This window comes from Notamacropus eugenii, chromosome 2, assembly GCF_028372415.1.
Source record: "Notamacropus eugenii isolate mMacEug1 chromosome 2, mMacEug1.pri_v2, whole genome shotgun sequence".
Taxonomy (NCBI): Eukaryota; Metazoa; Chordata; class Mammalia; order Diprotodontia; family Macropodidae; genus Notamacropus; species Notamacropus eugenii.
The window spans coordinates 237,500,811-238,067,739 of NC_092873.1; the positions used below are offsets into that span (position 1 = coordinate 237,500,811).

Sequence of the window (566,929 nt, forward strand, 5' to 3'; positions counted from 1 at the left end):
AGACATGAGTGAACAACAATAACATATTTTGCTTGGCATAAGAGCAGAATTCAATTGAAAATATTTATTAGGAAGCTGGATAGAGCTCTATCAGTGGATAGAGCATTATACTTGGAATAGGAAGACCTGAGTTCAAACACAACCTCAGACCCTAGCTGTTTGATGCTGGGCAAGTCACTTAACTTCTTTCTTTCTCAGTTTCCTCATCTGTAAAATGGGGATGATAATAGTACCTACCTTTCATAGTTATTATGAGAAAAAGGAGATATTTTAAAAGTGTCTTCAAACCTTAAAGAGAGACATACATGCTAGCTATAATTATTATTTGGTATCTTCTACATAAAAGGCACTATGTTACTTGCTGGCCACTATGCTTCCTTTCCCCAATCCCCAAAGACGTTTTCTTAAAGAGGAGATGTTTGAGCTGAGCCTTGAAGGAAGCAAATATCATATTCAAAGAGACAGAGATAAGGGGTACGTGTTTTCCAGGTCTGGAGAAAAAGCCTATTTAAAGCCAATGAGGAGAGATAGAATGCAAAAATCAGGGAACAGAAAATAATACATTTTTGTTGGCTTTGAATCATCAAAGAATTACTATACTGTACTCAGTTTTGTTTTAGTATTATCTTTTTATTCTGTTCTAATTTGGTTAAAATGAAAAATGTCAGTTAAACACAGTATTTCTTTAGTTAACTGGAAATTCCCTGTTCTCTCACCCTTCTGAGTAAAGACATATAACCCCACAAGGTGGCATTGGTGAGCAAGGCAGGCTAAGCTTGTTCATAATCCTTTTGCTTGGGTAAAGTAGAAGAACTTCACTCCTCTGTTTGTGAGAGATGAACTTGTTTTTCTTTCAAACCCAGCACACCAAAATGACTGCCCCTCTGTGTTCCTGCAACCACTTTTGGGGGTTTCCCCACCCAGCTCACGTGTCAAAGGAGAATCTGGTCCAGAGGACTGTTCTTTTACTGCCTCAAATGCACTTTTTTCTCAGCTAAATATACAGTGTGTGAACGCTGCAGCCAGATTGCTCTGGCAATTTCGAGTTGGATTTATGAACTTTCAATAACTTAAGTTTGCTCCCCCTTGGGTTTCCTCTCTGTCTTGTCAATCTTGAGCATGTACTCAAATAAGTAGAATTGGCACAGATTCAGATAGCTATCTGATTTTTATTACAGTGTCACATGTATTAATGAGAAAACTCAAAACAACATTGCTTGAAGAGATACAAGCTCTAAGGGAAGAAAAAAGAGCATGACTAGCTTCCCCTTAGTCCCACATGTCATTGGAGAATACACTTATCATAGTACATGGCACACTGTCTGTCTGTGTTCGTCCTTTGTATTTGAAGAAGACCATGACATCAGAGAAATGATGCCATGACTTGCACTTGATTTTGTTTTGAGTGAGTAGGGCTATTCAAGGTCACCAATCTCACTTTTTCCTCCTGAGCCATCTGGGTCCAGTGATCAGATATTCATCAGGATGACTGGAGATGGCCCAGGATGCACTGGGAGACCTTGGCCTTTTCAGGTACTCACTTAGAGGGAGGTGATACCCATTGATGGCACATTGTAGGTGCTTAATAAAAGCTGGCTGACTGATTAAATGGATAAAAATAAAGGAGTAAATGAGGAAGATAACAGAGAAATGAATCTCTAATCTCCCTCAGGCAGAGCTGACCCCCATTTCTGCATGTCCAATGAGATGCTATCAGGCTCCAGATTAACACCTCTGCAGGCAATGTTCCCGGCTTATAGAACCCTTTCTTGGAGCCAGCATGAGGAACTGGACCTCTTGGCTGATAGGTCAGCCTACAACAGATAAGTTCAGCATATAGACCCCATTGGGATGTCATCTTATTCTATCCTATATCATTTTCTACCATCCTCAAGTTTAAATGCTCTGGTCCTTTTCCTCAGCTGTGTGGAATGGCACTGTCACTCTAATTGTAAGATTAGTGAGAACCAGAAACCATTCGGGTGAAAGTGCTGATATTCTCCATGCGAACCATGTCTATCTATATCTTTGACATTCTCTCTGCTAGCAGAGAGGAGTGATGTATGTGTTAGCACTGCAGAGACTGATCCTTGAAAATGGATGTACACATGTACTTACTTGTTTTACTAAGAACATGCAATGGTATTTCTTCTCACACCAAATTCATAAAATACAGTAATATGTTTTGGAGTATCCTGGCCCACAGGTATCAGTTTTGGTCAATGTTTCTCATAGCCAATTTTGCTTTGAAATAAAGAAGTAACAGAATGTTTCCACTTTTATTTTGACATAGACCCCTTATAGGATTTAATGAAATTGTTAGAAGTGAATAAGTAGAAATAGAGAAATGGATAAACCTATACTTACATGTTCAAATCAACTTCAATACCATTAGAGATCAAAGGAACACTGACTCTGCATGAAATAATGAAGAATGAAATGAAAATGAAAATGAAAATGAAAAGAGCCAAGAAAATGTTGTATGCAGTAACAGCAATATTGTTTTAAGAACAACATTAAGCAATTAAGTCATTTTGATTATTATAAATACATTTGTGCTTGTCCATCCTTCTCAAAGAGTACCATGACATCAAAATGATGACATGACTTGCAGGTGACTTTGATTTGAGTGAAGGAGGGCTGTGCAAGGTCACCAACCTCACTTTCTTCTCCAGAGCCATCTGAGTCCAGTGGCCTGCTATTCATCAGAACCACTGGAGATGGCCCAAGATGCTATAAGAGACCCTGGCCATTTTAGGCTAAGGTCTTATCACATTCTCACTTTGAGTGAGATATTCAACAAATAAGACTCTTTAAGCAGTTACTCAAGGGAGAGCCCCTTTTAATAAAAAAAATCAAACTGGGAAGGGAAGACCCTCAGAGTTCCTGGGCAAAGAGAAACAGTTACTATTTAGTATTTACACTCACTCTGTGCTGGGTTGGTGGGGACCTGTTGTTCAATCCATGAGCTCCAGAGTGAATAAGGTTTAAGGCTTGGTCTTTGAGCAAGAAATCTAGCCAGTCAACCCAAAGGAAAAAGGCAGCTTTTTAACTCCAAAGGACCTATGGAGGAAGATGCTATCTATATTCAGAGAAAGAACTGATAAATAGAAGTATATGTTGAATGGTTTTACAAATATACAAATATTTACAAATTTACAAATATTTGTGTCTAATGGTAACCTGCTCTAGAGTGTGGGGGAGGGGAAAACTTACACAATAACTTTATTATATGTTTAAAAGGAATAGCAGGTTGTAAATAACAAATTTGCAGTTTCATGTGCAATCATCTTTTTTTTTCTTTCTATTCTACTGTGCTATGGAAATGCTTATTTTATTTCTTAAGTTCAGAACGGAAAAGAAGGACACTGAATCACAGAAAAATTGAATTTAAAATTGGAAGGGATATTGGTAGCCTTGAAATCTAACATTTTCCAGAAAAGAATATTCATTCTAAAATAGATAGCATGTATGTCATCTGACCTCTGCTTCAAGGCCTTTAATGAGTTGGAACTAGGAATGTGTTGGTAAATGTTTAACAACCTGCTCTCTGAGGTGGGGGACATATGGTTAGAAGCACTTTTAAGTTTAATCCACATTATCAGTATTTTCTCCATAATCTTCTTAAGTCTTGACATTGACAGAACAACAAATTAACCCTTGATTTGCAGTATTTGCTAATTTCTGAGGTGTAAATGTGCTGAAAATTTAACAATTGGCTCACATGATCTGGTATGAGCTGGTTCCAGGACATGCCTCAGATAAACTTGCTTTTGAGATCTCTGTCTATTTTTAGGTAGTTCTTAGTAACCAGAAAGTTTTTCCTGAAACCAAGCCTAAATTTTCTTCTTTGCAAATTCCATCCATTACTCTCTTTAGGCACTAAGAGAACATGTTTATTCCTTCCTTCAGATGACAGCCTTTAAAATGCTTGAAGATAGCTATCATATCCTTCCTATTTCTTATCTTCTCCAGGCTAAACATTTCTTTGAACTTTAACTGATCCTCACGAAACAATGAACTTGAGACCCTTCACTGTGCCTGATTAGTATCCATTTTATGAACATCCTTCTTAAACTGTGGGATCTGAAACTGAATATGCCATCCTAGAAGGTGAGTTAGCCCACGGTATACAGTAAACTAGAGGTTCTCCAACTTTTTGGTTTCAGGATTCCTTTACACTCTTACACATTATTAAGGACTCTAAAAAGCTTTGGTTTGTGGAGGTTATATCTATTTATATTTACCATATTTGAAATTAAAATTGATATTTAAATATGTTATAAATCTGTTTAAAAATAATAATCAACCCATTACATGCTAACATAAATAGTATATTTTATGAAAAATCTTTTCCATATCCAGAAAAATTTAGTGGAGTAATATTACTTTACACACTTTTACAAATCTCTTTAATGTCTAATTTGATAGAAGGGGAAAAGGACAGGGAATGAGTATTTATATAGTACCTACTATGTGCCAGGCACTATACTGTCAGTTCCCTCCCCTCTCCCCAAACAAATATTATCTCATTTGATCTTCAGAATAATCCTGCAATGTAAAACTGAGGCAAACAAATTAAATGACTTGGACGGAGTCACTGAGCTAGGAAGTGTCTAAGGCTGGATTTGGACTTCTCTTCCTGATTCCAGTTCCTGCACTCTATCCATTATGCCACCTAGCTGCTTAAAAGACAGTGGGATTCTCATATGTGCTTCTGCATTACATCTGTTGCGTTAGGTTGTTTTGGTTGAAATACATGTAGAAAATTTGGTCACACACAGATGAGTAGTTAGAAAAGGGAACGCCTTGGTATTATTATGAAAATCATGTTGACCTCTCAGAACCCTTGAAGTGGATTCTGGGACCCCTTGGGGGTCTTTGTACCACCCTTTGAGAAGCACTGTGCTAGTCCATAGCTTTAATTTACTCCAACCCCCTAACTGACAGATGAGATGACTGATGCATGGAAATGTTTAACAATTTCTGCAAGCTGACACAACTAGTGAGTGGAAGAACTAAGAATAAGATAGAGAGATCCTGGAATATCAGAGCTAGAAGGGATCTTTGAGATCATTTGCCTTCTTATTTGTAGACAGGGACATGGAGGTCTAAGGAGGTTAAGTGATTTCCTCAAGTTGACATCAATATAAGGTGCTAAATAAAGGCCTATTATTACAGACTAGAAGTGGGTGGGAAGAAGAAAGGACATGAGATTCTCATCTTCTTAGGTGTCACCCTTAACATTATACTACATAAATAGGGGGTCTATGTCCTGACTAGGTTTATTCTGAATCCTGGTATGGAGGAGAAAATTTTTAAGAATTAATTAAGAAACATTGATATTAATTAATGTCAATTGAATTGAATTATATATTTGAACTGAGAGGACTTTAAAAAGCTTGAGTATGCAATTAAATTTAAGTCAACAAACACCCATAAAGCACCTTTTCACCTATGTGGAAAGCATTCAATTACTTTCTAAATGCAAGATTCTCAGATCTATTTATGTAGTCTTAACATCTCACATGACCTCCAGTTTCCCATCTCCCACTGCCTATTGAGTATCTTAAATTGGATGTTCTACAGATAGTTAAAACTTAACATGTTCAACACTGAACTCATCTCTTTCCCCTCCTCCCCACCCCCAAACTCCTCTTCCTGACTTTCTTATTTCTGTAGAAAGCAGTCACCTAAGCTTGAAAGCTTTTTTCTCTAGTCCTCACTCTCACCTCTCCCTGTCCCTGTGGCCATCATCTGCAACAGATCCTGTAGATTCTGCCTTTGCAACATTTCTTATATGCCCCTTTCTCTCCTCTGATACTGCCAACACCCCAGTCTAGCCCTTTTTCATCTTACACCTGGACTATTGCAATAGCCTTCCAGTTGGTCTCCCTACCTTGTCTCTCACCATTCCAGTTCGTCCTTCACAAACTACCAAAGTGATCTTCCTAGAATGAACATCTGACTATATTACCCCTCCCCTCCTATTCAGTAAATTCCAGGCTCCCTATTATCTCCAGGATCAAGAATACAGTTCTCTGTTTAGCTTTTAAAGCCCTTAATTTGCCAGGATCATTCAAAACATACTTTGATAATGATAGGATGAAGCAACTACAGGGGATAATCAAATGCTCCTTTTTAAAAAAACATCATTTGTGGAAGGGGAAGGAGCACTCAGAGTTTGCTGCTCCATAGAAATGCCCCCATATCATGATCCAACATCATGGGAATCTACTTGAATTTCTTTGTAGAGGTTTCTTCAATCATAGTTTTATAGTTGTGTCCCACTCTTCATGAACCCATTTGGGATTTTCTTAGCAAAGATACTGAGCATTTGCCATTTCCTTCTCCAGCTCATTTGATGGATAATGAACTGAGGCAAACAGGTTTAAGTGGCTTGCCCACGCTCAGGCAGTTAGTAAGCATCTGAGGCTAGATTTGAACTCAGGAAGACCAGTCTTCCTGACTCTAGGAAGGTTAGCTCTAGTGATTATTTTTATTACCATGGACAGGCAGTACATCAATCAATACTACTCTTCCCAGTATAGACTAGTTTGTGAGACTAAATAGTCCTAGGGAGCAGAACCTGAGGGCATCCAAGACAGAACAGATAGACACATTCTGTTAGGGTGTGAGAGGTTCAGAGTAATAAAGCTATTGTGAATGGGGGACCTTAGTAGATATGGGCAACATGAGATGGAGTTGGGGTTGTGGAAAGTACAGAGAAGGGTTCAAAAAGTGAAAATAAGCAGGCCATGATTGTCAAATTTTGTCTTACAATTTTGCCCAGGGCCAGTCCTGACAGAGAATGATAATCTTGGGCAAGTTTAGATAAGAATTATAGAACACAGAAAAATTGGATTGCTATTTGATTACAAACAGGAGGAGATATATATGCTTTACATGTACAACATCCAACAGGGAAAATTGAGTTTTGGAAACAGTTGGAGATTAGAAATGCATAGAAACAGATACAAGGAAGACTGATGACTCTTAAAAAATGCACACACTTAGCCTGTGATATGCAGCTTAATGTTTACTGAGTGGTAACAACAAAAATCTCAAACCAGTTTCCATATGACATATTGAAAATTTTACTTTTGAGAAGGCATAGAGTTTGGGAATATTTTAGTACTATAAACCTCTAGGGAAGTAAAGTTGTTACTTACATCAACAAACTAACATTTTATTTTTCTCTAAAGGGATAAATTCTCCTCTCAGGATAAGATAAATGCTTAAACTATAAGAAGAGAAATGAAACATGCTAAATATAGTGATATCTCTCTTGGGGAGGAGGGGAAGGAAGGTATCTTTTGCAAATCCTGCCTATGGTTATAATTTACTATAACTTAGTCTTTTGAGTACAATAAAATATGAATTATAAAATGGTATATATGTTAGTGGAAAAGAATCAGAGTATAGAATATATTTATAGGATAGCATGTATTTTCCAGAGTGACAGGGTATAGATCTGTAGATTTCAAGAAATATTGCCCAATATGTATGGAAATATTAAAATGGAACCCATACAGTAAGGCAACTTGAAAATGTATTCTTATGTAATGAACACCAACAATTCAATTGTTCAGTTCATATCTTTTATAGGTCAAATAACTTATTTCAACTTCACACTCTTTGTAAAGCTGTGTATAATAAACTATCCTGAAAGATTATTCTAAATGCCTTTTTTATGTAGTAATCAAACCATAATATAAATTAGCAGTCCCCAAAGCTTATCATTCTGTAACATATAGTTCTGCCAAGCCAGATATTGAAACTGTATGTTTTAATTCTGATATGATTTAACAACATATTCTTCACATCTCTAACCATTTTCTGGCAGTACACTTACATTTAACCACCAGATGGCATTGATTTAAACAACAGATAACTACTATGTAGATCAAGAGCTAAACTTGTCTCATGGCTTGTGTATGTCCTGCCTTGGGGTAGAAATGCTGAGGAGGTGTCAGCTCTTTATGATTGCCATAAATAATCATATCAACCTTCTCTCCCTCACTTCAATTCTCTGTTGAGTAGCACCAATGAATTGTCAAGGACTATATTGATTTTTGGATCTACCTATTTTGAATTTATCTCTGAGATGCTGCCCATTGGAAAAATACTGCTCGCTTGCTTTCTTGAACTTGCTGTATTTCACTGAGTGGTAGTTGTGTGATCTTGGCATCACAGAGTCAACTTTTCAGAAAAGTAGGCATGCACGGTTGTATTCTATATACAGCTGCGTTTTCCCATAAAATGAATAAGCATATATTTTGTGGCATAAAACAAATAAGTAAAGAAACAGTGTTTCACAAGTATACAACATAAAATAAAAACAATAACACCTATACTAAGTTCCTATAAGCTCTAATCCTGGAAATTCCCCCAGATGTAGGATAGATTTGGACCAAAGGGGTCTACAAAATGGTGTGAGTTGCTACTTATAGCATTCTTTAAGATGAGACGATTGTCCTCTATTTCTTTCTCTTCCCTCTCTTTCCTCCTTCAATCCTTTGTTCCCTCCTTCTTTCCTTCTTTCTTCTACTTCTCTCCCTTTCATTTTTTCTGTCTTTTTTTCTTATTTCAGCATCCTTGATATTGTTAGTATTGGTAATGATGTTTCAAATGAGTGTTTTGTCAAGAGTGTAGTTCAAATCTACATATATATTTATTAAGTGCTAATTATGTACCATAATACTGTTAGGTGCTAAGCTTAGAGAGACAAAAACAAAATAGTTCCTATTCTGTTTAGTGAGAGAAAGCTACATGTGCATACATAAATAAGTGCAAGGTAATGTGAGAAGGGAAAGAGCATTAAAATCTAGAGATGAGTGTTGCACCCCCTTGGGAATTATGATGAAGATACCCTTTCTGTTGGCAGTGAGGACTCATTTAATTGGCTGTTAAATGGGAATTTTGGGAAATACATTAAAGGGGCCATCATAATATTTTAGGCCCTCCTTTCTGCCTACCACAAGATCTCTCGGGCTGGGCATGGGAAGGGGAAAGGGGACTGGAATTGCTCTTCCCCCACCAGTTGGCCCATGAGTATATGGCCTTTTAGGCACCTCTGTTTCTGGGATGAGACTTCTTCCGGTTTCTGTCTTCTTTCCTTCAGTACAATACCTTGTGAAATCTTGAAAGACAGATGGTGTTTTCCCCCTTTCTAGGCATTTGAGCAGTGGGGTGTTGACTGAAGTAGCAGCAGAAGCAGCAGCAGACTGGCTGGTAGGAAAAGAATTGCTCACAGTGAGACAGGAAAGAGAGCTCACTTAGAAATGATCTGGAAAGAAAAGAACCTACTTGGCAATAATCAGGCAGTGAAAGTGACAAGTAAAATTTCTAATGGAGCAGGCCTTATTGCAAAAGTCCCAATGAAGCTTGCATATTAGCTTCTCATAATTTTTTTTATTGCTTAGCATTCCATTTCTGTTTGAGATTAAAATTGCCTATTCTGTACTTGATTCATGTTTTTTCTCTGGATGCCTTTTAAAAATTTCCTTCCCATTTCTGGAAGAACCCTTTAGGCCAGAGTCAAAAATGGAATCATCTCTCAGGAATCTTAGTTGAGGTAAAATTGAAGCTTGGGAAGCCTAGTTTCTCTGTTGAGCAGAGACAACCCCAGAACAATGAAACCAGGGCAAAGTGAAGGCAGGTAAAAGAAAGGTACCAACCCTTGGGGTCTCAGCCTGATGATACCTAGTTAGACAGAGTTCTGGATCAACTTTAACACTAATATTAACCACTGAAGAAATCAGCATGAACCCTTTTGACCAAAGTAGAGATAGCCACCCACAGTGTGGTGAAAATGTTTTGTTTCATAGAGAATACATATGATATTTTATGAAATGGCATTTGAAAATGTTACTTTAGGAACATTCTATATAAATTCTGTCCCCTGAAAGTTAATGATTTGAAATAACATTGAAATGAACAAATACACAAAGATATACAAATAGCAGAACAATTAAACTAATATATGAATATAGAGTAAAATATTTACATCCACTGTAATTCAAGTGTGAGAGATAAAAAAAGGAAAAAAGAGAAAAGATAAAGTCTCACTTTTAAAATTTTATTGTATTTTATTTATTTTGTTAAATATTTCCAAAATTACATTTTTAATCTGATTCTAAGTTGGAGTGCTACAAGTCTCAATGCAGCCAATTGGTGGTGTGTTTTAAACTTCTGGGATGAGGAATTTAGAATGAGGAATATTACTCAGATATGATATTACTTAGATTGTAATATAGAGAAAGATTTGAATCTAGGACTTTCCTGACTCCAAGTCAAGCATTCCTAACATTTTACCACCTGGACTCCCAGATCCCTTTCCTGGATCATGACTGATAGAGTTCAGAACCCTTCATTCTTTAGATTTGGGTTGTATTATTTAGCTGCGAATGAATCCCTCTTTATAAGTGCAGACTGAAACTCACAAGCTCTGACTTGGTAGTGTTTGGGTTCCAATTCATAGTCTGTCTTCGAAAAGGTTCTCGCACACATATGTATACACCTTTAAATTTAACAAATCATTTCCCTTCATTCAGAAAATAATCATGATAGTTTCAGGGAGTTTGGCAGTTAGCCATCTGAAAGGCTTTGTAAAAGAATTTGGATGAAGGGAAGAGAAATGACTTGGTAGGAAGGTACCAGAGGATGTTCTAGTTAGATAGTGAATTCCTCAAGGTATGATAAGTCTTCCTAGAGTAAGGATGACCTCTGATTTTATGATCAGCTCAGCACTTTTTACATAATAAAGTTTAGTAAATTTTATTCAGTTTTCTTTTTCTGTAGGAAGATGAGATATGATACCTTCCTCCCACCCCCCAATAAGGTAGAAGAAGACGAAACAGCTGAGTTTTGATGAACACCAAGGTATCTGCAACATTAGTTAGAAGGTACTCACAAAGCCAAGACTGTGAGAATACATTTCATTCATTTAAGTCTATCCCCCAAACACTTGATCTACTCACCTCATGTAATGCATTTTAAGAAGCATCTGTAAACTCCTGCAGGGCGGGTGATGTATCCTTTTTTTTTTTTAAATCCTTGTTCCAGGTGCTTGGGGGAGGGATAATGAAAAAAAGAACATAGTCCCTGCCCTCAAAGAGTTTACAAATGCCCATATCCAAACAGAAATACTACAAGGTCTCCTTGATAAGGGACACAGTCACTCAGAAGAGATTGACCTAGCAGTGTGTACAGGAAAAAAAATTATAAAAAATTCATATTGCTGAAATGATGACATGTAATTGGATGAGTGAAACACATGCCCAGGACAACCATGATAGGTGAATGATGAGTTGAACTCAAATTGAATAAGAAGGGAAAAACAGACTAGATTGCTTTTGGGAGCAAGGCTTTCATTGATCATAAGTTTCTCCCTGACATAGAAGAAGCATGATGAGCATAAAAAAAATCACAAAACATATTGGCTTTACTTTAACAGGAAAAGATAAGTTGAGAGGTACCTGTGGCAGATTAGAGAGTTGGCCACAGAACTTGGGTTCAAGTACTACCTCTAACTCATAATGGCTGTGTGACTCTGGGTAAGTGGTTTATTAATGCCCAGGCAACCCTTAAAGACTAAGTGCAAAGTAGGTGCTGATCTGCATTAGTGGAGATGAATTTCCTTACATGGAATTCTCTGCATAGATAAAATCACAGAAAGAGTAATAAAAATTAAAAAGAATAAGACTTGTTACCGCTATGGAAGTAATTTCTAAATTACCAAATTGACATTAGAGCAAAAATAAAAATCAATACAAAATTAGGGGGAAAAATAATAAAAAAGAACAAGCTTGAGACAACTTTAACTCATTTAAACAAGTTGTTTATGCCCCACCCCGCTAACGGGAAATGGTAAGAATAAACAGTGGCACAAACTATAACCATTCCTTAGTGTACTCAACCAATGTAAACCAACCATAATAACCAACCAAAGGAGGTTAGAAACTACCTTACCCAGCAAATACTTGATATCCCTGCCAAGCATAAGGATATGAGAGTCAAGGGCACTGCTGGATTAAAATTTATATTCATTTGTAAAAGTATTCAAAATAGGATAGTGGAATATAAAGAGCTGTATTGCCTCATAAAGAGCTATATTACATCATAAGGCAGCAGTAAATAGTGAAAAAACAAATGAACTTAAAGAAAGCTTGGTGAAAATCTTAACTGACCTAGACTATGTAGAGAGAATTTAAGGAAGAAACTAGAGAGAACAATGAACAGAAGAAAAATGAGAAGAATCTATCAGCCTTTCTTAAACAAGTGCTTTTCTCCATCCAGAACAGTGGAACCACTACTTTCGGACACTAATACTATAGCCCCCATGTGCTACGTGAGGAAATTGAAATAGTGATAAAAAAATCAAAATAGGAAGATAAGAGAGATTAGATCAAATATATACAGAAGTCATCTTTGTTAGAGACAACATAATTTTGAAAGTGTTGAGAGTTCTTGGGATAACTGAAAGAAAGAGAGTAAAGGCTTAGAAAAAATAGATATTATTACCAAATAAAAAGATACTAAGAAAATATTAATAACTACTGATCCATATATTTGCTGTTTTAATTATAAAAACATTTTATGAGAATAATCTACACATATACTGAGCATATCCTTGAGAAAGTTGTAAGAAGAAAACAGGCAGACTTTAGTAAATACATTCTATCATAAAATGAGGTGGTCTAATAATGTAGAAAGAACAAGGATTGACTGACAAATAGGTCATCAATTAATCAATAAACTAACAAGCCTACAAGCATTTATGAAGCTCCTGCTATGGACCCAACATTGCGCTAAATGCTGGGTATACAAAGCAAAAGTGAAAATAATATGTCAAGGAACTTATACTCTGTTTTGGAAAACATACACATATGTTCTATATTCTATATAGAATATATAAAACATTAATAGTGTAATTAGGGGGTAGGAGGAACTAGCAGCTGGGAAGAAGACCAGGAAATGTCTAATGAAGAAGGCAGCACTCTAGTTAAGCCTTGATAGGAGCAAGGGACTCTAAAGGGTATATGTGAGGAAGTTCATGTTTTTACTGGTATCCACAAAAAGTAAAAACATTTAGAGGAAAAGCCTCAGGATGTTGGGTGAACTGCATGTGAAAGAGTTACAAGAGGGCAAGGAAAAGAATGCCACAGGGTGAGAAAGAGGAACAGGTTACAATCTGTACCATTGGAAGGAATACCCACCTCAGTGAGATCACAGATCCATTTAAGTATCGATATCTTTGTAATCTGTATTCATTCTTTAATTTTTACATATTAAATATAACAATAAACTAATCAGATTAAATTGCAGAAACTGAACAGAGCAATTAGAGGAAAATTATGTTTTTTACATGAGGCATGGATCTACTTTGTTTTATATATATACACACATACACACACATACATACACACACATTCTTAATAAGCCCCAGGAGGATTATTGAACTTGTATCAGTCTTAAAATATAAAGAAGTCAGATGATTTATTCAGTAAGACAGCTAGCTTCTCATCTTTGATTTATTAAAATAAAGAGATTCCAGACATGATTGAGTGAAGCTCTTTTGCCTTATATGCAGCATCAGACCATTATGTAATAGATAGCTGCGTTAAGGTGACATTGGTGGTGGAAAAAACAGTTGGTCTAGTCTAACTTTTGGGTGACCTCCTGACCTGAGGAGATATAAACCATCTTATGAAAAGATCAGTGGAAGGGACTGTGGCTGTTTAATCTGGTTAAGACAATATTTAGGGATACAATAACAGCCATAACATATTTAAAGGGCTACCTCAAAGAAGAGGGAGCCGTCTTACTTGGCTTAGCCCTGAAGAAAGAAGAACTAGATTTACGAGTTCAAAGGTACAGGGAGGTAGATTTCCATCCACTAGAAGGAAAAATTTTCTAACAGTTAAAGCTATCCAAAATTGTAACGGGCTGTTTCAGGAGAATATATTCCCTGTCACTATAGATATTTAAACAGTTCCTGAACCATAAATTGTTGGGGATGTGGCAGATCATAAATTTGAGTATTGGGTTAAATGTCCTTGGGGTTCCTTCTAACTCCAATCCAATCCAATAGGATTCAATTCAAAGCATTTACTAATTACATGTTATGTGCAAGATACTGTGGTTGGAATACAAAGGCAAAATTAAATCGTTCCTTCCCTCAAGGGGCTTCCTCTCTGATGAGAAGATGCATCATGCAAACAGGTAAGCATATACAGGATAATTTGAGGAGCAGGGGGAGAGCACAAAATGGATTCAGAAAGAAAGAGCCCCCATAGGAAGTGGCATGAGTGCTGAGACCCTGAGAGGGTGTTAACTCCATTATGTCAAGATTCTATGACTGTGACTCAGTGAAATATAACAGATCCATGGTGAAAGCAGAATTACTTGTAGGTACTGGCTCACAGCTAACTCTGACTGAGAGTCTGATTCTTCACTAACCAAAACCCTTAGGCTAATAAGAGATGGCCCAGCTACACTGGACAAATTGCAGAGTAGAATGTTGTAAACCCTCTGTGAACCACAGAAAGAGTGGGACTTCCCTGGCACAGGAGGCTCTTGTATTTTCTATACATTTCAGTGAATTATAGGATTGTAAAAATGTAGTCTATGGCACAGGATCATCTGCCACAGCCTTCCTATTCCTTCTGATATTTACTTCAAAGATACTTGGGATACAAGCAGGAGTCATTGTCATAAGAATTTTTAGAGAGTTACTGGAGTTACAGAAGGAAAGGATGAAATTTTGCTAGCAAAATGTACCACTTGGGTGAAAGGTGGAATTCATTTATTGTTCTGTCTCCAAACATGGAGGATTAAGGATAAAGTGAGAATTTAGGTCAGAGCTCTAGATCTGAAGAGACTGGACTGAACTTATATGTGGTATGAGTTTTTTATTTACATGTCAATATGCCTAGGAATAAGGCATATTGTATCACAAGTATTGGGTTCTATGGCAGAACCGGTATCTGAGGCCCACACTAGGCCTTTGCTGGTGGTCCAGTGTTCACAGCTCTAAGCATGCTGTCCAAGGTCTTACATTGTCCAGCACTAGGTCCTTGGCTGGACTAGGGCTCAGGTTGTCCAGCTCTAGGCAAAGATTGGTTGAAGGAACTGAAGATATTTATCCTAGAGAAGACATTTGGGGGGCAGGGATACACGGTTGCTGTCTTCAAATACTTAAAAAGCTGTCATGTGAAAGGTTTAGGTACACTCTACTTGGCTCCACAAAGCAGAATTAGGAGTAACGGTTGGAAATTGCCCAGAAGCAAATTTAGGCTTGATGTAGGTCAAAACTTGCTAACAATTATAGTTGTCCAAAAAGTGTATTCTGCCAGCTTGAGAGGTGGTGGGCTGTTATCACTGGAGGTTTTCCAGAAAAGACTGCTCCACCACTTTTCAGTCTAGTGTAGAAGAGAATTCTTGTTCAGATTTAGGTTGCATTATATATATATAATATATATATTTTCTATATACTTTCTATAACACTGAGACTCTGTGATTCTTTCATTCAGAGAGTGCAAGGAAGATAAATAAATAAACAAAAGCCCACAGAATATTTCACAGGACTGAAATTTGCATTCGAACATCTGAACTTTGTAACATCACACGTATACTGACATCTCCCCTGTGGTTTCCTCACTGGAGGGGAGGGTTGTGGGATGTTTATAGAATGCATAGTCTAGTTGAGGAAGGCATGTGAAACTACTAATTGGTGTACAGAATTAAAATATCTACTTTTCTTGCTATTTCCTATTCCAGCATAGGGGGATTAAAAAACATATTCTAGACTTACAGAGTCTGTTCTTATGTGTTTACTGTTTGACCTTAGGTGAATGACTTAGCTTCTCTGATGTAGTTTCTTCCTCTGTGAGATGGAAATAGTGTGTAGCCTGCTGACCTCAAAGGGTTGTGAGGATAAAATGAGATGTTACGTGTGTGAAAATATTTTTAAAAACTGTGTGTGTTCATCCTTTGCTGCCTAAGAAGACCATGCCGTCAGAGAAATGATGATATAACTTGCACTTGACTTTGTTTTGAGTGAGGGAGGGCTGTGCAGGTCACCAGCCTCACTTCTCCTCCAGAGCCATCTGAATCCAGTGACCAGATATTCATCAGGATGACTGGAGATGACCCAGGATGAGGCAATTGGAGTTAAGTGACTTGCACAAGGTCACACAGGTAGTGAGTATCAAATGTCTGAGGTGAGATTTGAACTCAGGTCCTCCTGACTCCTGCAGTGGTGCTCTATCCACTGCACCACCTAGCTGTCCCTTTGAAAACAGTAAGAGTCCATAAAAATATGAGGTATAAATAATAAAAACAATAAAGAGCTTTGAATATGCATTTGACTTTAGCCATTCAAATGTCTGGGTTCTTGACTTTCTTATGTCTTACTCATTCTGAAATTAAATTTGGTTGTTGGTATTTGGACATTTGTATAAAACAGATAGTGACTAGCACTGTGGTTTAAATGTGTTTGAAAAAAATTGCTTTGGCTTATAGGAGGGAGTAAAGGAATTTAATAGCATGGAATCAGGAAAGGATATTTGTGATAGCCTTTTTTTTTTTTTTAGCTTCAAAATGAAATCAATAATTACAATTAGGATGTGACACAAAAATAGCATTGGAACAATACTTAGCAACCAGTCATTACGAACAACATATATCCAGTAGCTATTTTCTTTAACAGGCTGTTTCTGGGTTTTGTAATATATAATCGGTAAAAACAAAAGAATGAAACAAAATTACATGCACAAGGGAAAACAAGCATCCAACTACCACTCAAGTACACTTAAGCTTTGCTTAAGAGCTTCAAGTTCACGGTCCCCTTACGTTATGAATATTGGGACAGCTCTCAAAGGAAGTTGTTGATTCTCTGTCATTGGAGTGTTTTAAAAACATTCAAAAGAGAATAGATTTTGATGATTAAGCAGTTTGCCAACTTTCTCCCACCCAATTCTTCTAGTTTAACCTTAATATATCTCCTTGCTCCACAATGTGACTCTTTTACTTCACTTCAGGTAAGCTACTTTCCATTTTCTTTCAGCTTGTCTCTTCATCTGAATTACTCATGCTCTTCCTACCATCTTGTAATGCCAATATGATAACCATAGCAGCTGCTGTGAATAAACATGCTTATCTTTATGGTTAGTTCATAACATATAATAAACTCTCCTCCAAGACAAAACCAAAATATTTATTTGGAACACTGCATACCAGAAGGCAAAGTTTAGTAAGGTATTCATCACCAATCCAGGGAGTGCAGACATTTCTCTCTGTCAAGTCTCCTAGAGAGCAAGTTCTTCGCTCTGCCTGCTTTTCCCTCCATCCACACCTCTCCCTCCAAGCAATACAATATATACTGTTTCCAGTCAAAGACTGGGCACTTGCTTGGCTTAGAGAAGCTTGGAAATCAGCACTTAATTGGGAAGGTGTGGGAATCCCTGTGGCCTAGAGCCTAATTGACTCCATGGCGGGGAAGATCTTATATCCTATTAACATTACACACAACTCTTGCTAATCTATGTGCATAGAGACAGATTTGGTGTAGTGGAAAACTAAACTTGTTACCAAGGAAAATGAGCTGGACTTGGTGCCAGGAAAATGGGCTTGAAGTCAGTAGAGGCTAGGGTGTGTGTGTGTGTGTGTGTGTGTGTGTGTGTGTGTGTGTGTGTGTGTGTGTGTGTATGTGTGTGTGTGTGTGTGTGTGTGTGTGTGTGTATGTTTTCAAATACTACTTCTGACAATTATTAGCCATGTGTCTCTGAATTCACTGAATCTCTTTGAGTCTCTCAGTTTCCTCATTTGCAAAATAAGGATCTGGGTAGCTAGGTGGCTTGGTGGATACAGCAACCAGGCTAGGAGTCAGGAAGACCGGAGTTCAAATTTGACCTCAGACACTTACTAGCAGTGTGACCCTGGACAAGTCACTTAACCCTGTTTGTCTCAGTGTCCTCATCTGTGAAATGAGCTAGAGAAGGAAGAAAGAAAACTCTAAATGAAGTCAAAAAGAGTTGGACATGACTAAACAACAGCAATAACAAAAATAAGGATAATCATAACTAATATCTTCTGAACAGAGTTGAAGTAAGGATCAAAAGAGATCATTTCTGTAAAGCATTTTTGTTTTGAAAACTGCAAGTTTTCCTATGACTGTAAGGGATAGATAATATTAAAAATAATAAATGAAGAGCTCTGAATAAGTGTTTGCCTTCAGCCTTTTAAGTGTCTGAGTTCTTGATATTATGATATTGTCTTACTATTTCTGAGTTTGTGGGTATTTGAACATTTTTATAAAACAGATAACAACTAACATTATGGCTTAAATGTGTTTGGGAAAAAATTGTTTTGGCTTTACATGAGGATATACAGGAATTTAATAGTATGAAATCAAGGAACGGTATCTGATTATGAGAGCTTTTTCTTTTAGCTTCAAAATGAAGTCAATAATTACAATTAGAACTGAAACAAAAATAACATTGTGCCAGTATGTAGTAAGCAGTCATTAAGAACAATACATATCATAAAATAGCAATAAACATTGGCTGTTTTATTAGCAAACCCAATCCTTACCTGATACCTCTAACTCTGTGTCCTGTAAGCTTTTTTTGTTTGTTTGTTTTGTTTTTGTAATACGTGGTTCAGAATCCTTGGATATGTTCCTTTTTTTTTATTATGTGTGTGTGTGTTTTATATGACATTAGGAATGTGGTAGCAATAACGATTTTGAATAGAAAGACTGGGGAGGGATTTTTGAAGGTATAAAATTGCAAGAGTTTGAGATTCCAGGACTGTCTCATTAAGGGATTGCTATGGCTTATGTTGAATTTTCAAACATGTCCTCTGCAGGTGAATGCAATCCTCCTATTTTAAAATTCCAATAGCTACTATCTAGCCAATGATATAGTTTATTAAAATATGTAATAATGGTAATTATCATTATTATAGCTAATATTTATGTAGTGGTATAAGATATACAAAGTGTTTTCCAGATATTATCTCATTTGATCTTCACAACTACCTGTGAGACAGATAACCGTTATTATCTCAGCAAACTAAAGCTGAGAAAGGTTAAGTGATTTGCCCAAAGGGTCACACAACTAGTAAGTATTCAAGGCAGGATTCACATTCCTGGCTCTGTAACCAACTCCAAATCCAGTGCCCTATCCACTTTGCTACATAGCTGTTTATGGTAGGTCTCTCTAGGAAATGAAGCAAAACAATTATAAAATGTGATTATACATGATGCTTTCCAATGATTCCTTTTTTCTCTGAACATAAAGTCAAGCTACTAACTTAAACTAACTATTCTCTCTGTGAGGTGAATAAACACAGAAATAAAATCTGAAGGAATTTAAAAAAGAAATATAATGTATAATGTTTAGTGTAGTGACCCATTAACTCTGAAATTTATTTGTTATTAATAACTTCTTGTGTTTGGCTCCAGAAAACATTAGAAATGGGAAAAAGGAGATTTATTTCTGTTTCATGGTTAGGGAACATGCATTCCCCAGTAAGAAGGGGAGAATCAAGTACCATTATTAATAATTACTAACCATTTGGGGGGCACTTAAGGGATGCAGTGGGTAGAATACTGGACTTGGAATTGGGAAGGATCATCTTCCTGAGTTCAAATCTGGCCTCAGATGTTTACTAGCTATGTGATCTTGGGCAAGTCACTTAACTCTGTTTGCATCAATTTCGTCATCTGTAAAATGAGTTGGAGAAGGAAATAGCAAACCACTCTGATCTCTTTGTCAAGAAATTTTCAAACAGGATCACAAAGAGTTAGGTATGACTAAAAAAATGACTGAACAACAATAACAACTCAGCAAGTGACTTATGGGAATTTTATATTTTTTGGATTAATTCATTTTCATTATTCCATGGCACCAGAAGATAAAATTTGTAGAACTTAGCAGTTTTGAGCACTGGGTTTGGAATCATGGGACTGACATTCTAATTTTAGATTGTATGGAAAAGCCATTTAATGTTTCCTCATCCATAAAGGAAGGGAATTGGATTACATGTACATGTATAATAACATGAAATTTATTATGCAAATAATACATATCCATCTGCGATTCAGAATACATAGAGGATCATTTTCAGGGGCAGATAGATGGTTTGGTGGATAGAGTGCTGGACTGGCTCTAGGAAGATCTGAGTTTGAATCCTGCCTAAGACTTACCAACAAAAGTTAGTAAATTATGAATAAATCACTTAATCTTTCTCAGTCTCAATTTCCTTGCTTGTAAAATGAGTATAATAATATGGCCTCATTTTGCTGTGAGGATCAAATGAGATGATATATATAGAGCACTTTGCAAAGATAATGCCACATAAATGCTATTCATAATCAGTATTGAAATGTATTTGCCTGTAAAATACATTAAAATGCAACTCTTTCAAAATTGTATTTTTGGGAAAAATTCTAATAACAATAAACACCCAGTGTAGGTACAAGTCAAGAAATCATATTATTTGTACATTATTTGCATCAATGAAGATGCACCTTTATATAGTCCATTCTTCTTCAAAGTGCCTTTAAAACTTTGACTCATCAAAACAATTATAAGGTAATTATATCCCAACAAAGACAAAGAAATAGATATTCAGCATTGTTATTGAACCAAAACCAAAAGGGACTTAAGGGCAGATTATCTTCAAATCTATGATTATATCTACAGAATTACAAGGAATTACAGAAAGTGAAAATACTTTCTTAATTTGCTTATCAGTTAAAAGCTTTTATTTCTGCACTAAGCTGGAAAGTCTCTCTGATTTATTGGCTTTTCCTCCCCCCTCCAATATTGGGTCTTTTCTGTCTTTTTTCCTTTGTTTTCAAGACTGACTCCCACTCCACCTAAAATCATAAGGTTGGAAGAGACTTTGCTTGATTAGATTTAATTTGATGTAGTCCGTAAGTATTTGTTAGGGTACTACTTTTAGTTAATCTCTTTACTAGAGGGAGACAGGAATACATCACATGGTTCTTACCCTCCAGAGGTTTATTATTTTCCTATAGATACTAGAATTAGGATAGTATGAGGCTAGAGCAATGGGTTTAGCCTAAGAAAGACTGGGGTTCCAATATTACCTCAGATACAAATTGTGTGATCCTTAGCAAGACACTTAACAACTCTGGTACTTCTGTTTCCTCACTTGTAAAACAATGGTGTTGGACTCAATGGCCCCTAAGGTCCCTGCCAGCTCTGAATATATGGTCCTGTGAAAAAGTATGATGAAGCAAAATTTAAAAATATGGGATATTTAAAAAATTAAAAATAATTGTAATTCATTTAACTTTGAGGGCATTTTGAGTATTCAGTGACGAATATCAATCTTTACCCTTGAGAAAATCAGAAACGCTGAAGTGTTGAAAAAGTCAGGGATGACTTTCCTATAAAACCAGCCCTATCCTCAAAATTATCCCTTTAAGTCACACAATTTCACTGCCTCCTGTTTCAAATGAGTTATCAACCCAAACCTGCTTTAAGTGGAGACTATGAGGGGCTCACTGCTTCTCTGCCCTCTTTTCCTTAGCTGGAAGGGAAAATCAAAGCAAACATGTTACAGATTTTAAAAAATTATTGATTAATTCAATACCATGTACAGTTGCTAGGGGAGCTAAAATGCTAAATAAGTTGTGTTCTTTATCCTCATGGTGTTCTCACATGAATAAGCTTACAACACATACATAAATATGCAATATATATGTTTTTTGAAACAGATATATGCTTTTATTGGTGTAGGAAACGCTCAGTGAGAAAACTTGCTTTACCAAGTGCTGTTAGAAAATGCTTTATAACTTTTATTTTTAGAGTTGCTGGGTCTTGTGAGAGAATAGTGACTTGCTCAGCATGACACAACAAATATTATTTTAAAAATGAGATGAAGTCAGGTTGTCTTGACTCCAAGACTGGCTTTATGCATTATGTTTTTCATACAAAAATTATACTATAATTATAAATTCAGCTACCTAATTCAATTTAACAGTAACAGCTAGGTGGTGTAGAGGGTAGAGCATTAAACCTGAGTTAGGAAGCCCTGAGTCCCAATCTAGACTAAAATAATTATTAGCTGTGTGGACATGGGTGAATAACTTAACATGTATCTGCTTCAATTTCCTCTTTTGTGAAAGGAGGATAACAATAGTACCTCCCTCCCTGGGTTGTTATGGGAATAAAATGACAATGTTTGTGAAGTGCTCTGCAAAACCTCAGAGTATTATATAAATGCTAGCAATTATTAACAGACATTTATTAAGTACCTAATATATGCAAGGTGTTGCTCTAGGCAATGGAGATACAATGCCACAGCCAAAACAATACCTATTCTCAAGAAGTTTACATTCTATTGGATGATGTCCAGGTTTTCAGGTAAGGAAATACAAGGTATTTTGAGGAGATGAAAGCAGTGACCATCAGGATAGAATATAACAGAATAAGTGAGATAGAAAGTGCTATGCTAAGGAAAGATCATGGGTGGTTAGGGAATACACATGTACTTTGAAACTCAGCCCACATACATGATGAAGAAGTCCAGTTTGTTCTTCTTTAAAATGATCAGTGACCTGTGTAAACTGGTGGTATTTGGTTCAAATATTCCATTCTGTTTTTCAGTAGTTTTAGTCTTGTCTAATTCTTCATGACCCCATTTGGTGTTTTCTTGGCAAAGATATTGGAGTGGTTTGCTGTTTCCTTCTCCAATTCATTTTACAGGTGAAGAAAGTGAGGCAAACAAGTTAAGTGACTTGCCCAGGGTCACACAGTTAATAAGTGTGGATTTGAGGCTGGATTTGAACTCAGATCTTCCTGACTCCAGGTGTGGCACTCTATTCACTATGCCACCTACATGCCCCTATTGTATCATGACTTTTCTAAATTTATCTGACAATTTATCATGTCAGGTCCACTCATGGCAAGGTGTATCTCAGCTTTCTCTTTCTCGGGATCATGTGTGATGTTCTGACTGATATAACTTCATATAGTGAAAATCTTTGATTTTGTTTCTTAGACTATATTTCTACACACAAACTGATTTGAAAACAAAACTGGATTTCATCAAACAATTGGTGATATTGTTTTATACCAAAAGAAGGTAGGTAGCAAAAAGCCCACTGGTAACTAACAACATTATTGCTGCCAGAATTAGCCAGAAGGACCTACCTGCAGATGATTCTGAATTTGAGCTGTCTTTCCAGGTGATATCACTAACTTGGTGTTAGGATCTAATTGCTTCCTTACCATGCTTTTGGGGTCTCTCAGGTGTTTTATTTTTTCCACTTTGAATTCAGCCCCATTATTGTGGGTGATTGGCACACATTCATTCATTCAATTCAATTCACCAAACAGTTGTTGAGCAACCACAATATGGAGCCCTGGATGTAAAGCGCTATGCTGGCCTCGGAATCTATCTACATATACTACTAAATTATAGGGATTTTAAAATGCCCCACTATTTGTCCTTGTACAACTCCAATAGCCCTAGTAGAAAAAAGATCTCAGTTCAGATCTTCGACTCAGCTTCCTAACTGGATGACTTCTAGCAAGTGACTTCCCGTATCTGAGCTTCATTTTCCTTATCTGTCAAATGAGGGAGTTTAGGTAGATAATCTCTAAGCATCTTACAAAGCCTATAATCCTTTGTAATACAACTTCACAATCACTATTCTACACCTTTCCTGATAAAACAAATCATTATAAACCTTACAGATGAATCAAGAACAGAAGGTCAGCAATGTACAGGTTTCATTGATTAAGAAATATTAACTGGAACAGATGTAGAAGCCGTGCTTTTCCAACAAAGGTATACTCTGTGTCTGTTTTTGCGAATTTGGAGATGAGCATACTTTCAAGTCACAGTCTGGGCTTATGGGTGACTAGCCAAACAAGACGGTATGATTTGCTGGGGCCAGACAACCAGATCAATGTGGACTGCTCCCAACTGTATTAATTATGCAATGATATGTATTGATTCTTAAGAAATTCTATGGCCAACTGTGCTGACCACTTTGGCCCTTCTTTGGTCTAGTATTTGGTCTGGACATGGGCATACTCTGGAGAGGTATAGGGGTTATTCTTTAGTTACAAAATATGGTCTTATTATTGAATCTAATATATGTATAGTATATATAATTGGATAAGATAAAATATAAGATAAGATATACAATTGGAAGATAAAATTACCTTATCTTTTGAAATTTAATGACTTTCTCCAAGTACAAATAACCAATAATCAAATGCTATTCTCTTTAATGCTCAAAGGGACACTTTATCATTTCCTTTATTTAAGTTATTCGTCATATTCTTAGACAATAAAACATCAGTAAAGTACTGAAGCTTTTCCAGATGAAGTTTCCCATCCCAAGTATTCCTTACTAGACTGTAAATACTTCAAAGTGATATCCAAGACCTTAAATACACACACACACACACACACACACACACACACACACACACACAGGCCTCTAAAATATTCTCCCATAAACTTATTTTCTCAGGGGATTAATTTATTCCTGTTTCCCATTCCTGATTTCCAATCCCTCATGTGGCTTTCCTTAGTCACATTTTGAGAATTTCTTCAAAGAGTTTATATTCATAGCACATGGCCAAGATATCACAAAGTTACTATATGGGCATACTCTAAAATTTTTCTGTTCAGAGTAAAATTTTTTTTAATCTTTTCCTTGAGTAAGCAATCATTCCTATTGTAGGACAATTATATAGAAATATGTAAGGGAAAATAATCTTAGGCCCAAGACTTACTTGTGCTCATAGTAAAAGAATTTAAGAGGGCCATATAATTAAAAATGACCACCATGCAGGTACTGTCAGAAATGCCTTATTAGACCATTGGTATTGGAAAGCAAGACCATTTTCAGTCCAGGGCTGTGTGGAGTTATGCTTTGTGTGGCATGGCTTGAAGAATGCTGAGAAACTAATCCTGCTCCCCCAAAACAATCTCACATTATTTCATCACTTTGCCTAAAATCCTATCATTCATGCCTTTTCAATTAAGCAATTCCTTTCCACCATCTTTTAATATGTAAATATTCTCAGGAAGTCATTAAAAGTTTCTTAGGTCTGTAACAGGACAGTATTCAACACATCCAGCAAGTTAGCCGAAGTGCCCCATGCCTGTGATCCCCTACTATCAAACAGAAGCTGGCTTGAACTTGGGAGTTCTGGGCTGTGGTAGGCTGGATAGATCTGAGTTCAATATCAATATGGTGAACCTTCCAGAAATAGGGAATGTGGGGGTGGGGTGCAGGGGAAAGAGTCCACATGTGGACGAGACCAGGTCAGGTCGAAGTTCCACAAATGATGAGTAGTGGGATCAGGTCTGTGACTAGATCCAGAACTTCCAGTCTGGCTGAGATGGTCAGCCCTAGTCTTTAAAAGTACTGTGCTAGATTTTATATGCTTACTTTTCATCAGGGAGGGGAAGAAATGTTGCAAATCAGGAGAAAGAGAATCAAAAGAGAACATGAAGATGTTTCACCTACTTATGTATTGAAGGCTGATGGCAATCCCAAAGGAGGAATCCCAAAACTGTTTTGTTTTTCCATGGGTCGGCATTTATTATTTAAGATCAAGAACAGGTTATGAAGGGGTGAGACCGGAGGGGAGAGGGAAGAAGGGAGGAGACAGGGAGAGGAGAGCCTCTCATCTGTGTCTGCTCTAGACACGGTTGATCCTGATTTCTGAGCCTTGGTCCAGGGCCCAAGACGAAGCACACAATAAAATTGGGTTCCAAGGGGTCCAGGTTTAGGAAAACATAGCGGGTGGCCACAGTTACACATCCAACCAGAGGTGGGGGCTAGGGTTCTCCTTGGATCAGCAGCACCGCTTTTAGGAACTGAAGCATCGTGATAAGTTCCATCCCACTTATTTCAGCTCTTAGAAAACATTCTTGCAAAGACTTTGTGCTAAAGAATTCTTTCATCATCTTTCTAACTTCTAGTACTTTGCCTCTAGTTTCTTTGAATATGCGTCCAACTTGTAAGCTGCCTGCCCAAGAACTGCTGCTACTTGTTCCTCAATTAAAATCCAGATAAGGCTGAAGTGCTGCGTATTTCTGATTTCCTTTAGGTTTCTACTTATGTTTACTGCAATATCTTTCATTTCTAGATACTTCAAGCTAGTCAGTTTCTTCATATTTTCCAGAAGTTTATAGTTTTCACTGGTGGCTGTCACCTCGCCTGTCACGTACGTGACCATTTTGGAGAACATGTCCTGGCACAGTCCCATGACGTTGCCTCGGTGGGCTCCGTGGCTTCCTTGACCATCTCCACCATGGCATCCTCTAGGCTGGGGAAGGGAGGAAGGGGAAAAGAAGGAGGGAAGAGTGGGGATATGGGGGAGAAGTGCCAAAACTGTTCTGAGAAGTGACAATAATCTGGGATATCATCCCTTCAGTTTAGAGCTGAAAATGGAAGGGGGCAGTGTGATTGGACTTGGAGTCAGAAGACCCAATGTCTATGTTCTTGTTTTCCCACTAACTGATTGTGGGACCATAGATAAGCCATCTCACTTCTCTGAGACTCCATTTCTCCATGTCTAAAATGGGAACAACTGTGCCTACCCTAGCTATCTCACGGGATTGCTTGAGGGAAGTACTTTTTAAATCTTAAAATGACTTATTGTTATCAGTGTCCAGAGTGACTCAAATAGTTGTAGAATAAGGATTAGAACCCATGTCTCTTGACTCTCAGTCCTCTTTTTCTTGCTACATCATGGAATAGAAGTGTAGTTTTTGTATAGCATAAACACATAACAGATTACTGCTTTGAAGAGGAAAACACTCTTTCATTAGTATAACTTCAGCTAGGTTTATTAAAAAGTTAGCCATATCACTTTATAATCATGCTTTTTGTGAATATGCTTATTGACTGGCATAAGCAAGAAATGCTATTTGTCTTTAAAGAAGATAGGATTCATTTTAGGCAGGGATGTTCACTACTTCACCATACTCTTCAGCTTTCTGCAATCTGGCTTCTGACCTGACTATTCTACCTAATAAAACTATTCACATAAAGATAACCAGGGATTAATTGTTTTATTGCTACATCCAGGCACCTTTACTTTGCCTCATCCTCCTTGAAGAGCTGTGGTTTGAACTAAACTTTAAAGAAAGAATCTGATTTATATAGACAGAGAAGAAGGTTAAAGATGTTCCAGATAGGGCAATAACTCTTGTAAAGGCATAAAAGCAGGGGAATTTAAGGTGTTTTGAGGACAGTGAAATAGACTAATCTGGCTGGAATAGTAGGTTTATGTAGGCGAGTATCTGAGAGAATAGATGGGAAAGACAGTTAAGGTTAGATTGTGGAGGACCACCAATAGCAAGCTTTATCCTGTAGGAAATAAGGATTCATTAAGGATTTTTGATATAATGACAGGTGGTATTTTAGAAGGGTAACAAAATATAATTCAATTCAAATCAATTCAATAAACATTTCTTAAGTGTGTACTATGTGCCAGGTACTGTGCTAAGCACAGTGTGTATACAAAAAGAAGCCAAAGACAGTCCCTGCCCTCAAGGACCACAGGCAACATGCAAACAAATATATTCAAAGCAAGCTATATACATGATAAAAAGGAAATAATTCATAAAAGGAAAACACTGGAATGAAGAGGGTTTGGGGAAAGCTTGCAAACTTCTTGAAGACCAGGACAATATTTTATTCATCTTTGTTATCTCTTTCAATACTTAGACTAGGACTCTCCAAGTAGAATCAATGTGTTTGTTAAATGGAAGAATGAATAATGCAGCATAACTGAATCTGTGGTTTTTCTCATGCTAGCACACACAAACTGTTTTGACTGAATTTCCATAAAGAAAATAGTTGAATCCAAATGACTGAACTATATTCTGGCTGAATTATTCACTTTTCAGCTCATTGTTTTGGTATCAAAACTTCCTCTCTCTCTCTCCAAGCTACCCCATCCTCTTTCCCCTTCTTTCCCAGGTAACATATGATCACCCTACTCCATCAACAGATGAATCCAACTGCTACTGTACAGGGACAATTGATTTCTTTTATAACCTCTAGTCTATTTCTCAAAACTCGATTTCTTCACCCATACTTAACCCCCTCTATTTGCACATCCTCTCTCATTTCCCCTGGAAACTTACCCCATCAATCATTCTCCCCACATTTCATCTTCAGTCTCTTCACATCTATTGACTCCTCCACTCCTGTGACTTATTTGTTTGCTTTCCAGGATAACCAGATCTACTGTCATCCTTAGAAAACAAACAAAAAATTTTTCTTGACTCTGCCATTCCCTCAGACCTTTATCATTTTTCCCCTCCATTTCTAAGCTCCAAGAAAGAATCATCCACATTTGCTGCATCCATTTGCTCACTAGTTTCTTGCCACTTGGTTTAGAGAAATAGTATAGTATAGTAAGAAAGGACACTGAATTTGGAATAAAGGAACTTTGGTTGGAACACTAGTGCTGCCACTTGCTTCCTCTGTGACTTTGAGTAAGTCACTTGAACTCTCTGGACCTGAGTTTCCTCAGCTGTAAAATAAGGGGATTTCATAAGATGATTTTGTGGTCCCATCTGTCTCAAAATCTAAAATCCTATTACCCTACAACTCTGTCTCCTTAGACTACTCTCTAAAAGGTTACCAATATTTCCCATTTGGAACAAATTCAGACTTAACTTAATCAAATTGTCCAGTTTAACTATAGTTTTGCAATATGTGCCATACCTTTAACTTAAAATGTTTTGTTATTAATTAGGGTTTGGAACATAATAAACAAATGTTTAATAAATTCTGTCTCTGTCTCTGCCTCTTTCCTTGTCCTTCTCTATCTTTGTCTGTCTCCATAGTGCTAGTATATTTGGATTTGGAATAAATGATAATTTTATTATTTTTCATGATTTTAAATGCTTCGTATCATCTCTTAATCTTTGCATTTGCCTAGGATTTAAATCTAAAAGAAACCTTAGAGATCATCTAGTTCACCCCTCCAATTATTTACAGATGAGGAAACTGAGGTGGTGGGAGGGGTGTCGAGTGACTCATTCAAAGGCACACAGGTTAACTAAGTAGTAGATCTCAGATGATTTAAAATCCTTTCTCATAGAGGCAACTTTTCACTTCTTTGGTCCTTTTAATAGTGTATCTGTGTACTTTATTGTATAAAGTATACCTCTATACTTTTTCTACCTTTGTCTTTCTGATGCTAGAGAGTTGAATGTTGGTTAACCCATTTGATTTTCCTCTGAATTATTTTGAACTCTTCATTTAATTCCCATTCTGATGCTTTATCATAATATGGAGGTGATCCTGGATGTAGAAAGCCTGTACTGGTGGAGTAAAGGCTCTGGTAGGTCTTACCAAGTTGAAACAGCTTTCAGTAGTACTGAGCAATGGATTGGCATCAGAGAACTTTATATAATGGGGGAGATATCACTAGAAGGCTGGCAGCCAGGAGACCACACACATCAATGGAATTATAGCACTTTTGAGGTATTGAAACAGAAAATGCCTTAGTCTCTTTTTAAAAGAGAATTTAAGAACAATTCTGATTCATCAATGCATTCTTTCTTCCTTCACTTGACCCTTCTAGAATGCCTTCTTTTTCTTGAAAGATTATCAAGAAGAAAGTACTGGTTATTCCCACATATACTTAAGATCTCTTCTATTTCAATTAAAAATATAATTTGTGAATATAGAAATACCTCATATGCTATAATTCTTCAAATTCATCTTCTTTAAAAGCATTTTCCACAAAGCCTGAATACTTATTTACTTACTGTCAAATGAATTGGAGCACAAATGAATCTGAGCATTTAATTGTTCCTTCAGTAGTAAAGGAGCCATTTCTAAAACATATTAACATTTTATTTTTTTTAAATGTTCAGCTTTGCAGAACACACATATGGAAGCACAGTTTGAACTTTAGAGGCTGTAATTTTCTCAATCCAGAAAATTATTGTTAATGTATTATAAATATACAGATGACTGCATCACTGAAGTGCTCCTGGTCAAATCCCATTCAGAGTTCACTTTATTAAGGTGACATTATTCAAAATGGGAAAAGACAAATAAAATTTATATTGGAGAAAAATATTAACATCTGAAGCTTTGATCCATTGTAGCATTGTGTTATGGCTTCAGGGCAAAAGTTTTCCTGAATTAGAAGGACACAATCTGTTCAGTCTCCCTGGAATTAGCAGCAGATGACCAGTATCACCTTCTGAGGTGGACAGAAAATTATCTTCTCCACTTTGCCTCCTGGAGTCTAATGATGGCCCTACGAAGACTCCTCCTTTCCATGTTTCTGCTCCTAGCTTCATTATGATCATGGAATGGAAATGAAATAAATTCCTTTTAACTTCAGGTATTTTCTGGAAAACAAAACAAAACCCTCAAAATAACAACATTAGCCACAACAACAAACCCCAAACAATCTATTATTTGTAGAATATTGGCAACATAATGATCTTAATTTTGATCAATGTTTCTAACTTTGCTTTATACATTTTTATAGAAGGAACTGAAACCTAGCCCTGGCTGTGTTGCTTCCCATTATGACTGCTTTGCATTTTGTTATTGACATGAGCCAGTGGGCTATGGAATGACCCCTGCTTTTATTCATGTGCACAGAATGAATTGAATTAGAGTGAACACACTAACACTTCTTCTTGTCTTTCTCTAAGTTGGACACATTCTGTTCAACCAACTGAGCTCTCAAAGGGATGGTGATCTAACTTCAACTTTCACACAATGAGCTGTAACACCCAGAGACCTGTTGGGGGTGATGCCAGCCTGAGAGGTATTTGGATAAGTGTTTTTCACTCCACTGTTTTCATGTGACCTGGCCTACTCATGCTCAATTTAGTTACATCTTGACCTGAAAAAATATAGTCTAGATTTGCCTATGTCTTCATTTGGTTTACCTTCTCTCTCTCTCTCTCTCTCTCTCTCTCTCTCTCTCTCTCTCTCTCTCTCTCTCTCTCTCTTCTCCCTTGCACACACATGTACACAGAATTACACACACACAGACATACACACACACCCCACACACATACCTCTCCCTCTCTTTTCCATTCAATCTTCTTCCTGGTCTCTGTATCTTATTCCAAAAAGTATAGGAAATATCTTCTGTATTTCTCCACATTTATTTGCAATCTACATTCCTTAGTCAGAATTTGTCTTATGTGAGGGAGGACAGTCTATTTGAGTAGCTGAAAGATACACAGAGAACATCCACAAAAAGCAGCATATGTATTTCCTTTCCCTACCAACTCTACACCATTATTTATGTTTTGCTGTTTCATTAAGAAACATAGAATAGTAAAAGGAATAAGAAATCTCTTTTCTTCTCAGCCTTATCTCCCATCCCCCTTCCACAAATGACTGATTTTTATGCATGAGATAATGGATGAGCCTTGGGTGACCTGTTTTTTTTCCCCCTTTTTTTTTTCTTGCGGTAAAATTGTGTTGAAGAAAGAGGGCACTAGTGTACAGCCCATAGCCTATCCTTACCATCCGACTGGATTTGTGCTAAAGCTTCTGTGAAAGGGAGAGGTGCCACTGTCTGCTTTGACCAAGAAAGAACAACACTGTCTCCCAGATTCAGGTAAGGCTCAAGTTTAAATCTACCAAATATGTCAAGGCTGATCTATGATATAGTTAGATAAAAGCTGTCTCCATGTGGTAGGGACAATTCTAATCTCTCTGATTTTTCTGCTTGGTACTAGATGCATGCTTATTTATTTTGACCATGCAATCAGGGGAAGCTTTGAGACCCACTGGTTCCTTGGAATCATCTTCTTGCTTTCTCCTGCATCCGCTTCCCTCCTTTTCTTTATCTCCCCACTCCCATAACCCTTTTTATTTCCTACTTTCTCCTTCAGGAGAAAGAGACCCAGCTAAGGATAGCAGTGGGAGCCAACTTCAGTTCCGCTTGCTACTGAGAGTCTGTGACTCTGTCTTCAAACCAATCCCCACTCCCACTCTCCCCAAATTGGTTCAAAAGGAGCAGGTGAAGCCTCAGTGAAACTGGGAAGAGAGAAGAAAGGTGATGGGTGAGGGTGTATGCGTGTGTGTTTGTGTGTGTGTGTGTGTGTGTGTGTGTGTGTGTGTGTGTGTGTGTGTGTGCGCCCCATGCCGCTGCTGCTTTCTGGTGGTGGCGATGGGGGTGAAGAACACAGGCGAGGACGTTGAAGGAGAGGGGAAGTGCATAGGGTTAATTCATTCAGAGTCCTGGTCACTGCAGGGAAAAGGTTGAAGCTGCTCGGTGCGCTGTCCAGTGTTCTGAAAGCAGCGGTAGTGTGCCGCTCTCCCACCAATGAACGCAACAGGAAACTATTGCTTTCTCCCCCTTATTTAAACTCTGCTGAACAAAATAGTCTTGATTGAGGTATGTACAAGATTCCCTCTGCCCCCTTCTCTCAGCTTCGCTAAACTATTTAATATCTTCTAATCAGCCGAATCATCTTCACCTCTTCTTCCCTCAAAATCTAGTGAAAGGCTGGCTTCTCAAGAAAAGAAAAACCCAAAACACGATGACTTTCCCAGGCGTTGCCTTAGTAACTAATATGGATTTTCCCCAAGCTTAAATTTCACACTTGTATTTAATCTTTCATCCTTTTTTCTCTCTCAGTTCAAAAAGTTTATGTAAATGGTACATCCACCTCTCTCTTTGACCTTAAAAAAGTGCTTCAATTTACTTAGAAGAATTTCCAAAATTTTCTCCCCTGAAAAAGTTGGTTCTCTTGAAATCAGAGTGAGAATAGGAAAGTGAACACAGCAATCACTAGAAACTTTTGGTTTGGACCACCTGGCAGGAAGAAGCAAAAACAAAGACAACACCTTGAAAACTTTTTTGTTTCTTTTTGTTTTGCTCAGCAGGAGACACAGAGTGAGAGGGAGAAGGTCAGCCCTGAGGATAGATAGCTATGTCTATAAATCAGGCAAGATTGGCTAGAGCACTGGGAAGGAATAAGGATAACATTTCTCTAGCTGTCCTTGAGGAGCCTGTAAAATTTCCTTCTGATTGATACTAACATTTTACCAAAATGAAAGGGCTGAGAAATGATTAACATTCAATGACCATTTCTTCTAATTATAATGTTTTTGTTTCTATTCTTACCACACCCCTCCCCCCACTCCCTAGTAAGGTACAACTCCTGGCCACAATGACTCCAGCTGTGCCATTGATGCATTTACTTTGAGCCACTTCTGGAGAAGAAAGGCTTACGTTTGTCTGAAAACGCCTCCAGTGAGTGGAGGTGGTGGTCGTGGAGGACGAGGAAGAAAAAGAGGAAGAGGAGGTGGGACAGAACTGTGGCTACTGCTATTTAGGAGACGCTAAGGGGAGAGGTAAACAATTGGAGAAAGAGAGGGAAACAAGAGAAATCTCTATCCCCCACAATGTTCAGGAAAGAGGAGTCTGTCCAATTGGTCACCTGGATGTGTATGGCATCATGCAATAAGATGGTTGGGATGTTGTTGGTGCTTTTCCCAGCCATCTTTTTGGAGATGACTCTTCTACCGAGGAGCCCTGGCAGGAATGTGTTGTTGGTTGGGGGCTCCTCTCAGCGATCAGTGGCTAGAATGGATGGGGATGTCATTATTGGAGCTCTCTTCTCTGTTCACCATCAGCCACCGGCAGAAAAGGTGCCTGAGAGGAAGTGTGGGGAGATAAGGGAGCAGTATGGCATCCAGAGAGTGGAGGCCATGTTTCACACATTGGATAAAATTAACTCTGATCCCATTCTGCTGCCCAACATCACTCTGGGCAGTGAGATTAGGGATTCCTGCTGGCATTCATCTGTTGCACTGGAGCAGAGTATTGAGTTCATTAGGGATTCTCTGATTTCTATTCGTGATGACAAGGATGGGACCAATAGATGCCTGCCTGACAACCAATCTCACCACCCTGGCCGGACTAAAAAGCCCATTGCAGGTGTGATTGGTCCTGGCTCCAGCTCAGTGGCCATACAAGTCCAGAACTTACTTCAGCTGTTTGACATCCCCCAGATTGCTTATTCAGCCACAAGCATTGACCTGAGTGACAAAACTTTGTACAAATATTTCTTGAGGGTAGTTCCTTCAGACACGTTGCAAGCCAGGGCTATGCTTGACATAGTCAAACGTTACAATTGGACCTATGTCTCCGCTGTCCACACAGAAGGTAGGGATTGCATTTGGAAAAGAAATGTACTGGGAATTCAAGGGCACTGATGGAATGTGGTCCAGAAATTGATATCCAATCCCTTTCTTAACAGTTATCTTGGATAATAACCCCCCTCCCTTCTAATACACATTCATCTAGGGAGGCAAACAGAGCTCACACACTCCCTCCCTTCTACTCTCATGAACTAAATATTATTTTCCTGTGGGGTAGTGGTGATTAAAAAGCAACTAAACTCTTTGGCAATTATTCCTGCAGTATGTAGAGTTATGTAACAAATCCTTGCCCTTTCTGTAGTTGTAGGGGTGGGTTACAAGACACTGTTTCACTCTCAAATAATGTTAAAAAAGTAAAAATGTGAAGGATGTGTTTTTCAAAAAGAAAACATTGACCCATGAATTAGACTTGAAAGCTTCAGTTTCCTTGAACAATTGAGGGTGTTTTCCTGCCCCCATCATCACTGTTCCCATGGCTCAAACTTGTTTAGGTATGTAGGAGTAAGACAGTCTCCTCCATCAACCAGTCAGACACATATGCTATTAATTCTCCTGCCTTTCAAAATGCCTTCTTAAAAGTCTCTACATAAGATGAATGTACTTTACTGATATAAAGATTAGAGTGTCATTTAAAAATTTAAAAGGGAGATAATAACCAGAAAGTAACACCTTTATTTTTTCCCTACAGAGACTAGAAAAAATTATTGATTTAGCAAATTAATTGATTTTAGTACATATTTTTCTTATTCCATATTTCTCTGCCTATACACAGCTATTGTTGGTCAGATGTGAAAGGTATCTTAAAGATTCAACCCCTTTCTCTTATAGATAAAATTTGACTCCACAGACACTAACTTAATTATGTTTGGGACAGCACAATGCGTATACAGATATATGGAAATGAATCTTTGGGAGATTGCTGATTCTTAAAATCAGACACTAGTAAAAAGAAATTAATAATGGCATGATGTCTTTAAGTTATGTAGGTCCAATAGCTGTTACAGAATTATCAATGTAATACCAAGCAGTAGTAAATGTATTTAAATTAAATTAGCATATTGATTGGAGAAATCAGCAAATTTGATTAAGTGGAACAGTTGTAAGATAATTTTCAATAAAAATGAATAGCTCCATTTCTAATGGCACTAGTACTTTCACCACAAACATACACATATAATCTCTCCCCCTCTCTCTTCACACATAATTACATGCATATATACATACTTACATACATTTATGTGTGTGTGATGATCTTTCTGTTATTCAATCTTTATTTATGGAAGATATTTGGGGCTTCATTACTGTGACCTTTCATTTTTGTGAACCTTGCTTTAAAAAAAAACATAATTCCATACCTCATGTTTATCTGATATGCCAACATCTAAGCCTCATCTCAAATATATGTCTTTTGTACTCTTTATTAATATTTAACATAATTACCTTTCGTACTTAATTAAATAGTCCAAAAACACATATTACAAACATATATACTACAACTGAATAAAAAGAAAACTTCTATAAAGGAAAATGGTAAAATCTAGGATGAATGGGATTAGCTTGGGTGTTATGTGACACCCAGAATTACATGTTTGGAAAAATGACCTGGAACTAGGTCTGTTAATTTTGTTCAGAAAGGGCTCATATTAAATTTCCTTTGTTGTTTGAGTTTGGGTTTATTTGGTGTCTTTCTGTTTGCTGATTTGTAGTGCCAGGGATGACTTCTAAAAATAACTGCATTAACCATTTGACACTGTGCTATGTTAATAACTCCACATCTTACCTGATGTGACTTTTGTTTCATTGTGAAGAATTTATATCAGTGCTGCCATGTCCACTTATATATAATTTCTTATTCTTTCTCAAAGTAAGTTGTTTCTTCTTCTGCTTGACTTATCCAGCCCAGGAATTGAAATTGCCCTTATTTTCTTTTATTTCCAAAGGTGTAGAACATTCTCCTTTGTCTATGCCCCAGTTGCAAAGTCAATCTTTTCAGGGCACTTTTACCTTGTTATTCAGGGATCTACAGGAGATCAGAGAGAAGTGTAGTTTCCTCAGTCATTGAGTCCTCCTAAATCCTTGTCTAGATTGACTATGACATCTACTCTAAAATGTCGATAGTGTCCTGTTAGAAAGCAATTAAAAACACATATTAATTTTGTCTGTGTCAGTCAAGGAAATACACTGGGAATATCTTTTGAATTTAGGGGATATTAATAGTCTCAAGTATGGAATTTCTGGGATACATCAATGACTTTTTCTTTTGACCCTCCAGTCATTTACTTTCAGATTCTTCTTCTATGATAGATTTCTCTTCAATATTCTTTATTTTGGTGAATCTAGAGAATATACCTAACAGTATACAAATGCAGAGTTTAGTAATTAGCCTAGGGAAACAAGTCTCAACCCCTTTCCCCACCTCCATCCTAAAGCTGATTGGTTGATTTTTAAAATCTCTGGGTGGGTTCTCTGAACACCAAATATTTTTCAGTATTTTTCCTTTCTCTCTCTTCCTTCCTTCCTTCCTTCCTTCCTTCCTTCCTTCCTTCCTTCCTTCCTTCCTTCCTTCCTTCCTTCCTTCCTTCCTTCCTTCCTCCCTCCCTTCCTCCCTCCCTCCCTCCCTCCCTCCCTCCCTCCCTCCCTTCCTTCCTTCCTTCCTTCCTTCCTTCCTTCCTTCCTTCCTTCCTTCCTTCCTTCCTTCCTTCCTTCCTTTCTTTCCTAATTACATTTCATCATAAACTTTGAAGTACTTTGTATTGGGGTTTATATTATATATTAATTTCAATCTTACCTTTTTTGCTGGCCTTTGTGATACTCCTATATTTGAATTATACTACCAGCCTCTAATTTTACCATGGTAGAGAACTATCAGCATAGATATGGCTTTCCCCATAGCACTTCACCTATTTCTGAATAGATACACATAATGAGTTTACAACTCACAATATGGCTAATAATTTAAAATTATTTTTAAAATGATAATGTAGCAATAATAGAAAGAAAAATACTTGGAATTTCAGCATTCCTTTAAGTGAATTTCTATTTTTCTTGGGGGGGTTTTTCAGGTGAATTTAAATTTCATTTTATTTTTCAACTAATAAACATTTATTTTATCTTCTTCTTACCTCCCAGTTTAAAGGAAAAGAAGAAAAAGAAAATTCTTATAACAAATATGGATAGCATAGCAAAACAAAACAAACTCTCATGGTTATCTATGTCCAAAAATATATGTCTCATTCTATATCTTGAATCCAATCTTTCTCTCTCTGTCAGGAGGTTAGTAGCATGGGATCATTAGTACTCTAGAACCATGGTTGCTCATTGCATTGATCAAAGATCATCATATCTTTCAAAGTTATTTATTTTTGCAATTTTTTTTGTCATCGTATAAATTATTTTTCTGTTTCTGCTTGCTTCACTCTGAAATATATAAACCTTTCCAGGATTCTCTGAAACCATTTCTTTCATTATTTCTTGTAGCACAATAGTACTCCATCACCTTTGTTTACCATTTGTTACACAATAGTTTTTAAGCATGTATTATGTAAAGGGTATTAGGCCAGGTGCTGGGGATATAAAGATGAAACAGGAGGTAGTAAGTAGAGTGGCACTAACACAGACTTGGAGTCAGAAGACTAAAGCTTCAGTTTTGGTTCTGACACTTACCAGCTGTCTGACCATGGACAAATTACTTCTCTGAGTCTCAGAATCCTTAACTACAAAATGGGTACAATCATGCTCTTACGACCTACCTTAAAGGGTTGTCATGAAGAAACCAATTTTTAAACATAAAAGCATCAAATAAAATGTATTTATGGTATTGGTATTTGATTTTTTCAGATGGATATGCCTTATAGACCATTTTGGATGAGTACTTTGTAATCATCTCCTCCTGAAACAGGAACCTCTTGTTCATCAATAAAATAAGTATCTAGAAATACAGCTTTTGGAACTGATATGAAGGGATCTATTTCCTAGTTGTTTGATTACTAATGTTTGTTATTTTATTATTAGTTTAATTCAATAGCTTAGAAAATCTGATATAGATCATTATAATCCTCTAAGTCTATTGTCCAACCATATTAGAAATACCTTTCATTGGGATGGAATGTTCTTAATGAGTGGATCATAATAATTTTTTATTAGTACTAATCATTATTATTGAAAACTTTGTGAGTAGCATTGACTGTAGATTAAAGTAATTTCAGATTATTTCCATACTCCGCATACTAATTCAAGGCATGTAGTAGGATTGTAAAGCATGTTATTGATTGATTGGATATTGAATGAAATATTTAAGGAACAGGTTGAATGATAGGCTTGACATGGAATCTGTGAAGGAAGGAAATGACCATGTAGACTTTCAATCTACTCTGTAATAAGCTGCTCACCTGGAACCTAGGCCTTTATGATATGCTAAACAGAATACCAAAATAACCTACTTCCGTGGTGAATAGCTCAGCCAAGGACACTGTGTTCTATCTTTATGATGAAAAGCAGGTTTCACATCAAAAGGCAAATTCCTCATTTCAAAAGGTTGAAGACAACAGTACTTAAAAATAATTTTGGCTGGTTACACTGAATGTCTTCTTTGGATCTGTAGCATTTTCATGAGATTATGAATAGATAATTTTTCAGTTACTTTCAGCTCTTGCCTCTCATTATTTTGTTTTGAGGTAGTAGCTGATTGAACATTTATTAGCATCCTTGTGCATCCTTTCTGAAAGTGGTCTATGTCAGTAGCACTGTTGTCAGTAAAACAAAACCTGACTTGTGCTGTGTTTTTTAAATGCTTGCACACAAAAACAAAATAAAAGAAAATTCAGCAGCAACAATGAAATTTACTGACATCAATGTATGAATTTTATTTTCTTTTGTTTTCCTTCTCCACTGGGGGTTCTGTCTCTTCTTTGATGCCACTAGATGATTGAGATGAAACATGTACTTCATTAAACCTGAAGGCATTAAAGGGGAAACATTTTCTATTTTAAACAGGCAATTTGACAAGCATTTACTAATGCTATTACAAAGAACCATTTTTATTTATTAAACATATTTTAATCAATTTCATTTCTGAAAGTGGTTGTGCTTCTTATATTCACTTGAGGTTGGCCCTTTATATATCAGTCCTCTATCCCATTTACTGTAAATACTCTTCAGCTGCAGTTGTACTTTCTGTTATTAGGGCCCTCTTGATCCAATGTAATGACTATTTTGTAAGCTCCTGAGGACAATAACCATGTCCCATTGTCTTTCTGGAACATTCCTCTGCATATTGTAGACACAGTTTGTTCAACTGAACTCAATCGAATCAATGGAATAGCTTTCTCCATCTTTTATTTTTTTTAATCTTTGAAGACATTACCATCTTATTAACACACTGTTTTTTAGACCCTTTCCTGTCTTTTACCAGAATGGCATCTCTGTATCTTGTACCACAAGGTGCATATATTATTGGAGTCACACAGCCATGCATAACATACATAACATGCTTTCCTTACAAACATTTGCTTCCCTTCCAAGTAACCAATATCCTGAAAGCATACAGAGCTGAACCTTTAAGAAAAGGCTCAAACATCTCTAACTTTCTTAGGGAGAACAACCATAACTCCTGAGTTTCAAGGACAAGTGTGGTCCTAGTTAGAGCATATGGTGTCCTTTAAAACAGGTCACCTGTATTTTGAGCCAACTTCAGGGTGAATACAATTTTTTTTTCATCGCTTAAGCATATTTCTCTTCAAGTAAACAACTTAACTGCATACTAAGAGAAGTTTTAAAAAGCTTACTCTAATAATTCCAAACTCTCTTAATTTATCAGAATAATTCAAAACATATTATAATAATGATAGGATGAAATGACTACAGGGAAAAATCACCTGCTCTTTTTTTAAACATCATTTATGGAAGGGGAAGGAGCACCCAGAGTTTTATGCCCCCTGAAAACCCTATACTGTGGTCCAACATCATGGGAATTTGCTTGAATTTCTTTGAAGTGATTTCTTTAATCATAAATGAGGAGAGGCAGAGCTGAATAATTCCATGGTAATCCATGCTCCAGGTATACAGGATTATTTAGACCAATGGTTCTTATTCTTTTTGTGTCATGGGCTCCTTTGGCAGTCTAGGGAAGCCCATGGACCCCTTCTTACAATATTAAAAATTCAGCATTGAAGAAAATGTTAAGTTTGTTAGAGGTTAGTGAAAATAAAGATGTAGTTTTCCCCATTCAATTTCTTTTCTCCCTCCTGTCCCCAGAACCAGAGGATTTGATATTAATATCTAGTGTCTCTAGGTCAGAGGTGGTAATGGAAGTTAAAGGAAAGAAGCAATTTATTATTTTTTTAGCTGATGTTGAGTGCCAACATACCACCACTCCTTATGCTGTACTTTGGCTAACAAATACATCTTAGGGATAGATATGTGTGAGGTGAGACAGTGGAGAGTTCTAGACTTGGAGGCAGAATACTCAAGTCTTCCATTCACTAGCTATGTGACTATAGACAAGTTTCTTAATCTTTGTTTACTCATACATAATGGAGAATTAGATCAGAATAGGATCACCTGAGGTTGGTTTAAACAATTAATGTAGTTGCACATGATGTTAACTATGTTGGCAAAAGTCATTCTTCTCTACTCTATTGCTAATCTGTAACCCACATCCTATTTATATGATTGTGTGTGTTTCAGTTCAGCAAACCACCCCCCTAGATCCACTAGATGATCCAGGCTGTAATGAGCAAAGTGCTTTGTAGACTGCAAAGTGATACATAAATATGTGTTATTACCCAATCTAACACTTTATCTACTGATGGATAATCTGGGGTTGCTCATTTTAGTGATTCGGTGTTTTAACAGTTGTATTTTGTGAAGGACAGAAGAAGAAAATCAATAGACAAATTGCTGATAGTATGCTCAAGTAAAACTGCTTACCTTAAACTTCTAAATATAGAGTGGCAGAGAAAACTATGTACAAGAATAAAACTCTTTCTTTACAAATTCACACTCCCCCCCCCCCATTTCATCACTGTTAACAGAAAATGCCCTTTTTGATGATCACAAGTATTAATGCCAGCTCTCCCATTTCTTTTTGCCTATATGACCTTGGTAAGTCCCTTAAGTTACTGAACATCAGTTTACTCATCTGTAAAATGAAGGAGTTGGACTAGGTGATCTCTAAAGAGATGTTGTATGGTGCGCCAGAAAAGATTTTGATTTGGTATCAAAGTACTTGGGTTCAAATCGTGGCTTTTCTATTTACTATCTATGGGGTTACCCTGGGCAAGTCACTCAAACTCTATGTGCGTCAGTTTCCTTATCTGTAAAAGAAGGCAAGGGGTCAGAATTAGATGCCTTCTAATATTCCCTCCATGGCAAAAGTAAAATCAGGTTGTACATGTCATAGTGAGATCTTTGTGCCCATTGTCTGTTATTAACTACAATGTGCAAATCTAGCCTAGGGAACACAAATACCTCACTCCAGTTCTGTTCAAATGTTATTTTATTCCTGAAACAGAACCTTGAACTCTTGACAATCAAATCTACAATTCTGTCTTTTCATAAAGGAGGCATACATAGGAATTGCTATAATATCAAATGTTGTAATAAAGAAACTGTTTCTATGCATGTTAAAGACACCAAAAGATATTATTTTTGTAGTCATAAAAAAGTTTCCTAATACTAAGTTGAAGGAGTCAAATTCTAATCTGTAAAATGGGGAAGACACATGTCATACCTCTGACACAGGGTTGCTTTGAGGGTCAAATGTGGTAATTTATGTTATTTGACTGTTGTCCTTTGTTCTCAAAAAGGACCAAAATGGCATCACCATGATAAAGTGAAGTTTCAGTGTGTCCAATTGTGGCTGATCAGACCAATATGAGCTGGGAATGCTCTACCACAGATTGGGCACAGATAGTCAGTATGAATATTTGGGGTGGTTACTCCAAATTTGTGTATCCTGCATTTCTTTTGTGCTGTCTCAATTCTGCTTTGCTCATAGAGCACAGCATCTTTTCTGATGTGGGCATGCCATGCTTAGTGGTCCTGTGCCAGTGTTTCCCATGTCACATAGTCAAATCCAAAGTTCTTGAAAGAACTTTATGTAATTTATGTAAAGAAATGTGATTTATATAAAGTGTTGTTCAAACCCTAAGTGGAGCAGGTCAAAAATTCCTGTGCTAATCAGCAGTAGGATTGCTCACCTGAATAACCAGTTTGCTTCTAGTCTGGGCAACACAGGGAGAATTAGTCTTAAAGCAAAGCAGAAACAAAAACCCATAGCACTGAAGAAAGCCACTATACTTGCTGAGTGGTTCCTTGGCAAATATATCCTAGCCATCCTTAACTGGGACTTCCTTGCATCATAGAAGTCTTTTCATTCATCTCTACTATATAACTCACAGGTATTCTTTCATACTGTCCTCTTCTTAAGCCTTCAGCTCTAATTCTTTCTTCTTCTCAATCATTTCTTCTTTCTCCTCTAGTATCAGGGGAAATGTTAACTCTCCCTTTCAAAGGCCTACTCCTCTATCTGTATTTTGGATCTCACACCTTTCTGTGTCTTGCTCCATCAATCATCCCCTGGCTCTCATACATGATCAATTTCCTTCTCTACAGGTCACCTCTGAATCTAAAAATTGGTTCAGGTCTCACCTTGTCTCTGCTACCCTTTTAAGTTGTCATTATGTATTCATCCTACCATTTACTGATAAGCTTCTAGAAAGTATAGTTTATACTGGTTGTTTTATTTCCTTACAACCCACTCACTAAAACAGAATAGAAACATAAAATTTAGAGTTGGAAGAGGGATTTCCATGGCCATTCGGTCCAATCCTGAAAGAAATCACCACATAGCCAATACAATGGCTGTTTAGCCTATGTTATAAGACTCCCAATGAGGGGGAACCCACTAGCTACTTAGGAAGCCCATTTCACTTTTGGGTAGTTTTAATTATTCAGAATTTTTTCCTGACATCAAGCTTAAAATTGCCTTCTGCTTTCCAGCTTCTAAACATTGTTTCTGATTCTATCTCCTATTCTATCCTCTAGGGCCAAGTAGAACATCTCTACTTTTTCTTCCGTGAAGACAGTCTTCCTATTAGGACCTTTCTGAGATGGCCATTTTCCAGTTTAAGCATTTTCAGTTCTATCAACTATATTTCTTATGAGAAGGACTCAAGGCCCTTTACCATCTTGGCTTCCCTCCTCTAGACATTCTTCACTTTGGCAATTAATAAACACTCATATATTAAGCACCTACCATGTGTCAGAACTGATGCTAAATATTTATTTTATTTTATTTTAGTTTTTAAAATTTATTTATTTATTTAACTTTTAACATTCATTTTCACAGAATTTTGGGCTCCAAATTTTCTCCCCCCTTGTCCCCTCCCCCCACCCCAAAACACCGAGCATTCCAATTGCCCCCATCACCAATCTGCTCTCTCCTCCATCGTTCCTCTCTGCCCTTGTCTCCATCCTCTCCTCTGTCCTGTAGGGCCAGATAACTTTCTCTACCCCTTTACCTGTATTTCTTATTTTCTAGCAGCAAGAACAGTACTCAACAGTTGTTCCTAAAACTTTGAGTTCCAACTTCTTTTCCTCCCTCCCTCCCCACCCCCTCCTTTTGGAAGACAAGCAATTCAATATAGGCCAAATCTGTGTAGTTTTGCAAATGATTTCCATACTAGTTGTGTTGTATAGGACTAACTATATTTCCCTCCATCCTATCCTGCCTCCAATTACTTCTATTCTCTCTTTTGATCCTATCCCTCCCCATGAGTGTCGACCTCAAATTGCACCCTCCTCCCCATGCCCTCCCTTCCATCGTCCCCCCCACCCTATTTATCCCCTTACGCCCCACTTTCCTGTATTGTAAGATAGGTTTTCATACCAAAATGAGTGTGCATTTTATTCCTTCCTTTAGTCGAATGTGATGAGAGTAAACTTCATGTTTTTCTCTCACCTCCCCTCTTTTTCCCCAAACTAAAAAAATCTTTTGCTTGCCTCTTTTATGGAGATAATTTGCCCCATTCCATTTCTCCCTTCTCCTCCCATATATTTCTCTCTCACTGCTTGATTTCATTTTTTTAAAGATATGATCCCATTCTATTCAATTTACTCTGCGCACTCTGTCTCTATGAGTGTGTACGTGTGCATGTGTGTGTGTGTAATCCCACCCAGTACCCAGATACTGAATAGTTTCAAGAGTTACTAATATTGTCTTTCCATGTAGGAATGTAAACAGTTCAACTTTTATAAGTCCCTTATGACTTCTCTTTGCTGTTTACCTTTTCATGCTTCTCTTCATTCTTGTGTTTGAAAGTCAAATTTTCTTTTTAGCTCTGGTCTTTTCATCAAGAATGCTTGAAAGTCCTCTATTTCATTGAAAGACCAATTTTTCCCCTGAAGTATTATACTCAGTTTTGCTGGGTAGGTGATTCTTGGTTTTAGTCCTAGTTCCTTTGACTTCTGGAATATCCTATTCCATGCCCTTCGATCCCTTAATGTAGAAGCTGCTAGATCTTGTGTTATCCTGATTGTATTTCCACAGTACTTGAATTGTTTCTTTCTAGCTGCTTGCAATATTTTCTCCTTGACCTGGGAATTCTGGAATTTGGCCACAATATTCCTAGGAGTTTCTCTTTTTGGATCTTTTTCAGGTGGTGATTGGTGGATTCTTTCAATATTTATTTTGCCCTCTGGTTCTAGAATCTCAGGGCGGTTTTCCTTGATAATTTCATGAAAGATGATGTCTAGGTTCTTTTTTTGATCATGGCTTTCAGGTAGGCCCATAATTTTTAAATTGTCTCTCCTGGATCTATTTTCCAGGTCAGTTGTTTTTCCAATGAGATATTTCACATTATCTTCCATTTTTTCATTCTTTTGGTATTGTTTTGTGATTTCTTGCTTTCTCATAAAGTCATTAGCCTCCATCTGTTCCATTCTAATTTTGAAAGAACTATTTTCTTCAGTGAGCTTTTGAATCTCCTTTTCCATTTGTCTAATTCTGCTTTTGAAAGCATTCTTCTCCTCATTGGCTTCTTGAACCTCCTTTGCCAATTGAGTTAGCCTATTTTTCGGGGTGTTATTTTCTTCAGCATTTTTTGGGGTCTCCTTTAGCAGGGTGTTGACCTGCTGTTCATACTTTGCTTACATGTCTTTCATTGCTCTTCCCAGTTTTTCCTCCACCTCACTAACATAATTTTTAAAATTTTCTGAGCTCTTTTTGAGCTTTTCCATGGTCTGAGCCCATTGACTGGGCTGGGATACAGAAGCCCTGACTTCCGTGTCTTTCCCTGATGGTGAGCACTGCTCTTCCTCATCAGAAAGGAGGGGAGGAGAGACCTGTTCACCAAGAATGTAACCCTCTATAGTCTTGGTTTTTTTCCCTTTTCTGGGCATTTTCCCAGTGACTTGACCTCTGAATATTCTCCTCACACCCACCTCGCCTCCGGATCCTCCCAGCCAGCTCTTGGGGTCTGAGACTCAAATGCTGCTTCCCAGCCTCAGGGCTTTGGGTGGGGGCAGGGCTGCTATTCAGCGTGAGATCAAGTTCAGCTGCCCGGGTAGGAGCAGGGCCACCTCACGGGCTCAGTTACCTCAGGGGGTTTATGCAGAGACCTTCAACAATGGATTCGGGCTTCTGCCTGCTTGGGGAGCCCCGGTCTGCTTCCACCTTCGCTGGTGCCTCCCAAGGGGGCCTGAGTCATGGGGGCTTACCACTCCTCTCTCGACCCGCCAAAGAGACCCTCTCACCGACCCTTGTCACCTGTGGGTGGAGGGACCTGCACGGCTGCTGGAGATTCTGTCCCTGAAGCCTGCTCGGATCCGCTCCTCTTGGCGCTGGGCAGCCACGGCAGGGCTGGGCTCTGCTCTGTGTCCACAGCGTGAAGAACCTTTTGCGAGAGGTTTTCAGGCTCTCTGGAACAGAAATCTTGTCCGCTCCACTGTTCTGTGGCTTCTCCTGCTCCCGAATTTATTGGCAGCTCTTTTCTACAGATATTTCATGGGCTGTGTGTTTGGAGCTAGCGTATTTGTGTGTTTCTACTCCTCCATCTTGGCTCTGCCCCACTGATGCTAAATATTGAGGGAGAAGATCATGAGAGAATTCTTGGCCTCAAGGAGTTTAGGGTCTATTAGGGTGAATAACACAGATAAATATATGTACGTATGTATGTGTATATGTACAGTGTGTGCATGTGTAGTAATTTGTCCTGATATGAACTGATAACTGGAAGACTAAGGAAAGGTCTTGTATAGGAGATGGAACTTGAGATGCATTTTGAAAGAAGTTAGGGATTCTAAGAAACATATAAGAAGAAGGAATGAATGTCAGAAATAGGAAATAGCCTATTCAAAATCATGGAGATGAGAGGTAGGAGATATAACTCTGTATATGAGAAACATAACTCAAGATTATAAATTGATTTAAATGCCAAACAGAAGAGCTTGGATTTTATCCTAAAGGCAATAGGGAGCCACTTGAGGTTTTCTGAGCAGAGGGGTGACATAGTCAGGTCTGTGTTTTAGTAGTATTGCTTTGGGAAGTATGTGGAGGTTATATTGCTGAAAGGAGAAACCTGACACATTAAAACCTATTAGGAAACCGTTGTAATAGGTCAGACCAGAGATGATGAGTGAAACTAGGGTGAGACAATAAGAATGGAGAGAAGGGCACATATGTGGAAGACATAGGTACTATAGAATCAATGATATTTGGCAACTGATTAGGTATAGGAATGAAGAGTCAAGGTTGACACCAAGATTTTAAACTGTGGTGATTAGAAGAATAAGGTATCCTTAGCAGAAATAGGGAATTAAGGAGAGGAATGGTTTTTGGAAGGGAAGAGAAATAATGAGATATTTTCTACACATACTAAATCTGAGAAGCCTTGTTCAGTTAAAAATGTCCAAAAGGCAGAATAGGAGTTCAGGAGGGCTGGATAGTTCTAGGAGTCATCTTATCAAGATGATCACTGAATGCAGCATAATTGATAAGATCATTTAGAAAAAGGAAATACAGAAAGAAGAGAACCAAGGGAAGAACCTTGGGAACACAGCCACAGTTAGAGAGTTGGACATGAATGACGTTCCAGCAAAAGACACCAAAAAAGAGCTGTTAGATGGTCAGGGAGAGAATCAGGAGAGAGAACCTGGTATGCTGAAAATCCAAAGAGGATAGAGTATCAGGGAGGAGAGGGTGAGTCAACAGTGTCAAATCCTGTAGAGAGGTCAAGAAAGATAAGGACTGAGAAAACATCATTAGATTTGGCAATTAAAGGTCATTAGTTACTTTGAAGATAGTTCAAAACTTTGAAATTTTAGTTGAAAGATGAGGTCAGAAATTAGAGTGCAAGGGACTGAGAAGTGAGTGAGAGAAAAGTAAATGGAACCAAAGTATGAAAAACTTTTTAGGAATTTAGCTGGGAAGGGAAGGGGAACTATGGGATGAAGGGTTCAGGGGATAGAAGGGTCAAGTGAAGGTTTTTTTAAGGCTAGAGGTGATGCGTGTATGTTTGAAGGTATTGGAGAAGAATCCAGGGCATAGGTAGACTGAAAATTAAAGAGAAAGGGGTTAGTGGTTGTGGGAACAATCTTCTGGAGTGCACAAAATAGAATGGGATCAAGGATAAAAGTAGAGTGGTTAGTAATGGTGAGGAGAATGATAATGTCTTCACCAGAGACTGGAGTCAAATGGTAGAGAATGGGGGATATCACAGCATTTTGAGATGTAGAGTGGGACAGAGAAGAGAGAACTCCGAGAAAATGACTTCTGTCTTCTCAGTATAACATATCATCCTTCTGATAAGGAAGTGGGAAAAGGGATGAGGTGATATTGGAGGCTTGAGAAAGAAAGCTTTGGAACAGTGGCTGTAAGGATTGTGTTAAGAGAGTCCATTATAGAAGCATAAAAGAATGGCCCTGCTGCTTTGATGACCCAGTTAAACTATATAACATAAATTTGTAGTGGACCTAGTCTATGGTTTTGTAACTTCATCTACAATTTTCTGTACTGAAACTTGTATTTAGGGAGAAGGAGGGAAAAGAACTAGTAAACTGGTTTAAGACTGGAGTAAGGTGTTTTTGTGTTCTTTTGGCAGCAGACCACAAGAGTCAGAATCAAAACCGGAATCTCATTTTCCGAAATCCCATGGTTATATTACTACTCCCACATTAATAAATTCTTTATATGTAGTTCTGCCCTTATATGGGACCTCTATATTTTTGCTCCTTCTGTCCCCTATGTTTGAAATATTCTATTCCATATTCATTTGCTGAATTCTTACCCATACTTTAAATTCTAGTGCAAATGACAACTCCTTCTCCAAGTCTTCCCTGATCACTCCTCTGGGTAATATGGTGGTAGTTATTTTTTATGTTCTTCTTTGTGTAAGAGCACTGAATTTGGAATCGAGAGACCTATGATTGAGTCCTAGCTCTGATACTTATTAGCTGTGTGGCCATAGGACAGTCATTTAGACCTCCGCAAGCTCCAATTTCCATATCTGTAAAACTGAGGACAATCATGCTGTTATGACCTAATTCACAAAATGATCATGATAAAATTCTTCGTAAATCTTAAAATATGACATAAGTAGGAGCCACAAGGAACTCATTATATGTTATGATTATTGATGCATCTTATTTACATATTAAAATTGCAAACTATGAGGGCAGGGACTATGCCTTATTTAAAGCCCAGAGGCTAGCAGGAAGCTTTTCCCAAATTAGAGACAATAAATATTTGTTGAATTGAGCTGAATTTAATTATTATACCTCTGCTATGTTCAGAAAGATGTAGTGGATATAATGGGAAAATACAAAAATTAAGAAGACAAAGGTCTGCATCCTAAGGAGCTTACTATTGGGGGTAGAGGGGAAAGACATAAAAATCATTAAAACACAAAAGAAGTACAAGGGCATTGAAGAGAGTAGAGAGCCTAGGATTTAGAATTAGGACATCTGTGTTTGAATAAATATTGTTTTATGAATTAATTCCAGACTAGGGTGTTGGAGAAGGCTTCCTGGAAGAAGTAGCATTTGCAATAGAGCTTGAAGGATTTTAATTAGTTAAGCATAGGAAGAGAAGGAAGGAAAGGTTAGAGGATTGCAATTCCAAGCACAGGACACAATGTAGACAAAGACAGGGAGGTGGGAAAATATGTGATATGCAATTGGGACAGTGAGTAGTATAGTTTGGCTGGAACTTTTAAAAGAGGATATCTGGAGAGGAGAATGAATTAAACTTTAATAATGAAATGTCAAGCATGGAGTACCTGAGTGGATAAGAGGTTTTGGGGTATAGGGCTCTTCTAGGGCTCTATAGATCATACTTTATTCTATGTACTAATTAATCTATCCCTTAACCCTGAATCTCAATTCTAGTATTTTCTTTATTTCTTCAGCTTTGTCTCTCTCTTTCCCTGGATGTTTCTTTAGAGATTTTGCTTCTGGGCAGACTTAGTCACCCACTCTGGCCCTTAGCCTCTGGCTATGGTAGAGCTGGCCTCCTCTATCCCTTTTTGATATAAAAGGCTGATTGCCCATCATTTTTTTCTCAGCAAGCTCCAAGAATAAAGAGACTAACTGTAGTTATAAGCTTCTTGAACCAAAGCCCCATGCAGATTAGCCATTCCTGAAATAGGTATTGATTTAGGTAGAGAAAGGGATTTGATTTTGATGGAATTTTGAGAAATGTGAACTGAGGGAGTTAACTATGCACTATCCTTTTGTAACCATGGATCTGGATTGAAGTTCAGATATGTTATATAAAAGACAGTGATATATTGCCAGTGTCAATGAGCTAGTAGCTGGAATTTTTCTAAACCCACTCACCCTAATTGTATTGTTGATGTTAAAGGTTATGGGAAAATGGTTTGTGTACCCAGTATGTATGAAAAGAACCTTCATTCAGCACACAGAGGAAGGAAATTAACAGAGAGCATTTTACTTCTTTTCCTTTTATAAAGTTTTATCTCCCTGTGTTGTAGTAATCAGTGAGAAAAGTAGAAACTTAGAAGCTAAAGTTGTATGAGTCAGATTAGCTAAAAGATTCTCTTGATTTTTTATATCTTCTAAAGAAAGTTATCATGTTCACACTTCATGTTGGTAATAAAGAATCAGTGATTTTAGTCTTCCTGGGAACCGTTGTACTTAGAGCCATGGTATATACACAAGAGAGTAGAAGAGCAGACTTTTGGAGGAAGAGGAATAATAGCTAATGACAGTATTTATATAGCCCCTCTTATGTGCCAGGCAGTGTGCTAAGCACTTGGCACATTTTATCTCATTTGAAGATCACAGAATCATAGAAATTCAGATCTGAAAGGTCCTCAAAGGCCATTTTCCGCAATCCATAACTTTGCAACCTGCTACAATCCAGTCACCAAGAGGTTATCTAGCCTTTGTTTGAAGACTTGGAGTGAAGGGCAGCCTGCTGCCTCCAGAGGCAACCCAGTCTACTTTGAGATAGCTGCAATGTTTAGAAGTTCCTCCTCATATCAAGCCTAAATCTGCCTCTCTTGAACTTCTGCTCTTTGGTTCTGGTTATGTCCTGTGCTGTCAAGATGAGTGAGTCTAAACTTTCTGCATGGCAGTCCTTCTTACATTTTCTCTTCTCCAAGTTAAATAATTCTCATTTTTTAAAAAAACAAATTCTCATATGGCAAAATCTCAGAGTTCTTCACCAACTTGGCTGTCCTCATTTGGATTGTCCATATCAATATCTTTTCTAAAATGTGGCACCTAGAACTGAATATAATATTGCAGATGTGGTGCAGTATGACTTTAACCTCCTTAATTTTCTATACTGTTTTTCTTAATTCAGTTTAAGAGAACACTGGTATTCTCAGCTGCTAAAACACACTGTTGACCCTTGTAAAAACTGTATTTTACCAAAACCCTAGATCCTTTTTCAGATAAAAAACTGTCTAACCAGCCTTTCCTCTTTTATAATGTTTTTGAACCCAAATATAAGATTTATTAAACTTCATCTTATTTATTTTGACACTGTTATAAACTATCCATTTTTGTGTGTCTTGACTGTTATCTATTATATTAGCTATCCTCCTAATTTGTGTCATTTGCAAATTTGATAGCATGCATTTATCCAGTTTATTGCAAAAAAGTTAAATAATATAAGATCAAGCAGAGGCGTTCCACTAGAGTTCTTCCAAGTTGATATTGCACCATTAATGGAAAATACTTTTGTAACAGATGCCAAACAAGACTGTAGGGTCATAAATTTAGGGCTGGAGACCAGCTTCTGTGTTTTATAGATGAGGACACTGAGGACTAGAGATGTTGAGTGCCTTGCCCAACATCAGACAGCTAACAAATATAAGGTTTGAATCCAGATCTTCCTTACTTCAAGGCTAATCATTTATCCTTTATAGTAGCTATTCTCAAACTTTTTGGACTGAGGACCCCTTTATACTAATAAAAGTATAGAGAATCCCCAAAGTGCCTTTGTTTATGTGGGTTATATCTATAGATATTTACTATATTAGAAGTGAAAACTTATTAGTATTATTATAAAAATAGTTTTGGTGTCATGAAGCCTCTAAAATGATCTTAGGAATACTAAAGGGATTCCCCAGACCACACATTGAGAACCACTGCATTATACTGCACAGAGAATTGTAATAGAATGTCTAGATAACATTTTCACTCTTGGAATCTTCATCAGCAATAAAAGTAATTATTACTTGTATATCATGAATAAAATTATTACAATAGATCATTAGCATTTATTTTTAAACTATCTGGGATGCTGTTAACAGTGTTTCTATGCAGATACAGAAGAGAGAAAAATCTCATTTTTTATTTGCTTGCAATAGTTTTGTAACTTTCAATTTCTACCAAAGCATAGAATCAAATCTGATTCTGTTCTAATGAATTTCCTTTGAAGGATATTTTATTAGGATTGTGCTTGTCTGTTATGCACAAATAGTTATTGAATGAATGAGTGAATGTGTATGGAGGAGGGGGCTGAGTATAGGATTTGTCTAGAGATTCTCTTCCTCTTTCCCTCATCATCTACTTTTGTCTTCTTGTCTACCCTGCCAAAGCTGAGGAAGACATCATCACCATCATCAATCATCTTCATCATCATCATCATTATCTTCATCATCATCATCATCATCATCATCATCATCGGAATTCAATAGCATTTTAAAGTCTGCAAAGCACTTTACATTCACTATCTCACTTGAGCTTCATGGAAACCATGAGAGGTAGGTGTTATTATAACCCCCATCTTTCAAATGAGGCACCTGAGGGTCCACAGAGCTAGTAAGTACTGGAGGTGAGTTTTGAACTAAGGTCTTTCTGCTCCAAGTTCAGGTTTCTGTGTGCCATGTCATACTTCTAATTTACTAGCCTTCTCTGTCTTTGATTCTTTTCCATTATCACAAGTATTTGACATAAAATATTTGTGACCTTTATTTAGAATCTTGGTATAAATGACTTTAGACCCAGGATTGATCTTTGAGATCATCTAACCCCCTCATTTTATAGATAATACCAAATCCTCTCCCCACTTCCTCACAGGAAAGAATGACTCTAGATCTAGTCAGAGGACCTGGGTTCAAATCCTACCTTCAATGCTCACTTCCTGTGGGACTTCAGCTAAATTGTTAACCTCTTTTAGCTTTGTTTCTTTTTCTGTAACGGGGGAGTTAGACTAGATGCCCTTTGACATTTTGTCCAGATATGGATCCCTGATTCTATGATTGTGATGACTAGTTGATGTCCAAAGGGGGTTTGTTAAACTTTACTTAATTCTAAGTACAAAAGTACTTACTAAGTACAATAGCACATACTAAGTACAAAAGTGCTTACATAGTACTAAAAGTACTTATACCAAAAGTACAATAGAACATACTTGTATCACCTACGTTTACTAGTAATGCTAAATACTAGTTTTATGTAGGGAATAGTAGAAAAAGTAATAGACTAGTAGTCAAAAGACCTAGTTTGGGCTAAAGCTATGCTACTTAACTACTGTGTGCCCATGGGTAAGTCACAGCCTCTCTGCATCTGTTTCCCCATTTGTAAAATAGGAAAAATAATACTTATAATTAGTGAACAAGAATTTCATAAGCACCTACTATGTGCCAGGCACTGTGCTAATCATTAAGGATACAAAGGAAGGCAAAAGAGAGTTCTTGCTCTCCAGGAGCTCACAGTGCAATGTAATATTGTACTTGCCTTGCAGGTTTGTGAGGAAAGTGCTTTGTAAAGTTGAAATCACTACGTAAATTTGAACTTTTATTGTTAAGTACCCTAGACACTTTTCCAGTGTTCTCTAATTTATTCCCCATCACATTTCTTAGAGACTGAAGAAAAAGAGGAAGAGAAATATAGTTTTACTAAGGGAATTGAGATTAAAGTCATGTCATGGAAGAACAAGAATAAACCTCAGCTCTCAATCTACTTGCTAAGGTGCTTATTAAATCACTGGGGCTTGGTGGAAACATGATAGATTGTCTTGGGGAATGAGCTACCTTTGTTCCGTGGTCTGAAATACCTTGCTTGAAAGAGTGAAAAAAGAAAAAAAAGCTCATTTTCTGTCTATTATACTAGAGCAATGCAACAGGAGAGTGGAAAATTTCCTGGAGTGGCAATTAATATTTCCTTTGAAAACAGATGCTTTTTAAAAAAGATTTAATTTAATTTGGTGGGTTATCATTTTCTTTAAATGTTTATACTTTATTTTTAGGTAGTTCACTTGCCATCCTGCCTGCATACACAGAAGCTTATTATTAAACTTCTGAAAGGCCCTTCTAATATTGTGTTTTATCAGAGACTGTCATACACATTTTTGGATGCAGTCAATGTGTGCATTCGTTATGCTTGATCATACTTGTTCTAAGGGTTTTGCAGTCCTTTCCTTCCTTCCTTCTTCCTTCCTTCCTTCCTTCCTTCCTTCCTTCCTTCCTTCCTTCCTTCCTTCCTTCCTTCCTTCCTTCCTTCCTTCCTTCCTTCCTTCCTTTCTGTCTTTCTTCTCTTTCCATTGGCAGGGAGTGATGGGAGAAAAAAAATAAATGCTTGATAATTGGAATAAAATCAAAATCTTATGAACATTCACATGGTTTTGTTTCCTTCACAATTATTTGTATACATGTCTGCTTATGAAATCAGAATCAGCCAATCAACAATTATTAATGACCCATTATTTGCCAGGCACTGTGGTAGGTGTTTCCTGGACCCCTCAATGCTATTGGATGGAGTTAATATAGAAATATTATCATAATTATTCTAACATTGAGAGACAACTGCCAAGCCCAAGGGGCTGGGACACTGTGTCTGCTTTTCTTATTCTCCTTAAGGGGCCTCTCTGCCCTGGATCCTAGGATAATTTATTTATAGATTAGGTTTAGCCTTGCATCTAGGGCTTCCTCTAAAAGGAGAGTAGAAAGGAGATCAATCTATAATATGAATCCAGTATAGGATTGGCATTTATTTCCTAGACACAAAAGAAATTCCAAAACACAGGCACACACACACACGCACACACACATGCAAGCACACATGCATGCACATGCGCACACACACATACACATGGATTCTAACAAGCATGCCTTGACAATAAGACTTAAACGAGAATTCAATAACAACTTAAAATCACAGTTATATTCTCTAAGAGGCTATACATGAACTTCATCAGAATGCCATGCTGTCTGGTATATTATAATATGCATAGTTTCTCTGATTTCTGTTTGTTATTGGCTTACTTATTTGCTATTCACTATGTGTTTTTGTGTGAGGGGAATTTAGTGGGGAGTCAAGCATTCGAATACATAGCTTAGTTTTCTTGAAAAAAGGGATAGGAATCAGAAGAGTAGCTGGAATCTAAAAATGATTTTCCCTAGACTAGCAATATTTGAGGGAGTGGATAGCTATAATTCCAGCATGGTATCCCTTTTTTGATGTGAGCAGTGGCTATTCTTATGATACCAACTTTGTGCTCCCTTCCCGGGAGGAACTGAAGTTTCTCTTAGCAAAGAGTAATCAGAGGAGACTCTAGAGATATATTTTCATACCTCCATGTGAGTCACATATCTAGATAGAACCATGCAGACACAGACAACTAATATGGGAAACCCAGAGACTATATACTGATAAAGTAACCCACATCCCTTCCCTGCTCCTATCACAGGGTTAGAGAAGGAAGGAAGGGGAAAAGAAGCATTTATTAATCATGTACTTTGTGCCAGACGCTCTGCTAAATCCTCTGCAAATATCAGCTCACTTGACTGTCACAAAAACTCAGCAGGTGGGTGCTATTATTATCTCCATTTTACAGTAGGAAGGACAGACAGAGGTCCAGGATCACACAGCTAGTAAGTGTCTGAATCTGGGTTTGAACCCAGATCTTCCTGTCTCAAGGCCTAGGTCCTATGGGGGAGAGTCAAGGGACTACTCAAGGATTGCTATGTCATATCAAAATGCTTGGTCCTGAAAGTGTTGTCACTATATGACTTGAAACAGCTAGGGAGTTTGTAATTTTTGATGGGGCCGGATCACCTAGAATTAAATAGGGAATATTTGTATGTGTTCTATGCAACCTACATTATATTATCATTATTATATCAATGTTCTTTTCAATGGGGTTTTACATAGAAAAAAGTATCAGTATAAGTCACTATCCTGCTATTATTTCTTTACATTCAAAGTTCAGTGGAATATTACACTGGTGGATAAATTTTTTTAATTTTTTTGTAGTTGGATACAAATATTAGAATGTAAGTTTATTTTTTGCGGACTCACTGAAAGCACCCTCAGTACTAGCAGACAGGACAACAGGAATGATATCTACCTCATCCTTTTCCTAAATGATTTTGATCTCTTTCTAGGTTTTGATAATAATATATTTATTATATTATATATATTATATGATCATATAATATGCATAATATAATATGCTGTAATAGATATTATATTATCTATAAGTATAATTATATATTTATAATAATAACTACTATTTATATAGCATTTTAAGATTTGCCAGATACTTTATAAGCATTATCTCATTTTATCCTCATAACAATCCTGGAAGGGAGGTGCTATTATTATCACCAATTTATAGATGATGTAATTGATGTAGACATAGCTTAGAAGGTTAAGTGACTTGCCCAAGATCACCCAGCAAGTAACTATCTGAGGATAGATTTTAAATCAAGTCTTTCTGAGGCCAGGGCCAGTGACTTATCCACTGAGCTATCTAACTACCTATAATTTAAAAGCTTTGAATACAGTTTAGAGATTACTGTGTTTGTGGTAGTGACATCTACTAGAAACGTTGCTGTTCAGTTGCTTTTTAGTCATGTCTGACTCTTCATTCTGCCATTTGGGGTTTTCTTGGCCAAGATACTAGAATGATTTGCCATTTCTTTCTTCAGCTCATTTTACAAATGAGGAAACTGAGGCAAACAGGATTAAGTAACTTGCCCAGGGTCACACAGTAGTAAGTGTCTGAGGTCATATTTGAACTTAGAAGATTAGTCTTCCTGACTCCAGGCCTGGAACTCTATCCATTATTCCGGCTGGTTGCTTATTAATAATGTTATTCTTAAGTTTTTATGAACCAATGTTATGTCTGGTGATTGAGGACAAGTTAAGTCTAGGCTAATTCTAATACAATACAGTTTATCGGTTGAATTCTACAGATTGTTTTGAGGCCTTTATTTGTCATATAAGGATTTGTCTACTGTTTACTGTTTCTTGGTATAGTGATTTCTTCTTGTTACAAAAGGATTGTTTTTGCAGGTTCCTGATCTGTTTATTATGTTCTTTAAGAATGTCTTTCAATTTTCTTATTCCCTTTTGGGATGGAAGAGTTATTAATTCCATACTTGCGTCAGGAAGATGGGCCCTTTTTTTTTGTTAATGTTGTATGGGTTTTTTGTTTGTTTTTGGTTAGGAAAAATTTTCAAATCTGTTATGGTTCATTTTGGAGTTCTAAAGGTATAGATTAATATTGAAATGATATGATGTTCAGTGGCATTGAAGAGGCTTTAAAAATGTCCTTCCCAATCATCTTTGATTTCAAGGTTCCAGTAAGTCTCGTAATATTTCTTCATAGCTTTCTCCTTGATCTCTTTCTGCCCTGCATCTTGTCTGGAGGAGAGTGAGATATTTTTAGGTATTGATTTTATCTATTAATTTAATGTGACCTCTGGATTCAAGCTCATAGTATTGAGTCTCTCTCCCTTTCCTTGGCATATGTTAAGAATTTACCCTTTTTGAGTCCAAATGGCATTTAGGTATCGACTCAATAAGATGAAGGAGCTGTTTAATTATTTTTTCCAGTAGAGACATCTAGCTTAATGTCATCTTTATACATAAAGTGGTTAATACAGTATTTTGGTTTGAGTCCTTAACTTGGAAGATGTGCTTAATTCTAATCAGGAGAGAAGCTACTGGTTTAAGGCAGAGATTCTTAGACTAGGGTCCGTGAACTTGCTTTTAAAAATATTTCAATAAGTATTTAATATAATTTATTTCTTTTGTAATCTTATTTATTTCATCTTATTCATTTAAAAACATTCTTCTGATAAGGGCTCCATAGTCTCCACCAGGCTAACAAAGATACAAAAAAAAAATTTAAAAACTCTGGTTTAAAGCTAGGCAAAACTAGTATGGGCTTAAAGTTTCCCTAAAAAATGCCATTGTTTATATAAATGGTTTCTTTTTGACATTCTATTGGCAGCATGTTTTAAACAGAGGACAGTATTTCATGTAGATTTTAAATACTCTAGCATTTTTATTACACTTAAATTTTTCACACAAGGGATCTTCTAACCTCTCCCCTTCATCTGGTCATCCACCAAGAAGTCAAGGTTTATCAGCAGGAATGAGCTGGATCCAGCTCAAACTGTTGTTTCTTTAAAACTAATTGTTAAAATTTCAGTGTGAGCATTTATACTTCAGAAATGTTAAAACTCAGGACTTGAATTACTGTTTTGTTGATTGTCTAGATTTAAGAAAGTGACAGGGAAAAATGTTAATAATGCAGATGAAATTTAAAATTACATCATGGGGAGCTTGATGTTAAACATTTGCCAATATACCTCTGCCTTCTAGGCATCTTGCACTTTGTCCTGACACTTCCTGGCATACTAGCCTTCCATTATTGTAATTAGAACAATAATCAAATTATTACTACCTTTGAAACTGTAAGGGACATGACAATCAATTGCTCTATGACTTTGGTCACATTCCTGTGACTCTCCTGGCCGAAACTCCTTCTCTGATCACCACCACTCCCCTAGAATGAAGGCACTGAGGGCAGGAACTTTTTCACTTTTATATTTTTTATCCCCAGTGCCTAGTGCATTGCCTAACACACAGTAGGTACTTAATAAATGCTTTGTCATTCATTCAGTTTTATAATTAAACTGAAGTCCAGTGGGTCTATGTGATTTATCCAGGGTTACAAAGCTGGTTTGGTTAGCAGAGTTGATCCATCTGTTACAATCATCCTGCTCATTTTAAAATAAAGGCTTTATTCCTTATCTCATATTGAGCTCTCCATATCCCTTTAGAGTATAATATGATATAGTAGAAAGAACCCTGGTTTTGGAGTCAGACAACCTGAATCTGAATCCTAGACCTACCACTTACTAGCAGGAAGTTTCTTGTCTTTGTTTTCGTATCTATAAAATAATTAGTTTCTCACCTAAAAAATGACTACTTGATCGCTAAAGTCTCTAAAAATGAAAAAAAATCCTGTGATCCTATAATCTCAAAAGCCCCTGTCAGCTCTAACAGTTCTATGGGACATTTCTGGAACTCTTAACTTTCCTTTCTTGATATACTCATTCTCTCCTCTCCTTCTCTTTTTTCCCTTTTCCATCACCACCCCAACACACACACACACACACACAACACACACACATACACACACATACAAACAAAATTTCCATTTGCCTCCAACTTTAGCTTTTTAGATTATATGAATGGGCTGCCTTCAGCACCATATCAACTGCGATTTCACCTATTATGTCAGTAAAAAGGAAGAAGATCCCATTTTCTAATTCTTTCCTAAAGACTACTAAAAAAAAGACTTTTTTTGAATGTCTCTTATCTGCTCATTTCCTACATCTTCCTCCACCTTGTGCCTCTAAGATAACATATTCTGAACAAGGACACTTTGGCACAATCTGATACATTGTACAATGCATTTACATTATAGAACAGTGTAAATATTTGAGCGTAAGAAGAATACTAGTGGAATGTACTGCAACACTCTGGAACCAGAGTCACAGCACTGGGGACATGTGGCATGCCTCTCTGTTAAGCAAAAGGCATATCACAAGCTGGCTTCTCAGCTGTGAAATGCCACTACTCAGGTCACATGCCTCTGCTTAAAAAAAAAGCAGCCTGCCTCTAGCAATGCCTTCCACTTGGCTGAGAGGCAGGCCACATGTCACCCCAAGCTGTTGGCCCCTCTGGCATTGTGTATGAATAACTAATTCCATTACACTAGTGGGGAGGTTGTGTTCTTTGGAACATTTACTTTAGTGTTATATATTTCTTTCATAAGTATGTGTGGTACTAAATTCAATCAGTGTCAATGACAACTCAGGATTCTTGTGAATGTTGTCTCAGAGCACATCTAAATGTAGGATGCATTTTGAATGGTAATATCTGTATATGCAAAATCAAAATTGGAATGACACTATTTAAAAGCTGGTACATGACAGCATGTTTATAATATATATATATATATATATATATCCCTGAAACTTCAACACAGTGATCCTCATACTTAGCTAACAGTTAGCTCCTAAGCAACATGTGCAAAGTCTTGGCAAGTAATATCACTGATTATGGTGAGATGGCATTGGTTCTACCATCAGTGTGCGAATGTACATTCATCTAAGGAAAAGGTTCTTAACCTGGAGTCCCTGAACTTGTCTTTTAAATATTTTGACACAACTGATTTCTTTACATTTTAAAAACATTTTGAGAAGCAATCTATAGGCTTTACCACACTGCCAAAAGGGCCCATTATAGAAAAAGAAGAGTTAAGAAGTCCTGATCTAAGGACAGATCAATAAGCAATTGCATTTGATCATTTCATGTATTCATGTCTTAGCTCCACAAATAGAGTACAGACTTCTGGAATGTAGGGGTCTTGAATTTCTCTTAGATCCATCTTATTGTCTAAGGAAGGAAAGAAGGAAAAAAGCATTTATTAAGCACTACTATGTGCCAGTGTTTTACAAACATTATTTTACTTAATAAGTACCTATCATGTCTAATGAGCGATTAGGCATAATAGGGATTTAATTAATACTAATTGAATTAATGATAGAATTCCACAGAAAGAACTGTGGTAGAGTCCGGGCTGATTATAGCATGGACCACAACTGATCCATACATTTCTTTGGGAAGGACCCATTCTGAGGACAGTGCACACTGCTTTTGTGATAGGACTGGCATGATTTCTTACCTTGAACATGATCTGACCCAAACACATTTCAAGAAACACAATCATTCAACCATAAATGCAAACTTTCCAAAAATATTTCAAGTATTCAGTATAATTCACATATTTACCATCTGTTCTTTTTCTGGCTATCCTACTGTGAAAACCAATCTGGTCTTTAGGTATCTTGCACATGTGCTGAAGGGGACAATGTATCATTATTGAAAACCTTATGTATGTCAGACTATAGCCTGGAAATTCTCTCAAAAAGGTAACTGAAGTCTCTGAGTCTTGGATTCTGTAACCACATATTCAGTGCTATTTGAAAGATGAACAAAATAATATACACTTTAGGCTTGAAGCCTTCTGGCTATACATTCGCCAGCATATAAAATGTCTACTTCAATGTGTACACAAACACACATGTAAAGGGTATCCTGGGCATTCCAATATCTGTCAGGAATTTGCAAATAGGTGGTGCAAAACTCTCTTAGAGTGAATATTTGTACTTCAGGTCTTTAAACCTGACTTCATCTAGCATATGGATCTTAGTGAACCATGATGATACAACTATGATGTTGTGTAGGGGAAAGAGTGCCAAATTTGGAGCCAGAGGATCTGGGTTCAAATACTTGTTCTAACACTTACTGTGTCACCTTAGCAGTCACTTCTCCTCTCTGGGCCTCAGTTTCATTAATTATAAAATTAAACGACTAGATGATTCCGAGATCTCTTCTAATCTTTAAACTTAATGTCCTAGGGCAAAGAACAAGTCCCTAAAGTCCCATTTTTCAATCATTTTGTTTCAAGTATTGACAGCTTTAAAAATACAGACCAGCTCTATATATTCCCTGATTTGTTTTTACTGGAGCAGCCAAAAACAACAGTTCTTGTCAGGTTATGATGAATGGCTCTGCATTGATTTAAGTCTCAAAGCCCTACTGATGTCTTCTAAAAAACCTTCAAATATGGTAACTTTTGGAAGTGGTAATGAGATGACATAGTTCGCAGCTGGCATTTTCTTTTCTTTGATCATCATCATCATCATGATGTTTGTCCTCCATTGTTGAAGAAGACCATGCCATCAGAGTAATGATGATATGACTTGCACTTGACTTTGTTTTGAGTGAGGGATGGCTGTGCAGGTCACCAGCCTCACTTCTCCTCCAGAGCCATCTGAATCCAGTGACCAGATATTCCTCAGGATGACTGGAGATGGCCCAGGATGCACTGGGAGACCTTGTGGCCTTTAGGCCAAAGTCTTTGCAGGTGCTCACTTAGGGTGAGGCAATGCCCATTCATTGAATAGGCCTGTTTAAGAAGTAGGCAGGGCATGGCCATTTAATGAGGTCAAGAAAATGAAGACACCAGGGTGGGTGGGAAACAGCAACAGTTACTATTGATAACCATTCTAAAGCTAGGGAGGTCCAGGAGCCTTTGGCAGGGGCCCCTTGAAGTCCCAGTTTCAGAATGTAGTAGGTTCACTATATCAAAGTGCTTACTGTCTTAGGGAGGGAGGAGAAAAGGGAGAGAGGGAGAGAATTTAGAACTCAAAATTTTAGAAAGCAAATGTTAAAAATTGTTTTCTTTGATGAGCAATGTGATATAGGCTCTACATAGACTGAATGTCTGATCTTCTGATCTTTCTGGGGAGTAAATTTCCTTATCCCTGCAGATTATGCAGAGTAAAAGTAGCAGCAACAAAGGCAGGATAGCACTTTCAAGTTAGAGGAGCAGGAAGCTGTCTAACTGGTGTGATTTGGGAGATGCTGGCAATCTCCCTCATTGGCTTGTTACTAGGCAGTAATCATTGCCTTGCTTCTTGAAGGTTTCACAGATTGCCAAGAAGTCTTGGCAATGGTGTAGGTGGTAGGGACTCAGGAGTTAGGGATAACCTTAAACTAAAGCTAAATTTTATGGAAATTAGTTGATATCTTGATAAGCGTTTGGGTTGTGGCAGAGGATTCCAGAAGAAGAAGATAGATAATGAAAGGAAAGGTGTTATGTTGCTGAAGACAAAGTATGCCTATTGCCCAATTTTCCCTTTGGCTGGCTCAGGCAAATCACCATGGTATGACAGGATGTTAAATTAGATTTAGAAGACCTAAGTTCCCTTCACTTACTACCTATGTCACCTTTGGAGTTAAGCATTTATTAAGCTCTTAATATATGCGAGATATTGTGCTAGAATGACATTCCCTGCTCTCAAGGAGTTTACATTCCAATGGGGAAAATCATACAAAAAGGAGCTGAAAAAAGGAGGGGGGGAATGAAAGTACTCACCATGAATATGTGGTAGAAAAAGTGTGGAGTGCAGCCAGGAGAGGAATCAGACATAGTTGGCCTGGATGCTCCTAAGGAGAAGTGGAAGTTCTGGGAGGAGCCATCTTATCAAAGGAAAAGGCTGCAGGGGTATAGGATATTTCCATTGTGTGAATTCCAGGACTGGAATAAACTTCCAGGACCAAAATGGAAGTGTGATAAAGTCCATAGATTGTTGAATTTACAGTTAACTTGAATTTGAATTCTATCTGCACTCTCCTTCTTGGTAATCTCATTGACTTTCATAAATTCAATTATCATCTCATTTCTGAGGTCAAAAGACATCACCTGAATGTCTCATAAGCATTTGAAAATCAACACTTCCAAAATGGAATTCATTTTTCCTTCCACCTCCTTCCTATAAAAGTGTTACTACCATCCTTGAAGTTACTGGGATGGCAATCAGATTAGGATCTTTTGCTGTTTTTGTTTTTGTTTATATCAAGAAGTATAATGCCTCTACTTGAATGTGATTTAGGAGGATCTTCTCTACCCATTCATGGCCTGCCCATTGAGGGAAGCTTGATTGGGGAAGTTGTTTTGTAGGAGGGTCTCAAGTACCTTTTTTTTTTCCTATTGAGGCACTGGGTCAGAGGGTTATGCCCTTTGACTCTGAAAAGTGTAAAAATATTCTGAAGGTGAGGTTTTACTTTGGGGTTTACTGACCAGAAGTGGTTTTTTTTGGCCAGATGAGAACTCTGGGAAGCCGCTTAAGAAGTCTTCCTGGGTTGGAAAACCTAGATGTTGGTGTTTCCTTCTCTGGTACCTATGGTCAGGCAGAGGAAGACATGTCTGATGACCTTTGATTTCTCTGTATTTTCTTTGAAGTTCAAGGTGTTGACTCTCCTGAACTAGGTGAATGACATATGTCCTTGATTAAAGTGATTGTTAACCCCTCAAAAGTTGCTTTTCCTTTAACGAATGCAGATCTAAGAACCTGTGATAGCAGGCCCCCCTGTGTATGTTGGTGTGCTTACTTATACAGTTACTTACCTTAGCAAACTCAGAATCATTCCTGGTTCTTCCCTTTCCGTCAAAATCCAGTCACCAGCAATCATATCACAATAAAAATTCTATAAATTCTACCACCAGGACATTTCTTGCATCATTACTTTTCTTCATATAATCATCCCTTTAGTTCAGGCCCTCATCAGTTGTCACAGGGCATGTCAGAACTGGCACATCCTCCTTACTGAACTACTGTTTTTGCATAAAAACTCTGTGTAAACTGTCTCCAATGCCTGGAATAAACTCCTTCCTCACCTCTGACTCCAAGAATCCCTGGCTTCCTTCTTGGTTCAGCTCATTTATTACCTTTTAAGGGAGACCTTTCCTGATTCCTCTAGTTGTTAGTGATCTCTGCCTACTGAAATTATCTTGACTTACTTGGGATTGAAGGATCATAGATTTAGAGGTGGTTGTCACTTTCCTCCATGTCTGACTCCATTTTCTTTTTTTAAATGGGAATGGGTAGTGACTTTATATTTTTTAATGTATAATTTATTTATTTTTTAGTTCTTACCATTTACTTTACAAGAATTTGAATTGAAAATTTTCTCTCCATCTCTCCTCACCTCCACTCCAGGACAGCATGCATCCCATCCACCCCTTCTTCCAGTTTGTCCTCCCTTCTATTACCTACTCTTCTTCCATCCCCCTTCCCCTCTATTTTCCTGTAGGGCAAAATAGATTTCTATGCTCCATTGCCTGGAAAGCTTAATTTCCAGTTGCATGCTAAAACAATTTTTAACATTCAGTCTTAAAGCTTTGAGTTCCATATTCTCTCCCTCCCTCCCCACTCTCATTGAGAAAACAAGCAATTCAATATAGGTCATATATGTGCAACAATGCAAAGAACTTACATACTAGTTATGTTAAAAAAGACTAACCACATTTCCCTCTGTCCTATCCTGCCCTTCATTTATTCCATTCTCTCCCTTGACTTGTCTTCCCGCAATAGTGTTTGCTTCTGATTATCCCTTTCCCCAATTTGCTATTCCTTCTATTATCTTCCCTCTCCTATTCCCTTCCCCCTTGCCATCCTGTAGGGTAAAATAGATTTCCATATCCAATTGAGTATATATTATGCCTTCCTTAAGCCAAATCCCATGAGGGTAAGGCTCAATTATTTCCTTTCATCTACCCCCTATTCCCTTCCATTGTGAAAGCTCTTTCTTCCCTCTTTTATGTGAAATGATTTGCTACATTCTGCATCTCCCTTTCTCTTACTCCTAGTACATTCCATTCAACAGGAAATTTTGTTTCTTTTAGGTATTTTCCCTTCATATTCAGCTCACCCATGCTCTTTGTATATATATATACATATGTGTATATATATATACATAAACACACACATATGTATAATATACACACATTCACATGTACATATACATACCTAGATATATATAATATACATATAGTATATATTCAGAAATCTACATATGTATATATATGTATATATATATATATACATATATATATACACACACACACATATGTTCCCTCTAACTACTCTAATACTGAAAAATGTCTCATGAGTTACAAATAACATCTTTCCATGTAGGAATGTAAACAGTTCAGCTTTAATGAGATCCTTAAGGCTTCTCTTTGCTGTTTACCTTTTCATGTTTCTCTTGATTCTTGTATTTGAAAGTTAAATTTTCTATTCAGCTCTGGTCTTTTCAACAAGAATACTTGGAAGTCCTCTATTTCATTGAAATTCCATTTTTCCCCATGTATTATACTCAGTTTTGATTGGTAGGTGATTCTTGGTTTTAATCCTATCTCCTTTGACTTCTGGAATATCATATTACCAGCCCTTCCATTCCTGTGTTATCCTGATTGTGTTTCCATAATACTAGAATTGTTTCTTTCTGGTTGCTTGTAATATTTTCTCCTTGACCTGGGAACTCTGGAATTTGGCTACAATATTCCTAGGAGTTTTCCTTTTGAGATCTCTTTCAGGAGGTAATAAGTGAATTCTTTCCATTTCTATTTTATCCTCTGGTTTTAGAATATCAGGGCAGTTTTCCTTGATAATTTCTTGGAAGATGATGTCTAGACTTTTTTTTTTTGATCATGGTTTCCAGATAGACCAATAATTTTTAAATTGTCACTCCTGTATCTATTTTCCAGGTCAGTTGTTTTTCCAATGAGATATTTTACATTGTCTTCTATTTTTTCATTCTTTTGGTTTTGTTTTATAATATCTTGGTTTCTCATAAAGTCATTAGCTTCCATCTGCTCCATTCTAATTTTTGAAGACCTGTTTTCTTCAGTGAACTTTTGAACCTCCTTTTCCATTTGGCTAATTCTGCTTTTTAAAGCATTCTTCTCCTCTTTGACTTTTTGGACCTCTTTTGTCATTTGAGTTAGTCTATTTTTAAAGGTGCTATTTTCTTCAGCATTTTTTCTGGGTCTCCTTTAGCAAACTGCTGACTAGTTTTTCATGATTTTCTTTTATTGCTCTTATTTCTCTTCCCAATTTTTTCTCCATCTCTCTTACTTGATTTTCAAAATCCTTTTTGAGCTCTTCCATGGCCTGAGAACATTGCATACCTTTTTTGGAGGTTTTCGATGAAGAAGCTTTGACTTTTATGTCTTCTTCTGATGGTATGCTTTGTTCTTCCCCTTCCTAAAGGATGGAAGAAAATACCTTTTCACCAAGAAAGTAACCTTCTATAGTCTTATTTTTTTTCTCTTTTTTGGGCATTTTCCTAGTCAGTTACTTGACTTTTTGAGTCCTTTGTCAAGTGGAGGGTATACTCTAGGGACCTGTAATTTCTCAGTTCCTCCAGGGTAGACCAATCAAGAGAGAGGAGTTTACTCCTCTTCTGGCCTGCACTGTGGTCTGTAAGCAACCACAAGTACTCTTTTCTGCCCAGAATCTGCAAGTAGGATTCCCTCTCCACAATCACCCTCAGCTCCACCACTCCAGTGTTCTTCCTCACCCCAGGACTCCCACTCGGAACTGAGGTGCAGATCTGCCCAATTGCCTCAGGGTCTTTTGTTTGAGGGCTCCCTGGGGCTGGGGCTAGGGGCTAGGGCCAGACTGCCCTCCCCTCTTACGCAGGTGAAAAAGTTTTCTCACTGACCTTTGAAGCTGTCTTTGGCATTTGTAGTTTGAGAAATCTGGCAACCACAGCTGCTACCCATGATTCCATGCCCTGAAGCCTCCTCTAGTCCTGTCCTTGCCCTGTGGTCCAGACTGGGCTGTACTCCACTCAGAGTTCTGTGTGATAGAACTTTCCTGTTGGCCTTCCTGGCAGTCTTGGACTGAAAATCCATTTCACTCTCTCATTTTGTGGCCTCTGCTGCTCTAGAATTTGTTTAGAGTCATTTTTTATACGTATTTTATGTGCTATGAGGGGAGAGCTAGAGCAAGTCCATCTTTCTATTCTGCTGTCTTCTGACCCCATTTTCTTGGCAGAGACACTAGAGTGGTATGCCATTTCCTTCTCTAGCTCATTTTACAAATGGGGAAACTGAGGCAAACATAGATTAAATGACTTGCCCAGGGTCACATAGCTAGGAAATATCTGAGGTTAGATTTGAACTCAGGAAGATGAGTCTTCCTGATTCTAAGTCCAGTGCTCTGTCCTCTGCACTACCTAGAGCTGGAGAGGACTTCTTATGCCATCTAATCCAATCCTTCCATTTTACAGATAAAATGTCTGAATCCTATAGAGGTTAAATGATTTGTTGAAGGTCATCAAGTAGTGTGACACAAAGATTTGAACCTAGGTCTTCTTTGACTCCAAACCTAATGCTCTTTTCCATCAGCTTCTCATGTTGCATCCTCTAGAACAATGCCAATTTCTTGAGTTGAGGAGCAGGGTTTGTTTTGTTTTATTTTTGCATTGTCCTTATATTTCTAGTGTCTAACAAAGGGCTTTGAATCTTCAGCATGCTTAATGGATAGGATTAGAATTTGGGCTGTGTTACTGAAGACTCTTGTGATTGTTGCTTTACTTTTTTTTGTTCATTCATTAAACACCTTCATATCCCGGAGAAAGCAAGAAAGCAAAACGAAAAGACTTGGTTCCTGCTTTCTGAAATGTACTATATGGACATAGAGAAATGTAAAAAAGGAAATTTTGACAGCACAGCAGAGATGGAAAACAGGCAGCCACACCATAGGCTTTAAATAACATGTTTGCAGTACATAGGAGCCTCCTGTTTGAGGCCTGAATAATATGAATTGTGAATTGTTTATTAGATTTAGATAGTTGTGGAGGACTGGATCCTTGTTTCACTTTCATTTTGACAGTAATGCAGGTAAGGTTTTGTTTGGAGACCTTTAAGTGGTAAGTGGGAGTGAACTTCATGGACAGATACAGGGGCATGCTGGAGGCAGCTCATACAGGTTAGATCTTATCAAATTTTCATTGTGAATTTTTATACCTAAGAAATCAGCAAACACTACTAGTCAGGGATTGATTTACTATTTTGTTCATTACTGTATTGATAATGCGTTTTTGCTTGTTGTTAATATACTTTTGCTTCTTAATGAGATCTTCCCTACCCATTAATGGGCCAGTCCATTAAGGGTAGTTTTATTAGGGAAAATTTGTAGGAAGGCCCACACCTTTTGTTAATTTTCTAATGAGGCACTTGTTCTCAAGGGTTGTGATGCCTTCCGGCTCTGAAAAAATGTATAAATACTCTGAGGTGAGGTTTTACTTTGGGGCTTACTCATTGGAAGTATTTGTATGACCAGATGAAATTCTGGGCAGCTGCTAAGGCTATATGCTAAAAATAAAAAAAGGCACCCCTCCCTCCCTTTGAAAACCCAGATGTTGGTGCTTCTCTCTCTGGTAACTATGTATGTATGGTCAGACAGTTGGAAGTTCTGTCTGTTGATCTTTGTTTTTCTGTTTATATTTTCTCTGAAGTTCAAGGTGCTGACTTTTCCCCCTGAACTAAGTGAATGATATATGTGCTTGATTAAAGTGCTGATCCCTCAAAAGTTGCCTTTCCTTTTAAAAAAGCAGATCAAAGAACCTGTGATAGTGTACCCTCCTGTGTATGTTGGGGTCTTCCCTTACTTTTATAATTACCTAGACCTAAGAAAGTGATGAAGAAAATGTTATTATTTTAGATTAAACTAAAAAGTATGTTGTGAATATATGATTGCCTGCAGAGAGCTAATCGTTAAATATGTACCAGCATCCTCCTTAGACAGCCTACTAGAGATAAGAGAATAGGAAAGAAAAATAATGGTGCAGTGTGGAGGTTTGACCATGGAATAAATTGGGCAAAGTAGTAGGTGACAATGAAGGAGAGGTCATGTCTATAACCAAAGCTTCTTTCCCTCTAAGTACTTCTAGACCATGGGTGGAGAACCTGAAGTTTCAAGATTACATATGACCCTTTAGGTCCTCAAGTGCTGCCCTTTAACTGAATCCAAACTTCACAGAACCAATCTCCTTAATAAAATGATTTGTTCTGTAAAACTTGGACTCAATCAAAAGGCTGCACCCAAGGACCTAGAAAGCCACATGTGACCTCAAGGCTGCAGGTTTCCCACCTCTATTCTAGACATTTTTTCTTCTTTCTAACCTCTTCCTTCTCCAAGTCTTTTAGTCAGGGAGTTATCAAGTTTTATCTGTGCATAGGACAGGACAAAGAAAATGATTTAATGGAAAAGGTTGGACTGGATATATTGTAATTTACTAGGATCATTGGAACTGGAAGTGGTTTTAGAGATCATACAGTTCTCATTTTACAGATAAGAAAACTGAGTCTCAAATATGTTCAGTTTTCTTCCTTCTTAAATTTTCTTAGAGCATTTTCCTTTACTCATATCACTTGCTACCCTGTGTTATACTAATCAGTGTCCTTACTCTTTTTACTTATCCCAGTAGAGTGTGAGCTTCTTGAGGAGGTGATTATGCCATTTTTCTCAATGTGCACATTATTCCTGGCACATAAGAGATTCTTAAAATTTGTGGAATGAAGTGACTTAGCCAAGATAAAGAGGTGGCAAGTATCAGAGTTGGAATCTGAACCACAGTTTTCCGACTTAAAAACCAGTGCTCCTCCCACTTTGCGGTATTTCCTCCCAGTTTCCCTCCAGTCATTTCCTCAGTCAGATAACAAACATTGATGAAGTGCTTACCGTGTGTCTGACACTATGATAAATGCATGTGGACTCCTGGCTGTCATGGACCAGCTCATATTGTATGCCCCGTAGCATTAAACATTTACATGTAATAATCTCTCAATAAATAACCTATTAGAATGATAGAACTGTAGAGCCTTCAAGATTATCTAGTCTGACTTGTGCCTGAAGAGGAATTCCACCTACATCATACCTAACAAGTAGTTGTTTAACCTCTGCTTGAAGACCTTCAGTAATGGTGAATCTCCCTGCCCCCACCAAGGCATGGCATTCCATTTTTGGACAGGTCTAATCATTAGCATGATTCTCTATACACTGAGTTGAAGTCTAACTTGTTTAAATCTCCATCTATTGCTCCTAATCAAGATCAAGCAAGATAATATTTGTAAAAGTTCTTAGCACAGTGCCTGGCACACTGTGGGAGCTATAAAAATACTTATTTCTTTCTCTTACCAATTCTGCCTTCTGGGGACAAGCAGAGTAACTGTAATATACTTTCCACATGACAGCTATTCAAATATTTGAAGATAGCTATCACAACTCCCTTGTCTTTTCTTTTCCGGACTAAACATCCCCAATTCCTTTAGACTGATCTCTATGTGGCATTATTGTTAGTCTCTTAACTTTTCTGGTCCCTGTCTGAACATACTGCATTTCCCATGTTATTGCTAAAATGTGGTGCTCAGAACTGATCATAAGATGAAGTGTGTCTGTGCAAGAGTAAAGTGTGACTATAACTTCCCTCCTGGACATTAATCTTTATTAAATTTTCAATCCTTTAAAAGTCATAGTGTGTGACATAGTCACACAACTCAAACTACCATCCTATAAATCTCCATTTCACAATCATACTCAGAGAAAAAAAATTTCATTCCTAAATGCAGTGGCCCTCACTCTACTTGGCTTCTCTGAAGCTTTGGCCACTGTTAACTGTTCTGTATTCTTTTTGCTCCATAGCACTGCCCTTTCTTTGTTCTCCTTGTATATTTTTTCCCATTCCTTTTCAGGCTTAGATAGTTATGAAGGTAACCTAGGTCACCATCCTCTTATTCAATAAGTCTTGGCAACTCACAAGATTCTATCCTGGATTTTCTTCACTTCCTATATGCTCTGCCTTCATGATTTCATCAGCTCCCACAGGTTTGATTATCTCTATGCAAATGTATTCCAAATCTATATATTCACTCCAAATTGTTTTCATGAACTAGAGTCTGACTTAACCAATTCCTCCAAGACATTTCCATCTAGATGTCAGGCATCTCAAACTCAACATGTCTAAAATGGAACTTATTATCTTTCCCCCAAAATCCCACATGCAAATTTCCTTATTTATGTGGAGGGCACACTATCCTTTGAATCATTCCAATTCACAACTGTAGACTTTCCTAAACTCTTCCCTCTCTTTCATGATAGCCAATCAGTTTCAAAGTCTTTTCTTTTTTCTTTTTACTTTGAATTCCCAGTTTTTAGCATATAGCCTAGCACATAGTGCCTGACAAAGGTTTGTTGACTGTCAAGCCTACCTCCACTTCTCTTGAATCCTTCTCCCCACTCATAAACCCTCTGCCTGATATCAGACTCTTTATCAAATCAGACTACTGCAATAACCTCCTAACTGGTCTTGTTTCTATGTTCCTTCTAAAACATTCCCCACACAGTTGTCAAATTGACCAATCTTGCCACCTCTTTACCCAAAAGTCTTCTTGGGTCTAGCATTAAAAAAAAGGTTAAAAATTAACATTAAGTATCCATAATGTACAAGGCTTTGTGCTAGAGTGAAAGATGATGGTAAGCTCTCCTAGATAGTAGGAACATTGCAATAAGGAACATGATCCTTCGGGAGAGTTTTCAAGGAAGCATGAGAACCTTGATCTTTACCATACAGGTGTGCATAGAGGGGCTATTAAGTGGCACAGTGGGTACAGTGCTGGGTCTGGAGTCAGGAATACTCAGTTTCCTGAGTTCAAATCTAGCCTTAGACATTTACTAGTTCTGTGACTCTGAGCAAGTCACTTAACCCTGGTTGCCTCAGTTTCCTCTTCTATAAAATAAGTTGGAGAAGAAAATGGCAAACAACTCCAGTATCTTTGCCAAGAAAACTTCAAAAGTGATCATGAAGAATAGGACATGACTGAACAGCAGCAACAACAATGATTAGATGGAGGCATCATAAATTTGGGGCTGGAAGGCATTTGTCAACTATCCAGTTTCATAATTTTTTATAGAGGAAGAAACTGAGGACCAAAATGTAACTTGTCCAAAGTAACACAGGTGGCAACTGGCAAAGAAGGGATTCAAGCCCAGGTTTTATGAATGTAAATTCATCAGTATTTTCACTATGCTACAGTATGGGTTATATGGCTTAAGAATACCTGTCCATGAGTTCTTAATTTTAGGTCTGCAAATTAAAAAAATATATTGATAATTATTTCAATGTAGTTAGTTTCTTTTGTAATTCTATGTATTTTATTTTATGCATTTAAAAGCATTATTCTGAGAAGAAGACCACAGACTTTACTGCCACAGGTGACAAAAATGTTTGAGAATTATATATGGTCATTCAGTATCAATAGGGATTCAGTAATCAGTCATTTCTCAGTTGTGTCTGACTTTTCATGACCCCATTTGGGGTTTTCTTGGCAAATATACTAGAGTAGTTTTCCATTTCCTTCTCGAGCTCATTTGACAGATGAGAAAACTGAGGCAAACAGGGTTAAATAATTTGCCCAGGGTCACACAGGCAGGCCAGATTTGAACTCAGGAAGATGGGTCTTCCTGGATCTAGATCTGACACTCTATCCACTGCACAACAGGGATAGATCTGGTTTGAACTCAGGTCTAGAATGTGGGAAATCAGTATTCTTTTATTGACACTATGGTCTACTCAGTTCCTTTCATTGCCCTGTCATAGAATTTTAAGTAAGTCACTTATCCTCATTTTACTCTACCTTAAAATGGTAAATTATAATACAGTAGTTATCAAGATTGATGTATAAAAAGTGCTGTGCAGCTGAGGAAAGTGCTACATTTTCATGATTTTTTCTATTATTCTTTTCTGTCTCTATGCTTTGTGACAATGGTTCTATCAGGTTTTCAGATGCTTAAATGGATCTACAGCCTCATTGATTTGGATATTGCCTTTATGATACAGATCACAGTCCATCACGAATCATTGCTATAGTTCACCCCATTTCCTTGCTAAAAAATCAAAGCGCTCCTCAGATTTTTAGAAAAATTGAATATCAGAGGTGGAAGGGGTCTTAAATGTTGTTCAATACTGCTTATGAGTGAGGAAAGAGAGTTCCAGAGAGATCCCCATTCATGCTTGTATGCATGGATTTGATTTACCATATGCCTACTTTATGTGACATACGTTGCATGGTATGTGAATAATACCCAAATATCTAAGATCCAGCCCCTTCCATAAGGAGCTCACCAAAACAGCCACAATGATGCCCACGATAGGGGGCCATATATGACAAGTGTTATACCATTCAGTAGTGAAAATAAAATACTAGGGGAGTGAGTTCTGAGATGGGGAGGGATTTTGCCACCAATCAAAACTGATCCCTTCAGGCTTCAGACTAAAGTTGAGAAGATTTCACTTTTTATGTCTTCTAAAACTATGCTTCAGCTCTTGGTCAAGTTCCACGATGTCCTTCTTTGAGATAACCTATAAAAAAAATATTGAGAAGCCCATTGCTACTGGCTCTATTATCCTTCAGTAGAAAGTTCTAGAATCCAGAGATCTTCCTGAACTCTATTGATTATTCTTTCTGTGTCTTACCTTCTGAGGAGAATCTGAGATGTTTAATTTTTCTTTTTCTGATTTGTGGCTAAGCACTACAGTACAGCTTTATTTACTTAGTCTCTTGGAATTTCTTGTTTGGCTATTTGAAGCCGTGTTCTTTCACCATTTTAGAGGGCAAAGGAAGTCATATCTTCTCCCTACCTCCATTGTTGACAATGAAGTTGGCTCTTATCACATTGATGTACCAGATTTTATTTTTCTGCACCAAAGTTAAGAGCAAATCTTTCCTAAATCAGTTTTCAAACTGGATCTTGATCTATAGGCTTTACCATCAATAAATGACCTTATTCAGCAACAGAAATCTGAGCTTTTCCCACTGGATGTGCAGCCTAGTTTATTTTATCCTCAAAGTTCTTTATCTTTCTTTTGTGAGGAAGAGAAAAAAAGGTAAAGAATCAATCTGTTGACTCAAGGAAGATTTTCAGGAACTAATATGAAACAAATCATGTTTTCATATTATTTCCTATAAATAACTGGAAACATTTGCAGAAAGCTGAGTTGGGGCAAAGGTCCAAATTTTATAGAGGTGGCTGCAATTGTAGCCCTGAGGGTGGTATAGTTTTGCTGTCCCCGTTATTACTGGAACTCATAGAAATATAGAAGGGAAAAGGGCACTTACTTCACTATTGCTTATCAAATTTTGCGTTTGTGGCAAGGGAGAAAGAAAGAGGGAGAGGGAGACAGAGAAGGAGAGGCAGGAGGGAGAGAGAGAGAGAGAGAGAGAGAGAGAGAGAGAGAGAGAGAGAGAGAGAGAGAGAGAGAGAGAGAGAGAGAGAGAGAGAGAGACAGAGAGAGAGACAGAGAGAGAGAGACAGAGACAGAGAGAGAAGGGGGTGGGAGAAGGGGAGAAAGGGAGAGAGTGAGAGGGTGGAAGCATCTGTGGGGGTTTGAGGGATGGGGCTTGTACCAACATTCAGCTGATTTCTTTCAAAAAGTTGGGCTAAGACTGAACATGTTTGAAGTTAAGATTTATATTTTGGATTAGTGAAATCTTGCTGGCTCTAGCACACTGCTCTGTGAGTTGTAGAAGATGTATACATACTGGTTGAATGATTGAATGAAATTGCTGTAGATCAGGCTTCAAGAGGAAGCAGATTAGGCTTGCCTCCCTCCCCAGCCCCACCGGTTATCCAAGGTGATTAGTTGCTGTGGTTTGAAAGATACTTTATTGCTTTAGTTCCAAAGCATAAAACCGTTCGTTATAGGGAGGTTCTAGTCAAAATGTCACAATTCATTGTAATATTTTGAGAGTTTGTAATCACAAGTCATAGTTTCCAATACTGACTCTGCCACTAATTTTTGGTGTGACCATAAGCATTGTGCCCTAGTTTCCTCATCTATAAAATAATGGAGTTGGACTCTGACTTCTAAGGTTACTTCTACTATGATTCTAATTATTTTAAAAAGTGAGATGATTATTGATTTGGATTTTGTTCTTTATAAAAAGATATCATCTATCTATCATCTACCTATCTATCTATCATCTACCTATCTATCTGTCTGTCTGTCTATCTATCTATCTATCTATCTATCTATCTATCTATCTATCTATCTATCTATCTATCTCATTTAAAAAAGAAGGAAGTGTTTTACACCAGGATTGTATCTGACTCAATTAAGTGATCAGAGTCTAGGAACACAAGCAAGTGGTTACTTTAATGGGATGCAAAGGCCACCATTTTCAAAGAACAACAAAAGTCTATCCAGTGGGCTTCAGCTTACTGTCTTCCTGTTCCCCTGTGAAGTTCTGTTCAGCATCCCCAGGTACAGGTATTGAAAGTTATGTTGACTCAGTATTCCATTTTTCCTGTTTATCAGTCAGTGTTGGGAGAGGCTCTGATGGGGAAGGAGGCACCAAGTCTGCACCTTTTTAAAATTACCTCCTCTTTGTCACATCCCTCTACCTGCAAACTATCAGGTTCTCGCCACCTTGGGGAGCCCAACCTCTTTGGCTGAGGTGGACTGAGGTAGACTGTCTTAACATTAAATCTAAAAGCTATTTCCACCTTGAAGCCATTGCTGATCTTCATTAATCAGCCCATCAATGTCGCTACCTTGACATACTTATAATAAAATTCTTTTCATTCTCTTTGTCTTGAGTTTTGCCCCGTTAATCAGGGTGAAAAGCCCAGATGAAGGAGATTTCCTTCAACACAGGCTCTCCCCACAGGAGAAGCAAAGGGCAATTCATAGGGTTCGTTTCTGATACCCTTCCTAAGTCCCTTCCTATCACGTAATTCCATTCTTGGTCCAAGGCATTAGGTCTCCCTGGGGGGAAGCTCCTTTCTGAACCCTTCAAGCTGCTGTAGCCTTTGTTGTCCAACCTTAGCCAAAGCCTAACCCTACACCTCCCCCGTACAGGAAGTTGCTTTAAAATTGTGGTCCTTGTTTCTCGACCTTCCTCACCCCTCATAGCTTGACTTTACATTAACTTGCTTATCATTTTTCTAAAAACTCAGAATCTTGGAATTAAACTATGACTATAAATCTAGTAATATAATTTTGAGTAACTTGGCATGTTTGTGGAGAAAGCAACTAAGCCCTTGGTGAACACCTACTTCTGAGAAGCTGCATATAGCATTTATGGTTGTCATTCAGTCATGTCTGACTCTTCATGACCCCATTGGGGGTTTTCTTGGCAAAGATACTGGAGTGGTCTGCCTTTTCCTTCTCCACACTGTTTTACAGATGGAGAAACTGAGGCAAACAGAGTTAAGTGACTTGATCAGAGTCACACAGCTAGTAAGTGTCTGAGGCCAGATTTGAACTTAGGAACACAAGTCTTTCTGACTTCAGGTGTAGAACTCTATTCATTGGACCACCAGCTGCTCCTTATTTTTAAAATCCCTGACTTTACACATGAGGAACTGAGGCAAATAGAGTTAAGTGACTTGCCCAGGGTCACTCAGCAAGTAGTAGCAATAAACAATTGCAGAAGTATGACTCAGAGTTCTTCTTCTCTGACTCAGATTCCTTAGCTCCCTTCAGACTTCAGCTCAAGGGCTTATTTGAGCTAGTTCCTTCCAAACTCTTTGTACCCCTTGAAATTATTTTCTGTTTGTCCTCTGTTTATTTTGCCTTTATTTATGTGCTTATGTGTTGTTTCCCCCATAGAAAGTAAGCTTCTTGAAGGCAAAGATTTTAATTTTTGTCTTTATTATATTTGTGGCTTGGCACAATAGATTCTTAGTAAATACTTGATGACCAATTGATAGATGTAATGGTTTATAGTGGCAATAAAGATAGCTAATCATTGGCTTCACTTGTGTTAAGAAAATAAAATGATTTCTGGTAAAAAGACATACAAATTCATTTAGTAAGAATTTATTATCAACCACTAGTGTATGCTGTATTCATTGTGCTAGGTACTGGGGATAATAATATTGAAATACCATTTTTGTAGTGTTTTAATGTTATCTCATTCAATCGTCCTAACAACCCTGGGAGGTAGGTGCTATTATTATCTCTATTTTTATAGATAAGGAAACTGAGGCTGAGAAGACGTAAAGTGATTTGCCTTAGACTCCATGAACTCTGTTCTAATTATGACAGCAGGAAGACAATTTATTAGGATTTTACCAGTCAGCCTTGACTAACTAGGTGAGAGAGACAAGCAAATATCAGAGAGACGTTTTTTTTCAAAATGTTTTCACATAGCTACTAAGTATGTAAGGCAGGATTTACACCCAAGTCTTTTTGACTCTTAACTGGAGTACTCTACCCATTGCATCACCTACTTACCTAGAATGCAGAAATGAAAAGAAAGTAGTCCCTGCCTTGCTGGAGTTCCAGCTATATACAGATAAATAAAGGGGAAAGGGAACAAGTGTTTGTTAAGTACCTACTATGTATCAGGCTCTGCTAAATGCTTTACAAATATTATTGTCATTTGATCCTCAAAACAATAAATTATAACAATTATAACAATAAATTATCTCCCTTGAGATAACTAAATACAAAATATAGGCAAAATGAATACAAGCTTTTTTTTTTTTTTTTTTTTTTTGAGGGGGATGTTGGTGGCAATGAAGCACCAATCAGTTTGGGAGATTACAAAAGTCTTTCTATAGGAAGCAGCAAAAAACAAACAAAACAAACTTGAACCTGAGAAGAGAGCTAAGGATTCTAAGATTGGAGGTGAGGAAGAAAGACATTTCAGGCAAGAGAGAGACAGTGAAAGGAACAAGGAGGGAGGATGGAAGGTCCTACAGGAGAAACATTAAGTAAGGCTGATTAAGCTAGAATGCATGATGCCTAAGGGAAAATAAACAGTCCAGAAAGAGGTAACTGAATGAGTGATGGCAAAGGAAATGCCAATTTAAATCCATTTCACTCGCACTGCTTTGAGAATCCTCCCTGCTTCCTCCCATCGTTATTGCCATTCATTAAGGGTGTACTATGCCAGGCCATGTGGTAGGTTCTGAATGAAACAATCCTTGGTCTCATAGAGTTTATAAGCTGATTGAGGGAGGCATCCCCCGTGGGAGAGTTCAGCTATAGGGCAAGTGAAAGGGCCAGGAAGTCTTAAGAGATGAAGTGCTGTGAGACTGGCAATGTCCAGGGTTCCTTAGGGACCAATGACAATAAGCAGAATTGTTCTGTTATATGGTGATTTCTTTTCTTTTCTTTTTAGTACAACTAATTATCTTGGCTCATTTTGTTTCAAAGTGAGTTATCATTAAAATTTGAATTTGAAATGTCAACTATATCTGACAGTCTGGGCCCAATGACTTTTACCATATGGAAAAGGAGCTGTAGCTGTTCTCCACTTTTAGTGGCATTTTGTTTTCTGTTGCCAGTTATGTGAAATCCACTCATATTTTAAACCCATCTTTTATTGAACTCCAGTGGAGAAGTTTGTGAACATTTGTTTAAAATAGCCCGAGAAAATATGATCAAGTTATTTCTAAAATTGACCTAAATTGTTGTAGCAGAGTTGCTGTACGTGACTATTTCCTGCTGCACTAAACACGTTAATGGACTCTCACAAGAGCAACAGAGAATAGATGCAGGTTTTTGAAAATGCTGTCCCTGCCACATTTGCTCGTCTGTCTCTCCTACACACATGTAGTTGTTTGTGTGTGTATATATAGATACATAACATATTTATTTATTTTGTATATTATATATTTATATGTATGCACACACATATATGTATATTTGTATGCACATAGCTAGACTTGCCCAGGGTCACACAGCTAATAAGTATTTGCCTGACTCCAGGCCCAGTGCTTTATCTATTTAGTCACCTAGCTGCTGTTATAGAATACATATGCATATGTACGCATGTACGTATAGGCACACATAAACATACACACATACATACTGCACTCAGACTTTTGGGATACCTATATACTCATATGAAGGTTCAGTACATATATATGTTATATATGTACTGAACCTTCTATATATATCTATATATAGGTATACATATCTATATACTTATATATAAGTATATATGTCTATATACTTATATATAGATAGATAGATAGATAAATCTATATGTAACACCTTGAGTAACTCCTCATGCTGGGGCTCTCTATTAGCTATAACAGGTTAGAGACATTAACCATTCAAAATCATACCTCAGCGATCTCCATCAATATTTGTACGTTTTTACAGCCAGAGGGAAAAGTTTGAAACAAATGACATTTAATCAAAGAGGATAGCAAAATGTTAAGAAGAGATTCCCTCCTATGAATACGTAGTACCTGGTAGCATACCCTAACTTTCAGTGTGGGTTCCCAGGATAATGGCTATTTTGGGTTTAAGTATTCTATGCATCCACATTCTTTATAAACCATAGCTCATGACCCACTGTGATTCCCAGCTTTGCAATTTATGACTTATGTGACAAAACTACAGGTCATGTAACCTCCCTGGGCTTCAGTTTCCTACGCTCTGAATGAAGGGGTTTGAATACATGGGCCCTAACGGCCTTTGTAGCTCTAAATCTGATTCTGTAATTCCTCTGGTAAAAACATTTGACTGTTGCCTGCAAGGTACTGAATCTACACTCCTTGCTGGGCATAATATAGTTTATAATTTATATTATTTTATATATTATATAAGTATATATTATATATTGTTTTAATATTATAATTTATATTATTAATATATATTTTATAATATATCTGTCTATGTTATAATTTCCAGAAGGTATTGCATCTCTTCTCTCTGTCATATTGACTCTGTTGGGCATCTCTGCTTTTCTCATGATTGCTAAGCTGCTCTCTACTTCCACTTCTTGGTTTCAGCTCTTCATGTATCTTTGCTGGACTATATATCTCATCTCCTGAGGTTCAGTGGCCAGAAGGTCTATTCTTGATTATGATGGAGTTATGCTCATTTAGTATATAATGGAGGTTGTGAGCCAGCCACCACATTTAGCTAAGGCAGCTAACTAAGCCAAGATCTGTTCTTTGTACTCTTTCAATCTAGTGCTGATCTGAGATTCGTGGTCTCAGACAACTATCTTACTTAGGGTTAGGAAAGACCTAACTGTAATCCCATTACTTTCCCAATTGAGAGCTCCCCAACACTTACAGAATCTGTAGAGACTAATGAGACTGCTTGACCATCAAGATGATTTTTGATTGGCATGCAGATGAAGTTGGGGCAAGAAGAATAGACCAGGTACTTTTCACATCCTTTCCTTTATTATATATCTATATCTGCCAGGGACAAAACTCTTTAACCTTTATGTTTTATCTTGTCTAGCACAGAGTCTCACTCTCCCCTCATGTGTTTATGTTTGGGTGTTTGAAGGACCTGTGATTTCAACAGCATAGGAATTCCCTTCACTAAGACAATACAACACTTATGGTAGAGATATACCTAAGGCTCAGGGATGTTGCAGGGATGTATGGTTATATAACTAGTAAGTGTCATGCTGGACCAGTTTCTTGACATTGTCTATTTATTACACCACGATCCTATAACATGCTTTGTCGTTCAATCACTTTCAGTTGGCTCTGACTTTTTGTGACCTCATCTGGGGTTTTCTTGGCAAAGACACTGGAGAGGTTTGCCATTTCCTTCTCCAGCTCATTTTATAGATGAGGCAACTGAGTCAAATAGAGTTAAGTAATTTGCCCAAGGTCACATAGCTAGTAAGTGTCTGAGACAAGATGTGAACTCAGGAAGATGAGTCTTCCTGATTCCAGACCCAGTTGGATCTGGAATCACTGCTGCCCCTATAATATATACATGCATACTATATAATGTATAATATAATTCACTGCTGCCCCCATAATATACACATGTATACTATATAATGTACATAGGTAGGTGTATGTAAACACACACACTACCTCATATATATACATATAAGATTATTATAATTCTTACATGTTTTCCTCTAATTTCATGCTGTATATTAACAGTTTCAACATTTACCAAGTAAATACTATGTTAGATCACTTTGAAATAATTCTTTCATTGAAATTTTGGCCATTGTACAAAAAGTATAAATATATAATGTCTATTCTGTTCCTTTCATCAACTAATTCCAGAATTCTCCTTCTTTCTCATGTTAAAAAAATTTAAAAAGCTATTGGATTTGTTGTCATGTCACCATGATAGAGTTTTTCCTCACCCCCCTCTATATTTTGATGTCTTACTTTTTCCACAAGCTTAAGAAAAATATATTGTAAATTTATGGTTCCCTTAAAATGAAAGGATACATGCCACCTGACTTGACTGGCCTACCTTCTGTAAGACTATATATATGTATATAATTTATCCTTTACCTTCTATAGAGAGTTGTTTTCCACAAGTCAAAATGACAAGTAATAAATGTTTAAAAGTTTTCATCCTGATTGATGTTTTTTTCTTTAGATTTTCTTTTAAAAGTCAAAGATTTTACTGTAGGAGAAAAAGTTAAAAAAGGGGTGCTGTATAAGCCCTTTCGTCTGTGCTGGCTAAGGGGGCATTTTTCAGCTTTCGGCTCTTCCTTGATATATTCTCCCTCTCCCTCTCCCTGTCCCCCTCCCTTTCTCCCCCCCCCCCCTCTCTCTCTCTCTCTCACACACACACACACACACACACACACACACACACACTGTAGATACAAAATCCTGGTAAATTCCTACTAGAGTTAGGCCCTGTAAAAGCCAGACATGATACTTGCTTTCTTATCAAACTTCGGTAAATATCTTACTTTCCTCAGTTATTTTAAATGAAAAGGCTATTCAGCTGGCTTATACATATCACAATCCCCTGGGTTAAAATATGACATTTTACATTATAATGTGTATAGATTAGATCTGAATTTATATATATATATATACACATATGTATTAGGAATTGAGCTTTTCCTTTAAATAAAGTGGCTATTTGCTGTGAGAAAGGTACATTTAGGCAAAGGGAGTCAGTCTTTGAATTAATGCACTTAGAAGGCGCGTAAACTTTCAAATATTTAATGCCAGTCTTTCCATCTTCATTTGACAATTAGTTTCAGAGAATGACTTCAACATTATTATCCCTTAGATTAGATGTAGTTTTACTTAGGTTATTTATATTGAATTACAATCGGCCTTCAGATTTTTCATGCTTATAGGTAATAGGAACAACCCAGATTGTTATTGTACTAAGGAAGTCAGGACAGTTAAGCTGATGTAACAGCAATATAGCAGCCATGGATCCTAAGGGCTGAACTAACCTCCTTACTCTTTGTCTTGCAAGTGCTCAGAAATAAAACCTTTAGGCTTATGCTTTTAGGTTGGCCATTTCAGTGTTGTTTGTGGACCTGGTTGTCCTTCAAGCAGTGGATGCACCTTTGTGGTGGAGCATAGTGTCTGTGGGAGGTTGGTGCTTGATGGTAGTTTTCAGTGTGTGTTTTTGTGTTTCTTAGGGCTATATCTGTCTCTGGGGAAGTTCCATGTTTTTGAATGTTAGATGAGATCTTGGGCACAAAGAATACCAGGGGATTGGGGCATTAGGTATTTGGAATGTTTTACCAAGGCAATGATAGTTATGTCCTTAACTCCTTTTGAGTTAAGTCAATAGTGTTTATTAAGTTCCTACAATGGGCCAGGAACTGTATGAAGTTCTGGGAATACAAAGAAAGACAATTCCCTATTCTCTTTGTTCTTGTGTAAGAAGCCCCTGGCATAGATTGAGGTATCTTGACAAAAATGATTCCCAACTCCTATTTTAACCAACAGTTCCAAGCCAGTACTAAATTTTTTTCTCCCAAAGCTACTCTCATGGAAAAATGGATCACTTTCCCCTTATTTTACTTCTCAGCTCCTTCTATGGAACTCTATAGTGATGATTTGAAAAATATTCTTAAAAGGTCTCTTTATATTGTAAATGATAAATATTGTATCCACAGTTTGACTAGTAATTTTTCTGCATCATTGAACTGATTAATAGAGCCTGGAGTCAGAAATAGTATTAACTAGTAGTCAGGAGGATTGGGATATGATCATGGGCAAATCATTTCACCTATCTGTCTAGGCCTCAGATTTTTCATCTGTTGGGGAATGGAGTAGATGATCTCTAAGATCCCTTCTAGTGCTAATGATTTATGACTCTAAATCTCACTACACCCACAATTTGGCTTGTTCATTGATCACTTGGCTATAAAGAAAGTACTATACATGCCATGTCAATAAGAATAAATAACTGAGTTCCCAAATGAGAGGAATAGAAAATTTAAGAATATGGCCATCCATTTCAATGTGCAAGTATGTGCTCGAGATGATTTAATATTTCATTCTGGGTCTATCTCAAATTACTAGGGATATAAACTACATCTTGGAATTCTTCTGAACATTATTATTTTCTGAATGAAATAGGGCACATTCATAAAATGAAAAGAATAATTTACCAAGTTGGAAAAAGCAGAAAGTAAGAGAATGCACAAAATAATGCCTTCAACAATGTTTCAGAAATAGAGTGGTCAAAAAATGCTATGGACTCTCCTATAAAGCAGTGAGCTTTCCATTACACCATTGTAATGGATTGAAGTTGGACCACTCATCCATGGCAAGGGAAGATCTTTTTACTGGAAAGGGACATCGATCTTGTTTATAGTACTTAATAGGAGCAGCTCGGTGGTGCAGTGGATAGAGCACCAGTGCAGGAGTCAGGAGCACCTGAGTTCAAATATCATCTCAGACACTTGACACTCACTAGCTGTGTGACCTTGGGCAAGTCACTTAACCCCAATTGCCTCATCCTGGGTCATCTCCAGTCATCCTGATGAGTATCTGGTCACTGGATTCAGATGACTCTGGAGAAGAAGTGAGACTGGTGACCTATATAGCCCTCCCTCACTCAAAACAGAGTCAAGTGCCAAGTCATGTCATTATTTCTCTGATGGTATGGTCTTCTTTGACAATGAAGGACAAACACACACACACTCTTAATAACTCTAACATTTTATATTAAATATTTCAGATAAGATCAGTATCATATGCATATATGGGAGAAGTATACAAATGGGTGTATAGGCTAGAAATTAATATTAAAATCATTGAAAAATTAAAATGTATTTCAGTGATAGAGATTTATTCAAACTCCAATTAAACTCTCTTTAGAGTTGCCAAGGTAGAGGAATAAGAGTCTCTGTATCTTAAGAAGCCAGAAACAGTGTTTTATACTTCTTATGCTTCACATAACATGTTGATTGATTTTAGAAGACTGGTAGGTTTTGCATGTAGGAGATAGCTGTCTTTTTTTCTTTTGAGTGCTCAGCAAAGTTTTACTGTTATTATTAATACAATGCTAAACCTCAGTTAATATTCCCTTTCTGGGGAAGGAGTAAGGGAAGAAAATACCCCACACCCAGAACATAAAAAAGCACTCAATATTTTAATAATTTTGCAAATTCATCAAAGATTCCTTTATGTCATTTCTAGGTCACAGTAGAAACAATAGCATTCAAACTTCCTGAAGACCAGTTTCTAGTCTCTTCTCCTGGCCTGTCAGATGAGTGGGGGCACAGCCTACAGAATTCTGTAGAAAAAATAACAACAAATATATTGCCAATTGTCAGTAGCAAACAATGTTACTTCTAAAAAAAATGATGAGATTTATTTATGTTGCATGTGTTCCATTTTGCCCAATGGCATTCCTTCTGTCTCCAGTGGAAATTTAAAAAAAATGATTTCTATTTTCTGCTTTTGGGACTTAGAAAAGGAAGAATAATTCTGGGGAGTGAGTATTATATCTAGGGCTTTCATACAACTCTTGAGACTGATGGGTCCATGCCTCAGACATGACTGAATCTGAGATATAGTTAGTCAGTGAATAAGAACTTAAGGTCTGATTATCAAAGTCTCACCTAATATTAGAAGGTTGATTTCTAGTCAATGGGGGTCATAGTGCACAAGATGCCCAAGGGAGGGGAAATATAGATACATACTACTACTCCTCAGTTCACCAATGGATAACATTGTAAGTAGACATAAAGAGGCATCTAGGTAGCACAGTGAATAGAATGAGGTAGACCTAAGTTTGACTCTTCCTGAGACATATAATAGTTGTGAGACCATGAGCAAATAACTTAAGCTCCCACAGTCTCAGTTTTCTCATATGTAAAATGGGCAAAACAATAGCTCCCACCTCACAGGGTTGTTGCATCATTTGAGATCATAAATGCAAATAATTTTGCAAAGCTTAAAGCAACATATAAATGTCATTAAGACCAATACCACACCACCATCCTTATTAATTATTGTTATTCCTTCATCTGTGAAGACTTCTGAGAATCCTGATAATGCAGACACTTGTAAGTCATTATGAGTCAATAGCATGAGACAATGTTAAAAAATGCTAATTGGTTCTTAAGCTGCATTGATAAACATAAGAATAGGCACATAGTACTGGGGTGGTTGACAGTCCCACTACATTCTACATGGGTCATCCCACATCTGGAGTGTTGTATTCAGATCTGGGTACCATATTTTAGGAAGGTCATTGATCGACTGAAGAGAACCAGAGGAGGTTGACTAGGCTAGTGATTTGGTCTTAAGATCATCCCATGTCTATGAGGATTATACGAAGGAAATGGGTCTGCTTTGCCTGGCAAAGAGTTTTTAGTCTATTGTTTTTAAATATTTAAAGGGTTGTCATATGAGAACTAGAAGAAATCAGTGAAAGTTCCAAAGAGACAAATCTGAGCATAATATAAGGAAAAACTTCATAGCAAATGGAGCTAGCCGAAAGTGGAATGGACTGCCTTCAAGAGGACTTTAAGTAAAGGCTGACGGCTATTATTTAGGTATATGGTAGAGGGATGTTTCTGTTGTTGTTGCAGATATAAGTTGGTCTAGATCAGCTCTGAGGTCCCTTCCAAATCTGTTGCAATTCTATTATAAAAGCCAAGTTCTATTGTAAATCTGTCACCAACTGATCATGTGACCGTGAGGCAATTCCATCTCTCTGGACCTCAGTTTCTGCATCTATCAAGTGGAAGGGTAAGACTATGTCATCTCTAAGGCATGAGTCTTATTTCTTTGAGTCACTCAAGGCATTTCATAGATGTGATATGCTTTCAAAGTTAGAAGGGCGACTTCCTTCTCTGACTTATGAAGATACATTCCCTTTCCCTAGTGTTGTACCAGGTATGATATCTCATGTTGGAAAAGGGATTCTTATACAGGTTATGGTTGAAATATATGACTTTGTGTTTCCTTGTATGTTATCCCTCTGTGCCCATAATGGCAGCACAGTGTAGCTCTTTGGTCAGTAGTTTGGCCCTGTCCTTTGCTATAGTACTGGTAATATTTCTCTCAGTTTGATTGCTGTTCTTGTTCAGGTGCTGGCTGGGTGAGACAGGGGCGAGGTCATAGACTTAGAACTGGAAGTTATCCTGGAGATTATATAGTCCAATAGCCTCATTTTACAGAGGGTTTAAACTTTCTGTTATCCTTTCTGATTTTTCCCTCAAACTAGATGTATTCCTTTATGACCACCAGCATAGCATCACAATTTAAAAATACCACTTTAAAAAGCCCAACAAATGCCCTAAAGGAATATAACATTGATATTGTGCAAGTAGAAGAACACATTGTTTTAAGCCTCTGATTGCAAATGTGTCTCTCATCCATATGGAAATTTCCATCGGAAATTCTAGGTACAATAGATAATGTGGGTCATGCTCATAAGAACAAAACTGAAGGAACCCATACCAGGGTAGCATCACTGAGAACTCATGCATCATGGATTCTTGTGACAAAAGCAATGTGGTTTCTATAGGAGGAAATTATGCTTCCCTAAAATATTGAGGAAAGTCAACATTTCTAAAGTAGTTTTGGAGTTAAGAAGACTGAGATTCAAGTACTGTCTCTGATGTAGACCAGACAAGTGATACTGGGAAATTCACAGTATTTCAGTATTCCAGAGAGCTTTCTAAGATTGTAAATTACAGTGGTGCTAAGTGAAACCAGCAAGCTTAAGTGACTTACCAGAGTCACACAGATAGTAAGTGTCCCAGACTAGATTTAAATTCATGAAGATTAGTGTTCCTGACTCCAGGCCTGGTACTATATCCACTGTGCCATCTAATTGCCCCAGTCTTTATGGTAGCCTACAGTTTTATGAAGGAAAGAGTTAAGGCAGAGGGAATGGGGATGGCAACATTTGGTTGCCAGACTTTTTTCTTCCTGGAACCTAATCTTGCCCCCTTAATAATATCATGCAAGGTATTAGGAGCATATATTTGGAGTTAGAAAGGAATTCAGAAACCTTTAGTCTAATTCCTTCATTTTGTAGATATGGCCCATAGGTGGGAAATGGCTTGCCCAAGGCCACACACGTAAAGCATCAGAACTGGAATCTTGAACCCAGGTCTTCTGACTCCATGTTCAATAGTTGTTGGGGCAGTTAGATGGTGCAGTGGATAGAGCACCAGTGCAGGAGTCAGGAAGACCTGAGTTCAAATCTCACCTCAGACACTTGACACTCACTAGCTGTGTGACCTTGGGCAAGTCACTTAGCCCCAGTTGCCTCATCCTGGGTCATCTCTAGTCATCCTGATGAATATCTGGTCACTGGATTCAGATGACTCTGGAGGAGAAGTGAGGCAGGTGACCTGCACAGCCCTCCCTCACTCAAAACAAAGTCAAGTGCAAGTCATGTCATTATTTCTCTGATGGCATGGTCTTCTTCAGCAATGAAGGATGAACACACACAACACTTGCCAATTTCTTTTTCACTGAGCCTCAACACAAAACCCTATCTTCCTTTTAATGACCCAGTTACTGGACATTTATTGAGCACTTTCCATGTACATTGCATAGGACAATGTAGCCTGTCCACTCTTGACAGATCCTATTACTTACAAACCACCTGTTGCTCTTAGCTGTTGACAGCTCAGAAGAACTGCCATCATGGAGTATTTTTAAAATAATCTGGCCCTTTCTTTGCCTCTGGCTATATTCACTTACATTCCCCTTATTTAAAGGCAAGAACCATATTTTATTTAGTGGGTTTAGAGAGATCTAACATTAACAGTCCATAGACAATACCTGTTTACCTTTGTCTAACAGCTTAATGACCTTGAATGCTAATCTTGTGACAAATGGAAGGATATGAAATACCAGCACAAATTGTACAGTATTAATAAGCTTAGAGATTCAGAGAAATTGAGGGATTGTCCCCAGTAATGGCAATTTAATTCACAAAAATTACAGTCTGCAGTCTTCCTGATGCCTAGACCTCTAATACTTTGCATTTTGTTATTTAAAGGATGAGGCTCTCTATATTATCAAGCAATATCATCACATACCAAACAAAATAAATTCCATTCTCCTTAGTCTCTCCTGGTTACCTTCTATTGCATTAGATGCAAACTCTTTCAGGATGCTAGAGAGCCATTTAAAACACTGCAGAAGAAAAATGAAATAATACTTCTTTTTAACAAAGATGATGTATAGGGAGACAGAATGGAACAGTGGAAAAGTCACAGGTTCTTTAGTTAGAGAATGTTGATTCAAATTCTCTCTCTGATCCTTATTTCTGGTCTAACCTTGGAAAAGTCACTTACCTTCCTTAGATATCAATTGCTTCATATGCAAAATGAAGAGATTGAACTAGATGAGCTCTAAATTCTCTCTCAGCTCTAGATAAGTTTCATTACCAGAGACAGAAAAAATAGATGAGGCATAGAGATATGCCCGTGGGGTAGTGGATACTTGTAAGAACATGTCGACTCTTGTCCATGAAGTTTTGGTCATTGAATCTCAAGAAAGGTACAAGGGAATGGGAACAAATTCTCACTTAAAATGCTCAGTTGAGATAGGAACTTTCATGTAAGGAGTAAAAATGCTCTTGCAGTAATTCAGGGGCACCACTTCTCTTCTTTTTCCCTTTATTGCATACAACAGATTTTGGTTTCAAAGTCCTGTTATCCAAATAGGGATATTGCTTTCTCATCTCTTGAGTCTTCTGTGTCTCTGACCTGAACAAGGGGGAGTGCTTGTAAACATTTAATTACTGGCTTTCTGGAAAAAGTATACATACGTATTTTTAAGTTTATTCTGCATTGTCAATATTATCTACTTTCTAATCACTTTCTTGTCTAGACAATTGACAAATTGACGATTGACAAACCAATAAATCAAGCCCTGATGTGTAGTATTTTTTGATTTCCAAGTTGTAACTGCTCATGATGAAAATTTAACAACTGACATTCCCTCAGATGGTTCCAGCCTCTGCTTGAGTACTACTTTTCCTACTCCCATGTGATCAGAGCCTATAAATCTGGGAATAGGACCTTGTTTTCATACAGGCCCAGTAACCAACACAGCTTTAAGTGATAGCCTGCATTTGTTATGACCATCTCTCCTTTTTAATTCTACTCTCATTCCTGTTTCCCCTCCTATGTTATCTCTGCAAGTTCAGCACAGATCTAATAATGTCATTCACTTGCTTAAAAATCTTCAGTGGCTCCACTTTGCCTATAGGATGAAATAAAAATGTTTTTCTCTGAAATTTTGTTTTCCAAAGTTTGACTCCACTTTGTATAAATTATTTAGTATTTATCTATTTATTATTTCTTTCCTATTCAGGAAAAAAGCTCCTCTACCATCATATCAAACAATTAAATGATTTAGTTTTCCATTTTATTTAGGCAGAGGTGATATGAGCTGAGATATTGTTTTAAAAAGGTGATTGGTCTCTATAATTTGTAAGCTTTATTTTGCAGTATCATGCAGGAAAGAACAGATACAAACCAATGATTAGGGCAATAACTGGGCCTAGAACAGGGTATATCTCTTTCTGGGAGGATGGAGGCAGGATATAAAACAGCATCCAAGGAAAAACAAACCAAAAATTAAGATTATGTCAGGAATCTGTGTTTCTCTGGGTCATTAAAATCTAAGGGGTTGAAATAAAATGAGGACCCAGGTACAATAAAAAAGATTCAACCTAGAGTAATCAAGGCTGTGCTAGAAGGCAGACTTCAGAATTTCCACTAAACTCTAGTCTTATCACTAGAATGCTTGGAAATCCTTTTTTTTTTTTTCCATTAAAGTTGCATTTTTTTCCCCTGTTGGATTATACTTGGCTCTGCTTATATTCCAAGCTCTCCACTTCTCTGTAGTGGTGGCTGCTAAATCTTTTGTGATCCAAATTGTGGCTCCTTGGTACTTGAATTCATTCTTTCTGACTCATAGCAGTATTTTTTCCTTGTCCTAGAAACTCTGAAATTAAGCTATAATGTTTCTGGAAGTTTTCCCTTTGGGATTTCTTTCAAGAAGTACCTTACTTTTTCTTCTGTTTTTCAGTCTTTTGATTTTGTTTTAATATTTCTTGATGTTTTATGATGTCATTATCTTCTGTTTGGTCCTTAGTAATTTTCAGGTAATTTGGTGCTTGAGTAAGGTCTTGCACCTCTATTAATTTCCCTTTCCAATTCTTTTTTTCCCCATAACTCATTTCTTTTCCATTTTCCTCTCTAGCACTGCCATTTCACTTACAAAAGTTTATTGTAAGAATTAAACTCTTTTTAAAAACTCTTACATCATCTCTTCCTAGAGTTCCAGTTGAACCTGTCCTCAAACTATGTGTTTTCTCAGAGTTTTGCTTATAGGTGTTTCAGTCATTCTCTTTTTCTGGATTTGTGTATTGAGCTTCTCTGTCATCACAGTAACTTTTTATAGTGGGATTTTTTTGTTTGCTCACTCTTCCATCATACTTCCTGTCTTATAACATTATGTTAAGGCTGGATTCTGCACACCTCTGGAGTTTGTGTTAATAACCTCTGGGTTATTAAGTATTATGTTATTTAAGGATCTTTGAGACAGCTCAGGCTAGGGACCTGCAAACTTTCAATACTCCTGAAGTGATCTGATTGAGAAAAAAGTCTGATCACTATTCTCCTAGCCTGTAAGTTCCCGATCTGGGATAGGTCTGACCAATATACCTATGGACTCTCCCTGATTGGAGTTTTAGTGTACTGCTAGTACACTCAGCCACCGTGAGCCAGATGAAATCCTTTACTAGTTCTGAATGATAGAACTGCAGGGTCCCTTTTGGTCTTGATTTTCTGCCCTGATTCTTTGGCTGAAGGCTTCAGACTGTGCTGTAGGCTGGACGTGAGCACCCTGTTCCACTCCTTCAGTCAAAGTCAGGGAGTGCTTTTGACTCCTTTGTCGAAGCACTTGATTCTGTACTTGCTCCTTGTTTAGTACATAGCCTAAGGCCCACAACCTGCTCCCCACTTTGGGACACTACTCCTAGGCAAAGGTTCTTTTCTTAGTCTGATTCTGTAACCTGGAACAAGGTAGGGAGCAACAGAGACACCAGTTGACAACTATTCTTATACCCCACACAAGGTCAAGCCTCTGTTGCTAAATTTGGGACCTCTTCTTGCCTCGGTATACAGCCTCTCCTAACACTCTATGTTGCTGTTTCTGGCTGGACCCCGTCTCAACTGGTTCTAGATATCTCTATCCGTAGACCTTATGTGGATCTGAACTAGAAAAATGATTCATTGTTTTTTTATTCTTGAGTTTTCTGATTAGGACTTGATCTGCTGCACTTTAAAAAAATTTTTTTTGTGGAGGAATTGTGGGGGGCAGAATTATGCTGTAATATTCTCTGCTACTCCTGCATCTTGGCTCTCTTCCAATTCCTTTCCAAGAAGAACTCTCATATCTGTCCATCTGGGATTGGGGCTTCTAGAGTTTTGTGGATTGTGGAATTGAATGACTTATATGGGGATCACTTTCTTTCTCTATGCTAAATACATGATGATATTTCTGGTTCTAAGAAAGAGCTTTGGCTCAGAGTCTGTCTGGGGTCAATGATTTTTTGTTGTTCTTCAGTCCTTTCAATTGTGTCTGACTCTATGTAACCTCATTTGGGATTTTCTTGGCAAAGATACTACAGTGGTTTACCATTTATTTCTCCAGCTAATTTTATAGATGAGGAAACTGAGGCAAACAGGGTTAAATGACTTGCCCAGGATCACTCAAGCTAGTACGTATCTGAGGCAGGATTTGAACTTAGGTCTTCCTAATTTTAGGTCCGGTACTGTATCCACCGTGCTACTTGGTTGCCTCAGGATCTATGATGAGACACAGTATAAATATATATATTTCTTATAGGTAAGAGCCAATAATTTTATAGTGTTTTTAAGATTTGCAATGTACTTTATATATGTGATCTCATTTGATCCTCACAACAAACTTATTGAGCTACAAAGTATTATCCTGATTTTACAGACAATGAAAATGCTGCTGAGAAAGGTTAAGCGACTTGTTAGTAAGTCTCTATGGCATAAAATAAGAACTCAGGTTTCCCTAACTCCAAATCCACCACTCTGCTATGCCACTCAGCTGCCTGATGGTTTAGGCAATGTAATAGGACCGCAACAGGATCCAAAAATGACCTACCCTAAGTCTCACATGATGGCTGGCATACCTAGTGCCTGCATACTCCATCTCAAAGCTAACTCATTCCTTAGCAGTCTGCTCCTGCTGCTAAAGCCTTTTGAACCCTCTCTCAGAGCTTTCAGTAAAATGAACATCTTTGTCATCGTTAGAAGCTTGCAGTTTTTTGGGAGTTAGCCACTGCCATTGCAACCCGAAAATTATTGAGCTAATCACTGAGGCCTGAGGCCAAAGAGCTGGTTGTCTGAATCTCAGTCCTCCTAAGTCTAAACCAAAAGGTGGAGTCATGCTGACTTGACCCACTAAAAAGAGAGGAATACATGTTTTTCCCATTTATTTTTTTCTCTAACCTCTGTCTCAAAAGCAATAGTAGCATTTTAGGGTTCTCTGTTAAGAATAATTGGTAAGTAGACAGAAAAATAGATGGCCAAGATGACACATTTTTCCAGATTTTCATCTTTCTTCATCTTTATTTTATTTGCCTATCTCCCCCTCTTTCTGAACAGTCTACTTCTATGGCTGATCCCTCAAGAGGCTTCTTCCTCTTATGTTCTTCCAGACTGTATTCAAGAGCCACCCTGTAGATTTCAATTCAAACCCTGCATATGGAAAGAATTCAGCTGCTAAATCCTGCCTTTCACTTTCTATTACTTAACGTTCCCATATGCCTAAAAATCTTGTTGCTTCTCATGTGATGATAGACAAAGAATTTGAAAACATTCCCAACTTGAAAAAAACATTTCCACTCAAATGCCTGCTCTTCCTCACTTTTTAGAAGTGAAAAGAGGAAAGTTAGTTTCCCAGATCACATTTGCTTACCCACATTTTTTAAAAGGTGCCAACCATGCCAACATCTCATTATCAGAAAGAATTAGTGAGACATTTCATGCCTTTGTTTGGAAAATGCACAATTTTATCAAGTTATTGCTCAAGAGTTTTTGTTCAAACTAGGCCATAGGGTCTACTCATCTTGCCCATGCTCATACAGCACTGTAGGAGCTCTGATTTATCTCTTTGGGAGGTAGACATATAGTCTTTTAGATCTGAAAGTTCTTTAAGGGAGGTAAGTTTGAGAAATGATCAGTTTCTTGGGTTTGACATGCACATCCAGTAAATATTTAACAAATATTTATTGAATGACTTCCCAATTACCTACTTTATTGTCAGAAATTTTATAGCTAGAGGTAACTAGAGGTATAGAGATGTATTCTAAGACATAATCCCTTCTATATCACTTAATATCTATTTTTTATAGGTACAGATATGTTGTAATGGATTTTTAGCCAATACTCAAGAGATTTTTTTTCAAGCAGCCTGTGACAAAGAGATAACAGTCTAATAAATCACTGTTTAATTTAGTAGTCCTTATGACTTATTTGTTCTAGTTCTTTTATATGGCCCTTAGGATTTAACACAGTACTGTATAATAATCGACTTCAGCTATATAGTCCCTTCTCTCCTTCAGGTGACTTGGCCTGGGATTCCCAGTACTGAAGATGATTGAAATTTCATTCAGTGTGGGATGTTTTTAGATTTCCCTAAATTAGCATCAGAGTTAAAAAGACCCAAGTCCAGTTTTGGCCTAGAATTGCCAATTTTGTGATCCTGGGCAAGTCATTTTACCTTTGTCTGCTTCAATTCCTAATCTGTAAGATGGAAATAATAACGGCATCTATCTTCTAGTATAGTTGTGAGGATAAAATGAGATAATATTTGTAAAGTACAATCAATCTTGGCAAGCTAGATGGTGCAATAAATAAATGTTAGCTATTACTATGTTATTAAATGATATGATTATTTGTTTCCATAGGCTGGAGAAAACAAAAAAATCCAGCTTATTTGCTCAACAAATATTTATCGAGCATCATGTGTCTAGATGCCATAATAATTCTCATATGCCCTTCAGGATGTATAAGGACAAAAAAATTGAAATTCACCCAAAGCACTCCTACTCTACTAACATTAAACACCAGGAAGTTATAATCAAATTACTTGGAACCATGGTGACACATCCTCAGAGGTGCTGCCAGCCTCTCATCCCATGTGAAACTGCATATGAAAATGTATTCTGAAATATGCAAGGCGTCCTCTCAACTCTGACAGGTTTGAGTGATGAAGGTCATTGCTCAGAATTTTTGCCTCAAGTGGGGGTGCTGTTGACTCTGTCTCTATGGAGTCCAGTTAGATTTGCTGTGTTATTTTGCCAACATAACATACTAACTTCAGTTTGCCTTCTGGCCAGAGGTTAAAAGGGAAATGGAACAAAAATTTGTGACTGGATTCATGCAAATCTACCCCCACTACATGAAAAAGTCAGTGATGCTGGACGGGGAGCATCCTATATTCCTTTGACAATATTATGACAAATTATGGACAAATTATGGACAATAATAAGAAGCAGCACAGAAATATTGCAAGACTGTAAAGCTTACTTAATGCTTTCAAAGCCAGCTGGGATCTGGGAAGGGAGCAGGATTTGATTGGAAAGTATTGTTTTCAAAATCAGAGTTCTCTAGCAACTTGACATTTCAGTTATTGGGTGAATGATATTACTGAATTTTCAGGCACACTATATTGTCTTTCACAAATGCAGAAATAAAGTCATCCATTATGCCATTGATTTTCTATTTAGATTTTTTTATCTTGTTTTTTTTCTTTCTGAAGAGCTTCTGGGAATTATTTCATGTCTCTTCTGCACACACACACACACACACACAGACACAGACACACACACAAGTTATCTGAAATTAAGAAAGTAGTAGGGAAGATCAAGATGGAAGACCATAACCAGACTATGTTAAGAACTACTTAAAATACTTCCTATGTTCTTTTTAACTTTCCTTTGAGATTTTGAAGTGTCATCATATGCAAATACAGTACAAATACTCATAAGAGGGTTTTTAAAATGTAGTCCTTTCAGTTTTTAATTGGTAAGTTTTCTGCACTGCCACAAAGGAGAAAGAGAGAAAGAAAAGAGCAATGACTTGATAGCTTTCCTTTCTCCTAGAAAAGCTAAAAAGGAGTGGTCAGGGAATAACTCAATAAACACAGATGTAGAATTGGTGATGAGTTCATTACTCTGGATACATAACAATATTTTGAACTTAACTCTGGATAAACATACTAAGAAATATTCTATATAAACATACATAGAAAATATGTACACAGAATAAATGCAAAATAAACATATGGCAGCTAGGTGACTCAGTGGCTTGAGCACCGAGCCTGGAGTCAGGAAGACTCATCTTCCTAAATTCAAATATGAACTCAGATTCAATCCAGCTCTGATTTTGTCTAGCTGAGATTCTATTTGATCCACTTGTCAATACAAGGGTCACAAATGGTCAGGCTTCTTAAGGGCCAATCCAATATGGAGAATCTTTAACAAACTTTGTTAAAAAAAATAAAATATGGCCTCAGACACTTACTAGTTATATGACCTTGGGCAAGTCACTTAACCCTGTTTGCTTCAGTTTTCTCATCTGTAAAGTGAGCTGGAGAAGGAAATGGCAAACTCCTCCAGTATTTCGACAAAGAAAACCTGAAGTAGAGTCATGAAGAGTCAGATATGATTAAAAACTATTGAACAACAACAGCTAAGTTAAGGAGAGAAGGCAGCATAAAAATTTTGTGTTAAAGGTAGTACTTAAGGAAAATCTTGAAGTGGAGGTTAGGAGGGAACGCAAATGCATTCTGTTATGGAAGATGGCAAATGTTTGGCATGAGGATGAAGACAGAGCTGCATCTGTGAACAGAGAACTCAAGTTTAGACTGCAATGTTTAGGAAAGGCAGAAATGTATAATAAGGCTGGAAAAATACATTAGGGCCACATTGGAAAGGGTTTTAAAGTCTCACAATATTTGATCCTAGAAGCCATTGGGAACCGCTGGAATTTGTTAAATAAGGGTTTGTGTGATTAGACCTAAGGCTAAGGATAATTGTTTTTGGCAGTTATGTGGAAGATGGATTGGAATGGCAGAAAGAAAAATTAGAATGCCATTGTACTAGTTTAGGAAAGAGATAATGAAGGCTTGAATTCAGGTGGTGGGTGCATGGGACAGGGGTCAACTGCAAAGATGTTGAGGGGAGGAAGAGCAAGATTGAACAACTGAAGGGATATGTGGGGGGAGAAAAAGGAGCCATTGAAAGTGGCACCATGGTTATGAACATGAGAGACTAGAAGAAAGCCTTTGATAAAATTAGTGATGTTTAGGAGAGGAATGGTATTGAGAGAAAAGAGTAATTTCTGCTTTGGACATGTTGAGTTTAAGGTGTTTAAATGCCATCCAGTTTGAAATGTCTAATAGTTGGAATGTTGAGCTGAAGCTCAAAGGAGAGAGTAGAGTCAGATATTTAGACTTCAAAGTAATGATAAATGAAATTTCTTCAAAGAAATGATAAACTCATTCCAGCTGATGAGGTGACCAAGAGAGAAATTTAATAGAGATTAGAATAGTCTTGGGATAAGTATGATATGAATTACATGCCAGCAAAGGAAACTGAGAAGGAATAGGCAGAAGTAGGAGGGGAACTAGGAAAGTAATGTCACAAAATCCTTGAGGCGTAAGAATTCAGGTGTAAAATATGGTCAAAAGTTGTCAGAAGGAGTGAAAAAAAAAAAGGATAAGAACAGAGAAAAGCCCATCAGATTTACCATTAATGTAATTATTGGTAATTTTAGAGAGAACTATTTAAGTTTAATGGTGAGGTTAGAACCCAGATTACACAGGATAGAGGAGTGAGGTGAAGGATTAGAAATGGTTGCAAGGAGTGTAGATAACTTTGTCTAGGAGTTTTGTTGAGAAAGAAAGGAAGGATATAGAATGAGAGCTTAAGGGGAATGGGAGGATCTAAAGAAGTATTTTAATGATGGAGAAACTTGGATATGTTTGAAGACAGTAAGATAGGAACTGGGAGAAAGGAAGAGATTGAAGATTTAGAGAGACAATTTTAAGGGAGCAATCTGTTGGGGAAGATGGAAGGGATGGGATTGGGCACACACATACCTGAAGCTTTGGTGTTGGCAAGGAGGACCACTTCATTTTCAGATACTGGAAGAAAGGAGAAGAGAGTGGAGTAGATATTATGTGTGAGATGGTTTTGAGAAGAAGAGAGAAGAATAAATGGCCTCAGTCTTGTTGGTTAAGTAAGAGACAGTGGCTCTAAAATGTGAGGGTGAGTGAGTTTGAGGAGTAAAGAGAATCTCTGGGAAAACTTCAAAGGCAGAGATTGGCTATGGAATCAGAGAGGAGTAAAAGGATTCCTTGCTACAATGAAAGCTCTGTTGAAATTTGACAGCATTTATCTGTAGGATGGCCAGTCAACAGAGAGAGATAGATGGAACTGGAAGAATTTTGGTAATAAATCTCCTGTCATCACTGTGGAATATGTCAGATGTCCCCAAGGGTCATAACCCTTTAATATTAAAAGTTCAAAAAGTTCCTATGTAATCGTAGTTTTACTATTAGTATCTATTGATTGAGAAAATATGCTGTGACAAAAAGCTGCTATGAATTCAGTAATGATTTTGTAATATTCCCTATCTTTGCTACTCTCCCCCTCTAACACACAATTCCAAGTTGGGTGCCAGGGTGATGATTACCCCAAATTCAAAATCCTCTGTGAGTCCAGTGCTGGAAAAAGAGACAGAAAAAAATTGAGTGCTTCACTATCAGAGATTACTTAATGTAGTGCAGTACCTAGGGCACCTTGCCTCGCATATCCCAGAAAAACTATTCAAAGTTGAAGGGTCTGTGTCCACTCAAAATGTGGCTCAGGAACCCTGCTTATACTAACAAGCCAGAGGCCCCAGTTTGTTCAAAGCAGAGGCATTCAATAAAATGGCATAGTGAGAAAATTAGTATTAGAACATTTTCCTCATAAACTGATAGCAAGATCTTCCATGAATAAATACCTAAAGATCAGGTATGGAAGGATACATCAGCCTCCCCAGCTGCAGGGCTATCTATATCTTCTGGTGATGTTACCATACCCTCTGTGATAACAAAGACCCTCTGGGTCTCCTCCATTTGCTCTTACGTGGCATATAGTCTCTGACAATGGTATCGTCTTTGTTTTGCATGGTCTGTTCTTTGTCAGGTATTGGTTACATTAAATATTGCTTCCCTGGGCACATGGTTGTACATCTAGTTTCTTTCTTCAGTTGAAATCCTTAGCTGAAGTACCATCTCACAGTGCATAGTGCATAGTAAGTATTTAATACATTGTTGCTGACTTCATCCCCATAAGAGGAGGTGAAGAGTCTCTCTTTTAGCATACAGTCCAGAGGCTTTACCTCTTTTAAGGAAGAAAGATGAGTCTATATATTGGCTAGGAAGAACCCTCAGATGTTTTTCTCTCCACAAGGAGAGTTCTAGTTCCCAGAACCTTATTTGTGTGATGCTTTTTCAGTTCAGGAGAGCTTTCACCTCCAGAATCCAAGTTGTTTTTGACTACACACCAAACAACCTGATAAATAGAACACTTAGATAGTTGATCTGTCTTTTGAAACTTTGTTAAGAACTGAATCCCAGTTTTTTCCCTCCTCTGGTAACTGACAAAAGGCTAGAAACTCTCAAGATCCTTTGGTCTCACATACAAACAATTTTGCGAAAAAGTAGAAACAAAACTTCCTTAGTTGGATGTCAGATAAACTACCTTCCATCTCAATCCTTTGATCCAAATTCCTTCCTTTGTTATGTATGAGGCTGGCATGGCTGGCATGTACCTTCAGGGTTGAAGCTCCCTGTGGTAGTTACTATATTTCTAAATGAAGCAAAAAAAAGTCATAGAAATTTATATTTTAAAATCGATTAGAAGTTTCTATTAGACTTACTTTTTCCTTTGGTCTTGGTGGTGGTATTTAATAGCTGGGGAGGGGGAAGGAGGACGGGTTGCATGGCTTGCTAAGAACAGTGACACGTAGATGGAGGTCAGAATTGAGAGTATGGTAAAAGATAGCAGCAACAGTTTATTAAGCCTATCAAATATCCTGCTCATAGTCAGAGACCTGGGACTTCGTGCCAAAGAGGAGTGAAGAGACAAGTCTCTCTTTACAGGTTTCTTTTCCAGCTAATAATTCTTTTTCTTAATTTTGATCCCATTTCACCTTCCTTCTTCTGCCCATTTCAGAGTCCTTAGCAATTATTGGCTATGACATAGACAATTAAATGTCTATTTATGTTAAATGGCATCTGAAAATGTCAAGTTACAGGAATTAATTATGCCAACCTAGGTTAAGTCCCTAAAAATGACAAATTTTGTATTCGGAGGCGGAGTGTGGGATAGAGGGAAATGAAGCCAGATTCTATTCCAAAGCATACTCTGTGAAGGGAGTCACCTCCTTGCTCTCTAGCATAGTGTCTGCTTCTCTGGGGCAGCCAGGTGGTGCAGTGGATAGAGCACCAGTACAGGACAGGAGGACCTGAGTTCAAATCTTACCTCAGATACTTGACACTCACTAGCTGTGTGACATTGGGCAAGTCACTTAACCCCATTGCCTCATCCTGGGTCATCTCCAGTCATCCTAATGAATATCTGGTCACTGGATTCAGATGGCTCTGGAGTAGAAGTGAGGCTGGTGACCTGCACAGCCCTGCCTCACTCAAAACAAAGTCAAGTGCAAGTCATGTCATTATTTCTCCAATGGCATGGTCTTCTTCAGCAATGAAGGATGAACACACACCACCCGCCCCCCCCCCCTCCCCCACAATATCTGCTCCTTCACATTCCACTGAAGACTGAGTAACCTTCACCTGGCAATGAAGAAAGAACAGAGGTGTGTGTGTGTGTGTGTGTGTGTGTGTGTGTGTGTGTATGTGTGTGTGTGTGTGTGTGTGTGTGTGTAGGCAGAGACACATATAGTGACACAGAGAAACCGAGACAGAGACAGACAGACCCACAGACAGACACACACACACACACACACACACACACACACACACATTCTCTTATAGTTCCATGATGCAGAAATAATAGAAGAGGGCCAATCTGAGTATGATGGATAGAAACTCAGGAAGACCTGAGGGGTCAAATCCTGCTTCTGATATCTACTGACTATGTGACCTTGGGCAAGTCTCTTAACCTTTCAGTTCCCCAGATGTCTAAGACTATAAATTGCAAAACAGAACATTCTGCCTGGTTGGAGGGAACTATCTTCATTAGAAATTGCCACTACCAAAGAAATCATGGGACAGCTCTTCCCTTCTTAAAAAAAAGTAAAAGATAAAGCTTGGGAAATAGCTCAGTGTTTAAAGGTGAGGGTAGGTATTGAGATGCTTTGAATCCTGATTGAAATTTCTCTTTTTCTATTCAAATGTACATAGTAATTCAGCTGAGAAAAATGAACTGCACACTTCATTAAAAGTTAACTGGTGAACAACTAAATACCTAATTGGTTTTCTATCACTCAGCCTTCCCAAACTGCTTTATATTAAAATCTCACTGCAGGTGTCTCAGCATCTTTAGACCTTTTGGTTTAGATAGCTGTCCTGTTCTGTGCTAGTGCAAAGCCAAACAGAGCAGTTTTTAGTCAAAGATCTGAAGTTACACAATGTTTAAATCCCAAGAAAACTCCTTCCCTACCATGGTAATACTTTTGCCAGCCATGTCATCTTAATGACACAAGCATAGTTTAGGTAAAGTCACCTTGCCTACTCATATAAAAATATGAATTTATGAAAATAAATCTGAATTCTTGAAAAAAATCAAAGAGCTAATTCTTTGATTCTTTTAACAGTATCAAATATCTTATGGCATAAAACTATATTTCTGTTCTACCATATCAGGAAGGCAAAAATGGAAGTGTGCATATTTTTTCCTCCACTAGCAGAGGTAACTCATGACAAATACATCATGCACACAGATAGACAAATCAAATAACAGTTAGCTTAGACAACCCCAACCAAGGCAAAAACCATGAGTGAAACAGACAATTAGAAGGCAGCCATTGGGAATGAACACCTAAATACAAAATTAGAATAAGAAACACTAGAGGAATGTTAGGGGTCATCTAGGCCAACTCCTTGTCTCTGTCTCCAGAATTTCCTTCTGCTCTCTTCTGATTAATTTCTGAAAGTTTCATGACACTCTTTTCTTTTTTGCATTAGTATCACCATCACCCTCATTACCACACAATTTTTCCCACAAATAAAAGGCTTTACTTGTGACAAATTAGTATGATAAACCAAATAAGTATTATTAAGTATTTGTATTTCTGAAGACAAAAAAAGAAATAATTCCCACTGTATCTCACCAGCTAACTTGGATTTAAAAAAAAAAGATAGGTACAGAAGATGGAGGTGAGGATAATGATAGGCTAGCTGTAAAAGGGTAGCATGGTTTTGTAGGAATAGTGTCAGACTAACTTTCAGGTCTTCCTTAATTAGAATGTCAGCTATAGGAGGGCAAGGACTAGCTTTTTTTTTTATTTGCTTAGATTTATATTCCTAGTCCTTAGTATAGTGCCTGGCATTTAGCAGCCACTTAATAAATGCTTGTTTATTTAATAACAAAAGCTACCATTTAAATAGTGATTTGCAATTTATAAATATTTTTTCATTTGGTCCTCACAACAACCTGGGAGGTAAAGTTCTATTATCCCTATTTTACAGATGAGGAAACTGATGTAGACTGAGGTCAAGTGACTTGCCCAAGGTCACACAGCTAATAGGTATCTGACCCTGGATTTGAATTCAGGTCTTCCTGACACTAGACCCAGAACTCTATCTACTATGCCACTTAGCTGCCTACTTGATTTGACTATTTCTCTAGGCGTAAGGGGTTTGCAATTGCTGGCTGAGGAGCAAATGGCCCCATTGATACAACCACAGATTATTTGTAATTCTAGATCATGTTTGTATAATGCTTTAAATTTTTTTATATTTGTTATCCTGTAACAATCTGGTGAGATGGGAAGAGCAGGGCAGGAGAGGTGGGAATCTTCATCTTTATCTTAGAAATGAGCAACTAAAGCTTAGTTGAAGTTACTGCCTTGGCCAGATTCACACAGTGAATAAAGGGAGAAGTTAAGATTCAGACAATATCTGCTGACTTTAATTTCAACATTCTTTCCACTGAGTGACTATCTGCTTTAGCTCAGCACTATCGGGTTCCCGTTGTCTCTGTATCTTTGTTCATACTGTTCCTTGCTTTTCCATCCAGATCCTATCCTTTCTTTGAGATCTGACTTAAGACCCACTTCCTTCAAGAATCTATGAGTTGGAAGGATCCTAGAAGTCATCTAGCTAAGCCTGAATCTGTTGAAAAATTTCCTTAGAACATTTCTGACAAATGGTAATTTAGCCTCTCTACCCAAACATCTCTAGTAATGGGTCCTAGGGAAACATGGTACCATGGAACCTTAAGTGAACTTAAGGGGCATAAGAGCTGAATTTGAATTCTTATTCTGCTGCTTATTACTTCTGTGACCTTGGGAAATTCATTTAATCTCTATTGGCCTTAGTTTTTTCATCTGTAAAATTAAGAGATTGTATTAGATGACTTCTATTTCCAGGACCCATGATCCCATGAGAATCTTTGAGTCGCCTCATTCTATTTGTGGACAGCTTTATTTGCTTCTTCCATGAAATGTACTCTGGGAAACAGAATTCAGAATCCAGAATTGGAAGGGACTCCAGAGGCCATCCATCTGGCTCAAGCTATATGTGATCAGGATATAGGTTGAGCTACAGGTAGAGGAACTCCTTTATCCCAGACCCAACAAATGGTCAGTCATACTTTGCTTGAAAATACCTTCTCCTTTCATGATATCTTCCTGCTTCCAATTCCTGTAGCACATCCTTCTACTCCTTTTTATTACACATTGCTTGTTGTTGTTATTTAATTTGTTATATCCACCTCCTAGTCTAGAGTTCATTGTTATACATGTAATAAGTGCTAAATAGATATTGAATGAATGAATGTAGGCATGCATGAATGAATTATGGCTCCCAGTAGCAACCCTGTAAGTGACTTGCACTGTTCTGATGAGACCTGTAATAAGGTCAACAATTTTATACATCTAATATCACCTTAGACATGGTGAGTTATTTACTGATTTCCATTTTACATAGTCCATTTAATGTCTGGGGAGAAAATTATTTTCTGAAGCATTCCTTTTCATGACCATACCAACTGCTTTTAAGGTAAAGTATAATTGCTGATTCACATAGATGCCTAAAGATGACTGTTACACAGGACAGCAAGTGCTTGAATTCCTCATTAGGGCTACTTTCTGATAGGAGTGATCTGGGTATTTCTCCATCCCACTCCTTCCCCTGCTTGCTGGCTTCTTCTTTTGGTAAAAAAGGCAGCTAGGTAGCATAGTGGATAGAGCACTGGGCTTGGAGTCAGGAAGACTTTTCCTGCGTTAAATCTTGCCTCAGATATTTAGTTATGTGACATGGGGCAAGTTCTTTAACCCTGTTTGCCTTAGTTTTCTCATTTGTAAAATAAGCTGAAGAAATGGCAAACCCCTCCAGTATTTCTGACAACAAAATGGGGCCAAGAAGATTTGGATATGACTGAGATGACTCAACAATAACAACAATCTTTTGCAAAAGTGTTTTTTTTAATTGCTCTACAGCTTCCCATGAGACATCTGACTGTTCCTGTATGGTAGGAGGGGACAATTTTTCCTCAGTGCATGCTCACATTCAGATCACTCACCAGAGGGACATGCACTGGTTTTTAAATTGCCTGTGGCTTGGAATGAGAGGTTGCTTAGGTCTTATGTAAACTCCAACCTGAGCTGGTGCCGCCTTTCCTTGTAGCTCTGGTCTTTTGCTGTGGTTTTCCTTTACAAAAGGTCACCTTTGAATGATTAATAGTTGTGCCATCTTTGGCTTTAGCGCAGCTGTTCATTAATGGTTTGCATTTCAGTCCCCTAGTTTGCTACAAAAATAATCAATAGAATAAGGCAAAACAATATTTGATGGAATTCATTTTTCATTTCCTAAAAACCTTTATTTTTTTCTTATAGATAACTGTAGAAACATGAAACTTAGGCACAAACCAGACAGAAAAGTATCAAATTAAAGGTATCCTCTTTGACTCAGATTGGAATTATTTCCCATCCACAAGTGGTAGCATTGAATTTTAGAGGTAGATGGGACCTTAGAGATATGTTAGTCCATGCAGCATGTTAAAGGTATTGTACTTGCAGTCAGGGGAACCTGGGTTTTCATCCTGGCTCTAATATTTGCTGTGTGACTGGTAAACCTTGATGTAGAATGGAGAAAATAATGCTTGCACTACCAGTCTCACATAGTATTGTGGGGATTAAAATTGCCCAACCTACAAGAGAAACCACTGAAGCAGAGTTCTGTGCCAGTAGCACTTTATTAAAGGGTCCCTGTTCTTTTATAATGAAATGGACCTCAAATATTCCTCAAGATCTGAGATGTCCCCTTCTTCTAGAGCCTTATTTTTTTATAAGGCCGGATACCAGACTTGATACTCGAACATTCTTTTTTTTTTTTTTTTTGACAAGGCCATTGGGGTTAAGTGACTTGCCCAGGGTCAAAAAGCTAGTAAATGTCAAATGTCTAAAGTTTGATTTGAATTCAGGTCCTCCTGACTCTAGGGCCGGTGCTCTATCCACTGTATCATTTAGCTGCCCCAATACCTGAACATTCTAAAGAGGCTATACAAAGTACAGAATCCCATTGGTTGATAGCTCTTGTTTTGCAAGCCAAAAAAAATGATGCATCAGCTAGAAATGGTATGTCTGTGGGAATGGGGGGTGTTTCAGGTTGGGTTAAGCATGGGTTATCTTCATTAAGTGTTCATAAGATGCTCATGAGATGGTTACCTGCTCATGTTGAACAAGAGAGAGAGGTCCAGAGGTACAAAAATAAACTGGAGGATTTTCCATGCAGTTGAGTCACCTCCACCATGCTTGGCTTGGTTACCATAACCAGGAAAAGCAAGGGTGGAGGGCCTCTAGTTAAATGCTTCCTATGACTAAACAAGTGAACTTAAAATCTGCAGTTCACAGCTCTGAGGCCTAATATACAGAATTTACAATCACTACCCCTATGGAATCCTATCAAACTGGTTAATACTGATTAGAATAGAGTAGGGGTTCAAATGAATTATGTCTCACAACATTACAGACTTATGAGCCATGATTATTTCTACATGTGAAGAAATCAAGTCCTAGTGAAGAGATATGCCCAAGTTCATAAACCTAACTGATGGTGGATCTGGGATTAAATCCTAGACCTTTTGAATCACAGCCTAGTATTATTTCCATTTATTCCTGCTTCTGTCTAGTCTCCTTATCAAAACCATAAGATTATTGGGTTTGGGAGTGTCAGACGCTTCATTCTGTATTCCTGATACCATTGAACACAAATCAGAAATATGCTCTGGTGATGAGAATCTTGGCTTTGGAGTCAAGGAGACCTGGGTTTGAATCTTGCCTCAAGTATGTGCTAACTATGTGACTCTGGGCAAGTCACTGAGCCTCAATTTCCTTATCTGCAAACTGGCTATAACAACACTATTTGTCTAACAAGGCTGTTGTAAGGATCAAACAAGATAATATATGTGAGGTGCTTTCCAAACACTTTCCAAACAGAAAAACATAAATCTGAGCTCCTATAATTTTGCTTGTATTTGAATTTCTAGTACTTAACACAGCACTTACCGTATACAAAGTACTTAATACATGCTTGTGGACTTGACCTATCGACAGAGTGCCACCTATTAGGTGCTCAATAAATACTTGTTTAATTTAACCAACTCATTTGATTTTGGACAATCATTTTCCCAGTTTACTGATGGCCTGACGACGTGGACTGCAAGATGTTGTAACCTAAGATGTCATTATATCTTTTGCAATCTATTCCTTCTAATATTTCTAGTTACTAACTCCTTTCCCCTCTTTATCGTTTGTGTTTTGAAGACAGCAGTAACCGAGTTTAAAACAGGGTAACAGGGAAGCAAAACTTCCTTCCATGTCAGTTTGACAAGAAACTGCCATGAGAAAAATAAAGAGGTGCAGGTATTATGTTGGTTAGAGTCCAAGGCTATCGCAGACCAGATTAGCCTTCAGTGAGGTTTCCTTTTTAATTCAAAAACATCAATCTGTCAAAAAGCAGTAGTCTGTGCTCCAGACCTTCAAACACAGGGGAGGAATCAGAAAAAGAAGAGTCAAAGGCAGACAGCTTAATTTCTTTTTTTCTCTTCTTTTTGTGTTTGTGCAGCTTGGAATGACATTCTTTGAAGCTTTTTAACTGAAGGTCAAGGGGTGAGATGAAACAAGGTTTTGACACCTAGCACACTGACAATTCCATCTACAAGTTTCTGCAAGAAAGCTTATGAATAACTGTAAACAAATTATACTTCTCAGAAGAAGGGAAATAAAATTTTATATCATTTTTTCTAAGGTGGGTTGAGAAAGGTTTTGACAACAGAGGATTCACACAATGGGTCAGTTTTGTATGAGAATGTAGAAAGTTCCTTGCTGTGGCAAACCACTTGTCCACCTAGCTCAGTATTCTGGCATAGGCATGGATACCAGGGAAGTGTTTTGATGGGGCATGTTTTCCTGCCAACACCCTCAAAAGTTTAGGTGTGTGCTGCAGACTAAATGTCTTGTCTATTTTTGTCTATTTTTGCCTCATTATATTCACACAAACTACCCTTCATTCCTGGAATTCACTCTTTTCTCTTCTGCCTCTCAGTCCTTCTCTTCTTTAAATCTCTGCTCCTCTACTGTCCTGAAGCATTCCCTGACCTTCCCTGGCATTGTTATTCTCTTTGCCAAATTTTGTGTATTTACTTATGTATCTGTGTAGCCACTCCACTCACTCATGGCACCCTTCAAAAAGTTTCTCCAGGTTCCAGATACTTTGTGAATTGGAATCTTTTCCACACTAAAACTCATGAGCCCCTACTAATGTGTTTATTTTTATCAGTGAAATACTTTGTTCAAAGCAAGGCAATCAATGAAATAGTGTAGTAATTGATCAATTACAGAAAATCCAAACCCTTCTACAACCCTGGAACTCACTCTCCAAAAACTCAAGACAACCTGATTGGGAAGAATGGACATGCAGAGGGAAGACATGTGAGATATACACAGTTGAGGAACACATTGCGTTGTATGTGCCATGAGCATTGAGCACGTATAGTCAGAGGAAATGCATGGGTGGGACAACTCATGTCTCAAATGCTTGAGTTGTTCTTGTCTTTTGGAAACATCATCATATTATTCTTTGTTGGGAACATTCCTCACTTGACTCCTCCTTAATGGGCACCATGTCTTGCTCCACCTTCTTTTTAGCTATCCACTTATCTTCAGGGTCATTTAATAGTCTTTTAAAAAAGTTACCCAGTGGGGGCTACTGTGGTTTATAGTTCTCTCTCCTGTCAGAGAAAGTTATAGCATTTTAGCCAGATACTTGATTCTTTCACTGGGTCTTAGCTGCACTCTTTGGTGGTGGGACCATCTTTATAGCCACCTACTACCCCGTCCACCATCCACTTAGAGACATTGTGGTTAGTAAAATCTTTCCTTTGTATGAGAACATTCCAGAGCTTTAAACCAATGTGTATAAACCAGTTCCCTTCAGTCAAGCTGCACCATAGAAAGTAGCAGATCATATCTACTCTTCAAAATCCTCTATTTTAACTGACTCACTCAGTTCACTCAACTCTTATCTAACTTGTGACTAGAAATCCATTCTTATCATGGCCCCCGATGGATGAAAGTATTCCAAGGGCTCTACTTCCTCAAGCAAGAAAGGAGCTGAGTATAATGATGGAGAAACTATTTTTATCTTTTTCCACTATGTTCTTCTGCTCCATAAAAATAAAAGGGATGGACTGTTTGGAGAAGACTAGAAAGGCTGGTGGCATTTGCTTCACTTCCCCAAGCAGCAAATCACAGCCTGATCTGTCTCTTATCCCTCTCCTGCTCTCTCCATTTGTATTGTTGGTTGTATCCTCCTAAGAGGATTAAACTGCTTGAGGGCAGAAATCATTTCATTCTTTTCTTTGTGTCCCATCACCTAGCACAATGTTTTCATCTTAGAAGTCGATTAATGAATGTTTATTGAATTGAATTTTGTGGCAACAGCATCCAAACACTTACTACTTAATGAGTAAAGTTGCATTGTTTAATAGTATTGTAGCAGACACAAAAAATAAAATGAGGCTGTTCTGTAATGACCTCTTCTGGATGAATCTCGCTGACTCTTAATGATCACCACTTCCCTTTCCAAAGGCCTAAAAACCACCCTTTGACTAAATTCTAGAATTTTCCCACAAATACATGTCAAACTTTCTAGTTCAAAGATCCCATTCTCTTTTCATTTTTGACAATGTTTGCTTGTCTCCATCTTTGATGGATCTGTATCATTATCCAAGAGTTTTCAAAAATCAACAAAAATGATTCTACAATCACAACTACCAGTTCTTTCAGTACTCTGAGGTGAATGTCTTGTGACAACCCATTGAGGGCCACTGGGTTCATTGTTACCATCTCATTTATTTTGGGTTGTAACTCTGCCAACTCTTTTTGTTTTATTATTCCCAGCCCAAAGATTATCCTCCTTAGCAGAGAAAACAGATAGAAGAGTGACATAGTTCTGTATTCTGGCTGTTGTACATTGATGCTATCTACCTTAAGTAGAGATCTTGTGCCATCTTTGATTTTACACTGTGATTGACAGTTCACCTACTATGTGTAAGGCCACTGTGTGAGCTTCTGTGGATACAAATGAAGTAGACCCATGGACTACTTTCCTTACTTAAATGTGAAGATTGTGTTCTAGAGGATGGTAAATACCCTCAACTTTATCATTAGCATCCAATCTAAATGGAGTGGGCACAAACTTTCTGTACAATGGTAATGAAGCAAACATGTAGGGAACACTGACCATCTCCTTTCCATGACTCAATTCTCAATTTTCAGCAATAGTTCATTCTTGAGCGTATACTCCTATCCTCTTTCTTTGCCAAGAAGAATGACCTGTGCACTGGAAAAAAACAGAATAAAAATTACAGGGAGCAAGTCCTAAGATAAGCAAGAAAACCAGAGGAACATCAAATCCCAGGTAAGAAAACTCCCTTCACCATAGAATTTATAGTGTGAGTTGCCTAGAACATTGGGAGATTAATTGACTGCTCAGAGTCAGAAAGCTAGTATGTCAGTCAGGAAATGAAGCCAGATTTTCTTGTCTTTGATTCCAGCTTTCTACCCACTATGATAAGCGGCTTCTCTTCAGAGATTGATATGAAATAGAAACAAAGATTTCACCCTTTATTTGGTCCTACTTTTTCTTTCTCAACATAGTTAAAAAAAAAACCTCCTTTTTTGTTATTCTTAGCTTCTCTCACCAGCCTAAGCTCATTAAAAGCTTTAGTTTTCCTGATAAAATTTCTGCAGAACCATGTTGTGTTCTTATAGTTATTTTCTTTTATCTAAGCTTGCTTCCATTTTTAAAAAAATCTAAGTTCCTTCTATATCTACACTGGTTTCTTCAAACAAATTTTATTTTTCTTCCTTATTGGAATTGTTTTCTTTCTAGTAGAAGGAGGGATATTGTCTTACCATCATAGACAGCAGAATCTGCTCAGATGTACATTTATTATTTTGTGAAAGATAAGCACATTCTTGAAATTTGCAGCATGTCAATCATTTGTGCCTGTTCCTGTCTCACCCTTGCACTCCAGCTGAAATAGTGCAAAGAATTTTGCTTTATCGTATTAAAATGTAACCTTGAAGAAAAGAAACTAAACTGCCCTCATTTGTTCTTTATTTCAGAGTAGATGGAAATTTCATATCAGTAGATGCTGATATACTACTGAACTAGTGACAGCCAAAGGCCAATTTGATTCAACCTTAGGAGACAGTGCCCTGATGTAGGAACAGCTTGTAGCTTCAAACCAGGGTGACCTAAGAGGTAGGAAATGAGTCACAGAAGGTCTGGCCTGATTTTATTTCCAGAGGGTTGATTCTAGGCTCATCAGTCTGGATTAGTGAGGCAAATCACGGTTTCAGATTAAATCCTGTAGAACCTCCTCATATTGATGTCAAAACACAACTTACTCAGATCCTAAAAGCATAGGATTTAGGTTTGGAAAGGACCTTAGGAATCCTTTAACCCAATTACTTCATTTTATAGATGTGAAAGGGTATGCAAGTATTTATTCTGAAGAGTCAATGTGACATAGTGAAAAGAACATTGGCTTTGTATTTGTGGTTCATATTCTTGGGTGTTGCCTCAGACAAACTGAGACCTGGGAAGGGCCATAAAGGCCAAGGGCTCCCACTGCATCCAGGGCCATTGCCAGTTGTCCTGACCTATACCTTGCCTCTGGAGGAGAGGGTAAGGCTGATGACTTTGCACAGCTCTCCCTCATTTAAATCCAAGTCACTTGCAAGTCAAGATATCAGCCTCATGATATCATTGGCCCTCTTTGAGAATGATGGATAAACAACAAACAGCAGCAATCATATTCAGCTTTACTTTCCTCATCAGTAAAATAACAGAGTTGAACTAGATGGTCGTTGAGGTCTCATCCATCCCTGGATCTATGATACTATGATCAACACTGTTTAAAACATTCCATCTTGCCTGTTCCTGCTTTTAAGCCACTGTAAATGTCCTCTTAATTGAGGAACTTCCAAGACTGCCTGTCTGTGGTCATATTAATCATTCTGGCAATACTTTGGTCCTTGAGTGCAACAAAAATTAGTTATATTTATCTTAATAGTAATTTGTTGGTTGTGTTCTACTGGTTTTCTTCTTAGTTGGTAAGCTTTTTGGGAGAGGGGAGAAGGGAAGGGAACTTTCTTTAACTAACTATAGGACAAAACCACTACTGTGTCAGCAGTTGGTAAAAAGAAACACAAAAAACCCCATTTATTAAGTTTCTGCTATGTACCAGCAACAGTGCTAAGCCTTTGGGATACAAAGACATGTAAAAGGTAGTCCCCTGCCTTTAAAGAGCTCATAGTGTAATGAGGGAAGGCATTAAACAACTATGCAAAAGCATAGATTATATTATGGTCTATCCTGTAGAAGAGATAACTTCAGAATAATCAAGAATGGGAAGGCAATAAAGGGGAATCAGAAAAGGCTTCTCTGTGTTTGTCCTTTGTTGCTGAAGAAGACCATGTCATCAGAGAAATAATGACATGACTTGTACTTGATTTTGTTTTGAGTGAGAGAAGGCTGTGCAGGTCACCAGCCTCACTTCTCCTCCAGAGCCATCTGAGTCCAGTGGCCAGATATACATCAGGATGACTGGAGATGACCCAGGGTGAGGCAATTGGGGTTAAGTGACTTGGCCAAGGTTCACACAGCTAGTGAATGTCAAGTGTCTGAGGTGAGATTTGAACTCAGGTCCTCCTGACTCCTGCACAGGTGCTCTGTCCACTGCACTACCCAGCTGCCCCAAAGGTAGGATTTTAGCTGGGACTTGAAGAAAACTAGTGAATCCAGGAGGCAGAGATGAGGAAGGAGAGTATTTCAGGAATGAAGGATAGCCAACGAAAATGTTTAGAGTCAGAAGGTAAAGTGTCTTGTTCAAGGAACAGTAAGAAAACCAGAGTCACTGAATCACAGGGCATGTGGGGAGGGGTCTAGAGGGAGCTGGAAGACTATAAAGGTAGTCATGAGACAGGTTATGAAGAGTTTTGATTGTTAGAGCCAGAGGATTTTATATTTGATCCCTGAGGTGATAGGATTCCACTAGATTTATCGAATGGGGAGGGGGAAAGAATGGAACATGATCTTATCTGAGCTGGGTGAAAGATACACTGCAGTGACTTGAGGCAGATAGACCTACGAGCAGCCTATTGCAATAGTTCAGGTGTGAGTGATGAAGACCTGTACCAGGGTGGCGGCATTGTCAAAGGAGAGAAGAGGGTATAAGAAAGAGATGTTATCAAGGTAAAATTGACAGGCTTTGGAACACATTGAATTGGAGGGATGAGAATGAGTGAGTAGTTAATGGATGACACCCAGGTGATGAACCTGGATGACTAGGAAGATGAGAGGGCCCTCAAGAATATTAGGAAACTATGAAAGAGGGGAGGGTTTGTAATGAAAGATAATGATTTCAGTTTTGGACATGTTGAGTTTAAGATGTCTATAGGACATCCAATCTGAGATGTTCAGTAGGCAGTTGGAGATATATGTACCTATACACTGGATATAGACTGACAGATTCTGAAGTTGTGAGCCATGTAAAATTATTTGGTTCGGGATTAGTGTGGTTTGTTACAGTATTCATTGTTTTCTTTATCATGAGTTTAAAAGAGGGGCATGCTTAGGTTTGCATTTGGTACAGTGAACTTTGTAACATAGAATCAGAGATATAGCAATGGAAGTGACCTTAGAAGTCCTTCCTCTTCCCTTCCTACAGAAGGAGGAAAAGGAGGTCTTGTTCAGTCATTTTCAGTAGTGTCCAAGTTCATGACCCCATTTGGGGGTGTTCTTGGCAAAGATACTGGATTGGTTTCCCATTTCCTTCTTCAACTAATTTTACAGGTTAGGAAACTGAGGCAAACAGGGTTGAGTGACTTGCCTATGATCACACAGCTATTAAGTGTCTAAGGCCAGATTGAACTGGAAGATGTCTTTCTCATTCTAAGCTAAATTACTTACTCAAGGTCATATATATTTCAAACAGTAGAGCCAGAATTCCTATCCAGGTTATTATTATTATATATGTATATATAATATATAGCATATGTATAATTCTATATCAGAAATATATGTTATATATAAATATAATATAAAAATATATGTATATTATTATCCCTTTTGTCAATGAATTTGGAGTTGACAAATCTGGTTGTAAATACCCAGTCTCCTATTTATTATTCATGTATTCTTGGGTAAGTCAATCATCTTCTCTGAGCCTCAGTTTCCTTATTTGTAAAGTGGCACAGTTGAAGTAAATTATCAGATGACCTTTCAGGTCCCTTTCAGTTCTAAATTTTAAATTGTAAAAATCCCTCAGATAGACTTTCTAAATATGTCAAATACTTTGAATATTTGATTATCTGAACCTTTTCCCTATTTTAATTATACTCTCTTGTGACTGTTTATTTTTTAAATGTCATGGAAGTCTTGTGGATCTGTTGTTGCTTGAAAGCAAGCATTATTAAATGTTGTTCTGTTAATTCTACTTTCGAGGAAAAAATCAGGATGTCAGTATTTGTAAATATGAATGGAGCAGAGAGCTTTTTAAGCTCTATTTTAAGATCTCATATTGATGTGATAACAAGCTGTGGAAATAAAATTTATAGGCTAGGCAAAATTGGCCTGAGGCAAAATTGTGAAGCAACAGAAGTTGCCTATGGGGTCCTCCCACCTTTCCTGATTCCCTTTCTAGCCCTCTGGTCCTATCTGTCTGGCAACAGTGAATCTTATTTGTCCTGATTCATGCTAAGGTGTTAAGTGATAAGGGTTTTGGGTATGAACTTAGAGTGTGAATATTCATATTGAATTAGGAGACTCTACTAGTTGAAATGCCTTAAAGACTCAAAGGAATTAAACTTGAATGACTGCATAATGTATAATGGGATCAATACTGTACTTTGGAGTATAGAGGTCTCAAACCATAAGGCTATACCTCTTTTTCATACTAAAGTTTATGGATCCACAGATAGAATAATGACAGTGTGGGTTATCTCAAGGATATATTTTAATCCTGGGGCAATTTTCCTCATGAAATAACATACGCTTGAACTAGCTACCTCTAATGTCTATTCATTTGTACTGAAAGTATTGAGTCACATACTATTACTCTCATGGTTATAGAATTATCAATTGTTCTTATAGATGAGAGAATTTAATATTTGAAGGGACCTCAATGACCATCTAGCTGAATCCATACCCTAAAGGAATTCCTGACAAATATATATATATTTTTTTTACCAGTTTTTGATAGGTGGGCTTCATTCCTGGCCAGGAGCCTAGAATTCCTGTGTTTCAAGTCATGCTCAAGAAACCCAAATCTATTTCTCAGACACCACCTGCTTAGCCAGCTGTTTACGTACTAAATCTTTTCCCTCTCTGCTATCAAGAAGAGGGTTGTAGTAAGTCAAATAGGACCTATGTCCCCTGGGGTCTTCACTTTCTTGCCCAATACTTGGCAATTGTTTTGAAGTCGCTTCTGGCAGTAACATTTGTATCCCTATCAATCACTAGTCATCATTTATTTTGACAATTTTTGAGAGATTTTCTGGTATGTCTTGGATACATGCCTGGGAAGGCAACAGACCTCTCAGTTGTAATCAGGTTGACAAATCACTGCCTCAGCACCTCCTGAGCACTGAATCACCAGTTACATCTGGTTGCGACTTTTTCTGACACTTACTAGAAGATCTCCTACCTGATAGCTTCTATAGCTCGATGATACACATATTTAGAGGATAAGCAGCTCCTTCCTCTTCAGAGAATTCAATTCCATCCTTTTCAGGAGAGGGGCTCTTTTTTTTTTTTTTTTTACATCTCTAGGTATACAGTTGTTTTTCTCTTTTCCTTCTTCCTCTGTGTGACATTTTCCTCCTTCACTTCAGATCCTTTTTGTTTTTCAATTGAAGCTCTGCTTCCATGTAAAAAAAATTTTTTTGATGTTCCCAGATACCTCTTGAAATCTTTTATGGATAATGAAGAGTTGATTGCAGTTTACATTAAGCTTCACACACAATTTAGAAAATAAGATTTTTTTTAGAGGAGATAATGAGTGACCACTGCCTGCAAAAGTCCCCAAATCCTCCAAAATCTGTGAGGCAGTGTGGAAACCTCACGCTCGCTGATTGAACCTTGTTTCTTACTACTTCTCAATATGAACCTTGTACCAGTACAAGAAAAATCACTTCAAAGCATCTGCTAATATATTCACCTTCTATATCAGCAAACTACAGACTGAGGCCAAATTCAGCCCACTGTCTGTTTTTGTCCGGTATGATCTAAAAAGATTTTTATATGTTTAATAATAATAATATTAATAATAACAATGTTGTTGTTCAGTAGTTACAGTTATGTCTGCCTCCTTATGACTCCTTTTGGGATTTTCTATTTTTTTTTTTTTTTCTTCATGATTTTTTTTTTCTTTTTATTTAGCTTTTAACATTCATTTTCACAAAATTTTGGGTTACAAATTTTTCCCCTTTTCTCCCCTCCCCCCCCAAACGCCAAGCATTCTAATTGCCCCTATGACCAATCTGCTCTCTCTTCTATCATCCCTCTCTGCCCTTGTCTCTGTCTTCTCTTTTGTCCTGTAGGGCCAGATAGCTTTCTATACCCCTTTACCTGTATTTCTTATTTCCTAGTGGTAAGAACATTACAGTTGATCCTAACACTTTGAGTTCCAACTTCTTTAGCTCCCTCCCTCTCCACCCCTTCCCTTTGGAAGGCAAGCAATTCAATATAGGCCAAATCTGTGTAGTTTTGCAAATGACTTCCATAATAGTTGTGTTGTATAGGACTAACTATATTTCCCTCCATCCTATCCTGTCCCCCATTACTTCTATTCTCTTTTGATCCTATCCCTCCCCATGAGTGTTGACCTCAAATTGCACTCTCCTCCCCATGCCCTCCCTTCTATCATCCCCCCCCACTCTGCTTATCCCCTTATCCTCCACTTTCCTGTATTGTAAGATAGGTTTTCATACCAAGATGAGTAGGCATTTTATTCTTTCCTTTAGTGGAATGTGATGAGAGTAGACTTCATGTTTTTCTCACACCTCCCCTCTTTATCCCTCCACTAATGAGTCTTTTGCTTGCCTCTTTTATGAGAGATAATTTGCCCCATTCAATTCTCCCTTTCTCCTCCCAATATCTTTCTCTCTCACTGCTTGATTTCATTTTTTTTTAAGATATGATCCCATCCTCTTCAATTCACTCTGTGCACTCTGTCTCTATGTGTGTGTGCGTGTGTGCGTGTGTGCATGTGTGTGTGTGTAATCCCACCCAGTACCCAGATACTGAAATGTTTCAAGAGTTACAAATATTGTCTTTCCATGTAGGAATGTAAACAGTTCAACTTTAGTAAGTCCCTTATGACTTCTCTTTGCTGTTCACCTTTTCATGGTTCTCTTCATTCTTGTGTTTGGAAGTCAAATTTTCTTTTCAGCTCTGGTCTTTTCATCAAGAATGCTTGAAAATCCTCTATTTCATTGAAAGACCAATTTTTCCCCTGAAGTATTATACTCAGTTTTGCTGGGTAGGTGATTCTTGGTTTTAGTCCTAGTTCCTTTGACTTCTGGAATATCCTATTCCATGCCCTTCGATCCCTTAATGTAGAAGCTGCTAGATCTTGTGTTATCCTGATTGTATTTCCACAATACTTGAATTGTTTCTTTCTAGCTGCTTGCAATATTTTCTCTTTCACCTGGGAGTTCTGGAATTTGGCCACAATGTTCCTAGGAGTTTCTCTTTTTGGATCTCTTTCAGGCGGTGTTCTGTGGATTCCTTGAATATTTATTTTGCCCTCTGGTTCTAGAATCTCAGGGTAGTTTTCCTTGATAATTTCATGAAAGATGATGTCTAGGCTCTTTTTCTGATCATGGCTTTCAGGTAGGCCCATAATTTTTAAATTGTCTCTCCTGGCTCTATTTTCCAGGTCATTTGTTTTTCCAATGAGATATTTCACATTATCTTCCATTTTTTCATTCTTTTGGTTTTGTTTTGTGATTTCTTGGTTTCTCATAAAGTCATTAGCCTCCATCTGTTCCATTCTAATTTTGAAAGAACTATTTTCTTCAGTGAGCTTTTGAATCTCCTTTTCCATTTGGCTAATTCTGCTTTTGAAAGCATTCTTCTCCTCATTGGCTTTTTGAACCTCTTTTGCCAATTGAGTTAGGCTAGTTTTCAAGGTGTTATTTTCTTCAACATTTTTTTGGGTCTCCTTTAGCAGGGAGCTGATTTGCTGTTCATGCTTTGACTTCATGTCTCTCATTTCTCTTCCCAGCTTTTCCTCCACCTCTCTAACTTGATTTTCAAATTTCTTTTTGAGCTCTTCCATGGCCTGTGCCCATTGAGTGGGCTGGGACACAGAAGCCTTGATTTCTGTGTCTTTGCCTGATGGTAAGCATTGTTCTTCCTCATCAGAAAGGAAGGGAGGAAATGCCTGTTCACCAAGAAAGTAACCTTCTATAGTCTTATTTCTTTTCCCTTTTCTGGGCATTTTCCCAGCCAGTGACTTGACCTCTGAATATTTTCCTCACACCCACCTCACCTCCTGATCCTCCCAGCCAGTGTTTGGGGTCTGAGATTCAAATACTGCTTCCAGCCTCAGGGCTTTGGGCGGGGGCAGGGCTGCTATTCAGTGTGAGATTAAATTCAGATGCTCAGGTGAGGGCAGGGCTGCCTCTCAGGCTCAGTTCCCTCAGGGAGTTTATGCACAGACCTTCAACAATGGATCCAGGCTCCTGCCTGCTTGGGGAGCCCTGGTCTGCCGCTGCCCCTCAGCTTCTGTCTCCCGAGGGGGCCCGAGCCATGGGGGCACCCCACTCCCCTCGACCCGCCAAAGGGACTCTCTCACAGACCCCCGTCACCTGTGGGTGGAGGTACTTGTGCGGCCGCTGGAGATCCCGTCCCTGAAGCCCGCTCGGATCTTTTCCTCTCTGTGCTGTGGCCGGGCTGTACTCAGCTCCCAGTCCCGGCGCCCAGTCCGCAGCACGAAGGACCTTTTACGAGAGGTTTGCAGGTCTCTCCGGAACAGAAATCTCCCTCGCTCCAATGTTCTGTGGCCTCTGGGTGCAGAATTCGCCGTGAGTTACTTCTTTGTAGTTGTTCTATGGGTTGTGGGTTCGGAGCTATGTGTATGTGCGTCTTTCTACTACGCCATCTTGGCTCCGCCTCTCTGGGATTTTCTTAGCAAAGATATTGAAATGGTTTCTCATTTCCTTCTCCAGCTCATTTTACAGATTGAGAAACTGAGGCAAACAGGGTTAAATGATTTGCCCAGGGTCTCATAGCTTCTGTCTGAGGACACATTTGAATTCAGAAACACAAGTCTATCTGACTTCAGGCCTGGCACTCTATCCACTGCACCCCTCAGCTGCCCCTAATAATAATAGTAACAATAACTAGCATTTATAGAGCACCAACTATGTGCCAAATTGCACTAAGTGCTTTATAAATATATCAGTTGCACTTCACAATAATTCTGGGAGCTAGTTGCTCTTTTGTCCCTATTTTACAAATAAGGAAACTGAGGGAAACAGAGCCTAAGTGACTTATCCAAAGTCATACAGCTAGTGTCTGGGGCAGGATTTGGTTTTCCTGACTCCAGACTCAGTGCTCTATCCATTGTGTCAATTAGCTGCCTTGTCAAAAAGTAAAACCATGCTTAACTTACAGGGGGACAAAAACCAGACTGTGGGGTGGGTTTAGCTCTTTGGTACTAGTTTGTTGAACCTCTTTCTTTTTTCCTTTCTTTCTTTCTTTCTTTCTTTCTTTCTTTCTTTCTTTCTTTCTTTCTTTCTTTCTTTCTTTCTTTCTTTCTTTCTTTCTTTCTTTCTTTCTTTCTTTTTCTTCCTTCCTTTCTTCCTTTCTTTTTCTTTCTTTCTTTATTTTTTTTTTGCTGAACCCTTTTCTTTATGAAGAACAATATAGATAACATTTTTTCAAGATCTCAGAACATTATGATACCCTTTCATATTATAAATGAGTATATTATAAATTATTATAAATGAACATAGGAGGGGCAGCTAGGTGGTACAGTGGATAAAGCATTGGCCTTTGACACTTGACACTTAGTAGCTGTGTGACCCTGAGCAAGTTACTTAACCCCAATTGCCTAGCAAAAAAATTAGTAAATGAGTCCAGGATTATAGTACCATAGATTTAGATCTGTGAAGAGCCTTAGAGACCAACAAGTCTAACCTCCTTATTTAACAGACAAGGAAACTGAAGTCACAAAGTAATTAAGTATCCAGGATCACACAGCTAGTATCTGAGATGAGACTTGAATGGAGGTCTTCCTGACTCCCAGAGCAGAGTCCTATTTTTTTAAAATTTTGTCTTATTTTTCAATTAAGCTTTTATTTTTCTCCCTACCATTCCTTCAATTTAAAATAAGACTTTAAAAAATAAGTGTAATTAAACAAAAACAAATTCCCCACATAATATCATGCTGCCTCTCAAAATATGATGAGAGAAGAATACTTAGAAATCATCTATTCCTACCCACCCTCATTTTACATATAAAAACAGATTATATAAGGTGAAGTGACTTGCTTTGGGTCCCACAGCTAAGTTAGTAGCGCATAGGCAGGTCTCCATTGCTCTCTCTGTTATACTCTACCTCTCACTTAGCCTAAGGACATTGTAGGATGAAGGCTACTCAGCCACCATATTGCTGTCAGATATTCTTTTCCATAGGGTTTTCAAGTGAATATTAATTTTCTGGCTTTTTGAACATGTGACACTGAAGAAGAATATACTTGTTCTGGAAAAAAAAAACTGTCTTTGCTTACCCCTGGGTGAAAAATGCCATGTGCCTTTAAATTGCATTTTCTATTACCATCTATTAATATTTAACAAATGACCACATGGGCTAGGCCTTGGAGAGAAAACACAGAAGGTACAATCCACTTGGCTTGTTGATTCTGCATGCTAAGTAATCTCTATTAACATTGGTGTGACATTCTCTGACTTGGGACTTGCAGAAACTTACTAGCAGGGAGAATACAAACCCCTTCTTGGAGCAGAGGATGGTATTCATCAAATCAGGCAAAGAATTAGGATGTGGGGTATGTGTGTGTGTGTGTGTGTGTGTGTGTATGTGTGCGTGTGTGTGTGTACGTGTGCATATGCGTGTGTGTGTGTGTGCGTGTGGGGTGAAAATCAATTTCCAATTATTTTGGAAGGCTCTGCTCAAGTAACTGTGCAAAAGTAAACCCATTGAATAAAGAATGGAGAACAAGTGCTTGATTAATAATAGCCACTGACAGCATGATAGCTCACAAAGAGGCAACTCAGCTTGCTCTAGTTGTTAATGGTGAGAATGCCTTGGCTATGCTCAGTTTAACCTTGACATGAACTTGATACTGAGCTCTCAGGTAAGCAGAGTCAGTCTGGTTAGTCTGTATTGCTAACCCTGGAGAGAAGTGGCGCAATGACAACATTTAACAGTCCTAGACTGGTCCGGTGCTTTCCTTTCAAGTTGTCTAGTCAGTGCAGAACCTCCAATTTACAGATGTTTGCTCCTCAGATCATTCACCAGATTGAAAGAGTTTTTAAATAGTTCTTTGAGGTTTTCAGAGCTCTATGTTGTTTTTTTTAATTTTATCTTATTTTTCAATTAAGCTTTGTTTTTCTCCCTACCATTCCTTCAATTTAAAATAAAAAAAAACTTTAAAAAATAGGCATAATTAAACAAAAAGAAATTCCCCACATAGTCTACTAAAAAAAGTCTACTTATTCTGCACCATGAATCTATCACCTCCCTCGCAGGAGATGAGCAGCATGTTTCATCATGAGTCCTCAGGAATCATGGTTGGTCATTGCATTGATCAGAATTCTTATAGCATGCAGAGGTTTTGTTTTGTTTTTTTTTTTTAAACAGATTGTTGTTTTCACATAACTTGTTCTCATGATTCTGATAATTTCACTCTGCATTAGTTGAAAGAAGTCTTCCAAGGTTACTCTGAATGAACTCTTGTCATTTCTTACAACAGCAGTATAATAAATACATTCATATACTATAACTTGTTCAGCCATTTCTCACCTACTTCAATTCTAGTTCTTTGACATTACAAAAAGAGCTGTTATAAACATTTTTAGACATATGGGTCCTTTACCTTTGAACTATAGGCTTTATAGCAGTATATTTAGGGTATAATTTTAATGTTTTGCAGAAGGGTTAAATCAATTCAAAACTCCATCAATGGTGCATTAGTGTGCCTATTTTCTCCCATTCCCACCAACATTTGTCATTTTTCTTTGTTGCCATCTTTATCAATCTGTGGAGTGTGAGGTAGATCCTCAGACCTGCATTCATTTGAATTTCTCTATTTATTAGTCATTCACAACACTTTTTCATATAGTTATAGGTAGCTTACATATCTTGCTTTGAAAACTATGTTGTTTGGCCATTGAACATTTGGGGAATGATACAGAACACTTTCAATCAGCCAATCAAACATTTATTAAGTGATTACCACATTCCAGGAAAAAAAAAATTAGCTCCCTCAGGGACTATAAATTGTATTGTTCCTTCCTTCCTTCCTTCCTTCCTTCCTTCCTTCCTTCCTTCCTTCCTTCCTTCCTTCCTTCCTTCCTTCCTTCCTTCCTTCCTTCTTTCTTCTCTCCCTCTGTCCACATAGGAAATCAAAAAGGAAGAGAGTGAAAGTGGGAGTTGTTTTTCCTTTTTAAGGGTACTGAGTGAGTGGATTCCCTAATTCATAGATCAATAATCCTTAACATACTGCCCTCCCCTTGCTACACTCACAGGGGTCAAGGGATTACTGAGTCATTATAAAGTCTTTCAGCATTGAGCAGGTATGCTCCTAAAAGTGGCTAGGAGTCTAGTAGATACTGAGGTGACTTCAGTAGTTCCAGAATTTGTGATTTTAGCAGAGTAATTGCTCCTTAGATCAGCATAGATGACAAGGCCTCTACTCCTTGGTGGATGGTTTTCATGTGTTCCTCTAGCTGAAAAAATTCCTTGCCCTTCAGATAACCTGATAATGAGTCTCCTTGAATTTAGCTAGTCTGGTCAGTCAGTCTCTCAACAAATATTTATTAAGCAGAGCAGCTAGGTGGTGCAGTGGATAGGGCACCATTGCAGGAGTCAGGAGGATCTGAGTTCAAATCTTACCTCAGACACTTGACACTCACTAACTGTATGACCTTGGGCAAGTCACTTAACCCCAATTGCCTCATCCTGGGTCATCTTTCGTCATCCTGATGAATATCTGGTCACTAGATTCAGATGGCTCTGGAGGAGGAGTGAGGCTGGTGACCTGCACAGCCCTCCTTCACTCAAAACAAAGTCAAGTGCAAGTCATGTCATTATTTCTCTGATGGCATGGTTTTCTTTGGCAACAAAGGATGAACACACATTTATTAAGCACTTACTACATGCCAATCCAGCAGTGACCTATTTCTGAACCCTTTCCAGCTTTGTAGGACCTCCCTGAGCTTGTTACTCAATGGCATAGCTTTTGAGAACCTAGAGATATGTCCATGTTAAGAGGAACCAAAGTAGGAGTTAGTAGAGACTTAGAGGCAGAAAGGTAGTGCAATGGAGAGAACATTGGACCTGAAGTGAGGAAGATCTTACTTCAAAAATGACCTCAGGCCTTACTAGCTTTGTAACCCTGGGCAAGTCACTTAACCTCTGTGTGCTGCAGCCTCATTAAATGTAAAGTGGCGACCATAGTGACACCGGCCTCCCAGGGTTGTTGTGAGGATCCAATGAGATAATATTTCTAAAATGCTTACCACAGTTTCTGGTACATGGAAGACACTTAGTAAATACTTATTTAAATTATATGAGTTAAGGTTTCATATCTGTTCTCAAAGAGTTCCCATCCTAAAAGGGATATTATGATATTTCCTCTTCTCCACCCCTAGGCTTTCCCCATCTGAAATAGAAACCTGGGAGATCTCAGAAGACTGCTATTCAAACACCTTGCATGGGACCAGATCTGAGTTAGTAGCTTTCCATTGTAGCTTGGGAGGGAACTATTTCAGGTAAAACATTTCAATGAGTTGACATCTCATTGGAGTCCATTCTTTAACTAGGGTTACTTTCTTGACACATTAACTCTTTCAGGTTGCTCCTTTAGGACCTTAATTAGGATGTATAAATATGCCTCATTACTTGCCTAATTGGCTTTTGATCAGGAGCTTGGATCTCTCTGCAATAGAATTCATTGCTTTTAATAAACGATATAAACATTCTACCTCCTTCCCATCGTAGGGAAGTCTAGATCAGTGGTTCTCAATGTGTAGTCCAGAGACGTTCAAGGGGTCTTTTCATCGTAATACTAAATAGGATCAATATTGATAGAATCCACATAAACAAAAGCTCTTTGGGGTTCCTCAGTAATATTTAAGACTGTAAAGAAATAAAAAAAAAATTGAGAACCATGAGCCTAGACCCATGGTAATTTACCTAATAATTATCAAACAGCTCTGACTTGGGTTTTCCCAATTTGTGAGCCTAAAATCTTTTGTTTTTCCATGTAGAAGAGTGGAGAACAAGCAGAGACAGCACCAAGCCAGGGGCAAGGTCACTGTTCCTAGTTCTGTTCTTGGCTTTTTCATGTGCAGTTATGGCCAATTAAAAACTGAGAAGTGCTCCCTTAACATCTATATAAAGCAATACAGGTAATTGCAGGAGGGATAGAAAGCTAATCAAGGAGAGGGGATCAGGAAAGTCTTTCTGAGCTTTGCTTTGAAGGAAGCCAGAGACTTATAAGAAGGGACAAAAGACATGTATTCCAGGCATGGGGATGGAGAAGCCTTATATCTGGTGCTATATCGGTACAGCCTGACCTGTTTACCTATGGAAAAGATGAAAATTATGATGTATCCATAAACTAATTTGGAAAGACATTATGAGGCAAAGAAAATGGTGATGAAGAGATAATTCTTTAATTTAAAAAAAGTTAAATTTGACCATAAACAATGGTTCTTTTTTGTTTTTACATTACTATCACTTTCCAGTGATTAGCCCTTCCCCAATAAAATCCTCCCTTGTTACAAAGAAGTACTGTCATGGAACATAAATCCACATATTAAGCTGTGCCTGACAGTGCATACATTATTCCACCCCTATAGTCCACCACTTCTCCGTGGAAAGGCATAGTGGCATAAGTTGTCTGTAGGAACAATTCATCAAAAATAGATTTGGCATCATTACTGATACCAGACTGGACATGGGGTCAGCATGTGAAATGAGAATAGGATTCTGGAGTTACAGAAGAATGGGGCACACAGGCAGTGAGTAAGAGGCAGCAGAGGGAAAAGTTCTTTCAGTCTTCTATGGTATGTTAAACTGGCCCCAGACCATGCTTTATATCCTAAGCATCTTTACATTTGCCCTGCCCATCACCACCCACCCTGCTCCCCTTCTCCATATCTGGAAGAGCACCTTCCAGACTGGCCTTCCAAAGACTTTCTCCACCTTCCTTGGGGAGTTTATTGACTTAAAACCCTAACTTGGGACTGAATGATCCTTATTGGAGAGTTAGTGAATGAGAACTTACCTAACTCACTGTATATAGCTAGCCCCAGAAAAGCTTTACATCCCATTTAGTCATCTACCTTTGAGACATCTGCTATTTGCCCTGCCACTTACATGGGTATCTCTTTAACTTCTTCCCTGTCTCCATCTCGCCCAACCCCTCCCACCCCCCCATCTACCTCCTGCTGTGGAAACAGTAATCAAATCCATATTATCATTGCTACTAGAAAGGCTATGGCAGCCATCTTCCTTATGTCTCCACTCACAATCTCCCATCACTTCTCTGCCAGCATTTTCTATAGATGTTGTATCCACATATTAAAATGTGTGCTCCTTAAGGGCAGTCTCACTTTTGTTTAGAGTATCTCTAGTGCCTGGCACAAAGTAGGCAATAATAAATTATTATTAATTCATTCACTCCTTCTCTTTGTTTTTAGTCCCCTACCTTGATATCTCCTATCACTTTCTTTTCTCTCATATCACATATTTTCTTGTTTTTCCCCAGGAAAGCTACAGGATTCCACCTGTCCTTACAAGGGGACATTTTCGGGGAAAAATTCAATCTTTAATTGTTTATAATCTGAAACAGATTTATAATCATAGGTAGCTTATGACAGCCAATGCAAAAGCACCCAGAACCTGCTTAGAGGCAAAGCTTGTCTTCAAGGTCCCTGCCACCTTTTCCCATCTCAGCACCCTTTCTCCTTCCCTCTCGTACCCCTCTTGCTATTGTCAGAGAGGAAAGGGTAGCTGATTAATTTAGAGTCAGTTCACTAGCATTTATTAAGCACCTCCTATGTGCCAGGCACTAAGGTAATAAAACAAGGCAGCTTGAAGTAGGGAATAGAGAATTGGCCTTGGGATTAGGAGCTAGGATTGTCTTATCTTGGACACAGGCTAATTGTGTGATTTAGGGCAAATTAACCTCTCTGTGCCCCAACAATGGAGAGAGTTTCTGCTCTGGGTGCTCCCCACACCATAGGACCACCAGATCTCTGCCCTCTTCCCTTCAAAAACAATATTCTGGATTTTGAGAGGGGTGTGATAAGGTGAGAGATCAGGGACTTATTGTCTTCAACTCCCTCTTCGCAACCTTTGAGTGAGGTGAGATGAGATGAAATGTGATAGGATGAGTGAGATGAGATCTATCTCTATGGCTCCTATGGTAAGGCATAGCATTAATGGCATAAGTTTTCCCCTTTTTCCCCCTCTCTTGCCTATCCTGGATAGGGATTGGGGTCAGGTGAGAGGGTCTATGCTTCTAGGAGGTGCATGTTTCTTTAGGTAAGTACTTTTTGATAAGTTACAGATATGTTTCCATGACCTAGAGAGTCATAAATCTAGAGCTGGAGTGAATCTTAGTGTTCATTTTTTTTTTTTTTATATTTTTTTTTTTATTTTTTTTTTATTTTTTTTTTTTAATGTTTAACAATCACTGCCATACAATTGCGATTTTATCCCTCCCCACCCACCCCCCACTACCTCCCTCCCTCCCCACGACTGCATACAATTCTGTATAGATTCTACATATACTTTCCTATTGAGTATATTTTCACTATCGTCATGCTATGTAGTCAGACTAAGATAAATGAAAGAATCCGTATAACAAATCAGAACATGATACACAAACAGATACACATACACAAACATGATCTGCTACATTATGTGAGTGACTTCCATATTTCTCTCTCTGAGTGTGGAAGGCTTTTTGCCTTGAGGTCCACCATTGGGATTTTTTTTTTTTTCAGAAGTTCTTGTGTTATTACAAAAATCTAAGTCTACCAGAAAAAACTCTCACACACTGTGGTTGTTGCTGTGCATAAAGTTCTCCTGGTTCTGCTCCTTTCACTCAGCATCAGGTCATATAAGTCCTTCCAGGCCTCTCTGAAGTCTTCTTGTTCATCATTTCTTATGGCACAATAGTACTCCATTACATTCATATACCATAATTTATTCAGCCATTCCCCAATTGATGGACATCCCCTTGACTTCCAGTTTTTGGCAACTACATAGAGTGCTGCTATAAATATTTTTGTACATGTGGGACCCTTTCCCATTTTTATGATCTCTTGGGGATATAGTCCTAGTAGCGATATTGCTGGGTCAAAGGGTATGCACATTTTTGTAGCCCTTTGGGCATAGTTCCAAATTGCTCTCCAGAATGGTTGGATGCGCTCACAGCTCCACCAACAATGAATTAGTGTTCCAACTCTCCCACATCCTCTCCAGCATTTATCATTTTCTTGTTCTGTCATGTTTGCCAATCTTATAGGTGTGATGTGGTACCTCAGAGTTGTTTTGATTTGCATCTCTCTAACCAATAGTGATTTAGAGCATTTTTTCATATGATTATAGATAGCTTTAATTTCTTCCTCTGAAAATTGCCTGTTCATATCCTTTGACCATTTATCAATTGGGGAATCTTAGTGTTCATTTTAATCCAACCCCTTCACTATGCAAACAAAGAAACTAGATTACAATGGACTGATTATGTTTTGGTGAGAAAATGAAGGCATTGAGTTTTGCTTCTTTCTAGAAGTTTGGCAGTAATTGGAAGCCCAGAGAGGTCTAGCACCTCACCCAAGGGTCAATAGGTAGTAAGTGGTAGAGTCAAGATGACCACTTAGGTCCTGTGACTCCAAGTTCAGGGCTCATTAAATGACACTATACCAAGATATTGATAAATGATGCCGTCCAGAAGGAAAATGAATGGTAAACTACCAAGGGCACAAGATGCATGCTATGTATGGCCTGCTTGCATGGCCCAGAGAGCAACAACACTGTTCTTATGGGGATATAAGTTTCTTTCATCCACAGCATGAAAGAATATCCATCAGATATCCATAACCATCAGATAACCATAACCATCAGATATCAATAACCATCAGAACCAAGCTTACAACTTTCTAACAAAAGTCCAAGGACTTGGCTGCCCGTGAGTGAGCTCCTTTGGTGAATTCTTAGTAGAGGCATGACCCCAGAAGATATCCATATCTATGGTTTAGTGACCCATGTTTCTAACTGAGTTTGAAACCACTGCTCTACCAGCTCTCTAAGACTATATGTTTCAGAGAAATGCTGATCTGCATTGGTCAAGGGAGATTGTTTACCTGGGAGCTCCTTAAACCAATGAAGTCACAGGTCTGGTCCCTGTTCCTATCCTTCTCCCAGACATGCAACGTGGTATAGTGGATAGAGTGTTGGACTTGGCATCAGAAAGACCTTAGATTTGAATTTCACCCTCAGATACTTACTTAGCTATGTGATGTTGGTTTAATTGCTTAGCCTCACTATACATTAATTTCCTCATCTGTAAAATGGGGTTAACGACAGAACCTACTTCACAGTACTCAAGTGAGACAAGATATAAAGCTCTGGAAACTCTAAAGAGCTATTTAAATTCGAGCAATTACTATCATTTGGTCAATATCACCTTTACTTTAAATCTTTTCCCAATTTGTCTGTCTCCCAGACATTTTTAGTCTGCTCACCTCCAAATTAAATCCCCTTTTAGTACTTCCACTTTCATGACTTACCTTTCCTTTTAATATCTTATAATCCATTTTAGACATTTTAGGCCAATTACTTTGCTGTCACTAGCAAGTCCTAAATCAAGTCCCCTTTTCCCAAGCCAGCCCTATAACATACCTCCAATAAATGTGTTACTTCCCCCAGGAGCATTTCCATTTTCAAAGAGGATAGAAGCATGATGTGACAAGCCTGAGCCAGGAACCAGGACATGGGTTGCTGAGCTGAGGGGCCAGAGGCAGAAAGCAGTGTCTGAAATAGAAACAGGGCCAGTACCAAGATCAAAACAGAGTCCAAGGGAGTGAAAAAAGAAGAGAGTGTTTGTGGTTGGCACGCAGGGGGTCAATACTAAAGGGTATATATAGATTCTACAGTTTCTTCAATTTGTTATGCTCAGCATTTTTCTGATTCCAATGCTTTAGGCTTAGTTATATGAGACTAGTCCCATCTCTGGCCCAAGGTTTCATAAGTGGTTTCTTTTGTGTCATGAAGGTCTTTGAGAGTCTTATGAAGTCTATGGATCTCTTCTTAGAATAATATTTTTGAATCCGGAACACATATAGGACTAAATAGAATAGCATTTTAAGGATTTCAAAGTGTACATATATTATCTCTATTGGTCCTCACAACAGCCCTGCAAGGCAGGTGCTATTATTATCCTCATTTTACAGATGAGCAAACCTGAAAGAAGTTAAGTGACTTGCCCAGGGTCACACAGGTATTGTGAGTATTGAGAAAGGAAATGAACTCAGATGTTCCTGTCTACCTGTATAGTACTATGTGTATTTCACAACTTAGTTTCCTAGAAACCAATCATACAGAGGAATCCAATATGTTTATCAAAATATATTTTTTAAAATGGGGGAAGCCCTGGAGTTAGGAGAACTTACTGTAAATTTGACATCAGACACTTATTTCCTGTGTGACTCTGGGCAAGTCACATAATCCTGATTGCCTCCAAAAACCACCACCACCACAATAGCAACCAAACAAATTCACAGACCCCAGTTCAAGAGCCCTGACTCTCAACTGACTGTGGTCTTCACAATTATAGTCAAAATAGTTCTCCATGGTGTAAAAGCAAGCACCCCAACAGACACGGGAGGGCCTGCTATCACAGGTCCTTAGATCTTAATTTCTCAAGGGAAAGCAACTTTTGAGGGGTCAACAATCACTTTAATCAAGTGCATGTGTCATTCACTTAGTTCAGGGGAAAAAGTCACCACCCTGCACTTCAGAGAAAATACAGAGAAATAAAGATCAACAGACAGGACTTACAGCTATCTGACCATAAGCAATATATACATCACAGATCAACAGACAGAGCCAACTATCTGACCATAGTTACCAGAGAGAGAAGGAAGAACATCTGGATTTTCAAAGCTGGGGGAGCTGCTTAGTGGCTTCCCAAAGTCTCATCTGACTCACAAAGCTTCTTCCAAAAATTAAGTCCCAAAGTAAATCCTCACCTCTGAGTATTTATACATTTTTTAGAGCCAGAGGGCATTATAACCCTTGAGAACCAGTGCCTCATTAGAAAATTAACAAAAGGTGGGGGCCTCCCCTAATCAAGTTTCCCTTAATGGGCAAGACCATTAATGGGTGGAGAAGATCTTTATCTCTCATAATTACCATTGCACTTGGTGATGGCTGTCTCTTAAGCAGTGATGGGCAGTAGATTAGTAGAAGAGAAAGCTCTTTGTAAACTGTGAAGTTATATAAATGGGAACTACAATAATTTTCAAATTATTAACCACCAAAATCCTTCTCTGCTGATTCATGATAGTATGGAGGTGGCTCTCAAGGGCCATGCTAGCAGAGCTTGATCTCTGGTAGGTCTTAATAAATTAGAAAGACTCCAATTATGAGTCAATGATAGTCTTTTTATCCGTTGTCTGAGAATCAGTCTATCTAAACTCATAGAATTTCACCATCATGTAGGCTGCAGGCTGGGAATTTTTTTGGCCACATTGACTTAAAAAAAATCTACTAACTGGTCCCTTGATGCTTTTTATATATAGCTTTCCATCTTTTCTCTCTATGTGTTTGCTTTTCTCCTAGGCTTGGAGTGCTGGCATGTACTCCCATTTCTAGCTCCTACAAAAATAAATTGAAAGGTCATCTCTTCCATGAGGACTTTTCTGATACTCCCTGATAGTAGGACACTTCTCATTACTTTTTATAAATTTTTTTTATTTACACGTGTATACATGTTGTTTCCCCTGATAGAATGTAAACTCCTTGAGGGCAGGGACTAGTTCACATTTTTTCTTTGTATTTCCAACACCTAGTACAGTGTGGTACATGGTCTTGTAGGTGTTTTATATGTGCATGCTTAATGATTGGTTGCTGAGATGTACAAGGTATGGGCAGCCAGGTGGCACAATGGACAGAGCACTAGACCTGGAGTCAGGAAGACTCATCTTCCTGAATTCAGATCGAACCTCAAATACTTACTGGCTGTGTGACCCTGGGCAAGTCACTTAACCCTCTTTGCCTCAGTTTCCTCATCTGTAAAATGAGTTGGAGAAAGAAACGGCAAGCTGCTCTGGTATCTTTGCCAAAAAAAAAAGCTTCAAATGGGGTCATGAAGAGTCTGACATGACTAAAAATATGTCTGAAATGAATAAGCATTTATTAAACATCCACCATAGTGAAAAGTACAATGACAGGCACTAGGAATATAAAAACAAAATGAAAAACAGTCCTTTCCCTTGAGGAGCTTCTATTCTACCGAGTGGTTGAAACAGAAACAAGTAAGTTGGTACGTGATTGGAGGAGATAGTGAGCACAAACAATTCACAAAATCAGAAAAAGTTTCCCGGAGGATGTAGCATGTGAGCTGAGCCTTCAGATACTTACATAAGAAGGATAATTATTCTTGTAATTCCATGGCTCCTGGCATGAAACAGAAAGCCCTGAATACCAGGAGGAGGAGAGTTGCCCGTAGTTTTTATTTCAGCCCCTTTTCCTTTGACCTAGCAGTGGATCCTCATCAGGCTCATCTGGAGGCTACTGCTTTCTTTTTTCTTTTTCTTTCCTTTTAACTGCTGGGTGAAACTGTCCAGATCAGGACTCAGCACTAGGTGCAAACCGAGGGTTCAAGAACAGCACAGAATTAATCCCACTGAGAAAAGTAGTGGCCAAAAGTAGCTGCTCTGACGATGAAAAAACATCTGGCGCCTGCTGAATGTCAGCCCGATGACTCTGAGTAGTATGTCTTACCATTACTTTAGGTTCACTTCCTAAGCCTGTGCTGCGTTGTCTGGTTCTTACGTGGCTGCTGTCTGATCTTTGCCTTGTACAGCATTTCATGGTGTTCTTGTTGGCACATAGATAAAGAAGGGTGCATTTAGAAAGGTCCACAAGCCCAAATTAAAGCAGGCAGGGGCTGATAGAATTTCAGTCACACAGCCGATGCTTTGCTTGTCCCCCGCTCCCCGTCCCCAAATAAGTCAGCTGGGGAGAAAAGCCTGGGTGAGAAATCAGTGAGTGATGGCCTCTTCCTGGGGAGGACAGTTTTTAGAATGAAGGCCTAGATTTTTTCTTGCCTTTCTTTATATTCCCATCACTTAGCATAGTGCCTGATACATAGTAGGAACTTAATAAATGTTTATTGATTGATAATTGCTTTTTCCCATTTCACGTTTTTCCCATTCACGGTGGTTGTCGTTCAGTCATTTCAGTTATATCCGACTCTTTGTGCCCCCATTTGGCGTTTCTTGGTAGAGATACTGGAGTGGTTTGTCATTTCTTTCTGCAACTCATTCTACACATGAGGAAACTGAGGCAAATAGGGTTAAGTGACTTGCCCAGGGTCACACAGCTAGTATGGGTCTGAAGCCAGGTTGAACTCAGGAAGATGAGTCCTTCTGCCTTCAGAAGTGCATAAGTACATCCTTAATAAAGATTTATTGACTAATTGATAATGATTGAATTTAGCTCAGTGTCTATTTTTCTCTGACTCTTTTCTCTCACTTCTTCAGAGCTCTGTCTTTTTAAATTATAACCTTGCACACAGACAGATTTATAAAGTATCAAAGTCCTATACATTTTCCAAACCTATAATTTCATAAATTCCTTGAGTAGAAACTCCCTCTACTAATGGAATAAACATTTATTAAGCACTATATATTTTACAAATATTACCTTATTTGACACTCACAGCAACTCTGGGAGGTAGATGCGACCGTTGTTCCCATTTTACTGGTGAGGAAACTGAAGCAAACAACAGTTTAGCGAGTTGCCCAGAGTCACACAGCTAGTAAGTGTCCAAAACCAGGTCTGAACTCAGCCCTTTCTGATTCCAGGCGCAACTTGTCAAAGATCACACAGGCTGTATGTATCAAATGTAGAATATAGAACACTCTATCCTTGGCACTATCTCCCTGCTTGATGTAAACTGGAAGATCCTTTGTCATCTACCACTTCAGATAATTGCCTGGCACACTGAGAGATGAGGGGATTTGCTTTGTGAGCATACTTGTAGATAGTTTGTGTCAGCAGGAAGACTTCAACCCTGCTGTTCCTGACTCCAAAGCTGTCTCTATTTTTTTTTCCACCCTGCCTCTGACCTAATATATGGGAGAAAATATTTGATGAATGGAATTGTTTGTTACAATAACTTAGATCATGAAATGTGCTAGTGAATGTCAAACCTCCAAGTACACAAAAAAGGAAGGATGTGTGAGTAGGGGCTAGCTCTTTGAAATGTGGGCCTTTATTTGCAAAACAAAAAGAAAAATGCAGCTTTTCAGCTGGAATAAAAATCCCTACTTGTATTCCAACAATTCTTTCCTGGTGTCTATTACTTTATGCTCACCTCCCTATTCTTTAGAGAGTCCAGGTTGCAGAAGCTACAAACTGGGACTATGGTGCAGTCATAAAATAAAATAACATTTAGTAGATAATGTGGTACAGTAGGTAATCCAGATGATATGACGCAGAATTAAGAAATGAAAGAGACAAACTGATTATAACCCATGCAGAGGATTCATGCATGTTCTTTGTGAATAGTTGATGTAAGAATAGTCAGAAAGTGCTAGACATGGAAGACATCACAGATAGTGAAATTGACTCTGTCTTTATGGGAATCATCTGGTTTCCAACCTAGCAGTCATTTCAGATCCAGCTGTTTGTGGACCAGGAGGATCATTGAACTGGTTGAAGGAAAGGCCAAAATCAATACCAAAATCAAAGAAAAGTTAAATGAGAACAGAGTACATTTGATTGCAGAAGCTCCAACCTAGCATGTTTAAATAAGCTGACTCTGAAAAATGAGAACTTGACAAACATAACGACATTAACTATCTTTTTTCCTTAAAGAAATTTAATCAATGTGAAAGAGCCGATGGGGAGACTGAAAGAATCCAGAAAATTTGATCCTGACAGCACTGCATTTCTTTGCCAAGTAACATCGTCAGTCAAAGGGCCTCACTAATTTAGATTTTTAGCTATTTGTAAAATAAGATAGAGGATTATTATTATCAATACTACTAATAAAATTCACATAGCACTTTAAGATTTACAAGATATTTTACATATGGAAGATTTTGAATTGTATTGCCTCATAAAATGGCAAAAGGCAGTGAAGAGGAAAAGACAAACTTGTTGATAGCTTTGCATGGGCTCAAGTTAAACCAGATTAAATTAAGAGCATTTTTGGATAAAATTAGAAGGAAAATACCACACATCTATTTTCTGAAATAGAAAACTTTGGCATTTTGGGGGTGATTCCTTATTATCAGTGACTATAGCAGAATCACCATATTTGGACCCTACCAACTAAATACCTAGTATTACATGAAAAAGCAACCATGGCACTTTAAAAAGATAAAATGGGAAGACTGATTAGGTAAGATCAAATAAGTGCCAAAGAAATACATGCTAAAGGAAAATGATTTTAAAAGCATCCAGTTATTCATTTTCTTGATATCTACAAGAAGGGAAGATTCTAGAAGAATGGTACATATCATGTATGGTATTATCATTATTATTATTATTAACCAAGGAAAAGTGGTCAAGAAAAAAACCAACAGCTACCAATCCAGATGTCTACTTATTTTTATAAAATGTTTTTGAAAATAGTCTATGCAGGCATTGAAGAAAATAACATTGATGGAAATGCAAGAAGAAAAAAGCCATATTTTCTGATTTTCTACAGATCATATCTTCAGAGTTAGACAGTTGAACAAGAGATTCAAAGACTTTAAGATTCTACTTTGTCTATTGTTTATAGAATTACTTAAAAATAAACATTTAATTAAGTAGAACAAAATATAACTTTGAAGTTCCTCCGTAGACAAGATGTCTACTATCCATATGACATAAACATCATACAAGCTTTGTTTTGTATTGAATCATGGCAATTGTTTGTTCAATTGTCTGCTGAGTAGGAACTTCAAGTGAGTTATAAAATAACATTCTCATTCAGGATGTCCACCAGAGTTATGGAGCATGTCTTATACAGATTTTAAAAAGAAAAGAATTCCCTATTAGTGGTGAAAGTCTCCAATTGCTCCTATTTATAGAAAACAGTATGTGTTTGTGTGTGTGTGACAGAGAGGATATGTGTCTGTATATCTATATGCAGACATATAGATAGGTGTGTGCGTATAGTTATAAAATTCTAGACACCATGAAATCTTCTCAACGAAATAGTATTCCTTCAAAAGAGATCAGTTTAAACACCTATATTACAAAAATAAAATGGATAAAAGCTTATTCTCCAAATTATTACAAACATATAATTATTTTACACATAAATTATTATACACAAATGTATTACATACATGCATTATTACATATAACCCAATGATCTGGTCCTATAGATAGACACTACAGATAGATGATTTTAGAAATGTCTCAGAACTGAATAGAAGTTATTTGGAGAATTGTAAAGTGCTTTCAGTGATCTCAATGTGTACGATGACACAAAACTTGATCTTTAAATTAGCAATATTCTCCCAATGAAGCTAGATGACTATAGATCATAGAACACTAGAATCTTAGAAAAATTAAAATCACCACTAACCCAGAGGGTAATGAAAGTCTTTCTATGGTGGGTATAAGTGGAAGAAGTAGGGCACAGCAATGATGACTTACAAGCAAAAAGTAGTCAGAAGACATCCTTATGAACATGTATTACTGCAGAAATAATGGACCGGTAATGTAGTGAGGGTAAAGGAGAACAGATGCATGTTACACTGAATGTAGTATGCTGGTTGATGCCTGTAAAATATTAAAAGAACCAGGAAAAACTTCTAGTGCATTGGGATAGATCCTTCGTAAAATATTTATTAAAAAAACATAGGGAAGAATTGTGCAGTATGAGAAGGGATTGCAGTTTGAATGCATGGAGGATAATGAGGTGACATCTAAAGTAAGTATAGTCTAGTGGGAAAAACAATGGCTTTGGAGTCAGAAAGACTTTGTTTCACGTTCTTACCCTTTGTCTTACTGAAGTGGCTTAGCCTCTTTGGGTTTCAGTTTCCTCAAATGAAAACATTTTACATTCTATAAAGTCCAGTCAAACTGTCCTTTTAGTGGTACTTCACAGAATGGAATATTCTCTCTTGTTTTTAATTTTTTAAAAATAAAAAATTTATTTATTTTATTTTTTATTCTGCCTCTTAGTTTTAGGGACTTCTTTCAAGTTCCAGCTCAAACCCCACCTTTTACAAGATGCTTTCCCCAAACCTTAATTTGAATTCTTTCCTCTCTTGATGATTTCCAATATATCCTGTACATAATTTGATCATACATAGTTATTTGCATGTTGTCTCCCTCCATTAGATTGAGAACTCCTCAATCTAATTATCTTTTATCTTTCTTTGTATCCTCAGTGCATAGCACAATCCCTGGCACATAGTAGGTACTTAATAACTGTTTATTGACCGACTGACATGGCGCTCCAACTTCCCTCTCCATTTGGTTATTCCTCATACCTAGTATATGCTCCATCCTGATCTCAGTCTCTTAAAATTCCTTATTTCCTTTAAAACTCATTTCAAGGGCAGCCTTTTACATGAGCCCTCCCTTCTGAATGCTAGCGCCTTCCCCTCAAATTACCTTGTAATTATTTTGTATGTGTTTCATATGCATATGTTGTCTTCCCTTACTGAAATGTAAGCTCCTTGAGGACAGGGACTACTTCATTTTGGTCCTTGTATCCACTCATGCTTAGCACAGTATCTAGTTTATTATAGTTGCCTAATAAATTCCTTTTGATGGATTGGTCAATTATGTAAACTGAAATTATTATTAGTATTAATAATACTGATAAAATGGGGGTAATAATTCTCAGTGAAGGCAGTGTGGTACAGTGGAAAGAACACTGGCTCTAAAATCATGGAACCTGAGTTCAGATCCTACCTCTAGTACTTACAACCTGTGTGAACTTGGACAAGTCATGTCCCTGAGCCTTAGTTTCCACATCACTAAAATAAGGCGGTTGGATTAGATGGTTTCTGAGATCCTTTCTATGACCCCAACAAGACCATGTATATGAAAGTACTTTGCAACCCCATCATTATACAAATGTAAGCTATTATTATTTTAAAAAAATATTTTAGTTTTTGTAATTACATGTAAAAACAATTTTTAGCATTCACTTAAAAAATCCAAATTCTCTCCCTCCCTTCCTTCTCCTACCCTGAGAAGGCAAGTTGTCTGATATAGGCTTATACGTATGCGATAATGTAAAACCTATTTCCACATTAGTCATGTTGTAGAAGAAAACGCAGACCAAAACACAAAAGTGTCCAAGAAAAATAAAGAAAATTAAAAAAATATTCTTTGATCTGCATTTGGACTCCATTAGGTCTTTCTCTGGAGGTGGATATCATCTTTCACAATAAGTCCTTTGGAATAGTCTTAGATCATTGTATTGCTAAACATAGATAAGTTATTGACAGTTGATCATTCTTTTTTTTTTTTAAATTAAATTTATTTATTTAACTTTTAACATTCATTTTCACAAAATTTTGGGTTACAAATTTTCTCCCCTTTTCTCCCCTCCCCCCTCCAAACACCTAGCATTCTAATTGCCCCTATGACCAATCTGCTCTCTCTTCTATCATCCCTCTCTGCCCTTGTCTCCATCTTCTCTTTTGTCCTGTAGGGCCAGATAGCTTTCTATACCCCTTTACCTGTATTTCTTATTTCCTAGTGGCAAGAACATTGCTCAACAGTTGATCCTAACACTTTGAGTTCCAACTTTTTTACCTCCCTCCCTCGCCACCCCTTCCCTTTGGAAGGCAAGCAATTCAATATAGGCCAAATCTGTGTAGTTTTGCAAATGACTTCCATAATAGTTGTGTTGTATAAGACTAACTATATTTCCCTCCATCCTATCCTGTCCCCCATTGCTTCTATTCTCTCTTGATCCTATCCCTCCCCATGAGTGTCGACCTCAAATTGCACTCTCCTCCCCATGCCCTCCCTTCTATCATCCCCCCCCCACTCTGCTTATCCCCTTATCCTCCACTTTCCTGTATTGTAAGATAGGTTTTCATACCAAAATGAGTAGGCATTTTATTCTTTCCTTTAGTGGAATGTGATGAGAGTAGACTTCACATTTTTCTCTCACCTCCCCTCTTTATCCCTCCACTAATGAGTCTTTTGCTTGCCTCTTTTATGAGAGATAATTTGCCCCATTCAATTCTCCCTTTCTCCTCCCAATATCTTTCTCTCTCACTGCTTGATTTCATTTTTTTTAAGATATGATCCCCTCCTCTTCAATTCACTCTGTGCACTCTGTCTCTATGTGTGTGTGCGTGTGTGCATGTGTGTGTGTGTAATCCCACCCAGTACCCAGATACTGAAATGTTTCAAGAGTTACAAATATTGTCTTTCCATGTAGGAATGTAAACAGTTCAACTTTAGTAAGTCCCTTATGACTTCTCTTTGCTGTTCACCTTTTCATGGTTCTCTTCATTCTTGTGTTTGGAAGTCAAATTTTCTTTTCAGCTCTGGTCTTTTCATCAAGAATGCTTGAAAATCCTCTATTTCATTGAAAGACCAATTTTTCCCCTGAAGTATTATACTCAGTTTTGCTGGGTAGGTGATTCTTGGTTTTAGTGCTAGTTCCTTTGACTTTTGGAATATCCTATTCCATGCCCTTCGATCCCTTAATGTAGAAGCTGCTAGATCTTGTGTTATCCTGATTGTATTTCCACAATACTTGAATTGTTTCTTTCTAGCTGCTTGCAATATTTTCTCTTTCACCTGGGAGTTCTGGAATTTGGCCACAATGTTCCTAGGAGTTTCTCTTTTTGGATCTCTTTCAGGTGGTGTTCTGTGGATTCCTTGAATATTTATTTTGCCCTCTGGTTCTAGAATCTCAGGGCAGTTTTCATTGATAATTTCATGAAAGATGATGTCTAGGCTCTTCTTTTGATCATGGCTTTCAGGTAGTCCCATAATTTTTAAATTGTCTCTCCTGGATCTATTTTCAAGGTCAGTTGTTTTTCCAATGAGATATTTCACATTATCTTTCATTTTTCCATTCCTCTGGCTTTGTTCTGTGATTTCTTGCTTTCTCATAAAGTCCTTAGCCTCCATCTGTGCCATTCTAATTTTGAAAGAACTATTTTCTTCAGTGAGCTTTTGAATCTCCTTTTCCATTTGGCTAATTCTGCTTTTGAAAGCATTCTTCTCCTCATTGGCTTTTTGAACCTCTTTTGCCAATTGAGTTAGGCTAGTTTTCAAGGTGTTATTTTCTTCAACATTTTTTTGGGTCTCCTTTAGCAGGGAGCTGATTTGCTGTTCATGCTTTGACTTCATGTCTCTCATTTCTCTTCCCAGCTTTTCCTCCACCTCTCTAACTTGATTTTCAAAATTCTTTTTGAGCTCTTCCATGGCCTGAGCCCATTGAGTGGGCTGAGACACAGAAGCCTTGATTTCTGTGTCTTTGCCTGATGGTAAGCATTGTTCTTCCTCATCAGAAAGGAAGGGAGGAAATGCCTGTTCACCAAGAAAGTAACCTTCTATAGTCTTATTTCTTTTCCCTTTTCTGGGCATTTTCCCAGCCAGTGACTTGACCTCTGAATATTTTCCTCACACCCACCTCACCTCCTGATCCTCCCAGCCAGTGTTTGGGGTCTGAGATTCAAATGCTGCTTCCAGCCTCAGGGCTTTGGGCGGGGGCAGGGCTGCTATTCAGTGTGAGATTAAATTCAGATGCTCAGGTGAGGGCAGGGCTGCCTCTCAGGCTCAGTTCCCTCAGGGAGTTTATGCACAGACCTTCAACAATGGATCCAGGCTCCTGCCTGCTTGGGGAGCCCTGGTCTGCCGCTGCCCCTCAGCTTCTGTCTCCCGAGGGGGCCTGAGCCATGGGGGCACCCCACTCCCCCCTCGACCCGCCAAAGGGACTCTCTCACAGACCCCCGTCACCTGTGGGTGGAGGTACTTGTGCGGCCGCTGGAGATCCCGTCCCTGAAGCCCCCTCGGATCTGTTCCTCTCGGTGCCGCGGCCACGGCAGGGCTGTACTCAGCTCCCAGTCCCGGCGCCCAGTCCGCAGCACGAAGGACCTTTTACGAGAGGTTTGCAGGTCTCTCCGGAACAGAAATCTCCCTCGCTCCAATGTTCTGTGGCCTCTGGGTGCAGAATTCGCCGTGAGTTACTTCTTTGTAGTTGTTCTATGGGTTGTGGGTTTGGAGCTATGTGTATGTGACAGTTGATCATTCTTACTGCTATTGTTGTGTTGCCATATTCTCCTGATTCTGCTCACTTCACTCTGTATCAGTTCCTGTAAGTCCAACTTTTCCTGCTTATCATTTCTTATAGCACAATAGCATTCTGTCATAATCATATGCCACAACTTGTTCAGCTATTCCCCAGCTGATAGACATCCCCTCAAATTCCAGTTCTTTGCCACCACAAAGAGAACTGCTATAAAATTTTTTATACATTTAGGTCCTTTCCTTTTGGGCATATTTCCAAATTTAAGCTATTATTATTACTTCAAAATATCCATGATATCGTAAGTATTTCTCCATAAACAAAGATGAGAACTATTTTATTCTTCTAATTGGTTCAGGAGTTGTTGGAGGGTGGGGGGAAGAAGAAACAACATCATATGGTAGCAAAGCTTCTTGTAAAAAACCTTTTTAAATTCAGCATGACTGGTTATGAAAAACACAGAGTCCATTGCCAGGTACATACTTAAAGACTTTCCATATTGCTAAGACTTGGCAGCTCTTGCATTCTGCTAGCACAGCCATTAGGAGCCCAGAATGAACTTCATGCCAAGAAGAGACATCAATATTGGACTTCAGAGGATGGCTATGATGACCATTTTAAAAGGACAACTGATTTCCATTCAACTATTATCTATTGAATATCTGTTAGGAGCCAGATACCAAGCTTGGCATTGCAAGGAATACATAGAGAAGGAAGATACTGTCCCTGCTCTTGAGGGCTTACTATGACAAGTATTATAAAGGAGGCACATGCAAAGTACCATGGACCCTCAGAGAAAGAAGAGATCATATATGGTTAGGGGAGACCAGAGCAGGCTTCTCACAGATTGTTGCATTTAGTCTATTTTTTGAAGAATGGATAGGTAGGGGAAGAGCATCTACATTAGAAGGAATAATATGAGCAAAGGCATGAGTGCAGGAAATCATGGGAGCATACTTGGGAAACAGAAAATAGTCTGATTTAGCTAGGATAAGGAACACAGAGGAGTAGTAGAAGATGCAGCTGGAAAGAGATTTAAATGGAAGATTGAGGCTTTTGATTTTTATTTTGTTGATAATGGGGTAATCAAAGATTTTGAGGTGACATAATTGAACTACTAATGTGATGCTAATGGGGCAAAAAATGGGGGTTGGAGAGGGGTGAGAATAGAGATATAGAGAACAGTTAAGGAACTTTTACAATAATCCATGAGAGAGATAACATGTCTGCACAGACAGCAGCTGGATCACCTTTTAGTTGGCAGGCTTAATTCTGCATATAACACAGGACAGAAGAGGTAGAGGGAGGAAGGGGAAGAGAGAGAGAGAAGAGAGAGAGAAAGAGAGTCAGAGAGAAGGACACACACACACACACAGACTCTTCTCTCAAAAATTGCAAACATTGCAAAAATCGCAGGAGACAGTTTGATAGAAGCAGGAAAGGAGGAAGATGAGGATGATGAAAATAATAACTAGCATTTCTATAGTGCTTTAAGGTTTGCAAGTCACTTTAAAAATTATCTCATTTGATTCTCAAAATAACCTTGGTAGATATGGACTATTATTATCCACATTTAACAGATGAGGAAACAGAGTGAGAAAAGTTAAATTATTTGCCTAGGGTCACATAACTAGGAAGTGTCTGAAGCTGGATTTTAACTCATATCTTCTTGACTCCAGGTCCACCACTCTATCTGTTGCAGCATCTAGCTGCCTCCAAATAGTAGATACGTTACTGAGGTGCAATCTCCAGGGCTTGAAAAACTGATTGGATGTCTTGAAGTGACTATGGAACTAAGAAGCTAAAAGAGATTTCATAATTTAATTATGAATTCCAGTTGGGACAACTACAGTACATTTAAGGACTTAAATCAACAGTCTATATATAAAAACAAGGAAGGATTAACTATATACAAGTGAAGCAGAAAAAGGTCTAGGGTTCATCAGGGAATATCAAGATGGTCATGAGTCAATAATGAAGTTCTGTAATTTTTTTTTTGAAAAGTAAAAGAATTATGACATTGAAAAATAGGCATATACACTAAAAAGAGTCATGAGGTAGTCTTCCCATTATGCTCAATGGTGGTCACATCTTTATAGCCCTGTGTCAAATTTAGATATCTACATCTTAAATCATGTGGAGAACTTGGAGGGAATTCAAAGCAAAATGACCAGGTTTATTCAGTCAAAAATCATCATGCAGAGGTGAACAAAAGTTGTCTCCCCTCTCTCTTATTTGTGGGCTCTGATTCTCTGAAGTGGAGTATAGTTGGGGAAAGGGAGAGTTAAACACAGACACACACACACACACACACACACACACACAAACTCTTCTCTAAAAATTTGAAAACACATTGCAAAAATCTTTCCCAGGTGTGAAATAGGAAAACTGAACTAAGGAGTAGAAAAAGAAAAGAATTAAACAACATTTTAGGTCATGACCAATGTAATAATTTGTTTTTCTTGACTCTGCATATTTATTACAAAGGTTTTGCTTTTTTTTTCAGTGGAATGGGGTCGGGAGGTGAGAGGGAGAGGAGAGCTAGGAGTAAAATTTTAAAAACTGAAAAGAGCACCATGAAAATTTAATCAGATAAACCCCAGATCTATACATTTAGCCCCTCTTTCTCTCCTGAGCGCCAGTAACATGTTCCCATTTCCCTATTGAGCATCTCATCTCCAAGTGGACATCCTATAGGCATCTCAACTTTATTTTTCTTCTTTCCCTTCTTCATGATTTCCCTATTTCTATCAAGGATACCACCATATTTCTAGTTACCCAGATTGTAACCTTAGAGTCATAGTTGACTTCTTTCTTTGCTTCATGGGACCTACACATCCAACCATCTGCTAAGTCTTTCCATTCTACTTTCACAATGTATCTCATGACTGTTCCCTTCTCTCCACTCATTCCTAGTTCAGGTTGTTATCACTTTTTGCTAGATTATTACAATAGCCTAAGTGTCCCTGCATCCATTCTCTCCCCTTTTCAATTTACCCTCCATACAGGTGCCACATTGTTGTGGCACAGCCAAGCTCAAAAATGTTCCATTGCTTCCCTCTTGCCTATAGGATAAAATAAAAAGTCCTTTGGAAGCCCTTCATGATCTGACTCCAGCGTGCATTTTCAGCCCTTTTATGTGTTATTTTCCTTCACACTATACAGCTTATGTTCTGGTCAAACTGAATTTACTATTCTTTAACCAATGTATTTTATCTCTTCCCTTTCTGCCTTCATACACATCTAGAATGCCCTTCACACTCATCTTAGGGAATTTCTGGCTTCCTTTAAGGCCCAGCACAGGTGCCACTTCCTACAAGAAACTTATCCTGAAACCTCCCTGCGCTCTATATCTAGCTCCCAAAATTATGCACTGTATCTATATCTATTTAACATATATATACATATATTTGATTTTTGCATACACATTGCTTTTCCTCAATAGAATGTGAATTTGAGGAGAGGGACTGACTCATTTTTTTATTTTACCTAGTGTCTGGCACACAGGAGTTACTTAAGGATTGTTAAATGAATGAATGTATGCTTTTAGGGTCCTTTAGCCCTGGAGAAGGGAAGGCTTAAGTATGACTTTTAAAGCAATGTCATGACCAGTTTCTCATTCTATAGAAATATAAGGAAGAGGAAATAGGGTTAGATTTCATCTTAAAGTATTTAGGTTAACTATAAGGATTTTCAAGCAACAATAGTTAAATGCTGTTTCCAGAGGAGATTATGAAATATCTTTCACTGGAATATCTTTTAAAATGTGGATTAATTCTTAACCTTTCAGAGACTTTCTTGGAAGGAGGACATGATTTCTGCCAGTGATTGGTTGGTGATCTCAGCTGAAGAATAGTGAAGAATTATGGGGGAGTTTGGGATGACTTTTAAGTACTTAGAACAGAAAAGGAGATATGGGTGGGTCAGGGGAATAGCAAAAGTTAGGACAAAACCTAGGTAAATCAGGCAAAATGGGAGAGAAGGTGAATTTCCTAAAGTTTTCAAGAAATAAAAATTCCAAATATTCTTTTCTGTATAGGATGGCTCTTTGGGGAAGAATATGAGGAGATACAGAGGAAAATTTAAGATATATAAAAACAAAAAATGCTAATGAAATTTTAATTTTAAAAAGAGATAAAAATTCCTTCTTTAAGACTCAGACTAAAGCATTGCAATGTCGTACTCCTTGGATTTTTTTGAGTCATACCTTCCTTCTAGAAACTTAATCTATAGACCTAAGCTAAAAGTAAAAAAAAAAATCATTTTCCTCCAATTTTGACTCAGAATGAATGATCAAACCATGAAGGTAAGCAGTTTTAGAGAAAAAAAAATAAGACTTGTGATACCTAGAAGGCTATGGGATTCTGAAGCCAGGCCACTGGGAGGGGCTTCTTTATTCAGGTAGAATGAGTCCTCTAGTGGTAGAGAGCATATCTACCTGTGGAGTGGGAATATGTGACATGATGTCACTGTCATCACCCCACCCCCTAAAACAGCTAGGAAGATGTCTGCTCTTTGATTCAAGCAACCAAAATTTCTCCAGATATTTAAAATAAGTAGCTGTTTTTGACTTTTCTTTTTCTAGAACAAGGCTCCCCATTTCCCCCCTTTCCCCTGGAAAGCCCTCTCAACAACCCAGAAACAAAGGGAAACATTTAAATATAGAAAAACCAACAGGTGTATGGAGGAGGCATGGTGTTCAAGGAGAAAAAGGAATAGGTTTTTTACAAGACAGAAAGGGGAAAGATGTTCCTTATTTTAGATTCTGTAATGCCTCTTTCCTATTGAAAAACATATAGCAAGGGCAAGATACTTGGCTCCATGGTCAATAATCATAACTAGGCAATTTATATATCCAGATAATAACCTTAAATTTAAGAACATCATAGTGATCATTGCAGAAAATTCCACAAAACATTTCTTCAGTAACCTAGATAAGAAATATCTATGCTCAATTTGAAGATGAAGTGACACTAATATTCAGCACATTACATTAGAAAATTATCCTACCTGAGAGATAGTTCACCAGCTGAACAATTAACAGATGAGGGTTTTCATCATTGTACCTCAACAAATTAATGGAGTCTGATGTCAGATAGAACAAAAAATAGCACATATGTGGCTGTCCAAGTTACCTCTGTACCCCTGTATTAACAACAATGGTACGTTCATAATACTGAGACAGAATGGCAAAAAGCAGCATTTTTCTCATCTCAACTCAGGACGAAACCTCTTTACTGAGAGCTTTTGTACACGAACTGTTTTCCTCATTCATTTCTCCCCTTTCTTTTGTTGCTTAAGCTGAAAGCCAGCTGGATACAGCAACAGAACCAAACATTTACTTTGGGGGAAAAAAACCATAAAGAGATAATTATGAGAGTTAATCATCATAACAACTGGACACGAGAGAAAAGAGAAACTGTTACCAAATCATATATTCTGTTGGGATATTTCCTTTATTTTCTTATTGCAAATAAGACCTCAGAGGAGGCCAACTAGGATGGTGAAGGACCATGAGTTTGTACCTTATGAAAACTAGTGCAGACTGAAGTGAACAGAACCAGGGAAACAATCTATATTGCAGCAACCACACTAAAAATAAGCAACTTTGAAAGATTGGAGAACTCTATTCAATGCGTTGATTAGTCATTCCTCCAGAGGACTGATGATGAAGAAAGAAAGCTACCCTACTTCCGGCAGAGAGGTGAAGGGCTAAAGATGAAGAATGAAACACACGTTTTTGAGCATGGCCAATGTGGAAATTTGTTTTGCTGGATTACGTATATTTGCTATGAGGGTTTTGTTTTTCCTTTTCAGTGCTGAGAAGAAAAAAATAAATGCTTCTTGATTTAAAAAGATCATTTAAAAAAGATTGGTCAAAGGAACTTAGTATGTTCACTCTAGAGAGTGAAATATTATGGGAGATAATTTAGCTGTACTCAAGATTTATTTATTTATTTTTATTCTTAGAGGGCAAAACCAGAAGCCATGGTCAGAAGTTGCTAATAGTCAAATTTAAAGCTTATGTAAGGGAAAATGTCTTATCCAGCTATCCAGGAATGAAATGAGATGCTTTCGTAGAGAGTCAACTTTTCAAAAAAAGACTAGATAACCAACTGCCAGGTGTAGGGTCAATTTTTTTTTTTGGCTTCATGGATACCTTTACCAGTCTGGTCAAGAATATGGACTTCTTATCAGAATGTTTTTAACTGTATAAAATGAAGCATGTGATTACAAAGAAAACCAATTATGATGAAATAAAATTATCAAAATATTTTTAAAAAAAATTTCAAGGACCTAGCTTAAGAACCCTGATCTCTAAAAGTTTATTTCAATTCTGAGATTCTGTGATTCTGTAACTCTTATTATAATCTTCATTCTGAAGTTTTTACTTTGCTTTTTTCTCTAAAAGCCACTGATAATGCTATTATGTATGAAATTTTAAACCTATTAAACTTTTATGGAAAAGTGGCCAACAGACTTGGAATATTCAGTCATCTAGTCCAATTCATCACTCAATGCCAACAGTTCCTTCCAGTGAATCCCTGACACATGGCCAACCAGTTATGGCTGAAAATACCTTCAATGACATATCAGAACATATTTTCGTGTGAGGTAACCTAGTCTGCCCTCGTCATTAGAAAGTTCTTTCTTTTCTTAGCAAAAACCTGCTTCCTTGTAATTTACACCAAGTGAGCCTAGTTTACTTTTTGGAACAGCACAGAACAGATCTGCCTCCCACCAAGCCCTCTCTCCATATCATTTTTGTTTTTGTTTTTAAGAGCATTATGGACATGACTCATCAGAATAGAATCATGCCTATTTTCCGAAGAAAAATAAAAGGCAATTCAAATGTAGAATTACTGTAGTCAAAACCCCCTAGTGGCTTAGTGTCAGTAAACAATGAAATCTGGGAGCTTCTATCAGTTGAGAATTCATCCCCTCATGACATAGTTAGCTTTCATTTAAAGGAGTGCTGGCATACCATGCACTTTCTCTAAGTTATATATCTTCTTTTTTTAATTTTGTTTCCTGCTTGAGCCCAAGACAGGTAGCCCTCACAATTAACTCAGTTCAAATGAATCATGCTTATTGTATCATTGACCTTTCATTTCACACAATCATTTGTCACATTCATCATATCTCCCTTCATGCTTCATAGCCTTCTTACTCCGATTTATTTCTCCTAATGACTCAGTGCCCAATTTCCAATTTCTGGATCACTTAACTATTAAACTGTTCTCCAAATGTGTACTGTACTTAGGGGGAAGGTGCCTTCTCTTGCTGCATCTTGAGTATTGACAGAAATAATTGCTATCACACGAACCACTAAATGTGCCAGTGCAAGACTATAAAAAAGGTAAATGAATATTTATAGAGAAAAACAGAATGGAGACATCCATTACCCAGTCAGTTTACCATCTATAATCCTGGTTGCCTAGCATTTTAAAGATGATCATTTGGCATTTCAATGTTTTTTTTGTCTTTAATTTTATTTTAGACTCAAATGCCAAAGCATAAATACTGAATAGAGAAAAGAAACAAAAACATATCATAAACTTAAATATTGGAACTTAAATGCAAAGAAAGAAAAAAAAGTATGTCACGTGCATAGAACATAAGAGAGGATTCAAATATGTAAAAATAAATTTTCATTTCAAGAAAACCTGTATGATAAATAATACACATTGTGTTGAGAACTGTCCATCTTTTCTTTGCTTCCTTGTATATTTTCTTTTATTTTCTGCTATGTACTTTTTTTTTACCCGCCACCCCCCAAGAAGGCTACAATTAACTTTGGCTATATTTCTCTATAACTATATATATATATATATATATATATATATATATATATATATATATATATATATATATATATATATATATATATATATATATATATATATATACATATATATATATATACATACATATAAACATATATACATACATATATAGACATATACTTTCCCAAACAAATTTTACTCCTGATCTTTGTTTTTATGTTTGTACATATCTCTTGTTTCCTATCCCTCCTGCCTCCTCTACTTTACTTCTGCCCACTACCTTGCCCTCCTATTAGTTGCCTACCCCCCTCCAAGGATCCTTCCCCTGTCCTTCCATTCCCATAAATCTAAACACCCTTCTACCTATTCCCTCATTCTCCCCTCTAAAGATCCCTCCCTTGTCCTCTCCCCCATCCTGATGCCCCTACTATTTTATTTCTTCTGAATTTGGAAGACTTTTATACTCTTCTAAATATGCTTGTATTGTTTTTCTTAAACCCATTCCTGATGAAAATAGGTTACCAGAACTACCAGCCCTCTTCTCTCATCTAATTACTCTGTATCAATTCTTCGTCTTGCACTTCATTTGTAAAAAAAAAATTACTCTTTTTAGCTATTCCTAAATGGTTTTGCTTTTAAAATTAATTATCATACTTATGAGTATGATTAATATCATACTTATATCAGGTTTACCCCAATCTTTCTTATGAGCTACTCAATTATTAATAAGAATCCTAGACATATGTTTTACATTTTACATATATAAAAGTAATGGTCTGTCCTTATTGAATCCCTTATAATCAGTCTTTGATATGTACCTTATATTTCTCTTGACTCTTGTATGTCAAATTATATATTAAGTTCAGATTTTTTTTTTAAACAAAGTCTTGAAACTCTGAGAGTTGATCAAATGTCCATTTTTTTTCCATTCAGGATTATGCTGAACTTTGCTGGGTATGATATTTTTAGCCGAGCCCCAGTTCTTTTGGTCTTTGATATATAGTGTTCCAAGACCTGTGGTCCTTTAATGTATCCACTGCTAGGTCTTGGGTGATTCTAATTGTGGCATCATTATATCTAAACTGTTTTATTCTTGTTGCTTTTAATCTTGAGCTGGGGGTTTTGGAATTTGACTATGATATTCCTATGAGTTTCGCTCACAGGATCTCTTTCAAGTGGTGATTGATGAATTTTTTTCTATTTCTACTCCCCCTCCCTTGTTCTAATGCTTCAGAACAATTTTCTTTAATTATTTCTTGTATTATTGCATTGATTCTTTTTTTGATCATAACTTTCAGTTAGTCTGATTATTTTTGCATTTTCTCTTCTTGATTGATTCTCTAAATCTGTTGTTTTTCTTATAAGGTGTTTCACTTTCTCTTCTATTTTTTCATTATTCATATTTTGTTTAATTATTTCTTGATCTCTAATAATTTTGGTGGCTTCACCTTGCCCAATTCTAATTTTTCAGGTGTCATTTTCTTCCTTAAGATTCTGTATCTCCTTTTCTAATTGGTTGACATTTCTTTCATAATCTTCTTGTATTCCTGGATTATTCTTATTTTTTTAAAGTTTTTCCTTCACCTCTGTCATTTGATTTTTAAAGATCTTCTATGAATTCTTTTTGGTCTGGTGACCACTTAACATTACTCTTTGGGGGTTTCTTTACTTCAATATCCTCCTCTGAAGATAAACCCCAGTCATCTCTAATTCTCAAAATAGCTTTCTATGATTAGACTCTTTCTCCTTTGCCTGTGCATTTTTTGTGGTAACAGATTAATTTTTGTAATCACCTTTAGCCCTAGGGTATGGGAAATGGCGCCTCTTGCCCCAGATCTACAGTTTTTCCCTCTAGCTTGGAACCAAAGCCAAACCTTCAGCCTCCTGTAAATGCCTGAAACCAGAGGCTTTCAGTCCCACTGCTTCTGCTGTCACCAGATGTGTGCTGGTTCCTTCTTGCTCCCACCTCCCTCCTGCTCTCCCGCTGCCCCTCCCCTTCCCCTGCTCTCCCCACTCCCTCTCCCTTTCTCTTCTCCCCTTGCTGATCTTAGCACAGCTGGGTCTGGCGTTCCTTATCAGCAGAGGTTCCCTCAATCTTCTGAGGCTCTGATGAACAATTCCCCTCACTATCTCAAGAATGAAAGTTCCTGTGACAGGGTCCGAGGCAGCCTCTCAAACCAACTCACCCCAGGGCTTGTTGCTTATTGTTAAAGTGAACCCTAACCTGGAGGTGTTTATTCTTCACAGGGACTAAACCTCCTCTTGAGATTTTTCTTCTGATTTTCTCCGTTGTGCCGCTTATTTTTATCTATTCCTCCTGCCCTGTTCCCCTCCTCTCTACTTTGTTTGCCCTAAATTGCTATTTTACCTCTTTTGTGGGGAAAAAATTTTGAGAGCTTGGAATTTTCTGATCTAGTCTGCCATCTTCTTGGAATCTTTTCTCATTTTATTTTTAAAATAAATTATTTGGAATACCTTTGGACAAAGGAAGAATGAGTTGAAACAAAAGAGATAACTGATGTTGAAAACATAGTTGTTTGAAAGTTGAAAAATATATGAGCACTTAAAAAACATCTCAGCAGGATTTGAACTTGATACCACATAATGGCCAGATGTATTGCATTAGCCATCAGATGGAGCTCCTACTGTATCCTGAATCATCAATTTTGTGAGAGTTCAAGGAGAAATCACTTGGAAGGCGTGACTGATGGCACTTGTTTCTCATCATCTTTCATACAGGAGATTATGACACACGGACTCATTTTGTTTCATGGTTGGTTTATTCAATGACACTTAAAAAACCCCCTCAACTTTGGCTGCCATGCTATTACAAATCAATCTACTTTAAGTAAATTTTTTATCAGTCTTGTTGGATTGTAACTAAGTCTCTGTACCTAACCCATGGCCAGGTCAATACATCTCATAAAGCTTCAATATTTCTGACAAATTTCTTTCCCCTTTATGTTTTTTCCTACTTTGGACACCTGTTCACAATATTTTTATTCTTGTCTCATTCCTTTAGACATAGCTATCTCTATATCAGTCTCTTTTTATTTTCTTTCCAAATATCTGTTAGGGATTTCTATTTTCATCTGTCTGTTAAGCGTCTCATACATTTCTGGTCTAATCTCTTATTCAGTTCTAGGCTGCCTACGATGTATTTGCAACCTCTCAAAGTCTGATTTGTGATTGCATTCACTACAACTTCTCTAGTGCTCTGTGTTACTTGAAAATATAATATCCACAACTCAAATCTTCAACAATTATTGAGCTCAGAAGGTTCTTTCCAGCTCTAAATACCATGGTTCTTGGGATTACTGTTTAATTTCTCTTTGTCACTTGTGTTCAGAACTGTGTACCTCCCACCCCCACAAGAATCCCATAAATACAGCCTTCCATTTATGTCTCTTTACACTTACTTTTGGACATTTCCCCTTCCCACCTACCACACTACAACCCTCACCCCTTCTGTCTATACATGGATCTGAAGCCCGTCTTAAGGATTAGATTAAGTGAACACTTACTAGCTAGCATTTGTATAATGCTTTATGGTTTTGAAAGTGTTTTACAAATATTACCTCATTTTATTTTCACAACAAATTTGAGAGATAGATGGTATTATGATGTCCATTTTTACAAATGAGGATTCTGAGGCAGACAGAGAGTAAATGACTTGCCCAGGGTCACACAAGTAAGTAATTTAGTAAGTGTCTGAGGTCATATTTGAAATCACGTTTCCGACTCCAACTCCAGGACTCTATCCACAGTGCCACCTAGATACATTTGAATGGGAAAAACAGCCATAGTCAACAAATATCAATCATGTCAATCTCAGCATTTCCTCTGTGATCCACTACAATTCCTTTATTTGCTCATTATATGTACTACCTTTCATATTAGACTTCTCAAACAGTTGAGCATTACAAGTTGAAATATCATAGAATTGAGTTTCATACGCTGTCATCATCAAATATCACTTATGTATTGAGCTTTTTGTTTTAGACCAATTACCAGGCAAGTGACATGTTCTGCCAGAAAATGAGACAGCTGGGGAACATAGTGAATAGATAGATGGCATTGTTATAAGGAAGACCTGAGGGCAAATCTGACCTTAGACACTGTCTATGTGATCCAGGGCAAATCATGTAATCTCTGTGTGCCTCAGTTTCCTCATCTGCAAAATGAAGGAATTGGATTTGATGGCTTCTGAGATCCTTTATAGCTCTAACTCTACAATTTCTTAAATGAAACTTTCCAATTTATGTATTTCATAAAGAAAGCCTCAATTCTACATTAAAATATACCCTGTATGGTAATGGTCTATAGTAATGGTCTCCTCAACCAACCTTGTTTATTCATTTTCTCCACATATATACCTTATGTGCTTTGTAAACCTTTAAGTAATATACAATGTGAGTTATTTCCATTTCTTTTCCCCCTAATAGTCTCTAAACTTCAAGAGAATATTAAGGCCACATCTTATTTAAACTTTTTATCTTCCTCCACTCTAAGGTAGTTTTTTTGTGGGATAAAAGCTGAAAGTTAAATGATTCTTGAAATGAATTGAATTCCTACCATGTACCTTTGCATATCCCCTGAAATGCCTTTTTTTTTTCAATTAATCAATAAACATTCATTAAGGAACTATTATGTGCCAGACACTGTTCTAGATACTGGAGACACAAAAACAAAAATAAAACTAGTCTTGAGAAGTTAAACCATTTTATTGATTGACACAGTATGTACATAAATAAGTATATGAAGCAGAAACCTGCTCATGGACTGAGAAAAGGAGGGCCTTCCAACAAGTGAGTGGGTGCTGGATGGGCCCCCAAAACTGTGTGGGTCAGAGACCACCGACTCAAATGAAAATCAGAGACTTCTCAAGGTAGAAGTAAAGCAGCAAGATTTTATTACGATCTTGTGAGAAAGGGCATCTCCTCTCTGATAAGTAATCGGGAGAGTGAGGCAATTACAGAAGGTAAAAATACAGATTATATAGCCCTAACGCAGATCCCATCCCACTGCTGACCTGCTGTTCCCATTGGCTGGAAGACAGGCTCACAATCTAAACCCGACAGTCTACCCTGTGAAAACGGGACAAGGTAGCAGTGGAATAACCAATAGACATTATGCTGCTTTAATGTTGCTGTGGCAACCCAAGGGGGGTTGTGTTATGCTGATATGGCAACCAAAGGGGAGTAGTTTAAGTTTTGTATTCCCAAAAGTCACAAGATTTCTGGGAAACCAAAACTTAGGCCTAACCATCTACTAAAAGCCTTTTGTTAAGCACTGAGAAGTCTTCACTAACTTCATTCCATTCACACTGGAGATACTAAGGAAGGTATAAAAGTCCCTGCCCTCAAGGAGCTCATATTCTAACATGGGAGACAACAAGTACCTAATTATATACACACAAAATATATGCAGAATAGAAGGAAGGTGATCTCAGAGAGATGGCATTGGGAGGAGAGAGGGAAAGTTGGGGGAACCAAGACAAGGAAACATTTGAGCTGAGTCTCCAAGGAAGCCAGAGAAACTAAGAGTCAGAAGTGAGGACGTAGATCATAGTACTATATTGCTTATAAACACTTATCATTTATTTTTTTTTAGGAAACTACGGGGAAAGTGGAATGGATGCTTTCAAAGAGCTGGCTGCCCAGGAAGGCCTATGCATTGCTCACTCAGACAAAATCTATAGCAATTCTGGGGAGAAAAGCTTCGATCGGCTTCTGCGCAAACTCCGGGAGAGACTACCCAAGGCCAGAGTGGTGGTTTGTTTCTGTGAAGGAATGACGGTCAGAGGGCTTCTGAGCGCCATGAAACGACTAGGAGTTGTAGGAGAGTTTTTACTTGTTGGCAGGTAAGTCTCCCTCTTGTGAATTCATACATATGGTATACATAAACATCTACTTGGTTGGATCCACAACTTCAGAAGGAGGGGGAAGCAAACTCTGCTAAAATATATGCATTGAAAGCATGGTTCTCACCTGTTTACCAGTGGGATGCAATAGGAGCAATAAAATGTCAGAGACACAAATGTCAAGGTGGCAGAGCTATTTCTAGTAAAAAGGGGGAAGTTGTCAGTGTTGCCTGTGTAGTCTTTGGAAGCTATTGATATTTTTCTTAATGTAAATGCCCACGAATTCATACTGACAAAGCATGGTGTTCCCCCTCATGTGTGTGTATGGCATGTGTGTGTGTGTTGGGGTGGGGGTGTAAGTGAAGGGTAAGGCAGAGGAGCCTGGGAAGGATTTATGTTTTAAGTTCTGACATTTGAAAGTAGTGCTGTATACAGGCAAGGGCAAAAGTGGACAATGGAAATGAAGAAAGCAGAAAAAGCGTCTCGGCATGTTTGGTAGGTAACAGTGGTACTGTTTCCATGGGGAGGGGAGAGTCTGATAAAAAAAGGAGGTGTGAGTGTGTGTGTGTGTGTGTGTGTGTGTGTGTGTGTGTGTGTGTGTGTGTATGTATTTGTATGTGGGAGTCCTGATTTTTTAATAAGGTGAAGCATGTTCCACTAGAGATGTCTTTTTTTCTCTGTGCATCATGTGTATTTAACTAGGATCAGCTCTAAGGTATTTCTCTGTTTTCATCTGAGTTTTGATTCATCTTTCCGCTTTTTTTCTTTCTTTTACTTATTTATTTATTAAGATTTATTTAATTCTTTTTAGTTCTCAACATTCATTTCCACAAGCTTTTGAGTTCCAAATTTTCTCCCTGTCTCTCCCCTCCCCCATCCCCAAACACGGTGCATTCTGATTACCTCTTCCCCCAATCTGCCCGCTCTTCTATCACACCCCTCCCTTCCTTTATCCCCATCTTCTCTCTTTTCTTGTAGGGCAAAATAGATTTCTATACCACCACTTGTTTTTTAGTGAGAAAGCAACTACTGTTCTCATCCCTAGGAAGCACCATGGAGGTTGCCTCAGTGAAAACTTATCTTCGGTCAAACCACTAGCACCTAGATTTCAGAACACCAATCCCAACCCTCTTTCATTTCTGTAGGCTTTCTTTCCATCTGGTCAGTTTTACTGGGGACAAATAAGGCACCAGGCTGTTGAACCTGAACTCCTCTTGGTACAATTTAAGCTACTTTTCCCTCTTCCCTTCCAATTGATCTTGGAGCAATTGAGTTAACTGAGCTATGGGCAGTATAGAATGTGGTTAGAGGCCCAATATCAATACACCCAGACTACCAGATTATATTCCTTAGGGACAATACTCTCAGACAAAAGGGTAGAATTTACTGTCACTTTGACTGACCCCCTAAGAGAAATGGACTCCAAAACTCCATGGCCTAATTAAGGGTACAGATTGCAGATTTCTAAACAACCAACTAGGATTTACTATGAATTTGGGGAAGGATTGGAATATTAGCAGAAAGTCTCATAATTTTACATATGCAACTTCTCCAGCATCCAAATAAGAAGCTCAGAAGAGAGTAGGTTTTTCAGAGGGAAACTTTATTTTTTTAATTGAGTGGAAAGAGAGTAATCAGGAGCACTATAGTGCTGTGCTCAATGAAAACCCTTAATTTATCCATCAAGGCTATAGACAGCAGATACTCAGACCTCATACTCACTTCAACCCTATAATATGTGTGTAGAAAGATTACTCTTATTAGAGGCACTTCTTGTTAAATGATCTTCTCTCAAGTTCAACCATAAGAAAAACATTAATCAACCATGCAGAAATGCTTTTCTTTAATGTATCCCAAGAGGGTCTTCATCTAACTTTTAGGAAACTTGTATTGGAGGAAACATGGGAGCAATCTTTAGGGTATATAGGTCACTTAACAAAATGTTTATGCCATAATAAAGAAAATGCAGCTTTGAGTAATCCAAGTATGAATGACTAATCCCATCATCATTATTTTCTGGTGCACTAGATATAGTACTAATAAGTTATAAATGTCTTAACATGTATTTTCTCTATTCAAATGGGTTTACTCTCTCATATGAAAACTCCTGGAGGAAAAGACTTTTGCTTCCCCTATAGGACTTTACCCTTCACTGTGATGCATAGGCATATAGTGGGTGCTTAATAAATACTCCTATTTTGTCCGTTTCTAAGCATACAAGGGGTCATACATGAGGGGTAGTGGGCTATTGTTCTCCATTTCACTGAGGCAAACAGTGGTAAGTGACTTGACCAACATAATACAGCTAAAGTGTCTAGCCTAAGTTAAATTTAGAGAGGCTCACCACATTTTTCAGTGAGGAAAAATAAAGGAAAGTAAGAAGTAGTTTAAACTGCAAAGAGAAATTTAAGTTAGAAACTTACAAAACCTTCTGCATTTCCAGAACATTTTCTTTGTATTTATTGGATTACACTTTTATATTGTACCTTCTATTATAGTTAATCTGTGTACACAATATTTTCTCAGAAAGTGTTTCTCCAGTGCCAATGCAAATGACCTGGGGTTGTCCAAGGTTGAACCAGGTCTGACAGTCTACAAAATTGGAACAGCTTAGTATGGTTCTAAGTGAAGGATTGAGTGGTGTGTCTTTTGTCTGAGAACTACTAAAATTACTACTACTATTACTACTAAAACTACCACCACCACCACTACCACCACTACAACAACTACCACAACAATAGCAACAACAACAACTACTACTACTACTACCACCACCACTACCTAACATTTATATAGAGCTTACTCTGTACCAGGCATTGTGCTAAACCCTTTGCAATTACTATCTCACTTGATCCTCACAACAACCCTGAGAGGTAGGTGCTTTTATTATCTTTATGTTATAATTTCTTTTTTTGTTGATTATTTGATTTATTTTTAGTTTTCAACATTCATTTCCACAAGATTTTGAATTCCAAATTTTCTCCCCATCTCTCCCCTCTGCCCACCCCAAGATAGCATGCATTTTGATTATCCCTTTCCCCCAATCTGTCCTCCCTTCTATCATACCCCTCCCTTTTCTTATCCCCTTCCCCTCTATTTTCTTGTAGAGCAGGATAGATTTCTAAAACCCATTGCCTGTATGTCTTATTTCCCAGATGCATGTAAAAACAATTATTAACATTCATTTTTAAAACTTTGAGTTCCAACTTCTCTACCTTCCTCTCCACCCACTCCCATTGAGAAAGCAAGCAATTCAGTATAGGTTTTACATGTGTAGTCATGCAAAGCACTTTCATAGCAGTCATATTGTGAAAGACTAACTATATTTCCCTCCATCCTATCCTGCCCTCCATTTGTTCTATTCTCTCTTTTTACCCTGTTCCTCCTCAAAAGTGTTTACTTCTAATTGCCCCTCTTCCCATTCACCCTCTCTTCTATCATCCTCTCCTCCCCTACTTTCCTGTAGTGTAAGATAGACTTTTATACCAAATTGAGTGTGCATGTTATTGCCTCCTTAATACAAATCCAATGAGAGTAAGGTTCACTCTTTCCCTCTCACCTCCCCCCTTTTCCCCTTCATTGAAAAAGGTTTTTCTTGACTCTTTTATGTGAGAGATAATTTACCCCATTCAATTTCTCCCTTTCTCCTTCTCCCAATATATTCTTCTCTCACCCCTAAATTTTATTTTTTTTTAGATATCATTCCTTCACATTCAACTCACCCTGTGTCCTCTGTCTATATAAAATCCCTCCAACTACCCTAATACTGAGAAAAATCTCAAGAGTTACAGATATTATCTTTCCATATAGGAATACAAACAGTTCAACTTTAGTAAGTCCCTTATGTTTACTCTTTCCTGTTTACCTTTTCATGCTTCTCTTAATTCTTATGTTTGAAAGTCAAATTTTCTATTCAGCTCTGGTCTTTTCTGGTCTTGAAAGTCCTCTATTTCATTGAATGATCATTTTTTTCTCCTGAAGTATTATACTCAGCTTTGCTGGATAGATTATTCCTAGATCCTTGGGTATCTAGAATATCCTATTCCAAGTCCTTCAATCCCTTAATGTAGAAGCTGCTAGAGCTTGTGTTATCCTGATTGTGTTTCCACCATACTCAAATTGTTTCTTTCTGACTGCTTGTAATATTTTCTCTTTGACCTGGGAACTCTGGAATTTGGCTACAATATTCCTAGGGGTTTTCCTTTTGGACTCCTTTCAGGAGGCAATTGGTGGATTCTTCCAAGATCTATTTTACACTCTGGTTCTAGAATATCAGGGTAGTTTTCCTTGATAATTTCTTGAAAGATTCTGTCTAGTCTTTTTTTGATCATGGATTTCAGGTAATCTAATAATTTTTATTTTTTAATTTTTAAAATTTTTATCTTGGCTTGGAGATTTTATTTTATTTTTAATTGAATTATTTTATTTGTTTTCAGTATTCAACAATCACTTCCATATATCTTAGATTTTTTCCACTCCCTCCCCCTTATTCCTCCCTCCTTCCCCACTCCCTCCCTCAGATGGGTATACAATCTTATATAGGTTTGACATGTACATTCCTTTTAAATACATGTTGCATAGAAGAATTAAAATGAATGGAAGAAACCATAAAACAAAACAAAACATAACATAATACAAAAGAAAATGGTCTGTTTCTATCTGTGATCCAATTCCATAGTTCTTTCTCTGGACGTGGAAGGTATTCTGCCTCAAGAGTCCATTGGAAAATTTTTAAGTCCATAAATTTCAATGAAGTACTAAGTTTACCAGAAAAATTCCTTGCACACTGTGGTTGTTGCTGTGTACATAGTTCTCTTGGTTCTTCTCCTTTCACTCAACATCAGTTCAAATAAGTCTTTCCAGGTTTCTCTTGAGTCTTCCTGCTCATTGTTTCTCATAGCACAATAGTATTCTATTACATTCGTATACCACAACTTGTTCAGTCATTTCCCCAATTGATGGGCATCCCCTTGATTTCCAGGTTTTGGCCACCACAAAGAGAGCTGCTATAAATATTTTTGTACATGTGGAACCCTTTCCCATTTCTATGATCTCTTTGAGATAGAGTCCTAGAAGCAATATTTCTGGGTCAAAGGGTATGCACATTTTTGTAGCCCTTTGAGCATAGTTCCAAATTGCTCTCCAGAATGGTTGGATCAGCTCACAGTTCCACCAACAACGAATTAGTGTTCCAACTCTCCACATCTTCTCCAACATTTATCATCTTCCTGTTCTGTCATATTAGCCAATATGATTGGTGTGATATGGTATCTCAGAGTTGTTTTGATTTGCATCTCTCTTATCAATAGTGATTTAGAATATTTTTTCACATGACTATAGATAGCTTTAATTCCTTCTTCTGAAAACTGCTTGCTTGTATCGTTTGACCATGTAGCAATTGTGGAGTGACTTGTATTCTTGTAAATTTGACTCAGTTCTCTATATATTTTAGAAATGAGCCTTTATCACAAACACTAGTAAAAATTCTTTCCTAGTTTTCTGCTTCCCCCCTAATCTTGGTTGCGTAGAAATAAATGGAGCTTTCCTTAAAATTATCTTTCTAAAAACATCAGCAAGAATATATGCAAAGGGCATTAACTAGATGCATTTCCAATAAGATTGGAGGTGAAACAAAGATGTCGATTATCACCACTGTTATTCAATATGGTATTAGAAATGCTAGCTGTAGAAATAAGAGAAAAAAAAGAAAATGAAGGAATTAGACTAGGCAAAGAAGAAACTAAGTTATTACTCTTTGCAGATGATATGATGATATACTTAGAGAATCCCAGAGAATTAAGTAAAAAACTGCTTGAAATAATAAACAAAGTTTATTGGTAAAGTTACAGGTTATAAAATAAACCCACATAAATCATCTACATTTCTATATATTGCTAACAAAGCCCAACAGCAAGAGATAGAAAGAGAAATCCTGTTTAAAGCTATGGTATACATTATAAAATATCTGGGACTCTACCTGCCAAAACAAACCCAGGGACTATATGAACACAATTACAAAACACTATTTGCACAAATAAAGTCAGATTTAAGTAAGTGGAAAAACATAAGTTGCTTGTGAGTAGGCTGAGTTAATATAATAAAAATGACAGTTCTACCTAAATTAACTTACTTGCTCATGGCCATACCAATCAAAGTACCAGATAATTATTTTCTAGAGCTAGAAAAAAATAATATCAAAATTCATCTGGAAGAACAAAAGGTCCAGAATATCAAGGGAACTAATGAAAAGAAATGCTAGGGAAGGTGGCCTAGCCCTACCAGATCTCAAATTGTATTATAAAGCAGCAATCATCAAAACCACTTGGTACTGGCTAAGAAACAGAGGGGTAGACCAGTGGAATATGTTAGGTACAAAAGACACAGTAGTTAATGAATATAGCAATCTACTGTTTGATAAACCCAAGGACCCCAGATTTTGAGATAAAAACTCACTGTTTGACAAAAATTGCTGCGAAAACTGAACAACAGTGTGGCAGAAACTGGGCATAGACCAACAGTTGACACTGTACACAAGAATAAATTCCAAATGGATACAGGATCTAGGTATAAAGATTGATCCTGTAAGCAATTTAGGGGAGCAGAGAATAATGTATTTGTCAGATTTATGGAGAATGGAGAAATTTATGACCCAACAAGAGATAGAGAACATTATGAAGTGCAAAATGGATAATTTTGGATTACATTAAATTAAAAAGTTTTTGCATAACCAAACCCAATACAACCAAAATTAGGAGGGAAGCAGAAAACTAGTCCAATAATTTTTAAATGTCTCTTGTGGATCTATTTTCCAGGTCAGTTGTTTCTCCAATGTGATATTTAACATTTTCTGGTATTTTTTCATTCTTTTGGTTTTGTTTTATAATTTCTTGATTTTTCATAAAGTCATTAGCTTCCATTCTAATCTTTAAGGAATTATTTTCATCACTGAGCTTTTGGACCTCCTTTTTCATCTGGTCAATTCTTCTTTTTAAGGCATTCTTCTCCTTGTTGCCTTTTTGGATCTCTTTTGCCATTTGGGTTAGTCTATTTTTTAAGGTGTTATTTTCTTCAGCATTTTTGGGGGGATTTCCTTTAGCAAGCAGCTGACTCACTTTTCATAATTTTCTTGCATCACTCTCATTTCTCTTCCCAATTTTTCCTCTACTTCTCTTACTTGATTTTCAAAATCCTTCTTGAGCTCTTCCATGACCTGAGACCAATTCCTATTTTTCTTGGAGGCTTTGGATGTAGGGTAGGAGCTTTGACTTTGTTGTCTTCTGTTTGTATGTTTTGGTCTTCCATGTCACCAAAGTAAGATTCTATAGTCTGATTTTTCCCCCTGTTTTTGCTCATTTCCCTAGCCATTTACTTGACTTTTGAGCTCTTTGTCAAGGTAGTTCTCTGCTTCCAGTGGTAGTAGAGGGGTATACTGTCAGCTGCTCAATCCCTCCACATTCTGTGAGCCTAGAGCTTCAGAAACAGCTGCTGCTGCTGCCCATGCTGCAGCTCCTGTGGCCTCCTCCCCTGCTGCCACCCTTTGGCTGGACCATAATACTTTTTCACACAGATCTGACAGGTCTTTGCCACTGATCTTCCAATTTGTCCCCAGTGTTTTGGGGTCATGAAGTCTGGATGCCACCACAGGTGCCAGTGATTCAGTCTCCTGGGGCCTGCTCAGGTCCCGTCTGTGGCAATGTGGGACACGTTGGACTGTGCTCTGCTCCCAGCCTGGTGTGATAGATGCTTCTTCCCATTGACCTTCCAGGCTGTCTTGGGCTTTGCTCTACTCTGTCATTCTGTGGGTTCTGTAGCTCCAGAATTTTTTGAGAGTCATTTTTACAGGTATTTGGCTGGGTTGGGGGCGGGGAGAGGTATAGCAAGTCACTGCTTTTACTCCACCATCTTTCATAATTTCTTAATTTTCAGTTAGTATCACTGTTTGAAAAAGGTGGAAGTGAATCATGGATTATTTGTATGCCCATATAGATATTGGGTAGGAGCATGTTTAACACATTACACATATGTTCAAAAAGTGGTTGGGATAAAGTAACACAGATGAATATAACCATTTTTTAGAAAGAATTCCTACAGTTTGAAATAAATTCAGTTCTTAGCTCAGATTCTGTCCATTCTCGTTATGCCTAGTCTGTGCCAGGACCCTTATATATGACTGGAAATATGTTCTTAATATACTTGAATTAGGAGGTGATACACTGTAGTTAAATCTCTCTCTCTCATGTACACATACACACACAAAAACACCAATAAGTTTTTTACTGAATGGGAGGTAGGAGGCTTGGTATCTGAATGGGTAGAAGAGCTACTTTAGTCTTTCATTCTATTATTCAGGATTTAAATATGGGAAAGAATCCAAATTTAGTTGTTTTCAGGCCAAAAATAGGAGGGCTATTTATTTTATGTCAGTTGTATATTTTCCCTGAAACATAGCATCAGGTTCATGTCTAAAAATGATTTATTATCAAGAAGCCAAACAAAAGCAGATGAGCGTTTTTGTGATAGAGAATAGAATGGTCATGACTCACAGAAACACAATGTGTGTGTATGTCAAATCTCAAGGGCAAAAAATGACTAAATACCTGCTGACAAAATGAACCAGACTCTTTTTCTTAAGCCACTCCTGAGCCAAAGCTAGAGTCATGAGAAGTGTTGGAAAGATGACAGTAGCAGATTTTATTTCTGGAAAAGATACTGAAAAGGAGGATGGGGTAGAGGAACTCTAAGTTCCTTTCCATCTCTAAAATGTTTTGATTATGACACTTTTAAACAGTCATATTCTCTTGGTGATACAATCTGACTTTCAGTCATGGAATACCACAGTCCCCCAAGAATTAATGTTGACTAGCACACAAATGCTCATGGAGATGCACATAGTAGGTTTAGGCAGGTTACAAAGCATTACATTATGAACAAAAGATTGTGGAGAAGTGGCATAAATGATGTCATTGGAGAGATGTGTGACCAAAAAATAAAAAAGATGAGTCTGATCAGGTAATGAAAATCAGGGTCCTGATGGATATACTTCATTGGTATGCACAAAAAGTCAAGAAAGCTAGAGAAAGGTACTTCATGCACTGGGTGAATACATCACACAGGATGAGCATGTATGGATGAGTTTTGATCTGCATTGTTAAATGGAGTGCCCCCATCTATGTAATCACAGAAGTATTGAAAGTAACACTATGCGTGTTAGGAAAAGGAGGCCATTTAGAGAATTATTCTTTAGTTGTGGCTAGACTGAGGATAATCTAGGTGTACTTTGGGCTGATAGCCATGTGAACATATTGCTTATCTACAACGGTCTCTACTCTTGTAAAGGTATTTGCTAAGTAGAGATTTTTCAGTCATTGTTCACGATATGTTTCTCTTCTTTTATACTATTATAGTCTCAAATTTCATATTACATACACATGAAAACTAAGAGCCTGCATCAAAATCAACAGCAGACTTAAGGATGGTAGAAAAGCTAAGGAGATTTAGTGTGCCTTAGATGGAGTCTATTTTTCTAAGACTGAGGCTGTATTTGAACAAATGAAAGATTGGACACTTGTATTTTACCTTAAATTATCGTTACCACTTATTTAGTGATGGTGAGACTGTGATCTTTCTTTGTATTCCCCCCACAACAGTTAATATAATGCCTTATTCACTGAGGGGCTCGATATATATTTGTGAGGTGATTCATTAGACACAAGAAATAGTAGCTGATGTGATTTGATTCCAGGGGTGTTGAGTAGGACTTTCTGCTACAAAACATCAGTCAGAACTTGCTTATTCTTTCCTTTCTTTGGGTCTTAAAAATATTCTTTTCTTAAATTGTCCTTTTTAAAAATATAAATACTCTTGGTTAAACTACTTACTCTGGAGTCATTACGGGAGATTTCAGAGTTGGTGGATTACATTCAGTTCAACTAACATTTATCAAGTGGATGCTATATACAGTGCCCTGTTCTAGGTCCTGCAGTCTATACATAGTTTAAATAAGACATGGTTCCTGCCCATCTAGATTTTAAAGTCCAATAGAGAGGCAAGATACAAACATTAATAATACTAATGGGAAACAATACATGACAAATGAATGAAAAGGATCAAAATAAAATACCATGTGAGGTACAGAGGGGAAAAGTCATCATTGAAGGGCCAATCAGTTTCTTCAGGGACAAAAAGTGGGAGCTTCACAGACCCTCAGATATCCTTTTATAACTCTGGTTCCCTTTGTATTTAATGGTAGATGAGTTCAGCCTCTGAGAAAAAGTATTTGGATTATGGTTTGTTTTCTGCCCATCTTTACAGGAATAATCTGCTTCCATCATGACAGTCATTTTAAAGATGAAATTGTGAGTTTAAGAAAACACTTCCCAAATACTGTTTATTAGAAATTGTGAGATTTTCTCCCCAGCTGTATTATAGCCCTCATCAGGATATATTCTCTGGAAACAGCCACAGGCAAATTTTTACAGGTTGCCTTCAGAGGGTGTTGGGAAAACACAAAACAGTACTAAAAGAGTGAGGCATCTAGCACCTGCAGTTTTGGCATTCTCTCTACTAATGAAGACTTTCTCCTCCCCCCCACACGAAATACAGCACACTGTCGGGTGATTGAACTTCATTCCTGTCAATGCTAGCAGGGAATGTTGACACCGTGAGGAAGGCCTTGGGATGTTTGCAGAAGTTGGCTGTGTAACAAAGATGGATGACAGGAGTTTGTGTGTGCCTTTTATTAAGGGAGAAATGGAGTGCTGGAAATGGTGAAACTGTATTTACTGAAATTTTTCTTTCCTTGCATTAAAGGTAATGTAGCCTTTTCAGCTTGGAGAAGCTCTTTGGAATTTGAGATTCTAAAATGTAACCAGGAGACAAAAGTTCAATGATATGTTTGTGAGTGAACAAATGTGATCTGGTATTTGGCTTATATGGATATTTGGTTTAGTTAGTTACTTACTGCTCCATGCATTAGAAATAATAATAACTTGCACTGGTAAAACTCATTACTCATGTTTGTTAATTACTCTGCAGTTTTATAGCATGTCTTCACATACATGATGTTCACAAAAATTCTGTCATGCCCATTTTATACATGAAGAAAGTGGAGCTCAGAGAAGATAGGTACCTTCCTTATGTTGACAGCAACATTCTATATTGGACCTGGAGTCAGGAACTATCATTCATATTTGCCAGGGTCATACTGCTAGTAAGTGTCTGAGGCTAAATTTGAACTCATGAAGATGAGTCTTCCTGACTCCGGGTCTGGCACTCTATCTCTATGTCATTAATTTTGTCATATTTTCTATTTACATTTTTGTCTACACATTATATTACTTCCCAGGAAGACTTCTTCAGGGTGAGGGTTATTTTTTCTTTTTGGTCTCCTGCATAGTGTCTGACACTAATAAATGCTTGTTAATTGAATGAATGATCAAGGTCTCAAAAAATTTGCCATAACATCATAGCCTCATAGATTTAAATCTGAAAGGGACCTTAAAGCTCATCTCATTTTACAGTTGAGGCAACTAAGGCACAGAAGTGTCACACAGCTAATAAGTCAGAAACAGTATTCAAACCCACATTCCCTCAGTTTCTACTATGCAATATTACCAAAAAATATTAATGTGATCTGAGCTTAAACATTATATTTTAGGAAGGATGTGTAATTGAAACCAGGTTCTCTGAATTCAAATCACCACACCATGGAAATGTAAATAGAATTAAATTTTGTAAATGTGTGCTTTTTTCTTTACTATTGTGAATATTAACTAAAATTTGGTCTTCAACCATGAATGAGTATATTTTCTCATATAAAAATTGAGGTAGGAGGGACAGGAAAGGTAAATCTGGTACGAGAAAAAAATAGCTTTATGTAGTAAGGACCTATAGTTGCATTAATTTCCTAGGAAAAGAGAAAGTTCCTATATTATATGTTATGATGAATGGCAGGAGAGACTGTCAAAGCCTCTGTGCTTTTTCTGGCTGAATTATGAAAAACCAAAGCAAAGCTGCTCATCACTTGCCTGGAGGAATATGGTTGCATTACATAAATAACCAAATTTATTGCAAACTAGGACTTTACTGAATCCTTGAAATTAGGAACACTCTATACTTTCAGGAGGCTGTTTGATCTAATGAATTTTGATTCACGTTAGCAGTTATCATTTCAATTGTATTTTTAATTTATGGAATAAAACACACATTTCCATAACATAGTACAACAAAAAAGATGATTGTATATGAAAATGTAAACCTACTATGCACATCTTACTATTTCTTTCAAATGTACAACAAAATTATCATGTACATTTTTTTCCTTTTTTTCTTCCCTCCCCCACCTTCCCACCCTAGAGATGGCTGCCATTAGATACAAATAGGTATATGTAAAATTAATCTATTCTTACTTCTATTTATCATCTTCTTCATTGGATGCAGATAGCTTTTTTCTTCATATGTCCTTTATAGTTAATTTGGGTATTTATAGTAGACAAAATAGCATTCACTCATTGAATAGTCTTGAAATAATACTGCCGTTACTATATCCAGTGTTCTCTTGTTTCTCCTTATTTCACTCTTCATTATTTCATGCGTCTTTCTATGTTTTTCTAAAATCATTGAGCTCATCATTTCTTGTAGCACAGTAGTATTCCATCACAATAATTTACCACAGCTTTTTCAGACATTCCCTAACTGATGGGTATCCCTATAGTAGTTATTTTTTGCAAAACAAAAAGTTAAGAAAAATATAATCACAAAACCACAGATCCTTAGACTTCAAAAGGACTTGAGATGCCATCTAGTCCAATCTGTGCCCAAACCCCCTCTACAACTTCTCCAACAAATTATCTGTTCCTCACTTGATGACCTCCTATAAGAGGAAACCCATTATCTGTGGATGCCTTTTTGAAATTTTTTCCAATTTTTCCATTTAAACATTATTTATTTATTTTATTCTGCACTTAAGATATAAGACAACATTTCCATAACTTAGAAAGAAAAAAAAATGAGTGTATTTAAACTGCAAATCTATTATGTACAACTTGCTATTCCTATTACACTCTTTTTCTCCTTTTTTGTTCTTCCCTCCACCCCACTCTAGAGATGGCTACCATTAGGAACAAATATGTGTATGTTAATATGTGTCAAATCGTTCTATACATACTTCTATATATCAGTCCTTTTCCCGAATGCAGATAACGTGTTCCTTCATAGGTCTTTTGTAGTTAATTTGGGTATTTATAATAGCCAAAACGATTTAGTCACTTAAAGTTGTTCTTAAAACAATATTGTTGTTACTGTATACAGTGTTCTCTTAGTTTTGCTCATTTCATTCATCATTATTTTGTGCAAATCTATCCAAGTTTTTTCTAAGATCATCGAATATCCTGATCTTTATCTTGCCATTGATTTAGATGACCCTGGAGGAGAGAGTGACTTTGAATTTGGATTTGGACTTAGGTTTGTAATTGTACTTTGCACAGCCTTTCCTCACTTAAATCCAATTTACTTACAAGTTATGGCATCTCCTTTCTGATGTCATAGTCCTCTTAAAGAACAAACAACAACCTATGAGTGGTATGAGCTGCCCCACTTGGACCCAATTGGCCAGTTCCATTTAGGCAACACAACTTCTTCCTTCCTTCCTTCCTTCCTTCCTTCCTTCCTTCCTTCCTTCCTTCCTTCCTTCCTTCCTTCCTTCCTTCCTTCCTTCCTTCCTTCCTTCCTTCCTTCTTCTCTCCCTCTTCTACCTCCTCTCCCTCTGTCCACATAGGAAATCAAACCCTTATCTGTGGACACTCTGTCCAAAGGAATATAAATTTTGATAACTGAAACCTAGCAAGATATCTTGGAGTTTATGGGTTAGATTTCTTTCTTAAGGACCATGCCTTAAACCCAAATCCTTCTGGTTCTTATTGATTGGCCAACAATGGGTCCCAACCCAAGCCTCACTTTGTCATTGTTTGAATTCTGACAGCTCAGAGTGAGTGTATACAGCAATTGTTTCTGTTTTGGTCAGAAACACCAAGGGTCTTTTCTTCCCAAACTGATATTTTAACTAGGTGAAAGGGGACATTCTTTGCTTCATTTTTACTTCGCCTTAGTCACTGAATGGGCATTACCTCAGTCAAACTGAGACCTGGTAAAGACCTTTGCTCAAAAAGGCCAAGGCATCCTGGCATCCTGATCTATATCTTGCTATTGGAACCAGATGGCTCCAGAGGAAAGAATGAGGCTGGTAACTCTTCAACCCTCCTTCACTTAAATTCCCTTGCAAGTCATGACATTGCCTTCTATGTCATGGTCCTCTGAGAATGAAGGACAAACAAGATCATCTAGCTCATCATTTCTTATAGCATAGTAGTATTCCATCAGAATCATATACTACAACTTGTTCAGCTACTCTCCAGTTGATGGGCATTCCCTCAACTTCCAGTTACCTGCTAGGGGCAGCTAGATGGTGCAGTGGATGGAGTACCAGTGCAGGAGTCAAGAGGACCTGAGTTCAAATCTCACCTCAGACACTTGGCACTCACTAGCTGTGTGACCTTGGGCAAGTCACATAACCCCAAATGCCTCATGCTGGGTCATCTCCAGTCATCCTGATGAATATCTGGTCACTGGATTCAGATGACTCTACAGGAGAAGTGAGGCTGGTGACCTGCATAGCCCTCCCTCACTCAAAACAAAGTCAAGTGCAAGTCATGTCATTATTTCTCTGAAGGCACAGTCTTCTTTGGCAACGAAGGACAAACACACAAACACACAATTATGGCTATCACAAAGAGAGCTGCTATTAGTATTTTAGAACATATAAGTTCTTTGCTTATCTCAACCCTAAATCTGCCTCTCCATGGAAACCTGTCTATTGCTCTGAATTCTGTAAAGAAGAACAAGGATAATTCCTTTTCATAGAAATCCTGAAAATACTTGAAAAGTCATATTCCTAATTCAGTCTTTTCTTCTGTAGGATAAGTATGTCTAGGTTTTTCCAACTTTGACACAATAAAAGGAACTCTGGACTTATAGTTGGGCGACTCAGCATTGTATCCTAGTTCTGACACTAACCACCTGTATGACTTTGTAAAAGTTATTTAACCTCCCCTGGACTCAGTTTCTGCTTTGTAAAATGAGTGTATGGGACCAGGTAATATTTAAGTTTCCTTTCAGTTCTAAATATTATTCTGTGATCCTGGAAGTCTATCTTTTTATAGTATGATCCCAGGTCTCTTTACTGTCCTTTCACTTTCTTCTGGATGCTCTCTGGTTTATCAGTAGCCTTCCTAAAATGTGGTACCCAGAACCTTGTGCTGTCTTACCAGGGCAGTGAACAGTGGAGATATCACCATCCTGATTCTGGGTAGCATAGCTCTCCTATACAGCCTAAGCCCACATTAATATTTTTGACAATGACAGAGAGGAAAATCTGGGTGGACCTGGACTGGAATCCTCCCTCTGATACTGGTCATTTATAGGAACATGAGCAAACCATGTAATTTCTATGAGCCTTAGTCCCTCAACTGTAAAATGGAGATAATGATATATGTAGCATTTACCTTAAAGGGTTTTTGTAAGGATCAAATGAGACAAAATAATGCATGTGAAACATTTTGTAGCCCTTGAATCCCTTGGTAATCTTAGCTATTATTATCAGCTGCTGTAATGCATTACTGACTCATATTGATCTTATAGTCCACTAAAACTCCCAGAAAAATTCAAACTCCTGTTTAATCATGCTTCTCCCATCTTGTATTTATGGGGTTGAATTTTTGAATACAAGAGCAGGATTTTATGTTTTTATTGATTAAATATGATAATATTAGCCTGATGTTACAGTCCATTGGGATATTTTGGGATCCTAATTCTGTCATCCAGCTAGCCCTCTAAGATTTGGGGTTTCTGAAAATTTTTAAATTTCTTTGATTAAGCTTGTCAATCCTACAAAATCCAAAAGTGATCCACTCTGTATGAAAGACCAACAAAATATACTTTAAAAAATTTTCTAATCTGTTTAAAGCCATGTGTAATTCTTAATATGCATGCAAAGTTCTATAATAATAAATGAGATATTGTCAAGGGATATAAAAGTAGTATATCCTCCAAGCAGATCACCCCCTATAGTACTTGACAATTTCATTTCCACATCTACCCCCTTTATCTTCATTCACATTGCTTATCCTTAGTTCAGTCTTTCATCATCTCTCACTATGGAAATAACCTCTTATTTGGTCCCTCAATTCCAGTCTCCCCCCTCTTCAATTACATTCTCTGCACAGTTGCCAAATTGATATTCATAAAACAGAAATGTGATTACACCATTACACTAATAAAAATTATTTAGTAGCTCCCTGTTGTTTTTAGCATAAAATATAAAATCTTCAATCTGATATTTTCACAGTCTTTCACAATCTGGCTCTCTCTTATTTTTTTCCAGTCTTATTTCATATTATTCCTCTTTATACATCATCTATTCCAGTCATACTGGAAATTTCTAGCTGTTCTCCATATATAACATTCTATCTCCTGACTCCACACCTTTGTACAGGTGGCCCCTCATGTCTGGAATGTATCTTTCTCTTCACATATGCCTCTCAGAATTCCCAGTGCAGGTGCAACCTCCTATAGGAGCCTTTTATTGATGACCATGGTTGTCAGTGCTCTCCTTCTCTAGAAATTAATCTTGATCACTTTGCATATAATTTGTATTTGCATTTCTGTAGACATGTATCCCCCAAGGAGGATATAAACTACTCAAAGGCAGGGATCCTTTTTTTTTTTTTTTTGGTCTTGTATGCTTGATCTCACCAAGACTTGTACGTTGTTGTTGTCCAGTTGTTTATCAGTCACATCTGACTCTTCATGACTCCATTTGGGGTTTTCTTGGCAAAGATACTGGAGTGATTTGTCATTTCTTTCTCCAGTTCAGTTTGCAGATGAGAAAACTGAGGTAAACAAGTGACTTGCACACAGCTAGTGTCTGTGGCCAGATTTGAACTCATGAAGATGAGTCTTCCTGGTTCCAGGAGCTATATTCTATCTACTATATCACCTAACAGTCTTATCATGCACATAGTAGGCACTGAAAAAATGTTTGTTGAATTGAATTTGCTTCTTCTGTATTTCTCTGTTAGAGTTATTACTTTCCCCTTTAAGTGTTAGAATGCCAAATATGTGGGTGATAGACATGATTATTTGTGCTACTGACATTTTTAGTTCAATTTTCCAACCTTCAGGGAGGAGTCATATTGCTGTAAGTCTACAATGAGCAACTCTCCATGAGTTTTTACAGCACTGAAGGGGCTAAAGTCATTAGCCCTTGGATAGGAAATGACTGCTTTTCTAATTAGTCGCTTTACTTTCTTTTCCCAAAGATCACCGAAAGACCTTCTTAGAGGTTCAGGAATTCTCTTTAGGAGGAAGGGACAGATCCTAGAGACACATTACATCACATTTAAGCAATTACTGGCCTTGTTGTTCAGTTGTTCAGTCCCTGCATAGAGTTTTCTTGGCAAAGATAACTGGAGTGGTTCGCCATTTCCATTTCCAGTGGACTAAGGCAGAGGTTAAGTGACTTACCCAAGTTCACACAGCTAGTGAGAGAGTGTCTGAGGCAGGATTTGAGCTGAGGTCTTTCTGAATCTAGGCCCAGTGCTCTATCCACTGTGCCACCTAACTACCTCTAGTTGCTGGTTTACTACATTTAAATAAGTGGGATATATGAATGAAATGAGTTACAAAGGCCAGTAAATTCGCTGGATCTAGATCATTGATCATGCCCCTGAAGCACCCACTTGTCTAGTTGGCCCCCACACATCTCTGCCTTCAGCCCCAGAGGTGGCAGCCTCTCATCCCAGTCAGTAGTAAGGGTCATTGGCAAACTAGAATAAATCCCTGGAGCCAGTCATAGTGTTATAGGAGTAGAGGTGCATTACAGGGGTGTGTGTGCTCAACCAAATGCCCCAGGACAGAAGAAGTCTATGGTCACTAGATTAGGAGTGGGGGAGAAAGGAAGAAAGACTCGGAGGAATATACTTCTGAGAAAAATTTGGGCAGAACTAAAATCCTTAAAATTCCCAGAAGCTCCTTAAAATGTCACAGAGGTTGAGGTTCTTTGTGGCTGTTAAAGTGTGGCCATAACCAATAAGGAGTGGCTAGGTCTAGGAATCATTTTGGCGTCTATTAGTCCCTTCTGACTCTGATAGTGGTCTACATCCAAAGATGTAAGCATCCATCATATCTCTCATGGCATCCGATAATTCTCTGTCTATGGATTTGATGGGGCCATGGTGTTTTGATTTTTCAGATCAGAAAGTTTTCCTTAAAGATAAATGACTTTCCCAGAATTTACAAAGGAACTTGATGTTGGGACTGAGTTGGAGGAAGCAGATAACTACTGAAACTTTGGGTTAGCTCATTAGTCTGTACCACTTCCCTTAAAAATCAGTCACCTGTGGATACTGGAAGACAAAGTCTGTGTGATTGCCTTAAAAGCTAAATTAAATGTTATAGTGCTCTATACTTTTCCAGGAAAAACTGTGGCTATGTCTCACTGATGCCAAAACCACCAGCTGTTTTAAAAATTTAGGGAAACAAGTGGTTAGTTCAGTGTGAAAAAAACTAGGCAAGTTATTTTTATTTATTGATCTGTGAAGAGGTACTTAATATTACATCTCCACCAACACCTCATTATCATTTAGCTAACTGGAATATTTGGAATGAGGTTATAAAAAGTCTCCCCCTGAGTAAGCACACGTGTGTAACAAATATACACATAAACAAACAGTCACACAGATAGACACACACACACACACACACACACACACACACCACACCACAAACAGGTCCTGTCAAAACAAGTCTCAGGAAAGAATGACAACAATGGTTCATGAGTCTGGGTGGAGGTGTTGTTTGACTTTCTGTTGTTTCATAATTGGATCTTCTTAATCTGCAACTGGCCTGTAGCACCTCAGCATGCCCCAAAGGGAGCCAATGACCACTAAATCTGACATAGAGTTGAAATGTGGAAGGTAACAATTTTACCTTCAGTTCTGAGGCTGGACCTAGAGAATGTTATCAAGACGTCAACAAGGGAGAAAATATTTATTGTTAGACTTTTTCCACATGACCTGGTTAGACCAGAAGTAGTGCAAAGGCCAGCTCATTATTTTGTGCTCTCTTTCTGTTTCTCTGTCTCTGTCTCTCTCCATCTCTTTCTCTCTCTCCTCTCTCTGCCTCTCTCCATCTCTTTCTCTCTCTGCTCTTGGTCTCTCTCCATCTCTTTCTCTCTCTGCTCTTGGTCTCTCTCCATCTCTTTCTCTCTCTCCATCTCTTTCTCTCTCTCCTCTCTTTCTCTCCATCTCTTTCTCTCTCTTCTCTCTCCAGTTCTTTCTCTCTCTGTGCTCTCTGTCTTTCTCCATCTCTTTCTCTCTTCTCTCTCTGTCTCTCTCCATCTCTTTCTCTCTCTCTCTGCTCCTGGTCTCGCTCCATCTTTCTCTCTCTCCTCTCTCTGTTTCTCTCCAGCTCTTTGTCTCTCTCCTCTCTGTCTCTCTTCATCTCTTTCTCTCTCTCCACTCTCAGTCTCTCTTTACCTCACCCTCAGCCATGACCACTCAGGAGACTTCTTGATCTTTTTTCTTTTCTTCTTCCTGTCCTTCCTAATTTTCCTCCTCAGATTCTCATGCTTTGGGTTTGGAGCTGATAAACCATGTGGCCTCAAGTTGAGTCAGCCTAATAGGTCCCTAAGAGAGAGACAGTTTTGTAATCTAATTTTATCCTCTTTGCAGGAATGCTTATATGTCTGCATCTATAGGATTATTGTGAAAAATGATATTTGCAATCCATTGAAGTAAAATTTTTGATAAAATTAAATATTTATATCATACTAGACATTTCCACAGAAGTCCATGAGCTTTCTAGTTCTCATTAAACAACTCTATCTTCTTTCAGGAGAGCTGCGTCTGTTTTATTGCATGAGATTTCGCCCCTTATACTGTACTATTGGTCCAAAGCTCAGGAACCTGAGAATTATTGACTAAGAAAGAGAGTCCAAATAAGCTTCCAAATCATTCTTGGAGCAATGTGCCCAACAGATTACTCAGTCCTCTTAGAACAGTCAATTTGATAGTCCAATAGTGCCATATTGATACAGCAACCTGCATTTTTCCCCCTTGATCTCAAAGTCCTCATTATTTGACCTTGAACCTGGATGTTGTTCTGCAGATGGAGCAGCAAGAAAGGAAGTCCATGGGTTTTAGGTCCCCTGGGTTTGATCCTTAGGTGATTGTTCTAGTATGTGGTTTTACAATGCTGACATGGTGCTGTACCATAGTCTGATGTTTAATCTTGTGGTGAATTTCCCTGACAGCTCACAGCACATTGAAGTAGTATCAGGAGTCATCTTTTTTTTTTTTCTATTTGCAAACTCTCAGGTTCATTTTACTCTCCTTTGGTGCTCCATCTTCTAAAAACACTTTGGGCAAGTCTACTTACATCTTCTCTCCCATAGGATCTGATTAAATATTTGTTGTTGCTGTATTTATGTCTCTCAGTTTCTAGAGAGTTTGCATTCTATATTTTCCATATGTCTTATCTCTCGAAGGTCCTTGCATTCAATTTCTGATTCTTTGTGATTTTTAAGTCTGGTTCTAATGATTTTGGATGGGCCTAACTTGGTAAATTATTGAGTAAAAACCAAAGCAAATTAGTTTTTTCTCCCTTCTCAGTTTTCATTATTCAAGAGAAATCTTTTCCTCTGCTGATCTTGTCTGAAATCTGCTCAGAAACTGTTGCTGGATGTGTTTTTGCTTTTATTGGCTTGGTTACCTCTTATCTCAGTCTTAAGTAATATAATTCAGAGCCAAGGGGTGACTAAGAAAGATGGCTGCAAAAAGATGATAAGTTCATATCTATATAGTGGGACTGCCTTCTGTAAATCCTATTTACTGAAGGCTTACTATTTTTGTGCAACCAATAGACACAGTAATCCATTCTTTTGTTGCTTGGTAAAGCAGAAATCTGGTCATATTACTGCCCTGCTCAAGAAGCTACATTGGCTCCCTATTTCTCCCAGGGTAAAATACAATCTCCTCTGTCTGGTTGCAGTCTCCTTTTCAAAGTTTATTAAGCATAACTGTCCTTGACATACTTTTTCCTCCAGTCAGATTGGCTAGCTTGTAGAGGACATTCCATTTCACAGAGAAACTGTGCCTTTGCATGGGCTGTCCCCAATGCCTGGAATAACTTTCCTCCTTACTTTTGCCTCTTAAAATCTCTAGTTTCCTTTATAGCTACGCTCAAGAGCCACCCCTTGCACAGAGTCTTTTCTTACCCAACCTCAACTGGTAGTGCTTTCTGTGTCCTATATTACTTTATATTTGTACTTGCTAAATTTTTAAAAAAATATTTTCTTATATGGGTACATGTTATTTCTCTCTCAGTAGAGCTTAAGTTTCCAAAAGTCAAGGAGTATTTTGCTTTCATTTCTGTGGCACTTTGCTCAGTGTCTGGCACATAGAAGAGAATTTACAGGTTGAGAATTAGAAGTGACTTTAGACACTAATCCTAGAGGAAGAGACAAAAGTTTGAAGAAATGCAATGACTTATTCAAGGTTACACAAGGTGGTTCAATAAGTGGTCAAGTTGGCATTTCATCCCAGACCCTCTGACTCTAAACCTTATAAGTTTTTAATAAATGAATGTAAAACTGAATTTAACAATCAACCAAATAATTACCAGGCTCATTCACATTTTTAAAAAATGCATATACAGGTCTCCAGTTTTCTTGTGTTTGGGTATGAAAGCAAAGCATGACTAATATCTCTGTGTCTAAGGCATCTCTATTGCCCTACTCAATGCTCTACTTTCATTTAGCATATTTTTCTATTCATATTTTCAAAGGATTTCACAATTATTTTGTCTAGCAACCAATGATCACAGCTAGGGTAGAATATGATTGTCTTCATCTTTGACATATGTAAATTGAAGGGCAGGGAGGTTCTTGTGATCTGCTTGTCATCACACAAGAACTCAAACTCTCTAGGCTTTTTGATCCTTTAACAACTAGCTAGTGAATCATTTTCTCTGTCCAAAAACGATCTATCATTTAAATTTTCTATAATTTCTGTATTTTTCTGAATTATACTGAATTTACCAAGATTTTTTTATTTTTACTTTTAAGCAAGCAAGGGTCATTCAGTGTGTGTTGTTTTAGGCTGCTGCTGCTGTGGCTGCTGTTGTTTTTAAAGCAGACACCTCATTTTCCAGCTGAGTTTTAATTTATTTCCATTGGTGCTAGATGAGGCAGAAACATTCTAGTTGATTCTCAGGTTGCAAAGTAATGCTTGCAGAATTATCCATTTTAAAACAGAAGGAAAAGATGCCATTTTCTTTCATATACAAAGCAAATCTTATCTTGGATTCTTAAGAACCTCAAGATTCTTAAGTATCCAGTCCTTAATATAGGTACAATTGAGTGATATTTATTGACAGAATTCCTTTACTGACACCATATTTTAAGACCAAAAATTCATTTTTTTCTGTTCCAGAGGTTTCTGGTGCCCTTTAGCAGTTTATTTTTTGACAGAAAAAAGAATATTGTAGCATCAGAATGTCATGAACTTAGGCTGCATTGAAATTTCTTTTTTCTTGGAAATGATGTTTATTGGGTTTTGAAGGTTCACTGTTTTTTTTCCCATCATTCAGCTTATCCTTTAAAATACTGTCTTTCAGTTTTATAAAGTACCAGTAGAACATATTTGCTAGGACATATGAGATGAAGCAAATTTCACTCCTGAACACTTAAAGGGCTATATTTGAAACTACAATCAGTTCTTAGTTAAGATGGTACTAAAGATCATTATGAGCTAATGACAATACTGATGGTAACACATCATTTACCCCCTCTTCAAATGGACAGTAAATCAGATCTGTAGGCAAGTGAAATTTACAGGTAATAGCAAAATATCTGCTGATAGACACCTAAGATAAGCAATGAATAACACAGTTCTCATTGCCTATTAACTAAGGCTAATTTATAATGAACACCTAGTGTACACAAATAGACCTGTCATGCACATGGATAACAAATGCATTTTGCAAGAGATTACAATGAATAAAGAATGAGTTCAGGAAGAGGAGAGGGAACTTTAAATGTTCACACAAAATTTGTCACTTGTTAAAAAAAAAGGAAAGAAAAAAATTCCCTCCAAAGAGTCACAGTGAGAAATGAAGTGTTTGTGCCATTGGATAACAAAGTCTTCACAGTAACGCTGATTCTCTAACAAAACTGTATCTCTTTTCATTGTCACAATATTTGAGCAATATTAAAGATCAAAAGCAAACTTGCCATATAGGAGAAGGTAGGAGATAAGAGAAAGGTGTTTATACTTCCCTGTTATCAGTATACACCCGTAGGATGCACTTAATAGAGAAATTGAAGTACAAAGATCAAATCAAAATATCATTATAACCTGGAGTTTAAGTTTTCTTTACCCCATTGCACTGTTTACTTGCTGGAGCCAATATTAAGTAGTAGCTGTGGCCAATGAAGTCTTTGGAGAGCTGTAACTAGGACAGGGTGGTCAATCTTTGTTCTACCCTACCACATTTTTTGGGGGGAGAAGTACACATTTTCCCCACAGCTGTTCTGAGATCTTGATCCACTTATCTCATCACTACACTATTTTGCTGTCCTAAATCCTTTCAGGAGGCCAGGAAAGTGGTGGGCACTTAGGAAAGGTAAGGGAGCCAGGTTGTGTGTCAGGCAGAAGACATAGTGTATATGGTGGTAGGGATGGACCATCCACTCTCCTCATGTGACTGCACTAAACATTAAACTGTCCTCCACTCATACTTTTGTGTCTTCCTCTGTCATCATCCTCTGATCTACTGCCACCTCTTCCTGACTTTCCTCTGTAAGACTAAGTACCCCTTTCCCTCTCCAACTATTTTTTCTTTTGGTGGAAAAAATCGCTAGTTAAGTCATTTCTGAGTTTATCTTCTTTCTCCTCCTTTCCTTACCCTCTGGGAGAATTGCTAAGAAGCAGTAAATGACCCAAGCCTCCTGACAGAACTGTGTGACCCTGGGAAAGTCACTTAACCTCTGTTTGCCTTAATCCAGAAGGAAACGACAAGTCACTCCAACATCTTTGTGAAGAAAACCTAATGGACAGTACTGGCATGCTATGGTCCATGGAGTCATGAGGAGTTGCACATGACTGAATGACTGAAGAACAACAGTAGAGTTGGCAGAGAAGAGGAGGGAAAGGAAGCATCTTGGTTAACTAGTAACCCACAATTAACTAGAAGTTAAAGTTGGCTTCAAAAGGAAAGCAGAAAATAAAGGACACCACTAAGGAAAAGAGTGAGCAGTTATCTCTTGCAAAAGAAGGGGAAAAAAAGAGTGGGAGGGAAAGTATAAAAGAATAGATTTTCAGGAAAGAGGAGGAGCTGTCCAAAAGGAGGCAGGGAAATTGAGAATAGGGAGTCATTTCTGCCTGAGATAGCTGGGAAAGCTTCCCTGAGCAATATCATCACTGAGTCAAGCAGTGTGGGAGGTGGCCTATCAGAGCAAGCAGGAGAGGCCCTTTATTATTTATCTGCTATTAAGGAAGCTGTTTGGCAGTGCTGTAACTAGGAATTCTTGTGCCTGATGGAAATTTGGTTGAGAATTGGGGAGAGAAAGCAGGCCTGGGGGAGTCATAACAACGGCATAGACAACAGTCCAAAAGTGGTTCCATTTGCATTGGGAGTGGGGGCAGCCCATACCCCAGAGAGTCTAGCTCTCACCCTCATGGTGCTGAGGTGGGGATGGGGGAGGTGTTGCTGTGGGAAAGAGTCTCAATGTCAACAGAACTCCGGGCATAAGAATTCAAGGCTATTTGCGTTGTGCTGTGTGGGCCAGCGGAGAACTATGAAGCAAGCTGTGGGGATGGCAGTTGCCTACAAGGTCCTGGGAAGGAAATCAGCTCCCAGAACAGTAGCACCCTGGAGCAAAGGCCCATTTATCCCATGCTAGTCTTGGTTGTGATGATTATGAATGTCCCTGAGAGTCCATTTTTCACTTTGTATTTGTGAATCTCACTCCCTTTCTTGAAAAGTAGCTGCAACTTATTCACCTAGGGCTGATTTTTCCTTGATTTGCATCTGAAACCTTATGATTTTGTAGGGATTTAGGGTTTTTTATTTGCCTAGGCCAGAGGGCTTATTTTATAATTAATCTAGAAAAAAAATCAGCTTGATTGCTTCAAGTGTTTTTCTTCCAAAGCTCTTTTATTTCTTCCCTGAGACTTATTTCTGAGTCCTCTTAAGTAGAATTTCCAAACTACAGGTGGATGTAAGTTTTTCTTTCCAGAACTGACCTTGATTGGGAGAAATTATACCATTTCATCCTTGCCCTCTTTCCCTCTTAAGATTTATTCTGCATCATTATCTGAATTGAATATGGGTACATTTGGCAAAATCCATCCTTTGCCAAGTTCCCTTTGGGGAGAAGAGATAACATTGCAGCTCTATCACATTGCTTCCCCTTCCTCATTACTCATAAATGTAAATGCTTGGCAAAACTCTACCTGTACCAGAAGAATTCTGAACTTCAAAGCACTTAGCACCATTGCCTCTGACAACAGGCACCCCTGAGAAAGCGCTTCCTGTGAACACCAACACACATATGTCAGACAGAGGCGGTGCAATCTCTCAACTCACAAGCAAAGCCTCTGGGATGTTGTTCCTGGCTGTGCTCACACCAGAGGCTTCATAGCCCATCCCATTGTCATTCTTTGTCTCACACCTTCCAGGGACCTATCTTCTCCTTTGAAGAAGACATGATATCACTGTTGGCTCCATACCAGCCTTTCGGTGTTATCTAGCAATGCCTGCTCCTACTTCTTTCCCAGATCCTAGTTTCAAACTCTGAACTCTGGCTTCTACAACTCTGCATCTTCTGTCTCCTGGACCTGACTTTGACAATAGCCCTAGACTAAGTGGTATGCATCGCATCTAATGTGCTGTTGCTTGTTCTGTTCACTCCTCTTTATGCTAAGATCACTGATGGTAGCAGCATTAACACTGATCTTCATTCTATCTCCTATTTATGAAATACTGTTGATCTCTTTGTCCTATCACTGGAAGACTTGGAGTAAAGCTAGGAAATGGGAAGATATAGTAAGGACCAGGTGGTACAGGGTGGTACAGTCAGTAAAGTCCAAATGGAACAGGTAATTAAATAGACCTGCTCAGAACCTGGAAGGCTTGTAAAAGAAAGGACCTAGAACCCTGATGGACTTAGCTTGAAATGGTGTATTGAAAATAAGCTCATATTTCAATTCATATTTATCATAATACCTGTCTGAGGAGTAAAAAGGATAATCAAGATAAGCTTGCTCTTGGGTTCAAAACCTCACCTCAGTGCTTCTCCACTAATTAAAATGTTACTTTATTTGAAATTTAAATTTGTTTTACTTTACTAGTAGAAGGATACAGAGTGATAAAATATGAGAGTTGGAAAGGACTTAGGTTCAAATCTGTACCCCAAGGCACAAATCACTTATACCATATTCTTGATAGATGACCAATCTAGACTTTGTTAGAATACTCTGACAGTGATGGGAAGCTCTCTACTATTCTTGGCAGTCCATCCCATTTTTGGTCAGCTCTCACTGTTAGGAGAATCTTTGTGGTTGTTCAGTAATTTTACTTGTGTCCAACTATTTGTAACCCCATTTGGGGTTTTCTTTGCAAAGATACTGTTCTGCCACTTCCTTCTCTGGCTCATTTTACAGATGAAGAAACTGAGACAAACAGGGTTAAGTGGCTTGCCCTGGGTCACACAGCTAGTGAGTGTCTGAGGCTGGATTTGATCTCAGGAATATAAATCTTTCTGACTACATGCTTAGCACACTATCCACTGTGCCACTCAACTGCTCCAAGAGAATCTTAATTAAGCCCAAATCTGCCTCCTTCAGCCCTCAATCAGTTAGATATGAATTTTCTGGATTAGGAACCATTTTGGTGCTATGTCCCCAACACTATGTTCAGATCACAACCCTGAGTGGAAGGTTTTCTTTCTGTAGTAAGTGATGGCACAAAATCATTCCAAGTGCATGAACTTTTGGCAAACTTTGATTTTCTCTCATGGAACTTCTTTTCTCATTGGTGTCATTAATTGAATTGACTTCTTGCAAAGCAAAGGGGCAAATTTGACCACTTTTTTGTATATGTGGCTTTTAAGATATGAGTTTTGCCTTTAAATATAGTTTTGGTATTAAAATTTCTATAGAGTAGGGCCACATTAACTAGTCATGCTGATTTGTTGTCAGTGACTTGTCATTCGTTAGATACCGAGAAAAAATTTATAAAAGGGAGTGTTGAAAAAATAGCTGGTGGATTGAGAAGTCAGAAGATATGGGTTCTCACTTTAGCTCTGCTAGTTATGACCTCTGAATACTTGCCAAATGAATGAATCAATAAACAAGTCATTTAATTTGAGTCTCAGATTTCACTTCTATAAAGGATTACAGTTGGACTACATGATCCATAAGGTTTCCCGATAGCTTCAAACCAATGTTATGATTTATCAAGTGAATGCTCTGATTTAAGTACATCTAATTACTCTTAGGTATCTGGAAAGCATTTCATTTCTATCAAAAGGTATCATATAAATGACATCTCCACAAAGGCTTCTTTGACTAAGCAGAATTTAGTTTTGATGGCCAATAATCCTCATTTAATTGGCAGACTTTTCTTACTATTGATAGATCCCTCACCAGTTTTCTCTTCTTTAAATATGCCCTTTTTCAAGTTCAATGAGTTTCTAATATTCTCTGTGGGTTCTCCCCTGGGCCAGTTAGTGATTCTGAAGTACTCCCATAATTATGGGTGAAAGTGTTTGGGAACATTTATACCTAACTGTATTACTTCAGTCAGTTAGCTCCCTATTATCTTGAGGGTACAATGAAAATTCTTTAGGAGCACAATTTTACTCCAGCCTCTGTTTCTGTGCTTTTGGTTGCATTTTGCTCCCCTTTATGCAACCTACATTGAAAGCAAACTAACTTATCTGACGTTCCTGGAACGTGACTCTCTGCCTCCATTCCTTAGCACAGGCTATGTCCCCCATCCCTGGAATGTGCTTACCTTCATGTCTCCAACTCTTAGAATCTTTAGCTTCTTTTAAGGTTCAGTTCATGTGCCATCTCCTGGAGAAGGTTTTTTCTATACTCTCTCTTTCCTCTTTAATTTATCACATGTATCTGTTTCCATGTAGTATTCCATTCTCTTGCCCCGATCTTGAAATCATGAACATTTTTTGCTTGTTTGTTTCTGGATCCATATTACCTAGCCCAATACCATTCACACATAACAGGTGATTAAAAAATCCTGGTCAGATTGGATTGTACTGTATTTGCAGCTTGATGGTACAATGGGTAGAGCATTGGCCCTGAAGACAGGAAGAACCGAATTCAAAGGCAGCTTTAGATGTAAGCTAGGGTACGACCTTGAGCAAGTCCCTTAACCTCTGTTGATTTCAGTTTTGTTAACTTTAAAATGGGAATAATAATAGCATTTACCTCCTAGGGATGTTGTAAGGATCAAATGAGGTAGACTTTGTAGACATACTTAGCATAGTAGGTGCTATATAGAAGCTAGCTATTCTTATTGTTACCATCATTATTATTTGGATTGGGAATATTATTTGTCTTGAAAACTCTATGAAGAGTTATTTCCCTGGTACCAAGGACAATCCCAAGAACATTTTTGAGGGGAGATTTTTTTTTGTTATTATGATGTGTCCACCCTAACTGCATGAATTCTATTTATCAATAAGTCAATGTAAAACTTTTAGTGACTTTCAGTTTAGCAGGTACATGTTGCTGGATATTTCACTGTGCTAATAGAAATCAAATGGTCATAAAAAGACTACTGACAATTACTTCCAAAATTAGCCAAAATTAACTGAAATAACTAGATGAATCTGCTGTCATTTTGGGACAATTAGGAGGGCTGTTTGTTTGTGTTAGTAATAGCCTGGTTTTATTAATTTAAAAATGTACATCAGATTGGTTTATTAACTATCTTCCTATTTTGGTACAATTGGTAGATTAGCAACAATTCACATTTATATGGTACTTTGAGTTTTATAGCCTGCTATCCTAGTAACCTGCCTATCTTGAAGAAAATATTGCCATCCCCATTTAACAGACGAGGAAAGTTTAAGTGACTTGTTCAATAAATCATACAAGTAATAAATGATAAAATCAGAATTTGACCCCAGTTCTCCTTGTTCTGTATATTATGAAAAATTTAAAACGTTTCAGTGAATAATCAGGTTTCTTACTATAGCAATTATAGGGCAGAGAATTGAAGGGAATTTCAAAATGACATTGCTACATTTTTGGTATGGGCACTGATGATACATCAGTACTTTCCCTCTCTCATCCCACCCATTCTTCACAAAGTGGACATATCAATCCTTTGTAAATCTCTTTTTTGTTGTTGAAAGACAAAAACTTTATTCAACCATCAGGATCTTCGTTAAATCCTTTTATCATGACATCTTCATATTCAAAAACCTTAAATGACTCCCCATTATCTATAGGATCAGGTCTAAACATTTTGCTTCAGCATTCAAGGACTTTCACAGTCTGACTCCAACCTGCCTTCCATCCTTCTGTTACTCCTGCCTCCTCTGCCTCCCTTCCCCAGTTGTTACTCCAACCAAGCAAATATACTTACTATCTTCTTCCCTGCATAATACTGTTCTCTCTCCCCTATATCATGCTATGGTCCTTCTTCTTTGTTACTCTTCCTTCAAGATTATGCAAAAATGCCAACCAACCCACATGGTCTCCCTGATTACTCTAGAACATCATCATCTTTCTCTCCTCTTTTACTCCTAAAGAATTATTGTCCATTGAACTTGTTCATCATTTTCTTATTCACTTTGAACTATTATCTTTTAACTTTCTATACAGAGGTGTGTTCTGGCTGTAGAGTAATATGTCTTATGCCAGAAGTGATATATAAAATCTGTTCTCTTCCTTTGCAGGATGTTACATTTTGTCAAAAACTTTTTCTGCATCTATTAATGCATGTAATTAAATAATTTTTTATTCTGTCATTAATATGGTTAAGGTTAAAGTTTTCCTAATATTAAACCAATTTTGCATTATTTGTATAAATCAAACCTTTGTGATATATTGAGGCAGCTAGATGGTATGGGGAATAGAGTGTTAGACCTGAAAGTCAAGAAAAATCTGAGTTTGAATCTGATCTCAATCACTTATTTACTATCTGTATGACCTGAGGAAGTCACTTAACCTTTGTTTGCCTCAACTTCTCCATCTGTAAAATGGGGATAATAATAGTACCTATCTCTCAGTTATTTTTTGTAAAGATCAAATGAAATAATAATTACAAAGTGCTAAACACATAATAGGTGTTATATAAATGTTAGCTATTATTATTACTGTTATTTTAGCCTGGTTGCTAGTATTTTATTCAAAGTCTTTGTATTAATATTCATTAGGGGTATTGATCTATAGTTTTATCTAAGTTTTCTTTTTCTGTTTTAACTTTCCTCAGATTACTTATCCAGACCATAGTTATCTCTTGAAGGAATTTGTAAGGTTCCTTTCTTTTGCTATTTTTGTAGTATATATAATTTTTGCAGTTTATGTAATATTGGGATTAATTCTTTGAATTTTTAATATAATTCACTTGGTGAATTATATTAAATTATATATATGTATATATATATTAATGCTTCCTATCTGTATCCTTGTTGAGCAAAATGTAGTACTACACCAAACTTTGTGCGCATTTTGCCCCTTAGTGTAGTTCAAGGGACATCAGGTCCCAGATCCCTCCTTTCATGTTTGTACATAGTTCTATTTCCACAACCTGTATGTGTGTTAACAAGTTCCCTATATTTCCTTCCAATGTCCTTAATGTATCATTTTCTTTCTTTTTTTCTTATAGTTTTTTCAAATCACCCAAAGCCTATTTTAAAGGTTTCTCTCTTAACTATGGTAAATTGTGACATTAGGATTCTGAAATGACCATTTTAACATCTTCCACCTCCTTTAAAATGTAAACAGTTCATCCTCATAAAGTCTCTTCTGATGGTTCACTTTTATCTATCTTTTCATTTTTCTCTTGACTCTAATGTTTGTATTTCAAAGTTTCTTTACATCTCTATTCTTTTTTCATCTGGATTGTTTGAAAATCTTCTATTTTATTGAATATTCATTTCTTTTCCTTATAGGATTTCACTTGGTTTTGTTGAATAAGTTATTCTTGTTTGTAGACCTTTATATTTTACATTTTGGAATATCTCTATATTCTCCCTTTAAAATGATATCTGTTAAATCTTATGTGATCTTAATTGCATTTATTTGACATTTGTGTTCTTTCTGGATGCAGTTTTTTACCTATAGTTTGGAAACTCTAGATTTTGGCAGCGAAATTTCTGGAAGTTTTCATTTTGGGGTTTCTTTCAGGAGGTGGTTGATAGAGTCATTCTATTTACACATTGTCTTCTTGTTCTAATATGTTTGGGAAATTCTTTCTGGACAATTATTTCTTAAAATATGATATCCAGGTTCCCTTACTGGTCATGGATTTCAGGTAATTCTATGAAACTTAAATTATTTCTTCTTATCTGTTTCCCAGGTCAATTGTTTTTGGTAAGAGATATCTTACATTTTTCTCTATTTTTTCTTTCTTTTGACTTCATTTCAAGAATTCTTGTATCTCCTGAAGCCATTAATTTCTATTTAGCTGATTCTGATTATTAGGGAGTTAGTTGCTAGAGTAAGGTTTTGTATTCCTCTGCTAAGCTATTGATTCTTTCCCCAAATCTCTTCTCCATAGTTCTCATTTTAAAAAATATCTTTAAAAAACTCTTGCATCATTTATTCTTTTTTGTTGTTGTTGAGGTTTTGATTGTAGGTACTTTTGAGTTATTCTCCTCTTCTGATTTTTTATCTTAGTCCTCTCTGGCATCATAAAAATTCCCTCCCTTCTTCCCTCCCTCCCTCCCTCCCTTCCTGTTGAGGTTTAGGGGTGCTGGGGACTCCAAAATACCAATATTCCAGGCCCTGTCTGAATGAATTTGACACAAATCTTCTTTCAGCCAAAGAAAAACAAAATTTATTAAAAATCTCCCATATTGGCCAGACTCTTAAGAAATCTCAGAGGGGGGCGGAGCCAAGATGGAGGGGGGCGGAGCCAAGATGGCGTAGTAGAAAGACGCACATACACATAGCTCCGAACCCACAACCCATAGAACAACTACAAAGAAGTAACTCACGGCGAATTCGGCACCCAGAGGCCACAGAACATTGGAGCAAGGGAGATTTCTGTTCCAGAGAGACCTGCAAATCTCTCGTAAAAGGTCCTTCGTGCTGCGGACTGGGCGCCGGGACTGGGAGCTGAGTACAGCCCTGCCGTGGCCGCGGCACCGAGAGGAACAGATCCGAGGGGGCTTCAGGGACGGGATCTCCAGCGGCCGCACAAGTACCTCCACCCACAGGTGACGGGGGTCGGTGAGAGAGTCCCTTTGGCGGGTCGAGGGGGGAGTGGGGTGCCCCCATGGCTCAGGCCCCCTCGGGAGACAGAAGCTGAGGGGCAGCGGCAGACCAGGGCTCCCCAAGCAGGCAGGAGCCTGGATCCATTGTTGAAGGTCTGTGCATAAACTCCCTGAGGGAACTGAGCCTGAGAGGCAGCCCTGCCCTCACCTGAGCATCTGAATTTAATCTCACACTGAATAGCAGCCCTGCCCCCGCCCAAAGCCCTGAGGCTGGAAGCAGCATTTGAATCTCAGACCCCAAACACTGGCTGGGAGGATCAGGAGGTGAGGTGGGTGTGAGGAAAATATTCAGAGGTCAAGTCACTGGCTGGGAAAATGCCCAGAAAAGGGAAAAGAAATAAGACTATAGAAGGTTACTTTCTTGGTGAACAGGCATTTCCTCCCTTCCTTTCTGATGAGGAAGAACAATGCTTACCATCAGGCAAAGACACAGAAATCAAGGCTTCTGTGTCCCAGCCCACTCAATGAGCTCAGGCCATGGAAGAGCTCAAAAAGAAATTTGAAAATCAAGTTAGAGAGGTGGAGGAAAAGCTGGGAAGAGAAATGAGAGACATGAAGTCAAAGCATGAACAGCAAATCAGCTCCCTGCTAAAGGAGACCCAAAAAAATGTTGAAGAAAATAACACCTTGAAAACTAGCCTAACTCAATTGGCAAAAGAGGTTCAAAAAGCCAATGAGGAGAAGAATGCTTTCAAAAGCAGAATTAGCCAAATGGAAAAGGAGATTCAAAAGCTCACTGAAGAAAATAGTTCTTTCAAAATTAGAATGGAACAGATGGAGGCTAATGACTTTATGAGAAACCAAGAAATCACAAAACAAAACCAAAAGAATGAAAAAATGGAAGATAATGTGAAATATCTCATTGGAAAAACAAATGACCTGGAAAATAGAGCCAGGAGAGACAATTTAAAAATTATGGGCCTACCTGAAAGCCATGATCAGAAAAAGAGCCTAGACATCATCTTTCATGAAATTATCAAGGAAAACTACCCTGAGATTCTAGAACCAGAGGGCAAAATAAATATTCAAGGAATCCACAGAACACCGCCTGAAAGAGATCCAAAAAGAGAAACTCCTAGGAACATTGTGGCCAAATTCCAGAACTCCCAGGTGAAAGAGAAAATATTGCAAGCAGCTAGAAAGAAACAATTCAAGTATTGTGGAAATACAATCAGGATAACACAAGATCTAGCAGCCTCTACATTAAGGGATCTAAGGGCATGGAATAGGATATTCCAGAAGTCAAAGGAACTAGCACTAAAACCAAGAATCACCTACCGAGCAAAACTGAGTATAATACTTCAGGGGAAAAATTGGTCTTTCAATGAAATAGAGGATTTTCAAGCATTCTTGATGAAAAGACCAGAGCTGAAAAGAAAATTTGACTTCCAAAAACAAGAATGAAGAGAACCATGAAAAGGTGAACAGCAAAGAGAAGTCATAAGGGACTTACTAAAGTTGAACTGTTTACATTCCTACATGGAAAGACAATATTTGTAACTCTTGAAACATTTCAGTATCTGGGTACTGGGTGGGATTACACACACACACATGCACACACGCACACACACATAGAGACAGAGTGCACAGAGTGAATTGAAGAGGATGGGATCATATCTTAAAAAAAATGAAATCAAGCAGTGAGAGAGAAAGATATTGGGAGGAGAAAGGGAGAATTGAATGGGGCAAATTATCTCTCATAAAAGAGGCAAGCAAAAGACTCATTAGTGGAGGGATAAAGAGGGGAGGTGAGAGAAAAACGTGAAGTCTACTCTCATCACATTCCACTAAAGGAAAGAATAAAATGCCTACTCATTTTGGTATGAAAACCTATCTTACAATACAGGAAAGTGGAGGATAAGGGGATAAGCAGAGTGGGGGGGGGATGATAGAAGGGAGGGCATGGGGAGGAGAGTGCAATTTGAGGTCAACACTCATGGGGAGGGATAGGATCAAAAGAGAATAGAAGTAATGGGGGACAGGATAGGATGGAGGGAAATATAGTTAGTCCTATACAACACAACTATTATGGAAGTCATTTGCAAAACTACACAGATTTGGCCTATATTGAATTGCTTGCCTTCCAAAGGGAAGGGGTGGAGAGGGAGGGAGGAAAAGCAGTTGGAACTCAAAGTGTTAGGATCAACTGTAATGTTCTTACCACTAGGAAATAAGAAATACAGGTAAAGGGGTATAGAAAGCTATCTGGCCCTACAGGACAAAAGAGAAGACAGAGACAAGGGCAGAGAGGGATGATAGAAGAGAGAGCAGATTGGTCATAGGGGCAATTAGAATGCTTGGCGTTTGGGGGGGGGAGGGGAGAAAAGGGGAGAAAATTTGTAACCCAAAATTATGTGAAAATGAATGTTAAAAGCTAAATAAAAAAAAAATGTCAAAAAAAAAAAAAAGAAATCTCAGCATTTGTAATGCTAATACAAGTGGGACAGATTGAATCTGAGCACCTTCATGGGTAAGATAGATTTTATATACATAAAGACTGTGGGAGGAATCTAGGGGTGGCCAAATAGTCTGGGGTGACTGTAGGAGGGGTGTTGGGGGAGTCTAGGGAGGGTCTTGATGGGAGTGGTCAGTAGGCTGGAATGACTACAGGTGAGGTAATTTCCTTCCTTTCCTTCTCTCTCATTTATTGTTTTATTGCTGAACTATTGAAGACTTGAGTTTTAAGTCTTGTTTACATTCTGAGAATCAAATCAAGATGATGACATTTTCTTTGAACCAGGAATATGTCTTTAGGGAAGATGCTACCTTTCCTGGGGTTAGGATTTCAATTTGTGCTTTCTCTTTTACCAGTGACACCAAAATTCAAACTCTTCACCTCCCACAATGGGCCTTAGTTAAAGCCCTTTCCTTCATATGAAGAAAGAGAGGAAGGGGCTATATTTTCTTTAATCCTCCATTAAATCCTGGAATTCCATCTTTTAGTGGAATAGACCTGGTTGATATTATTTCCTTGGAAGAAAGAAGATGGAGAAGGGACTTAATTTAGGAGAGTAGCATGACATTGCAAAAATAATAATAGAAAGGCTACAGCCACAAATGAACTGAGACTTTCAATTAACATTAAGGTTAGTCATTCAAACACATATAAAGGTTTACTTAGCTATATTGGCAATAAACAAACAACTAAATTGAGATATAGCCGTTTATTGCTCTGGTGGAAGGGATGATAAGAGATCATAAAGAGAAAATTAAACTCTTTTTTGCTTTTATCTTCTCTACCCAAGGAGAATAATCTTCAAACTAGAGCTATACAGAGAAGTGTAACCTAGGATAAGTAAGGGGATTAAAAGAGCACCTCTCCCGCAAATAGTTAAGACTCACTTACCAACGCCTTCTTTCTCTCTTCGTCCCATCTAACTATAATTGGCTGAGATAGTTTTCTTATCTCTGATGCTTTAGATTCCAGAGCCTTTCAGTTTCAGTTTCACTTTCTTTCTTCAGGGAATTTTACTTTATACCTGTGAAGCATTTTTTTCTTCAGCCAAAGGCTTTCATTTTCATCCCCTAGGTGATCTAAATCTAATTACCACTTGTCTAAGGGGATAGATATTTTGGATTGCTTGGAAATCAGGTTGTTAAGTAGTTGAATGAAGCTGCATACTATATTGTTTCCTTCTAATCTACCATTTTGGTCCAAAAACATTTATATAAACTTTTCCACATAAGTATTCATCTACTTTTTAAAACTATCTGCTAATTCTTCTATGCTATATGGATGGAATGAAAACATCCGTGCTATTTGACTCCTCGACCTTCTTTAGGAGAAACACCTGGACACCTGCAATTTTACCCCTCATCAAATGCTTAGCAAGTACCTAGCTCATAGGAGATATTTAAGGAATATTTGGTCATTAATTCTTATGAAATGCTCCCAAGCTTTTGTTTAGACATTACCATGCCTCTTCCCCAGTGAGCTGATATAGAACTGTGTCTAGTCAAACTCTCATGAGAAAAATCCTTTAATTACAATATAGAGCATACTGCATTAAAATGGTGAGGACACTGAATAAAAGTTTTAGAAAAAATTTCAGGGGAATTAGGGACATTGTTTCTACATGATTGCTTAGAATGGATAGTAATAATTTGTGGTTTGTTCTAAATAGAATTTTTTTTATAAATTGAAGAAGGTCATTTTTAACTTGAGGAAAATAGAGAAAAATTACTTGTAATAGTAAAATAAACTCTTTTACATTGATTTGTTCATTATGTAATCTATCAGTTTATTAATGAGCACTTATTATAAGCCTCCTATATGCCAAGTATTGTGCTAGGTACTAGAAATATGAAAATCAAAGTGAGACCCTCTTACCCGCAAAGAGCTTATACTCTTGGGGAATTACAACATGTATATAGGTTTAAAAAATACAAGAGAAAGGGAAAGGGAAGCAAATGAGCATTTATTAAATGCCTACCATATTCTAGTGTCTAGGTGGCACAGTGAATAGAGCACTAGGCTTGAAAACTGAAAGACTCATCTTCTTGAGTTCAAATCTTGTCTCAGACACTTATTAGCTGTGCAACCCTGGGTAAGTCACTTAAACCTTGTTTGCCTCAGTTTCCTCATCTGTAAAATGAGCTGGAAAAGGAAATGGCAAATCACTGCAGTATCTTTGCCAAGAAAAACCCAAAGGAAGCCATGGAGAGCTGGACACAATTGAAAGAAACTTAACAACAAGAAAATATTCTAGGTATTGTGATTGGAGTTTTACAAATATTATCTCACAGAATGCAAGCTATAATAAAAATCAATGCAAATTAATTTCAGGCAGTGGAGGAGAATAACAACTTCCTTTGAAGGGAGCTTCAAAAGAGTTTCAGGAAGCTGAGTAGAGGAGGCATGGTAGACAGGCAGTACAAAACTATTGAGACAGGATATGGAATATTGAATATATAGTATATGAATAAGTCACTTTGGATGGAATATAGAGTGAATGAGGGGACATCAACCTAGAAATATAGGTTGAAGCCAAATGGTGCAGAACTTTGAATGCCAAATCTACGGGATAGGGACAGGGACTGAGCTTGTGTTGTCATTGGTGTCAATCTATAATGAGTCTGAAAGAGTTATCCAGGGCACTGAGAGATTAAATGAGTTGTAGCAGATCACATAGTTGCTATGTGTAAGAGACAGGACTTGAACCAAGGTCAAGAGAGTGGCATGATTAGAACTTTGCTTTAGGATTATGAGTATGGGAGTTGTGTGGAGAATAGATTGAGGAGGGGAGAGGCTGTGTGAATGGAGACCAATTAAGAAGCTCTTGCAAGGATCCAAACAAGAAGGAATGAGATTGTAAACTAGTCAGTCAATAAACATTTATCAAGCTCCTAATATGGGCAAAGGATTGTTCTGTTAGGGATACAAATATGAAAAAGAAAGCTATATCCTGCCCTCAAGGAACTTACAATTTAATGGGGGAAGATGATATACCAAAGAAAGCTACCAAATGGAGGGGTGAGTGGAGCATGATGGAGAAGTCAAAGAAGTCCAAAAGGAGTTCTGCTGCATGGGAAAGGAGTATAGTGGTTGTGTGAGTAGAGAGAAGGCAGCAAGGTGGTGGTATAGAGGGTAGAATGCTAGATTTGTAATCAGGAAATCTTGCGTTCTGATTCTATATCATATGCTTCTTAGTTGTGTGATCTTAGACAAATCACTTAACCCCTATCTGCCTCAGTTTCCTCATCTATAAAAAGGGGATAATAATAGTACCTACCTCAATGTTATTGTGTGGATCAAATGAGGTAATATCTGTAAAGCACTTTGTATAAAACACTTTGCAAATGTTGACTTATAATTATCATTGCAGTTGTGAGAAATGTTGAGGAGGTAAAATCAGGGGAAAATTTGGCAACTGATTGAATATGGTCGGGGTAAATAAGAATAAAGAACACATGGTGATTCCTAGGTTGAGAACCAGGATTACTGGGAAGATGGCATAGTGCCATGAATAGAAACAGGGACTTGGGCAGAAAGGTGAGTTTAAGTAGAAAGATAACGAGTTTAATTCTGGACATACTGAGTTTGAGACACCTACTGGATGACTGGGTGGGGATATCTTGAAGTTACTTGGAGTTGTAGGTATGGGGCTCAGGAGAGAAATGCAGACTAGATTTAAAGATTTGGGGAACATCTACATAGAGATGATAGTTAAATCCATGGGAGCTGATGAAATCACTAAAAGAGCATAAAGAGAGAAAAGAAGAGCAACAAAGATAGAACCTTGGAGTATACCCATGCACAGTGGGTGGGATGTGGATAATGATTCTGCAAAGGAGACTTGAGGAGGATCCATCCAATGGTAGGAGAAGAACCTTACCAGAACGTCCTCACAGAAATCCAAGGAGTAGACAGCTCCCAGAAGGGAGTGTTCAACAATGTCAAATTGCAGAGAGATCAAGAAAGGCTGAGAAAAGAGCATTAGATTTAGCAATTAAATCACTGGTCACCTCAGAAAGAGTAGTTTCCACTGGGTAATGGGAATAGAAGCCAGATGATGAGAAAGGTAAGAAAGCAGAGGCAAATTCTTAGAGTTTGTCTGTGAAAGGGAGGAAAGATATATTTCAGAAGTTTGAGGGGAAAGTAGGGTCCAGTGAATGTTTCTAAAAGATGAAGCAATTCTGAAAGTCCTCCTCCTCCTTCTTCTCCTCCTCTTTATTTCAGGGCACTATGTATATCTATCTAGGTCAAAGATTCCCAAACTTATTTGGCCTACTTCCCCTTTTTAAAAAAATTACTCAATGTCCCCCCCTAGAAATCTACTTTCTTTAACTCTTCAATGGTTTTATAAAAATTTTATTTCTATATATACATATATATTTTTTAAATGACACATCTAAAATTTAATAATTTGTTGTAAATTTGTGTTTTTTCCTGCATTGAAATTTTGTGACATAATATTGTGTCATGTAACCAAATAGTATCATATTGTAAACAAGTCATTATATGCTCATATTCCTGCCAATGAATGTTGGACTTCCCAACAATCTGTGACATGCTTGACATGCTTGCCTGCCAACACTTGCTGGTTAAGACCTGTTGGGAGACTTGACCTCTGTTTGGTTATAACTTTCATTTTGTGTGTTTATTTGGAAAATAATGTAATCATTACGACTTTAACTCTGTTACACAACAAAGGAAACGTACAAATGGTTTTTCAAAATTTTCTTCCCTTCTTCTTTCCTTATGCTTCCACTACTCCCTTGTTTTTATTCAATGCCCCCCAATTGCATCCAAGACTACTACCACCTCTTGGATCATACTTCCCAGGGGGTGGCATTGCCCACTTTGGGTACCTATGATTCTAGGTAGTCAAATGACAAGTACACTGTATGGCTAGCGTCCAACCTGCCCAGATTCCAAGACACCACTATCTTGAGTATCCCAGTATTCTTGGACACCCTTTGCGCACCTTTTGTGCTTCTATATCTTTTTAGAGTTGTATTACATGTTGGGAAGGACATCCCTTGGAATATGTTCAGCATTGCCCTTCCTGGTTCAAATCTCTTGACCTCAAAGTTGCCTCCAAGTTTAGGTAGTCCTCTTCAAGAATGACATTTGATCACCTACTTAGGAAGGAAACATAAAATCCAAAGGCAGTCAGATACAAATCCACCTAGTAAAAAGCCCTACTCTAGTTCCTATGTGGTCACACTTACCATGATCCTGCCGAGCCCAAATACTACGTCACACATACAGTTGCCCCAAGCAGGAAGAGCTCTGAGAATATTCCATGGGATAGCTGTAAGCCTGAGGATTCCACTGAGGGGTGGGAAGGGTTAGCTCCAGCATTATGGCAAGTGCAATGAGAACAAGGGACACAAGTACATGAGTTTGCCTAAACCCAGAAAACTCAGAAAATGGTAGTGCCATCAGCAGAAACAGGGACATTGTCAGAAGGGTGAATTTAAATAGAAATATAATGAGTTTAATTTTGGACATGTTGAGTTTGAGATATCTATTGGATGACTAGGTGATGGTAACTTGAAGTTACTTGGAGATGTAGACCTGGAGCTCAGGAAACAGATGAGGATTAGATTTATAGATTCAGGGGACATCTGCAGAGAGGTGGTAGTTGACTCCACTGTGTAATTCCTTTCCTGATTAGGTGAATGAACATCATTCTAGATGCTTGGAAGTGACCTTTGAATTCAAGAAGTCCCTGGTCCAGTAAGTGGAGCTGATTGCTGGTTTCTTCATCTCGAATGCATCCAAATACTACCAGAACCAGGAAGGACAACTCTGTCTATGCTGCATGGGATGCCTTTCATTTCATGCTGATACTTTTAAAAAATTTCTGACTCTCCTCTCCTCACATTGAACGCTCTCTTGTAATAACAAAACAAAACCTTAAAGCAAACAAAAATTCTTTCAGCACAAGCCAACTTTAGGCTGAGTCCCAGTTTTCTAACAGGTCCTCAACTCCAACTCCAACCTAAACCATTCTTTTTCTCTGATTCTTACATACCTTCCAAATTCTGTCTCTCTCTGTTTACCTTCTATAATGAATTTTAGGGGGCAAATCTCACTTCCATGATGCTTCTTTCCTTCTCTGTTCTTATTCAAACATTCCTTTCATTCTCTTACAACCCCATCAGCTGCCTTCCCTTCCCCATGTCCACACTCCTATAATTAAAAGCGATGTTTGTCCACTTTTATTTTGTTTCTGATCACTCAATCATGGGACCATCACAAATTATTACTTGCAAACATTCTCATTCTCATTTAACAAAAGATGATGTTCACTTCTCTGACAAGAAGGATGCCTGCAGTACACACAAACAGTTGGGAAAAAGGTTATCAACGTTAAAAGGATTTAGAGAAAACAACAAAAAGTCCTAATACCTTGATGAATAACAGATGAGATTGTGTTTAAAAAAGAAATTACTAACCTTCCAAAATGTTCCCCAGCCCTTACTGCACTATGGGTCTCTGTGTTTCTAGGATCTATAATACATGGTGATTTATGCAGCCCTCTTCCTGAAGTCTAGCTTTCCCTCAATGAGAATAAATATAGTGGTCTGTGGAGCAGCATGATACAGTGGAAGGAGCATTGGATTTTATAAGATCATAACTTTAAAGATGGAAGGGAATTTGGAGGCTATCAAGTCTAATCCTCTGAGTTTATAGATGAGAAAACTGAGGCTCAGAGAGGTAAGATGACTTGCCTAGGTTCAAACAGTTAAATGTTGGAGGCGTAATTTGGATCTTGGTCTTCCCTGAGGTCAAGTCCAATGCTCCAGCCACTATATCATGTTGCCTTTAGCTTTTGGAATCAAAGGACTTGGACTTAAATTCTGACTTTATCATTTGATACCTTGGTAATGTCAGGCAATTCACTTAACTTGGGGCTCATTCTTTGTTGTTGCTCAGTCCTTTCACTCATGTATGATTTTTCATGACCTGCTTTGCAGTTTTCTTGGCCAGGGTACTGGAGTGGTTTGCCATATCCTTCTCTAGCTCATTTTTACATAGGAAGAAACTAAGGCAGACAGGGTTAAGTGACTTATATAGTGACCAGGGTCAAAGTATCTGAGGCTGGATTTGAACTCATGAAGATGACTCTTCCTGATTCCAAGTCCAGTGGGTCTCATTTACTTGATCCATAAAATGAGGAGGCGTAACTAGAATCATGAGTAATTCTCAAACTTTTTTGGTTTCAGAGCCAAATACTCTTAAAAACTGAGGATCACCCACAAAGAACTTTTGTTTATGACAGTTATATCTATTGACATTTACCGTATTAAAAAATTGAAACAAGTCCAGTAACAAGTTAGTATTATAATAAACAGGTTTAACTCTATGGAGCTCCTGAAAGGGACCTAGGGTCCCTGAATCACATTTTGAGAACCACTGGACTAGATGATCTCAGTGTTTTTTTTTTCAGCTACAAGCATAGTATCTGGCGCTAGTAGGTGCTCAGTAAACACTTGTTAATTGGTTGCTACTTCCAGTTTTAAATCTGTGATCGCTGGGTTTCTTTTATTCTTCAATAGAAATGTATGTAGCAATGTTAGATTAAATATAGATCACACTTAATGGTGCAATCAGAAACAGAAATTATTTTGTCTTACCATGTAAAATTCACTAGCCCAGTCAGATTTGTCAACTCTTCAACTCTTCTCCATTCTTATCACTAGTATTTTCTCCTAACTTACCTCCCAACTTCTTGTTTCCTTTATCTTTGTCACCTACACCTAGATGACACAGTGGATACAATGCTGGTTCTGGAGTCAGAAAGATTTGTGTTCAAATATGACTTTGGACACTTACTAGCTATGCAACCTTGGACAAATCACTTCATCTCTGTTTGCCTCAGTTTCCTTATCTGTAAAATGGGGATAATGATAGCACCTATATCTTAGAGTTGTCGTGAGGATGAAATGAGATAATGTATGTTAAGCATTTAGCATAGTGCCTAGCACGTAGTAAGTGCTATATAAATATTAGTAGTTTATTATCAATTATTATTATTATTATTACCAACCTAAGTGAAAATTCTCCTCTCTGATTCCTTCTGCTGAACTTCAGTCCTAACCAGTTCAGACTCATTCTTTTCCTAGGTCCAGTCTCCCCTATTCCATCCACCATTATCCCCTTTCTATTGGGTCCTATGGAACCCTTGCTATTATAGGGAAACTCAAGCATCCATTACTTTTCCCATGCATGTTTCCTCTATGCCATTCTTTAAAAAGAAATATGTCTTTGCCCAAATAATATCATTTCCCCTAGATCCCCAGCTAATGGAATTCTCTCCTACTTTTCTTTCCAACTCACTAGAAGAAGAAGAGGGGTTGACCCTCTCCTTGCCCTTCAGTATCCCTAGCAGACCGTCTTTCCTCCAGCTTGCTTAGTGCCTTCTGCATTGCATTCATGCTTTCCATGTAAGGATCCTCTGAGCTGGGTAGTGTGTTATAACCCCAACTTAGAGATGAGGAAAATGAGACTGAGAAAGGCTGCGATTTGCCAGTGGTCGCATAAGGAGTCAAGATAGGGTCTAGGTCTTTTGATTCTGAATTTGCTGCTTTTTTCCTATGGCTACCTTGCTCATTTAGTTAATTAATTAAATTAAGCCATTGCATGCCATTTCTTCTTCCATCTTTATAGCTTTCATTTACCAACTTACCTGACACAATTTCCTCAGTGACTTCAGTCTTCTTTTGCATCTTATGTTCTGATATCAACTTGAGTGACCTTGGTATTCATGCTTTTGAAATACCTAACACTTGCTCACGGAGATTTTTAGTTCCTGAACCAATAATTTATTCCACTTCCACAGGGCCCTTCACTTGGCTATACCTTAGAACCTGGTGATCATTTAGAACTATTACCTCTCCACTATCTCGTACTGAGCACTCAACCAAATTACCTTCCACCTCTCCCATCCCTTACTCCTCCCCCTGGACCTACTGTACCTGTCTTTGACATAATGCTCTCTCCTGGTACTTACTACTCTGCCTGTCTGGCTGGTCCTTCTCAATCTCTTTTGCAAAACCATTCTCTGTTCCTTGTGTGGGGGTGCACCTCAGGGGTTTGTCCTGTTCTAGCGGGTAAATGCTGGAGTCATCATTTGACCCCAATCCTTCTGCTTGTCCATGGCTTTGTTAATCAGATAATATTTCTTGAATTATATCATCTAGAAGGCTCAGAGGACCTCAGTTTCAGTTTTAGCTCTGTTACTTTTTATATGACCTGTGGAAAGTCACCTCTTTGGGTCTCAGTTTCCTAATTTATAAATTATAGTTACTAACTTTTTGTCAGGAATTACAAGAATCTCATCATTGTTCTATTTACCTGTCCTGCAATCTATCCTACCACATTTCTTCACAAAACTCTACTTTGAAAAAATGTTAATAATTCCCCATTGTCTGGAGGTTAAAGCTGAAACTCATTAGCCTGGCATTGAAGGCCCTCTATATTTTTGCTGCAACCTAGTTTTCTAGGATTGTTTCTTATTGTATCCCCTATGGAGGAGCCAATGCTTGTCAGGGATAAGGGCAATCACTGGTACTGAGAATTTCCCCATACAGATTTTGAGAGTAAACCTAACACAGTCCAAAACAGAATCCAAATTAGCATCAATCAGAGACCTGGCTATATCAGAAAAACTGAAATCTGCACAGAATGAAAGGAAGTGGGAAGTACGCACATGGGCCAGAATAGAGAGGTCTATGTGGTATCAGGATACATTTTATAAGAAACACCTCTGAAGTGAGTACCACAGTTTGTCTCTATGATACTTTATACTTTTATGATTGTGCCATGCCTTCCTGATTCCTGCCCAACTTTAGCACATGGGCACGGTCACAGGCTGAGTCCACCATGTTAACTTTGTCCCCCTTGGTGCACCCCCATTCCTAGCTATGAAGATGACCTCATGGAGTCATCATCTACTAATCCCTTTATAAACCTTATGCTACAGATAAACCAGACTACTTACCATTCTCCCAATACCCCTGTACTTTCTCACCTCTTTCCTTAAAATTCTTTATTGCACAGGCCATATCTTATTCATCTTTATGCTCCCTGCAGAGTCTTGCAAGTAGATACAGTTAAGATATTTCTATTAAATGAGTGAGGAAGGTAGTATGGAAGTTGAGGGGAGGGATGGGAAGGAAGAAAGGTAGATGGAGAGTTATGGGTAGGGTTGAGTTGGGGCCTATTTATTCACAAGGCATTTGGATATAATACTGATGGTTGGTGGATAAAATGATGGATTCTCTGGCAGGGAAAGCAGAGTTTAACTGATGAGAGAGCTGGGATAATGAGGGAGGTGTGGTGCTGGTTTAGTTGATGAAGGGTAAAGTTGAGTAAGCAGGCTGATGAATCATGTGATTTCAAAGTGGTGGAAAGTTTATTTTCAGTGTGAAAAAGTGGAATTTTTTTTGGATGTCTGTATATTTTTTTCATGGTGGAAAGAGCACTGGATTGGGTGGGAGGAGTATTTCTAGAAGGGCATAATAAGGACCTTGGTATCCCTGCCTATACAATGAGAGATCTGAAGCTAAGGTCCATTCTTGGTAATATTCTGTGAGGTTGTCATGGTTTATTTTGCATTATATGAAGATTTTTCATCTTGATTCAATGGTGGGTTAGGTAGAATAAAATGTAGGTGAGAGCAGAGTGCACACCAACATTAAAGGCATGCACTTTGAAAGGAAGTCAGCCGATCAGTCAACAAACATTTATGAAGTGCCTTTGCTGGACGCTCAGAATACAAATATAAAAATGAAACCAGGATAAGGTGATCACCCGAAATCTTGTCACTTAGTTGGGGACACTCAGCACCTTCTCAGCACCAGTTTACTTTCCCCTCATATTGAAAGCTGTAGGTTAGAGCATTAAACTTCCCCCAAAGCTTTCCTCCATTAAATGACAAGCTTCTTGAGGGCAGGGACTGGCCTTTTTCAAATTTTGACTCCCAGGGCTTAGCACAGTGCCTGATATATAGTAAGTGCTAAATAAATGTTTATTGAATTGAAATGAATTCCTGGCCTCAGAGAGTTTATATTCTATGGGGATACAGTGGTTAGTACTTAATGCTTAATATGAGGTAAGCTATCTCTTGTCATGGTCATTCAGTGCTTTGAAAGGGTTAGCACTCCTAACCCCAGGCTGATATTGCTTAGTTCAAATTAGCCCTTAATCACACAAAATTTCTAACGTGAATATAGATTCAAGGTAATATTTCCACCTGACTTCACATATTCTTTTACATTCCTTACAACCTTAATATTCTCATATGAGTTCAAGGATCCATAATTTTTCTGGGATGGGTACTCTTATTTTGCAATCATTCCTGATGGCAGTCACTGCCATGCCTTAGTAGGTGACTTAATGAGTTGTTGTGGCCAGAAAAGTTGATTACTTGGTGGCCAACATTCTGCAGATTTGATAAGCCTTTATGTACTAAGCTAGGCTGGTATTAAGAGGACAGACATACAACCAATTGCTTAGCCCATACTTCAAGCCTTTTCTGCTTGGAAGGACCTTCTCAGATGCGTGCTCTGTGAGCATAGCCTTCAAGAACTCAGTTACGTACTGAGTTCTTGATGCAGCATCAGAGAAGAACTTCAATGAAGAATGTCAAACATGCTTCTTAAAAAACGAGTGTGTTTGACATAGATTTTTCGCCTTGTATTCAGATAAGTGTCTGGTAGCAATACTGACTTCTTCCAGAGGGGACAACCAGGTAAAATGATTTCCTGAAATAGTCTCACTCAGTGGGAAAAAAGCTTCAACTAATCTGATAGGATCTTGTAAATAGAAGTTTTAGGCTTTGAGTAATTCAGACTGATATTTACCACTCAGACAGCCTATCATCAGAGTCACTGACCTTTAGGGGTTGGGGGTAATTGCTTCCAGTGGTTCAACCAATGTGGCAATTTAGTCAAGTGAATCCAGATCAGCCTTAAATGTTTCTGCACCCAAAAAAGACATGCAATGCTTTCATCTCAAATTACCCGGTGTTTTTCCCCACTGCAACTTAATTTACTTAATGCCAATCCCTTTTATTTATTATATAGATTTTTTAAAAAAGAGCTTAAAGTATAGTTCATACTGAGTGACTTTGGAAGTTTATATCAAAAATTTTATGTCCATTGTCACTTACTGTCATTGTGATCTTGGGCAAGTCACTTAAACTCTTCAAGCCTCAGTTTTCTTATTCATAAAATGAGGAGATTGGACTAAATGGCCTTGAAGGTCTGTCCCTTCCATCTCTGAAAATGGAATGGAATTTCCCCCATTTTATTGATGGGGACACTGCCATATAGCAAAGTCTAAAATTACCTGGTGGGTCAGTAATAAAGCTGGGAATCATATCTGCTTCTATCTTATAGCTTCCTCAGAATTTCTTGGTTCCTCATCTCAGTTTCCCTTCCTCCAAGTCTCCTGGGTAAATTTGCTAAATAATTCCCTCATATGCTTGTTCTACAATTCTTTCCAGGCTTTTAGCAACAAGCAGTTGGTAGGTTGGTGCAGTTTAAGAGGGAGTGTGTGCCAGCGCTCAGAGTTTGATAGCCCAATGTGTGCTTGTAGGCAGTTCCACCCACAGGGGTTGGGGGCTGCTTGCAGAGAATGTAACACGGGTCTCAGCTGCAGAGGGCTGCTGATAATTGAATTAGCTGCTACCATTTTGCAGCTGTAGTCTCATTCTGAGTGACTTTGTGAACAAGAAAAAAGCAGGGGGAAAGCCCCCTTGTTGTGTGTGAAGAGGCCATGCAAACTTCTTTCTGCAAATGTATTGTGTCTTCCTGTGGGGGTTCAGTCTGCTTAAGGATCTTTCAGGTGATACATCTGTGTTCCCTACAGAACTCAGTACAGAGGGATCATTGCTTGTTTCTTTTTTTCAGGGCTATGGAGACAATTGGCACAGGGAAACAAGGATATTAGTATTCCCCAAGAGTGACTCACCTTTGGTGTAAAGAGGGCCCACAGACTTTTGACACTTGTATGAATCTCACTGAACTATAGATTTTTGCTTTCAGAAAAGACTGGCTCCTACTGTAACCTCCTTGATGGTCAAGTGGTCTAAGATGCCAGACTCAAGGTTCTGCCTTAAGTCCGTTTCTAATAGTAACGTCAATAGTAATTACTCAAATTTCTGTATAGCTTTGTAATTTACAAAATTTTCATCAAAATAACTCCTTAGTGTCACCATCTCTATTTGACTGCTTATGGAACCAAGGTTAAGAGAAATTGTATGATTTGTCCATGGTTCTGGAACTAACATGGCAGAATTAGATTTCAAACCCAGTACTTATCCTCCCACACCATGCTGCTCCTCTCTCTGCCCTAGCTTATCAAGTCCTTTCCTTCACATCTCTTAAGCAGTTCCAAGGAACAGATGGTTGTGGCAAAGTCAAAATGACATTTGGAGGAGACTATTTGAACAAAATTATGAAGTATTAACTAGGCAGTAGGGTAGTGGAGGCGAGGACTCAAAGGTCCTTCAGTATACTCACCTACCATGAAAAATAGATCACTTTACCCTTTCCTATTATCTTCTCAGATATGAGGATTGATAAGATAATGCTAATATGGCTAAAATAGATCTTAAGTGGTAATTACTATGAGAAAAATATGCATATCTGGGGAAGTGTGCAAAATTTCTGAAATAACAGTCTCTGGGAACTAAATAAAGATTAATTTATTGTGATGGAAAAATGGAACTTTGATTATACATATATTTAATTTTAAATCTGTAATATAATAGGGATGACCAGGAGAAAATTTTTCCCTCCGGTGCTGAAGGATGTACACTTTGGGATGACTCAACAACCCCTCATTTGTCTTTGATTGTGGGTCTCTGTTGAAGATGGTTGGTGACAAAACCAGGAAGAGCTGCCCAGTTATTAGGCAAACAACTTCCTGTTTGCTGAGTATGCCATTTAAGAATTAGAAGCCTTCTTTCTTTGACTTCCAGCAAGGAAGCGAGGGTATTTCCCTCACTTCCTCAAAATTATGACAACTATATACACATGGTAAGGAGAAAATGTGGAGCCAATGACTGGATTTCAAGTCCATATTGCCTCTTTTGCTTTTGTGATTCTTTCCCTGAGTGTAGATCGATCCTGAGATGTCTATTTCTCACCTTGGCATCTACTCTTTGAACTCAAGGATTTAGGAGTTCTCAAATTGGACACTAACTACAGATGATTTCTATAACTACGATACTTCTTAGAAGAGCAAGGCAGCATTGTAAGAAGATTCAATTACCAAATGCAAACATTATGAATATGTCCCTATATGTTAACTATGACCTGAGATGGGGGACTCTTCCCAGAACAGGTGCTATGGGTCAGGGCCCATGCGGATTACGATCAGTCCTGGAGGCAGTCTGACTCAGGGAAGTCCTCTGAGGAGACTCAGGGCTTTTATTATACTCTTTGGCTCATTATGCCCCAACTCCAGAGTCCCAGAGAAAATCTCTGAAACAAAGCTTAGATATGGCTCATATCTATGGTTTATGTCTCCTCATAAATGGGATTAATAGTGTCCCTTATTGAAAAGGTTGCTCAATGTACAAAGTAAATAGCAGGTATAGGACAGGTATTTATTATCTTGACCATAAAATGATTAAAACACTTGCATTAATAGAAATTTAAAATATGAAATACTTTTTTAAAACACTTGCATTAATAGAAACTTAAAATATGAAATACTTTGTGGGATTAATGAATAGGTATTTCATTTTCTCCTCTGCCCTGTACTGTGTACACAATTCACAGGTCCAAATCTTCTAGCAGGCCAAGGTGATGTACCTTTTCCTTAGAGAAACACTTAGTTGCAGGAATCCCCTCCTACTTATAGTCATCACCGAACTCTGGAACTCTTAAACTTTCCAGTTCATAAAATGGCTGCCAGGGCTAGAGTGTTTAATCACCTATGCTCAGGGAAAGAAACACAAAAAGCAGAAGTCATGAATTTGAAGTCCAGTTGCCATCTGTCTAAGGGAACTATATATTCTCTCTGCCCTATGTGTATATGTGGTCACATAGTTTCTGGTAATCCAAAGGAAAGGTTGCCTAGTCTCAACAGATATGTTCCAACAGAAAAGAGAGAGAGAAAGAGAGAGAGAGAGAGAGAGAGAGAGAGAGAGAGAGAGAGAGAGAGAGAGAGAGAGAGAGTCAGACAGACAGACAGAAACAGAGAGATTGAGACAGAGACAGAGACAGAGACAGAGACAGGAGAGAGAGTTTTTTTGCCTTAGCTGCTGTTATAGTCTTCTGAGTAGGGACATCTCCCTGGCTCAGGCACCAAACATCTTTAACATAACCTCACATTCCCTGGGATCAATGAAGGATTGCTATGTCATCTCAAAGACCAAACTCTTAATTGCTGAGCTACAGCATATCTTCCCATGGGGTCCAGTTCAAAGTGAGGTGCCGCAACTCAGCAGATCAAGAGGCTACACTGATCTTTCCTATTATATTAGCAAAGGCCAACCAAATGACCTTGAGTTTTTGAGTATACTGGGTCAAATAGCATATAAGAAAGCTGCAGTAAAGTTTAATTCTATATAATCAAATGCCCAGGGGCCCTCCGTGTGAGCCCAAAAGAACAAAATCCTCCAGCTACGTTAGCAGGTTTTTTTTTGGGGGGGGGTAGGGCGGGAGGAAGATGAGGTAATGAACACCATGAGTGTATATGAAACAGGGGATCTGGAAAAGATAGGACCTTGGTTACCTTCTCTGTTAATGTCGGCAGCTCAGTCACACAAATATGATGTGCCAATGAGTACGTGAAAAGGAAGACGCCACCAAGGAGCCGTACCAAGTAAGGTACTGCATAGTAACCCACTTAGTCTTGACAGAAATAACTCCGTGATTCCCTCTGAGTCCTTCCAAAAACTACACACTCATTAATATCCCATTCATTCCTGAATCAACTCATGAGTTGCCATGATGACAGATTAGACCTTGGTACCTATTAATTGGAAATGTTACTTGAAAATCATGTATCATTTAGGCTTCTTTAAGGGAAACTGTTTAGAACTGAAGATACAAACTTTGGCCTGAGGGCCAAATCTTTTGATTTTGATTAAGACCGCAGAGCAAGGAATAGTTTTGACTTTTTAAAATGTGTTAAAACTTTATTTTAAAAAATGTTAAAAAGATTTTTAGTTCTTAGATCAATTAAAAACAAGTAGATGGGACAGAATTTACTGTCTAATGTTATATGTAAAATAGACATTCTACAAATTAATCAAGTGTTACCCGGGCACTTACCATGGATAAGTGGTGGAGACAAGATTCAAACATTTATGTTTTTTACATCTCTATATGACTCTCTCCACTATACCATTCTGCCTTATACTGGACATTTTGATAGGTAATATTGGGTAAGATTAATAAAAGGAGATATAACTAGTGACTTCCTCCAAAGCAAACATGGTCAATCTTGGGGTCATTTTCTCTTTTGGGCTCATTATACTCTTGGCCATGGTTTATTCCAAGGCAATCTTCAAAATACAGCTTATGGACAGGCTTCATCTCTGGTTCCCCAAATGTAGATAAGAGTTCTTAGCTTTTGTACAAATACTCAGAATGATGAAAGTATATATCAGGGAGGATAGCCTTTATTTCATAGAAAAGCATAGTCAAAGGATGAAAAGAACCCAAAAACATATTTTAAAATATTTAAAGCAATAAGGCCAGAGATACCTCTTGGAAAGCAATCATATCTTGTGACACCGGAGCAATCAAAGTTCTTTTCCTTTGAACCTAGACTGCCTGAATCACTCACTGAAACAGAAGGTAAAGAAAAGATCCTGGTTCTTTGCTTACCCAAGTCACAGGTTCCCTTTGCTGCCTTTAGGGATTCAAGGCAACCTTCTCCAAGAAAGACACTCTTCAAGAATGGTGTAGATGATCCTTTTCTCTCTCCAAGAAGGGTGATATTTAGAAACAGTATTCATAACTATACACTAGAGCCAACTGGACAGTAAGGTGTTGCCCATATGATTCTGTAGGAATTCTGTTATGCTTTGATCTTTCCAACTCAGTTTCTGAGGTTGGAAAAGACTACTCTAAGGATTTCTGCTTCTGCCCCTAGGCAACCATTGTTAGTTATTGGGAGGAGAAGACCATCTGAGTGTGCATACACACCCCTCCCCACACACACATATACACACATACACTCATTTTCCCACCCTATATCATAGATCTACTTTACTGCACTCCAGTATATCTTCTAAACAGGGGAAAAAGCAAAAAGGTCAAAGGTCCAAGTAGGTCTTTCATCTAGCTCACAGAAAAAGCCATTCCTATGCTTATGTTTCTGGAGCCAGAAGGCGTGTTAGAGATAACTTTGTCCAATCTCTTTTTATAGATGAGAAACTGAGACATATGAAGTTAAATACCCTGTCTCCTTTTACAGATGAGAAACTGAGACATATAAAGTTAAACACCCTGTCCACAGTCACACGGTAACTTAACCCAAGTCTTACTTAATCTAAGACTGGAATTATAGTCACTGTTCCATGCTTATTTAGCTATCCTCTATAGGAGAAAGGTGCTCAAATTAAAGGATGGGACAGTCCCACCCAAAGTAAGTCCCCCTTACTTGTAAAATGTAAGCTTATATTACATTTTGGGAAATAAGATGGATATATATATAAAAACAAATAGTAATACAAAGGTATATATCCCATGTGTCTTAATAGAAAGTGGGACTTAAGAGAGCTAGGTTCATAGAATCACAAAATTATAGTTTAGAGTTGGAAGAAACCAAAAGAATCATCAAGTCCAACCTATTCTTTAACAGAAATTCCTTTACAACGTCACTGATAAATGGTTATCTAGTCTTTGCTTGGAGACTTCCAGAGGTAGCTTATGCTTGGATGGCTCTTATTATTAAGAAATTTTCATTTTTCTTTGTATCAGATCTAAATCTGCTTCTTCACACTTCTATAGGAGTCCTTCACTGCAAATGTAGTCTTTCTTCCAAATGACAGCCTTTCTAGTACTTGAATAGAGATTTGAGGTCTTCCATAAGTCTTGATTACTCCAACTCATAGTCATGCCTTGAAGCATGGTTATATCAACAACAGTTCGTTCCAGACCGAACTTTTTTTTTTTAAACATGATTATTAACTAGTAAATGAAAGGGTTCCATGGATATATTTTACATAAATTTTAGCAAAGCTTTACATAAAGTATCTTATACTACTGTTACGATAAAAGATGGAGATATAGATTACACAATGATACAGTTAGATGGATTCAGAGCTGAATGGACAACTGGACTGGAAGACGAGGTGTGAATGCTTCATTATTAACTTGACAATAAGCTTGCTGTGGAGCATTTCAGGGATATGTTCTTGGCTAGGTGGTATCTAACATTTTTATCAATGACCTGGATAAAAGCATAGATGGCAAAGTTCATCAGATTTGCAAATAACTCAAAACTGAGAATAGCTAACATGCTAGATGACAGAATCAGAATCTAAAAGAATGTTAAGGCAGGGGTTCTTATATTTGGTTCATGACCCTTTAGATTTTAAGTAGTTCAAGAACTTGGATTAGAAAATGTGGCATCCTATTTTCATTAACCTCTGATAAAATTTTAGCATTTCTTTTAGTCATTTAAAAAAACATCATTCTGAGAAGAGGTCCATAAGTTTCACAAGATGACCCTTGCCCTAGAGCTTTGGGTTTAATTTGAGAAGATGAAAACAGAAATAAAAACTAAATCTTATACTAAGCTACAAGAAATCTGTTTGAGAAGTATAAGGTGTGGTAGGCATGTTTAGACAATAATTATTTTGAAAAGGATGTGGAGGGGGGTGTTTAGTAGGTTGCAAGCTCGGTGAAGAGTCAGTGACATGATATGGTATCCACAAAAGCTAGTGCAATCTTTGGGGGGCATTAACACTATCACAAGGTACAGCTAAGTGGCACAGTGGATAGAGCTTTGGGCTTGGAATCAGGAAGATTAATCTTCATGAGTTCAAATCTGGTTTCAGACACTTACTAGCTGTGTGACCCTGGGCAAGTCACTTAATCTTATTTGCCTTAGCTCTTTAGCTGTAAAATTAGCTGGAGAAGGAAATGGCAAACTACTCCAGTATCTTTGCCAAGAAAACTCAATAGGTTTTGGGGATTAGAGTGATAAGAGTGACCTTGATCAACTGGAGGATGTCAGGAAGAAGACAGACAGAATGGTCAAGGGCTTTGCGTACATGACATGTGAGGATCAGTTGCAGGAGCTGGACATGTTTTGTTTGCAGAAGAGAAGATTTGGGAGTTGTCATTTAGAAGACGGATTGAACTTGTTCTGTTCATTCCCAGAATGCACAACCAGGAGGAAATTGCAAAGAGGCTCAATGTCAGGAAAAAATTCCTAATAATTTGAGATGTTTAAGAGCAGAATGGGCAGCCCCAGGGCAAGGTGAGCTCCTCCTCTTTGGAAATATTCAAACAGACTGCATGATCACTTGTTAGGTGAGGATTATAGGATGTATAGTTATAGTGAGGATTCCTTTTAAAAAATGGATTGTATGGAAATACATGTTTTATTCCAGAAATTAAAAATAAAATAAATTTTTTAAATGGGTTTGACTGGATGGCTGATGAGGTGCCTTTCAGCTCCCAAATTCTGTGATTCATATGACATGATTTTGGGGACCTTTACTATCCTTATCCTCTGGTAACTTGCTGGTTTATCAATGTCGTTGCTCAAATATGGCACCCAGAACTATGCATAGCACCCTAGATTTGGGCTAATTAGAGCAGAGTATAGCAGTTCAAGTCCTTTGAATTTGAACTAGTCCTTGAATAAGTAAGTAATTTAGGATTTACATTAAACAGATTGAGGAGATCTGGGAGGGCATCTGCAGAATCACAGAACTTTAACATTCAAAAGAACCACAGAAACCACCTAATTCAACCTATACAACATACCCAATGTGGGTTCATTCAACTTCTATGGTAAAGCAAGGAATCCAATGCTTCCATAGCAAGGGAATCACACAAAACCTACTTATATATACAAGCAGGTAATCTCAGATATACAAGGGGTTAATACTTCTAGAAAAGCTGCAGTGTCTTAAGTAATGAGTTATGAGGAATGACTTTAGAATAGTCATAATATTTCTAGACATATATGCAGAAATACTCTCTAATCATTGGCATGGTATAGGGCCTTAGCAATATTAATGAAGTCAATAGGCATTAGTTCAACATGGGGTAACTTTTGAACGTGTCCAGCTTGGCAAAGATATTGATGGTGGAAATGTATTATTATTCCTCCTGAAAAAATTCAGTCTCTTTTCTCTTAAGGCTGTATCCATAAGTAGGTTTCCCCCTTTTCATAAAGAGTTCTTCAACTCCTAATTAAGAAGGCCCTCATTAGTTTGCAAAGTCCTGGAACAAGAATATGTAGTTACCCTAATTTTGAATTCAGCAGGAGAAAATCAGAATAGATTTTGAAATAAATGATCAGCTGCCTTAAATATTTATTGAGGCCCTAGAGGGGCTGCTCCATCTTGGTCACTCCCTGGCCCTTAACCTGGCAGTGCCTTTCTTTGACCACACATGCGGATACATAATGCAGTTTTGCAGTTTCAAAAGCATTATTTTTCAAGGCATTGTTTCCAATTGATCTTCGCATCAAAATGAAACCCACCCCTCCTTCCTCAACACATGAAAATTATGTGTTATTTGAATATAATGTTCTTATTGGGTGTTAATTGCAAGCAGCTACAGCTTTAGCTTTAAAGAAGTGATATTAAGAAGGTGTCACACTGATAACAGCTCAGTTCTTCCTTCCCATTGTACACGTGTTAATTTCTAAAGTGGATTAGCAATAACTTCGAAACCTTTTTTTGGGTTACTTGATAATAAGAATGATACAGGAAAGGTGCAGATATGCAGATAACCAATGAAAATATTCTAATAAAAAATGATCATGCCTGTACCCTAGACACAGGGGTATATACTGATAAAATTGTTTAACACTGTTGGGTTTGGCTCACCTCAATTTGCTGAGCTTTCACAGTTAGCAGGAGATAAAAATGGAATCCAAAGAAAATTTCATTTGGCAAGCTCAGTATTGCCTGTATTTTGTTTGTCTTAACATGCAAATTCTATTTTGTGAAGGCAGATGTTCTTTGGTGCTAAAGTGTAAGTTTCATAATGTATTATTAATACTTATGATGGTATTAATAATTATTATTTTCATGATAATCTGAATTCCTTTTTTGTAACATTCCAGGGAGAGTGTGGGTGCCACCATAGCTCAAACATTTATTTAGTGTACATTGGATAATAGATTTAAAGTTGGAGGAGATCTTGGAGGTTATCTAGTCCAACACTCTCATTTTGTTGATGAGGAAAATGAGACCCTGAAGTAACTTATTGAAGGTCACATAGCTAGTAAATAGAAGAGCCAGATTTTGAAACTGGATTTCCAGTAATCTTCCTCCTACGATCATCCTGACATTCTAATAGCCCTATGCAGATGGATGGTTCAGTGGAAACAGTGGGGCCTGAAGTCAGGAACTCGCATCTTTCTGAGTTCAAATCTGGTCTAGGGTACTAACTAGCTATGGTACTTTGAGCAAGTCACTTTACCATGTTTGTTTCAGCTTCTCATCTGTACAATAAGCTGGAGAAGGCAATAGCAAACCATTCTAGTATCTCTGCTAAGAAAACCTCAGATAGGTCCGTGAAGAGTCAGACATCATTGAAACAGCTGAACAACAAGAAAGCAAGCTGGACTGAAAGCTTGATGTAGCTAAGACTGTATCGCCAATGAAATTCGTATTTCACTTAGCGTCTGAAACTGTGTACCAAACACAGATAGCACTGAGCCAAGGTCTATATTGAAATGATATGGACAGCAGGGTCATCTTTGAGATATAATAACATTTTGTTAATTTAGATTAATCTAGAGTTTGTCGCACATCAAACAGCTTTTATGAGTCTTCCTCTTATCTCAATTGGAACTGGGCCTCCATCTCTAGACCATGGTGCCTCCAGTGAAGCCATCCTTTAACCCTAGCCCATCTACTCACCTGGACTTTGACTCTGGATTTCTGAACTCTGATAGCTGAACTTTTCCCTTATCTTTCCAAGAACCAGGTTCCTTCTACTCCCACCTACTTCCTGACCATTTCTAAGACATGCTGTTCTCAGCTAACATTTCTAGTTCTTGCCCCTATTAGAATGTAAGTTCCTTGCAGGTTGGCACCATTTTCCTTGCTTGTATTTTTATCCCCAGACTTTAACACAATAGTAGGCACATAGGAAGCACTTAATCAGTGCTTCATCGTCATCATTTATTGATTCATAGCCCACACTGAAGTTAATTAAAGTTGTATTTTTTTTTGTGAAGGAAAAGTTTGCTAAATAAATAAGTGACCATAAACAAGGTTTGAGGATAATGCTTAGTTCACTTAAAAGGATAAATTTCTAAGCCCTTTAGAAATTCTTCTTTGTATCAACAGTATAACCACCAGCATTATTAAAAAGTTTTTATCTTGTAAGAATAGTGTACAGGGAATTGTGTTAGGTGAAAGGGATACAAGGAAGCAGAAGGCACTATCTAGCCTTCACGTCTTACTTGTCTTCTATACACACTGGGCCCACAACCCAATTTGATGGATTTTTGTTACTTGAGCATGAAGCTTTTAAAAAAAATATTGCATAATCCCAGCTGTTCAGTATTCAAAATAGCCTCAATTAGTCCACAGTTTTTACTTAAAGTGAAAATGCATTTATTATATAATCATTCCCTTAACAAGCATTGGTTAAGTGTCTATCAATAAAAAGCAGTAATTTTTGTGCAATCCACTGCTCCAGGTACAGGGAAGGGTACAAAAATAAATGAGACATAGTTTGTGCCCCCAAATAGTTTACTATCTAGTGAAGTGAGCATCATATAGAGAAAGATAATAGAAATCAGATGCTCAGTATTCTAATAGGAGGAATACAGATTGCTATGAGATCAGAAGAGAGAGATCACTCCTAGTTGGGAAGATACAGGAAAGTTTCCTGGATAAGATGAGGCAGCATTTGAGCTGAGCCTTGTGGAGAGTATGACAATAAGTAGAGATGGGTAGCGTAGGGGTTAGATTTCAGGTATAGTTAAACAGTTTAGACACAGGCAAGGAGGTACAACTGTGGGTTAGAGGGATGGTGAATAGTCCAGTTTGGCTAGAAAACAGAAAAAGGAAGAGGAAACAGCTGGAATAGAGGCAGGTTGTGGAGGATTTACCCACCTCTCCTTCCTTGTCCCCCTGTCTCTGAGGGTCAGCCATGGTCTTAGGACCTAATTCACTGGTTGCTTCAGGTCCCTGGGCTTCTCAGTAATTATACCGTCCCCTTTCCTCGTGTGGCAAGACCTACTAAAAGTGGACTCTAAAGGGCTACTGCTGTTGGTACTGAAGAGACCAGCTCACTGGGCTAGGGCCAAGTCTCCCTGCTACTCATCTGTCAGACCAGAGTTCAGATGTTGGTGGCCATTATTCTCTGCCCTCTCTCTCAATTTGCCTGAAAATACCTTGGAGACAACTTTCTTAGTGAGAGTCTGTTGCTGCCCCCACTTTTACCATTCCCCCACCAGCTATCTAGGCATCACCTGAGCTTTGCTTCAGGCTCCCTACTAGGCTCCATTTTTGGGTCTTTTTTTCTTAGAGAAGTGGTTCTGAAATTGTGGTCCCAGTAAGCCCAGAGGTCCATGAAACCCTTTCAGGAGGTTCATGAGGTAAAAGCTATTTTTATAATAATACTAAATTTTAACCTTTAGTACTATAACTATGTCAGTAGATACATTCCACATAAACTAAATCTCTTTGGAATGTAGGGAAACAATAATTTTTAAGAGTGTGAAATTGTCCCAAGACCAAAAAGTTTGAGAACTGTTGACTTGGAGAATCATAGGTTCATCATTCTAGAGCTGTGAGGGACCTTTGAGCCCTTCTAGTCCAACCCCCTCATTTTACAGCTAAAGAAACTGAGGCACAAAGATGATAAGAGACTTGCTCAAAACCTCAAGAATAGACAATGGGGATTCCAATTTAGGCTTGCAAGTGCTGTCAGCAGCCATGTACATTGCCTATCCTGAGGAAAAGTTTCCTGCCTTTGTACAAAGCTGGTTCCATCCTATTCTAGTGATAGTTCTGACCGTTAAGCTCAGAGTAGGGTCTCTTTTAGAGTATCCAACTGTATCCAATCCTTTGAAATGCATTTTACATGTTAAAAAGCTACTAAAAATTAGGTCATTGACCACAACTCTATTTCCTAGATAATGCATATCTTTAGTGACAGGGCAAACAATAACGTTTGGACCTTGGTCACAGTTGAATGACTTTTGAGTTGAGAAAAATTATATACTTTTGGATTTTCTTTTCACTATCTGCTTTGACTGACTTGATTCAATTTGAGGTGGTGGACTCCAAGCAAGGCTAACTACTCAAACTGAAATATAAAAAAGGTCAAAAGCAACAATTAGACTAGTAAAAGTGAAAGAATGGTAGTTATTAAAATTCTGATGGGGAAGTCTTTGAACAAAGATTTTTTTTAAGAGAGCAGAAAATGTGTGAACCAGTATCATTATCATGACAATGGGGTATGTTCTGTCTTTGGGAGCTAAATGCACCTGGAGACAATAGGCTCCCATGACTATAGCCAGAAAAGGAAATAATATTAATTTGACCCTTTTTTTTGTCAACTTTCCAAGGTAGATCCAGTCCTTTGTCTACTTGCAGACTTGATCAGACACCCACAGGTTTTTCAAAGGTACCCTAAGAACAATTTGTGAACTTGGAACTGTAACCCAATGGCTACCTAAGGTGCTTTCTCAGTTTGCTTGTCTGTCCTCCATCATATTGCTCCACCCCACACTCAACTGCAAGCATTTGAGAGCATGCAAATGTATGAGCACACACATGCTTTTCCACCAATTATATCATGTGTCTATTCAGGGAAGTCTGGGGTAAAAGATATGTTAAGGGAAAAATATCTCCTCTCTGTGTTCATGTGAGAGGTTTTGCTGTTTTTCAGTCAGTTTTCAGTCATGAATGTCTTTAGTCTTTAGGACCTCATTTGGGATTTTCTTGGCAAAGTTATTGGGGTGGTTTGCCATTTCCTCCTCCAGCTCATTTTATAGATGAGAAAACTAAGGCAAACAGGGTTAAGTGACTTGCCCAGGGTCACACAGCAAGTAAGTGTCAGAGGTCAGATTTGAACTCAGAAAAATTTGAACTCCTGACTCCTAACCACTGCACCACCTAGTTGCTCTCATATAATGGATAACTGCTCCTAAATATACATTTACCATAATGCAGAGGTTATGGTGACAAAAACCTAGGTTTTATTATGTTTAAGCGTAGATTCAAGCTTCAGATAAAACCTGAAAAACAATTAGAATTCTAACAAAGATTTTTATTTTTCCAAATTTATTTCTTACAATGCTTTTTAGAGGCAAAATTTTATCACAGTGACAGAGAAATGATTCATTTATAGATTATGAGCTTATATATTTCTCTTAAACATGGAGGTTAAAGAGAAGATAGATCCATAATCTCATGCCTCCTTCAATGTCATAAGAGTTGAAGAAACATAAAGAGTCATAATCTCATACAACACCTAGAAAAACAAACTTTGTCAAACTCTATGGGTAAACCAAGTCAAGTAACAAATTAAACTACATTTAGAAGACACCCAATAGACTGGTTGAAGAGGAAGATTTATATGTTATTAAGGAGTCAGGAAGAGTTGAAATTTTTCCTCTAGCTTCTTGCCAAAGGGATATTAAGACTCTAAAAAAATTTTTATATTCTGTGGCCCAGCTTTTGTTCCAGTGACATTAATGTTAAGACAGACTTTGTTAACCAAAGAGTACAGGAGGAATGTCCCTGAGTTTTGAATAATAAAAAGAAAAATAAAAAAAGTTCCTATGACAGATATCACCCTATTTTTCATAAGCTCCAAATGAAAGGGAGTCTACAAGAAGATTTTTCCTAAACTGAAATTACTTTGATTTTCTATGCCCTAAAGATAAGTTGGCCTGAGAATAAAGGAAATTGGTATGATCACCCAAGGCCCCCAAGTTTGGGATGTTTTATGCTGATATTGGGATCACACAATCACAGTTCATTGACTCAAAGAGGTATCTTCATTTTGGTGTACTCATTGTCTTCTCCATAAACTTCCATATCTAATAAGTTGCTTGATCTTGTCAACTCTACTTCCATAAAATCTCTCCTATTCCTCCTCTTTTATTCACACAACCACCACCTTTTTACCCAGACCATCATTATCTCATCTGTATTGACCTGCCTTCCTCCAATGTCTCTGGTGTCCAATGAATTGTCCACATTTCATTCACCTTAATAATTCTTAAAGAGCCTCTGATCATGTCATTTCTCAGCTCCAAAAATGTCAGTGACACCCTGTTGCCTCTAAGATGAAATATAAATTCTTCATTCCCCCAATAAAATGTACTGTATACAATAAGCCAATTAGTCAACAAACATTTATTAAGCACTTACTGTATATCAGGAATTGTGCTAAGTACTGTAAATTGTAAAATAAGTCATAGACTCTTTGTTTCATTCAGATTTGTCTCTCTGTTGTTTCCCCAAGTATGCCTTATGCACTTTGTGTAAGCCTAAAAGTGTAATATAAATGTAAAATATTTCTTTTTTTCCCTATTAGACTAGTCCATTTGGAAAAAGGATTAAATCAACTAAATTCTGTCTCTGCGTACTGCAGTTCTCTCTGCATACTGTAGGAATCTAATAAATATTTATTGAATTGAATGAAAAACAACAGCTGTAAAGAATCTTAAAAGAAATCTTATCCAACTCTCTCATTTTACAGATTAAGAAACTGTAGCCTAGAAAGATTCAGAGAATTGCCCAAGGTTGTACGGTTAGAAAACTGGATTTGAGCTCTGGTCTTTGATACAAAATCCATTGCTCTTTTCCCTTCACCATACCACATCCAATAATAATAGCTGCCATTCACAAAGCCCTTCAAGATTTACAAAGGGCATTAGAGGCATACTCTTATTTGATTGTCAGTCATAAAACCATATGAGATTAGGACCTCCATCTTAAAGGTTCAGAGAAGTTATAAGACTTGTGGTCACACAGTTTATCTTAAGTCATGGAAGCAGGATATCAATCCCATTCTCTTCAAACTTCAAATTCAGTTCTCTACCTCCTACATTATTTTGTCTCAGTACATTGAATCATCAGAACCGCTCATTATTTCTGTCTGTGACAGTCGCTGTGTATTTTGAGGATATTTCACTTATAAAAATATGATGGCAAATTGAAGCTAATTAATTTTTTAAAGAATCTTTTGATAATTTCTATCTACTCCTGGATATAATAGCAGGTATCCTGCAATACTGCAAAATGATTTTGGAGTCAGTGGTCTACTTCACATGGAGTTCTGACAAGGCCACCTCTGACTCATGGAACCTTTATTGCTCATGATCAATGTCTATTAATTTGGTTCAGCTGTGGCTTTTCATTTCCAGCATTCCATAATGAGGTGTGTGTGTGTGTATGTGTGTGTGTGTGTGTGTTATTGTTGTTCAGTTGTTTCAGTCTTGCGTGACTCTTTGTGACCTACATTTGGGGTTTTCTTGTCAAAGATACTGGAGTGGTTTACCATTTCCTTCTCCAGCTCATTTTACAGATGAGGCAAACAAGATTAAGTGACTTGCCCAAGGTCACATAGCTAGTAGGTTTCTGAGGCCACATGTGAACTCGTCTTCCTGATTCCAGGCTGGGTTCTTTACCCACTGTGCCATCTAGCTGCATGCGTGTGTGGGCATTCGTGTGCATGTGTGTATAATATTTAGTTCCCTGAAGTAACTGACCACAATTTCCATATTGTCTGTGTTAACAATTTTATAGAAAATTATCATTTGAGGTTGAAACTTTCAGTTGTACAGCTTCTTGGAAGACTAAACTATTTTGAAAACAATGAAAATTAATGCATTTATCCATCTTTGCTCTTTGACAATAAATCCCAAATGTCTTCCTTTCCTCCTTCCCCAGATCCCCTCCAGAGCTGCTCTCTGTTGCTATGTAAAAATCAGTGGTGCTACAAACACTCTCTCGAGTGGCTCCTCCAAAGAAATATCTGTCTATGTTTGAATTCACTCCATCTGGGACTATTTTGACAAAGTTGGTTTGAAGATGTCCAGTTGGACAACTTGGTAACTTGTAGAAAAAGAAAAGGAATTTCAGGAATCATACACACTTCTAATTGTTAAGATGAGTTTTTTAAATTTAATTCTCAAGCGTGTTAAATGCATGGTCCAAAGGCTGTTTTTCTCTTCCTTTCTCTTTGCCTTTGCTTTCCCCTAGCTTCAAAAGGAGTCCTCTGCTGAGATCAGCTCAATAGGGAATGGAATGAGAAAAGAAACAGTCCTTGAGGACATTATTTGTACACTTCCTACAATGTCCATCTCCTAGAGGTACTCACAGCAAGACTGAGAGAGAGATATCTGTGATAGAAACTCAATGAATACACCTTCTTCCCTATTCTCTCTCCTTAGCAGCAAAGCTAGGACACACATGTGCATGTACTTGAAGAGAATACTTAATCTGAGAACCCTGGATAGATTTCAGAGGGTCCAAAGTAAGCTAGGAATAAAATTAAATCTTTTAAATTTTTTCCTTTGTAATTCTCTCTATTTTATTTTAAACATTTAAAAACATAATTCTGAGAAATCCATAAGCTCTAGTAGACTGCCAAAGGATTCTTGATTCAGTTTCTTTTTTGGCAATTTTAAAGACTTTATCATGTCTTTTTTGACCCTTTTCCTCATTCCTCCAGTAAAACAAATGAATTCTCCAGTTCCTTGTGAATTTAGAACCAAAGAATGTCTTCTGCCTCTTTCTGTTCTGAGAAATAAAGCTAGCATTTCACAGGAGGAAAAAAAAGAAAAAAAAAGGTCAGTATTTTATAAGTCAAAATCACTTATTTTGAAGTAGAATTTTGACTAGTCTCTCTCTGATGTTCAGTTTAAAATTATTTTCTTGTCCAAATAATTGGACAAGATTGGAACACCCCTTAAATATGAAAAGCAACTATGTTGTTTGGTCTTTTTGCTTCCAGAAACCCATGAGGATATGAATATAACAGAAATTTTGAAAAACTAGCTATCATAAATTTAAACGTACCTCTTACAGCACAGTAATTTCAGGATAGCCACAAGCATACTCACACATTTTGACAGAACTGAGTAAATGTTCTGAATACCAGGTAACTGAGAAAATCAAGAATAGAAAACTACTCACCCGGGACCATTTGTCCTACAAAAGTGCAGTTAACCTTGTCCCCAAAAGCTTTAAGGATCTGGGACATCTCTTATTAGGGAGGCAAAGGCAGATAGAATTTGTCTATTTCAAACTCTCCAACTGCACAGATAGAATTTGTGTTTCAAACAGTATTTCAGTGAATAAAGAACAGAAAAGGCATTACCTGAAGAGGCTGGTTCTAGTCATTTGACATATTCTTTCTTCTAGTATAGAGATGCTTGGAGAAATAATGAAAAAGTAGGAGACTTTAAGTGAGAACAGAACAGATGATATACATTTGAATTATGGAATAGAATGGATTGGAGCATGAGAAATGAAAGACCAAAGAAAGAAAGGAGATGTAAAGAATGTCTAAAACCTGTTCATTGTTATATGTTCATTAAATTGAGCATTTTCTTTGTGATATTTTACCTTTAATTCAACAAATTCAATTCAACTATCATTTATTAAACATCTACTATAGGGTAAGACACAGAGACTGGAGAAAATAGGATAATTATTCATTTGTAATGTCTACAGTTATTCTAAATGCTTTTCTTACCACACTTTGGTGAGGGAGTCAAGAAAAATCATAGCTACCTTGGTGAGGTAAGTAGTATGAATACACATACACACACACACACATACATATTTACTCATTTTGCAGAGAACTATTGATAGGTCACAAGTCTATTGGCAGATATGTTTTATTTGACTATAGGTTTTTTTCTTACATATCTGTCACATGGAAGCTTAGATTCTTGCCACATATTGTCCTCCATATCTTGGGGACAGTGGATGAACTGAGGTGTAAAGACACTTTGTAGTTCCATGTTAATTACAATTGCTAATAAATGTAGCAATGCTGAAAATTTATTTTTTCTTAACAAAAGTTAATTTCATGCAATGGAGGGAACATTGAATTGTGGAACAATATAACTGAATGAAGAAAGGAAATATGAGGTTTTTTTCCCCAAAAACATTGTCCTCCTGGGATAAAAGCCCTGGGTAAAAGTCTTTAATAATGTATTTCAACAGTGATGTTACAAGTATGATGTACTTTGTGAGGAGACCCAGGGGATGCAGAAAATACTGAGCTGGTATATTTGGGAAGCATGGTATAGGAGAAAGCATGGTATAGTTAGATAAAATGCTGGGTGTGGAATGAGGAATAACTGAGTTCAAATCTCTACCTCCCAAGGCAAGTCACAACATCTCAGAGCTTCAATTTCTTCATCTTTAAAATGGAGACAATAATACCTTCAGTACCCACTTCCTCTCAGTGTTATGAGATCAAAGGGGCAGCTAGGTGGTGCAGTGGATAGAGCACCAGTGCAGGAGTCAGGAGGACCTGAGTTCAAATCTCACGTCAGACACTTGACACTCAACTAGCTGTGTGATCTTGGGCAAGTCACTTAACCCAATTGCCTCATCCTGGGTCATCTCCAGTTATCCTGAAGAATATCTGGTCAGTGGATTCAGATGGTTCTGGAGGAGAAGTGAGGCTAATGACCTTGCACAGCCCTCCCTCACTCAAAACAAAGTCAAGTGCAAGTCATGTCATCATTTCTCTGATGGCATGGTCTTCTTTGGCAACGAAGGACAAACATACATGATGATCAAATGAAGTAATATATGTAAAATGAATTTCAATCTTCAAAGTTCTATAGGGAGCTGTTCCAAAAGTCTTAGTGCAATTTTAAGTATTAGTCACTCGTTAGTTACTTTTGAAACACCTTACATTAACAACAATTACTAGGAAGCATATTGATTTGGGAATCAAGGATCCAATTCAGATCACAGCTCCAGCACTAAGGGTGACCTTGAACAATCATCTTTCGGCGGCTGCAGTTCTTTGTATATTAAATGAGCAGTTTGGATAGGAAGACCTCTAAGCGCCTCTTTCAAGCTTTATCAGTCTAGGAAAAGAGAAATCAAAAGCTAAGGAGCATGACATCAGGATCTGGTCAGACAAGAGTGGATAGGGAGAGTCTGCAAACTGGGTCTTAAGCTGTCTTAGGCCCTGGCCTATTAACCAGGTAGAAAGTTATTGCAGCAAGAGGCATCAATGGAGGGGAAGGGACAGGTTGGCCTTTTTGATACAAATTGTTCTGCTGTGGATTCCCTAGAGTTAGTGATGCTAGCTTAAGATGTTGTGATATGGTTCCTCCAGTCCAACCCTAGAAACCAAACCAAACAAACCAAAAATAGATAAATTTAGTAAAATCTATAACCCTAGGGATTATATATGTCTGAAGACCTTCAAGGAGGATTAACCCACCACCTATTTCAACTCCCATATTTTACAGAAGCCGGAGAGGCTAAGTGATTCACCTAAGGTGACAGAGGTAGTTCCCAGTTCCTTCTTCTACTGATTCTCTTGAATGATTTTTTTCTAACATCCTTTTGATTTTTTTTGGGGGGGGGTCCTTTGAATTTTTATTTTCAGCTCCAAATTCTCTCTCTCCCTCCCTATACCCCTCTCCTACCCATTGAGAAGGCAAGATGTATGATACTCATTATTATAAGGAGTCATGCAAAATATATTTCCACATTAGGTATGTTACAAAAAAAGGCAAGAAAAGTAAAGAAAAAGAAAAAAATATGTTTCAAACTGCACTGTGTCCATATGTTCTCTCTCTGGAGGGGGAAAGTGTTTTTCATCATGAGTCCTTTGAAGTTGTCTTTGAAATTGAATTTGGATCACTGTATTGATCAGAGTTGTGGCTGGCTTTGTCTGAGCATTTTGCAGTTTATTATTCAACCAGCATACTCTGAGTTCCTTGAGAGCAAGGACTAGTATTGCTATCATTGTCATTGCTGTTTGGGGGGGGTGAAGAGAGGGTGAGAGGGCTTTCTTTGTATCACTGATGCTTAGCGCAAGTGCCTGGTACATAGTGGGAACTTAATAAATGCTTAATGACTGATTGATTATGAAAGTCCTTCTAAAACTATGGAATTAAGAACTAACTACAATAGATTAGGCATAGAGATTCTATGTTTTCCTTATTTCTGGAATCTGCGCTTTTCTTAATGGAGTTTTTCTTTGGCTGCTGTATAATTTCACTAACTCATATCACATTTGCAGATCCTTTTCAGGAACACACACACACACACACACACACACACAAACACAAACATATACACACAGAGACATTTCCAGAAGATCAGGAGACACTTCTTTTCACACTCACTTCTTAAATACAATTGTTTTTTGGGGTGGGGGTAAAGGTGAAGTATTTTGGTTTATGTGTGCATCCAATTTATTATCTGTTGTCAGTGAGTACATTTGAGGGGGAAAAGAAAAGGGTAACCCGGCACCTTTCATAAGATAATAAGGGCATGAATTCGAAACATCTGACCAGTTCATTTTTCCCTCTGATACAGATATCTTTGGGAAAATTTTCCTCGTATAAAATCATAAAGTTCCTTCTCTCCTCAGCTCCATTAATATTCTGATTCTATCAGTTCTGCCTTTGTCAAACGTTATAGACAAAAATGAAATGTGATTCAACTCGACCGCAACCATGTTTTTAACCTCACCTTCAGACTGTCCTTCAAAGTAATGTGCATGGATATTGACTTTTTGACACTTTGCATATAAGGGGTTTGCCAATTCTGGTGCTTGGTTATTAATTCTCCATGACCTGAAAGCTTCCAAGAGAAGCATGGAGAAGAATTATAGCAGTTCTACAGTGTTAGGAATTGAAACAATGCTTTTAAATAAATAAACACATGGAAGAATAAATGTGTGTATATGTCAATACACAATACACATTTATATGTATATATATACAGACAATGTATATGGGCATATGTATGTATGCATATGTGTAGGAATATGCATGCTTATCTATACATAGAGATCCATCTATTATCTGTACATACATAGTTATCGTTCTTCAGTCATTTCAATCATGCTCAACTCTTCATGATGTCATTTGTGGTTTTCTTGGCAGAGATACTGGAGTGGTTTTCCATTTCCTTCTCCAGCTCATTTTACAGATAAGGAAACTGAGGCAAACAGGGTTCAGTGATTTGCCCAGGCTAACATAGTAGGTGTCTGAGACCTCCTTTGGACTCAGATCTTCCTGACTCCAGGTCCAACCCTCTATCCACTGTGCCATCTAGCAGCCATATACATACATATGTATGTATACATAATAATTATATTTTCTGGCTTCCGGAATAAAGGCAGACCTTGGCTGGACCAAAGGAGATAAGATTTTTTTCTCTGTGCTCCCATGGATAGTCACTGACTGATAGTCCATAATCAGGTTATACTTATGATTTAATGAAATCGATGTTTGATTCTCAGGAGGTCTTTTTATTATAGAAATCTAATTAAGAATTCAGTCTAATTACTGAGTGTGGTGTCAAGTAATTCTCAGAACAGAGCCCATTAAAATTCTTAGTTTAAAAAAGCACCCCCAAACTTTCCCTCAACATACCCAACAAAGCTCTTCTCAGAAAATTTGTGACAAATGGAGCTAAATCGCTATGTGCTGATAGTCCAGGTGCCACCTTCCTCTCTCCCTAAAAAGAGAACCACTGCTTTTACCCTAAAAGATGATTTACCTGAAATCTTTTTTTTAGTACTACTTATACATTATGCTGACTGTTCCTTTTCCTGTTTATTATTGGATCAGTCATCATTCTTAAGAGAGACAGCTAACTAGCTACCATAACACTGCTATTTGTTCTCCTGCTATCCTATTTATTTTTCTTCAACTGGAAGGTTGACTCCACTCTTGGGTCCTTCAGCTCTGAGAGTTGAACTCATGGTTTATCTTGCTGAGATGTACACCCTCCATGTCATTTCCCAGCCATCACCACCCTATTCCATCCAGAGCGTATCTTGTCTTCTCCCTATTTTCACCATTTCTTTATGTGGTATCTGGTTTCCTTTAAGTCCCAACTAAAAACCTCACCTTTTACTTTCCCCAGCCCCTCTTAATTCCAATGCCTTCATTCTGTCATTTCTCCCCATCTGTCCTGTATATAGCTTGCTTTACATGTATTTGCTTGCATATTGTCTCCTATTAGATTATAAGCTCCTTGAAGACAGGGACTGTCTTTTGCCTCTCTTTTTTTTGTAAACTCTGTGCTTAGCAAGTGTTTAACAAATAAATATCAATTGATTAGATTGATTGATATGCATACATTTGAGGATTCTGTAGCATAGCTACCTCTGTTAAAATGTGGTCAAAAGGACTGATATATGAATTGGATTCCATCCCATTTGGAGTATATGATAACTCCCTGATTTGCAAACATCAACCTTGCAAAATGTCTTTCCATTTAAATGAACAATCTATAGCATACCAGATTTATGAATATTGTTTATTTCTGTGTGTTACACTGGGACAGGAACATACATTTCTGGAGAGTGGAGGGAAAGGGAAGATCCAGTTTTGCTACAAATTATTTCTGTATGTGGTCATCACTTCCTTTTCTAAGTGTTCACTAACTAAGTGTACACTAAAATGTGTTTTCTCCATAGTAACACTGTTCGAGAGAGAAATGGTGTGAATCCCAAACTAGTTCATGAAAGCTTGTATAGCCCACAACATAGATGAAAGATTATGGAAAAACGAGCAGGAAGGGGAAGAAAAAAGCCAGGAGGGGTATCCAAAAGGATAGGGATCAACTCAGAAAGGTAAATCAAATTACTTTCATAATAACAGCTTACAATCATATGGTACTCAGAAGTTTAGATCCCTACACAGTAACTGTATAGGCATCTCCCTCACAATAACCTAATAAATTATATGTTTTTATCCTCAATTTATAAATAAAGACAAATCATAATCTACACTTATAGAGTTTTCACATTAGGCATTTCCGTGTCAACAAAATCATAGGTTTTTGCTTTATTGACTTGCTGACAAATGAGTCACAGAATGTGAAGTTTGGAAGGGACTTCAGAAGCCCATTAGAACAAAACATGCCTGAATAAGAATGCTCTATACCACATAGGTACCAACTGGTCACCTGCCTTTGGCTTGAAGATGTCTAATGAGAGAAAAGCCATTATCTCCCTACATTGGTCATTACATTTTGAGATGGTTCTAATTAATGATTAGGAAGCTTTTTTCCTTACCTCAAGCTGAAATTTCTCTCTCCAAATTCTGCCAATTGTTTCTTGTTCTGCCTTCCAGGACCAAACAGAAACTGAAGCAGAGAGCCAATCATATAGCTAGGAAGAAGTTGTGTTGGTCTTTAAACTTGATCTCTTGACTCTAAACACAGTTTACTGTGTCCCAACTTTCTCCTCCAATTTCAACTACATTGAGAATAAGTTGGGCTTCTTTTTAGGATAGTTGGGAGCCTAAGAACCAATTTTCTGGCAAAATGCGTTGAGAGTATTACGCAACTGGCTTACCAACTTTGATAAATTAGTAACTGCCTGTACTTGATCCCTGATAAATGACAATGAATGATGGGGTTTATATATTTATTAAGGTCTTTTGTCACATGTAACTTTTTCTCTAGTTTTTCTTGGATTAAAAAATTCCCTTGCTCAAAAGGAACCAAGCTCCTTTATTTTTGTTATTATTGCCAGGCAGTCTGGGCTGTTTGAAGCTGAATTTCAGTGTGTCATGGTGTTCCTTCTTCCAGGTGATATTTTAGGATCATTCACTTAGATTTATAAATGGTCAAGGTTGGAGGAATGATGATTGTATAACAAACATGGTGATTAATAGTGATAGCCTTTAAAATTTTTGGAAACATGACCTTGTGAAACAGTCATTGTGACCCTCATCACTACATCATTACAACTTTCACTCTCTCTCTCTCTCTCTCTCTCTCTCTCTCTCTCTCTCTCACACACACACACACACACACACACACACAGACAGACACAGAAGAGATGAAAGTTTATAAAGCACTTTACTTGACACAAACTTATGAGAGAGGCAGCTCAACTTATACTTATTTTTCAGATGAGGAAACTGAGTCAGAGCTGTTAAGCGATAGACCCATCGTAATACAGCTAGGAAATATTGTAACTAGGATATATCCTTGGGTCTTTTGATTTGTTCATTGTCTTTCATTCACTTAGTAAACATTTATTAAGCTCCTATTATATGCCAGGTACTGAGTAAAATGCTGGAGATTCAGAGACAAGAACAAAATAATACTTCCCCTCAAGGAGTATACAGTTTATTAAGGAAGAAAATATGTAAATAAATATAAATGATATTATGTAAGGAAAAGGGAATATAACTTTTTCCTCTCCCCTGAGGTCTCTAAATAGTAGGTTTAATTTATTTTTTGTATTTGGTCATTACTTGATCTCCTATTATGTCTAGTTTTGTAGGGCTGAGTTACAGTGAGAGTAGTTGCATTTCTGGGGGAAAGAATCTCAGAATGTCAGAACTGGGAGGGAACCTAGATCTCGGGCCAACCTAACTCACACCTGGATAAGAATCCCCTCTAATAGCACATGGAAAAGTGATCATTCAGTCATTGCTTGAATACTTCTAGTAACCAAAAACCTATATCCTTCTGGAAAAGCTCATTCCATTTTTGGATCGCTCTCATTTTTATGCATTTTTTTCTTCCATTGAGCCTAAGTCTACTTCTCTGCATTTTATACCAATTGTTCCTAGTTCTGTGCTCTGTGGAAAAGGACCTCTCCTTTCATGTGACAGATCTTGAAATATTTCCTCCTCCCTAGATTTTTCTCCTGGCTATCTCATTTCTTCAACTGATCTATTATGTTTTCTTGTTCCTTCACCTTACTGGTGGACCTCTTTGGTTGCTTTCCAGATTATCAGTGTTCTTAAAATGGGATGCCCAGAACTGACACAATAGTCCAGGTGTGGTTTGATGAGAGTATAAGACAGTAGCACTATTACCTCCCTTAGGGTTTTCTTACAATCACATTAGCTTTTTTTGGTTAGCATTTCTCACCATGACTTCATATTGAATTTACAGTCCACTAAAACTCCCTATACCTTTTTTTTTTTTGATAAATTGCTGTCTAGCCAAGCCTCTCCCATTGTATTCTTATAAAGTTGGTTTTTTAAAAAATTCAACTCTAAAACTCTATATTGTTCCCATTAAACTTCTTCTTATTAGATTTGGACCAACTTCGTCAAGATGTTTTTGCGTACTGCCTATGTCATATGATATATTAACTGTCCTTCCCATATATATGTTTTATGAAAGACTGATGAACAGAGTGCTGGCCTTGGAGTAAGTAAGACCCAAATTCAGACATTTGCTAGCTGTCTGACCATTGCCAAGTCACTTAATGTCTCTCAGACTTAGTAATCCCATCTGTAAAATGACAGTAATAATAACATCCACTTCACTGAGTTATTTTAAGAATCAATTAGTATAATACATTGCAAAACATTTTGCAAACCTGAAAGTCATGCTAGCTATTTTCATTATATGTAAAGCAATTCACAAGCCTTAAGTTGCTACTTAGATGTTTACTCTGATTATTATTAGTAGTATTATCAAAGTCACTGAAAAGATGGCACGGGCCCAGGCACAATCCCCAGTGACCTCAGACCCTCCTTTCAGTTTGACATAGGGACAGTAAGAAACACTCTTTATCTATCTGTTCCTAATCATTTGCTGTTTACTACTGCTTAGTCCACATGTCTCCATCTTGTCCACAAGAATAGGATGTGAGAGTTTATCAACTACGTTGTTAAAATTTAGAAAAGTTATTTCTAGACTATTCCCCTGATCTCCCAATTTAGTAACTATTAAAAAAGGGAAATACATTTAGTCTGGCATGATCTGTTCTTGACATGTGCTGCATATCAATCTATCAATCTCTCAGTTATTAAGTGTGTATTCTATGTCAGGCATTGTGCAAAGTATTGGGGAAAAAAAAAAAGGAAAGGCAAAAAAAAAAAAAACCCAAAACACTAGTCCCTGCCCTTAAGGAGCTTTTATTCTAATGAGAGAGTCAATGTATAAATGACATATACAGAGTATATGAAAGTTTGGGGTAATTTTTATCTTCCAGCCCTGTGAATTTACCTATTCTCCATGGTAATTTAAAGATCATTGATAGGGTCTCTGCAAACACTTATCTGCCATCAGTGTGGTATTTAAGGGCCTATCATGCCATATGGCTAAGAATAAACTCACAGGCAAGGCTGATGCCATTCTAGAGATTGGCTATGGTTTCTGTAGCAGATGCAGGTGTTACAACCACAGAGCAGATGAGGCACGTTGGCACATTTTGGAACTTGATGTCATGTTGCAAACACATTCATTCTGTTAAGTTCTAAAAGGGAAATGTGGCTCCCCTGATTCAAGGCTCCACTTATTTTTTTAGTTTACCAAGATATTTCTAGAGAATTACCAAAATATTAGAAAACAGATTTCGTATTTGTAGTTCCCTGGTTTGTGACTTAGGTTTTATTTCATATTAAATAATGGGGTTTAGAGCAGATGATCTTCAGTTTTAGTATTTTATGATCTATTGTTAGGATACCTCAGTTGGTCTCTGGGGCTTCACAAAAGAGATAAGAGAGTTAATGATGAAATAAATAAGTCTTTTTATTTGGTGTTTTACAGAGAAGACTTCAAGGGATATGGCTTAACTGGGAGGCAGAGACAACAAGGGAAGTACTCTATGAAAACTCAGTTGAAAGTTCCCTTTGCAGGAGTGAGGACTAGACCTTCCAAACTAGTGTTGGTGATCAATCCTCTCACACTGGGACTGGGACAAACATCTTCAAAGCAAGACTGGGGAGAGAAAAGAGGGAAAAACAAGTCAGATTGGTCCTACCTATTATGGTTGTCAGACCCTAACTAGAAAAAAAGAGTCTACATGGTTTAAGATTTCTGGACCAATCCTTCAGCACACTTGATTCTGGTATTATAATGCTTCTGGCAAAAACCATCTTAGATGTTTTATAAGGCAGAGGGGTCTTGCCTAGACAGATCTGGTTAACCACCCTTGAGTTTACAGGCAGGGTTCATTTAAAGACACCAATAATTTAAAAAAATTAAAAGTTGGAATAGAAAATTATAGGTATGGGGGGAGGGTCTCCAATGAAGAGACAGGACAGGAGGAAGAGAGTCCCCCTCAGGATCATAGAACACTCACAAGGATCATGGAATGAGAGCTAAAGGGACCTTAGAGGTCATCTAGTACAACCTCTCATTTTACAGATGAGAAAAATGAAGCCTAGAGGGGTCATGTGATTTGCCCAGGTCTTCTGACTCCAAATTGAGCATGGCCTTTTACTGCCTCTAGAAGGAGGCATGACTTGGAATGAAGATCCCACTGAAAAGAAGACTAATAAGAAAGAAACATTGGAGGTTTTCCTGGACAATAACATCTATAGCCTGTCACTGTCAGTTTGTACTGATGTTTTAAAGCAGCATATCATTTTCTGTTTACCTTTTTGAAAGTACTTAAATATATGACACTTTGGTTGTTCAACCATTTTTCAGTCATGTCTGACTCTTTGTGACCCCATTTGGGATTTTCTTAGCAAAGATACTAGAGTGGTTACATGCACACATAAATGTGTATACATATATATGTATGTATGTATGGAAATGTGTATACATGTTTATATATGTATATATACACATATTTACATATACATGTATACAAACATACCCATACACACGTGTATTCACCCCCAAACCATACATATGTGAATATACATAATAATAATATTTATATATCTTAAGACTTATAAAGTACTCTATATATGTTAGCTCATTTGAGCCTTATAGTAGAACCTTATAGAAACCCTATGATAGGTACTATTCCTATTTTACAGATAGGGAAACTGAGACACAGAGAGGTTAAGTAACTTGCCTAGAATCACAGAGATAGTATCTGAGATAGCATTTGAATATTTGAATTCAGATCGGTCCTGCACTTTATCCACTGTTCCTCCTAGCTGTGTGTGTGTATGTATATGTACATATACATACATACATACATACATACATACATATATGTATACATATTTTAAACTGAGATTGTGATTTCCTCAGTTGGCAAATTCCCAGTGTGATAATTCTCCCCATTGATGCAGATTGGCAACCTACCAGAAACAAACTTTTTAGAGAGTTTTCTAGGGCACTGAATGATTAAGTGGTGCATTGCTCCTCACATTTATCGAACTATGTGTGCATCAGAGATGAGATTTGAACCCATCTTGCCTCCAAGCCTGGCCCTCTCTCTACTATGTTACACTGTCTCTCTATTGGTATTAACAGAGGGGCACATAGTAAACTGAGTATATTACCTGTGTGGTGCTATAAACCTATGAATACTACATAGATAGGTTTACTGGAGAATAAGATGCATGGTAACCATGTGATATTGGAAGCTCTACTACTTGCGTAATATTAGACTGGGATGATGCTTTCTTTCTGACACTGCTCAGCTAAAAAATTCCTTGGTAAGCATACCCAATCCTAGCTCACTTATCTCTGGAGACACAGTCCATATAGTATAGTTGGGATTTAGTGCCAGGCATTATAGGTCAGTAACAGGTAGCCAAATGACTTTCCTAGTCTGCTCCAGAGCTGAGCTTTTATACCTCTCTTTGAAACTATGGTCACATGTCATTGGTTCTTTGAAACAACTGTGGTTTAGTCACTTTTTGACGGAATTTATTCTTGCACAAAACCCTTATTAGAGCCATGCCAGTTAGTCACTATGTCTCAAACTGGAATTAAATGTAGCAAACTAAAAAGCATAGCTTTTGAATGACCTCAAAAGCATATGACCACCCAGTTTCTGGAGTATTTTCCTGATCTGTAATCATAACATTTGGTTCTGCCCTTTTGAACGGTGATGGCCCTAAAACGTCAGCCTATGTTTCATGACTGTGCACACGTGTCCTGCCCGTCACTCCATGTCCCCGTTAATATTTCACATATGGCACAATGGACCACTCAAAGCCTGAGGTTTAAGATATACAGCTTCTTTCATAAAAACATATTCAGTATGTTCAGGTAAAACCAGTCCACAGCGTGGTAAAAGCACTCAAAATGGAAATAAAAACAACCCATCAACAAGTTCCCTGCAGTCTCAGGAGCTCCCTGTCAGAGTCCTAGAGATACTGTTATATCCTGCTTGGTTATGGGTCTCAGATCAATCTGTCTAGAGGAAAAGTTAACTCAAACTGCTCCAGATTTGCTCCACAGTGTGTTGGCTTACAGCAGTCCCATTTGGTGGCTAACTCAAGCAGCCCCAGTTCCACTACTTTTCTGGCCCAGAGCACTACCTTCTGTTTGCTACCTCGTGATAATCAATCCTTAGCTTCATGTGACCTTCTCTTTTCTCACCTATAGACTCTCATCCCCAACCCAAGTCCAATCCCTTGCAAATTCTGTTTCTGGTTAAACTACTTAGAAAAAGTACATAAACAACACTGAAAGACTTTAAATTGATATTATAGTGACGAGGACTTCATTTATCCAGTTATTTGCTGGAACTCTGTGCCAAAAACAGAGTGGGTAATCACTTCTTGACTCACCTCAGTGATGATTTTGTCCTTCAAGAAGTGGAGGAAATAATAAGAAGAAATTTTTATGATTCTGATTCCCACTAACAGGGAGGAATTGATTGTTGGGATGGAAATGATGGGAATCTTGGGGAGAAGTGACCACTTCCTCCTAGAGTATGTGATAGAAAGGAGAGGAAAGTCTGACATAGTTATAGTATTTTTGGGAGGGGTGGTAAGTTTCAAAAGATACAGAGGAAAGATAGGGGAAATCAACCAAGAGGGAACAAAAGGCATTCAAGAGTGAAATACTGGAGACATAAAGGGTAACAATTCTACTGAGAAAGAAAAATGGTATTTGTCTGAAGAGACTTATGTAATGATTTGAGAACTCCCCATCCAACTAAAGAAGAAATATTCCAAATCTAGAAGCTAAGCCAGGTAACAGAGGATAAATAGTTCTGTAAAAATAGTGCCAGGACTGCTCAAACTCACAGTAAATTGATGCTAGAGAGAGAAACTAAGAACAACAATAAAATTTTTTTTTCTTTTAAAGTTACGCAGGGAGGAAAGGAAGGATCAAAGAAAAGGTGCATGGGGTGGATGGAATGATAATGACTAACAATAGAGAAGATACAGAGATCCTCAATTCTGTTATCTCTGCCAAGGAGAATGATCTTATACTGGAAATGGCAGAACAAATAAGACTCACAGAAAGTTGATACTCAAGACTAGTAAAGACTAATTAGAGAGTACCTAATTTCCCTTCATGAATTCAAGTCCCCTGGCCCAGATGAATGACTGTCATGGGTACTACCAGAACTGGTAGATGCAGATACTGAGCCACTGTCAGTGATGTTGGATGGATATGGAAAATGGGAGAGGTATTCCAAGAGTAGGAAACGAAAAACAATCCCAATTCTCAAAAAAGGGAAGAGAACTGAGTCCACAGTGTCATGGTGCCTGCCTCTCATGGATCTGTTTTAACAAAGGAAAATTCACTAATACTGCAGTCATTAAAAAAAAATCCTCTTTCACCCAGTGAAAAGGATGCCAGCAAAAAGAGGTACTGATAAATGGGTCCTTGTTTTTTCCCCAAGAGTTTTAGAGCTTGTATTCTTTTAGGCACCTGTCCCCATTTTTAGACTTTACATGGATATGTTAGTTACAAAAATGCATTTAAAGCTGCTTCTCTGAAAACAGAATCAAATGAAAATGCCACCTTAGAAACCTGTCCTACCTTGTCATCCTTCTTTGAACTGGGAAGACTTTCTGTTCCCATGGCAACCATTTGTTTGAAAGTTCAAATATGCAATAATATTTCCTTGTCTCCAAGGTCTTTCCTTGCTGTGATTGTGGTTTGACCACCTTACATGAAGTTTCTTAATAACTGCTACTGAAGCATTATATTCTAAGGAAAGAAAAATGGGAACTAAAAGAATCGGTGTTTGCCAAAACCGCAAACTGAAAAAGCAGATTTGGAAGTTGCAAGAAAACATTCCTTTTACACAGTGAAATTTTTACTTCATGGTCACTGTGTTCCCCAAAACTGCCTTGTAGACTTTTGTCACACAGTAATATTTCATTGTCAGGGAATTTTCTTCCAGATGCCTTCCCTCCTTAGGACCTTGGGGCTTGTTTGTCAGACAGTTAGTGTGCCCAATCAAATGCTCAATGACTGATTGGGCTGGCAATGTCTAACAGTGGATAAAATGCCAGAGTCAAGAAGACCTAGTTTCAAATTCAGCCTCTGATACTTGTTAGATGTGTGACCATGGAAAAATCCCAATCTCTCTGAGCTTCAGTTTCCTATCAAGCCATTTCCCCAGATCCCATACCATTAAATCTCCATAGAAGTTTATTATAGACATACCTGCACGTTCTCCATTCCCTCTCATTCTTCCTCAAAGCCCCACAAATTTGCAAAGAAAGGACTCAAGTAAGAGTCCTCAAGTACTGAGAAACTTGTATACAAAGTCATTAGTATTAGCAATTTCAATTTCACAGAATCTCCAACAGATTATGTTTAAAAACTGTCCCTTGTTGTAAAGTTCCTCAAATCTATATAATATCTCAGCAAATTTTCTATTCATTAATTGGTAGGATTTTCACACAGGGCATGGGATTCTTCTGTAGGAATATTGATTTCAGTGATAAAATTTTCACAGAACATTTGCCCCCAAAAAACCCTTATCTATGGATCTTTGTGTATTTGGACATTTCTTATTTGAGGTGACAAATTAAAATTGAATGTGATATCCTATAGCCTTTTAGTTGGCAAGGTATAACGGACTTTGTCAGTGACATAATTAAAGCCTCAGCTCATTTAAGTAATATGAAGAATGGAAAGTTTATCCACTTTTTCCTATGTGAAGGCCAATCTCCCACATATTACATATATTTTAGTTAATTTCATCTGATTTCCTGAAACATGGAGGAAGCTCTATATTGTCCTACAACGGATTTTTTTTCCTGACAGCCTCAACCATGTAATTTAGTGAAATCTCAGTTATTATTGTTTCTGGTCCGTGGATGGCTCTCAGAACCACTATTATGGTCACTTGAAGATCATGACCCCCTACTGTGAACATTCTAACGTATTCCATTTTCTGAGTTAATTGTACCTGAGGTGGAACAAAATTGTTGATTTGCCACTATTGAAGTTTGTGAAGAAATGACCCTTTGCATAACTGTGAAGAGACAGTATGATGTATAAGAAAGTGTACTGGATTTGGAGTACAAAATTTGGATTCACATCATAATTCTTCCACTTATAGCATTGTGATCTTGAACTTGTAACCCAACTTCTCCAGCCCTTAGTTTCTTCATTGTAAATGGAAGCAATTGCATCAAATGACTTCTAAGGGCTTTGTAGCTCTAAATCAATGATCCTATGGGTGGGAATTTTATATGGATGTGACTGTATATAGAATTTTATATGCATAAATAAACCATGAGATATTAAATTTCTCTGATATGAGGGACAATGACTGGGAATAACCTATTTGTTTGGGGAAATAGAGCAAGCTTTACTAATATTACTGCCCAATGTATTGTGTGTGGAAGCAAGTTTATGTCTGGACATAAAAGTGAATTGCAAAGTTTGTGTAAGGGAGAATGCTAGCTCCATGTAGAAACCGTTAATTGTTAGGGAAATAGAAATGAGGTAGTTTAACTAGTAAGTGAATGTGGGTCATTTGATGGCCACACCATTGTCATTTTAGCAGAAGGTATGACCCTGTTTCATATGTGAACAGTTTAGTTGCTAAAAAGGAGAGAAAAATAATTTTGTAGCAGGAGAAAGAATGAAATGAATGTTTTTAGAAACAGTTTTTAGATAAAATGTTGAGAAGAGACAACTATTAGAACTGTATACAGAACTGCCACTCAGATGAATATTGACTTTTGAAAGATGAAATGACTTTTTAAAAATTATTATTAAGGGCAGAGAAATGACTGAATGATTGATGACTTTAGAACATCATTGTGCTTCATCAGCTCATTTGAATATCATTTTTAGAGCTGTAAAAGTTATGTGATAATATTGTAAATCAAATAATTGTTTGGAGTTTATGGGAAGATTTAATAAAGGGCTATTCGTTTCATACCTGATGGAATAGGTAGAATTATTGAGTTTCACATTATAAGATAAAGATGAGTCACTAAACACCAAGAGGCTTTGATTTGAGGCACTGAGAACAGTGAAAAGTCAACATGCACGATATGAAGCCTGTAGGAGAGTAAGTTGATAAGAGATTTCATGTGCCTTATTGGGAGCCTGATGATTGGAAAAGATGGATTACTTTCTGTACTCTCTGTAGGTTTGTTATACTTTAATCCTTTCCCTTAATTGCCATCATACGAGCCAGAAGAGACCTTAGGGATCATCAAGTACAAGAGTCTCATTGGACATGAGGTTTAGGGGCATAAGGTGCCTTGTCTGAGGTCACAGGGGAAGCAAAGCAAGGCTAGGATTTAAACCAAGGTCCTCTGACTCAAAATTCAACTCTGTTTCCATTGGATCACATTGCTTTCTCAGTAGAATCCTTTAAAAAAGACAACTTCTGTTTCTTGGTGAACTAAAGGAAATCAGAGAGTGTATGTAAAGGGCACAGCATGGTCTGTGGCAGCAATTGCAATGTATAGAATGGGACCATACTTTAAGAATCTAAGAGGTGTCAGTGGGTAAAAGTCAATTTTTAGAGTGGCAGAAATATAACAGGAATATAGCTCTAAATCTTTGATCATCTTGTAGCAACTAAGGAAAAGAGTAAAAATATAACTAACATACAGAAAAATGTCTATGCTCTGGCCATAGAATGATCTTATGTGCTTATGGACTAAACTGGCCTGCCTTCCACAAGGGGCTGTCATTTCTCAGTGTAAATACTGTCTGCCTAGTCATAAACCTATTTCTTATTGCCTATAATATCTCCCAAGAGCAGCTAGTTCACAGTGAACAGAATGCTGCTCCTGCAGTCATGAAAACCTGAGTTCAAATCCAGCCCTCAGATACCCACTAACTGTGTGATCCTGGGCAAGTCCCTTAATCCTGTTTGTCTCAATTTCCTCATCTGTAAAATGTACTGGAAAAGAAAATGACACACCATTCCAGTATCTTTGCCAAGAAAACCTCAAATGGAGTCATGAAGATTTGGACATGATTGAAACAACTGAACAATAACAAATAATATCTCTCATATTAGCACTAGATCTTAGGCTACATTCGTCTCTGGCTGGTATCCTTTTCCTGTTCTAGGTCCTGTCCTACCTTTTTATCACAAACATCAAGATTACATAAGGCACTATATATATCAGGCACACAATATAGCCTGCTGTCTAATAGCTCTAAGGTGTTTGATAACTTGCAAAATGTAGAGCTGAAAGCACCATAGCTACCAAGGCAAAAATAGTCCATGAGGGATTCTAGCACCTACGTTCAAATCTTACCTCTTGTAACTTTGGAAAAGTATTTTAACTTCTCTTGGATTCAGTTTCATCATTTGTGAAAGGAAGTTAGACATATAGATAGATATAGACACATGCACACATACATATGTATGTGTGTGCATACATATGTAGATGTATATATTATCTACCATCTATCTATCCATTTGTCTTTCTATCTACTTATCTGTCTACCTATCTATGGAGAGTTGGAAAGGATCCTATAGCTTACCAAGTCTCACCAATTTATTTTACAGGTGACCAAAAGAAATAAGTGATCTATCCAAGCGAGTAAGTGTCAGATTTGGATTTGAGGGACTCTGAGGTCTCTTCTCTCTTAAGAGTTATGATTCTGTGATCCAGTCACCTCTTCACAAGCCATAGCCACGATATCATGTGTCTCTTTGCACTTAATAGTCTACTACAGCAACTAAAGTAGTATAAAAACCCCATATAGACCCAGAAGTCCCTCTTTTCCTCCTACACACATAGGCATCATGTGGTCCAGTCTTTCTTTTCCAGTCATCCCTCCCATCTACCCCCTCCTTCCGCCTGCATATTCCTATCACCATGCTATAGCAATCTTCTTCCCCTGCTGTCCAACACTCCAGCACCACACATACACACACACACATACACACACACACACACACACACACACACACACACACCTACCTCTCTCTTTCTCTCTCTCCATTAAGCCTTAAGGAAACTTATTTAGTTCAATTCAACAAGCATTCATTATATGTCTACCATGTGCAAGACACTGCAGTACTATGATCTATTCAGTGAAGTGTGGGATAATGGAAAAATCTATGGATGTCAAGCCAGGACAGACCTGAATTTGAATTCCTGCTTACATCCCTCCCAGGAAAGAAAGATTGGAAAAGAAGAAAAGATCAAGGAAGATAATTGTCATAGTTTCCTTAGGCCAACAGGTATGTTATTAGATTTCATATCCTAAGACCGGGGCTCATTCTTGCCTAGGACTCTTTACCTTAGCCCTTTAACTAGTTTAATGACTTCGTTACATAAGAATGCATTTTACCCCAACTATGAAAATTCTCTATTATGGATCACTGCCTTCTATAGCCTCAACAGTTCAGAGGGTGGGGTTTAGAAGGAAGGAAGAGGAAGGAGCTGTCACTTAGTCAGCCAATCAACAGATACTATGTCAAGCACTTGGGATTCAAAGAAAGGCAAAAGATACCCTCTGCCCTCAAGGAACTTACAATCGAATGGGGAAGACAATATGCCAGCAACCATGTACAAAGTAGGCACATGTAGGGTAAATTGGAGATAATTAATAGATCAGAACTAGAATGAAGAAGGATTGGCAAAGGCTTTCTGTAGAAGGTTGGTTTTAGCTAGGATGGGGAATGTAAGTAGAAAGTAGGTTTTCACTTTCTCTTTGTCTTCCCTGCGCATAGTCTAGTGCCTTGAACACAGTAGGAGTTTGATAGATACTTATTACATTGTATATAATATCAGGATTTTTTCAATGCATTGATTAGTTTTGCTGATTTTGCTCTGTCTTTTATTAAAAAATTTTCTTGTTATAAATGATGGCTGGAGAGGATATACAGGGAGAAATTTTGATGATGTTAAAACAAAAGGTATAAATAAAATTTGTTTTAAAATTTTAAAAATATTGTTTTAGATCACAGGATCTGGTAATTAGAAGGGAGCTCAGGAGCTATTTAATCCAACCCATACAAGAAAGGAATCCCTTATTTAGTTGTTTTTCAGTCTTGTACAGCTACTGGAACATATTTGACTAGTGGTCATTTAGCTTCTGCTTGCACACCTCTAAGGTGGGGGTCACTCCCCACCCCCAGTCAGGTTGTTCTACTTTTTTAATAGCCTTAATAGGAAGGAAATTTTTCTTTACATGGTGCCTAAATTTGTGTCTTTGCAATTGTCTGCAGCCAACCAAAATAAGCCTAATTTCCCCTCTATTCAACAACTCTTCAAATATTTGGACGCTGTTGTCATGTCCATCCCCATATTACTCTTTTTTTTAAGTGTATAGTCTTTTAAGAAGTTAAGAAAGTTTGAGTGTAGAAGTTTTGTGGAATGATAAAAATATGGAAATGACTGGTGCTGGTCCCAAAGATGAAAAAGCCTCAGAAGTAGTATTCCTAGTGTATTACAATGCTCTGTTAAAATAGCTATAATGCACACACACCAATCCATTTTGGAAGCTTTTTGTTTGTTAGAAAGTGAATTTGTAGTGCTTGGCAACATGATAAGCTCCTTGGAGGCCAAGATTACGGCTTTTATATGTCTTTTGGAATTCTTACAAGATGCCTGCTTCCCTCAGCAGGTAGTGAATAAATAATTTTTTAATTGCCTAGTTAATCCTAGAGAAGAGCACCAGCTTCTCCCTTTCCTCTCTTGTGAGGCTCATTTTCAAGCAAAAACCTTGGAGACAGTGGTTTCCTTCAAGAGTCCACAAAGACTCTGAAGGCCAAGACATCGTGAGGAAGGTTTAAGAACTCATAAATGATGTATAAATGGGTAATGTGCTTGTAAGATTCTGACAAAGGACGTTAGCATCAAAAGAACAGGCATAAATAAATTAGTTCCTCTCTGAATAAAACATTCAAATAAATCAGAGAGGAGAAAGTGAAGGGATCTGGATCCTCCTACTATGATACAACTTTGTCAGCATTCGAAATAATGTAACACTTGAGAAGTATCTTCTCTTGCTGAATTGCTTCGTTTCCTCATTTCTGGAAGCTCGTTAGCTGGATTTGATATTTACATGCGTATGCATTAGAGCAAGGCAAACATGTCTAGAGTAACAAGTAAGCCTTACAGCTTATACTGAACTAGAAAAAAAATACCACCATCACCAAAACTGCAAATTAGCCTGACTTAACGCATTTTCCCTTTGTGAAAATGTACAGCTGTCAGGTTTTTTTCCTCCCCTTTGAAGAAAATGGATTTAGGGCTTTTAAAGAACGATTTCTATGACCTTTTTGCTTTCTCCCCACCAATAACTCCAATACTGTTTTAATAAAAATGATTTGGGGTTTCTTTGTACTCACTTCACATTAAAGCTTGTGTTTCTGACATGATCTATTTATAATAAATAGCCTCCACTTGCTCTGGATCTGGAATAGTATTGATAGAAGGAACTCTGAGTGAGGAAGGTCCATCTACCAGTGTAGATCTTCAGCTTCATGTCATTTTGTGCTACATTCCCTATGTGCCTCAGTTCTTTCCCACAATGTAATACATTGTACCTGTAATAGATATTACTCTACTCACCTTCCATATCTCTGCTACTGTTATTGGTCAGTAGTTTTCAGTCATGCCTGATCCTTCATGACCCTGTTTGGGGTTTTCTTGACAAAAACACAGGAATGATTTGCCATTTCACTCTTCAGCTTATTTTACAAACATAGTGACTTGCCCAGAACTACAGACTACTAAGTGTCTAAGGTTAGATTTGAACTCAGGAAGGTGATTCTTCTCTATTTCAGGCCTGACACTCTACCTGTTCTACCTGCTACAACACCAGGTGTCCTATTTGCTCAAGGTTACACAGCTACTAAAGGAATCAGAGCTGCATTTGAATGTAGGTCTCTGACTTTAAATCTATTATCTACATTAAAAATGGACCAAGTATAAGAACCCGAAGATCTTGAAGTAATGTCTTTCAAAGTTGAAAACATTTTATTAATACTTTATTCCCCAATAGTATATGTTATTCTTTCTAAAGACAATATTACCTCAAAGTTCAGATCCTTTTTAATAATAACTGATATTTATATGACAGTTACATATTGTCATAAGGTTCGCTAAATGTTTTATATATATTATTTCATTTGATCCTACAACAACCCTATGAAGTAAGTGCTACACACGTTATTGTCCTCATTTTACATATGAGGCAACCAAGATTAGGAGGGCATACATTAAATGACTTGCTTTGGATCATACAACTAATCAGGATAAGAGGTTGGATCCAAATCCAAATCTCTCATCTTCAAGTCCAGTGCTCAATGTGCTATACTATGCTAACAGATTTGAAAGGGAAAGTAAAATAGCCACACTTAGATACTTAATTAGAATGTTTCTTTTGGGTTTGGACTCCCTTGAATGAGCTGAAATGTCTAAATAATTGAGCCCAAGCCTAAAATCACCCAACTCAATTACAATTTCCCAAGAGTGATTTTCTCTGTGCTACCCACATAGACCAATCATCTGTGCCCTATTTGATATTGTTAAACCAAGCAATTAGAGTGGAAGCCATTTCATTTGTTTGAGAATGTGAGAGCATCTGTATATGTCTGACATGTATTATAAGGAACACAAATGCCATTTCCCATTAAAAAGTCATATTTGCCCAGATGTTGTCAATATTTTATAGGAACTCTATAGTAGAAGTGGTTCAGAACCTGAGACTTATTCTTTTGAATATTATCAATGATGAGAAATCTTTATTTTTCTCCAAGTGGGTATGACTGTTGGAAACTTTCCCCCAATCCCAGGAGAATATAAAGTTCCTCTGGGACAGAGACTATTACTGACTTTTGTCTGTGAATCTCCACTGGCTAGCAATTATGCAGAAAGCCAAATATGATGACTAAAGTGGATGATAAGATGAAGATATGCAATTTTGTATAAAAATAATTAATAATTGATAATGATAAACATAATGAGACTGAATTTTCTGTGACTTTTAAATTGACCCTACAGGTAGGGTCAACTGTTAACCCTATAATCCTGAAGACAGTTCTCTATATAAATTCAAAAAATGTTGTAAGCAAAGGTAGCAACATTGGATTAAGTATATAATAGCCTCCCAAGGTGACTCCTTGGAAGGAGAGTGGTTGTTTAGATGTATGTGTGTGTATGCACACACACACATATAATACACACATTTATTTAAAGCTCAGGATCATTACTTTACAGTCAACAAAAATGGAATGAAAGTGGTATCATCTGACTCTTTAGCAACCAAAGGGTTCTAAAAAATGTCTTTTCCATTGTCTTTCCTTATAAATTATTATTTAAGTAATCGCAGTCAATATTACAGTGTCAACACAAAGAGACCTAATAAAGACACAAGAGGTATAGTGGAAGAAACAAACAATTATTATACCAGGAAGTTGAAAACATAGTCCAATTGTCATCTCTATCCAAGATTATTGACATTGGGCAGGGCAGATAAAAAAATCTTTCTGAAGTTTGCTCGTTTTACCTGTAATAAGGATAATACCTTACCCAGCCAAAGAGCTGAAGGTTTGAGATTTTTTCCAGGTCTAAATATATAAGCCTAACTGAAAAAAATATTTATGATGAAAAATAAAACCTTTTCCAAGAAGTTTTCTACTGTAGAAATTTTATGAAGTCAATGAGAAATAATAAAAAAAATTTTTTAATGAAGTCTAATTAGAAGTAGAAGAAACTTAGACATGTGGTGAGGGTGAGTGAGGAATTGAAGAAGACTCAGAGGTTGCAACCCCATGTGCCCAGAAGGATGTTAGTGCCTTCAAATATTAATAGATGAATTTTGATGAAGTAAAAGTTTGAGGGGGGAGGGGTATTGAGGCACATCATGAGTTTTGTTTTCAATAAACATTTATTAAGCACCTACTATATGTGAGGTACTGTGCTAAGTTCCAAGTATATAAAGGAAGGAAACAGATGGTCCTTGCTCTCATGGAATTCTCAATCTAACAGGAGAGAGAGAGAACATTAAATCAGCTACTTACAAACAAGATATATACATGATAAATTTGGAAAGGAAAGCACTAAAATTAAGGGGGAATAGGGAAAAATATCATGCATATAGTAGGATTTTAGCTAGAACTTGAAGGAAGCCAAGAATGCTAGGAGATAATGATGAAGAGGGAGAACATTCTAGGCAGGTGGGGATAGGCAGTGTTGGGAGATGGAGTGTCTTGCATGGGGAACAACAAGGAGTCCAATGTCACTGAATATGTGGGGGAGGTAGGAAGATAGAAGAAGCCTGGAAAGGTAGGCAGGGGCCACATTTTGAAGGACATTTAATGCCAAATATAGTATTTTATATTTGATCCTAAAAGAGATAGGAAACTCCCATTGGAGTTTCCTGAATGGGGCTGGTGGGGTTGACATGATCAGATCTGCGTCTTACAAAGATTAATTTGACAACTGAGTAGAAAATGGCCTGGAGTGGGAAGAGTCTTGAGTCAGGAAGACCAATCATCAGTTATTATAATAATTCATCAGTGAGATGATGAAGGCCTGCATCAGAGTGGTAGCAGTGTAAGAGAGAAAGAGGTATATATATACATATGTATATATATATATATATATATATATATATATATATATATATATATATATATATATACATATATATATATATATATATATATATATATGAAAGATGTTATGAAGGTAAAATTGGCAGACTTGGCACAAGTTTGGATATGCAGAGTGAGAGATAGTAAAGAGTTAAGAATGACACCTAGACTGTGAATCTGGACATTTAATAGGATGCCTGTACCTTCTTCATAATAGAAAAGTTAGGAAAAAGAAATTGTTTGAATTAAAGATGGAGGAGATAACAAGTTCAGTTTTGTGCATATTTAGTTTAAGAAGTCTATGGGAAAGCCACTTTGACTTGTTCCATAAGCAGATGGAGATTTGAGACCTTGAGTTGGAAATTTGAGTTGGAGAGTTTAGGGTTGGATAAATAGCGTAGAGAATTCAGCAGAGTTGATAATTGAAAGGACTCATAGTAGAGTCCCAAAAAAACTAGACAAAAGAGGGTATCAATGAGAAGTGGGCAATCTACAGTGTCAAAGGCTGCAGAGACATAAGTTTGATGATTGAGAAAAGGTCATTAGTTTTGACAAGTAAGAGATCATTAGAAACTTCATGGAACATCCCATATGAAATATCCAGTAGGCAGTTGGTTATACTATACTTGAGTGCAGCAACTTTGTAGATCTAAGTGTCATTTGTACAGAGATGATCATTGAATTCACAGGAAGTGTTGAGGTCACCAAGAGAGTCTGAATTATATTCTATAGGAAATTGAAAACCATTTCTGATCAGGAGAATGACACAAAATGTGCTCTTTAGGGAGACAGATGGGACATTCTTCCAATAAATTCAACCTCCAATGTCTCATTTTAGTATGGTGGTCCTAGGAGGCTATACCTCCAGGTTACAATCTCTGGCAGACCATACTAGGTTGAAAAGGTTTTAGGTACAGACCTTGGTAAGTCTCTGTGTTTATTGTCCATGAACCTGAGTAGCCTAAATATGCATAGAGAGACTCATTGCCAAAATGCTGGCTACAGAGTAATGAATTTTTGACCATAGCCACAATAAAGCTAACTACTAAGGCACTATTACTAAGTTGTGGCTTATATTGGTGAAGGGATAAGTTATACTGATAAAGTCATGACTCTTTTGAAGTATTTAAGTACATTCAGATGTACTGGAGAGAGGGTAAATACCAGTGAGTACTTATCTTCTAAGATTTTTATTGTTGTTCATTTGGGTCCAACTCTTCATAACCTCATTTGGGATTTTCTTGGCAAAGATACTGGACTGGTTTGCCATTTCCCTCTCCAACTAATTTTACAGATGAAGAAATTGAGGCAAACATGGTTAAGTGACTTGCCCAGGGTCACACAGTAAGTGTCTGAGATCAGATTTAAATTCAGGAAGATGATGTAGGCATTACATTCACTTTGAAACCTAGCTGCCTTGAAGGCTCCATTTTACATAAAACACTCCACTTTGTATAACACTCAGCCTTGTTATTTTTTGACAATACATTATATCTTGAACATTTATCTGTTTTACATAACTGAAATTCTTAAAATCCAACAAAAGTTAATTAATAATGCACACAGTGCAATATGGTATGGAGAAATGAATTCCTGGACTAGGGCATAGGTGGTCTTAGTCTTAATCTTAGCTCTACTACTGACTGACTGACCTGAAGCACATCACTTGACTTTGCCAGGTCTCAGTTTGCAAATGTGTAGAATGAAATGAAGTGAAGGATCTCTGAGATTTCTTCTGTTTCTAAGGTACCATAATCAAGTGGGTCCCTTTCATACATTATGATAATAGCCTTTTTAATATTTAGTTATAATGCCATGATTTTGGTACATGCTGTAAGTTCATTAAAATAGAACCCTGCTAGTATAATTAATGTCTACATGTACATAAGAAAATGTATTAAATCCAAGAAAAAGTACAGTTTATCATATCTTCCTTATGCTCAACGTACCTAGTTCAAGCACCTAACATTTGAGCAGATAAACTTTGTTAATGAGATATGCAATAATGGTAAATGGTTTTGGTTGTCCAGGAATCCAGCTGTGTTTCCATGGTAGCCCCATTGAACTAGAAGTGATGTTATCACCTGGCAACAACTAAGAGGCAACCATTCTATTAAAAATTGGCAATACAAATAAACATTGAGTCAACTAATTACAAGTTATGCCTCTCCAAAGTGATTTTACCAAGAAGGCTAAAAGGACTCAGCTAAATATTACTGGTCAGATACTAGTTAGTAGTAATGAAGTGTTTGAGGGTATAGGGAGGTGGAACAGTTCAAATTTGTAGTTCTTAAAACAAAAGATCATAACAACAAATGACCAATAAAAATCTGTCCTAATTATTTATATATTACAAGAGTAGGTTATAGATCTTCTACCACTTACTGAGCAAGCACTGTATTTCTTCTTGTGAAAATGTAAAAAGTGACAGAGACCATGTTAGGGACCCATATGGGCAGTTTTCATTCAGCTCATTCACAAATCAAATAAATGTCACTCAAATGATGAAATAAAGTCATCACGTTTTGTTTTTCCAATCATCAAGCATTTATTTTTTATCTTTCCCACTTTCCCCTACCCACTGACAGAAAAAAGAGAAATAAAAAAAGAAATATAGCCTCTTAGTTTCCAGGTGGTTTTTTTTGGCAGCCCCCACACACACAAAAGAGTTGCTATAAATGATTTTGTATATATAGGAATTTTTCCTTTCTCTTTGTTCTCTTTAGGGCATAGGGATAGTAGTGACATCTCTGGATCAAAGGACATACACAGCCTAGTAACTTCAGCATTATAATTGCAAAAAAATCAAGGACTGGAAGATCTTATGTAACTGTAATAATGTACTTGAATATTTGATGTACTCAAATGTACACGTTTAATAATATATTTATTATTTATATATAATATTATATCACATAATTAATAATATATAATTAATATATATTATGATTAACAGAGTACATAAAATCACAGTATATGTATCAAGGTATATATAGTTTCATTCTTCCTGAATCAAGGAGTATCAATATCTGTTGTGGAAAATTCTCTGAACTTTGTCCCTTTTGTAGGGGAGAACTGTAATATATGGATCCTTTCATCCTAAGTGATAGAACTTAGCCCCCGAGATGGGCCATAACTCTAGAGAGCTGCAAATCCAGGTGAATGGAATATTTTTTTTTTCCTTCTGTAGGCAATAGTAATCAATTTACCTTAATGGCAATAGCAACTTGTGCCCTGATTATTTACTCAGCAGTTGCCCTGCAAGTGGTTGGTTATTTATTGTTATAAGTACTAAGGGCTGAAAATGGACAAATCTTCAGTACAAGTGACCTGCATTTTAGCTTTTGATCTCTGGCCCAGGGACTTGGCGGGAGGTGTTATCGTAGTAACAGATGCTATTAAGGAGCATGGAGAGTAGGTTGCTGAGGAAGAATAAGCCAAGGTCACACCAAACCGACAGTAATGGATGCAAACTTGATTAAATAGGAAGCTTATCCAAGGGATGTCAGCCTGAAGTAACCTAAAATAACCTTCATATTAAAAAAATATTAAGTTGATCAATTATATTTTATCCTTGAATAGAATGATGGATTTAAAAAATCATGTCAAGTAATTTTTCCTTAACAAACCATAATTAAAAATGATAATTGAATTACAGTTTCTTTGCTCCTAGAAAATAAGGGATTTCTTAGCACAGAATTCATTGTCTTTTCAATTTTCTTCACCTCCAAAAACAGAAACAAAAGCTTCACAGAAAGCAGCCCCAGAAGGAGCTCCATGGAGAAATTTTTAATTGTTAAAAATTTTTCCTTTCTGGAACAAAAGTTCAATAAAAATATTTAAAATATTTAATTTAATTTAATTATTTCATTCTTTTTAACTCTTCCAATGTAGAAATATAGTACATTGGATCATAGTTCTAGGGCTGGAGGTGACCTCAGAAGCCATCCAGGGCAAACTTCCTATTTTACAAATGAGGAAACCTCATAGGGAGGATAAGTAACTCTCCTTAGGTTACAGAGGTATTAGATATCAGAGAGACAGATTTGAACCCAGGGTCTCTGACTCCCGAATCAATGTTCATTTTGCCATACCCTAATCAGATTAGGAGTGTATTGGTAGAAGGAGTATCTACTTACTCTACATGAAGTTTGAAAGAACCAGTTCTTTAGAAAACACATTTTAGATTTAAAATTAATTCAAAGAAAATTATATTTCACCTTTCTTGTAATTCAGCACAGGGAACTTGCTGGATCTGTTTTCACTTATTTAAAGGCTTATTAACCTTTAAAAAAGTGATGGTTCTTCAAATGTATCTATATGAATTTGACTTCAGAAAAAAGTTTCTTTGTCATAACAGGGTTTGAAATTCTTCAAATCGTCTGCCTGGGAGAGATGTATTGTGTTATTTGGTTCTGTTATTTCATGCTGAAATGAATGGTATTGTCTATGTCCATTGGCATCTACCACTGACGCAAATTTTGTACTCTGCCTGTCTGTGCTGGCATCAAGGCATCCTGTGCACATGAGTAGAAATGAGATGATTATGGGGGTTTTTCTAGCACTCGTAGGCTATCCATTCTCTCTTTCAGTTTGATCAAGTGTCAGAACACCCATATAGCGCGGTGCAGTGGGGATTGGCTCAGGAGATAGAAGATCCAGATTCAAGTTCTGCTTCTGATTGCATGTGACATCCCTGGGCCTCAGTTTATTCAACTGTAAAACGAGAGGGTTAGACAGCTCTATATTTATGATCCTATGAACTCTGCCCAACCTCTACAATCCAGAGCAGGGGAACCTGTAGCCTCGAGTTTGGATTTAGTCAAAGGGCCACACTTGAGGACCTAGAAGGATGCAGGTTCCCTATCCCTACAAATCTATCCCATCCTTTATGCAGCACAACATCCTTGAGGAATTTCAAGAAACCACTGAATGGACTTAATTCAGAGCTACCCCAAGACTAAGAAATTCAAGATTTTTCTATAATAAATAAATTTCATTTAATAAATAGAAAGTCAGGAAGACCTGAGTTCAAATTTGGCCTCAGACACTAGCTATGTCACCCCAGGCAAGTCGCTGCACCATTTGCCTCTTTTTTTTCATCCGTAAAATGAACTGAAGAAGGAGATGGCAAACCATTCCAGTATCTTTGCCAAGCAAATCCCAAAGGGGGGTCACAAGCAGACACAACTGAAACAATTTAACAACAACAATAAATTAAAAGAGTATAAGTTCAATTGTCAAGGAGAAGGGTGGGTAAAAGCTTTGCAACATTGTTGTCAACAAAATACCTTATGTCAGAGTGATTACATAAGACCAGATCTTTGTTGACTGAATAAACTTGGCCAATTTTAAAGCCTAAGTTGGCACTTTTCTATTTGTTGTAGATTCCAGGGACTTTCTCACCTGGCAGTCAGCCATTTTAAAAATAGCTAATTAGAACTGGGCCCTTAAATGGATTAGAAACCTTATGAGTGTGGATATTTCCCTCTTCCAGTTTCTAGCTTCCCAGAACACAAGTTATGTATGATATCATATACTGTGCCATTTTCATCTATGCTGTTCTGTACATTTTCCATAGTGGGTACACCCAATATACTTGGGGCCTTTCTGTGGTTTCTGTAATGTCTCAGGGGGGACCAAGTAAACTTTCAGGTGTTAAGTCATTTGGCTCTCATTCTCATTTTATGACCAGCCCACAGACCTTCCCAGGGGAATTTTATTTTGATCATAGTTTTGATATAACTTCATATGTACAAATCATTGGTGGCAAATATCAGCCAGATAGATAGTCAACAGCAGTTTTGAAGTGCCAACTATGTACCAGGAATAATTCTAAGCACTAGGTATACAAAGAAAGACAAAAGCCAGCCCCTGCTCTCAAGGGGCTCACAGTCTAGTAGGAGAGATGACATGAAAATGATTATGTATAAATAAGATACATACAGGATGTATTAGGTAATCAATAGAGGAAAGGCATTAGTATTAAGGAGGATCAGGAAATGCTTTTCATTGAAGATGGGATTTTAGCTGGGATTTAAAGGAAGGATTTCAGGAGATGGAGATTAGAATAGAGAGAATTTCAGACATGAGGGACAGTCAGTGAAATTACAAGGAGTCTGGAGATGGAGTGTATTGTGTAAAGAGGCCTGTATCACTGAATCACAGAGTACATGAGAGGGAGCAAGATATCTGAAGACTGGAAAGGTAGAAGGTCAAACTGCAAAGGGTTTTGGATGCAAAAGAGAGGATTTTATATTTGATCCTGGAGGTGATAGGGAGCAGCTAGAATTTCCTGAATGGGGATAGATCTGTTAGATGGGCACAGATTTGTTAGATCTGTGCTATAGGGAGCTGATTGGAAGATGGATTGAAATGGGGGAGATACTTGACTCTGGAAGACCCATAAGTAGCCTTTTGAAATGGTATAAATATGAGTGGACAAGGTTCTACACTGGTGTGGTAGCAGTATCAGAGAAGAGAAAGGGGAGGTATACAAGAAATATTATAAAAGTAAATCAACCAGTCTTGGTAAAAGATAGGATATGTGGGGTGAGAGTAAGAAGTCAGTATTGACACCCAGGCTGTATGCATGGTTCACTGGGAAGGTAGTGGTGCCCTGGACAAAAATAAGGAAGTTCAGAAGTGAGGAGAGTTTGGTGGAAAAGATAATGAGCTCAATTTGGACATGTTAAATATAAGATGTCTTTATCCCCACCATGTATCTTTTCATTGTTCTTTGGGTTACTTGTGATTTCCTCCAAGACTGTGATATTCTCGGATTTACAGCTAAATAGCATTACAGTGCTACCATACAATTTCCAAAATGGAGTCCAGCTCCATCTTTCCTTCCTGTTTATTTCTAGGCCCAGATAGATTACTGTCCAGCTAAAGTTTTCACTCCAAATAAATATACAATGACTATATACAATATAGTTTATAAAATTGTTATAGAATATATGCAATAAATCAATAAGCTATCTGTCCAATTTTTGATGAAAAGCAGTCTAAACTTATTTTTTATCCATTAAAAAATTTTGGATTGGATAGTCCAATGTCTTTCAAATAAAAATAAAAGTCATAGAGAAAGCTTTGTAAGATTGCATGGATCATTGAAAATATTAAAATGTTTTATGTGAATAGCACTATCTGGAGAACCTTGACATCTTCTGATCAAACTTTGTATAGCTTCTATGACACTAGAATACACCTTTAGTAAACATTTTTTATCCCTTTCCTGATGTTACTATTCAATAGATTGTTATATTATCTCAGTACTCATATCCGCCATAGAATCTTATGTAATATATATATACATATTTATAATCTTATGTAATTATATATATATGTATATATATATACACACATATATATGGGGTATGTCTTATTTTAAGAGAATCTCCAACACTGAATTCTGTACTAAATTAAAAAATAGAAGTGTGATCTTATATTTTCCATACCACTTATTCAGTTGTAAAGATTATTCTGCTATAGAAATCATCTGAAAAAACCTTCCTGTTCACTAACATGTTTTCATCATAGATACCCTAAATGTATATATGCAGACCATTCTTATACTTTACACAGATGTTGCTGTATGGGTTGATATTACTGATGTTGCTCTTTGGTGGAGAGTGGGAGGGGCAAAAGTAACTTTTATGATATTTTCCTTTCTTTTGGAATCTTTCTGGATTATTTTGAAAACAAACTTGAGTACTTTGTAAATTTTGTGGTTTCCAAGATAGGTGTTTTTTTGTATGAATTTAATCAGGTCCAGCTGTTTTCCTAAATTTTGCCTTCTTAAGTACCATTGCCTTAAGTATCATACCTTCTTCAGGTAATAGGTATCCTGTTCCTTATATACAACAGGGCAATTATACATATTTAATATGCTATTACCCTTTGGCACCTGGACCCCCAAATACTAATCCAGGTTTGAGGCACTTCATGTGTCAGATTACTACAATCCAGGATCTATACCTATGAGTATTCATTAATCATGGGTTTATGTTTCTCCTATTCACTGGAAATTCCCTCTGGAATATCTAGGCTATTAACATTCACTCCATACTCAAGTTAATGCTTAAATAAGCAGTTTAATTAGAATGAAAAAATCATGGTAAGTAAACATTTATTAACTGCATATATCGTAGTAGAACAAATATGCCATTTTTACCCTCCTTTATCTCCTTCAATCTCCATGTACTGCTCTTGTATATTGTGTTACCTTTGTAATCCCAATCAACATGGACCATTGTAGCACTGAAGTTAGTTGAAACAATGCCCCAGTACTGACAGTCTCTGTGGATATATTATCCTCAAAGTTCTGGGTTTGAACCCAATAAAACCCTTCCCTGCATTTATGTAACACATCATAATGACAAGGGCTGTTTTGTTCTTATGTCACCAACATCTTGTATAATAAATGTTTGTTTAATTCAATTAAATCTATAAAAATGATTCCCAAAGAATGGACACAAAATTTGGTCTAACTTATCTTTAAAAAAGGAATCTTTAAATATCCTAAAAGTTCAGATCAAGCTACTTGTTGGCCATGCCCTCAAAATACTATCCCTGATCTTTTCCTCAACATATTGTAGGACTAGATTACCCACAAAATATCCTGTATGAAAAACAGGTGGAAGGGTGCAATCTTTTTACCAATCAATGATTGATCGTTCTTGATCACCTTTACATGGTTCATTTACACTCTGATCTTAAGAAAACAGTTAAGAGTAAATCACTGGTATGTGAAACATCTGTCATCTATTATCAACCTTTGATTCAACAAATAGGAACTATCATATTGGCCAAACGATGAAATGGAATGTAGCTTCTACACCCTTGGATCTTCCTCAGAGCCCATACCAAAATATTACTACTATAAATAGTAGTGAGGAATAGCCTTACAGAAAATGGAAGTTCAATTGTTGATTGGACAACTTCTTTTCCAGTCCCAAGCAGAGTGCATTACATAATTAGGCATTTAATAAATGATAATTGATCTAAAGCTAGAAGGGACCTCAGAGGTCAGCTCGTGAAGCCTCTCTTTCTTATAAAGATGAGAAAACTGAAGCCCACAGAGGTTAAGTAATTTACCCAAAGTCATGTAGGTATCAGTTTTAGAAATGGTATTTGAACCTGGATCTTCTGATTTTAGAGCCAGGGCTCTTTTCATTGTATTTCTTCTGAGTAGAATTGTGAAAATATCTACCTAAAATGCTTGGAAGAAGATGAATAGAAGACCCAAATCCTATAGACTTAATGGCTCTGTCTTTCTGAAACTAGCTGTTCCATCTTTGTTAGGTATCTAATAATGGACTACCAGACACACCTATGCATGCCTTTAACCTGTAATGGGAACATACTAGTGAGCCTTTCAGAGCTTTCTGTACAGTTTGTCTCTCTAATTGCTGGTCTCCTGATTACTAGGGGCAGATTAATGACCCCTGGTTCACTTTCTGGACAACCTGTTTTTCCTTCCGTCCACTAGGAGACATAATTCTGACACTCTTTCCTTATGGACACCACTAGATAACTCAGTCCACTTTTTACTTCTAATATCCTTTGATCAGGTTGCTAAATCATGTTTCCTTGACTGCCTTCCACACAGATTTCACCTTGGATACCCAGCAGGTGTTGTATAATCCTTACTGATTTGATGTAGTGGCATCATCATAATACAAGACTAGCCAGGTGTAGTGCTGCACTCCTCTAATCTCAGCCACTTGGGAGCCTGAGACTGGCAGACCTCTTGAGCTCAAGAGTTCTTAGATTCAATGGGCTATTCCAATCAGGTTTCTACAATAAATTCAGTATTAATATAGTGAGCCCTTGGAAGCAGAGGGGCACTAGGTTATCTAAAGATGAATAAACTGGTCCAGGTCAGAAACAAAAGCTGCTATATTATTAAACATTACAGAGATTGGATTTATGTATTTTTATCTTGGGTAAAATGGGAAGAATTAGTCCTTAAAAATACTAAGATTAATGTATGAGAGGTAGTGTATATAGAGAGGGGATTTAGTGTTAACAAGACATCAAAGGCATGAACTATTATCCTTTCAGTTCTTTTATCATCATGAGCTATATAATACAATCTCTCTCCCAAAGTAATCTCTAATTGGGCCCTTGCCTATCATGCGATGCTATTCCTAAAGCTTCTGATCCCTTCCCAACAGAAATACCATGGTGGGAGATGATGTCCTCTAATTCCCTTTATCCAAGAATGAGTTTATTTAAGGATAGAAATGGAGAGTAACAGCAGGAAGAAAGGAAAAGATATGCCATGATTACTCTAATAAACTATTCTTTCCATCAATGACCATGGAGTCAGAATATTTGGACTCTAGTCTTATGATCCTTGTTATGTTACATGAAAAACTGAAATGATATTTAAAAAAAGCAAAGATAAGGAGCAAAGTGGCATGCAACAAAGTATGGGCCAGTGGAAGTCCATGGTAGGGTGATGGTTATAAGGACATTGAAGGATTGATTTTCAATGTACCTGAAAGAGCAGAGGTTACTAAATGCTTGGAAATAAGAAAGATGTTATTGCTACCAAAAAAGATGAATGATAAAACCATCAATATCTCTTAATTTAAATGCCTAATTCTCCTTAGTTATACTATCTTTATGAGAATAATTGATATGTAAATCAAGGGCAACCTTGATGAAGATATGAGAAGGGAAGAGACAGACTTTTGCAAATGATATTCCACAGAGAGACTATATCTTTACAGTCAGTTATCCAGTTGACTGAGAGATGTGGAGAATACAAGGTCCAAGTATGTTGCTGTTTGTTGACAACAAAAAATCATTTTACTCTGTAGAACAAAATTCAAAGGCTCTCTTCCAACAAGATCTCTCCAAACCATATGTTAAAATAATTCAAAATTCCTTGAAAGACACAGAGGCAACTTTTTTTAGTGAGACTTTTATTAATATTGAGAAGAATAAAAAGGGAAATGCGTATTCACTAATGATGTTTGCCTCTGTTGAGGAGAAGATTCACTGCAACATACAAATGGAAATGGTCTCAATAGAAAGTGAGGTCTTCCAGATGTTCTTTGTGGACAAAATTATATGGATGATATCAAGCTTTTGGGTCATTACAAAACTTTCTAAATGTGAACTGTAAAAACACCCAAATAATTTGGCTTACCTATTCACACAGACAAAAATGTAAATTAAGAATAGCTGTTTCCCAGATTATGACATGCAGTTGGGGGAACAACCCAGAAAGTTGGTCCATTGGTACACATATTTTAGACAAAAGATGCTGCAACTCAATAAACTTGGATCAGAATTTAATAGAAGGAAGAAAGTAAACTGGATTTCACTTGAGAAATTATGCAATGATTTTAATAATCCTAATATTTTCTTTTTCTGTAAAATTTTAAATTTATTTCAAACTTAAATACAAAATAAGAAAAGAAAAATAAACATTGCTATGTATACTGGAGAATATAAAAGAGGATTCAATATAATACAATCGATTTCCATTTCAAGAACACCTATATGATAAATACTATACAATGTTTTCAAAGCTGCCCAGTTTTTCTTTACTTCCTTGTGAGTTTTCTTTTATTCTCTGCTGTGCACAATGCTTAAAAAACAATATTATTCCAGTGAATCCTGGAATACCATAGTGTCTGAAAAAATTAAATTTTTGGTCACCCAAAGGATGATAGGCACATAATGAGAATGAGTAGGCTACAACAGATTAATGATTACCAACTACATAAGAGATTTGGCATAAAAAGCTGTTCCAAAATAAATTTATAATTGGAAAAGGAGGTGGGCTGATCTTATAACAAGAGTAAAGGAAAATTGATGGACAGTGCATGACTCCCATCCAATAAAATATAAGGAGATATAAGTGAAGGCCACTAGCATACAAGGAGATCTAGATGGAGACCAGGGTATTAGATGAATCCTTTTGTGAAAGATTTTCAAGAAGGCATAGAGAATGAGAACCATGGATATTTTGTGATCTATAGTAATAGAGGGAGTACTCATATCTTTGAGATCACAGACTAATCAAGGTATCAAAATCTTGAAGTCTAATTAAGTTGACTATACACTATAATACACTAAAACTAGGGGTGTGCTGGTAAATGTTTAAAAACTGTCTCTCTGAAAAAATGTATGTACAGGACACTTTTAAACTTAATTTGCATTAATACTTTCTCCGTAACTTTCCTAAGTTGAAACAATCAACAAAACAAATCATTTGCCAATTTCCAAGGTATAAATGCTCACAATGAAAATTTAATGGTCAACTCTCATGAGCCAGCACAAACTGACTAAGCACATCCCTTACTAAAACCATCAATTCTTATTCGGAAAAATTGTTCTCTATCCATAATTCCCTCATTTTATGGTAATAAAGTTGAATTTTTAAGACAGAATTTTTGAAATTGTTTCACCTTATTAGATTTAGTCACAGGAAAGTGAAAGAAATGATGTTTTATTAAATAATATAATGTGATTTATGTGTGTTCATCCTTCGTTGCCAAAGAAGACCATGCCATCAGAGAAATAATGACATGACTTGTACTTGACTTTGTTTTTTTGAGTGAGGGAGGGCTGTGCAGGTCACCAGCCTCCCTTCTCTTCCAGAGCCATCTGAATCCAGTGACCAGATATTCATCAGGATGACTGGAGATGAGCGAGGATGAGGTAATTGGGGTTAAGTGACTTGCCTAAGGTCACACAGCTAGTGAGTGTCAAGTGTCTGAGGGGAGATTTGAACTCAGGTCCTCCTGACTCCTGCACTGGTGCTCTATCCACTGCACCATCTTGCTGCTCAATGTGATATATGATATTATCTATAAATATATGAATATCTCTTTTGTTCATCAGAGAGTAACAGGCTTAGTTCACCCTGTGTGGTAATTTTGGCAGTGCCAGTCTGCCTATTTAGATCCTAAACTATTGATAACATAGGAGGGAAGTTGAGGACTCAGAAGGAAAATGTATGAAATCATTTATGTCAAAAAAAGTAGTTGAGCCATGTTTTTTTTCCCACCCTTGGCAGAGTTGATAGAGAGTTAGGGATATTTGGGTTAAGGACCTATATCTGATACAGTTCTGGATACAAGACCCTAAGCAACTCAATCAACTTCTCAGCATAGCAGGCAACTCCTCCAGATTAGAAGTTGCAGAGTACTTGCTGATCTGAATCAGTAGAGAAAGAAGTATACCAATATAACCACATGTATGGGATAAAACAAGCAAATAAAAAACCAAAAAACACGCAACCCAAACTTCATAGCCAGTCAGAGTGATTTGTAGAGATTGCCTTTTGTTAAAAGATTTGAACCAAAAAAAAATGTCTGATTCAGTAGGATCCCTTAAGTATATTTCTGACTGAAATGGAAAGTCAATCAAAAACAGCAAGCTGCTAAGTGGTCAAGCTCCACCCCACTGTTCCATTTTCCATTTTTCATCAGTCCAGTGATTTTTAATACATTGACAGCATTTCAACATTAGTTCTTGGTAATATCATAAGGGCCAGCAAAGCAGTGACTGATCAGTCTTGGATTAGGGATTTTGAAAAGTTAGTTAAGCATGAAATCACCTTGGACATGGGAGAAATTTTTCTGAAGTTCAGGAATGTGGTCACAGTCAGAATAATTGGCTTTTCTTGAGCATACATTACAGAGGGCATTAATGCCCAATGACAAGCATACATTTAAGGAGTATGATAAATGATATTTGGTTTTGAAATAAATAATAAAATAAAAAACACCAGGATTTTGTCTATAAGGAAAAACTATCAATTTGTTTTGAGGCAGTTTTTGATATCTATCCATCTATCACTGACTTTCCAGGCACATTTATCACATGAAGAGTCAGTCTTGTCAATGGATTCCTGTGTAGTGATACATCATTCCCCTAAATTTATGCTGCCATATTATAGGCATGAAGATAAACATTGTTAAAAACCAAAGGGATAGTTTCACTGAATTTCTTCTAACATTGGGTGATGCCCAACTTTTACCAATATGATAACTGTTGAATTGAGGATTGTTTTTTTACAGAAGAGTGTCTTCTTAAAAATGGTTATTAATTTTTAAGTTAAGTAAACCCTTGTAGTTTACAGAGAAAATAAAATTTTTTTCTGTCTTTGTTTATATAATAAACAAACCTATTTCTGAAATAGTCAACACATCCCTCCAGTGAGAAGAATGACATGCTACATAATAATAATTACCATTAACAATATATGTATAACATAATTTATTGTTTTTATAGTGTTTTATATGTATCATTTCCTTTTGGAGTCCTTATATTCTCTTAGACCGGATTATGCTCAGGATTTCTATTTTATTGATATATGTTTGATTTCCCATTGGTAAAGTATAAAGCCCAGATTTGTCATATAGATATTCAACATCTTTGACAATTTATCCCAAGCCGCCTTACCCAACTTTGTCATCTTCTGTTTTTCTACGTGATCCATCCATAATCTACTATTCATTGTTTGTCCTCAATTAGCTGCTCCTAGTGCCATGATATCCCTAAATTTACATCTTTGCCTGGAATGCTCTCTGCTCTATTTTTTCTAAATTCAAAATCTTCAAAATATTCAAAGTCTAGTTTTAAATTGTGCCTCCTCTGTGAAATAATTTCTGATCATCCTAGTCCACAGTAATCTGAATCTTTTTGGACATATACTGTCCATGTTACTCATTGAAATGTATTCTGCCTGGTATTATTGGGCATTATTTCTTGGGTATGTGTGTGTGTGTGTGTGTGTGTGTCCTATACTTTATTATAAAGTCCTCAAGGGTAGGGACTATTTATCATATCTCTGAATTTCCCACAACATCTTGCTCAGATCAGGAACTAGGTCAGAGATTCTTAAACTTTTTTTGTGTGTTTGCCACAGACCCCTTTGTTAGTCTGTGAAGCCTATCGACCCCTTCTGAGAATAGTTTTTAAATGCTAAAATCAATAGAAAGGAAAATAATTATATAGAGGTAAACATGATCTTTCCTATTCAAATTTATGGAGCTCTTAAAATCCAAAGGGTCTATGCAAACTAGGTTAGTTTTGACAGCTCCTGAACTAGATAAATCATTATTGAGAAGGGAGTGATTGATATCAGTGATTCATTTACTCTAGTAAAGGGGAAAAAGCTCATTAGAGAAATTCAAGGCAAACAAGATCAGGAAAAACCAATCACAATAATAATCACGACCGACAAAAGACTTCTGGAGGTGCCAAAACTCTGCTCAAACACAGTTAATACAAGGAATGTGGAGCTTTTGACTATACTGTCAGTGAAAGCATTTGATAAAGTGACAAGCACATGAGAAGAGAAGAGCAGAAATATCCTTGGAATATTGATAGATTAGAAAAGTTCAGCTAGTCAGAATAGTGGTGTTCTTTTTTTAGAAAAAAAAGATTTTCCATTCAATTTTTTAAAAATTCCACCTGAAACTCCATATAATTTGAATTAGTTTTCATGTTTATAGGGTGAAATAGAGCACTATCCTTTAAGGTGACATTGTCCTTTCTTGCGTTCTGCTAAGGAGTGATTGTAAAGGCTCCCTGATAAGAAATCCAACTCAAGGCATTCAGGTTCTGTCAAAGTCTGCTGAATGAATAAATGAATAAACCCCTTGGTCACTTTTGACTTTCATGTTTTGTCACTGTCTTATAGCCAAACCATCACCAGTAGTGATAAGTAAGGTATAACTAATACTTGTTTTTAGAGCATTAACTGAAAATTTAAGAGATTGCTTTATAATAGGCTAATTTTAAATTCATTTGTCTGGGAGTGGGTTGTAAGTTATCTGCAGCAGGGTTTGTTTAATGAAATGATCCCTTACTCCTAGTATTTATACTTGCTCTGAACTGGACTAAGATAAATGACTTGTATTAGAAACATTGGGGCATGTTGCCCCCTGGAATTGCTTCTACAGTACAAATATCTATAGATATTCTACTGAGCTCTGTTGTTCCACCAACTGTATTTCCTATGATTGAAAAGAAGAAAAAGATATGAGAGCTTCTCCAAGTATGCAAATTCCCTGTTAGGGAATATTTTGGGAAAAGAAACTTATTTGAAAAAAGATGTACTCAGTGATGGGGAACTCCACAGACCTTGAAGGCTCTTCCTATCATTGATGGGCAATAAATATTTATAATTATTAATTTATAATTTAATTTATATAATTTATAATGGCAATAGTTTATTTTTTGCTTTAAGTTTTTTTCTCAAAAAGAGGGAGACTAAAGGAAATAAGAGTCCTCTGATTTACAAATATTTCTCATATTATTTATTTGATAACATTCAGGATTTTATGCTTTCAGAAAGACTTTTTATGATAGTCTTTTTTTTTAAAAGGGTAAGAATGGGCAAAGATCATCACATGTGTTCTCTAGAGGGCAGGGGATGATTCAGTTTTTTTATTTAGAGCCACAGTACTTTGTAGATAAGCTAGCAACTGGACCTGTGATTTTATTGACATAAAGAGATCTCAAATAAGGGAACTCTTTCAAGCTAAGTTGGCACCTCTCCTGCAATGTGTAACCTTAGAGGGTGGCTTTTGTAATTTAAATTTTACTTTTAAAAGTAATTAGAATTTTTTCCTCCCTTCCACCCTCTTCAACTAATTGGGAAAAAAGAAGAAAAACAAATTCTTTGTAAAAAATATACATAGTCAAACAAAACAAATTCCACTGGTTGTGTTAAAAAAAAGTCTCATTCTTCACTCTGAATCTATCACCTTTTTGTCAGGAGGTAGATAGCATACTTTATCATTGTTCCTTTGAAATCGGTGATGGTCATTGCTTTGTGAGGTTAATCAACCAGCCTGGTTCACTTAGCCCATGGATTTGGGACTTAAACCATTGTTATGATGACTTCAAGATGAGTGTTCTACTCACTACATAACTCTGCCTCATCTTGTACATAGTAATCACTAAATAAATGCTTCTTGAGTTGAGTTGAATTGAACTGGAAGAGAAAGGAGTAATGTTTTCTCTGAGAAAGTCACTTGACCCTGTTTGCCTTAGCTTCCTTCTCTAGAAAGTGAGCTGGAGAAGGAAATGACCAATCATTTTAGTATTTTTGTCAAGAAAACTCTAAATGGGGTCATGAAGAACTGGACACAACTGAAAACAACAGAACAAGAAACTCCTCTACCAAATTATAAAGTTCTAGAGATCAATATTCATTTCTCGTTTGTCTTCATATTCCCTTCAGCACACAGTATAGTAGTAGGCACTTAATAGATGTCTGTTGAATGAAGGAGCGGTTATATGTAAATCAAATGCTATTTTAAAAGTCAGAGAGAATACCGTTATTTAGAATAACCCTTCAGTGGATCTTTTGGTAAAGATGCAATATGTAATATGGATAATCACTCCCTAATTTATCCTTTTGGGAGATAACTTTTTCTTAAAGTGAGATGCACCAGTATTGCTAAAGCATTTGGAAAGTTTCATGGAGCTTGATAAACCGTATCTGACTTGCATTCACTGATTAATAGGCATGATGACATTGGGCAATAGCAATCCCCACCTCCAATGATAAAGAATAATCTCAGTTACCTTCTTGTGGCATCACCTGAAGATTTGTTTCCCAGTGGCAATAGAGTTCCATTTGTATTAAAATTAATGATCTTTGCATCTGTGCACAGGGGCCACTTTCCTAGCTGGGCTGGAAGCAGGGCTTACAAGAGACATGTGCTTCAGTGGGCTTATCTAGTCTGTCACTTTGCACACCAGTGCACAGATCATTGCCAGTGTCACCTTGACACAGATGAGAGCTATTAACCAATGGACACTTGGTGGGCTTGTAACATCCTTGGCACCTGACTTTCCTTTTTGCTAACACTTACAATAACAAGTCATATCCCACCCGTCTGTTCAGCAACAAGCAAAAATAACAGACACAGAATAGGGAACATTGTTCTGGTCTTAGAAAATACAGCTTAGCCTTTGGTTTTATTAATATACTGGCATTTAGAGATGGTGGATAAATGAATGATGAGTGGATCACAGAAACTAGGCTTGTATTTATGGAAAGTCCCATGTGAAAACCAAGACTTTCTTAGTGAGTCTTTGCTTTCTTTCATGGGTCTGTTAGTTATTTTGTATATTTTCCTTTCACATTATCATCAATCTATTTAAAAAATACTAGACTCCAAATAAGATGCAATTCAAATAAAATATGATTCAATTCAGCAAGCATTTATTAAGTCCTTTTTCAGCTACCTTATATTTTATAATAACATAAAGAGACTAGCTTTCCATGGGATCTGACTATGCTGGAACATTGATCAGTAATATGTCAGCCAAGTAACATTTATTAATCTTTTACAATATACCAGACATTGTGTTAAGTTCTGGGGATACAAAGGAAGGCAAAAAACAAGTCTTCACTCTCAGAGTCTTCACTCACAGTCTAATGGAGGAAACAATGTGTAATGTATAAACAAGATACATACAGGAGAACCTGGAAATAATCAACAGAGGGAAGGCACTAGAATTAAGAGGCACTGGGAAAGGTTTCCTGCAGAAGGTGAGACTTTAGCTGAAATTGAAGGAAGCCAGAAAAGTCAGCGAATGAGGAACGAAAACACAGCATATGTGGGTGACAGCCAGTGAAAATGCATGGAGTCAGAGACAGAGTGTTATATGGGAGGTGTCCCATGATCACAGAGTGAGTAGAGAGAAGTAGTAAAAAAATAACTGAAAAGGTAGCAAGGGGCCAGATTGTTGTTATTCAGTTGTGTGACTCTTTGTGACCCTATTTGGGATTTTTTTGGTAAAGATGCTGAAGTAGTTTGCCATTTCCTTCTTCAGCTCATTTTACAGATATGAAATCTGAGAGACAGGGTTAAATGACTTGCCCACAGTCACACAGCTGATAAGTGGCTGAGGCTAGACTTGAGCTCAGGAAGATGAGTCTTTTCGACTCTAGGCCCAACTCTATCCACTGTGCCATCTAGCTGTCTCCTAAGCAGTCAGATTATGAAAGCTTTATAAGAAGGCAAGATTTTACATTTGATCCTGGACATAATAGGAAGTCACTAGAGTTTATTGACTAAAGGGGAGGCATACACTTTAGGACTACACTTTAGAAAGATCAGTTTGAAAGTAGAGTGAAGGATGGATTGGAAGAAAAAGATGCAAAGCAGAGGTAGCCCAGAGAATAGAGTTGGGCCTGGAGACAGGAAGGCCTAAATTCAAATTCAGCTTTAGACACTTACTAGTTGTGTGACCCTGGGCAAGTCATTTAACCTCTGTTTGCCTCAGTTTCCTTATCTGTAAAATGGGGATAATAATTGTAGCTATCTCCCAGGTCTTTAATCATATGTCGCTGTGATTCTCTGCAATAGGAAAGGGCAAATGGACAAAGTTTCAAAAGAAAAAAAGAAGATAGGATCTTCAAACTGTAGATCAGCAAGATTAACTTCAATGTCTACTAAGACTCTAGAACGTTAGTAGAGAGATGATTAGTGAGCATCTAATAAAGGAACCAGAGATTACAAAGCACTGGCATGACTTCATTAAGAGCAGGTCATGCTAGGATAGCTTTATTTCCTTTTTGATGAGGTTACTAAGCTGGTAGAAAAGGGGAATATCATAGCATTTGATAATTTATTTCATATTTTTCTTGTGGAAAAGATGGGACAATGTGAGCTTAATACAATGAGTACAACTAGATGGATTTGGAAAAAGTTGCATGGTCAGATCCAAAATTAGTCATTGCTGGTTCCATATCAACTCTCCAGGTGGTGCAGTCAGTAGATCTGTGGCCTTGGGGTCAGGAAAACCTGAGTTCAAATACAGCCTCAAACACTTGCCAACTGTGTGACTCTGGGCAAGTCACTTAACTTCTATTTGCCCTAGTTTCCTCAATTGTAAAAAGGGTATAAAAATAGTTACCTGCTACGGTTGTGGTGATGATTGAATGAGATATTTGTAAAACACTTAGCAAAGTGCTTGACATATCCTATGTGCTTAATATATGCTAGTTTTCTTCCTTCTTCCCTTCCTTCTTTTTTCCTTCCCTCCCTCCTTCCTTTCTTCCTTCCTAGGAAATCTGTGTTTAGTTCTATGCTATTTGCTATTTTTATCAACAATCTGTATAAACTATAGCTATTATCTTGATTAAATTTGTAAATGACACTGAACTTGTAGGATTTGCTAAGCTATTAGGTGACAGAATCAGGATCCAAAAAGATCTTGGCAGGTCAGAAAATTAGATTGAATCTAGTAAGGTGATACTTAATAGTGGTAAATGTAAAGACTTATGTGGGTTTGATAAATGAACTTCATAGTTATGAAATGGTGAAGGAATGATTAGCAAGTTTTCTGAGAAAATTCTGGTAATTCTAGTGGGTTCAATATGAGACAACAGTACAGTATGTCAGACAAAAAGGCCAATTCAGTCATGTATTAGAGAAGGATAGCTTTTGGAAAGAAATGGCTTCCAAAAATTAAGAGGCATCAGTCCCTCCATACTCTGTCTTGGTCAGAATCCATCTAGGGTATCAGTTCTGGACTCTACATTTTCTGAAGAGCATGAGGATTTGTTGAAGGAACTAAGGATATTTAGTTTGTATGTGATAAGACTCAGAGGATAACATAATAGATGTCTTTAAGAATTGGAAAGACTGTAATATGAAAGAGGGATTAAACTAGTTCTCTTTGACTCTAAAAGGTCAAATTGGGACAAATGGGTAAAGATGAAGAGATAAGTTAGACTTGACTCTGGGCAAAAATGCTGTTTACCCCAGTTTTCTCATTTGTCCAATGAGCTAGCAAACTACTCCAGTATCTTTGCCAAGAAAGCCCTGAATGGGGTCACAAAGAGTTAGACATGACCAAAAATGACTAAGGAACAACTTCCTAATTCCTAGACCTATAAAAAAGTGGAACAGATTGTATGGCAAAATAGTGGCTAAAGACCTTCAATCAATGGCTGGCTGATCACTTGGCCAGTGTGTTATGGTAAGAACTTTGTTTTCAGATATGAATATAACTAGATGGCCACAGAGATTTCTTTTTACTGCGTTGAAAGTAGCATAGTGTCCTTAACCAAAGTGGCAATAGTCCTACTCTATTCTGCCTTGGTCTGGCATTTGGAATATTATCCTCTCTTTTATACACTAAATGTTGGGAAATAAATTAGCAAGATGGGATGGATCTAGAGGAAAGCAAAGAAGATTGGGGGAAGACTGCAAATCATGCCAAATGAAGACTTCTTGGTGGATCTAGAGATGGCTATGCTGGAAAAGGGAAGGCTTGAAATAAAGCAGGCATTGTTTCTAAGCATTTAAAGAGCTTTCAAGTGGAAGAAAGGATTACAATCATTCTGCATGACCCCCAAAGTACAACCAATGGAAAGGGTTACTCAATCACTGGAGTTCTTCAAGCCAGAGTTGGATGATCTTTTGGAAGGGCCACAGTATAAATACATCATGAGAATTGGGTGAATGAACTAGGGATGCTGAGTTTAGAGAAGAGAAGACTGAAGGGAAATACAGGTATTTAAGTATTTAAAAGACAGTTGTGTGGAAATGTGATAATATTTGCTCTTCTTTTCTCAGAGAGCACAGTAATGCAATTAGTAGAAGTTGCAAGGAAGACAGATTTAATCTTCACTCAAGGAAAACTTCCCGAGAGTTAAAGACATCCCAAAGTGGAATGGGCTTCTTTGGAAGGTAGCTGGTTCTCTCTCAGTAGAAGGTAACTCTTCACAGTCTAAGTGATGATTTGCCAGAGATTTCTATATAGGTATGGATTGAATCAGGTGGTACTGGTAAGTCCTTTGCCATTCACAGATTTTTGTGTTTCTGTCAGTGATGATTACAAACTGCTGGCCATGGTGCTGATATGACCAGGAGCTAGGACTTGAGAACAGATACTCAGCTACATCAAAGCCTTTTGGTATTTTGATACCAAGTCCCAACTGGAAAATTAGCCACCCTTCTCAGCAGCTGTTTCTGCTGAGGGTTGTTTAGATGAGGTGACAGTTCTGCCCATCAAGGCACCATAATGACACACACACACACACACACACACACACACATATATACACACACATATATATAAATCAGTATGTATGTATATGTATGTATGTATGTATGTATGTATGTATGTATACCTGACCTTGGGCCTTAAGAACTGGAAAAGTTAACTCATTTAGTGATGATTAGGATTCATATTAATTTTCCTTCTCTTCCTTCTTACACTTCAGTGCACTGTGCTGAGGGCATATTAAGCTATGCAGCTCTTGGATGCTTAGTTTTAATTTTTTGCTTTTGTAAGACATGGCCTACCCAGGAACTCTGACCCCAAATAGCATCTAATGGTCATCTCCTTTCTGCTGGGCACTCTGTATTGTCCATGTCCTGCTTCTCCAGGAAGTGCTATAGCTACTTCAGAATAGATATCTTGTTTTTCATGTGTCTAGAGAAGAAAAATTTTCTCTTATGGGACTCTACTGATAGTTTTTGCTTTTGGAAACTGGTGGGAATTGGGACATGGACTTGGTTACTTGAAGGAGCAGTAAATCCCTGGCCTAGGATTAATGTTATTTCTCATACTGGTCTATCTTTAGATTCCTGAATAACCTTTGACATTCTGAGCCCTGACACCCTCCTGCCTATGAATGAGGAGTAGTAGTAGAGTGAGTAGACAAATGGGTAGAGGTAGGTTGAGAGACTGGACAGAGAAGAGAAGATCTAGCTTTCAAAGCTTAGCAGAAAAGGTCCTTAATCTTTTTCTGCTTGTCCTGAGAATTGCTCTTACCTATTTCCATCTCCCTGTTTGTAGCCCCAACTCTTACCTCATTGAAGGAAGATAATAAAGACAGTATACATTGAAATTGTTCTTTCTGAAATAGAGGACAGATACTCTTAGGAAACTTTTGTCTTTTTGTCCTAACATATACCATACCATACAAATTCTGGAACTGAATTCTGATGGTGTTTTTTTCTCTTCTCTTTTTAACCGCTTGACAAAATATTCCAAACTGTTGATGACTCTCTCCTTCTAGAGTTTTTATGACACTGATCAGTCATGCTTTTCCTTCCATCTCTCTGACCATTTCTACTCAGTCTCTTTTTATGTCTTCTTCTGTACCCTAAACATGAGTGTCTCCCAAGCTCGACACTACCCCCTACTTCTCTTTTCTCTATATATTCTTTCTCTTGATGATCTCATCAACTCCCAGTGGTTCAGTGATCATCTCTTTGCCAGCTACTCCCAGATCTGTATATGCAGTCTTAATCTATTTCCTAACCTTCAGTTCTACATCACAACTATCAGACATATCAAACAAAATGTCCTATAAAAATCTCAAATTCAATATACTACAAATAGAATTTACCCTTTCCCCATCAAGCCTACCCTTCTTCCAACTTCTGTTTCTGTTAAGTGCACCACCATCCTTCCAGTCACACAGGTTTACAAACTGAAGTCACTTCTGACTCTTTTCATTCCCCTTCCCTGTCTTTCCAAATTAGCCTGTATTTGTTTTATGTATATGTATATATAAATATGCCCCCCCCCCATAAATATATATACATTCAATTTTGTTTTTGACTTTATAGCCCTAGAACCCTCAATAATGGCTGGTACATAGTAGTCACTTAATGCGTTCTTATTGAATTGAATTGAATGCAAACAGTTGTCAAGTTGTGTCAAGTCAACCTCTATAATCTCTCACATGTCTGTTATTGTCAGTTGGTACAGCCACCATCTTGGTTTAGGTTCTTATCTCCCCTGGCCTGGATATATTGCCACAATCTCCTAATTGGGTTCCCAACTTCTAGCTTCTCCCCTCTCCAATCCATTCTCCACATGGTTGCCAAAAATAATTTTTCTAAATGAGAAGTTTGACTACATCACTTCCCTGCTCCAGAACTCTTAATGACTTGTTGCCTCTAGGATAAAACACAAAATCCTTCCTTTGACAGCTAACACCCTTCAGAATACCACTCCAACCTGCATTTCCAGTCTTGTTACATTCAGGAGAGAACATTTCTCTCCTTCACACACTCTGTGTTTCAGAAAAAAAGAGCCAGGTTGTTCCCTGAAATCAGCATTGTATCTCCTGCTACTCTTGCACAGGCTATCTCCTTTGCCCAGACAGTACAAGTTTCCCATTTCTGCCTCTGAATACTTAACTTCCTTAAGGCTCTCGAAAGCTATCTCTTTTAGGAAGCTATTCCTGCGGCCCCCCCCACCCATAATTGTTCTAGTACAACGACCACATACCTACTTCACTGTTTACAAAATGTTCTCCTAGGAGATTGTAAACTTTTCAAATTAATCCTTGTATTCCTAGTGCCTAGCACAGTGCTTTGCTTATAGTAAGTATAGCAAGGCTGTCCTCAGATTGCATGAACACTTAAATGCTAGTTGGATTGAACTGTATCTATTACCTCTTCTATTTCTGTGTACCTTCCCCCACCACCAAAAAATACACAAAACCCAAAGATTACCTGGCAGAGTGTTGGACATGAGTACTTAGTAAATGCTCAGTAATTTTTGTTGGATCAATGAATGTACAAATGGAGTGCTCTGACACCAGTTAATCTATTAGACCTCCCTACTAATGTTTGTGTGACCTTGAGATTTTAACTTTTGCTTTCTAAAATTCCTTCATCTACAAGCCAAGTTTGAGACATTTTCACCAAAATTTGTATGGAAATGCAAAATATTATATGATCCTCATATAAAAGACTTATAAATACCCAACATTGTTGCTGTTATTAATAATCTTTTGTTTTAAAGAGAAAAGTACCAGCTCAGTCTCTTTTCAGAGCACATAACACAACTCTAAAAGCTGTTGCCAAGCAACCTACATTTACAGCTCAGATGGGCTTCATTGTTTGTACTTATATGTGAACAAGTGACCTACTCCTCTTCCAAAAGATCTTTCAGACCTATAGGATATTTATATTAGGTCTTTATAGTATGGGTCAGGCCAGGAAATTTTGTAAGCAACTTCTGAAATTTGCATATTTATTAGGAGGAAGAATAATTATCTAAATATTCACCAGAAGAATATTTCCTCATTAAAGTTGGAGGAAGGGGAGAAAAATTACTGGCCATGCCTATGTAAAGATGTGTGTGTGTGTGTGTGTGTGTGTGTGTGTGTATGATAGAGAGCTAGCCTTAGAATAGAAAGGACTTGGGTTTATGTTCTTCTTTTGACACATCTTACATATATAACCCTGAGAAAGTCATATAACCTCAAAATGCTTCTAGGCAACTCTTACTCTTGAAGAGGAATTTCCATTTTGGAAGTTTTCTACATCAGCGTAATCCAGGTCTGGATCTGTTAACTATACGATTAAGAATCCACCTGTAATAAATCATTATTGATTAAGACCTGAAGATTCCTTTTGGCTTGGTCATCATTTGCAAATGATGTACATCTCAGTGTATTCTACGCAAATGTATAGAAATGCATAAACACATTTAAATAAAACTCACTCTTTAGAAGTCCTGGCTTTAAAAAAAAAAGAGGGGGGTTGCTGATTTTATGTCCCAGATGACCTTGGGCAAGTCACTTAGCCTCCGTTAGTTCCTTCATCTGTAAAATTAGTTGGGAAAGGAGGTGTGGTAAACAAGGTAACTTCTGAAGTTCCTTCTACTTTACAACTTATGATATATGATCCTATGTTCCAGTTGATGAAACTCATTTATCCCCTCTAGGTATTTTGAGTCAGAGTCAATAAGACCTGTGCAGGAATGAACAATTGTATTAGTAAATAGGACAAAGAAGGAGATCTAATGTTAGGAGATTAACTCTATAGCCCCTCTGTTAGAAAAGAAAATCCAAATTGTCTATTCTACCTAATTATTTTTGTGTTGACTTCCCCAATTTACTGTATTTGTTTTGAAGACTAAATAAATCATATGTATTGAACATAGTATTAGACGGTTCTTATTTGTAAATTGGTCTTTGTCAGGAATTAACAGTCACATCTACAAATATCTTCAACTCAAAATAATAAGCATGTATTAAGTGTCTACTACATGGGATCAGACAATGCTCTGAGAAAAAATTGAGGAGAGAGAGAATATGTTCAGTTAGTGAGATCAGGGAGAGATTTACAGAGGAGCTGGTATGAGAACTGAGAATTGGAGGATGAGAAATAATAGAAGGAGATGATGAAAGAATGCATTCAGGCATAGAGATGGGCTATACTAATGCACAAAAATGAGAGATAGCAGCTGGAGGGTGACTGAAGAAGGAAGAAATGAAGGAGACTAATTAGTTAGGCTATTGCAATAGTCTCTTAAAGAGGGGGAAAGATCCTGTACTATGGTGGTGGAAAGAGGAGTGAAAAATTTAAGGACCATTATGAGAGCTGACTAATGTACTTGAGAACTGAGTTGATGTTGGGCATCAGTCAGGGAAGAGTTAAACACGATTCTGGGTTTTGGAGTCTGGGCAGCTGGAAGGATGAAAGTACCACAGAGATAAGGAGATGGAGAGGACAGGTGGGTTTAGGTCTCATGGGGACTATTGATGCAGCATGGCAAGCAACTTTGATACAGTATTGGTCTGCGAGTCAGAAAAGCCACGTGCTAATGCAGCCTCTACCCCTAGGCAAATCAGCAAACTCCTTTTCTGGTGTATTTTGATTGCCCCATGCAGAAAAGGATGATAGCATTAGCCCCTTACTACTTATTATGCCACAAGGAATGTGGTAGGACAAACCATGAAATCACGATGGAGGAAATGTGCCTCATATATAAATCCAAGGTCACATTTCAAGGAAACCTGCAATTTTATTGACTCCAGTGTGTACACAGCACTGTGCTGGCCCTTTGGGGGATGCAAAGAAGTATACTTTACTTTAAAGTAACTTATAATCATATTTGGGAGATAAGATTAATATGTATTAGAGAAAACACAAGACCATAAACTAATGAAATTCTTAAAATTATGTGATAAAAGTATTATGAGGAGACATAGACTGGTGTGGGCTTCATAGAGGATTTGAAATTTGAATTGGGTCTCAAATAACGATAACTTCAAACCTCAGTTTGGGGTGAATGTTATTTTATTTGTGCAGCATCTTGTTAAAATAATTAATTCATTTTAAATTCAGACCAATATCATGGCCTCTAAAGTCAGTAAGGATAGCGTTAAGGATTTTATTTCAGATGAAAAGATAGGAGTTATATCACATTTGCTCTGAATCCTCAGTTAGGAAAATTCCTACCATTTAGACAGACTTTTTGCTCTCTGCCTTACTTTCCATTTATGTCTATCCCTAATTAACCACTGGCCTCTTTAGTTGAGGCAATTTCAGTGTGATAGAAACATTTGGTCAAGGAAGCAGCAAATTATATTACAGTGTTTGTGGATAGACATAAGAGGGAAGGTTAGGAAAAGAACATAATTTTTTTTCCTTGGAACTTTTTTCAGCCCTTGAGTAGGTGGGTAAAATTGGTGACATCAACCCTAGTCTTCTGTTCTAAAATGCTTATGGAAACCAATGGTCCTCTTCAGTGTCTCCCCTCTCTGTCACAGCTCACCTCTCTCTTTTTTCTTTCTTGCCAAGCTGCTGTTTTTCCAACTCAGCTGCATATGGTCTCATTCCTTCTTGTCCACTTCCACTTGGTATTTCTATTTCTTGCCTGGGGTTCTAAAATATCTCTTCCTTTTTATAAAGGTTTCTTAGAGTATGTCCAAGTCTCTCATAAAATGACTCTGATTCAAGGAGATTATAGACCCTGTTCTCACTCAGTTCTCATTGATTGATTCTATAAGAAATATTATCCCTTTACAAAGGTAATTACTTTTAAGGAAGGGTAGATTAATCAAATGAGAAAAATATATTATGTATTGATATCTGTAGAAGGTGTTTCCTCACATGGGAAGTTTCCCTATACCAGTAAATTCTCAGGTCCAGTCCTTTTTATTATGCATAATGTATATAATTTGTATTTAAGCTAGTAGGTGGGCAGTATCTATGGTGGTTAGAGGACTAGACTTTGCGTCAAGAAGAATTGGGTTCAGGTTCTGCCTTTGACATTCTTCCTGTGTGAATATAGACAAATCACAACCTCTCAGTTCCCTGGCCATCCTGGTCTATTGCAATAGCTTGCTCGTTGGTCTCTCTGCCTCAGCTCTCTCCCCACTCCAATCCACCCTCCACTCAGCTGTCAAACTGATCTTCCTAAAGCACAGGTTGGACCATGTCATTCCTTTTATTCAAAAATTCCAGTGGCTCCATGTTACCAACAAGATCAAATGTAAAATCCTCAGGCATTCAAAGCCTTTTAAAATCCATTCACTTCCTGCCTTTCAAGTCTTCTTACACTTTCCTTACTCCTGTATGATCTGTAATCCAGTGATATCCTTGGTGTTCCTCAAACACAACACTCCATCTCCAGACTCCAGGCAATGGGGGACTATGGTAATATCAACACCTATGTTCATAAAAGATTGACTTTTGTTGGATGTTCTCCATGGCTGGAATGTTCTCCCTCCTCACGTCTGCCTCCTGGCTTCCCTGGTTTCCTTCAAGTCCCAGCTAAAATCCCATCTTCTTACAAGATGTCTTTCTTGATCCCTCTCAATGCCTTCCTACTCTTGATTATTTCCAGTTTATCCTGCACAAAACTTATTCATACAAAATTGATTTTTCCCTTCCCCGTTAGACTGTGAACTCCTTAAGAGGAGGGAGCTGTCTTATGCCTTTCTTTGTTTCTCCAGTGCTTGGTAAAGTGTTTGGCACATAGTAGGCACTTAATCAATGCTAATTGGATGGCTCAGTTCTATAATTGCCAATCTGTATTAGTCGAGGGAATTTCCATAATAACAGTTCCCCACACTATGAGAGGGGATAGCTAGGTGGTGCAGTGTGTAGATCACTGGACCTGGAGTCAGGAAGATCTATCTGAGGTCTAACTTAAACACGTCTTAGCTGTATGACCTTGGGCAAGTCACTTAACACCTATTTGCCTCAGTTCCTTACATGTAAAATGGAGACAAACTGGAAAAAGAAATGGCAAACCAGTATATTTGTCAAGAAAAGTACATGGGGTCATGTAGAGTTGGACATGACTGACTCAATAACACCATGAGAACAAAAATAAATTCTATTAATGTATATAGATGCAGTTAAGATTTAGTGGATAGAGCACTAGTCTGAAAATTGGGAGATAGGCTTGTGCTCTAACATAAACTGACCCTAACACCTTGGGCAAGACACTTATATAGATGTCTGGGGTTCCATTTCTTCATCTGTCTCCAATTGGTAGGGGATGGGGGGAGGTTAAACTAGATGATCTCTAATGTCTTTTCCAATTCTAAGATTTTATATCTAGAAAATGTTTGGGAGTTTATCATTGGGTCCTTCTGTGTGGCCAAGAAGAACCCTACTGAATGAGACTGTTGAATGAGATGGTAGTTTGAAAAGATCTAAAGGAAAAAAGGAAAATTAGAGCCCTATCACACAGAGCCTGGAGAACCCTGGGCTGGAGGCTGATTGTAACTGAAAGGAGCATCTCTAGTACTGCTAAGTGCTTAACTGCATAACTAGGTTGAAGAGAAAACAGCAACCTAGAGCATAACTGATCATTTTAGGAGCCTATCTGTGACTGAATGACCCTTGCTGCTGTGGCCAAGGTTTTAAAAGAAGTATGTCTTTAAGAAATTGATTTAAAATAGAAAGTGAAACTGTTATTGGACGAGGGTTTTAATGTTATTTTGTGACTGGTTCTGCTCAATAGCTTTTCGTTTCATTTATGACTAAGGGTTATTATTTTATAAATAAGCAATTAAGCTTTTATTGGTAAGCAAATACTAGTTATGTTCCCTCTAGGTTTCTAGTTCACACAGACCCTGAGGTAGCCAGGTTGCTTAATCACAGTTATCCTAGGACCCTGTGGCAGTGAAACTGAGGGACTATTGTAATATCCATATGTAAGTTTATAAAAGTTAAATTTATAACACTACCACCCCTCCACGCCCTGGACTTTTAGTCCATGACTGTTTTTGTAGGTACAGGTAAAAGTGAGAAAGAAGGTTGTTTAATCTGGTCTCTCCACCTTGGTTTAATAATAATAATTATAATAATATTTAGCATCTATATAGTGCTTTAAGGTTTGCAAAGTGTTTGCTATATGTTATTATGTTTGTTCCTCACAAAAAACCCTGTGAGGTAAGTGCTATTGTTATAAAACTCATTTTATAGGTGATGCTAAGAGAGGTTAAGCAATATAGCTATTTAAAGTCTTAGGAAGTATTCAAATTCAAAGTTGCACTTTTATCAATCCTAGCACTCTTATCAATTAAACCACCTAATTGCTTGATAACAGTTTTATTTGTTTATTTTTTAAGTTTTATGGGTGCCTCCATTTTTTCATTATTTTCAGTAGTTGTAAAGTGGAGGTGAGAAAAGGTTTGAGCAGGAGAGTTTCTAATTAAATTTATGAGTTCCTCCCAATCAGAGGATAGCTATGGGCCTTTTGTTTGGAGGCATCCTGGTGTGCCTGACCAAGCTTACTAGTGACTTACTCATAAGACACAAGAAATTCCTGATGATTAGCTGAATGAAACAGGTTTCTGTGGTACCAGGCCACCCATTCTATCTCTCCACTTATGGTCTAAAAAAGTGAGCTAGTTCTCTCCCATTCTCCCCACCTCCTCCTTTGGCCCCGACTGTGTTTCTCTCTTTTTCTCTGTCTCTCTCTGTCTGTCTCTTCCATCCTCATTCCCCTTGGATTTTGAGAAAAGGGACTGGAGCACAACTGAACAGACTTGCTTTCTGGTAGTGTTCAGGGCGACATGTGCCTATGTATCATTTCCCCCTGGGAGCAGTTTCTAGTCTAGAAAGTCTTAGCAAAACACTGAACTAATTACCTGCACCTCACTGAGTTGTTCATCACTGAGGAACAGGCTGTCTCTTCTTCTGGTGTGATTACATCAATAATCTGTCCATAGTGTGCATGAATGAGCCCTGGACTAACACATAGGAATGTGCAAATGAATGGACACACAGGCTCTTTGTCCTAGGCACAATCATTCCTGGTTACATAGCTACTTTACAGAAGTAGCTTTTTTAAAGTTTGTAAATCTGTATTTGCATCATTTTTACTTTCAGATATTATGTATTTCATTGGTGTCTGCATAGCTGTGTCAATGGCAAGTGATATTTTTTTTCTTCTTTGAATTGCCCTTGACCTAAAGCTCAACATTCAAGGTGAAGGACAGACTTGCTGCCTCTTTCTGGCAGGTCATTTGTTGAAGTCTACCTTAGGCCATAAGGACCAGATGCTCTCTCTTTGCAGTCCCCCCCCTCCTTACTACCAAGACAAATCTTCATTTGCAATGCATAAAGTGAAAAGGCACCTTCTCTGTCAAATCTAGTCTCATCTTTTGACTAAAAGGCAGGGATGATGGTTGTACTTGGCAGATACATTTAAAGGACACATTTGCTGTCTAAAGATGCCCTAGAGTTACCATTATATCATGATACATTTCTACATTGAACTCTCAGTAAACTTACCCTCAAAATTATTTTGTTACTCAGTCATATCCAACACCTTGTGACCCCATTTGGGGTTTTTTTTGCCAAAGATACTGAAATGATTTGCCATTTCCTTCTCTAGCTAACAAGCTTAAAGATGAGGAAACTGAGTTTTCTCCCACCTTTCAGACTAGTGCTCTATCCACTAAATCATGTTAACTTGCCCAGGGTCATACAGCTACTAAGCACCTGAGGCCAAATTTGAACTGTTCAAGATGAGTCTTTCTAACTCTAGCCATCTCATATTTTTTTTCCTACCATAAAATTATTAATGACTTACACTTACATTCAGCTTTGAATTATGCTAAAAGTGCTATATTCATTGGAACATTTAATCCTCTCATCAAATTTGTGAGGCTACTAGTGCAGGCATCATGTGCCCTATATAAACTCCAGTGGCTCCCTCTTACCATCAAACTCAAATATAAAATTCTCTGTTTGGCTTTTAAAGCCCTTCCAACTTAGCCTCTTCCTACCTTTCCGGCTTTTCTTAATGCCCCTCTTTGTACTCTGCAAAATGGTAAAACGAGGACACTTTGCTGTTACTTGCATAGGGCATCCTCCAAGACTGTGTATTTTCACTGTCTGTCCCCTATGTCTGGAAAGCTCTCTCTTCTCAACCTTGCTTCTGATTTTCCTGGCTTCCTTCAAATCTCAGCTAAAAGATCATCTTCTGCAAGAAGCCTTTCCCAGTCCTCCTTAATCTTAATGTCTCCACTCTGAAACTATCCCCACTTTGACTTGCATATATCTTGTATGTACGTAGTTATTTGTAGTTGTGTTCCCCATTAGTACATAAGCTCCTTGAGGGCAAGGAGTTTTTTGGGTCTTTCTTTGTAACCTGAGAATTTAAAAGTGCTTAATAAATGTTCATTGAATAGACTATTTTACAGATGAGGAAAATGAGGTTCAGAGAAGATTATACATACTTGTAATACTCTATCTCACAGGGTGGTTGAGGGTAAAGTACTTTGTAAATCTTACAACGCTAAATAAACATAAATTACAAAATTTGCTACCCGTGTGACTTCACAAATCACCTGTCCGTGTATCTGTTTCCTCATCTTTGAAATGAGGGTGTTAGATTAGGCAGTTTCTCAACTAGGTAATTTCTAATATCTTTTCCAAATCTAAAATTTCAGACTGTGAATTTCCAGGGTTTTTTTTTTTTCTAGATCGAGTTATGTCTAGGCTGCCGCTGCTTCATTCTCTCTCTCTCTCTCTCTCTCTCTCTCTCTCTCTCTCTCTCTCTCTCTCTCTCTCTCTCTCTCTCAAAATAAAGCAGTTATTGTCTTATGGACCACTGAATAAATTTCTCTGTTGTTCTCTGTAGTACTTCCCTTTGAAGTTTAGGATTCGAAGAAAGGCTTATTGGTGGATTTTTAAAAATTGAGTATTAGAACTAATTATCCAATTGCTTATCTGTAAGGTTAGTCAGCCACATTTTAGATATCTCTATTCCAAAAGAGATCAGCCTGATGCAGACAGAGGAAAATAGCAAGTGTACAGATATCAAAAATGAAATGCATTCCCTTGTGTCCCTGATTGTCTGGTACCCAGTTTCTTCTATGCATAGAGTAATATAGATTAGAAAGTTTCAAAGCATTACCAAATATACACCTGAACATTTAGGTGGCAGCTATGTTTTCTAAAAATAGCACAAGATTAGAAACTTTCCATAAGGACCGTTCCATGGTCACTCAAGCCTCTGAGAATACCTTATCCCCACCATGCAGGCTTTCAAAATTGTTCTCATTACTCAAAGCTCGAATAAAATGTCAGCTCCTCTATGAGGTCTTCTCTGGTCCTCAAATCAGATGTGCTCTTCCTCCTTGGAGGTCCCACAACTCTTTGTTTTTCCTTCTCTTAGAGCAAATGCCCTCTTCTGCATTACATAATGATTATTTATAGATTTATCTTATTCCCCTAAAAGAGTATAAGCTTTTTGAAAACAGAGAATGACTGGCTGATTCATCTTTATACCTCACACAGCATCTTCTACAATGTCTTACACATGAAGTCATTGATAAATACTTATTGACTATCTAAGGGCTTTTTTTTCTATATCTACCCATCTTCTTCCACCCCTCACTCCCTCAAGTAGAAGAGTTCCACTATAAAAATGAGTATGATTTGGACAAATAAAATCAATGCATTAGCTACATTTAAAAATGCATATCCAGCATTGTACCTGGCATAGAATAAGTGCTATATAAATATTAGCTATCATCATCATCATCCGTAGTTCATCATGTGTAGCTTTCTACCAAAGCATGGGAGACATACTTCATCCTCAGTTTTATAATCATGATCAGAGCTGTTTTCCCTCTAAATACTGTTGTGATCATTGTGTAAATTGTTCTCTTGGTTCTGCTAACCTCACTTTGCATCAGTTCATGCAAATCTTTCCATATTTTTCTCTATCCCTCATATTCCCGATCTCTTATGCCCCAATAAGGTCTCTTTCAGGCTTAAGGTTCTCTCATTCTGTGAATAGAGCATTAGGGGTCATTTAGTAAGTAGATATACTACGTGCCAGGCACTCTGCTATACACTGGAGATGCAAAGAATGAAAAAAATCCCTATTGTCAAGAACTTACCTTCTAACAGTTGAGACAACTAATACACACACACATATATATTTATATATTGTATATAAATATATATATACACACATATATTCAGAGTACATATAAACAGAAAAATATAAAAACAAGATTGCTAAGTACAAGGTAGTTATAGAGGACAATAGTAACATAAAGGGGAGGTTATCAGAAAAGGCTTCACATTGCAGGTGAGATAAACATAAGTAGGCAGAATATTCCTTTCATTTTTCCAGGCAAAATTTTATATTTACCAATGAAAAGGCATGGGAATGGGAAATGAAGTGCTCTGGTTGAGGCTGATTTGACTGGATTATAATACATATGGAAGTGAAATAATATATGCATAAGCTCTCAAGCATTGTAAAAAGATAGGTTGGGACTGGGTTAAACTAAACAGAGGAGATGGTGTAGGCTAGAGGAAAAAAAAAGAGAGCCTCTGAAGTCTAGTATGTAAGGCAGAGACATGGCCAGATCTGTGCTCAAGGAAAATCACTTGGAGAATGAAGTGGAGTGAGAAGAGACTGAAGGTGGGGAGATCAATCAATTAAGGGGCCATTGCAGTAATCTAGGGGAGAAGTAATAAGGACTTGAACTAAAGTGATGGCTAGGTGAGGAGATACAAAGGGTGGGATACAAGACTGGTTACAGTAGTCAAGAAGGCAAAGTTTGGTAACTGATCAGATTTACGAGGTGAGGAATCAAAGAAAACACCTGGAAGACTGGAAGAATGGCAAAGTCTTTGACAGAAATAGGAAAGTCTGGAAAAGGGGTGAGTTTGGGAAGAAAGATAATGAATTCAATATAGATATGTTGAATTTGGAATTTCTGGAGTTCATCCCATTTGAAATTTTCAATAGGAAATTAGGTTTTGGTCTCAGGTGAGAGACTGGGACTGGATAAATGAATTATCTGCATAGAGATAATAAGTTCATGGAATCTCATGAGGAGAGAGAGAGAAAGGGACAGAGACAGAGAGAGGGAGAAAGAAAGAAGGGAGGAGAGAAGAGCAGAGGAGAGGAAAGGAGAGGAGAGGAAAGGAGAGGAGAGGAAAGGAGAGGAGAGAAGAGAAAGCCTAGGAAACAACTTTTGGAAATAACCATTTAGGGAATATGATGGTAGAAGATGAGCCAGCAAATGAGATAGAGAAGTAGTCATGCATGTAGGAGGAGACTTAGGAAAGAAGTGTCACAAAAACCCAGAGAGGAGAGAGTGTTTAGAAGGACAGAGTAGTCAAAATTGTCACATACATCAAAAAAGCAGAGAAAGATGAGAACTGAGAAAAGAAAATTTGGCAATTAAGAGATCATTGAAAACATTGAAAAAACAGTTTCAGATGAGCACTGAGGTCAGAAGCCAGATTGTAAAAGATTAATGAGGGAGTGAAAGAATTAATGAGTCTAAATGGCTTGGCTAAGAAACTGGGGAGAGATATAGGCTCACATCTTGAGGAGATGGACAGATGTAGTGAAGGTCTCTTGTTTTTAAGGATGGGGGAGACTTGGCCATAAGTGAAGGCAATAAGGAAGCAATAGATAGGGAGATGTTGAGGGCATGATTGAAGAGTTAGTTTGCAGGTGAAGAGGGGAGACCACTCACTGAAGGCATATGTAGAGTGCTTTGCCTTGGTGAAGAAAAAGGCCATGTCATTATCAGATCAAAGGAAAGGGAGAGAGAATGGGAGATTTTAAGGATGTTTGAAGAGAAAGGGAGGGAAGGGAACTCACAGAAAATAGCCTCCATTTTCCCAGTAAAATGAAAGGTGAGTTGCTCAGGTGAGATCATTCAAGGGGAAAGAAAAGAGTAGGAAGTTTAAAGAGAGAAGAAGAGATTTGCAGTAACTTCTGTAGGGATTCGCATAGAGGAAGAATTAGAAAGAAATAAAAGGGAATGTCTTGCTGCCTTGAATCAGTCAATAAAGATTTATTAAACACCTGCTATGCGCAGGCACTGTACTAAGGGCTGGGGTACTACTAAGCTCATTGCGTGCCCATTTGAATTTTGCTGACTTGAATTTATATACAAAATAGCTTTGGAACTCCAGCACTCTGTTTTATGGCCAACAAGGGACAATTAACAGCATGATAGATTTTCTTTATCCAAATTGGTTTCCATATCAGAACACACATGACATCTCCTAAACCCTATTTCTCCAGCAGTGAATAATCTTAAATCTCCCTGTAAAATCTAAAGCCTGCTGAATTGTCCACTGAAGTTAATAGAAGTCTATTGATTTTGATTCAATCAAGTAAAACAGGAACCTTTCCCTGCAGAGTCTTGCCCCTGCATGAAATTTTCTGCAAATAGAAAACATGGCTTTTTGTGCCGCTGTCGATGAAGCGTTCTCTAATAAAGCTGGCTGGGCAGTCGTGGTATCTGCAGCCTTCTTCATTCTCTGACCCTTAAATAACCTTAGATTGCCAATCATCACGCTTTCTTAAGGAAGAGAGATACTTCAACTCCAATGCTCCAACTTGTGATTTTAACAAAAGATCTAGCAGATATAGAAAACGTAGCATGTAGGACACAGATTACTTTTTGATCCATCCAAGCACTGTTACTATTCTCTAAGGTTGAGATAAGCTCAGATACCTTTCTTATATGACCTTATATTTATGCATAAAATGAAGGCATTGTTTTGAGCCATCTAGCACCAAAATTCCTTCTATCTGAAATTTCTAGATAACCTTTAGGGGGCTTGAATGAAGCAGCTAACTGGCCCTATTCTCCCCTTTACTGTATTCATATTTTAGTGCATTCACAACTAACCCATGTTTTGTCTCATGAGAAGAATCATATCTGATTTTTTATATTTTTATTTTTAAACAAAACTTTATTGAAATTTTTGTTTTTGTAGTATCTAGATTTTCTCTTGCATTTTTCCCTGCCTCCTCCCCCCTTTAAAGAGTCCTCCCTTATAACAAAGATTTTTCTTTTCCTCAAAAGAAAAACAGGCAGAATAGAAAAAAATTCAGCCGTACTGAACAATTCATAAAACAATGTTCCATACCCATCGACCTTGACCCCTGGAGTCAACTCATATCTCTTTGGTGGCCAAATTTGTTCTTTATAATTTCATAATATTCAAGTCCGGTCGTTTTGTGGTGTATTGCGTTTTCCATTTGTATTGTCATAGTAATTGTCTATAATATTACCTGCTCCTAATTTATTGTCAGTTCATGAGAGTTTTTTTTCATGTTTCTTTGTCTTCAGAGTTTGTCATGCACCATAATTTATCTGGCCATTTTCCAATGAATGGATATCTATCTTATTTAGGTTTTTTTTTTTTTTACTAGCACAAAAAGTGCTGCTATAAATACTTTGGTAATTAAAGAGCCTTTTTTTTAGTGAATGACCTCCTTGGGAGACATGCCTCAAAATGGAATATGTAGGTGAAAGGGTAAAGACATTTTAAATCTCTTTATTTGCATAATTCCAATTTGCTTTTTGAGCTGCTAGGTGGTGTGGTAGATAGAGTGGCAGGCCTGGAGTCAGAAGACTCTCTTCCTAACTTCAAATTTCACCTCAGAAAACTTGTGTGATCCTGGATAAATCATTTACACTCTTTGTCTCAGTTTCCTCATCTGTAAAATTAGCTGGAGAAGGAAATGGTAAACCACTCCAATATCTTTGCGAAGAAAACTCCAAATGGGGTCATGAAGAGTCAGAAATGACTGAACAACAATTTGCTTTTTAGAATGGTACCAATTCAGAGTATCACTGACAATGAGTTAGTTTCCTCATCTTATTACAACCCCTTCAACAATGACTATTCCATTTTTTTTGACTAGAGGGATGCTTTGATTTCTATATCTCTTATTATGAATGATTTACAACATTCTTTCAAATGATTGTTAATACTTTGCAATTCTTTTTGAAAACTGTCCATATGCTGCACTTTTTGAATGGAGAAATTTCATAAATTTCAATCATGATGCCTAAAGATTTTCCATGTTTAGAAAACTTGCTATTAATTTGTTGTTACATGTAGATTATCCTAGAGTTTGTAAACTTGCCTTTTTAAGTATTTTTTGTAACTGCATTTCAAAATTGTTGGTTTCTTTGGTAATCCTAGGTATTTGATTAACAACATTCTTCTGAAAAAGGATCCATAAACTTCATCAAACTGCCAATATGGCCCATGACACAAACAAGGTTAAGAACCCCTGGTCTAGTTTAATCCCTTAATTTTAAAGGTGAGAAGCTGAGGGCCAGGAAGTTGATTAACTTGTCCAAGGCTATTAAGCTTGTCAATAGTAAAAAAATAAATAAAAAATAAAAAAAAGACTGGACTCAAGACCCTTTTTACTACCAACTCATCATTCCTTCCTAGTAGATACCATGTGAATCCAAAGATAGGATTTTCTTAAATGTGGGCCACAAACAATGGTGTGTTGGCAAATGTTTAACAATGAATTCTCCAGAAAAATATGTACACACAGTATATTTTAAGTTTAATCTTCATTATTTACATTTTCTCCATCATGTTATAAAGTTTAGATAACCAAAAAATAATAAGTCAAGCCCTGATTTGTAGTTGTAAATTTCTGACGTGTAAATGTTCACACTGAAAATTTCACAACTGACTCTGAAGAACTGGTTTGAGCCACTCAGATACCTAAAAGCTCTTGGAAGGAAAAAAAACCCAGACAAGTAGACAATGAAAAATATTACCAATTATAGGATGCGTCCAGGTCTTATCCAAGTCAGATTTAGGGAGAACGTATAGGCTTTATTTGGACCAATATAGTCATTATTAAAAATGACCTCTTCAGTGGGACATTTTTTCTGGTATTAATAAGAAGTTCAGGGCATTGCTGGGTTATCATTCAGGCAGTGAGGAACCCATTTTCAAAGTATCACAGGAGGATTTAGTGCCCTAACAATGACTGGTACTGATGGAAATCTCACTGCCTTAATCTTGACATCAGCTTTCAAATGTTGCCCCTCAGACAGACCAGCATTTCTCTACCGAAATGAGCTTGGCTCCTGCAGCAGTAAGGAAATTGGACGCAGAGATAAGGCATTGCCTAGTTCAGCTGCAGGCTGTTTGGGGTTGTAGTGATAATTATCTTCACATGTTAGCCTTGAGGGAATGGGTTGGATAGAATAACCAAGAGCTGGCAAGAAATTTAGGAAGAAAGTGTTAAAAGCAGGCCTAGAAATGCTGAAAAGAGCAGGTGTAGCCAATCTAGGAGGCCAGAGGTAATTGCTGGTGATACTCTGCCGCTCCACATAAACCATACATTTCTTCTCTTTCTTTTCCTTCCTCCCAAGCTCCTTCATCCCCTTTCCGTGTCTCTGCCTCTCTCTTCCATTTCCGTCCTCTGCGCCTTTGCTTGAATTCCTTGATTTTTCTTATTTCCTTTTCTTTCTCCTTTGCCTATTACAGGCAGGGAGCTCCAAGGATATTGGTTAAGTAGATCATTTAATTTAAATTTATGTAGTCCTTTAAGGTTTGAAAAACATAGTCCTCACAATATCCCTGGGAGGTAGATGGTGTAACTATTATTATGTCCATTTTACAGATAAGGAAACTGAGGACCAGAAAGTGAAGTGACTTGCCCATATTTGAACAACTTCACTCCAAGGGTTTCTGCCATGAAAGTACCTTGTTAACCTTAAAAGTCTATCGCTGAGTGAGTTGTTGCTACCTGTAGGACCCTGATCAAGTGACTTTGCTTCAGTAGGGTGGTGTCTTCATCTAAGATGATGGGGCTTAGGCTACATATTTAAAATCCCTCGGAACTCACAATTGATCTTGTGAACTTCCAGGGATCTCTTTCTAGCAGAGTATGTCCAGGCTACTGCTTTTCACATCCCACTCTGAAAATAAACAAATTGGTGTTATATAAGGGAAATAGTTCTAGATTTGGAGTCAGAGAACCCTGCTTCCCAACCTGGCACTACCACTTAATCACCTTAGTAACCCTGGACAAGTGCCTTAACTGCTCTGGGAAGAGAAAGACGGAGGGACATAGGGAAAATGTAGGTGCTAGAAAAACTAAAGATATCAATGAAAGCTATTTTAAAAATCCATTTCCTAAGCACAAGATGGAGGAGAAGGGGCCAGAAAATAGTTTGTGTGAAAAAAAAACTCAGCATTTACCTACAACCCAATATGAGTTGATAGCATAATGTAGCAGCCAAAAGAGCTTATGTGGTAAGAACCTAAATGAACAAACACATAGTATCCAAAATAAGGAATGTTTTAGTTCTAATGTACTCTGTTCTATTTAGACTATATCTGGAATTATAAATCTAGTTCTTTAAGTTACATTTTATCAGAAGTGTTGAAAACTGAAATACATCGAGGGCAGAAGTTTTTAAACTTTAAAGTCTGTGGATCCTTGCTCAAAATAATGTTTTAAATAGACATTTAAAAATTTAAAAATATAGTGCATTAAAGATAAACCATTATATTGGAATGTAGTTATCAAAAAATATATTTTTTAAAGATCAAGTTCACCAACGATAGGCTAAGAATCTCAGATATAGAGAAAGATCACCAGAATGGTGAAACCATTCTATGTAAGGAATTATTAAGTGCCTACTATGTGTAAGGCCCTGAGCTAGGCACTAAAGTACTGGGGTAGGTGCTGACAAAATGCTATCTATTCTCTTTGTCACTTGGGTCAATTTAATGAACTAAGTTTGAACAAATTTGGAATGTTTAACCTTGAGAAGTTAAATCTTGACCTAACTGGATTCAAATATTTGAAAGGTTATTATATAGAAGCCAAATTGGACTCATTTTGCTTGACCCCAGAGGAAAGAACCAGGATTAATGAGTAAAAATTACAAAGAAGCAATCACATAAGGAAATATTTCCTGACAATTAAAGCTGTTGAAAAGTAAAATAGGTTCTTTATGAAGCACTGAATTCTCTGACCCTGCCAGTCTCCAAGCAGAGCCTGGATGACCACCAGTCAGTGACAATATAGGTGGGGTGCATGCCTGACTTTAGTAGGAAGCAAACTCAATGATTAGTGTTGTTTCTAACTTTAAAACTCTATGATGTTTTTACTTTTATCCAGCATCTTCAGATGCAGTTATTTTATATACATAAGCTCATAGGATTTAGAGTTGAAGGGTTCTTGGAAATGATCTAATCCAAGCCATGATATTTTGGGTAACCAAAGTGAGACCCAAAGAGCTTCATTAAATTGCCCAAGGTCATAGGTAGCATTTCTTTGGGCTGCTAGATGACTCAGTGTAAATACTGCCAGGCATCAAGTCAGATATACTCATCTTCCTGAGTTCCAATCCGGCTTTAGTAGATACTTACTAGCTATGTGACCCTGGGCAAGTCACTTAACCCTGTTTGCTTTAGTTTCTTCATCTATAAAATGGGCTGGAGAAGGAAATGGCAAGCCACTCTAGTATCTTTGCCAAGAAAACCCCAAATGGGATCTTGAAGAGTTGGATGCAACTGAACAATGAGAGACCCATTTTCCCCATACCTAGCAAATGCCTGCTATAAATATTTTCGTACATGTGGGTCCTTTTCCTGTTTGTATGATCTCTTTGGGATACTGACCTAGAAGTGGTATTGCTGGGTCAAAAGGTATGTACAGTTTTATAGTGCTTTGGGCATAGTTCCAAATTGCTCTCCAAATTTGTTGGATCAATTCACAACTCCATCAACAATGCATTAGTGTTTCAATTTCCCACATCTCCAACATCTATAATTTTCCTGTAGTACCTCAGAGTTGTTTTGATTTGTATTTCTATAATGCACAGTGATTTAGAGCATTTTTTCCTATGACAGCTTTAATTTCTTCATCTGAAAACTGCCTGTTCATATCCTTGACCATATATCAATTGGGGAATGATATGCCTTATAAATTTGATTGAGTTCTCTATAAATTTTAGAAACAAGCCTTTTATCAGAGATATTGGTTGTAAAAATTCTTTCTCAGTTTTCTGCTTCCCTCCTAATCTTGGTTGCATTGGTACAACAGGCATTTTTTTAAGTACTTACTGTGTGTCACACACTGTGCCAACTTCTGGAGACACAGATATAAGCAAAAGGAAGGACAGCCTTTGCCCTTAAGGAGCTTATGATCTAAGAGGGAATATAACACAGAAAAGGAATATGAAAAGAAGGAAGGGGAAAGATACCATATGACTGTGTGGTGTCAGAATCCAGACAGTCAACAGAGTTTAGAGAAAAAGGAAGCATTTAATGGCTTCTTCTCCAAGTGGATGGGCCAGAACGGACTCATAGGGGGAGAAGGGGGCCAGAGTGGAGGGAAGCTCCAAGGTGAAAAAGCAGTTGATGCACAGTGGCAAAGCCCAGAGAGTCAGAAGCAGAGCTGGGAAGTGAATGAAGGGTGGGTAGCCTGGGCCCTTTCCCAGAATCAGTCCCTCAAAGGAAAATTTCCTTGTAGACTTGCTCCCAGGGTACCCAAGGATTTCCATTATGCTCAATAACTATTGTTATCTTACCAAATTTCATGCTGCCCACAAGAATTCTTGGTATTAACTAGGATTTAGAAGTAACTATTGTTCTGGAGAAAATATACTCATCTTGGGAACATCTAGTATCAAAAATTCCTTTGCTCTGTTTATCGAAGCAATTCATCTGGGTCTATCCAGTGAAAAGAAAAGAGCTATTTGATAAACCAGTCTGGTTCTCCATGAAAATACTTATACACTACATTACTTGGGCTATAAAACTCTATCAAGAGTTCTGTTATAAATCTGTGCTCAAATTCTCTTAAACGCTAAGCACAGGCATAAAAACTGACTCCAGGCAGAATCTTGTTTCTTACTGTCCTGGTTGAGGAATATCCACCAGGTGTTATAATCCAATATAGATTTTTCATACAAATTGGTCTGACCATTTTAAAAGGAATAACAACTACAATTCTCTTATTACATATTTAACAGCATATTTTAAAGTCTTAAAAGCATGACATCTTAGAAAGGTAAAAGAAAAACTGCTGAAGATAGTTTTAAATCCAAAGTTTGCAATATCTGTTTGAGTCTGAGTAACAAGCCACAGAGACCTTTGGAAAAAAGAGGATGCAACCATTATTCCTCCCTCCTACCAAAAAAGTCTACTGTTTATTTCCTTTAAATCTAGTCATGGATGGGCTTTTTGGCTCCACTTGGCCATGCAGAATATATTCAACAGTAATGCCCCTGCTGACAATCCTCTTCATAATACTCTCTCCTCCTTTATCCTCCATGGCACTGCTCTCCCACATGCAGTTTACCCACTTTTCCCTTTTTTTTCCCTTTGGGATGGTATGAACGGTGACTTCCTGACATGAATATTGTCCAAAGCTGTGTCCTAAGCTTTCTTCCTTTGCTTTTTGGTGATTTCATCTCTTCCAGTAATTTCCAGGATCAGGTCTATGTAGAGGATACCTAGAACTACACAGATAACTCAAGATCTCTCAACTGAGCTCCAACCCTACATGTACAGTGGTCTGTTATATATAGGGATGCCCTGCTAGCATCTTCAACTCAATGTCCAAAATTGAACTCTTGATTTTCACCTCAAAACTTGACCCTTTTCTTGACTTCCTTATTTTTGTTAACAACCCAAGCTGGAATCCTCAAAATTAACTTTGTCTCCTTTTTCTCCCTTAGCCCATCAATTCTATCATTCCTAAGTCATGCTAATTCTGTCCTTACAACATTCCCCATTTCTGTTTTCTCTTCTCCGTTCATGGACAACATGTTCCTCCCTACACTTAGTTCAAGTTTTAGTTATCTTTCATTTGAACTATTGTGATAATGTTCTACTAGATGTCCTGATTTCCATTCTTTACCCTGTCCATTCTGTCCTTCAAACATCTACCAAAACAATCTATCGAAGGTACATCTTAGTATGACACTTCCCTTTCAAAAACTTTTGATGTCTCCCACTGTCTATAGGACAAAATGTAAACTCCTTAGCTAATTATTTAAGTCTCCTCACTATCTGGCTGGAGTTTAACTTTCCAGACCCATTGCATATTACTTTTCCTCATGCACTCTTTTGCAGTAGCTTCCTGATTGGCCATTCTTCCTCAGTCTTTCACTTCTCCAATCCATTTTTCACACAGCTGCCAGATTTGGTTTCCTTCCATGTTACTCATATGCTATATAAATGTCAGTGGCTGCCAGTTATTTCTCAGATAAAATAAATATTCTTGTTTTTTTCTTTATTTGTATTTCCATATGTGTTTGGCATATACTAGGTAGTTAATAAATGCTTGCTGACTTAAATTGATTCTGTTGACCCAACCCAGGAATGGTGGTATAAACATGGGTGATGTATTCCAGTGGGATACTTACCAAGTAAGTCTTGTTTACTTCTAGGTCAATATTGCTTTAATGCAGAGGTTTTCAAATGTGTAGTTCACAAACAATTTTGTTGTAATTAAAGAGCCTGTGGACTAAAACCCCAGATACCTTCATACATACTTACTAAACACTGCAAATAAATCTGGAAGGGAAAAATGGAAGGAGAATACAATTTTTAATCAAGTACCACTGAAAAATATCAAAACATAATAATTTTCAAAAGAAGATCATATGCTTTATCATATTCAAAACTCTAAAATGCTTTAAGAAATAAGCCTAGTGACTGTCTAGGTATGCATGGGTGGTCCTATCCTTTCAAACCATAAACCTAGACATAGAGTTTCTTAACCTTTTTTGTTTCATGGACCCCTATGGCAATCTGGTGAAACCTATGGATCCCTTCTCAGAATAATGCTTTTAAATGTACATAATAAAATACATACAATTACAAAGGAATGATGATGAAATATAGTTATCAATATATTACCAAAAAACGTTCACAGACCCACGACTAAAAACCTGTGGGTCAGAGGGTCTCCTAGAATCTAGTTATTTCCAGTAAACCCTTCAGGAGTCATAATAATTACTCCTTTATGTGACAATCCTTCAGATACCTGAAGAGGCCTAGACATGTTTTTCTTGGTGCTCAAGGACTGAACTAGGTACAATTCATGAGAATCACTATGAGATAGATTTAGGTTCAACATAGGGAAAAACATAAGTAAGTGATCCAGAAGTGGAGTGGTATGCCTCAAGGCTTGGATTTTCTCCTGCTGTAGGTCCTTAAGCATAGGGTGGATGACTACTGGTTGGGTTTAGTTTATTACTCAGCTCAGGAACCATGTCCTGGCAATATAAGTAGGTGCTGAACTCTTGTCAAAAGGTTTCCAATACAAAAAGGGGATGGAGTAAATGGAGAGATTACCATGTTAGAAGTACATGTCAAAAGTGTTATATCTGGGTACACAGTTATAAAGACTATATTCATAACTGCTATTGATTATTTCTACCTCATTCTATTTTAATAGACTCATATACATTTCTCAAGCTGACACTAACCTCTTTGATTCATTTTTTTTTTGATGAAATTGGCATGTTTTCCCAGGTTGACCAGACTTAGCACATACTTTTCCAAAGGATACAGGTTAATCCAAAGTGTTTAGAGTAGATCACTTAATGTAGTAAATCTTACCTTTTTCCAAACTCAGGCAAGTCTTTAGAGCAATGCAGTCATGGAGCATATTAATGGTCATGATGGAAGGCAAGTACCAATGGAGGAGTCCAATGAGACTGAATCCAGCAGTACTATCAACCTAGAAGATTTCTGTATTATTTCCTATTCAGCCTCCTGCATCTAAAAATGTTAGAAGCATGGGATGCAGGAAAGGCACCGAATCAGGAAATTCATTCATTCATTTATTTATTTATTTACTAAGCTCCTATTATGTGCTAGAGATACAAAGAAACTATAAAAAATACAGACCCAACCCTCAAGGAGCTCACATTGTAATGGTCAGATCCCAACCCCAATAATAACTAGTTGAATACAAGTCAAAAGCTCCCAAAGTCTTAGGTTCCTTATCCGTAAAATTCTAGAAGACAATAACTATTGTTCAGAAAGTGCTTTGTAAGTGTGAATTGTCACTTCTTGATATGTGCGTTAGTCTAAGGGGATTGGGGTAATTTTAACTCAAGAAACATTGTGAAAGCATAAAGGTTTAGTGGAAATCTCAGGACTTCCGTTCTGGTCCCAGTAACTAGCTGTGAGGCCACAGTCAAGTTCTTTCTTTGTTCTGGGATATATTTTCTCCCATCACTAAAATGAAATTGTTGAACTAAAATACTTCTATGGGTCCCTTTCCACTCTGTGATTAAAGGCTGCTATATAAAATTTATTTACCACTTAACATAAACATGCATCTAACATTTCAAATCTGTTTTTGCCATGGTTAGCTCAAAAATTGGAGGTAAAGTTATTTTAAACACCAATAAGGTTTATGTCAGTTTCTGATTTGATGATTTCCTTCATGAAGCCAGCTCTAAAATTCTTTGTTTATATACTCAGTAATTTATTTCTAGCCTCTTGATCTGTCTGAAACTTACTGTCAAGGTTCCACAAATGCTGAAATAGGCACATCCAAGAGAATAGGGAAGAGAAAATATTGTCAAGGATGTCACTGTCATTGACTTTGTGATGAAGAATCTTCATGGACAAGTCCTTATGACTTCTGCGTACCAAAGACCTAAGGCAGGTTGTATCACTTCTCAGGACATAAGACTTCCCTAGGGAAACACAACACACAAGTGAATATGAACACATAAAAACCCATCAGAGATACTCCACCTTACCCTATTCTCCAGCCAAGCTACATTGCCATGCTATAAAGAAACCTCACCTACTTTCCCTCCTGTCAATATAATTAATTTTTTACCAGTAAGGAAAGGGTCAGTTTAGGAACACTATCCTAGAAAGTCCAGGCACTTCCTTTTCTTATCTGTTGCCTGGAGGAAGAATCAGAGTGGGAGAGTCTGATACTTTCATTAGATCTATTGCCGGTACCTTCTTCCTTACTGTCCAGAGGGGTAGGGGTAGGGTTGGGGAAGCACCTTCGTTCCAGATTAACCTTACCTCTCTGATTGTGGTAATTTACTTTATATCTCTATCTTTATCAATCAGTCTATCTATTGATGAACCTATGGATGACTGCAGTTAGATGGTGCAGTGGATAGAGCATTGGACTTGGAATCAGGAAGACTCATCTTTCTGAGTTCAAATCTTGCTTCAGACTCTTACTAAGTGTGTGACTCTGGGCAAGCCACTTAACCCTGCTTATTTCAGTTTCTTCATCTGTAAAATGACCTGGAGAAATGACAAACCACTTTAGTATCTTTGCCAAGAAAATCCCAGTGGGGTCATGAAGGGTCAGACATGACTAAAAACAACTGAAATGCACATATATACATATATGTGTATATATCTGTATGTAAACAGACATTGTACCTGTTTTTCACTTGGAAAGTTTTGTCTTAGGCTAAAGCGAATAACAATCTAAGCTACCCTAGATTTTGTACAATAGCCCTTGAACTGAAGTATTCATTTCTAAGACTACTTTCAGCAACAACTTTTCCCCCTAAATATTTACCAAATTAGATAAACTATGCTTCTACTTAAACACTAATATAATTCACAACCTTCTTAATATTTTAATTTGAAATGGGAATGTAATACTGAAATAAAACTACAATTCAGATTCACAATTACTGACATTGATTCCTGACATACGGCCACATGAAGTCACAATCTTTATGTAGGCCAGTTCTGACCTATAGTTCAGTACTTAAATTTATGCCTAAGTATTCATTTGAAAGAAGGTAATTTTTGAAATTTGTCTTTTTAAAAATTGTTTTATTCTGAACTTAAGAAATAAAACAAGCATTTTCATAATATAGAATAGAAAAAAATAAGTACTATTTGTCTTAATGTTCATAATATTTAGGCAGCTAGGAAACATAGTGGCTAGAGGGCTGGACCTGGAATCAAGAAATCCTGCACTCAAATTCTGCCTCAGACATGTAATAGCTGTATGATTCTGCAGGAGTCACCTAACTTCTCTCAGCCTCAGTTTCCTCATTTGTAAAATGGGAATAACAGTCCTTATTTCACAGAGTAGTGGTGAGGGTCCAATGAGATCATGTATATAAATTGCTTCAAAAAACTTAAAGTATACCACAGAGTGTCCCAAAAGTCTTAGTGTGGTTTGAAGCTTTGACAGCTTATTAAAGCTATCTTGTCATCCCTGAGATTAGTCTCTTTTCTAAGATAAATATTTCCAGTTCCTCCAGTAAACTCTCATGTATCTGATAACTTATCAAAGTTGGAACAATGGCACTAAGACTTTTGGGACACCCTCTATCAATGATGGTTATTATAATTAATTTGTTTGATAGACAAAAGAGGATCACCAGTATGGTGACAAGATCTGAATACAAGAGGATTTGTTGGAGACATCTCACGTATGACAAAAATAAATATGTTCAAGTAATAGTTAGCTTCTAAAAGTAGTTCTTTAAGATTTGCATAGCTATTGACAGTATAATCTTATCTGATTCTCACAACCACCCTGGGAGGTAAGTGTTATTATTATCCCCATTTTATCAGCAGACAGAGTTTAAGTAACCCAAGGTTACAAGTAAATGTCTGAGACTGGATTTGAATTCAGTTCTTTCCGATTCTCTCCTCCTTCCTGACTCATTCAGCCCTCTCTCCCCTGTACCACCTAGCTGCCAAATATTTGAAGGAATGCCATGGAGAAGATGAATTAGACATGTTAGTTTTGGCCTAATTGGAGAAGAAACAGGAGCAATAGGTAGAAATTGCAAAAAGACAAATTTAGCCTTGATGTTAGTCAAGTCAAATCCATAAGCATTTATTAAGTGCCTACTATATGCCAGGTACTCTAGACATGTAAAGACAAAAGACAGTTTCTGCTCTCAAGACAATGAATCTATTTGTGGAGACATGTAACTGCCTTATCCCATGCCTTCTGCCCCAAGGTAGGCACATGTATTACCATCCCCTAAAGATTTGACTCCTTGGTGACTCTACTGGGATAGGAAACCTGCTTCCTTGAGACCACATGTGGCCCTCTAGGTCCTCAAGGGTGGTCCTTGGACTGAATCCAAATTTCACAGAACAAATCCCTTCATAAAAGGATTTATTCTATAAAACTTGGACTCAATCAAAAGGCAGCACACAAGTACATAGAAAGCCACAGGTGGCCTTGAGGTCCCAGTTCCCCACCCCTACTTCTAGGCATTCTAACCAAACTGAATTCAGAAACCTTAAGGAGCCATGAAACCACTGGTTTGCTGTGAAATGAGATTTTTTTTTCAGTGCAGAGTCCATTCTCTTGCCTGGCTATGGGTTCTGAGTTCCACCATCTCTCCTTATGTCCTAGCAATTCCTTACTTGTTTCTTGATATCAGTCCCATCTTTGGTCTGTTAGTCCCAAATTTCCAGATATACAGTTCCAGGTTCAGGAAAGCAACACCAAAACTGTAGGGAGATGAAGTCATATCCAGGACTTGGTCTAGGAAAAAGGGTATGAAGAGGCAGTCAGGTATTATAATGTATAGAGCATTGGGCTTAGAGATGGAGACTTGAGTACAAATCTTGCCTCAGATGTGTCTAGGCAAGCCATGTAAGTTCTCATGGTCTTAGTTTCCCTATCTACAAAATAGACATGATAATAGCACTTTTTTAACTGAGTTGGTGTGAGGAACAAATGAAATTACACATGTAAAGCACCGTGGAAATCTCAAAGTACTACAAAAATGTTAGCTATGATTAAGATGGGATCATAGCTTAAAGTTATCTAAGTAATTTAAAAAGAATTTCAAAACCAAATCAAAGTGCACTGTGATTGTTTCTTCCCATTATATTGTATCTCCCTTGGATGACTCTAAGACCCTCAAGGGCAGAAATAATGGCATTTTCTTATTCCTCTCAGTCAGGGGACATGGCAAATGTTCACACAAGACATTAATGAATCAAACTGAATTATATATACTGAATAAATGCAAACTGGAGGGAGACTGATCATATCCCACTAGATTCAGGCATCACAGTGGCTGGCAGGTTGAATGCACTACCAGTGTGATGCTTGGAAGTCAAGGCCAATTTCCCTCAGGGATAGGAGTACGGTATATAAAAACCTGAAGTGTAAACCTCTGCTTAGAGGTTCACTCAAGAATTATAGCACAGGATCCAGAAATGAGGGGAATGTGGACACTTGGAAAAAAGGCTCATAGAGATACAGATGGCTAAACACTGGAACATAATATTTATGAGGAGAATGTAAAGTAGCTCAAATAATTTTACCCTAGAAAAGAGAAAGCTGACATACATCAAAGGCACTTTGAATAGGATGCATTTCCAAAGGAGACTGATTACAACAAAACAAAGAGAAGCATGGGGGAACCAAGGTTATCTAAACAGGATAATTTTCTGACAAAGGAGATTGTTCAGACTAACACATATCAGAGGAATTTATAGAATCACCTCTGAAGCACCATCAAAAAATAGGAAGGATTCTTTTCCATTTGTAATGTTTTGAGAGTGAATCACCACCCCCGCCCCCCACCACACACACCTCAACCTGGTAAACCAGCAGTTAGTGCAAATGGATAGAGTGCTGATTCTGGAATCATGAAGACCCAAGACCTAGCCTCAGGCATTTGTTAGCTGTGTGACCCTGAGCAAGTCATTTGACTTCTGTTTGGCCCAATTTCCTCATCTGTAAAACCTGAGGACAATAATACCTGCTTCTCAAGACTGTTGTGAGAGTCAAATAAGATTATAACTGTAAAGCACTTGGCACAGTGCTTGGAATATAGTAGGTGCTATATAAATGTTAACGAATATTATTATCATTAGTGGCTGCTAAGGATAGAGCACCTAGGTTTGGAGTCAAGACCTAAATTCAAAACCAGCCTCAGATATACTAGCTATGTGATCCTGGGCAAGTCACTTAACCTTGTTGGCCCAGTTTCTTTCATCTATAAAATAAAATGAGCTGGAGAAGGAAATACTCCAGTATCTTTGCCAAGGGAATCCCAAATGAGATCACAAAGAGTCTGATACGACTGAAACAATTGAACAACAAAACAACAATAAATTGTTATTCTGAATGCCATCCTTCAGATACAACACAAGGAATACACAGCTCTTATGTAACTAACTATACCCAAGGGAAAAATATCAGTGTTTGCATGGAATTTTCATAGCTCAAAGGTTTTTGCTGAAGAAGCACATAGTTAACATGTTCTTTGCTTATAGTAGATTAGGCTTTTGATTTTTTAATGATTCATCATAAAAAGATGTGCTGGCTAGAGCAGTTACATTTGGATGGATGAAATCTTTCCTGAGCTGTGCATGTGTGTTCAACCACTTAGAAACCACAATCAGTAATATTTCCCTATAACAGTTTAATCTTTGTTTTTCCTCTTTTTTCCCCAAAGGGAATAATGATTCAATTCTATTCAACAAAAAGAAAATCAACAATTGATCAATCATTAAGGGCCTACTCTGGTTCAAGTATAGAGAGACAGTTGAGTTTAGTAGATAGAGAGTAGTAGGCCTTGGAGTCAGGAAGACCTAGGGATCACTTTCTGCCTTTCACGTGTGTTGGCTATGAGCCCTTGGGCACATCTTTGTGCCCCCAGGCAATTCTCCAAGATGATAAGGCCTGACAATCTGCACTGGTAGATGAAGTTTTCTCACTGGGAGTTTCCTGCATTAATGAAATTACAAATCTCATCAAACAAACACAAAGTACCAGATGCCATGCTAGTTGCTAAGAATGCACATACTGCAATGAAACAGTTCCTGCTCTCCAAGAGTATACACTTTACTTTTTACCTGGAAGGTAGAGGATGGGGAGGAGATACACCATGTGTACATATGGGTATCTTGGAGAGAACCTCAGTGAGGACAACAGGGACAACTAGGTGAGGTGGGATTAAGAAGGTGCAGATCTAGGAAGGCTTCCTAAAGGAGATGGTATCTGAGCTGAGCCTGGAGGGAAGAGGATTCTGAGAGGAAAAGGTGAGGAGAGAAGGCATCCCAGGGTTAGGAATGGCTTGTGAGAATGTATATAGGCAGAAGATGGAATGTAGAGTTAGGAGAAAAGCCAGTGTTCAAGTTTGACTGAAATACAAGGACCATTATAAAGGGGAGCAGAGTGAAATTAGGTTGGAAAGGTACTTTGGAGCCAGATGACAGAGGACCTTAAATGCCAGGTTAAGAAATTTGTATTTTTTCATATAGGTGATGGGAAGCTTCAGAAAGTGGCTGAGCTGAGAAATGATACATTCAGGCAATCAATCAATCAACTAGCATTTATTAAGCCCCTACTGTTTTCTAGGGGGCAGCTGGCTGTACAGTTTTAGAGTTCTGGGCCTAGATTCAGGAAGATTCATCTTCCTAAGTTCAATTATAACCTCAGACATTTAGTAGTTGTATGACGCTGGGCAAGTCACTTAACCCTGTTTACCTCAGTTTCCTCATCTGCAAAATGAGCCAGAGAAGGAAATGGCAAACCATTCCACTATCTTTGCAAAGAGAACCCCAAATGGGGTCACAAAGTTTTGAACGTGACTGAAATATCTTCCAGGCACTGAGCTAAGCACTGGAGATTCAAAGAAAAGGAAATAAAAATAAACAATCTTTGATCTCAGGAGCTCACTAATTATTTTGGCAGCTGTGTGAGAATGAATTGTCATTAAAATGCTATGAAACACAATATGAAACATCATGAGTCTCAATTAACATTTTTTTTCTGGTTCAGTGCCCTTAAATCCTTCATAGAAACTTGATCTGATTACCTTCAGCAGAAGAATTGCCTACCTTATGCCAATATTTCAAAATAGCTTTGGAATAAGATGCTTCTTTGTCTGATTTTCATTCCCATTAAATTTTGTGGGAGAGAATTTTGGAACAAAGACAGATTCCTGCTTTGTATGGATGGAAATGAACAAGGATAACCTGCCTTAGCAGATATAAAATTTTGAGGCTTTTCCCACATTCTCTTGCGATTAGAATAAGATAGCTGACCAGGTACTGCCATGAGAGAGAGCAAGGAAAGAGAAGTAGATGTGAAAGCAGAAGACCTGGATACAAATTCCCCCTCTTTTGTTTACTGTCTTTGTACCTTTAGGCAAGTCATTTAAACTTTCCAGGCCTCAATTTCCTCATCTAAAAACTAAAGGGAGTTTACTGGATGATATGTAAGGCCTGTTTCAGTTCTCCATCCCGTGCTCTTTGGAATATGAAAAAAAGTTAGGGATGTACTCCTTATCAAAGGCTCACTGCCTGGCAGCTTGCTCTCTAGCTTCAGTATTATTAACAGCTTGAAGAGAATATACAAAGTCTATATCTCTGTTAGTATGTCTGAGTCTAGAGATAAAGATAGAGACAGGGTCTGCCATTTCCTTGGTCCCAGGTGAGAAGACCTTCTGCCAATGCAAGTCACCACTGCCTAGAGCACCAATGTGTCCGAAGTGGGATTCAAACCCAGGTCTTTCTGTCTTCAAGACCAGTTCTCTCTCTTCCCTTCCAAAAATGCCTTAGCATATCTACAACCCATTTAAATGATGAACTTTGATTTCTGTATCCAGATTAGAGTAAGAAAAAAACAAAACAAACCTGTCTGCTTCTTACCTTTTCAGTCTTCTTACACCTCATTCCCTACCAAGAACTTTGTGATTTAATCACACTGGCCTCCTTGCCATTTCTCAAATTGGACGCTCCATATCCAAACTCCAGGCATTTCCTCCCAGGCTTGGAACTCTCTTTCCTCATCTCTGTCTCCTGACTTCCTTCGTCTCAGCTAAAGTTCTGCCTTCTAAAAGATGTCTTTCCTGACTTACATGAACCGATGCTGAGCGAAGCGAGTGGAACCAGAACATTGTACACAGTAACAGCAACATCGTGTGATGACCTGTTTTGCTAGACTTAGCTCTTCTCAGAACTACAATCATCTAAGACAATTCCAAAAGACTCGTGATGGAAAAACCTATCCACATCCAGAGAAAGATCTATAGTCTGAATGTAGGTCAAAGCAACTATTTTCTCTTTCTTTTGGCAGATGTTTTTTTTTCTTTTTCATGGTTTTTCCCTGTTGTTCTCATTCTTCTTTTATAACATAACTAATGTGAAAATATCTTTAATATGATTGCACATATACAGCCTATATCAGATTGCTTGTCTTCTTGGGGAGGGGGCAGGGGAGGGAGAGAGAAAAAATATGGAACTCAAAATCTTATAAAAGTGAATGTGGAAAACTATCTTCACATGTAATTGGAAAAAAAAAATACTATTAAGTTAAAAAAAAAGTCTTTCCTGATCCTTCTTAATGCTAATGCCTTCCCTGTCCTAATTATCTCCAATGTATCCTGTATATAAATTTTGTTTGCATATAGCTGTTTGTATGTTGTCTCTTCCATTAGAGTGTGAGCTTCTTGAGACTATATTTTTTGCCTTTCTTGACACATAGTGGGTGCTTCACAATTGCTTCCAGAATGACTGATTCAAAGAAGCAAGTAGTTCTTAGTAAAATGCTGCTTTAGTTGGTGGTGCTTCCTGGGCCAGAGCTTGAAATTAATGAGGTAGGAAGCGAAGCTATGACTTAGTGTGAACAGGGGAAGGGTGTTGAGGAGGAGGGGAAGAAACCGGTGGGAAGTCATAGGAAGGAGGCAGGGGGTTATTGAGACAACCCTGGAAGAGGAGAGGACAAAGAATCTCAAATTTTGGAAAAGCCACTGCTAAGTAGGTGGTCCTCTGTATGCTTATCAAACTCACATTAAATTTCTAAGGCTTTTGAGGTTGTCTGTCTTTGTCTGTCATTAAGCTTAGCAAACACAATATTACATTTTCCTAAATGTAGGCTATTAGTCACCTTAAAAAAAATGCTGACCTACTTAGCAGAACAGAGAAGAGCAGCTGTCTGTGTGAAAGACCTAATTTTCTCTGTATGGGAAGACAGTCCACTCAATGGTCGTTTTCAACTAAACTGTCCATTAGGGAAAAAAAAAGAGTTTTCAATGAGAATACAAGACATCATTTCTTTGCTTTTAAATTTGATAGCCTTTTATTGGGCCAATAATTTTAAGCTTCTGACAATATGTACATTTCTGCACCTGGTCATACATGCATATAATAACTCAGGAAAAAAGGGGCAGTGGTCCTTTTGCCTTGCTGTTCCGTATATAGAGCTGGAACTAGGATGGGGCAGCAGAAGCTTTGTCCAAGGAGCTAACAAGTTATGAAAGGGCGCCTTTCTTTCTTCCAATAACACAAGTGCTGCCTACCTAAGCTGCCTGTTCCATCCTCTAGCCCCAGGGCTGCCATTCCCCAGGGTTTCATCGCTTTTACACTTCTCTCAAAGCTTGCTTCCAATTCCCCAACCTATTTTCATTCTCCATTCTTCTAGACAGGAGATCTGCACAAGAGAGGATTGCCATTGATAAAAAGGAAGATGAGAATCATGATCAGTTTTCATGGGTATCCACTGCCCCCAACAGTAAAACCAGCCTTCATCCTTTCCAAACCCTACTCTCCCCTTCCCACCATTTCTACCATGCCCTCTGGATTTTGTTACCAAACTTGCCTCCATCCTAGATTTCTTCCTTCTACACTCCTTCTCTCCTTTACTGCTCACTGAAGCCTAATTTTCTTCTGAAGACCCCAGATCTCTTTGCTACCTCTCCAAGGCAGGGTTATCCTTCTCATACCACCTATCACACAGGGACAGGAGGAAAAGTTGGCGTATTCCTTGTTCCCCATTACCACTGGGAGGCCCTCCTTCTGCTACCATCATTCAGCATCCACTTTTCTTTAAAGTTCACTCCATTTTGTTCAGATAGATAGAGCTGCCATTTAGAAAGCTCCAGCTCACTCCTTTCTCCCCACAAAACATTTAGTACTTGGCTCACAGTCTTTTCCCTACTCCAACTCTTTTATTGTTGAAAAACCCAGCCTTTCCCATTTCTTAACCTCCTTAATCCCCATGACTTTTATCTCTAGCCTGCCTCACACACAAGAATGGTCATACCTCAGCCAAACCCACTTAACCACATCCTAGAATTCCTGTGCTTACCCTGTATATACTTCCAACTAGAAATAGCAGTATTGGGAAGTTGCGATTGTCCTTATGGTCCCTAGGACTCTGTCCAGAAGTTCTGCCAAGGCAGATATATCTTCAAATAATCAGTACAGAACACACATACATCACAGAGTTATGTATTTTAGAGTTGGAAGGAGCCTTATTTCATCAAAGACCTGCCATAAGAATTTTTCTTATGAATAGTTCTGGTCATAGCATTCCTTTGCTTAAAGAAATTGTTCTTTGATTTTATATTGACTCCAGAATAAAGTTCAAACTCCTTCACTTAGCTTTCAAGGCTTTCCACAATCTGTTTTAGCCTTAGCTCTCATCCCTACCCTATACCCTCTTCACTTAGTCAAATCAACCATCCCTCTGCCTCCCCAGTGTGCCATGCTTCTTTCCATCTCTGGGCCTTTTCTAATGCTGTTTTATATGTGTGTGTGTGTGTGTGTGTGTGTGTGTGTGAGGAATGCCTTCCTTTTCCTTATTCACCTACTGATTTCCAATACAACTTTTGAAATCTAACCCAAGCGAAATTTCCTACATGAAGCCTTGTTGATAGTGCTTCTTTCTCTTTGGACTTAGCATAACACTTTGTTCTGTGCTTTTCTAATTCAATTTAGGATGTAATAATAATATTTATAATGTAATATTATTGCCATCTGTTTGTCTCACTAGATTGTGAGAACCATGAGGGCTGATGCCATGCCTTTTCTAAGCTTAGCATCTCCTCCATCACCTAGGTCTATGCTCTGTATACACTAAGCATTTAATAAATATGCATTTGATAATAGAAGGAAGAAAGATCAAATGATCATCTTTACAGTCTTGCTCAGCGTTATCCCTGGACCCAAACACACCTTAGAAGGAAATAGTTATGAGCTATTAGTTGCCAAAGTTTATGAGGATGTCTTCCTTGGGAATACTACAAGTTCTTTTTTTTTCTTTGCCAAATGAAGTTGCTCTTACAAATCTGTCTCCCTTTGCCTTTCTTTCTGCCCTCCGGCACTCTGATCAGATGAAAAAATTTGTCAAATAGACATTGAGCATTCTATATACACCACACTCCCTATGGACTGAACCTGGGGCACCCATAATCCTTACATGCTAATGAAGTCAGATGGACTACATAAGTGCCTGGTAGCCTTCTATGAGACTTTATGTAAGAGAACTGACACAAATTACCACTGACATATTGGTGTGGGTATGGCATAATGACTTGAAGCTATTTTTTTATATTCCTCATTCTGTAGTACATTCACACTGGTTCTTGTTATCATGAGCCAGTCAACAAACATTTATTAAATACCTACCATGTATCATCATGCGTGGACAGAAGAAGAGATGGCCAACTTCCCTAGGCTAACTTAAAGAGGAGAGAGAGAGTGGTGTATGAACCATTAGTTTGATGTAGTTTGAGGATTCCGTGACCTTTGATTGCCAGAACCTCCTATATCTGACACTAGTATACCCTGAGCGATAGAAAGGGCTCAGAAGGTGCTGTCAAGTCCACAGCTAGGGCTGACCTCATGACACAGATTTATTATAGGCCAAAATGTCTTTGGCCTTCTCTGTGCTTCATGCAACAAAGTAGTGAGGCTGGGCACATGGTCTTTCCCCCTCTTCCCTCTTCTAACTATTGCCGTCTAGCCTAGAAGAAATAAATACTATAGATAATCAACTAATCAACAAATATGAATGAAGCATTTACTGTGTGCCCAACCTGTGTGCCTCCCCTCTGTGAGCCTTTCAAACTTCTATTGGTCTGATCAGCCACAGTCAGATCCACTGTACCTTGATTCCAACATAGTGATGTCATTCTGGTCCTCTTCAAGAACAAAAGACACCAACCAACCAACCATATGCTGGGCACTGTGCTAGATGCTAGGGATGCATGTATAAATAATGAAACAATCCCTACTCACAATGAGCTTACATTCTGATGAGGGAAACCAAGTCATATAAAAGTATGTACCACATAAATATAAAATTAATGAATGCATACACACACTGAGTGGTTAAATACAGATTGTTGCAGCAGGGAGGCACTAGCGATTTTAGGACTCAGCAAAGACCTCATGAAGAAGATGGTGCCTGAATTGAATCTTAATGGAAGGTAGGCACTAGAGGTAAGAAGAGATTGCATTGTGAACATAGAGGATGGCAGTGAAAAGGCACCAAGCCAGGAGATGAATGTGACGAAGACAGAGAGAAGCCAGCATGTTGTAGAGTAGAGGACAGGGCAGTGGTGGTAATGGCTGATGAGGTTGGAAAGACAAAATTGGGGCCAGGTTGTGAAGGAATTTAAAGGCTAAACAGAGAGCACTATGCATGTTATTCTCAAGGCAGTAGAAAGTCACTGGAGGCAAGACACAGAAAAAAATATCCAGAAACCCAATCCCATAGTCTTATTGTTCTGCTATGAGAAGCTTATCTTCTCTCTCAGTACTCCAGCGTTACAAAGTTTAGGATAAATGGTATCAGAAAAGCTAGTCTCAAAGCCAGCAGAGAAAGCCCTGTCTGAAGGCAATCCCAGTGTGGGAGAGACACTGGCTGCACCACTCTAGGCTGTACTATCACCTCAAAACTCTCACAGTTCAGTTGCACTACCTTTCTTGTTTTGATGTGCTAACAAATGGAATGTTACTGAAATCCTTCCCTCTGCTTTTTCTTTTAAGCCAGCTTTTCTGGTAGTCCCAGAGGTTGTTTTGAGTTTAACCACATCTTGAAAACTGATCTATTTTTGATCAATAGTCCCATTTTTCATTACACACGCTTGAATTTTGTTGCATATACTATTTTCTTCAGGCAACTTCTGTAAATGCCCATATTCATTCAGTCATTCATTCCAAGCCTTCATTCAGACAGTGGTGAACATCTATTATATTACCTTGTAATTTAATTCTTTTTTACCATTGCCTTTCTTTACCTTGTAATTTTATTCTTCTGAATGAAAAATGAGAGAAAGAAATTTTATTTAAGTAAACAGTATATGAGAGACAGGTTCTGTGCTAGGTGTCAAGATACAAATACAAAGGTGAAATAGTCCCCTGCCCTTAAGGTATATACATGGAAGACAACATATATAGTGGAGAGGTGCCTGGGAAAGAGAGGGATGTGTGGTCTGGGGAATCAAAGGGATTGTACGTGGAGCTGTAGAGCAATCAATTGTCACATCATTTCTAGAACCAAGGATAGTAAATTTTGTGTCTATTCCCAGAAGAGCAAGAAGGAGAGAAAGCAGCAAGGGGGTGGGGTAGGGGTGCTGTATACACAGTAGGAGAGATGGCAAAATGCCCAGGAAGGCCCTGGTTTCCTCATGGATGGCTGAATGGGATGAGAAGCATGATCTGGGACTGACCATATACAAAGGGTTCTGGGAGTTTCATTCCCTTATCTACCAATCAAGACAGCTTAGTTGTAGGACAATATCCCCAAACTGAGTGAAATAAATTCTCCAGGGAGCAAACACATGGTGTTTGCTGGTACAGTCTAGAAGATTGTTGATCCAGCTGGGAAGAAGGGAACAATAACAGGGTAGATGGCAAAAACAGGTTTTCTGGTGGGTGGCTAGAAGGGATGAGGCAAACTCTTACTCACAAGTTAGGATCTGATTAAGTAGATTCCATTGACAAAAGGAGCCTTGCCACTTTTCCTAAATTTCAATAATCAGATCACAATGAAGTCACACACTCCAAGTGGGTGCTCAGTAAATGTTAGGAAACTCAATTTGTTGGAGGAAGAAGAGGAAACAGAAAACATAAGTTTTTTAGTAAGAAAAACCAGGTCACTTTAAAGGAATGTTCTTGAAATATAATTCATAAGAGAAAACACTGCAAGGAGCAATCTGTGACTAACTCTATCTCAAATAACATTAGTGTTAAAAAGAGTTCCTCTGTCTTCCAATATTTCAGACAAATGTTTCGAAATCTGCCCACATTGTCAAATATCAGAAACACCCCCCTCAATTGATTTTCACCCTTGAAAAATAGGGAGAAGTGCCCAGGGCTCCAGATGAACCACAGCTTTGGATTTAATGGGCTTCGTGTGACTTCTCTTTTTGATTCTCTGGATTGACTTGGGAAAAAATGGTTCTTTTAGAAACCAGATGGTCAATATTTTAAATGGCCTTGTTAAAGAAATCTGCTTGGAAAGAAAATGTCTTTGAGTCTCTCTCTCTCTGTCTCTCTGACACTCTTTCTCTGTCTCTCTGACACTCTCTTTCTCTCTCTCTCTCTCTCTGTCTCTCTGACACACACACACTCTCTCTCTCTGTCTCTCTGACACTCTCTTTCTCTCTCTCTATCTCTCTGTTTCTCTGACACACACACTCTCTCTCTGTCTCTCTGACACACACTCTCTCTGTCTTTCTCTCTCTCTGTCTCTCTGACACTCTCTGACACACACACTTGCACACACATATAAAGTATATACGTATGTGTGTGAATATGTATGTGTGTGTATCTCCTATTCTTTCCATTGTCAGAGGGCTATTAGAAATTAGGAAATGAAGGGTAAAATTTGCCCTATTTTTTATTTAAACTTTGAGAAAAGCACAATATTTAGTGAATTTTTCCTGATTGAGATAATCCACCTTTTGCCAATGGGTCAGAAATATAGAGGGGGGAGAAACCTTGTAATTCATCTATACCAGTAATTCTTAACTATTTTTTGATGTCATGGATGGCTTTGAGAGTCTGAAGAAGCCGTTTGACGCTTTAACCCTTATAAGAATAATGCTTTTTGTTTGTTTTGGGGAGAAGGGCAGAGAAGAGGCCCTTGGGGTAAAGTGACTTGCCCAAACTCACACAGCTAGTAAGTATCAAATGCCTGAGGTCAGATTTGAACTCAGGTCCTCCTGACTCCAGAGCTGGTGCTCTATTCACTGCACTACCTAGCTGCCCTGAGAATAGCATTTTTAAATGCATAAAATAAAACATATAGCATTATCAAGAAAACTAATTATATTTGGTGATAAGGGACAGTGAAAAGTTAGAGATGGAAGCTAGATATTGGAGTCATCTTCATAGAGGTGATACTTAAACCATTGCGAACTAATGTGATTATCAAGAGAGAAAATAGAAAGAGAAAGCAGAGGAGTGTCTAGGGGTACACCCACATATAAGAGAAGTGGGTAGATGATGTCCCTGCAAAGGAGATTGAGAAAGTTTGGTCAGACAGGTAGAAAGAAACAAGGAGGAAGCAGTATAACCAAAAGCAGGCACGGTACATAAGAAGGTAAGAGAGAAGTAAAATTGACTAAAATATGCAAAGAAAGTAAGATCATGCTGTTTATTATTTGCTGATGATTTGATTTGTTGAAGCAAAATACCACCTTTGTCCTTCCACAAACTATCTTCTATGTATATATCAAAACCTACCAGAGTACTTGAAATAAGAAACAAGTGATAATTGGATTATCATCTGATTATTTATATCAAATAAAGCATAAAAGACAGAAACATAGACTCATTAAAGGTGTTCACCATTGTAATGGAGGATGTTCAGCACAGAGTCCAAATGGCAAAGATTCCTTATCAACAGTAAGGTCTTCCATATGCTTCTGATGGTGGATTTCTTAGTATTGATTATATCAAGCCTAGAACATTGCAGAGCTTTCTAAATAAGATCCATAATCATTCAAGAGTTCAGTCTAACTGAACAGGACAAATAGAGGACAAATCAAATGGAAGAAGAGTGCCTACTGTCCAGATTACAATATTCTGTTACATGTAAATCCCATAGAGTTCATCTATCAGAGGATATGTCTCAGAGACACACTGAAAATGGTCACTGACCTTGACCTGGAACAGAGCAGGAAGAACAGAGCAGACAGAACGCCCATGGAATATTGCACCATTCTTGTCATGATTTCAAGCTACTCCATGAAATGAAGGGTCTTCATTTATTAACCAGCCTTCTTCAGGGGATGTTCTATAGTTTTAAATCATGGGATAGTAGTGAGAAAGAAAGAACAAAAGAAAGGACGGAAGGAAGGAAGAAGGAAGGGAGGGAGGGAGGGAGGAAGAGAGGAAGAAAAGACAAAGAAAAACGGAAAAGGAGAGAGGAAGAAAGCAAGCACGCAAGAGACAGACACAGAGCATATCACATGTTCTTTAGATGGAATATACCTAGAAATGAGAAGGAAATCAAACTGGATTGATTTGGGAAGCTGGAAAATACTGTAGATAGTTCCAGATTGCTCACTGGCACTTGTAAAACACTCTACATTATTATATGTCAAGGTACTGGAAACACCAGCAGATGTTAATGTTGAGCTTCTATTAATGATCTTTTAAACGTTCCAGAGAATGAGAAATGTACTGGAGGACTGGAGATAGGCCAGTTTTGCTCTAATTTCCAAAAGGGAGAAAGTTTTTTGAAATGTAAGATGAAGAACTTGATTTTATTTTTTGACAATATTCATAAAAGCATTTTAAAACGATGGCTTTTAATATCTTGGAAAGGAAGATGGTGATTGCTTTGAACCACATAGGTTCCCTAAGAACAAGTTATGACAAACTCCTTTGAACTCCTTTTTTTGACATGGTAACTAGACTCAATCAGGCCATAAGCTTAGTAATCTTAGATGTATCATTTGCCATAGCCTTTAATATTTGCATAGAAAAATGGAGAGATATGGACTGAATGGTTGATTATTGTGGGTTTAAGAATTGGTTGAACAACTGAAACAAATTGATCAAAGTTAACCTGAAGATAAGAGTCTAGTGATGTGCTGTAGACCTTTGGCATTGGTCTTGTGCAGCTCAGCATTTTTCAGTGACTTAGATGCAAGCATAAGTGGTGTGCTTTTCAAATTTGTGGGTTATTACAAAGCTTGGAGGAACAGTTAATGTATCAGATAAAAACTACTATACAACAAGATCTTGGCAAGTTAGAACAATGAGCCTTCTCTAATAATCTGAAATTTAATAAGGACAAATAAAAAGTCTTATAATTAGACTCAAAAAAAAAAAATCAGCTGTGCAGTACAATGATCCAAAACACCTCTGAAGAACTTTTTATATAAAATGATATCCATCCCCAGAGAAAAAACTAATGGTGTCTGAATATAGATTGAAGCATACATTTTTTTTTACTTTTTTTTTATTGGGGTTTTTTGGTCTTTGTTTTCTTTTACAACATAACTAATATGGAAATGTGTTTTGCATGACTATACATATACAACCTATATCAAAGTGCTTGCCTTCTCAATGGGGGAGTGTGTGGGGAAGTAAGGAAAGAAGGGGAGAATTTGGAACTTAAACTTTTAAAAAACAAATGTAAAAAATTGTTTTCACATTTAATTGGGGAAAAATAAACTACTAATGAAAATCAACTGCACAAGTATATATGAGAAAATTGTCATAGTTCATATGAATAAAACCTGAGGATTTGTGTATATTGAAAAGTTCATTTTCCAAGTTCCAGGACCTAATATCGACAATATAATTTGGAAACCCCAAAAGGGAGTAATGTTAGACTATGCAGGGTCTACAATGAGGGAAGTTTTAGTCTCACAGATTCTCTATTAATCAAGTCTTGTCTAAAGAAGTGTATCAAGTTCTAGGTGCCATGTTTTATGAAGTACGTCCACAAGACTAACCATATTAAGAGTAGAGAAATGACGGTGGTAAGAGAATTTGAAGGCAAGCCAGTTGAGGTTCAGTTGATGATATAAGGGATGCCTATCCCAGAAAAGAAAATATTGATCAATCAATAAACATTTAGTAAACACCTACTATGTGCCAGGAACTATACTAAGTGTTGGAATATGGGAAAATAGCTGGTTGTCTTTAAGCATTTGAAGAATTGATATACAGAAGCAGGATTAATCTTGCATTTGGCTGCAGAGGACAGGACCGGGAGCAATTTGGGGCTCACTATAAGGAAAAAGATGCAAACAATTAGACCTTCCCCAAAGTAAAAAGGGCTCCCTCTGAAGGAAGCTGGTTCCCCATCATTGGAGGTCTTTTGATGGAGGCTAGGTAGGTGACCACTTGCAAAGAGTTGTTCTAAAGAGTTTTCTGCTCAAATAAATGACCATGGAAGTCTCTTCCAACTTTAAGATATTTGATTCCATGATTCCTCCAGCATATTCCAGCCTATGGAACATTTATGAAAAGACATAGAAAAAGTGTTGTTAGGGTATGAAGTCATGGTGAAACTGTTAAATGCATCAGAAGAGGCAATATCCACGCCAATGAACTCACTAATACATCAAAATATGCACAAAACCCACCATTATTTTGGTTTGGCTATTGTCATATATAGTATATGGTGTATGTTTTTGGTAAATGAACGCACCTCTTTTCTCTTATGGTATATGATAAATAAAAACACGGGAACATAGCATGGGACCCAAAGGAAATTCTTGTAATAGTTTTTTTTTTTTTAAGGTTATGGGTATTTCAAAGTTTCTCTTTAATAATGTAGTAGAGAACTCTGACTGTTGACTTCTTTTTTTCTCCAAGTACTTCCTTGGGTATAATAGTAGCAGACTAGCCACTTTAATTAAATGTAACCAAAAACCAAAACATTATCCAAGATTTCCTTTGAATATCTTGAAATTGGCATGGAGAAAGTAGTTGGCGTGTTTTCTTTGTAGCTTGTTCCTACAACAGGACATGCTGGTTGGATGAATAGTTCTATAGTTGATTCCAAATTAGTTTTTTTTTTTAAAATCCTTGGTCAGCTGTGATAAACATTGTCCAGGGTTATACAATATTTTCTTCAAAACCAAATGCCAAGGGAAGTTTCCAAAGGAAAAAAATAAAACAGATGATGGTGCGATCACCTCTAGGTCTTTAGGATTGATCATGGGTACAAGCAAAGTTCATTTTCTATCTCAGAATCTGTGATCCAAGTTGGCCATGAAATTCCCTTTGATTCAGACAAGTACTTTTCTGCTGTTACGATCATTTTTCTCATTATAATATTTTAAACACTTTGATAGCACATAACCATGTGTTCATTGCTTTATAATTAATCACCAGAATACAATCACTGCAGGCATGAAGAAGCCTAGTTCTTATCTTTTAAAACAAATACCACTGTGGCTGAAATTTGACATCGTGAGTTAAATCCTGTCCTCTTACGAATGGGAAGACAAAGTTCCTTGCTAGGGCCAGAGAGAGCATATAGTCAGGACCATTCTGACTCAAATTATTGTAGGTCTCCGGAATGCCTTAATAATTCAATTAAATTTGACATACATTTATGAAGTCCTTCCTATGTGTCAGATACTATGATACATGCAATTAATACAAAGCAACCCCCCCGTCCCCACAAAAGCATCTGCCATCAGGAAACTTACAGGATAAGAGGTTGGAAGCATAAACATGTAAGTAGAAAATTAAACACAAAGCAATGCCAAAGACAGAGGACACTGACAACCAAGAAAACCAGGATACATTTCCTATTGAAGATGGCACTGGAGATGAGCTTTCAAGTAAAGTGGGGATTCTTCAAAGAGAAAATCAAAAACTGAATACATTTCTAGTGTAGGGGACAGCCTATGCAAAGGTTCAGAGATGGGAAATGTAATGTTGAGTACAAGAATTTGCAAGCAGGGTAGTTTGACTGTAACTACAATAAGCCTGGAGAGACAGGCTGGATCTAGGTTATGAAGGGCTTTTTAAAGGCCAAATAGAGGAACTTGTATTCTATCCTAGAGTCAAGAGGTAAAAAAGATATTGTAAGTGTTTCTGTCTCTCCATAATAATTTTGTAGTGAGCTACCAAATAGTCAATCAACAAAGATTTATTCAGCAACTATCACTGTGTGCAAAATCTCTGATAGTTATTGTGGGGGAAACAAAGAAAGAGACAGGATGGCACAGAGGAAAGTTCATTGGATTTGGAAATAGAGCCTCTTGGTTTGAATCCTGGCTTAGCTACTCTCTACCTGTAAGACTTTGAACATATCAGTTAACCTTTTGGGAACTCAGTTTCCTCATCTGTAAAATGGGAAGATTAGACTGTAAATGCATGATAAATATAAGACAAAGTCCTCAACTCTAAGACCAAGAACTAACAGTTCCACTTTATTCTGCTACCACTGGGGCCAGTAAACCATCCTCGCTAAAGCAGTAAGATACCTTGAAAGAATGACAGAAGGCAGCATGTTGTGCCAGGCAAGTCATTTTTGGTTCAACTGCTACTTCCCCTCAGACCTCAATAAAGACAGTTGAGAACACTGTCTCCAATACTTGCCTTTCCCTTTTCTCTCAATCCCTGGGGCTACCCTGATCCCATTGTGCCACATTGGTTACACTCCTTGGTTGAGCTGGGAGTAACCAACTATAATCCTGATAAGATGGGGACCATCAAGCTTACTTACCATCTGTTGCTCCAGGCTTTGCTATCTGCTCTGTCATTACATCCTTCAGGGACCTAGGCACTGCCATCTGACTCTTCCATGTATCCAAAGGACCCCGGGGACTTGAACGTTAGGACTACTTTCTTATATGTATTGTTTCCCCTAAATACAGCATGAGCAACTTGAAAGTAAGGACTCACTTTTTCTATTTGTATCCTTAGTGCTTAGCATAATGCTTGACACATGGCAGGTGCTTAATTAATGATTTTTCATTTATTCATTCTCATTGTGTCAGTTTAATCTTCCTACTCCTATTAATTATCATTTGCAGGAGGTGGGGGGAAGTCCTTCATTGAGTCCCTATTGTCTGTGGAAAGAAATCCAAACTACATTTTGGATCCCAACCTACCTTTTCAGCATTCCAGTTCACTGTTCTCCTATAGGTTTTACAAACTCTAGCCAAGCTTGATTCCATGTAGTAGTCCAGAAGAGCCAGTGAGCAGTCCTGTGAAGCTTGTCTGTTTCCCAGCTTTGAATTGCTCGTGGGTCTTGCCCAACCTTGTAGCTCAGGAATTGTTTCTTTGTGTACTTAAGCAGCCCTGGCTTTTCTCATTCACCCTTCATTAGGTAGTGCTCTATTCCTTCAACTAACTGATGAAATCTTATTGCTTGCCCATGAATGGTTCTGTTTCAGGACTTGATGTCCATTGGTTCTTTGGTTTCTTGGTAGTAACTGATGGCACTTTAATTTTCAGTAGGGTTGCTTAGCCGCACCCCAAATAATTTCTTGTGCCTCAGCCTGGAATATCTACCATCAGAGTTAGGGAAGCCTGGAACCCAGAATTGACAGTGGTGTTGGTAAAAGGCACGTTCCTCTATTTTAATTTTCACTCATTAAATAGCTTGATTTCATCCTCACTCACTGAGTGGCACTTTTCCCAATTCAACTGAGACACATGAGGACCGATTCATCTTGTACGTGACATGCTTTCCCAGTTCTGTGCTTTTTCTCGTGCTGATCCTTTTGGTGAGATGGTACAGAAAGAGCATAGGATTTGGAAGTAGAAGCCTGAGTTCAAATCCTAGTTTTTTCCTTTACTACCAATGTACCCTTCAGTAAGTCACCTTCTGTTTCTGGATCCACTTCATTCGAATACACATTTTTTAAAATCTCTAGCACCTAGATCAGGGCTGGGGAATCTGCAACTTGAGCCCACATATGGCCCTCTAAGTCCTCAGGTGTGGTCCTTTCACTAAATCCAAACTTCACAGAACAAATGCCCTTAATAAATGATTTGTAAATTTGTAAAAATTGGACTCAGTCGAAAGTCCCCACCCAAGAACCTAAAAGGTCACATGTGGTCTCAAGGCTGCAGATTCCCTACCCTGACCAAGAAAAATGCTTTGAACACAGTAGATGCTTAATAAGCATTTGTTTAAATATATATGTATATTTGTTTGCATACCTATACACCTCTGCTTGTATACATATATATCTCTCCAAACACACATACACACACACACACACACACACACACACACATCCCTCCTCTTTCTTGTCCTTCAGTCTCATGTCTTCTTTTCCTTACTAGATTTCTCCTCTAGATGTTCCACAAGCATCTCAAACTCAACATGATGAAAATAAAACTCATTATAATTCCCACTAAATATCCCCTCTCACTCAGCTTCTCTTCTACTATTCTTCCAGTCACCCAGATTCATGATGCAGAGATCATCCTTGACTCTTTTCTCGCCCTCATAACTAATCATTTGCCAAATCTTATCATCTCCCTCTTCAACATCTCTTTCATCCATTCTCTTCTCTCTACTCATACTCAGATCAGCCTAGGTTCAAACCCTCATCACCTCTTTCTGGGGGTCATTTCAGTAGTTAGTTTTCTGTCACCCAACCTCTCCAATTTAAACACAACTGATATCCCTAAAGTGTACATATAACCGTGTTACTCCCCTGTACAGCAAGCAACTTTAAAGGCTCCCCGTATCCTTGGGATAAAATACAAGATTCTCTATCTGATATTTAAAGCTCTGGCCTCTCTTTCAGAACAAATTCCATATAACTCCCCTTCATGAACTCCTGTGATCTAGTCAAACAGGACCATCTGCAGTTCCAATAGAGGAAATCTTACTTCCTTTGTAAAGGCTGTTCCTCATGCCTGGATTGCTTTGTCTCCTTACTTAGAGTGACCTCACTCTAATGGCTTCATTGATTGGTTTTTATATACTTTCTCTAAAGAAGGTCTTGTCACCCAAATCCTTGGCACTGTCAGATGATTCAGTATTGGAAATAGATATTATTGAGTGACCTTTTCAGGGCCATCCAACTAGTATATGTCAGAGATAAGTCTTGGGACCAACCAGGTCTTCCTGATTATGAGGTCAACTCTCTCTGCCATTATACCACCCTTAAGACTGTCCCTGTTATGAAAATCTTTATTGTTTTTTCTAGTATAGATTTATTTTCAATGGAGTGACATTTTAATTCAAAGGAAATTACTTAAGAATATTAATATTGCAAAACCTGAATTTCTTTTAAAGTTCTTGAATCTGATACTCTTTAGCAGGCATTGTTGATTCATGACTCAAGCATGACATGTTTGAAAAACAACAATATCCATCAGAAATCCTGTCAAATGCTTATAAGATAAATTACATTTTTTATTATAGCCTGAGTGACTAAGGGGATTATGACAGAGGAATATTAGAATTTTGTGGCAAAACAGTTACCTGTTTTCTTGATCCTATCAAAGACTATCAATAAATGCCTACCACTTCCAGTTACTGCAAAGATTGTTTTTCAGAGAAATGTGACAATGCTTACCAATTTAATTATTTTGGTTTTTTTCTCTCTCTCATTACATTTTCAGGACATCTAATTGGTTTAGGCACCAGTGAACACAATCTTATAGGAAGGTATATGGATATATTGGAATCCATTCTCCTTAATTAAAGAAGGCATTTATAGAAAAGAACATTCTTGTATCTCAGTTTCCTCATCTGTAAAATTAGAAGATTGACTTAGATTAGCTCCATGGTCCCTTGCAAATCTAAACTTATGATCTTCTGATCTGAATAAAATGTTCTGTTCTTAGTCTATTTGTAGATAGAAATTATAATCCTTTTGTTGTTGGCAGTAGCTGAAAATTGATTGGGCCTATTATCAATTAACTTAGCTTTTTTGAGACTATATTCTCTCCTTTTGAAAAGGTAGATTAATAACAACTTAGAAAGTGACACAGAAATCTGGCGGGGAGGATTTGATGTACTGCTACTGCCTAAAAATCTTCAGGGTTCTAAAAATCCTGTTCTCTTTGAAGGTTTCCTTAAGGTCTAACTTTCAAACCACTTTTTAAGCAAGAGCCAGTGTTACTCTCCAACTACTGTTTACAGTAGTTTAGAGTTTACAGTGAGGGGCTGAGGCTTCGACTCAAATTTGTTTTAAGTCCATTTGGGAAGGTAGCTTGCTTTTTCCTGTTCTCCTACTGGGATATTTTTAATCTTTCTCTTTCTTTCATCAAAATCTCCTTTCAAATTCTTTGCTTTTTTTCATTTAAATTTTGTAGCTGGTTGGTTTTAAGACCTTTTCCATTCTAGGTGCTGTTCCCTTTTGTTCAATCATCGCAGTAAGGTTTCCATTAAATAGAATTAGATATGACCACAGTAACACTGCCCTGGTTTTCACTGCCAGCTTTGCTACATTGTATTTTATAATGATGACTTCTAACTATGATTCATTTTAACATATATACAGGTTTGAATCCAAAGTTTTATAGTTCTTTATTTAAGGCATAAAAAAAACAGCCTGGAAATTGGCAAAAAGCTCCTTTTGCAATGTGAATTATATTTTCTTCTTTTGATGTATAGATCTTATTACATTTTATCCTTAAAAAATCTTGGACCTCTGATTTAATTGATATGGGCAGTTCCTTCATATCTTTCCTATAACTTACAGTCTTCACAAGTTGTCTGGATGACTGAAAGGTTATGTGACTGGCCATGGGTCACACAGCCAGTATGGATCAGAGGCAGAATTTGAACCATGCCTTCTAACCCAGAGCTGGCTTTCTATCCCCTGTACCAAGATGTTCCTCTTTGTTCATTTATCACCAGCTTCAATCTTTTTTCCCCTCCTCTTAGGAAATCATTTTCTGCTAATGAATGATGTTATGTTTGGCCACATCTCTCATACTGTATGCATTAGGGTTGCCTCCAAATTTCCGAAATGTTCCTTCATGATACAAGGTCAGGAGGAGAATTGAAATATAACCACTCACTGTCTCTTAGCCTCTTTCCTTCTGTACCATGTCTAGATCTTGTAGGTTCTCTATTTTTTTGAAACTGTATTGGAATCAGAAGACCTAGGGACTAGTCCCAACTCCATTCATTGATTAACCATATGATGTCAGATGATATCTAAGACTGATTTTTTTTCATCTATTAAATGGAGAGGTAAATACTTATATTACCTACCTTGAATACAGGCAACAGAAATACATAATGAATGGTAAGCAGGTCTGGGAGCCAGGAACATCTGGCTACATATCCCAGCTATATTGGCTGACTTTGGACAAGCCATTTAACATCAGAGCAAGTCTCTAAGACTACAAGTTGCTTGAGGACTGTGAGTTGCTCCTGCTTTTCAGTAGTTTTTCAGTTGTGTCCAATTCTTTGTTTTCTTGCCATTTCCTTCTCCAGATCATTTTACAGATGAGGAAACAGAGGCAAACAGGGTTAAGGGACTTGCCCAGGATCAAACAGCTAGTAAGTGTCTGAGGCTGGATTTGAACTCAGAAAGATGAGTCTTCCTGACCATGGTCCCTGGAACTCTATCCATTGTACCTCCTAGCTGCCTTGAGCTGTTCCTACTTACTGAGATATAGTTAGCTCAAAAGTCTCTCCCTGACAAAAGTAGCATCAAATTTTAGTGTATAACACAGAGAATAAGACACAATGCACAGGTAGGAGACCAGGGAAAGCTACTATTAAAAAATCAGGATTTGAATCTTCTAACTCTAAACCCAGATTTTTGTCTACTATGCCACACTCATACTCCCTGTAAGGGCCTCTTTATACTCCCTTAACAACATGAAATATTTACTGAAGGCTTGCTATGAGAATACGTACAAGGAAATATAAGATAGGGTCCCTGTCTTCTGGGAGTTTGTAATCTAGTTGAAATGCCAACATACATATATAAAAACATTCATAACAGTATATCAGTTTTCCCTCATGGAAATGGCATAGTGGTAACTTTGATTAAAAAAAGAATCTTCTAGCTGAATTGTTTCAGTGCTTACAGCTGTTTCTCTGCAGACACTTTCTATATTCTATATTGAAAAGAGCATCTGCAGGGAAATGAGTGTTCTTCATTCCAGGTTTGAAGTGATAATGGATGCTTCAGTGCACCATGAATGCAAAAAGCCTTTTAAAATTAATTGCTATGAATTTGGGACTCTATGAATATTTGAAATGTCAGCCTCACACCAGATGCTTCTCAAATTAGGGATGGTATAGGCCCTTAGCTTAAAATAAAATACAACCTGGACTTCTTCTGGTCTCTTGAACCTTATCATTCTGATAGTTCAAAGGTTCCTTTGGTCCACTCTTTCTGCTTCCAGAGTGAGAACAATATTTATCAAATCTCGCGGGGAAAAAATAGTGGCTTTAAAGCTGGAAAAATGTCTACAAAACTGCAAATCACAATTATCATTTTTCCCTCTCTTTTTTAGTCTTATTGATGGCTTTTCTATTTTACATAACACTTCCCCTATGTACCCCTTCCTCTACTATTACTGAATCTTCCCTTTTAACAAACAAATTAAACAAATTAATTAAACAAATCCAACTAACAAAGCAACCATACCTATTAGCATTTGCACTATCTTGTTACCATAATCTTCTACTTCTACTGAGAGGTGGAAGTTCATGTTTCATTATCTATCCTGCTTGACTAAGACTGATCATTGCAATTAATCTGAATTGGCCTATGTTTTCATTTTATCTTCCTGTTTTTTATAACTCTTGTATATAATAATCTCTTGGTTCTATTTTCGTCACTTTACAACACTTGATAAATGTCTTTCTGATCTTTGACAAAGTCTTTCTTTGAATTTCTTCATTGCCAGTGTCTCTTGAAGTGCCAATGCTTACTTCTTTTCAGAAATAGCTTTGGTGATTAGCTTTGACATCCAAACATGGAAAACTTAAGTTAAAGTTTGCCCATCATTTGTGAACGTGTCCTGCTTTAATAAAATCAAATATAAAGAAGTTTTAATAAAATAAAAAATAAAGAGGTTCAAGTTTCCATAAAAAAGGCCAGCTAAATTAGTCTCTGATCCTTTACCAAAGAGTGTTTTACTTTACAAAAAGAATTACCTCTGAATAGCATTTGTTTAAATAGTATATTACACTGCTTTATTTAAAACATGATTCAATTTACACATAACTTTTCAGGAGCTCATCCATTGTGCAAAGCAAGGTAACTCCGTATTGTGAATACAATGACATGAACTCATAGTAACACTTGGTAACAGACTCCTAAATGAGTCATTGGATTCTTAATAAGAAAGTTCCTTTTTCAAATTTGACAGTGGAGGAATATGCCCTTTCCTTTGAGTTTTAAATGTAGTTACAGGCAGGACCATATGACTAGATGTGGGGAAAGAATGAAACAATTGGAAAGCTTGCTTACTGCAATTCTTTGCCTCAAGGAACCCAGTATTAAGCATGTGGAATACTAACGAGGCTGGCAATGACGACCTCTACTAGTAACTAGGGATATGTGGTGACAAAAGTCAGATCAGAATATATCGGTGCCAAGAAATATCTGAAAGCTCATGTTCTCTCATTTAAAATCTATAAGGAATAGAGGTTCTCAGAAAAATAAAATGTTCAAATGCAGTATATGAATTTATGTCAGAATTCTGGCAACATATTACCATTCTTGGAGAAAAATAGGAATGTTATGTATTAGCTGGGTCCTTATGAGTTAAGTAAAATGGCAAGATGGGTAATTATCTTTTGAATTTGATAGAAGTGGACAATCTGGATAAATTAATTCAGGAAAATGTTTGTTTATTTTTCATCATCTGTGGGGGAAGTTTTGACTTGAAAAATCTGAATAAATGCTTCTTTTTATGTGGTTTACATGTTAGATTCATGAATACGTCTGCTCTCCATGTAGCCCCTGCATTACCCAAGGGCTCACAAATGGAGACATTTTTTAAGAGGATTTTTTTTGGTAATAAATTTTTGTGTATTGTTACTAAATTGATATATGTAACATGTAGGATTATGGGATCATAGATTTAGAGAAGAAAGAGACGTTAGAGGTCTTCTACTACAACTCCCCCCTTTTACAATGGGAGAATTAAGGTCCGCTCAGAGGTGACTTGTCCAAGGTCATGGTGGTAATTATCAAAGGAAGGATCTACACCCACTTTTTTTTATGTTAGAGTCAAGGTTTTTTTCTATTCTACATTGCCCCATACCCCAGAAACAAGGTTGTGGTTTCCATCTTACATACTTCTCACATATCTCTTTGATTTATACTCTATGGTAAGTACTGTACTGGATATATGTCATTGTTGAATTAGGGTGCCAGAGGGTTGAGGAGGAGGAGCTACTGCTGCTTCCGGCAGGATTTTGTTCATGAGCAATCCTCTTGTTCTGTCTTCCTTCCTCCTTTCCTTTTTATCCTTATCTCCTGAATTCCCTTCTCCTTTTTCCTCCCCTGCTCCACTCCTCCATCTTTATAAAGAAAGCCTTTATTCTAGCATTATAGGAGTTGATTTTTCTTAAAGAAGAGGACAGGGAAAGGAAAGCCATTTTGAACTACTCTGCTATATAAAAGGCCTAATATAAAGAAGGAGAATGATTGTCAGATGTTATTCTTAAGCTCTAACTTCCTGGAAGTCACTTTCCTTGGTTCCTGGCTTGCTGAATGTGAAGAGAAGTGGTAGCTTATGTCCTTTTAATTTTGGAGGGTGTTCGTTTTTTGCCTAATTAGTAAAGTTGGTTTTAATTGAATTTTAGAGTTTGGGATGATGACTATATTCTAAACCTCAAACCAGAATGGCTGGACTAGTCTAATTTAGGCTTAGTCCACAACATACCCTATCTAGTATTTCTTCTACAAGGTTCAGATTTTGGCTTACATTGTCCCTACTGAGGATTTTCCCCTGGGAAGCTCAGATTTTGGTGCAAATTTCTCCCACCCTGGGTTTTCCCTGGAAATATTAGTATTTGACTCATATCTAGATTTTCCCAGCAAAAAGAAAAGGGTTCTTAGTTCTGATACAAGTGCTCAGACTAAAAAAAGTAATCTTAAATGTAGTGTAGCCCATGGCCCAGTATCCCCCCCAGACTCTGCAGTCACATGGACCAGTCCATGCTGTTGTTTAACATTCATTTCTGCTAGACAATCCAGCATCCCTTCTATCTGGAGACCCTCACCTTTTCAGAGTGTGACAGACAGTAAAGAGTAAGTTTCCACAGAGTTACTAGTTTATGAAATCACTGAAAATAAGTTAGATAAGAAAGCTAGAAGACTGCAGGAGGGCCCAACCAATCAGGAGACAATTAAGGGCCTTCAAAAAAACCACAAAGTTCTTGATAAAGGGGGCCTGAAACCAGCCTAAACCAGTGGGGTCAATGACCAGGAGAAAGCTTTCCTTCACTGCACTTGCTTAATGAACTTCATGAATATTAACTTTTCCACCCAGGCGGTAGAGAGAGCACAAAATTAGGCACAATTCATATGTTAGGAAGAGGGGGAAACATATCAAGGAGATACATAGTAGGCATGTAGAGAAGATGGTGATCTAATGGAGAATGGGCCAATTCGTCTTCTGATGGGAGAATCTGTCCTGAACTAAGTATAAAAATGCTCTCACTTCTGTATCCAGCATTCCTTCCTGCTCAAGAGGGGTGGAGTCCACTTCTGGCCAGAAATGTTCAGTTCCTCTGAATTCTGCTTTAATGCATTTTCCTTGATACCTTTCGGCGTCAAGCATGTTTCTAACAATGGGCTTACATATTCCTATAGATCAGAGATTCTTAACTCTTCTTTGTACCTCATGGACTTTTGGGCAGTTTTATGAAGACTATGGATCCCTTTTCAGAATAATGTTTTTTAAATCCAGAAAATAAAAAGGATTACAAAGTAAAATAATTATATTAAAAACAAGTTATCAAAATTTAAAAAAATTTTTTTTTTACCAATCCCTGGAAACAAGGTATCTATAGATTCCAGATTAAGAACTCTTGCTTTAGATTTATGGTTCCACTCTGGTTACATTCTTCCTAATCCCAAAGGGGATATGACCAGGGGGCGTAATGGCTAGTCAATTCTTCTTTGCGAATCTATATAGGCAGGCCTGGAGATGGGGGCCCTGACCAATGAAGGTGAATTCTTAGAGCATGCCCAGGTATGCCCTCATGGTAGATTATAGTCATCTGGCAGCTGACTGCAGTCTTCCTCATTTGAAATCCTCCAGGGAAAAGAATCAGAAATTGTTCCCTCAAACATTTTTTATGCACACTCAGTTCCAGTTCAGCCTCTTATGAGTCATCAATCTTTCTCCCTCAAAAGGCAAAAAGAAGGTTTTTTAAAAAAAAATCATCACATAGTACTAGTCTGTCCTCAGTTGCTCACAGTCTGAAATTGACTCTCCAAAGTTCTACTAATTGCATTGGAAGCAGGCAAGAGATATCTCCACTTGGTCTATATAACCCACCAAGATGGGCAAATCTGAGCAGGCTCTAAAGACTGGGTTCTCCTTGGCCATTCCCCTCATTATACCAACAATGTAGCTCACAGTGCCAGTGAAGGTCAATGTTAGGCTTTGTCCTTCTTATGTGTCTATTAGTCACTGGTCCTTGGCTCTTGCTACTTGCCTGGATTTGCACTTTCCTGTTCCAAGAATTTCTTTACTGCTCAGCCATTATGCCTCTATTTGCATCTCTGTGAGGTAGCTATGCCAATGCAGAGCCAAACCCTCACCCCAGAGAGCTGAATCCCCTCTATAGACAGCCCCTCTCCCCACTGGGTTTCCCTTCTGCCCGCTGGCTCTCCATTTTGATACAGTGAAAATAATATTGGCTCTGAAATCAAAGGCCCTTGGGTTCAAATCTCATCTTTGTCAATACCTACGTAATCCTTGGCAAGTAACAATTTACCAGAGCTTTAATTTCTTCATCTGTATCATTGGATTATATTGTCACCGAGGTCCCTCCCATCTCTAGATCGAGGATCTTGTGATCTGAGCCCAAGAGTGTTCATAATAATGGCAGTGAGGTATCAACAAGCAATCAATACCAAAGAGGCTCATTGTTAAGATGAGCCAGAACACAGCAATACCCAGGTGTAATGGCAATCAAATCAGGATCTTTTGTTATTTTTGTTTTACTAAAAGTGCCTCTGATTGAATAATGTGATTGGGGAGGATCTCTCCCACCCATTTATGGGCCTGCCCATTGTGGGAAGTTTGATTAGGGGAGTTGTTTTGTAGGAGGGTCCCAAGTACCTTTTGTTTTTTCTTTTGAGTCACTGGGTCAGAGGGTTACGCCCTCTGACTCTAAAAAGTGGATAAATACTCTGAGGGTGAGGTTTTTTGGGGGGCTTAATTTTGGTAAGAAGGTTTGAATGCCAGAGGAGGACTCTGGGAAGCCATTTCCCAGCTCTTTAGAGAGCACGCGCGGCTTTGAGAACACAGATGTCGTGCTTCTCTCTCTGGTAACTGGTCAGACAGCTGTACCTGTCTGTTGAATTGTGGTCAAACAGAGGTAGCCATGTCTGTTGATTACTTTGGGGTTCAGGGTGTTGACTTCTCTGAACTAGGTGAATGATACATGAGCTTGACTAAAGGATTGATACATGGCCTTGATTAAAGTGATTGTTAACCTCTCAAAAGTTGCCTTTTACGAATCCAGATCTAAGAACCTGTGTTAGCAGGTCCCCCTGTGTGTGTTGGGGTGCTTACTTATACACTAGGATAAGGGAATTTTTATGCCTTCTTTAGGAGATATGATCAATGCCAAAACAAAATCTTCATCAGTGGGCAAGAAGGATTTTTTGCACTTTGTATAGAGAATTTTACACCAAGATGCAAGATGATACCTGAATACAGCTTCTCAATATGTTTTGAAATAGAGTTCAGAGGCTTCTTTGTGAATTTTAGCACTGAGGCCTTGATGACAATGGGGGTTGTCCTGCACTTAATAGAAGGTTTGAGGAACATTTCCTTTACCTTTATTTTCTAGAACCTGGGTTCAAATTCTTCCTCTGATACTTAACAGCTGTGTGATGTCGGCTACTCACCCAACTTTTCTGAGACTCCATTTTCTTATTTGTAAAGGATCAAATGAGATAATACCTACAAAACTCACTGCAAACCTTAATTGGCTATATAAATGGGAGCTATTAGCATTATTGTCACAATCTAAGAGGTCACCATATTTCTTTAGATAACTCCCTGTATACCTCAGCTTGGCCTTTTTACTGATCTCTCCTCTGCCTGTTCTGTAGGACCCCTTCAGCAAAATACATATTTAACCATTTGTGGTGCTAAAGCTGTTTTATTACTATAATATGAAATACATAAACTCTCATACTGTACTGTAATATGAAATATGAAAATCTTAGGATACAAACTATATGTAGTTAGGCAAATTGCAAATACAGAGTCCTGTTATTTAAACTACTTTGAAATATCTTTGTTTTTTATCTATACTTCATTCCCTAGGTGGCCAGCTGACTCCTTTAGCCCTGATGCATGTATTACTACTCCAGCCTTCTTTGTTGATCTCCAGGTATGCCCTTCTGTTTTAGACAAAAATTGTTCTCTATGCAAGGACCGGAGCTGAAATTGTGTTGTCCTTAACTTCACTCCATATTCTGCCCAATATATCATAGTTAAGTGTTTCTTCAGTAAAGCCTTTCTGCTTGAATGGGCAAATCTCCTGCTGAGGTTGCTGGCTACTTCCAAGCCTTTGTAATCATAATTTCTGGTAGTCAAATCAACTTTTTATTTCATATGGTTTCCCCAAAGTAGGTCCATAATTTTTCACATCTCTCATAGAATAGTCACTATAAACAGGTTTCCTCTTTCCCAATTCATTTCTTACCTCTGGGATTCATATATATTGTTTCCTTGAAATCTTTTTGTCTGTCTCTAAGCTGTGTATCCCAGAATTATTTTTTCCTTTAAAATACATGTGTTACATGTATAAACTACATCAGATTACTTTCTGTCTCAAGGAGAGGAGAGGAGAAAGAGGGAGAAAGGGATAGAATTTGGAACTCAAAACTTTAAAAAAATGTCAGATGTCAGAGACAGGAGTCTCTGAGGTTTCAGAATCATTTAGGGGCAGAGTAGAAAAATGGCATGCTTTGTTGTAGGAGGAAGAATTTAAACTCTCCACATTGGAAAAGGTAGGTAAGCAACAAGCATTTATGCATTTTGTGCTTATTATGTGCCAGTCACTGAGATAACCATTTGGAATACAAATCCAAGGAAAAAGAGAGTTCCATTCTATTGAAGGAAGACAAATAAAAAAGAGTTGAAAAGCTGGGGTAGTGTAGGGCGCTGAAGTCCAGGGAATTGGCAGATCCAGGAGAGAAATGATGGATGGCTATCCTGAACCCTTTTCCAATAAAGCTGGGAGTAATTCACCACGGGGAGAAGGTGGTCAGCATGGTGGAGAGGTATTCCAGAATGAGAAGGTCCAGGGAGTGAGGGACATTCTGGGGTGAGAAAGTAGTGGAGGCATGGTTTCAAAGTCCAGAGAGTGAGAAGCAAAATTGAGAGGGGAATGAAAAATAAAGGAACATTTAATAGAGTCTCATAACTCTAGAAACATGTCCAAGCAGTAGGATATTGGAAAACAAATAAGATGTATTTTAGGCAATGCAAGTTATCATCCCTTAAAAGTTCAGCATTTTAAAATGCCATTCTTAAATATTTATTTATTGACCAGTGTTTTTGTCCTAGTGATTGTGAGCAGCAGAGCCCATCTGTTCTACGTTGATGGGAATTCAGAGAAAAAGCAAGGATAAGGTGTATGTTGGGATGGGGTGGGATAAAGCATAGATTCTCACTTTCTCTTTATTCATAAGTGCTGGAGGCCTGGATTACAAGTTGTATGACCATGGGTAGCTTATTTAGACTCTCTGAGCCTTATTTTCCTCATTCGTAAAACAGATTCCCTGCCTACCTTACACGACCAGCATGGTTATTGAAGACTTGGCTTCCATGGTAGAAAGATGAGTCATATTTTAATTTTCTCTTCTCATCTTTTGTTTTCGATGATGGGGATTCAGATAGAAATAGTCTGAGGACAAGTTCCTATCCCGAGGTTATTCTTGTATATTTACTGTTGTGAGGATGATTGTGCAGGTGGATAAAATAATAAACAGCTGCCTTTTGAAATCAGACAAGAATTTGGAGATTAAAGTTCATTTTCCATAGACTCACTGAAAGTATCTTCAAGATAATTCTAGTAGCAGACAAGATGATGGGGGTGGCATGTACCTCATTCTGTTCCCACATAATTTTAAATGCTTCTTCTGGTTCCCTATATCTTGAAGACATCTCATTGATCCTATTTGGAGATTTTGTATGATGACATCTATTAAAAATATAGTTCTTTCCAGATGTGGTAGTGCATAGCTATAATCCTTTTTATGAGAGAGGCTGAGGCAGGTGGATTGCTTGAGTTTAGGAGTTCTGAGCTTTAGTAGGTTTAAAACCTATTAAGTGTACATACCAAGTCATGGATCAATATGGTGAGCCCTCAGTAGCAGAGCTGGGGGTAAGGGAGATCAATAGTGCTTAAATGTTTATGAATCATATCAACAACTTACAAGTTTTCTGTTTCTTGTTTCATCCCACTTGTGTTTTTTGTTGTTTTAGACTACTGGCAACCATAGAGATAACCAGAAACTTTCTGTATCTTTTTTTTCTCTCTCTTCTCAAGCCAAGTCAACTCAACAAGCATTTATACTAGGAGCACCCAGCTCCTAGTATGTATCAGGCACTGTTCTAAGTGCTGATTAGGACGTAAAGTCCTGGTCCTTTGATGTACTTGTTCCTTAAGCTTCGGTGACAGAGTTTTTGAGAGAAACTGGATCAATTATTTCATTTTCTAGATTCCTTTCCATGTTTTTTTTTCTTTTTTCGTTGTTGCCTTTAATTGGTTAATAGAGTTTCCAAGTTTTCTACTCTTCATATCAACTAGATTTTAATGCAATTTTGCAATGCTTTTGGCTGGTCTTCAGTAGCTGTCTCATTTTGTTTCTGCCAAGGCAGCATTTGATACCTGTCCTGAGAAGTATGCCTTAATAGCTATTCCTTTCCTCCTGTGATTCTTACCATGGCAACAGCCCAGAATACATCATCAGATGCTGGTTCTGAAATGTTTTTATACTTCCTGTCAAATATTGGGGGAGAAAGCATTTGTATTGAATGTCTCTGTTTTGGTATAGTTGGTCTGCTAATTGGATTTGCACTGTCTAACTCAAAATGGGATTTTCAAAGTTCCATAGCAAGTATGCCTGTTTTGTTTTTCAAATCACCTGAGACACTGGTATTATTTTGCTGCACATTTCATTGTTAATTAAAATTGCTGGAGTATGCATTAAGTGAAAATTCTTTTTTTTTACAGTAAACATTATTGATACACTTTATTTTTTAATATATTTTTATATTATCTGAATTTCCCAATATGTCCCTCCCTGAACCTTCTTTCAAGAGCCAAACTTCAGAACAAAAAATAAAAAGGAGCAGAAAAAACTAATTCAGCAAGTCTGACCAATGTGTCAAGAAAGTCTGAAATCTGCAGTGTTCTACACTCATAGCTCTCCCACATCTGCAAATAGGGTGAGAGGGACATTCTCATATATGTTCTTTGGGACCAAGTTTGAGCATTATACTTTCACAGCATTCACTCCATTTTTTCATTTACATTGTCATTATCACTGTTTTCCTGGTTCTTAGTTCACTTTGCATCAGGTCAGAGAAACTTCCCATGACCCTTTGATCTTTTAAGAAGATTCTATTGGATTTGATGATTAGGAGGTAATTCCAGAGAACATTTTGCATAGAGTGGTGGAAAACACTTTAAAGAGTGGATGAGAGTAACAGGAGGCCAAAGGGAAATGATTATTCAACTAAAGAAAACCTGAGTCAAAGAAGGAAAAAAACTAAGGCAGCATTTTTTACCTACATCAAGGGGAAGAAGGGAGAAAGGCCCATGTTAAGAATAGCTTTTTAAGTTCTAATTTTAATGAGGAAAAATAGAGAAGAGTTGAACAATTAATTAGGAATAATTAGTGCTATGTCAACATGGCTATTGATCAAAGGGTGGTAAGGCAGTACACTCCATCAAGTTGCAAAGTAGGTCTAGAATATTTGAACTTTGGTCTGTTTAGGGAATTAGCTAATGAATTTACTGAAGTGCAGGCAATTATTTTTGAAAAGCCACGAATTACTGCATATTGACCTTTTGCTCAGTCAAAAGAAGTAAAACAAAAAACTACAATAATCTTAACAACATAATTGGTGTTTCAGAATGGAAATGAGAAGTAGACATCTTAGGTAAATGAACACCTTAGCTACTTCCTGTTTTTTGGTCCTATATTTCAAGCACATGTTGTGAGAGAGAAATTATCCATGACAGGGAACTAGGGACTTTTCCCTCCCCTAGATAGTCTTCCAACAGGTTTTTAAGAACCTGACAGAACCAAAGTGCTACCTAGTCTTTCTATTTGCCATGAATTGAACATGAACTTAACCCCTTCTATATGTGTTGCTTGTTCTTGAAAGTAGGAGTTATCTGAATTATCCATTTGTGTTCCTGGAACTTAATAATAATAAGAACATAATAAGCACTTAATAAATGCTTTTCCATTTCTAATCTGTTTCATTGTATTTCAGGATAGTTAATGAAGACTAGATTTAAAGTTACCCAAGGCCCCTCATCTGTAGCAATGTGTCCTTTCTGAGGCATCACATTGACAGAGAAACTTGCCAGGATTCCATTGCAAAACTTGCCTCAGGCCCTTAATTAAGAAAGAACTTGGAACTGGTGTTAGGACTTCTGATTTTTTTTTTAGAGAAGTTGATCTTTGACTAACTCCCACAACTCACCCCCAAAGCCAATAATGTAGCCATCAGCTGTTAAATTAAGAGTGCCCTGATGTGTTTATGAGGTGTGGACACTTTTTTGTGACCACATGAAAAGGTGCGATGCCATTGGTAGATGAAAGATATGAATTCCTCCAGGTAGGGCCTTTAGAAGATTATTTATGGTGCCATTTGTTGCAACATTTGTCTTTGATGAGTGTGGATGAGAGCGTGAGGCTGATGACTTTGCACAGCTCTGCCTCATTTAAATCCAATTCACTGACAAGTCAAGACATCACCCTTGTGACTTCATTGGTCCACTTTAAGATTGAAGGACAAACAGAAGCAATAACAACAACAAAAGATTGTGAGTTTGAGGGAGTCTATTCCCAGGAGAACTTCGTGGGGGATGCTCTGGGGTATTTTTCCCCCATTCTCTTCTTCCTTCCATTGGCTATATCGATTTGATATTGTCCCACCAGTAGGAGACACTTCATCCATCAGCGAAGACATCTTGCCCTCAGCATACAGAGACTCATACTCCAGAGAGACCCAAATATAGAATGACAGCAACTCAAGAGAAGATGAAGCTTTAAGGAATAGGCATCAGAAAAGAGAGTTGGCTGTGGACGCAAGAATGAACAATCCCTAGCAATGGAGGTGAAGTAGACCTTGGGAGTCCAGCTGAGTGACCACTTAGAGAAGAGAATCTGTGCCCAGAATTCCTCAGCACAGAAAGGATTTCCAGGACCCTTGGTTGCCACAGTAGTGAGCTGTTTCTTATACTCTTAAGTTTGTGACCACTCTTCCCATGGACAATATGTGTAATAATGGAGGGGGTGTAGTCAAGGTTTATGGAAGGTGTTCTGTAGCTTTGACATTTCAGGAAAAACCTTGCCTTGAGCAGACTGCATATGTGTGGGAGCTTTGCTAAAATATATCTAAACCATACCTATAACGTTTTTTTGATTGATTAATTTCATAACCCTTTTAAAGAAGGAAAGGAGGTCAGTCTGGCATAATCCATTTTTAATTGTCATGCTGGATATTTGTGACCTGGGATTCCTTTTCTAGGTGTCCACTAATAATTCCTTTAATAATACATTCCAGAATTTTGTCTTTTATTGATGCCAAGGTCACTAGCATATAATTAGTAGACTACATTCTTGTCTTTTTTGAAAACTGGGACAACATTTACATTTCTCTAGTTCTACAGCTCCTTTTCAGATCTCTGTAATGTTACAAAGGTCACTGACAGTGGTTCAGCAGTCACATATGCCATTCTTTTCTATATCTTGGTTTGCAGTTCAGCTGGTAACTTGAACTCATCAAGGGCTGCTAAGTGCTTTCTCTCTCTCTCTCTCTGTCTCTCTGTCTCTCTCTGTGTCTCTCTCCTTCTCTCTTCTCTTTCTCTTTTCTTTCTCTCTCTTCTCTTTCTCTATCTCTCTCTCTGTCTCTGTCTCTCTCTGTTTTTCTCTCTCACTATCCCCTACTCACTTTGCAGCTATCTTCTATTGTTGGCAAATTTTCACACAGCAAAGCACATTAGTTGAAAGCTTACCACTTTCTTGACAGCAACATTGTGAGATATTTAAAAGAAATATTATGAATTAATAATTAATTAATACTATGAATTAGAAAACTGAGGCCCAGAGACCTCAAGTTATTTCCCTGTAATTACCCAGACAGTAAATATTAGGGCTGACATTAGAATCCAGGTCTTCTGATGCCAAGTTCATTATTACTTTGATTAGACTATGATGCTTCCTCAGTAAAAAACTGGGTTCTTGTAGTGCCCCAAACACTCTTCTCTTATGATTCTAATCTTTTCTATTCAAAGTCCCATCCCATTCTTTTCTCTATCCCTTCAATACCATTCTCAGTTACCTCTAATCTCCTTTCTATTTAATCATTTGCTTTTTCTTCTACTCAATCTCCACTCTATATCATCTGTTCTCTTTTTGTCCTGCCTCCTCCTGACATGCAGTGATTCCATTTTCATTGTCCTCGCTTCTCCCTTCTGTCTTAAAGATTATAGTGAAGGAGAGGCCATAGTAGCAAAGGGAAATCCAACAGTAGTGCAATGCTAATAAAGAGAAAAAATCTGTCAGCTATAAGGGATAGGGATAAAGAACGGACCTGTGATTTAATTTGTACAGAAAACTCCCAGTCAGTCAGCTACCAAGTATTTATTAAATTATTTTTTAATTAATTTTTTAAAGATTTATTTATTTATTTTTAGTTTTCAACATTCACTTCCATAAGATTTTGAGTTCCAAATTTTCCCCCCATCTCTCCCCTCCCCGACCCCAAGACATCATGTATTCTGATTACCCCTTCCTGCAATCTGCATTCCCTTCTATCTCACCCCTCCCTTCCCTTATCCCCATCTCCTCTCTTTTCTTGTAGGGCGAGATAGATTTCTGTAACCCATTACCTGTATTTCTTATTTCTTAGTAGCATGTAAAAACAATTTTTTAACATTCATTTTTAAAATTTTGAGTTCTAACTTCTCTCCCTTCCTCCCTCCCCACCCATCCCCATTGAGAAGGCAAGCAATTCAATATAGGGTATGCATGTGTAGTTATGCAAAAGACTTTCATAATAGTCATGTTGCGAAAGACTAACTATATTTCCCTCCATCCTATCCTGCCCTCCATTTATTCTATTCTTTCTTTTGATCTTGTCCTCCCCAAAAGAGGATTTCTAATTACCCCCTCCCATTTGCCCTCCCTTGTATCATCCCCTCCACACTCCACTTATCCCCTTCTCCCCTACTTTCCTATAGTGTGAGATATATTTTCATACCAAATGGAGGGTGCATATTATTCCCTCCTTAAGTCAATTGTGATGAGAATAAGTTTCATTTTTCCCTCTCACTTCCCTCTTTTCCCTTCCATTGAGAAAGATTTTTCTTGCCTCTTTTATGAGATATAATTTGCCCCATTCTATTTTTCCCTTTCTCCTCCCAATATATTCCTCTTTCACCCTTTAATTTTTTTCCTTTAGATATCATCCCTTCCTATTCAACTCACCCTGTGCCCCCTATTTATATGTATACAATCCCTCCAGCTACCCAAATACTGAGAAATGTCTCAACAGTTACAAATATTATCTTACCATATAGGAATGTAAACAGTTCAACTTTAGTAAGTCCCTTATGATTTCTCTTTCCTTTTTCCCTTTTCATGTTTCTCTTGATTCTAGTGTTTGAAAGTCAGATTTTTCTATTCAGCTCTTGACTTTCCATCAAGAATGCTTGAAAGTCCTCTATTTCATTGAATGACCATTTTTTCCCCTGAAGTATTATACTCAGTTTGCTGGCTAGGTTATTCTTGGTTTTAATCCTAGCTCCTTTGACTTCTGGAATATCATATTCGATCCCTTAATGGAGAAGCTGCTAGATCTTGTGTTATCCTGATTGTTTTTCCACAATACTCTAATTGTTTCTTTCTAGCTGCTTGCAATATTTTCTCCTTGACCTGAGAACTCTGGAATTTGGCTATACTATTCCTAGGAGTTTTTTCTTTTGGGATCTCTTTCAGGAGGTGATTCAATATTTATTTTACCCTCTGGTTCTGGAATATCAGGGTAGTTTTCCTTGATAATTTCATGAAAGATGATATCTAGGCTCTCTTTTTTTGATCATGGCTTTCAGGTAGTCCTATAATTTTCAAATTGTCTCTCCTGGATCTATTTTCTAGGTCAGTTGTTTTTCCAACAAGATATTTCACATTGTCTGCTATTTTTTTCATTCCTTTTGTATTGTTTCATAATTTCTTGATTTTTCATAAAGTCATTAGCTTCCATCTGCTTCATTCTAATCTTTAAGGAATTATTGTCTTCAATGAGCTTTTGGATGTCCTTTCCCATCTGACCAATTCTGCTTTTTAGGGCATTCTCCTCCTCATTGGCTTTTTGGATCTCTTTTGCCATTTGGGTTAGTCTATTTTTTAAAGTGTTATTTTCTTCAGCATCTTTTTGAGTCTCCTTTAGCAAGCAGTTGACTCATTTTTCATGATTTTCTTGCATCACTCTCACTTCTCTTTCCAATTTTTGGTCTACTTCTTTTACTTGATTTTCAACTTTCTTTTTGAGATTCTTCCATGGCCTGAGACCCATTCATATTTTTCTTGGAGAATTTGGATGGAGGAGCTTTGACTTTGTTTTCTTCTGTTTGCATGCTTTGGTCTTCCTTGTCACCAAATTAAGATTCTACAGTCTTATTCTTTTTCCAGATTTTTCTCATTTCCCAGTCATTTACTTGACTTTTGAGCTCTTAGTCAAAGTAGTTCTCAGCTTCCAGTGGTGGTGGGGGGGTGTACTGTCAGCCGCTTGATCCCCCCATAATCTGTAGGCCTAGAGCTCTAGAAACAGTGGTGCAGCTGCCCCTAGTGCTGCTGTGGCTGCAGTGGGTTCCTCTGCCCCTACCCCCCTCTGCTGCCCTGGGGCTGGGTCTGGATCACTCCACTCCCCTGTCCTGGTCTCACAGGCTTTTCCCACTCACCTTCCAGTTTATCCTCAGCATTTTGGGGTCCTGAAGTCTGGAAACTACCACAGATGTGAGAGATTCAGTCTCCTCAAGGCTTGCTCAGGTTCCCTCTGTGCACTTGTGGCCCACACTGGACTGCACTCTGCTCCCAGAGTGGTGCAGTAATGGAGTGCACCACTCCCTGGTGACCTTCCAGGTTATCTTGGTTTGTAGATTTGCTTCACTTCTATATTCTATGGGTTCTCCAACTCCAGAATTTTATTGGAGTCATTTTTTGCAGGTATTTGGCTGGACTTGGTGGGAGTGCTCTAGAAAATCTGTGCTGTTACTCTGTCATCTTGAGTCTGCCCCCCCTCCATTTATTAAATTCTTATTGTATGCCAGGCACTGTGTTAAATAGTAGGAATACAAAGAAAAGCAAAAATATGTTCCTTGCCCTCAAGGAGCTTATATTCTAATGGGGGAGACCTCATGCAAATAGTTATGTACATGGAAGATACATAAAAAGCAGATGAAAGGTATTTTTAGAAGGGAGGCATTAGCTGTGAGTGGTGAGAGTAGGGGGTGTCAGGGAAGATCTCTTGTATAAGGTGGTATTTGAACTGAGTCTTGAAGGAAGCTACAAAAGTCAGTTTACAGATTTGAGGAAGGAGAGCATTCTGGGCATGGTGAAAAGGCATGATGTCAGGAGATGGAGTGTTGTATTTGAGGAATACCGAGGAGTTAGATATTACTAGACTGTAGAATATAGAGAGGGCAGTAAAGTATGAAAAGACTGAAAAAGTAGCAAAGGTCCAGCCAGGTTATGAATGACTTTGAATGTCAAATAAGGGGTGTTATTATATTTGATCTTGGAGATAACAGCTCTTAATAAATGTTTATCAAATAAATGAATATATGTAGCTATTGGAGGTCTTTGAGTAGATTAATGACAGGGTCAGACCTGTACTTTAGGAAGATCATTTTGGAAGCTGAGTGGAGATAGAGCAGAGCTGAGAGAGACATGAGGCAAGGAGACTTGCGAGGAGGCCAGTGTAATAGGCAAGATGTGGGATGATGAAATTCTGAACTACTGTGGTGGCTGTATGAGTGGAGAGAAAAGGACATATCCAAAAAATGTTAAGATAGAATTGATAAAACTTGGCAACAGATTGAATATGGAGAGTTGCCAGGCCTAGAGGCCTGAGGGCTACCCGAGTCTTACCTTACCTGTCCCAGGTCTTCGGTTGGCCAAACCGGATAAATGTATGAGAGAAGAGACTTTCCGGAGTCGAACAAGGGTTAGGATTTATTCAGGGTCCTGGTTACATGTGCAGGGGGAGCTCTTCCTTAGGAGGGAGAGAGAAATCTCCCAAGGAGGCAAAGATCTTACGGTAAGAGATTGGAAGTAGAAGTGTAAGTGGGGAGAGAGGGGGAGGGGAGAGTGAAGAGAGGAAAAACAGAGCCTTCTGTCCTGTCAGGGCCCCTCCGCGCTAAGAGCGCCTTCAGGCTTTCCTGACCCTACTTAAGCTCTCCGGCCGCGTAGTTTGCACCTGAATACCGTGCCTGTTAGATAACAATAGGTGTGCCCAGACCCGGGCCAATCTCGAGGGCGGGGAGAGCTCTCTCCCATCACGTTTCTCACGGGAAGAGGCGGAAATACACGAGATAGCTCGGTCTCACTCCTCGATTCCCTGCTGTTTTCTGGGGGGCCTCATGAGAACTCTAAGATTTAGAAGTTCCCACCTTTACCCGCCCGAGACTGTCCACATGGAATTGAGCTTCCATCCCCAACAGAGAGTGAGCACAAGAGATGACACAAAGGTCTCTCCATCAATGTAGATCTGTGCCTTCCTTGAAATTTACAGTCTGAGAGTTGCTTTGGACAGTAACAAGTTAAATGATTTGTCCAGGGCTACACAGCTAGTATATGTTAGAGGTAGGATTTTTTTTAAGTGTGTTTCTTTTGATTTTAAAATGGAAGCAGTGGAGCAAAGGAGTTTGTGCCTGAAACAACCTTCAATGGGAAGAAAACTGGAACCCACAAGAATCAAAAGAAAAAATTCCAAAAGTCTGAACTAGTTGCACTGTCTCTCCACAGGAGAAAGTAAAAGACAAGAGTAAAGCAGGGCAGGTTGTTTATCCATTATTGCCTCTCTCTATGAAACTATGATCCCCTGCTAGATCAAACTTCCAAGGTAGGCTGTAATGATTAGTGAAAAATTTTAAATCACTAATTAAAAGGAAAAAAATGATTCAAAAATATTCAAAAATATAACAGCAGAAAAAAGTATGGTGGACTTGTAAAGCCACTAGACCATAATAAATATTTGTTATAATCAGTTAATGCTAATTGAAAAATTAATCCAGATTAGTTTGATTATAAACCCTTTCCCATGGTCTAAAGGTGGTTCAGAAATAGGCAATATTATTAGCACATGACATGTGTTTTATGAAGATTCTTTTCTTGTGTAATATTTCATTGTAGTAGACTCGGGCTACTGATCCCTTTTGTTGTGCCTATAGAACAAAGGTGTTCTCAAATCTAGAACCACAAGGGTCTATCATTTTGTGGTCTCAAGCTTACTCTACTGCTACCACACACAACTTAGAAGTGTTGCTTAGTAGTAGAGTACTTGGTGAAGGATGCTCAGTAGGAGATTGCTTTTAGATTGTTAGTGAACAATGATGACTAGAGGGTATTGTCCCACCTTTGACCTTAGTAAAGGTAGGAATCCAAACATTGTCTTCCAAATAAGGCCTTTGGGGTTTCAGGCTTCAACACTGAGACTATCCCCCCAAAATATGAGGTCCTCCTTGAAGACATCTCAGTTTACCCCCTCCCCTGTTATAATGACCCTATACCAAGAAGACCTCATAAATCACATTGCTTTATATGACTTTAAACATATTTACAATTTATTGTCTTTTCTTATACATATCTGAATATACATCATCTACCCCATCTGAACTATAGGTTCCATGAGGGTAGAGAATATACCTTATGTAGTAACATAATACCAAGTACTTAATAATAACTTAAGTGAAGATGCAGTGAATTCTGGTAGAGGCATAGCAGGTGACCATGACTTCTGAGCTCCATGCTCCTTCAGTAAGATTTGTGGGGCAACACAACTAATATGGAAATACTTTTATATGACTATATATGTATATAATACACATGTATGTAACCTATATCAAATTGCTTGCCTTCTTAGTGAGGGGGAAGGGGAAGAAAGGAGGGAGAGAACATTTAAAAATTGTTTTTACATGTAATTGGGGAAAATAGGATATTAAAATATTAAATTTTTAATATTAAAGTTTTAGGTATTAAATTTAGATATTTTAATATTAATATTTAGATATTAAAATATTTTTTAAAAGGTTTGTTGGGTGCTTTTTGAGGTATCTGGGAAATTTATTGGTGATTTGAATCATTGTAGAGAGGTAAAATAGCATAATGGATAGAAAACTGATCTCAAAACTGGGAAGAACTGTCTCTGATACATACTGTGTGATCATAGTCAAGGCACTTTGCTTCTTAGTTCTCCAGGCAATTATCTAAGACTATGCATGGCAGAAAAGGTACTGGTCTGCCTCTGTGAAGGAAACTGGTCTGGTCCCTATTTCTATCCCTAGAAATATTACATAACCATAAAGAATAGAATGCTGAAAGGATCTTTGATTTGTCTAGGAATATCATGAAATCAAAACAATTTCTCAAGTTTCATAATGCAATGGCTGTCTTTGGTGTAGCCATTTTAAAAAGAAGAATAAGTCAGGGTATGTTCCCTCTGATTATAAATGCATTTTTTAACAGTCTAAAACTACTTCAACTATACAGGGTATATTAGAAGAGGAAGATCATTCATTACAAGTCCATTCATGCTTTTTCTTAAAATTGAGATAAGGGACAAGAGGAATGCTAGGAATAGTCTGATATTTTCCCCAGGTTTGAGAAGGAACCTATAGTTCAGATGGGGTAGATGATGTATTTTAGAGTCTAGAAGAGGCATAGAGAGAAGTCTGTAGACTAGAATTTTACAGTCCAGAGGGGCAACTCACATGAATGAAATTTTGTATACATAAGGAGAAATGATTCTGATGAAGAAGAAAGAGGGTAATTATCTAAAAAGACCAAAGTGGTTACAGAGAATTCATGAACCAATTTAGACTTCAAGAAAGTACAAAGGAAAGAAGGGAATAAAGGAAGATAAAAGCAAAATCAGTGAATGAAAAAGCACTTATCAAGTACTTACTATGTTCCAAGAACTGTAGGGAAACAAATAGGAAAGGCTATCTGTTCCCAAGAAGCCCGTCCTGTGACTGGGGGAGAAAATACATAAAAGAAAGTTTATGTGCAGAGCAGATGGAAAGACTGGGAACACCTGAGGGTGTTACAGTGGGGTGGATGGAAAGACCCAGGGATCTTTAGGTTAATAAAGTAGTCAAAATGATAGTGTTTGTAAAGCTGCAGGGTATAGAGGCAGAGCAGATGGTAAGGTCTGGAGGAAGACAATAAAGTCTTGTGGTCTTCTATCAAATCAGAAGGGATAATGTTATTTTGTTTCAATATCATTCAACTCCTGTGAGCAGTCAAGTAGCCTAGGTACAGGGGAGGATAAGGTCATAGCACATCTGTGGTGGTAATATTCATCCCACTTATCCTCCCCAGTCATCCCAGGTGAGTTCTGAAACATTCCAGGGCTGGGGGAGGTGAGAAAGCAAAGTAATAGAACATGCATAGTAGATAGAAACAATGCTAACTGATGATGGGAAAAGGTCCAAGTGACTCCACATTTATTTTCCTTAGTCCTTTGCCAAGAAGAATGCCTACTGAGAAGGCAAAGAAGAAATTAAAATGGGTAGAAAGGTGTTGAAATCCAAGACAGAAAAAGTTATAATAGAAGAGTACCTAATTGCTTTTAATGAATTTAAGTCACCAGGTTCAGATGAACTACAATCAAGTTTGCTGAAAACTGGCAAATGTGCTTGTTGAACTATGATAAGCGATCTTTGAAAGATCACAGACAGTGATAGCAGTAAAACAGGAATGAAAAGAAGGAAAAATGGTCTGCTGAGTTCTCCAAATGGAAGAAAATAGAGTTCTCCAATTCTAGACTAGGAACTATTAGAACAGAATGTTATGTACATTATTAGATGTAGTTACTATATCAAATGTTGTTGATTAATAATTATTTGTCATGACAGACAATTTATTTGAGGTAGAATTCACCCAAAGAAATTACTATGATGCAAAACTAAAAGAATATGTATGTATACATGTGTGCCTACATATATGTGTGTATGTATATACATATATTGTACACTATATATAATTATACATACATATAAATCATTATAATCCAGTGAGTTCAACTTAAATTCTATTCAAAATTTTTGAATTTTTGAATGTAGGAAGGAAACACACATTTATTGAGCACATACTACGTACTAGGCGCTATATTAATGCTAGGAAATATAAATACAAGCAAAAAGTCCCTTCCCTCAAGCAGCTTACGTTTTAATGAAGGAAGACAATCCACAAAAAGGAGCTCTACCAGACAGAAGGGAGAAATGGGATGTATCTTGTGGAGGGATATGGTGCTGAAGTCCAGGGGAGATCAAGAACAGAGCTGAGAGGAGAATACTTAAAGAGCTGTAATAATATTCAGTACTTATAGCTGGAACCTGCCAATATAATAACAAAAATAATACCAAAGTTAAATTACAGATTTAATACTATGCCAATAAACTATCAAAGACATATTTTACAAACTACACGAAAAAATTAGTAACAAAATTAGTTTGGAGAAACAAAAAAATCTAGAATATCAAGAAGAATAATAGAAAAGCAAGGGATGGGGTAGAGAGATGGAGGAATGAAGAGGGACTAGCATGTCAAAATCTCAGGCTCTATTATAAAGCAGCAATCAAAACCATTTAGCATTAGTTAAAAAAATAGAAAATTGGATCGATGGAACAGACTAGACAAGACAGAATCAGAAATAATGGAACTCATAAACAATGTTCAATAAACCTGAAAACATAAATTACTTAGGAAAGAACTCCCTATTTGGTAAGAATTGCTGGAAATGCTTGAAAACAATCTAACAGAAATTAGACTGAGACCATCCAATATTTTATACCTTGATCTACAACAAATCTAAAGTGGGTATGTGACCTGAATATTAAAACTCATACTGTTAGAAATATATTAGAAGAGAAACAAACATTTTACAGCTATAATAAGAGGGATATGAATTTTTAACCAAACAAGAAATAGTTAGTTACAAAAAACGAAACAGACAATTTTGATAACAAAAAATTGAAAAGCATTTCCACAAATAAAATTAATGCATCTAAGATAAGAAGGAAAATGACCTAGGATATCATATAGCAGTCATGATCTAAAAAGATCTTTATAGGTTAAATTATTAGATGAAATCTAATATAAATATAAATGCTGGTATTGGAGTTCAAAAAAGCAGCTTTATAAGTATGAGATGGGGAAGACGTAGATAGAGGATAGTTCATCTGATAAAGGTCTCGGTGTTTTAGCAAACTGAAAACCCAATATAAGTTTGATATGGTAGTAAAAAAAAATAAAGCAAAACCCCAAATATTACATAACACCTTATGTGAATTTAGGCTGCATAATGTACAGGGCTAGAAGAGTGATACTTTCACTATCCTCATCCCTGATCAGATCACTACATTTTAGGAATGATATTGACAAGCCAGAGAGTGTGCAGATGAAGGGGAATAGGTAGGTAAGGTGAATAGGTAGGTAAGGTGAATAGGTAGGTAAAGGACCTTAAGATCACTCCTCATGAGGGTCTGTGGAAGGTATGAAGAATATTTATCCCGGAGAAGAGAAAGTAGGAGTACCTGGCAGGAGAATTCAAGTCCTTAAGAGGCTTTCCTGTTGCAAAGACATTAGTCTTGCTAAGCTTGGCTGGTACCAGAGGAAAGGACTCAGATCAGTGGATAGAAGTTGCACAGCTGCCCATTAAGTCTTGATAGATGGAAAACTTCCTATAACAATTAGAGCAATCCAAAAGTGGAGTGGAATCCAGAACCTCGAGAAATTGAGTTCTTCATTAAGAGGAGTCTTTAAGGAAAGACTACACGAGGACATGTCCATTATGTTATACAAGAAAGTCTTATTCAGCAATAGGTTGGCTTAAATGGTCTCTAAGATCCCTTATCAGGCAGAGATTTTGTGATTCTGTCACTCTAAGGTTATTAGGTCATATATTCTGGATAACTTCAAGGGAATTATCCCTTGGGACCAAATGATAAGAGTTGTCAAGAGGTAGATTTCTTGATATAAGGAGAAGCTTTCTGTTAATTGTGGATTCCCACCAACAGAATGGACTGCTTTGTGACAAGGGCCCAAGCAGGGGCAGAATCATCACTTGTCAATGTTGCTGTAAAGTCTATAGATGATTCTTATATTAGGCTGCATTAAATGTTTTCTAAACTTCCTTCCAGACCTGGTATTCCTTTGTTCAGTCACTACAAGTATTTACCTTCAAATATTTCTTCAAGCATGAGGGAGCTCATAGAATTAAAATGTGTGAGTAGGCAGTGGCAGATTCTCAGTACAGTGACATAATCTTGCAGTCGATGTTCTCAAATTTAAAAAGTCACACTTTTGAGTTATGAATTTTCAGCCTTGAGTTAACAATATTCATTAGACTGGGGAATTGTTTTGCCCAGCCTTCTGAGTGGTTCACACTTTCTGAATCACCTTAACACTTAAATGCACTGCAGTTTCTAAGTCTTGGGAGGAAAAGAATAATATGGTCCAAAATGTAGAAATCACAGAACATCAAATTTCAGAAAACACCAACCAGTCATTTATATTCCATGTAAAAACGTCAACAATGATATTCAATTCAACAAGCATTTATTAAGCACCTACTACATATCAGAACCTGGGAATATGAAGATAAACGTGAAATGATCATTGCCTTCAAATATCTTTTGTTTTATTGAGGAGAAACCCCATGTATTCAGAAAGGTAAATTCAAAATAATTTCAAAGGGGAGCATTTATAAATGGGTGGGAAAATCAAGAGGGATCTCTTATAGTAAGTGCTACTTGAGCTGTGTTGAAGGAAATTTGGGATGGAAAGAGATAAAGGTAAGAAAAGGAAACATTCAGGTCATGGGGATTGTCTATGCAAAGGCTCAGAAGTGGGAGATGGAATACTATATACAGGAAAAAGTAAATATTCTGATTTGTCCAGAGCACAAGTATCAAACATGCTGTTGATTAATACATATTGGGAGGGTACTTCCTGGGGTAGAGCCAAGATGGTGGAGTATAGAAAGTCCTCAGCTGAGCTCTCCCAACATCACCCTCCAAGCACTTTTAAAATAATGCCTCACATTGAATTGTAGAGTGGCAGAGCCAACAAAAGGTCAGAGTGAGACATTCTTTCAGCTCCAGACTATTGTCAGGAGGTTAGAAAAAGATAGCTGTGACATGAGGGGAGGAAATTGGCCCAGAGTCCATGTGGATGAAACTCCAGTGGTGGAACAAGGTGGTGGTAACAGAAGCAGCAGGAACTTTGGGAGTTTTCAAGACAGAAGTGGTAATAGGACATGCCAACTAGTCATAAAGAAATTATAGAGGACCCCTGTGCTAGAGCTGGATGTAGGACTAGAAGCTATTTGGCAAATCTATTGCCCATATCCATTTCAGGGCCAACACTCAAGGTCAAAGGGGAGTATTTTCATTTAAGATGGAGTGGAAGCCCTGAGAGGTAATATCACCTCTAGTCACACAGATCAGGGACCCTGAGGAACAATATTGTTCCTAAGTCAAGGGATCTGGGGACCTTCCTGGGTAAGGACCAGAAAGTAGACCAGGAGAGCAGTGACTATACCTTTCCACAGATCATATAACCTTAGAAACACAGAAAATTTCCAATTCCCCTTCGCCCCCCACACTAGCTCTAAAAACAGGTAGGAAAAAATACTGAAACTTGAGACAGCGTTCCTATACCCTATACACCAGGAACAAAGCTCAACATTATCATAAACAAGAAATAGGGTGGAAAAATGAGCAAACATCAACAACAACAAACCTGACCATAAGAAGCTACTCTGGTGACAGTGAAGATCAGAAGACAATGAAGTCAAAACAACTACAAGCTAAGCCTTAAAGAAAGATGTGAATTGGACACAAGCCGAATTCACTGGAAGCATTAGAAGTTATTTTTAAAATCAATCCTGCTCTAATGAGCAGGAGAGGAAAAATTAGGTAAAGAAAATTATGAAAAGACAATTAACAACTTGCTAAAAAGAGGTACAAGAAATAATGAAGAAAATAACTTAAAAAACAGAATTGGTTACATGGTAAAAGAGGTACAAAAATTCACTGATGAAAATAACTCCTTAAAAAGCAGAATTGTCCAAATGGAAAGGGGGATACAGAAGCTCACTGAAGAAAACAATTCCCTAAAAAAAGCAAAATTGGGCAAATAGAAGCTAATGACACCATCATACATAAAGAAACAATAAAACAAAGTCAAAAGAATGAAAAAAATAGAAGAAAATGTGAAATGTCTCATTGGAGAAACAACTAACCTGGAGAATAGATTGAAGATAGAGAATTTAAGAACTACTGGGTTACATGAAAGTCATGACCAAAGAAACAGCCTAGACATCCTATTTCAGGAAGATTAAAATTAAGGATAGTTTTCCCCAAATCCTAGAACCAGAGGGTAAAATAGAAATGAAAAGAATGCTCTGATTACCACCTGAAAGAGATCCCAAAAGGAAAACTCCTAGGAATATTATAGCCAAAATCTAGAGCTACCAGGTCAAGGAGAAAATACTTTAAATAGTCAGAAAGGAACCATTCAAATACCATAGAGCCACAGTCAGGATCACATGAGATTTAGCAGCTATCACATTAAAGGGAGTGGAGGGCTTGGCATATGACATTCTAGAAAGCAAAAGAGCTAGGATTACAATCTAGAATAACCTACCCAGAAAAACTAAGTATAATACTATCAGATAAAAATTGATGTTTAATGAAATAGAGAACTTTCAAGTATTCCTCATGAAATGAACAGAGCTGCATAAAAAATTTAAAATACAAGACTCATGAGAATCATAAAAAGATGAACACAAAAGAGAAATCATAAGGGATTTAGTAAGATTAGATTGTTTACCATTCTATCTGAGAAGGTGGTACATGTTTCTTCTAAGAACTATTAGTGCAGTTAGAAGGATTACACATAGAAAGAGGGTACAGGAGTGAGTCAATTATGTTGGGATGATGTAAAAAAAATGGAAAGTCATGAAAGAGGATTGCCTTGGGAGAAGAGGAAAGAGATGAATGGGGAAAATTATCTCACAGAGTAAAAAAGCTGGGGTGGGCAAAGTTTAAACCAGGGGGAAGAAACCTGCAGTCTCAAGACCACAGTTTCCCCATCCATGGCTTAAACCATACTCACATCTAAATTGGTTCAAAGAGGGAACATATGTGTGTGTGTATGTATGTATATACGTGTGTTTGTAGACCCACATCCATATATATGTATGTATATTATACACACATACTTACACACACATCCTCAATTGGTAACAGAAATCTATCTTATCCAACAGGAAAATAAGAAGGGAAGGATAAGAGAAAGATGGGGTAATAAAAAGGAAGGGCAGATAAAAGAAGGCAGTGGTCAGAAGTATGTTAACAGATTTTGGAGGAGGGATGGGATAAAAAGAGAGAAATATAAACAGAAGAAAATAGGATAGAGGGTACTATACAGTAATCATAACTGCGAATGAGAATGGGATAAACTCATCCATAAAATGGAAGTGCAGAGCAGAATGGATTAGAAACCAGAATTCAATAATATATTGTTTACAAGAAACACACACACAAAATGTTAAAATATGGGACTGAAGAAGAATCTATTATGCTTTTTAGCTAAAGTAAAAAAAAAAAAATGCAAGGGTAGCATGATGATCTCAGATAAAGCAAAAACAAAAATAGACCTAATTCAAAGGGATTAGCCAGGAAACTACATCTTGCAAAAATATGCTATAGACAAGGAAGTAATACAAATACTTAACATATGCACACCAGATATCACAGCATATAGATTCTTAAAGGAAAACTTAAGTGAATTGTAGGAGAAAATAGAGAGTAAAACTATACTGGTATGTGTGTATGGGGGGGTCCTCGACTTTCCCTTCTGAGAGCTAGATAACTCTAGGCTTGGCACTCTATCCACTTGCTACTTACCAGCCCGTCAGATTGGGTAACATGACACAAAATGAAAATGACAAATGCTGGAGAAAACGTGGAAAAAATTGAAATATAAAATCACTATTGGTAGAATTGTGAACTAGTCCAACCATTCTGAAGAACAATTTGGAACTACACTCAAGGGATTATAAAACTGGGCATATCCCTTGACCCAACAATAGCACCTACCAGGTCTGTATCCCAAAGACATTTTTAAAAGGGGAAAGATTCTATTTGTACAAAAATATTTATAGAGGTTCTTTTTGTGGTGGCAAAGAATTGGAAATTGAGGAGATGTCCATCATTTGGGGACTGGCTGAACAAGTTGTGGTATATAATTATGATGGAATACTATTGTGATATAAGAAATAATGAGCAGGATGCTTTTAGAAAAACCTGGGAAGATTTAAATTAGCTTATGCAAAGTAAAGTGAGCAAAATCTGGAAAACCTTTAACACAGTAACGGCAATAAAACAGTGATCAATGGTAAAAGGACTTAGCTACTCTGATCAAGACAATGATCTAACACAATGCCAAAGGACCTGTGATGAAAGGTACTCTCCCCCTCCAGAGAGAGAACTAATGAACTCCCAGTGTGAAGCATACTTATTTTTTGCTTCTTTTTTTTATTGTTTTATTTTGTTTATGTTTTCTTTCATGATATGGCTAATATAGAAACATATTTTATATGATTTCATATGTATAATCAATATCAAATTGCTTGCCTTCTCAAAGAGGGTGTTGAGGGACAAAAGGGAGGGAGAGGGTTGGGAACTCAGAATTTTAAAAATGATTATTAAAAATTTTATATGCAATTGGGAAATATGTAATGAAATAAATCAAAAAGGATAAAAACAATAAAGCTTCTGGAACATAAAACAACTTAAAAAGTAGTTGGAAAACATTTTGCAAAATAAATAAAAATTCAACAGAACATAAATATTGTTAACATGTGGTTTTCTAAGTCAATATGTGACCAGCAGGGGAAATATTGGAACCCAACCCTTTTATTTTATTTTATTTTTTTAATTAATTAATTTTATTTATTTTCAGTGTTCTACAATCACTGCCACATAACTTAGATTATTATATCCCCCCTCCCCTCTACCTCCTCCCTTGTTCCCTGAGATGGCATACAATTTTATATAGGTTTTACTCAAACATTCTTATTAAATACTTTTTCACTATAGTCAAGCTATGTAGAAGAATTAAATTGAATGGGAGAAATCATGTGACAAACCAAAACATAATACACACACAAAAAAATGATCTGCTACATTCTGCGATTGAATTCCATAGTTCTTTCTCTGGACATGGCAGACATTTTGCCTTAGAAGACCATTGGGAATTTTTTTTAAGTCCTTGCATTGCTACAAAGGTCGAAGTCTATCAGAAAAATTCCTGCACACTGTGGTCATTGCTGTACACAAAGTTCTCCTGGTTCTGTTCCTTTTGCTGAGCATCAGATCATATAAGTCTTTCCAGGCCTCTCTGAAGTCTTCCTGTTCATTTTTTGTAGTGCAATAGCATTCTATTACATTCATATACCACAATTTATTCAGCCATTACCCAGTTGATGGGCATCCCCTTGATTTCCAGTTTTTGGCCACCACAAAGAGTGCTGCTATAAATATTTTTGTACATGTGGGATCCTTTCCATTTTTATGATCTCTTGGGGATACAGTCCTAGAAGTGATATTGCTGGGTCAAAGGGTATGCATATTTTTGTAGCCCTTTGGGCGTAGGTCCAAATTGCTCTCCAGAACAGTTGGGTCAACTCACAGCTCCACCAACAATGTGTTAGTGTTCCAACTCTCCCACATCCTCTCCAACATTTATCATCTTGCTGTTCTATCATGTTTGCCAATCTGATAGGTGTGATGTGGTACCTCAGGGTTGTTTTGATTTGCATCTCTCTAATCAAAAGTGATTTTGAGCATTTTTTCATATGACTATAGATATCTTTAATTTCTTCCTCTAAAAATTGCCTGTTCATATCCTTTGTCCATTTATCAATTGGGGAATGACTTGTATTTTTGTACATTTGACTCAGTTCTTTATACATTCTAGAAATGAGGCCTTTATCACTGACATTAGCTGTAAAAATTCTTTCCCAGTTTTCTACATTCCTCCGAATTTTGGTTGCATTGGGTTTGATTGTGCAAAAACTTCTCAGTTTAATGTCATCAAAATTATCCATCTTGTACTTCATAATGCTTTGTATCTCTTCTTTAGTAAAAAATTCTTCCCTTCTCCATAAATCTGATAAATACACTATTCCTTGCTCCACCAGTTTGTCTACAGTATCAATCTTTATACCTAGATCGTGTACCCATTTGGATTTTATTCTTGTGTATGGTGTCAGGCATTGGTCTATGCCTAGTTTCCACCACCCTTTTATCTAGTTTTCTCAGCAATTTTTGTCAAACAGTGAGTTCTTATCCTAGAAGCTGGGGTCCTTGGGTTTATCAAACAGTAGATTGCTATATTCATTGTCTACTGTGTCTTGAGTACCCAGCCTATTCCACTTGTCTACCCTTCTGTATCTTAGCCAGTACCTAGTGGTTTTGATAATTGATGCTTTATAATACAATTTGAGATCTGGTAGCACTAGGTCACCTTCCCTAACATTTCTTTTCATTAGTCCCCTTGATATTCTGGATCTTTTGTTCTTCCAGATGAATTTTGATACTATTTTATCCAGCTCTAGAAAATAATTATCTGATAATTTAATTGGTATGGCACTAAATAAGTAAATTAATTTAGGTAAAATTGTAATTTTTATTATATTGGCTCAGCCTTCCCATGAGCAACTGATGTTTTTCCACTTACTTAGATCTGACTTTACTTGTGTGAAAAGCATCTTGTAGTTATGTTCATATAGTACCTGGGTTTGTTTTGGCAGGTAAACTCCAACCCTTTCATTTTGTGGAGAGGAGGGGAGTGGGGTGCATGAAGTTACTTGCTCAGAGTCCCACAGGCAGTAAAAAGGAATTGATCCCATATGCAAGCCAGCCCTTTCCACTTTACTGCAGTGATGACTCTCAAACTAGTGTAGGCTGTTCCAAGAATCCCAACCAAACAAATGCTTGTTGATTCCCAACTATTTCACACTTGAGCAACCTAGGGACATTTTTCTGACTACAGCCATTACAGGTATAGTGGCTCCCATTTCTATTTGAGTTTGACATCACTAGTCTAGAATGTATACTATGGGAGAAGACTTATGTAGTCATTCTAGAAAGATAAGATAAACTGGAGTCATGATGTGAAGTACTTTAAATGCAAACAGGAGCACTTATATGTTATCCTAGAGGCAAGAGGCAGCCACTAAAGTTCCTTGACTTAGAGAGATACAAGGTCAATCCATGTTTTAGAAAAATCATATTGGGAACTGTATGGAGAAGAGATTGGAGAGGAGATCAATTAGGAGGCTATTGAAATAGTCTAGTCCGGGAGTGATAGAAATCCTGAACTAGGATGACTCTGGCAAGAGGAGAGAGGTGAGAGATATTATGGAGTTAAGATCACCAGGACTTAGCAAATGATGGACTATAGATTGTGAAAAACAGAGAAAATAGTCCAGGTGAAGACTTAAATGAATTGATGCATAATGAAGTGAACAGAACCAGGAGAACATACACACACATACTCAGTAACAGCAATATTGTTCAATGAAAAATTGTGAATTATTTAGCTATTCTCAGCAATACGATGATCCAAAACAATTCCAAAGGACTAATGATGAAGTATACTATCCACATCCAGAGAAAGAACTGATATTGTTTGAATATAGACTGAAACATGCTAATTTTCACTTTCATTTTTTCTTTTATTTGAATCTTCCTATACAAAATGAAAAATGTGATTAATTTCACATGTATAACCTAAATCTGATTACTTACCATCTCAGAGAGGAGAGAGAGGAAGGAAAGAGAGAGATAGAATTTGGAACTCAAAATGTTTAGAAATTGGGGGGGAAAAGAAAATAATTCATATGACTCTAAGATCATTGACTTGGATGATTGAAGGGATAGTGGTACCCTTGATGAAAATAAAAGTTAGAAGGTTTTTGTATCATTGAATGAAGCCAAATCTCAGGCCTTCTCAAATAAGGAGTCTATTCTTAACCACATGGCATGAGATAAATGCCTGGCCTTGAAGTCAGGAAAACCTGATTTAAAGTACCAAAGCTTATATATGCTACATATATATGATCATGAACCAACTACCTAACTATTCCATGCCACAGTCACCTCCATGATTATATGGTACAGTGAAATCACTACTTTCCCTCAGGGGAAGAGCTTTCCAAAGTAAGAGTTACACTACACCAATCAGATCCTAGGTATGGCAGCTAAAATGCTTCTAGCATAGAATTGAGAATTGAGGTTCTACAAGGGACCTGATCCAAACTCCTCATTTTATGGATGAGGAAATAAGGACTAGAGGGATTAAGTACCTTGGATAAGATCACAGATATGGCAGAGATGTCTTTTTTCATGATCACATATATTAATCAGAGATCATTTGATTAAAGATATTAGGATGGTATTATTGATGTGTCATTTACCCTTGAGCCTCCAAAGTAGAGTCTTAAATGACCCTAGACAAGAGGGGTGGACAGGGTTACTTCCTTCAACTTCTCCTAATCCATCTTCTGTTAGTAGAATTATCTCTTTATCACGTTCCAAGGACAGGTTCTATATGTATAACCAAATGGGTAGCTGCATGTGTGTTATGACTGAAGGAGTGCCAAAAGACCTTCTCCTCCCTCCTTTTCTCCTACTATGCACAAAGCACAGGAAGACTTTTTTTAGCCTTTTCAGAGATCAGCTAATGATAATGCATCCCAGTTGTTTGCCTGTAGTTAAGTTGGGTGTCTGGGATTTAAAGGATCCATCACTTAAAAGTCATACGAGGACTGGCACTAATTAACATGAATTAAAAAATTATGAAGGTTAGTCTAAATTATTGAAATATCTGAATAGGCAGTATTTTAAAAAAGAAATGTAGTTATACAGATATAAAGCATACCTTCAAGAACACAATGTTATAGTTTGTCTGACTCCAATTAATTCTGTGGTTAGGCAGTAGTTTGATAAATATGGAACCACCAACAGGGAAGTCCAAGGACTTTTATTTAATATCTGAGTGTGACTAGAAGATATTAAAGCAATAAACAAGGTAACATTGGAGAAAGTGGCATTGGGAGAGTGAAGCAGGGTGATGTCGGTGCTTCCAAGTATTAAGACAATTTTATTTCTTGGAGCCCTGTTGCTTCCTCGCCACCGCCACTCCCATTTCCATCAGGTCAGTCTGCAATCTAGCTACAATGTAGTAGTCTAACATTAATGTTTCTAAGGGGAAGTTTGAAAGTTTTATCAACATACTTTATATCACTTTAATTTCTGAATGTACCCTCTACCTCCACCCTACCTAAGGAAATGTCCCCTGTAACAATGAATAAAAAAAGGAAAGAAATGCAATTCAGAAAATTTGCCAACACACCAGCTAAGTCTGAGAATAAATGACCATAAGTCACTCTCTCTACAAAGAAAGAAGGAAAGAGGCATTTTTTCATCTCTTCTTCAGTTTAGTTTAGCTGATATAATTACACAGTGTCCAATTTCATTTTGTTGTTGTTATTTCATTTACAATGCTTTAGTCATGCATCCTTTTTTCTCCCCTGGTTTCTCTTATTTCCATATTACTTCCTTTGTCATAAGTTCATAAGAAGTTTTGCATTCTCTTCTGACATCTTCAAATTCAGCATTTTTGATAGCATAGTATAATATTCGATTACATCCTAGTATCACAGTTTTCCTAGCCATCTTCCAAATGATGAACATCTGCTTTCCAATGGGAAGTCCCAGAATTAATAGACTGTGTAAACTACTTGGCAAACTTTAAAGCAATATATGAATATGAACTGTCATCATTTTTTTCTTGTAGAAGGTGGAGTTTTATTTTATTTTATTTTTATTTTTAAAAATTTATTTATTTATTTAACTCTTCAACATTCGTTTCCACAAAATTTTGGGTTCCAAATTTTCTCCCCATTTGTCCCCTCCCCCCACCCCAAAACACCAAGCATTCTAATTGCCCCTATCACCAATCTGCCCTCTCTTCTAACATCCCTCCCTTCCCTTATCCCTATCTTCCCTTTTGTTCTGTAGGGCAAGATAACTTTCTATACCCCATTATCTGTGTTTCTATTTCCTAGTTGCAAGAACAATACTCAACAGTTGTTCCTAAAACTTTGAGTTCCAACTTCTCCCCATCCTTCCCTCCCCACCCATTCCCTTTGGGAAGGCAGGCAATTCAATATAGGCCATATCTGTGTAGTTTTGCAAATGACTTCCATAATAGTTGTGTTGTGTATGACTAACTATAATTCCCTCCATCCTATCCTGCCCCCTATTGCTTCTATTCTCTCTTTTGACCCTGTCCCTCTCCAAGAGTGTTGACTTCAAATTGCTCCCTCCTCCCATTACCCTCCCATCCATCATCCCCTCCATCCTGCTTATCCCCTTCTCCCCCACTTTCCTGTGTTGTAAGATAGGTTTTCATACCAAAATGAGTGTGCATTTTATTCCTTCCTTTAGTCAATGAGTAAGCTTCATGTTTTTTCTCTCACCTCCCCTCTTTTTCTCTCCATTGAGAAGTCTTTTATTTGCCTCTTTTATGAGAGATAACCTGCCCCATTCCATTTCTCCCTTTCTCCTCCTAATATATTTCTCTCTCATTGCTTAATTTCATTTTTTTAAGATATGATCCTATCCTATTCAATTCACTCTGTGCTCTCTGTCTCCATCTGTGTGTGTGTGTGTGTGTGTGTGTGTGCGTGTGTAATCCCACCAACTACCCAGATACTGAAAAAGTTTCAAGAGTTACAAATATTGTCTTTCCATGTAGGAATGTAAACAGTTCAACTTTAGTAAGTCCCTTATGATTTCTCTTTGCTGTTTACCCTTTCATGCTTCTCTTGATTCTGGTGTTTGAAGGTCAAATTTTCTTTTCAGCTTTGGTCTTTTCATCAAGAATGTTTGAAAGTCCTCTATTTCATTGAAAGATCATTTTTTCCCCTGAAGTATTATAGTCAGTTTTGCTGGGTAGGTGATTCTTGGTTGTAGTCCTAGTTCCTTTGACTTCTGGAATATCATATTCCATGCCCTTCAATCCCTTAATGTAGAAGCTGCTAGATCTTGTGTTATCCTGATTGTATTTCCACAATACTTGAATTGTTTCTTTCTAGCTGCTTGCAATATTTTCTCCTTGACCAGGGAACTCTGGAATTTGGCCACAATGTTCCTAGGAGTTTCTCTTTTTGGATCTCTTTCAGGCGGTGTTCTGTGGACTCTTTCAATATTTATTTTGCCCTCTGGTTCTAGAATATCAGGGCAGTTTTCCTTGATAATTTCATGAAAGATGATGTCTAGGCTCTTTTTTTGATCATGGCTTTCTGGCAGTCCCATAATTTTTAAATTGTCTCTCCTGGATCTATTTTCCATGTCAGTTATTTTTCCAATGACATATTTCACATGATCTTCCTTTTTTTCATTCTTTTGGTTTTGTTTTGTGATTTCTTGATTTCTCATAAAGTCATTAGCCTCCATCTGTTCCATTCTAATTTTGAAAGAACTATTTTCTTCAGTGAGCTTTTGAATCTCCTTTTCCATCTGGCTAATTCTGCTTTTGAAAGCATTCTTCTCCTCACTGGCTTCTTGAACCTCTTTTGCCAATTGAGTTAGCCTATTTTTCAAGGTGTTATTTTCGTCAGCATTTTTTTGGGTCTCCTTTAGCAAGGTGTTGACCTGCTTTTCATGCTTTTCTTGCTTCTCTCTCATTTCTCTTCCCAGTTTTTCCTCCGCCTTTCTAACTTGATTTTCAAAATCCTTTTTGAGCTCTTCCATGGCCTGAGCCCACTGAATATTTATTTTGGATGTTTGGGATGCAGAAGCCTTGACTTCTATGTCTTTTCCTGATGGTAAGCATTGTTCTTCCTCATCAGAAAGGATGGGAGGAAATATCTGTTCACCAAGAAAGTAACCTTCTATAATCTTTTGTTCCCCCTTTTTTTGGGCATTTTTCCAACCAGTTACTTGACTTTTGGGTCCTTTGTCAAGAGTAGGGTATACTCTGGGGACCTGTAAGATATCAGTTCCTCCAAGGTGGCACAATCAAGTGTGTACTGGTGTGGGCTCAGGGAAGGATTTTTGTGCCCAGAATCTTAGCAGTGTTTCCTCTCCACAGGCATCTGACCTCCATTTCCACCAAGCTAGCACTGGGGGGGTGGGATTCAGTGAAGTTCAGGGGGCAGGGCCTCCATTCAGTGTGAGACAAAGACCAGCTGCCTCGGGGCATCTACACAGGGCTGAGGTAAGACTCAGCTCTTCAGTGCCCTCAGGGGTTTTTATGATCCAGCTAAGATCTCAGGCTGCTGTAGGGGCTGCCCTGAGAACTCCTGCCGCCTGCTCAGTGTGAAGGCCCTTCTCTCTTCCTGGCCAACTGAATAAACCCTGTCACTGACCTTTGGTGCCTGTGGGTTGAGGGATCTACAGACTCTCTGCTGCTAGGACTGGGGATTCCACAACTGGAGATTCCACCCTGGAGGGCTGTTCATGAGCCATGGGCTCACCACCAAAGCTGGGCTGGGCTCTGTGCTCTGAGTCTGATCAGTGTCCTGTGCAACTGATGTTTCCTGTGGGTCTTTCAGGTCACCCTGTGCTGGAAATCTCCATTCTGTTGTTCTCCACTTCTGCTGCTCCAAAATTTGTTGAGAGTCCCTCTCTACAGGTGTTTTATGGACTGTGTGGGGGCAGCCTCCCTATGTGTGTCTTTCTACTCCTCCATCTTGGCTCCTGAACTGTTGTCATTTTAAAATTTTATTTTTATAAAGAGATTGTAGCACAATGGACAAAAAGCTGGCCTTGAAGTCAGATTGACTTGGTTCACAATTTGCCTCTAACATGAATAGATTGTGTGACCTTGGTCAAGTCACTTAACCTTTTTAATGATCTAGGGAACTCTCTAAGACCTACAATGCAGGGGTGTTTACCTGAATTTTTATAGGGAACTTCCTAACATGGGAATTCCATATATCAGTGGAATCATAGGTTTATTTTCTATCCCCTAATCTAATTTTTGTGGGATTTAGAGCTATAAGAACAAAGAAACTAAGAAAGAGAGTGGATTTGTAGTCAGAATCCTCACTCAGCTTAATACCTACGTGGTCATGGATATCATCACCTTTCTGGACTTCACTTTATTATCTGTAATATGAGGGAATGGGACAAGGTGGCCTCTAGAGGTCCCTCCATTTCTAAATCTTCTGATGTAACAGTGTTTAACCATACTTTTGGCAAAGTTGGAACCATCAGGGCCCAAGTTGCTAAAGATCCTGGGAGCTATTTTTCCCAATATAAGAAGAGAGTAAGCTAATGCAAGATCGGGCCTGGAAGGCGTGATTCTCTCCTCTCCAGTGAGTTTTGAAGGATTGCTTGAGGGAGAAGAGAGGAGATAAAAAGAGAGAAATACTTAAAAACTACGGTGTGACCTTAGTGTCTAGTGGCAGTGACATCTGCAATTCTCTCTTCCTCATACCCAAGCTTACTAGGGATACTCTGTCAGGTGAAAATTAAAGGGACAAGTGGTGAGGTATGAGACTATATTTGCAGATGTTCACTCAGATGCCTGGGCAGCTGAGGAAAAACCAGAAACAAGACTTGGTGGTCCTTAACCCCAGGATCTGCACTAATACTTCTACAAGCCTTCTATCACTGGTTCTAAAGAACAAAAACTCTTAAGGCTAAAAGGATGAAGATCATTTTCATGGTTTCTTCTTGGAACTTTGGCATTTTGCAGACTTCTGCTTAGGGATAATTGTGGATTAATGGAGAAAATGCAAATGCAAAGGTACATGCCCACACCATTTCCAAAGTGAGAGTTACACTACCCCAATCAGATCTTAGGTATGGCAGCTAAAATGCCATTCTTAGCATGGGATCTAGAATTGAGGTTCTACAAGGGACCATTTCTCCCTTAAAAGAAGAAATACATATTGCTATACTTGGTGTGAAACTAACTGGACATAAGTGTATAAAGATTCTGGAAGCTACACATCCTGTCTCTGATTTCCAAGTTGCATCCGTTGAAATTTCAGGGAATTTCTTCTTGGATGAGAAAGGAACTGCTTTTGGTTTGATCTCTCTTTCTCCAAGCAAGAGTCATTTCCTCTATTTTCTAGTATATTCTAATCTGTATAACTTGTCCAGTTTCTATTTGATCTTTGAATGGATAAATGGATTTACTAGCTGGTTACTATTTGTGATGGTTTTCTGCATAACTAGCATTTTGAGGGGATAGGCATCAAAGAAGTAAGTGTAAGGTAAGAGTTGAAGACCAGAGAAGCAGCTTTTTGTTTTGAGTCAGACTTGTACCCCTAGACCAGCAATGTTTAGGGGGGCAGATAGATATAATTATCTATATATCTCTCATAATTTTCCTTACAGAAGAATGGGAAAGATTCCAGAAATATTTGTCAATATCTTTCATGAGCTACATTTAAAGAAACCACATTTATATACACATTCCTTACATATGTATTCTAATAGAATTGCAGGAAGGCTGAACAGTACCCTTCTTGAGGTTTTTTTAAATCATCCATTATTTCACTTTCTTAAGCCCAGATAGAATTGATTTGGGTAGCTAGGGGTTATCTAGGCTGCCAAAATTATTTGCTCTATCACTGGAAGCATTCAAACAGAGGCTAGACGACTATATCAGAGATGTAGATTCATGAGTAGAAAGGAAGTTTGAACTAGATAAAATCTTTTCTAACTGTAAAAGCCTATGACTCACTAATAATCATTTTAGGTGTTGACTCTATATAGAGCATTATGCTAGGCCCTAGGGCAGATACAAGAGTTTAGATAATCTTCCTCTTGCCTAAGGCAAATATAATGTTCATTTTCCATGAGGACCACTTTCTATTCAAGTCACAGGTAGTAGAGTCAGGATGGAGAGCTTTTCTTATTGCTCATGACAAAAGAGACTAAAAAGCTGCTGAATGAGGGAAAAGAGAGTTTTATAATGGGCATAATAAGATTTTTTGGGAGCAGAAAACGGTTGGAAGGAACAAGGCAGCAGGTGGGACTAGGGGTTGTTGTATAAAACTGTTTTGGGGAAAGTATCATAAGGAGACGGTGGAATGAGATTTCTCATATTTTTGAAAAGCACCAGCAAAATGTAGCTATTTGTTAAAGATTCATCCTGTTCTTTCACAACATATAGTTTTATTTGTAGACTGCAGAAGGAAAATGGAAAGCACATTCCAGGAACAGATTGTGCAGCAGAAGTGATCAGTGCGTGTACTATGTGCTGCCACCTTGTGACAGCTATGACCACTGATGCTAAGGGCAGTTAACAGCTCAACCCCTCTAAAAGCAACCTGGCCTCTTGAGGTGGGTGAGTTGTTAAGACAGTCCTCTAGCAAACCTGTGTGGGTCAAATCTTCTGTAACAATTACCTGCATGAAAACTTTTATATAGCCACATACATACACACATATATATATATGTGTATGCATATGTGTGTATATGTATGCACGTACAGACATACATATGTTGTTGTTGTTCAGTCATTGTTGTCACGCTTGACTTTCCAGAAACCCACTTGGGATTTTCTTGGCAAAGATACTGGACTGGCTTGCCATTTTCTTCTCCAGCTCATTTTACAGATGGGGAAACTGAGACAAACAGTGCTAAAGTGATTTCTCCAGGGTCACATAGCTACTAAGGGTCTGAAGTCATCAGATTTGAACTCACAAAGATGAGTCTTCCTGACTCCAGACCCAATATTCTGTTTACTGTGCCACTTAGCTGCCTATATATATATATATGTGTGTGTGTGTGTGTGTGTGTGTGTGTGTGTGTGTGTGTATACACACATATATATGCTGCATGAATGTATTATGTATGTGTACATACATATATGAGTATATATGTATACATGTACACACGCATATATATACCTATGTATGTGAGTATACACTATATATGTGAGTACATGCACATATACATATACATATATACACATATACTTATATGTGTGGGCTGCTGTTCTTCATCTTTCATTCTCAAAGAAGACCAGGTGATGGCTTGACTAGCATGTGAATTAGATTTAAGTGAGGCTGAGTCATTAGTCTCCTTCTCTCCTCCAGAGGCATCAAAGTCCAGTGGCAAGATAAAAGTCAAGACAATTAGAGATGGCCCGAGATGCAGGGGATGACCTTGGTCTTTCTAATTAAAGTCTTTCCTAGGTCTCAGTCTGTCTGAGGGAATGCTCATTCAACGACTAAAGGCTAAGTAAGAATTGAGACGAAAGATGGCCTAATTTACCATCACAAAAATATCAGTCTGGAAGGGGAAGAACTTCAAAGTTTCTGACCAGAACCGAAAACAATGGCTATTTTATACTCATTTTAAGCCATCAAACACACAGATACACATACACACACATCAGGGTTTCTTAACTAGGGTTCATGGACTCACAAGGAGTCAGTTTATTAATAGATTTCAGGGTCTCTGTGAACCTGGAACTTTTAACATTATAACTATATTTCAATATAATTGATTTCATTTATAATCATGTATGTTTTATTTTATTCATTTAAAAGCATCATCCCAAGAAGGACTTGACTTCATCAGGTTGCCAAAGGGGTGCATGATGCAAAAAAGGGTTAAGAAACCCTGATCTAAAGACTAAGCTGTCTCCTCTTTTATGACAGCACTTAGTTCAATGAAATCATAGTACAGCAAAAGTATTAGCTAGCCCTAGAGAATTCTTTGTAAGAGTATTTGAATTATATTGCTTTTACTCTTTTTAAAAAAATTAAATGTCATTTATTCATTAGCAAAAATTGATGTTTCTTCCCTTTGTATTATGTCCTAGTCACTGCTCTTTCAATCCTTGTAACAACCCTGAGAGGTAGGTACTATTACTATTCCCTTTTTATGGATGGGGAAACTGAGATATACAGGGATTAAGTGACTTGCCCGGGTCGCACTGCTAAGAAGTATCTGAGGGCAAATTTGAATTTAAGTCTTCCTGACTCCAAGACCAGCCCTCTATCCACTGTGTCCCCTAGCTGCCTTCAAGAGAAGGTACCAGAAAGAGGGAGACTGGGAGATGTAAGCAATGTAGCAAACTTAGTTAGCAAAAGAACTTAGCTTGATGTTTAAGTGAAAAGAGAAAAGTATTAGGAACCATCTCCATCAAACTAGTTGGTAGCTAAAGACCACCAGCTATACTTCTTGTTATTATCCAAAAGTCAGCTTTGGGACTGCCAACACTCTCTACCTCATAAGTTATAAACTAGCTAATTTAAGGTCCAATACAGCCTATCTCCTTCTAGCTTACTTTTCCCTTATTTCACATTACTTTCCATTGCATACTCCATATTCCATCCAAACTGTACTACTGTCCCTCATATTCATAAAGCCCTCTCTGAACTCTATGCCTTTGGCTCTCTGTCCACTTGCATTGAATGAAACTTTATTTTTGCCTTTTGAAATTTTTGCTACCACAAAAAGAGCTACTCTGAATGTCTTTGTACATATCAGTCCTACTAGTCTTCCTCTGATCTCTTTTTGGGTATAGACCAAATCACAGTTTTGTGGGGTCAAAAGATACACACAATTTAGAAATGTAGTTCCAATTGTTTTGGAACTATGTTGTTTTGTTTTAAATTGTTTTCAAGCAAGATTAGCCCAATTCATAATGATGAAGGCCATTTTCATAGATTTCTACAGATATTAAGATGATCCTAGGAAAACTGAATAGGAATCCTTTATAAGGTCCTTGAAATCGGAAAATAATTTACTTTCTCAGGTCTAGATAGGATTGCATGGGGGTAGCTATGGGTTTCTTGGGTTGGCACAAATCAATCTTTATCATTGGAGACATTTAGCAGTTATATGACTAGGTCAGGCAGGTTGGAGATGGAGGTTGGACCAGACTACATAAACTACTTTCTAACTATTAAAACAAATGATTTTACATCTGTAGTCATTTATCATACATATATTGGAGATAGAGAACTCTGCTAAGTCCTAGGAGATTCAAAATTTAGTTGACAGTCCTTCCCCTTACAGTCTAGCAGGGCAATATAATTACTATGTAATTATAGTATGTCATGTTGCCGTGAATGTTTTGCTGTCTGTGAGATCAATCTATCTTTGACCTCCTTGGGGTTTATGCCCAGCAGTGTAATCTCTGTGTCTAAGGGTATGGAATCTATACCATACTATACTATATTATACTATGTGTGTATATATATACTATATAATCTATTCTATAGATATCATAGTAACTTTCTTAGCATAATTACAAATTGCTTTCCAGAATAGTTGGACTAATTATATGCTTGACTTCAAGTAGCATCTCCAGTCTTTTTCATTTTTGCTAATTTTCTGGGTGCTTTTCCATTTCTCTAATTATTCTGAGCAAAATTTTATCTAGTTAATAGTTTGTAATTCTTCTTCAGGAAACTGTTGGTTCATTTCCACTGAGGAATGACTCTCAGAACACCCAATAATCTTATGATTCCTTTTCTCACCCCCCACCTTGAAAAAAATGGCCTGAACTCTGAGCTATAAAATGAAATGTAAATAAGAATCATAGTAGTCTTGTTTTATGTATTAAAAATGAGTGATTTTGCTTTGGTAAATAGAAACAAAATAAATTCTATAAGGTATTAAGCCCTGATGTGGGAGAGGGAGAGGAGTAAGAAAGTACTTGAAGCTTAAAATTGACCTGGAAAATAATTGTGTTATCTAATGAGTTGTTTTGACTTTTGAATGTTTATTCTTAAGTGGCACTTCCTGGAGGCTTAAGTAAATGAGGACATTGTTGCTCTCTATAATGAAAGTAAGGGACTTAATAAGTGGAATAAAGAGACTAAAGCATGACTTTTAATCAGCATCCTTCTACAATGGAAAAGGATGAATTTGGAGTCAGAAGAAATAGGCTCAGATCTCAACTTTGTCATTTTCTTACCGCCTGTATGACTTTAGACAAGTCCCTTAACCATGTTATACTTGAGTTTCTTCGACTTCAAAATGTGGCAGTCAAGATAGATGAACTCTAACGATCCCCTCCATCTCCAAATATAAGCTCAGTACCCTGGAGCACAGCCATAATAGCAGATTTTGTGCCTTGGACAAGTAGTACAGGACTGGTGCAAGTATCCTGAAATGTATCTTCACATAGTGCTGAGGGGGACATTGTGAATATCAGGAGAGACAATGTAGGGTATAATAACCATATGACAGCTTCCTTTTTAGCTAATTATTCCTGCCAAACAGGTGCTAATCTTCTATGCTCCTGTCACCTTCTAAGTAGAAGTGACTGGGACAAAACCACAGTCACTCTACTCTAGTTAAAATTTTACTCTATTCTCAGAAATCTTTCAAGTGAAGACGGTCAGAATTCTATCATGAATATTTCTCATGATATAAAGGGAACATTGTGTCTCGTGTAATGGAAATAATTCTGGGTTAGAAAACAGAAAAACTGGGTTTTCATCTCTCTTCTTTTGCTTACTATTTATATGACTGTGGGCAAATTTCATATTCCTAAGTTGAGTTTCATCATCTGTAATATAAAGCAGGTAAATTATACGAAGCTAAGGTTCTAGCTGTAATAGTCACAAGCCTACAAATAGTGGGTTGGACTGGATGAGATCCTGTTCAGCCCAATGGTATTCACTCAGATGAACTGCTCTGCAGTCTGGGACATTAGAAGACAAAATGTACTTGCCTACCTAGGTTTGGAACAGGTATGTTTTTATAATTTACCAATGCCCATTAGTTCCCCTAACTGGTAAATATATTCATCTCCTTGATTTCATATAAAAGGCAGCATGTTAGTCATGTTGACATACCTAGACTTAACTCAGTTCCCTGCTCAGGGAGAAGCAGAGAGATAAAGTGCTTTTACTGATACAGACTAGAAGGTATGGAATAGCTCTCTCAAAGATGCCAAATTAATGTATATCTCCTATGGATTGATCAAGCCAATTCTAGACAAAGTTTGGTCTGGGTCATGTGCACTTGAAGGAAGCTGCAGACTCAATCACAGATGACACAGAACATTCCAGAATATGGCTACTAAAAACAACTTGCCCAGAAAGTTGAATTAAAATGAAATCCAAAAGAGTCACTAAATTCTCAACCTGTTAAAAAATATTGAAATGGCCTTTATCCTGCAGAAAACAAAGATATTCTGCTCTTACTTTAGCCACCTTATCTTAAGGGACAGAGGAATTTGTTTTCCTCTGATGTTGTCATTTTGAAGTGGCTTCAGAATGTAGGGAAAAAAAGCACCGCTCATTTATAAGAGGCATTTGTTCCCTTTTCCTGAATTCCCAGGAGCAAAAACATTCGATAGCATTGGCAGAGGTGATTCAATTTTTTTCCCCATCATGAGGCATCTCACAGATTTTCCTTGATTGAAATTTTTCTCCCGATTTCAATAGTAAAAGTTATTGGAATGCGAGCCTTGTAATTTTCCATCCCTGCAATTATTTTTTTGTGGTTATTGACAGAGATAATGATATATATTCATCCATTCATCTATTTATTTATTCAACAAATACTTATTGGACTTGTGCTAGGTACAAGGCACTGCATGAAGTTCTATATATAATTCTCTATTTTCTGTCCCTAAGGATAGACTGTTTACCCAATTATCTCTACCAGGCAAATAGTGAGAAAAACATCCATTTCAGGATACTACATATTTTACATGGGAGATAGGTCTCTGGTATTGGTTTCTTTCAATTAATCGATTATTCAAAAAGCATCTATTACATGGCAGGCACTGTACTGGGTACTAGAGGTATAAAGGTATAGATGATGTAATATAGAATTAAACTAGAAAGGGAAGTTGGAACTGAATTATGAATAGTATTAAATCTTAACAGAATTTATATTTAATTGGGTATCATTGGAGTCTATTGATCAAATCTATTGATCATATAATCAGACTTATAGCCTAGTTATATCACTTTGGAAGGCATGTGGAAGATGTATTAGAGAGGGGAAAGGCTTGGAACAGGGAAACAATTAGGAGGATATTGTAATAGTAGTAACAAGAGGTGATATGGCCCTGAACAAAGGTAGTAGTCATGTGAATGATGGGAAGGGGACAGATACATAATATGTTATGGAGTAGCAAGGCAGCAACTAATTGGATATATGGAATAAGGAAGTGTGAGGAGTCAAGAATGACTCTGAGATTGTAAAAGTGGGTGCCTGGAAAGGATGGTGGTAGCTGGCTTTGATAACAATAAGGACGCTGAGAAGAAAGATAGGTTTTGGGGAAAATATAAAGAGTTTTATTTGATACATTACAAATTTGAGATAACTATAGGATATTTTGTTTGACATGACCAATAGCCAATTGGTGACACCGGACTGGAACTCAGAAAAATTAGGATAGGTTATAAAGATGGAGAAGTTATTTAGGCAGCTAGATGATCAAGTAGATAGAGAACTCGGCCTGGAGTCAAGAAAACATGAGTTCAGATTGAGCCTTAGATACTTATTAGCTGTGTGACCCTGGGCAAATCATTTAGCCTCTGTTTGCTTCAGTTTCCTCAACTGTAAAATGGGATAATAGTATCTATCTGTCAGGATCAAAGGAGATAATGTTTGTAAAGAGTTATGTGCCTGGCACATGTTGGTATTCCACACATGCTTTATTTCCCTTCTTCCACCTCTTTACTTATGTAGAGAAGATAATTAAATCCATGGGAGCTGATGAAATCATCAAGTGATGGAGTATAAAGAGAAAAGAGGACCCAGAATAGAACATTGGGAAACAACTGCTCTTAAGGGGAATGATGTGATGGTGAGTCAGCCAAGAAGACTGAGAGGGAGTGGTCAGAGAGGTAAGAGGAGACCTCAGAGAGAGCAGTATCAAGGAAGCCCAGAAAGGAGAGTGTCCAGGAGAGAAGGGATAGTCAGCAGTGCCAGATACTGCAGAGAGGTCTCCCAAAGCATTAAAGAAATGCATTTTCTTTTCCATTTTCTCCCACCTTGACCCTGAACCTCCCCCCCCCATCATCCCCAACCATTACATTAATGGCATGTGCTGATTCTACCTCTCTCACATCTGTCCCCTCACCTGAATTCACGGAGCCTCTACTCTCATTATCTCCTCTTGCCTTCATGATTCAGTGACCTCCTAATTGGTCTTCCTGCCTCTGTTCTCTTCTCTTTCCAATCCATCTCCTGTACAGCTTCCAAATTTGTTATTCTTAAACAGGGATCTGACCATGTCACCTCAATACTAAAAAAATCTCTTCAATGGTACCCCCTTCAATTGGCTTCTGTGTACTCTTACAATCTTAGTTGGCTGACTCCTTCATGCATTCTCAGTTCTAGTAAAACTAATGTATGACTTTCCATCTCCTGCCTCTATATCTTTGAACAGATGGAACCCCATGAATGGAAATCACTCCCTCTTCATTTCTGCCTCTGAGAATTCTTAGGTGCTTTCAAAGCACAGCTAATAGGTCATCTCTTACTCAAGGCCTTTCCTGATCTCAGGTTTTTTTCCTTGAAATTGCCTCATTTATTTGTACATATTATGTATTTGCTTATCCATCAACATAGTAGAATGCAAGCTTTTTGAGGTCAGGAACTGTTGTTTTTAACTGTGACACATAGCACAGTGTACCTCATACATAGTGAGCACTCAATTAATGTTTGCTTCATTTTTAAAAATTTTATTGGCTATATTCCTTTCTTCAGCTTAGGAGTTTCCTGTTTTGTCTCTGCCAAGCACCATTTCCAACTCTGATAATTACTATATTCACTTTCATTCTGTCTTTGTGCTGACTGTTCATCACAAGGAGAACCAGGCAAGAAAGTGTGTGAATGGCTCAGTGCAAACTCATCCACGCTGTAGGAGAAAAAAAACAAAACAAAACACAGCAGGTGTCTAAGTGAAGGGGTAGATCAACAACTCCAGCTACACAGACAAAGGACAGATCATTAGACTTTCATGTCTACTGAGGGTATAAATGGATTGGCTTTTTGTGTAACAGCTTGCATTCATTGGGTCTAATTGCTAAGCATTCCCTTTCATCCCTAATGCTCTACCATGCACAGATGTATGATTGTTTATTTACTTTTGTCTTTCCTTTTCAGTGATGGCTGGGCAGACAGAGACGAAGTCATTGAAGGCTATGAAGTTGAAGCCAATGGAGGAATCACCATAAAGCTCCAGTCACCAGAGGTCAGGTCTTTTGATGACTACTTCCTGAAACTGAGGCTGGACACCAACACTCGAAATCCATGGTTCCCTGAATTCTGGCAGCATCGATTCCAGTGTAGGCTTCCAGGACACCTTCTGGAAAACCCCAACTTTAAAAGGATCTGCACAGGTACCTTATTCTCAGAAAGAAATTTAAACCATGTGTTATTACTGGAAAGCGTGGTGGTAGGAGAGTCAAAGGTTAAATCCTTGTCTTCATCCATTTAATGAGGAGAAAAAGGTACTAGCATGTACTTGCACTCTGTTGATGTATAGTTAGTGTGGATGGGCTATCTGCACTAAACAAAAATAATAGGAAAAGATCATAGGATCATTGACTTAGAGCTAGGAGGAACCTTACTGATGTTCAAGTACAACCCTATCATATTACATATAAGGAAACTGAAGAAACAGAGGTTAAGTGGTTTGCCCAGGGTAACACAGCTAGTAAGTGTCTAAGGCCAGAATTTAAATCCCGATCTCCTAATTCCAAGTCCAGTGCCCCATTACACCATGATGTCTCTCATTTGAAATACATACAGATAAACAAAAAGAAAATAAACAAGTATTCCAGGTATCAATTATAATATACACTTAAGACAAGGAAACTAAATTAATCATAGTAACCCATAGAATTTTTTTGTGCCATTAGAAAGAAAAGCACACCCTTATATTCTGTCTTTTCTGTCCCCAGTACTCTTAACAACCTCTTTTAAACCATTGTAAAGGTGGAGGTAGAAGAGGGGAAGAGGAAGGCATAGAGAAAGCCAATGTAATAATGAGCCAGATTACCAGCACTGGTAGAGTAGATGGGGAAAATCAATCCATTCTTATGAGTTTTCAAAATGCTCTCAATGCTGTATCAATTCTAACTCCACAGCTGTCTTATGCACATAGCTTTATACATGTGTACACAGAAAGGAGCTGAGTTCAATCCCATGATTTCATAGTTCAGGAAATTTGGGTCACAGAGGTTAGTAATAGCTAATAATTTTGCTTTAAGGCTTACAAAGCACTCTAGGAGTATTATACTTTGTGATCCTCATAATAGCCCTGTGGGGTAAGTGCTATGACTCTCCCTATTTTACAGATGAGGAAACTGAGGCCAGGAGAGATTAAGTGATTTGCCCAGGGTCATATAGCTTGTATCTGGGGTAGAATTTAAACTCAGGTCGAATATCCTCCAGTCCTCTTACTCACTATGCCAAGTGACTTGCCTAGGTTTGCATTGGTAGTAAATGGAAGCATCAGGACTTGAACTGCCAGGTCCTTGGACATCTAAACCAGCCCTCTTTTCTTTTCCCTTCTCTCCATTCACACAGTCACCACTTTAATTCATATCTTCTTGCCTAGACTATCACAATACCCTCCTGTCTAGACTCTGGGCTTCCAATTCATCTTCTGAAACACAGCTGATAAAATAATCTTCCTAAAGTATATGTCTGACAATGTTACTACTCAAACCAAATCAGTGTCTCCCTTATCTCCTCTTGGATTAAAATACATATTCCTCAGCCTTTCAGTGATTCCAGTCTTTCAAACCCATAGCATGTCATTCCCTTTCCCATAGTCTTCAAAGTGGCCAGCTTACCATTCCCTTAGCTTGGCATGTTTTTGTGCAGGCTATAAGTAAAACTCACCTTCACCTGGTAGACTTTCTAGTTTCTTTTAAAGCTCAGGTCCTACAAGGGGACTTTACTCACCTTTCAGTTGGTTATATCCTTTCCCTCTTCAGATGATCATATGTCTACTTACCTGTCTATATACTGGATGGGCCTACATATGTAGCTCTCTAAAGTCATCAGAACGTCTATTTGTTTGTTTTTTGGCATGGGCAGGTTTTGCATCCCTTGTACTTAACATAGTGTCTTGCATATATGCCAGGCACTTAGTAAATGCCTATCATATTGAATTGGCTATAAGTAGAGTGGCCTTTACTAAAGCCTCCTCCACTCCCTCCGAGCCTCTAACATCCCACAGCTCCAAGGAGTGAGAGCAGGGATTTCTATGAGTAATTAGGAGAATAATTCTGATTGTTTAAGCTGAAATATCAGTGAAATTTTTAGGGTATCTAGATTTATTCAGTTATACTAGAGCCCAGTAGTGATAGTGTCAGACTTTTTGTTGTTAATATTACATATTTGATCATTATGACAGAAGCATTTTGATAGTCCCTACACTTTTTTCTACATTATCTGGGCAACGAATATTTCCTTCATTATATCACTTTGTTTAATTATTTGTAGTAAAGTTAGACTCTTTGTAACCCCATTTGGGGTTTCCTTGGCAAAGATACTGGAGTAGCTCACCATTTTCTTCTCACTTTATAGATGAGGAAACAGGTAAACAGGGTTGAATGACTTGGTCAAGGTCACATAGCTTGTAAATATCTGAGGTGGATTTAAACTCAGGTCCTCCTAACTCCAAGCCTAGACTTCTTTCCAATGTACCACAAAACTGCCCTATTATATCACACAACCTAAAGTCAGATAGTAGTGCCAGAAGTACCCCTCCATTTTAAAGGATTCTAGCCAGTGTCATGTTAGAACTGGAAACTGAGATGACAACCATTTACTTAAAGTCTGACTGAGCATTCCTACTTTATAAGGTCACAAATCCACTCATTGACTCACTAGATTTTTATCAAGGTGTGTAGAGGATGCAAAGAAGTATAATCATTGATTCTCGATTCCAGGGAGCTCATTCTGTCTTCCCATTTGGGGAGACAGAAAGTAACAGCATAAATCATGTAACAGTGGAAGACCAATGTAAACTACCTCCTATTGACAAGACACCATGCTAGGTTCTGGGGCTTGAGAGACAAGAATGAAATAACTTGTGACCTGAAGGTGTTTCTATTCTAGTAGGGCATACAATATACATGCTGATTAAAAAAATGCAAGACAGTAAGAAAGGAGTACTGTGCACTGCAGAGATAAGGGAAGACTTGATGAATGAGGGGTCACCTGAGCTAAAGTTTGAAAGAAGGCAAGGATTCTGGGAGAAAAAGATGAAAGAGGGCTCTCCAGGGGGAAAGGGGATGAGGATGCAAGTGTATGTAGGGAGATGGAATGTGGACTTTGTAGAAGAGTTAGTAGTTCAGTTGCCTGGAATGTAGAATATATAATAGGAATTTATATGAAATAAAGGTAGAAAGGTAAATGGGAGGAGAATATAGGAGGCTTTCCATTCCAGGCTGAGGGGTATGCATTTTATTTTTTTAAAACAGGGAGCCATTGGAGGTTTTTGAGCATAGTGGAGTAATATAGAGTAATATAGAAACAAACAAACACATAAGTAAACAAAAAACCTGTGTTTTACATAGCATAATTTGGCATCTGTGTACAAGATGGATTAGAAGGAAGAGACTCAGGGAAACCAACCAGGAAGCTATTACAATAGACAAAGGAGGAAAGGATAGTCTGAAATAGAGGGATGATCTTGTGAATACAGATGAGGCGATGAATGTGAAAATAGAATCAGCAGGACTTGGCTACTGCTTAGCTATGAAGTATGAAGGAGATGAAAAAAAATCTAGGATAATTTCAGGATTATCAACAAGGGTGACCTTGGGGATAATGATGCCTTCATTAGAAATTGAGGAAGTTTGGAAGAGGTGTGAGTTTGTGGGAGAAGATGATGAATTTTATTTTGTACATTCTGGGTTTTAGATATTTCTCCATGTGGGGAAATCTGGTAGGTAGATGGAAATGCAGGTCCATAGTTTAGGATAGAGAGTAGGATTGGATGTATGAATTTGAGAGTCATCTGCACTGAAATCATTACAAAATCCATGAACAGAGGATCCAGAACAGAACTTTGAGAGAGACCTATACTTGAGGAACTAAAAAAATGGATGATGAATCATTAAAGTAGACTGAGAGTCATTAAACCACTTAAGGTAGAATTTGGAGGGAGAAGTATTACAGAAACCAGGAAAGAAAAGAATACTCAGGAAGAGGGAGGGATTCAAAGCTAGAGAAATATTAAGTTGCATGATGATTAAGAAAAGGATATTGGATTAGCAGTTGAATTGATTGGAATGGGAAAGAGTAAACTTGGAAAAAGTAGCATCAGTAGACTGGTGGGATCAGAGAACAGATTTCAAGGGGTTGAGAAGTGAATATATTGTGGGGAAGGAGACGCAGCAAGTTTATACTTTATACAAGTGCATTTTTATGTAAGTTCCTCTCTCTAGGAGCTTTGTAATGAATGGAGGGAGAAATAATGGACTACAGCTGAGATGGATGGGAAGGGCAAATGAAGGATTTTTCAAGTGTAAGGGGCACTGGAACAGGTTGTAGGCAGCTAATAAGTGGGGAAAGATTGATGATGTTGCAAGAGGTGGAAATGTGACTAATGACCTAACGTTTTTTGCTTTTCTTTCTATTCACAATGAAAGTTTAGCAAGCCTTGTTTTTGAGTTTTAATGCAATACTATAAGAATTATACTGCACTACCAAGAAGAATGTGATGGCTATTTTCACTAATGTGGGCTCATCATCAGTTACATTTTTTAGATTTCCTCCAATTGGGCTTTTAATCATGCAGCTGTTATTGACTAAGCACCTGCTGTGGGTTCAGCACTATGAAAGCTCATGAGGGAAGGGACTTGGACACAGAAGAAATAGAAGAGACACTTCGTACTTTTAAGAGATTTACAACCTAACTGGGAAAATAGGGACTTTTGTATTTGCAGCGAATGGCCCTTCAGAGAAACGCTAGTCAGTAATCCTTGTGGATGTTCCAGGAGTCCCAGAGAGGTTAGGAACTTGCTCAAGATTACATAGCTTATTTAGTATAAAACACAGATATCTGGACTCCTCCAGTACAACGTTCTCTCCACTGTATCACCCTGCTATTATCCTTAACATATGAGCATATTCTTTCATTATTTCACTGGTTTCAACTTTGTTTTCCCAACTAGATTGTCTTAGACATCTTGCAAACTTCGTAGCCCCTAGCACAATGTTGGGCAAAGTGTGTGTGTGTGTGTGTGTGTGTGTGTGTGTGTGTGTGTGTGTGTGTGTGTGTGTGTGTGTGAATTCTCTGTACCACTGTAGGCCAGCACCTGTTCTGGGGCACTAAGAAGTTAAACACATATTAATGCTCCAGAAATAATAATTAATTGATTGATTAAATTATAAGTCAGTGAGTTGTGGGGCACTGGGAAAAGCACTGGATTTAGAATCTGAAGACCTGATTTCAATTTCTCATTTGCTGACTGCATGAACATGGCCAGGTGATTCAAACCCTCTATGCCTCAGTTTCCAGATTGGTAAAATGGGCATTATCATAATTGTTCTACCTGCCTACCAGGGTTGTTATAGAGATCAAATGTGAAAATGAGGTTTGTGAGCCTTCTTGCCGCTCTGTAAATTTCAGCTATTTTTATAATCATTAGGCAGCAGCTTGCTTCCCTACTATATTTGCATTTTTTCAGAATGTGCTTGTTTGTTACTTAAAACTCTCAAAGTGGTATTAGAGTTTTCACTGGGTCATCACTGACCATCCTAGTCTTTTCTATGAAAGACTCTAGGAAGCAAATCTCAATACTTGCCTCTAGGTAAAATGATGTGGTAGCAGGGTGGTACAGTGGATAGTGCTCTGGGGCTTGCTAGCTGTGTGACTCTGGGCAAGTCACTTGATCTGTCTGCCTCAGTTTCCTCATCTATAAAGTGGAGATCATAATAGCACCTAAGTCCCAGGGCTGTTGTGAAAATAAAATGAGATAATGTTTGTAAATTGCTTTGTACATCTTAAAGCTCTACATAAATGCTAGTTATTATTATTCATGAAAACACTTGGGAAAACAAGAATAAAATCGATCAACAATAAGATGCCTTATGAACAAGGACTGATAGACTGTAGTGTTTAAATACTGTGGATTTCTATGTGTTATGCTACTCCACAGTAACAAGGTGAAATGTGAAACCAGCGGAGTAATAATGATAATAGTAATTGATATTTATGAGGTGCTCTAAGTGTTACAAAGCACTTTATATACATCATCTCATTTGAACCAACCTTGAGAACTAAATATCACAAGGATTATCATCATCGTTCACTCATAAGGAAAATGAGGCTCAGAAAACTAAGTTACTAGCTTGTAGTGATACAACAACTACAGACTCGCAGAATCTTAGACTTGGAAGGGACTTTGGCAGCCGTCCAGTCCAACCCATATGTGAAAGGAATGTCTACAATAAGAGAACTGGCCCTGGAATCAGGAGGACATGAATTCATGTCTGACCTCAGACACTTACTAGCTATGTGACCCAGGGCAAGTCACTTAACCCTGTTTCCCTCAATAAAAAAAAAAAAAAGAATGTCTACTGTATCATCCAAGACATGTGGTCATCCACTCTCTACTTGACAGTCTCCACTAAGGTGAATAATCATCAATTCCAAGCAGCTGTTTTACTTCTGGACAGCTCTAAGACAAAGCTTTTGACTGACATCAACCTGTCTGGTTGCAACTTCTACCTGTTGGTCCTGGTTTCTGCCTCTGAGACTAAATTGAGCAAGTCTGATCTACTCATGCTAATCTTTATTTTAAGACAGAATTCTGATCCAGATCTTCCTGTCAGCCCTTACTGCCAACTTCCACCCATTGATTCTGGTTCTGCCCTCTGGGACCCAGCAGATAAAGTATAATCTAATGCTACTAAAATTTTGAGGCAGGCAGGATTCAAACTCAGGATTTCTTGCCTCTGAAGTCCATGAGATTCTGTTATACTTCAGCTTCTGAGGATCATAATTTGTCTGAGTTTCTTTCTCAACTAATGTTTAGCACAGTGCCTGGAGCAAAGTAGGTGCTTAATAAATGTTTATTGATTGATTGATGGACCCACAGGCTACTGGAAATGGAAATATGTTTGAATTTTTTGTCATAATTGATACTGCAAAGTCAAACTTAGCTTATGTTTACATGTGTTCCTGTGCTAATGTCCTATTTAGGAAACTAGCTTTGAAGCAAGGAACCTAAAGCCATATATTTGTAGAAGCCTACAGTTCTCACTATTAGTGTATCATACATATTTGCAGATAGTAGAACAATAACTAGCAGTTTTTCATACCTGGGGCAAACAACACAAAATTCATTAGGGCACCCAGTATGAAACATATCCTCAAATGGGCATTTTAAGAGTGAGGTACTATGGGAGTCAGGAAAATCATATCTTGAAGGGTAGTACAGGGTTGTGATAAACCCAAACCATATTGATTTAGGAAAGCCAATTGTTAATGGTTTTGTCTTGGTTTTTTTTTGGAAGCATTTATCCCTCAGAAATTGGCAAATGCTACAAATCAGGACTTGATTTACTGTTTGTTGATTGAGTGTATAATGGGAAGTTAACACTTAAGAAAGTGACAAAGAAAATATTACTACTGCAGATTACATTTTAAAAATGTATTGTGGGTGCATTTTCCTCTCAGAGATCTAGTTAAATACTGACCAAAACATCCTTGGATGCTAGCTTCAGTGGGCAGGGATACCAGAAAAAGTGGGGCAGGGAAGGAGGAAAAGGGAAGCAAAGACCATGAGCAAATGACTTCCTATTTGAACTTGAAAACTATATGCTAACTAAGCTCAGTTGTTTTTAATCTGTTGCTACTAGTGCACTTGAAATTTTAATTCCTTGGGTCAAAGATCCTGGTACCTTAACCTAATTATACCTCAGCTATATAAATAAGTAGAGTAACTAGATGGTACAGTTGATAGATTGCCCAGCCTGGAATCAGGACTCATCTTCCTGAGTTCAAATCTAGCCTCAGAAAGTAACTGTGTGACTCTGGGCAAGTCACTTAATCCTGCCTGCCTTGTCCCTCATCCTGTCAAATGAGCTGGAGAAGAAAATGGCAAACCACTTGGCAAATCCTTGCCAAGAAAACCCCAAATGACATCACAATGAGTTGAATACGACCGAAAAAGACTCACCAACAAAAAATATAAGCAATCTGCCTTCTCAGTGGGGATAGGTGAGGAGGGAGGAAGGGAAAGAAGTTAGAACTCAAAGTTTTAGGAACAAATGTTGAGAATTGTTTTTGCAAGTAACTGGGAAATAAGAAATGCAGGTAATGGGGTATAGAAATCTATCTTGCCTTACAAGAGAAGAGAGAAGATAGGGATAAGCAAAGGGAGAGGTGTGATACAAGGGAGAGTAGATTGGGGGAAGGGGTAATCAGAATGTATGGTGTTTTGGGATGGGGGGAGGGGAGAGATGGGGAGAAAATTTGAAACTCAAAATCTTGTGGAAATGAATGTTGAAAACTTAAAATAAATAAATAAATTGGAAAAAATATAAGCAATCTTATTTTGCTATTCTATTCTCAACAATTATTTTACTTAGTGTTAAAAATGAATATTGAAAATTGTTTTTGCAAATAATCGGGGAAGAATAAAATGCTAAATAATTTTTAAAAAGAGGAAATAATCATTTGCTTGTTAAAAGGGCAACAAAAACCACATTGCTTCAGGATTTATTATTTCAGATATCATTATCATTTGCTTGAGAAGTTTGAAGATCAAAGACTACTATTGTACAACTTCCTAATGCATAAACATTTAAGAATAGGTGTGAAGAATTAGAATTAACCTTTCCCTACTTTTAATAGTTAAAATTTGCATCATTTATTTTTGCCTTCCTTAATTGGGTCACCTCTGATGTTTTACAAAGTTTTTATATTTCATTTAGTTTCTATGGATACCTTTATTGGGTTTAATCTCAAATGTCACCATTTAAATAAAGAGTATTTGCATGGGAGTCTCAATTTGATTGTTAAGGACCCTGAGCCCAGATTAAATAATTTGGGAATCAATGTGGCTAATTAAAAAGTGGTGAGAAAATTTCTCCATCCTCTTGTCAATTTGTCCTATTCTCTGCCAAAGAGAATATCACTATTTAATTAGTTGAGGATATCAAGGGACTTGGAGAGAGAGTGCTGGCATAGTGCTGACTGACCCTTCAAAGTCTAAGTTCTAAACTGGTCACTTTAGGATAGTCTAGCACATGTCCTACTAAAGCCTATCATTCCTGCCCCCCCCTCCCCCTCAGCTCACTTTTATGGATGCTAAGAGTATTCATTGACTTACTGCATGGCATCGTGGAGAGAGGGGTCACTTTCAGATAGACCTAGGGCTGTGTTCTGCCCCTGCTGTTCATAGAGAGGTCACTCATCATCTCTGTGCTTCAGGCAACTCTCTAAAATTAAGTTACAGAGGAGTTGATGATTTGTTTTTAAAGAACCAGGAAATCTCCATTCTTCACTCCTGCCATTTCTGGGTTCATATGGTTCTCTCCTATCAGGAGGATTAGAACAAGACCCAGACTGGCCCTCTTGTTCTGTGTTTTATAGCTTTTGCAGCTGTGTGCTTTTTTCTTTTTCCCTCTTCAATGGGTGTGGTGCATATATGTGTGTGTTTGTATACACATGTGTATATATTCATATATAATGTGTATTCTCACATATATGTGTATATATACATGTGTATATGTGTGTATATACATGTATTTACTCGTGTGTGTGTGTGTGTGTGTGTATACATGTATATGGGTAGCTAGGTCACACAGTAGACAGAATATTGGACCTGGAGTCAGGAAAGCTCATCTTACTGTGTTCAAATCTGACTTCAGACACTTAGTAGCTATGTGACCCTAGGGAAAAAAAAAACTCACTATTTGTCTCAGTTTCCCCATCTGTAAAATGAACTGGAGAAGAAAATGGCAAGCCAGTCCAATATCTTTGCAAAGAAAATCCCAAATGGGGTCACAGAAAGTCAAAATTACCCCATCTCTTTTCAGATCCACCTCAGACATGCTAGCATGACCCTGGGAGCAAGTCAGTTAGCCTCTCTTAGTATCTGTTTCTTCTTCTGTAAAATAGGGACAATAAGGGCACCTACTATGGATATAGGTGCCATTATTATAATTAAAAATATCATCATTGCATCATCATTGCTAATAATATTAATATCAAATGAGAAAAATGAAAAGCACTTTACAAACCTTAGCGTGCTATATATTGTTACTATTGTTATCATTACAACTAGTGAGCCTTGGTCCAACATTTTTAGGTAGCATTTTTCCAAAAAATTTGCCATCCTGGGACCACATGGTTCTCTCTTCAGGAATATTTTATTCCATTGCCACCATCAATCAGGTCATGTGGCTCTCATCTTTCCTGGGTCATGTGGCTAAGAGGCACTGCCTAGCCTAGCATTGCCTAGCCATAGCTGCCATTAATGGATCCCTGGAAGAAAGATCTTGTGAATGAACAGACTTCTCTGCATCCACTCATCCCCATTCCTTCCCCACTGATTCCAGGGATTCAGTTGGCTCTCAGTCCTCATAGCTCCAGTCAGTACCCAGCAATCTCTCTAGCTCTGCTCCCTTTTATAGACCAAGTTCAAAGGGTTCAGCTGAGATCACTTATAGCTCTAAATCAATTAAATTATCACTGAATGATGAGATTTAGTCACTCCATCTCCATGAGTCATAGATGGAGAAATCAAGCACAGAAGATTACACTGTACCTTGACCCCAACATTGTGATGTCATTGGTCCTTTCTGAGTACATAGGATGAACAACAAACAGATGATGCTCCTAAAGTTCCATCCTCAGTGATTTCATCTTAGCTTTAACAAGTATCCCATACCTTTAATAGAGAGAGATCATCCATTTCTCAAATAGATCTCTCATTCCTTAATCTTGTTAAGTTGTCCAGACCTGGCTGGTCTTTATAACTGTATACTATAACTTTATAACTATTATTACCAATCCTGTGATTTCATTGGCATAGCAAACTCCCTCTACCAACCAACCCTCATCTTACCCATGAGTTAACTGTAGTGCAGCAGCTTGTCCAAGGCCCAAGGTTGGAAGTAACAGAGTCAGGAGTTGAATCTATGTTTTCTGACTCGTAGGCCAGACTTTTTTTTCGCTGTCAACCTTTTTTTCCTGAACTTGGAGACATTTCAAATGGAAGGACAACACTGAAAATAAAAAAGTTCAGAAAGTATGAGGAAAGGTTAAAGGAAATGGATTTATCCTACAGAAGAGACAAAATGAGGAAGGATCTCAAGTAGTAATTAGCTTATCTTTATTTCCACCCAAGTCATACTATTTAGACCACTACAGAATGAAGAGTTTAGCTTAGGTATGAAAGGAGATTTCCTTGTGGCCAGAGTTGTTCAGTCTTAGGACATGTGTCTAACACAATGTGCAAGATTCCTTTTTCTGGAGTTGGACTTCATCAGTAATGATGATGATAGCTATCATTAATATAGCACCTACTATGTGCCAGACACTGTGTTAAGTACTTTAAAAATTATTATCTCATTTGATACTCACAATAATTCTGGGAGGTAGGTACTATTATCATCCCCATTATGTAGGTGAAGAAACTGAATTAAACAGAGGTTAAGTGACTTACCAAGATCCCACATCTAGTACTGTGCCTGGATTTGAACTCATGTCTTCCTGATTTTATGCTTACCATCCTATCCTACCTATCTGTCACCTACCTATGTACCACCTACTTATCTGTCAGTGTAGGCAGCTAGTCCTTCACCAATATAACATAATCCAAGGAAAATTGAGATGGAAGAAAAAAAAATCCTGTCTTTTGACTCCATGTCTACTCAATTTAATTTAGCAAGTATTTCAGGGATGACAGACAGCAAGTGAGAATGCACAGTCATAGAACAGAGTGTTGTGTTTGAAGCATGGCAAGAAAATCGATAAAGATCACATAAAGAGTGAAGTAAAGTGTACATGAACTTGTACAGTTATTGTGAAGTTCAAATGAGATATAAATATACAGACTTCAGTTTTATATAAATTTAAGCTGTCAGTGTCAGCATAATTATTAATGAGACCTGACACGACCTTGATTTATCATTTCTCTGAACCTCAGTTTTCTCATTTGTAAAATGAAGGTAATTTACTAAAAATGATCTCCAAGATTCCTTCCAGTTTTGAGTACATGACACCAGGATTCTATGACACAAATTCATTACAGAATCACAATTGGAAGAGACCTCAGCAGCCACCTAGCTCAACCCATAAATCAAATCCATTTAGACTTTTCTACGTCCACAACCTCCAGCAGTTCAGTTACTCTGTCCGGTACACAAGACCCTTTAGAGAAATATCTACCACATAAGGAAGATAAAACCAAGATACAAGGGAAAGACCTGCAGAGGCCTTAAACCTTCTTGGACATGTTGCTCTACCATGATGAGGACCCTATCTCTGGCTTCCTTACTCCTCCAAGCATTATCACATCCTGCAGAACCATTATGATTGACCTTAGAACAGTAATATTGTATTTCCCAGCATGGGAAAGACTGGTGCCCTCCTCCAGACTACTGACTGATGATGCTACCTTCCAACACAACCGCTGCTCCCCAACACACACACACACAAGGCAGCTGCTATATATTTCCTTGCTATGTTAATAGACACTGGAAAAACTTGTGGGCCTAATTTTGGGGATTGTTTTGATACAGACATAATCTTGCTGACCGTAAAAAGTGGCTACCAACTCTATCTGTACCTAGGACCAACCCTGTTACAGGAAATTCTGAAATGCCAGCTAGAATATTCTGCAAACTCCATAATTTTTATTGTCCTTTGTATTAAAAATCTACTCTTATTATCTATGACATTAATGTTCCTAAGAAAATTTATGTGTGACCCACTCAATGTCCTTTAGCTGTTTCAAGATTTTCATGTATGTACAAGCATATATGTGTCAACTACCATTCCCTGCATGTCCCACCTGGGAGCCTGTGTTAGGGATAGCTATCAGATCCAGAACAACTTGTCCCTTCTCCTTTTGGGGCACAAAACTTTGTGACCTTGGATCTTATTGAAGTTTTCTTATTCCATTATGGGGAATTTAGTTTCCTTATCTGTAAAAAAGCAGTTTAGATTAGATGATCTTCAAACCTTAATGTTAGCCTTTGATTGTCTAGATTCTTTCATCTGTCTCCTCCCACCCCAATCACCAATCCCCTTTTCCTAGCTATAGATATCATCCAGCTTCTCTGTGTATCTCCAGGTGTCTGTGGCATACTCATGCTTTACAGTCTGCTCAGCTCCGGCTGGATGTCTGCTCCTGCTGAGATCAGAGAAACTGTCAGGAATTCTAGCCTGCCCTTTTCCTGATTCCTTTCTTAGGAGATTAAGACCTGATGGCTGCAGGCAGAGCAAGACACACTGTGTCCTCTGTTGTTTTCTATCTCTGGTACAGCAGAGTGGACACTGAGGTGAAAAAAGATAATTGGCATTACTGGGCATGTGTACCAGCATTATGTAGAGACAAGATAGAGAGCCTTATTTGGCACGATCTGAGAAGCCCACAAATCTTTCTTTTTTGCTCCTGCTGGGGTACCGGTCCTTTCTGTATAATTTCCTTCTTTGTTTTAAAATGTGACAAGACCTGCTTATAATGCAAATGGTATCTGAGAAGATACCCTTCATTTCTGATCAGTTCACTAAGGGTAAGACTTTGAAAGAGTGAGAAGTGTTGTTGTTCAGTTGTTTCACCTGGGTCTGACTCTTCATGACCCCATTTAGGATTTTCTTGGCAACCTGATGGAAGGATCCTCAGATCAGGAAAGGTTTGGAACATAAAGCATGGAAGTACATGTATAGGCAGAGTGACATGAGAAAAGAGGATTGGGGTCCACAGCGAACACAAGATTACCAGGAGATAACCCCAGAGGGAGAAAGAGACTCAGCAAAGCTGCCAATAAGAAAATTTCTGGAACAGTCACTAGCATAGCTGGAATTAGAAGCTAGGCATGAAATCAGAAAATACTGAAAACAGAAGTCAGGACAAACTTGAAGATTCGGATCCTCCCTCAGACACTTACTAACAGTGTGACTCTGGGCACAACATCTAACCTCCATCTGTGGTTTGGTCATTCAGTGTTAATAAGGGAGCTAGATGGCACAGTGAATACAGAATTAGATGGAGTAGGAAAGACAATTCAAATCCTGCCTCAGACACAAACTGTGTGACGCTGGATAAATAACCTCTTAGCCTCAGTTTCCTCATCTACAAAATGGGGATTGTTTTTAGTGTTAACTGAGATAAATGTTTCTAAAATGCTTCACAACTCTTAAAGTGTAGTATAATAAGAGCTAGAATTTACGTCACTTGGAGATTTTCAAAGTGCTTTACATGTCAACTCATTTGATCCTCTTAACAATCTTACATCGTTAATTGATATTATCATTTTACAAATGAGGAAACTAAGGCAGACAGAGGTTAAGTGGTTTGTCTAGGGACACACAGTTAGTAAGTGTCTGAGGTAGGATTTAAACCCTCATTTTTCTGTCTCCAAGTCCTATACTTCATCCATTGGGCTAACTATTAGCCACATAAAAGTTAGTGTCACAAGAATTGGCACAATTACTGTTTAATAGGCTTGCTCCATGCTGTTTATTTTTCTGTGGATAACCATCTACACCTTGCTATACTTTGGGATGGGTTTGGTACCTATGGCAACTGTTGTGCTCACCCAAGGAAGAAAGGTAGGAAGAGGTCCAGAAAGGGAAGTGATTGATGGCTGAATACAAACATCTTCTATGATATAGGTAAACGCAGGCTCTCAGAGTTGGAACCTAGACCAGAGATCATCCAGTCCAACTGGTATCTAAAAAAGAAGTCCTCTCTTGGACAGCTCCATCAAATGGTAACCGCTTAAAGACATCTCATGAAGGAGAACCCCCCTAACTCCTGAGTTGGCCTATTCCACTAGGTTATTGCTCTAACTGTTAAAAAGTTTTCCATATATCAAGCCTAAATCTGCTTCTCTGCAGTGTCCACATAATGCTCATAAATTTGCCCTCTGAAGAGAAGTAATAATACATTTAATCCCCACTGCTCGTGACAACTCTCCAAATATTTGCATACAGCTCTCACATGTCCTCTAGTCATTTCCAAGTAAATATGCCCTGGTTCATCTACTGATTCTTAGCGAGATCATGTTCTCAAATCTGCCCATTATTCTGAGTTCCTTCCTTTGGAGGCATTCTAGTTTGTTCAAGATCTGGTACTTAGAGCTGAACTGGGGACCCCAGATGTGGTCTGACCAGAGAATAGTGAAGCAAGACCACCACCACCTTCATTCTGGACCTCTCTTTATTCTCAGTGTGGAATAAGATGATTTAAATATTTTTTGGCTACCATGTGGCACTGTTGATAAATGAGAGAATATAAATAAAACATTTTGTAGATTGTAGAGTAGTACATTAACATTAGTTATCATTATCATCATCATCATCATCACCATCATCAATAATGACAATTACTTCGAATTTTTAGTCTACCAAAATCCCAGGCCTTTTTCATAAAAACCGTTGTCTCTTCTTGCTTCAATTATCCTGAATTTCTACCCGTGATATTTTTAACTTGTATGGGACTTTACATTTATCTTTATACAGTTTAGACTGTCTGTCAAAGTCCTTTTGGATCCTGACTACCATCCCCCATGTTGTGTAGGTTCTGTAGTTTGTGGATTTGATAAGCGTACAATCTATGCTTTCATCCAGCTGAGTATTCATTTACCGTTCTCTAATTTGATGGCACATTTCTTACTCTCCAGGATTTTTCAAAGATTATTGACAATGGCTCAAAAATCATAACCAACGAGTTCTTTCAGCACCCTGGGATGTGGTACATAGGAACCTCATATTTTGTTTATGTTTCTATTTCAATAGAATATAAGATATTATCATAGCATAATAGATTCTGGTCTTGGAGTCAGGGAGATCTAGGGAATAGGTAGCTAGACGGCACAGTGTATAAAGTGTTATATTGGAGCCAGGCAGATCTGAATTTGAATCCTCCCTCAGACACTTACTAGCTATGTGATCCTCTGACTCAATTTCCTCATTTGCAAAATAAGAATAAGATGAGGATGAAATAGTAATAATAATGATAAAAGAATAATGCCTACATCTTAAAATTGCTATGAGGATAAAATGAGATAACAATTATGGAGCCTTTTGCAAACCTTTAAAGCTGTATATGAATTCTAGTTATTATTAGTTATTAAATGACTTCTGAGACCTCCTCCAATGCAAATCTGTGATTCAATTTAGAATGACTTCTTGTTTCACTTTATACAACTATTCAAGGTTGATTTGTTCTAGTCAGGGTAAGATCTCCCAACTGAGGATACAGTCGGAGATCAATTTATAAGAATTTACTGTGTCTAGTACAGTACTAGATACTGTGGGGATACACAGAAGTATGAAACATGATTTATGCCCATCATGAGGTTAGAGTCTAAGCAGAGAGGCAAGACATATACATAAAATGATAATAATAGCTAGTACCTTTGTAGCTCTTTAAGATTTGTAAAATGATATACATATGATACCTGATTTGATCATCGTAACAGGTAGGTGCTATTGTGATTCTCACTTTACAGATGAGGAAACTAAGGCAGACAGTGGTCAAGTGACTTACTCAGGGATACACAGCTAATAAATGTCTGCTCAACTCAGGTCTTCTCAATGCTGGGTCCAGTGCTCTATCCACTGTACCACTTAGTTGTCTCTGGTCAAGTATTCCTGAATTTTAGTGAAAGTAATGTGCACAGATATAAAGAAGTCAACAAGTCAGCAAGTATTTATGAAATGTTTGCTATGTGTCAGGCACTGTGCTAAGAACTGGAGATGTAAAGAAAGACAAAAACAAAACCAAAAAAACCAGTCTCTGCTTTCAAGCCTGGTTTGGTGAAATGTCACTGTCAGAATCAAAGAGGAGAACATATTCAAATAATTCTATACCAAGAGATGCATACAGGATAAACTGGAGGTAATCATTGGAGGGGAGGTACCAGCATGAAGTGGGATCAGGAAGGTCTTCTTGTAGGTGAGATTTTATCTAGCACTTGAAGGAATCAAGAGAAGCCAAGAGGCAGAGATGAGGAGAGAGAAAATTCCAGGCATGTGGGGCATCAGTGAAAATGCAATTCTAATTTGTATACTATTAGTATTAGAGAGTATTAGAGAATAGGACAGTATATTCAGTGCTGTCTATGGAGTACAGACAAATACAAAGTGAGAAATGTGAGAGCTGGCTTCTTAACACTGAAGAGGCAGACATAGCTAGAGATTGGTCTTGAATAATGGGTAAAAGATTTGGATAAATGTAACCAAGAGGAAAGGGCTTTCCTGGACATTTGGGGAAATATTATCATTGGCTATCATTAAGACGAAGGGAACCAAATGATTTTTATAAATAGCCTAAGTGTAAAATCAAAAGTTTGTAACAAATCACTTTGGTTACATGTTTTATGTTAAATTTTTGTCTAGTTAAGTGCTTCATTTTTATACTCATTTTCGTAGTATCATTAGGATCTAGGCTCAAAGTCAGTCTTCAGACCAGCTTACTTGATTATGCTTGTTGGGTCTGTAAAGAATATTTTGATCAAACCAGTAAATAAACCCAAAACCAAGATTTTAAAAGTATAGAACTATAAGTCAGGAGACCTAGGTCATCTACACCAACTAGTCTAATCTAGAGCAAGTTACTGGGCCTTAGTTTTCTCATCTTCAAAATGAATGGGTTGGATTAGTGTTAGGTCCCCTCTTGTGATAAGTTTATATAATTCTAAATGAAACAGACTCCAACTTTTAGCTGCAATTTTCTAAGGAGGGTGCTTAACAAGTAAAGAGAGCTACTGTTCTAGTTATGTTTTAGTGCTCTTTATAGGTGATAACTGCAGAAAGTGAATTGGCTAACAGGCTTCCCAGATCTATCTTCAAAGCCAACCAGAGAATAATTGGAAGGGTTGAATTAATGTTCCCTACTGGTGCAGTAGACAGAATGCTGGACCTGGAATCATAAAGACTCATCTTGAGTTCAAATCCAGCCTCAGACACTTACTAGCTGTATCACCCTAGGCAAGTCACTTACTCCTGTTTGCCTCACTTTGCTCAACTGTAAAATGGGATAGAGAAGGAAATGGGGAAACAATCCACTATCTTTGCCAAGAAAATCCCAAATGGGATCACAAAGAATCAGACAGGACTAAACAACAAATTGAGTATCTGAGTTGACCCATAGGACAAGAATGAAGTTAATTCATCATCTGGTTTTCATTTCAAAGAGGTGAATATTCAAATCAAAATTGGGAATGTCTTGTCCAACTCTAGATCCTGTGATCCTATGAGTGAGGCACACAAGAAAAGGATTAGTATGTGATAAGACTGGAAAAATGTAAGATTGTAGAGGGATTTGAATGACAAACTATTTGAATGACAGGCAGTAGGGAGCCACTGAAGGATTATGAGCATAAGAATGATGGATACACACACAGACATACACACATATATGTATGTGCATATATATATATATAAAAGTATGTACATATATATGAATATATCTGCACAGAAAAATGATGACTGACAGTGGGGAGGAAAGAAAGGTGACAGGTGAAGGGGAGAAAAAGTAGGAGGTCCAATAAGAAGTCCACTGCAGAAGTCTAGGCAGTTAATGAGGATTCATTTAGTTGCTAATAGTAGAAATATCAAAGAGAGGACATATTTGGGACCTATTGCAGAGTTAGAATTGACAATACTGACCACTGATCAGATTGAGAGTGGGGAAATTGGGCCAGGAGTGGGGACTGAGAAGGAAAAGTAAAAAATAATACGTAGTTCTATTAAAGGTCTCCAGGGAAGAATTTTTAAATGATTCCTGTGTTTAACTGTGATGAAGAATCCCATGTGATCTAGACAGCTGATTGTCTTCTCAGAGAATTCTCTACATACTTATTGTCTTAGGTTGATTGAAAGGCCAATGAACCGTGGATTAGAAAGCCATCTCATTACCAGTGCTCAGAGCCACTGAGTTACTCCAAACATCTTTCTTATTGGAGTCAAATGATGGCTGACACCCCTTAGTTACCATACTATCACGCTGAAACTTAACCTTTCAGAGGAGTAAGTAGTCACGTTATAATAAGTGATTAACTTCTTATCTGATGTTTACATGGCTTATTGAATTTTCTCTAAATAGATAAGCCCATGGATAATAAATAGCCTGTTGGTGCCCCTAAGTTTCAGTTTTCAGTAAGAGGGTGCATTTTCATATTGGAGGGAAAATGCTCTTTGATGATTCATATATTTTATTAAATTTAAAAGTTTTTTAGCATATACAAATGGGAGGCAGAAGGAACTAAAGTAGGGCCAGAACATATTTTGTGATAGTAGCATGAGTATATGTGATCGATTTTAGCAAGTAAAAGAGAATAGGATAGAGTGACAGGAGTCAATTTCTGAACACACAGTGAAATTAGACCTTTTTCATATGTCTGTAGAAGAAACAATGCTAACTAATCTTTCATATGAGGCCTTCCTTACAAGAGTGCTGATGTATCAAAGGTAGAATAAGAATTCTCACTCATTAATTTGCTTAAAAAATAAATTTGCTATCATGACAGTCCTAAAAAAAAGACACATTCAGATCTTACCTCCAACACGTCTAGAATTTGTGATCATGGACAAATCATTTAGCTTCTCAGTAGCCTAGGCAAATGTTCTACATTACAGTGACACCCTCTTCCCAGACCACAGTCTTTTTTTCCTAGCCTCCTCCTATTTTCATCATTAAGGGAAAAAATCCTTAGAGAGAAAAGGCCTGTCATCTCCACTTCCACTAGTCAATAGGCTTCTGCCACCAATGGGCAGATGCTACAGTCTTCTCAACAGCCATAGCCACTGAAGACCCAGAAAACAATGTTCCCTTCATCCAAAGTTCCTGGCACTGTCAAATCATTCAACACCAAAATTAGTTGCAGTTCTATTGTATCTGTTGTATTAAGTGCATCAAAGAAGATGTATCATCATGTACTTTGTTTCAGCACCTTAAGGAACACTTTGGTCTGATTTTCAGTCAAAACTTCATATAATATACTCTTCTATTGGTACTTTCAGCACTTTAGTGTAGTGCTTTTTCATGCATTCACTAAGTTACAGATGAATTTCCAATCTGTATCATAGGTAGAGCTTCCACACTGGGTTTTCCTGTCCTATTGAAGTCACATATCTAGACTAACAATAATATGATTGAATATGATTATGACAAAAAGGAATGATTTTCTCCTCCTGTGCAATAATGGGTCATAGGATATTGGATATAAAAGTATACTAGTTAAGATAGTGACTTGTCCCAGGACCATTTCGATCTGAACTCCATCAAAAAGTAAGAATATAGTAATAATTGACCAGATATAACATCAATCCATAAATATTTAAGAAGACAATTTTTAATATATGTTGCCATATAAAATACTTATTCTCCAAATTACTGTGGAGTGAAAAACTATCTGCTCTGGGGTTGTCCTAAAGGTCCTTTTAGTGAGCTCAGTAAAGATTAGTTTGCATCCTAATTATTCACTTATAAATAGCAACCATTTTATCCTCCTGTGTAAGAGTCCACAGGACATTCAATCTAAAAGAGTAGTAGAATAGCGACTTGTCCCAGGACCATTTCTGTCCAAATTCCATTAAACAAGATGAGATGAATGAGATAATAATAGCTTGCAATTTTATAAATATTGTACAGTGCCTGTAGCATTTTTGTGACTGACACAACAACCTTATGAGGAAGGTTTAACAAGTATTATTATTTCCACTTTAAATATGTCACTTGAGACAGTCAGACAAAGAGCCTAGTACTTACTTTGAGATTACGTACCATGCAAAAACTTATTTTTGATACAAAGATGGCATGGCATATATAAGGGATAACAAGGAGGTCAGTGGAGTAAGGTATAACAAGTCTGCACAATTCGGTTGGATATAGGCTGTGAAGGGGTTTAGATTCCAAACAGAAAGGTTTTTATTTGGTCCAATAGGTAATAGGAGCCCCAGAATCTTACTGAGCAAGAGAGTAATATCATTGCTTCTCAGGGTAGGCCATAACATTTTTGAATAGCTCTTCTTGTCAAGTGGCAGAATTAACAGAATGTAGTATATAATTAGATAAGCTTCAGGAAGTTTTCCCTAACCAAAAATATCTATTTAACTGGCTAGTTTCTCACACTCCAACATAAGACATCCATTCCCGCAGGTCTTCTGGAATCCCTTGTTAAATAAAGGTAAACACGGAAGGAGTAATACTACAAGTTCTAATTGGTACTTAAAATAATCATAGAATCTTTGAGTTGGATAAGATCTTGGTCTAACCATCCAGGAAAAGTCTCTGTCCTTCAGATATTTAAAGACATTTACTATGCCTTATCTCAGGTTTCTCCTCTCCAAACTATATTTAGAAGATGTCCTGAAGTTCTTAGTACAGTTATAAGCCATTAAAGCTTCCGATTGCACTAAGACTTTTGGAACACCTGTTAAGTATCTTGAGCATTCTTTATCAATTTGATGCTCTTTCTCTGGATGCATGATAGTATGTTAATGCCCTCCCAAAGTGTGGCATCCAGAATTGAACACAGTATTACATATTTGGTTAAAAAAACACCAATGCAGAATGGAATTCCAATATTATTTCCCATTATTTAGATACTATACTTTTGGTAATGCAGTCTAAGATAAGGTTTGATTGAGCAGCTGTATTCCACTAGTAAACATGATCAATTAAAATACTTAGCCCTTTTATCACATAAACTCCAACTAAACCAAAGCTTCTTCATATGATAATTTTGCAAATTATTTCTTGGACCAAGATTTAATCTTTATATTTATTTGACTCTAAATACAAAACTGTCTGAATTCATCTTGTTGATTTCTTCAAATCAGTAAATCTTTATTATGCCATCTATCATAATATCTTTCTCCCTCTTTTTGTCCTCTAAAAATATGATAAGCATCCCTTCTACAACGTTAGCTAAATCACTGATAAAAATAATGAAAAAATAAGATCTTAGACAGAGTCATGTGGGATTCCACTAAAGGTCTTCCTCCAGGTTGATGCAGAATCACTTATCAATACTTTTGGATAAAATTGTTTGACCAGTGTTGGATAAAAGTGTTTGTGAATTAATCTAATAGGAATATTGTTAAGTATACATTTCACCTTTTAATCCATAATGATACCTTACTAAAGATCAGTTTTGTCAATGGCATTCTCTTGCTATATCAATTAAGTTGCAGTATAAAAAAGAAAAAGTATGTTACTTGGTATGTTGGTTTGCATCAATCTAATGATTGCTACATTATTTTATAATACATATAGATCATCTGATTAATAATACGTTCAAAAATTGTGCTGGGGTCACTTGTCAAAATTACATGTTTGTAATTTCCAGAGTTCACTCTTCTATACTTTGAAAATAGACCATTATTTTCTCCTTTCTAATCTCTTATATTTCTCCCATTCTCCATGATTTTTCTAATATTACCAGAAATGATTATGATATCATACATTCAAGTTCCCTTTAGATGTATGATATAATTCATCTGAGCCTGGAAAACTGATCTTATAAATCAACTCGGTACTTTGTTACTTGTTTCCTTACTTATCTTGGTTGGCTATTCCCTCTTTATATTTATTTTCTCTATGATTTCTAGTTTGAAAAAAATCCTCAAACAAAACTCAAAGCTATCTAAAAATAAGGTCCTATGAAATGAGATGCAAGAAGGTATAGTAAAAGAAAGGTGGGCCAAGATAATGGGAGACAAGCATCAAAAAGAAGAGTGAAGAAGGCGCTAAAGATAAACGACCTATATCACAACTTTGCCTCAAGCTGACTTTGTCCATAAAGTTGTAATCCTCAGGCCTTACTTCTTTCTTCCCATTTCAAAATGCAAAAGAGTAACTGTGATGATGATGATGATGATGATGATAGAAAGAAGACTGATAGATAATCTGACAGAATGCAATAAATAAGTAAAAATTTACAGACATAATTTTGCAACAAACAAACCTCACTTTTCTAAACAACAGCAAAGGCTCTTAACAAGTCAGTTCCACTGAATTTGCCAAATATGCACTCGGAGTGGTTTGTCTTCAACTATAATGTATAAAATCACTGAGATCTAAGAGTATACTCAAAAGGCATGTGAGTGGCATCCACATCAACTCAACCAACAAATGTATCAGAATAGACTCAAGTAAATGGCTAAGTCACCAAGATTTGTTTCTAGAAATGAAGAGGTTTTTTGCTTCTTGGATAAGAGTTTTTGACCAGTTGTGAATTCAGGTGATTGTCACTAGAAATTATGGATGACTCAAATTGAACCAAGGTGATACAAATATGGTTGTTGTCTTTCAGTCATGTCTGACTCTTTGTTACCTCATTTGGGGGTTTCTTGGCAAAGATACTAGAGTGATTTGCCATGTCCTTCTCCAGCTCATTTTACAGATGAGGAAACTGAGACAAATAGGGTTAAGTGACTTGCATAGGATTACACAGCTACTAAGTATCTGAGACCAGATTTGAACTCAGGAAGATGAGACTTCCTGACTCCAGGACTGTTACTTTATCCAGTGCCACCTAGCTGCATCTATCAAGAAGAAAACTGTATCTTTATGTGTTAAGTGACTTACTGGCATCCTGAAATCAAAACTCAATGGGAAGAATAGCTGTTGATACCTGAGTGATAATGGCCTTAATGGATATTCTCAGAATCATAAATTTAACCATAACATAAATTTAAAATATCCTTTCAAAAATATGTGCAACATTAATGAAACATAAGGCTCATTACCCTAACAAAAGGAGGAATATTTCCTCACCTAAAAAAGTAAGAAAATTGATAGACATTCTTAGAGCACATGATAAACTGGTAAAAAGCAAAACAGGTAGTCAGTATTTCACTGTTTCACTGAACGACACTACAGGCTGACAACAGGTGCATGCCTTTGAATTTGTCAAATGTAACTAAAAGTAGTTTATCTCCATATGGAGCCTACAAAACAGCTAAGATGAACGTAGCCTACAATATGTCAACAAAGAAACATCAAGTCAATGGTTGTCATACAAATATTTTTTGTCAAAAAAGAAGAGTTTTAATAATTATAGCCTTATAATATAGTTTAAGATCTGATGCTGCTAAACCTCCTTCTTTTACATTTTTTTTTTCAGTAGCTCCTTTGATAGTCTTGACTTTTTGTTCTTCCAAATGAATTTTGTTATTTTTTTCTAATTCAGTAAAGTAATTTTTGGTAATACAATTTGGATGACATTGAATATATGAATCAGTTTCAGCAAAGTGGTCATTTTTATTATATTGACCCTGCCACCTATATATTCTGAAATATTTATAATGGCTCTCTTTGTTGTGGCTAAGAACTGGAAAGTGCGGAGATGCCCATCCATTGGGGAATGGCTGAATAAGTTGTGGTATATGATTGTGATGGAATAGTACTGTGCTCCAAGAAATGATGAGCTTGATGATCTTAGAAAAACACGGATAGACTTGCATGAAATTATGAAGAGTGAAATGAGCAAAACCAAGAGATTGTATATAGTAACAACAATATTGTTTTAAGAACTTTGAGTGACTAAGTCATTTTGAGTATTATAAATACCCAAATTAAATACAAAGCACTTCTGAAGGAAGACACTATCTGCATCCAGAGAAAGAACTGATAAATAGAAGTATATATAGAATGGGTTTTACATATACATGTATTTGTGTCTAATGGTAGCTATCTCTAGGGTGGGGGGAGAAGAAAAAAGGGGAAAAATCGAGTTAAGTGATAACTCTATTATGTGTTTGAAGGGAATAGGAAGTTGTACATAATAGATTTTCAGTTTCATGTACATTTTATTTTTACAATTCTACTATGTTATGTATATATTTGTTTTGTTTCTTAAGTTCAGAATAAAATAAATAAAATTTAAAAGAAAAAGTTTGTAGTGACAACTTAGATTATTACTGTCAGAAACTGCAGAATAGTTATTCTCATGATGCCTGAACTTAGTCATTAACAGAAGTGCATAAACTGTGCAACACATCCCCACAGACTACAAAAATGTAGTACAGCATGACCTTATGACTAGAATTTACATTAGTAAGTCACTATCTTTCACAAATGTACAGATGACAAATCCTTGTGTTATAAACATTGGCCTCTTTTTGCTTGAGAACTCAATCAAAAGCCTTAGTTAGGAGCACAGCATCAGTACTGAGTCAACTGTTGCCCAGAATTATCTGTCTACAACACTGATCCATAAAAATTTAAGCACTACATTTAAAATACATGTTTCTATATCAAGTACCTGTAATCTCCAACCTACATGGAATTAAAAAGCTTTCAAATTATTGAGACTTAGCAGAAGAAATCAAAATCATGTGGGAGCAGAACGAGGAAGATATTGTCCCCATTATCATGTCTACTAAGAGAATTGTACCATGTCTCTGCTTTCAACAAGCCTACAGAAATTTAGGTTATTTTATTCTAATATTTTTATTCAACTACAAAAAGCAGTTATTTTACAAACCTAGGCAACAGTCTGTAGTACAACAAAGACTAATAACATGGTAGTATCTTATCTGAGGATTGTTTCTATCAGAACAATTGAATAAGATGATAATGGGATAACTAACAATTATATATGACAATAGTAACTGACAGTTATATAATGCTTTGAAGTTTTCAATGGTATTTGTAAATATGTTCATTTCATTATTTCACTTGAGTCTCACAACAATCTAGTGAGATAGATACTATAGTTACTATCATTTCCATTTCACATATGAGAAAAGTGAGACTCAAAGAGGTTAAGTAATTTGTCTATGGTCAAACAGTTAGTGAATTCAGTTTTTCTAGCCATAATATGTTAACACCTTCTTCTCTTGTATACTCGATACTCACACCACATGTCCACTGCTCTGCCATGGGCCACATTTTCCTAATCAGATCAAGCAAACCTTGTTTCAATGTCCTTGAATTTCTTCAGCAATTTGGGCCTCTCTGATTTTTCCCCACTGTCTCCTACACTTTCTCCCCTGCTTTAAATAAAATTATTAAAATTGTATAATCATATAATTAACTCTGATTTCTTCAGGGTCATATTATTCATTCCCCTTTCTTTTCTTTTTCCATCTTCCTACTCAAATGTCCTTAAGCCAATTCATTGCAAATTGAGAAGGAAGAGGAAATGAAATGCAAATCAGTCTACTAAGATATTTGTTTTCAGTTCTTATAAAAAATTTTTTTAAAAAATGGTTAAGTGGAAAAGAAGGAATGACTTAGATGAAACTTGGGGTTTTCTCTGTACCCAACATGGTTCTAAAAAACTAAGTGAACTGTAGCTCAGACTAATTGATATAGATTAGAATCTTTGATCTGAAGATCTGTGAACGTCACATATGTTATTTTCCCCTAATAAGCTCCCCAAGAAGATGAAAACATTTTTGTCATTTATATAAATAGGAGAAACTAAGACCCAGGAAAGTTGTGTGTCAAGATGCCTAGCTTTCAGGGCCCTAGACCTATACCTAAAGGGATAAACAATCACTGACATCTATATGACTCTTTAAAGTTTTAAAAGCATATACATTACCTATTGTCTCACAATGATCCTGTTAGGTAGTGAGTATAGTTATTATCATTTGCATGTTACCAATAAGGAAACAGTGACTCAGAAAAATTAAGCAATGACCCTTGACTTTATAGGTCATAAATGTCAGAGGGAAGATCTGAATTCAGGCTTTCCTGAGTCCATGTTCAGTACTATATTCATTACATCATGCTGGCTCCCAGAAAGAATCTTATTAAGTGATTCCAGGGAACCCAGAGAACTTTGACTTTCTTTAAGACCACCCCAAAGGCAGGATTTAATAAAAATGCTCAGGGAAAAAAGGTTGAAATTGACATGAACTCCTATTAATCCATCAAGAACTGGGAGCTCTCCCTGGTACTTTCTTAGACCTTGGGTCCAGTTTCTTCTGCCTCATTTCATCCTCTGGTCCTGGCTTCAGGCTGTCAGTGAAACTGTAACCTGTCTTGTTCATTCACCCGACTTGGTCGTTATCCATGACCATCTCCCAGCCTGCCACTCCAGTTGATCCTGTTGAGAGTCCCCATCTGTGACTAAGCTCTTCATTTTAGCCCAGTCAGGGATTTTGCTCAGTCTCAGTTGTTGCCAATCTGAACAAACCTCTCACTAAAGCCTACCTGCTGACTCCATGGCTCCAGCTTGCCAGTCTGCTGGCATCTTTACTATGTGTACCTGGTATTAAGAAATTAAAACACAGTAATGTCATTAAAATACATATAATATAGAATTAGGACTAGAACCCAAGTCTTCTGGTACCCCTTTCATTTTTTCTTTCTACTTTATTTTGATTAGTAATAAAATGTTGCCATAGAAGGAAACTGTCATGAAATGCTGTTGAGGTACTGCTGCTGTTGTTTTGACTCTAGTTTCCAGATTTTCTCATTCATCGATTGCCCTCAATTTGAGACTTTTGTACTGACTTCATGTTCTTGCATTCCTAGAGCCTATCCATGGCATTAGTGATATGAGGGTTGGCCTTGTGTTTTCAAATGTTTCTATTGAAACATTTGTATTTTAAACTCTCTATAATTTTGAAATTCTTCCAAAGACATCTAATGAAAAATAATGCTTATGTATGTCTCCACTGCAGGAAATAAAGAATTCTCCAGTTGTATCACTATAAAAGGCACTATTTGCTTCTAAATATGAATAGTCTGAAGACTGGTTAAGAACTTCTTTTCATTGACTGACATTTCCTAAATTAAATCTCCAGCTCTTTAACTTCATTATAGCTTCATGAATACTGTAGGGCTACAAACCTTTGCTGTGGTTTTGAAACTCATCCAGGAGACGATTGATTGTCTGGCAGTGATGATAAGAGCTTGCCTTTATGTAAATTCCTTTCTTTCAGAGAGCTCAAATAATATTGCACACTATATCAATTAATCTTCAAAATACCACCATGAGATAGTTATCAATAAGCCCATTTTATAAGCAAGGAAACTGAGGTTTCAAGTAGTAAAATGATTTGCAAAATGTCCTACAGGACATTAATAAAGCAAGTATTTGCTTCCAGTGAAAGAATTCAGACTTCATGGCAATGATATTTGTTTAGTCCATTATAACAAAACATTAGCATTAAAATCTTGAAAAAAGAAAGAATTCAGATAAAAATATTTTTTTACCAAACTCTGTTGCCTCCCACTTATATCACACTATACATGATTCCATGAGCATATAGATATATTTCCATCACTTCTGCCTCCTGGCTTCCCTGAATTCTTCATCTAAAAATCTCACCCTCTGCAAGAAGTCTTTCTCATTCCCCTTAATGATAATAGATTCCTTCTAATTTTATCTCCAGTTTACCTTGTATATTCTCTCTATTACATAGTTGTAATTATATGATCTCTCTCATTATTCTGTGAATTCCTTCTTGAGTTCAGGAACTTTGTTTTGCTGTGTGTGTGTGTGTGTGTGTGTGTGTGTCTCCAGCACTTAGGACAGTAACAGATACATAGTAAGCACTTTAAAAATGCTTGTTGATTGGCTGACTAGACTCGTCATTAGACCCTTTTACTTAAAAAATAATTATTCTTTATCATTCATTTTTTGGAATTTTGAGTTCTCAATTCTCTTTCTTCTTCCTGTCCCTACCCCACCCAGTAAGAAGGCAAGCAAAATAATATAAATTATACATGTGAAGTTATGCCATGTTAGCCATCCTACAAAGGGGAAAAAGCAAAAGAGGAAAAATTAAGCTTAACATGGTGAAATTCTCAACTGTCTCTCCTCTTTTCCGTCTATTTCTTTTCTTCCTCTTCTTCCCTGTTTTATTCCTTATCATCTTCATTGATCCATTCTTATTTCCTCCTTCCTCTCCCCCTTACCTACATAATAAAAATGCTATAGATTTATAACAAAAGATGAACAAATTCTATTAAACAGACTGCCATTTAACAGACTAATAATGTAGTGGATTTTGGAAGACACTGTCTCGCTTAATAAAATATCACCAAAACATATGAGAATAGTTATTGATCTGAAAACAAAAGAGAGCTCTGTTGTCTTTCTGAGGTGTATATATCTAAGACAGAACAGAAACCTTCCCAAGATTTATCAACATATATGATTATTACCCATTTGTGATGAGTCATATGAGAAAAATAAAACTTTCAGAAGAAAACTTTAAACCATTATCAAAGACTACAAAGTTTTAGACAAGAAATTGAAAGCCGTAGGGGCATAGTTAATATTTTTATCACTGTTGCTTATTGAAGGCAAGGGATAAAGAAGAAAAAATTATTTGGAAAGTGAACAGATGGCTAAGTAAATAGATTCTGAAAGCAGAATTTAGATTTCTGAAACATAACTTCAAATTTAGTGATGATAGATAGACTCCTGGCCAGGGATGGAGAACATCTAATGAGAGTTGATAAGAATATTTTTGCCAGAAGTCTTACAAATCTAGTCAAAAGGACTTTAAGCTTAATTGCCTGTGTACATTAATAAAACTATGTACCACAGAAGTTGCAGTGAAGGAAGACGCATGGCAATTGAGACATCCAAAAATTCACAGAAGACAAAACTAAAAAAGGAGACAATTGTAAAATCAATGATCTATCTATCATCTTCACTCCTCTAACTCATTAGACCCTTGGTTTCCATATTTTCCCACGTGAATACACATTTTTTATATCAGTATTACCAATCCTCTTGGTTACTTATTCTATTTCTTTTTTTAAAATAAGGTATAGCTAGCTAATCAGAGCCACAAGCCACTTATGAATTTTACACCACCAAATCTTATTAATATCAATGAGGACATATTTATTTGTCTTGTTTCTAGTTTTGGTTTCCCTTATTTGTGTCCTAAATTTTGGGCATTTGTATATAGACATTTGAGATAATTGATTTTACAATTGTCTCCTTTTTTAGTTTTGTCTTCCGTGAATTTTTGGATGTCTTAATTGCCATGATTCTTCCTTCACTGTAACTTTTGTGGTACATAGATTAGTGAACGAAGAAAGAAATGAAATTTTTCCATTGGAGTATACCATAGACCACCCAGACAAAAATAGGAAATATATGTGTTCAAAAAAGAAATCATAAACTTGGCACAGAGACATACTATATTAAATCAATTCAACAAGCACTTATTAAGTGTTTACCATGTGCTAGGCACTGTGCTAAGTACTAAGGATACAAAGATAGGTAAAAATAATCTTTGTCCTTAAAGCTTACATTCTAAAACAGGAGACAACATGAAGGACATTATGTGCAAACAAGATTTATATAGGATAAATTGGAGTGAAGCGAGATTTTAATTATCCAGGTATTTGTTGGAACATGGTGGCAAAAGTAGAATAGTTAACAACTCCTTGGTTTGCCTTGATAATAATTTTATCCTGCAAAACATGTAAGGACCAACAAGAACAAATTGTTCTGTACTGCTGTTACTGTATACAAGATTTTCCTGGTTCTATTCACTTCACTTCACATCAGTACATGTAAGTCTTTCTAGGTTTCTCTGAAATCATCCTGCTTGTCATTTTTTATAATACAAAAATATTCCATCAAAATCACATACCACAACTTGTTTAGCCATTCCCCAATTAGTGGGCATTTCTTTGATTTCTAATTATTAGCCACCACAAAATAAATCTATTATAATAATAAAAATATACTATACTAAAAATTAAATACTATAAATATTTTTGTACAAATGTATCCTTGCCCCTTGTTTTTGATGTCTTTGGGATACAGACCTAGCAATGGTATTGCTTGTCCAAAGTTGATTGATTTTTAAAATAAAATCTGATCACTTCTCCATGGTCACTTCTACCTACATGAAGAAGAAGTATTGATAAGAATTTAATTGAGATGAGCTGATGGTTTTCTTCCTGTTTATACTCTAAATACTATAATCATTGTCTCTTTCTTTTACCTATTCCTTAGGGAAGTCCTTGATTGAATGAGTTTGTGGACTGAACAGCTCTCTTTAGTTTCCCTATTTCATTTTTCCTGCTTAGACATTTTGCACTTCTACTTTTTACCCATTAAAAGCTTGGGATTTTACAGTGTAATGGAACACTGGAGACAAAGTCTGAGAAAGGACAAGAAACCCAGTGCCTTTTCTATTAAATTTTATTGGGAATGACCCTAATACTATAGTGAACCGAGACTAGAGAGTGACTAACAAATCCACTCTCAGATGTTAAAGGAAGAAGCCAGAGGAGAATAAAGAACAATATCCTAGAAGAAGGGAAGACAAACAGAGGAACAGATACATGAGAATTTTTATGGGGACATTTCTATAACATGAGTAGAGGTACAGAACCTGAAGTGATAAGGAATAAATTTTAGGACAGAAAGACAGAAGTGTGTGATCTGGAAATGTAGAACGTATGTGAAGAAGAGGAATAAGGGAGGATAGGTAATGAATAGAATGACAGGCCTGGAGTTAGGAAGACTCAGCTTTGTGAGTTCAAATCTGACCTCAGACACTTACTAGCTATGTGACTCTGGGCGAGTCACTTAATCCTGTTTGCCTCAGTTCTATAAAATGAACTAGAGAAGGAAATGGCAAACCATTCCAATATCTTTGCCAAGAAAACCCCAGATAGGATCTCAGAGAGTTGGACACGACTTTACAGCACTCTCTGCTTCCTTTTCTTCCTTCTTACTTCTTCCCCAAGTGTTTTGCTCGATCTTTCTTATGAGTTTTTTTGTTTTCTGTTTTGCTCCTGTTTTAAAGTTACTTCCCCTAAGATAAAATGGCCAATCATTGAATTACTTCTCTGTGAAATGTTGCAGAGAGAAAAGCAATAAGTGATTTAGCACCCCAAGCAATAGCGAGATAGATTTAATTGCTAGGAAATTCTCTGTCATAGCTGCTTAGAGCAAACAAAAGAGAGTTATTGATTCACATTTGTATAACTTCTAAGAACAGGATGAAAATATGTATCATCGTAGGTAAACGAGTCAGCAGTTTCTGTAGGGCAAAGATTATGAGTGAGCCACTGAGGCAACTAGGTAGTACAATGGGTGTTAGGCCTAGAGTTAGGAAGACCTGAGTTCAAATGTAGCCTCAGACACTTACCAGCTGTGTGACCCAGGACAAGTCACTTAACCCTGTTTGCTTCTGCTTTCTTATCTGAAAATGAGCTGGAGAAGTAAATGACAAATTACTCTAGTGTAATTGCCAAGAAAACCCCAAATAGGGTTACAGAGTTTGACAGGACAGAAAAGTATGAACAATAACTAAGGAATTTCCTTGCCATTGTCCTTCCCACCTCATTTTAAAAGGAAAACATTTTTTTCCCTTCAAGGATAGAGCCCAGAGAGTAATTAGAGAGGAAGTCATACTAAAATTAGACAAAGGAAGTATTTTCGATCTATTAACCCAAGCCACATAAAGGTATGGGCCAAGGGTAACTTGGCCTGCTCAGCCTATCATAACAACAGCACCATCACTGCATTGCCACATAGTAAATATGAACTTAAATTTATTTTGCCATTTTAATTGCATTATCTCTAAACTAATAGTTTGTTGTTATCGTATTCGGTTCCTTTAAAAAAAGAATTGTTAAATGTATTTTAGTTACCCTCTACAATAATCAAATTCCAGTTAGATACTTATCTCATTATGGAACTATGTCAATCACTATAATTGTGGTAATCAAGTTAATACAGAAGATGCTACAGTAATTATCTAAATGCTTGTCACCACTGGATTTTAGAAAACAAATAAGACTTATCTACTTTGCAGTGATATTCTGTTCTGAAGAGTTGCTAGTAGTTTTTACACTTGATTTTAAAAGTAGCAAAAGTTACCTTTCTGTCCCCCACCAAAGACGCCAACAATCTAGGTTTAACCAACCAACCTCTCCAGCCTCATCTCATTCATCTAATACTTCTCAAACTGGACCTAAAGTGATTGTCTGATTTCTCCTCTCCATTCCTTTGTTCAGGCCATTGACTATAGCTTGATTGTTCTCTCTCCACCTCTAGCTATTAATAGTCTACCTATCCTTTAAGCTTCACCTCAAATTCTATTACTGACGTGAAACTTTTCCTTGATTTTCCCAAGCAAGGTAGAGAGTGATGGCTCTTTCCTCTAAATTGTGTTGTCTTCTGATGTATTTTTCATGCTCTAATTTGTAGTACAGTTATTTGTATAGTTTTCACCTCCTCTACTATGAACTTATCTCCTTGAGAACAGGGTCCCCAGATTGTTTACTTAAGTATTTTCAGACATACCTACCATAGCGCTTCACACATTGTAGGAGTCTTATAAATGTTTGCTGAATGAATGAATGAATGAATGACAAGAAATTATAGCTAATGCATTGAGAACTGTAGTCATACGGAATTCTCTTTTGGAGTTAATTAGAGAACATCAGAAAGACAGTTTGGAGGTTATGACAAAGAAATCTGATTAGAAGGGAGACTGGTAAGTGGTATATGTGGACAAGCCTTGACCTTTAAATATTACAGTTGGATTACTGATGAGGCACTCTTCTCAGTCCCTCTGATTAGCTGGCGGATTTTCACTACTGACCTGCGAAAATGAGCTACCCCAAAGGGAGTATTTTATAACCCTATGAAATGTTAGGTGTCTTGTCAGTAATCAAAGTAACAGGATGTACTCAGTTTTGCTTTTGGATTGGCTAACAACTGGCTCAGTTTTCTACCTCACAGAGACATAAAGAACCACTAACTATTAAATGCTATAACCTGAACTCAGCCTTGGTTAAATGCTTCCCAGAAGAATGTTTTTAAATAATTGAAAGATGGCCTAAATTTCAGGTAGAGGTTGGAGAAAATTTTAGTGGACTTCTCCACTAAAATCTATCCATGCAGCATTTAGAGTATCTGTAGATCCCAGGTTAAGAATCCTGGACCAGAAACTCTAAAGTTCCCTCTGAATCTATGGTCATATAACTGTTACCATCTGATTTATGAATAATATTTTTTAAATAATGAAATAGCTAAAAGATCATTTTGATTTTAAGGAAATAGAAGCTCCTTGAAATTAACATAAGTTCAGAAAATGAAATTTCTAATTATTTGTTACATAATCAGGGAATTTCTAGCTCAGAAGTAGACATAGAATATATTTAGATAATTTTGGCATTATTATAATAAATATGTGCCAGATTAAGCCAAGCAATCAAAATGAAAATAATGAGAATAGTATGTGCTTGATTAAAATAAAATTTCCATTCTGCTCCACCTTACATAAAATGAAATTTACATTTGTGATAAATTACATAGAAAAAAATGAGATATTTTTAACATTGTAGTATGTATAACCAGAACTCTTTAGGGAGAGAAAGAAAGATACAAAGAATTAAGAATCAAAAGAATCAGAGAAATACAAATGAGAAGCAAATTTATTCCTGGTGAACTAAACTATGTCTTGCAATACCCTTGAAGAAATCTAAACAAACAGAAGGTTAGCATCCATTGCCTCGTTGTCAAAATGAGGACAACTCAAAGCTTTGAGGTTATTATGAAAGTCAGTGGCCTGATTAATGTTGATTCAATTAATCCAATACCCAGGTGGTTTGGAAGAATCTAAATTCCATTTTGTTGTGACTTACATATGCTCAAGATATACCTCATAAAATCATTTTTTTAAAATGATTTTCCCTTTTTGAAATATCTGAATTCAAACACTTTTAATTCAACACTTTTCAATTAAAGGGAATTGCAAAATTCCCTTTGTGATTTCATGGCAAAAAGGGAATGGGAAGAGCAGCTAAATTTGTGGAATCAAAAGAAAGTATTTCTTCAGCAAGAGACCTAAAGATCCAAGGTCTCTAGCATGGTTCTTCTCTTATGATACCTGTTGGATAGAAAGTAGATGGAGGAAATACTGAAGTGAAGGTCTGAGTTTCTGGACTGGGCAAAGGAAGCAGAGCTTGGACTGTGAGTCTCTGAGTCCTAGGACGTCATTTCTTCCTGAAATAGAAAGATGCCCTGCTGATTTCTGTAGCATCCCCTTGCTCTGCTAGCCTAATAATGCTGGCAAAAATGAAATGACATTAGCTCAGGTATGACATGTTCTTAATGAAGTCATGCTGTTTGTCTATCACTCCTTCCTCAGTAGGGATACCGAAGAGATATATGATTTCAATGGTATAGGCAACTCCCAGATGAGGCAAGTCCTTTCACCAATGCGGGTGAGTACCTCCTCAAAAACATTATACTCTTAGGGAGTTATCTAGAGAACTGAAAGGTAAAAATGACTTGCCTAGAGTCGTGCCATTTTGTGTCCAAAGTGAAACTTGAACCTACATCTTTGTGTTTCTAAGAGTGGCTATCTAGCTACTACGCTGGCTCAGGATTCAAAGTCAAGATAGAGACTTTACCCTTTATCCCTTTTCTGGAAATCAGGACAATATTTGCTCTTCTCCAATCTGGCATACTTCTCCACCCCTCTGAGGTCTTTGAAAGACACTGACAAGGACTCAGCAACACTATTTACTGGATCTTTTTTAGTATGCTAGCATCTAGTTCATCAGGGTTGTTGCCATTAGAATGGTTTTTCTAAAAGGCTTACCTCAGGCTCCATCATACTGTTCTTCCTTATTTTTTTTCCCCAGAACGTTTTATCTGCATCTCTCCTTTACAGCCATCACTTTTTACCTTTCATGATACTTCTCTGTGTGTATGTTTGTATTGTATGGATAAAGAATAAGGACTGAACATTTGATTTTATTGGTTGAGAGAACTCCCAGATGAGGAAACTGTCAGCACTTTCTCTGAAACTTAGAGACTTATTTTCCTAGAGCACTGAGTAGTTAGGTGATTTATCTGAGGTGGAACTTCCTGAATCCAAAGCCAGCTGACCTCTATGCCACACTGTATTTTATCTTTTCTATCTTATATAAACAGCTTGAGGATACTATGTCATTAAAAAAAAATCTAGATCCTTAGCACATAAACCATGCTTTGTACACAGTACATGCTTACAAAATATTGAAGACAATACACATTAGTATTACTTTTCCGCTAGAGTATGAAATATGTAATTATGTCCACCAAAAATCTTTATTTTATGTAGAAATATTTGGGTATGAAAATTATCTCCAATTTGTTCAAAAAATTTCTCTAATCCACCTTCATCCCAGAGGTGTTCCATATTCACCAAGCCCAAACCATTTATAAGTCCATAGAATCATGGAACTGGGGAGTTGGAAAAGAATCCAGCAATGATCTTAGTCCAGGGATTCACAAGCTCTTTTGTGCCATAGAGCCTTTTGGTAGTCCAGAGAACCCTCTGGACTCCTTCTAAAATATGTTTTTATTTGCAGAAAGTAAGATACTTAGGAACCAATTGTCTTGGCATGTAGGTAGTAAAATATTTTTTTTAAAAACAAGTTCATAGATTCTAGGTTAAGAACCCCTCCTTGAGTTCAACTTAGATATGAAGAGAATCCCTATTATAATATGTCTGACAAGTAGCCATCCAATCTCTACTTAAAGATCTCCAAGGCAGGAAAACCAATCCTTTACATCTTAAGGCAACCCAATTTAACTTGTGGACTCTAATTGTTAGAGAGGTTTTGTTTTGTTTTGTTTTTTTTTATTTGTTGCTGTTGTTTTTCTGAAATGGGTAGTTGTCACCTGCTTCTATAAATCTTGGGAGATTCTGTGTTACATCTTAGATAAATGTCCAGGAAAGACAACAGACCTCTATTTCTGTAGTCAAGTTGACCAATGGCTGCCTCAGTTACTTCTCCTGCCCTTCCCCCACCCACCAATCAGGGAATCACTAAGTACCACTACTCTTCTTCTTCTGACCTGTACAGAATGATCTCTCACTGGACAGCCTCTATGCTTCTACTATATAATTCTTAAGAGAACAAGCTACTTTTTCCTCCTTAGAGCATTCAGGGAAAACCTCAAACTTGTTTTAAGCTCTAATTGAACAGCTGTCCTTTGCCTTCCTCTTTGTGAAATATTCTTCCATTCTCAAAACATCCTGAGAAAGGTTGTTGCCATCTTGTACTGTAAATAGCAATTGAAATTTCATTTCTGTATCCTTTGGGGATGCTTCATCCCCCCTTAACAACTTGGAGTGTGGAGAAGCATTCTTTGAGTACCTCCATCTTCTCCTCCAGGAGACCTGCCTACACTTAGAACACAAATAATAGTTATTCAGCTGTGGCAGAAATACAAACAGCACATATTCCATGTTGTCATTGTACAATTTCTCCTACACTCTGATAGAAATTTTCAGCCTTGACTAAAAAAAAAAAAACAAAACAAACTATTGTGGGTATTTCTACCTCAACGTTAAGTACTCGGTTCAAACTTTTATAACCAGTTATCCCCCTTTTTAACTTGAACAAACTCACTTAACTTCCTTTCCTTAGACTTAATAGTAACTTCATAGCCATACTCACTTCCTCTTTAGCCTTTTACCAGTGTCCACCCTCTCAATATGCTTTATTCTGTCATTGTTACACATACCTTTTCTTTCTTTTCTTGTCTTTTCTTGACAACTAACTCCTTCTTATTTTATCTTCCTCATTAGATTCTACTCCCTAAAATCTTCTTGATCCTCCTAGATCTCTTTAGATCCTCCTTAATCTTCTTTGATTCTGCTCCCCTTTCAAATCAGAACTAGAATCTGGGCCAATATCTAGGTCTGGAGATTATTTTCCTTTAAATTTTCTGGAATTTCTCTTAAATTACTCTAAATTCAACATTTGAAAGTCTCACTAGTCCAGAACTCCCCAAATCACATACTTAATGTCCTTCTACTTATCAGCTTGTCTTTCTCCCACTCCCTCTTCCTAAACTTTTCTCCCTCTTCTTTTCTACTGATGCTCAAATATAATTTTGACTACAAAAGACTTTTATGGCCAACTGAGTTTGAGAAAACCTGCTCTAGACAACTAAACTTTGCAACATTATCAGGGACAGTTGCTATGGCAAAGAAAATAGTCTCGTAAAGCCCACATAATTTGCTAAATATGTGTCATACATTTCCCCAGTGCTAGCACCTTGGATTATTGCCAACAGTGCCAACCCTGGGGGTAGTAACGAAAGAGACAGTTCTCAGCTACAACATCCCTCCCAATGTGTCATGCCAAGGTACCGGTAGGTCATGAAAGTGTGCAGTCACATTTGATTTACAGAAACACCAGAGCTGTTTGTGTTTATTTTAGAAGATAGTGTGAACTGTTCTTTTGCAAATAATCCCTGGAAACATGTGCCTTGCCTGCCAGTTTCTCGGGTAACAAAGACTGACAGTACAGAATTTATTCCAAGAAGTGACAGTAGGCAGAATTTCTATCAGATGCTTTATATCATAGAATAGCTGTGCACATCTGGAATGCAAATCCCCACAATGTCTAACAACAATATTTTTTGCATAGTAGGTAACCATTTCCACTGTCATTAAAATGTACCTTCTCTTTAACTTCTTTTAGTTGCACAAAAGTCTGCATGCTGTGATCCTTCCCATTAAACTGAGACAAGTCTGAAAATGAACACAAAAATGAATGGTCTAGTAATCATCTATTATGAAATCAAATTTAATTCGTCAATCGTTTGACACTTCTACTAATGAAATTAGAGGTTGAAATGAGAGGACAAGATGACCCAAGACTGGTATTGGAGTATGGAATTTACATACTTCACAAAGACTGCTCGACAGATATAGCTCTATCTCTATCTAGATATAACTATTCACACATTTAATTTGCTTGCCCCAGAAACTATGTTGCAACAATAGAATAACTTTCATACAGAGAGCTCTAAGAAAGCTTAGAAAATACTTTACATATATATCTTATTCATTCTTCACAACAACCTTGTAAAATGTTCTCATTTTAGAGATGAGAAAACTGAAGCTCAAAGAGATAAAATAAATTTTCAGAAGGCACAGAATAAGTAAATGTCAGGGCTAGTATTCAAACCCTGGTTTCTTGATCCCAAGCTTTTACATTATGCCACACCGTCTTTCATGATAGTGTAGGAAATATACTTGTTTTAGTTTCCAAAGACTTGTGTTCAAGTACCAGCTCTGCCAACAATTAGCTATGTGACTTGGAGCAAATCATTAAAATAACAATAAACAAATTATTATATAATTATATATATTTAGATTTCTATATAACTATGTAGTATGTATATAATTATCATAGAAATAATAACAACATAGTAATAGCTAGCTCTTTAAAGTTTCCAATGCTTCATGCATATTCACTCAGATTCTCATAATAACTCTATGGGAGATGGTACTATTATGTCTGTTTTTTAGATAAGGAAGCTGAGGCTAAGAGATTAAGAGATGTCTAAGGTCACACAGCTGGGCTTGGCCTGAGGCAGAATTCAAACTCGTCTCTTTGACTAAAAGCCCATCACTCTATCTTCTGTACTACTTAGGTACTCCAGACCTCTGAACTAGCTGAATCTGTTTCTTCTCTGGTCTAATATGGAGAAGGAAATGGCACATCATTATCTTTGCCTAGAAAACCGCAAATGGAGTCATGAAGAGTCGGACACAACTGAAAATAAGTGAACAACAAAATCCTTACAGGTTGTGGTTGGTACTAAATAAGACAATATGCCTAGAACATTTTGTAATTGTAAAGTTTTGTTACAAATATAAACCATGCCTATTTTAGCATCTATCACTTTAGTACTTCAAGGATTATCATTTCTTAACATGGTTGTTGAGAGTTGCTATGACTGAAAAACTCATTGTCCTCCAATCAACCAGGAGGCAAGCCCCTGAATTGCCAAGACTATACATTAAGCCTTTACAGACAGGGACTTGTAGTCTTCTGAGATGGCCTTAGAGAGCCCAGAGTCACCTTGAGAGAATCACAGAATCATAATACTGGGAGGGACCTCTGTGATCATCTAGTTCAGCCTACACCTGAAAATAAATCTCCCTTAAAATATATCCAACAAGTAGTCACCTAGCCAAGAGGTATCAAACATGAATGCAACCCACAACACTCCCAATTATGGCCTGAAACACATTAAAATTAAATTGGGAAATAGTTAACAAATTAAATAAAAATACAATTAAATAGAGATAATATTAATATATAGCTTTCTAAAGCAAAATGCAGCTTGTGGGAATCCTTATGTATGGTCAACGACCCTTATTTCTATTTGAGTTTGACACTATTGACCTAGCATCTGCTAGAGGACCACTAGGGAGGTGAAACCCACTGCTTTCCAAGGCAGTCCATTACACTTCCAGAGAACTGTAATGGTTAAGAAGTTTTTCCTTACATCAAGCCTAAATTGCCTTCTGAAACTTCCATGCTGTGAAAGAAAAACTCAGCACTGTTTTAGGCACAAGTTTTCTGGGGACCAATTCCTTAACTAATCCTAAGAATCTTTGTTTAGAGAGAAAGGACAAAAATCCATCCTACCTTTGAAAATTTCTCTAACACAAACATTTCTACTCATTTAGCAAAAGCAATATTTCAAAATAAGATTTAGCATAGTTAACATAGCTAATAGTTTAGACACATCAAACAGAATAATCTGTCAACTTTTGGCCCACCTTAGAGAATGATTTTCCTAAAGCTATTCAAGCCTGCTTCAACTACTCCCTCTTTTTTCAGCTTGATCAAAGTTGAGCTCAAAAGCTACTTCTATTAGTTGAATTAGGCAAATAGGTTCTTGCTTCTCTTAGTCTGAACATTATCCTAATCAGTTTCAGGGAAAATTCTTTTTTTCTTTTTTCTCAAATTTTATTTTTATTTATTTTAATTATTTTATTTGTTTTCAGTATTCTACAATCAGTTCCATATATCTTAGATTTTTTTCCCTCCCTCCTTTTCCTTCCCCCCTCCCTCCCTACTCCCTCCTGGAGATGGCTTGCAATCTTATATAGGTTCTACACATAGGTTCCTATTAAATACATTTCCACCTTAGTCATGTTGAATAGAAGAATTAAAATGAATGAGAGAAACCATAAAACAAAACAAAACATAATATAAAAGAAAATGGTTTGTTTCATTCTGTGATCCAGTTCCACAGTTCTTTCTCTGGATGTGGAAGGCATTTTGCCTCAAAAGTCCATTGGGAATTTTTTAGATTCTTCCATTGCTATGAAGGATTAAGTCTACCAGAAAAATTCCTTGCACACTGTGGTTGTTGCTGTATACAAAGTTCTCCTGGTTCTGATCATTTCACTCAGCATCAGTTCATATAAGTCCTTCCAGGGCTCTCTGAAGTCTTCCTGCTCATCATTTCTTATAGCACAATAGTATTCCATTACATTCATATACCACAACTTGTTCAGCCATTCCCCAGTTCATGGGCATCCCCTTGATTTCCAGTTTTTGGCCACCACAAAGAGAGCTGCTATAAATATTTTTGTACATGTGGGACCCTTTCCCATTTTTATGATCTCTTTGGGATACAGTCCTGTATCCCAAGTGATATACAGAAGTGATATTGCTGGGTCAAAGAGTATGCACATTTTTGTAACTCCTTAGGTATGGTTCCAAATTGTTCTCGAGAATAGTTGGATCAGCCCACAGCTCCACCAACAATGAATGAGTGTTCCAACTCTCCCACATCTTATCCAACATTTATCATCTTCCTGTTTTGTCATGTTAGCCAATCTGATTGGTGCAATGTGGTACCTCAGAGTTGTTTTGATTTGCATCTCTCTAATCAATAGTGATTTAGAGCATTTTTTCATGTGACTATAGATGGCTTTAATTTCATCCTCTGGAAACTGCCTGTTCATATCCTTTGACCATTTACCAACTGGGGAATGACTTGTATTCTTGTACACTTGACTCAATTCTCTATATATTTTAGAAATGAGGCCTTTATTGTAGACACTAGTTGCAAAAATTCTTTCCCAGTTTTCTGCTTCCCTCCTAATCTTGGTTGTACTGGGTTTGTTTGTGCAAAAACTTTTCAGTTTAATGTTATCAAAATTATCCATTTTGTACATCATAATGTTCTGTATCTTTTGTTTGGTCAAAAATTTCTCCATAAATCTGACAAATACACTATTCCTTGCTTTGCTGATTTGTTTATGATATCAATCTTTATACCTAGATCTTGTATTCATTTGGACATTATTCTTGTGTACGGTGTCAGCCATTTGTCTGTGCCCAGTTTCTGCCACACTGTTATCTAGTTTTCCCAGCAATTTTTGTCAAACAGTGAGTTTTTATCCCAGAAGCTATAGTCCTTGGGTTTATCAAACAGTAAACTGCTATATTCATTGACTACTGTGTCTTGAGTACCTTGCATACTCCACTGGTCTACTCCTCTGTTTCTTAGCCAGTATTAAGAGGTTTTTATTATTGCTGCTTTATAATACAATTTGAGATCTGATAGAGCTAGGGTACCTCCCCTTGAATTTCTTTTTCATTAGTTCCCTTGGTATTCTAGACTTTTTGTTCTTCTACATAGATCTTAATATTATTTTTTCTAGCTATAGAAAATAATTATCTGCTAGTTTGATTGGTATGACACTGAATAAGTCAATTAATTGAGGTAGAATTGTCATTTTTGTTATATTGGCTTGGCCTACCCACGAGCAACTGATGTTTTTCCACTTACTTAGATCTGACTATATTTGTGCAGGGAAAATTCTTTCCTGGGCTGATCAGACCTTTCTCTTTAGAGAGTGTTTAGATTTTTCATAATAACGATATAAAAAGATTTTGACACAGGAACCTGCTATTGAAACTGATAGTTAAAGAAAGAGTGATTAAATTTCTCATTTAAATTACACCAAGAACCTCAGTCTACAGTATTGTCCTAATATTATTTTATAAAATGTAACTTTAAAAGGGGTGGGGGAAGGCTTAATATGCTTACAGATCTCATTGCACCTAATTCTCCCTTGTAGGGTCAACTATAATGTCTCCTCAACTTGACAGATCTTGAAATACCTGAATATATCTATTATGTTCTACCCTGAGAATTCTCCAGGTTAAATTTACCCAATTCCTTCAGCTGATTCTCAAATGACAAAGACACAAGGCCCTTCAACATTCTGGTGGTCCTATTCTAGATTCTTTGGAGCTTACCAATGCCCTTTCTAAACCATAGTTCCCAAAACTGAACCCATCTCTCCATATGGTGTCTGAAGAGGGTAGCATACAATGGGACTATCACCTTATTCCTAGAAGCTACACACACTCTTCAGTGTAGCCCAAGGTCTCATTAGATTATTTGACTACCTGCCATACAACCTTACTGACTTATATTGAGCTAATAAGACTATTACTAAAAGTCCAAGGAGGTTTTCAAACATGGTTCCATGGTTTCATGGTTCCCCCATCCTACACTTGCAAAGTTGATTTTTTGGACTCAAGTGTAAAACTTTACATTTATCCCAATTGAATTTCATCTTATAAGATTCAGTTTTAACATCAAATTTGTCAGGATCATCTTGGATCATGACTTTGCATCCAATGTGTTAGTAATTCCCCCTTCCCCCGCTTTGTGCCATATGCAAATTATATGAGAGGAAGAAATAAGCACTTATTAAGCTCCTACTATGTGTAAACACTTAACAAATATTTTATTTGGTCCTCACATCTGTGAGGGAGGTATTATCATGATCCCAATTTTAGAATTGAGGAAACTAAGGCATATGGAGATTAAATAACTTTTCCAGGGTCACACAGCTACTGAGTGTGTAAGGTTGGATTTGAACTCAGGTCTTCTTGTCTCCAAATTTTGTGCTGCCTAGCTACTACAATATGGCATGATGAGCACGCCATCTATTGATATCTCCAAGTAGTTGATAAAAATGCCTTGTTGAGGGATTACAGATGGGATTTAATGAAATACTATGTTTATTATATAACAATAATGTCACCATACTGAAAGTGATCTATGTAGTCACTGGTAATTTTTCTCCTAGTTAGAGAATCTCTCATCTATGATTACCTTGAAATGGAAATAAGCTAGGATTCTTCATTTAAGTAAAAGGATGGGTATAGCACTGCAGTGCTCTCTTGGTGCAAAGGGCAGCAGCATGGTTAGAAGTACTGGTATATGAATGGAGTCATTGCCTAAGGCAAAGTTCAGGAAACTTTGAATCCTGTAGTCTATCCACACACTTATTAATATATTCTGTTTGTTACATCGGCATAGTATCCCATACATCCCTCCACCTCACAGAGACTCACTCCATATGACAAGTAGTATTTTTTTTTGGAGAAAAAAGGAAAAAATCAACACATCTGATCAATACATTAGAAAAGTCTAAAAAATATGTGCAATGTGTAATACCTGTGAACCTTCTATCTCCATGAAGAGGTAGATCAGGGAGTCCCACTTGATCGTTATAATTTTGTTATGCTTGCTTTTGGTTTTTTAATATCTAGGTGTTCTTTCCATTTTTGTTGTTGTACTTACTGTGCATATTGTTTTCTTGGCTTGACCATCAGTTAGGGATGGCTAAAAAAATACATGGATGTTTTGGAATATTAGTGTGCTGTAAGAAATTATGTATTTGATGAATACATGGCAACATGGAAAAATCTACATGATCTGATGCAGAGTGAAGTAAGCAAAGCCAAGATATTAAAAAATCAAAAGCAAACATAATAAAATTTTAAGGCTGAAATGGAACTCAAATGAAGAGATATGAGAAGACATCCCTGTCGTTTTTTGACATTTATAGGGTGTCAAGTGAAACATCAGGATTGTTTTGACTTGAATTTCTCTTATCATTAGTGATTTGAGGCATTTATTCATTGGATTGTGAATACTTTGTACTTCTTCTTTTGAGAACTGTTTGAACATATCTTTTGACCACTAGGGAATGGCTATATCCATATATTTGTTCATTTGGTCTGAACACTGACAGCTTAAAGAGTCAAAACAGATCCTGTCTGGGAGAGTAGTCAATTCTAGCTCCTGAGATCCTTACCACAGATGGGACAGAACCTTTTCACTGCATAGCTTTTTCCGTTTTCTGTGATTTGATTTTAAAATGCCTCATCAGCCACCCTTGCTTATTCTTCTCCTTAAGAAATAGTAAGGAGGGGAACATTAATATTAGGGGATTATTTTCAGGATCTGTGCAGATCCCCTTGATGATCTTCTAATCCACAAACAATTTTCTTGGCAACTACACCTCTACATGTATCTTTCCATTATATGTTTACAACCGGAAAAGGTCTTAGAGATTACCTTGTCCAACTCCAGAGAAGTTAAATGAGTAAATGAGTTAATGAGTAAAAGGTCCTGCAGGAAGTAACTGACAGAGGGATTCAAATCAGTCTTCTTTCCAATGAAGTATGCTTTCCATGGCAACTATGCTGACTCTCTGCACCATGAAATGTCTTGTGGAACACCTTGTCTGTCTAATGTGCAGAGAATTCTGAGAACTTTTTGTTTGCTCTTGTTGTTTGTTTGGATCTATTTTTTGCTGCCAGGATGTTTTTACAACATTTCCTTTTGAAATTTGATTCTTTCTTAAAAGGATGGTACCGTTTTGCCATCTAAATATTTCCAATCACAATTAAACAGCTTTTAAACAGAGGGTCAACCCCACATCATCACATCAATCCAATCCAATCTAGTAAACATTTATTAAGAGCCTACTGTGTGTCAGCAAACTGAGCATTTTCTCTCTTCCTCTTTTGTGCCCCTGACTTTGTTTCTTATTTTGAAGTTTAATTTCTCTTTTCAATGAACAAGCATTTATTTTTTTCTTGATTCCACATCTTTCTCCAGTTGAACAAAAAGAAAAAGATAGCTCTCATATCAAATATGTATAGTCAAGCAAAACACATTACTTCATTGCTGTTGTCCAACAATGTGTCTTGATTCCATCATCTCTCTGCCAAGAAGTGAGTAGTGTGCTTCATCTTCAGTCTTTTGGAAGAGGTTGGGTCTTAAATTCTTTCAAAGTTGCCTTTCTTTATAATATTGCTATTCCACAAGTTCCTCTCCTGGGTCTTGATACTGCACTTTGCATAACTTTATATGGTTCTTCTCAGTCTTCTCTAAAGAGGTCTGTTTAATCATTTCTTTTGGCACCATAATATTCTGTTACAATCATATACTATAATTATTTTAGTTATCCCCCAGTTGATGTGTACTATTCAGTTTCTATAAGAAAAGTTTCTAGAAATATTTTTGTTTATATGTGTCTTTTTTTTTTCTTTGATGTCTTTGGGATATATGCCTCATAATGGCATTGCTGGGTTAAGGTGTCTGCATATTTTTGTGGCTTTGGGGGGAATAGTTCCAAATTGCTTTCTAGAATGGATGGATCAATTCACAACTCCACCAACAGTAGTTCACATGCCTGTTTTCCCACATCGCTGCCAACAATGGTTATTTCCCCTTTTTTGTCATCTTTGCCAATTAGATGGGCATGAGGTAAAACCTAATTGCAGCTTTAATTTGCATTTCTCTCATGGCTAATGTAGGAATTTGCATTGCCTAACTATACATATTTGTAATAGGTTTTGTTTTTCTTGCTTTCTCAATGGGAAGTCAGAGGGAAAAGATCTGGAACTGAAAATAAACTTGAATCAAAAAATAATTTGCAAATCTCTAATTATTAGTTATTTGGATTTTTTTGTTCTAATTGTTAACACAACTATTTCTTCTCTTGTCCAAATCAGATGCCTTGAAGTAATCTTAATTGATCTCTACTCCTCATATCCAGTAGTATAACTGAACTGCTAGAAACAGAGCACCTGCATTAGATGCAGATCAGTTTAGGGCATATCAGGTATTCTTGATATGCCCACTTCAGCAGGACTTCCATTTCGATAAAGGTTATCCAACAAAATCAATTTTTAAAATATTTATTTTTAGTTTTCAACATTCATTTCCACAAGACTTTGAGTTCTAAATTTTCTTCCCTGCCCTCCCCTCTCCGTTCCCCAAGATGGTATACAATCTATTATAGGCGATACACATACATTCATATTAAGCAAATTTTCACATTAGTCATGTTGTAAAGAAGAATTAGAACCAATGGGAGAAACCACAAAAAAGAAGAAACAAAGAAAAAGAGAGGGAGCAAATAGTATGCTTTAACTGGCATTCAGACTCCATAGGTCTTTTTCTGGATGGGGATAGCATTTTCTATCATGAATCTTTAGGATTGTCTTAGATCCTTGCATTGCTAAGAAGAACTGAGTCTATCAAAGTTAGTCATTGCACAGTAAGAACTGAGTCTATCAAAGTTAGTCATTGCACAATGTTGATATTACTATGTACAGTATTCTCCTCACTTCACTCAGCATCAGTTCATGTAAGTTTTTCCAGGTTTTTCTGAAGTCTGCTTGCTCATAATTTCTTATGAAGAGTAGTATTTCATCACATTCATATACCACCATTCAACAAAATCAATTAAATAACTAGATTGGTCTAATGGAAAGAAGGCTGAATTTAGAATGAGTTCACATCTTAGCTCTGTTACTTATTACCTAAAGTAAGCTTGGCAAATTGACTATCTGGGATTCAGGATCTTCATCTGTAAAATGAGACAGCTGGACTGGATGACCTCTCTGGTCCTTTGTAGGTCTCCATCTACAAATCTCTTGCTTGAGTCCTAGCACTTTTAATATCTGGTAAGGCACACTTTTCTTCTTTCAATTTAGTTTTTGATAAGAGGGATAGGGCTGGTTGTGAGTAGCACTTAAGCTCTGATACTTTCTCTACCTTTCCTTAGTCTCCTTTTAGTGGAGATTCTAATGGCTTCACCAATAAGCTGTATGTGTGTTCGTCCTTTGTTGCCAAAGAAGACCATGCCATCAGAGAAATAATGACATGACTTGCACTTGATTTTTGTTTTTTTGAGTGAGGGAGGGCTGTGCAGGTCACCAGCCTCACTTCTCCTCCAGAGCCATCTGAATCCAGTGACCAGATATTCATCAGAATGATTGGAGATGACCCAGGGTGAGGCACTTGGGGTTAAGTGACTTACCCAAGGTCACACAGCTAGTAAGTGTCAAGTGTCTGAGGTGAGATTTGAACTCAGGTCTTCCTGACTGCTGCACTGGTGCTCTATCCACTGCACCACCTAGCTGCCTCCAACAAGCTGTATATGAGAATGGAGAATACTCCATTTTGGCTAGAACATGAGTTCATGGAAAGGATTAATATGACATAAGGCTAAAAATGTGGGTAGCGTCAGATTTTGAAAAGCCTTGAATACTGGACGAAGGAATCTGAATTCAGAAGGAAATATGGAAGTCATTTTTTTTAAACAGAGAAAAGACATAACCAGACCTACATATTAAAAAGAGAAAAGATCGTTCTGACAACTGAATGAAGGTTGGGTCACAGAGCGAAGAGAGGAAGAGAGAAAAAAACAGAAGACTATTGCTGCTATCCAGGCAGGTGTTAGCGAGGATATGTCAGGAGGACAGAGAAGAAAGGAAAGATGACAAATATAGTGGGATCATCAGGACATGGTAATTGATAGGCTATTAGTGGTAAAAGAGAGCAGAGTTAGTCAACAATAACCCCAAAGTTACCGGTCTAGGAGACTTGCTGAACAGTGGTATGATAAGCAGAAATAATGAAGTCAGAAAGAAAACCACATTTAAGAGAAGAAATAATGTGTTCAATTCTGTATGTATTAAGATAATACTGATAATAGTTACTTTCCTCATGCTGGAGTGACATAAGATAGTTTAATCCCTACCAAGAGGAAGGAATGTTTCTCCTTATTGCTCACTAAGGGTTTTTATGCGAAATTTTAAAATTCTTTCTTTCCATTTCTTTGGAATTTGTTGTACAATGATTTAAGCATTAGTGAACATAAAAATGGAGCCTAAATTATTACTTGGACTGGGTCTGGAGTTTGAAAGAACAAAGTTTGGAAAACGCACTGTGGTTTATTGTGGATATCACTGCTCCTCTGGGCTTTGTGCAGGAATTTGTTCTAATAACATGGAAATGTATGCTGAGAACACTCTTTGCTCTCATTTTCTACCAATAAAAATGGTTGTCTGACCTGTCAATTAAGCCAAAAGCAATGGTTTCAATGAATTATTATAGAGTGCTGGATGGACTAACACTGACTGATGGATTATTCAATCAGCCAGTTACAGGAACACAGGAACATCTGTCATCAGAAGATATTCTAAGATCTTTCTTTTCCTTATCCCTTTATCCCATTTTACCTATCTCTTCCAAGTCATGTTCAAGTACATGAGCATGATTTATTCATCCATCCATTAATTTATTCAGTAAGTTTTATGAAATGTGCATTGTGTCCACACCAAGTTTTGGATATCTTAAACTGGATTTTCTAAAGGTGGGGAGGGGACAAAAAATACATTTATTTTTAAGCACCTACTATGTGTCAGGCACTATGCTAAGAAACATATCATAGGCATTTCAAACTCAGCATTACAAAACAGAACTCAAAATCTTTCTCCCCAAATATACCTCTTTTTAATATCTCTGTTATTTTTGAGGGTACCATCCATACTTCCAGTCATCATTGAAACCTTGGTATAATCTTCAACTATTCATTTTCACATATCCAATCTGTTGCTAAATCTTTCTTTTTTCATGGCATCTCTTGTATACAGACCCTTTATTTCCACATATGTAACTATTACTCTTGTTCAGCCCCTCCTCTCTTCTCATATGAAGTATTTCAATACCCTTCTAATTGGTCTCTCTGCTTCAAGTGTCTCCCCATTCCAATTTATTTTACACTCAAAAATAACTTTTCTATGGTGTATATCTGACTGTTACCCCATCACTCAGTAAACGTGTGTCTCTCTCTAGCCTTCAGCATCACACATATAATCTTATTGCATGTAAAGCCCTCTACTACCTGACTCCTACTACATGACACGCTAATCTCTGTGCTAATCTCTGATTGTCCTCCATGCCTGCAATGCTCTAGCTCCTCTTCTCTGGATCCTAGATTCCTTCGCTTCCTTCAAGATTCAGTTCAAATCCCACGTTCTATAAAAGGACTCTCTCTTTTCCTTCTGATGCTTGTTCCTTTCCCTCTCAGGCTACCTTCCATTTACTTTGAATAAATCTCATACATAACTAGTTACTGACATGTGACCTTCCCCTATATACACAACTCCAATTTAAACATTAGTTCCTCAAGGTCAGGGACCATTTTGTCTTTATATTCCCAGAGCTTCGCACAGTATCTGGAACATAAAAAGCTTTTAATAAAGAATTATTGAGAAGGTTGTATTCTCAATTCAAATACTAGTCTCTCCTTTGTCATTTTAGAAGTGATTAGGGAGCAGGGAACACTTCTCCCTGGAGCCTTGGTATCACCAAATATTCTAATATCTGCAAGTGCCTTAATATGGTTAGAGCAAGGTATTTGTTCCCCTACTCTGTGGAATGTTTGCCCTAGACTCCAAAGAAGAGGGGTGAAAACTTGGTCACTTTCTACTCCAATTTTGGAAAATTTATAATTTATATTCTATATTGTGATTATATTGTGATCATATTTGGGTCCAACCATTCCTCATTGACTTATATTTCCATTATTGAGCAGATTTTCAGGTGGTACAGTGGTTATAACATTGAATCTGGAATTAGGAAGACCTAAGTTCAAATTTGTCCACTTACTAACTGTGTGATCCTGAATTAATCACTTAAACTCAGTCTGCTTCAATTTCCTCAACTGTAAAGTTGGGATAATAATGGCACCTACTCCCAGAATTGTTGTGAGGATAAAATGAGATAATAATCGTAAAATGGTTTGTAAACCCTAAAGCACTGGACAAATGTTCATCATCATCATCATCATCATCATCATCATCATCATCATCATCATCGTCATCATTTTTACCATTCAGTGTAAAGGGATTTGTTGTTTTTCTTTGGTCTTTTCAGTCGAGAGTGACTCTTCATGACCTCATCTGGGGTTTTGTTGGCGAAGATACTGGAGTGCTTTGGCATTTCTCCAGCTCATTTTATAGTTGAGGAAACTGAGGCAAACAGGGTTAAATGACTTGCTTATGGTCACACAGCTAGTAAGTGTCTAAGGCCAGATTTCAATTCAGGAAGATGAGTCTCCCTGATTCCAAGCACAGTACTGTATCCACTTAGTTATCCCCAATGAAAAGGTTAATGGCATTCAAAATTTCCTTAGTTTTAGGCAAGGTCTGTAAGCTCTATCCTCACACTACTCTTAGGTGAACTTTGATAAGGAAGGCAAGGGAAATAAGCTTTGTGGGTGGAAAGGCAGCAGCCCTGAGAACTCTAGTCTTTATAGACTACCTGCATCAGTATACAAAAGTTGGAAGAAGCTAGAATCATTTCCTGGTATTTATAGTTTGGAATGTTACGCCATTGTTATAAAAGTGGTTGTTCTTAAGCAAGGAAAAGAGAGAAAAAGCAACCAAATGAGACTACTTTGTACATCTGAATTCATGGCTGAGTCTAGAAGTGAACCTAAGAAGGATTGAATTTCCCAAGTCCCTTTTCTTTTTTTTAAAACTATGTCTCTGTTTCCTTGTGTCATATTTGTCCCTGGGAAGTCCTATGTATGATTCCAGGGCATGATCCCAAGTTCCTGGGGTCTTAGAGAGAATACCACAGAACTTGGGGTAATGAATCTATATCACAATACATCCCTTGCAGCATCTTATGAGCCCTTTCCCACTTGTCTAGGTCATGCCTGTACATAGGCATAAGTCATAAGCATGGAGCCATCAATAAACACCAGATGTTGATGGTAAGAGAGAAAACTAGAGAAGTAACTACCCTTTCATTCTTTCTAAAACAAGAATTCTTAACTTTTTTTGTCAAGTGACTGCTTTGGCTGCCTGGAAAAGACTATGGATCTTCTCTTTGTCAGAATAAGGTATTTAAACACATAAAATAAAATGTGAAGGACTATAAAAATTATGTTGAAATATGTTTTCCCACATATTCTATCACTGTGCATCATTGGGGTTAACTGACTTCAGATTAAGAACCCCTGTTCTAAAGGAAGGCTCTGAATGTAGCTTGGTAGGCATTGAAAATGAATCCTTTCTATTGCTAGAATTTCTTTTGTGAATATAAAAGTCATCAAATTGTAGAGAGTTTGAAGTATTGAAAGGTCATCAAATATAGCCTATTCCTTAACAAAGATCCCCTTTAGAATGTGCCTAACAAATGGTCTTTAGTCCCTACTTAAAGACCTCTAGGTTTAGGGAACTCACTGCTTCTTAAGGCAGCTAAGTTTATTTTTAAACAACTTTAATTATTTGAAAATTTCTCATTGTATCAAGCTCAAATCTTTGTCTACCCATGAAAAATAATTGTAGTGTTGTTAGATGAATATATTTTGCCACTGGTAAATTTGTGGTAGGGAAGCCAGGTGGTGCAGTGAATAAAGCCTGGAGTCAGGAAGACCTGAGTTTAAATCTGGCCTCAGACTCTTACTAACTGTGTGAACCTGGGCAAGTCACTTAACCACTCAGTCTTAGTTTCCTCATCTGTCAAACAAACAGGAGAAGGAATTGTCAGCCACTCCAATATCTTTGTCAAGAAATTCCCAAATGGGGTTACAAAGAATCCGCTACAACTGAAATGACTGAACAACAAAAAATTTGTGGTACTTGAAATATGGAAAAAAGCACCATAATCTAATAATTATCTATTAATAATTACATTGACTATCTTAAAAAGAACATGTGTCCCCTGGTCTGATCACATCTGGAATATTGTGTTCATTACTAAAGGCTACATTTTAGGACAGACATTGATAAGCTATAGGACTAGTACAAGGCAGGTGAAAGTCCTCATTCATGCTATATCTATGAAGATTGGTTGAAGGTCCTGGAAATATCTAGTCTAGAGAAATGTAGTGCATATGAACTGTCAAGAATTTGAAGGGCTCCTGGGTAGAAGGGAATTAGACATGTTCCATTTGGCTTCAGAGGGAAGAAATAGTAGCAATGGGTGAAAAATGCAAAGAGATAAGTTTAGGCTTGATGTCCAGAAAAATTTACTTAAATTTAGAACTGTTCAAAGATAGAATGGAATATTCCTGAAAGCAGCAGGGTGCCTGCAAGTTAAGCTAAAAGAGATTATCCTCAAGTCCTGGGTGACTGAGGAAATGGGCAAGTCAGGTAAGAGAGCTTCAGTTAGCTGAATCAATTTGAAGTGTCCTCAGTACCAGTCCCTGAATATCCTTTTCCTTCTATGGCTTAGTTGAGCAGCTTTTGTTAACTGTTGAGTGACCTATGATTGAGTCATTGTTCCAGTGCTGCATCTAATATACCAGGGGATAGACCTGGATCAATTCGTACCTTACCTGCTTCATAGACTATACCACAGACTCTCTGGGTTAAGGGTTTCTCTAGTATAAAATGAAGAGATTGAACCAAATGATCTCTGAGTTCTTTTCTTGCTCTCAGTCTTATGAACCTATTAAAAACTCTTTCATTAGAATTAAATTATGTTCGGATAAAATGCATAGTTCTATTATTTCTTACTACTGTGACTTAGGGCAGCTAGGTGGTGCAGTGGATGGAGCACCAGTGCAGGAGTCAGGAGGACCTGAATTCAAGTCTCCCCTCAGACACTTGACACTCACTGCTGTGTGACCTTGGGCAAGTCACTGAACCCCAACTGCCTTATCCTGGGTCATCTCTAGTCAGCCTGATGAATATCTGGTCACTGGATTCAGATGGCTCTGGAGGAGAAGTGAGGCTGGTGACCTGCACAGCCCTCCCTCACTCAAAACAAAGTCAAGTGCAAGTCAGGTCATTATTTCTCTGATGGCATGGTCTTTTTCAACAATGATGGATGAATGCATACACTACTATGACTTATTTCCTCTTCCTTGATAACATTTTTGTCTTTTATTGTTACAGGCAATGAGAGTTTAGAAGAAAATTATGTCCAGGACAGCAAAATGGGCTTTGTCATCAATGCTATCTATGCTATGGCCCATGGACTGCAGAATATGCACCATGCCCTCTGTCCTGGACATGTTGGTCTTTGTGATGCTATGAAACCCATTGATGGCAGTAAGCTCTTGGACTTCCTCATAAAATCCTCCTTCATTGGTGTATCAGGAGAAGAGGTGTGGTTTGATGAAAAAGGAGATGCCCCTGGAAGGTAATGAACAGTTCTATCCAACAAAATATTTGACTGAGAATTAGGGTTTTCCAAACAGATGGAAATATTTAGTTTTAATTACTACTGAAGATTATTGGGATCGGTATATCTAGAGACAAATAAAAGCATGCCTTGGGAGGAGAATGAAGGTAATAAATGCATCCATCTCTCTCTGGTTCCTCTCTAGAGAACGCTAAGGGGATGAATTTTCCTTACTGGAAATAAGACTCTGCCTAAGGGTAGGGTCAGCCTAGGGATCATAGATACAGAGCCCAAAGGGACTGAAGAGACCATTTAATCAAAATCCTTAATTTTATAGATAAGGAAACAAGGCTCAAGGAGGTAGAGAAATAACTTGCCTGACAAGAGTATATAAATGTCAGAGGTGGGATGCATTTGAAAGAATAGAAAGCCGCCTGGGTGGTATTATTTGAGGGATTCTTGAAAGGCTTTCCTTTTCCCACCCACAACCCCCAGAATCTCTACAACTAACTTGTGATTAATGCTTGATTTCTATCATTAAAGATTCATGTCTTTGTGTTAAGTTATTATTCATGTTAAAATGCAAATATCCTTGATAGGGAATTCCATTAAGCCTGATCTCAACCCTTAATATCATAACTCAAATTGGTTTATTATATTCCTTACAGTATAGAAATTAGTGAGGGAAAGGTTTTAATGGGCAATAGAGAAAAGAGTATAATCTGGGAAAGGCAGCTCTAGGAGAGGAGAAGGCCTGCTTTAGTAAGCCAAGGAAAGCAAGGAATAAAGGCCCTGGGGATCTGAAAGAATAGTTATTTTTGTTGCTGTTCAGCCATATCCAACTCTTTGTGATGCCATTTGGGGTTTCCTTAGCAAAGATACCAGGCTAGTTTGCCTTTTCCTTCTCCAGTTCATTTTATAGATGAGGAAACTGAGGTAAACAAGATTAAATGACTTGCCCAGGGTCACACAGTTAGTAAATGTCTAAAGCCAGATTTGAACTCGTGAAGATGAGTCTTCCTGACTCTACGCCTGGTACTCTATCCACTACACCACATAGCTGTCCTGGGTACATGTAGCCAGTATGTGCTCTGTTACATACTTGCTGAATAGCCCAGAGCACATCACCTAACCTCCCAGTTCTCGAGTCAGTGTTTCTCAAACATTTTGGTTTCATAACCCTTTTTTACCCTTAGAAGTTACTGAGAACCCTCCAAAGAGCTTTTGTTTATATGATATATATGTGTGTGTATATATATATACATACATATTATATATGTTTACCATGTTAAAATTAAAACATCTTGGTATCATTAATGAAAAAATAGTTTTGACTATTGGAACCCCTGAGAGGGTTTCAGGAACCTGTGGGGTCCTTGGAACATACTTTGATGGCCATTGCAATAGGCAACTCTCTGGAATCATAACTTTCAGAGAAAGTGACAACTTCCATCGGCAAAGAGAGCTTCCCTAACCTGGAGCTTGTCCTTCCAGTGGAATCACTCTTCCAGCCCAAATGCTTTATTAGAAAGTTCTATGTATATTGAGCTGAAATATTCTTCCTTGTAATTTATTATCCTAGTTACACCTAGTTTTTTCCTTTGAGGCAACAAAAAATATATCTAATCCTTCATCTATGCTAAAATCAAATATTTGAAGACAAACTTATTTTCTTCTTAACTCTTTATTTGTCTAGACTAAGCCTTCTAATTTTCTTTACCATGCCTTCACATGACATGACTTTCATAATTTTCATCTCCTGATTGATTTCCTCTGAATGCATTGATACTTGTCAGTGCCTCTCCTAAACTGTGGTACCTGTAACTGAACACCAAAAATATTTAACTTAACTTGATTAAGGCCCATCAAGATCAAATTTTTCAGTCAATTCTTTATCATTATTTTTAGTTTTGACATAATTCCAACATCTAGCAATGTCTTGCATAGCATAGGCACTTAATGCATGTCTATAGCATTTAATGAACATTTCCCATGGAGTTTGGGGCTACATGTAGTTTAAGGAAGATAATACAATGTATTGAGCATTATATTGGGATCAAAATCCTAGATTTTAATTAAAGCTTTACCACTTTGATTCAATTAAACAAGTAATTATTTAGTACCTACTATGTGCAAGACTGTACTATTAGGTGTCAGCTACGCTGACAAAAATAGAATAAATCTCTGCCCTCAGGGAGCTCAGTAGCTGTGAGACCTTGTTGGTGAAGTCAATCCATGTTTCTGAATCAACTAATAATACTTAACCCCTCATAGGGCTACTGTGAGAATGACATGAGAAAGGACTGAATATTTTACAAATGTGAAATTATTCTGAAATCTGTACAATATTGTGTGATTTATTATTGTTATCTGGCATTTCTATGTTATCTGAATTTAGACTATCTGGTTATTTTAAGGGTAGTGAGACTGCATAAAAATCAGGGGTTGTGTGCTTGGACACACATGTGTATAATACAACAGTTCAGTTATAGATAGAGAAATCTCTAAGGCTCTAAATTACAGAACAGTTGCTCATCGTCATTGGTAAAGAAGGTTTGCTCACTAGTAATTTCCTTCGCCTGTTAAATCCCACATTGGAACAAAAATTACTATTACAAATCCAATCCAACCCAGCAGACAAATTAGCATCCATTCTAGCAACTTAATGTGTGTGTATGTATCCACACACATAAGTGTGAGGGAAAACATCATTTAGTGCACGGCATGCTAGACTTGGATTCAAGAAGATGGTTTCAAAGACTACCTCTGATGCTTACTATTTCTATCACCATGAAAAGTCACTTAATCTAAGACCCAATTTTCTTATCTGTAAAATGAAAGGGATGAACTCAGTTACCTCTAATTTGTATTTGTGAGTGTGCATAGGCTAGCGTTTATATAGCACTTTAAAGTATGCAAAATGCTTTGAACATGTTATCTCATTTGATCCTTGCAACATTCCTGGGAGGTAGGTCCTCTTATTATCCCATTTTACAGATAACGAAAATGAGGCAGAGAAAGTTTAAGTGACTTGCGCAGGGTCATATAGTCAGGAAGTGTCTGAGACCAGATTTGAATTCAAATCTTCCTGACTCCAAGTCCAGAAATCAGTGCACTAAACTACCCAGCTGCCTTCAAATGTATTTGGATTAGAGCAATTAATCTATTGCACCAGCAGGTAAAGTCTATATTCTGTCATTTATTTATGAGAGGAGAAAGTCATCCACTACTCAACTGCCATAGGAACACAAATAAGTGCAGTTTCAGCTGTAGCTTTATTGATTTCCTAATCAAGTGATCAATTTACGATCTTCTTCAGAATCTATTCTCTTGCCTGATGCAAATCTGTGTTTATTGGGACCATCCGTCCTTGTAGATATAGAAATCTGTCTGTAAAGCCAATATCTGGGTCAAGGGGGACAGGGATGGCTAATTCTCTCTTGGATCATTTACCCTGTGCCAGCTGAGTTATCATATTCTTGTAATGGGTATTGCATCATTTTCCCAGATGGTTATGTACAAGTTATCCTTCTTGTTTGAGGCACCTAAAAATCTGATCTACTCATTAAAAAAAAGTATCTCTGTGAATGTGTAAGCCGAGTAATAACTATTCTCAGTTTCTTGGAAACTGCATTGCTATTTAATAGGTGAATTGTGACCACAATTTAACCTTGGGCACAAGAAGTATGATAATGGGACAGTGCAGAAGGTGGCACCTGCTGCTGCTGGTGGTTGGTTAACAACACATACCCACATTTATAAAGCAAGTTAAGGTTTACAAAGCAATTTCCTTATAGCCATCCAAGGAGATAAGTAGTACAAGCTTATGGTTCTCAGTTTTAAAACAAAGAAGATGAAAAGCAGGGAAGGTGAATGCTTTGCCCATGTCACACAGATTATGAGTGCAGAGCTAGGATTTGATGATAATAGGAAGTATTTATACAGTACTTTAAGGTTTGTGACATGAGGTACAAATATCTCATTTTTTCTCACCCCATCAATGGCAGGTAGGTGCTACTACTATTTCCATTTTGGAGATGAGAAAACTGAGACTGAGTAGTTAAGTCATTTAAGATCACAAAGACAGGATTTGACTCGGATCTTGACTCCAGGTCCAATGCCCTATCCATTGTGCCATCTTGCTGATTCCAGGCGTCACAGTTCCAAATCCATGGTTCTTCCTACTCTACTATATGGAACTCTATATAATTGATATGTGTCATAGGGACTCCCACCAACTCAAAATTGGAGATAAGAAAGAATATTTCAGTGGATTGTTAATTCTGTGTTACAGAATGTCGGAGACAAGAATTTCCTTCATACCAAACCCGACAGCCTTTGAAGAACTCTAATGATAAGGAAACCCACTACCCCACAAGGAAGCATATTCCAGTTTTTGTAGTTCTAATTGCTAGGAAGTTTTCCCTTCTTTATATCAAGGCTAAATGTGCCTCTCGAACATCTACCTACTTCTTCTAGTTCTTGCCCTTTGGGTTTGAGCAGAACAATTCTATTAACTCTCCCACAATATAATTGTTCAAATACTTGGACAGTTATCATATCTTCTCCTGTCTTCTCTGCACTAAAATTCCATTTCCTGTAGCCAATTCTCTTTTGAACCATGCTACTCTTCATTCTTTGAACACTCTCTTCACTCATCAACTCAAATATAGTGCTCAGAATTCAGCATCGGATCCTCTTAGATGTTCTGCGAGCATGAAGCTCGCATGACTCGTGAAGCCTTGATGTGATGGTATCTCATAGTGAAGCCTAAGCTAAGTCATCAAAATCTATTTGTAGAAAAAGAACAGTGATATAGTACCTTCTCTTACTACATCAGAGGAACATAATCAACTAAAAATGTCCATCATGTATTCTTTTGTAAAATTCTATACCTAGTTCTTAGTGACATACAGGATAATAATATTATGGTGTCAAAGTATTACCTAAAAAGTGTCTTGCAAGTAGTAGAAGCTACCCAATAAACATTTTTTAATGAAGTAAATAAATAAATGAAATATTTTTTTCTTTTTTCTACCATATATGTACTCTTTTTCAAACCATATCTTTTAGTTTTCATTTACTCATAGTTCTTTTCCAAGGCACACTAGCATACCCTTCTTCCATGCCCTTATAGGACTCCCTTGGAGTTCTCACAGTCCCCTGGGAAATAACACATAAAATACCAGCTACACAAAAGCAAAGGGCTTACTTCCAAATGGAGACATTATTTTCATCATTGAAGATGCAATCCTACTTTTTAGTTTATTTCTCCCAAGATATTAATCAAGGGCTCAGTCACTGCTATTTCCAAGCCCATTCACAAAAATTTATTCTAGGAAGTAGCTGGTTGATCTCTTTTTAGTTCCTTTTTCAGTCTCCCCCAACTTCTATCCTCTTTTACCCCATGATACAGTTAGAGTCCTCCTCATAATTACTACAGTTAATCATCATTTAACATAAACTGCAGGCTCTAGGAGAATACAAAGAAAAAAACTAATTTGCAGCACAAGAATATTACAAATAAATTCCAACATGCAAGAAGGCTTCATAGGGTCAAGAGTTAGCTTTAATTATCACTCTGTGACAGATGAGCAAAACTTGTTTTATAAACTCTAGTCAGTTTATATTTTACTTCCTACTCCTTCTTCCTTATTTTCAGTTTCTTCTTGGGTGTGGATTTTTTGTTGGGGTTTTTTTTTTATTATGTACAGTATTGTGCATTTTTCACTTTCTCAGTGCTAACAAAATGAATTTGTAAACATTTTCTCTCTGAGACAAATTTCAGGAAATTGAGTCATAGGGAAGAGAAACATGACATTCTCTCTGCCATAATACACACAAAGGAGAAGAAATAAATGAGACAGACAAGCAGACAAAGAGATTAGAAAGCAAAGTAAAGGAAACCACTTATATTAAACATTCACAACAGGTTTTTCAGGCTTAATGAGTATGGAGAGTAGGGGGTGGAAATTAGAAATGAACATTAATCCAAATAATTAAAATGGATAATACTATATCATAAATAAGATTTATATGCAGCAGCAAATTACACTGAAGACTGGATACATAAATAAGTCTGAGAGATTTTTGGCACCACAAAGAGAAAAATTTTCTTCTCCCTAAGTACCAAGAACTTGCTTTGCATACAATGAGTATTAATACATGCTTGTTAAATAAATGAATGATCATGAGAAGGGCCTGTGACATGAGCTTAAAGAATTCAGTTCTCTCCCTTCACATTAGCTAATGCATTTTCATTTGACCCATGAGAGATAAAAAAAAAAAATTTCCTTTGTCCATCACCATCATCTTGGCTTTCCCCTTGCAGTTGTGTTTGAAGAATCTGGCATAAGTTTGAAGTGGAAATCAGCCTGTTGCCCCAGAGAGAGTAAATTGCAGCTGTATGAGCAGAGCAGGGAATGGAGCACCCAAGACGTAGCAATTAGCTTTCTATAGTAAAAGCCCAAGGTTTGGAGATAGGAGCTAGAGAACATGTCTTGGAGAACCTTGGCCTGATCCCCAGTGGTTATTACTCTTTCTTTTTGAATCACATGGTAAACACTCTCTACATCTGTTGTCAATGTGTAGAGCACCACTACAGAAGGATGAATAATAGTAAAGGCTTGATTGCTGGTCACACTCTTCATGACCTCATCTGGGGTTTTCTAGACAAAGGAGTGATTTGCCATTTCTTTCTCCAGCTCATTTTTCAGATGAGGAAATTGAGGCAGACAGGATTAAATGACTTGCCCAAGCTCACACAGCTAGTAAGTATTGGCTAGATTTGAACTCAGGAAGATGAGTCTTCCCTGACTTCAGGCTTGGCACTGTTATACACTGAGCCACCTAGCTGTCCCTGAGGAAAAAGAAATTGAAAGAATCACAATAGGGAATGAAGTGATTAAAACCATCTTTTTTTGCAGGTGACTTTATGTTCTTGGAAAATCCCAAAGACTCAACCAAAAAGGTAGTTGAAACAATTAATAATTTTAGCAAATGAAATATTTTTGGCTTTTCCTCCCATATCTGTTCTCTTAAAATAAATCCAAATAAATCATGAGCATTCTTATAGATCACAAACAAAGCTCTTCAAGAAAAAATCGTTTTTAAAAAATGCTCCATTTAAAATAATTCCAGATAATATAAAATACCTGGGAGTATACCTGCCAAAACAAACCTAGGAACTATATAAACAAAATTATTTTTCAAAAAATTTTTATACAAATAAAATCAGATTCAAATGATTGGAGAAATATTAATTGTTCATGGGCCAATAAAATAAAAATGACAATTTTGGCCAAACTAATTTCTATATTCAACATCATCCCAATTAAATGACTAAAAAATATTTTACTGAATTAGGAAAAATAATAACAAAATTCATCTGGAAAAACAAAAAGTCAAGAATATCAAAGGAAATAATGAAAAAAAAATGTAAAGGAAGGAGGTTTAGCAGTATCAGTTCTTAAACTATACTATGAGGTAGTAATTATCAAAATTATCTGGTACTGGCTAAGAAATAGAAAGGTAGACCAATGGAATAGAGTAGACATGCAATTTATAGCATCAAATAAATATGATAACTTTATACTTGACAAATAAAGACAAGATTCAGGGATAAGAATTCATTATTTGGTAAAAATTGTTGTGAAAACTGGAAAGCAGTATGGCAGAAACTGGGCATACAACATGTCACACCTTTTACCAAGAAAAGGTGAAAATGGATACGTGACCTAGATATAAAGAGACATTTTACAACAAAATGAGAAGAACATGGAACATATTACTTAGCAATTTAGGGATAGGTAAACAATTTATGAATAAACAAGCAATAGAGAGCAAAATTAGGAATAAAATGGATAATTTCTATTATATTAAACTGAAAAGTTTTTGTACAAATAAAACAAATATAGCCAAGATTATAGGAAAGCAGAAAACTGGGGAAAATTTTTTATAGATAACTTATCAGATAAGAGTCTCATCTAAAATATAGAAAGAATTTAGTCAAATCTATAAGAATACAAGTCATTCCCCAATTGATGAATGATCAAAGGATATGAACAGACATTTTTCTAATGAAGAAATCAAAATAATTTATAGTCATTTAAAATGTTTAAATCATTATTGACTAGAGAAATGCAAATTAAAAGAACCTTGGGATGTCATTTTATACCTACCAGACTGGTTAAAATAATAGAAGGGGGAAAGTGACAAACGTTGAAGAGGATATGGAAAAATTGAGGCATTAATTCATTATTGGTGGAATTGTAAAATAATCCTATCATTTTGACGAGCAATCTAGAATTATGCCCAACAAATGATTAAACTGCCTATACTCTTTGACTCAGTACCACCACTATTTGGTCTATTTCCCAAGATGATTAGGAAAAAAGGAAAAGAACCTATATATTCTACAATGTTTATAGCAGTCTCTTTGTGGTGGCAAAGAACTAGAAACTGCAGTGAAAAATTACTACAGGGATGCCCACCAATTGGGGAATGGCCAGACAAGCTGAGGTATTTGATTATGAGGGAATACTACTGTGCTGTAAGAAATTATGAGCTCAATATTCTTAGAAAAACATGGAAAGAATTATATGAAATAATTGACAGCAAAATGAGCAGAATCAAGAGATTATGGTATATAATAACAGCAATATTGTTTTAAGAACAACTTTAAGTGAATAAGTTATTTTGTTTATTATAAATACCCAAGTTAATTCTAAAGGACAGATGAAGAAAGTATGCAGAGAAAAAAGTGAAAAATAGAAGTATGTATAGAATAATTTTACATATATATATATATATACGTGTGTATGTGTGTGTGTGTGTGTGTGTGTGTGTATACCTTGTTTGGGTCTAATGATAGTCATCTCTAGGGTGGGGGTTGGGGTAGAGAAAAAAATAAATTACATGACAATTTTGTTGTGTATTTGAAACAAATAGCAAGTTGTGCATATTAAATTTGTAGTTTTATGTACAATCATCTTTTTATTGTATTATATTATCAAATTGCTTGTTTTATTCCAGAAATTAAAAAGAAAATTTAGTAAAAGAAAAAAAGAAAGTTTAAAAAGCATTTTTTTCGTAACAACCTTATGAGGGAGATAGTGCAAATTTTATTACACCCATTTTCGTGATGGGACAATGGTCTCTGAGAGATAGGTAAATTTCCTGAGTCCCACGGTTAATAATTTTCAGGTATGAGACTTAAGATGTTAGTGTTAGTACTGGAAGGGACTGTTAAGCCCAATTAAATACATAATGAAGCCCAAACCCCTCATTTTACAGATGAGGAAATCAAGGCCCAATGGGGTTAAATGAGTTGTCCAGGGTCACACAGTTATTAAGGATCTGAAATGGAATTTGAACCCAGGGCTTGTGACTCCACATCCAGTTTTCATTCTATTACACTATACTGCCCCTTTCACTCTCCTCTGAAAGATTTTCTGAAGGATCTCTACAAAAATAATAATTACATCATTATCACTGATGCTAATAACCTAAAAGTTATCATTTTTATTACAGGGAGAGAATAGTGCTTAGAAGAAACTATCCAAGGTTGAACTATACATTTACAACTCAAATAACGTTATATTTTTGCATGCAATCCATGAAAGTCCTACTCTGATATTTTGTTCTGACATAGAATTGAAGTTTTATTTTTCAGAAAAATATTTTCAGAAAACTCAGACTCAAGATAATGACAGTGGAACACAAACTCCAATAGGGCCTAAAATACTAAAAATAGCTTTCAGAAATCTAATAGACCTGGAGTTTGTTGTTCAGTTGTGTTCATCTCTTCATGACCCTTAAACTTGTCCATGGGCTTTTTTTTTTTAGTAACAATACTGGAGTAGTTTGCCATTTCCTTCTCCAGTGTGCCCCCTTTTTCCAGAGGAGGAACTGAAACAAAGAGGGGTAAAGTGATTTGCCCAGAGCCACACAACTATTAAGTGCCTGAGACTAGATTTAAACTCAGATCTTCCTGATTCCAGATCCATATCCACTCTACCATCCAAGTACTACACTTACTAAGTTTGAAGAAGTTTATTACCAAAATGTTGGCCAATATGTGATGGTTTGGACTTTTTCTGTTGTTTTCCTTTTGGCCAAAGCATCTCATGACATTATAGACATGTTGTGAACCTCACACCTGGAGAGAATACCCACCTGATAAATCACAGATCTTTTGAAGTGTTGAAGGATGTGGATAGATGATGGACAGATGCACACTAAAGGATAGAACCAGGAAGTCTGTGTTAGTACCTGCAGAATGAATTGCCTGTTTAGGGGATCTGTTACCATGATGTTCTGCTTCTCCTTCCTAGGTATGATATCATGAATCTTCAGTATACTAATGCTAACCGATACGATTATGTCCACATCGGGACCTGGCATGAAGGGGTGTTGAATATTGATGACTATAAGATTCAAATGAACAAAAGTGGCATGGTACGGTCTGTGTGCAGTGAACCATGTTTAAAGGGTCAGATTAAGGTAAGCCCCCCAAACTGTAATTGTTAATGGTTATGATGATGCATATGGCACTCAAGAAAAACTTTTTTTTGCTTAAACCAAAGTATGACCAGAAACAGAGTGCCAGGCTGGCTATTTCCTTCACTCCACCCAGCACTCAACACTTCACCCTTCCACCCAGTTTTAGTTTAACTGAATTTTTGTGCACATCAGAAGAAAGAAAAGGGAATATAATGCATTTATCATAATAAGTTTGGATACTGTTCCAGGAAAGGGAGACCATCTGCTTTAATCCCACACTTCTACTGGAGGCCTTTCCTACTTTCCCCAGCTGTTAGTGTCTTCCTCTCTCAAATTATTTTCCATCTACTCTTTATACATCTTGTACAATCCAATTTATTTGCATGCTGTCTTTGTCATTAGAATGTGAATTCTTTCAGGGAAGAGACTGTTCCCTCCCCCCCTTTCTTTGTATACCCAGAGTTTAGCACAGGTTCTGGCACATAGTAGGTACTTACTATATTCTTTTTGGTTTGACTTGACTTAAATTTTCTTTAATATTTTATTTGGGGTGGAAAACAGGTCAAAGTACGTACATGAATACAATGAAGACAGATCTCTAATAGGTCAGAGGGAAATAAACAGGAAAACAAAAATCTCAAGGATCATTGTTGATCTTCCTGTGGTTTATTGAAATAAAAACTGGAGAACACTGAAAAAGCATACAACCAAAATAGCAGCAGTTGAAATGAGACAGCACTGGCATCCCTCATCCCCTCCCCTTAACACCCACAAGCTTGCTGATTCCTCAGAAAATACTGATTGACTGTAGGCTGAACATTTTTAGGTCCCCTAATACCAACAGCTCATATTTGTGAGGTGTTTTATGATGTCCAAAGTCAATTTTTATTTTTTCTTTTGTGCCTGGCACATAAAACAATTACGTGTGAATTACTTGGGAAAAGCAATGACTTTGATATGGTTTTATTTGGTGACAGAAATGTCATGTGTGCTTGTACCAACACTGGGCTTCTCAATGTAGACATTTGAAAGCACATTGAGATAGTCTCCTCATTTTTAGTTAGTTCTCAGTTTGTTGATTGCTGGACCTTATGCGATAGATAGACATTTTGTTGCTCTTCTGTTGTGTTTTTAATTCTGTGGTTTTCAGAGAAGAGATGTTATTCCAAATATACATGCCAAAGTTATACCTTTAAACATAGTTCAATGACTGTCAGAGATAATTGTAATAGATTTGAGGAAATCAAGCATTTCAAAGATCATAGCATTTTAAGGATCATTTAAACTCACAATTAAACAGGACCAGTAAGCACTAAAGTGCAAAGGAAAATGCAATCAAAATGAAAATTGTCAAAAACGTAGAAATGATTGCTGTAAATAATCATAACAAGCAAAGTTCCAAAATGACAGAACTCCCCAAGTATATATTAGAACACTCAACCATGATTTTGCCTCATTCCACACATCACAAAAGGTTACCAAATTTATCTAAGAGAAGGAGATAAATCATGCTTCAGTGATGTAGGAGTCTGCCTCACTTAAAATCCATTGAAACCCATGGGCTATAATCAAGATTAGACTTGGAAAAATGCAATATTCAACAAAAGTGCACTTTATATCCAAAAAAGTGTGGGTTCATGATGAAGTATTTAAAAATGTGCTGAAATTCTGTGAATTAATGCCAAATAATGAAAAAGAAACGATTGCAGAAAAAGAAGTACATATCATCCACTGCTTTTTCTTCCCTAAAGATATAAAAAGTGGTAAGGTATATTGCCTGCCAATAAATTTGATTTTACCCTGTCGCAGTTAATTTACCTATCACCATAGATACTTTAAAAATTCTTGTTGAATTGAATAAAAACTGCTCTCCATATATGAAGTAAACTGAGTTTCACAACAATCTACATTCATCAAGCATGTACTTTTTACAAAGAACTGTACTAACAACCACGTGGAATCATATCTATTATGTGTCAGGTACTGTACATTACAAATATTATCAAATTTTTTCCTTACAACAACTGTGGGAAGTAAATACTATTATTATCCCCATTTTACAGTTCAGGAAGTTGAGGCAGAGAGAAGGGGACTTGTCCAAGTCACACAACTACAAAGTATCTGAGGATGGATATGAACTCAGATCTTCTTGGCCATAGGTCCAGAACTCTATCCATTGTTCCACCTATTGACCTTATTAGGTATACAAAGACAAAAATCAAACATTTCCTCATTGATAAATTTATCTTTTCTTTCAGGAAATATCATATGAACATATATGATAATTACAAGGTAACTTTCAGGTGGCATCAGCAGTTGAAGGGATGAGGAAAAGGTTCATGTTGGATGGGTCACTTGAGCTGAGTGATGAAGGAAGCTAGGGATTTTAAGAGACATGAAGAAGCACATTCAAGGCACAGGACAGCCCAGAAGCAGGAGATGAGATATTATGTATAGATAAGCTTGTGAAGAAGGTATTTCAAGTCTTAGCCATTTAGAAAAAATTGAGAATGAGACCTATATTATCCTTTCTCAATGAGACAGGGAGGGAAAGGAGAGAATTTGGAACTGAGGATATTAAAAGATGAATATTACAAATTGTTTTTCACATTAATTGTGAGGGAAGTGTTATTTTTTTGTTGTTGTTTTCTCCAAACCCCTTGATGTCATTGGTAAAAGGACCTTCTTATAAAGAAACTCTCTCTGTGCAAATCAGGACCTATTTGGCAACTTCTAGGCTTAAACACTTTATTTGGGAGGATATTAATTCCTTAAGCCACACAACCAGTCTGTGTGAGCAGAAAGACTTGAACCAATGTCTTTCTGGCTCTCTATCCACTATGCCAATGAGGCTCTCTGGTAATAGAGAATCCCATTATCACTCTGATTTTAAAGCTAAAGAAATTAAAGGTCAGAGGAGAAAGGTCACTTGCCCACATGGCTAGTCTGTGTCAGCACCAAGGGTCTAAATTAGAAATTACCCTAACCCTAAATCCAATTTATTATAAATTCTTTCCTGCATTGAAATTTTGATGGTGCAATATTGCATCATGTAGCCATGTAGTATCATATTGTAAACAAGTCATTACACACACATATTCCTGTAGATGCATGCTGGACTTCCTGATAATGCACAACAGGCTAACCTGCCCACTTGGGAACTTAGATCAAGGTTCCATAAATCCCAGTCCAGAGGTCTTTGTTAACTGACTTTCCATTTCATCTTCCTACCTTCCTAAAAGGTGGCTTAGTAGCTTCCAAGAGTTTATGGTATGCCCTCAGTGTCTCATAACAGAGACAACTGATAAATAGTTAACAATCAACTCTCCAGAAAAAACAATGAATGCATAGTCTCTTATGTTTAATTTGCATTATTAACATTTTCCCATCATTTTTCTTAAGACTAGACAATCAATAAAACAATAAATCATACCTTCATTTGTTGTATTTGCTGGTTTCTGAGTATAAATACTCACACTCTCAAGAAAGCCATTTCATTTGGCTCCACCATATCCTTGCTCGTAAGCATTCTGTCTTTGAGTACACAGTTATTTCTGCTGTGACATTTGTTTTGAAAACGAAAATTTTGTGCCAGCTAGGTGATACGAGGAATATAGCACTGGGCTTGCAGTCAGGAACAACGGAATTGGAGCTCAGACACTAACTAGATGTGCAAGTCAATTGATCTCTGTCTGCCTCAGTTTCTCAACTGCACAATGGGAATCATAATAGCACTTACTTTACAGGTTTATTGTGAGAATCAAATGAGATAATATCTTTAAAGCAGTTAGCACAGGTGATAGGCATTATATAAATGGTTATTCCTTTTTCTCTTCCTCCCATCAAAGATCTCTTCTTTTCCATCATTCAGTAAATTAGTGAACTGGTTAAAAAAAAAAAGAAAGATAATGCAAATTTGTTCCAGTTTGACTGAGATATTAGGGAACAGTTTGAGCATAAGGAGAATTTCAGTTTGCTTCACGACTCAATTTCTTCCATGAGAAACATTGAGAATGAAGAAAACTGTGCCACTTCACAATAACCCACAAACCATAGCCCTTTCATTGCTCTTTCCTAAGTAAACCAAGGTTTTTGTTATGGTAAAATCCTGTAGGAGAGAACTGATCTGTTCCACCATAGTCTCTGAAACACCACCACTACCAAGGTCTGGCATTGTGGCATGCCCAACCATCCAGAGACTTTGACAGCCTTGTTGTAGTGCTGCAATTCGTGGGACTAATATATTTGTTAACCACTTGTCATATGTTATCGTGTATAAAACAGGGCTACTATTTTCATTAGGTTCCTATGTCTTTTTATGTGTTTTATGTATTTGTGGGGGTGTTTTATCCCTAACCCCATTATTCCCATAAACCTTATTGTTTTTATTGCATGATTTTTTTTCATAATGTGGTACTTTGGAGGAAAACATATGGCATGTTATAGCAGAGTTAACTGTATGCTGCAAATAAAAATAAAAAGATAGGGTTTAGATGTAAAAGGATTCTCTATAAGGAAAGGATGGTGAAAACTCTGTCTCACACTGTTTAAAACCAGACTGAGTGAGAAGATGAAAAATATAGATTGGGGGAAAGAACTTTGAAGTGGCAGGGGTATGGATTAGATGACCTAATAGGTAACTCCCATCACTAATTTTCTGTGATTCATCTCTTAATGTAGCCAAGTCATTATATAAATGTCATCCAGCCCAGCTGTTGGTGTAGCAGCCACTATGTGGGAGTCTGCCCTTATCCCAAACCCCACCCAGAATTGCTGAGCCAACCTCATGAACCATGCAGCCACTGTGTAGGTGAGAACCCCCCACTAGGCTGTGCTCCAGGTAGCCTCCACACCTTGTGCCAGTCTCTTGTTGCAGAAGCAAAGACAGTTTCTCTGTTAACCAAAGCACAGTAGAGGACTTAGAACCTTTTGTCTTTTATAGCAATGAAGAAAGGGCTGCTTCAGCATCCTTAACCTTACTAGTTCTGTCTCATTTTAAGGGAGGAAAATATTATTAATCCAAGTAGCCCTATCTCATCTTTATAGCCTCTGACACTATATAGTCTGCCAGGCTATCTTATGTGCTACATTCTCCTCTCAAGAGGGATGTCTAAGTCTTACTCCCTGGAAATCCCTTGGGCAGCCCCTCAGTAATAGGGTGTGTAGAATTCTCACCAGAGTCCACCTACGTGGCCATGTGTTTCCCCATGGCTGTCCCCTGATAAAAGGGATTCTCTGTGGCCCAGCAACACCCTGGTAGATAGCAACGAAATGCCAAGCTGATTGTACCTATGGCCATAAAATATGGAGAACGTAGGTAATACTTTTCCTAAGCCTGAAGACCAAAGAGAGTTTGTCATAGGGATGCTTTTCACTGTATTAAGGCTACAAAACCATGTCTGGGAAGCAGTTTATGGATAGGGCATTTTTCTAGGTATTAAAAGTGAGAGAAAAAAAGCAGGAAAAAATAGCCCCTTTCTCCTGAGATTTACTGCACAGCAGCTCTCCTTAGTAATTCCTACCTGCTAACTTTATTCCTGGCAGGCTATGAATGGATAGTCATGTGTCTTTTGTACAATGGCTCACACAATCCAGAAGAGAAGCAGAGTCACTCATTTACCAGACCAGAAACCAGGTTGCCTATGGAACTCTGCTCCTGGTGCCTGGCAATATTAATACCTAGAAAGCATTGCTCCACACTATTGTGGTATGTAGATAGAGTGCCAGGACTATGGTCAGGAAGACTCTTCTCCCTGAGTTCAAATGTGACCTCAGACACTACTAGTTGTGTGATCACTAAACCCTATTTGCCTCAGTTTCCTCATATAAAATGAGCTGGAGAAAGAAATGACAAATCACTCCGGTATCTTTGCCAAGAAAACCTCAAATGGGGTTACAAAGAGTCAGACGTGGCTGTAAAACAACTGAACAACAACGAGTAGCATTTACCATAAGTGCAGATTGGGGCAGGGAAGATACTTTTTAAAGTACTGTGCCATTCAGTGGGAAAAGATTTGTCCCTGAAGCGAAAAAAAATGTTTATCTGTTTGTTCCCTATAAACTCTCCAGGCGGTGTGGAAATAAAAGAAATTCAAATCCTGTTTACCAAATAGCTGCACTTATGCTCAAATGCAACTAATTTGCCACCTACCATGCCCAGGTGACATAAAAGGAAATCTCAGCAGCCTCTCCAAAATACAGACAGAGTCAATTTACAGGAGAATTTCAGGGCTAATTTCAGGGTTAATAAATTTCTTTATTAACAATGAAAGACTTTTCATTCTGGATGCAACTTAAAATGCTTTTTAAAAACATTACTGCTTCTCAATATAACATATAAAACATGGCTAAGGACAAATCCTTATAAAACCTTATTCAACAAATGTTGATTAAGACCTGAGCATTTGGAAATGCTCCTGTCCAGGAAAACTTGAGTTTAAAACCAGCCTCAGATGCCTCCTAGCTGTATAACCCTTGGCAAGTTATTTAACCTCTGTTTGCCTCAGTTTACTTACACGTAAAATGAGAGTGATAACAGCTCCTACCTGCCAGGGTTGTTGTGAGGATAAAATGAGATTATATTATTTTAGTGTAGTGTCTGGCTTATGGCAGACAATTAATATATGCCTCTTACTTTCTTGTACAAATGCTCAGAATAGGAAATAGTCAAATTCAGAGAACAAATAGTATCTAGTTTGGCTAGTCAGTAAAATTTGTAAAGAACAGCTGGGAAGGTGGGTTTTGGAGGGTCTTAGATGTCAAACTAAGGTGTTTGTATCTATCCTAGAGGCAATAGGGAGCCAGTGGTGATTTTTGAGCAGCAGAATGAAATGATCAGACCTATGACTTGAGTTTAGTGATCTTAAGGTTAGTGATTTACAAAATGTTTTCTATATAGTCCTGCCACAATCAACCAGAGTGCAGTTCAGTGCAATTCAACTATTCCTTGTTATGTGTACTTGCTACATAGTCTTCAATACATTTTCCCCCATTCAATAAGCCTGTTAAGCAATTTCTGTCAGCAAGGAGGCACAATGGATAAAGTGCCATGCCGGGCTTGGGAGTCAGAAAGACCTGAGTTCAAATTCAACCTCAGACACTTACTAGCTGTGTGACCCTCAGCAAATCACTTAACCCTGTTTGCCTCAGTTTCTTCATCTATAAAAGTGAGCTAGAGAAGAAGATGACAAACCAAACCAGTATCTTTGCCAAGAAAATCTCAGATGGGATCATGAGGAGTTGGACATGACTAAAATGGCTAAAAAAGCGATTTCTAAGTATAATGATACTATCCCTAAAAAGATTCTAGTTACAAATGAAATTTCCTTACAGACTTCCACTATAAACTCACAAGTCTAAGTAGTTAACAAAAATGCAATATATTATAATTCTTTAACCTGTTAACCAACGAAAGAAAATGTTTCTTTTAGTCTCAAGATTTTCAGTTCATGTCATCCCTAAATAAATGGAATTTGCTTCTTCAGCATAAGCATGCTAGTCATATGAATATTTTGTTTTCACATATTTCATCAGTTTATTAGGTAAACCATATTCAATTCAACTTAACAAACATCTATCTGTTAAGCCCCTGTTATGTTCTAGAAACCATGGGAAGTGCTCAGGATAAAATGACAAAAAAGAAATAGTCCTTTCCTCTAGGAGCAATATGGTACAGTGGAGAGAGCGCTATATTTGGGGGCAGAATGCTAGGGTTCAAGCCAAGGCATTGCCATTTACCACCTGTGAGACCTTGGGCAAGGTATTTGGCTTCTCTGTGAGTCAGTTTCTTTATCTGTAAATTGAGAGGGCTTTAAGGTTCTATCCAGTTCTATGTGGATGATCCAATGAACATGTATACTGCTAGGCAAATATGAAGTAATCTGAGAAGGGAGGGAACATTATTGACTAGAGTAGAGTATATGAAGGGAAGGCATATGAAATGTCATTTAGACTGTTAATGGGATTTAAATAGTAGAGACAATAGGAAACCATCACAAATTGCTGAGCAGTGACAAAGGGAAAAGTAGTGTTGGAAGATTATTTTGATAGTTCCATAGAGGAGAGATAGTCAAAATGAGAAACTGGAAGCAGGGAAACTCATGGGGAGATTATAATGATACTCTACTGAGAGGTAATGAGGGCTCAGATGAAAGTGATGACCCTCTGAGTGGAAAATAATGAACATAAGCATATGTTGGGAAGATAGAATCAGCAAGACTTGATAGTGGATGGATATGGAGGGTGAGAAAGAGAGGAATCATGGATGACTCCAAATTTGCAAGAAAATTTCTTCAGTAGAAAGAGATATGTTTAGAGAGAGGGTGAGTTTTTGTTTGTTTACTTGTTTGCTTGTTCATTTGTTTTTGCTGGGTAAGAGGTGGTAGATAATGAGTCCCAAAGCTTAGTAGGTTCTTAAAGAAAAAAGCATGGTTAAGCCAATTGAAAGGTTTTTTTTTTCTCCTTGAGCTAAATCTTAAAAAAAAACTTCCCTGCCTTTTTCCTGTCAAGTTCTATGCTTTATGCTCTCTCACTCACTCTCTCTCTCTGTCTCTGTCTGTCTGTCTGTCTGTCTGTCTGTCTCTCTCTCTCTCTCTCTCTCTATATATATATATACATATATGTATATATGTATGTATATGTATATTTGTCAAATTCTAAATATGTATTTTTTTGGTACTTCAACCATATCCTTTCCTCTTCTCCAGTACCTTATCTTTCTCTTGAAACAATTCCACCCAGAACTCCATTTTCCACAGTTAACCTTTTGGCTCATTGTAGTCCCTCCATTTTCATCCTGGAAGTCCACCCTCCCCTTCTATTCTATTTCTGCACACCTCAAGACAACCACAACCTTTATTCTAGCCTTTATTCTTCCTTGCTTTATTCTCTTAAGACCCTGACCTCATCCATACAAACTTCTGTTATTGGATCTTTGGCTTTTATTATTTCTTTTTTTGTTTTTTCCTATCTAAGCATGCCATTAAAAGCTTCTCTAGGCAGAAATATTTGTTTTACTCTCTAAACTGGTTTCACTCCTTCCTTTGAAAGCTTTCTTTACTCTGTTTTGCAGTTCTTAAATTTATATGTGGATATCTATGTGTGTATGTATATATTCTATATTCTATAGAATGATCAGAAAAGTCTAAGCCCAAATTTTCTATTTTAAATCTATCTTCTTTCTTGGCCTAAAGTTTATGATTTATATGGTTCTACTTTCATATTTTTACAATATTCCAGAATATAACCAAGTATGTCTGAATAAGTACTCTTAAAATTGTACTCTTACTGATTCTAAAATATAGAATCAAAGAATTTTGAGTGTTGGTTCCAACGCACATATGAAAGGAATCTCAACTATAATGTATTCCAAAAGTGATAATCTAGCCTGATCTCGAAGACCACTAAAGGTGTGGGGTGGGGTTGGAGGTGGAAAGCCACCAACTGTCAAGTGAGTCCAGCCCACTTTTGGATAGCTCCAATTCCAAGGAGTGGTTTCTTGACATTAAACCTAAATTGTCTCTATGAATTTCCAGTCATCACTCTCAGGCTAAACAGAATAAAATCTAATCCTCCTTACACATGAAAAACTCATCAAATACTTAAAGGTAGTTATTGTATCCCTCTTGACTCTTTCCTCTTACAAGAGAAATGTTCCCCATTCCTTCAGCCGCTCCTCATATGACATGGAATCAAACCTTTGACGATGCTGGTTCCCCTCCACTGGATGCTCTTCAATTTATCAGCGTTATTATTCCTAAATTATGGTACCCAGAAGTAAACACAATACTCTGGGATGAGATCTGATCAGAGCAAGGACTATCTCTTCTCTGTCCCTGGAAGCAGTGCTTCTCTTAATGGGGGGTCCAAGATCACATTAGTTTTCTCATCTGTTAGATCACATTGCTAACTTATATTGGGCTTACGGTATTCTGGAGTTCCCAGGTTTTTTTCTCCAGAACAAATTAACCATGCCTTACCCATTTTGTTTTTGTCAAGTTAATTTTCATGTACCTAATGGTAGGATTTTATATTTATTCTATTGAATTTTATCTTATTTGATTCATCCCAGTACTCTAACCTGTCACTATTCTTTTGGATCCTGACTGTCATCTAATATGTTAGCTATCACTCATAGCTTGGTGTCACGTGAGAACTTGAAAAGCATGCCATCTATAGCTTTATCCAAGTCTATCTATCTCTATTGATAAAGATGTTAGATAGCACAGGGTCAAAGACAAATTCTTGGGATGTTCCACTGAAGGACCCCCGCCATATTGACATCAAACCATTAACAACTACTCTTTGAGTGGAGTCATCCAACCAATTCTGAATTCATCTAATTGTATTATCATCGAATCCATCTCTTTCCATCTTCCCCACAAAAAAATGTAAAGCATTTTATCAAAAAGCTTTGCTAAAATCTGGGTAAACTATGTTGTTGTTCAGGCACGTATGACTCTCTATGACCCCATTTGCAGTTTTCTTGGTAAAAATACTGGAGTGGTTGCAATTTCTTCTCCTGCTCATTTTATAGATGAAGAAACTGAGGCAAACAAGGTTAAATGACTTGCTTAGGGATCACACAGCTAATGAGTGTCTGAGTCTGCATTTGAACTCAGGAAGAGAAGTCCACCTGATTCCAAGTCCAGTGCTCTACTATACCACCTAGGTGCCCTGACTAAACAATAGCCTCATCATTCTAATCTTCTAATAATTTAGCATTCCTATTTTTAAAAATGAAATAGAATAGTCTGGCATGACCCATTTTTTTTTTTACAATTATGTTTTTGAGGCAATTGGGATTAAGTGACTTGCCCAGGGTCACACAGGAAGTATCAAGTTCTAAGGTCAGATTTGAACTTAGGTCTTCCTGATTCCAGGGCTGCTGCTTATCTACTGCAGTACCTACCAGTCCCCGCCATGACCCATTCTTGATGAAACTTTACTGGCCCTTTGTAATCACCACTTCCCTTTCTTTATATTCATCAGATATCTCTTTAATCTTCCAGTCTATAATTTTTCCATATTCAAAGTCAAGCTCACTAGCCTTTACTTAAGAGATGTTATTCTCTTCTATTAAAAAAATGGTAATTAGCCCTTCTCCAAATCATGTGATATCTCTTCCTTTTTCTGTGAGCTTTCAGATGTCACAGACAGTGGCTCTGCAATCACACTGGCCAATTCTCTCAGGTCCCAAAGATCCAGTTCATCTAGACTAGATGGCTTGAATTTATCCAGAAGTAACTAGTTGCTCTCCTATTAATGCTTCACTTATCATGGTATTGACTATTAGCAATTTTTTTCTGTCATTTCTAAGGCAAAAGTCACTCTATTTGGCAGAGAAAAAAACAGAAACAAAATAAGGAAGAAATAGACCTGCTTTCTCTATGTTTTCTGTTTTCATCATCCTCTCAACCCTAGCAAGCAGGGTTATCTCTTCTATAATCCTCTTACTTTTTAAAAAAGAATCCCTATTTTTTAGCTTCCTTCATTAGCCTCAGCTCATTGGGAACTTTAGCATTCCTGATACTATTGTTAGAAGACTATAATGAACTCATATTCATCTTCTGTTATCTGGCCTTATTTCCATTTTCTTTACATTTTTTAAAAACTAATTTGGTTGGTCAATTCCCTATACATTCACAGGAATCTCTTCACATAAGTCCCATTTTTTCTTCCTCACATTGGTACATAGTAGGAGCTTATATCTGTCGATTGATTCCTCATTTAAACTGTTTCCCTTTGTTTTCAGAATGGTATTCTTGAGCTTCTCCCATCCCTCCTGGACTACTTACTCTCTAACATTTTCATACATGAGATTCTTCCTACATTTCCTCTGAATCCACTGAAATCTGCTTTGCCCAAATCTACAGTGAATATCAGGCTCTGATTGGATTTTTCTCTCTTTCGCTGTTACAATGTCTAAAAATAAATGATTACTTTTTTTTTTTAGAATTCCTATAATTTCCACCTAGAAATCAACTCTTCTCTATTAGTAACAATGTGATCCAAAGTGGAATTACCTTTTATTGGTTTTCCCATTTGTAAGGGGTAAAATTTTCTTGAAGGCAAATAAAGAAGTCATCGTGTGTTAGGTTGAATGACTGGGAAAGACTGAATTAATATGGTGACTAGCCAGCTAGGGGTGGAGTAGTCATTCTAGGAGGTCACAACCTTTTGAGCCTCATATGTACAAATAGGGAGAATGGACTGGATGGTCCCTAATGTGCCTTCCTGCTTTTGATCTATTAGGTTATGGTTTTAGGTAATAAATGATATAGCTGCATGCACATACACACATGCACGCACACACACACACGACACATTATTGGGAAGCTGAAAAGAGACATTGAACAGATAGTAATAGAGAGACTCAAGTATAATGCAAATGAGTTTAGAATTTATTGGAAATGTGATGGAAGCCACTGAAATTTCTTGACCATGGAAAGTGAGGTGATCTTAACAGTTACGTGCAGGAAGAATTTGAGGGGATAGAAAGATTTGAGGCAGATTATACAGATGAAGTCTCTTATTGCCATCCAGGAGTGAGTTAATGAAAGTACAATATTAGGGAGGGAGGGTAAAAGGGAAGTAATATAAAGGAAGGATCAGTATATAGGAAGAATCAGACATACTTGTTATCTAGTAGATGTGTGTGTGTTCGTTCTTCGTTGCCAAAGAAGACCATACTGTCAGAGAAATAATGACATGACTTGCACTTGACTTTGTTTTGAGTGAGGGAGGTCTGTGCAGGTCACCAGCCTCACTTCTCCTCCAGAGCCTTCTGAATCCAGTAACCACATAGTCATCAAGTTGACTAGAGATGGCCCAGGATGAGGCAATTGGGGTTGAGTGATTTGTCCAAGGTCACACAGCCAGTGAGTGTCAAGTGTCTGAGGTGATATTTGAACTCAGGTCCTCCTGACTCCTGCACTAGTGCTCTATCCACTGTACCACCTAGCTGCCCTATCTAGTAGATACAGCTGTGAAGAAGGGGTAGTCAAATAAGAATTTTATTTCTACAACCCCATTGTTCTTTCTATGGTACCTCATTACCATCACTCTCTCTGTGAGTGAAGTTCTTCTTGTGAGTTCTCTAGGTTTAGGCAAAAACATTCAGACAATTATTAGAAATATATAATAACCCTCCACATCAACTTCATATCCCTATCACAACTGATTGTGAATTTAGCATATGTCCCATCCCATATCTTCTGAAGTTTACCTATTAGGTGAAATGTTCTTCAAATAAGTTTCTGGTTCACTTGAAACTAATTAGAGCCAGAGTGAAAGCACTGGCCTTACAAGATGTGAAATGCCTGGCTTTCTGAAAGAAGGATCTTGATGTTTTAGGTCATCCGGAAAGGAGAGGTGAGCTGCTGTTGGATCTGCACAGCATGCAAGGAGAATGAATATGTGCAAGACGAATTTACCTGCAAAGCATGTGACCTTGGATGGTGGCCAAACAGAGACCTCACTGGTAGGACCTTTCTCATTTATATGAACTGTCTCCCCTCAAAGTGTTCTGATATTGTTTTCCCCTACTATCCCTTCTCATACATTTGCAAAGGCTACATTTTTTTAATGAGTTTTTCCATGTTTGATTATATTGTTTACTCCACTTGAACACCTGAGTGTTCATAGTGTAGTATAATTGTCGTATAAAAATACCAAAAACTAGTGGAGCATTGTACAAGAATGCTACCATTAATTTTTTTAAAGGATAAGCTGATAATACTATATAGTGCTGGGAAATGTAGAAGGAGGGGAGAAAAAAGGTACCCAGTCTGATCCAAAATAAAAGTGAATCACTTCAAAATGTTTCACAATGTGATTTTGTAGTACTTGTATGTCATTGGTATTTCTAGACATATGAGTGTTATTGAAATGCCAAAGAACTTGATGCTTAGCCCTGGAGAAGAGTAGAGAAAAGGGATGTCCCTCCCCTTCTTTGCAAAGGTGGAGTACTATGAATGTAGAATATTGCTTCTCCTGTCAAATATGATTGATGTGTTGATTGGTTTGGCTGAATTTTTTCTTTTTCTTTTAAAAAAAATATTATAAGAGATGGCTCCCTGGGTAGGAAAGGTGGGAGAAAAATATTCAGAAATTATGGTAATAAAATGACAAAAGATATCAATAAAATTAAGATTTAAAAATTTTAAATTTTCAAAGGGTAGGATTTATGTCATTTACTTTGACTTTCAGAGTACTTAGCAAAGTATAACAAGAAAAGATAAATGCAATGCTCAACCATTCACGTAATCATCATTCTACAAAAGGTACAATATAATAAACTTGCATTTCCTAATAGAAGCTTGAAACATTGAAGTTAGACCATTTATTCAAGAAATATAGCAAATAGTACATAACATACATTTTCAGTTGCATGTATAATATTTTTATTCTCTTCTATTCATTATATAGAAATGCTCATTTTATTTGATGTTTCTTAAGTTCACAATAAAATAAGAAAAAGCAACATGACATATTGTACAGTTGGAAAGCCAGATCTTACCAAAAGAGGCCTCAAAGATCTCTATGCCTAAATGGCAACTAAACAGCAGTCTTCTCTATAAATGCCCCCAACAAATTATATTGCCTCTTTTGCAAATGAAATATGTTATTCTTCTTCCAAATGCAATCATGTGCAGTTTCTGATTCATTGATATTTATTGAAAGGAAAATAACTATGGCTTTGCTCCTAAATGCAATAAGAATATGATATTTGATCCTTCTATGCTTATAAACACATGGTAAGTGAACATTATTCTGTGTTTCCAAGAACATCAGCTATCCTAACCTTTTTTGAAAAATAAAAATGAAGTCTAATAGGACAAAAATATGTGTCAGTATATGTTTCAGATTGTGACTTAAATTTGTAGATTGAGAAAAAGTGGTTCTTGGAGCATATGCCCAGAAGATGTCACAATTCTTATGTTTTGGGTTTTTCGAGACAACACATATGTAAAATAAAAGATTCTGCAATGGCTGTAGTTAATTGATTCCCAACAGGGGAGTATAAAAGGGGGAAATTTCACTCATTAGTTCAAAATGAAACATTAAAGTCTTCCCTCGATTGTTGTATACACATACATAGCCAAAGCAAAAAAGGTTCCATGCTGGATGTGACCACGGAGATAAAATTTGTTTTTAGCAATCTGCTGAATATTGATATCAAATGAAGCACAGAACAGGGAGAAATATGGATGATATAGATACGTCATATATTTTACAAATTTATTTTTAGTTTTCAACATTTACTTCCATAAGTTTTAAATTTTCTCTGCCTCCCATCCCTTCCCTCCTCCCCAAGATGGTGTGTAATCCAACATAGGCTCTACATATACATTCTTATTAACCATATTTTCACATTAGTCATGTTGTACAAAAAAATTAGAATGAATAGGAGGACTCATGAGAAAGAAAAACGAAACAAAAAAGAGATCAAATAGTATGCTTTCTTCTGCATTCAAACTCCATATTTCTTTCTCTGGATGTGGATGGCATTTTTCATCATGAGTCTTTTGGAGTTGTTTTAGGTCCTTGCATTGTTGAGAAGAGCTAAGTCTATCAAAGTCAGTCATTGAACACTGTGGTTGTTACTATGTACAGTGTTCTTCTAGTTCTGCTCACTTCACTCAGCATCAGTTCATGTAAATCTTTCCAGGTTTTTGTGAAGTCCACTTGCTCATAATTTCTTAAAGCACAATAATATTTCATTATATTCACATACCACAACTTATTCAGCCATTCAGGAAGAAATATGTTGACAGAGGAGTTCACTGGTGTCATGGAGACTATCCTGTGCAAAATCCAAACAGAAGAAAGTTTCACTATTTGTGTTGGAGGCCTTGCCTTTTTTTGCATCCCCAGCACTGAGTATAGTTCCTGGCACATATTATCATTATTCAGTCATTTTTTCAGTTGTTTCCTACTCTTTGTGACCCCATTTGGGGTTTTACTCAGTAAAGATATTGGAGTGGTTTGCCATTTCGTTCTCCAGCTCATTTTATGGGTGAGGAAACTGAAGCAAACTGTGTTAAGTGACTTGCCCAGGGTCACTCAGCTAGTAAGTGTTTGAGTCCAGATCTGAATTCACAAAGATGAGTCTTCCTGACTTCAGGTCCAAAACTTTACCCACTGAGCCACCTAGTTATGCCAACCTGGCACATATTAGGTGCTTAATAAATGTTTCTTGACTTCTCTCCAGATTTTTCTCTTTCTAGAATAATCTGAGTTGTATTTAATGAACCCTCAGAACACTACTGGAATTCTTCAATGAGATACAGTCAGTCATTTACATCAGAAAAACAAAAGCAGATGAAAAACATTGTTCAGATTATGACATCAGAGGGTATATATATATATATATATATATATATATATATATATATATATATATATATATACACACACACACACACACACACCCTCCCTTTCCCTTTTCTCCTTTCCCAGATACACATATAATCTAGGACATGCCTTGCATATGGGTAATGAATTGAGCCCCAAAACTAAATAATAAGAGAGTAATAATAAAACACTCAAAACTATTTTAAACTTCACTGTCTGGAAAAGTCAAGTTTTTGCTATATGGCTATGAATCACAGAATGCTACAATGTCAGAAGAATCAAAATTAGAAATGAACCAGAAGATAATAGAAAGACGCAGTGAAACCATTCCCACTGATAAATAGTCAAATGATATGAATAGGCAGTTTTCAGAGAAAGAAATTAAAGCTATCAATTGCCACATGAAAAAATGTTTAAAGTCACTAATAAGTGGAGAAATGCAAATTAAAACAATTCTGAAGTACCACTCATACCCATTATATTGACTAAGATCAGTAAAAAGAAAAATGACAAATGCTGATGGGGATGACAGAAAATGGGCACGCTAATGCACTATTGGTGGAACTGTGAAATTATCCAATGATTTTGGAAAATAATTTTGAATTATGCTCAAAAAGCTATTGAACTGTACATACCCTTTGACCTAGTAATACTGCTAGTAGGACTATACCCCTAGGAGATCAAAGAAAAAGGAAAATGGCCATTATGCACAAAAATATTTATAGCTTCTCTTTTTTTTGTGGTGGCAAAGAATTAAAAATTGAGGGGATGCCCATCAAACAAATTATTAACAAATTTTGGTATAGTATTGTGATGGAATGCTATTGTGTTCTAAGAAATGATGAAGAAAAAACAAAGAAGATTTATATGAACTGATTCATAGTGAAGTGAGCAGAACCGGGGAAATAGTCTACATAAAACCAGCCATATTGTAAAGATAATAAACTTGGAAAGACTTACTTAATATATCTGATCAGCACAATGACCCACTACAATTTCAAAGGACTCATGATAAAAAGTGTTATCTACCATCTACCTCCAGATAGAGAATTGATGGACTCAGAGTACAGACTGAAGCATATTTTTAAAATTTATTTTTCTTGTTTTTGGAAGAACATGACTCATGCAGAAATTTGTTTTGCATGAATATACACATTTGAAATAAGTTTTGTTTTTCTTGCCTTCTTATTGGGTAGAGAAAGGGGTAGAGGGAGAGAGAGAATTTGGAACTAGAAAAAAAAAGAATTTTTGAAAATTTGATTAAAAAAGAAAAAAGCGAGATTCATTGAGTAGGTTACTACTCACACATAAAAAAGTAGCTGAAAACATATTACACACAATATACATAACTAGACACTAATGTGGCATGGCCATGTAGCTGTACTGAGTGATAACAGATAGCTTGAATGATGCCTAGGCCATCTATGAAACATATATGTGTGTATGTATATTTATATGGATGGATATATCTACATATATGTATATATACACACATACACAAATACACATATATACACACTATATATACTCACATATACATATATATACACATATATATATACATACATGTGTATGTTTTTAAACAAAGAAAAGCCCTCAGCATGTTAGGAGAGTCCTCTAGAGAGAATCTATGGGAAGTCAAAGGCAAGAATCATACAGAAGAAGGTACAGATAACTGGGTTGCAATTTAACTAAAGGAAGGATACTTATGAGATCATGAGTTCATCCAAATCCTGAAGGAAATCTTTAGTCTGCATTTCTACCAGTATTTGAGTGAATTATTAAGCCATTCTATTTAAAACTGTTAATTAATTTGCAGAATGGGAGATTCACAGGTACAACAAAACACCAAGGAATATTTAAAATATTAAATTGCTTTGACATATGTTTCCAAGATATCAATTAATCAATCAACAAGCATGTATGAAGTACCTACTATGTGCCAGGCACATGCTGGGATCTAGGGAGAGAAAAAAATAGAACAATCGCAGACGTCTTGCATCCTATGAAGAAATTCTCTTTTTTGAATTGAGCTCAAACTGAATTTTAGTGAAAAAAGTAGCTAGGTTGAGGGGGTTTTTTTTTGTGGTATATTAACTTATGCTGTAATAAATTTTTCCAATTATTTGATCACACAATTGTATCCACATGCCTAAAGAAGAAAAGTTGTTTTTTAAATGAATTCATATACTACTTTGGAACATTTTGTATTTTGACTATGAAAGTAATTGTTATATGTCTAATTATAATGATTTTGAAGCTGTTAATGAAATAGGATTCTCAAACTTTATGTGAGAACTACATATTTTAATTCAGCCTTTAAATATCACACTTTATTTTTTGCAAAGAACTTTACAATCATTTTCATGTTCCATATAAAGACATGTGATACATAAACATGAGTCTGTTCTGCAATGAAATGGTGCTAGAATTTAGATTAAATATTCATAAGAATTCAACTGAATGCAATCCAATACTACTTACTTCTTAAAATAGGTCACACACCATAAGGGAACTTCTCAAAATGACAAACTCCATCAGAAAGATTCTCAAGAAGAAAAATATCTTTAAAAATCTCTGGATCTAACGTGTTTTATCCAGCACAAACTGTGTCTGGACCCACTTCAGTAGTTATTCACTGATTCAGGACAAGGACTGTAAAAGGTTTATAAATAAATATATATTTATTAAATATGTAGAAATATACAAATATATCATAGCAAAATATATTAACATTATATATAAATATGTAATTATTATACTGATATATGGATGCATATATTATTATAATATTATGACATTTGATATTATAATATATAAATATGTGTAAGTATTATATCCATATCATATGTATTATACATACACATTATTATGTATTTATTATATGGAGAAAAAGTTTGAGAGAATATCATAGAGACTCTCTCTATTTGCATTTACGTGTGTGTCTGTGTCTGTATATTTCCTAACTTCATATTGGCCCAGGCTTTTGCCTTAGACTTTTTCTTCCCTAACTTTTCTTCCCTAACTTCTTCTTCCTCCTCAACTCTTATTCAATCAGCTTCAAGACTTGCCAATTCTGCCTTCTGCACATCACTAACATCTGTCCTTTTCTCTCCACTTACATTTCCACTGTCCTTCTTCAACTCTACCCTGGACCATTGTTATTAGTCTACTAATTGGTCTTCCTCCTTCTAGTCTCTCCTCTTTACAATCTTTCTTCTGTATCATTGCCAAAATCATCTTCTTAAAGTATAAGTCTATCCATATGATTCCCCTACTCAGAAACTTCTAGTGGTTTTCAATTACCTTTAGTAAAAAATATAAACGTCTTAACTTTCATTTATAGATGATACAGTAGACAGAGTACCATGTTGTACCTGTGAGTGAGCTTGAGATGGAAATGGCAAACTACTCTAGCATTTTTGCCAAGAAAACTCCAAATGAGATCAAGGAGAGTTGGACATGACTAAAATAACTCAATAGGAAAGAATAATATGCATCCAACCTACCTTTCCAGATTTATTTCACTTCATTCTATTTCACATATTCTGTATTCCAAACAAATTTCTATCTCTCCCCACCATGTATTTATATATGTCATGCATGCCCCAGGCCTGGGGCACATTGCTTCCTCATCTCTTTCTCTCTACATCCTTATCTTTCTTCAAGGCTTAGCCCAAATGTTACCTCCTCTCTGAGGTCTTCCCTGATCCCCACAATTACCAGGTTTTTTTTTAACTCTCCAAATTACCTTTAAGCTACTCATCTGTATGTATATTTTAACTTCTCAGTGGAATGTAAGCTCCTAGGGTCAGGGATAAATACTAAACTTCTGTTTTCTTTGGCAAAGGGAACTCCCAGGTGGGGAAACTCCCTCTACCATTGACGGTCTCTTCCCTGTACCATAGTTGCAGAGTTTCCTAGAGCACTGAGAGGTTACATCACTCTTAAGGTCACACAGATAGTATGTGCCAGAATCTCAGTTTAAAGTTGACATTTATAATAAATAGAACTTTGCCACTGTCTTGGAAAAAAATGGAGCTGTATTCTCATTGCATTCACCAAAGGCACATCTGAGTTCAAGACCTGAACTCAGAAACACTTGAACTCAAAGTTTGCCTCACACATTTATTAACACTGGGCAAATCCTCTAACCACTGTCTACCTCAGAAAATAATAATAGCAACTATGTCCCAGAAGTGTTGTGAGGAACAAATGAACTAACATGTTATAAAATGCTTTGCAAGTCTTAAAGCACTATATAAATTCTAGTTGTTATTCCTGTAATTTCTCTGCTTTTCTAATACTTTTTCATAGCCCACCATGGAACCAAGTCTAAGATGCCTCTAGGTACCTCAACAGTGAAAGCAAAAGATACACCTAAGTTCCGTGTATCTACAAGAAAAAGTAGTATTTTTTCTTCTGATGATGATCATCACCATCGCCGATCATTTTTTATTGGATGAAAATGACTTAGGGCAATATTTTTTCTTGCAAGACAATGTAGAGTTGCTCTAAACAGTCAAGCCAATTTACAATTAGGTGACGATGGGAGAAAGAACAAAATGTTCTTCGATTAATTATGGTAAGCTTTTGCTGTGAATCATTTCAGAGGATATAATTTGAAAAGAGGGGAAGGAAGCCTATCAGAATTTATTTAATAATCTATATTACAATGATGTATTAAAGTAATACTAGATCAAGAATGATGATGAAATATCTATATCTGGAAAGTTGCTGATTTTCTTCCTCACTGGTTCCTATTAGCCTTTGATTCTTTTTTCTTCCCTTCCTTCCTTCTTTCCTTCCTTCCTTCCTTACCTACTTCCTTCTCTCCCTCTTCCTTTTTCATACAGGCTGTGAACCCATTACTGTTCGCTATCTTCAGTGGAGCAACATAGAGTCTATTGTAGCTGTGGTGTTCTCTTGCCTGGGCATTCTGGTCACCTTGTTTGTCACACTCATCTTTGTGCTATACCGGGACACTCCAGTGGTCAAATCCTCCAGCAGAGAGCTTTGTTACATAATTCTAGCTGGCATTTTCCTTGGCTATGTATGCCCCTTCACCCTCATTGCCAAGCCTACCATCACATCATGCTACCTCCAGCGCCTCCTGGTTGGACTCTCCTCTGCCATGTGCTACTCTGCTTTGGTGACAAAAACCAATCGTATCGCACGAATCTTGGCTGGGAGCAAGAAGAAAATATGTACCAGGAAGCCCCGATTCATGAGCGCGTGGGCCCAAGTGATCATTGCCTCTATCTTAATTAGTGTGCAGCTGACATTGGTGGTGACCCTAATAGTCATGGAGCCCCCCATGCCTATCCTGTCTTACCCCAGCATCAAGGAAGTCTACTTGATCTGCAACACCAGCAACCTGGGTGTGGTGGCCCCTGTGGGCTACAATGGACTCCTCATCATGAGCTGCACCTACTATGCCTTCAAGACCCGAAATGTGCCCGCTAATTTCAATGAGGCCAAGTACATTGCTTTCACCATGTACACCACGTGCATCATCTGGCTGGCTTTTGTGCCCATCTACTTTGGGAGCAACTACAAGATTATTACTACCTGCTTTGCTGTGAGCCTCAGTGTGACAGTAGCACTGGGATGCATGTTCACACCTAAGATGTACATCATCATTGCTAAGCCTGAGAGGAATGTCCGCAGTGCCTTCACCACCTCAGATGTGGTACGCATGCACGTCGGGGACGGCAAGCTGCCCTGCCGCTCCAACACTTTCCTCAGCATTTTTCGGAGAAAGAAGCCAGGGGCAGGGAATGCAAAGTGAGTTATTTGACCTGGGTCTGTCTGTCTGTCTGTCTGTCTGTCTCTCTCTCTCTCTCTCTCTCTCTCTCTCTCTCTCTCTCTCTCTGTCTCTGTCTCTGTCTCTCCGTCTCTCTCTCTGTCTCTCCGTCTCTCTCTCCCCTTTACTCCCTTCTACCTTTTCCCCTATTCTGTCTCCCTTCTCCTCTATTTTTATCTTCCTTCTCCTCTGCTATTTTTATCTCTCTCATTTTCTCAGCTTCTTCTACCAGACTTGAGATTCACTTTCTTTCTATTCCTATGAAAAAATAAGGAATACAAAACAGTGAGCAGCTAAGTATCTCTAGAATCCCTTTATGCTTGGCCAGCAGTCCTGGCTGGAACTCTATTGGTGGCTTACATCCTGCCCCTTACAGATATACTTAATCTCTCACCTCAGATTCATCACCCGTTAAAGGAACTAGACCCTGAGATCCCCTCCAGCTCTAAATCAATAATGCTATAATGCTTTACTTAGTGCTCTACATTTAGTGAGAATTCAATAAGCTTTGTGGAACATGAATATGGGGGGACTGCAGGTCACAGGAGTCTGGATATGAAATCATATCTGGTAGCACTTGTTTCTTGTCCAGGCCAACTTTCAGGGTACCTCCTATATGAATTTTATCAATCTAGAACTTTGAGCAGTTATACCATTGCCAATCTCAGCAGAAAGTGTATGAAGATAGATAAACTAAGCAGAAAATAAAGGAGATACTTCATATTTCAGCAGCCATACCATTAGTCTAAATGACTTGACTTTTGGGACCAGTATTAATTATTTAATGGAGTCCCTTTAAGCAGCTGTCTAATCACTGTTTAATTTTTTTATTTTCACAGAGAAAAATGTCTCTTTAAACATACCCTTGTGTTAGTGAATTAGCCATGTCATTAGCGATGTAATAGTAATAACTTGTATATGCCACTTTAAGATTTGTAAAGCACTTTACAGAGATCTCTTTGATCCTCATAATAGGCAGGTGCTATTTGGTAGGTGCTATCATTATTCCCACAGTACAGATGAAGAAACTGAGACAGACATAGGTTAAAGGACCTGCCTAGGATTATACAGCTAGTAAGAATCTGAGAAAAGATTTGAACTTAGGTCTTCTTGACACTAGGTCAATCTTTCTATCCATTTATACAGTCTAGTTCCCTAGGTTAAAACTGCAGGAAAAAAAAGCACATGAAATGTTAAATATCCATTTTGGGACTCCATAAGAACAATGTCTTAATCCTCTCTCTCTTCCTATCTGCACCAAACAGTTTGTTTAATGTGCGCTTCCTTGGCCTTCCTTTCTGCTTTCATTTTCTTTTGCTCAAGAACATATGCTCAAATTTATATTTTTCATCTCTAGCTTATGCCCACAATAAAGTCAAAGTTCTTATAACTTTTATAGATTTTAGAATAAAATTCACACTAATTTATAACACAAATTTGAAAATTATAGAAGAAAATTATTTTCCTTACTCTTGTATTTAATTTCACTTTTTAATGGAAAAGAGTTTTCAGTAATATCCAGCAGCTACCATGGTGCCCTGCATATACTAGTTCTTTTGAACTCAATTAAGTACCTTATATTCATCCAGGACTTTATATAATTTTCAAATCACTTCCACATGTAATTTCTCATTTGTGCTTCCCAATACCCTGAGGAGGGAGGCAGGTCATGATTTTTGTCCATATTTTACAGATGAGGAAAACAGACTAATAGAGTAAATAAAAGTTTTAATAATTGCATGCCAAGCATACGTGGGAATCATACAATCTAGTGATTTCAGGTCCAGCTTGGACATTAGAAAAAACTGGATTAAAATTCCTCTTCTGATCTATACTAGATGTGTGATTATGGGTAAGTCTTTTAATCACTCAGTGCCCAAGTTAATTATCTAAGACTTTAAGTTATAGATGAGGTATTGATCACTAATGAAGGTGTCTCTTTTTTAATAGTCTTTTACTGAGAAAATTTCACAGGTTTGAAAGCCTCTCCTCCATTCCCCTAAAAAAAAAAAAAAGGATAACTGTGCTAAGATTTGAACAAGTACAGAACTTCCCCTATCAACTAGTGTTTTAAAAATGTGCTCAGAAAACAGCATACCTATTCTTATAGGTGTTATTTCTGTACTTATTAAATAGTAAATGGATTTTCAATCTTTTTCCAGAAGGAGACAGATTTCTATCAACATGAAATTACTACTGTCCCCACCTACCAGTTAGTGAAACTACTAATGCGGCTTGGTAGAATGTGTAGCAGAGGAAAGAACCTGTTGATCTTTGACTCTAGTCTTGCATGGGGTAAAAACATGGCAGTAGGTAGAATAAGTGGGAGGCCACAAGCTCTCCTATTGCTCAGGAATCAGAACAAAAACAAAGGATTAACAGATTTTAAAAATAGAATTTGAATTCTACCTGAAGATTTATACCTAAATAGTGAAATGAGCAGGTAGATTTTTCAGGGTCTTGGTAGACTGGCAATGCCCTCAAATAATTTGTGGTCAATTTGCTTTAATTGGTTGCATAGACACACCAGGCCAACACTGTGGATGCCTATGGTTTGTCATGGTTTGCATGACTGATTAAATCCCTAGCCCTGAATCACTTTCCAGGTGGTTAGCTATTGGCAAGCATTTCAACAACAGAGCAACAAAACGAGGAAAGAAGAGAAAATTCAGTCACAAATGACCAGGGATAAAACCAGGTCTACTGAGTCCAAAGGCAAATGGAGTATGGGAGATTTAGGCCAAATGGAACATAGTCTAATGCAGAAAGTTAGTTGGGAGATAACTTTGAAAAGAAAAAGACGTATGTTTTTCCCTTTTATTTTTCTTTTCATTCATTTCTCTTTTTATTTGGAATTTTTCTTCCTTTACTATGCTGCTTCAAAATTTTCCATATGTTTTGTGATACTGATGTGGTCTCTTCTAAAAGGAAAAGAATTTGATATGTCACTTACAGCAGCAGGATTTGTGTTTTTAAAAAATTCTATTCTTTCTAATTCTTCTGGTTTTAAATACACACACACAGTGTTTTCAAACTTTCTGTCTTTATTAAACTATCCTTATCTATTTTTTAAGAAAATAAATGACCCTGAAGTTATATCTACACAAAATTCATAAAATGGTGCATTATAACATTTTCCATTTATAGTGGCTCTACCTTAATGTCTTCGTGGGCTTTTCTCAACATTCTAGGCAAACTAAGAAAGAGGTCAAAAGTCACTTCACATTTCGTAGAGTATTTGGAAAATTCCTGTTTAGTTTGGTCCAACTTCAGTGGTCCATGAAACAAAGTGGAAAGCAGCAATGGTACTCAGTCCACCAGATGTTGTCCAGTCAGAAACGTGAAGCAGGAAGAAAGTTCTTTCATAAAATGGAGCTGAAATAAAGTTACCTATTATCTCTTAGCTGATTGAACGTTTTGTTCATCCTTTATTATTTGGCTTACTACAATACATTCTGTATCACATAAATTTTAAGAACCCAAGTGCAAGAATCTTGCCTTTGTGAGAACCTGAACTCCCTAGCATATGGAACCAGTACCCTGATTTCAGAAGCATGTGGTTCGAATGAATACTTATAACTGAGTAGGAAGGTGGTAATTCCATAACTCCCAGAAACAAATAGTTGTGTAGGCAGCCAAACATTATTGCAGCTTGCCATGTCCCGTTTTGTTTGCCTGTGGTATCCTGGCATTACTTTCTTTCAAATCTGGGGATTTTTCTCTTCTGTAGTTTGTTCCTGGAGGAAAATTACGATCTCTTTTACATAAAGAGAACCCATGGCTTTATTGAGGGTCCATTTTCTGTTCTCATAAATAACTTAGGGGAGTAAATGATTTTTATTCATTTGAAGATGGATTTAATCTATTGATCATCCATGCAGTCCTGAATTCACTGAAAAATTACATAACCAATAAATCTGTTCCAGTCTTTTATAACAGTGTCTTAACTCTAAAGAAGATATATCATCTACACTGAGATGCTTAAGATGAGTAAGATGTTAGTAAGTTTCCACAGCTATCAAATTGGGATAATAATGGATATATACTCTTTATCTCCTAGAGTTGTTTTTAAAAGTAAGCAAGATTGCATGCAAAAGATACCTTGTAATTATAAAAGCATCACATGAATGCAACTTATTATTTAGTCATACATTAAAATTAATCATTTAACAACTAAGTTTCATTAAGCAACTTTTCATGAGCTATTACTAATTGGACTGATCCAAATGGAATTATTTATGTTAAATTTTAATTTAAAAAAAACCCATTAGACAATCTACTACATGGTTTTCTCCTCTTACCAGTTCATTTTTTTAAAACTTTCCATCTCTTCCTCCCACACTCTATTTTGGAAAATTTAACTTTAAAATATAACAATAGTCCAGCCCCAATGCTTCTGCTTCTGTTGTTAATGTTCAATATTTCCATTGCTTATTTTTTCTAAAGTTAAAGCAAAAAAACAGTCTGATATTTTCTGTAGTAACAAAAACCAAGGAAAGTTATGCCAACTACAAAACAGAGGGCAGTATACTCTGGATAGCAAGTCATCCAATGAACCTATTTCCATTCTGGATGTGTAATCAACTAAGTTTACAGTGTGCTGAGGGTGTTCGGCAGTCTGCATATGTAGCTATAAACACAGACCAGATGCTATAATGAATAGTTTCCAAGTTACCCTATCGTTTTCAATTTTACTCTGAAGAGCTGCCAGTTCAAATCATCCTTCCAGCCGGCTGTTTCTGAGATATATGGGGGGATGCCATGTAAACTCTGTTTTTGCAGCATTCATTTTATTATTTTTTAAAATAGCTAAGCTGCTACCACGACCTTAAAGTTTGGGGCACAATTAAATTAGTACTATTAAGGGCCATAAATACAATTTGAATGATAGATGTAATATATAGTGAATAGGTTACTGTTACTACCACTATTAACTTTTAATACCTTAGCCAAGATCAAGTAACCAGATGCCTATTAAGACCTTGAGGGGACAGAAAGAGAGGCAGCATGGTATAATGGAGAATATAGTGTAATGCAAATCAGAAGAAACCTAGGTTGTAATCCTTATTTTGATACCTAACTAGCAATGTCGGCATGGGCAGGTCACTTAATTTCTCATCATGCCTCAGTGTCCTTATCTGTATAATGGGTATGGGATAGCAATTACCTCACAGAATTGTTATGAAACTTAAATAAGATAACACGAAAAAGAACTTTGAAAATTTTACATAATACAGAAAAGTTTAATTTGACTGGGAAAGAGGAGAAAGAGTAGGTAAACTCAGCCTTGGGAGACTAGCTCAGATGAAATACTTACATGGGTCTTTTGTAAAGATTCTGAGTATTACGAGTGAAGCTACTGGGTATTATATGGGACTCCAATACCTGATATAGGAATAACATGTTCACAGAGTCACATACGTTGCATTATTTTTGTTGTCCTTTTGTGTAGTATAAAATGCCTTTGAAAATGATCTAGAAATTGATTTCTGTCTTTTAAAAATGACAAGAAGTTTTTTAGACTTAAGTAGGAGATAAAAATGACTATACCATTGAATCAGATTATCAGATTTTTATAGACAATAATTACACGTATGACACCTTCTGTGTTGCCTCAAATTCAAATATACTTGTATGAAGAGACCTTGTTTTCAAGTTCCCAAGCTTAAGCTTTAGTTTTCATATATGGTTACTAAAACTCTTGTTCAACCATCTGCTAGTCTTAAACTTTACAATCTTCAGTTAGGTGGAGTTTTTAAAATGTAGAAATGTTGTGCTCTATTTTCATCTGAGGTTGAAGTGCTGAAACATAAGGTTTTACCATAAATCAACATATCCTCCATGTGAGGATATCTGATTTAACATAATACCCCTTTAACCTGTTCACATACACTTATCTGTTCCCAGCAAAGGATTAGGTCATTTTCTTCTCATAGGAGTCCATCTGTTAGCTTAGCTTTTAAATTCAGCCAAGGTGTTATTTATACTAAGATCAAAGAGTTTGTGTGAAAAATGTGCTGGTTCAAAATATTTCTGGGAAGCAAAAAAAATGGAGCCCATTTGCAACATGACAAGAAGAGGAAGCAAAAGTGAGGTCAAAATCTAACCACATTTTGGTAAGAAATCTATTTCTATACTCACATCAATAGATGTGAGCTCACTTATTGATATCTAAGCAATGGATGTGTTATAAACAGAAAGTTTGCATCATAGAATAAGGAAGTGTTTGGGAAATCAGTTATCAAATATTCTCTAGCCAGCCACCTAGCAAAATACTGAAAGAATAAGGCAAAGAGAAGAGAAGTTTGGCTTGTGAAAAGTGGGGATGAGGTGCTATTCATAACTGTATGAGAGAAAAGGAATAAGAGAGGAAGTATAGAGGATGACTTAGGTCTGGGCAAGGGAAGAAGAAACAGATTCCAGAGCTTTGACATTGTGCTTCCATAAAGGCATGAAACATACTCATGTTGCCAAACCTTTGCCTTTCACAAAGATCTAGATTCTTGATGTTCTCAAATATCCTTTTGTGTGAATATCTGTGTGAATAGATCCCATAGCTATCCAACTAGAACGGGATACAGGGAACAAATGGTTATGGTCCCCTACCCCCAAAGAAAATTTCTCACAATGACAATCATTTTTTCTAAATTGGATGATTTACTGATTTGATTTGTTTAAATCCAAGACAAAAGGGTACTTTTTTGCCTCCAATGAAAAATTCCTGTTACTGGTGAACAAATACAACCTATATACTATATAACTGATAGAAAATACAGGATTATGACACTACCAAAGTAAGCCAAATTCCTTAGATAATTGGTAATGTTGTTACAGATACAGAAAAATACTCATATCTATTCCTAACAGAGACTGTTAGGAAGAAATCAATAGTCTCATGGAATTGCTTCCTTGAATTTACGCTGAAAACATTAATGTGGAGATAGGGATGAATTATATTAAAATTTTTTAAATGACGTAAAAATTAAAATTAAAAATTTTATATTAAAAGTAATTTCTGTGCCCAGTTATGAATCGATATCATGTTCTATCTCCTTGTTTACTACTAGGTAATTGTATACAGTGTATTCATTTCTAATATACAGGAACTTACATTGTAGATATAGATATGAGAGACTTCATGCTGTAGTAGAAGACTGACCTTGGAGCCATGAGGGTCGTGGTTCTAGTCTTCTCTTTGATATACACCAGTTGCATGACTGTGGGCAAGTTATTTAACTTGTCAGTTTCTCAGGCACTCTCAAGGTCTCTCTTAAGAACTTTGAAATTGATTGTGTGACATGCAAAACACTAGCACAGGACTGTATATCATGGCGTGTCCTCATCAGAGAAGGTGCTCTATGAACAAAGCGGATTGAAATAGCTCAAAAGAAAAGCAAGATGTGCAAATTTAGAGAATCCACCCCAAATGTTCACACTGACTATTTGTTCCTGACCTGTGATAGAGCATTCTGAGCTCATATTGGTCTGTTCGGCCACAGTCTGAAACACTTCACCTTGACTCTAATGTGGTGATGTCATTTTGGGGCCTCTTTTAGAATGAAGGATAACAACCAATCCCCAGACAATTCTCTAAGACTACAAAACTACATTAAAAAGTATTCACAAGTTTAACAGCTATAGAGGGAGTTTCCAAAATGGGAGTTTTCCAAATGAACAAAACTGCAGTTATACCATATACACATGTATGTATGTGGTGTATATATTAAATATGTATTGCGCATCTATAAACATATATGCAAACATATACATGTACTGTACAGATTGTTGCAAAGTCTGAGTGAAGTTTTGAGCTTGTATATATATATGCATATGTACATATATATGCATGTGTGTATCTGTATGTATGAATAAATATATCATTATGCAAATATGTATTATACATATATTCACATATGTAGGTATGTGTATGTACACATATATGTATGTGTACTTATATATGCATATAAAATTAGATGCTTGTACCACATGCCTGTTTCATGTGTGTGTGTGTGTATATATACTTGCTATATGTATGTATATACACATACACATATATATGTAAGTGTATATACATATATAGGTATATATTATATATAGGCATATGTCTATATGTGTGTACATATATTTGTGTATGTGTTGGAGCATCAGTGAATTAAAAAAACAGAATATAGATGTGCTGTGAATTATATCTGTAACTAGAATCACATCATTTATCTTTTCTTCTGTGTCTTCACTTCTCATTTGGGAAATGGAGACAGTAATACCTTTTCTATTTAACTATCCAGCTACCTATTTCATATATGGTTTTTGTGAGGAAAAAATTAGATATTAGATATGGAAGTGTTTTAATCAAAATTCTAGATGCCATACAAATAAAAGGTTTATTATAATTTTGATGATAATAAAGAATAACTTCTGTAATTGGACATTAAGAACTGCTTTAGAGTTGTTGCATCACAATATACTTGTATCTCCTCCAGGATCTAATTTCTTAGTCTCTCAAGCCCAAATAGTCAGTTATCAACTTCCCAAGAGATGATCAAACCTCAGGAAACCTGGTTTGTGCCCATCAAAACTCAGAAGACCCTCTTGTAAGCCAGAAAACCACTTCGTTCATTTCTAACCAAAAAGATTTTGAGTGAGCATACTAGAATATTCATATTCTATCCTCAAGGTGACCTACTCAGAAAGCTGCAATGAAGTTCTAAAACTACTATTTTTTTTAGCTATAGAACCATGGGTAATCATTGTATGTCTTTGAGACGCAGTTCCCTCATCTGTAATAATATCTACACTACCTAACTCACCAGGCTGCTGTAAGCAAACTACTTTATAAATCTTAACATGCTGTTGAAATGAATTATTATTGATCCCTGCCTGAAATATGTGAGACATTAAATTTTTAGGTTTATACTATAAATCTTGCCTATTCAAGAATTGATTATCTTATTTCAGGATTAACTAGATTTGTAATGAAAATATATCTCATTCAGTTTTATATATTTCAGTGTAAAAATCATTCATGTTTGCTTAAAGGTATTTTAAAATGTATAGGAGTTTGAGGGGGCAAGGAAAACCTGCCTCCTTTAAAAAGTGATTTTTGAAGAAGCCAGGAACCTAACTCAGGAAGTTAAAAGATAATCTTTAATATTTAGGGGAAAATAATTTTTATATTAGCTGCAAGCTTCAAAGTCAAGTGATTAAAAAGGGTAGTAAACTGATGGATAAAGCTAGTTGTAGGAGAGTCACAGAGAAACCACTGGACACAAATATCTATAATCTTTTTTTTCTCTTTTCTGTTCCGAAGGAGAAAATGAAAGAAAGCAATTCTCTCCATAAAAAATGATCAAGGGAGCAGAAACCTAAAGCTTTTCTTGGAAATAGGTGAATAGCCGTAGATAAAGTTCTTCCACCAGAGCAATTAGAACTGGCTTTAGGTGGGGGAAACCTTTAATTTCCAGTAGCCCTCTTTGAATATAAAATAAAGATGTTTTAATGCCTCTTATATTAGATGAAGAGTTAAAAACTTATCTTTAAGGCTAGAAACCAGTATTAATTAAATGGTGAATACTAACAATTAAAGATCAGTAAGGAAGATGTCAAAAAATTATTTCAGTATATAAATTTATATTTATTTAAATGAAACATTTAAGGCATTTCATTTATTTAAATGTTGCTTTCAAGATATATATTTGTTTATATATAACAACTCAAAAGTATTCATTAAAACCTTATTATTACAATAAATTAATTTTTATAGAAAAAATCATTGAGTGAGATCAAATGCTATATTCTAAGATTAATTTAACCCCATTTGGGTAAATCCTAGTTCACTGATCCATACAACCCTAAACCAGACACAACTTTCTCCCCTAGTCACTACTGTCCAAATTATGAGCATGGTAATTAGAAAAAAATAGACCATCTAGGGAACCAACTGTGAAAAAAGTTCTCTATAAAATTAAATTTAAAAAAAAAACCATAAAGGCTCTTTTCTTTCTCTCCTTCTACCACTAACTTAGCTTTTCCTCCCATCTTAAAATTCTACAAGGGTATTTACTTTCCAAATACAAGAACTTAAATGAAGCTGTGTCTCAGTATCTAAGCTCCCATAATAATTTTAGTGACCATTAAGATAAAAAAAGCCTTGACATATTCCCTTTCCTGCAAGTTAGGAAAGAAATTCCATAACTAATTTTTATTAACTACAAAGGCTTTGCTATATAGATAGGGTTCCGATAGGTCCTGGGATAACACCAGTTTTTTATTTTAAAAATTCAGTATTTTATCCAAAGTATCCAAATTATCGAGTATCTTTACCAAGAAACCTCCAAAGGAGGCCATGAAGAGTTGGTCACTACTGAAAACGACTAAACAACAAATCTGATACCTATACTATGATCAAGGTATTCTCCTGGCACTGGACCTGACACTTGAAGAGCCTTAGTGAATGTTTGAATTGAATTGAGCTGAACTGAGCTGAGCTGAATTGAGCTCAGCTGATTCTAGGGTTAAAATGTCAAAATTCTTCACGCTGTTAGGAAGTTCCCTAGAGATTTATGATTTAGTTTCATGTTGGTGGAGAGGGTCAAAAGGGTAGAATAATGGAAGAGAGGGATGAAGGAAAATTCTGTTTAAGCAAAGAAACCTATTTTGTAAAACAGCCTTATTAATGTAGCCATAAAGTTCAGGAGTCTCGCAAAACTTCTGTGGGCCAGAATTAATTCAACAAACCTGTTTCTAGGAATCTGAAACATATTTCATCATCAGCTATTTCACTTCAAGATGTGGTTCTTAAGAAGATAATGATTTCTTATGAAATGTAAACTCATGAAGGTAGGGGCTATTTCCTGTTTTGTCATTATGTCTAGAGAACCTAGCTCAGTAACTTGCATAGTATGCTGATGGGGGAGAATTTATGCATGCACGCACGCCCGCACATACACACACACATACAGGCAGGCACACACACACGCATGGATAGGGGTGTGTGTGTGTGTGTGTGTGTGCGTGTGTGTGTGTGTGTGTATGTGTGTGTAGTAAATTGTTTAAAACATCCTAAACTGAAAAATTTAGATTCTTGGCAATTTGTTTGACTTCTCCTCCTCTTCTCTACTGGTCTTTGGTAAACTCTGTGAAATAATGTAACGCCTCCCCATCTCAGTTTGGCAGCTTAGAGTCCATTTGGAAGTATGGCATGAGTTCCTCACCCTTGGTGTCACTTTTATTTTTTGTTCCAGTGTGGAGGTTTTGTTCATTCTATAGAATATACACATATACATGAGAATAAAAACCTAACTGTGTAAATTATACCACTTAAAAAAAATTGTTCTCAATACTAGAGATAAAGCCATTCCACTGCTGAACACATAAGAAAAGACCCAACCCCGGTATAACATACAGATTATTAATATACCTTGTCAGATGTAATAATTTCTGCTTGTGTTGTTTTCTTGTTAGCTGTTCTTTCATCTGTATATTTTCTTGTGATTTTAACCTTTTACTCAGCAAAAGAGATGTATTTCCAGCAGCTCTTTTGATTCTTCTTTCTTCCTTATTTTTTTTTCTTTCTGGAGAAAAGAGGATCAGGACCTCTGCTTACTGAGTGGGTATTTGAAGATAAATTCATTTGTGTTTCTTTTCACTAGAGATTTCAGAACATTTGATGTGGGATGGCAAAAGAATTTGTGTGATAGCAATAGGAATTGTACCATGTAATCATACTCAGAGAAGTGTTGATAGAGAGATAAAAGACCTCAAATGACTCTTTGGCTCCCTTTGAGTTTTTAAATGTTTATGTAGTCCACTGTGTTCTGTTACATAATATGTGTATACAAATAAAGATAGATTAATAATGTACATAAAATAGGTTACAATATTGGGACTGGTTAGTATAAATCATAGGTGCAAAAGATCCACATAATTTCAGTAGACCAAAAATAAGCATTCATTGAACCCTGACCTCCCTGTCTCAATGCTGACAATAGATTAAAAAATGGGTGTATATGGAACATGGATGGATGATTAAGTGAAGGGGACTATATAAATGTTCAACTAATATTTATTACATGAATGAATGAGTCTCATGAACTATGCCCTAAGGATCCACTCATCATTTCTGTAACTTTTAGAGTAAAAATTCCCCACATAAGTCTTTGTTCCCATTAGACTGTAGGCTCCTTGAGGGAACAGACTATCTTCCCTTTTGTTTTTATATCCTTGGTATTTAGCAGAATGCTAGGCACATAGTAAATAACTTAATAGATGACTTTTCATTCATTCATTCATTCATTCATTCATTCATTCATTCAGTTACTATCAGACTGTATGGACCCACTGCTACTAATAAGACATGTCTCAAGCTCTAATTCCACTTCCTTGCCCTCCTCTTCAGTCCGACCTTTCAAGCACTATATTTTCCTTTGTGGCGACTACAAGGGTCTCAAAATGAATTAATCAATCATTCAACAAGTATTTTTTAGGCATCTGTTAGGTGCTAGGCACCATGCTGGTAGCCAAGGATACAAGTATGAAAGTGAAATAGGGCCATTGTCAAGGAAATTACATTCTACTGGATTTAGTTTAAGTGGTATGAAAGCAAATCTGGCCAGTCCTTACTGTTCTCCAAACTGTTAATCATAATTAAGTCCAGAGCATAAGTAGCAACTATGGGCAACCAGGTACAGGAGTTTTAATTTCAAATTATATTATAGATGAAGCAGAATGGTATGGTGGAAAGCATATTAGATTTGGAGTCAGTTCATTTAGAGTCTAATCCTAGACCTGTATGACCTTGGGCAAGATGCTTATATAAACAAGATATTCATCGTCTCTGGGCCTCCCATTTCCTTATCTATAAAGAGAGTGGTTGAAGCAGATAAATTCTATAGTCCCTCCTATTTCTAGATCTATGTCCCTATGACTAGAGAGGATGTCTAAAGTCCATTTCAGCTCTAAACTGACAACACCATATCTTTTATTTCAAAACTTCATTCTTAGGAAGATGATGACTTCTTGTTTAAGTGTCCCAAATTCAATACTTCAGCACATCAGCTTTCTACTGACTCATTTTCAGTATTAATTAATTTTGATTCTGCCAGTAAGATTATGCCATAAACAAAAATTGATAAGATCACACTGATGAATCATGGGAGTGAAGACCCTGTTGACTAGAAAGATTTTAAAAATGGCCTAATCTTTTTTCATTAACATTTAAAATGATGAGGACCCAAAATGGCATTATTCTGGTATTTTAATTTTGCATCTAGCAGATCAAGGAGAACAACCTCCATTCCCAGTGCACATACCTAGAGAAGGGAGTTGATTAGAATTTCTAGAACTTTCATGACATTTCACAGCTATAGGTTCACTGCAGCATTTCTCTGCAGGGAGCAGGTTGTTGTTTGTCTTGTTCTGTATGCCTTATTCACACCCAAGAACAATTCAATTAGCTAGAAAGGCAATTAAATGCTTCCTTGCTATTAGACACATTGTACTTTAGCAGCTACAAGAAAATATGGCTGTATCCTACAAACAAGAATCATGACCTCTTTCTTGAAAGATCTCCTATTTACTGTCATTGCCTCACTCTTTCTGAAATTAATCATGTTTATGTCTCATACTCATTCTATCTAAACCATCTCTAAAAATAAATGGGACATGGTGTGATTATCATTCTAGGTTTATGGTGGAATTAAAACTTGATACATGTTACATGTAAAACTGAAACCAGGCTAAGAGGGATTATTGAAACTCAGGTCTCCTGATAGCTTATTCACAGTTGTCTCCATTCATTGATAGTCTTAATCCATTTTTAATATTTTCATTAGTTGTCAGCTTTTTCCACATGCTTCTTTTGTCATTAATTCCAAACTTGTCATTCCTAGTGTCATTCTCTTGGCTAAATGTTAATGTGTGGCAATTTCAGTTCAACCTGGTATTTTCCTTCACTTCTAGTCAAAAGTTATCCTGTGATGTCAGGTTTCATTGATCTTCCTAGAAGCAAGTCTTAGCTAGGAGGCAAATGTATTTTGGCAATGGGTTAAATGATTTCTGGAGCCCAAAATGTATCCTCATTTATGCACATGCAGCTCTGTTTGAGACAAGTAATTGGAGAAGTCTAGAAAAAGAGAGATTTCCTGAAGTCAAAGGGTTTTTCATTAAGGTGGTGGAGAAAGCATCTTCTTTCTTCTGAAATCGGTATAGCTGTCTTGCATTTTAAATGCTCAATCTATTCTATATGGTTGGTGGAATAAACAAAACACATGCATCCATCTGTTTCCACCCTCTAGGGAGCTCTCAGCTTCCTTTTAATTCCATACAGTTTCTAACCACCATAGAAGGGAGTGAAATGCATAATTCAGCACTCAGACTGGATGTGTAGAAGGCCTATGTCTAAAAGGCCACGTGGCTAAAAAAAAAAAAAAAGAAGAAAACAGAGTGAACTGGGATTGTCAGTAGTTATTTGGAGAGATGAGGAGATTGGGAGATTGGAGAAGGAAGCTACTCTATAACAGCTGTGCAGTTATTGAAACACGAGCATGAAAAACTAATCAACTACTTGTACTTATGAAAATTTTCTCTCCTTGCTGAGGGAGACAGGAAATGGTGACTGACATGTTCCTCTGAGAAAGGGATGACACGTTCCTTCGAGTTCACTGAGGCATGGAACATGAGCTGAAAAAGTCATCATCACACTGAAGCACACAGACCCTAGTTACTTCAGTGTGACACCATCCCATGCATATACTGAATAACAAAATTTTTTAATGTATACTTATAAACTTTTATACAGAATATGATGAGCCATGATGTATTCTGGCAAATGTGTTTGCAGGTTAAGAGCAATGGCACTAGAAGCTCTCCAAAAATATATCTGACTTCCAATGCATACCTACAAACACAATGGTAGAGGCACCCAGTCATATCTCAATTCTCTCAATGAAAAGAAAAAAGCCTTCACAAGTGCTCACTCCAGTACCTTTCACAGTATGGAAAAGACCTTGGAGTTTTTGAAAGCTATGACAGTGGAGGACAGACTCTGGCAGTTCCCAACAAACTAGAATGTCTCAAAGTTACAAACTCAAGGATCCAAGAATCCGCTTCACTAAGTCTGAGACTCTTGTCACCATAAGATAGGCCATCAGGTAATGAGGTTTTCTGATTCAGAAACTCTTAAAGTCTGTATGAAAATGAATGGAAGAATTTTGATCTGCATCTGTAGAGAGATAACACACAAATGATATTATGGAGACTTTGAAGAAATAAACAATAGATTGGATAAGATGGAGAATACCAAACAAGAAAATATACTTATAACATATTTGACCTTGGAACATCAGAGAACGTTAATCTTACATGCTTTTGAAGCATTGCTAAGACATTCTCCATATCAAGAATTCCTGACCTGGGATTCATGAATTTGATTTTTAAAATAGTTTGGTAACTATATTTCAATATAATTGGTTTCCTTTGTAAATATTATGTACTTTATGTGAATCCTATCTGTTTTATGTATTTAAAAACATTATTCACATGTAGGTGTCACTAACCATGATGCACAAAAAAAGGTCAAGAGTCCCTGATCTATATGAATGGCTCTTTTGATTCTTAAGGAATAACCACACCATTATTATGATTGTGATCTGAAGACCAACATGAAGATTCATCATGGCTTTGTGCCTTATTCACACAAGCATAGTTATTGTACAGACATCCATTCTTTGTGTTTTCTTATGGAGTCATACTCACCTTAATCTGTACATTACACTTGCCTATCCCTAGTTTATCCATACTACAAATAGAAAGCATGTTAGGAGGATCCATACATTCTACAGAAAGGGGTTGAGGACTAAACTCTTTAAAATTAAACTTGTCATCTATGGAAATTGTGCCACCATAGAGCTCCTCGTCACCATGGTTACGGATTTCAAATCTAAGCTTGTGTTTTCTTTCTGATACATCTCTATAGGTTATCTTTCTTCCCGAGACTTCTCTTTCAGTATGTAATTGTCTAGATATGTGGTGCTATAACTCCTGACAATGTAATTCAGTTTCCCTATACTATATAATAACCACATCAGACTCTTCAGGAGACAGTAATTTCGGCTTTAATACTTGCTGGATTTTCACTTAGGAAGGAAGGAAGGAAGGGTTAAGTACCCACTATGTGCCAGACACTTTGCTAAGTGCTTTACAAATACTAGTTCATTAGATCTTCATAACAACCCTGTAAATGAGGTGCTATTATTATCTCCGTCTTACAGATGAATCACATTAAAATTTTAGGTATTCTTGCCTCCAGGACTATCGCCCTATTCTCAGTGCCATCTACCTGCCACACACCCCCTGTTAACATTTCATTTGTTCCAAAGCTACAGTAAGAAAGTATATACACACACACACACACACACACACACACATACATATATATGTATATATGTATGTATATATATATGCAACATAATATATAACTTTTTTAGGTATATCGCACTTAAGAAAATAAAGTTTTGTATTACTCTTCTTTGTGTGAATGTCATATGTGGTTCCTGACTAAGCTGTGAGCTCCTTGAGGCCCTTGAGGGCCTAGATCTTATAAGATACAGCCTGCATAGTACAAAGGGTGTTAGATTTAGAATCAGCAGAGACTGAGGTTTCATTCTTGTCTCTGGTGCCTACTATCTGCGTGAACATGGGCAAATAACTACATCTCCAAACCTCAGTTTCCTTTCATGTAAAATGAAGACAGTAATGATTACACTACTTTCCTCAAAGAGCTTTTGTGAAATCTCGATAAAATAATGGAATTATTTGGCAAAATGAATGAGCTAAAATTGGGGATTGCCATTATTATAATTGCATTTGTACAGTTATAAGATAATGATCATTCTTATTGTATTAGGTAAGGAGAAGGAGGGAGAGAGAGGCAGCACCTGCAATTTCTCTAGGATATGGAATTCCTGATTTGGAAACTCCTTCCACTGAGACCAGTCAGCAATTTGTCTGAAATTTATCTCTAATCTTATCTTTAACTTTAACTTTATCTTTAACTTATCTTTAGAGTTGCCTGCGGCTCAGAGAGGTTAAGTCCCTTCATCTTTCACCACACAGCTGTCCTGGGCCTAGGTCTTTTGATGCTACAGTTATCCATTATGTCCTGCTACCTCTCATTGTAATTATCGTTGCTTTTATTACTCTTCGCATATCCACTGGAGCCTGGAACACAGCCCTGCAGATAATCGGTACTTGATAATTGTTTATGGAAGTTGATAACACATTCATTGGATTGAATAACACTTAAAGTCTGTATTATTCACTGACACTTACTATATTTTGCCTTGTGCTATTAGTGTCTTCTTGGTGAAAATTGGTGATACATAATTATTTCTAATTAAAATTTGACATTTTGCATTTTCCCCAGTGACTATCACAGTGTGCTCATCACACAGTAGAGCTTTAATTAATTTTTATTGAGTTGAATTGAATGGTCTTTCCCATTACTATTTATTTTATCAGTGATCAAGGACAAAATCAATAGTTAATTGGAGTTAGAAATTGGATACTTAAAGTTCGGTTCGGCTTCATGTGCTGCTTTATATTGCAAAGTTAACCATCATGAGTCCCATAAACACTTTTTTTCCTTGACTTCTTGGTATCTAACGTAATTTAAAAATTTTTCAAATGTTCAAAACTATCTTCTATTTTTTGTATTTTTGGAATACTGGAAAATGAGTTTTTTCTAAAGCTTGAAAAAAGTCAAGTTCAATAATTTTTCCCTTCACTCTTTGATGAAGTGTGTAGTAATGTTCATGTTCATTTCTGTAGTTATCCTAAATTGAAAACCTCACATATATTTTCATTGTGGATCAGGGCTGCAATTATCTTTGTATACTTGTGGTTTCACAATGAACTTGCTGAATGCTAAGGGATATTTCTATGGCAAATTTTATAGCAAGTAGGAATGGTCATTTCAAAAATCATTTAGAGAAATGCATTCCTGCAATAATAACATGGAGCTTATCTCAAGGTATTCCTAAAGAAGGAATTCAGATTTTTATGTATACAAAAACGAAAGAATTGCAAGTACTCCATTTTCACTCATCTTTATTGAATAAATAGAGATCTAGCAAGAACATTGGCCTTATTCATTGTGAGTAACCATGATGACTTGGGGTAGGGGTGAGGAGAGACTTATGGAGAGGGATTTTTAGTCTTATTTTGGAAAAGTAATTGAGACAACTGGAATCTATGAAATTGGTTGCCTTGATTAGTGGTGTGAAGCTTTCTCTTTTTTTAATAGACTATTGGAATCAAATTAACTAAAAAGGAAAAGTGTAAAGAAAAATAAGTCTTTGGGTTGTTGTTGTCAGTGCTAAGAGAAGATAGGAGTGTGCCTTTGTTTGTTCACTCCATGAGGATGCAGAAGCAGCTATAGACTAACAGCAGTAGTTACCTCCTAAGCAGCATCAGCTTTCACATTGGAGCCAAAAGTGCCCACCATTAGCATAATCTTAGAGGGCCAGAAAGACAACTATGGCATCCTATTAGGTGGCAATACTGATTCTTTAGAGATCCCAACATGGTGAAAATGAATGAACAGGGCAATTAGAAATCCCAGTATGAAATGGGGACTGCAAAAGAGAATGTAAGCTCAATATATTGTCAATATCCTTTCAGAAGTAGGGGGTCTGGTATCTGTGTGATCTGGGGTTGATGCCTCTTTGCAGCTCCACCAAGCACAAAGGAATGTGTTAAGAGGTGTGGGGGAAGTGATCCCCTCCAGATTGGGCACAAAGCCATCTGTTATTTAGAGAAAAGGTTTCATAAGATGGAAAGGAGAATGGGCCTCATAGAAGGCATTTTTGAAAAGAAATGTTGCCATAGGAAAGCAAACTTGGGCAGTACTCCCTACCCTACCTCAAACCCAAATTGGCACTGGAAATGGCCAAGTCCAAATAGGAATGTATAAGAATTAGGATAAAACGGAAAAGAGGAAGAAGAATCACAAGAGTCATGCTAGGATTAGGTCAGGGCCATGCACCTTCCGGAGTGGTATAGTCACCATGTCTGTACATGCGTATAACCACTCACCGGGTGTCTTTTTCTTTTCAATTCTCAGGAAGAGGCAGCCAGAATTCTCGCCCACCAGCCAGTGTCCGTCGGCACATGTGCAGCTTTGAAAAGTCCCACACTGCAGTGAATGTGTAAGAAAAGGTGCATGACACTTAGTGGTTGACCCCTTGCTTTCTCTCTCCTGGGTTGTTCCATTGGTGCATGCCATCAAGGAGGAAGAATTCGTTTCTGTGCATCAATCAATTCTTGATTGTCCATAAGTTCTTAAAGGGATACTGTCAAGTCATTTGCTTTCTTTTTCTTGCTTTTTTTTCCTTTTGATGCAACGTTTTTTTCTCTTCTTCTGGAGCTTCATTCGTAAGATCCTGATTACAAGCTCAAATGCAAATTTTTCCCCAGCATCAATTTCGTCAGTTTCTTACTTGGCAAACAGTTCCTTCTTTTCTTTTATCCTTTCCTTTTCTTCTCTTCACTTCTCTTTCCTTTCCTCTTCTTTTTTTGTCTTTTTGGCTGTTGTGCCAAGGGTTTGAAATTATACTGGCTGCAGTTCAAGGATAGCCATAACCTAAGCTTATGGACTGGCTCCATAGCTTTAGCCCATGGCCATCGGTACCAGCATGAACTGCTGTTTGTGCCCCTTCTCATTTCAGTGAAGTGATAGAATACACATTTTGTGGGTCCCACAAAAAGTGAAAACCAGATTTTCTTTTTTAAAAAATGGAAACTATGTCATCTGCTGTGTTTAAAGCATTTTTATCAGATTTTCCTTCTCTGATAAAAAAAAATATAAAGTTGCATGTCTGGTCTGATATTTGACCTTCAAATCTTGACAGTGTCCCTTTAAGTCAACAGAAGAACATGGAAAATGTTCAATTCATTGTACACAGTGTCTGTGATCATTTTCAGCTGTTCCTTTACAGCCCTTCAAACCCTTGGGAGAGTCAAAGGTACACATTCCTGCAGCAGGAGACAGCCCACTAACTAGTTTCCTGTGGCTTAAACAGTCTTGCAAGCATGGAGAACCCCATGTTGTTCAAATGTTGTTTGTTATTGAATTTTGCTATGGATGCTGGTGAGTGGAGCCACAATACTTCTCCCACTCTTTGTTCAGTGGAGCATGTTGGGAAATCTGTGTTCTGCCCTTCTGAGGTTCTCTGATTCTTTGGGGTCAAATCAGTTATATTCAGTTCTGAGAGAGAGAGAGAGAGAGAGAGAGAGAGAGAGAGAGAGAGAGAGAGAGAGAGAGAGAGAGAGAGAGAGAGAAGAGGTAGCTCATAGGACAATCAGAGCACATCTAATAACCCAACAACACCAGTCTACTGAAATACATTCTTAATAGCTCCTGTCAAAAGATATTGAGCTATTCTGGGTGCCACGTGGTAATTTTGACCCAGAACACAGTGAGTCGATCCTAATGGAATAGCTGCTGATTTCCTGTCAAAAGAATTTATGAGAATGCAAAAGTATGCCTGTCTAACAAGACAAGTAGAATAAAGGTTCTTAACCCATGATCTGTGAATATTAACTATACTTCAATATAATTCTTTCTTCTGTAATCCTATGTATTTTATTTTAGGTGTTTAAAAATATTATTCCAAGAATGGATCCATAGGATTCCCCAGACTGCCAAAAGAGTTCATGATACACACAAACAAAATAATCCCTAAGAGCAAACTACAGAGTTACAACTCCCTGTCCTACCCTGTACCCTATATGAATACATGCAAGAATATAAGATGAAATTATAGTTTCTGTAATGATTTTAAAATATGTCTCAAAGGTCAAGTAAAAATGAAGAGGTTTTCCATAATAGAGAATCCTTGGTGGAAAGAATAGTGGATCAGTGGAGTAGCAAAGACATATAGTTAATTGTACAAGATCATTTCAGATCTCTAGATTTCAAGAACATGTTAGCAACTAGATTCATTGTGAAATGTTTTCATTTCAGGTTAAGCTGAAATCTAACTAAGCTAGTGTTCTAGTACCTTGGGAAAAGACTAGTAAATGTGTATTACTAGGTAGATAAGTGGCACAATGGATAGCGTACCAGGCCTACAGTCAGAAAGATTCATCTTCTTGAGTTCAAATCTGGCCTCAGACACTTATTAGCTGTGTGACCCTGGGCAAGTCACTTAATCCCGTTTGCCTCCATTTCCTCAACTGCAAAATGAGATGGAGAAGGAAATGGCAAACTACTCCAGGGAGCAGGCAACTAGGTGGCACAGAGGACTGAGTATCAACCCTGAAGTCAGGAGAATCTGAGTTCAAATCTGTCATCAGACACTTACTAGGTGTGTGATCCTTTATCTTTCATCCTTGATCCATTCGGAATGAGTATGTGTTCCATGGTGAAACCAACCAGGTACAACATGTGGGATATCAAGAACATCACTGTTCCTACTTTCCTTTTATGTGTCTCATTAGCTATGTCTTTTGGACTTTCGGTCTAAGATGTGACCTAAATAACCTAAATCAGGATGAAATATTTGCTCTTTATATACACAATGTGTTTTGGAGTAGATTCAGCTGCAAGTATCATTAGGGTAGAATAATGGGACATGTGCCAATTGTGCTACCTTTCATTTATTTTAAACAAGGAATGAAAGCACGAGATCAGCATCTTTCAAGACCTGACTTCATCCAGAAAATGCCAATGTTCATCTAGTCATGAAATATATGTCTTCAATAACTCAACATCCTGATATACTTACTATATGCTACATTCTAGAACTAGATCAGAAAAAGTTAGAGATTGTAAATGTTGTTACTATGACTCCACAGACACACAGACACACAGACACAGCTAAAATGTCATGGAAAATGAATTGACTTGATAGGACTTCAGTATATCAAAGGTCAGTGTGATTTTGACTAGAGAAATAAGAACATAGTTCCAATAGCTTCCACCAATTTCTGCTGCCTGTGATTCTCTGAGGAAAGGTTCTCAAATGGTGCCCTGACCCCAGCTGCTTATAGAGCATTGGACCATCCTCATAACCACCATTTGTGAGGTATCCCATGCTCAGCATTGCCACCCTTGAAAAGCAATTAAATAGTTCCTGGAACCTGAATCCTCACTCCCCTTAGGGAAAGATGGGTCAGAAGTCCAAGCGCAAGCTCAGAACTAACTTCTAGCGCTATGGCTGTTTACTTTTCTTAACTTGGTGAGCCTCTCTCCAACTTGTGATTTGATGAAGTTTCTTTTTTTTCACTTTCAGAGAAAACTTGCAAAAGCAGCCTCAAAGTAGAAGGAATAAGACCTTATCAGAAGGTCTTGCTTTGTCGTGTGCTATCTGTATGCCATCCTTCTGATTGTGGAGAGACCCTTTCTACCTGATAGCAATGACTTGAGTGAGGTATAACTGAGACAGGTGCTGTATGTTTTCCTCATACAGCTTGGGCAGGATCCTTCCCTCCTTCTCTGAAACACCCACCCACTGTTATTCCCATTTTAGACCTCTCTTGAGTGAAGAGCAATGTACTCTGCAGATGTAACTAGCACTTACTGAAACAAATAAAACAGACAGGATCACTCTAAGTGCCAGAGATAGGCTGATCTGTTTACACCACCCACTCCCATACATTCTCTGAAAGGCTGTGAATATTGGATTTTTTGTTGGGGGGGGGGGGAGAGAGAATATCCAGTTGAAAGAATATTAAGTCAAAAGATCTGTTGCATCAGAAACTCAGGCCCCCAGATTTCAGTAGGTCCTCACACTAGCACCTCAAATCATCTCCTACTTCTGGTTCTGTCAGACCTGACAGATACTTAGTCAGGAATCATCATTCTTAGTATCTTTATTGAGCCACATAAAGACCCATAAGGCAAATGTTACTAAAGGACTCATCCAAATCCAAGATCAATTCATCAATAAGTATTTTGATTACTTATTATATGCCCAGCACTATAGTAGGTACTAGGGATACAAAGACAAAATCGATTTGGTACCTGGTTTCCTGGATCTGATACTCTACTAGGTAAGACAATATGCACAGGTATGTACAAAACAAACACAAAGCATATACAGGGCTAACTTGAATGCAAAAACAGTATCTGCTAGGGGAATCAGCAAAGACCTCATGCAAAATGTGACATGAGATGAATCTTGAAAGAAACTAGGGATAAAGAAGGCATAGAGGTGAAGAAGAAGAGTGTTCCAGCTTTAGAGGACAGAGATGGGGCATCTTGTGTGGGAGGTGGATTTTAGTAATAGAAACAAGGCCAGTATGACTGGAACAAAGAAGGAGTAATGTATAAAAAGGTGGGAAAGATTGCCAAGTTGTGAAGAGCTTTTAATGCCAAGCAGAGGGCTTTATAGTTAATCTTAAAAGTAACAGGAAACCAGAGGAATTTTTTGAATGGGGGCGGGAAGGTGATATGATGAGATCTATACTTTAGGAAAATTATTTTGGTGGCTTATGGAGAATAGATTAGAATAAAGAGAATCTAGAAGAAGGGAGACCACTTAGTAGGAGACCATTGCAATAGTCCAGGTGAAAGTTGACAAGGATCTGAACTATTGCAGTAGTCTTGTGGGTGGAGGAAAAGGACGTATTGGAGAAATGTTGTAGACGGAAATGACAAACTGTGGAATGGGCTAATAAAGTAAGTTCTATTTGGACATGTTGAGTTTGAGATGACTGAAGGACAGTCAGTTAGACTAAAGGACAATTCAGACTATCCAACAAGAAGTGATTGATGTGGGTCTGGAGCTCAGGAGAAAGACTATAGCTGAATGAGTCCCTTTATTAGCAGGAGTTGACTGAGTCAGGCTCTAAACTGAGAACAATGAAATAGCAGGCCAGAGACAAAGTGCCTGTAATCAGGGAGTCATTTAATAAATTAGTTTCATTATGAGGAACAGATCTACAAATCAGGAATTTTCCTGATCAAAATTTCACCTTGCTGAAGTGAAGACAGAGACTATATACATAAATCACAAGTGGGAAAGGACAGAGGAAGGTAGATTACAAACAATTATTTTCAGGACCACAGTGGTTTCCTACAACCATCCCACAAATCTCACAATACTAAGGTACAGGTGTCCTCAAGTTCCCAGGGGAACAGCATTATTCAAGTCTTTGAAGGGTCATTCTTGGTGGGTCACACGACCAGAGTTCTGTGATAGGAACAGGTACTGCAGTCTGATTCACTTCACTTCAGGGACACAGCCAGAAAGATGCTGATGACTGTGGGAATTATCAAAATTTTGATTGATCAGTTCAAGTTGCATTATGAGCTTCTGACTCACAAAACAGAAAAGGAATTCATTGCACATATCATATCAATTATTAAAAAAATCATAATTTCACTCCATGCATAACCATTCCACTATATCTGATAGGCTGATTCCAAGGTCTCAAATATGATGAGTTTGGGAAGACAGGAACGAGTTTCTCTGTGAAAAGTAAAAGCAATTTTCTGAACAAAATTGTTGTCATTTAGACTACTAAACTCAGTCTGATTGGACAGAGATGAAGTCAGGAGTTCAAGAAAAGCCAAGGCAAGCTATTAGAATGAAATAATAGGCTTAGTATTTCATAGGTAAACTTGCGAGGAATTGTTCTGAGTTCATTTAATCCCTCCTCCCTGTCTTCCCCGCACATAAAATACCTCCCTACTCTATCTAGGAGGTCTATAGCTATACTACGTCCTATAATTTATATGGGATGATGCCCCACCCCTTTTCTTTTTTGCCCCAAGTGGATGGAATGTAATTTCTTTTGTCCTAAAGTGAGTTTAGTTTAGCTTTCTAAGCTTCCAGAAATACCCCTGGGATCTTAAATCTTCCTCTAATTACACAGTGCATTTACAGTAAATCCAGAGGGGTAAACAAGGACCTAGCATTGAGAACCACTGTGATAATCTCTTATCATTGAGATAGAAACTGTATTGGATAAAAGCAGAACTAACTTGTGATTTTCTCTGCCTGCCAGATGATTAATCATACTCTAAGTAGATGGAGACTAAAGCAGCGTGTAATATAAAGAGACCCACATAAAACCCACTTGACACTGAGGAAAACAATCCATTTCACAGAGTGGGTGGAATGAGTGGGATTACCTTACTGTTACTAGCAAGAGAATAAAGACATTTGCCAGTGTATGTAAGGCCCCATGAAACGTTTGAGTAGACAGCAGGGTAAGATGGTGGCAAATTGTGGCATTCAAAGGATCTGTACTTCCTGGAAAAATCTTCACCTCTCCTATGCCTGGCTCCTTTAATGAAGATATAACATGCAATTTGTGTTTAATATTTTGTTTTGTTTTAATAAGGAGGAGAGGGAAAGAGAAGCCATGTAGACATGTGGAAATATTTCCCATTACAATTTAAAATGATGAAATTTTAGTTCAGTTGGATAGTGGAAGGAGAGGGATAATGGAGGATAGATGGAGGCAAGAATGAGGCCAAATGGAAAGTTTTCTAATCTCTCTGGGTGAAATGTTGGGTGTCAGAAAGAAAGACTACTTTAAGAAAAACATTAGGGAATGGAGAAATAAGAGATGTTGAAGTAAAAGGTAAGCATGACTTGTCCAATCAGATTACTAGAGTCTTGTGGGTTGTATTTCTTTTTCCAGCTTTCTCATTGGACCAGTGATCACTTTCCTGTTCCTTCATTCCTCCAACTATAAAAGACAGACAGCTACATCTTAATCATCTAGCAGGGGGATTTTAAAGAATTCAGTCATTTTGTATTTACAAACACTTGGATGGTCTCAAATGAAAGAATTTTTATATGATCCAAGGATTATTGTTCATTTTGACAAAAGAGACTGTGTGTTATTATACAGTGTTGTGTTTATAGTCAAGGTCAGGATTTAATTCCAACCTCTAATACTGACTAGTTGAGCGACTTAGTAAGTACCTCAGCCTCTTGGAGCTTCAGTCAATTCTGTAAAACTATAGATAGTGTGTAATCTGTCTAGGTCGAGGGAGTTCTCACACTGATAAAATGACAGTTCTGTGACATATTGGTTCAGAAATTATATTTTCCTCATCATCCTGAAAAGCGATTTGTTATGCTACAGAGTACTCTGTAATTATAATGCAACACAGAGGAGAAAATAAATTATACAGAATTATAATATTGATTCAATACATATACATGTGTACATATATACTTACATACCTATGTATACACATGGGAAAATAACAAATTACAAGTGGCATTTGGGTTTCACATAAGTCATATTTTCTGGGAGCAGTGTCTAGAGGAGGGAATGTGTCTTATGGGGTCAATACAATACTTATTATCCAAACAATACTAACAAAATTCTTCCCGTTAATTATCGTTTAGTAAATGCATGTAGTTGCTCTTTTTCTTTGAGCATATGAGAGCTCCTGCTCTAATCTACATGCAGTTGGCTTCTCTTTTCAGGAATTTCAGATCTAAAATGTCAAAACGTTACCTTCATCATAAATATGACACTTGGACAGGTTTCTGGAAGTATTTCTCCTTATGATTTTAAAATGCTTAGATAAGCCATCTTTGAGAATAATTAAAACTTTCTTGCTTTTTCTCTAAACAGATTTCACAGTCTGTTAGATAGTCTGATAGACACATAGTGCATCTGACACCCCTATCTAAGAAAAAATACTTTCCACACAAATTCCTTATAATTTTACAAATGTGTTAGCATTGTATCACTTTCTTGAGTGTTTTCATGGAAACAATGGAGTGGGGGGGAGGTACATTCCTGAAAAAAATTTTTAAGCGTTCATATGGATGAAAATCCTTTAATACCAGCTAACCTCAGGGTCAAGCCCCAAATTAACTCAAGGGTGAAATGGATTTGGACACAGAGTTCAGATTTCGCAAGCATACAGATGCAAAACAATGTGTTGGTATCTTTCAGAGATGGCAAAAATAGTCAAAGAAAATGATATTATTTCTGAGTCTGAGGATGTATATATTATATTAATTATATAGTATTATATCATATCATATTAATTATATTGTTAGAGATAAGAAAGTCAAATGTTATATTTGCCACTCACAGTTGTGCTAAGTTTGCTTGTGAGAACTTTCTTAACTTCTTAAGGTAGGATCAAAAAAATAGAATTTAACATCGTTGTTATTAATAATGGAAGAAATTTTATTGAGTACTATTAGTACTCAATACACACCCACCCACCCACACACACACACACACACACACACACACACACACACAACCACATCACCACACCAAAGACTCAGAGTCTTCCCAGTGGGATCACAGTAGAAATAATAGATTTTTCATACACATAATATATCATTTTTTTCCCTTCTCACAGGGAAAGAAGTGGTTCAAAAGCTTTCCATAATAACAAGGATAAATATGCCATTGCTGTTACGAGTACCTCTGAGGTTCTTCTTTCAGGAAGGAGAGGGACCAAAATATTTCACTTATAAGGTCTCAATTGTATGCCTGATTGCAACTTATCAATATTTTTGGCCTGGCTTCCCCTTGCCCAAACACATATAACACCCCAGACACATATAACACTCAAACTCCTGTCAGCTGGGTTAAATCAGAACTTTTTCATGTCTAAAAAAAATTCATTGTTGATTTTAGTAATGGTGCTCCCACATCAAGGAATAACTCAAACTGTGCGGGATTTAATACCACTGACATTTCTAAAGGAACAAAATTGTTATTTTTTTCTGTCAAACGTCCTTTCCCTCTTCTGTACAGGTGCCCTGTCCTGCCAAACTACCTTGTGAGATATCAACCATTTAGACATTTGAAAATCAGAAACGATAACTCAGTGAATAGTTTTCTAATTTTATGAGAACAGGTTATAGATTTTAATATCTGGGCCTTAATTTATCTTGGTGATGAGAAGAAAAGGATTATCGTTTATTATTGATGACTCCCTTCTGCTGCCCATTTGTTAAAGGCCACAGACTAAGGTTTGGGTTATCTTTAAAATTTCTTTCCATATTTTTTGTAGTCTTTCACAGAAACTGCAGTTAGTGCCCATTATGTCATTGGGTTTTGTGGGAGGGTTTTTTAAAAATCTCTTTTATAAAAGTTTACATTTTACATATTCTATCATCCTTTTTTCGGTCTTGTCTGCCTCCTTAAAGGGGAGGGTATGGAGGGTAGGGGAAAGCAGGAGGGTCAGTCATAAACGATAGTAAATGTTAAGTGATGACGACAGGGGTTGGACATGGTTGGGGAAGGATATGGATGAACCTCATAATGGGGTGGGCATCCAGGGATCATGTCTATCTTCTAAAAGTTCTTTTCCTATTTTTTGCAGTCTTTCACAGAAACTGCAGTTAGTGCCAATTGTGTCATTGGGTTTCGTGGCAGGGTTGTTTTTTTTTTTTATAAAAGTTTACAATAACAGCTATTCTATCAACCTTTTTCCTTCTCATCTGCTGCCTTAAAGGGGAGGGTGTGGAGGGTAGGTGAAAGCAGGAGGGTCAATCATAAACGACAGTAAATGTTAAGTGATGAGGAAAGGGTTTGGATATGGTTGGGGAGGAATGTTGATGAACCCCATAATGCGGTGGGCATCCAGGGATTATGTCTATTTTATTTGGCTATGCATTCTGTATGCATGATGTCTATGCAAATAAATCCATCTTTATTTTATTCATAGTTCTAATGGCAAGTCTGTGTCATGGTCTGAACCAGGTGGAAGAGAGGTGCCCAAGGGACAGCACATGTGGCACCGTCTGTCTGTGCATGTGAAGAGCAATGAGACAGCCTGCAACCAGACGGCGGTGATCAAGCCCCTCACTAAAAGTTATCAAGGCTCCGGCAAGAGCCTGACTTTTTCCGACATCAGCACCAAGACCCTGTACAACGTGGTGGAGGAGGAGGAGGGCGAGCCGCCCGCGCGCTTCAGCCCAGCCTGCAGCCCTTCCAGGCTGGTGCATCGGCGGGTGACACCGGCCACTCCTCCCCTCCCAGCCCACGTGGTGGCGGATGAGCCCCCCTTGTTCCGGTCCGAGCCGGTGGCTTCCCGAGGCCTGGCGGCTCCGCTGCAGCAGCCGCCGCCCCCCCTGCTGGAGCCGCATCCCCAGCCGCAGCCGCAGCCGCAGCCCGAGCTCCTGCTTCTGGACCAGCTGCAGGGCGTGGCCAGCATCCCGGATTTCAACAATTTCACCGCGGTCCTGACTGGCCCCGGGGGCCCGGGCACGGGAGGAAGGCCTCTCTGCCAGCCGCCTGCCCCCCAGCCTCCCCCTCTGCCTTTGCCGCCGCCGCCAGCGCTGCCCCTCCAGCTGAGCACCTTCAGCGACGATCCCGTCTCGCCCCTGGCCGACGAAGGGGACAGCGAGCGGTTCCAGCTCCTCCAGGAGTATCTCTACGAGCCGCGGGGAGACACGGAGGAAGATGAGCTGGAGGACGAGGAGGACGAGGAAGAGCGGGAGGAACGGGGGCTCCGAGCCGCGGGAAAACTGACCCCCGACGCCTCCCCCGCGCTGACGCCTCCGTCGCCCTTCCGAGACTCGGTGGCCTCGGGCAGCTCGGTGCCCAGCTCGCCGGTGTCCGAGTCCGTGCTCTGCAGCCCTCCGAACGTCACCTACGCGTCGGTCATCCTGCGGGACTACAAACAAAGCTCGTCCACCCTGTAGCGCGAGGGAGCCGGGGGTCCGTCCCAGGAGCAAGGGGAGCTGAAGTGGCTGGGGGAAGCCATCGGGGGTCGGGGGACGTGGGGGCACGGGGGAGGTTGGATGTTCTCTCCTACCCGGTGATGTATTCACCAGAGAGCTCTGACGCTTGAGTTATTCAAAAGTGTGCTCTAGCTGCGGGAAGGGGATTCTGACAAAGCACAAGCCCAAATGCTGTACCGCAGTTAGGACAAAAGAATGTTACTGTTTTTGGTTTGTTTCGTTTTGTTTTGTTTCTTAAAATTCCTTTTGCACAGGATCATCAACAAGCTTTCGGACCGTGGTAAAAAGCGAAGTCATCGATGACTGAATCATCAGCCCATCACCTGCGGGGGGGAGGGGGAGGGGGAGGGGAGGGCGGGGCAAAAGAACTTGGGGAGACCAAGACGCTCATTGGCTGAAGAGAGAACTGGTGTGAAGCTACTCTGGACACAGATGGTATGACTGCATCTCCCTTCCTCTCTACCCCTTTTCTCTCCCATGTGAGGCCCCATTTGTGCACAAACTATAGGGGTCTTTGAGGGGACGCTGGAACTCGAATGGCAACGTCAGAATGAGAACTAGAACAAAGGACCTAATTCCTAGTGTTTTCCACCAGAGCCCCTAGTCAACCTTGCCATGCCACTAGGAGAAAGTTCTATGCCCCCAAGCTGCTGTTCGGTGATTTATTTTGGTTTGGCAAAACAGTCTGAAAGGGGGGCACGGGGCACAGGTTGGGGGTAGTCAGGACAAAATGCTTCTGCATACTCAGCTTCTCACATTGGTTTTTTGGTTTGGTTTGAGTTTTTTGCCGATTTTGAAAAGGGGTCAGAATCAGAGACCAAATAGAGTTGGGGATCTTTGTTGTATGTCGAACTTGAATCGTGCCAAGGGCTTTGAGTTGCCATTTTGTTGACGAGAACAAACCCTGTGGCTAAACTGTTACCCTACATTTACTGTAGCAAATAATATTTACAAATTGACCTTCTGTAATACTAGTATATTTACTCTGTGGTTTCATTGTTCTTCTGTGTTACTAGGGTAGTAGCTTCATCTTTGAAGATAGTTGTGTACTAGTAGCAAAGATGACTACTTTAGCTGAAAAGCAGTTATTTCTTGTTGTCTCCAAAATTAACGTAAAAGGGAGTGAACAAATATGTCCCGTGTCTGTGTGCGCCTGTGCCTCTATATGTGAAATGTAATGTCAGCTACCACTGAAAGATTGTCCTACAGATATGGTATTGATATTTTTATGTTCAAATCATGTTTTCTATATAGCATTGTTATAAGTATATACAGTAAGTAGCTCTTTGAAGGTTTGTATGCTGTGCTCTCAAACATTTTTCATATGCAGCTAAGACAGTTGTTACCCTGCTAAACTGGAATATGTTTTGCAGATGCTTTATGATGTGGGTAGATTATTAATAATTTAAGTGCTTCATGGATTTGTCATATTAAATGTTTGCAAAAAAAAGTATGGGTAACAACAAAAAGGTGCATTTTATACTGCTTGCACACATTGGTATTAAAACTTAAGATTGAAAAATACAGTATTTAGAATATTTCTTGTTGCTTCTATATTTAAAATTTCTACAATTTTAGTGCTTAAAGTGGACAGAAACAGCTAAGACTTTTCCAGGTTTTCCAGCCATTATCGCTATTTTTTTAATTTTGCTTGGGGCCTTCTTTCTAGTCTTTCTTTTAAGCATTTTTCTTCACCTTTATGTTCTGTGTTTTGGGAGAAGAGTTGTGACTGGTTAATGTGCATTGACATATCACCTGATCGTCCTGCTTTCCAGTTGTTTCCCCCAGCAATGCAGATTTCCTGAAATAAAATGTTTTAGAAAGTTCATTTCATTGTAGTAAGACCAAACACATATCCATCATCAGTCTGATTTTTTTCCCCTTGTTTTTGGAATGTATATTTCTCACCCTTGGTTTATTACTTCTCCCATTTCATTTTTCACAATATCTCTTCCAGCCAAATTCCAATCCAGGACCCTACAAAAAGTATCCACAATGTTAAGATATTTGGCCAGCACTCAGTATCTAATTCACCATTTAGTGCTTATGCTGGCTTTCCTTATCTGTTTTGGTATTAATCTCTGACAGTTTAATCCAGTTTGTTATACAAAATTTGAACAGACTTCCTTTAACTAAAATTTTAAGGACCTTGCAACTGAAATTTAAGCTTCAAATCTCAGATTTTCAGCTAGTTGACACAGACAAAGGAAAAAGGTAAAAATCCTTATGTCTTCTGGGTTGACTTCCACAAATTGGCAAACTAGCTGGTGATGGTACACCTATTATTAGTCAAATGCATTTTTGTCTTAATGCCTCTGGCATATATCCTTGATATTACAGGACTTGTGCTTTCTAATTTGTCTTTGCAAAGTTGGATTGGATGAGGAAAACAGCTTCCTGTTATTCCAATTTGTCCTGGGCCTCTGAGTTAGGAAATCTGAACACTTTAAGCACTAACTTTATTATGACTACTTAATATTAATATTACAAGTATGGGTTTTCTTGAGATATATAATATATTATTAGCTCTTAGAACATAATTGCTTAAAATTGGAAATGTACACATACATACAGCATACCCAAAGGGCAGGCATTACTCATTTTAGTGTATGTGTTTGTACTAGTTGTTAAGCTTCTTGTAAAAGTATTTTCTTTTGGCTTGGTTGATATTGGCTTTCGTCAAATGATCTTGATAATGCTGTACAATAAATATTTTCTATTTATTATAAATATAATTTTCTTTTATTGTAAATGTAAAAATAATGCCAATAGGACAGTTCAGAAAATTATTCTTGTCCCTTGATGGTGTACAATAGAGACTGTGTATGTCAAGATCTGACCTTACTGTGCCATAAATAACTTTTAAAAATCTCCTGCAGGCAGAGGACCCTTGTAGAGTGAGTGTTCAAAATAATGCCAGATAGATAAGCGCTAATTAATATGAAGAAGAGTTTAGTAGCCAAAAGGATAAATAGCTCCTTCCCAAATTGATGTGCATATTTCAAAACTTCAAATGGCTTAATTCGTGCAAATAATGAATCCTGTGACATGCTCACATTATTCATATTTGAACTGCATGTTTCCATTAGTCTGGAACAAATTACCTATTTTGCACAACTATAATTTAAAATACTGCAAATTCAACTACATGTGACCACTGCTTGGATTCATTATTCACATTAAATATAGAATATTATTGCTGTGTCTTTTATTTCTCCATTTCTCTCTTTTTCCCGAGTTCCTGAAAAACTGAGATCTCAGGGAAAAAAGCAATATCCAGAGACAGCACAGAACTTTTGGGCTTTTATTCTCTGATTTCCTAGTAACTATCATTCATGTTCTCACAGCAATTACAACCACTTCAAATTTTCCTAGCTTGACTATTGAGGGCCTTGGTATAGAGTATTGTCTTCTCCTTGGCCATAGGTTCCCTAAAAGTTGTTTCCCCTTCCTTCATTGGTAGCATCAAAGTCTGGTGGCTTGGGCCACTCAAGAGCTCCTCCCCCCCAAAAAATGTGCACTAACTATTCATATTGTCTGCAATGGCACTTGGGAAACCCTTGGACAAGGGGGAAAAGTTTAAATATTCTTGGTAATCAATCAACAAGCATTTGTTATGACCCTATTATATATCATATACCGTTCTTGGCCCTAGGAATACAAAAAAAAAAGTGAAATCATTACTGTCAGGGAATGAGAAAGAGGGAGAGAGGGTGGTATATATACAAAATACAAGATGATTTTGGAAGGAAGACACAACTGAGGAGCTCAGGAAACTTTTAATGTGAAAGACAATGCTTCTGCTGAGCCTTGAAGGAAATTAGAGATTTTAAGAGACAGAAAGGGGGAGAGAGACATTTCCAGACATGAGGGAAAGAACAATACAAAGACAAGGGGACGAGATGTAGTAACATATGTAACTATAATAAAAGGGTTGTTTGGCTGCCAAAAGAATGTACAAAGGGACAGAACAAGGTTGTCATGTGATATGCTCATGACACACATTCATTGGACAAGTAAAGTCTAAGATGATTTGGGAATGTGGGAGGAGCAACCATAAAAGAAGCCTGAAATGAAGAAATATGATTACAAAACAGGAAATGAAAAGATATATGGTTGTCAAACAATAGAACATAATCAAGGAGTGAGATTAAGAGAAAAGAGGGGAGAGGGCCAGAATGATAGTAGAGTTGAGTTTGTTAGGAGTTGTTGGATGTACAATGAAAAAAGAGAAAAGCTGTGGAAGTGCTACTGTTGGTTATACAATGAAAAAAAAATTAGCCATAGAGAATGAAGTGAGAGGAACATCTTCAAAAGCAAGGGTAAATGAGAGTAATGGGGATTTGGGGAAAAGGAGTAATGAATGTTTCAAAGGGCAAGAATGATACAAAAAAAAACAAAACAAAACAAAAAAATAAACATGGCACCTTAAAGCTGAAAACTGCCTTCAGAGTCATTTAGGACAATCTACCATTCATGTAGGAATACCTTCTACTGTATCCTTGGCATATTGGCATCCAATATCTGCTGCAATGCTTCTGGTGATACAACTTCACGAAGGACTCTCTTGCCCATATACATTCTTTCCATAAATCAAAGGATCCTATCTTTAGAGCTGAAAAGGTGCTTAGGTTCACTTAGCCCCACTCTCTCCTTTTATAGATAAGGTAGAATAGACCAAAAGATTTTTTTTTGCCCATGTTAACACATAATGCAGATCTAGGATTCAATATCCTGACTCCATATCAAATGCCTTTTTTTACTGCCTCATAATGTTTCTCTCCTCCCTCAAAATTTCCTAGATCTGCCTTTTTCTTCTTTGTCTCTGTCATACAACATTTTGGATTTTACTTTTATTGCACACATCCCATATCCCCTCTAGCTGACTGTCCCTTGAGGTCAAAAATTGTCATTTGCCATCTTTATGTCTTGTAAATGAATGTTTGTCCAATTGATTTGAATTAGTGAATTTTCTCTTATATTGATCTCAACTGTTTCACCTTCTTGATCATCACAGCCTTTTAAAGACTAAAAGAAAACTAGCATGCTTTGACTTAGTTTTCTCTAAAAACAATCTCCTTTCCTTCAGGTGTTCCTCATATAGCATGGAAAGCTTCTAAATCCCCCCATCCATTCTTTCATCAAATGTTTAGTAGCTGCCTAATATATATACATACATAAACACATGCATGCATACATAGATACATGCATAAACATATATGTGTGTGTATATATATATGTGTGTGTGTGTTACTATAAGCACTAAAAAAGAAGATCAATGCACAGTTCCTGCCTTCATGGAGTTTATTATTGAGTCATTTTTCAGTCCTGTCTGACTCTTTGTTACCCCATTTGGATTGGTTTGCCATTTCCTTCTCCAGCTCATTTTTACAAATGAGTGAATTGAGGCAAACAAACTTAAATGACTTGCCCAAGGTCACACACCTGGTAAGTTTCAGGTCATATTTAAACTCACAAAGATAAGTATTCCTGACTGCAGACCTGGCACTCTATCTGCTCAGCCACCTAGCTGACCCCATGGAGTTTACTATTAACCATATTAGCTGTCTTTCTCTGGACATACTTCTATATATCTCATAAAATGTGACACACAGATTTCAACAAAATACAGTGGAAACATTACCTCTATTTTCCCCAAACGCTAAAATTTTATTAAAGCATTTTAAATTTGTGTTACCTTATTATCAGCTACTGACTGAATCATAAAGTACTGACTCAGAGTCAGCTTATGGCCACCTACAATCCCTAGATCTTTTTCATATAAACTAAGACCAGATCACATACAGGGAAAGCCCTGTATATGTACAATTTCTTCTGCCTAAATGCAGGGATTTACATTTATCCCCAATACTGGCTTCAGAATTGGTTCCTAATTATCTAGATAATTTTGAATTTTGATTGTCAGCTACCATGTTCATGATTTCTCTTTTTGTGATATTTGAAAATTTGAGAAACATAGTTATTACCTTTATGTAACTCATTAAACAGGACAGGACAAGAACTATGTGTTCCACCACTAGAAACCTACTTAAGGGTCTGCATCAATAAATCAGCTGTTAGCCTAATGAATTGTAACTTTATCCTAGCTACATTTCTCTATTTTAAATGCAAGTTTCTTCCTACAAATGGGAAAGGGAAAGATTAAATGAAGGAAAAGAAAGGAAGAAGTAAAGAAAGTGATCCCTATTTTACATGACTGCATTTTTTTCAAGTTCACTCTTTTAAAAATTTAGGTTGGTTTAATGATAGATGAATGAGACTTCAAAGACATTAAGGTAGGATAATTCTTCTTGTGAGGGTCTATGCTTTTTTGAAGTTGTAGACCTGGGACTAAAACTGAGAAGCATGAGAAGACCTGGGTTCAGCTCCAGCCTTTGCTGTATACTACCCTGTGTGACCTCTAGCAAGTGAATTCACCTCTCTAGGCCTGTTTCTTCCTCTGTAAAACTGTTCCTAAGGTCACTCCAAGTTATAAATCCTCTGATCCTCACCACCACTTTTTCATGGTAAGCAGCCTCAGGAGAAAAGGGAAGTGAAAGTGTCCTTCCAACAAGTTAGCAGTTAATCTCCTGATTGTTTACCAACTTCAGAGTGATAATTGGAAAGAACTAAAAGGAGAAATCAAAAGCTGGGTAAATTTAATGACCAAGCTGGGCCCCAGAGAGTAAAAGAGAAAATGTTCCCTCCTAAAATGCACCCCTCTCTTCTCTGTGCAAAGGTGATGGATAATGAGTATGGAACATTGAAACTGTCATAGTTGATATATTGGCTAGTTTTTCTGAGCTTCTCTACACTGGCGCCCCCAACTTCCCTACCTTCAAATCTGTGTTATAAGGGTTGTTTTCTGGGTAGAACAGGGGAGGGGGGAAGATAAATACAGAAATAGAGGTGAAGTAAAAACAAGTGATCAATTAAAATGTGAAATGTTTTCAAAATTGTTTTTATCAATTGTGTAGGATTTCAAGTGCAATTCATTTAACAAGTAAAGTGATGACAAATTTCTATTTACTGCTCAGTCAAGCAGTTAGCAAAAGAAAGCTACAGTGACCAAAAAAAAAATTCTGCCACAGAAATACTAACAAGTTCTTTTTTCACTGGGCATACTGATACATACATACAATCCTAGCTACCAGGGAGGTTGACATTGGTAGATGGAAGGAGTTCTGATCTGAAGTAGGTTAAGTCACTTGGGTGTCCCCACTGTGTGGCACAAATATAGTAAGTCACTGGAGGTGGGGAGACCGCTAAGTTGCCTAAAGAGAAGTGGGGAGGTGGGGGCCCACAAGTAGCCCCTGCACTTCAAATCTAAGTTGAGATAAGAAGACCCATTCTTTTAAAGAATGAAAAAAAGTTATTTTTAAGCAGATCATTTAACTGATTTCAGATTTTTTTTTGTTCATCAAGGGTCTAATGGTCTAATAAATATGGTAATTATGTTCAACCACAATTATGTCTCTCTACCAATAATGTTTACTTAGAATAAGTGATAATATAGCTCTTTTTATTTTTTTTAGGAACATGAAAATCCACTCCTAGATTTTAAATTTAAAAAAAAAAAAAGACTATCATCAGGATAATATAAGAAAATCTCAAGTGAACAATTCAATCTGACATAAAAAATCATTGCCAAATTCCTAAAAATAATAAAGTTCTAGAATATTTAGACTTACCATTTATTGTGCTGATATTAAGAACATATTAACAGCTGTAACTTTTTCCATATTAAATCCATGCCAGATTAATGATTAAACTTACTAGACTGGATATGTGTAATTATATTACTTCAGTTACATATAGAGCTGTCACTGAGGTGAGGGCAAACTTTGTCCCTGAGAGCTAAAATTCAGGGGGTGGTCGCTGACAACACTTTCTGCTCTTTAGAAGCACAGAAACTAAAGAGTTTAGGAACATTAGGAACCTGTCATCAAGAATAATTAGTTAAAATAGGAGGCTACCTTGTAGAATTTTTCTCCCCCTGTAAACCACACCCTAGATATGCTCCTTCCAGGCCTAGCCCTTTTTCCCTTCCTGCAGTGTTGGGACTGGAAGCTCAAATCCGTGTGGACAGTCTCGGGCAGGTAAAAGTGGGACTTCTAAATCTTAGAGTCTTACGAGGCCCTCCATGAACAGCGGGGGTTCGAGAAGGTCAGACCGAGCTAGCTCGGCTAGCTCGGGTATTTCCGCCTCTCCCCCGGAGATGCCTGATGGGTGGAGTCTCCCTGCCCTCGAGGTCGTCCCGGATTGGAGCACACCTAGTTACCTAACAGCATGGTATTGAGATGCAAACTGTGTGGCTGAAGATTAAGTAGGATTGAGGAAGCCAGAAAGCTCTTAGCACGTGTGGAGCCAAAGAGAAAAGTAGGGCTCCGCTTCTTTTCTTTCCTCTCTCCCCTCCCCCTCTCTCCCCCGCTTGTACTTCTACTTCCATTCCCTTAAGCTTAGCCTTCTTAGGAAATCTCCCCCTCTTCGTCCTAAGAAAGAAGAGCCCCTGCACTTGTAACCGAAACCCTGTAATAAAGCTCAACCCCTGTTTGACTCTGGAACGTCCTTTCTCTCATATGTGCATCCGGCGTGGCCAGCCGAAGACCTGGACAGGTAAGAAAGACTCGGGTAGCCCAATACAGGCCTCTAGGCTTGGCAGTTGTCGCCCCAACAGGGATTGGGAGCGTAGATAATCCTGGGTGCTTTTGGGGTACACCCGGAAGGGGCTGTGAAAGAAGCGAGTCCCGAATCCTAGATTCGGAAGGAGAGAAAGGGGAGAGAAGCTTCCCAAACCCCTGGGAAAAGGGCAGGGATGAGGAATCAATTGCCAGTAATAAAGCCAGAGGAACAGGAGGTCTGGGCTGAGACACTTCACAGGGAAGGCAGGGAGGCGGGGGTCACAATAGAGTTAAACGACCTCCGAGAATTTTGTAAGGAAGGGCCGGAGAGGCCAGGGCGGGATTGGAATAAGAGTGGAAGCGGAGAGAGGGGAGGGGAGGACCTTGGCGAGCAGAACCCTGGCGAGCAGAAAGTTAAGGAGTGTAGAGAAAAAATAGGTTCGGAGCTCCATCTAGAGGATGGGAAAGGCGAGGCAGGGGAGAATACGCCGTGCCTTCCCTCCGCGCCTCCTTATAACCTGCTCCATTGGTCAGACAGTTCAGGGCCACAGTCCAGTTTGGAAAAAGGAATAAGAAAGGCTATAGAGAATGGAGAAGATGTAGGGACATTTCCTGTGTTAGAAATAGCGGACCCCAGTGTCCCCGGTGGGGTTCGGAGGAGCCACATACCTGTAGAGTGGAAGAGAGTGGCGACTCTTAAAGAGGCTTGTACCAAGCATGGCCCTAATTCACCCTTTGTTATAGCCATGCTTGAAACTCTCAGCGGTCAGTTCATTCTGACTCCTAATGACTGGAAGAGCTTAGCCAGAGCCTGCCTTACCCCTGGGCAGAATGTGATTTGGGTATCAGAATTTTCTCAGAGGCTAAAGAGCACTACCGGTGGGCTAGGGGCTCAGGCCCCCCAGGCTTATCAGCAATTTACAGGAACAGGGCAGTTTGAGGCTACAGGAAATCAATTACAGTACTCAGCCTCCGATTATGTCTTGATTGCCGGAATGGCTTTCAGCCGCCTCGGGATGAGGTTATCAAATTTTTAGTAAGGGCCATTGCTGTTGTACTGGAGTCCCCACCCTTGAATTGGAAGTCAGACACCCCGATTTGGGCCTTGACTCCAGAAAAACTCCAGGCACTACAACTATTGGTTAAGGAGCAATTAGCACCCTGGAATGCTCCTGTGTTTGTTAAAAAGAAAAAATCTGGGAAAGTCAGGTTCCTTACAGATGTTAATGAAGCATTTGTAAGCACCTGGCAGCAGCTATACCTAAGTAAAGAGCCACTATGCATTCTTATCATCTTTACCTTAAAGGCGATCCTCGCTAAACAAAGAAGGGGAAAAGGTCGCCTAATACAATCAGAGCTAAGATCAAGAGGCCTAATACAATCAGAGCTTGATACAGCTGTCTCAAGGAGCGCACATACTACTCCAGCTATGAGACATTTTGTGACTTTTCCAAGACAACCCCGCAAGGAAAGTAATACCCAGGCTGGATATAAAGACACATGGGCCATGGTAAAGGATATGGCCTCAGGGAAATGGAAAGGTCCGTATAAGATACTAATATGGGGTCCAGGGTATGTTTGTGTCTCCACAGGAAAAGGTGATGCGTGGATTCCCATTAGAAGGATCTGTAGGTGGGAACCGAGGTCGGAGACGACGGAGACGCAGGAGGCGGAGACCCCGGAGAGCCCAGAGACCCCGGAGAAGGATCATACACCACCTGAGCCTGCTGCTGACAGCTTTAACCTTGCTGCCCAGAGAGGAAGCAGCCCTCATCACAACCGCAGACACTGCTGCTGACAGTTTCCCATCTAGGCATCCTTTTTTCGCCAGCTGAATGAGGACTTTGATATCACAAACCCAGGACACTTGGGTGGGGAGGAGGTGACCAATTTTCCACCTGTATAGATCCATTTGCAAGATTAAGGGAGTGGTGACGTGTAAGGCGCCTACACCAGCTGCTTCTCTTAAAATATGCTTTGGGATTTTAGTTGATTGCACTTCCTCTGTTGTAACTCAGCCATTTAGTTTCATCTTTGTTTTATTTGATGCCTCCCTTTGTCAGTTGTGCTAGCTGCAGATTTCTGTGTGAATGAAGTCTTGTTGTAAGGTACTCATATGCTAAAGGCCTTCCTAATCCACTCAGCCTCCAGCCACTGTTTGCTCTAGAGCCAGGTGCGCTCCGCGCATAACAAAGAAGGGGATATGTTGGGACTGGAAGCTCAAATCCGTGTGGACAGTCTCGGGCAGGTAAAAGTGGGACTTCTAAATCTTAGAGTCTTACGAGGCCCTCCATGAACAGCGGGGGTTCGAGAAGGTCAGACCGAGCTAGCTCGGCTAGCTCGGGTATTTCCGCCTCTCCCCCGGAGATGCCTGATGGGTGGAGTCTCCCTGCCCTCGAGGTCGTCCCGGATTGGAGCACACCTAGTTACCTAACAGCATGGTATTGAGATGCAAACTGTGTGGCTGAAGATTAAGTAGGATTGAGGAAGCCAGAAAGCTCTTAGCACGTGTGGAGCCAAAGAGAAAAGTAGGGCTCCGCTTCTTTTCTTTCCTCTCTCCCCTCCCCCTCTCTCCCCCGCTTGTACTTCTACTTCCATTCCCTTAAGCTTAGCCTTCTTAGGAAATCTCCCCCTCTTCGTCCTAAGAAAGAAGAGCCCCTGCACTTGTAACCGAAACCCTGTAATAAAGCTCAACCCCTGTTTGACTCTGGAACGTCCTTTCTCTCATATGTGCATCCGGCGTGGCCAGCCGAAGACCTGGACAGGTAAGAAAGACTCGGGTAGCCCAATACAGGCCTCTAGGCTTGGCACTGCAGTTTGCCAGGACCTCTATTATCTCTACTTCCCCAATTTTGTTCCTTTTTGCACTAGGTGTGGTATTTTTCCACCACTCTGTCCAGGCACGAAATTACTAGAGCTCTGGGTCCATGTACGTCTGGTATAGAGAATTACATAAAATGTAATAGAAAACAGATTAAGAATTGGGAGATGCCCATGAACTTTAAATATTACATTAGCCAAATTAATTCACTTTCTGGGCTCCAATTTTCTATTTCTAATAATAAGAGGTTATAATATATATTACATTGTAATATATTGTATTATAGCATACATAGCATTATATCACAGATTTATGTTATATTACATATAATAATTGGACTGTCTGGCCTCTAAATTGCCTAACTATAAAATTCTACCCATATATCTTCCAGTCCATGAATAAAAGCTTCTTAGTTTCAAAACATCAAGTGTATTAATAATGCAGGTTATTTAATTACCACTTGGATGACTTTTGGAATTTCCTCTCTAAAATGAAGGCCCTGTTGATATGTAGGCAGACTAACTAACTAATAAGGACATTGAACAAAACTTGATAGATGCACATACGCACCTTATGACCGTTCTAGAGAGCTATCCACAGTGTATTTGAGAGTTGAGACCCTACAAACTAGCACCATGACCTTGCATGAGTTAGTTGCCTCATACAGTTGTCTCTTGGGCTTTCCCATCTGTAAAATGAGGTTGCAGTACTAGACCATCTCTAAAGTCTCTTTCAGCTCTAAACTTCTAAATGATATATTTTGTATTCCGCTACTTTTCTCAGGATGTAATACAAATGAATCAGACATATAGGAGCCCAGCTACTGATAGGATTGCTATCAAAAATTGATGTTCAAGATCCTGCCATACCTATATGCAATGCGAATATGACCTAAAATAATACTCAACCCTATTCAACCAAATGAATTGCATCAGTCATTCAGTGTACTGTGCTTGGAAAAACTGAGGATATGAAGGAATAAAATGACACACAGTCCCTACCTTCTAGGAGAAATAATTCAGTAAGAGATGGATGATAAGAGGGGAGCAGCTAAGTGGCACAGTGGATAGGGCATGGGGCCTGGAATCAGGAAGACCCAAATTCAAATCCAGCCTCAGATGCTTACTAGCTGTGTGACCCTGGGCAAGTCATTTAACCCTGTTTACCTCAGTTTCCTCATCTGTAAAATGAGCTGGAGAAGGAAATGGCAAACTGCTCCCGTATCTTTAGCAAGGAAACCCCCAAATAGAGCATAAAGAGTCAGAAATGACTGAACAATGATTAGACAATGACAGGTGAGAAGATCACAAATAACTATACTAGATGGTACAAAATTATTAAATGCAGTGTTAAAGTCCAAGTAGAACCACCTGAGAGACTCTAGAAGAAAAAGTTTTCTTTATTCTGGGGAAATCAGAAAGGCATCAAAGAGGAGGATGTGGCATTTCCATAGGGTAGACATGGATAGGGGAGAATATTTGGGGGAATGGAAATGGAACAGTATGTGCAGATTTAGAAAGAGGAGAGAGGGCAATACAGGAACAGAGAAGTATTTCAGTCTGTATGTAACACTTTTGTTTGCCCTTTGTTCTTGAAGAGGATCATGACATCAAGGTGAATTGGATTTAAGTGAGGGAGGGCTGTGCAAAGTCACCAGCCTCACTTTCTCCTTGGGAACCATCTGGGTCCAGTGGAAAGATACAGATCAGGACAACTGGAGATGGTCCTGGATGTAGTGCCCAGAACACTGAGTGCTCAAAGGAAAGTACGAAATTAGTCTGCAAAAATAGGTTCGAACCATATTATGGAGGGCCTTGAGTGTCAGGATATATAGTTTTTATTTTATGCATTAGGCAATAGAGGAATTAGTGAAATTATTTAATCAGAGGAGCAACATGGACAGATCTATGCCTTAAGAAGACTACTTTGGCAGAGATGTGAAGGGGAGATTTTAGAAGGAAACCACAAGCTAAGAGATCGTTAAGGCTTATTTCATGATCCAGTGTTAGGTAACGGGGATTTAATTCAAAGTGACAGAATTAGAAGTGGAAAGTAGAAGATAGATGTCATAGGTATTTCGGAAGTAGAATTGATGGAACTGGGCAATTAATTTAAAGTATGAGTTGGTAGATGGTGGAATCAAAGGTGACTTAAAAGATAAAGAACCAGAAGGGACTTAAGAAGATACCCAGACTACTACTTTCATCTTAAGTGAGACCCAGAGAGATTAAGTCAATGACCCGACATATATTTAGTAGATAAAAGAAGGACTGAACTCATCTTCCATGACTCCAGATTCAGCATATTTTCTGTGGCTCTACACTGCCTTCATAGTCCAAAGTCCCACGGCTGAGTGTCTGGAAAAGTAGTTATGCCATCAAGAGAAGAAAAGGATCTAGAAATACAGGCATATTTTAGAGGGATGATGAATTCTATTTTGGACAAACTGAATATGAGTTGTTAGCAAGACATTCAGTGGGGATGTCTAAAAGACAGTTGAAAGAAGTCACTGAAACTCACAGAAGAGGTTCAAGCTGACAAGTAAATCTGGGGTGGTAATTTAAACCATGAGATTGCCAAACCTAACATTAATGAACCACTGCTGGGTCTATGGTGCTGGAACTCCCATTCCCTAAATGACTCCTCTGCTACAGCGGGAACATTCACTTCCTCTCCCTAAATGGTCCCTCTGTTATATAGTCCAGGACCGTGTCTGACTGGGCTCAGTCTCAAGGAAGCCTTGCTAATAAAGGGAGGGGTTAGGTGCGTTTTTCTCAAATTCTTTGGTTCTTCATGTCCCTCATACTAAAACTCCATGGAAAAATTGCATATAGCTTAGGTTTTCACTTATGTCTAGGGTTCCCCCCCCCCCACCATAAAAGGGAAGAGTAGAAAGACACAATAAAAATCAGTTAGTCAATAAGCTAGTTTAGTCACCTACTATGTGCAGCTGTTTTCAGGGTACTAAGTTCTGTGAAAACAAAGAAAGACAAAAGACAGACCTTGCTCTCAAGGAGTTCACAGTCTAATGGGGGAAACAACAAGAAAAGAAATATGGACAAACCAGCTACATACATGATAAATAGGAGATAATTAACAGAGGGAAGGCACTAGAATTAAGGGGGATTTAAGAAAGGCTTGCTGTAGGAGGTGAGGTTTTAGTTGGAACTTGAAGGAAGTCAAGAGAAAGAGAAGAGAAGGGAAAGCCTTCCAGGAATGGGAACAACCAGAGAAATAGCCCAGAGCTGAGAGATGGAGTGTCATATTAAAGGAATGGAAAGGAGACTAGTGTTACTGGATTGAAGACTACATGAGGATGGAAAGTGTAAGAAAGCTGGAAAGGTGGGAAGGGATGGATCTAAGCTACAAAGAGCTTTGAACATCAAATAGAGGATTTTATTTTTTATTCTGGAGTTGAAAGGGAGTCACGTGAGTTCTCTGTAAAAGAGTCTTTCAGACAAATGTATATTTGGTATTCAAACAATGTAGCCAGCCCATTGGAATCAGCCTTACTTTCTCTTCCAGAGTCATCAGAATCCAGTGGCAAAAAAAAGTCAGGATGACTGGCAGTTGGTCAGGATGCAATGGATGACATTGGCATTTTCGATGTCTAACCAAGCTCTAAGAGCTCCACAGCACCTGCTTCAGTTGCCTTTATTGCAATTGGAAAAAACTGTTCTTATCTACCCATTCTACAGAGGGGAGTCTTCATATGCTTGAGGTAGACACCCCCAAATCACTGTGAGGTGTGAGACAACTCAGTTATCCTCAACCTAATTTAGCCCATTTGCTAAGATGGTTTACTGGGGTGTGGCCACTGAGCATGCTACATTCTTGGAACCACATATGAGAGTTAGGTGGCAGATAGACACTAAAGGTGAAAAGCAGCCCCGAAAAGGATTTAGAAGCCCTCCCAGCAGAGGCACTAGTCTTCGCTGAACCCTATGCACCCCCATCCAGGTAGTAAGAGATAGAGAAAGGATTTGAACCAAGTCCCCCCTGCCTGGAATTCACTTTCATCTTCTCTGCCTTTCAGAATCCTACCCTTAATTCAAGGCTCAGTTCATTTAGCATCTCCTGCTTGAAACCTCTTATTTTCCCAGATTCTCCTTAAATTTTCATGAATTATTTTTTTACTGGATCTCTCTTCCAGCCTATCACATCTTGCCACTTTTCTTTTGGTATAGGTCATTGCCCAACATTAGATATAAGGCCATTGACAGCATGAATTATATCATTCCTTGGTTTCTTGAAAACAGAATCAAAAAAGATTTTAGCTTACAAAGAAGGAAAAGAAAAATAAGCATTTTCACCAAATTAGATATCATGGAAAAACCACAAAATAGAAAATTGCATTGCTTGAAATTCACAGAAAACAAAATCTAAAAAAAGGACCAATAGCAAAATCTATGGCCTAAAATGCCTCTACTCAAATGCCCAAAGTTTAGATAACAAGCAAGATAAAATAGCAATTATACATCAAGGAGGTGAGCTTGACTTCATAAAACATCATTGATAATTAGTGGTATAAGATCTGCATTTGGAGGTGTGGAACCAAGGGGGCACAGGCAAGATGGCACAGAAAAGGCATCAATTCACCTGAGTTCTCCCTAAAACTGCCTCAAAAACATTTAAATAATGACATAAAACAACTCCTAGAGTGGCAGAACCCACAAAAGGACAGGGTGGAATAATTTTCCAGCCAAAGACAACTTAGAAGGTTGGCAGGAAAGGATTATCACAACTGCGTGAGACTGGAGCACAATCTAGTGCAGGCCGTGCCAGTGCAAACCAGACCCCAGCAAACCCAAAGCAGGCCTTGGGAGCCATTGAATCAGAGGAAGCAGCACCTGGGGTTTCTTCCAGAGCTCTCAGCCCACAGAGGGTAAGGGAGTTAAACAAATGGTTAGAAGGAGATTACAGGGTTCTCTTTGCTGGCATTGGGTACAGGACTACTTTGCCCATACTCGGATCTGGGTCATGGTCCTGGCTGGCAGACCTAGGGAAAGGAGGAGCACTAGCATATCAAAATTTATGGCCACAGTGGATGGGGGGCCCTACTCCTTGTTCCATGGCAGAAAAGAGTACCTGTGGTCACTCACAGAACAAAGCACAGGAGAGGAGAGTCATAAACACACCTATCCTTAAATCATACCACTTTGGAAGAGCTAAAAACTTACAGGTCGCTAAAAGTATCTCTGAAAACAGCTACACAAAACCCCTGAGGCTTGAGATAGTGCTCTCTCTACTCTGGAAGAAGAGGCCTACTTTACCAAAGAGTTATAAGTCAAATAATAGGCTGAGAAAATGAGAAAACAACAGAAAAAAGTTACTGTGGCAACAAGGAAAATCAAACACACACTCAGAAGATAACAAAGTAAAAACTCTTGTATCCAAAGCCTCCAAGAAAAATATAAATTGGTCTCTGGCCATGGAAGAGCTTAAAAATGATTTTGAAAATCAAGTAAGAGAGGTAGAAGAAAAAGTGGGAAGAGAAATGAGATTGATGCAAGAAAAATCATGAGAAAAGAGTCAACAGCTTGGTAAAGGAGACACAAAAAATACTAAAGAAAATAACACCGTAACAAACAGACTAGGCCAAATGGTAAAAGAGGTCCAAAACACCAATGAACAGGTGAATGCCTTAAAAAGCAGAATTGGCCAAATGGAAAAAGAGGCACAAAAATTCACTGAAGAAAAATACTCCTTAAAAAGTACAATTGACCAAATGGGAAAGTAGATACAAAAGCTCACTGAAGAAAATAATTTCTTGAAAATCAGAATGAAGTGAATGGAAGCTAATGACTTCATGAGAAATCAAGAAGCAATAAAACAAAACCTAAGGAATTAGAAAAATTGAAGACAATGTGAAATATCTCATTGGAAAAAAACAACTGACCTGTAAAACAGATCCAAAAGAGATGACTGGACTCCCTGAAAGCCATGATCAAAAAGAGAGCCTACACATCATCTTCCAAGAAATTATCAAGGAAAACTGCCCTGATATTCTCGAACTGGGGTGTAAAATAGAAATTGAAAGAATCTGCCAAACACCTCCTAAAAGAGATCCTAAAATAAAAAGCCCAAAGAACATTATAGTCAAATTCCAGAGCTCTTTGGTCAAGGAGAAAATATTGTAAACAGCCAGAAAAACAATTCAAGTTGGTGGAGCCACAGTCAGAATAATACAAGATTTAGCAGTTCTACATTAAAGGATCAGAGGGCTTTGAATATGTCATTCCAGAGGGCAAGAGGAGTTAGGATTATAACCAAGAATCACCTCCCCAGCAAAACTGAGTATAATCCTTCAGAAGAAAAAATGGATATTCAGAGAAATTTTTCATTGTATTCTTGCAATGCAATTCTTTTGCATCGAAATTTTTTGGCATTTTTTGCAATGAAATTTTTTGCTTTTCTTGCAATGAAATTTTTCAAGCATTCTTGATGGAAAGAATAGAGCTGAATAAAAAATGTGATTTTCAAATACTAGACTCAAGAGAAGCATAAAAAGGTAAACAGGAAAGGGAAATCATAAAGGACTTAATAAGGATAAACTGTTTACATTCCAATATGAGGAAGTGATATTTGTAATTCATAAGAATTTTCTCATTATTAGGGCAATTAGAAGTATATATAGACAGAGGGCATAAGTGTGAGTTGAATATGAAGGGATGATGTCTAAAAAAGTAAAATTAAGGAGTGAGAGAGGAATGAACTGGGAGAAAGGGAAAGGAAGAGGTAGAATGGGGTAAATTATCTCACATAAAGAGACAAGAAAAAATTTTTACAGTGGAGGGAAAGAGGTGGGAGATAAGGGGAGTAAGTGAACCTTACTCTCATCAGAAATGGCTCATAAATGGAATAAAATACACACTCAATTGGGCATAGAAATCTATCTTACCATAAAGGAAAGTGGGAGGAGGAGGAAAAATAGAAGTGGGGATAGAAGGGAGAGATTGAGAGAGGGGATACTCAGAAACAAAATACTTTTGAGGAGGGACAGGAAAGGACAGAGAGAATTGAATAAATGGAGGAGGGAAATAGGATGGAGGGAAATACAATTAGCAATAGTAACTGTGAAAAAATTTGAAGCAATTTTCTTTGATAAAAGCCTCATTTCTTAAACATATAGAGAACTGAGACAAATTTATAAAAATAAGAGCCATTTCCCAATTGATAAATGATCGAAGAATATGAACAGTTTTCAGATGAAGTAATCAAAACTGTCTATAGCCATATGAAAAAATACTCTCACTCGATTGAAAAAATGCAAATTTACACAATTCTGAGGTAATACCGCATACCTATTAGATTGGCTAAAAGGACAGAAAAGAAAATAACAAATATTGGGGGGGTATGTGGAGGAAAGGAGACATTAATGCATTGTTGGCAGCATTATGAACTAATTTGACCATTCTGTTGAACAATTTGAAATTATGCCCAAAGGCTATAAAACCATGCATTTGTCCTAGCAACACCACTACTAAGTCTGTATCCCAAAAGAGATAAAAAACAAAAAGGAAAAGGACCTATATGTACAAAAATATTTATAGCAGTTCTTTTCTGATGGCAAAGAATTTGACTCTGAGTGGATGCCCATCATTTGGGGAATGGCTGAACAAACTGTGGTATGTGATTATGATGGAACACTAATGTGCTATAAGAAATAATGAGCAGGATGCTCTCAGAAAAACCTGGAAAGACTTACATAAGCTGATACAAAGTGAAATGTACTGTGTATAAAGTAGCAGCAACATTGTAAGATGACCAGTTATGAATGACTTGGCTATTCTCAACAATACAATGACCAAAGACAACTCAGAAGGACTTATGATGAAAAATGCTATCCATCCTCAGACAAAGAACAAATCTGAATACAGATTGAACCATACTTTTTTTTTACTTTATTTTTCTTGAGGTTTTTTTTTGTCTGTATTTTCTTTCACGACATGACTAATAGGGAAATATATTTTGCATGACTACACATGCAATTACTTGCCTTCTCAATGAGGATGGTGAGGGGGGAGAAAGGGAAAGAATTTGGAGCTCAAATGAATGTTAAAATGAATGTTAAAATTGTTTTTACATATAATTGGGGAAAAAGAAAATACTAAACAAACAAAAAGATCCACATATGAGTCTATAGAGTATATCTTACTCAAAAGAAACAGATAAGTAAGGAAGAGGTAATATTGTATATTAATAAGGTATGTTTTTGTGAGAAATCCAGGAATTAGAGAGGAGAAAAATGGCGGATAGCATTCGGTTGAAGCATGCACTTTTGTCATTAGAATATACTATAGAACACCTAGACAAAAGGAAGAATTCACAAAACAGAGCACAAGCCTGAAATAGAGACATGATATAGCTGTGATGGAGGACTTCAATTATCCAGGCATCTGTTTGAGATCTCTCTGCCAAAAGCAGAGCAGCCAATAATTTCTTGCCTTGATTATAATTTCATCTTGCAAAATTTGAAGAAACAAGAGGGATTCTATTCTGGATGTGATTCACACCAACAAGGAGAAAATGATGGATACATTTGGAGGTGTGGGGGTGGGCAGGAGGGACCACTGGCAACTAGAGTTTATAATAGAAAAGAAGAGAAAATCTAAGCAAAGGCAGAAAAGTACCATAGATTTTAAGAGATCGTGTTTCAAAGAGGCCAGAGAAGGATATGCACAATCCTATGGATTTCACTCCTCAGAAATCAGTCCAGGGGGTATGAGAAATTCCCAAGAATGAATTTCTGAAGACACAAAAGAAAATAATTCCAATAAGAGAAATAAATATCAACATCATCTGAGAAGTTCAATTAGGATGCATGGAGAACTCACAGATCAACTTAGATTTTTAAAAGCAAATGTACAGAAGATGAAAACAAAATGATGTGATATTAAAGTGTGTCTGTGTTGGTAAGAACAGTGTCGAGTGTTAAAATTCAGAATGAGCTGTGACTGGCAAGAACAACTCAGAACAACAAAAGGGAGGGTTGGGTTTTTGTATTGTTTTTACTGTATTGGGCTAAAAGAAGGAAAAGAGAGGGGTTGGACTACTTCACAAGGCATATAAGAAAATAAAAAGTGACAACAGAAAAAAGTAAGAGTAATTTAATTCATGGTTTTCTTCTGTTTTCTCTATGAAGGAGAATAAACTTTGCACTGGAAGAAAAAGGAACAAAATTGACTAGTAGGTAGTTGATACTTAAAACAGGTAAGAATATAGTAAGAGGACACTTAATGAGTTTGAGTCACAGCTCAGATGAACTACATCCGGAGGTATGGATGAATTATTGTCAGGCTCGTTTGAAAACCTGTGTATCGCACACCTGAAGGAGGTATATTCTGTCTCGATTGTTAAAAAAAAAAAGTCTGAAACTATAAACTATAAACTCTAGACAACTGAGCTTGATATCAAGTCCATGGAAAATTTTAAAGCCTGTTATTAAAGGCATGATTAATAAACATCTAGATGAGTAAGATCTGATTACAAAGAGTCAGCATAGTTTCATCAAGAACAGTTCATGCTAGACTAACCACATTTTTATTTTTGCCAGTTTTATTACTAAATGTAAATCAGGAGAAAATTGTAGATAGAAATAAATCTAGGTAAACTACCTGTATTTGAACAAGGTGTCTAATAAAACTATTCATGTTATTCTTGTGGAAAAGATGGAGAAGTGGAAGCTATGTGCACAGGGATGTGCTGGTAAATATTTAACAATCAGCTCTCCAAAAAAAATTATATGGGATACACTTTTAAGTTGAATCAGTATTATTAACATTTTCTACATCACTTTCTTAAGTCTAGACAATCCACAAAATGATAAATCAAGCTTTGATTTATAGTGTTTGCTAATTTTCAGGGTGTAAATGCTCACCCTGAAAATTTAACAAACAACTCTTACAAGCCAGTTTGAGTTCATCGCACTCTTGAAATTGAAATTGTTGAAGAGATGGACTCAAAGACTAGTTATTAATTGTTCCATGAAAACTTGGAAGGAGGTCTTTAGTGGAGTACCTCAGGGATCTGTGCTATTTAATATTTTTTAAACAATGAGCCTCAGATGAAATTTTCACATGGCACAAAGTTAGAAGGTGTAGCTAAAACTCTAAGACAGTATCCAAAAATATCTGGATATCCTAAAACCAAGATGAAATTTAAAAGGTATAAATGTACACTTGGGCTCCAGAAATTGACTTCACAAGTACAAGATGGTGAATGAATGGCTAGAGAGATAACTGTTAATCTGGAAAAAAAATCTCAAGATTTTAGTAGACATGTTCAATGTGAGTCAACAGTGAACTGTAGGCACTGAAAAAGCAAATGCAGTTTTGGTCTACGTTAAGAAAGATATACTTTCCAGAAATAGAGAAGTAATGGTCTTCCACTCTGCACTGGTCAAACCATATTTGCAGTATCGTATTCTTTCTGGGCACCACATTTTTGGAAGGACATTGATTAACTAGAGTTTTCCAATAAGGGAAACCAGGAGATTAAAGAGCACCGAATCTATGCCACATGAGCTTTTGTTAATGGACTAAAGATATTGTCCTCTAGCTGAATGTAAATTCCTTGAGTGCATGGACTATCTCATTTTTGCATTTACATTATCAGCATCCAGTACAGTGCCTGGCATGCAGCAGGTGGCAGGTGGTTAATATATGCTTACTGATTGATGTAGTGTGGAGAAGAAAAGGTGCATGATAGGAATAATACCTGTTTTAAAATATTTGAAAGATTGTCACATGAAAGAGAAATCAGATTTGGTCTGCTTGGCCCTGGAGACCAAAACTAGGAGTAATGAGTAAAAATCATTATCCTTCCTCCCTAAACCCTCTTCACTTCATACATCCCTATTTCTGTCAATAATTTCTGTCTTTCCAGTCTCCCGGGTTTATAACCTTGGCATTATCCTGTATTCCTCAGTATCCCTCAACCCACATATATAATCACTTGCCAAATTCTGCTATTTTTATCCCTAAGATAGATTTGCATCTGCCCCTTTTGCTCTACTGATACAACTATTACCTTGGTTCAGGCACTCTTCACCTCTATCCTAGATTTTAACAGCCCCCTAGTTGATTGCCTTGCCTTAAGTTTCTCTCCTCATCAGTCCATCTTATACTTCTGATAAAGGACAGATCTAATCATGTACACTTCTACTCAATCAATTTTAGTGGCCCATTATTGTATCTGGGATAAAATATAAACTCTAATTTTATTTAGCTTTTAAAGCACCTCACAGCCTAACCCAAACTTCTCTTTCCACATTCACTGGACATTAGAATCCTCCCACTACACCCTATTGCCCAGTCAAACTGACCTTCTATCTCTTCCTCACATGTAATATCACATTTCCAATCTTCATGCCTTTATACTGGATTATACTGATTATACTGGAGTCTCTTTCTCTTTACCTCTACCTCAGAGAATCCCTTTCTTCCTCCAAGATACAGTTTAAGCAATACCTCCTACATGAAGCCTTTCCTGATCCCCCAACAACCAGTAGTAGCCTGTTTGCCAAACTACCCTATATATAATTACTTTAATTTATTTGTATTTATCCTACTTGTATTTATTATGCATATGTTTATATGTCCTTGTTGTCTCCCTCACTAGAATGCAACATCCTTGCAAACAAGGATTATTTCATTCTTTGTAGCTGTATCCCTGGAGACATACAGTTTTTGGCACATTCTAGGCACTTAATAAATTCATGCTGATTAAGTGACATTACAAAAAGGCTCATTTTAGCTTGATGAAAGGAAAAACATCCTGGCAACTAGAATTATCCCAAAGTGGAAAGATTTGCATCAGAACGTCATGGACCTCTCTCACTGGAAGTCATCAAAAGGAAGCTGGCTGACCACTCACTGAATACATTATAGTGAGGATTATTTCATATATGGGCTGGTATGGATGGTTGCTGAATTCCTTTCTAATTCAAAAATTCTGAAATTCTGTCATTTGTAATTTTTTGTTCCCCTAGGCCTGGTGCGATGCTTTGCATAATATAGACGTATAAATGGTTATTGATTTGAATAGAGCAGAGGATTCATTTAGTGGCAGTTATCTGGAAATAATGGATACTCAGAGCCAGACTATGAAAAGCATTAGCTGTAAACATCAGAAATTCTTATTTTTTTCTTTGCTAGAGAAAGAAATAGATAAGGAGCAAGAAGAGTGAAATAAGAATCTGTATGGTGCAATATCACCAAATTCTAGAAGGGAGACAGTTTCAAGAAGCTTGGCATTCAACAGTGTCAGATCTTGCAGAGTTGAATGTGAAAGTCAGAAACTTACAATAGTGGTTTTTTCTCAGTCTTCATCATTCTTGTCCTCTCTGTAGCCTTTGACATTGTCACTCCCTTTCCACTTATTGTTGTAGTGTGTCCTTTGTTTTTGAAGAGGACCGATGATATCATGGGGTGATGTCTTGACTCCTGCATGAATTGGATTTAAGTAAGGTATAACTGCACAAATTTATTCGTCTCATTTTCTCTTCCTGAGTCATCGAAGTCCAGCAGGAAGACAAAATGACTGGTGATGACTCGGGAGGCAGTAGATGACCTTGGCATCTTCAATGCCTAACCACCCTCTAAGCACTCAACAGCACCCGCTTCAGCAAACTTCCTGGTCATTGGAACAAATTGTTGTCATCCATCCATCCTACTGGGGAAAGTCTTCATATGTTTGAGGTAGACATCCCCTAAGTCACCAACAGGTTTGAGGCCTGGCAGCTCCCCTCAACCTTAATTAGCCTGTCTGTGGAGATGGGTTTTGCTGGAGTGTGGCCGCTGCACATGCTACAACTTCTTGGAGACACAGGTGAGAGTTGGACGAAAAGTGGACACCAAAAGTAGATTAGCAGCCCTGAAAAGAGCTTGGCAAGCCCACAGACCAGGGGTACTAGTCCTCCTTGAGCAGCACATACACCTCAATATTCCCTTTTTCTAGATTTTCATAACATTAATCTCTCATGGTTCTCCTCTTATCTATCTGGCTATGCTTTTCTCAGTCTCCTTTGCTATCTCTTCTTCCACATTATGCCTGCTAAGTATGCATATTTTCCAGGGCTCCATCCTAATACCTCTTCTCTTCTTTCCCTATACTATTTCAATTGATAACCTCATCAGCTCCTGTGGGTTCAATTATCCTCTCTATGCTAATGATTGTTGAGATCTGCTCATGCAGCACTAACCTCTCTGCTCACCTTAAGTCTCACAGATCCAACTGACTATTGGAAATCTTAAACTAAACACCCCCATAGACTTCTTAAACTCAACATGTCTGATACTGAACTCATTTTTTCCCAAACCATTCCATCTTCTTAACTTTCCTGTTACTACTGAGAGTACCATCATCTTCCCAGGTTCATAACATAGGTATCATCCTCTACCCCTCAATCTCTCTCTCCACACTATCTAATATATTGTTAAGGCCTATTGATTTTACCTTCACAACATTTCAACTATGCTCCTTTCTCTCTCTGACACTGCTACCACCCTGGTGCCTGCAGGCCTAATCACCTCACATCCAGACTATTGCAATAACCTGCAAGTTAGTCTTCCTATCAAAAGTTTTTTGCCCACAGGAACCCTGTAAGAGCTGGATCGACAAAGCCTGCTTCCCTTGAAAAATCCATTTTGATCAGCATTCAGATGAAGTTTTATGCCAACAAAAATTAACGAAAGAAGGCCAGATCATTGCCTCCTACCTTCTTTACCCATATTCTTGCCTTTATTTTTATACACATACATATCTGTCAAAAACAATAGACCCTTAACTTTTCAATTACATTGTGGCCAACATAAAATCTTGCTGTCTCCCTACAAACCCTATCAAGAATAGTGAGACACTTAGGAGTTTGTTTGCTTGTTTGTTTTTTAGGAAAAGAGTGACATCTTCAGATATATGCATTGGGAAAATAATGCTGGCAGCTCTGTGAAAGATGAATTAGAGAGGAGAGAGTCTGAAGTTAGGAACACCAATTGGGCAAGTTAATAGTCTAGTCAAAAGGTAACGCTAATCAGAACTAGGGTAATAGCAGACTTAATGGAGCGAAGGTGACAGCTGGAAGAGATATGAAGGTAGAATTGGCAGAACTTGGCAATGGATCAAATGTGAGTACAGAGGGGGCTGGTGCTAAGAGAAAGTAGAGTCAAATATTACCCTAAGGTTTCTATCCGCAGTGACTAGGATGATGATAGTGCCATCAACCAAAATAGAGAAAATGGAAGGAAGGCAAAGTTTAGGAGAAAAAGAGGATTGATTCTATTTTAGTTATAATAAACCAGAGCAATACAGAGATGGAGGTGTCTAATAGGTAGATGGAAATATGGAACCTGAGTTAAGAGGAGAGATCAAGTCTCTAGAATTATCTGTGTACAGATGATAAACGAACTCACAGAAGTAAATGAGATCACTAAAAAAGAGAAAAGAACTAAGACAATTGTATTTAAGAGGGTATGATGAGAACAATAAAACAGTAAAGTAGCCTTGAAAGAAGTGGTCAAACAGGTAAGAAAGGGAACTAAGATAAATCAGTGTCACAGAAATCACAGGAAGGGAAGATATCAAAGTGAAGTAGATAGTCAAAATGCCAAATGCTGTAGAAAAGTCGAGGGGTAAGGACCAAGAAAAGGCCATTTGATTGAGAAATTAAGACATCATTAATGATCTTAGAGCAGTTTCAGTTGAGTAATGGGACAAGAAGCCAGTTGGCAAAAGGCTGAAGAGTAAGTGGGTACTAGGAAGGTATGGCAATGAATGTAGACTGCTCTTTCTTGAAGCTTAGCAAAGAAAAAGAAGATTATTGTTTGCTGTTGTCATTTGCCCTTCCTTCTCGAAGAGGACCGATGACATCATGAGGGTGAAGTCTTGACTTGCAGGTGAACTGGATTTAAGAGAGACAGGGCTGTGCAAAGTCACCAGCCTCACTCATTTCTCCAGTCATCAGAGTCCCTGCCAATTGGGAACCTTGTAGACTAAGTTTGCTATAACTTTACGTTATCTGCTCTCAACTGGGTTATTACTGTTGCATTTCTGATTAAGGACACAGGAAGAACTATCTATTGCCATTTCATCAGAGTCCAGTGGCAGGACCAAAGTTAAGACCTAGTGGCAAGACATAAGTCAAGACAACTGGCCCAGCAAAAGGGTAGAAAGATATATAATAACAGCCTAGAGAACTGATGGAACAACTTTTCTTTAAGGATAGGAGACATAGGAACTACTGGATAGAGATGGACTGACTGATGGGCAAACATCTAAAGATGGCAGCACAAGATGGGATCCAGGGCCCAAACTGAGGAATTAACTTTAGCCGGGAGAAGAACCACTTCATCTTCTGAGACCAGCAAAGAAGCAAAATATGAGTGAAAGGAAAAGTATGGAGGTTTTTTAGGTATGGAGGTAAGGAGATGAAGCTCATGATATATAGCCTTAAATTTCTCAATAAAGTAGGGGATAAGGTCATTTGCTGGCGGTGGCATCTTGAAGTGAAGCTGATGATTTGAGGAGAAAGGTTTGTTATAGTCACTGTGGAAATAACAATAGATAGTTCTTCCTGTGTCCTTAATCAGAAATGCAACAGTAATAATCCAACTGAGAGCAGATAACATAAATTTATAGCAAACTTAGTCTACAAGGTTCCCAATTGGCAGGAACTCTGGCATCAGAAGACCTGGTTCAAATCTCAATTTTGACACTTATTACCTGTGTGGTCTTGGGCAAATCACTTAACCAACATGGCCCTCAATTTCCTTGTCTATAAAGTGAGAGAGTTAGACTAGATGATCTGTGAAGTCCCTTGCAATATTTATGATCTTATAATTTTCAGCAGCATTCAGCAGCTCAGAAATGGTAGCAAAGAAGGCAGGTGATGAGGATAAATGTGAAATTAAAGGTTTAGTTAAATATGAAACAACAGAGCAAGGGATTATTGATTATTGACAGCCCAGCTGATAGCATGTCTTTGTAGAAATCTGATTTATGTGCAGGAACAGAGAATAAAAATAATTTTCATCTGTAAGCTTCCAATTCAAGATAGGCAACAGATTCCCCCACATTCTTCATGATCAATACTGATTTTCTTCCAACTTCCAAATTCTTGTCTTTGAAGGAGAATAATATTGCGTTGTTTTTCCTGTAACACAGGCAGTGTGAATGAAGCTGAATCAGCAGAGAGGGCACCATTCTACAACAGCAGCACTTTGTCTTTTAAGTATCAAGCTCAATTCTATACTTTTTCTAAAAGAATTCCCGTGGCAGTTTATCAGTATGTATTTCTCTTGGGATTCTTAACTCTTTGGGATGGCAAACGTCTCATGATAATACCTATTCCTTTTATGAGCTCTTACTGCTAATAAGTGGCTTTTCTAAACCTATTAGGAAAAATAATAGATTTTATTGTGGAAGAGGTCCTTTGGGTTTCATATTCTGGTTTTTTCTTTCTAATTAAGTGGCTCATTAAGACCCAAATTCTATTCAATCAGCCCTAACTACTTTTGTAAGCCAGTAAAACCCTCCTGCTGGACTGGTTACATTGCAGATTAACCACTGAAATATTGACATAAAAAGGAACTGATAATAGGATTTTTAATGATATCCCTTTACTGTCATTCACTTGAAATTGGATATTAGCAGTAGTCAGAGACTGGTCTTATGCTCAATTAGACATTTGGAATTGGTGTTTAAATACTTATTAAGAAAAGTAAGTAATTTCTTAGTGTTAGCTAGTAAACAGTTTTGCATCACTGAGTCCTCAGAGAGGAATAACATGATTAAAAAAATGGGAGTTGCAATTCATTGACTACGAAGCTAGCTCATTTATAAAAGCTATTTCCCCAATACTTTCCATGCTTTGGAATGTATTTCATTTTCCATTATTTCTTTGTTATTCCAACATCTCTCCCAGAAGTGAAGAGAAAGTCAGCCTTGGAGCCATAACAACCTGGGTTCAACTTTCACCTCTGACACATACTGGCTTCATAGCCCTGGGCAAATAACTAAATCTCTAGGTAACTCTCTGAGACTCTAGGTTGAAGAGAAAGTTCTAGCTTTAATTGCTAGAGGGAGTTTCCTATAATCTCAGCAGTACTGTTATCCCTTCTAATACTGCAGGTCGTAAGTCACCCTTGTATGCCCATTACCATTATGATAATGATTACTCTTGTTTACTAACACCATTGCTACTACTCTTCGCTAATGTTGTTTTGTAGAAAGCATCTTGTGTGGAAAGTCCCTCTGCTAATAAAGATTGCAACTCATCCTTAGCTAATAGTCTTAAAAGGAGTTTGGTTTTTTTTACAGACAACTCTGAAAGACTTTGAAAAACTGGTCAACACAATGATGGACCACAATGCCAGAGGACTCATAATGAAATATACTACTCACCTCCAGATAGTGAGTTAGTGTACTCAAAGTGAAGATTGAGGCATATTTTTTTGGATCTAGCTAGTGGTGCTCAACTATACTGCCCATATCTCTAATGGATTTTGTTTTCCTAGCTTTTTTCAATGACAGAAGATTAAGAAGGAGGGAGAGAATTCAGAGCTGAAAAGAAAAGGAAAAAAATTTTCAAAAAAGAATTGCCTGAGACTCAGAAAGTTTAAGTAGTCACTCAAATAGTAAGTATCAGAGACAAGACTTGAACTCAGATCTTCCTGACTCCAGGTACAGCTCTCAGCTACTATTAACAATAAATAGAAAACATGCGCCCTTAAGGGCTGAGGTTCTTGTTGCCTTTCTATCCTCAATGCATAGCTCAATGACTTGGTTATAGTAGGCATTTAATAAATGCTTGTAGAGTTTATTGTTAATTAATTAATAACAATAATGCACATATTACATATCTCGGCTTTCAAAGCACTTTCCTCAGAACAAGCCTGTGAAGGAAACAGATCTTTTAAGATCTACTAAAATGTTCAGATGGGGCAGCTAGGTGGTATAGTGGATAGAGTGCCAGGCCTGGAGTCAGAAAGACTCCCCTTCCTGAGTTTTAAATCTGGCCTCAGATACTTAGTAGCTATGTGACCTTGGGCAAATCATTTCCCCATTTTTGCCTCAGTTTCCTCATCTGTAAAATGATCTGGAGAAAGAAATGGCAAACTATTCCAGTATCTCTGCCAAGAAAACCCCAAATGCTTCATGAAGAGTTGAACAAAGACTGAAAAACAACTAGAAAAATATTCAAATGTAGACAATATATTTACCATTTACTTTAGGATTGTTGTGAAAAAAGAAAAGTATTTTGAAAAACTTTATATAGCTATGCCAAGAACTTATATTTTATTATAAATATAATAATTATATAAGAACCTGATAGGCTATGTTAAAACCAATTTCATCTTACCTAATGTATGTTCTCTCCCTGACAGAGTGGAATAGAATTTTCTCACCAGATTGGTTGCTTTGTTATTTACTTTTTACCTCCAATACACACCAAATGCATGACCCTGGCAAGTCACTTAACTTCTCAGTGGCGCCAAGCAATTCACTAAGACTAGAAGCAATAGAGACTCTCTCTTTTCTGCATTTTTGTGAATACTGCTCTCTACTGGTTCTCCTCTTACCTGTCTAGCTGTTCTTTCTCAGTCACTTTTGCTGGATCATCACTCAAATTACATCCCAGAACTTGTAGGTTTATATCCCAAAGGTATATATTCTCTGCCTATTCTCCTTCCTGGACTCCATCAACTCCTGAGAAGTCAGTGATCATCTCTATGCTTCTTGATCTTTAGAGTTAGCCATGGTCCCTCTCTTAAGTTTCAGGCTTACATCTGCAACTGCCTCTTGGACATTTGCAAGTGAATACCCCCTTGATGCCTTAAATTAAATATAATTAAAATTGAGCTTATCTTTCTTCTCCAAACCTATCCCTCTTCCTAACCTCTCTATTTTTCTTGAGGTCCTTACTATCTTTCCAATCACCCAACTTCACAATGGAGTTATCACTTATTCACTGAACCTGACCTCCTATGGTAAGATCACTCTCTACTAGAGTTCCCTGCCTCCCCCCAAAACAAACAAACTTGAGTGAGGTTAGATTTTCCTTAAAGTATGACACAACTGAGACTATATTGGTTGGGGGTGGTGGAAGATTCAAAATATCCCTCCTTGGACACAGTTTCCTGATGGCTTATCCATGTGGGATTGATACTGCAGATTTAGTGGATGATGGAGACTGCACAGACGTGCCCTGTGACCAGGCATATTTCCATGGAAAATAGACAACATATACACACTAAAGCTAGATGCTATTGAATATACTTTCTATGTTAGGGTTAAGCATATTTCCTTTTATTAACTGTTTGGTGACTTACAAGTTCCTCATCTCATCCCAACAAAGGACTTGAACAGGGTACTGGTGTCAGGCCCATCCCTAACACCCTATGTATCCGCTCAGTTGTCAAGTCTTCTTGATTCAACTTTCACAATTTCTCAAATCCATCTCCTTTCCATTCAAATGACCACCACAGGGGTTCAGGTGTGACTATGACAATGTCAGTGACTTTCCTACTCAAAAAGCTCTAATAGATCCCTATCGACTCTATTATCATGTGCAAATCCCTATATGTCTTTTAAAGTCTTTCACAATCTGACTTCAATCTATTTTTTTCAGAGTTATCACACTACATTCCCTTTTATTTAATCTATAATCCAGTCAAAATGACTCATTTGTTGTTATCATACATCGCATTCTATCTCTGGTTTTGGTACCCTGATATGGACTATCCTACATACCTGGAATGGAGGACACTCTCTCTTCACTGCCTTTTCTTAAAACTCACAGCTTTCTTTAAAAATCATCTCAAAGGCCACCTCCTACATGACACCTTTCTTGACATATACTCCCAACTGCCAGCAGGTCCTTTCCAGTCCCCACAATAAAAAAAATTATCTCACTTTTACATTATATATAAATATACATATGCGTCTGTGTGTTTGTATGTGTGTGTGTATACTTATATATACTCATGGCATTTCTTCTCCCCAGGATAAGGGTGGTTTCTTTTTCTGTCTTTGTATTCTCCTCAACTATCATAATGCTTGACATATAGTAGGCACCTGACAAATACTCGTTGATTGATGGATTGGTTAACATAAGTATCTGCCTCAGTGAAAATGATTTCCCTAACTGAAACTCCCTATAACAATGAAATCACAAGTATAGATAACATCACCTTAAATTACATTAGAGCAAGGACCCCAACTGGCCTATAAAAATCATCTGACTACCCTTACTTCCTCCTTAAGATGTGGACTCAGCATATATGCCCCCTGTGACCTCTCAAGGTTTTAGAAAAATCTGCAATAATTTATTTCCACAATTTGCTTGACAGCTTGCCCAAATAACAAGATGTCATCAAGTTTCCCTAACCAATCCAAACACAGTTCCTGGACTGGCACCATTTCATGGCATCCAGTGACCTCCTTTCCTTCAAAATTGATTTTGTTCTTCCTAAGTACTATGACTGAAGGCTGGGCAATTACTGCCCATCTGGGGGATGGTAAGGCAATTTGTGGAGCTCCACTTGGCCAGTGAGAGAAAAATTGCTACTATTGCTACTACTTGCTGCTCTGAAGAAAGAATTGGCTGATCTCAAATGACCCTCTATTTAATAATAAAAGAAAGTTCTGCAACTAGATTAAAAGGAAGTGAGACCACTTAAATCAGAAGCAAGGCAGACAAGTTGATCTCTAAGGTCTCCTTTTCCATCCTTCTTTCATTCTGGACTCTGGTAGTGAGAAAGGAATTGAAAACAATTCCAATGGAGTTTACTAGGTAGATAAATCAATAAACTTTTATTAAGTACTTACTATGGGTAAGGCTGGGCAACTGGGCTGTATTGGGTCACAATGAGAAAGCAAGACAGGTTGCCCAAGGACTCCATTTCTCTAGTCACATAATACCATTGTCATGTCCTATTATCCCTATATTTATTCCTGACTTGTCCAGAGAGAGGTTCATTGTGTTTAGTTCATGCTTGTCTGTACTAGAAATGAATACTTTCTAGTCTCTTGAGTTAGTTGTCCTTCCTTAATCTAATCAATTGTCTATTTTTTGGATTGAAATGCAGTTTTGCTTTCTTTTATCTACATATATTCTCTTTAGTTTTGCATGTTACCTGAGTGAGAAAGAAAACAAGGAATATTCTAATAAATAACTGTATTTATCCTTATTCTCTAGCTTGTTTGTCTATGGCGCAGACCATGATAGTCCATCTCCCACCTCCATATCTGATCTGACTCACCCATTTTCCTGGAATGCCCTCCCTCCACACTTCCTTTAAAACTCAACCCAACCATTGTCTTCTACATTAAAATACCCGATCATCCTAATTGCTGGCTTATTTTGTAATATATATGAAAATGAAGTAGTGGTATCCTTTAAGTGGTTTATATTCTATCAGGGAGACTTTGTGTGTGTATACACACACACATTACATAGACATACACAGACACAATCACATACACATTCCATCAAGGGACACATTTTATGTGTATGCACATGTACACACATACACATGTGTGCGCATATATATATGCTTACATTCTCTGTGTGTATGTATGTATACATAATACCTACATATTTTCATTCTATGAGGGAGATTGTATATGCATACATAGAGATAAACGTGTGTATTTTATGTGTATATGTGTATTATGCCCACATTCTATCAGGAGGACTTTGCATGTTTATATGCATATATAAATACATATGTGTTTGCATATATACTTACATTCTCTGAGGGAGACTTTATGTGTGTATACAAATATATAATATATATGTGTACATATGCACTTACATCATGTTAGCATGTAAGCTACCTGAAGAGAAAGACTGTTTCATCTTTGTCTTTGTATTTCCAACACCCATCACAGAACCAAGCACTTAGTAAGAGCTTAGTAAGAGTTTAATAAATGCTTGTTGATTGATTGACTTTTGATAAAGCTAAGGATGTTTTGTTACAGTAGAAAAGTTCCTGATTTGGTCAGAAGAACTGGAAGCCATGTAAACTTGGGCTCATCATTTAACTTACATATATGCTTCAGTTTCATTGTTTATAAAATGAAAATAATACCTCCAATGTCTACTCATCATACTTTTTGTGTGGATCAAATGTGATAATGTAGCAAATTATTTTGTAAAATATTGTAGTTCAGGCTCTAAGCTCAGGCTCCCAACCCCAGACAGAAGAGGAGGGTCAGGTTCCCAGAGGTCAGTTGTCCAATTTTTCCCGTTGGGGCTCTATAATATAAATATACAATATAAACTACTCTATAAATGCCAGCAACTATAATTGTCAATTATTATTATAGCATTAATAATTATATTGAATAGCTATTAGATATAATTATTGTATGTAATAATTATTATTATGGCTAGCATTTATATAACATTTAAGATTTGTAAAATACTTTATAAATGTTACCTCATTTCATCCTCACAAGAACATTGGGAGGTAGGTGCTATTATTATCCCCATTTTACTGATAAGAAACCTTACAGACAAAGGTTAAGTTACTTGTCCAGGGTCATACATATGTGTCTAAGGCCAGATTCTAACTCAGGTTTTCTAGATATTGCATCTTTGCCAATAAACAGAGGAGATAAAGCAGTAGTAGCCAAGGTCTAGCTCATGTCTGCAGGAGGAGTGAAGAGGAAGCTAGAGAAGAACCAAGAAAAATCAAGTCCAAAGCATTAGAGAGAACGAGAAATCAAACAGGTGGCAAATTGACTAGAGAAGTATTCTCTGAAAACTACTCCATCCTGAACTACTTGGGTAAAGAAGGAAGCCAGGACAAAAATCGTGGAGAAGTCAAAAAGAAAAAACCGTAAATAAAGTTAGATTGTGTTGTACATGTGATGTTGAGTGGAAAGAAATACTGGTCCATGACCTATGTGACACAATGTTTGGTGGTGATTAATTAACAATTTGATTAATTGAGGAAGAAAGTCCACTTGAACAAAGGGAACGAAGGCATAGTTCAAGTGCAAAGCTGGGTGTATTTATTGGATGAGTACAGCGCGCACACACATGCACACACAATTTTAATAGTTTAGAAAGTATGATTAAGAAGATAAAGAGGTCAAAGGATTATACACTATAGAACCCTCACACCTAAATCTGATGAATATTTAAATCAAAAATAGTCAGGAAATGCTATATATGGAAAACCCCCCAAAACACAAAAATATGAAATTAATTATATCATATTGATAGGGAATATTGGTTACTGAGGAGGTGGTAATTTTCAATTCAGCTAGCCAGTACACTGCTGGGCCTGAAGTCAGAAAGACCAGAATTTAAATCCAGTTTTAGATGTTTATTAGTTGTGTGGCTACAGACAAGTCATTTAACTGCTATCTGCCTCTGTAAAATGTAAATCTGTAAAATGAGGATAATCACAGTATCTACCTTCCAGAGTTATTGTGAAGATCAAATGATTTAATAATTCTAAAGCACTTAGCACAGTGCACATAGTAAGCTTTATACAATAAAGAAATAGTAAGCAGTGAAGAAGTAGTAAGGAAATAGCTTTATAAATACATTATATGCAGTTATATGCAATATTTCACACCCGTGGGACCTCTCATTTCAGAAAAGAAGCGTGGAAAGTTGTGTTCTTATATCTCTTCTTTAAGTTCAAGCTTATTTTTAAAAAATAATTTTGCCACTAGTTGTGCAATTAATCACTGTTGTTAATGGATGTGTCAGTTACCAAAATAAGAAAGCCACATACCACCTTAATCAGTAAATGCATGATCTTCACGTAAAGCAGAAATCTATAGCTACCAAGGGTAACAATGGTATGGAATATAAACTCTTTTATTAAAATATCACACAGAAGGATGTCAGAAGATTGCAACAGTATTATCTCATAAAAGAGCAAACAATAATAGAAGGCAGTGAAAGATTAACAGAAAGCTAGGTAAAAGATCCAAACGTACCAGATCATCCCAGGGATATTTAAAGATGAAACTGTTTGGAGTAGAGTAAACAGCTGAAAAATTGAAAAGATCTGCCGAAATACTGATACTATTTTTTAAAAATCAGTGGCAATGAACTACTGCATTTGTACTCCAAACTCCCAGTCCCCGTTATTTGCATGAGGAAGTAGGAATGGCACCAAAGAAAACTAAGATGGGAAGTACAGCAGAACTACATTAAGTACACATAGATTATGTTAAGGCTTTCATCTCCAAGATATATAGGCAACTAAAAGAAACGTGTAACATCAAAAGCCATTTCCCAGTAAAAAGATGGTCAAGAGTTATGAAAAAATGCTCTGAAATAAAGAAATAAAAACTATTAATAACCTTGTGAAAGTATGCTCCAAATCATTAGCAAAAGAAATATAGATGAAAACAACTCTAACATTTCACCTCACACCTACCAAATTATCAGAGATGACAAAAAATGGGAATCCATCAATGTTGTAGGGAATTGTGGAAAGACAGACATACTTAAGAATTGTTGGTAGAGTTAGGAACTGGTTCAACCATTCTAGATGGGGCAGCTAGGTGGTACAGTAGACAGAGCACTGGTTTTGGAATTAGGAAAACATCTTCATGAAGTCAAATCCAGTCTGAGACACTTACTAACTGTATGATCCTGGGCAAGTCACTTAATTTTGTTTGCCTCAGTTCCTCATCTGTGAAAATGAGATGAAAAAGGAAATGGCAAAACACTCCAGTATCTCTGCCATGAAGCCATGAAAACCCCAATAGGGGTCATGAAGAGTTAGACATGACTGAAATGACTCAACAACAATTATTCTAGAAAGCAAGTTGGAATGATGCTAAGAAAGCAACAAAAGTATTGGTACCTTTTGACCCAGAGATTCCACTGCTAAGAATATACTTCAAGGAGATCTGTCATTAAAAGGAAGGCTTTTGTATGCAACAAAATATTTAAAGCATCACTTGTTAATGTAGCAAAGAACTGGAAACAAAGTAGATGCCCATTAAAAGGGGAGTGGCTAAATAAATTTTGATTCATTAATATAATAGATATTACTGTGCTGTAAGAAATAATAAACATAATGAATTCTGAGAAACCTGAAAAACCTTATATAAACTGATAGAAAAGAAATAAGCAGTTAGAAAAATAATGTAAAAAAACAACTACATAGATAGAAATAAATAGAAATAGAAAGAACTCCTACCATAAAAAAATCAAAATTGAACATTGAAAATTTATTTTAAAAAAAACAAAAAACATAGGCTGGATCATACAGAAGAGATATAGAACACAACTCCCCCTCCATCCTTTCTGTGTGAGGTTCCATAAGGTGAAATACCATATATAAGATGCTATGTCCAAAGTGTTGGTTGGTTTTGCTGAACTTTTTTTTCTCTTCTTTCTATTAAAAAATTCTTTGTTGGTAGGGAAAGGAAACAGAATCTAGGAAATGGAAAATAAAAGATATAGGGGAAAATATTGGTGATATATAAACAAAAGATAGAAATAAAATCTATTTTCGATAATATGTACAAAAGTAGATCCCTGCAAGAAGTAACAGAATTCTGCAGGCACTGAGGGGTTGATTGCCAAGAGAGATGAAAGTGAGAATAGCAGCTAAGGCTTGGCAAAAATCAGAGACATTTGTATACCTGGAAAAGGCGATTCATAATGTATTAATAATAATGGACTCAAATGTATACTTTACCATTTCTTCAAAAATCTTTAGAGTATAATCTACACGAGGATGGAAGGAATCCTAGATGCAGATGATAAAAGAAGACCATATCTTCACAATCACAGAACTGATGGCAAGATGTAGAGGATAAAAGATCCACTCTCTTTGTTGTATGTTGACTATAAAAAAGCATTTGATTCAGAAGAGCCAAGTACCATCTTAAAGAAATTCCTCCAACCTATTGTCTTTCAATATGTTGGAAATTAATATCAATACGTCAATGTCATATATGTTAATATGTATCATATCATATATGTCAACACATATTCCAATATGTCAATATCATATGAAATTCCTTGAAAGATAAAACAATGATACCTGGTTTGATGACTCTCAGCTTATCAACATGGTGAGAAATAAAGCAAATGCCCTGGAGGATGTCGTGTTGTCTAAACAGAAGAGGAATTCCATGGAGATAGTCTTATAACAAAGGCTGCAGAGTAGTGATTAGGTCCCTAATTAATAGGTGATCCAGTGGTCAGAATGCTGAGCCTAGAGTCAGGAAGATTCATCTTCCTGAGTTTAAATCTGGTCTCAGACACTTACAAGTTGTGTGACCCTGGGCAAGTCACTTTACCCTGCTTGTCTCCGTTTCCTCATCCATTAAATGAGATGGAGTAGGAAATAGAAAACCACTCTAAGTATCTTTGCCATAGTTGTTGATCATTCATTTCAGTCATATCCAAGACTCTTCTCAGACACAGCAAAAACCAAGTAGATACAGACAGCACAGAGGGCAAATGGGTAAAAGTTACAAACAGGCACATTTAAGTTTAATGTAAGAAAATCTTCATAATTATTAAGACCATCCCAAAGTGAATTGGGGCTGCCTTGGGATGAAGGGTCATAACTATGGTAGCAGAAGCTAGAGTTTTGACCCTGGGAAATAAAATTTAGCACAAAAAAGTGAGCCATGTGCATTAGCAGTGTAAAAAGTTACTACAGTAACTAACTCAATAAAGTCTCCTTTGAATTCGTCTTCATTATTTACTGTACTATTTTCTGATTATGGTTTACAAAGTTGAACGAGGGCACGTTTTGTGCTGTTTCCTCATATACACCAAAATTCCTTGTCACTGAATTGCAACTTGTCAGCTACGTTATAGAGAAATAATTTTCAGATAAGGTTTAAACTACATGGCTACTTGAGTCCCTTCCAGTGCTAATTCTGTGATTCTGAGAGACATGCCTCTTGTCCAGATTATAATATGTATTTAAATGGGAAACTCAAAGAACTAACCCATGATAATCATTGCAGATGGAAAGTAAACTGGGCTATGAATTTAATATAGGATAAGAATGGCATTTAGAAGACTGCAAAGAGCTTTTAATAACCCCAAGAATTTACCTGATACAAACATCATTTTTTCCCTAATAAATTAATGGCTGCTTAGTCCAATGGGTAGATTACTTGCAGAGGATGTATGGGATAACATGAACATGAGACACATAAAAGAAAGATTTGTGAATGAATATTTATGATATTAGAGAGTGCCCACTCTAATGAGATCACAGACCCATGCTCTTGCAAATGTGGACACTTTAATTTTTTTGTTCTTGTTGGGTTTCATCGATGTATTAATGTGGAGGACTCTGGTCTTGAAGCTTCACTCCACCAATACAAATTGACAACTCACCTGAAACTTACAGTCTTAGAGAAATGCACAGAGCACTGAGTGATTATGAATTATATATGACTTCTGTTGGATTAAGGATATGAATCCAGGGCTTCCAAATTCCAAGACCACCCTTTGATTACAATATGCCATATTACCTCTTAGTCTAGGCATATATGTGTATAAACTAAAACCAAGTGAGCGTACCCTTTCAGGAATTTTAGATACAATATCTTTTTTAGAACTTAGCAAACTCCCTAGAACAAACTAAGCAATTAATAAATGCTTCTTGATTTCTGACCTAGTATCCAAAAGCCCAGCATCACAAGATAAGTTCTAGTAGCTCTACTCACAAGCAAGTTTTTTCTTCTTTTACTCAGAAATCAGAACTAGGTCCAATAGAAGGAAAGTATAGGAAGGCAAAATCCTTTAATTTAAGGAGAAGAAAAAGTATTAAAAACTAGAGCATACCAATATGGAATGTCATATCTCACAGAGGGAGTTCTCTATCACTAGAAATCTTCGATCTGAATAATAATTTGTCAGGGATTTTGTAAATGAAATCCTTAATTTGGGGATGGGTCAGAGTAAATTACTTCTGAGATCTCTTTCCAATTGTGAGATTCTATGACTCTGGTAGTTGACATGGAATAGAGAAAACAGGTTATCCTAGGCTCTAAAAATGACTCCTTTTATGATTAATCAGCTGCCCTTGAAGGGGGACCTTTTAAGCAGTAATAATTATATTGAAGTGTTTGAACAATGGTACAATTCCCAGATAAAGAACATTACTAGCTCTGAGTACAAACTACTCTCTATAAGGCACAAAATAAAAAAAAAAAGTATTAGAGAGCTAATTGCTGATGGTACAGTCTTAGAAATATTATGAATCCTAGTGGTATATTTCAAAACTACCCAAATTGGTCCTCTCGTAGTTATGTTATATTGTCTTATTAAAAGATATTCATCATCTGTACTTGTCATCAAATAAGTATCCCCTAATTATATGTTTGTCATAATTGTATGTATCCTATGTTTTATCCAAATGAGCTCAAAATTAAGCTCCATTTCATTTCTAAGAGACTTCACTATGGTTGGACGAGAAGAAATATCATTGGATTATTTCTCTACCCCCCAGAATTCAGAATGCTCTCTCTCTGGCATCCCTACTCCTCCATACATTAAGAAGAACCAAGAACACTATTGGACAATCCCAGATAATCTTCAAACCTACTTACAACAAACCTTTCCGGTTTCCAACAACACATTACTCTAAGTCTGGGTTTGTTACAGTAGAGCTTGAAAGACTGAACCATAGATACTGTTTCAGCAATTCAGGAAATTGACATTTGGTGAACAAAGTTGTTTTTGTTTGTAGTTTTGTGAGCCTACCATCTAAATTCCACCACCCCTACCACCAGCATGAAGAACTGGGTAAGAAGAAAAATAGCATGTAATCCGGTAAATTAAATAGTAAATAATATTTATTATTAAATTATTATATAATTTATAATCTAGTATATGATCCAGTAAATTTTTGTTTAAAAATTTATTTTGTTAAAATATCAAAGAACAATTATGAACTTTCACATCCACATATATTTTTAAAGGATATATGATAAAACAATACTTAAAAGAAAGAAATATTTACATACAGTTTAAGAACTTTCCTAGTTACACTTCATTTTTCCCTCCTATTTTACTTCACACTAAACTTTCTGTTTTCTTCCAACCATAATACTTCTGGGGCTTTAAGGATTTCTGTCCTTACCCAGTTTCCAGGTCATCTGCATCTTCCCCTTCCAGTGTTTCTTTGAGGATTGGGGAATTTGCTTCTGTTTCCATTGTTTTTTTGTTTTAATGCTGGGTTTGATAACCTTAATGAAAGAATATTATCTTTAGTTTCTCTGATAATCCCAGAAAAGCTATTAGGTGACTGTATCTCTTTACACAATAAAGAACTGGTTTTTATTTCTCTCAGTTTTTCTCTCACCCACACAGTTCTAGCTGAGCTGCTACCCAGCAATATGGAGGAAAGAAGCTATTATCTTGTCTCTGTAAAACTGGAGAATGGTTCTCGTTTATCTGACAATTCACCCGTCTATTTCCTTGATCTCTTACATGGAAATTGTCTCTTTATCTCACCTCAAATTTTAGCAACTTTTTAGTTTTTAGTTTTTAAAAGGACTGTGATTTTTTAAAATTTATCTTTTAAAACACATATCAAGCAAACGCTAATGATCTATTCAGGCAGGTAGGTGATGCAGGGGATGGAGTATCAGGTCTGGAGTTAGAAAGACTCATCTTCCTGAGTTCAAATCTGGTATCAGATACTTACTAGCTGTGTGACCCAGGGCAAGTCACTTAATCCTGTTTTCCTCAGTTTCCTCATCTGTAAAATAATCTGGAGAAGGAAATGGCAAACCACTCCAGTATCTTTGCCAAGAAAACCCCAAGTGGGTTTACAAAGCATCAGACATGACTGAACAACAAAAAAGATCCATTCAATTTTTCAATTAAAAAAATGTTTATTAAATATCCTATTACATGTATCATCAAAATACAATGTTAGATTCTGGAAATACATTTCTTTAAAATGAAAGTTCTCATCCTCAAGGATCTTAAAACATAGAGGTTGGGGGAGAGATGAGATTTTATATACATATATATACATATACAGATTTATACACATTATGTACAAATAAAACACATATACATATATGTATTTCACACACGCACAATGACTGCTTCACGCTTCTCAATAACATTTACTATAGTCATTGCTTTAATTAGCACAGTTTAACTTGGAATTTCCCCCAGAGCTCTCAAATATAAAGAACACTAGTGTCATTTGTAACTCCTTCCTCAGGTAGAAACACCTAAGCACCTAGTTTAAAAGAATAATTTGTTAAACTACAAAGCTATCAGATGGCAAGCCTCCTTCACCTTCCAAGATACACTCACAGTGAGACCCATTCCCATTCCACCCCTTTCCCTAGCACTAGTCTTCCCTACAAAGGCCAATTAGCATCCCAGAGTCTTTATCCTCCTATCCTAAGGTTTTTCTTTCTATGGACTTTACATCCTAATGTCTCAATTCTCTCCCAAGACTCTTTATCAGAATTTGACATTTTTAAAAATGTTGATTTCAGGCTTCTTTTACTGTAACTTGTCCTAGGACACATTTTTTAATGCTACTTTGGGCATTAGAATTTCTCGTTCCAGTGTTTGCTATAATGACAAGGAAGATACCATTTCAACCAAGCAATTTTGTTCAAGTTGATGTGAATTGTGTAGTGTGGAACTTTTCATTTCTATTTGAACATGACATTAAATCTTTATTGGAGCAGGCATATTTTTACAACAGAAAAAAACCATTTGTTTTCTAAGTAAATCTCAAAAAAGATTCTTCGAGTCAAGGTCATTATGATGAAGAAATAGTCTAAATGACCTTGGGGATTGAGGTTATTCTCTCTCCCACCATTAACAATAGTTTCTAGAAAACTAATTTTGCTTGTGAGAGAATGAAGAAACACACATTTTTGCTACCCAGTCTCTCCTGGTTCTATAATTAAATAGAAGAATTCACCCCCTAGTGTCACTAATATAGCATCTCAAGAGTTGAAAGCACTAATAACTCATCCTTTAGAAAAGAAATGGATACAGTTATTCATCACTGATTAGCCTACTGCAGACACAAGTTAACATTACCTCTTCCTTTACCTTGTCATGTACTCTATTAAAAAGATATTTGATGTTTTCCCAAGAACAATTTTGTTGTTGTTTATGTTATTTTGTAACTGAATGTAAGTACAGTACTTCTTTCTAGTAAGAAACTTAGTAAGGTAGCAAGAGGATTAGATTTAGATTCAGAAGTGAGATGTTTAACAATTGGCTCTGATGCTTATTAGTTATGGGACCTCAGACATGTTACTTCAACTCCCCAAGACGTAGCCTCCTTATTTATAAAATATATGCTTCAGACTCTAAGGTTCCATCCAGTCTTATATCTTATGATCGAAATGAAAATAGCAAGAGTTACATGATGGGGAAAATGGAAGAATCATCTCTGTAAAGTTCTTCAAAATCTGAACCTCAAAAGAAATTATGCATCAGATTTAGAGTAATTACAAGTTATTTCACAAGATAAGGAAAGAGAATCTCTTCCCAACTCATGAACTAATATCTGAGAACTTTAATTTCAATGCTCCTCATTCAGCATCCTCATCCTGTTCCCCAACTCCATATACCTCCAATGATAAGCACAAGCAAATTGGCATCCTTGTGTCCCTGGGACCCACTGTCAGGTTCTTCCACAGCAGTGATTTTTCTCAAACACTCTCACTCCTATTCCCCAAGATAAGGCAAACATTCACTTTTTCCAGACATAGGAAGGAAAGGAGAAGGGAGGAAGGAATCAGTCTAGATTAAAAGATATGCAGCCATAGGTTAAAGGTAGGTGTGAAAGAAAAAAGGATTGGAAAATTAGCTAGGGCCCCCTAAAGATTACTCAGGGAAGGGACCTCAGCCCCAGTAGCTATGATGTCCCTTAAATTCAGGAGGCTGAAGTTTTTCCAGTAGCTCAATCTTCAAGACTTTACTCCAGTGGAAAGAGAAAGAAGAAATAAGAGATAATACAAGACAGCAGCTCAGACCAAAGAAGAAAACCTGAACAGAAATCTAGCACACAAAGATGTCAACTAAGAAAGAAGATCCTAAAAACAGAAGGAAAAATGAGAGATGAAATGAAAGCATTTTACTAAGAGAAATGAAAATATTTTAAATAAATATTATTCAATCAAGCCATTCAGACAAAAGCCTCAAGTCAGTAAAAAGGAAATGGATGAAGTTGATGTGAAAAAAACTTTTACTGAAGGCACTGAAGGGATGCATTGCTCTGAAAATGGAATTCAATTGTATAATCTTAAAATAATTGGAGAGGCAGTGCAGGTGAAAAAGCAGTAGCTAAATATCCTGAATGTTTTGAAACAAATTATTAAAGAAGATAAAAGGATCACCAAATTTTTATATGTATAGAACAGGCTTGTTCTGGGAGAAAAATATCTTTCAGGACTTACATTTCTAAGGAAGGAAAAAAAACTCAATCTAGATTTAAAGTGTCTAAGGATGGATTATTTAGAGGAAATAAAGAAGGAAGTTTTCATTAAAATCAATACTTCTTAGTTGGTCTGAGAGGCTATAACCTCTTATTTCTTCCAGTTATTTAGTGGCCAAATAAGAAAGTACAAGAGACTGTTCAAAAATTAGTTTTTAAGTTATTTCAGTCTAGCTATCATAAAATCTTACAAGGACAACAATATTGACTTTAAAGCAACACTGATTTTAGATAATGTCTCATGCCATCCAATTATACTTAGTTTCTTGTGTGAGAATGTGAGATTATAAATTCATCAAGATGGGAATAAAGCCTTCTGTATATATATGAAGAGAATCTATATATGAAGAGTTAAATAAAGAAAAGAAGGTTCAATCTATGTTGCAAAAACATTTAAAATTATAGTAATAATGTTTCTGTCATATTATTAGCAATATATTTATCCTTAGGTATGATATTCAGAATTTTTTAATTTTACTTTCTATAACTACTTTTTATAATGAACTTGAATCAGAAATACATTTTTCTTATCTTTATGGTCATATTAATAAATAGATGAAAACTTATTTTAAGAAATTTTGATTGCATATTTCCATTGATCTCAAACCAATTACAATATTTTACATACAATTATAACTTTAAATAGTATGAATCTGAATAATGCAACCACTTTGTGGGATTCCTTATTTGAACTACTCAGGATTTAATTGTAAAATGAATGAATATGAACCAAAATTATCTGATAAAACACAGAATCCTATGAACTTTTCTCAAGATCATGGAATAATGTGAGGAAATTTCAGTATGGTTCAAAAGCCGTAAAGGAAAAGAAATAAGCCAATTTAAATCAGATATCAGGAGAAACTGAACCTATGGTTTTGTTGATGTAGAGAGAGCATGTGGGGAACTCTTACCAATCAAATTGGCACAAACACAGAGGCACACACATACGTACTTGTGAATAAATGTCTTTTACAAGACAAATTTGAAGAATGGGAAATTGCATAAATGGAGAAAGAGATAATAGAGAAAATAAGGGAAATAATGAATCATCCCTAGTATTTCCTTATAGAAAAATAAAGATATTTTCATTCCTAGAGTTTCAGCAAAGGGAGTGCAAGAAAATAGGAGAGATAGAAAAATGAAGGCATTGAATCTGGGGAACTTAAAAGAGACAAATTTTATCACAACAGGGGAGCAGGGGTATCTCTGAAGAAGATCCCCATGATGGAGGAGGTATGTGCCTATAGTAGAAGACAATGATCTTTGTAATGGCTTTAGTCTAGTGAGAGTTTGTGCATTGGGAGACTACCCTCTCTGAGTTTTATACCTCTGTGAACAGCACTCTGAAGCTGGGTACCTGGTACTCCAAATGGTAAGGCAGAGAAGGGGCCATGAAGTCAGAGGTTAGATGACATGGCCCTGGGGGAAGAAGGCTGATCATGGTGAGAGCAGATGGTAGGACTGAGCCATATAATTTGGGACTAGGGTAATTTCTACCACATGGTGGTACTATTTGTATCCATCATTGTTTACCTCATGAATTGATATTTTAAAGAATAAGACAAAACAGAGAAAAGAGAGGGTAGAGAATTCTTCCTGAATTTTTGCTGTCACTCGAAGTAAATCTCCAAAACAAATCTTAAGTATTTCATGGTCCCCAACTCCCACACAGGCGCTTAATGTACAGAACAGGTATTGGGTAGGGCACTGTATTTCACCACTGGGAAAATGTATAACATACTAAGGTTTCTTTGGAGCCCATGAGCAAATACAGAAACACAAAGTACTCAGACAGATCATGACCTCTCCCTGGAAGGCGACTGAGTTTAGGATTACTGTGAAGATAACTCTCAATCCTTTCAGTCATTAGCTTTCTCCTAGAGTCTTTCAGAATATTTATGTGGTACAATCCGGATCCTTTCTCAGAGGTAAACACACCCTGGGGGCTATTGAATAAACAATCCTATTTCTGTCAGACCAATATGTGTGAATAGTTTACTGGCCTCGCTTTCCAAGTAAGACACTATACATGAAATATTCATATTGTAGTCATTTTACTCCAAGGATCACATCATATCAGTAAATCTCTCTTTGAACTCTGAATTCTTGAACTTGGTGTTAGCCACAAGGCAAATCCCAAAGCTGATGCCACCTAGAAAATCTTCCTTTGCTGTGTAGTTGACTAGATTCTAGGATCAATTAGGAGCCTACTGCTTGCTCAATATTTATGGTCTAAAAACTATGTGATTTTCAGTTCCTTGCACCCTCTTCTCCACCCCTCTTCTACCATACCAGCAGGAGCAGAAGAGATCACACACAGGCCTCTGGGACATTTTATAGTTTCCTTTTTATCCCATATGGGTTGCCATGGTCAAAAAACTGATCACTAAGTGGCCAACCTCCTGATAAAGGTCCGCCTCATTCTTAGCTAGGCAGTGGGGGAAGGCTTGGGAATGGAGGCGTCCCTGCAGTGATAATGTGTATTGACTTCTTTGCTGTTATGATGGATTCTGTTTTCTGGTTTCGGGTTTGCCTTTTTGGTGTCTGAATAAATGTTTTTCTTCTGCCTTCTATATGGAGAGTCTGTTATACTTTGTAATTGAGAACTACACCAGCATATTTATGATTGCCATTAGTGCTGTGAATATTGCCTTGGTGATACAGGGAGTTATGAGATCTATGATTTCATTTCATCCTCACAATAACCTGGGAGAGATAGGTATTACTGGTGTCCTTATTTTGCAGATGAGGGAACTAAGACAAAGGTTAGGTAAATGTCCCAGTGTCATAAAGCTAATGTCTGATGCAAAGTTTGAACTCAGATCTTCCTGACTCCAAGTCCAGCACTCGGTATGGTGCATCATCTAGTTACCTCTCTAGGAAGAGAAATTCAATTCAAAAGAACCATAAAATGTATGAAATATTAGGACCTTAGCTTATAAAGACACATGCAGGATTCAAATGGAAGTAAATTAAGTTTTATATAGAGACATTGTGTCAAAATCACCTAATTTAATTTACAGATTTATGCCAAACTACAAAAGGGTTTATTTAATGGAATTAAACAAAATAACTACAAAATGTATTTGAAGGAATGAAAAGTCTAGAAACCCAAAGGAAATAATGAAAAAATGGAGGAATGAAGGAGGTCTAGCAGTACCAGATCTCAAATCATATTATAAAGCAGTAATCATTTTGGAAAAAAAACTATTTTGAAATATTAAAAAAATAGAAAAGCAGATTGGTGGTACATACTATATGAGCAATACTCAAAAGCAATCAAACACAGCCCCATTTTCTACAAAATCAAGACTATAAGCTACTGAAGGAAAGAACAACTGGAAAAACCTGAAAATTTTGTCAGAAAATTGTGTCTACATCAGTAATATACACTACAAACTAAAATAAGATCCAAATGAATATGTAAACTTAAAGAGTCCTCTTATTAAAAAATAGGGAGAGAGAGGAAGGAAAATGGAAGAAGGTACTTTTCATTTCCATGCTTAGAATCAAGCAAGAAATAGAGGTTATTATATGAGAAAATAATCTGTTTAGGAAAGTGTTAGTGTCAAATACCTCTGATGAAATTCTAATACCCAAGAGATGTAGGGAATTGACACAAACAGAAAACCAAGGACCATTATCTAAGAGGTAAATTGTCATAGCATACAAATAAATTATTTTCAAATGAAGACAACCATGCAAAAACTATTCCAAAGGATTAATAATATAAAAAATGCAAATTAAAACAACTCTAAGATTTCATCTCATACTTATCAAATTGGTAAAGATGGCAAAACAGTCCCTATCAGAGGAGCTATGGTATGGGAAGACAGGCACACTAACAATTATACTGTTGGTAGACCTGTGAATGAACCAAATGGCTCAAGAAAACAAATCAACATTTTGCAAGACAAATCACTATGCTGCTTATAACCTTTGATTCAGAGATCCTACAAATGGAAATATACTCCAAGGCAGAAAAAGATTGAAAGGACCTATTAAAAATATTGATATTAGCACTTGTTTGTGATAGCAAAAAACTTCAAACAAAATGGGTACTCATCAATTGGGGAATGGTTGAACAAAGTGTGGCACATGAATGTAGACTATGACTGACCTGTATATAAATGTAAATAACAAATGTAATGAATTAAGATAAAAACTAAGAAGAGTTCATGAACTAATGAAGAATGAAAAATTGTTGTTTCTTGAACATTACACTTCAGCTCTGGGTATTTTGCCTGGCTGCCCCATAGATCTGAAATAATCTTCCTCTTCATCTCTGCCTGTTGGCTTCCCAGGTTTCCTTTAAGTCCCAACTAAAATCCATTTTCTACAGGAAGCCTTTCTTAATTCTTGTGCCTTCTTGCTTGTGATTATTTCCTATTTCTCTTGTATATTGTTTGCAGCTATTTGTTTACTTGTTTTCTTCCTAATTAAGCAGCATTCCCCTGCTCCTTATGGACAGGGATGGTCTTTTGCCCCTTTTTGTATCTTCATGATTCTGTGACACTTTGCTTAATTCCCTCTATTCACCTCCTTTGCCCATGAAAGTCCTCTCTCTCTCTCTGTCTCTCTCTCTCTCTGTCTCTCTCTCTGTCTCACTCTGTCTCTCCCTCCCTCCTTCTCTCTCTCTCTCTGTCTCTCTCTCTCTGTCTCTCTCTCTGTCTCTCTGTCTCTCCCTCCCTCCTTCTCTCTCTCTCTCTCTCTCTCTCTCTCTCTCTCTCTCTCTCTCTCTCTCTCTCTCTCTCTCTCTCTCTCCAAGTAGTCCTAGAGCACCTTGTCTATATCTCTCCTTTGCCCCCATGACACACTACTTTGCACTACACTTTTCTGAATCCACATTGAATCTTCCTATTAGAATGTAAGTTCTTAAATGGCAAGAAATATGCCATTATTTATCTTTGTTTCCTCAACACCAAGCAAGGTGCCATACATATAGTATGGCAACTCATTGATGTTTGTGGAATTTAATTCCATTCAACTGAAAAGAAGACTGAATAACTTCTGAGGAGACTGTATCATAAATAAAAAGACATGTTATTGTATAACAGCTATTTCAGCAGCTCAAGGGAGCTTTTCCCCCTTTCCTGGAATCTCTCTTCTGTTGTTACAGCGATTACTGTTGCCAGAGGTCTAACTCTGGAAAAAGGAGTTATCATTATTATATATTATAATAATATATTTATATTATAATGTGTGTAATAATTTATATTGCTTCAACTGATATCAGTTGTACGATATATATGCCTATATACATAAATGTATATTATATGAATGAATTTACAATTTTGTAAAAGATCATAGATTTAGAACTCTAGAATATATGGGAACGAAGGCTTGAGCCAACAGCACTAGGAAAAACCTCACTACATCTCAGGGGTACCGCTAGAACCATGAGAGATAGATGTAGCCTTGTTAAGGGACCCAAATGAACAGTAAGAGTGGGAGTCAGTAGAAAGATCTGCAAAGCTTATAAAGGCTACATTTGTATTCCAGCAGCTAGAACAATGCCTCGTTTGCAGTAGCTACTTAAACATTTGTTTGATTAAACTAGTAAACGATTAGAATACAAATGGCCTTGTCCTCTTGCTATAAATTTGCTATTATTACTGTGCCATCTGGTCACATTGGCTCTCAAGAACAGGTTAAAATGATGCAATTCCTGATTATGACCTCTTGGCGGCTTGGGAAGTGAATCATGCGTACATAAAATTAAATTATCTAGAAAATACAGCATCTGCAGAGAGTGGAATATCTCATACAACCTCTCTTGATGGTTGCACATGAATATTGTTTGAAATTATTACATAATTTCAGTTAAATTATTCACCAACTAGTTCACTTGTGGCATTTTAATGTTTTAATTCTTTCAAGTACTGGAAAAACAAATAAACCATGAGTCATTTTAAAATTTAAAAAATTTTCTTTCTGCCATCATATGTCATATTTTTACAGTCAATCAAGACATTTATTAAGCCCCTACTATGTGTCAGGCTCTATATTTTCTGTATTAAAAGTGTGAATGGGAAAGGTTTAAAAAATCTTAAATTGATCATGGGGTCCTGTGAACTAAGAGTTTCGCATATATGTCATTACTAGATATTTATGAGAAGATTCCATAGGGATACAATTCCCCAACACCACCCTTCGCAGAATTTCAACACCACAAAAGCATGACAATAGGGGAGACCTAGGAGTGCATGTAGTTCACCCCCTACATAAGTAAGAATCCCTTCTCTACTATACCCAACAAGTGGTCACCCAGCCTCTACTTAAGTATTTCCTGGAAAGAGGACCCGTCTTCTTCCTGAAACAGCCTATTCCATTTCCATGATCTCAGTTCGAAAGTTTGTCCTGGTATATGTTCTAGATGTGCCTCTTTACAGTCAGCTCCTACTTTTGCTCTCCTGGATCAGGAGCCAAGAAGAACAAATCAAAAACCTTTTCCAGATGACCATTAATTCTTCAAATACTTAAAATCTATCTTGAATCTTCTCTAGGCCAAACTGTCAGAATTTACTTAATTACTTTTAATAGAGGCATTGTTGGAGTGATGCATGCCTACAGGCTCTCATGGTGGTTCAATGGAAAGAGCACTGGGCCTGAACTCAGGAAGACCTAAGTTCAAATCCAGCCTCATATATTTACTAGCTGTATGACTCCTGGCAAGTCACTTAACCTGTTTGCCTCAGTTTTCTCAACTGTAATAGCACCTACTTTCTAGAATTGTTGTAAGGGTCACATGAGGTAATCTTTGTAAAACACTTGTCATATAGTAGGCACTATATAAATGCTAGTTCTTAGTACTCCTTCTTCATATGAGTTCACACTCAAGGTCCTTCATTATCCTCATTCATCTCATCTGAATACTCTCCAGATTATCAATACGGAACAAAACAATACTCAAGATCGGATCTGCTGGAGCAGAATACAATGGGATTATAACTGCCTTTCTCCAACCCCCTCCCCCATTGTAGGATGGTATTCATTTAACACTATGTAGGATTGTATTCATTTTCTTGGATAATAGATCACATTGTTCACTCATATCAAGCTTACATTTGACTAAAACTCCCATATCCTTATCAAAGAAACTACTGTCCATCTGTGCATCCCCTATCTTCTTGTTGTAAAGTTTATTTTTATAACCCAAACATGAGATTTCACATTTTTTCTCAGGAAAATTCCATTTCATTGGGTTTGATTCAATGTTGTAGCCTCCTAAGATTCTTTAAAAAAATCTGACTGTCATTCAAAGTGCTATCATTCCTCCTGGCTTTGTAAGATCAGAAACTATGACAAATATTCCATTTAACTGTTAATAAAGCCATTGAACAGGACAGCTCTTCACTACAAGCGTCCTTCCAAGTGGGCATCAAACCACTGACTAGTCACTGGGTCTGGCCATTCAACCAGCTTCAAATTCATCTAATTATATGGCCATATAACCCACATCTCCCTATCTTTTCCCCAAGTGTATCCAGGGAAATGTTATCGAATGCTTTGCTAAAATCTAAGTAAACTATGTCTGCAACTCTCCTTTGATTTAATGAGTTTAGTAAACCTATCAAAAAAGGAAAGAAAGTTTGTCTGGCATGAGCTGTATTTGATTAAAATTAGATAGATAGATAGAGAGATAGGTAGGTAGGCAGATAGATAGATAGATGATAGACAGACATGTAGACAGATAATGCATTTTTAAGAGACTACTGTGTGCCAGACACTGCTAAGTGCTAGAGATACAAATGTAAACAAGATATGTAAGCAAGACAGTTCTTGCCCTCAAGGAGATTACTTTCTAAGGAACGGCACATAAATGAGGACCTGGAAAGTGGGGGAAAGAGTAAGAGGGGGAGATTATATAGGCAGGTCCATGGCATGAAAATGGCCAATATATGCAATGGAGGTCAGGATACTGGCAAGGTAAGGTCAAATCTGTACTACCAGAGACCAAGGTGATTTTTCTAAATCCTTTTCTTATTTCTTGGAATCCTCACAATGTTTTCTTTAGGCACTGCATGGTTTTCCTCTGGGCCCCCTGTAGAGTCTTAGAACTGCCTTTCCTCAGTTTATATAGTTTCTCCTTGATTCTCAATATGAACACTGCCAAAAGTCACTAATATTCCAAGGATACTGCTAGAAAACAGATAAGAAGTCTAAATCTTACTTTCAAGGTTCACAAGGTCCTCCTTTGGCCCCAAGTGATTTCCTCTTCTAGCCTTGCCTGAAACTAGTCTTCTGGACATCTTCTAGACATTCTACACCATTAGAATGTAATCACTGTTTTCTTCTAGATACTCATTAACCATCTCCTTAGTAATATGGTCTAGAACTCTGCTAGGAATTATAGCACCATTAGTCTAGAGGCCAAAGGGACCTTAGATGTCACAATCCATTACCATCATTTTATAGATAAGAAAACTGAGTCCCTAGAGAGGTTAGTAAGTGACAGAGCCAGGATTTTATTTTAGGTTCCATGTCTCCAAGTTCTTCCTTCTCAAAATAATTTTTAGAATTAATAATTAAGTGCTAAATTTCAAGTAAAGATTTTCTTTTATATCCAAGTTCACACACCTCTTGAAATCTGTTCATGGTCTTCTTTGGGGTAATCCATTGACAAGGTTAAGAATCCCTAGATTTAGTGGAAAGAGTACTATTTAAAGATAGTCTGAATTCAAATTCCAGTTTTCACACTCATTAGCTGTGTGACCATGGACAAATCATTTGATCTTTCTGAGCCTTGATCTTTTCATCTATCTATCTATCTATCTATCTATCTATCTATCTATCTATCATCTATCTATCTATCTATCTATCTATCTATCTATCTATCTATCTATCTATGTATCTATCTGTCTATCTATCTATCTATCTATCTATCTATCTATCTATCTATCTATATATATAATGGAGATAATAGAGTTTCCACATTAATAGACTCACAATATAATTTTGAGGGGAATACTTTGCAAATCTTACAGAAATTATATAAATGTGAAATGTCATTGTTGTTATCCTTCACCTCTCCCGGGCTTCCCTGGGCCTTCATGCTACCCCCATGATACATAGTTTTTCCTCACCATGACATCCATTTATCCCTTTTCTCCTTGCATCAGATGTTTGACTTTTCATAATCACAGAATTATAGATCTAACAATAGATTTTAAATATCTTTCAGTTCGACCTGATGTTTTATAGACAAGTAAAATGAGGTTTAAGGAGATGCAGGGATCTGCCCTGATAAGTGTCAGAGTCAGGACTCAATCTCAGTGTGACAACCAGGAATATATGTACCTGAGACAAAAAAAAAATTTGATGTAAAGGTGACTGACATATACAAAGTCACACAGCTAATAAGTGGCAGAGCCAGGAAAACAGGAACCTTCAAGTTTGAAGGGTTGTCAGATGGGAGAAAGATTAGATTTGATCTGCTTGACCCCAAAGGGCAAAGTTAGGAATAATGCCTAGAAGTGGCAAATTTAGAATTGAGATAAGAAAACTCTCCCCACCAATTAGAACTATTCCCAGGTGGAATGATTGCCTTCAGTGACTGTCATTCCCTGACAGAGAAGAGCTTTAAGGCTGGCTGGAGATCTGTCAGTGAGGCTGTAGTTCAGGTCAAGGCTGAGCTAGGTGGCCTCTGACAGCACTTCCAATTCTGAGATTCTGCGGTGACCTCCAGGGGGACTTTAAGAGAGAAAAAAGAAAGAGGCTCCAAAAGGGGGAAAATGAAGTGAGAGGCAGAAGCCATCAATGCCACTGGCCACAGAATGAGAAAGTCTAGACTTGAAACACCATCTATGATGCTGACTTTCTGTGGGAGCCTGGACAAGCCTCTTTATCTCTTAGTACTTCCAGGAAAATCTGTGAAACCATACTTTGTAGAACTGGTAGGTGATTTACATTGCTAGAGTGGGTTTCTTCACCATTTCTTCTTGAGATGAGAGGGAAGGAGCAAGAGAGAGGGAGGGAAAAAGAGAGACAAAGAGATACAGAGTAAGACAGGGAAGAGTAATCAAGAAATAGAGATGAAGAAAGATAGACTAGAGACAGAAACAGAGAAACAGAGAAAGAAAGAGAAGCAAAGAGACAAAGACAGATGGAGATAAGAAAGAGACAGTAAGACAGAGATCAGAGACAGACAGACAGACACCCCGAAAGGAGCCTGGTGTGAAAGGTGAGGGGACAATGTAGCAGCAGAGATGGTGGAAAGTCAAATGTAATTGACTTCCTACTCTAGCTTTCCTAATCTCCTCCCTAAATCTAGCTTTTTCTGCAATGCACCCCATGCCCTATATGGCCTCAAGAGCCTGGTAATTCATGGTAATTATTTGTTGTTGTGAATTTGTTGTTGTTCAGTCATTTCAGTCTCATGACTTTATTTGGGATTTTCTTAACAAAGATACTGGAGTGGTTTGCCATTTCCTTCTCTAGTTCATTTTACAGATGAGGAAACTGAGGCAAACAGGGTTAAATTAAGTCTGATAAATGGACTATTGCTCTATGTATGAGAGTATATATGTACACATACAGACTTGTATAAATAGATTATTAATGTAATGGTTCCCTTGGGATACTAATGGAGGGGTTTTTCCCTTTTCCTCCTCTCCTACTTCAGAATGTCCTGTTTCCTGTTGGCCATGAAGACTCTTATTTGGTTGATGAAATAGCACACTGTAGATACAGTAAAAGAATCATTTCTTTTTCCTTTTGGCCATGAAGACTAAAGATGTCTTTCTGAGCTCCAAAGAGTCAGTGGGAGGAGTGCCAGGTGGCACAGTGGGTAGAACACCGAGCCTGGATTCAGGAAGATCCAAGTTCAAATCTGGCCTCAGACACTCAGATGCTGGCCTCAGTTATGAGACCCTGGGCAAGTCACATAACCTCTGTTCATCTTAGTTTCCTCAGCTATAAAGTAGGGATGATAACAGCTCATACCTCACAGAGATGTTTGTAAAGCATTTGGCACAGTGCCTGGCACGCAGCACAAGCTTAATAAGTGCTTGTTTCTTTCATCTTCATCTGAAAAATGAGATAAGTTGATGGCCTCTGAGGTCTCTTCCATCTCTAGGTCTATGTTCCTGTACTCACACAGAGTAGAGTACCCTTCTGTAGTCAGTAAATTAGGTCCAGATCCTACCCTCTTCTCCCTACCTGCCCTGGGGGAGAGAAGAGAAAGACAGAAAGAGAGAAAGAGAAAGAGTACAGTCAAATATACTGACTACTAAATCTGTACTGAATATAATTCAGTTGTTAATGCTTCCAAAGATACCCTGGGATCTTGCAATCTTACAATGCCTCAAGGCCAATTATGAATATAAAATTATCACTGTGCTGGAGAAGTGTGAAGGTGCCAGAGTGTTAGATAAAAGAGTTTGCTGTATTTTATGACTTAGAGCATCTGCTAGGGTCTGTGTGCCAATAACTTGTAATAGTTAGAATTGGTAATCAAGTGGACTATTGAATATGAATTATAGTAAGCTAAAAATATTTGGATGCTACAATATGAAAAGATTCATTCATTCAACATTTGTTAATCTCAGCTAAGTGCCACACACTGCATTCAGTGCTACAGGAGGAACAAAAATTCAAAAGACAAGGACAAGTATGTTGATTATCAATCAATCAATCAATCAATCAATCAATATTTATTAAGTACTTATTCTGTTCAAGCACTGAGCTAAGCACTGGGTTCAGAAGGTGAAGGCTAAGAAAAAATATTTAAGTAATTGGTTTACACTGAATATCCCCAAATGTCAGCACTAGAGGGTTATGCTGAGACTAAGGGAAGGCAAAGCTATACAGTCTGTAAGTCACAGAGCAAGTGCCAATCTTCCCTATTTCAATGAAATCTCAAATCCAGTTCAGAAATAAGCACACACTTGTGTGATCTTACCAACATGGGTATTTCCTCCATTGGTGTAGATCTTAATCAATGCTTACCTTATTGTGTGCAATCCATGTCCATGGTGTCCCATGGATTCTTCACATAGGCGCCATCCAGCATTCTGGTGGCCTTGCTCTAAATCTTTTTCTTACAGTTCATGGTTTACAGTTCAATATTCATGAGGGCTGCCCATGGGTTATCCTTTGCCCTTGTTATTTGACTGGTCTTCCTCCTCTTCCAATCATTTATTTCCTGAATGATACACCTTATGCTCCATCTTGCATTTAGGTCATCATTGGAAATGGACTACAGCCTATTTTAATTCTTCACAGATTGTGAGGTTTTAAGGTCTACAACCAAAAAAAATCATCAAAAGAATAGTTGTGTTGGGAAACTGAACCCCCCCTTTTTTTAATGAAAATCATTAAAAGAACCATGCTATTCCCAGAACAAAATTCAGCTTGCTCTTTGTCTCCTATCTAACGTGGGGCCAGCTCAATATTCCTCTTCAGTACCAGTCTCCAGCAACATTCTAATTTACTAACTCAACACATTGGTCTTTGAGCTGCAAGTTGTGAAGCAGCCAGATGACATAGTGGATAGAAAGCTAGATATGGAGTCAGAGAGAAAGGACTTCAAATCCTACCTCTGATGGTTATTAGCCAAATGACCATGGGCATATCATTTAACTTTTCAGTTTCAGTTTGCTCATCAGGGATAATAGCCCCTACCTAATTGGGCTATTGCTCTGATGATTAAACAAGTTAATATATGTTAAGAACTTTGCAAACCTCAAAGTGCTGTATAAGTATTAGTTATTATTATATCATAGTATATACCAGCGGTTAATAATTTTTTCATCATGATCCCCTTTTGTAATCTGGTAAAGTTTAGGGACTCTTCTCCAAATTACGTTTTTAATGCATAGAATAAAATCAATAATGTTACAAAGGAAAACAGTTATTTTGAAATATAGCTATCAACAATCAATACTATCAATATAGACATGCATACATGCATAAATACATACATACACATACATACATACACACATATACACATATGTTCATAGCTCCTAGATTAAGAATCGCTAGACCAGACAGCAGGTATTTTTCAGTTTTCCCCATGTGATCAGTCTCTCTTGAGTTATCATGGATCTTAATGGAGGTTCTATAATGTTCTGATGCTTGATATATTTAAGACTATATCATCCTACAAATAACCACATCTGAAAGAACTCACCATCTATGAAAAATTCTTCTTCAACTGGGACTCTGTGCAGGGCATTCCTTGAGACAGCAGCAAATGCTGGACACATCTCCCTGTATTATGCCTTGCTTAACTTTGGTGATAGGCAGCTAGGTAATGTAGTAAATAGGATACTGGACTTGGAGTCCAGAAGACTTGAGTTCAGATCCTGCTTCAGACACTTAGGCTATGTAATGGTGGGCAATTAATTTAACCTCTCTCACCCTCAATCTCCTTATCTATAAAATAGGGGTAATAATAATACACACTTCACAGGGTTACTGTGAGAATAAAATGAGATACTATGTATAAAGTGCTATAATGAGGTTTACTGCGGTTGAATTTATCAAACAATCTTTTATGTCCTTCATTTAAACACTTGAAGAGAGCTTTTAAACCAGCACGGTGCTCCACCAAACCAAATGCTTTTTTGTGATCCATAAATAATGAACACAGCAAGATCTTGTATTTACTGCATCTTTCAGTCAGATGGGTGGCTATAAACATGCGGGCTGCTACAGAAAATCATTTGCAAAAGACAACCTGTTCCCTTCTGTTTTCTTCAAGGATACCCTTGATACATAGCCAGACCATTCTCATAAAGTTTTTATAGATATTAGAAATAAGGGATGTTTGTCGATAGTTATTACAGTCCTCTCAATTACTATTATTGAGTAGTGAGATCATCCATCAGGTTCCCCCACCCCCTGCCCCATTCTCATAGTGCCTTCTCTTCCCTGAGAAGGGAAAACAAATACTTAATGCTCTTACAATGGTGTTGCCCACTATATCGACTTCCTCTGTGTACACTTATTCTGGTTCAGCCATTTCTTGCAATTTTACCTGTTCTCTTTCTCTTTCTCTCTTCCTTCTTTCCTCCCTCCCTTCCTTAATTCCTTCTTTTTTTCTTTCCTTTCTTCTTTTTTTCTTTCCTTCTTTCTTCTTCTTCTTTTTTTTTGTTAGGCATTCAGGGTTAAGTGACTTGCCCAGAGTCATATAGCTAGTAAGTATCTGAGGCCAGATTTAAACTCAGGTCCTCCTGACTTCAGGGTCAGTACACCATTCACTCCACCACCTAGTTGCCTCCCCAATTTTATCTTTTCCCCTGCAATTTCTACTGCCTTGCTTAGAACATGGAACACTGAGGTGTTAGGGTTGAAATCACAGAATTACAAAATCTCAGAGATTGAAGGAACCCAGAGGCAGGGATGTATTGCTAAATGTTTAACCACTCTCCATGAAATATGGAGATATTTCTGGGGCAACCTATGGGGGTTGGGGAACCTATGGACTCGAGGCCACATGTAGCCCTCTAGGTCCTCGAGTTCAGCCTTTTGACTGAATCCAATTCATTCTGTCAAAGGGCTTCACTTGAGGGCCTAGAGGGCTACATGTGGCCTCGATGTCAAAGTTCCCCACCCCAGGTCTAGACAGTCAACAAAAAATAAATCAAACCCTTATTTGTAACATTTGACGATTTCTGAGGTTTAGGGGCTAACGCTGAAAATTTAATCAGCTCTCAGAAGCCTGCACAAACTGGTTCCCACACACCCTTGTTCAAAGGCTATCTAGTCAAATCTCTACCCAAGCAGAAGTCTCTACAGTAACATGCCTGGCAAATGCTCATGTAGCCCTGAAGACTGCCAAGGAGGGGAAAACCTATGAAGGCTAAGCTACCTCTCCACATTCATTTGCTCTAACTCCTGGGAAATTGTTCTTAATATGGAGGCCACATTTGCTTCTGTGAGATTTCAGTCCATTGTTCCTAATTCTACCCATGCAGAGAAAACCAAATGGTTTCCATTCTTCACACGACAGCCCTCCATCTACCCCCTCCACAGACACACTTCCCTCTTCTTTTCTCCAGGCTAAAGAATCCAAGTTCCTCTGACTTCATATGGCTTTAACCTGAGTTCCTGCACCATCCTGGTTCCCTTTCTTTAGTTTATCAATGTATTTTCTCAAATGTGGCATCCAGAAATAATCACAGTACTTGAGATCACAGACTAACTAGAGAATAGTGGGTCTATCAATTCCCCAGACCTGGACATTATTTCTCTCTTAATGTTATCTGAGATTGCATTAGCTTTCCTGCCTACCATAACATACACATGGTTCATATTGAGCCTGCAGTCCACTAAAACCCCCCGACCTTACTCAGACAAACTACTACCTAGCCACATATCCCTCATTTTATAGCTGTGAAATTGATCTTTGGAGCTATAATCATAATGGTGCCAAGGGCACCCACATTCTAGAGGACATTGATGGTACTTGTCTTCCCCTGATAAAACGATTGACTTAAGTCAGGATAGACTTAAATAAAATGCTTGGTAAAACCTAGATTAAAAGTCTACAGGATTTCCCTTACCTAGCCAGTCAGAAAAGACAATCAACATCACAGTGTTTCTTGGTGAAGAAATGATGTCTTTTTGTTTTCAGCCTTTCTTTTCCTAGATGTGCACTAACCATTCTTTCTATAATATGTTTTCATTTTTTAAAACCAGGAATAGAAGTCAAGCCCATTGGGCTATAGTTTGTAGACTCTCTTCTCTTGCCTTTTTTTGAAAATTCAAAAAGCTTTAGTCACTCTCCAATCCTGTCTTAGCTCTTAGACTTCCCTCCATGTGAGTCTGAGTTTGAAAGGTCACATGATGCAGTGAAAAGATTGGATTTGGGGACAAAGGACCTGGGTTCAAATCATGGCCCTGCTATTTACTGGCTATACCATCTTAATCAAATAACTCCTTCCTGGATCTCACTTTGTTCACGTCTAAAATAAAGATATTAGACTAGTTGAACTATAAGCGTCCTTTCAGCTGCAAATCTATGATATTATAAATACAAGGTGGACAATGGATCAGCTATCATATCTGCTAAATCTTTTAATACCAGAGTCCACCATATGGGGCTTTGAACTCAGCAAGTCAGCCAGTAAACATTTACTAAGTGCCTACTATGTGTTTGGCAGTATTGCTGTTTTTCTCCGTTCTGAAAGGGACTATATCAGATGTCAGGAAGGTGATGCCATGAATTGCACGTGAATTTAATTTAAAACAGGGAGGGCTATGCAGAGTCACCAGCCTCACTTTCTCCTCTAGAGTCATCTGGGTTCAGTGACCAGATATAGATGAGGATGACTGAAGATGCCCCCCCCTAAGCACTAGGCATATAAAGAGAAGTGAAAAACAAGTCTTTGCTCTCTTCTGCCATTTCCTGACCTACCTTGTACACCCATTCCTTTTGTTCTGGCCTTTCTGTGTAAATGCCATTCACCAGGGCAGAGCAAAAGTACAAGTCCATTAGCTCTGCCTTTTTTCTCTATTATAAATCATCATCATTCCATCAACCCAGACAGCATCCTTGATCCTCTTCTTTTCTCTAGTATAGAAAAAGGAAAAAAAATACCTTCCTATCATTCACAGCTTTTCTTTGCCAGATGTAGCACATATTGAACTTCAGTACTCGATACGATTCTTATAGGATGATGCCATTATCTTGTATTCATTTACTAATAACTGCCCTTGCTTCCATCTTCAGTACACACCTTTGTGAAATATAAGTTGATTAGTGAATCACCTGCATGTAATAGGAGGTTTGATGCTGAAGACGTCTGAGATCCTGCCTCCAGAAAGGCATGATCACGTATCTAACCCAGTCCAGCAGCAGCAGAAATGCAAACTCATGCACCCATCACTAATGTCATGTTTGGAAGTGAATTGATAGAGGAGAATGTTAACTAGAAAATGCATTAAGTCTGAGCCCACTGTCCCAAGGGCCAAAGGAGGTATGGGGGAGAGCATATCCCAAGTGTTTGGGAGAAATGTTTGTAACTTGTGCTCTTGTTATACTTTTGTAGTAAATATAGCATTGTAAAAGTTAATTGATTTTACACTTCCACCATCTTGGTTCTGACCCATCACCTCATTACCTCTTCTAGACAATTCCAATAGCCTTCTGGTTGGTCCCTCTGACACAAGTCACTTTTCACTTCTGTCTATCCTCCACTCAGCTGTCAATTTAATGTTTGAGCATATGACTCTATCCCCTGTTCAGTAATGTCTCAAACTTTCCTTATTACTTTCAAGGCTACTGCCATCCTCCCAGTCACCCAGGCTCTCAATGTAAGTGTCACCCTCAACCTGCTCACTCACTTTCGTCTCCCAAATCCAATATACTGCCAAGTCCCATCATTTCTACCTTTGTAACATCTCTTCTATACTCCCCCACCCCTTCTCTCCTTTAACACTGGTGCAGGCCCTCATCACTTTATGCCTGAACTACTGTAATAACCTTCTGGTAGGTGTCTCTCCCTCCCTCAAGCATCTCCCTGTTCTCATCCATCTTTCACTCAGCTGTCAAATTATAAAGAATAACTACCAGATTAGAGGACCTGCATGCAATTCCTTCTTCTACTACTTTCTACCTGCATGACCTTGGAAAAATCATTTAAAATATCTTGGCCTTAATTACTCATCTATAACATGAGGGGGTAGGATTATTTGGCTTATAATGCCTTTTTCAGCTCTATATTTATGATTCTATGATCATTTCAATTATGTCATGCAATGTATACCATGGCCACCATCTTTGACCCTCTTTTTGAAGAAAATGTCATGTGTGTATATACATATACACATATATACCTACACACATATATCATAATAGACAGAGCAATCTATGAGCCTTTATTTAGTCTCTTTAATTTCTTAAACTATACCATATTTTCCATGCTTTTTTCTGTCCTACCCTGTACCCACTTTCACAATGAAACAATTATTAATCAGAGTATATGTTCAAGTGATTTGAAGGATCATTTCAAATTCTTCGTAGAATTTTTTTTGCAACAGATGGCTAGTGCATCTACCACTACTTTTGAGATTATCCTTTTGTATATAATCATCACAAGTGCTACAAGAAAAGATGGCCCAAAGGTTCATGGAACAATATTCCTTACTGCTTTGGAGAACACAATAAAATTGACTCTCATTCTTGGCCTCTTCATGGAGAGGAGACATCTTTTCATTTAGCTCCAACTTCCTTCCAGTTTCATTTCTCTCCAAAATATCAATATTTACATGATTTAGCTCTTCCAGTGATATGTTGATTCACTGGTCACTGAAAAAAAAGAACTCATAGAGCACTAACAATTAATGTTTATAGTCAGCCTAAAAATTGTGATTCTTAGCATTCTTTGTTCCATTTTCTGATGCTCCAACAAAATCACTGCTCAAGTTCTAGGAGACAATAGAAGATAGGAAACATTTTTCATTTGTCTTTGGCTCATGGATTGTCATCACCAGAAAATTCACCATAATCAGTGTACTGGAGATTAACCTTTCCAGATTTAGCTTCCTTGGACTTTGAATAGCACTTGGAACTTAAACTTGAGATAGATAGATAGATAGATAGATAGATAGATAGATAGATAGATAGATAGATAGATAGATGGATGGATGGATGGATGGATGGATGGATGGATGGATGGATGGATGGATGGATGGACAGAACCTGCTGAAGCTAGAATAGCCTTAAAAATATAGGATTAATTGCACATGACAATAAGGAATCTGAGTGGGATTTCACATATTCACATATACATACATATATTTTAATGCTATAAAATTTTGTTCTCTATTATATAGAAGTATTCATTTTGAGGTAACAAATTTCTTTATTCACACTGAAGGTTTAAAATTTCATATGGATAGCAGTAATACACCCTCAAGGATGTGTTATATTTTTCCCTTCAAATATCAGTATGAAACAGATGCCAGATAATTAAGAATAATCAAATATGCTACTGACATAATTCTTTTGTTTACAAAACACTTTACATACATGTATTATATTTGATCCTACAATAGCCCAAGAGATAGGTATTACATGTGTGGTAGCAGAGACGGAAATGGGATGCTGCATTGTCCCCTATTAGATGGGAGAAATGACATTTTAGATAAAACCTACATTTCTAATACAAACAGGCAATCACATATAGCCCTTATATTTTGCCTTTCCCCAGTTCTTAGGAATGGTAACCAAAAGATGAAGTCTGCTTTGTCTCAGACCCCTGAGGCTAATGACAAAATAATAGATTTAAAAATCTGAAGCACAACAAATTGTCCCCAAGACCAAGGTTGTGTACTAGTATTATTATGTGTTTTCTATATACACTAAGTACCTGTGAATGGCTCATCCTCAGAAGTCCACTTGAGCCAGGTGATGCTTCTCCCTGTGAAATGTACAGAGTAAAATCACTGTTGACTTGTATTCTAAATTGCAATAAAACGGGTTTTTTTCCTTCCTTCCTTCTTTCCTTCTTTCCTTTTTTCTTTCTTCCTTCCTTCTTTCCTTCTTTTGCTTCTTTCCTCCCTCCCTCTCTTCTTTCCTTCCTCCCTCCCTTCCTTCCTTCCTTTCTGTCACCATGACATAAATATTGCTACCCCATTTTACAGATGAAGAAACTGAGTTAGAAAGGCAGAATGACTTGGCAATAGCAATACAACTAGTACCAGAGGCAGAATTCACACCTAGATCTCTCCTTATGTCAAAATCAATGTTGTATCTACACTAACAGTAAGCACCATTTTAAATTTTCAGTCAGTTCCAGACAATGCCACTGTTGTACATTAGTCAATCAATAAGCATTTATTTAGTGCCTGCTAAGTACTAGGTACTGTGCCAAACCATGGGGGATACAGACAAAGGTAAAAGGTAGTCCCTGGTCTCAAGGTGCTCACTTTCTAATGAAGAGACAAGAAGCAAATTACTACATACAAACAAGATGTGTGTAGGATAAATTGAAGATAATTACTAGGTGGAAGGCACTAGCATTAAAGAGAATCAAGAAAGGCTTCTCATAAAAGATGATATTTTAGCTGGGACTTGAAGGAAAGATAGGAAGAAGAGATGAGGAGGGAAAGCATTACAGACATAGAAGATAGCCACTGAAAATGTCAAGAATTAAGAGACTGTATATCTGGCATGAGGAACAGTAAAGAAGTCAGGGTCACTGTGTCACAGCGTATATGGGGGCAATGCAAGGTGTAAGAGGGCTAGAAAGGTGGAAGTTCAGATTGTGAAGGACTTTGAATGCCAGACAGAAGATCTGATATCTGATTCTGGAGGTGATATGGAGTCACTCGAGTTTATTGAGAAAGGAGGTAAAATGGTTAGACTTGAGGCAGAAAAAGGAGAGGGAGAGAGGAGAGGCTTGAGGCGGAGAGACCAATAGGGTTATGGTAGTGTCAGAGGAGAGAAGAGTATATATATGATAGATAGTACAAAGGTGGAAATAACAACATTCAGCAAAGTGTCAGATATGGGGAATAAGAGTAACAGGAGGACCTTGGAGTGACTGGAAGGATGGTAGTATCCTTGACAGTAAGAGGAAAGTTTAGAAGTAGAAATGGTTTGGAAGGAAATCATGAGTATTATTGAAAGTAAAATGAAAGGTAGGGAAACTCTATCAAAATACTCATCTCTGGCTGTCAAGTATTGAAAAGTATCTCTATCCATAAATTTCTATGAAGGCTAATAGGAAGAGGTAATAAATTGGGGTCAACCCAATTTATGCAAAACTATCATACTGAATTATTTATATGGTAGCCTGGGGGAAAGAATATGACCTCTCTCTCCCTTTTTATGTTTTCATGTAACTAGATATTAGTGCTGGGTTTTTAAATGGCATCAAGTAACCATCTGGTGCCAAATATAGAAAGAAAAAAAAGAAGCTGATGGAGAAAGAGGAATTCAGATTGTCACAGCAATGGCAGAAATAGCTAACTACAGATGTGGAGATAACTGCTGGAAAAACAAATAAAAAAAATCCATTTATGTAAGACACAGATCTCACTCACTGAGAAACATAGTGAAAGTACTACTTTTATCCCAGACTGCTCTAAAGTAAAAGAAACCCACTCTGAATGTCCAACTGCCAAAAAGAATGACAACTAATTGTCAGTTCAATAATTGTTTAAAAAAAAAACAACAACTTTTACATTCCACTAAATTTAAATGAATTTCCACAGGGCCAAATAGCAGTAATCAAGTTAGGTGTTATTTAATGCAATGGACTCCAAGGAGGGGTGTACATGCCCCAGAAGCGTGCAAGATGTGGAGAAGGAAGAAAATACTAGAACTGAGGAGAGAAGCATAACTGTTTAGGCAACTTGCAGCTGCTGCCTGCTGCTGCCTCCTTTTCTCCACCTAGACCTGTGATAGATCTCACCATATAGTTAGTCCTGTGAGCTCCTCCCCAGACAATTAGGCATGAAGGGAGGCAGGCAAGGAGGGAAGTGGGCAGGCAGTCATTCCTCATCAGGCTCCCACAATCCCTGTGCTCTGACCACCCATCCATCCTCAGACATAGCAGCAGCACACATCTTCTACACCCAGACTGTAGCCCACACGCATGAGCCTATGCTGCCCCTCCAAACTCTTCTTTCTACTATTTCCAAGAGAAGGAGATGCTCCTGCCAGCCTGGGAGGAGCTGAAGCAGGAAGACCGGAGTGGAGTAGGCACAGCAGCAGCAGCAGCAGCAGCTTTGGAAGCAGCAGCAGGGGCAGCAGCAGCAGCAGCAGAAGTAGCAATAGAAAACATCAGTGGCAGCAACTCGCAAAGGGGAGGAGTCAGTGGTTGCAGCTGCTGCTACTGTTGCAGTTGCTGATGTTGCTGCTACTTTAGAGCTCAAATAACTAAGCACAACACTTTCTCAGATCTGTAGTCTTGCCCCTAAAATAAGCCCAGAAATTAAATAAAAGCAAAAACCAAACAAACAAGACTACACAGGAGAGCTTGGGAACAAAGGAAACCAGGGCGAAGTGCTCTTTGGCTGTTACTCTCTCCCTACATTCTGGACTACCCTCCCCACTCCCATCAAAGAAGATAGAAACTGACTAGCCAAAATTAATGAAAACCTTTTCATAATTGGTGGACAGGATTTAAAAATGTGTTTCATGATTATAAAATGCAGCCATGAGCATATATACTAGAGGGCCTCAACTCTTCCCACCTAGATTATTGCAATAGCCTTCTTGGATGGTCTCTCTGTCTCAATTCTCTCCCAACTCCATCCTCTACCATCCTCCACGCAGCTGTAAAAGTGATCTTCCTAAAATGCAGGTCTGGTCCTGTAACCATCCCACCAACCCTGCCACATTCCATAAACTCCAGTGGCTTCCAGGATCAAATATAAAATCTTCTGGCATTCAAAGCTCTAGTCCTCCATACCTTTCCAGTGTCCTTACACTTCACTTTCCTTCACTTCTCAATACTCCAATCCGATGACACTATTTTTTTGTACAAGACATTGCATATCCCCTACCCATTTGCCAGGCATGGAATTCTCTCCCTTCTCATCTCCATCTCCTAGCTTCCCTGGCTTCCTTCAAGTTCCAAATAAAATCCCACTTTTTATAAGAAGCCTTTACCAATCCCACTGTATATATTTTTAAAATTTATTATTTTTTACATTCTTTTTTTAAAATTTTAAGTTCCAAATTCTCTGCCTGCCTCCTACCCCTCCTACATCCACTGAGAAAGATAAGCAAAATGGTATCAATTATACCTGAAATTATGAAAAACATATTTCATATTAGCCATATTGCAAAAAAAAAATGTCATTAGTTCATTAGTTCTCTTTCTGGAAGTAGCATTTTTTCATCATGAGTACCTTGAAATTGTTTTGGGTCGTCATATTGATCAGAGTAGCCAAGTCTCTCACAGTTGGTCATAATTACAACATTGAAGTTACTATGCACAATTGTCTTCCAGTTCTCATTTCACTCTGCATCACTTCCTATGTCTTGCCATGTTTGTTTGTTTTTTCTGAAACCACCCCCTCATGATTTCTTACACCACAATGGTATTCCCTCACAATCATATGCCTCAGCTTGTTCAGGCATTACCCAATTGATGGGTATCCCCTCAATTTCCATTCCTTTGCCACTACAAAAAAGCACTACAAAAAACCAATATTTTTGTTCATATAGGTCCTTTTCCTTTTCCTTTGATCTCTGTGGGGTACTGACCTAATAGTGGTATTGTGCATCAAAATACAGGTTTGTTGTCCTTTGGGCATAGTTTTAAATTGTCCTCTAGAGTAATCAGATTAGTTCACATCTCTGACAACAGTTTTTTAGTGTACCTATTTTTCCTCATCCCCTCCAGCATTTGTCATTTCAGATCATTTAAATTTCCTCTAATCAAAAGTGAATTATAGCATTTTTTATTTCATTAAAGACAGCTTTGATTTCTTTATCTGAAAACTGCCTGTTCATATCTTTTGACCATTTATTCACTGGGGAATGTCTCTTATTTTTATAAATTTGACTCAGTTCCCTGTATGTTTGAGAAATAAAGACTTTATCAGACAAACTTGACCTTAAATTTTTTTAATATTACTTCATTATCTGTAGTTCCTTTTAACAAAAGGTAGCTTCCCAAATCATCCTTTTCAATTAGGTCTATTTTTGCTTTTACTTTGTCTGAGATCATGATTGCCTACTCTTTTTTTTAACTTCAGCTAAATTATAACAGATTCTGCTCTAGCCCTTTATTTTAACTGTGTGTATCTTTCTGTTTCAAGTGTCTCTCTTGTAAATAAAATGTAATTGAATTCTGGTTTCTAATCCATTCTGCCATCTACTTCCATTTTATAGGAGAGCTCATCCCATTCACATTCACAGTTCTGATTACTAATTGTGTATCTACTTCTTTCTCATTATCTTTCATTTATCTTTCTCTTTTGCCCCTCTTAATCCACTTTGCTTTCTTTATTCTCCTCCTCACCCACCCAGCAATATCTCTTATTCCTTTCCCCTCCTATTTCTTTATTGAGTAAGACAGATTTCTATACCCAATTGTATGCAGGTGTGTACTTCTGATATGAGGTTCAAGTATTGCTAACCTTTCCCACCCCATTTTCTCCTCTCATCATAAGTTCTTCCTTATACATCTTTTTTTATGTGAGAAAATCTTTTCCCTTCCCTCTTCTCCAAGGGCATTCCTCTTTCTATTCCCTTCATTTTTTTTTACAACAGCTCAACAAAATCAAATCACACCCCTGCCTTCTCTTTATGTAGACCCCTTCAAACTGCTCTAATGATGATACAATTCTTAGGAGTTACATATATTATCTTCCCATGGGGGCAGCTAGGTGGTGCAGTGGATAGAGCACCAGTGCAGGAGTCAGGAGGACCTGAGTTCAAATCTCACCTCAGACACTTGACACGCATTAGCTGTATGATCTTGGACAAGTCATTTAACCCCAATTGCCTCATCCTGGGTCATCTCCAGTCATCCTGATGAATATCTGGTCACTGGATTCAGATGGCTCTGGAGGAGAAGTGAGGCTGATGACCTGTACAGTCCTCACTCACTCAAAACAAAGTCAAGTGCAAGTCATATCATTATTTCTCTGATGGCATGGTCTTGTTCTGCAATGAAGGATGAACACATTATCTTCTCATATAGGAATGTAAATAGTTTAACTTCACTGAGTCCTTTATGGTTACTCTTTTATCTTTTTATGCTTCTATTGAGTCTTGTGTTTGAATGTCAATTTTTTTTTTTATTCAGCTCTGGTCTTTTCATCAGGAATGCTCGGAAGTCATCTATTTCATTAAATATTAGGGTTTTTTTCCCCTGAAGGATTACACTCATTTTTGCTGGTAGACTATTTTTGGTTGTAATCCTAGCTCTTTTGCCTTATGGTATATTTTACTCCAAGCCCTTTGTTCCTTTAACATGGAAGCTGCTAAATCTTGTGTGATCCTGACAGTAGCCCCATGATATTTAAATTCTTTCTTTCTGGCTACTTGCAGTATTTTCTCCTTGACCTCTGGAATTTGTCTATAGTATTTCTGGGAGTTTTCACTTTGAGATCTTTCATGAGGTGAGCAGTGAACTCTTTTCAACTTTTATTTTACCTTCTAGATCTAAGATATCTGGGCAGATTTCTTTTTAATCTTGAAATATGATACCTTGGCTCCTTTTTAAACCATAGTTTTCAGGTAGTCCAATAATTCCCAATAATTCTTAAATTATCTCTCCTCAATCTATTTTCCAGCTCTGGTGTTTACTTTTATGAGATATTTCACGTTTTCTTCTATTTTTTTTTCCTTCTTTGACTTTGTTTCATAGTTTCTTGATGTCTTGTGGAAGCATTAGTTTCTACTTGCCCAATTATAACTTTTAAGGAATGGTTTTCTTCTATGAGTCCTTGTACTTTTTTTCCCATTTGGCTAATTCCATTATTTAAAGAGTTCTCTTCAGAGGATTGCTGTGGCTCTCATGCCATTTGTCCAACTCTGTTTTTTAAAGTATTACTTTTCTCAGATTTTTTTGTGCCTCTTTTACCAAACTGTTAATTCTCTTTTCATAATTTTCTTGCATCACTCCCATTTCTTTTCCCAATTTTTCTTCTAATACTGTTATCTCTTTAACCATTCCAGGAAACTTATTGGGCTTGAGTCCAATTAGCATTTTTGAAGGCTTTGCTTATAGCTATTTTTACATTGTTGTCTTCTTTCGAGTTCATATCTTAGCCTTCCCTGCTGCTGTAGTAGATTTTTATGGTCAAGTTATTTCTTTGTTGTTTATTCATTTTTCCAGCCTGTTTCCTAACTTTATGCTAAAGTTGGGCTCTACTCTCCTGGGGGGGGGGGCACTGTCCCAAGCTTCAGCTTTTTTCACAATGCTGTTCTGGGGATCTGCATGTTTTTGATGCTTCCAAGATGGTGTAATCCAGGGAGAAGTGTGGTCACTGTTCTCCTGATCTGTACTCTGGTCTTTACCCATGAAGGGTCCCTGCTTCTCTCCAGCCATAAGGACTAGTGCTCTTCTCTGCCTTGGAACTACAACCATAAGTGCTGTTTGCCTGTGGCCAACTACAAGTGCTCCTATGCACCCTAGAACTATGACCTAGAACTAGGTATGCACAATAGAGCTGCCAACTAGTGCCAACTGCACCCAACATGAGCACATGGTTCTTTTTAATCTCTTTCTGACCAGTTGTCCAACCTCCTTTCTGTCTCTGGGCTGAGAGACTGCCCAAAGCTGTTGCATCTGCCTCCAAAGTTCACCACTTGTACTGCTGCTGTGCTCCAGGTGGGTCCCCACCAGAGTGTCACAGACTTCCTTAAGGAGACTAAGTTGACTTAAGAAAAATGTCTCACTCTTGACCTTTTCTTGGTTCTGCTTCTCCAAATTTTAATTTGAGGAGTTATTTTAAAGCTGCTTGGAGGGGAATACTGGGAGAGTTCAGCTGGATTGCTGCCTGTATTCTGTCATCTTGGCTCTGATCCCCCCCCCCCACACACACATGCACACCAATTTCTCTTAACGTTAATGTCCTCCTTCTATCAATGATCTCCAATTTACCTCCTATATATCTGGTTTGTATGTGATCATTTGACTGTGGTGCTTAGCATAATGCCTGGAACATTGCTTAATAAATGCTTGTTGACTGAAATATGTACAAAATATAAACAAATATTACAAGGCATTTGATGGGAAGGGAACTATCAACTGAGATCATTAAAAAGGACTTCATGTGAAAGGTGGCTTTTGAATTGAATTTTGAAGAAGACAAAGGATTCTGAGCTTGACATGAAGAAGGAATGCCTCTCAGGAATGGGGGAACAGTGAGTCTAAAGGCATGGGAATGGAAATGAAATGACTTGCAGGAGATCAGACTGGCTGGACCACAAAATACCAGCAAGGGAATCATATAACAAGGGTAGAAAAGGAGGTGAGGACCATATTACAAAGGCATTTAAATACCAAATAAAGTTTAGATAGAGGAGAAGAATGACGTTGTCAAGTCTACATTCTAGGGAAATCACTTTACCAGCTGGGTGACAGACTGACATTGAGAAAGAAACTAATTAGGAGACTAAATCAATCTCAATGTGTATATGGATATGTGTATTTAGGGGGAAGGTGGATTTCTAAGACCTTTGTTTTGAGAATGCTGAAGATTTTCTTATATTATAGCCATGTGCATACAACTCATTCCCTCTGCTAAAATGGAATGAACCACATCTTTTTCATCTTTCTTTATCTATTCCCATCTCCTAGCAACCAGCTCGGTTCCTTAAGTTAAATTTGTTTAATATCTATATTAATATCCCCTTTCACCTCAGATGAAAAGTTCAGAACTCTAAAAAGTCATTCCAGTTCTCTGGCCTAGAATTCTGTAGAGTTATTTGTCTCTTAATAGCCTGCATAATAAAGCTGAGATAATGTTTTCAAAAGGTAGTTAAAACAACCAGACTTTTTAGCCACGCTGACACACAGATGGTGATTACCATTAGTAGCATCCTTTTTGAATATCAACTCCAGGCTAAACTAATGAACTGTGCTGAGTTTTAACAGAAATAAATCTCTCTCTCTCTCTCTCTCTCTCTCTCTCACACACACACACACACACACACACACACACACACACACACACACACATAATTCCTGCCCTCTTGGATGCTGACAGACCAATAAAAGGCTGTATAGCACCCCCTTTACCAAACAACAAACAGAAAGATGAGAACACCAAAATAATACATAATACATACATGTATATATCCATATACATGTATACACATATATGCATACATGTATATCCATATACATGTATACACATATATGCATACATATATGTATATATAGGATCTTTCTCATTTATATATGTGTACATACACACATTATATATACATATGTGTGTATTTTATATATATATGAGAAATACTCATTCTTAGTTCTAGGAATTCTATACAGTATTAGCAATTACAATTTTGCATTGTAGAATTTATGATTTAATCATCAGAATTTGGTGGAAGAAGGCAAAGGGGGATACAGATCAAAATCAGAAGGGACCTTAGAAGGCCATCTGGTCCAGCTTCCTCCTTTTATAGATGAGGAAACAGAGATGCAAATTAATTAATTCATCCAGTCCCACACATACAAGTATAAATAAAGGATGGGCTTGCCTAGGATCACACAGAGAGTAAGTGGTATAAATGAGATTTAAATCCCCTGCCCTCTGATCTCAAATGCAGCTCACTTTCCACTACATCAGACTTCCTCCTTCACAGATCAGGCACTCATTTTATTTAGGCCAGGATCCTGTCTCCTCTAAAAGCAAAACTCCAACTGCATACTTCCTTTCAGTCTGAATAAGTCAGGCACTAAATATTCTGGACATCTCTAGGTTACAAATCACAATCAGACCTTTTTGCTCTCGAAGCTGTTTCCAAAAAGGTTTTGCAGCTGTTTGCAGTCAGCTAACGGATAGGTCTAAAAAGTAAGTGATGAAGTAACCACATGGAGTAATAGAATGAGAATTAGAAACTATCATTTTTCCCTCTGTTCTTCAGGGGGGAATTTTTTTTTAAATTAATTTATTTATTGATTTAACTTTTAACATTCATTTTCACAAAATTTTGGGTTCCAAATTTTGTCCCCTTTTGTCCCCTCCCCCCACCCCAAATTAGCATTCTAATTGCCCCCATCACCAATCTTCCCTCTCTTCTATCATCCCTCTCTGCCTTTGTCTCCATTTTCTCTTTTGTCCTGTAGGGCCAGATAACTTTCTATACCCCTTTACCTGTATTTCTTATTTCCTAGTGGCAAGAACAGTACTCAACAGTTGTTCCTAAAACTTTGAGTTCCAACTTCTTTTCCTCCCTCCCTCCCCATCCCTTCCCTTTGGAAGGCAAGCAATTCAATATAGGCCAAATCTGTGTAGTTTTGCACATGACTTTCATAATAGTCGTGTTGTATAAGACTAACTATATTTCCCTCCATCCTATTCTGCCCCCCCATTACTTCTATTCTCTCTTTTGATCCTGTCCCTCCCCATGAATGTCGACCTCAAATTGCTACCTCCTCCCCATGCCCTCCCTTCCATCATATCCCCCACCCTGCTTATCTCCTTATTCCCCACTTTCCTGTATTGTAAGATAGGTTTTCATACCAAAATGAGTGTGCACTTTATTCCTTCCTTTAGTCGAATGTGATGAGAGTAAACTTCATGTTTTTCTCTCACCTCCCCTCTTTATCCCTCCACTAATAAGTCTTTTGCTTGCCTCTTTTATGAGAGATAATTTGCCCCATTCCATTTCTCCCTTTCTCCTCCCAATATATTTCTCTCTCACTTCTTGATTTCATTTTTTTAAGATATGATCCCATCCTCTTCAATTCACTCTGTGCACTCTGTCTCTATGTGTGTGTGCGTGTGTGCATGTGTGTGTGTGTAATCCCACCCAGTACCCAGATACTGAATAGTTTCAAGAGTTACAAATATTGTCTTTCCCTGTAGGAATGTAAACAGTTCAACTTTTATTAGTCCCTTATGACTTCTCTTTGCTATTTACCTCTTCATGCTTCTCTTCATTCTTGTGTTTGAAAGTCAAATTTTCTTTTCAGCTCTGGTCTTTTCATCAAGAATGCTTTAAAGTCCTCTATTTCATTGAAAGACCAATTTTTCCCCTGAAGTATTATACTCAGTTTTGCTGGGTAGGTGATTCTTGGTTTTAGTCCTAGTTCCTTTGACTTCTGGAATATCCTATTCCATGCCCTTCGATCCCTTAATGTAGAAGCTGCTAGATCCTGTGTTATCCTGATTGTATTTCCACAATACTTGAATTGTTTCTTTCTAGCTGCTTGCAATATTTTCTCCTTGACCTGGGAACTCTGGAATTTGGCCACAATGTTCCTTGGAGTTTCTCTTTTTGGATCTCTTTCAGGCAGTGTTCTGTGGATTCCTTGACTATTTATTTTGCCCTCTGGTTCTAGAATATCAGGGCAGTTTTCCTTGATAATTTCATGAAAGATGATGTCTAGGCTCTTGTTTTGATCATGGCTTTCAGGTAGGCCCATAATTTTTAAATTGTCTCTCCTGGATCTATTCTCCAGGTCAGTTGTTTTTCCAATGAGATATTTCACATTATCTTCCATTTTTTCATTCTTTTGGTTTTGTTTTGTGATTTCTTGGTTTCTCATAAAATCATTAGCCTCCATCTGTTCCATTCTAATTTTGAAAGAACTATTTTCTTCAGCGAGCTTTTGAACCTCCTTTTCCATTTGGCTAATTCTGCTTTTGAAAGTATTCTTCTCCTCATTGGCTTTTTGAACCTCTTTTGCCAATTGAGTTAGCCTATTTTTCAAGGTGTTATTTTCTTCAGCATTTTTTTGGGTCTCCTTTAGCAGGGTGTTTACTTGTTTTTCATGCTTTACCTGCATGTCTCTCATTTATCTTCCCAGTTTTTCCTCCACCTCTCTAACTTGATTTTCAAAATTCTTTTTGAGCTCTTCCATGGCCTGAGCTCATTGGGTGGGCTGGGATACAGAAGTCTTGACTTCTGTGTCTTTCCCTGATGGTAAGCATTGTTCTTCCTCATCAGAAAGGAAGGGAGGAAATACCTGTTCACCAAGAAAGTAACCTTCTATAGTTTTATTTTTTTTCCCTTTTCTGGGCATTTTCCCAGCCAGTGACTTGATTTCTGAATAGTCTCTTCACACCCACTTCGCCTCCAGATCAGCCCAGCCAGCGCTTGGGGTCTGAGATTCAAATGCTGCTTCCCAGCCTCAGGGCTTTGAGTGGGGACAAGGCTGCTATTCAGTGTGAGATTAAGTTCAGCTGCTCAGGTTGGGGCAGGGCCACCTCACAGGGCCCAGTTCCCTCAGGGGGTTTATGCAGAGACCTTCAACAATGGATCCAGGCTCCTGCCTGCTTGGGGAGCCCCAGTCTGCTCCTACCTCTGCTGCTGCCTCCCAAGAGGGGTCTGAGTTATGGGGGCACCCCACTCCCCTCTCGGCAAGCTGAGAAGACCCTCTCACCAACCTTTGGGGCCCATGGGTGGAGGGACCCGCACAGCTGCTGGAGATTCTGTCCCTGAAGCCTGCTCAGATCTGCTCCTCTTAGTGCTGCATGGCCAAGGCAGGGCTGGGCTTGGCTCCGAGTCCGCAGCTTGAAGGACCTTTTGCGAGAGGTTTTCAGGTCTCTCTGGAACAGAAATCTCATCTGCTCTGTTGTTCTGTGGCTTCTGCTGCTCCAGAATTTGTTGGGAGTTCTTTTTTACAGATATTTTATGGGCTGTGGGTTCAGAGCTAGTGTATGCGTGTCTTTCTACTCCGCCATCTTGGCTCCGCCCCCCAGGGGGCAATTTTTTAAGGCAGATAATAAAAATCATTCCAGGGAAAGCAGGTGGGATATTATCATCACAAACTATTTTCTCCTGAGGAAAGAGTTGCAACAAAAGAAGAAAAAGCTTAATAGAACAGATGGTTTGATACAGGCTATTGGGACCTTGTGTACACAGTTAGAAATGATGGTCTTTAGTGTTCCCTGCATACAGTTTCTGATAGGAGAAGCAAAATCCAAGTAATTAAAGGACATTTGTGAATATGTCATTTTGTAAATGGGGACAACACTTGATTTATGCAAAAGAAGAAGACTAGAGGTCATTTCCTAACATATGCTATATAGATCTTGGTTTTACTGATGAATAAACTGATCACATCTGGAGAAAGGTATGATGTGACTAACAGAGCACAGTTCCCAGTAGAACACAGAAGGACGTTTATCTCCCTAGATCACCATCAAAATGGAATGTCCCCAGAAGACTTACTTCTGTTTGAAGTGGCAAGATCAAGAAACATATGGTACAGGCAAGATCTTGCAGACTGCTTGATCACATCTAAAATGAGACGCTTTCATGGAAACTACTTATAGAAATGGAGTAATCTTAAAAGCAGTATAAGGAACATTTTGGTCTACCAAGAGTCACAGAAAAACAATCACACGCCACATGAAAACACAAAGCATTTAATTTAGGATTTCAATTTTTTGTTTAAGAGATATATAAAATGTTCAACACAGTAGGTGGTGGAGTGTTTAGAGCACTGTGCTAAAAGTTAGAAGGAGCAGAGCTCAGCTGTTTTCTGAGATACTTCCTACATGTGTGACCATGGACAAGGCATTTAACCTCTCTCAGCCTCAGTTTTCCCATCTATAAAATGAGTGGGGTTGACCTTGATGGCCTCAAAGGTCCCTTATAACTCCAAATATATGATATCATTACTTTCCTTATCTTTAAATTAAGAACACAAATATATAATAAATACAATAAATGAAGCACACAAGCAAAAATATATTTCAGTACCATATTGGAGGAAGACACAAAGCCAGGAAGACCAAGGGTCTGGTCTTGCCTCTGACACATATTGACTGTGTGATTGTGGGCAGGTCATTTAACCTCCTAGTAATCTAGGCAATTCTCTAAGACTAACAATTACACAGAAATTGCCAATCTTCACTAGTAGAGGGAATTCCCAGTCCCTCTCTTTATGTAAGTACCATTTCCCAATAGATAATTAGGCAAAGGATGTGAACAATTTTCAAAACATTTGTTGTTCAGTTGTGTCTGACTCCTCATGACCCCATTTGGGTTTTTCTTAACAAAGATACTGGAGTGGTTTGTCATTTCCTTCTTCATTTCATTTTAAAGATGAGGAGCTAAGGCAAACAGGTGAAGTGACTTGAACAGGGTCACACAACTAGTAAGTGTCTCAGGCCAGATTTGAACTCAGGAAGATGAGTCTTTTTGATTTCAGGTCCTGCACTCCATATGTTGTGCCACCCAGCAAATTATTAATTGTCATATGAAAATGTACTCCAAATCACTAATAATAAGAGAAACACACACTAAAAGTGCTTTGAGGTTTCACCTTATACCCTGCAATATGGAAAAGATGACAAAAATGTAAAAAAAAGTTTTAAAAAATTTTTAAAGGGCTGTAGGAAGAAGGGCACACTAATATACTTGCTGGATTTTTTAAGTGATCCTATAATGCTGGAAAATAATAATTATTAAAGAAGAGTGATCAAATTATTCATATCCTTTGACTCAAGGAAATCAAACACAGAACAAAGAGATCAGTGTATTCCAAAATATTCATATGGAGTTCATATAGAATCTTCATTAATATGGTACCATGGTTACTTGTACTGCAAAAACTAGAAAACTGAGGAACAGAGAGAAGGACAGTGAACCAGAGTGTATGTATGTGATTTTATCAAGCTGGAGACAGAAGGGATTGGCAGCCATCTTCAACCAGTTCCACCACTGCCAAAAATCACTTGGGTCAGAGTTTGAGACTGATCAAAAGTGAATTCCCCAGTGTGGGAGGAGGCTAAGATAGTTTTGAGGTCAAGCCCTAAGAGAACTCACAATCAAAGAGGAAGGAGTCAGAAATTGTACAATAGGAAGATGTAAAGAAAAACAGATGGAAACTCACCCAGGATTTCAGAAGGAAAAAATTCAGTTAAAGATCTTGATTACAAGCAATTAAACCAACAGGGGAAATGTTAATCACAGAAGGGAAAACAGCCTTCAGACCATTGTAAATATTTACAATTAAATATTTCTAGACAAAGGAAAATGAATCAACACCTGAGGAAATACAGTACCCAGCGAATTCCCAAGAGAGCATGGAAGCTCAGCAGGATGTTTCTGAATAGTTTTCAGAAAACTTAGTAAACCATTGTTGTTAAACTGATTAATATGAATGCACTGTATATTGTGCAGTAAAAATGACAAATAAGAATTCAGTAAGACATCTGTAGCATGGGTGCTCTGTCTCTCTGAGAGCCAGGCTATTAAATCTCCCCCACCCCTGATGGTTTTAGAGTACCTGGAGGATGATTTCTTGAACTAACTTCTTGAGCACCTACTAACTCTGTTTGCACACACACACACACACACACACACACACACACACCACCACCACCACCACCATTACCACTACCACTACCACCAATACCACCACTACCACCATCACCACCACCACCACAGTTAGGAGCCAGTCACTAGCACCCAGTTCCTTTTAATCACTTACTATCAATCAGGTAACTTTTTCAGAAGGATACTTTCTTTGAAGTTTTAGCAAGAGATATGCAAACATTTCACACACACATGCACACACACACACACACACACAAACACACCTCAAGAATATAGTTTCCTCTACACCACTTCCGTCTAGAGAAGATGGAGTCAGGGGGAGATGTTTGCGTAGACTCAAAATTCAGCTCAGTTACTGCATAGTATTGGTCTCATCAAATTTGTGCCCAAAGATGGCATCTCTACTATATGAGTTTTTGTCTCAGCTATTTCTGGGTTAATATTCCAAAGGTCACTCACTGGAATCCAAATTTTGAAATGCTGGGATGCTGGAGCACATGTGCTGATCTTTTGTGTTCCCAAGGTCAGGGACTCCAATCTTCTCTACCTAAAAGGGAAAAGGACAGATGCAGAGGCCAAAGACCAAGGACCATAAAGCTTCAGAGAGAAGGTCCTGAGGCTTCTCCCCTTACAGAATCATCCCTCACCAGATGCCATATTTTTATTTCACATTATCTTCTATTTTTTCATTCTTTTGGTTTTGTTTTGTAATTTCTTGGTTTATTATATAGCCATTAGCTTCCCTCAGCTCCACTCTCATTTTTAAAGAACTATTTTCTTCAGTGAGCTTTTGAACCTCCTTTTCCATTTAGCTGATTCTGCTTTTTAAAACCTTCTTCTCCTCATTGGCTTTTTGGACCTCTTTTTTCCATTTGAGTTAACCTGCTTTTAAAGGTATTATTTTCTTCAGCATTTTTTGGGTCTCCTTTAGCAAGCTGTTGACTCTCTTTCCAAGCTCTTCCATGGCTTAAGACCACTGCATATTCATTTTGGAGGTAATGGATGCAGAAGTCTTGACTTCCTCTGATAGTATGCATTGTTCTTCCTCATCTGAAAGGATGGAAGGAAATACCTGTTCACTAAGAAAGTAACCTTTTATGGTCTTATTTTTTTTCCCCTTTTTTGGGCATTTTTTCAGCCAGTTATTTGACTTCTGAATCCTTTGTCAAGAGGAGGATCCTAGTGCTCCTCCTCACCCCAGGACCTTGCTCAGGGCTGAGGTTCAGATCAGCTGCTCAATTCCCCCAGGGGCTTTAAGCTGAGCCACTCCCACAATGCAAGCTGTTGCCTGCTGGCCACTGCCACGCAGTGCTGCTGCCCTGCTGCTGCCACCGCCTGTGGCCTGTGCTGGAGGGTGGGAGTGTACCCTGCTCCCCTCTTGCCCAGCTGGGAAAACCCTCTCACTGACCTTTGAAGCTTTCTTTGGAGCTTGTGGGTTGAGGGACCCTCTGAGACCCTCCCTGCCGGGGGTTCTGCCCTGGAGGCCTGTTCCAAAACCGTTCCTCCTAGTGCTGTGTGGCCAGGGCTGAGCTCTGCTCAGCTCCACATCCTGTGCAATAGACCTTTCCTGTCAGCCTTCCAGGTTACCTTTGGCTGGAAATCTCTTTCACTCTGTCTTTCTGTGACTTCTGCTGCTCTAGAATTTGTTGAGAGTCATTTTTTACAGGTGTTTTATGGGCTGTGGGAGAAGAGCTAGAGTACATGTGTCTTTCTACTCTGCCATCTTGGCTCCCCAGATGTCATATTTTTAAATGTATAAAAGAAACCAATTATATTGAAACAGTTATCAAAAATTTTTTTAAAAGCCATTTTACAGACTGAGACTATGAAGAACCTCTGACATAGACAATTTTATGTTACATTAGTAGCTCAAATACCTATAGAGAATATCATGACATCACATCCCTCCTGATAGCCATCATCATTTACTTCAGTCCCTTCAGATGGTACATGGTTTCCAGACTCTTCAAAAGATTTCTCTCCTTTGAATGTTTTCCAGAGGGCCCAGGGATAGGGGATATTAATAACAATAATAGCTAACATTTATACTTACATATGATGTGCCAGGCACCGTACTAAGTGCTTTACAATTATTACCTCATTTTATCTGCACAATCACCCTGGGAAGTGGGAGGTGTTATTGTTCCCATTTTTCAGATGAGGAAAGCAAGGCAGACAGAGGTTCAGTGACTTAGCCAGGGTCACATAGCTAGTAAGTGTCTGAAATTAGATTTAAACTCAGCTCCTCCTGACATTAGGCTTGGTGTTTTTCCCACCTGCCACCTCAACTAGGGTAGAAGGGAATGGTGATAGACAACCCAGGGCAATGTAGAGCAAGGGTAAGGCATATTGATTTTTAGTTTTCACAGATTATGTGTGGGCACCATTTAAAACTTCACGGGTGAATATGTGGTTTATGTTCAAGAGGCTAATTGTAACTTTAGGAAGAAATATCTATACCACTAGTTTTAACAAATAGAAAAACTAAGAAAATGTTACAGGTCTTTGGAATAAAAGCAGCACATGAATGCTTTGACAAATTCCCATTTTAAAATATGATATGCTAATTGTTATGGTAGATCTAAAATAAATCTCCAACTATCTTCTATTATTCTGGTAGGCCAAATCCTGTACTCCCAAAGAAATGTGCTTTTTTGGAGGGGAGAGGGAGGTGGAAGAGGGACTACACTCACCTTGAGAGGCAAAGTAGTCAAGTATTCAACATCATTATTTATTAATGTATTTTCTTTTTTACCATTAAAGACTTTAGCAATAGGCTTGAACTATACCCTCACAATATCCCTGTGAGGGAGATAACTTTGGAGCAGGAAAGAAAAAAAGACAATGAAAAAAGAAAAAAAAACAATACAATCTATTCATTATAAAGAAAAATGCCTAACAGAGTGAAGGGACATACTTAATTATTGAATCTAGCTTAATTATGTCTTTCTGTTAAGAGCAATTGGCAATTTGTCCTCTAAGCAACTTCCCTCTCAAGAATCTTTAATTTATAAGAAAATATAATGCATTTAACTGAAAGCTCTAATATTCAGCCTATAACTACTAGTGGTTCAAAAAAAGGATTTTTTTAATTGAATAAATGCTCCTTTTAATTAGAAACTCTTAAAAAGATGCAGACAATGCAATTTTACTACTCTTTCATTCTAGGATAGCATGAAGCAAATCCAGGGAACAATCATCATAGATCTTGAAGTTTTACTTCAGTATTTCTCATTTAAATCAGATGTGGGGTTGCCTTTGGAAGGCATGGGCAAACTGAATGATGAGGGGGGTAGGGAGAAATCCTCATTCCATTTTGTAACATACTGTGCAGTGCCATTACAAATTCACTGTCACACGGAGGAATCTTGGCAACAAAAGGTAAGGAATTAAGAAGGTTCTAAAATGTGTAAAAAATCTCTTTGAAAAGCTCACTGAGAGGTTGGTTGGGGAGTATTGAGATGCAAGGGGAAAGAAGCTTTGATAATAAGATTCTGTCACAAAAACACAGGTCCTTCTGAAAGGAAAGCCTCCAGTGATTCCCTTTTTTGGGTATACATTTTTTTTTAGAAAAGACTCCCTTATTCATGTTTTGGTGATGACATGGTGGAAACAAACCAGAAGACCCTTGGTCTCTCTAGCCCAAGACTGTTCCTTCTCTGCCAACATGACAATAGCTATTGAGTATCAAAATATATTCAGAGTTCTGGCTGAGGAATAGGTATTTTTCCAGAAGAAGGAGAAAAGAAGAAGAGGAGAAGGAAGAGGAGAAGGAGGAGGAGGGGGAGGAGAAAGGGGAGAAGAAGAAGAAGAGAAGAAGGAAGGAAAGAATGAAGAAAGGAAAGAAGGAAAGAAGGAAGGAAGGAAGGAAGGAAGGAAGGAAGGAAGGAAGGAAGGAAGGAAGGAAGGAAGGAAGGAAGGAAAGAAGGAAGGAAGGAAGAAAGAAAGAAAGAGGAAAGAAGAGAAAGAAAATAGTAATATATTTACAACAAGGAAGTCCCTGCCACCAACCACTCCCACAACACACATGCACACGCGCATGCACACACACACACACACACACACACTTTCCTCTTCATGCCTTGCCCTTTCTCTTAAATAGAATATTCAAGGAGAATCCCTGACGTGGTTTATAATAGCTTGCCAAAGGAGATGCTTCTATTTTAAAAGAAAAGGAAGAGCCTGCTGGTGTCTATGACATGTCTTGTGATAAGGCACTGTTTGGAAGGCGCAGTATTGCTCCTGCCGCCTCCACGGGAATCTGGAAAACAATGGTGGAAGAAAACCCTCTCTGATGTCAATGCTGTCTCTTCAAAATGTGCTGTGCAAGAAGGGAGGAGTTGGCCAGCACCCTGGAAGAGAAGCAAGATGAGAACTATGGGCCTGAGCTCTCCAACTGATTGACATCATGAGTTTCTCACGAAATGTGGAACACATAAGATGTTACAACCCTACAGAATAAATGTTTAAAAATATAATGATGGAGATTCAAATTGGCTATATTTTTTTTTAATCCAAGAGGCTGAGGAGTCCAGGATTCTTCCATATTATACTTCCTTATTTTGGAATGTGATATTTGTACAAACTATATCCCCAAAGACTTTGCTAAAAATAATATAACTACAGAGATAAATAATGAGTAATAGTAGAGAGGGAGCTGTAGTCAACAGGGAAAAAATGTTTGCAGCTGAAGTTTGAATGAGGAAAAGCAATAAGGTGGAGAGATCAGAAAATAGCTTTTGCAGATGGCAAGAGCTAACATGGGGTAATTTGTCTACCTTCCAATCTTATGCTGATGGAACCAATGGAAAAAAGGTGTTAAGGAAGGGGAAGAGATTGAGTCAACACTCAGAAAGAGTTTTAAGCCAGGATGAGCATTTACGAACTGATGGCTAAAATATATGAGAATCCACTGTCACTGTATAAGGTCAAAGCTAATGTGGTCATAAATTACTCTTTGTTAATGAGAAAAAGAAAGTAAGTTGGTGTTTAAGATGACCTGAATGGATTCTTTATTGCTTCATGTGATCATCAGAATAAAGAGTATAAAGAGTAGAAGCCAAGGGTCAGAAATATTCAGGTAACATTGATTCAAGAAATAAACTAATTGATATCTTGTTGGGTTCTTCTTCAAAGAAATGCATCAGAGAAAGACCTCATGTTTTTACCACAATCACTGAGAATGTACAAGAAAAAAATTGTGACTGACAGTAGCCACACAAAAGCATCTTGCTATTTTCCTAATGGATGAGATGCTGCACACCAACCATTCAGTACACATGACCTTCCCCAACTACACTATGGCTTTTAGATTCCCATGTAATAGAGCAATTAAGCCAATTTTGTCAGAAGGCGTAAATGTAGAGTATTTAGTTCTACAAGGGCAAGAGCTATCTTCTTTTATATTTACATCTCCAATACTTGTCATATGGTAAGGGGTTAATAAATTATCTTTGTCCAGATCATACCCACTAACAATGGACTCTGTCCTGGCCCCTCTTCTCTTTTCCCTCTACTAGTTTGCTTCATGATTCTATTAACTTATATGGATTTCATTATCACCCCTATGCTAATTATTCTCAGATGCCACTTCTTTCCTGACTTAGAGTCTTGCATCTCCAACTGCCTATTGGATACCTCAAACTGGAGTTTCCATAGACAATTTTAACTCAACATTTCCAAAACTAAATTGGTTATCTTTCTTTTTCTTCTCAGAGGCAGCTAGTAGCATAGCAGATAGAGTGCTGTGTCTGGAGTCAGGAGGACCTGAGTTCAAAATTGGTCTCAGATACTTACTAGTTATGTGACCTCGGACAAGTCACTTAGTTTTCTGTTTACCTCAGTTTCCTCATTTGTAAAATGGTGATAATAATAGCACCTACCTCCCTGAGTTGTAGTAAGGACCAAAGGAGATAATATTGCAAAATGCTTAGCATAGGACTTGACATTTAGTTGGTACTATGTAAATGTTATCATTATTTTTTATTTATTATTGTTAATAGTATATCTTAACATAAAATCTTTTCCTTGTTCAAGATTCCTATAAACGTTACCTCAAATCATTGTGGGGCAGAGTCATGTTGGAGGGCATGGGGCATTATGAAAGTTTGGGAATCTGTCTCTTAAAGCTATAAACGTCTTGTTTACTCATTAATGTTAAATCCAATAGTATTGCTTCTGGAAGACTTGATCATAAATTGCAGAGTACCTTATTAGTATAATTTTTCCCCAACAAAGGGAATTATGTGGATGATGAGCCAGAAAAGGAGACATTATTTTCCTTGAATATTTGACAGGCTTTCACCTGGAAGAGGGATTAGACATTCTGTGCAAGAAACAGGATGAGCTCTCACAGTCAAACAGAAGCCTATCCAGAAATCTATTTAGTCATCAGGATGTCATGGCTGCTAGAAAACTACAGCAAGTGAAGAAAGATTTGTAGGCTTGTGAATGTGGAAGCTGAGACAAGGAATTGTTTCAAAGGCACTTTTCTGATAGTCAGCAAGTTTATCTTTCCAAAACTTTTCCAAGTTTTATCTATCCATTCATCACCTCTGAAGCAGTTAAGTGATAGGATATAAGTTGAGCAACTGTGTGTAAATTTATTTTTCTTCTAAATATGTGGATGGAATCTCCCCATGGTATTTTACAAATCCCTAAACATCTCAGTAATCTAGTGCTGCCTTCTACTGCTCTATTAAAATTATATTCTTGAAGGTCACCAATTTCCAGATACAAATACCTTTTCTTAGATCACTCTTCTTGATCTCTCTGTTATTAAAAGCAATATTCTCTTTAAAACTCAATAACTTGCATGGAGGAATGGGAGGGAAGGGAAGAAAGGGAAAGGAGGTTGAGGGGAAATAGAAAGGGGAAAGAGGGAAGGGAGAAGAGAAACAAAGGAAAGGGAAGGAGAAGGGCCCCATGCCCTCCAACAGGACTCTGCCTCACAATGATTTGAGGTAACATTTATAGGAATCTTGAACAAGGAAAAGATTTTATGTTAAGATATACTATTAATAATAACAAATAAATAATAACAATAGCATATATATAGTACCAACTAAATGTCAAGTCCTATGCTAAGCATTTTGCAATATTATCTCCTATGATCCTCACAACAACTCAGGGAGGCAGGTGCTATTATTATCACCACTTTACAAATGAGGAAAGGAAAGGGAAGAATAGGCAAAATGGAAAATTATAAAATTTACATAAAATACATTATATAAAATTATAAAGGGAAAATTACAAAATTTATAAAGTTATCAAATTTACAAGGTCCCTACACATCTGAGAATAGCAGAACTTTATCAGGAAAAATATTGGGACTCCTCCATTGTCCCTGTTCAATGTTTCTCTCAAGTGTACTTCCGTATGGCCCTTTTTGCCCCGTTCTCCTTCTTCTCCTTACATTTTTATTAGGCCTTGTCCTTTGCATTCCTTTCTTTTCTCCACCCACTCACTTCTTTAGAAGAATCATTCATTCTCATTACTTCAGAACTTACAGATATAATATTTCTAACTTTAAATTCTCCAGGCATCTCTACTGGAACCTAAGATCTTATCTCAATTCCTGGTTTCTTGCCCTATTCTCTACTAATGACTATATGATCATGTGAAGTCTTTGACTTTCTAGATTAGATGACTCCTTGAATCCCCACCAATCTAACACTTTGGGTGGTTCCTCTAAAACCAATATACTATACTTCCCTTCTTATCAGCTCACTCTATTGACCTCCTTATTACTGTCAGGGATACTATTATTATGTCCAGTCTTCGAGGTACAAAAACTCAAAGTCATTCCTCATACCCCATACTCACCAAATCTTGTCAACTTTTTCTTTCTAAAGAAGAGAGGTAATATGATGGTTAAGTAGCTGGCCTTGAAACCAGAAAGACCTGCTTTCAAGACTGACTGACACATCTGACTGGGAATCTGGGAAAGTCACTTACCTTGTCAATGTTGTAGATAATTTTCTAAGACTGTAAGTTGCAGAACAGATGCTGATCTGTATTGTTGGAGGAGAAGGGAAGAGAAAAAGCATTTATTAAGCACTTATTATATGCCAGGAACTGTGCTAAGCACTTTATAAATAGTATCATTACTAGAGTGAGTTTATACCCTAGAAGTTTTCTATACCAATGAAATCACAGATTCGGCTTAGAAAAAAATAATGTCTCTACCCTTCCCTTTCCATGCCCACTCTCATCACACTACTAAGTGCAAAGAGCATAAGGGACAATAATTTATAAAGTCTAGAATTTAGGTTTTTTTTTTATATATCATGATATAGAACCCACTGAATCCCAAATTACATATGCCTAAAAAACCACGAGATTGTATTATATGCAGAGCCATGGAAGAGGAGTGGAAAACTGCCTGCCAAATGACCCAGCAGAAGGAGAGAACCACCTGTGTGCCAGCCTTGGAGAGATGAGCCATGAGCTGAAAGCTGTGTGCAGACCCAGTCGGGAGCAGGTGGCTCCTGCTGGAGGAGAAGGAACCCAGGAGCTCTGAGTTCAGCCCCAAGGGCAAGATGGGGACTGCTCAGCAAGGCACTGAGTGTGCTTTTTTGCAGTGTTCTTCTCAGACAATTTGAAATCCAGGGAGTGGAGTTGCCTATGGTGGGTGGAGAAGTGCCATGCACCCCCAAGGATCTCACCCCAATGGCTTTGTTGCCCAGTCACCCCTTAAGACTTGGAAGCAGGGGCTGGACTTGGCTCATTAGAGCCTGCACCTGAAAGTGGGAAGGACACACCCCCAAGGAGGATTTTATTTGGACATTTTGTTTTGGCTTGAAGAAGGAGGAGCTAGTTGCTCATTTGCCAAAGACTGACCCCCAAAGAATAATGTTATGTTATGTATTCTGCAGATGTAAAGTTCATGATGTGTTTATTTTGTGGGAACTATGTTGTATTTATTTAAGAAATGTTAATGTCTATTCAGACATGACCATGGCCATGCCCATGAAATGTTATATTATGGGACCCAATGTAATATTAATTAGAGAGTTAAAGATCTTCCTCACATATTGATGGGCCTGCCCATTAAGGGAAGCTTGATTAGGGGAAGCCCACACCTTTTGTTTATTTCTATTGAGGCACTGGGTCAGAGAGTCCTGCCCTCTGGCTCTGAAAAAGTGTACAAATACTCTGAGGTGAGATTTTATTCTGGGTCTTACTCATTGGAAGTGTTTGTTTGGCCAGACAAGGGTCTGGGTAGCTGCTAAGAAGCCCCCACTCCCACCCCTTTGAAAACCCAGAGATGTTCTGGTAACTACGTATGTATGGTCAGACAGTTGGATCTGTCTATTGACAGTTGGAAGACCTGTCTGTTGATCTCTATTTCTCTGTTTGAATTTTCTCTGAAGTTCAGGGTGCTGACTTTTTCCCCCTGAACTAAATGAATGAATATATGCTTGATTAAAGTGATTGTTGACCCCTCAAAAATTGCTTTCCTTTTAGAAAAGCAGATCTAAGAACCTGTACAGCAGGACCCTCTGTGTATGTCGGGGTCCTTGCTATTACAGCCATTAACCATCTCTTGCTGAGTTCACAAAGAAGGTGTTTAATTAAGGGTTGTGAAATGATTGACTGTCTACATCCTTCCATAAATCCTTCCGTATATCTCCATTGAGCATGCCTGCGGCCTTCTTCTAGTTTTCTTGACATTTCTTAGATATCAATGGAGAATATGCAGGCGGATTGCAGACTCTCCTCATATCAATCAATGACAAGTTACCCATGGGCTTTTCTAGTAACGTGCATCCATTTCTCTTGCAAAAGTCTTGACTGGAGTAAGTTGTAGCCTATTCATATCCACCATGTTTTTTCTCTCCATTGATCTTTGTGTGAGCCTCAACTACCTATTGGTCATCTTGCACTAGATGTCTCAGAGACACCTTAAATTAAACATGTTCAAAATGGAACTCATTGTCTTTTCCCCAAGACTCTCTTCCTAATCGCTTTATTGTTCTTGAAAGTATCACCATCCTCCCATTAGACGCACAACCTAGGTGTCATTCTATGCCTCACTCTCACCCCCATATCTAATCCAGTACTATCGATTCTACCTTCATAACACCTCTTATCTATGTCATTTCTCTCTGTTGATGTTGCCACCATCCTGGTGTGGGCTCCTATCCCCTTACACTTAGTCTATTACAATAGTCTTCTGGTTGGTCTCTCTGCCTCAAATCTTGTCTCTCCCCATGCCAGTCTATCCTCCACTCAGTTGCCAAAATGATTTTTCCTAAAGGGCAGATCTGACCCCTTGTCCCCTCCTCCCCATTCAATAAATGACAGTGGGTCCCTATCACCTCTAGAATCAAATATAACTTCTTATTTGTCTTTTAAGGCCCTTCATAATCTGCTTCCTTCTTACTTTTCCTCTCTATTTATACATTACTCCCTCCTTGTACTCTAGATTCCAATGACACTAGTCTTTGTGCTGTTCTTCCAGGTATTTTCACTGAATATCTACTAGACCTCAAACTCTCTCCCTTCTCTTCTCCACCTCCTGCCTTCCTTGGCTTCCTTCAAGTTTCAGCTAAAGTCCTACCTTCTGCAAAAAGCATTTCACAGACCTAAATCTTAATGTCTTCACTCTGCGATTTGCTATATTTTAACCTATCTAAATCTTATTTGTACATAGTTGTTTGCATGTTATTTCCCCCATTAGACTGAGAGTCCCTGAAGAACAGGGACTTTTTTTTCCATTCATTGTGGTTCTTGGCATAGAGTAGTTGCTTAAGAAAGTGGAAGATACAGGGAGGATGGGAAACTTCAGAGACTGACAAGACACAAGATATGAGTGGACCATTTCATTTCTGCTTCAGCACTGTCATACCAGATCTTCTGACAGCTCTGGGGGGAAAGTCTAGTATCTGTTCTCCTTTGCCACTTAATCCATGAAGATTATTTTGTTCATATTCATACTGAAAAATCTTCAGACCACTTGGTGAACATTTGTTGACCTGACTATGGCATTCCATTACTGGCACCACATAGCACCACTAGAACAATACTGCTGTTCAAAAAAAAAAAAAAGCATGCTTTTGTCTCCAGAAGAAGTTTGAGGTCATTGATTAATTTTCCTAAGGAAAGTCTGCTCTCCTCCAAATGATGGTAGTTGCTTAACAGACTAATTACTAGTCACACATGGTAGAAAAACAATTGAAACCTTTTCATCATCATTGCTGTTTTTTGTTTAGGAAAAAGTAACCTGAAATATAATTCACTATTCCTCAATACAAACTTAAACAAATGGGGCATATACACATCAGACAAAAAAAGACAAAAACCTCTAAATAGTTACAATTTAAGCCGATGAAACAATGTAATGCTTCTTGGAAAATAGACCATATATTTGAGAAACTCATTTTTATCATCTAAATGAAAAATGCTCTTCTCCAGACTTATTCTGATAGGTCTGGATACATATCATCCAAAAACTCTTTCTAACCATACTTTAAAAAAAATAAGGACATATTTCCAAGAGAGGTTTAGTTACATAGAAATGTTCCTTTTGATCTGCTTTGTAGCTGTTTTACAAAATCTATGAGGTCTTTCTAAAAAGAAGTATCTTTCTGCCAAGTTTAACAATGGCAACACATCAGTACACACTAGAGGCAAAGAATAATTTTCCAGATTCTAACTTTTCCTTTCCTGACTTGGGAATCTCTTCCTGCCCTTCCTTCCCCTTACTGTCCTTGTTTTCATACCTTCTTGTCTGCAGTGACAATGAAATATGCTATTATATTTTAATGGAACAGCTAGGTAGAACAGTGGCTAGAATGCCAGGCCTGAAATCAGGAAGACCTGGGTTCAAATTTGGCCTCAGACTTGTACTCCCTGTGTGACTCTTAGCAAGTCACTTAAACCTCTTTACTTGCTCTGTTTCTACATCTTTAGGAGCAGCAAGGTGGTGCAGTGGATAGAGCACCAGTGCAGGAGTCAGGAAGACCTGAGTTCAAATCTCACCTCAGACACTTGGCACTCACTAGCTGTGTGACCTTGGGCAAGTCACTTAACCCCAATTGCCTCATCCTGGGTCATCTCCAGTCATCCTGATGAATATCTGGTCACTGGATTCAGATGGCTCTGGAGGAGAAGTGAGGCTGGTGACCTGCACAGCCCTCCCTCACTCAAAACAAAGTCAAGTGCAAGTCAGGTCATCATTTCTCTGATGGCATGGTCTTCTTTGGCAATGAAAGACAAACATACTACATCTTTAAAATGGTAATAATAATAGTTCCTACCTCCCAGAAGTGTTGTAAGGATCAAAAGAGATCTTTGTAAAGTGCATACTAAACTGTCTGGCACATAGTACAAGCTATTTAAATGCTAGCCACTGTTATTATTAGCTTTCTTTTATTCCTGTAACTCCTTTACAATGCAATTGCAATTGTGCTACAGATTTATGCAAACTCTTCAGCTGGGGGAGGGGAGAGTTTGATGGAGAGGTAAGAGACAAGGAGAATGAGCACAGTAATAAAGGCACAGTTGATGGAAATTTGGTGGGTCAAAGTTTTTCCTCAGACATCTGTACAAGTAAGTTAATTCTCTGAAATATAGATTTTATTTATTATTCAATCTTCAAAGAATTTAAATTTAGAACACCCAAAGGACAAGGAAGTCAGGCACACAGGAGAAGGGATTTAAAGGATGCCAGCAGGGAAAGAAGAAGTTGGACTGATTATGAGATAAGACCAAAGTCACAAGACAATAAACAACAGCAACCTGGTGTCCCATTAATATCCTTACAAAGTCAAGGGAAAGAGAAAAAAGGCCTTTGGAAAGTTGGACGGGCTCCTTGGGGCAAACCATTGAGAGGTCATGGATAAGAATCCTGCAGGATGAATTTTAGTCTATGTTGTTGAAGGGAGTACCTTCATTGAAGAGATCCATTTGGGTATTTATCCCAGTGAGTAGTAAGTATATTTTGACCAGTCTCCTCTCCTTCATTTTCATTGTATAAATAAACTGTATGAATGATCTGAATAGCATTAATTTTATTACTTAAATGTAAGATGTAATGTACACATGACCTAATACTACTTTTGTGTTGAAATAATTAACGTTCATTGTTGAAAAAGCAAAGTTAAAACAGTAAAAAGAATCCTCTGCTTTGTTATCTGTGGGCCAAAAGAGATGAAGGGTGGAATACAACAGGAAACTACATGATAATTATAATAAAATAATAAAATTATTTTATTTACCAAAACTATCAAGCTGTGAATCACTGTTTGGTAAAATGTTTCCCAATCATTCAATTAACTGTAGGTTGATTAGGGGGAGTTTTTTTTTGTTTTACTGTATTAAGAGAAAACAAAGA

General features: G+C 37.5%; 1 protein-coding gene across 2 annotated transcripts; it reads left to right on the forward strand.

Annotated features, from left to right (window-relative positions):
- Nucleotides 1-33,475: 33,475 nt before the first annotated feature.
- Nucleotides 33,476-475,835, forward strand: GRM1 (glutamate metabotropic receptor 1). Of its 2 annotated transcripts, none has more exons than XM_072643642.1 (8): nucleotides 33,476-34,193; nucleotides 153,524-153,773; nucleotides 359,392-359,627; nucleotides 413,238-413,484; nucleotides 423,801-423,969; nucleotides 437,323-437,449; nucleotides 445,182-446,112; nucleotides 474,798-475,835. In XM_072643642.1, the coding sequence occupies exons 1-8, from the start codon at nucleotides 33,476-33,478 to the stop codon at nucleotides 475,774-475,776; spliced, it is 3,657 nt and encodes a 1,218-aa protein (XP_072499743.1). In that variant the 3' UTR covers nucleotides 475,777-475,835. The 2 variants fall into 2 exon arrangements, with proteins under 2 accessions (XP_072499743.1, XP_072499744.1); XM_072643643.1 differs by lacking the exon at nucleotides 474,798-475,835 and adding an exon at nucleotides 465,249-465,309 and having other exon boundaries at nucleotides 33,494-34,193.
- Nucleotides 475,836-566,929: the final 91,094 nt, after the last annotated feature.

Excerpts from the sequence above, each read along its gene's own strand:
- GRM1 (XM_072643642.1), top strand. The coding sequence starts at position 33,476 with ATGGCATCATGCAATAAGATGGTTGGGATGTTGTTGGTGCTTTTCCCA. Across the intron at positions 153,774-359,391 it reads GAGTTTTTACTTGTTGGCAG|TGATGGCTGGGCAGACAGAG; the intron begins GTAAGTCTCCCT and ends TTTCCTTTTCAG. Across the intron at positions 423,970-437,322 it reads GTTTAAAGGGTCAGATTAAG|GTCATCCGGAAAGGAGAGGT; the intron begins GTAAGCCCCCCA and ends TTGATGTTTTAG.